The sequence below is a fragment of the Schistocerca nitens genome, chromosome 1 (assembly GCF_023898315.1).
Source record: "Schistocerca nitens isolate TAMUIC-IGC-003100 chromosome 1, iqSchNite1.1, whole genome shotgun sequence".
In the NCBI taxonomy this organism is placed as follows: Eukaryota; Metazoa; Arthropoda; class Insecta; order Orthoptera; family Acrididae; genus Schistocerca; species Schistocerca nitens.
Genome location: NC_064614.1, coordinates 158,278,024 through 158,841,704, shown reverse-complemented (window position 1 = coordinate 158,841,704; position 563,681 = coordinate 158,278,024). Strand labels below are relative to the sequence as shown.

Here is a 563,681-nt window from a genome sequence, read left to right as displayed (position 1 = left end):
GGACATCGCTCAGAAACCGATTACAAATATTGAAGTAAAACGTTTCGCTTTAGAAACAAAAAAAGTGTTCTCCAGAACTGAAAATATAAATTTCGAATTTACATTTCCAATAACTCTCTATAATAAAAAACTTCAAACATCAGTAAACACTTTTTGGGTTTGATTCTAGAAAACTTCGAATATCAACTACACATTTCTTTTGCTTTTCCGAGAAAATCAGCCGAAATGGCACAAGAAATAAACAGTACCCAACATACAACCACTGCCCCTCTTCTCCGAGATTCAAGTAAGAGAGAACTAACTAAAAAAGAATAGATAACAGCAAGGTTAAAAACATGTAGTTATCTGTTTGTAAGAGATGCTGGAAGTGGTGGCCATTGGGCATCCAGTATCACTGACATATTGTGATGACATAACCAGCAAACACACAGGAATTCTGCAGGAGTGATTTTGTTAATATCTCTATTAATCATCCGTGTGCGAGGATCGTCACCGTACACTTTACTTTTTAGTGTGCCCATTAACCAGAATCACACAATGTCATATCTCAGGACCTTGGGGGCCAGAGGACTCAAGTCACTCTTTAGGGAACATGTTGGTGATGTTGGCCATTCTTTGGTTTCACCATCTTGTCAGAATACCACATACAGTTTCTCTGTATATGTTACACTGAAAAGCCAAAGAAACTGGTACATCCGCCTAATATCCTGTAGGGCCCCCGTGAGTATGCAGAAGTGCCGTAACATGATGTGGTATGGTTTCGACTAATGTCTGAAGAAGTGCTGGAGGGAACTGGTACCATGAACCCTGCAGGGCTGTCCATAAATACGTAGAAGTACAAGGGGGGTGGAGATCTTTTCTAAACAGCACATTGGAAGGGATCCCAGATATGCTCAATAAAGTTCATGTCTGGGGCGTTTGGTGGCCAGTGTAAGGGTTTAAACTCAGAAGCAATTCTGGATGTGTGGTGTGTCGCATTGTCCTCATGAAATTGCACAAGTCCGTTGGAATGCACAATGGACATGAATGGATGCAGGTGGCCAGACAGGATGCTGTCAGGGTCGTATCTAGACATATCAGAGGTCCCAATTACTCCAATTGCACACACTCCACACCATTACTGAGCCTTCACCAGCTTGAACAGTCCTCTGCTGACATGCAGGGTTCATGGATTCATGAGGTTGTGGCCATACCCATATACATCCATCTGCCTTATTACAAATATTTTACGACATTATAAGGCAAACTGGACATCGCTAATAAACAGATTACAAATATTTTTTAAAAAAAAGGTTTTGCTTTAGAAACTCGTCCGACTAGGCAACATGTTTCCAGTCAGCGATATTCTAATATCGTTGTTGGCGGGCCCAGCTTTGTGACATGCAGTCATCAAAGGTACACGAGTTGGCCTTCGGCTCTGATAGCCCATATCAATGATGTTTCGTTGAATGGTTCGAAAGCTGACACTCGTTGATGGCCCACCATTGAAATCTGCAGCAATTTGCTGAAGGGCTGCACTTCTGTGACGTTAAGCGATTCTCTTCAGTCGTCATTGGTTCCATACCTGTAGGATCTTTTTCCGGCCTAAGCGATGTCAGAGATTTGATGTTTTACTGGATTCCTGATATTCATGGTACACTCGTGAAATGATCGTACGTGAAAATCCCTACTTCACTGCTACCTCGGATATGTTGTGTCCCGTAGCTCATATAATACAGTGACTGATGACTTTCGCTTAATGACCGAGTGCAGTGGCGTTTGCGTAGAGCTGTAGAGCTGGCAGTGCTGACAGACGAGCAAAACGGCATTAATTAACTGCAGAAATCAACGTGGGACGTTGGATGGATGTTTCTGTTAGGAAATTTGGCCTTCATGGGCTATGTCAGCAGACGACCGACATGAGCGGCTTTGCTCACAGCGCAGTATTGCCTGCAGTGTCTCTCCTGAGCTCGTGACCATATCGGTTGGACCCTTGACGACTGGGAAAACGCGGCCTGCTCAGGTGAGTCCCGATTTCAGTTGGTAAGAGCTGATATAGAGTTCGAGTGTGGTGCAAACCCTACCAATCAGTGGACCCAAGTTGCTACAAGGCACTTTGCAAGCTGGTGGTGGCTCCATAATGGTCAGGGCTGTGTTTACATGGAATAGGCTCGGTGCTCTGGTCCATCCAAACCGATCATTGACTGAAAATGTTTTTTTTTTTTTTTTTTTTTTTCCCCTAGTTGGAGACCATTTGCAGCCATTCATGAATTTCATGTTCCCAAACAATGATGTCAGGCCACCAGGCTACAATTGTTCGCCTTTCGTTTGAAGAACATTCTGGACAATTTGAGCAAATTACTTGGCCACCCACGCAGATCGCCATGAATCCCATCGTACATTTATGGGACATAATCGAGACGTTAGTTCGAACACAACGCCCTGCACCGGCAGCACTTATGGATGGCTATAGAGACAACATGGCTCAATATTTCTGCAGGAGACTTCTAACGACTTGTTGAGTCCATGCCACGAGCGGCGTACTTTGTACAATAAGTCAGAAAGCCTGAATTATTCTCTGCTGACTGCTTGAAGGTTGTGGCCGGGCGATATTTGTGCTTCCTATCCCTTGGCAGAATTCTCAGATCGGAGACGATGTCTATCAAAAATTTACGGCCCAACTTGTGGTCTGTTAAGAACAGCTGGCCGGACCGAGCGGTTCTAGGCGCTACAGTCTGGAACCGCGCGACAACTACGGTCGCAGGTTCAAATCCTGCCTCGGACATGGATGTGTGTGATGTCCATAGGTTAGTTAGGTTTAAGTAGTTCTAAGTTGTAGGGGACTGATGACCTCAGAAGTTAAGTCCCATAGTGCTCAGAGCCATTTGAACCATATTTTTGTTAAGAACAGGGGGTTGAGGGGTAGGTAGACGCGTCGACTTCTGCTTGCTGTTTGGTATTTCTGTTACATTTTTGGGCTTGGTCTCCTAAGCGCCGATGATGCCAACGCATGTCGCGCATTGGCGTGTCATGCTGACGTGGAGTATTGCGCGGAGGGGCTGTGCGATAACAGTCAACAATAGTCCTTTGCACAACGATCAGCGAGCAACTCGCTCAGTAGTTTTGTCAAGGCTTCAACTTCGTTACATAAGCTGTTATTCAATTATTGCTCCAGTGCCCTTACCTTCCGGCATAGTGTGTCAAAGTCGGGTCGCACATCTACTGAGGTACTCACACTAATTACCGCCGAGTCAGTACCGGAGGCAGACAACATAGCATCTTGCATACGGTTGGCTAGGGCAGCTACGTCATCCAAGTAGATATCCGTCTGCGTCGCTATTATGGCTTTGACTTGCGCCGGCAGTCTGCTGCTCCACAAGATACGCAACAATGCATCAGGAATTGTATTCGCATTCACAGTACTTCGCACGTAGCGTAAGTACTGCGAATTCTTTTTATATCCGACGCCTTCGTGCTTGAGTACTTGGCGTACTCTTTCCTCTTGTGAAGCAGATACATGGCATATGAGCTCAGTTCGAAATTTGACAACGCAGCAACCAGTGGCGGGGATGTAATGATGTCAGGGACTTCCGCTGCAAATTGGTGTTCCAATTGACTCACTACGAGTGCAAACTTTATGGAAACTGTGTTCACTCCAGAGCATCGGAAGTTTGCCTCCACTGGCACGAACCGCAAGGTGGAACTCGTTGGCCAGAAGGGCAACAGTCTCGCGGCGTGTCTCGAAATATTACGAGCATCATCCCTCATTTTCACACGGCCGAGAAATATTCTTCATTGTTATCATACTCCTTTGAAAACGATCACGTCAGGGTCATCACTGTGTGCAAGTCAGCCACAAACTAAATGAATGTTACGTGTGAGTGCGATAAGAGGAAAGAGCGCTGGCAACTTATTTCGTAGCAGCAGTTTTTACTCCCATCTACACAAGAAACAATGGCGTAAAGGGAAGAAGAACATTTATTGTGGAGAACTAATACATTAATGATTTATCGTCAAGTCCGATAACAACAATATGAATCACAGTATTTCACTGCGACGCTCTTTTCAGTATGGAACAAGCACGCGGACAGCGGGGCGGCAAATGCCCGAACCTCTCTGACTGACATGAAACTGGTGATAACTTTAGATGCTGGCATACTTATACTATGGACATAAAAATTGTGTTTTATGAAACTATAACCTAATTAATTGTATTTCGGTGGATAAATAGTATTTTTGGATTACGTTGTCACATGAGAAATGTGTATATGAAGAGAGTAATAGCAAAAAAACTATGAATACCCATGGAGAAAAAAATTCTCACAACACAAATAGTTTGTGATTTTTGTTAATTAACCTATATCCTAACACAATTATGATGCTGCAGATGACAGGCTATCCAATCAACACAAAGGAATGTTCTACAAACAACAAAAAGCTTTTGGCTTAATTGTAATCGCCATTGTTATGTTTCACATATCCGAAAATATTTTATATACTACAGGTGTACTGGAAAATATTTGGATGAAGAAACCGAAAAATCCAGGCTAACTCATTTTCATAATGTATTAAATATTGTTTGCTGATAGAGTATCCAAACACTGAATTTAGGCCTTGAGAATTCATATGTCCAACAGAAAAGTCGAGTCCAAAAAACAGGCAAAAAAAAATAGAAATCGGTCAAACTAAAACAGGAACATTGGAACACCACTAATATTGGATAAAACATCAACAGATTTTACTCAAAATTTGCTTTTAACAGTTTCTGGTCTGGTGTGTTATCAGAAATCAGGTGTGCGTGCTATAGATGCTGATGCTCTAAGAGCTACTGGCGTCATATGAATACAACAAAGTCAACTCAGATTGCATTCGAAGGAGAGGACTGTTCGAGAACACGGCTCTTGGTCATCAAAATGCCACAGATTTTTTTAAAAATGATACATCAATGAAAGTAGTTGTAATCTATTTTTCACTTTAGTATTTTAATTTTTCCCTTTATTACTTTGTTGTGGGCATCTTGTTCGTAGGAGGAATGATGCATTGTCCTGGTTGGCCCAGCCTTGTTAGACCTTGAGAAACGCAGCTGAGCTTTTCTTGGAGTGGAAAATATGATACGTCCACTTAAAACTGCTGTCAGTACATATGCCCAGGATATTAGAAGACATCACACTCATCAAGTCTTGACAATTACATTTATGGTTAACCTATTACCTGCAATTTTTTGTTCACATGAAAATGAGTGCACTTGTTATGTCTGCATTTATACTGAGTCAATTTGCACCAAACCATTTTAGAATGTCTCCAAGAATTATTTATAATAGCATCAAGACTGTTTTTGACTGCTTTGATAACCATACAATCATGTCATCAATGTAATGTGTTAACTGGTTCTCAAAACTAGCACAGACTGTACGAGTGCTAATAAAGGTGACGAACAGGAAGGGATGAAGCACAGAGCCCTGTGGGACTCCATAGTTGACATCGTTCCACTTGCATATACAGCTTTCCATTTCTGACATTCAACAAAAATTTCTGCTTTCTGTCATTTAGATAGAATTTAATTCCACATAACCCACAAAACTCAGATTTCCTTGAAATAATCTGATGTGTGACTTCAAAAGTTTCAGACAGACCACCAAAGGTTCCAGTATGCAACATTATTCTTCTAATTATTTCTAAGGTTTGGTTGTTAAATGAGAATATGCCATACTCAGTTGATATACCACGCTGGAAATCAAATTAGATTTTGTTCAGTGAGTTGTGTATACTTAAGTGGTCAACTGACCTTCAGTGAACAAGTTCTCAGAAGCATATTAGAACGGAAACTGAATGATAACTAGTTGCTTCCATTTTATCATTGTTTTTACAACACGTTTTAACGATGGCATACTTAAGTCCACGTTTTAGCGATTCATTAAAAGCATACCAAAGTTTCCCACTTAGAAGATAATAACACTGTCTAAGAATTTTGACAGGTCTGTCATGAATGTCAGTGGAGTTTTTAGTTCTTATTCCTCTTATTTCCCCGTCAATTTCATTTACAGTGATACCAGTGACATTTGAAACTGCATATGAAATCTGAGGGACACGTTCTTTAAAACAGCGCCATGGCCTCATCAATAGAGCTACTACATCCAGTTTGGGATGCAGTTGAAAATGTCTTCTACTTCTTCAATTTTATTAAAAATTATACCATTGTGTTTCACTACGCTGAAGTTACTCTGGTCTGAATTTACTGTCTTCTTATTGTACACAATATTTTGTAGGTCTTCATGATAAGTGGTTGATAAAAAATATGAAATTGTATAATTATTCACAAAAGATATAAGTGTTTATATCGACTCATAATCGTGAGAAGTCATGTTTTACTGTAGATGATGTTTAGCTATCCTTCACTGTTATATAGTAGTACTCTAGATGTGTTCTGCATACTCTTATTATCGATGTGCGAGGCCCTCCATTACTGTACTGTATACGACATAGCAATCAGTCGCCCAGTGCAAATAAAATATTTAGTCGTAGCTAGACCAGTTTGTTCCATTAACATTTAACCCATCCTGTGTGTATGCTTTCTCTTTCGCAGTATCAACTGTAACAATTACATTTAAATATAGACTATATGCAATATCAGGGAAATGAAATCCAGTATTAACTAGCTTGCTTTCGTGGTTGCTAAATAAGAATATAGTATTCTTATTTGTGAGACACAGGAGATATAATCATACGAGCGGTACAAACTAGTATATTCGTCGTGAAATACTTATCATTACTTTCAAATGTTACATTTCACTGTAAATAAAATGTGTTCTCTTTTCGCCATCGTTATTTTGTAGTAGTGAACGTCTTTGTTATTTACCTACATCAGTTGAAGGTCCAGTACAAACTATCTAGAAGGCAGTGACATAGGTGAGAAAATGGCAGTCATAAGGGAGACTAGGTTTAATGGAACAGTTCCTACATTATCGTTAAATAGCCCATCGAAGTCTACAGAATCCGAAGATGTTGATCCAAGGCACGACGAGCTTCACAACATTCAAAGTATGATTCGTCTGACCCGCGAAAATATCGACGCACTCAACGCAAAATTCGCAGGTTTTCAGCATCCTCCGTCAATGTATCTGACAGAGTACCAAGAATTGACCAGCAAACTTTACGAGTTCCAAGCAAAAGAACACGAATTAATCGAACAACTTAGTAATGGACGTGAAAGCCCGCAGGATATAAGTGAACGTAGTGGTTTCAGTAACAATAACAGTGGTTGTGGTGGTGACAGTTCTCCAAAACTAGTACCAAGATCTCCTCTTAAGTCAGTGGTGCGTGCCCATCTACCTAATCAGCAGAGAACAACAGTGCAAGTGAGACCAGGCCAAACTCTTAGGGAAGCATTGGCGAAAGCGTTAAAACTACGTAAGCTCACTCCCGAAATGTGCGTAGTGTACAGAGGTCAAAGTAAGATTTCCATTCCATGGGAGGCAGACATATCCTCATTGGAGGGCGAAGAAATCACTGTAGAAATTCTAGATAGGTTTTCAATTACGACAAGTATATCTCATAATTTTGTAAGGAAAACGTTTTTTTCTCTGGCATTTTGTGAGTGTTGTACACGCTTGCTGTTCCAAGGATTTTACTGCAGGACTTGTGGTTACCGCTTTCATCAGCGATGCGCTACTGGTGTTCCAGCATTGTGTCAACAGGTGCGCATGCAGGACACGTACTACCGCATCTTACTAGCCCAGAATCCTGTGACATCTGCTGGCATTTTGCAGACTTCATCAGATTTTAGTTCTTCGCATGTGTCAACACACTCCCAGCGCCAGTCAGTGCCTCGTCGTCACCCTCCAGCATTGGGTGCTCGAGAGAGATCCAGCTCAGCCCCCAACGTTTGTTACAACCTTGTGGGTCATGGTGTGGAAGCTCCATTGCTGGATGAGTTTGCAGGTCGTGTGGCACGGTCGGCAGCGGGTATGCACCAAGGTCTCGGAGGCACCAGTGGACAAGGTGCTACATGCAGTCCTGGTGGCAGTCCAACAAAGCCATCCCACAGCCAGAGTGCCCAGGCATCTCCAACAAATACTCTTCGACCATGGAGACCACGTGCACGTTCTGCCGACGAGAGTGGTAACAAGGTGAGACCTCCACGAGAATCAATAGAGGATTGGGAGATTCCTGCGGACGAGATTCTCATTGGTCCTCGGATTGGTTCGGGTTCCTTTGGAACTGTATACAAGGGACATTGGCATGGTCCAGTTGCCGTAAAGACACTGAATGTGAAAGATCCCACACCTACACAACTACAGGCTTTCAAGAACGAGGTGGCTGTCCTGCGGAAGACTCGACATGTAAACATCCTACTGTTTATGGGTTGTGTGAGCAAGCCACAGCTGGCAATAGTTACCCAGTGGTGTGAAGGTTCCAGTTTGTACAAACATTTACATGTGATAGAAACAAAGTTCGAGTTATTGACTCTTATTGAAATTGGGAGGCAAACTGCGCAGGGTATGGACTACCTCCATGCAAAAAACATTATACACAGAGACTTGAAGAGCAACAATATATTCCTTCATGATGATCTCACAGTTAAAATAGGTGATTTTGGACTGGCCACTGTCAAAACAAGGTGGTCTGGATCACAACAGTTCCAACAGCCCTCAGGTTCTATTTTGTGGATGGCACCTGAAGTTATCAGAATGCAAGAAGATAGCCCTTATAGTTTCCAGTCTGATGTCTATGCCTTTGGTATTGTGCTGTATGAACTGTTGGCTGGTCAGTTGCCATACTCTAACATAAATAACAAAGATCAAATTTTGTTCATGGTTGGTAGGGGCTATTTGCGACCTGATCTCAATAACTTGCGATCTGATACTCCAAAAGCACTTCGTAGGCTTACAGAGGACTGTATCAAATTGAACAGGGATGAACGTCCTCTATTTAGACAGATTCTTGCTTCATTAGAAAGTGCTCTTCAGTCATTACCAAAAATACACAGATCAGCATCAGAACCTACCCTGAACCGTACTCAGCTTCAGTCAGATGACTTTTTGTATATGTGTGCCTCTCCTAAGACCCCAATCAATTCTCAATTCGGAGCTTTTCCATTTTCTGTTGGTGGTATCATTTAATTGTCTTTGACTGTAGTAAATTTCTTTTCCTTTTTCCCCTTTACTGTTTTTTTACTTTTCTCGATTGCTGTGTAGAACAACATAGCTTTCCATACTAAAATAACGTAAATCATTTGAATATGACTGTGGAATTATTTTTCACAATTGTCTTCAACAGTAGAATGTTCAGAGTAGACTTTAGCAATTGTGCCTGCACAGTACTTGCATATATGCAATCTTCCTCATCTGCCAAAGAATTGTGATAAACGAATAGATCTTTTGAATAATTCCTAAAAAACCAGTGCCATTCTAATCTCTCAGTATTTATGCCAGCAAGTTGGACTTATAAAGCTAGGATTTTTCTTAGCAAATACCTAGTATGTAGTAGTATGCATGAATTCTTTACTCTTCTTCAGTGCTATTTCATTGCTTGCTAGCTACATTTTCTCAAAGCACTAGTTAAGACATTTCTGTATGAATGTATTTAAGGAGGTAAAAATGCAGTATAGCCCATCCAAGGGCAAGTACTTTGAAAAGTTAAATTGCATGCATAATTATATTTATTATTCATAAATAAGACAAAAATTATTTACTGAAAATTAAAATGTGGGACGAGAAGGGACATCTTAATCTGTTCGGCGGATTGTAGTATGTTAATAGATGAAATTATGTAATACTATCTTCATTCATAAATCCTTTCCTTTTCTCACTGCTGAACTGAGAGATAAAAATGCAGAAAATGGCATTGAGTCTTAGTAAATATGAAGACTGTTGTTTGTTGGTCATCTGAAGTGCTCTCTCAGGCTCAGAGGTAGTTATAATTACAGAAAATACCAATAGTGTGTGTGTCACTTGTGTCTGTCACACTAATGGGGGCCCATTATCTTCCCACATTTTTAATGATCACATTCTTGAGTTGCATTATTTGATTTTTGTGACAATGGTGTAAAATACTGCTACACTGAGAGTTCATAATAGATTAGAGCAGATAGCTGGTCTCTTGTTTGACAGCTTATAAGTGAATGCCAGATACAGGATCTAAAATGAAAACAGGACACATTTTTCTCATAACTCTCCCTTTAGGAATTTATATGATGGGATTAATAAAGAGCCAGTGCCATTATTTGCATTGGCAGCATGTGTGTTCCAGCATAGACCTAATATTCATAAGATTATGCTGATTATAAAGAAATATATTTAGAAGGAACAAAGGAATTTCACTGTAACTGTGTCTATTTTGAGATATCTTACACTATTCAGTTCTGCAGAGGAATTTCTCTGTAGTCTGTTGTATATGTGAAAGAGTTATTTATTTATAGTGTAAGTGATATTTGCAGTAAATGTTATGATTAGAATTTATCTTTTTTTTCTGTCAAAGCATTCATTTAGCAGGTTCATCCACAAATGAGCCTTCAACTTTTTTTAAATGAACATTTAGGTTGTTTCATTTTCTCATCTGTAAATATCACAGGTTATTGGAGTTTCCTATTACTTGGATAGTGTCTTCTTTTATGATGTCCTGTAATCTTTCTAAACAAGTGCTGAATAATGTGGTAAAACACATAAATGGAAACTTTTTCTGCCCTTGACACACTTTGCAACAACAGAAAAGATATGGATTAGCTGAAAGCAAATGTACCATACAGTTTCAAAACATATTCAGTTTAGGCCAAATACACACAAAACAGAGGAGGGAAAAGGAGGCTGTCACACATAAAGTGCTAAATTGCGGTTCCCCCTCACATTTACCAGTTAAGAAAATATATGCCACATTTGAAGACTTAGATGTTTATCTTCTAAACTTAACTCAGTGATGGATTATTCATTTTAAGCAGCCTGGCTCATATTTACCTGCAGTTGTGTTTCATGCTCTTGTATTTCCGTCAGTTGTGCTGAATTTTTGATTGGATGGTAATATTAAATATTCTGGTTGTTTGTAACTATTTTATTATATGAACTTGGATGTTTTCACAGTAGCTTAAGACTACGAGCACATTATAAAAAATCTTGGAAATACGAAAGCGTCCGATCCCGCCCGTCTGCTTTGACCCATGACGTCACAAATATGGCAGAAACAAAAACACACACACTTTCCACAAGAAGCCTAATGACAAGCGCGGGAAAATGGGTGTTTTGGGTGGGGGGGGGGGCAAACTAAATATAAACAAATTTAGACGCCTTGCGTAGCTACAACGTGTAAGTGAAGACAGCCATGCATGAATACCCACCCACCTCCCCAGGGATCGTAACCCCTGCAACCCATAGAAGATAAAGATGCTTCAGTAGCTGATTAGTGTTTTTTGTCTTTTTTTTTTTTTTTTTTTTTTTAAATCTCGCTGGATAGAACGAACAGATCAGAAAAGTAAATAAGATAAGATAAAACAGAACTGGAGACAGCCACACTCAAACCAAACTCCGCGCCGTCATGATGTCACACACGACAACACCCTTACGTTACGGGTCAAAGCCGACGCGTGGGATCGGACACTTCTGTCGACCCAAAATCTTCAATGTGAACTGGATTGACTGACAGTTCCAAATGTCATTTATTTGAGACAGTGTATTGATACTATTTTTGTCTTTCGCAAGATATGTTTGCATATAGAGGTAATTTTATTTTTTCCATTGTAATTGCTTATCAGTGAAGTTTAGATCCCTACGTATGATTTTGAGCACTCAGTGTGTTGTAAAATGCAAATGTAGATTGCACCTTCAGCAGGCTCCGAAACTAATGTTACAGGACTGTGTAATGCTTAGATAGCTAATTTATGCAATTGGAAGAGGTTTCATTAATATGTTGAAACACAATGTTGTGTAATGTATAAAGATGGATGTAAAATGCAGATTCTGCTTGAAATCTTTACCGATAAAAAGTTAAGAAAACATTTTGGCTTTTTGCTGTCTTAAGGACATATATCTTTTTGTGTTTAGGGATTGGTGTAACAAATACTTCTTGTTTTTCCAAGAACTGTGATATTTGGTTACTTGCGTGTTCTGTATATCATAATTGTGACCTCTTGATATGATGTAGAACAAGCTATGGTAAACTGTCAATGGAAAAATATGGCATTGTGTTGACTACTTGCATGATTGTCATAAGCTATTTCTGTCCTCTCACTGAAAAAGTCCAAAGCTTTTTCAGCACAAAGATTTTGAGCACCAGCGTTGAATCTGATTTTATTGCTGTACTGGGAAAGACTGCTTTAGTGAAGGACTCAAAATGTGGAGCTCATCAGGTCATTGCTTAAATCACAAAACCTAGTATCTGTTTAGTGGACAGTGACCTGCTACTTATCACATGCCAGTGTATTTGGTATCCGTTTAGTGGATGGTAACCTGCTACTTATCACATGCCAGTTTCATTGTCAAGTGTGCAATAGTATTTATAAATGGGTAACACAGACATTTTTTGTTACATGTGGCTTGACAGCTCTACAGTAAACACATTACAAAGTGTCAGTGGCTGAAATGGAAAGAAATTTGCTCCAAGTTTGCTTCAAGAATTGCAAATCACTTGTAAAGCACATTTTAATTATGTTGTCACTCACAAGTCTTTTTTGTCAGTCATCATTGTATTTCCATATAAAGAGGAAGACTTAAGAATTTGATCAGCAACACTGCATGGTTAATTTATTTGTAAGGAGGATAATTTATTAAATACTGTTCTTATTGGTATATAAATGAGAGGTGGAAACTGTAATGTGACTCTTTGTTCATAGTTATGTATAATTAAATATGAATAATATCAGTCCAGACATGTGCTTTAAGCTGTGAGCAAAGGCATGTGAATAAGATTTATTAGCAAAATGCCAAATGTTGTATGTAATATTACTACCGGATTGCTGGAAATTGTGAAATTGCCTCTTTAAAGTAAAATACCATTCTCTGTGCAGCTCACGGCTGATAACCTTCAATAGTAGAGCATGTTGTGTTCATGATATATAAGTTGCAAATTATTTTGTGTAATGTAGGGAAATTTTTAGGTACAGTTTTAGATGTTCAGTTTATGCACTGTTTCTGTGGTTCTGTTTTTGTCTAGGCACAGTAATTTCTATTGCTGAGAACTGCATATCGAATATATCTGTGATGCTTTCAGTAATGCACATTCAAAACTTTATGTATGTACACTTCTATTCACCATCCTGTTTAAAGTCACTGTTACTGAGTGCTTTTGAATCTAAATCAATTATTGTGAGTGTGGCCGAACACACTCTTGTCGCTTCTTCAAGGCTTTAATTTTCAGTCATGTTTTGCATTTTGAGAGCCCCAAAGCCAAATATTTCTTAGAACAAATTTATAAATGCAGCTGAAGTAGAAAATATTTCTCTAGATCTAATTTGCCTTGTAAGACATTATTGCCCAGGTAAATGTTTCTTACAGCTCTAATCATTGTTTCATTTAATAATAAAATTTCTAATTATTTTAATTCAGAAAACTAACCACTGAACAAATGCTCTACATGTGATAAAGAATTGCACATTTTAATATTTACTGCATATGGTTTGGGGTACTACTAAATGAAAACACTTTTGATATAGTCAGTGAGACTGTACAATACAAGGGTAAATCAGTCTTCTGTTCTGTACTTACAGATTAAATTCTGTATACCTTATAAGAAAGGGAAATAAAGTTTCCAGAATTTATCAGCTCAGCTTATGGCAAACTCATCTCCCTGCTGCGTCAGCAAAGGATTTGTTCATTATTTTTGTTTGTTTATTGACGTATGTGTCTGCCTTTTGCACTAGATGAAAGACTGAAGTAAACTTGAAATTGGGGAAATTTTGCTGTTGCAGTTGGTCTCATGTTTGATGGATTAACAATTAGAATTTACAGAAAGAGCCAAAAGATAATATATCACTCTTTCTGCATTACATTGAGTATAGAAAAAAATTAAAACTTCTTTATTTTGCTTTTATCATCCCAAAATCTTGATTAGGCCCACATATTGTGTTTCCATTTTAATCTTGACAGTTTGCTTTACAATCTGTCACCCAGAGGTCCTGATCGTTAATTAACTGACTGAAAAAAAAATGAGGGATTTTAATCAGAATTTGTATCTGCATTTTAAATAAAAGTTTCATATATAAATATCTTACGACATTGTGTATTGTTTAAGAGATTAATTTGTAGAGATGTAGAATATGAAGAGAGACTGCAATACACTGGGTGCATCACAGTTTTTCAATTTTTTTTCTTTACTTTAAAATTTAAACTAAATTTTATAGGTTTTTCACTACTTACATTAAAGTTTGATTTGAACTGTGATCATGATAAATGCTCTATAAAGAAGGAAGCACAATATAAAGTAAGACTAGAAAAACAAACCAAAAAGCCAAGAATGAGAAGAATGTGAGGTACAGCTAGACTTTCAAATGCAGAGTTTGTGGCTAGTACTCAAGGCAAATTGGACGCAAGGTGTGCTGTCATGATTCTACTATTACTGTCTTTCTCTTGGTTACAATAATTTTATTTGGTGTATGACATATGAAAAAGAAAGAAATTAATTTACACAATGAAAGAGTTTACTCTGTTAAAAGTCTGCTATTCTTCACGAGCTGCTGCTTTCTAAGTAATGTTATGAATGTATTTCCATAAAAGTTAACTAACCAAATTATTGATGTATTTTATTGCCAGAGAGGGTAAACATGTTTTAGTGGTGTCACATAGCATTTAACCTCAGTACAAATAGGAATGTGCAAAATAGAGTTATCATATCTAGAGAAGTTGAGTGTTGCATGAGGCAGTAGTTGAGAAATATTGTTTTGATATACATCTTTCCAAGTATTACCCGCCTCCTTGCACCACCCTTAACTTCGTGTCTCATTCATTCATTCTTATTCAGAAAAAAAGTGCTGGTAAAAAAAGTAGCACAAAGTGTCATTCTGTCTTTTTTTCCGTCTTCATGCTGAATTCTGAGTAGTTTACCTCATGGTGTACCTTTATTTTACTATTTTACTTCATTTTATCTACAGATGAAGGAACCTAAGCCTCTTGCACACCTAGACACAGTTTTTCCCAGAAATTTGCTAAGAAATTTGTCTCTTATCAAGCAGTTGCATCTGAAAGTATTTCCTTGCAGAGACAATTCAAGAAAAGTCAAGCTTATGATGCACTCAATATAGGCAGCATTTCAATGAGGATGTGGACAGAATGTTGTAATGTTTTTGAAATTACTGAGTATTAAGTGTTTCAGAAATTTTACATGTACCAGAATATAAAAGAAATGCAAGTAATTGTGCAGTGAGTTAATTACTTATTTAATATTAATGTATGCTGTTGGCATTCATATTTTCAATAAAGTTTGCTCCCATGAACAGCAGTCTGCTCAGTAGTTACCAAGTTTGTTAAAGAAAAACATACACATAGTACATATTAAGTGGTATACTGGCAGTCTGCTGCACAGCACTACCTCACTTGGTGGAAAGGTGTAGTGGGTTGTCTGCATATCATTATTTATCCACTGTTTGCTTTCTATTGCAAAAACTCCAGTTTCTGTTTGGACTAGGTTGGTCAGCACGTATGCAGACTGAAACAACAAAAATCTTGATTTACTGTAAAGTATGTAGACATCAGTTGTTCATTTCTATGTATTTAATATGTTATAGAGAGATGTGATGCTTGGCTGTGGCAGTAGTCTGTATGACATGGACAGAATCCGAAAGTATAGTGCGGGAGCAAAATACTGTAGAAAATTTGCATGCTTTTGATTTCTGTTGTGTACAAACCTGTTGGTTTTATTGTATGTCGTCAAATTTGTAATAATTTATGGGAGTTACTTATTTTCATTAGTCTTTAGAAACAACTTGGAAATGATGTCACAGGAATTAATCATTGTCATTTATCTTGTATTTCAACCCACTTCAACATAAAATATAACTATGATTAATAATAAATATGTTAAAAATGGTGCCCTTTTAAGTATTTCTGTGGCAGGAATTATTAATTGTGTACCACTGGTGAATTGGAAAGCTGGTACATGCTTATGTAGAAATATTCAGTAATTTATCTTTTGACGTGATGCTTTACTTGCTGGTGGTGTTGTCCTAATTTATTTGATGGGTAGCATCTATGATTGTTTTATGGCCATGAAAACAGACTGACATGTTAATGAATGTTCAATTTACAAGAAGAAAAAATGTCTTTCATTCCTTCATGCCTAGCGTGTGCTGTGGACATTATTTGTCTATTGATGTAGAAGTGGTGTTGTGATAAAGAACGTTGTATATAGCAGCAGGAATGCTAGTATTATTTTTTGGGTAGGCGGATTCAAATGCAAATACTCTCAAGTTCTGTGACTTTAGTAATATTTAAGTGGCCCTTGTCACGGTACTCCTGTACTCTCATGTAAAATGTACATAGTGAAATGTAAATAATGTATTTAGTGAAGTGCTGACTTGGGGTAAAATCTCTGTGTGCTGTGAATTTTTTATTGTTAGGAGGATACTAAAATAATTGAGTAAGTTTATTGACTGTTTGTTGAAGGGTAAATTTGTTGCTTTCAATATCTATTTGATGGCTCAGACGACAAATGATGGAACAGCAAGCATAGTTACATTTCTGACAAGCTGTAGCAAATGAGGGGTTAAGTTGGCTGGCCAGCCATGCATTTTGGAAAATGCTAATATAATATCTTTATAATGAACCACAGAATACTGATTTAAACCAAAATTAAATATTTTCCCTGGTACTAATGCCAAACATACATGTTTCGTGTGATCGATCTTCTGGGTGTGTGGGGATTGAAAAATTGAATAAGAAGCCTTTACAAGGTTAGACTTTGAATTGATCCATGTGAAGTTTTCAGGTAATAAAGCAGTATTTTGGAAGAGATATCTGGATTTAAGTAATATATTACAGAATTTTGTTTCCTGGAAAACTATTTTGTTGGCTCAGCACTGTAACAGTTATCATTCATTTTGTATTATCAGAAGAATTATTCTTGAGCTTTGTGTTGGAATTCTCTGCTGTTTTTTAATGCATCTGTACGTTATTTCATGTGCTGCACATCATTTCACTTGTCACACACCCCATATTCAAATAATATTGTTCCATGGCTTCAGTTGTAGCTAACAAACACTTTTTTTGATGTCCTAAAGGGTAGTAAAGCACTAAGTGGTGGAATTGGGTTAATGCTTGCAAAAATAAATACATATACACAAGAAACAATCATCAGTCATACATTTTTGGCTTTTATGGCTGGTATTTGCATCTTTGGTGATTTTTTTGTTATGTGGGCATAGGACAATGGGCTAATGTCTGCATAACAAAAATCACCAAGGTTGCAAAGAAGAGACGATTTTGGTAATTTGTGGAGGATTATCTCCTTTCTTTGCAGACTTTGGTATCCTGGGCATTTTTACCCATTGTTTCTTCACACATTTTACTGTCATGGTTCCTTCATACACAGATGAAATTACAATTTGTTTGGACAATAGATTTTAGTTGTGAGTGATTTACTGTATCGCCTAGAAATATTTTGTTACTTCCAACCACTGTTAAGAGTTCTCATTAACTAGACCAAGCACTATAATTTGTGGTTCACAACATGTTTTGAAATGCATAACTGTAATTTTTGTGGAGACCGAGATGGTGGTTTTATTTTGTGCACCACACTTGGTATATAACAGTTACATTCTATAGGGAAACTTTTACAATATGTGTATATTTGCTCCCTTTTGTATTGGGTGCCCTTTCAATCTTTTCCATTTATAACAGAAATTAATATGCTGCTGTTTCATGAAATAGGGATAATTGCTGTAACAAAAACAAGAAATGGTTACTCAGGGTATTTGTTACAACTGGATGTTGTTGCAGAGAAATGCAGAAGATTGTCTTAATGCAATGCATCTATGGGAATTTTGATCAGATCAGTTACCACAGAATAATCAACCAGTCAGCTTGGAAGTAATGGAGGGTATTTTTCACATATCTAAAAACAATTGTGTTTCATGTGAAAAATGTATATGCTTTTTATCTGTGCAATATTTAAGTACAGTTTTCAAAATTTGCATGGATTCCTAGATCCGCATAGGAAATTGTATAATTTTTCATTTATTTAATGTTATCACTATTGCCATTATTTGTATTTAATTTATTGGATCATGTTGTGTAAATATATTGGTATGAATTACTCAGTTTAGTGTACAAATTGTTTATAGTGAACAGTGACTTGAAAATGCTTAAATTGTTATATCAGATTGTGAGTTACATGGAGATGTTAGGATAACAGTAAAATACTGTGGAAGTACAAGTCGTATATTTATTTAATTGTTGTATCAGATAGAGAATATATATGTCTTATTTTAAAACAATTATCCATGCTTCTGATAGACTCTGCAAATAAATTTTCTTTACAGAAGATTAATTGCTCTTTCACGCTTATTACACAAAGTACATTATGTTGATTTAGAAGCACAATGCCTGGAGATAAGGAAAAGATGAACATAATTTATTACTTTAGGGAAATTTCTAGGACATGAGTTGTGTGCAGAGGCTTGTGCATCCAGTCCACCTGCCTTAAAATTCCTTTAGTTATAAAATTTTGTCTTTCAGCCAAAACAATAAAACACACACACACACACACACACAGGGGCATAAACTCCTCATTTAGGCTTTTCCATACAGTACAAGCTTGCGGAAGATGCATCCGTATTGCTCCTGCTTATTTAATAATGCCGTCTACCCACTTTCCATTATGTTGCAAGAAATGGGGTGGTGGCTAACATACTGGACTTGTTTGAGCACGGCTCAAATTCTGTCTGGCAATTCTGATTTTCATAGCTCCCCTAAAACTCAGTTCAGGGAAATGCTGAGATGGTTCTTTTCTGAAGGATCTCTCTCTCTCATTCGACCTCATCCCCACCCTGTCTCCACCCATCAAACTTCCTTTGTCGATTTTCTATCTAGTTATCTGGCTACATGTTCTGCCTACCTCCCTTTCATTTGCACACAATTGTCTCATACAAGAGTTGTTTGCTTTCTTTGTCTCTCCTAGTCTAAGAAAGTGGAAGCAGACATGAAGGGGAAAAAAAAGGTAACACTTGGAACTCTTTGGGTGCAGTAAGAATTTGATTTGGTTACATGTTGAACTTAATTTACATACCAATATTGCAGTTTATGAGCGTGAAATTATTGGTTTTCACAAACATGACGAGACCATGGCTCTTTACAATAGTAAACTTGAATGTGTTTCTGTAAAAGATTATAAAAAGGAATGTTAAGAGTAGCATCATGTTTGCAAGTGAAAGTGGGGAAGGACGTGTTATGTACTGGTGAAACAAAAGGAGTCCTCAAGTGGAGAGTGATATCCAAAGTAAAAAAGTGATATTTTTAGTGGAAATCATTATTAATAACTCTCATATACAGCACATCACAACTGAAAGATAAATTTAAAAAGAAAGTGCAGTCAAGATACACACACACAAAGCGTTGTAGTGCTTGATGTTTACACATAGATGAATGGTTGTTATAAACTCACAATTTATTAATAAAAAAAATAAAACAGCATTTACTAACCTGATCTGCAAAGGGGACAGTGCAAACAAAAAGGGAAGGTAGTGGTTATCAGGTAGTTGAAAGAAAGAGAAACATCTATTTTCTACATCACATCTTTATACTTATTCTTCTTTTCTCATTTAAAAATAAATAAATAAACAACAAAAAACTATCAGAATAAATTAAAAGCACCAGTTTGCTTTTGTTCTACAATATTGTAGAACAAAAGCAAACTGGTGCTTTTCATTTATTATTATAATGTTGTTCTACCAAGAACCGACGGAAGATTCTGTTAATATGAAAAACCTATCATTTATTACAATATTACAGTTGTTTCTCCCATCCTAGCTTCCAAATTCTCCTATCTTTCCAAAGGCCACCTGCAAATTCCTCTCTGATATAACTCTTCTGCCTCCCTCTTTCCATGTTATTTTCAGACACTTTTGTCTTCTGTTAGTTGAAATCTGTTCCATGTTTTCCATAGGCCATATGTACTCACCTAATTGGAGTACAAGCCCATACCATATCAGGCATTTTGCTTCAGTTGTATCCATTACAGTGGTGCCCAGGTTCATTCTCTTACATAAGTCTTCATTTTTAATTTTATGCTGTATTGTGAACCTATAGCAGCACCTCCAAAATCCCATCTCCATTGATGATAAGTGCTCTTGATTCTTTCAGTTACTTTCCATGCTTCTGATCTCTCAACTTTTTACGATAGTTTTAAATAACTTTTTTTTTTGACATAACAGAACTGATAACTGATTTTATTGTGTAATTAGTTCTGTTACTGCAGTGAAGGAAGCCACTGTAGCACAGAATGCAGTGCATTACCTATTTATATGTGTGATCTACCAGACAAAGGTGAGGCAAAATGTGACTCCCGTAACTTTCACACAAGTTTCTTGTAAACTGAAGCGCACATTTCAGCAGGCTTCAATCTTAAGTAAGGGTTAGTTGGGCCCCGTCTATCAAGGACTGCATCTGTTACAACTATCGAGTAACAATGTTCAAGATGCTGGGGAGGAGAGGGCTGTGTAGAGATTGGAGCAGGCAAGCTCTGCCTGGAGCACAAGCTGCTGTAGCAGAGGGAGCAAGCTCCCACCTTCATCACACAGTGCAGCAAGTATACTTGAGGTTCTTACAAAACTTCTATAAAAGTAGACTGACATGTGGAGATAATCGCTCTGAAATATAATGAGTAATTAAGACTAAATATCCCAATAGGCACATTCAGTAATGGCATGTTCTGCTACAAACTAAACAAATAAATAAAAGGATTCAGCAATGACTACTACACTAGTAATGCACTAGTTATTGTTTGGTGCTAATCTGTCAATGATCAGAGGCAAGAAATACTTAACGGCCCATTTTCTAATATCAATTTAGGACTAGGCAGCTGAGGGCACAATACCCAATATCTTCACTAGATCTGTTGTAGCATAATTTCTTTCGAAAGAAAGCTACTGAATGACAATATACTCAGTTGTGAAAGTTTGTGAGGGGGGGGGGGGGGGACAGCAGCAGCTTTTACAGCACAATGGGGAACAATCATAATCCTTTTTCACCAGTACATAAGAAAGAAACTTCTCAGATATGAAGGCTGTAAATAAAATAGTGGAAATGTAGTCTCAACACTCACAGGAGATCAGAATGTGCAAACAGGATACGGAAGCAATCAGAACGCACTGTCGTCAGTTGCAGTGTGCATCTGAGGGGCATTCAGTTGGGAGTGGTGGTAGTGTGTGGTGTAGAAGTGAAGATTGTCATTTTCATCATTCTAAAGTATGTTTGCAAAAGGTGACCAATGTACATAGATTAAAATCGAGGCTTCTCATGGCAAAAATGTACTGGAATGTTAATCGAAGATCACGTGAAGCCTGTGGTGAGAACACACTACTGTATAGGACAGTTGCACAATGGGTCAACATGTTTCATATCGTGTTGGATGACAATCAGTGATGCAAACAGTGTTGAGCTCTTATTGCAGTGATGGTTTTGGAAGCTCTCAGAACATCCTCTTTACTCATCAGACATGAGTCCTTGTGACTTCCACCTGTTTCTGAAGTTGAGGGGATCCCTCCAAGGCCACTAATTTCAGGATGTAGCATCTGTACTTCATGCAGTAGGGTGCTCCATCTCTGTCATCAACAGAGAATGCCTTGCCAACATTCCCCTACAGCTTCCCAACATTTAGCAAAACTTTATAGACATTGCATGTGACTACACTGAAGGAATGTAATGCAGTTGTACTCGTTAGTTCATTGAATATTACGTTCTATCATTGTTGCCACTACCTTATTTACAGATCCTCATATAACTGCAGCAAACTGAAAAATTTAAAGATATTTTTGTAGAGGTGTTATGCATAAGAGAACATCAATTCAGAGTTACAGAAGTGAACAGTGCCTAGATCAGGGCTTCTCAACATACGTGCTCGTGGAGCAAGCTGTGAGCAGCAAGGCGTGAGCACGGAGCAGCGCGAGCACGCTACCCCCTCTACCGGACCAGAGCAGAGTGTGGGGAGAGTCACGTGGGGCACACAACAGCTGCCGCCAGTCAATGTAAATCCACTGCCACCTGCAGGGATATCACTCACAAATTATTACTGCGACAAATGAAACAAATAAAGGAGAATCTACAAGTGCCACATAATTTTATTAGCTTAGTGTATGCCTCTACCTTCTGTAGATACTGAAACTAAAGAATTCCACGACAATCCTATATTTTTAACACTTTCTTCAACACTACTTAAAATATCACCTCCGGTTGTAGTGTTCTTCATGGCTACTACATCGAGGAGCTCCTCCCTCACCTGAAGATCTCTATTAACACCTCTAATAAATATGGCAAGCTGCGCTGTTCCAGTGATATCAACACTTTCGTCCAGAGCTAGAGAATACGCCATAAAATCTTTACAGATATTTGCAAGCTGGCTCTGGACGTCGTCTGCCATGTCCTGTATGCGACGCCTAATGGTCATGTTGGATAATGGCACAATCCGAAACTGTTCAACTTGAGATGGACACAAATGTTCCGCTGCAACTACCAAACGTTCCTTTATTAAATCGCCATCAGTTAAGGGGCGCAGGGATTTTGCTAAAAGCAAAGCAATTTTGTAACCCACTCTGAGAGCTGCCTCAGTTGATTTTTCTTCGTCGTCCAGATCTTCTTCGGATAGCTTCCTTTTAAGTTTAATAACTTCCTGTGCACGATCTGGTCAATCACATTTTCCATGTCCGTAGTCTTTCGCATGGTACGACATTAGAGATGGGGGATCCGCTCCTGAACTGTTTTATAAAGTTGAATCTTTCAAAGGAGTGAACAATCAGTGATTCAGAAAAAAAGAACGGTAGCTCCAAACGTTTCACACAGCAGAGAGAGAGAGAGAGAGAGTCGGAGCAGGTCAGCGGGGCCTCTGCTGGTCAGAGCACACTGCACGCCACACAACACAGCCAGCGCCGGCCTCTGCCCTGCTTCTGCCTTGGCTGCCTGCATTGTGCAGTGCCCCATTGGATTTTGTGTTTCACATATGCCGTGCCGTCTCTGTGCTTCCTCTGCCGCGTGCGTGCAGTGTCTGGCGCACCTTAACTTAGCATCGCACTCCGTCGGCGATCGTTTCAGTCGCATGTCCTGCCCTCTGGGCGGTTGATGCGAGCAACAGGACAGAGAGCCTCCTAGCGGAGAACATAACAACTACTTGCAACAACCTGCTCGCAAGAGAGCGGACGATTTGTCTCGGAGCGGGTGAGTGGTGGCCGCTCACCGCTCCCCCCACCCTCGGAACTCGCCCACTCAACGCTCACCCCACCGTTCTCGACTCCAGCCAGAGCGTTGAGCAAAGCAACTCTGGTCTCTGCGGTCTTAGCTCACGCAGCAATACAGCTCGCGGCTCGACCAGCTTGACTCAGCGCCTCTGCATCGGAGTTCGTCTATTCTGGATATTGTTCTTCGTACTAATACCGATATGTATATTACATAATTATGTTATGTATTCATCATTTGTTTTTATTTTATTTTTATTTGTTTAAACTGATCAGATGAGGTTCCTGACGACTCCTCTTACTATAGGATTTTTTATTATGGACACTCGTATTTACACTTTAATTACGAGCGAACCAATAAATGTATCGCAAAATGTGATACACCAATATTTTCCTTGTTTTATTCTGCATAAGGCTATATGCAGCACTTTGGTCTTACAGTCAAATTTATATATTTTTTCTAATTGTAGTACGGATTTTGCGATTTTGGGCGTCTTGGAAATGTTCACTTTAAAAATATATGGCTTGGGATGTATTTGTACGAGGTTAATGAAATTTTAATATATTATAGCCAAATACATTGTTAATGTAAATCTCAAGTTACAACATTTTCCGATCTCCCAAAAAACCGCGATAGTGCAAAATAAATCGATAATCAAAAACTTTGTCATATCGTGGAAATTTCAATAAACAATACAAAATTCTTACTCATTATCTGTGTTACTTCAAAATAGGATCAAATAAGATCAAAATACAGGTATAGTACTGGAATAAACCAAGTTTAAAGGGCAATGTGCCTTCCATTTATTTTCTATTGTGAATGAGTGGTGAGTCATGAAAAAGACCTAGTTCATTTCAGGGAGTGAACAGTTCGGATCCGATCTCTTAAAAGAACAGTTTCGCCCATCTCTATACGACATATAATGTCGCTGCAAATTAAATTTCGTAAAAGAATTCAGCGTTTTGTGACATACTAAACATTTTGCAACACCATCTTTTCCTGTAAACAGATACAATTCCCCCCAATGGGGGTTGAACTGCGAAAGCATGGTTGGGGTTACACAAGGGCGACTTCACATGATTCTTAACCAGCGAAGTGACTGTTAAGAGCTGATCGTAGTACTTTAAACGTTACACAGTCGGCGCGAATTCAATAGGAACGCTGCGGCCCTATTCAAACGTGCGCGCGCATTTCCCCTCCCTCCCTACTCCGCGACCTTGCAGCTGCTCGCGAGCACGTGCCTGAGCAGACGCGAGTACTCGCGCTCAAAACCGGCCAGTTGTTAAGCCCTGGCCTAGATGGATGTAAGGTTAGTATCACATCATTGTAGGCATAATATAAGGAAAGGCAGAGTGCCTTATACTCTACAAGTGGGGTTAAGACCCACAACATAAACGTAAATGAGTACTGCACTCAACAGCTCTTGAGTCCTGAACTTCAGTAATGGGCTAGAAAGGTTCAAAGTAGCACTTCCGGCAGTGTACAGGCTCCAACAGTAAATGTTTTATACTTCACTTACGCACCTAAAGAGGGTACTAATATAATGCAATAGAAATCACTGGGAAGGACTTATGCGTGGAGATTTTACTACTGATTTCATCTTGGACAGTTATGATCCATGTTAACCTGAGTTACTGATGACACTGACAGTAACATTCCCAACATCCATAGAAGAGTACTGACATTTTATTTCTAAATACAACTGCCTTTCATGAAACAGATATGAGCTCCATAATAAATGGTTTATCTAACAGTGATGGTCAAATGGCAACAATTAAACATCCCCATCAATAAGGTTTGACTAAAAAGGGAAACAATTTCACAGAATCTCAAATCCTGTTCAGTTATTCTGTTGAGAGATAACTTACTGGATTAACAATGGGAAGAAGTTTAACAAACAAACAGTAGATGAGAAATTTAATTATTTCCTACAAATATTCTTACAACACTATGAATCCAGTTTTTTCTTTACAGTGAGTCGGACAATCATTGTGAAAGCTGAGAGAATTTGAGGTTAAAAAATGGGATCAAGTCAGCAAGAGAGAAATTTATTTAATGCAATAATTGATGAGGCATTACAAGCAGCACTCCAGAATTTTGCATCTTGCTATAAAAAAAAAAAAATAAATAAAAACCAAGCACTTTGCCTCCCTGATGATAACACTGGGATAGTTCATATTAAATGTGAGGCATTGATTATTAAATTCAATAAATTTTTTTCTAACAGTATCAGTAGCTGGAAACTGTGACAAAGATGGACCACCGAAAGTAGATCCATTACTTAGCCAGACATTGCATACTACACCTCTGAGACATAATTTTTCCCTTATCATCTATTAGAGAGCTCACAAAAATAGTTATGTCATTAAAAATTCTAGCTACAATAATATTTCAACTGAAATACTAAAATCTTGAACAGGCACATTAGAGTATGCAGTTGATGAAGAAGGGCGTATTTCCTGAAAGACTGTAATATGCAGTAGTAACAACCATTTATAAAACTGAGCTGTAATCATAAACACCTCTTCCTCCTTCTTATGTTTTCATTTTTCAGCAGGGAGGATACAACAGAATACTGAATCACCTCCCTGAGAATATCCTTTTAAAAGCAACTCAGTGTGTCCTGTGAAAAAGCTTCTCCACTGAAAAGACAATATGTGAGATCTTGATCTCAGTTTTGGTACAACTGTATATGAAAATGAAACTACTGCCATTTTCTGTCATCTTGCCACATCCTTCAGTAGTGTAGATATAAAATTTTACTAGGCAAACTAAAATGGTATAGAGTTAAAGATTCCCCTTGCATGCCAGCAGCAGGAAACAGATTATCATACTAACTAATGATATGACATGAATAAAATTATAATCAAAGTCTGGAAACATTAAATATAGTGTCCTTCAAGGTTTGTTGCTTCATACAATTCTGCTCTTGGCCTATGTAAATGAGTTAGCTAAGATACTGGAGAACTTGTATCAAATTGTGTTTTGCTCATGACACTTTACTGATAAAGAATCAAAATGCATCTATACTAGATATAACCAGCAGAATAGTAGAATAGGCTTAATAGTAGTCCACATCTAAGTATTTAATCCTTAATCTTACAAAGTCTCATAATATGCATTTCTAAACAAACCAGAATGACAGGTATCAGAAGCAGATATAACCCAATAGATGAGGTTCCATGTGTGAAGTCCTTAGGCATCCAAGCTGTGGTAACGGTGTGACCATAAATGCTCAGTTTTACCTGCATTGCATTCAGAAATCTCTGTCTCTTTGTGTTCACCTGCTGATTGGAGTGTTAAGATACTTTTCACACTTGCACTCACTACAATCATATGGCGTAATACCCATTTATAAAAGTCATACCTAATTATAAACTCATCTCCCTCTTCCTGTGCTTTCATTTTTTTAGAATTTGTTCTATTCAATTCATTATTTTTCATTTGTTCATCACATTAACATAAAATAAGGTAAAACATTTTGTTTATGTAGAAAAATGTTAGCTGATAATTTTTGCATAAATATCCAAAAATGTATCTGCCTACTACATAATATGTATACGGTATGTTTCATCAACAAGACAAGCCTCTTGTGATCTGCAGTTGTGTTACAAGAATGCCATCCAGTGACATTCTTTCCTAAACAGTGTGTGGCATGCAGCTATGGTCACATGGCATCATGTCGAAGGCACTGGTATTGCTGCTGGCAACTGCATGATAGTTAACGTGTACATTTACAGAAATAATCTGCAAATCACACTAATTTTCTTGGTGTAGGGTTCAATGGACCACTTTCACACTACTTCTCTATCATTCTTCCCTTGAACAGTGCAATAGAAAAATGAACATTTAAATCTTTCTATGTGAGCTCATATTTCTCTTATTTTGATATGATGATTTTTTTTCCCTAAGTAGTGGGAGTCAACAAAATATTTTTGCATTTAGAGGAGAAATTTAGTGATTGATATTTCATGAAAAGATCTCGTCTCAATGAGAAATGATGTTTTAACGATTACAGCCCCAACTCGTATATCACATCCATGACACACACTACTGTTTTTCACGATAATACAAAATGAGCTGACTTTCTGTGAACTTTTTCAATGTCCTCCATCAATCCCATCTGTTAAGGATCCCATACCGACAGCAATATTCCAAATGAGGATGGACATGTAATGTAGACAGTCTCTTTAGTAGATTTGTTGCATGTTTTAAGTGTTCTTCCAATAAAACAGAGTCTTTGGTTCATCTTCCCCTCAACATTTACTGTGTGATGGGTTCAGTTTAAGTTATTCATAATTGTAATCCTGAAGTATTTAGTTGAATTGGCAGCCATTGAATTTGTGTGATTGATCATATAATGAAAATGTGAAGTATTCCTTTTAGTACTCCATCTGTAAACAATCAAAGAGGGCTGCTCTGACCATCTTCTATCCAATTCATATAGACAGAGAACATCAGAGGGATTATAATCTATTCCTTTTAGAACGCATGTGGATGACCTCATATTTTTTATTGTTTAGGGTCAATTGCTGCTTTTGACACCGTACATAAAGGCTTGTCTAAATCATTTATTGGTTTTGATCTTCTAATGAGTGCACTATATGGGAATGACAGTTCCATCTGCAAACAATATAAAAGGGCTACTGAGACCATCTCCTAAATCATTTATTGTTGTTGCACTATATGGGAATGACAGTTCCATCTGCAAACAATATAAGAGGGCTACTCAGACCATCTCCTAAATCATTTATACAGACAGAGAACATCAGAGGGCGTATAATTCTACATAGGGAATGTCAGATATCACTTCCATTTTGAATTGACTTGACTTGACTTTCTGTCAGTTATTATGAACTGTGACCCTTCCGGCAGGGAACCATGTATCCATTCACACAACTGTGATGATACTAATTAGGTACATCAATTAAAAGAAGTGTGAGGCAGCCAAATCACCTCAAGGATTTTTTAGTGTCAAAGAGCCTCAAGAAAGCAGCATTAAGATAAGTAATAATTTATTTAACTTTGTGTCTCATAATCAGTTTTCAGTCTTATATGAAAATGTACAAGATTTATGCAATAAGTTGGGTGAACTTGAAGTCTTGTTAAGTGACAGTTTTAGCCAAATATCTGTTGTATGTGACAGCGAACACTCGTTACAAAACTCTCAGACATGTACAGCAGCCCTTCCCAAATTTAAAATTATAAGCACTTTTTTTCAGAGAAAATTACAGATGTGCAAGTGTTACGTATCTATGTTAGAGACAAACTTAATTCTAAAGAAGTAAAGTTAAGCAATGTTAAGTGCATAGAAAAAGAATTTGAATACTGTGTCTCTGAACTGACTGACTGTGGCTTGGTAATTGTATATACAGGTCACCTTCTGGGAATATTCCCTTACTTTTTTAAAAAAAAAGTATGAATTGAGACTTACGTCAAAATCAACAGTTGTACTGGGTGATTTAAACGTCAAGTTTAGAAGTAATAATAATGAACACAAGGATCAATTGCAAAATCTCTCCACCTCATATAATTTAGAAGCCACAGTAACTGCTATCACCAGGTATGGAGATGGGTATGAGACAACAATTGATCAGGTGTTTATAAACAAAGAGACCTGTAGTTAAGAGTTTGAAGTAACAGATACTGGTTTCTCTGACCAGATGACAATCAAGCTCTTACTAAAAAATATGGTTAGGAAAAAACATAACAGTGTAAACTACATAGAAACAAGATACATTAATGAAAGTAGCCTTTGGAATTTCCAAAGAATGTTGCATAGTGTTGAATGGGACAGAGACCCAAACAAAGCTGTAAACTCTAAATATGAGTCATTTTTGTCTGATTATAAATACTGTTTTGATGTCACTTTCCCTCTTAGAAAAGTAAAAATTTCTCTCAAATCTAATTCATGGTGAACTGCGGAAATTAAGAAATCTGCAGGTACTCTTAGAAATGTGGGTTGGCATTCAAAGCGTAATGCAGCATTAAAGTCATATCTTCGATGCTACAGAAAAGTTATTCATGCAGCAAAAAAACTGAACAATGATTTAATTATCAAAAAAGGCAGCAATAAAACCGAATCAGTTTGGAAGGTCATAAACCATAACACTGGTAAATCCAAAGAGACAAATAATAATCTTACAACAAATAAAGGGAGGAAAAGTTGTTGAAGACCATCTATGTGTTGCCAATATGTTCAATGACTACTACATTAACACTGCTCAAAATCTTACCAAGAACCTGGGGAACTCAAAAGGTAGTAAGTCAAAAGTTCCCACAAATGAAAAGACAATGTTTTTGTACCCAGTACGCATTCAGAAGTAAGAAATGCAATTAATACGCTGAAAAATGAAATGTCCTGTGGATGTGATGGTATTCCTGATAAGCTCATAATACATAGTGCAAACAAAATAATAACTGAATTAGTTGATATTATTAACACATCATTTAAAACTGGTGAATTCCTTTCTACACTTAAAAAATCAATAATAAAGCCACTTTATTAAAATGACTGTCAGACTACACAAAATTATAGACCATTGTCACAACTGTCAGGTGGTGCTAGTAATTGAGAGGATTATTTATGAGAGACTGTTGAGTTTCCTAAACAAATGCAAAATTTTAGCCAATGCACAGAATGGGTTCAGGAAAAGCAGGTCTGCAGAAACAGTTGTATATCACTTCTTGGAACAGGTTTTAACTGCAATGGATAATGAGCCCTTAAACTGTGTAATATTTTTAGATCTATCCAAGGCAGTTGACCTTATCACCCACAATATTTTGCTAGAGAAACTGTATTGCTATGGAGTCCATGGAAAAGCATATAGCTGGTTTCAATCATATCTGTACAACAGATTTCAATGTGTTGAAGTAATACATAATGGCACAAAATATTACTCAACATATCAGAATGTCAACTGTGGTGTACCCCAGGGTTCTGTTCTATGCCCTCTGCTCTTCTTAGTTTTTATTAATTATTTTCCTAACCATCTAACCAGAGCAGAATCAGTACTTTTTGCAGATGATATGAGCCTTTTTATCAAGGAAGTTAGTGAAGCTGACCTACAAGAAAAAATAACTTCAACAATAAATGAGGCAGCTGAATGGTTCTAGGACAATTAATTATAAATAAAAAAAAAACACTTGGATGAATTTTAGGTGTATAAGGAACAAAGTAAAAAGTAACATAAGAGTAGAGATTGGGAAAAGTCTAATAGAACAAACTTTGTTCACAAAATTTTTAGGTGTACGACTGGACAATAACTTAAGATGGGAAAAACATGTTCAACTATTGAATAAAAAACTTGGTAAATACGGTTATATCTTAAGAAAACTGCAATTTTGAAACAGTACTATGTGTCTATTACTCTTACATACATAGTAATCTAAGATATGGTATTACATTTTGGGGGAATAAAGGTTTCACAAAAAGTTGTTTTAAGCTCCAAAAGAGAATTCACATTCTGAAGAGTGTTGCCTACAGAGACCCATGTAGACTCTAAGGAGTTGAAAATTTTGATCCTCCCCAGTTTATTCATCTATGAATCAAAATGTTTCCTGAATCAGGAATTCTCTTCTCTAAACAGTGAAGTACACAACTATCAAACCAGAAACAGGCATGATTTCCATAGAAACATACATTCAAAAGTGTGATATTTCTACCCAAAATAATGTTCAGTGCCTTACCAAAAGAAATAAAAAGCATACAAAACTTACAAATATTTAAAAAAGAATTGAAGAGGCTACTATTAGGTCAGAGTTTCTATAATTTCTTTGCTGTCTAAGCAGATAGTGCTCATCTTTTGATTTTTCTGTATAGACCTTCATTTTTTTCAACTTGCATGTAAAAAGAAGACAAAATATGTAAAGTGTAATTAAGAAAATGTTATTTCCCTTAATTGTTAAAATATAAATCATGCTCTCTCTCTCTGTCTCCCTCTCTCTCTTTCTCTTTGTATATGACAATTCCTATGGTATATCATGTATATGATAAAATAGATGATAAAAAATTGAATTGAATTGAAATATGGAATCAATTTGATATCCTGTATCAGTAACTCTCACGGACTTCTGCATCAGAATATAAAACTCCATATTGTGTCTATATGAATACTAATAGAGGAAAACAGCTACAAAGTGATATTAGCTTAAAAATAAATGGAAAATTAGTCTCCAGTGGGAAAGAAACAGCAGAGGAATTCAATAAATACTTTACAGAAACAGTAGAAAACCTAGCTAACCATCTTAAAAATAGCTGTCCCTTACAACTAGAACCAAACTTATGCTCTGAGACTCTATTTTTAAGGCCTACATCTGAAATTGAAATTGAAAAGACACTTCATAGCAAAATTTAAAAAAAATCATCTGCTGGAGAAGATCAAATCCCATGCTTCCTCCTTCATAATTACAGTAACTTTATCAGTAAACCCCTAGCTCACATAATAAACTTCTCATTCCTGAATGGTACATTTCCTGGTATGCTCAAAATTGCAAAAATTATACCCGTCCACAAAAAGGAAGCAAAGAGGATCCCAGTAATTATCGACCCATTGCACTGCTTTCAACTTTTAGTAAAGTATTTGAATATGTAATGGCCACCAGAATCATGTCCTTTCTAGACAAAGAAAATATCCTGTCACCTGCTCAGTTCAGCTTCCAAAGTAAGAAAGCTACAACAGATGCAATACAAGAATTTCTAGATCATGCACTGGAGCTTGTGGACAAAAAACTCCCAGCCATAGGTATCTTCCTAGATCTAACAAAGACATTCAACATGGTTAATCATAGTATACTTCTGCAAAAGATGCATTCCTATGGTATAAGAGGAAATGCCTATGACTGGTTTAAAAGCTATCTGGAAGATCGACAGCAGTATGTCGAATTAAATGAAACTAAGCTCTCAGGTACAGCTAGCACTGTACATTCCTCCATACATACCATAAAGCAAGGCATTCCCCAAGGCTCCGTCCTGGGCCCTTTGCTGTTCTTACTTTACATAAATGACCTTCCTCACAGCCTACCAAACACAAAAACCCTTTTATTTGCTGATGACACCTCTATACTCATATCTGCGCCCGAACAAATTCTCCAATCTAATATAGATAGAACCACAGATGAAATAAATCGATGGCTTCAAAGTAACAGGCTGCTGATTAATGCAAAAAAGACAATTGGAATAACCTTTCACACTGCCCAAAACAGAAATCCATTACTACCAACTATATCACTGGAAAAAAATAATGTTAAACTTGAAAATGAAATAAAATTTTTGGGGGTCACTATTACTGATACGCTCACATGGAAAAGGCACATTGATGTTACCAGCACAAAACTTAGTAAAGTATGCTTCATGATTAGATCAATAAGGAACGTCACTAACACAAGTACCCTAACCACAATGTACCATGCACTCTTTCACTCTGTACTTAACTACGGAATCATCTTCTGGGGCCAAAATTCTGAATCAATTAAGATATTCAAACTGCAAAAGAAGATAGTCAGAACAATTATGTTAAAAAAACAGAGAGACACTAGTAAACCATTATTTAAGAAACTAAATATTTTGCCCCTCCCATGCCAATACATACTAGAATTATTATTCTTTACCAAAAAAAGTATCAACAAAATTAGCAAAAATATGGACTACCACGATTATGACACAAGATCAAAAACCTCTCTAAGAATACTTCCCCACTCAACAAAACTGTACAGTGATGGTGTCAAGTGCATGGGAATAAAATTATATAATCATCTTCCAACTTTTATACAAGAAATCCAAGAAATAAATAAATTCAAACAGACAGTGAAACCTCTTTTAATAAAAGAATGCTTTTATACCATCCAGGAATATTTGGAATCAAAATTGTCTTAGTGCATGATAATGTATCAAAGCTGAATGTTGTTAAGTCAGTTTTGTCACATCATGTAACAATTCTCTGTAAAGCTGTAACTTAAAGTAACATAATTTTGTAGGTAATGTAAAATAAACTTTCTTCTGTATTCTTGTTTACTATTTTAGACTCCTGTAAACTGTATATTTGTATTGACTGATCCCATATCAGTTGTACAAGCCATTGTACTGATTTGATCTACGGGACAAATAATAAATAAATAAATAAATAGGCTGCATAGTCTACATGTAAATCATTTCTCCTTCTAGTATTGTGGTTGTAAACTGTTGAGTTCATCCTGAATTCATCTGCGTTATTAAACATAAATACCATTGTGGAGTATGGGAATTCCTAGGTCCCTGAAGAGGCTTCTGAAAATTGTTTGGTTATCAATTTTACATGATATTCTTATTGCAGTACAGAATTCAATGGAAATGTGCTAACAATCCTGTCTGCAGGTCAGCATAATGGGAGAGATTTCTGAATGCAAAGCAGGCAGACCTGTCCTTTTTGGTTGACATATCAGTTTAATGCCATTCACCAGCCCTTGCTGGACAGACAGCATCAAGTTAATAATAATATTATGAAAATGAAATGAATACAATATTGCCACTTAAACTATGATACTAAAATGAATCCTAAAAACGTAAAGTTAAGAACTAGATATGTTACAATAGTAAGACAATTACTACTAGAACGTAGGGTAATAAAGCTGGAGCCGTTTTCATTGGCACTGAGTTGCAGCTCAAGCAGACACTGTTATATCATCAGAGAAGTATTCTTCTGTACTGTATGAAGGTTGCTCTTTTAATATACAAAATTTTGGTTCTAAATTGTTCAATCTGAAATGACTGAATACCCTTAGGTACTGCATCAAATAATTTGAGAGCCAGCACTGGGAACCTGTTCTGTGTCTTAGTTAATCGACATCTTGGCCTGTTTATACTGTCTTTACAGTGAGTGCTATCTTGAGGAACTTTATTTCTCTTTCTGTAGATCTTATGTTTTGTCTTTGTGTGAACTAGGCAAATGAAGATATATTGGCTGAAAACAGTCAGAACTCCTAATGTGGAAAAATTTGGTTTACGATGCTCAGTTTTTTTGCTTGAGGTAATGACCCTCATTGCTTGCTTTTACAATAAAAGCACATTCTTGCAGCCTGCAGAATGATCCCACAGTAACGACCCATAGCTGATGCAGCAGTGGGACATTGCATTGCATACTGTTAGTAGGTACTGTTGTGATATTATACTTTTTAGTTTTCTCAAGAGGTAAATAACCCATGGAAGTTTGTATCAGACAAGTTTAGTGTGCCAGGTTAACTTGGTATCAATGGAGAAGCCCAGAAACTTAAAAGCTGGTGTGTCACCCAGTGCTCCAGTACCAGTATCACTGAGGCTGCATATCATCATTTGTGATTTATCTTCATTAATTTCCATGTTGTTGATGATAAACTAGGCTTGGCCTCACCAAATAGGACTTCCACTTGTTGAACAGCCTGAACTAAATTCCCCTCTTTTGAGAATAAAGTTGTATCATCTGCAAACTGCAAGTCATGCCCATTGGAGCCAATATCATTAACAAAAATTAAGAGCAACAGAGGTCCTGTTACACATCCCTGTGTTTTAACTTCATCTCACTTGAATCTGCTCCTTGCACCAACACAATATGTTGTCTGTTATTTAAGCAGGCTTCAAGAGTTTGTAGAACAGCTCCCCCAATATCATATGATATAAGCTTGCTGAGCAAGGCTTTATGTGGGATACAATCAAATGCCTTACTAATAGAGCACCAATTCTATAGACTCCTTGTCTTCAAAATCCTGACTTTATATTTGTAACTAAGACAAGTACTGCTGTTGTAGTTGACTTGCTCTCCTGAAAGCTGTGCTGTGCTTAATAAAAGTAATTATTTCCTTCCAAATAACTTAACAGCTGATCTTTCATCATGGACTCCATCACCTTTGCTTGTACTATTACAGATATAGGCCTGCAGCTTGCCCCTTCATGTGGATTACCTTTTTTGTTAACTGGCACTAAGCTTCAGGAAGTCTGGAAATGCCCCACCATGGAATTATTTATCTATTACTACTGTCAGTGGTTGATCAATGTCCTCTATTATAGATTTTGATATAGTACAGCACATACCATACATACCAGGGCTTCCAGAGTGTTTTTTGTTTTTTTACTATTTTCATTACGTCTTTTGGACATTGCGATTCCACATTACCATGCTGCATCTATTTCCAAATTGCACAGCAAATGTAGGATCTGTTCCAAAGTCAGAAATTTCACCTATATTCATCAAATTGATCTGGGCTGTAAGAATTAGAGCAAGAGGTGGGCTTTTGCCTATGTTCATTAACCAGACCCCACAATGCCTTGGAAGGATTGTGATCTTCTTTAATAAATCTGGCTTCTTTGCTATATCTACTTCTTTTCTGTACAACATTTTGGCATGTTCATAATTGCAGTATAGTGTATTCTTAATGCCAGTATCTTCAGTGGCTTTGTCTGTATCTTTTAGTAGTTGTACAATGCATGTTATTTTAGCTGATCTACAGGTGTACCATCTCTTTGCTTTGACTGTCTTTTGTGTGTATTTTGATTTGGCAATTGGCTATGTCTTGTGTTTTAGAGGAAAATTTTCATCCAGTTTGGCTTTAAGAGTTTGGAACATGGAACTTAACATATCATTTGGTGCTACTTCTCCTGACATTTGATGCCAATCTGTAGAAGACACTGTTGTTGTTGTTGTTGTTGTTGTTGTTGTTGTGGTCTTCAGTCCTGAGACTGGTTTGATGCAGCTCTCCATGCTACTCTATCCTGTGCAATCTTCTTCATCTCCCAGTACCTACTGCAGCCTACATCCTTCTGAATCTGCTTAGTGTATTCATCTCTTGGTCTACCTCTATGATTTTTACCCTCCACACTGCCCTCCAATGCTAAATTTGTGATCCCTTGATGCCTCAAAACATGTCCTACCAACCGATCCCTTCTTCTAGTCAAGTTGTGCCACAAACTTCTCTTCTCCCCAATCCTATTCAATACCTCCTCATTAGTTACGTGATCTACCCACCTTATCTTCAGCATTCTTCTGTAGCACCACATTTCGAAAGCTTCTATTCTCTTCTTGTCCAAACTAGTTATCGTCCATGTTTCACTTCCATACATGGCTACACTCCATACAGATACTTTCAGAAACGACTTCCTAACACTTAAATCTATACCCGATGTTAACAAATTTCTCTTCTTCAGAAACGATTTCCTTGCCATTGCCAGTCTATTTATTTATTTATTTATTTAGTCCTTCAAATCCTATATGTATAGAATATATACAAGGATATTGGACATGGTTAGGTATTTACAAGATAAAATACAGTTTGTATTGCAATCCTAAGGACTAGATATTGAAGTAATTTAACACAGATTCATAAATACAACAAACATTACAGGCAACATACAAATTAGAATATTAATAATGCATCTTTATTTTTGTTGTTTGGCTTTTATATATTCTGTCAGACTGTAAAAGCAATGATCAATTAAATATGCCTTTACTTCAGCCTTAAAACTACAGAGTTTACCTATTGATTTAATATGTTTAGGTAGATAATTGAAAATCTTTATCCCAGTATGTAGTGTGCCTTTTTGGCACAATGATGTTCTCACCCGTTTCACATGAAGGTCAGATTTTTGCCTTGTATTGTGTGCATGTATATCTACATTTTTTAATAAGATATCTGGGTGTCTATTGATATATTGTTTGATGAAAACTGATGTTTCATAGATAAAAATGCAAGGAAGAGGAAGAACTGACAGTTATTTGAATATGGGTCTGCACGATTTCGTATTGTTTACCCCTTCAATAATTCTTAGTATTCTCTTTTGCATCCTGAAAAGTTTAATATTTGTTGTTGTATTGCCCCAGAAGATTATGCCATATTTAATTACAGAATGCACATAGGAGTAGTATACATTTAACAGGCTGGCTTTGCTGCAACAAGTTTTTAAGATCCGTATCATGTAACAGGTTTTGCTTAGTTTTCTTTGCAAATATTCAATATGTGCCGCCCATTATGTGTTGTTCTGGAGCCAGAGTCCCAGAAATTTAGTGCTGTCAACACTTTCAAGAACTCTGTCCCTAAGTTCTATTTCTATGTTTGGGTGGTGTCTTCCTTTTACATTATAGAAATTCAGTGCTACTGTCTTTTCTTTGTTTATAATTAGCTTGTTGTAGCTGAACCACTGTTCTACACTGTTCATTGTTTGGATAGTGGAGTCTTTTAGTTTTTCTTCTGTTTTACCACTAATAAGGAAGCTTGTATCGTCTGCAAATTGGAGGGTAGTTTGGCAATACTTGTTGTACATAAGATCGTTGACATAGAGGAGAAACAGAATGGGTCCTAATACTGATCCTTGAGGGACACCATATTTCACATTTTCATATCCTGAATAGTAGTAGCTGATTTTGTTATGGTCAGTATATTGCACTTCAACCACCTGTTTGCGACCACATAGGTATGTCTTGAGCCACTCATTGGCTATACCTCTAATTCCTAACTGGTCAAGCTTCTGCAGTAGGGCACTATGGTCAATGACGTCAAAAGCTTTAGATAAATCAAGACATATGCCTGTCACAAACTCACCATTTTATATCCTCTCTACTTCGACCATCATCAGTTATTTTACTCCCTAAATAGCAAAAGTCCTTTACTACTTTAAGTGTCTCATTTCCTAATCTAATTCCCTCAGCATCACCCGATTTAATTTGACTACATTCCATTATCCTCGTTTTGCTTTTGTTGATGTTCATCTTATATCCTTCTTTCAAGACACTGTCCATTCCGTTCAACTGCTCTTCCAAGTCCTTTGCTGTCTCTGACAGAATTACAATGTCATTGGCAAACCTCAAAGTTTTTACTTCTTCTCCATGAATTTTAATATCTACTCCGAATTTTTCTTTTGTTTCCTTTACTGCTTGTTCAATATACAGATTGAATAACATCGGGGAGAGGCTACAACCCTGTCTCACTCCTTTCCCAACCACTGCTTCCCTTTCATGCCCCTTGACTCTTATAACTGCCATCTGGTTTCTGTACAAATTGTAAATAGCCTTTCGCTCCCTGTATTTTACCCCTGCCACCTTCAGAATTTGAAAGAGAGTATTCCAGTTAACATTGTCAAAAGCTTTCTCTAAGTCTACAAATGCTAGAAATGTAGGTTTGCCTTTTCTTAATCTTTCTTCTAAGATAAGTCGTAAGGTTAGTATTGCCTCACGTGTTCCAACATTTCTACGGAATCCAAACTGATCTTCCCCGAGGTCCGCTTCTACCAATTTTTCCATTCGTCTGTAAAGAATTCGCGTTAGTATTTTGCAGCTGTGACTTATTAAACTGATATTTCGGTAATTTTCACATCTGTCAACACCTGATTTCTTTGGGATTGGAATTATTATATTCTTCTTGAAGTCTGTGGGTATTTCGCCTGTCTCATACATCTTGCTCACCAGATGGTAGAGTTTTGTCATGACTGGCTCTCCCAAGGCCATCAGTAGTTCTAATGGAATGTTGTCTACTCCCGGGGCCTTGTTTCGACTCAGGTCTTTCAGTGCTCTGTCAAACTCTTCACGCAGAATCTTATCTCCCATTTCGTCTTCGTCTACATCCTCTTCCATTTCCATAATATTGTCCTCAAGTACATCACCCTTGTATAAACCCTCTATATACTCCTTCCACCTTTCTGCCTTCCCTTCTTTGCTTAGAACTGGGTTGCCATCTGAGCTCTTGATACTCATACAAGTCGTTCTCTTCTCTCCAAAGGTCTCTTTAATTTTCCTCTAGGCAGTATCTATCTTACCCCTAGTGAGACAAGCCTCTATATCCTTACATTTGTCCTCTAGCCATCCCTGCTTAGCCATTTTGCACTTCCTGTCGATTTCATTTTTGAGACGTTTGTATTCCTTTTTGCCTGCTTCATTCACTGCATTTTTATATTTTCTCCTTTCATCAATTAAATTCAATATTTCTTCTGTTACCCAAGGATTTCTATTAGCCCTCGCCTTTTTACCTACTTGATCGTCTGCTGCCTTCACTACTTCATCCCTCAGAGCTACCCATTCTTCTTCTACTGTATTTCTTTCCCCCATTTCTGTCAATTGTTCCCTTATGCTCTCCCTGAAACTCTCTACAACCTCTGGTTCTTTCAGTTTCTCCAGGTCCCGTCTCCTTAAATTCCCACCTTTTTGCAGTTTCTTCAGTTTCAATCTGCAGTTCATAACCAATAGATTGTGGTCAGAATCCACATCTGCCCCTGGAAATGTCTTACAATTTAAAACCTGGTTCCTAAATCTCTGTCTTACCATTATATAATCTATCTGATACCTTTTAGTATCTCCAGGATTCTTCCAGGTATACAACCTTCTTTTATGATTCTTGAACCAAGTGTTAGCTAAGATTAAGTTATAATCTGTGCAAAATTCTACAAGCCAGCTTCCTCTTCCATTTCTTCCCACAAATCCATATTCACCTACTATGTTTCCTTCTCTCCCTTTTCCTACTCTTGAATTCCAGTCACCCATGACTATTAAATTTTTGCCTCCCTTCACCACCTGAATAATTTCTTTTATCTCGTCATACATTTCTTCAATTTCTTCATCATCTGCAGAGCTAGTTGGCATATAAACTTGTACTACTGTAGTAGGCATGGGCTTTGTGTCTATCTTGGCCACAATAATGCGTTCACTATGCTGCTTGTAGTAGGTAACCCGCACTCCTATTTTTTTATTCATTATGAAACCTACTCCTGCATTACCCCTATTTGATTTTGTATTTATAACCCTGTATTCACCTGACCAAAAGTCTTGTTCCTCCTGCCACCGAACTTCACTAATTCCCACTATATCTAACTTTAACCTATCCATTTCCCTTTTTAAATTTTCTAACCTACCTGCCCGATTAAGGGATCTGACATTCCACGCTCCGATCCGTAGAATGCCAGTTTTCTTTCTCCTGATAATGACGTACCCTTGAGTAGTCCCCGCCCGGAGATCCGAAAGGGGGACTATTTTACCTCTGGAATATTTTACCCAAGAGGACACCATCATCATTTAATCATACAGTAAAGCTGCATGTCCTGCAGTACCAGCACAGCAAGGCCGTTTTGGTTAATGTTACAAGGCCAGATCAGTCAATCATCCAGACTGTTGCCCCTGCAACTACTGAAAAGACTGCTGCCCCTCTTCAGGAACCACATGTTTGTCTGGCCTCTCAACAGATACCCCTCCGTTGTGGTTGCACCTACGGTACGGCCATCTGTATCGCTGAGGCACGCAAGCCTCCCCACCGACGGCAAGGTCCATGGTTCATGGGGGGTAGAAGACACTGCAGTTTTGGAATCATCTAAATTTTTCTTTGTAATAATCCTTATTCTGAAGACAGTTTGAATGCTAGCTGGGAATTTGTTGTGAATGTACTGAGTTTGTCCATAGCTTCATGATTACTACACTGTGATCTGCAACTACAAGGTCAACCACACTTACTTTGTAGTCCCAATAATTAAATTTTTTAAAACTTGTACTGAGAAATCTCCTTTTGTTGGTAGATGACTTGGCACAGATAATCCATAGCTGGTTACTAAGCTCAGAAATGCTCTCTCTTTGTCACTACCTTCCCCAATATGAATGCTGAAGTCTCCACTTAAGGCAATTTTTGCTCCTAGGTGCACTGTGTGGTAAAGAAAGCTTTCCCATTTGCGGTGAAGTTTTCAAAATTGGCATTTGGGCAGTGACACACAGAAACAACAATTAAGTTCACATCTGTCAGCCCCAAAGCTGCCAGTACTGGTATCACCTTAGTTTACTGTTTACCTGTAAGCCCCAAAACTTCACACATGGAGCCTCACACAGTGTATGCACATTGACATCCACTTTTGGTACCTATAAACCATTTTTATTTGCTTCTAACTGCATAATTTCTGTAGGATTAAGCATTAAACTTTTGGCTGTGAACCAGTTGTAAGGCTGTTCCATTACTCTCCTGACTGTCTATGGTATGAATGTGTCTGGGTCCTTCACCAGTATACTTATATCATCTGCAAACATTAGAGTTTTTTTAGAGTCTTCAAATGTCCCATGTAAATCATTTATATAGAGCAGAAACAGGAGTGAACCAAGCCCGAAACCTCCTGGAACACTGTAATATTACACCATGTTAGAAGTTATAAATGAATGTGTCACTGCAGAAAGGTGCCTAAGTCACTTCAAGCAAATTTTGAGGAATAAGAAGAAACTGTTCAGCTCAATAACTAAGGAATATATAAACACAGAAAAAATACTAGTTAATTATCTGATAAAATGAATAGACAAGTGCTCAATAATGAAATAATTTAGTGTACAAAAATATGCAAAATTGGGTGACTTAGTTACCTCTTTGTGTTGAAAGTATTAGATGCCATTCCCAAATGAAATCACATTCACAGATTAATTTTATTACCTGAAGAACATTTTTATTATCCACATAGGATAGCACTGCAAGTAGTAAAACATAATAAAAAAAAATATTTTTGCAGTCTGCTATGCACATAAAATCAAAACTTTAGATGACTTGGATTGGTATTTTCTTGAAAACATTTTGCTTATACTGAACCTAACAGCTGTGCTTTATCCTTTTCAGAATGTTTAAATGTCAACATGTGACCAGGTTAAAAACTGTTCATAAAAGTTCATACATTCTTCATGAATATAACATAGGAATTTCTGAACACCTATCTTAATAAGCTTTATAGGATCTTTATCATCTTGATGTAATGCTTGAGTGGAAAATGAGTGTGGAGCAGCTCTTCCTGACTGAGAGAGGTGAAAGATGTATTTGAGCTACCAGGCGCTTGTTACAGCACACCCGTTCCTTTTCAACAAATACTTGAAATAACTACATTGGGACATATCGAAGTGCTGTAGTCTCTCTCTCTCTAGAAGCATGTGATGTTTCTAGGGATACCACCATTTTCTTATAAAATTGAGGCCACCATTTGGTAAAATCTTTAATATCACTTGTCTCAACCTTTTTGAAAGTAAATGTGCCAGTTTTTGAAGATGCAGAAATAAGCTCACAATATTCATAGGCTGTGTGGACCCTCTCTCTTTTCTTAAGAGCATGTTTTATCATCACAAACATCAGTTAAAGCCAAGCAAAACCTTACAAGAGTGTTATTCTTATTTTGCCCATGACAGTTATCATTAAATAAGTGTAATTATGATATGTTCTTTCGGACAAATTTGTCAATATAATCATTAAGAAATGACTCCACTTCATCTGCACTTTTTCTCTCCTGTCCCTTATGGTACACAAAGAAATGTGTTTTTTCTGTCTTCAAATTATGAATGGAAAACATATTGATGGATAACTGCCTCAAATACAAGATATCTTGAACTGGTATGGCAGGTATATGTTTTGCATGAAGTCAAACACTATGGCCTTAGTGTTTTCATTATCCATACATTTTTGTTTGCTTTCCTTCAAGGCGATGTAAAATTTATTACTTCTCCTTTTGTGAGTCATTAGTTCAGCTTCTGTTGCATGTTCGGCTGTTTGCATTTTAGTGTTTAATTCCTCACAATAGAGCACACATCTACATGTAGGCATCCAAACTGCAGTGCAAAGTTTTCACTGAAGTACTTGTTACAAAACTTACAGTTTAACTTAGTATTTGGATGTGTCTCTTTAAAGAGTGAATACATGTTGCTCACAGATAAGGACACATGTAAACAACTGATTACTCTGCCAGAATAATGACTTTGCTTCATTGGAACCATTTCAGTGTGTTCTCAGATCATCCTCAGTGCTCTAACTCTATAGCAGTTCCACTGGATCCCTTGCCACTTGCAGCATATGGTGACTATCCCATAAGTAGCAATCTGTGAAATCCTCTTTGCATTTAACAGACACATTGTATATGGAGAAGAAGGCTTCCCTGCATACCTGAATTTTTTTCTCACTCAACAATAAACTGTATTTAAATGCTTTGTCTGTCAGTGTTAGGTCTTCTTTGTGAGTTCTGTGTTGTGCTGGATCCACTATTTCAGTCATTCATTGCAAAAGAAGACCCTCTTCATTCTTTGTGTTCATCCTATAGAGAGTTAAGAATATTTTTTCCTGTTCATCTCCGGTGAAAATCTCAAAACATTTCTTACAACATCTGTATGTTAAGAAACCAAACACTTCCCTATAAAATCAGGTGTCATGTATAGCTTTTCATACTAAAACTTAAACCTGTAACGTCACATAATTATTTGGGACAAAGAAGTCCAATGTAGTATGATTCTAAATTTAATTTGTTTATTCTCACTGTGCATTTAAGTACTGAATGCTGTCACCATGACCAACACTAGTACTGACAACTGAGCATTGTTGTACAGATATAGGCGTACAAAGAGGTCTGTTCTTACAACTGTGGCACCGATGAGGTCGACACCAGTATCGATCTGAGCATCATCTTTGAACTAAGCTAAACATTATCTTTGTGCCATCTAGTTCTTTGTAAGCCTTGCTTGTGTAAAGAGGTGAATAAATGAACTCCTGATAATAAGGTGTTATGTGGTGTAACTGACCCGAGCATCCACCTCATAACAATCTGAAAAGTCAGCCTCCGAATAGTGCCTCACAATTATCTATTACTGAATTTTAAATTATTTAGTATGAGAGATAACAAACAACATATGTTGCTCCTGAAACACTAATTTTTGAACTTACAGTTCAAAGCAATAAATCAATAACTCAAATTCCAAGATTTTACCTTCATTTTGAGCATATTTCTTGGTGAGGTACTATCTTTCCACTACAGGAAATGTATACTTCACCATTTACGCATTGTTTCTTAATAGCATTTCTTTTATGTTCTTCACTTCTCACAACACCCTTCTTCATTTTCTTAGGAGAAACATCAAGCACAGTCTCATTTTCCACCATCTTTGTGAATATGTTGGCAGTACTAGCTTTCATGCATGGGACAGCAGAAAAGTGGAATGTTTTGGTGATATTAGCACTTACATGTGGGAAAGCAGAAAAGTACCCAAGTCAGTAATGTAGGAACCTTCCTGCAGTGCAGCTTATTTACATATGGTTATATCTAACCGCCCTCCCTGCCGAAAAAGTGACTCAGGTACTTTTCTGCAGTGGCACATTCAAATATCAAAATTTATAACTACAAGTTGTGTTTCAGTTTATTGTTCCAAATAAAGAATTGAACATGACAACTGGATGACATAGCAGTAATGTAGAATTTATACTATGAATATTTAGCTTTTAACTGTCAATACTAAGGACAAACTGCATATTGCTCTGCCCCATGGTGTCTAGCCCAGGTTCCTATAGTGTGAGGTGTTTTCTGACATTCAAATAAAAATGTGAACATATGGCTTGAATTTTGACTTGAATTTTAATAAACCTTAGAAGTTTTCTGAGTAGAACACTTGCCCAAATTGTCCAAAAAAAAAAAAAAAAAAAAAAAAAAACATCAAACTGGCACTGGCTTAGTAGAACTAACACTAGTTAATGCCAACTGCATGATCTCATGTGTCCAGGTAGTTATATATTACAAGACTCTCAATTTTTACAATTACTGTTGAATTTACAATTTTCAAAGAGTTATAATCATAGAATTTTACTTCTAATTAATTGAATTGCAGTTTGGAGAACAAAATGGACAGTATACATAAATTGATTACTCACAATAAGAAAAATCAAAATATTCACATCTAAAAATTTATTTCTGACACAATTACTGGGTGACCAATTTTGTTACGAAGGGAAACAGATAGGTTGATACAGTGGGAATTAGTGAAGTTCAGTGGCAGGAGGAACAGGACTTCTGGTCAGGTGAATAGAGGGTTATAAATACAATATCAAATAGGTGTTATGCAGGAGTAGCTTTAATAATGAATAAGAAAACAGGGATTCGAGTAAGCTACTATGAACAGCATAGTGAATGCATTATCACAGCCAAGATAGACACTAAGCCAACACCCACCACAGCAGTACAAGTTTATATGCCAACTAGCTCTACAGATGATGATGAGATTGAATGAATGTATGGTGAGATGAAACAAATTATTCAGATCATTAAGGAGACAAAAATTTAATTGTGATGGGGGAATTTGAATTCAATAGTAGGTAAAGGAAGGAAAGGAAAAATTGTAGGTGGATATGGACTAGGGGAAAGGAATGAAAGAGGAAACCGCCTGATAGAATTTTGCACAGAGCATAATTTTATCAACGCTGACACGTGGCTTAAGAATCATAAATGAAGGTTGTAGAAGAGACCAGGAGACACTGGAAGGTTTCAAATTGATTATATAATGGCAAAACAGACATTTTAAATTGTGAGACAGAGATTTTAAACTGTAATACATTTCTAGGGGAAGATTTGGACTCTAACCACAATTTATTGATTATGAATTGCAGATTAAAACTAAAGAAACTGCAAAAAGATAGGAAATTAAGGAGATGAGACCTGGATGGGTTGAAAGAACCAGGTGCTGTTAGGAGTTTCAGAGGGAGTGTTAGGTAACAGTTGACTAGAGCAGTGGAAGGAAATACAGTAGAAGACAAATGGATAGCTTTGAGATATGAAATAGTGAAGGCCACAAAGGAACAAATAGGTAAAAAGACAAAGCCTAGTGGATAACACAGGTGATACTGAATTTAACTAATGAAAGGAGAAAACATAAAAATGCAGTAAATGAAGCAGGCAACAAACAAGATTGACAGGAATGCAAAATGGGTAAGCAGGAATGGCTAGATGACAAATGTAAGGTTTTAGAAGCATATTTCTCTAGAAGAAAATTAGATACTGCCTACAGGAAACTTAAAGAGGCCTTTGGAGAAGAGGGAAGCACAGCTGTGTGAATATGAAGAACTCAGGTGGAAAACCAGTTCTAAAAACGAAGGGAAAGTTGAAAGGTGGAAGGAGTATACAAAGAATCCATACAAGGGAGATGACTTTGAAGGCAATATTATAGATATGGAAGAGCACATAGATGAAGATGTGATGGGGTATGGCACTACAAGATGAATTTGACAGATTACCAAAAAACCTAAGCTGAAACAAGACTCTGGGAGTAGACAGATTAGATTAGATTAATACTTGTTCCATAGATCATGAATACGACACTTCGTAATGATGTGGAACGTGTCAGGTTAATAAAAGATGTATGTAAAAGATATTACATTACACAATATATTGCATGACACTAATGTTTAAGGGTTTTTTTTTTTCCCCTTACTTTATATCTAAAAATTCAGCCAATGAGTAGAAGGAGTTGTCATCTAGAAATTCTTTTAATTTATTTTTAAATGTTAGTTGGTTATCTGTCAGGCTTTTGATGCTGTTTGGTAGGTGACCAAAGACTTTTGTGGCAGCATAATTTACCCCTTTCTGTGCCAAAGTCAGATTTAACCCTGCATAGTGAAGATCATCCTTTCTCCTGGTGTTTAAGCTATGCACACTGCTATTACTTTTGAACTGGGTTGGATAATGAACAACAAATTTCATAAGTGAATATATATACTGTGAGGTTACTGTGAGGATCCCTAGATCCTTAAATAGATGTCTGCAGGATGACTGTGGGTGGGCTCCAGCAATTATTCTGATTACACGTTTTTGAGCAATGAATACTTTTCTACTCAACGATGAATTACCCCAGAATATGATGCCATACGAAAGCAGTGAATGAAAGTAGGCATAGTAAGCTAATTTACTGAGATTATGATCACCAAAATTTGCAATAACCCTAATAGCATACGTAGCTGAACTCAGACGTTTCAGCAGACCATCAAAGTGTTGCTTCCAGTTTAACCTCTCATCAATGGACACACCTAAAAATTTTGAAAATTCTACCTTAGCTACAGACTTCTGTTCAAAGTCTATATTTATTACTGGAGTTGTGCCATTTACTGTACGTAACTGTATATACTGTGTTTTATCAAAATTTAAAGAGAGTCCGTTTGCTGAGAATCAGTTTGAGGAATCAGCTGTTGTTTTAACATTACATGAACCACTTATCTCAACTTTCTGCATTCTTCCAGTTAAGTATGAATTAAACCATTTGTGCACTGCCCCCTCAAACCATAATGATTTAGCTTATCTAAAAGAATTCCATGATTTACACAATCAAAGGCCTTTGAGAGATCACAAAAAATACCAATGGGTGACGTCCGGTTATTCAGAGCATTTAATATTTGATCAGTGAAAGTGTATATAGCATTTTCAGTTGAAAAGCCTTTCTAAAAACCAAACTGACATTTTGTTAGTACTTTATTTTTACAAATATGGGAGGCTACTCTTGAATACATTACTTTCTCAAAAATTTTTGATAGAGCTGTCAGAAGAGAGATTGGGCAGTAGTTGTTGACATCCGACGTATCCCCCTTTTTAAGCAATGGTTTTACAATGGCATATTTCAGTCTATCTGGGAAAACACCCTGCTCCAAAGAGCTATTACATATGTGGCTGAGAATCCTACTTATCTGTGGGGAACAAGCTTTAAGTACCTTGCTGGAAATGCCATCAATTCCGTAAGAGCTTTTACTTTTCAGTGAGTTTATTATTTTACTGATTTCATAGGGAGAGGTTGGTGGAATTACAGATGTTTCAAACTGCACAGGTATGGCCTCTTCTATTAGTAGCCTTGCCTCTTACAGTGAAGATCTAGACCCTATTTCCTCCACAACATTTAAAAATGATTATTGAAAATATTTTCAATTTCTGATTGTTTATTAGTACACTTGTCATTCAGTTTTATGGCACTAAAGTCTTCCTGTGCTCTTGGTTGCCCTGTTTCCCTTTCAATAATATTCCAAATTGCTTTAATTTTATTATCAGAGTTACTGATCTCAGACATGATACACATGCTTCTGGACTTTTTAATAACTTTTCTTAGTAACGCACAATAGTTTTTATAATATTGAACAATTTTGGGGTCAGTACTCCCTCTTGCTGTTAGATACAGTTCTCTTTTACGGTTTCATCAGAACTATTGATAGCCTTGGAAGAGCCAACCATGATAAAACTCTTCCATCTAGTGTGCAAGGTGTATGAGACAGGCAAAATACCCTCACACTTCAGAGAGAGGTGAAATACCCTTACACTTCAAGAAGAATGTAATAACTCCAATTCCAAAGAAAGCATGTGCTGAAGGTGTGAATATTACCAAACTTTCAGTTCAACAAGTCATTGTTGTAAAATACTAAAACAAATTATTTACAAAAAGAGTGGAAAAACCATGATAAGTTTGGCAAATATCAGTTTGAATTCCATAGAAATGTAGGAACACGCAAGATGTTTCTTAGAAGATAGGTTAAGGAAAGGAAAACATATGATTATAGTGTTTGTAGACAAGCTTTTCACAATGTTGATTGGAATACTCTCTTCAATATTCTGCAGGGAGTAGGGGTAAAATACAGAGAGTTAAAGGCTATTTACAACTTGTACAGAATACAGATGGCACTTACATGAGTCAAGGGGCAGGAAAGGGAAGGAGTAGTTAAGAAGGGAGTGAGACAGGGTTGTAGCCTATCGCTGATATTACTCAACGTGAAAACTGAGCAAGCAAATGAAGAAAACGAAAGAAAAATTTGAAGTAGGAATTAAAGTTCAGGGAGAAGAAATGAAAACTTGGAGGTTTGTTGATGACACTGTTATTCTGTCAGAGACAGCAAAGGACTTGGAAGAGCAGCTGAACAGTATCGATAGGTCCTGAAAGGAGGATGTAAGATGAAAATCAACAAAAGCAAAACAAGGACAATGGAACACAGTCAAATTAAATCAGGTGATGCAGAGAGAATTAGATTATGGAATGAGACATTTAAAGTAGTAGATGAGTTTTGTTATTGGGGCAGCAAAATAATTGATGATGAATGAAGTAGAGAGGATATAAAATGTAGAGTGGAAATGACGAGACAGGTATTCATTTACACTGTAGTAGCATTTTTCCATCAAGTATTTTTTACTTCATGCTTGAAATTATTTTTGCCTTTCAATTCTTTTATTTGAGATGGAAGTGCATTTAAAAGCTTTATTCCTAAGTGGCTAACATGTTTCTGACTTCTAGTTTTTGCTACATAGGGAATGTGGAAGTCTTTACAATGCCTTGTATTGTGATCATGGTAGCTTGAGTTGGTTTGGAGATCGCAGTTAGTTTTACTTATCATTTCCAGGCATTTAAAAATATATATCGATGGTATTGTAAGTATCTTTAGTTGTCTGGATAAGGGTCTACAGTAAGTTTGTGGTGGGCTGTGTGTCACGATACGAATGGCTCTTTTTTGCATAATAAAAATGTCATTTAGTCTTGACCTGGTTTTTCCACAAAAACTTATTCCATAGCTTGCAACTGATTGGAAATAACTGAAATACACTGCTCTAATACATTCTTTGCTGCATACCTTGGATATTATTCTTAAGGCAAAACATGCTGAGCTAAGTTTCTGAGTAAGATATACACTGTGTTCATTCCAGTTTAAATCTTGGTCAATTCGCATTCCCAGAAGCTTTGTGGTGTACACTTTTTCTATTTGTTTGCTATCCAGCATAAGGCACATATTTTCCCCTTGACACTTGCTTCCATACTGTATAAAGTTTGTTTTCTTTGTATTTAATGTCAGCTTATTTGAATAAAACCATGACTGTATGTATGAGAGCGTTTTCTCTGCTGTAGTACACAATGATTCTTTTATATCACTAATTATGATACTCGTGTCATCTCCAAATAGTAGAATTTTGGCTGAGCTGTCTGGAGCCTGTATATCATTGATATAAATTAGAAATAACAATGGGCCCAGAATGCTGCCCTGTGGAACACCTATTTCAATTTGTTTTGGTTCAGATATGAGTTTAAAATTGTGAAGATTGTTGGATGACCTCAGCTCAACAACTTGTGACCTGTTTTGCAGATAAGATTCAAATCATTTTTTAACAGTACCCCTGATGCCTATTGCTTCAAGTTTCTCTAGTAATATTACATGGTTCACAGTATCGAAGGCTTTGGATAAATATAGATTAATTCCAACAACCTGTTTATTTGACTCCAAATTTCTTACTATTTCTGTTGTGTAATCCAGTATGGCTGTTTCTGTACTGTGCCCTGCTCGAAAGCCATGTTGACTGTTATTTATTAGTTTATGTTTTTCTAGATATTTTGTAACCCTGATTTTCATTAATTCCTCAAGTATTTTGGAGAAGGCTGGGAGGAGAGATATAGGTCAGTAATTTTCTATTTTATGTCTCTCACCATTTTTGTATAGAGGTATCACTTTGGAGATTTTAAGTTTGTCCGGAAATATCCCTTCACTAAGGGACAAGTTTGCTATGTGCACTATAGGTTTGACCACACATGGAGCAATTTTCTTAATTATTGATACAGGTACATCATCCAACCCAGAGGACATTTTGGATTTCAAGCATTTAATGACTTTTAGAACTTCATGCTCATCTGTTGGCATTGCCATCACACTGGTATTTACCATTGGAGTTGTCACTGTTGGTTGTTGCTTAAATTTACTACTTAAAGTAAGGGGAATATTTACAAAATAATTGTTTACATAGTTTGCCATGGCATCTTTTTCTATGGGAATATTTTCATTATTTTTAAGATTGATTTCCTGTTCTTTAGTTTGACCCCTAGTTTCTTTTTTTTACCATTTTCCACATCATTCTGGACTTGTTACTAGCCTGCCTTATTAATCTATCATTACTTAATAATTTTGCTTTTGCTATTACTTTGCGGTAAGTCTTTTTGTATGTCCTCACATCCTCAACAAATTGCTCATCATGACATGTTTTTAACTTTAAACTTAGTAATTTCATGGTTTCACTTGACTTTTTAATTCCGGGTGTAATCCAGGTCCCTTTGGATCCAGATGATCTATATCTCAAAAGCTTTTTTGGGAAACACATTTCAAAGTATGTCATAAAAGTGGAAGCAAATATATTGTAAGCATCATTTGTGTTTGTTTGTGCCAGGACCTCTGACCAAACTGCATTTTTTAAATTATTTTTGAACTGATTACAATTTTCAGTAGAGAAAAATCGTTGGTACTCCTTTTTATTTTCCTCCTCCTTGGGAGTTGCAGTGAGATTAAAGGTTAGTGCATTATGATCTGATAATCCTATATTCACATTTGTAACTGCAACTTCATGTGTGTCCACATTTGAGAAGATGTTATCTATTAGGCTTTCAATGGAATCTGTTGTTCTAGTGGGAGCTGATATGTGGGGGAATATGTTGAAACTGTTTAGTATGTCTAAAAACTTGTTACTGGACTCTGGACCAATAGATTAATATTAAAGTCACCACAAAGAATTTGGAGATGAAGTGGCTTCACAGGGCAGAGTAGCATGGAGAGCTGCATAAACCAGTCTTTGGACTGAAGACTGCAACAGCAACAACAACAACAGGAACAACAAAATGTATTACATTGTATCATTAAGCAGTTTTCTTTAGTGTAAAAGACATCACCATAATTTATGCCTGAAACAGTTAATACTAGTATATATACATCACATTTGACTTTAGTTTATATATATTCAATGAAATGTTACATGAACTGCAATCAGTTGTGACATTTTCACAAGGAATCAACATGTATAATCAGACAAAAACATAAACTTCCATATCCACGCGCATAACTAAGAGTGAATTCTGTAGTATCTTAATGATGGTATCGATGTCCGCCTCCGTAGCGTAGCGGTAGTGTTACCGCATACCACGCAATGGGCCCGGGTTCGATTCACGGCAGGTGACTGGGTGTTGTGTATCCTTCATCATCATTTTCATCATCATTGACTTGCAAGTCGCCAAAGTGGTATCAACTCTCCTGAATGGGGCCTCCCATCCAACAACGCCATACGATCATTTTTTTTAATGGTATCGATCATCCCATATGATGTGTCTTGGTCTGATACGTTACAACACAATATTTAATGTTTCCACACTCTAAATTTACTATTATTGTATCATTTGGTAATGTGACTCTCTGTTTTCTGTTGATATGGGAAGACCTTTAATAACATACCATTTTAGTTTCTAAATTATAATTTTATGATAAGCAATTGCCGCAAACAACTACTGATCAAGTAATGAAGGATGTCCACACTTGTTTCAGTGCAAACCGGTAGGCATTAAATTCAAATAAAACAAATTATACGCAGTTTGAGAAAATATATGTGACATGGCCATAGAGAAAGTGGCATCAATAAAATTGCTAGGGTTCACGTAGATGAAAACCTTAATTTTAATGACCGTGTAATGAAATCTTTGCAGAAACTTAACTCAGCATGTTTTGCTCTTAGAATTATTGCAAATGTTTGTACTTCATAGGGAACCAGGATGGCACATTTTGGCTATTTTCAGTCTCTTGCAACATACGGAATAATATTTTGGGGTTCCACCACTTGCTATCTAAAACAAATCTTTCTGTTACAGAAGAGGGCTATCACAGACACAATGCAAACCCTTATTCAACAAGCTTAAAGTACTTCTTGCAGGCTTTCAGACAAATGCATAACTACAATACCTGACAGAGCACAGCACTCCATACTCAGCATACAAAAAGAACACACGCACAAAAGCCTGTGAGCCATATTGGTACAAAACTCTGCAACATGCTGCCAGGCAATATCAGGAAGTTAGAAGATGAAAACATATTTAAAATATAATTTAAAGAATTTCTGACATCTTGGGTGAGACGACAAGAACTGTGGAGATCAGGTGCAAAGAACATCAGAGGCACACTAGATTAAGACAGGTGACTAAGTCAGCCATTGCTGAACACTGTCTAGAACTAGATCATGCCATGAAGTATGAGGATACCAGGATTCTAGCACAAACACCCAGATTTTGGGACAGTGTTATAAGAGAATCGATAGAAATTAAAATGGCTGACGATCTTATGAACCGTGACACAGGGTACCAGCTAAGCAGAGCCTGGGATCCGGCTCTGGAATTGTTAAAGGAGCAACGGGGCCAGCTGCAACACTGCACAAACAGAAGAACCAGAGACATGGAGATGGAAAACGAGCCCCTGACGGACTGCCAGGAGCACCAGACCGAAGATGGAACACCCAGAAGTGGGACTGGTGGGCGCGGACCGCAGAGGGAACATCCAGAGCCGCAGTGGACGAAACACGGAGCGACAACGCTCCAACAGGTCGTGGTGAGCGGGCGCGGACCGCAGGGGGAACGCTTGGTACCCCAGACCGTAGATGAAACCCCCAGGAGTGGGGTTGGTGGGCGCGGACCGCAGAGGGAACACCTAGAGCCGCAGCGGACGGAAAACGGAGCAGCAACGCTCCAGCAGGTCGCAGGGAATGGGCGCGGACCACAGAGGAAGCGCCTGCAGCCGTTGGTGGAGGGGGAAGGCCATAGGCATAAATACTGGACCAGGTCCACTCGAGGAGCAGTCTCAGGTCGCACCTGATGAAAGTTACGAGCCACGTGACCGAAATATCGTGCAAGTACGACGGTGATATCCGGCAGAACGCCCGACAACCCAAGATGTCATTAGATTGCCGGGAAAGCCTGAAGAGTTACATCAAAAGTCTCTACGGGGAGGAGATGTATCAGAATATCAAGAAGCTGGACAAGCTTCGGCAGAAGAAAGGGAAGATGCTGAGTTCTCTCAGTTTTTTGCTGAGGTGTCGAGATGGAGAAGTGGTACCAGTATTTGCCAGAATTAAACATCACATCAACTCCAGAGTGGCGATCAAGATAAAACGCAGAGCCAGCATGGCACTGGTGAGAGAGAGGATTCGAGATATGCGCCACAGGTTAGATGTTGTGGCCAGGGAGCTGTTACACATTCATCTGTACATGGCAGCCTCCTTAACAAGAGAAGATTGGGATTGGGTAGACCGTGCCTCCTGGTCTTTAGCTGAGTGTGCTAGAAGGAATGCCTCATCTTGCCAATCTGCAAAGTTTGACCGCATGAGGAAGAAAGCACAGCAGATGGAAGAGACACGCACTGTAACGAATCTGAGTGGCATACAGTTTGATGATACAACCTTAAAGGTACTCAGCAAGGGTCTCAACTTTGCTACGACCCCTAGAAATGTACGCATTTCAGGTTTCGTCAGTGCAGTAGAGCAAGTTGCAGCCACACTTCCACCTAATGTGGCAGAGGAAGTCCGCCGAGAGACCTGCAGGGCCCTCACCAAGGCCAGGCCGCCAAAATCGAACATCACCACCGAGGAGAGGCTTGCACTCAAGAAACTCTGGGAAGACAACAGCATTGTGGTACTGCCAGCAGACAAAGGGAACTCCACTGTCATCTTGCAGCGGGTGGATTATGATGAGAAAGTACGCCAACTTCTGGAGGACCCTGCATACAGAATTCTGGAGTGTGACCCCACAGACAAGGTGGCCAAGAAGACTAGTGCTCTCTTGAAGGAAACAGGGATGCCTGATAAGGTCATCAGAGAACTATGGGGAAAAGCGCCAGTGCCACCTAGACTGTATGGTCTGCCTAAAAAATACACAAGGAGGGCATGCCCCTACGTCCAATTGTCAGTAATATTGGGGCACCTACGTACACAACAGCCAAGTACTTGAAAGGTCTCCTGTCTCCATATGTGGGCAAATGTATTCACCACATCCGCAACTCAGAAGATTTCCTGCAACGCCTCAAGCAATTGCACATCACAGATTCGGACATCATGGTCAGTTTTGATGTGGTATCGCTGTTCACCAGGGTCCCACTGAAGGACTCACTAGAACTGATTGCAGAGAAATTTGACGGTGCTCTGTTGGACCTGTTCAGTCATACACTGACATCCACGTATTTCCTGTACAGAAACCAATATTACGAGCAAACCGAAGGTGTAGCTATGGGCAGCCCACTGTCCCCTGTGGTTGCCAACATGTTTATGGAGAGTTTTGAGGAGAGGGAATTGGAGACAGCCACATCTAAACCCACATGCTTCTTTAGGTATGTGGATGACACCTTCGTGATCTGGCCACATGGGATGGACAGGCTCAATGAGTTTCTTGAACATCTTAACTCATGCCACCCTAATATCAAGTTCACCATGGAACTGGAGAAGAATGGCTAGCTGCCATTTCTGGATATACTAGTCCAGAGGAAAGCAGATGGATCAATTGGCCACAGTGTGTACCGAAAACCAACACACACTGATTTATATCTGCAGGCCAGCAGCTGTCACCACCCTGCACAGAAGAATGGGGTTCTGAAGACTTTGGTCCACAGAGCACATGCCCTGTCAGACCAAGAGAATCTACCTATAGAGATAGAACGTCTCAAAACAGTTTTCTCCAAGAATGGATACACGGACAGACAAATTGAGAGGGCACTCCAACCAGCCACCATACCACAGGTTCCTGAAGAAGACCAAGATGAAACAAAGAAGGTGGCATATCTGCCCTATGCTGGCTCTATTTCTACCAGAATCAGTAGGATCCTCCGTATACACAATATCAAGTGTGTTTTCTGTCCATCCAACAAGATTGGGGGACTGCTGGGGAGTGTCAAAGACGACCTGGGGTTACGAAAACCAGGGATTTACAACATACCTTGTCAATGTGGCAGGTCCTACATTGGCCAGACGACAAGAACTGTGGAGATCAGGTGCAAAGAACATCAGAGGCACACTAGATTAAGACAGGTGACTAAGTCAGCCATTGCTGAACACTGTCTAGAACTAGATCATGCCATGAAGTATGAGGATACCAGGATTCTAGCACAAACACCCAGATTTTGGGACAGTGTTATAAGAGAATCGATAGAAATTAAAATGGCTGACGATCTTATGAACCGTGACACAGGGTACCAGCTAAGCAGAGCCTGGGATCCGGCTCTGGAATTGTTAAAGGAGCAACGGGGCCAGCTGCAACACTGCACAAACAGAAGAACCAGAGACATGGAGATGGAAAACGAGCCCCTGACGGACTGCCAGGAGCACCAGACCGAAGATGGAACACCCAGAAGTGGGACTGGTGGGCGCGGACCGCAGAGGGAACATCCAGAGCCGCAGTGGACGAAAAACGGAGCGGCAACGCTCCAACAGGTCGTGGTGAGCGGGTTCGGACCGCAGGGGGAACGCTTGGTACCCCAGACCGTAGATGAAACCCCCAGGAGCAGGGTTGGTGGGCGCGGACCGCAGAGGGAACACCTAGAACCGCAGCGGACAGAAAACGGAGCAGCAACGCTCCAGCAGGTCGCAGGGAATGGGCGCGGACCACAGAGGAAGCGCCTGCAGCCGTTGGTGGAGGGGGAAGGCCATAGGCATAAATACTGGACCAGGTCCACTCGAGGAGCAGTCTCAGGTCGCACCTGATGAAGGTTACGAGCCACGTGACCGAAATATCGTGCAAGTACGACGCTGATATCCGGCAGAACACCCGACAACCCAAGATGTCATTAGATCGCCGGGAAAGCCTGAAGAGTTATATCTAAAGAATTTCTACTTGAAAAATGTTTTTACTCAGTAAATGACTATTTAGTCCAATAAATAATTCTGATAATGTTTATACTAAGGCAAAACTGAAAGCATCGTCTTTCATCCCCTAAAGTTTCTGTTAATTTTGTATATCTGATGGACAGCTGTTGAGTGTTGTAAAATCTTTATTGAATTATTGTAGTGAATATAAGGGCTTCCTGTTTATGGAAGACAAAAGTAAAGCCTTAGGGCAAGCAGACTATGCAGTTACAAGACTATTAGTATACATGTATAAAAAATTGTTTTACTCCTTCTTGTATGGCCAAATATTATTCTTTGTACATTTTTTGTACACTTTTGTATGTATTATTCTTTGCACTACTTAATGTAAAATTTTGTATGTTCCTTTGCCATAAATTGTTTCCCATAAATTTACATGTACTTTTGGACAACACCCATACAATATTTATTGTCTATGGATGGATAAATAAATAAAATAAAATAAATCTACATTCTACACACTTGGGAAGATCACAGAAAACATCAAAAGAGTAATTTGTTGTGTTTAGTTCTACCAGAAATGAGTTAGTGAAATAATATACCACTCCACCATAGAATTTATTATCAGACAGAAGGTTCAGTATATTCTGTTGTAAGCTACTTTCTCAAAAGATTTTGAGAAAAATGAAAGGAGAGGTATTAGTCTATAACTGGAGGTCTGTTAGTTATTTCTACTTTCGTGTATCAGTGCTATTACTGCATATTTCAGTCTTTCCTGTAATGTACCTTGACTCATTGATTGATTAGAAACATAACTCAAGGGTGGCACTACCAAGTCGGCACAGGATTTTAGTATTTTGGCTGAGATGTCACCATAGCCATTACTTTTTAGTGACATAATGATTTTTGTGCTCTTTGTAGTAGATGAGTTGATGAGTTGAATAAACAGATGTCTTTTGGTCGAGTGTGCATTGCCTGACACTTCTTGGCCATCTGAACTCAATTTGTGAATGAAAGACTCTGTAAAAACTTTTGTTACAGAAGTTTATCTCAACAACACAAATCAATAAAATACTTGACCAGATTACCACTGAATACATTATTCTGTAACAAACATACTATTTCTGTGCCTATACTGACAAGCTGCTATAATAATGCCATCCAGCAGCATAATCTATGACTGAATGAATAAATAAAAATCAAATGTGTTGTGATCAGTTGCTCTTTTTACTAGTCAGTACAACCATCTGTTTCATGTATTGTAATGATGAACAATTTGATTTGGTATGTGTTTGTTCTATATTTACCACTACAAACAGAGCTGTTTTACAAACAAACACCACCAGTAAATTCTTCGTCATTACTCATTTGACATCCATTACAGGAGGCTCCTCTAGACTCCCTCATTCATTACGGTCTTTAGTTATATGCATCATTCATTCATTCATTATTCATTCATTCATTTATACACTGTCTTCCAGCCACCTCATCACAAAGGAAGGCCTTCAAGTATGTGGAAGTAGTCAAGTTATACTTTAACAGGTAGAAGAAACCACTGCTGGACGTCTATAATGTACACTAAGAACAATTTATGATTAGTGCTAATCTGCTCACATTGATAATTATGATAATTACTTCTAGATTACTACATATGTGAAAACACAGCTACCAAGAACTCTGAAAAAAGCCACTTCTCACCCTTCTACACCACTTGGCTGCTGCATGTCTCTACACTTTGCACTAGCCATTTGTGTGACTTCACTAATTTCAAACAACAGTATAAGCTGTCTAAATACATGGAAATTAAAATGCTGTTTAATAACAACTTTACTGTCAGTCAGAATTTTCATTCCAGCATCCAAATGTGTAGGTAAGTATAGGAGGAGTGGCAAATAAGGTAAGCTTTTACAAATTTTTTGCTAATGTGAAGATTTCCAGTTTTCTGCCTGATGGCTGCCACCAGCCTGTTAAAGAATTTTGCATCAGAATATGAAACTCTAATTTTAAACTTTGAATAAGAATGCACATTCTATTTAGAAATTATATTTACTTTTAGTATTATGCTTGTGAATTTCAGTGTTCATTATAAATTCACTTTTATTATTAATCAAAAATATCATTAAGAAGTTAAAGTATTGGCAAATATTTATGCCACTACTGCCAAATGTTTATCAACTTTACATATTATTCTTACTCCACACTTCTACAGAATATTTGTTGTTTGACTTTAGCTGCACTGTTTCAAGAAATTAAGCCATAGGGCAAAATTAAGTAAATGTATGCCAGCCATCCCATATTAAACTAGATATCTCTGTGCTGCTCTGGCATATTCTCTAATGACATATACTTACTTTCCATTAGGATGATTATGTAGGGTGTTTTTTATCTCTTGGAATCCACCTACGGAGTTATTTGGTCCACTCGCTATTAGCTACGTATTCCGCCCACCTGCAGTTCATTTTCATTACAGCCAATTAGGAAACTGAATTTTTAAAATAATTTTTCACATTAAACATACATGTTCCATGTTAGTAAGTCAAACCTGGGAAACTCACTGACTGTATACTTCCTGTTTGAAACAAAGTGGAATCTTCATTTTCAAAATTTTTTCCACGCCATTTTTATTCTTCTGTTTACTTTGTTTTACTGCTAGTTATTGTTTCCAGCTGCTTTAGAGACAAGTTTTTGTCAACTAGTTCTATGTTTTCATTGTTAATCTGTAGTATATTATTTTCAATGTGCTTGATTATACATTATTTTAGCCTTGTTGTAAACAGTTATTTGGTCTGCTTGCAAATTTGCTCTGTTGGCTGCTTCTGTTTGTTGTTGATATTTTTCTGCTGTGGAGGCAAACACCAAAAATTACAAGCAAAATGATGGTGCTTCAAGTGATCCATTAACACATTTTATTTCTTAATTTTGTCAGTTTAAGGATCAGAAAAAATCTTTTGCAGCTGCTGGGAATAGTTTTTTGACATTTTTCTGCAGTGGAGGCAAACAGCAAAAATTTCAGTCAAAATAATGATGCTTCAAGTGTTCCATTAACACATTTTCTTTCTTCATTTTGTCAGTTTAAGGATCAGAAAAAGCCTTTTGCAGCGGCTGGGAATAGTTTGTTGATATGGAAGCTTATGGCCTAACTCTTCTTCCAATTTTGAATTTATCACTATCTTTTCAAATGGTCAGTTATACTATACACACTTCCAAACTCAGCTTATTCTTTTTCTCAGTTAAAATCTAATGCGTTTTCTACTAGTGCATTACGAATTTATTGAACATTTTATACATTACAATGAGGAGACTGATAAGTGCTTCAAATTAGTCCTTTCTTGCAAAGTTCAACAGTTACAGCACTGTGTTTCTTGAATTTTTCTCAGCGGATCAAATATTACACCAATTTTTAGACATGCATCAGGGATATTTTTAATTATGTTCTGATATTTCAGCTGACAACCTTTCGGCCATTCTGAGGTTGAGTCACTCGCAAGATTTTAAATCACTTTACATACTCTGGAGGAAGTACAGATAACACTGTTGGTAACAAGAATTAAAAACACACCTGAAAAATAATGGAATGAGTTACAGCATTGTACCATTCCTGGACATTATTTTTTTCTGCAAATATTCTGTTTATAGTTTGGAAAATTATCCTTGTATTACTTTTTTTCTCATGTTAACCAGCAAAATGTGTTGGTAATTCAAAGTTTTTTTGAATGATTTTTGTAAATAGTCATAACTACTGCATTTAATCTCTCCATGTTAAAATATCCTATGTCAACCTCTTCATCTCTCTATATCTATTGCAACTTATAGGCACATGAAGTGCCTACTGTAGTCAAACCTTTGTCTCGCTCTACAAAGCTTCCATACTTCACAACATAACCAGACTGACTATTTCTTCATGACTCAGGACATATTGTGTCAACCAGTGCCTTCTGTTAGTCAAGTTATGCCACAACACTCCCCCCCCCCCCCCCCCCCCCCCCCCCCATTTGATCCAGTGTCTTTTCATTAATTATTTGATTTAGCCATTAGATCTTCAGCATTATTGTGGAGCACCACATTTCAAAATTTTCTACTCTCTTCTTGTCTATACCCTTTATTGTCTAAGTTTCACTTCCACATACGGCTTCAGTCCAGACAAACACTTTTAGAAAAGAAAATGAGGAAGTAATAATTAAAATTGGTGACCAATAATTTCAATGTGTCATCATTTGTGCTAAACGTATTATCTGGGAACTCAACTTAATGTGCCTTGACGTTTTTATATGTTTCTGTTTTATTAGTGGTTTGGATTTTTTAAATTTAATTCTTTGAATGTTTTACTATTTGAAACAGACTACAGTATTTTACAATAACTGTGGAACTTTTGTAAACAAACAACCTAGATCATGTATTTTAATTGCCATAATCAGTTTCTGCCAAACTGGTCCATCTTCAGACCTAAAATATGGAAAGTATTGCAGCTATTACCAGCATTAGTGCCATTAAAACTTTCTTTCACTGCTTGCTCAGTGTACAAATTGATTAATATTCAATTCTTATATTTGTTATTTGGTTTATATAGAACTTGTAGACAGATAACCCAATGATAGTTCATAGGGACACATGCCATGTGTGAATGAGCACTGATCTGTTGAAAATGGAACACTGTTCTGTTGAAAATGACACTATACTATCACATGAGAGGTAACACATAGGGACACAGGATGTCTGTGATGTACCACTGTGCTATTAGAGTTCCCTCAATCACTACTAGCCATTACCTTAAGTCATATTTGATGGCTACCCCTGACTGCAACAACATGAGTAACATTGCTGTGCCTCTTCAAAACATTGGAAGAATGGGATCTCTCCATAAGTCACTGCCATACTCATTGACAATGGTCACCCAGCATAGTGCAGAAATGCAGTTCATTGCTGAACACAATGCCATGCCATTCATCAGCTGTCAACACCTCCTGATCATGACACCACCAAAAACACAGCCGCATGTATTGTCGTGTTAACATCAGCCCATGCATTGGTTTGGTAATTCCCTAGTCCGGCTGCTACTAGACTCTGGTCAGAGATATGGGGTGACACAGAATGTTGCAAGGCATCCTTTACTTATTCTCAGATGGCAGGTGCAGATGTGAAAGGGTTACAATACGCTTGGTGCACAATATAGGGACTGTCCTTCGTGGTGGTCATATGTTGTCAGCCAGAACCTTGAAAACAAGTAGGCCTGCCTTCACGTTCAGGTGTGGTCCAACTCTGGTTCCTTGTCACAGGCAAATGGGTCACAAATCTGGATACTGCCTGATTTGACCCGTCAGCCAAATGGGACCCACATGAGACCCCTTTCAAACTCTGTCATAGGCTGGTAATGATGTCTCACATGTGGGCGTGGCATCTCGAAGCCCATCACACTATTGCTCAACACCTGGCATTGTTCAAGCCACCTGTCTGCCACACCAGGCCTAGTAACAACAGTAGACATAAAAAACACTAGTGCACTTTGGTGGCCAGTGGCCATCCTACTTGTCCAGAGACCTGCGACTATAATCAGTTACATGCTTGCCCTTGATGTGTACAGGTGTGAAGTTACATTGACATGTGACTATATCATCTAAGTTTTTTTTTTTTATTTTTTTTTTTTTTTATTTTTTTTTTTTTAGTCATCAGTCTTCTGACTGGTTTGATGTGACCTGCCATGATTTGCTCTCCTGTGACAACATTTCTGTGTCTGAGTAGCACTTGCAACCCATGTCCTCAGTTATTCGCTGTTAGTGGCACCAAGGTTAGTGGCCGGTTCCCAGTGAATGAGCCCAGAACTGAAATTGAGAGTAGCAAAGCAATAGGTGAAACACTTAACTCCATTTTCAAATATTCCTTTACAAAGGAAAACCCAGGAAAATTGCCCCAATTTAATCCTTGTACCACTGCAAAAATGAATGAAGTAAGTATTAGTGTCAGTTATATTGAGAAACAGCTGAAACTGTTAAAATTGAATAAAGCTCCAGGCCCCAATGGAACCCCCATCAAATTCTAAACTGAATTTGTGGCTGAGTTAGCCCCTATTATATCTATAATCTGTTGTAGATACCTTGAACAAAAAACTGTGCCCAGTTCTTGGAAAAAGGCACAGGTCATACCTGTCTCAACAGAAAGGTTAGTAGAACTGATCCACAAAATACCGTCCAATATCCTTGACATCAATTTCTTGTAGAATCTTGGAACATATTCTGAGCTCAAACATAATGAGTTATCTCGAACAGAATGACCTTCTCAATGCCAGCCAGCATGGATTTTGAAAACACTGATCAGGTGAAATCCAACTCGCACTTTTCTCACATCACATACTGAAAGTTTTGGATCAAGGCAACCAGATAGGTGCAATGTTTCTTGATTTCCGAAAAGCATTTGACTCAGCATCGCACCTACACTTATTGTCAAAAGTATAATCATATGAAGTGAAATATGTGACTGGATTGAGGCCTTTTCGGTAAGGAGGACACAGCATGTTATCTTGGATGGAGAGTCATTGTCAGGTGTAGAAGTAATTTCAGGTGTGCCACATGGAAGTGTGTTAGCACCCTTGCAGTTCATGCTGTATGTTAATGACCTTGCACACAATATAAACAGTAACCTCAGACTTTTTGCAGATGATGCCATGATCTATAATGAAACAGTGTCTGAGGAAGCTGCATAAATATTCCACATCTACATCTACATCTACATCTATACTCTGCAAAACCACCATGAGGTGCATGGCAGAGTCTACATCCGATTGTACCTGTTATTAGGACTTCTTCCTGTTCCATCCACGGTTGGAGCGTGGAAAGAATGACTATCTGAATGCTTCTGTGTGTGCCGTAATTATTCTAATGTTATCCTAATGATATCTATGTCAGTGATATGTAGGAGGTTGTAGTATATTTCTAGAATAATCATTTGAAGCCAGTTATTTGTTAATAGACTTCCTTGAGATAGTTTACGTCTGTCTTCAAGAGTCTTCCATTTCACTTCCTCCAGTATGTGTGTGACACTCTCCCACAGATTAAACAAACCTGTGACCATTCGTGCTGCCCTTCTCTGCTTTATGTTCAATATCCCCTATTACTCCTATTTGGTATGGTTCCCAAAATATTGAGCAATATTCTAGAACCGGTCACATGAGTGATTTTTAAGCAATCTCCTTGTAAACTGGTTGCACTTCCCCAGTATTCAACCTATAAACTGAAGTCTACCACCTGCTTTACCCATGACTGAACCTATTTGATCATTTAATTTCATATCCTGATAATGTGTTACACCCAGGTATTTGTATGATTTGGTCAATTCCAACAGTGACTCATTGTAATTAAAATCATAGGATAACACGTTTTTTTCATTTTGTGAAGTGCACAATTTTACATTTCTGAGCATTTAAAAGAAGTTGCCAATCTCTGCAAAACACTGAAATTTTAACATGATCTGACTGAATATTTATGCAGCTTCTTTCAGATAGTACTTCATTACAGATAACTGTATCATCTGCAAAAAGACTGATTTTACTATTAATGCTGTCTGCAATGTCATTAATATACAATATAAACAGTAAGATCCCAACACACTTTGCCAGGGCACACCCGAAGTTACTTCTACATCTTGACGATGACTCTCCATCCAAGATAACATGCTGTGTCCTCCCTACTGAAAAGTCCTCAATCAGTCACAGATTTCACTTGATACCCCAATTGATCATACTTTTGACAATAAGGGTAGGTGCAGAACTGAATCAAATGCTTTTTGGAAAACAAGAAACACTGCATTGTCATGGTTGCCTTGATCCAAAGCTTTCAGTATGTCATGTGAGAAAAGTACAAATTAGGTTTCAAATCATTGATGTCTTCAGACTCTATGCTGGTTGGCACTGAGAAGATCATTCTGTTTAAGATACCTCATTATGTTTGAGCTCAGAATATGTTAAAAGATTCTACAAAAAATCTTTGTCAAGGATACTGGATGGTAGTACTGTGGATAACTTCTACTACCGCTGTTGTAGATGGGTGTAACCTGTGCCCTTTTCCAAGAACTGGGCACAGTATTTTTTTCGAGGGATCTATGATAGGTTATAACAATATAATGAAAAATATAATTGCTACCCACCATATAGCAGAGAGGCTGAGTCACAGAAAGGCACAACAAAAAGACGGATGGAACATGAGCTTTTGGCCAACAAGGCTTTTGTGAAAAACAGACAAAAAACACACACACGAGCACATTCTCTGGCAGCTGTGGACTGTGGTCAAGTTTGTGTGTGTGTGTGTGTGTGTGTTTTGTCAATTTCTGACAAGGCCTTGTTAGCCAAAAGCTAACATTCTGACAGTCTTTTCATTCTGCCTTTCTGTGACTCCACATCACCGCTATATGATGAGTAGCAATATATGATGAGTAGCAACTATCCTTTTCATTATATTGCTACATTCCATCCTGGATTTTCTACAATAGATTATAGTTACAAGAGGGGCTAACTCAGCCACAAATTCAGTACAGAATCTGATGGGGATTCCATTGGGGCCTGGAAGTTTGTTCAATTTTAACAGTTTCAGCTGTCCACCCAGATAGCTGAGGGGTCAGTGTGACGGATTGCCGTCCTATGGGCCTTGGTTTGATTCCTGGCTGGGTCAGAGATTTTCTCTGCTCAGGGACTGGAGATTTTCTCTGCCCATCTGGTGCGCAGGTCGCCCAATCTGGCATCGACTGTAATAAGACCTGCACCAAGGCAGCCAGACCTACCCCGCAACGGACCTCCCAGCCAATGACGCCAAACACTCATTTCATTTCAACAATTTCAGCTGCTTCTCAACACAATTGGCACTAAGCTGTGAGACCGGGCGTGAGTCGTGCTTCGGTAACTCAGATGGTAGAGCACTTGCCCGCGAAAGGCAAAGGTCCCGAGTTCGAGTCTCGGTCGGGCACACAGTTTCAATCTGCCAGGAAGTTTCATAATAGCGCACACTCCACTGCAGAGTGAAAATCTCATTCTGGAAACATCCCCCAGGCTGTGGCCAAGCCATGTCTCCGCAATATCCTTTCTTTCAGGAGTGCTAGTTCTGCAAGGTTCGCAGGAGAGCTTCTGTAAAGTTTGGAAGGTAGGAGACGAGATACTGGCAGAAGTAAAGCTGTGAGACCGGGCGTGAGTTGTGCTTCAGTAGCTCAGATGGTAGAGCACTTGCCCGCGAAAGGCAAAGGTCCCGAGTTCGAGTCTCGGTCGGGCACACAGTTTTAATCTGCCAGGAAGTTTCATATCAGCGCACACTTCGCTGCAGAGTGAAAATCTCATTCTGGGCACTAAATCTTATTCCATTCATCTTTGCAGTGGGGCAATTTTCCTGTGTTTTCCTTTGTAAAGGAACATTTGAAAATGGAGTTAAGCATTTCACCTTTTGCTTTGCTACTCTCAATTTCAGTTACAGTCTCATTCGCTATGGACTGGACATTAACTTTAGTGCCACTAACACCATTTACATACGAGAAGAATTTCTTTGAGTTCTGTGAAAGATCACTTGACAATCTTCTGCTACGTCAATCACTGAAGGCTTCATGCATTGCTCTCTTACAACCAAATACGTTTCGATCAGCATCTCTCTGTCTATACCCCTGTGCTTTGTTTTATACCTATTACACAGTAATCTCTGCTTCTTTATAAGTTTCTTTTCAGTGACTGTATACCATAGAGGTTCTCTGCCATTACGAACTGTTATACTGGATACACATCTATCCAGTGCATGGTCAACTAGTCTCTTAAACTTGAGCCAGAGTTCCTCTACATGCTGCTGCCCTGTGGTGAAAGTTTCAAGTTCCTCTTTGAGGTATGACACTACTGATATTTTAACTAGTTGACTGAACATATAAGAGGACACCAGAGGTCAAGGGGTCTAAGTGAAAAAATCATAATTACAAGAAAATGCAAGTCATAGTTTAACGGTTTTTGTATGAGGGGACATGGGATTTTCACCATTTTGAATATTTAAGATGAATACTCGGGTCCTTAGCCTTTTATTACCAATGAAAATAAACAAGTAGAACATCCAGTTTATAGTTGATAGGTACAAAGAATGGACAATACACACTCAGACCCCTTTACCTCTCACTTACAACAGAATAAAATGATAATGCTCAGAGTACATACTCAACATAACAGACATTTATTGTTATAACAGGATACAGCATTGCATCAATAATGTACTGATTGATTTACAAAATACAAATATTCGGGTTTAACACTTATCAACATGTATCACAGTCATCATCTGATCATCAAAATAAAAAACCATCAAAATAAATTCAAAACCAAAACGATAATTGCATTGCCATCGCCTGACTCCATAACGAAAATGCTTCAAAAAAATTCATTAGAAACTTCATCAGCAGCAGCAAAACATGTGAAAAAAGACCAAATTTTAACAGAAAGAACAGTGGACATCGATTTCAACAACAAAAGAACTACTGTTTCTCATCAGCCAAGTATTATTTTAGACGAAAATAACAAAAACGAGAAGACTCCAAGTTCCAAAGGAAACACAGTAGTAGTGGTAGAACCAACATTTGAAGTGTCAGAAACAGCACCACCATCAACAACAACAAATAGAAGGCAGTTGGACAGAAGAAATGCTGAGCCTCCTTCTCATCTCAACGATTTTTTATGTGTGGGCCTGAAGATAAAGAAGGGACAACAGTAGGTAGTGTCAGGTGTCTCCTCTCTCCTGTCTCAAGGCAGACTCCAATGGATTCTCAGTCAGGTAACAGCACTAATAGAATGAAAAAGCAAGAGGAAGGCATCTCTTTCTTTCATCAAAACATAAGGGGCCTCTTAAACAAAACAGATCAACTCCTTATTAACATTAGTGAAAAGGACAGTATAAATAATGCCCAGATTTTGTGCATAACTGAGCACCATGTTACTGATAAATGTGCCTTGCCATCTATAGTAAGTTATACTTTAGTAACATACTACTGTAGGGAAAGTAAAGATAAAGGTGGAGTAGCAATTTATGTTAAGGATAGTGTAGCATACAAAGCTATAGATATTAAGAAATATTGTGTGGAACAACAATTTGAGGCATGTGCCACAGAAATAACAACTAAATTCTACCCAATAATAGTGTTGGCTGTCTACAGGGCTCCTTCAGGTGACATAAAAACTTTTCTGCATTCAATGGAACTCCTTCTGTCATGGTTACTTTCAAAAGCGAAGGATATTGTAGTATTAGGTGATTTCAATATAAACTTTTTGACTGAAAATAAGAATAAAATAGACTTTGAGATTGTGATGACCTTACACAATCTGACATCAGTAATAAACTTCCCAACAAGAATTACATCCGAGTGCCAAACTATGATAGACAACATTTTTTTAGATGTAAACAGACATCAGAATTATATTGTCAGGCAGGCTATAAGTGGGCTTTCAGATCATGATAGACAAATTCTCACTATTTATGACGTTAATCTGTTCAAAAAAGAATTTCCTCGATGGAAATTCATAAGAGTAATTAATGAAGAAGCGAAAGGAACTTTCAACCACAGGTTGCAGCAAATGGATTGGTCTTTAGTATACAGCCATGATGATGTTGATACTAAATTTAACTGTTTTATAAATGAATTCTGTGCACTTTTTGAAGAAATATTTCCCAAGAAATGGGTCAGAAACAGTGCTTCCAATTCTGTAAGCAAGCCTTGGATTACAAAAGGTATAAAACAGTCATGTAAAACCAAAAGGGAAACTTATGCTGCAATAAGATTCTGTAAAGATGTAGAAAAATGGGAACACTATAGAATACACTGTAAAATTTTGAAGAAACTAATACAGAAATCAAAAGCCCTTTATTATGAGAAGAAAATAGATAATTCTAATAATAAAATAAAAGCAATTTGGAGCATTGTAAAAAAAGAAACAGGAAGAGATACAACAAGTAAAGAAGATATAAATAATATCAGATATGAAGGTATCCTAGTAGATAACCCCAAAACGGTGGCTGAGATTTTTAAGAAACACTTCCTATCAGTAACTCAACAGATTGGTTGCAAGCCCGATGTTGATGAAGCTGTAACTCTTTGTTAAGCCGTATATTCAAACACAATTTCAGAAATGCACCTTAATCCTGTCACTGTAGAAGAAACTCAAAAAATCATCATGTCTCTAAAAAGTACAAATTCTGCAGGGGTTGATAATATATCTAGTAATTTATTGAAATATTCTTGTGTGTGGACAAGGGACATTCTCTGTCATATTTTCAATGCTTCCCTTCAGAAAGGTGTTGTTCCCAGTAGACTTAAGCATGCCATTGTGAAGCCCCTGTACAAAAAGGGTGATAAAGCTGAACTAACTAACTATCGACCTATCTCTTTGCTGACAGCTTTCTCCAAAATTCTAGAAAAGCTAATACATGTAAGAATTACTGATCATCTCATGAAGAACAGAGTTCTCAGCAAGATCCAGTTTGGCTTTCAAAAGGGCCGTTCAGCAGAAGACGCAGTCTACGCACTTGCAAATGAAGTCCTAGAAACTCTTAATGAAAAAATGCTAGCACTTGGTGTCTTCTGTGATTTATCCAAAGTGTTTGACTGTGTTGATCACCAGATTCTCTTGCAAAAAGCAAAATTAGTAGGAATAAGTGGTGTTGCAGGCAATTGGCTACAGTCATACCTCCAAGACAGAAAACAAAAAGTTGTGTTGAATAGCTCGGGTGGAGTATGTGACACTTCCTCAGATTCTGAATGGAGTTCCATTACATGTGGAGTGCCCCAGGGCTCAATTCTTGGGCCACTATTATTGCTGATTTTTATAAATGATCTACCATCATGTACAAGCCTGCCGTGTAAATTTACATTATTTGCTGATGATACCACAATTTTTATGAGCAGTAGAACAGACAACAATCTTGAGGAACTCATTAATCACATACTCTCAGATATGGTTAATTGGTTCAAGGTGAATGGTCTCTCATTAAATTCCAGTAAGACCAGCTTTATTCAATTCTGTACAAAAACAGAAAAAGAGAGAGAGATAAGTGTGACATGTGGTAATCAACCAATAGTTAGAATGGAAACAACAAAATTTCTTGGAGTGCACATTGACAAGAAAATGAACTGGTCTTCACATATTATTGATCTCTGTAAGAGGCTTAGCTCTGCTACCTATGCTTTACGGGTTGTCACTACATGTGTTGAACCTAACACTGCAAAAGTGGCATATTATGGGTACTTTCATTGTCTCATTGAGTACGGAATTATTTTTTGGGGCAACCAGCCATTAGCAAGGAAATTATATGTGGATTGCGCCCAAGAGACTCTTGTAGAAATAGTTTTCGTAATCTTAAAATATACACAACTACATGCCAATATATTTTTTCTCTCATGTGTTTTGTTTGTAAAAATATAGATATATTTCAACCAAACAGTAATTATCATGAGCATAACACACGGAGGAAGAATGACATACACAGTGAACTCAGAAATTTGAGCTTGGCACAAAAGGGTGTCCACTACACTGGAGCAAAACTCTTCAATGCTCTTCCTCCCGAAATAAAGACAAAGATTCATAACAATAGTGAGTTTAAGAAAGCTCTAAAAATATTTCTGCTAGAAAAAGCTTTTTACAGTCTAGATGAATTTTTAACTAAATAAATTGTAATATTTTAATATTATACACTCCTGGAAATGGAAAAAAGAACACATTGACACCGGTGTGTCAGACCCACCATACTTGCTCCGGACACTGCGAGAGGGCTGTACAAGCAATGATCACACGCACGGCACAGCGGACACACCAGGAACCGCGGTGTTGGCCGTCGAATGGCGCTAGCTGCGCAGCATTTGTGCACCGCCGCCGTCAGTGTCAGCCAGTTTGCCGTGGCATATGGAGCTCCATCGCAGTCTTTAACACTGGTAGCATGCCGCGACAGCGTGGACGTGAACCGTATGTGCAGTTGACGGACTTTGAGCGAGGGCGTATAGTGGGCATGCGGGAGGCCGGGTGGACGTACCGCCGAATTGCTCAACATGTGGGGCGTGAGGTCTCCACAGTACATCGATGTTGTCGCCAGTGGTCGGCGGAAGGTGCACGTGCCCGTCGACCTGGGACCGGACCGCAGCGACGCACGGATGCACGCCAAGACCGTAGGATCCTACGCAGTGCCGTAGGGGACCGCACCGCCACTTCCCAGCAAATTAGGGACACTGTTGCTCCTGGGGTATCGGCGAGGACCATTCGCAACCGTCTCCATGAAGCTGGGCTACGGTCCCGCACACCGTTAGGCCGTCTTCCGCTCACGCCCCAACATCGTGCAGCCCGCCTCCAGTGGTGTCGCGACAGGCGTGAATGGAGGGACGAATGGAGACGTGTCGTCTTCAGCGATGAGAGTCGCTTCTGCCTTGGTGCCAATGATGGTCGTATGCGTGTTTGGCGCCGTGCAGGTGAGCGCCACAATCAGGACTGCATACGACCGAGGCACACAGGGCCAACACCAGGCATCATGGTGTGGGGAGCGATCTCCTACACTGGCTGTACACCACTGGTGATCGTCGAGGGGACACTGAATAGTGCACGGTACATCCAAACCGTCATCGAACCCATCGTTCTACCATTCCTAGACCGGCAAGGGAACTTGCTGTTCCAACAGGACAATGCACGTCCGCATGTATCCCGTGCCACCCAACGTGCTCTAGAAGGTGTAAGTCAACTACCCTGGCCAGCAAGATCTCCGGATCTGTCCTCCATTGAGCATGTTTGGGACTGGATGAAGCGTCGTCTCACGCGGTCTGCACGTCCAGCACGAACGCTGGTCCAACTGAGGCGCCAGGTGGAAATGGCATGGCAAGCCGTTCCACAGGACTACATCCAGCATCTCTACGATCGTCTCCATGGGAGAATAGCAGCCTGCATTGCTGCGAAAGGTGGATATACACTGTACTAGTGCCGACATTGTGCATGCTCTGTTGCCTGTGTCTATGTGCCTGTGGTTCTGTCAGTGTGATCATGTGATGTATCTGACCCCAGGAATGTGTCAATAAAGTTTCCCCTTCCTGGTACAATGAATTCACGGTGTTCTTATTTCAATTTCCAGGAGTGTATAATACAAGTTGACATAATGCCACTATGAATTTTATTTAACCTGAGCTCTGTATCTGTGTGTGCTCCGTATCTGTTTTCTGTAGTGTTTTAATGATTCTAAGAAAATATGTATTTTCTTTTTCTGTATTGCTGCCCAAAGAATTTACTGTATAAATTTTTATATAATTATGTACTCAAATTTCTGTATATGCTATAAGATTATCAGATTGTATTTGTAAAAAACTGACTCGTTCCACGTCCTTGTGTATCCAACACAGTTGGGCCTATGGAACACAAAATTAATCAAATCAAATCAAATAGATATTATTGCCGGACACTCTAGTGACATCATCATTCTCATCATCCATTCTAGATGCAAATAGTTCACCAGTCTTTGTTTCATGGGATAAACGTTTATAAAACTGGTGGCGTATCGGTGGCACAAATTGCAGAAGTTCCATCAGGTCTTCATATTTTGCACATTTTAACTTTGGCTTCACGGCAATGGATTGAAGACTGGGAAGTTTTTTAGGCATTTTTCCTGTTCGTTGTTTTTACATTGACAATTTCTGGTAAGGCAGAATACCTTCAGCTGATGTTGTCTTGTAAAAAAGGGTATTTGGGTTTACCTTTTCAAAATGAAATACCTGCATTCCTCATATCCCTGGAACAGTGTTCTTAAAGTACCAGTTTAGTGGTTGAAGATCAATGAAGTCTTCATCCATCATTTTAGTAACAACAAATTTTCGACTTTCTGTGGCAGCCAGATTCATCCAGTCTTCCAGTATATAAATGTCACGTTGGTTCTTCTTTCTTTCAAGTTCAATGATCCTGAAGCCCTGATCACATTCATTGTATGAATGTCCAGAAACGAGGAAGTAGTGGTCAACAGTTCCAATTTGGGTGTTCGTAACAATATAACACCAAAATTTACTATTAGATGGCTCTTGTTCTGGCATCCACAGTTGTCACTGAAGGCTTAGATGTGCTTCACAGTGAGAGGAAGACTCCGGATATACTTCAGCAGGCAAGATGCTATCTCCTGGCAACCCCTACTTGGCTGCACTTCATGCCACATAAACATATGGGCAGTACCACTGGTTAAGTTGAGAATATTGAGGTTGTATGTCCACAACTGTCACATATAGCAGACTTTTGAGTTCATCACATGTGGTGTCGGCAACATTTTTTGAAGCTCAAAGCATATTGCAATATGGATGTCGTCCTTTAATTCCTTGCATTTCCTTTTGGCTTCTTTTACTGCTCTGCCTTCCTGAGTTGAAATTCTTTTTCAACTTCAGCTGCCTTTTTTCATTAGGCGTACCATGTACAATTTTCATTTGCAACCTGTCACAAGTTACGCAGGTATCGATATGAGGCCTGTAAAAGCTTAGGTTAAATTCTGTCCACAATATATGTCCATACATAGTTTCACTTTTAGGTACTATTTTGTACAACAATCTTCCAACTCAGCTAAAAAAATAAAAACATTGTCTACATTTAAGGAAGCAATATTTAAATTCTTAATTACCAACTGCTATTATAGGTATAAATGAATATCTGTGGTAACTTTGTAGCAAGTAACCAAATTCATTTACTATATGTTAATAGTACCATAAATCAAATGTTTGCAACAGCCTCAATGTTAATTTTTCTGAACAAAAGTGCTAAATCAATTATTTACTTGTAATCTATTTCATGTAAAAGGCCCCAAACAAAAGTGTTAAATCAATTATTTACTTGTAATGTATTTCATGTAAAAGATCCTTCTCATACTTTTATATTATTACAATAATCAAAGTTGTATTGCCCAAAAATATTGTGATGGGTACAATGACCCATTGTATTACTAGGAAACTGTACACCCTTATCTTATTTTTGTTATACTACATTCTTTGACGAAATCCATGCAATGTACATTGTCATTGGCTGAATAAACTACTACTACTACTACTACTATTTACTGTGAACCAGTTGTAAGCTTGCTCATTTTTTCTCCAGGCATTATCTTGTGTGGTAGTGTTTGGGCCTCTACTCACATACAAAAGTCATCAAGAAACATGACAGTTTGTGAAGATTTCTACGCAGTCCCAGGTATATTATATATACAAGACAAGAATAGAAGTGGGCAAAGCACCTAACCTTGCAGGACACCATTTTAATATTTTTCCCACTCAAAATTTATACTTATTCCTGTTGTATCATTTCTTAATGTGACACTCTATTTTCAGTTGTTAAGATACAGTTTCCTCCCTACAAGGTGAATGTCTGTAACACTATACCATTTTAGTTTATCTAGAAGAATTTTATGATGAACCACTCAGTTGAAGACCTCAGCAAAATCACAGAAAACACTAGCAGCACTAATGTTCTTGAGTAGTTCTATCAGAACTAAGTTTGTGAACTCATATATCGCTTTCTCAGTAGAGAAGCCTTTACAGAAGGTGAAATGAGACAGGTGGTTCAGTATTTTAATGTAAGCTATCTTAAAAAAAAAAAAAAAAACAGAGAAAGAAGGAAAATGAATTATACCTTTAGGTTACTTGCTTGTCTCCACTTTTATGAATAGGCATTAGTACCGTCAACTTCAGTCTGTGAAGATCTTCAAGGATCTGTTAAGAATATTCTTACTGATTTAGTGAAATGGTTTAGCTTCAATGGACTCTCGTTTAACTTTAATAAGATTAATTATATTCAGTTCACTGCAACTGCTAAAATTTAGGAGGTTTTAACTGTGAAATGTGGAACACAGTCAATAGAAAGAGTTGAATCAACAAAGTTTTTAGTCATTTTAATTGACTCCAGAGCAAACTGGTCTCATCATATAATCTTCAGAAGAGACTCAGCTCATCGATTTTTGCCCTACGCATTCTCTCCGAGAGTGGAAACATTCACACAATGAAAGTAGCATACTATGGATATTTCCATTTTCTTATAACATGATGATGATGAAGTCCTGTACTCTGTGACAGAGCATAGGGGAACGATGCGGGAGACCTGCACTGCCGTACTAGGCAAGGTTCTAGTGGAGGTGGTTTGCCATTGCCTTCCTCCGACTGTAATGGGGATGAATGATGATGATGATGAAGACGACACAACAACACCCAGTCATCTCGAGGCAGGAAAAATTCCTGACCCTGCCGGGAATTGAACCCATGGTATTATATTTTGGGGAAACCAAACACTAGCAAAGAAAATACTCTTGGCTCAGAAACGTGTTATAAGAATAATGAGCGGTGTACACTCCAGATGTAGTTGTGGAAACCTTTTCCGGAAACTAAAAATTCTTACTGTCACATCCCAGTACATATTTTCTCTTATGGGGTTCATCAGCAAAAATACGAGTTTCATAAAAGAAATAGTGAATACCATGGATATGATACCAGGAGAAAGCATGATTTCCACAATGAACACAATGAATGTAAAAACCTGACCACGGTGCAAAAGGGTGTGCAGTTCTCTGGTGCTAAAGTTTTTAATGCTCTCCCTCCAGATATTAAGAACAAATTTGATAACCATTCCTCCTTTAGAGAGCATCTGAAGCAATTTCTACTGGAAAGGTCATTTTACAGTTTAGAAGAGTATTTTAGTCACAATGAAAAAACCACCTAGGTCTGTGGACCAGATATTTTCAGTGTGATACACCACAGTTTAAGTTTGAGCAATGATGTAGGTAACATACCCATGTAACATTCATAGTCATTTTCACTGGTTTTTAATTTGTTTTCACTTTAAATGTGTAATGTTTCTGTCACTCTTACCACATATGTGTATAGCAAACAGGCAGTATTATTTTTGTCTGATTGACTGCTTTACTACTAACTTTGTATTGATTGTTTACTGACACACACTATATCCTTGTGAGTTTATCACAGTTGGATCGATGGAGTAATAAATAAATAAATTTCAGGAAATATGCCTTGGTTCATTGACTGGTTATAAAGTTAGCTGAAGGTCATCTCTATCGAGCCTGCACAAGATTTTAGTACTTTGATTGCAGTACCATCAGAGTCAGAAGAGTTACTGCTTTTCAGTGACATAATGCTTTTCATGATCTCCCTAACAGATAACTGAAGACATCTGATGTCTTGTGATAGAGTATTCAATGCCTGTCTAACTGCTGGGGATATGCATGCAGATAGTAGTTCAGTTTTTCATCACAATGAATATGTAATTTTTACTACATATTATTTTTTATTTATACACTTTACTTGATAGTGTGTTTTGACCATTTAACCACCATGGTCAGATAAACCATTTACTATAGCTTTTACAAATAACTGACTGAAGTAATTCTGGTCTAAGAATAAATAATGAATCTGTTCCGGCATAACATCAAGCGCTGGCACGTCAGCATGGAACGTTAGAGCAGAGAGGGCAGTGGACGATGAGCCATCATACAAACTTTACAGCAGTGACTTATGAACTCAACTGTTTTGCTTGCATTGAAACTGTATACACTGAAGGACATTGATTATTTGCATGTCACCATTTGCTTCCGACACACCATTGTGAACATGCAAAATTAAGTATTGTCAATTTAACTTACTGTAATAAACTCCATTAATACGATTTGCTTGAATAGATGTCTAGCGAGCCAAGAAAACAGCTCCCCCGGGCATCCCATATCAGATGAGTGGGTAGGATACTACATTGGCAACAAGTTATAAGAAGAACCCAAAGCCTCGTGGCCGCGGAATTTTCTTTTGTGTTTTGCTGGCGCCTTACTTCTCTCTTGTCTTTTCTTTGCAGCGGTGTTTACTTGCCTTAACTGTCTCTTATTGTGTTTTTGCTAATCAATGTTTCCAGGTGTGTGCTGCAGAAATTTTCTTTGCTTTTGTACTTATTTTTCTTGCTTGCCTTGTCTGTTTCTTACTTTTGTCTCTTCTAACATGCCCACCCCACCTATCCCACACCCTGCTCATGTGCCACAGCTGCCGGCATTAGATGCAACACAACTAATGCAGATGTGTCAGTTTCAGAGCCAGTAAATGTCCTTGCTGCTAAACATGGTACAGCAGCTCCTGGCAAACCAAACTATTAATGCAGCACAAGTAACACCTACTCCCCGTGCTATACCGCCTTTTCACCAGTTTCATGAACAAGGAGGGGAATGGCTCGAGTGGTTGCAGCAGTTTGAAGCCCGCATAATTGCTCACAGCGTATGAGGTACTGTGAAACTCTGCTATTTCTTGTCTAGAGTAGGAAGTGCAGTGTTCCGCCTCCTACAGAAGTTATTTCCTAACGCCACTTCGAGTGATCTTTTGTATGATCAGGCTGCAGATTTGCTAACTATTATGACCAACAAGTGAATATATAAAATGGTCAGAACAATCTTATCATCAGTGGGTCACGAATTTGCAGGGTATGACAGGGAAATGCAAATTCATATGTGCTTGTGGTGCTTTATATTCAGATGTTATGTTGTGTGATGTGATCATGTACAATGTAACTGATGTCAAACTCAGAGAACAGATTTTGAAACAGTCCAATCCATCATTTCAGCAAGCAGTGCAAATACTAGATCAGTACATTTCAGGTGCCCAGTTAGCCAATAAATATGAGCAGCCAGCAACTTTTTGGGTTGAGCCCCTTGTTTGTGACCGGCCCTTTCGGCAGCGGCAACTTGCACTCACCACATGACCTAAGCAGCTTGCTAAACCACCTCCCGACAAGCACAGTGTTACACTTGTGGCAAGAAAGGATATGTACTATCTGTATGTTTGCAATGGGTCAAACATAAGAATTTGGCCCACTGACAAAAATCTACTTACAAGGCTCTCTCTCTCTCTCTCTCCTACCCCCCCCCCTCTCATCCCGCCCTCTCTCTTTCTTACCTGTGGAAAACGCAAGATCTGTCTTTGTAACCTACTCCTCCATCCTCTTCCCTATAAGTTGAAACTGACAAGTCACTGATGCAGTGTTGGAGGAGGAACAAAATCCTGCAAAATCATCCAATATGGAGCACTGTATAAGACTCCTTACCACAGACATTATGCTGTTTATGGTTATGGCAAGGAGGGTAACTCTTCAAACATTTCCCTGGAGAACACCATTCTTCTGCTCAAAACTATTTGATAGCAAGTGCGATGCAACTGCAACACTGAGGATAAAACAATGTTGTCCCAAAAAGAAAGTGAACAGAAAGTTAATTGTCTTTTTGTAAAGTTAATGATCTCTGAAAATAAATTTATTGCAATTTGGTAGCTCAGTACCTTCAGAATGATAATTAATGATGTGAACTTATCCTGATGCTCTTGAGCCTTTGCTGCAGAAACTGTTTCCTTGGAGTTTTTTAAGTGAAAACAGATTGGGAGAACTGCATAGTTCTCCACAATTACATAAAAACAGTTGTAGTTTGAGGTGTACTATTATTAAGTCACAGAGTCCTCATCAAAATCTTACACCATATGGGCCACTGCTATTCCCCTTTACATTTTTTATATATCTTTTATAACAGTTAATACATTGCTGCATACAATGAGCTCACCAATTATAATTTAAAAAGTTATTGACAAAAAAAAATTACATCATTCGCTAATTAAAAATGAAATGCAAACAGTGTGATACAAAATCAACCACAATTCTTCTAGTTTTTTTTAATGGAAATATTGTCAAAATGCTTTAAATACATATGCTGATTACACTTTTGTTAATTATGCAAAAAATACTCCATCCCATATCTTCCTAACATGTTTCCAGTTTCAAAAATATATACATTAGTTTTGGTGTAAACAAAATATCAGTAAATATTATAACAGTCAAAAGAATCATCTTTCTTACACCATCAATAAGATTTCGTTTTATGAGTTTCCATAATTACTAAGTAATTAGGTGTTGTTATGATCAGCAATTGGATAGTATGCTAACATTTGTTAATTAGAGTTGTTACAGTATTCAAATTTTATAAAAACAGTATATTTGGTGTCTCTTTCATTGACTGATTGTTCATAACTGAACAGTTGTAATTGCAACTAAATGAGTAGATTATGCATGTTCCTTGCAATTGATGGATGTAACATTGATGGGTAGTTTGACATGATGTTACTTAAAGTTAGATTTTGGTGTTAAAAAAGGGTGAAATTACCTACATGGGTCCACCTAATGATATAACACTTAATTAAGCAACCTGAATTAGCTTTAGTGTCATGTAAATGATAAGCTAAATTAATGAAACTTCCTGATAGAAGAAAATGTGTGCCAGACCAAGACTTGAATGCAGGACTTTTGGCTTTCGCTGGCAAGTGCTGTACCAATTGAGGTACCCAAGCCAGAATGAAAAACTCTACAGGGGGATGTGTGTTGATATGAAATTTCAGGGCTGATTAAAACTGTGTGTCTGACTGAGATGCAGACTCATGACTTTTGTCTTTCGCAGGCAAGGGCTTTACTGAGTGAGCTAACCACGCATGATCAACAACCTTTTCACACAGCTTTACTTCCACCATTACCTTGTCTCCTACCTTCCACACTTTACAGAAACTCTATTGTGAAACTTGTAAGACTAGCCTTTCTGGAAGAAAGGATATTGTGGAGACATGGCTTAGCCACAGCCTGGAGGATGTATCCAGAACGAAATTTTCACTTTGCAGTGGAGTGTGTGTTAATATGAAACTTGCTGGCACATTAATACTGTGTGCCAAGCTGAGACTTGAACTTGGGACTTTTGCCTTTCACAAACAAGTGCTCTTTCAACTGCACAGTAGAGCATTTTCGAGGAGAAACTAGAGTGTGGACTCTGGTATGTGATGCAGTAAGTCACATCACTAGACGGTACCTGTACTGGATGCTGTAGTGATACTGGGTGTCTTCACAGTCTTCCATTCCTGAGAGTATTGGAGAGACATCTCTGTGTCACTCCATACATTGGGGTAGGAGTGGATGGTAGTGCCTCGCATGGTCTTCCTCTAACGCTTCACCTTCTCCATCCAGTTTATTTTCGTCTCTCAGATATAACCTGCTGAGACCTTTAACTTACAAAAACTATCAGTAGTTCTTGTTGTCTTCCTTGTTCATGCCATTAGCAGTTTGCTGATGGATCCATGAGTTCTACACATTGATCCATAGTCACAGGTAATTGTCCTGTTTTGAGCTCCCTCTCCAGAATGTGACATGGAATATGCATTTTTGGTGGCAGGTGTGGGGTTTTTTGAGGCAATTAATTAGCTATTCACATTGTGATAGATATACATGAAATATTAAATAAGCTGGACAAAAGTGACAAGGTAATAGGCACTTTCCTAGATATGAGTAAATCCTTTGATACTGTGAATCATACCATTCTTCTGTGTAAGCTAGAAGAGTACGGGTTGAGAGGACTAGCCTTGAAACTACTTACCTCCTATTTAAAAGACAGGAAACAGTGTGTAAAGCTAACTTATAAAAAAAAAAGAGCAGCTCCTAACAACCAAATCAAACTTCAGGACACTTCAATGTGGCATGCCTCAAGGAAGCATACTAGGGCCTTTTCTGTTCCTTGTATATGTAAATAACTTATTTGAACCCCAAAACTGCATGATTGTAAGCTATGCCAATGACATATCCTTCATCAGCTGTGGCAGTGATACACAGTCTGCAGCTAACAGTACCGAGATCCGTTTCAATACTCTGTCCGCATACCTTGAACTCAAAAAAGTAAATCTAAATATGCTAAAGATGGAGCAATTATTAATATAGAAGTGTTGCTACTCTATAGAGGACTTTAAGTTGTAGTGCCATCTTGGAAAACAGTGTGTATAGACAATGTCTCCGATCTATCAGTGGTATGAAAGAATGTAATTATACACTGTATTATGTGTACTGTACTATTATAAATATAAGCTAAATTGTGTTACACTATAGAGGAATCTACTTGTAGTGCCCTTTTGAAAAATAATGTGTACAGACATGTGTCTGATCCATACGTTGTTATGAAAGACTGTAAATATTTTACTGTATATGTGTAATGTAATCTAAATTTTCCTGACAATGTCCAAAAATCTTTTTGTTATATGGACAGAAAATAAATAAATAAATAAATAAATTAGACCGGTTGCTCATAGATTTGACCCTGTTAATAGAAGATGACCTGCATTTAAAGTCAGCCATACCCTCTGAATTGATGAAACAGGCACTGCAGGGGGTTTTCATAAAAACTCAGCACAAAGTCCAGCAGAGACTAATGGGTTTGAGGATTAGAATCCAGAAGGAGTGCACGAAGGGAAGAAGAAGTCCACATTATGAGTCACAGAGCAGATCTTCACAAGTAGTAGAGCTTCGTGAGTAGTTGTGCAAATCTTTGTGAGTAACGGCACAAACTTTCATGAGTAGCATTGCAGAAATTCGCCTGGGCAGTTGCATGAGTGGAGTACCCAGCCCAGCAGCCTGCAGTACCGTATGAGGACACACCTTGCAGCAGCACAGCATAGTGCAGAGCAGCAGAAAAAGCAACCAGCTTACAGCAGAAGCCAGTAAGCAGTTGTGAAAATGGCACAAGATAATCACGTACAACCTGCCCTGCAGTCAGCCTCCTATAGGCAGTATGTAAGTTTAGCTGATGTTTAAAGATGTTACCCAGAATTTTGACAGCAGAAAAGATCACCTTAGCGAGTTGTTTGACCCCATTTTGCACGATTTACTGTTAAAACTTGTAAAGGAAAAACCTGTAGGCACTGCCATAACAAAAATATTATTTAGGGATGGGACTGACAACTTATTATTGCAGCCATCAAATGCTTGCTAGACAGCAGCAAAAATCACAAACTACAGTACAGTGGGTTCCCAGGGTGAACCAGTTGCAATATGAGTTCAGGGAAGCTACTCGAAGAGTGCTAGGCACTTTTGATTAACAGGGAAGCAATGCATTACTCGGTATAGTGTCCTCATTGCCACTGTAGAGTCTTTGCCGCAGGAAGCAAGTTAGAGGATGTTTTTATGGTGGCTGGAACTCTTTTACACATGGATAAATATTGTTCTTTATTTACAAGAAGCTGCTACTTAACTTGAATAGAGTCCATGTTCGTGGTACAAGCTCATCAGTAATAGTCCTCTTGCAGACAATATTGGTAATCTTGCTATTACACTAACCTGGTCACTGTGTACTGTCCTAGCCTGAGTGAGTCAGTGAGTCCCTCCAGTCATTAGCGGTGGCAGAAATACACACTGTCGAGAGGGTGTTGGCGGTGTGTTACTTGTCGGTGTGTCTCTGGCCTCTCTCGTGATAATTGCCCTTCATCCAGGGCCTACTATCGACCTTCATGCTTCATCTTTGCCAACTGTAGTGCTGATGATAGCTTACCAGCACATCAGCACACCCCCCCCCCCCCCCGAACAAAATACTGCACTGTTGTCAACAATGAGGGGGGAGGCAGCAACTGGACATAGAGACGAGCCAGGAACTGTGACTGTGGATGACAGCATACTTCCAACCACCATACCCCACCATCTGGCTTGTGAGACAACAGGATCATCCTCCGGAAAACTGCTACCATGGCATATGTCCAATGCCTAAGGGCAAGTCCGGGGACAATGACGGTTATGGCAATGGCGATGATTGGTCCATGTGCATTGGCGAGTGGGGCAGTGGGGGCGAGGGTGCATTATCCATCTGCTCCTCCTGGGTGGCTGCAAAGGCTGCGTGGTTACGTGAGGCCTTGAATCTGGGGGAAGAAAAGCAGCAGAGTCATGGATCAAATGACACACACGAATTTGGTTCTGGTGGCGATGCTGCAAACCATTGGGGCCTGTGATTGAGTACATAAAAGAGACATTGCATTCTTGGATCACGCCTCTTTCCCAGCACCCATGGTTGCCATAAACCCTGAAAAGAACAAGATCGCACAGTGCAAAGCAATACTTGCAAACTGTTGGTGGTGCCAGATGCTGAAGTAGAGGGAGCAAGTGAAGCAGCATCCAAAGGCAGCAGCCAGGCAGAAGCTCCACCAGTGATGGTCCGTCTCATGGGTGGAAGCGATAGGAGGCGAGAAAGTGTTACAGCACCTGTTCTTGTGTGTAGGTCATGTGAATCTTGGTCATTTGTTGTTTAAAAGTGTGTACAAAGTGTTCTGCATCTCCATTGGACTGGGGATGAAATGGAGTACTTGGTAGGTGACGAATGCCATTTCCTTCACAAAACTGTTCAGTCATGTGAAGTTAACTGTGGTCCGCTGTCCAACCCAAGTACTTCTGGCAAACCTTCTATGCGAAGTATGGAGGACAACACTTGAATGGTGCTACACGATGTGGTAGAATGCATAGGCACTGCAAATGGGAACTTGATAAAAGAGTCTACCACTATGAACTAACGTGTGTTCCAGAATGGTCCTGCAAAGTCAATGTGCACTTGTTGCCATGGTGATTGAGTCTTAGGCCAAACTGAGAATGTCTCTGGCGCAGTGAATTGGTTTTCTGCACAGGTGCGACACTGTGATGTCATCTGTTCAATATGGGTGTCCATGACCTGCCAAGTACAGTGCTAGTGCGCTAACTGTTTAGTGCGAACAATTCCTAAATGTCCTTGGTGGATCAATCATTACACATCCCTCTGCAACACTCTGGGAATAAGCACATATGACTGTCCACCGTCATTTTGAACTAGGATCACACCCTGTTGAACTGAAAGGTTATGCTGACATGCAAAATATCGGTGCACAACTGAGTTCTGGATACTGTTCAATGAGAGAGGCAAAGATGTGTGAATGTAATGCAACAGGATCTTGAGATCAGCAGGGTCTGCTTCCATGGCCTTTGCAATTTTTCTGTAGTGTAAGGGAAAAAGACGCCAGCAATTCAGAGTCCCGTGCATGAATTTGGCAACAAGATGTGGCAGATGCATCAAAATCAGAGTCTGGGTCAATCGGAAGGTGAGACAGGGTGTATACATTGCCATTCTTTGCCCTAGGCCTGTACACAATTTCATACTGACTACAAAAGCAATGAAGCCGTATGTTGCAATTTTTGAGTAGAGTGTATAGGAACTGGCTGCAAAGGCTTGTGATCTGCCATTACAAAGAACTTACAACCATAAATTTAGTGATGGAATTCGCTCACACCATACAAGGTCTGTCTAAAAAGTATCCAACCTTTGATTTTCCCACACAATATGGAGATGATAGTATGGCGACACTGTACACAGTAAAGTACGAGATCTTTATGCACTGTGTGTGAATTTTGTCCCCACCTTCCAGTGCATCAGTCGCTGCCTGTCGGTCTCTGAGTGAGGTGCTACACGTGTTTGTCGGATTACCAATTCTCTCAAGATGACTGAACTTGTTGAGCAAAGATACTGCATCAAATTTTGTCAAAGGCATGGTGATTCCCAAAGAGAAACAATTCGTAAGATTCAGCAGGTGTTTGGACAAGATGCGATGGGTATAACACAAATTAAGGAGTGGTTCGACCAATTCAAAAATGGCCGCACATCAGCGGAGAGTGCCGGCCGTTGTGGTACTTCAGTCTGGAACCGCGCAACCGTTATGGTCGCAGGTTCGAATCCTACCTCAGGCATGGATGTGTGTGATGTCCTTAGGTTAGTTAGTTTTAAGTAGTTCTAAGTTCTAGGGGGCTGATTACATCAGATGTTAAGTCCCATAGTGCTCAGAGCCATTTGAACCATCAGCAGAGAGTGACCAACATCCTGGCGGGGCCTAAACTGCTCAGAGTCCAGCTGTTGTTGAGAGGGAGCAAAATTTGGTGATGGCAGATCATCATTTGACCATGCAGGAGATTGCCCAAGAGGTTGGAGTGAGTAAAGATTTTGCACAGGCAATTTTGCGTGATGATTTGAACATGCACCGAGCGGCTGCAAAATTCGTGCCCAAGTTGTTGTCACCAGAACAAAAAGATCTCCATTTTGATGCTGCACAGTGCCTTCTGGACACCACCAACACTGATCCTGGGTTTCAGAACTCTGTGATAACTGGAGATGAGTCATGTGTGTATGGGTATGACCCAGAAACAAAAAGACAGTCATCGTAATGGAAGCATTTCGAGTCTCCAAGGCCGAAGAAAGTGCGGCAGGTGCAAAGCAAAATCAAGGTGATGCTGACTGTCTTCTCTGATGTCCATGGAATTGTACATTACGAATACACACTGGAAGGACAAACATTGAGAAAGGTGTACTATCAGGATGTTCTCCGGCGACTCCGTGATACAGTTCAGCACAAAAGACCAGACATGTGGACGGTGAAGAACTGGCAACTGCTTCACAATGCCCCCACACATTCATCCCACTTGATCCAAAATTTCTTGGCCAAACATGGAATTACAGCTGTTCACCCACCTCCTTACTCTCCAGATATGGCTCCTTGTGACTTCTGGTTGTTTCCAAAATTGAAGACACCACTGAAAGGATCCCGTTTTGAGAGTAGAGAAGAGATAATGTGAAACACGATGATGGAGCTGAACACCATTCCAAAAGAAGACTTCCAGAGGTTTTTCCAGCAGTGGAAGGATTGGTGGGCTAAGTGTGTGCAAGCACAAGTGGCCTACTTTGAAGGAGATTAGGATCCCAACCCCGTCAGGTATTCAAAATATTTTTTCTGGCCAAAGGTTGGATACCTTTTAGACAGGCCTCATACACAATAGCGAGAGCTTCTTTTTCAATTTGAGAATAATTGCACTGAGTTTGAGTTAATAACTTTGAGGCAAAACCAATAGGTCTGTCATGTGCACCAATTCTGTGTGAAAACACAGCACTGATTCCATAGGAAGAAGTGTCTACTTGCAAAACTACTGGCTTGGCAGGGTCACAATGCACTAAACATCTGTCACTAAGCAAAGCATCTTTGAATTTCTGAAATGCGTCTTGACAGTCTTTAGTCCACAAAAAAGGTACATTTTTGTGATGCAATGGAGCCACGATCTGAGCAGCATTTAGTATGAACCGAAAGTAGTATGTCATCTTGGCTAGTACTGATGGCAGTTCAGACACGTTGTGAGGAACAGCGGACGCGTTATGCAGGTCATGGATAGCAAGCAAATGAGATTGGAGGGGGTGCATACCCTGACTGTTTATCACATGACCTAAATACTGTAGTTCAGTTTGAAAAAAGTCACACTTTACTAGATGACACTTGAGTCCTGCTTCTGACAAAAAAGAGTACACAAATTGGCAATGCGTTCTTCTGGTGTATGGCCTGAGATGATAGTATTGTCTGGGTAGTTTGAACAAAATGGCACTTTTGCAGTCAGCTGTTCCTAGTAACACTGAAAAATGGCGGGTGCAGAAGCACTGCAGAAGGGCAAAAACAAGTACTTGAAGAGTCCTAAGTGTGTATTTACAACAAATACTTTCTGTGGTTCTTCATCTAATGGAATTTGCAAGTAGGCATCATGCAAATCTATCTTAGAAAAGTAATATCCTGCACCAAGCCTGTCCATGAGATCCTGAGGTGAGGTACTGGATAAGTGTCAACTACCATCTGTGGGTTGACTGTAGACTTGAAGTCAACACAAATGTGAATGTCATCAGAAAGCTGAGACAAAAAAATGAGAGGACTTGCCCATTGACTAGCTTGAATGAGAGAAATTACACCATTCTCTTGCAATTTTTTCCATTTCACTGGCTACTTTGTCTCTCAAAGTAACTGGAATTTGGCAGGCCCAGAAAAACTTAGGCTGTGCATTGCCCTTCAATGTAACATGTGCTACAAAGTTATTAACTTTTCCCATTCCTTCTGAAAATAGTTCAGGAAATTCATTAAGCAAGGTAGCTACAATGTCTTTCAAATTAAAGCAGTAACTGAAAGTATGTTGTCTTGGATGCTAAGGCCAAACGAATCAAAGGCACCTAAAATGAATATGTTCTCACTCCCTCTTGATTTCAACACGTGGTCAGGTGATTGGGTGTCACTTGTGTCATATGTCTGTATGTAGGATTTCAACACTCCTAAACATCCCCAGGTCCACTGTTTCCAAAGTGATAGTGAACAGGAAACATGAAGGCACACATACAGCGCAAAAGCATACAGGTCAACTTCGTCTGTTGACTGACAGAGACTGCCAACAGTTGAAGAGGGTCATAATGAGTAATAGGCAGACATCTATCCAGAACATCACACAGGAATTCCAAACTGCATCAGGATCCACTGCAGAGACTATGACAGTTAGGTGGGAGGCGAGAAAACTTAGATTTCTTGGTCAAGCAGCAGCTCATAAGCCACAAAACATGCCGGTAAATGCCAAACAATGCATAAGGAGCGTAAACATTAGATGATTGAACCGTAGAAAAACATTGTGCGAAGTGACGAATCATGGTACACAATGTGGCAATCCGATGGCAGGGTGTGGATATGGCAAATGCCCGGTGAACGTCATCTACCAGTGTGTGTAGTAACAACAGTAAAATTCAGAGGTGGTGGTATTATGGTGTGGTGATGTTTTTCATGGAAGTGGCTTGCACCCCTCATTGTTTTGCATGGCACTATCACAGCACAGGCCTACACTGATGTTTTAAGCACCTTCTTGCTTCCCACTGTTGAAGAGCGATTTAGGGACTGTGATTGCATCTTTCAACATGATCGAGCACCTGTTCATAATGCACAGCCTGTGGCAGAGTGGTTACACAACAATAACATTGCTGTAATGGACTGTCCCGCACAGAGTCTTGACCTGAATACTATAGAACACCTTTGGGGTGTTTTGGAATGCTGACTTCATGCCAGGTCTTACTGACCAACATTGACATCTCTCGTCAGTGCAGCACTCCGTGAAGAATGGGCTGCCATTCTCCAAGAAACCTTCCAGCATGTGACTGAACATATGCCTGTGAGAGTGGAAGTTGTCATCAAGGCTAAGGGTGGGCCAACACCATACTGAATTTCAGCATTACTGATGGAGGGTGCCACAAGCTTGTAAGTCATTTTCAGCCAGTTGTCCGGATACTTTTGATTACATAGTGTATATAACAACACACCAGCCAATGCAACCGGACGCACTCCATTCATACTATTCTTCAGACAAACATGTAATGTACCAGTGATACTGCAAAAGAATTTGATAGAGAACCACGATGATTACGGCTTAGAACTGAAACAGTAAATGTGAGAGAAAAATATGAAGTGCAAGCATAAATATAAAGAGCAATATAATACAAAACAATATCCAGTAGATTTCAAACCCAGAGATTGAGTATTTTTGTACAATGAAAGTGTACACAGAGGAAGATCACAAAAAGCAGACAGCCACTGGAGAGGTCAATTTTCATGTAGTGTACCAGGGATACTGCAAAAGAATTTGGTAGACAACCACGATGATTACAACTTAGAACTGAAAGATCAAATGCAGTACATTTTCCAACGTGTGAGAGAGAAAAATATGAAGTGCAAGCATAAATATTAAGAACAATGTAATACACTGCTGGCCACCGTAAATGCAACACCCTAAAGGAAGCATCCAAATCAAGTGAAATTTACACCATGGGTTTGCAGCGATGAGATATGCAACTGATTAGAATTTCAGCGCAGACGCACATCACGCGCGCCTGTGGCGCCACCTCATAGCGCCATTGAAGGCTTGGCGATTTCGACGAGTGTACGTTCGGCACGTGTGTTTACCTTGTGGTTGTTTCACAAGACGATCAGTTATGCCTCGTAGACAACAGCGAACATCTTTTGATCAAGTATCCGAGTTCGACAGAGGAAGGATAGTGGCTTACCGAGATTGTGGATTACCATACAGAGAAATCGCTAGTCGTGTTGGACGAAACCAAACAACTGTAATGCGGATATGTGACCGTTGGATGCAGGAGGGCACGACGGACCGACGTGGTCGATCGCATTCACCTCGGTGCACCACTGCACGTGCTGATAGGCAAATTGTGCGCATGGCAGTGACGGATCGCTCAGTGACATCCCGAACCATAGCACAGCACATTGGGTCTGTAACGCATCATCCAGTGTCTGCGCGTACCATTCCACGCCGTTTACAGCAGAGTGGTCTGTCCACAAGACGTCCATTGCTTCGTCTACCATTGACGCAGAACCACAGACGTCTCCGTCGCCAATGGTGTGATGATAGACGGATGTGGACGGCAGAATGGAATGACGTTGTCTTTACTGACGAGGCACGCTTCTGTCTGCAGCACCACAATGGTCGGATTCGAGTGTGGAGACACCGTGGAGAGAGGATGCTGGGCAGCTGCATTATGCACCGCCACACTGGTCTTGCACCAGGTATTATGGTATGGGGCGGTATTGGATATTACTCTCGCACGCCTCTAGTATGCATTGCCGGTACTTTAAATAGCCGGCGCTACATATCCGAGGTGCTGGAGCCAGTTGTCCTTCCTTACCTTCAGGGCTCGGCCACAGCCATATTTCAACAGGATAATGCGCGACCACACGTGGCACGCATTGTCCAAAGGTTCTTCGTCAATAACCAGATTGAATTGCTTCCCTGGCCGGCTCGCTCTCCGGATCTTTCGCCGATAGAAAACACGTGGTCCATGGTTGCTCAACGAGTGACCCAGATTACATCCCCAGCTGCCACACCAGATGATCTTTGGCAACGTGTGGAAGCTGCTTGGGCTGCTGTACCCCAGGAACACATCCAACGTCTCTTTGACTCAATGCAGAGACGTGTGGCAGTGGTGATCTCCAACAATGGCGGCTACTCTGGCTACTGATTCTGGCAGGAACCACATGTCACAGACGTCTGTAAACGTAATCATTTGATACTTGGTCAACATGTTATCTACAAAATAAATCTTGATGTGCTACCTCTTGTCTTTCTTGGTGTTGCATTTACGGTGGCCAGCAGTGTAGAAAACAACACCCAGTAGATTTCAGACCCAGAGATCGAGTAATGTTGTACAGTGAAAGTGTACACAGAGGAAGATCACAAAAAGTAGACAGCCACTGGAGAGGTCAATTCTCAGTGATAAACAGTTCTAATGTAATGCTACGTACATAAGAAAGGCATTGCATGAAGGCACATGTGAATCTCCTTAAGAGTTTTTTTTTAATTCCATGAAAGAATGGGGAAGACAATGTGTATCATGATGGTATGGCTACAACAAGTAAGTGCACTGGAGAGGCACTATGAAATACAACTTAGGCAGTTTAAGACACTGTCTCGTCTGTATTAGGATAATATGTGACACACTAACATATGTAGTGTCACTTGGCGTACGATCAGTTATATTAATCTTAAAGAATTAAAAGATAAGTTTGAACAAAATGAGGTGAGAGCCAGGAAAGCCATTAACTTTTGTGACCAAACGTTAACCACTATTAGCATGGGTAAAGAGGAATGTAGCAGAGAGAGACAGGTGCTACAATGGCACATATGCCAAATAGAGGATCCCAGGAATTAATTTGTCAACTAGCGAGACATGAATGTAGAATCAAGCAAAGTATACTGAATTTTACATTGAGGACAGCAAAATGCTGTTCAGGATACTAGATGAGGAGGACGTCTCATATTCTGAAGTCAAAATAGATGTGTTGGAAGAATAACAATGTGCATTGTTAAAATTAAGTGAGGAACAAGTAACAATTGTGAAAGCAAGCCTTACCAGCATGACTTCAATAGAGAGAAATGAGAAAGTGAGCACACAGAGCATGAAGAAGTTAGTGCAGCAAATAGCTGAATTCGAATATAGTACAGGTAGGAGAACTACAATCACATACTAATCACAGCTAATGAACAACTGATCCAGTTTACCACTATCTTTAACAAATTAGGAAGACAGTTTGATTTGTTAACCATAGCAATTGTAAACACTCAGAAGGGAATTTTTGAACCTCACATAATCAGTGCACTCCAAATTGTCAGTTACCTAGAGCTGATTAAGAATGACATCAAAGACAAACGATTCCCTACTGCGCTGATGAAAGACAGCGAATATCAGTTGTTGAAATTAATTGATTTGAGTGTGTTTACAGTGACTAATATCTTGAGTTATATCCTCAATATTCCTTTAGTTGATAGTGATTCATATAACATGTATAAAATTTGACCTTTACCCACAGAAATAGATTCTAAGAAATAACTGTTTATGTACATCTCTCCAGAAAAGGAAATATTAGTCATGGATAGTTCGGAAAGACAGTATACTAAAATAAGTAATGACCAATCAGATTGAAAAAGAATAGCTGTAAAACAGAGGATCTGTAAGCAAACATTTGTATTATTCTCGACCTATGACCATGAGGTGTGTGAGGCAAGAATGTTACAACCAGTCAGAGAAACCACACATCATTGCACACAAAAAGTAACTACACTGAATGAAAGCCAGCAGACACAAATACTAAGTAATGAGTGGATTTTTGTCACTCGAGAAGATCAGGGCTTAATGATAATATGTAACAAGGAAAAATCATACAACATAATACCTAGAGCCACAGGAAAACCGAAATTTTGAGATATATGTAGAGCATATTGAGCCCAGATACCTATCTAGTCAGAAAGTACTGTTAGAACAGTCATACATCACAATGACACTGTACCTAATTTAAGTTTAGATTTGGACTGTCACATTCTAAATGAGGAAAAGAAAAATGTATCCCACTTTAATTTTAATTTACCTATCGAATATGTAGTGAGACAGCTGGATGATTTGAAAGTGGCTAGTCATAAATTGGGATGAACTCCAAGATGAGATTCATTTCCAGCATACAATTATGTTTAGAGGTATACCATTTAGCTGTTTCGCAGTATGGGGATACATGGGTTCAGACATAGACATAAAGGTAATAATAGTTTGTGTGTGAAAATACTGTAAATTTGAAGACACTTTTTAAACCAGTACAAAGAACTATTAAGAATGACTGTTGTTGCTGGGTGTGAATTAGGAATCCAATGACTTACAGACAGAATTAAATATCAGCCATCCAGGAAAGAACATGACAGTGAAGAGACTGTCATTCATAAACAGGAACTTGTACCTGGGCAAATTATAGTCCTAAAAAACAAACATTATCAGTGCAAAGCCAAATACCTACACTATGTGATCAACAGTATCCAGACACCCACCAAAACATATGTTTTTCATGTTAGGTGCACTGTGCTGACACCTACTGCCAGATACTCCATGTCAGCGACCTCAGTAGTCATTAGACATCGTGAGAGAGCAGAATGGGGCACTCCGCGTAACTCACGGACTGTGAACCTGGTCACGTGATTGGGTGTCACTTGTGTCATACATCTGTATGCGAGATTTCCACATGCCTAAACATCCCTATGCCCACTGCTTCAAATGTGATAGTGAAGTGGAAACGTGAAGGAAAACATACAGCCCAAAAGCATACAGGCTGACCTTGTCTGTTGACTGACAAGAGACCGCTGACAGTTGAAGAGGATCGTAATGTGTAATAGGCAGACATCTATCCAGACCATCACACAAGAATTCCAAACTGCATCAGGATCCACTACAACTACTATGACAGTTATGTGGGAGATGATAAAACTTGGATTTTATGGTCGAGTGGCTGCTCATAAGCCACACATCACACCAGTAAATGCCAAACGACACCTCGTTTGGTGTGAACAGCATAAACATTGGATGATTGAACAGTGGAAAAACGTTGTGTGAAGTGACAAATCACAGTATGCAATGTGACGATTTCAGTTGGAAAAATGCAGAATTTGCTATGGGACATGAATATTCCCACTTCAGCCACTATAGTATCATGAACTTCCAATAGATGGTGGTGCTGTACCTAGCCTTCAAAATGGCAACTGTAATGGAGGTGCATTCCAGGCAGACAGCTGTCATTGAGTTTCTTTTGATGAGATATTCATAAGTGTTTGCAAGATGTCTTTGGAGACCTGGCAGTGAACAAAAGCATTGTAAGTCACTGGGCATTGCAATGAGGTTGTGCAGCCCTGAAGTGTACCACTCTACCCTAAGGAAATGACTTCAGCGTGTCCATCACCACAAAAAAGCAAATGAACTTCTCCTTCACCACGATAAGGCATGGCCTTACACAGGTTTGCGCACATGAGGGGAGCTCACTAAACTTCACTGGATTGTTCTTCCTCATCCAACCTACAGTCCAGATCTTCCCACCTTTGAACTTCCACCTGTTTGGCCCAATGAAGGATACACTCCATGGGAAGCAGTACTTTGATGATGGGGAGGTTATTAATGCAGCAAGATGTTAGCTCTAACTTCAACCAGTAGAGTGGTATCATGTGGGGATACAGACCCTTCCAGTAAGGTGGTCACACTGAATGGAGATCACATCGAAAAATAGTTTTGTAGCCAAAAGTGTAGGAATAATATGGTGTATTGAAATCCACAGTAAAACCAACCTGATTTCAGAAAGATAATGTGCTGCATTACATACTAAATGCCCTCATACTAAGTCAAATATGTCATATTATGAAAACTTATATTGTCATGTACAGTACTGGGTGGATATAATTAAAATGTAGCTCCTCCCAGAGTTCCAGCATGGGCTGTAATTATTGTATGGCAGCGAAACTTGGTAGATATTCTAATGTGTTAATGTACAGTTTTGGCCAACAGGCACAAATCTGGTGCTGTGGATGGAAGAAAGACATATAGAAATGTTTCTGAATGTAATGGATTATGAACAGGATGTGAGCAGAAAAGGTCAAATGATTGAGAAAGGCATAATGTTAATTTGACTGTTAACCACCACTTACACAACTTGAGCACCGCAGATGTTGAAAAGATGTTGTACAGTGCACCTGGTGGCCAAAATTGGAAATAATTTTTTTCCCACTTAAGTCAGTTCCACTTTAACGTTTCTACCAAGTATCACTGCCACACGATAAACGCTTTGTAAGTAAAGATTCAAAAATGTTCCTCCCTATGAGGGAGGTATCATGGATAAGGAACAAGAGGAAACAATGCTTAGGAGTATTTTGTGAGAATTTAAACCAGGCACTGGAGTTGCAGTTTATAACAGAGCGGGGTGTGTATTCAGTGGCACTGGCACGGCAGGTGACTCTAGACACAGTGGATATGTACAGAGTACTGGCAAATAGCAGTCTTACTCCACCTACCAGTGACCACCAAGCATGTAGCCACAGAGACAAGAAATAGGGAAAAGCACGAGCCGTAAATGTACAACTTGCAGCAAAAGAACAACTTACAAGTGATCAGAGAGTACACTAGAACATTCTTGAGGAGAAATAAGGCTGCAAACTCTGGGATGTGACACATGAAGTGCACATCACTAGAGGAAACGTATACTAGATGATGCAGTGACACAGGGAATATTAAGAGTCTTTCGTATCTGAGAGTGTTAGACAGCTGTCTCCGTGTCATTCCGTATGATGGGGAAGGAGTATTTGATAGTCGCAATTTGGCAGAATGCCTCAGATGGTCTTCATGTAACACTTCACCTTCTCCCCTCATTTTACTTTGATCCCTTGCATGTAACCTGTCGAGTTCCTTAATTTACAAAACCTATTAGTAGTTCTTGTTCAGGCTTTTAGCAGCTGCTTACAGATCCACAAATCACAAGTAACTGTCTTGTTTCCAGCTCCCTCTTGAGGTTGCGACGTTCCTTGGATACTGTTTGCAAGTTTTACAATATGCTGAGATGGGTGCAATATCACAATCCTCAGACAGTGTCTAATCCAGCTACCACATGTAACAAGGGCAGTTGTATGTCTCAAAAGTGTTGGATCTGGAAGCCAACTTACCCTTCTCCATGACCACAAGGTAGTGGTGGAATGCTGTATCCTGATTGATAAGTGACATTACTCATCACAAAATGCTCTGCCAATGTGTGGGCACTCTGGGCATTGTCTGGAGACACCCTTGCTTCTGCACCACTATTACAGGTAACCAACTGCATTTACCAGAAATCCTCCTGATGGGTGTCCATACTTTCATAGAATAAATGGAGCAGTTGATCATAAATGCATATCATGACTTCCCTTGCTCTCTTTAACTAGGCATGGAGGTTTGGCCTTCGCTACTCAAAAGGCTGTCAAGTTTTTTGCTGTTTGGTAGCACTTAAACTGTCGCAGAGCCACACACCCGATCTGTATTGCTGAATGATACAACAAGGTACAAGCTGCCTTCTAAGATGACCTGAGGACTTTGGGATGGATAAGTTGCCAGCATGGTGGATAACCTGTGAGATATGGTCCATCTTTTCCTAGCACTGCCTCAGAGTTCAAATACAACCAACTGGGTGAACAGCATCCAGTTTGCTCTGCTTATCATTCATCTTGATGGCTTCCTTTCACAGATTGCTCCATCTAGCACATAGACTCAGTGTGAAAAGTGGTCACAGGAATGCAGACCATAAGAAATCTCCCACTGAGCAGAATCTAGGAAGACTGGAGACCAAAAACAGAAGTTAAGGCTGAGGATGATATGATCCAATAGCACAGTTCAAATGAGTAGGATTGCCTGTGCTGAGGATACAGACATCCTGAGACATCATGAAGCTATCTAAAACTCAGTCCATGAGGTAAGTAAAGTGGGGGGGGGGGGGGGGGGGGGGGCTCAATGAAGTCTCCCAATGGGAGAAGTGGTCAGGGGAGTTATCCAATAAGATCTGTGATAGACTCGGAATCTATTGCTTCTTGACGTGGCAAGTACATAGAGCATATAGTGATCCTTTGACTAAAACGAATTTCAGCTGCAACTGCTTGTAGGTCAGTACCCAGAGACAGAGCAGGAGAGTGGTGTGTGTTATTTATAAACACAGCCACTCCTCCATTGGCTCTCGCCCCAGTCTGGTCACCCTTGTGGTGGAGAATACAGCCTTGTAGCAGAAGGACACCAGTAAGCTTAAAATGTGCTTCTTGTGAAAACAAGACCTGCAAACAAGCCTCTGCTAGGATTTTCAGTTCCTCCATATGTGTCAAGAACCCACTGATTTGCTTTGTTTGCCACAGGAGATTACCACAATAGTAGTGGCCTGTTTACTGGAGCCAGCCTACTGAGATGCTGGAAGCTTGACAGTGTCATCGGCAACTATGGCCTTTTCTGATGTTCGGGAGAGGATGCAGAGGCAGGAGAGGGGGTGGGGTGGGTTGGGGGGGCTGTAGGCTTCTTAATAACAATAACAGCACTGTTACAATTGTACTTACAAATCCAGATATTCATGCTAGCACCATAAATGTGTGTTTGTGTAGACGCATGACTTTTTGAGAGCTGAATGCAAACAAAGTAGTGAAAGTGGGAGGTGACATTGATTGATAGATCTTTTTTACTTCTCCATATGGAATACACTTTGTTGTTTTTAACAGCTGTACCTTCCTATCTTCAAGGTAGACAATGCAGTCTCTGGTTCAGAGAGGGTGATACCCAGAGCAGTTAACACACTCTGGAGAAGATGAACAACCAACTCCTTTGTGGACAGCCTTTCACATTTGTTGCAAGTGGCTTCCCCATTACACGCTAGAGTGTTGTGCCCAAAGTGATGGTGTTTAAAACAGTGAATTGGGTTGGGCATATAAAGTCTCACATTTAAGTGAATGAACCTGCTTCGATATCCTCTGGAAGCACTGTGTTACTAAATGTAAGAATAAAGGAATCTGATTTCACTAGTTCATCATCTACCTTTTTCATCACATTTTGCACATCAGTCATTCATCTTTAAATTTTTCTTTGTGAATATCTCTGCATAACACAAACTCTTTGCTACAATTCAAAGTTTTGTGCAACTCTGTTTTAATGGTATATTCCCTGAGGCATTTAGCACCCTGGAGATTTGTTGGAAACTAGATGTTTCAATCAACAGTGTCCCATTCCTCAATGACATTATAGATTTTAAAGTGTCAGCAGAGTCCTCTAAACCCTTTTGAATGTAGAAAAGTGAAACTGTCCCAAAGCTGCCTTCTTTTCTTTTAACTATTAAAAACACATTCTGTCTAGCATCATCTGTTCTGTTACTATAAATTGAAGTATTTGGAATAATTCCTGTATCAGGACTATCTACAAGAGCCCCCTTTTTGGGTTGGGTATTGATAACCACCAGCAGTAAACCCATACAGCTGGTAGGTGATGTGGAAAAGTTTCATGTTTCCATGTTACATGAGCAGCTAGGGAAGAAGGGCACCCAGACAGAGCCCCACTTGCCTGGATAAGCCTCATACAACTGGGGTGTGGCAGGTGCCCCAGAGGTTTCCTGCTAATAATATTCCACCTCAACAGCCAAACCTCTCATCAGCATGCAGCACACCTTGAGATATATACCATCCTTACAATCCAAGCAGATAAGCTACAGTCCCCATTCTTACACACAAAGTTCCACCACCACACTGCACAGTAGTAGCTGAAGCATGCCCATAGTATGGCAACTGAAGTGTCACCTTCATACATGACAGCATTTCCACCCACTTTGGGTATCATTTACATTTAAAATGAAAAGTAGTGGGCCAAACACTGATCTTTAAGAAACACCATATTTAACAAATTTAAAATTCAAATAAGCTTTTTAATGGTATTGTTCACTTTGTGTTTTATTTCTAAACACTGTTCTCTATTTTCGATGAATGATTTTATGATATTGGTTGCTTTCTCCCTTATACCATAACAATGAAGCTTTTCCAATAATAATTATGGCATACACAATCAAAGGCTTTTGAAAGGTCAAGAAACATACCACAAACTTTCTTCTGTTCATCTAGTATCAATGTTACTAAATCAGCTGTTGCTCTTTCCGTACGTCAAGCCTTCAGAATTTAACAGTAGAGTTAGCAGAGAGTGTTTCCCAAAACTTAATGCTTGAAAACATGTACTTCAGTGAAAATAACTTATTTGTATATGCTAAAACACACTTGCAATTAAATGTAAACAAAATAACTAAGTCAAATGACATAAATGTTAAGACTCGATAATTTGTTCTAAATGACATATACTGTTACAAATTTGTAGTTGACAAAATGTCATCAGCATGTTATGCCCTTATAGTTCTGTTAACAGTGCACACCAATCAGTATCTTTTAGTTACAGGAGGACAATGATTATTTGTGTCTGTGGTGTTCCTTAGGTCACAAGTATTCTGGGTGGTGCTAAAGACCGAACACTTTGAGGCAAGACTTGGACTGACATGGTTCTGTTCAGGATCCTTCAACTATAAACTTTGGACCTGTAATCAGGATCTGTCAAAGCAATATCGAAGAAGCAATATCGAAGGCATAAGTAAATCAAAGTAACAAGTCTTACAGAAGATTTTATCAAAATATAACATTGACACTCTCGCTGTTCTTGAAGCCCATATTGAAAATGAAGATCAAATGACTCAGAGAGGAAAAATTCCTGGCTTTGAATTCCAAGGAATAATATACCATCATGCTTATAGTGTGATTTATGCACAATTGTCAATCAATAATGAAAATCTGGTAAATGATCTCAATGACACCCACAAAGTTAAAGCTAAAATTGGAGAATTAATGGTACTTAACATATACAAATCTCTAGCTATCTCTTGGCCTCCAACTATACATCATGGAGACTTTAACAGTCACCATTCTCAATGGAAGTATAATTATCAAATTATTATGGTGAAGTTGCTGGTACATCAGGTAAAAGACAAGAATTTACATTTGGTGTTTGATGGAAACGATAAAAGAATGTTTGTATCAGCAGCATGGAGACCAGAGTATAATCCCAGTCTATGCTCTGTAACAACTAAAGAGAATAAACTACCTCTTTAAAGTTCCCAGTTTGTATTACAGGCATAATCCGTATCACTTCAGGAAGAGGGGTTACCTTCATGGTCTCTGATGTTATTGAATTTAGCACATGTTAAAATTCAGGAGTACGTAAGAAACATATATTTATTTTATTTCTCCAAAAAATTTCTGCCTCGAGATACAGGCCTCCAAAGATGACTCTGTGAACACCATTTAGAAGACGCGAATTTCGGAAATTATTTTAAAATGCTGTATCTCTGTAACAGTTCTAGATATTTTGTTAGAGTTTTTTTTATTTGAAAGATAATTGCTTTGTGATTACAATGGTATCCTCCATTTGGACATATCTGTCAAAGTTCTTTTACTGTCGCCTTTTGAATTTTTTTTTACAATTTACAGACTTTTTTTTCCAAAAATGCCAATTCAGAAAAGTTAAGATTTTTTCTGTTGTTTAGTACCATGTATTATTATATTCTCTGTACAGAAGAGCTTCCACTTTCAAGTTGGACAGGTTTTATGTCAAAAAATCATTTTTTTAACTTTCAAGGGTAATGCATGTTATCACTGAAGTTGTTTCTAACTAATTTCTTTGTTACAATATTTATTTCTATTGTCTTTGTTGTAGTTATTTCTTATCAGTTTCTTTGTTGCAATAATTTCTTTTCATTTTCATTGTTGCAGATATTTCTTACACTTTGTTGTAGTTTCTTCACTGTGGCTGTTCATTGCAGGTTTCTGTATTGTAGTTGTTCAGTGCTAATTTGTTTACTGACGTGGCTTCTAAGAAATCTGAGACCATCCAGTGAGTTCTGGGTTTTTGTGAGGAACTTGCCAGCTGACACAATTGCAGTGTGGTTTGTGAAAAGGACTGTTTTGAAATATCTTCTGAGTGGGGCCACAGGAGAGCAAAGCGTGCTGACTATTTCGACATCTATAAAAGAGTGATATGTAAAAAAAACAGACTTTGTTTAGGTTGGGAATAAGTGTTCTCAATTGAAGACCCTGTTTCAAAGTGAATATGTTTCCAGTGATGATTTTTTGTGTTCTATATGTTTTGACAGAATAACAACAACAATAGTACCTGAACAAAGTGAAGCTCCCTTGGTGCAGATTTTGTATCAATAGAGGAAGAATTAAATACCCTGAATCAGTCAACTACAGAGGTACGTGCTGTCCTGTTAAGAAAACGTGGTCAGTGAAGTCGAGTCATACACTCAATGCATCAAGAAAGTGCAGAGATATTACTAAAGCTATGGATGAATACAGTACAGCAAAACTGACGACACTCTTCAAAGTAGAAATTCCACCTGCAGAAGAAAATGAACCAAAGTACTCTTGCACCTCTTGCCAGGAATTTTTCAAAAATATCAATTCAGCTGTTGAATATTGTGCATCCCACAGTGAAAAGGTGCAAGTTTTAACTATTATTCCAGAGACATGGTCAAAGAAAACAATTCTGAAGCATGTTCAACCAGTATCAAAGTACATGGTAGACACATCTAGAAATTTGAGGTCTGTAAAAGGAATCTTTGGAAGACCAGATTCCTACTATGGTCATCCTGTACAAGCAGCTCAAGTTCAAATAGTGCAGTCATTTTATCTGGAAGATAAATGGGACTCTTCCTGCCAGAGTGCCAACAAAAAAAGACACTATAATTGTAACAGTTGAAGGTCAAACAGTTGTGAAAGTGAAGAGGTACACGACTCGCAGTATTAAAGAAACTTTTGCAATTTATAAGAGCAACTATACAACTTAACATATTGGAAAGTCAAAATTTTATGCACTACGACCTAAGTGGGTAGTCCTACACCCACCTAGAGATGTGTTTGTGTGTGTACTGTGCAAATTTTGAACTTTGTGTTGTAACTTTGAAGAACTTATTGGCGCACATGACATATGACACCTTGGTAGGGCGAGTGAAGTGATTAGTAGTCTGTGATGTAAAGTGAGAGACCTGTTTGTTTCAAGAATGTGGTGACTGTCCTGGAAAGGGAGGACTGTCTTCCAAGACATTTGGCATGGAAGATGTAGCAGATAACACTGCAGAAATTATATATGCAACATGGAAGGAAAATAAACTAATTAAGAAACTGTTGCCTTTGACAGTTTCATTAATGAACTTGGTAAATGGTCAGTGAAAGCAGTAACACACCAGCACCTGAAGAAATTGCAACAACACATTGCAGAAGTGAAAGGACGTGTACAGGCTGAAGAGCTATGTTTAGTGCTTCACTGCAATTTTGTTGAGAACTGGTGTGTAATCCTCTCACAAGAAATACAAGGGTATCATTGGAGTAATCACCAGGTTTCAATTTTTACAGGATTGACACATTTTCAAAACAAGACCACAAGTGTTGCAGTTATAAGTGACACAGGACATGACTCAGCATGTGCTTTGCTAGCAATGCGCAAAATTCTTCATCTGCAAACAGGGGCAGAGGAGATACTCATTATTTCTGTTGGTGCTCCTAGTCATTTTAAAAATTGTTACCAGCTGTTTGAATTGAGTAAGTTGCTTGTGCCAACTGACTGGGTATACAGTGCTACTGGTCATGGGAAGGGGCCTTGTAATGGTGTAGGAGGCCTGCTGGAGCACCCTGCTACAAATCATAATCTTTCCCGACCAAATACAGCTATGATTCAGAATGCAGATGATTTTACGAGTGTCATGAAATCTTACACATCCACAGCCCTCATTCTTTTGTCCAAAGAGGAAATCGAAGAATTTCGTGAGCAGAAAAAAGAAGAATGGTCCAAACAAACTACTCCTGTGAAATGAATACAGAAGACACATTTTTGTAATCAGAGTGATGGGCAAACTCATATTGCATGCATTTTAAAGAGCAAGAAAGAAGAAATTTCGTTCGTTCAGCCAACACCCCAAGAACAGCAGGATAATATTCAAATTCACAACCTGCGAAGGGGAATGTTTGTGGCATGTGTGTGTGACTGTGACTGGTGGATTGCAGAGATTATAGACACCAGTTATGAGTTAAACAAAATTGTGGTGAACTTTATGCTACCACATGGAACAGCTGCTGGATACAGGTTTCCAGCTGAAGGGCAGCAGGAACACATTTTTAGTTCATTGACTGGCTAATTTCAGTACAAAACAGAGCTCAGAAGTCCAAAGACTTAAAGGTTTCAATTTATACAACCGTTCACATACATTTTGGAACCATTTAAAGAGCGTGAAAAATGAGTCTCTTACTCATCATCCAAAACTAAAATTATGTTAAATAAGGCTAAGTTTTGATTTTTCTGAGTCTGTTATGTGATAATGTGGTAATAAAACAGATTTTATGTATGGAAAAAATTTCAATTCTTTAGAAAACCTAAAAGTGGAAGCTCTCCTTTTCAGGGAATGTAGAACTATATAGTACTAATCAACAGAAAAAAATCAAAATTTTATGGATTGGCATATTGGAAAAAAAAAATTTTTTTCCATAAATTATAAAATAAGTTCAGAGCACTGTAGTAAAAGAACTTTGATAGATAGGTCCAAATAGAGGATTTCTTTGTAATCATAAAGCAATTATCTTTCAGATAAAAAAAAAAAAACAACAACAAAATATCTGGAACTGTTCCAGAGATACAGCATTTTAAAATTTTTTCAAAAATTCGCATCTTCAAAATGGTATGCCTAGTGTCATATTTGGAGGGCTGTACCTCGGAGCAGAAATTTTTTGAAGAAAACAAAAAAATTCGTGTTCCTTACTTAGTCCTTAATTTTAACATGTGCTAAATTCAATAACATCCAAGACTATGAAGGTAAGATTTTTTTCTAGCCTGCATGAATTGATATGGACTATGCCTACAGCACTTCCCATACAACCAACACCATCCAATCTTGATTGAAATTGGGACAAGTATACCACTCATATCATCTTTTCCATGGACAACTGGAACATTATAAAAGCAAAGTGGCATGTATTTGCTAAAAATCTGGACAAGTGTCTTGGGCGGATTCCCCCAAAAGCAAAGAACTAGGAGGGGGTTGTTGGAGCTATGACACATGCAGCAAACAAGGCTGCCCTAGGGGCTACAGCAGGCAACATATTCCAGATTGGAATGACACTAATTAGAAACAATATGATGAATCCCTAAAAAGTTGTTACCCAGAAATAGTAGATAACTTACTTCATAACCTTGATACAGCCAGATATACTATGTGCATAGAGACTAATAAATCAATCAGTTGAGTGAGATGGTACAGTGGACTCTCATTCGGGAGGACGACGGTTCAAACCCGTCTGGCCATCCTGATTTAGGTTTTCCATGATTTCTCTAAATCGCTTAAGGCAAGTGCCGGGATGGTTTCTTTGAAAGGCCACAGCCAACTTCCTTCCCCACTCTTCCCTAATCCAACAGGACCGATAACCTCGCTGTTTGGTCCCCTCCCCACAAATCAGTCAACCAGTTTTCAAACATCAAGTAGAGAAGCAGGGTCATTACTAAGGAAGCTGTGTGGAAACAAAAGTAAGGGCCAAAACTTATACATCAGCAAATAAGTTTGTGTCACATTTATTGTCCACATCCAGAGTACAAACGGATAAATCTCATACAAGACACATTAGACACAAGCTTTCATCGTTCAAAAAGAATGCTAATGAACAATCTGAGTTCTCAAGAACTTTCTCCAAATCTGAAATTTTTGTTGCAATTAATCCCCTAAAGCCAGGAAAGGCACCAGTGCATGACGGAATCCAACCTGAATTTCTTTTGCATTGTGGGAACTGCAAAAAGATGGCTTGTGGATGTCTCCTCCAACATTATGATATCTGGTTCACCCTACAACAAATGAATCAACCAAAAATCATAGCACTCTTCAGACAAGCCAAAGAACTATCACCAAATCACACTACTTACAAGTTCCTTGAAAGAATTCTGCACAGTCGGATTAGTCCAGTGATCTTTCAGAACCTTCCTGTTGAGGAAGCTGGATTCCAGCCATGATGGAGCTCCACTGATCAAGTCTTATCATTAACGACACTTATTAAAGTATGATGCCAAATGAGACAGAAAACATCAGTTGCTTTCGGTGACCTAAGTGTGGAAGACAGGGTAATAAAGAAGACAGACAATACTGAAAAGTAACATGTAAGCACCAATAAAAGTGGAAAGCTAACTGTGTTATACATGGTAGACACGTGTATGTGTTGAGGGGTGGGGGGATTGACAGGTCCAAAAATAAACGACACAGGAAAATAAAAGGGGCACAAAGAAAATGAATAGTTACTGAAAAGGAACACTGGAATCACAGAAATTAATATAACTTTAGGTCAGTTGGGTGGCGAGAACCAAGCACATGCTGTAGCACCAGTTCCACCTGTGGAGTTATGAGAAACTGGTGTCAAGCACCTGTGGTGAATCATGCACTGAGGTCACGACTGTCTTGGTTTACAGCATGTTCTGCAACAGGATGTTGTGTGTTGCCAGCATACACTGTGTCCATGCCCATTCATCCTAATGGATAACTTGGTGACATGAAGGTTTATAAGTGCTATAATGGACACTATAAAAAAATATGTGGAAGTCAAAGATAGCGTGGTGACTACTTTTTTTCATTGTGTGTTTTGATTTGTGCAGCATCACCAGATTAATCTGAAAAGATCTGTATAATGTGCCCCATTGGCATGAAGATCACAGAGTTAAATAATTACACAGAAATAGTACCATGTAGGCTTCATAGGCACAATTGGTCATTATTACAAAATAAAAACATTAAAATGGGAGCACTTACAGCATACAATGGCAGTGATATAAAATGAATATATACCACTGCCACTGTCTGCTGTTAACTGCTTTCATTTTAATGCTGTTATTTTACACTAATAACCCATGCTGCCTATTAACATGGTGAGAATGGAGAAGGCAAAAATGTATAGTTTTGAGTGAAAACTGTTTTTCTGGTGCTGTGTGTTATTGGTAATTCACTTAAGAAATAGTGTTCTCATTTTACATAAAAATAATTCTTAGTGTTTCTGTAGTATAGTAAACTTGCATAATTTTTGTATATATCATATGTTATTGATGCCATCATCTGTGCTTATCTGCATAAAATCAGTAATTATCACTCAAAAAATTGTTTTCTTGTACGTATTTTGTAAAAAAAATTGCATGTATTGTTCAAAACCATATAAACATGATGGGTCTAACATCATTCTAAAATATGAGCCCTGGACAAATAAATTAGTATTACTGCACTGATCTTCGAAGTTAATCCTTTTTATTTATGAAGCTTCTGAGATTTCGATGGGAGATACTACAAAAGCGTTTTCTTCACACCCACTAAGACATTTTTTTAATGGTAGCAGGTAAACTTTCAGCAATACTAGCTTGTTTATTTCTTGGCACTCATACACAACAACACATTATCAACACCGTCTGTCTCTTTTTACTACCCTGGATCACCTTCAGTTATTATGGAATGTAAAGTTTGATTCAATTTATGCAACATTATTTGATATCTAAATATTGGAGGAAGAACATTGGTATCTACACCTACATCTACGTCCATACTCCGCAAGCCAACTGACGGTGTGTGGTGGAGGGTACCTTGAGTACCTCTATCAGTTCTCCCTTCTATTCCAGTGTTGCATTGTTCGTGGAAAGAAGGATTGTCGGTATGCTTCTGTGTGGGCTCTAATCTCTCTGATTTTATCCTCATGGTCTCTTCGCAAGCTATACGTAGGAGAGAGCAATATAATGCTTGACTCTTCGGTGAAGGTATGTTCTCGAAACTTTAACAAAAGCCCGTACTGAGCTACTGAGCGTCTCTCCTGCAGAGTCTTCCACTGGAGTTTATCTATCATCTCTGTAACGCTTTCGCGATTACTAAATGATCCTGTAATGAAGCGCGCTGCTCTCCGTTGGATCTTCTCTATCTCTTCTATCAACCCTACCTGGTACAGATCCCACACTGCTGAGCAGTATTCAAGCAGTGGGCGAACAAGCGTTCTGTAACCTACTTCCTTTGTTTTCGGACTGCATTTCCTTAGGATTCTTCCAATGAATCTCAGTCTGGCATCTGCTTTACCGACGATCAACTTTATATGATCATTCCATTTTAAATCACTCCTAATGCATACTCCCATATAATTTATGGAATTAACTGCTTCCAGTTGCTGACCTGCTATTTTGTAGCTAAATGATAAGGGATCTATCTTTCTATGTATTTGCAGTGCATTACACTTGTCTACATTGAGATTCAATTGCCATTCCCTGCACCATGTGTCAATTCGCTGCAGATCCTCCTGCATTTCAGTACAATTTTCCATTGTTACAACCTCTAGATACACCACAGCATCATCTGCAAAAAGCCTCAGTGAACTTCCGATGTCATCCACAAGGTCGTTTATGTATATTGTGAATAGCAACGGTCCTATGACACTCCCCTGCAGCACACCTGAAATCACTCTTACTTCGGAAGACTTCTCTCCACTGAGAATGACATGCTGTGTTCTGTTATCTAGGAACTCTTCAATCCAATCACACAATTGGTCTGATAGTCCATATGCTCTTACTTTGTTCATTAAACGACTGTGGGGAACTGTATCGAATGCCTTGCGGAAGTCAAGAAACACGGCATCTACCTGCGAACCCGTGTCTATGGCCCTCTGAGTCTCGTGGACGAATAGCGCGAGCTGGGTTTCACACGATCGTCTTTTTCGAAACCCATGCTGATTCCTACAGAGTAGATTTCTAGTCTCCAGAAAAGTCATTATACTCGAACATAATACGTGTTCCAAAATTCTACAACTGATCGACGTTAGAGATATAGGTCTATAGTTCTGCACATCTGTTCGACGTCCCTTCTTGAAAACGGGGATGACCTCTGCCTTTTTCCAATCCTTTGGAACGCTATGCTCTTCTAGACACCTATGGTACACCTCTGCAAGAAGGGGGCAAGTTCCTTCGCGTACTCTGTGTAAAATCGAACTGGTATCCCATCAGGTCCAGCGGCCTTTTTTCTTTTGAGCGATTTTAATTGTTTCTCTATCCCTCTGTCATCTATTTCGATATCTACCATTTTGTCATCTGTGTGCCAATCTAGAGAAGGAACTGCAGTGCAGTGAAACAGCTTTGGAAAAATTTAGTATTTTGGCCTTTAGTCTGTCATCCTCTGTTTCAGTACAATTTTGGTCACAGAGTGTCTGGACATTTTGTTTTGATCCACCTACCGCTTTGACATAAGACCAAAATTTCTTAGGATTTTCTGCGAAGTCAGTATATAGAACTTTACTTTCAAATTCATTGAACGCCTCTCGCATAGCCCTCCTCACACTACATTTCGCTTCACGTAATTTTTGTTTGTCTGCAAGGCTTTGGCTATGTTTATGTTTGCTGTGAAGTTCCCTTTGCTTCCGCAGCAGTTTTCTAACTCGGTTATTGTACCACGGTGGCTCTTTTCCATCTCTTACGATCTTGCTTGGCACATACTCGTCTAACGCATATTGTACGATGGTTTTGAACTTTGTCCACTGATCCTCAACACTATCTGAACTTGAGACAAAACTTTTGTGTTGAGCCGTCAGGTACTCTGTAATCTGCTTTTTGTCACTTTTGCTAAACAGAAAAATCTTCCTACCTTTTTTAATATTTCTATTGACGGCTGAAATCATCGATGCAGTAACCGCTTTATGATCGCTGATTCCCTGTTCTGCGTTAACTGTTTCAAATAGTTTGGGTCTGTTTGTCACCAGAAGATCTAATATGTTATCGCCACGAGTCGGTTCTCTGTTTAACTGCTCAAGGTAGTTTTCAGATAAAGCAATTAAAAAAATGTCACTGGGTTCTTTGTCCCTGCCACCCGTTATGAACATTTGAGTCTCCCAGTCTATATCTGGCAAATTAAAATCTCAACCCAGAACTATAACATGGTGGGGAAATCTACTCGAAATATTTTCCAAATTATCCTTCAGGTGCTCAGCCACAACAGCTGCTGAGCCAGGGGCCTATAGAGACATCCAATTACCATGTCTGAGCCTGCTTTAACCGTGACCTTCACCCAAATTATTTCACATTTCAGATCTCCGTCAATTTCCTTCGATACTAGTGCTTAACAGGGAAGCAAAGTATTTTGATTATGGCACCAGAACATAAGTACTATGTTGCTACTTTATGTGAACAGGAACATTCTGACAGTACAGAGTGTAAGATGCTTATGGCTAGTAATAGTCATTGGAGGGGTAATGTCAGAAACTGTGCAGAATTCTTCAGATAATGATTACCACATAAATTGTATGTTTCAGCAATACCACTTGTGAATTAGGTTCTTTGGGGAAATAACCTAAGAATGAGGTCCTTGTAATAATGTATATGGATGTAGGCAACAGTTTGACCTGCAACTTGAATTTCACAGCTCAGGATGATGATGATGATGATGATGATGGTTTATAGGTTAGAGTAACACTGTGCACATCTTACAAATTACTGCTCACTCTTATATCAAGATTGGTGCCAATCTTTATCTCACAGACAGCTAGGCACAGGAAGAAGGATTGCATCATACAGGGTAAAGTTTGCATCTAAACACATCTAGCAAGACCACAACAATATCCATCTTCTTTTAGTGATTTCTGATGTTTCACTATACTTTTGTGGGACAAATTCTTTCAAAAGATACAGGAACATAAAAACTAAATGGTGCTCCAGAAGGAAAGGGCAACATTCCACGAAGAAACATAAATGGTGTTTTGAAGCAAACATGTTCATATAGTCAAATACTCTACTTCAGATGCTTAAATACCAAGATAAATGTAAGTATTTATCATTACTGTGAAATAGTTTTATTTAGTTATTTACTTTTATCTCCTCTTTCTCCCACGCTTGCAGTGTTTCCATCTTCACTGAAAACACTGTTTCCGAGTTGACCTACAACTCTTTTTCCTTTATTTTTGTGTGTGCCCACTGTTATTAATTATTTTTACAATAATTCACACCACAAGTTCATAATAAACTGACAACAAAAATTACAACAAAAATTTTACCCATAAGATCAATTCACTACCTTCTCCAAGGAGGCAAATAGCAATGCTTGTTCCAGAGCCATGGGAGCAGTAGTGTTCACAGTTGAACTTAGCAGTTCACCTTGAGTCCTGCAATTCTTCTGTGCACTTCTGTCTTCATCCAAACCTATCAAAAATGTCTTATGTTCCTAGCTATCAGAGATCTTGATGGTGAGATAATGTTATTATCATGACCATACAACTAATTAGGTAAAGCTCAATTCATATGTTGCCCACAACTGCTGGTAGAATGCAGAAAGTCTCCATGTTCTAAGTCCATTGTGTTTCTTTTGTCCAACAGGACAATCTATAGTTGTTCAAGTAATTTGTTTCAAAAAAACAATTAATAGTGCCCTGTCAACTTATTCTTCCTCCTAATAGTCCGGCTTTATAGTAGGACCCACTACGGCATTTACCAGAAGTAATTCAGTAAAATCATTGAAAACTGAAAGCAGGATGGTTGAATGATGATTGGAGCTGCAACTCGCATGGTGAAGTTGAAACAATTCCAATTTTGGTTTTCTGTCAATGTCTGGTTCAACTTTGTTGATAATATGTCCTGTTATTTTTTAGTAATAGCTGGGCCTTGTGGTTTAGTGATAAAGCACTTGCTTGGAAACCGAGAGGTTGTGGAATCAAATCCTGGTAGAATCACTGAAATTTTTCAGTCTATATATAATGTAGGCTTCACCCTTCAATTATGTAAATTGCTAAGAGCTGCCGCTGGTAAACCTTTCAGAGTATAATGACCAGCTATTACTCAAAAATAACAGGACATATGATTAATAATGGTGCACCACACAGTGACAAAAAACCAAACTTGGGACTTCTTCCACCATGCGAGTTGTAGCTCCAATCATCATCCAGCCATCCTGACTTCGGTTTACTGACTACCTGCCCCACCATTGCCAAATTATAACTGTACATACATAAAAACCTGTACATCTCAATTAAGTTATGTTTGTTTTTCTTAAATTGTAATGCCAAGACATATCCAGTATCTGTTTAAATGTGATCTTTGGATGAATAAAAGTACTAAAGTATTACTGCACCCATCAATGGTTATTAATGTACTCATACAGTTTTGAGTGATTGATTGATATGTTTATTCATCCATATAACATCACAAATTGTATGGATCTTGTCAATTGTGAACTAAAACATACATGGGTTCTTACAATCTTTACAATTCAATTCTTACTTTTTACAGGTCAATTCTTACAATATTTATACATAGTTTTAGATTTTCTCCATATCAAATCCTTTGTAGCAGAGTGCTGTGCAGGGCAGACATGGTTGTTAATATGCTACTGATTCTAGATTAGATTAGTTTTTCGTTCCATAGATCCGTGCTGAGGAGATCCTTATGGATGTGGAACATGCCAATTTATTTATTTATTTATTTATTTTTAAAGCTGAAATAACAATACTAATAGTATGAATATATACAATACATCATTTGTTTCTATTAAAAAATTCGTCAATGGAGTAGAAGGAGTTGGCCACTAGTAAGTCTTTCAGGCTCCTTTTAAACTGATCTTTATTTGTAACTAAATTTTTTATGTTTACTGGCAAATTATTGAAGATGAGTGTTCCTGAGTAGTGGACCCCTTTTTGAACTAAAGTAAGTGCGAGAAAGGAGGAGTTGCCATATATGTCAAAAGTTATCATTGTGCAAAAAGTATAGAAACATAAAAGTTTTGTGAAGAGAAACATATAGAAGCATGTGCCTGTGAGCTTAAATTAAATAAAGGCACATTTATAATTGTAACTGTATATAGGTCCCCATCAGGAAATTTTCATCTATTTCTGAAAAATTTGGACTCCTTGTTGTGCTATCTGTCAGACAGGGGGAAGCAAATTATTATTTGTGGGGACTTCAATGTAGATTCTCTGAAAGAGGGTAATAGGAAAAATGACCTTGAAGTATTACTCGGTTCTTTCAATTTGACACCCGTAATTGATTTTCCTACTCGGGTGGTAAAGGATAGCAGCTCACTGATAGATAACTTCTTTATAGACCAAGATAAGTTTAACCAGATAAATGCTCAGCCTGTTGAGAATGGTCTTTCTGATCATGGTGCACAGCTAGTTACAATATATGACATAGCTCCATTCAGCAATACTAAACAGTCCTCCAAAGTAGTACGTTCCGTCAACGATTTAACAATTGCAAATTTCAGGGAAAGCCTACAGCAGTTAGACTGGGATGAGGTGTACCGTGAACCTGATGCCAATTTAAAATATAATTTATTTCATGACATTTTTGTAAATGCATTTGAAAACTGCTTCCCCAAGAAAATAGTTAAATATACTCGTAAGAAACCTTGTAACAAACCATGGCTTACTAAGGGTATAAAAATATCTTGTAACCGGAAAAGGGAAATGTATCTGACAGCAAGAAAGAGTAGTGACCCAGAAACTATCAAACATTATAAAAACTATTGTGTTATATTAAAAAAAGTTATTAAAAAATCCAGAAGTATGTGTATCATGTCTGAAATCAGCATCTCTGATAATAAAATTAAAACAATTTGGAATATTATTAAAAGAGAAACAGGTCAACCAAGAGCACGGGAAGACAGTATTACCATCAAATTGAATGAAAACTTTACGAACAAAAAGTCAGAAGTTGAAAATATTTTTAATAATCATTTTCTAAATGTTGTGGATATAGTAGGATCCAGGTGTTCATTAGAAGATGCTAGGCTGTTAATGGAAGAGGCCATACCTATGCAATTTGATACAATTGAAATCTCACCCACTTCTCCCTCTGAATTTAGGAAAATAATAAACTTGCTTAAAAGCAAAAACTCACATGGAATTGATGGCATTTCCAGCAAAATACTAAAAGCTTGCTCTCAACAGATAAGTAAGATTCTCTGGAACAGGGCATTTTCCCTGATAGACTGAAATATGCTATTGTTATACCTTTGCATAAAAAGGGGGATAGATCTGATGTCAACAATTACCGTCCAATCTCCCTTCTAACAGCTTTATCCAAAATTTTTGAGAAAGTAATGTATTCAAGAGTAGCTTCACATATCTGTAAAAATGAAGTACTAACAAAATGTCAGTTTGGTTTCCAGAAAGGTTTTTCAACAGAAAATGCCATATATGCTTTCACCAATCAAATTTGGAATGATCTGAATAACTGAACACCACCCATTGGGATTTTTTGTGATCTATCAAAGGCTTTTGATTGTGTAAATCATGAAATTCTGCTAGACAAGCTCAAATATTGTGGCATGAGTGGGACAGTGCACAAATGGTTCAATTCGTACCTAACTGGACGAGTGCAGAAAGTTGAAATAAGGAGTTCTCATAATATGCAAAGAAGAGCACACTCCTCAAACTGGGGAACTATCAACAATGGGGTTCCACAAGGGTCAGTCTTGGGTCCTTTGTTGTTCTTAATATATATTAATGACTTGCCATTCTATATTCATGAAGAGGCAAAGTTAGTTCTCTTTGCTGATGATACAAGTATAGTAATCACACCCGACAAACAAGAATTAACTGATGAAATTGTCAATGCTGTCTTTCAGAAAATTACTAAGTGGTTCCTTGTAAACGGACTCTCACTGAATTTTGATAAGACAAATGGTATGACACCATTAATAAATACAGACCTTAATCAGAAGCATATAGCTAAGGTGGAATATTCCAAATTTTTAGGTGTGTCCACTGATGAGAGATTAAATTGGAAGAAACACATTGATGATCTGCTGAAACGTTCGAGCTCAGCTACTTATGCAATAAATTTTGGTGATAAACATCTTAGTAAATTAGCTTACTATGACTATTTTCACTCATTGCTTTCATATGGCATCATATTTTGGGGCAATTCATCACTGAGGAATAAAGTATTTATTGCACCAAAGTGTGTAATCAGAATAATAGGTGGAGTCCACCCAAGATCATCCTGCAGACATTTATTTAAGGATCTAGGGATATTCACAGTAGCTTCTCAGTATATATACTCTCTTATGAAATTTGTTATTAACAACCAAACCCAATTCAAAAGTAATAGCAGTGTGCATAACTACAATACTAGGAGAAAGGACGATCTTCACTATTCAAGATTAAATCTAACTTTGGCACAGAAAGGGGTGAATTATACTGCCACTAAAGTCTTTGGTCACTTACCAAATAGTATCAAAAGTCTGGCAGATAACCAACAAGTATTTAAGAAGAAATTAAAAGAATTTCTGAATGACAACTCCTACTCCATAGAGGAATTTTTAAATATAAATTAAGAAAAAAAAAATATCAAAAAATAAATAAATAAATAAATAAAGTTGTTATATTAACTTATGTATGTTGTTAAATTAACTTAATTATGTCATGTATTGGAAAATTTGTCTCGTTCCACATCATTACGAAATATCGTATTCATGATCCATGGAACTAGTATTAATCTAATCTAATCTAAGTGCTTTTAAGTCCTTGTGCAGATCATTTTTGTTCCTGGTATTGTATGTATGAACTTAGCTGTTTGTTGGAAAAAGAGATATATTATTTAGGACAAATTTCATTAATGAGTAAATATACTGAGAGGCAGTAGTTAGTATACCCAGTTCTTTGAAGAGGTTTCTACAGGACGTACGTGAATTTACTCCACAAATAATACGTATTACACACTTTTGGACTCTGAAAACTTTTGCTTGACTTGAAGAGTTACCCCAAAATATTATACCATATGACATTATGGAATGAAAGTAGGCAAAGTATGCAAGCTTTTTCATTTTTATGTCGCCTATGTCTTCTAACACTCGAATTGCAAATACAGATTTGTTAAGGTGTTTCTGCAGTTCTGTGGTGTGCTCTTCCCAACTGAATTAATTATCAAGTTGTAATCCCAGGAATTTAAGACTGTCGACCTCTTCTATCTGCTCTTCTTTGTATTTTATGCATATGCTGGGTGGAAACCTCTTACAGGTTCTGAATTGCATATAGTGAGTCTTATTGAACTTTAATGTCAGTGACTTGACTTTAAACAATTTATTAATATCCATGAAAATATCATTAGCAGATCTTTCTAGAACTACACTTGACATACTATTTATTGCAATACTTGTGTCATCTGCAAACAAAACGAACTCTGCTTCTGGCAGTGTAACTGATGAGAGATCATTAATGTACACAAGAAAAAGCAATGGCCCTAAGATGGAGCCTTGTGGGACACCACATGTAATTTCTTCCCATTCTGATGATGACTGATGACTTAATTCACTAGTCCCTTGCACTGACACCCTTTGTTTCCTGTTTGTGAGGTATGACTTGAACTATTTTGCAGCACTGCCCGTGACACCATAGAATTCTAATTTACTTAAAAGGATGTTGTGGTTCACACAATCAAACGCCTTTGACAAATCACAGAAAATACCTGCTGCTTGTAATTTGTTATTTAATGAATTAAGTACATTTTCACTATAGGTGTAAATAGCCTTCTCGATATCAGAACCCTTCAGAAATCCAAACTGTGTTCTTGATAATATGTTATTTGTGGTCAGATGGTTGAGCAGCTGCCTGTACATTACTTTTTCTAAAATTTCTGAGAGTGCTGGCAAAAGTTAAATCGTGTCTAAATGTGGTTCTATTGAGTCAGCCAGTACTTTCTCCAACATCATGTTGTTGCACATGCTCTTTAGATGAAACTGTTACAAGCCTCCTGCACATAATATTTTTATACAAATATTAATGAAATATTGAGATATAAAGAATGTATTTCATGTTCATTGCTGGACAATGTACTTGGCCGCCTAATTCAAACTGAACTTGCACTCCATGGAGCTTACCGCTTTTGTGCAATGAGCTAAAATGATAGAAAAACATGAGATACTTATTTCAACATTTCCAAAGTGTTGAAGTTACTGTTAAAACACACTGAAGGGAGTGTCTTTGAAGAAGCCATAAACTTGACTTCTGCATTAGAGGATATATGTGACTTTTTAGTAACCATATTTAAAATGTGAGTTGCATCAATACACTCACAATAAACAAGTCGTCTAGATGGGGTGATTAAGTGTTAGCTAAGATATTCAGAGCAAACATGATAGGCAGATAACAAAGGAAAAAAAAATGTACAAACTAATGTACACAAAATGTGTGAAATTTTGAAGACTATTTGGAATAAAGTTTTTCTTAGAAGCATCGCTTATGTGCTGATTTGAAGACACAGGTGATAGCTTACCTTGTATACTTTCAATCCCTGTTGTCTTACACAATTATCATCTGCAGCTAGGCAGCCAAAGCAAAGGAAGTATTCATTTAATAGAAGAGAGCAGTACAAATATTTCCTAACTTATATAGCTGAAAACCTTGCAGAGGGCTTCTCCAAGAAATTGGAATTATTCTACCCACTTCCCCACTTTATTTACTCCTTTATGGCGCTTGTGGACAGTTACAAAAATCTCAGATGAGGTACAGTTTCCTCAATCACAAGACAGGAAAGTTATTTCAATGTAGACTTTGCCATTTATTCCTAGTTCAGAGTGACGTTGTACATTCTCACCAAAGCTTTTAACAAGCTGTCATTAGAAGAAAAAGCAGTCATCAACATCTGCAGGGTACACACAATTACTAGCAACTCCTTTTACAAATAATCTATTGGCTACAGTCAAGGAAAGAATGAAAAGGACTTTTCTTGTAACAGCAAGTAAGTAACTGTTATATTTTGGTATTATAAGTGTAACCAGGTAAATAATAAGCTGCCAGTACAAAACAAATAGCAGCAACTTAGTACAACTGAGTACACATATTCCATCAAAGTAGTGGCTTTAATACTTTTAGAGAAGGTGAACGTACAAGAAATGGAAGCGATCTTTTCAGCTTCCTTCACATAGACAAACTTTACAGCTACATAATGAATAATCAGTGTCTTTCTGGATAGAACAGGATCAGTTAAATGTTTTAAGGCATTTTTCTACTAGTGTGTGTTTGAGTCACGTTGCCAATCTATGCTAGTCTGTATTTTTGAGACTATATTTATGAGATAGTAAAAGTATTCTGAGAGTAATCATGGCATGTTAATATGATTGAATCCTGCATTATATCAGTTCTTTTTTGAATGTTTCACTGACCATGTGACACAATATCACAGAGCTTATACACAGCTGTATTGCAATTTATTTAAAAAACATAAACACACAATAGTGGCCGTCGAAATTTTAATTTGTCCCAAAATTATTTTTACAGGCTCCAGAACTCAGTCAAGGACTTTCATGGGTCCATTCATCACTCCATTACAAGCTAACACTTGGGCCCACATTTGTAGCTTGTATTACACTTGTGAATTACATTAAGCTCTTCAAACTGTTACATATAGTTAGTTAATTACATGCTCTATGATCATTTGAACGAATCTTTTATCGAAATGTTGTGGAACAAGTCAGTTTAGAGGATATGTGTACTTCTATACATGCATAATGTCAAATGACAACATTATTTTTAACTCTTAAGTAATTACATACGTGACGCTGTTGACGGTACGCTTAATGATGATAGTGGTGGTGAACAGCCAAGTTAATATAATCATGATCCACCTCATTCTGGCAATCGTACCACTTAACGTTTAATTTCAAATGAGTAAGAGAATAAAAACAATGGTTCGGAATGTAATTTTAATTCGCAAGGAATACAAAAGAATATGTAACGCTGCTGTATAAGAAATTATGCTTTTCAATTTATTGTGCGAGTTCTAAGAGCGCAATGTCTATCACTTTTGTTCTTACGGAAAATACACAATTGACCACTTGCTGTGAACCATAACAGAATATGCATCTTCTTGAAAATAACGACAATAACAAAGCACTAATTCCCACCAAACTACAAGAAGGGCAGCAAACCACACACACAATTTTTTATACTAACGTCTCACTTACAAAACACACTTAGCAAAGCAAAATCTTCATGTTCTCGCGTTTCTCCGCTTGGGCGCTTGCATAGATTTACAAACAAAACCTAAGACATTGTTTACATAGTTTCCAAAGACGTACGGCCTAAAATTAAGATGGTCATAATCGTGTAGCCGATGTAAGTCGGCGAAGGAAGTGTCAAATTGGAAATAGAGAAACCGAGACAGCACAATATTATTTTATCAACTCCATATAAGTCACCAAAATCGATTTCAAAACGTGAACAAGCTTACAAGTGGCAAAGCTAACAATGTTTGCACATTCTTCATGTGTTTTCAGGCAAACCAGCTTTCTATTTACTGCTAAATAACAGATTATAATTGGTGGATGCCCTATTCTTATCACTATGAATTAGCAGGAGTGCTGAAGTGTTGACTTTTAAATCTTGCACCTCCATAGGTCGAACACGCCGCCTAAATTCAAGTACGTAACTTTGTAGAACTTTTAGTTGTGATATCATACCTTCTACATACCATTTTAAGGCAGAGTTTAAAATTAAAATATTTTTCATAACATAGAGAAGTTGCAAATGCAAAGTTCTGTTCGTTTCCGTATCACATTTGACTAATTCCTGTCAAATGATCGATATGGATACTCTCCCAGTCGCTTGCCGCTCCGATCTCTTGACATTTGCAGATATGGCGGACGAGGAGAATGTTGTCGATGACGCTCCCGGTTCGGGCGATACAAACACGGTTTTCGGCCTCAGACTTCGAGGTAGAAAGGGTGCTTTGAAGAAGAAAAATGTGTACAACGTCAAAGATCATAAATTTATTCCTCGATTCTTTAAGCAGCCGACGTTTTGCAGCCACTGCAAGGATTTCATTTGGTGAGTACTTCGCTTTTTGTAAACATGTATATATTTACTTATATTTTTCTTGACACATGTTGACAACTAAGTCTCAACAACCAGTGAATTTTATAAAGCCTGTCGCTTTTTGTCAGCGATGAATAAGACAGTTTTTCATTAGCAGAAATCAAAAGTTAATTCTCTGTACTAGGCTTATATATTTCGCATAGACACTAGTTTTTATCATACATATCAATACTCTTGGGCGCATTAATCGTAGAATTTGCAAAATAGTTTCTTTTAGTCTCAGAAATAAACATCGTTAATTTTGTAATTATGTAGATAAATTGAGCGATTCTTACACCTATCCAGCGCACTTGATTTCTACTGTTGAGTATCCCGTTTGTATGATGCGCGACTAATAAATCGGCCTGTATATGTCACTCAACTACACAGTTTCTGTCAAATCGAAAACGAACTCTTAAACTTTTCGTGCAATTGGCAGGTGAAGCAACTGAATGTGCATTCCCTGGCTTCTACGGAAGACGTCTCTGTGTACTCTAGCACAAATTGATATTACTTTCGTAGTGTTGACACAGATTCGTTCTTTAAGTGCACATTTCAGTAATGATACGCTTTGAATCTAAGAACTATACTTGTGGGCGCCAACACGTGAAGCGCTTCGTTCTTGTGCATATTTTGTTACTCTCTCTCTCTCTCTCTCACACACACACACACACACACACACACACATTAGTCAATGTCCATCTATTTCGTGCAGTTCACGAGGATACAGATAATTAAAAGTGGTGCTACGGCGGACGCGTAAGAATGGTCTGAAAGTTACGCGCAAGCTGTGTTGAAGTGGACACCAACAATACTTTACCTGTAGCCACTGTTATCTTTGAGCGTGTGTGTCTCAGAAAGCCACGTTCACGTGAACCTCGTCAGAGTACAAATCTGCTCCAACTACGTTAACAGAAATTAGCATTAATAGGCTCGTCCGGAGATCACATAGTGCCATACGCTTGATTACGAGACATTAAATATCAAAGGCCAGAGTAAAATTATATAACACAATTTGTAATGAAAATTAAGGTTGTCGTTTTTGAGGACTGGTCGCTTCGAGACCAGCGGTTTACGATGGATACTGAAAGACATTTCTATCAATAGACGTGTGGTTTACATTTTTTATTTTTTTGCTGTAGATAATTTGACTCGGTTTTTAATGCAGCCGACAGCCTAAATAGTTCATTGTTACAATACAACGCTTATCAAAAAGTTGCCGCATTCGAAGTCTTGCGTTGGAAACGTTGTTTGTACGTTCTCACCCACTTACGCTCTTTGTATTGCAGTTTTTTCTAATTTATTACAATTTTATCACGTTCTACTGTCACGGTGTCGTAAGAGTAGAATGCTGGTTTGTATAGATTTAGGTTACATAAAAATCGACAAGGTGTGGTTCCTTAAGATACCGATCGGTTATAAAACAGAGGACGCCGGTTTTCTGAACGCACACAGTGTCTGCTTTGAAGTGCCCACGAACGGTGACTAGAGTTCAGGCATTAATCTAGTGTCAATTTTTTCACTTCCTGTATTGGCAAAAGAAGTGTCCAGTCTGTGCACTTTTGGTTATTAATCCTTTGTGTGGTATTGTTATATTAATAAATTTGCTCTTTGCCTGCTTGAGGTTGGGACATACGAAAAATCCAAATTTTGACGCTTACCGTTGTTTTCAGATCCTCGAAGTTGTACCATGGTTCGGATTAACGTTAAATCTAAGTTTCAGTAATAAATTCAGTCAGTTCACAGATTCAAGGAAAGCATGTTGACGACGCCGTTACTTCATCCATCGAAATTCACAAAACATTTCCCACAAATTTATCTGGCCCTTAACTTATTGGTAGAGCATTATTGTTTAAGAAAATTTTGTTACAGAATTAAATGGCCAAAACAGAAGTCTGCGTTGGGTGCATAATGTTTGGATTGCTGTTACTTACTGGAGATCCGTATCACTAGTCAAATTTTGCGTCTTTTTTTCGCGCTTACGACGTTAATCAATTGTTTATAGTGAAAAGAATGACAAAAAAGAATTTAACATTCAAACAAACTCTAAGAACTTAATAAAATGTAATGTTAGGCCATTTTTGAGTTACGGTTGTTTTGGGAAAAAACATTTTATTTTATGAAAGTTGCGAAGCACATGCTAATAAAAACATCTGTTGTTTTCAGTATCAGTCTCATGCCTGAAGTTTCGAAGCAAGGTCTCAAGATATGGAGAAAGGAAATCTTACATCGTTACAGGAAGCCATTTTTGTTCAGATTATCCCCTGCTGAAAAAGCATCATAATCTGTGATAGTCTGAACCTCCATCTTCTACAGGAAGCCAGAACCGCAATGTGATTGGGATGAACATACACGTTTTCCTTTAATACTGTCTAACGACAGTGAGAGAACCAAAACCTATTCGTTAAATATGAATTTATTTTTATTATCTCAGCATTGTTGAATGGTCTCACAAAGAAATGTCAGCAAACATCCTGATGAACTTTTTCTCTAGACTCTGGATGCATCGGGTGGATAAATGTCTACATCTGTGTTCTGCATGTCGCTGTGAAGTGCCTGGAAGAAAGAACTTTCTGTTGTTACTAATGTTTTCTCATGTTTTATTTTAGTGTGGAGCACTAAAAGAATGACTACCTTTACGCCTCTATGTGGTAAAACAAAATAGGAAAGATTGTTTGTAGTTAACATGGTAGCTGTAGTTCTGTAGTTAGTCTAATTAATCTGTGCTAATCATTGGACATGAAGAGCTTAGGAATTTTCATAGCTCTACCAGTGGAAACCGATGTCAGCTGATTTCTTAGTTGGTTCTCGCGAGATACTATTATAGACGTTTGACTTAGGGCATGTACCAGAAATCTGTCAATATTCAGATTTCCCTTATTTGTCTCCGCTCGATGTTTCCCTGTTAGTCCAACGTGGCGTAGCTTCGACATTAGAGCAGTGTTACAATGTTCTATTTAATGTATCTGTGTAACTTTTTAATCATATGACTGACTCATTTAGTTGACAATTCAAATCCGCTTCCTGGCATCCACATTTAGGCTTTCCGTAATTTCCCTAAATCGCTCCAGGCAAATGCCGGTATGGTTCCGCTGAATGGGCAGGGCCGATTTTCCTCCCCATCTGTGAAACATTTGGAGCTTTTTCTCAGTCTTTGATGTTATCAGGTGACGTTAAAACCTATTCTCCCTCCTTTAATTTACGATTCGTTAAATGAAAAACTTTACAGTTCTCTTCATTAGAAGCTAGTGTCTGCTTCTTGTAATACTTTTGTGTATACAGTTTTTTGGAACGTTGTTCCAGGAAACAGCGATCTAAATTTGTAATTTATTTGGGAAACACAGTCGCGGTCGCTTGTAAGTTGCTAGTGTTTTCAACGCCAGCACGGACCGATCTGTTCCAAACCAGGGATACTTAACTACCACCAAGGAAAATTGACCTGATGATGATCTCTGTAGTAGATCGAAACTGGTCATCCACTAATTAAAAAGTAACAACATATACAGGACCACGACTTTGCCAAACATATAGACACGTGAAAGATTTTTGTTACTCTTAATTATAATAGTACATTTATTGCAGCCAAGTAGTCATACAAGCTCAAAGTACAATTGTGATAATACACGAAATTAGAAATTTTACACACTGTGGTTTGCAGTCACCTACTGTCGGTGTCCTTTTGGTGGAGGGTTCTATAGCCTGCATATTCGATGACACAATTTACACTCACGGAAATCATGGACAGCCATACTGGAAACCACGTGTCTCATCTAGAAGCTTTCATTTGTCGTATTCTGTCAGGCGCCTTTGCTGTAGAACTCTGGAGGCATGTCTTCCCTTTTTACCTTTAATTTTTCTAGTCGACATCCCGTAACGTTGGTGTTAGGCAGCACCAGATCTGGCCGTAGGTCTTCAATGAGGAAGGAATCTCTCGCCAGCATGTAGAAGAGTGTGGATCGTGTTGTTTTGGATCCTCCGATCGCTTTCTTTATATACAGGGTGATTATAATTAAACTTTCAAACCGTTGTAGAAATAACACCACTGGCCAGAATGACGTCAAATTACAACGGAAAATTATCGGAGAAGGGGGAAAACGTATGGCAGAAGAAAAAAATAGTTAAAAAATGTAGCAAGAGATGGCGCTGTAAGGATCATAATTCATAGTGGTCGACTACAAATGACAGATGAATCGTACAACAATGCCTAAGGTGTCCGGTTTACGTTAAACAAACTGTACTACTCAGTGCGCATGGGTGTACAAGTGTGATACAGTTAATTACATAAGCCCATCCACCACGGCAAGGTCATATCACATCGGATGGGGAAAAAAAGGTTTTTAATTGTCCTGAGGCCAAAAACAGCATAAAAAGAATCAATTACGTCGGTTTTTGTCCTGATGCCAGAAACCGCCTAAAAAGAATCAGTCAAAATCAAATCGGATTATTAATTTCCGTGTGACTGGCGCAAAAAATGTTCAATATGCTGTCCACCGTTGAAATCGAGAAACAGCATGTTCCACAACTGATCGAAGTGTTTCTGGGGTCACGTTCAGAATGTGTTGCGCAATGCGCACCTTCAGTGCAGCTAAGTTTGCAGTCGGAACACTGAACACATCATCTATCAGATAGCCCCACAGCCAGAAGTCACATGGATTAAGATCTGGTGATCGGGACGGCCAGGATGCAGGGAACAGGCGGCTGATAATTCTAGCATTTCCGAAATGGCGATTCGGCATCTGCTTAACTGGATTTGCAATGTGCGGAGGTGCGGCATCTTACATAAAAATGATCACATCCACGCTGTTGGAGAGCTGGATTGACGTGGTTGCGCAAAAGACATTCAGCGCTTACCAGTGTCGGTACAGGTAACAGGACCGGAAGCACCTGTCTCTTCGGAAAAATATGTCCCTATGATAAATGATGCCGTAAATCCGCACCACACGGTGACCTTTTCAGGATGAAGTGGTACTGGTTGATTTGCGTCTGTATTTTATATTGCCCATATTCGACAATTGTATCTTGACATATCCTGTCGAATGGAAGTGGGCGTCGCCTGTCCAGTCTTCCACGGCCAATCATTGTCCACTTCCATGCGAGCATGAAATTCTAAAGCAAAGGTCTCTCTTGCTGGCTGGTCCTTGGGTAATTTTGAATGAATACCAAAGAAGGATGTTTCGTAGGATTTTACGCACCGTGCTCACGGGTACGTCCAATGTTTGGGCAATTCTCCATGTACTACACGTTTGCACACCACCACTCGTCTCCTCCCGCATTGCTGTGGCCACTGCTTCCACGGACGTCGAATCAATTCGTTTGCTCCCTCTACCAGGTTGTACACCAATAGAACCCATATTTTCGAATTTCCGAATCATTTTTCTCCAGACCCACGGCAGTCACCGGACCAACGCCTGTTTTCAAACCCTTCATTGTCCGGAACTTCTACAGCGCGATGCGTGCACATTCATCATTCTTGTAATACAGCTTTACAAACAGAGCGCGATCCTGGATTGAGACAGTCATGGCGAACGTCGCAGACACGAAAGGAGCAAAAGCCGTGTACCCGGCGTGTTTATACCAACTTAAATGAGTCGTGCGTATAACAGGTGTTTTCATTTACGTATTCTGACACATACAGCGCCGCCTATTTATCAGTTTTCACACAATTTTTTGTTTTTCTTCTGCCATACGTTTCCCCCTTCTCCGTAAATATTCCGTTGCAATTTGAAGTCATTCTGACCAGTGGTGTTATTTCTACAGCGTTTTGACAGTTTAACTTCAATTATAATCACCCTGTACGTCGCCTTTAATCTTCCTAGATTAGATTTTTTACTGCGAGATGTGGTCCGATGATTTCTATGCCGTACGTCGGTAACAGCAAGATTTTGGCTCTGAATAGCGCCATTGCTGTCTCTAGGCTGAGAATCTAATATGTTCTATTTCGTGGATAGCCATTATTGCTTGTATTTCTTTCTTTGTTACATGTTTTGTAAAATTATTTAATGTGGTTCGATTTCTGCAGAAAACTCTGAGAAACCGTGCCAGGATATGAGTCACTTTCTCCAATGTCAGAAGAAATCGTTTTGCTCAATGACGCCAACTAGCGTCTGAAACACAGTGAAAACAGTTGAAAACAGTTCACTGTAGTGGTCCAAAGAGAACAGCGATTATGAAATGTTTTAGGGTTATCACTAGTGCCAGCCTGATCTCCAGGCAACCTTTAAACACCATTTTCTACTGGTCGCGTTGAGACGAATAGTAGAAAACGCGTGGTGAAATTTGTATCAGGAGATTTAATCGACTGATAGTTTGACAATATTTCATGAGCGAAATTCGCCAAGAAAGCCTTCATTGATAATAGTGAATAGTTGGATTGCACTTTGTTACTTGGTGACTGGCTTCATTATACGTCACCAGACAGTTGCTTTGCAATGAAGCGACAGTAACAGTAGGAAGCGGAAGACGCATCTGGCAGTGTTGTATGCCATACCGTTTAGGTTTCCTTAAACTGTTGGAGGCAGTTGCTAGATTGATTTTCCTTCAAAAGGCGACAGCCGATTTCTTCTGCTATCCGAGCCTGTGTTAGGTCTCTAGTGACCTCGTTATCGACAGCACTTTAGATCTTAGTCTTCACCCGAAAAGTTGAAGTATAACCTTTTCCTTCCCATTCTATGCGTTTAACACGTTGAATGCCACGAGGCCGCTGCCGGCCAGAGCAGAGCCTCTCACGTGACGCCGTGGCGGTGAAATATCCATCACTATGCGTTAAGGGGATGGTTATCTAGGCGATGGGTTAGTTTCAGCTCTTATGAGGTACGGTGGGATTACTTTGCGAGAGATTTAAAGGTTTGTCTTGCAGTAGGCTGGAAAGTGCTAACTGTTGCACAATAATAATACACTACTGCCCATTAAAAGTGCTACACCACGAAGATGACGTGCTACCCAGACGCGAAATTTAATCGACAGGAAGAAGATGCTGTGATACGCAAATGATTAGCTTTTCAGAGCATTCACACAAGTTTGGCGCCGGTCGCGACACCTACAACGTGCTGGCATGAGGAAAGTTTCCAACCGATTTCTCATCACAAACAGCAGTTGACCGCCGTTGCCTGGTGAAACGTTGTTGTGATGCCTCGTATAAGGAGGAGAAATGCGTACCATCACGTTTCCGACTTTGATAAAGGTCGGTTTGTAGCCTATGGCGATTGCGGTTTATCGTATCGCGACATTGCTGCTCGCGTTGGTCGAGATCCAATGACTGGTAGCAGAATATTGAATCTGTGGGTTCAGGAGGGTAATACGGAACGCCGTGCTGGATCCCAACGGCCTCGTATCACTAGCAGTCGAGATGACAAGCATCTTATCCGCATGGCTGTAACGGATCGTGCAGCCACGTCTCGATCCCTGAGTCAACAGATGGGGGCGTTTGCAAGACGACAACCATCTGCACGAACAGTTCGACGACCTTTGCAGCAGCACGGACCATCAGCTCGGAGACCATGGCTGCGGTTACCATTGACGCTGCATCACAGACAGGAGCGCCTACGATGGTGTACTCAACGACGAACCTGGGCGCACGAATGGCAACACGTTATTTTTTCGGATGAATCCAGGTTCTGTTACCAGCATCATGATGGTCGCATCCGTGTTTGGCGACATCGCGGTGAACGCACATTGGAAACGTGTATTCGTCATCTCCATACTGGCGTATCACCCGGCGTGATGGTATGGGGTGCCATTGGTTACACGTCTCGGTCACCTCGTGTTCGCATTGACGGCACTTTGAACAGCGGACATTACGTTTCAGATGTATTACGACTCGTGGCTCTACTCTTCATTCGATCCCTGCGAAACCCTACATTTCAGCAGGATAATGCACGACTGCGTGTTGCAGGTCCTGTACGGGCCTTTCTGGACACAGGAAATGTTAGACTGCTGCCCGGCCAACACATTCTCCAGATATCTCACCAATTGAAAACGTCTGGTCAATGGTGGCCGAGCAACTGGCTCGTCACAATACGCCAGTCACTACTCTTGATGAACTGTGGTATCGTGTTGAAGCTGTATGGGCAGCTGTACCTGTACACGCCATCCAAGCTCTGTTTGACTGAATGCCCAGGCGTATCAAGGCCATTATTACGGCCAGAGGTGGTTGTTCTGGGTACTGATTTCGCAGGATCTATGCACCCAAATTGCGTGAAAATGTAATCACATGTCAGTTCTAGTATATTTGTCCAATGAATACCCGTTTACCATTTGCATTTCTTCTTGGTGTAACAATTTTAATGGCCAGTAGTGTACATTATCGATTGCTGGATAGCCGAGCGTTAACGCGCTTCTTCCAGGATTTGGAAAGGCGAGCCTGACTGGAATCGAATCACCCTCGCATATTAAAGACAACAACTGGAGAGCCGGCTTAGGTGTGGTTTTTAGGCGGTTTCACGCACCAACTAGGTAAACATTGGGCCGGTAACGAAGTCCCGCCTCAGATACACGCTATGCAAACGTTAAAACGAGACCATAGCTTCTCTCGGCGTATGCAAAGTTCTGTGCAAACGAATTTAAAAACGTCGGTTTTCAGAGAAACTCCAGAAACACACACACACACACACACACACACACACACACACACACACACACACACACACACACACAAGCGCCATCACAAAGCAAAGATGCTTTAAAAATGGCTCTAAGCACTATGGGACTTAACATCTGAGGTCATCAGTCCCCTAGACGTAGATCTACTTAAACCTAACTAACCTATGGACATCACACACACATCCATGCCCGAGGCAGGGTTCGAACCTGCGACCGTAGCAGCAGCGCGGTTCCGGACTGAAGCGCCTAGAACCGCCCGGCCACAGCGGCCGGCTAAAAACTAAAGACGGCCTACGTCCGAAGTTACTGCTAGTGAAATTAATAATCAACGGGTGAAGTAGCATAAACTCTATCCCTATGTTTCTTGAACAAGGGAGAGAGCAGGATTCCATGCAGCATTTAAACAAACAGCCACTATATTTATAAGGCTTCTTGCTAATTTAATTTCAACAGCTTCCTTAATAATACTGTCGCAATAGGGAAGAGTGCGTGCCAGAGTCTCCATATTATATTCCATAGAATGACCTGTTCCAAGACAATATTCTGCAATGGCGGATTTGCGTAGGTCAGGTGTCTACCGTATTCCTTGCACTTGTGACATGTCATATATTGGTCAGGCTATCAGAACTTTGGGGGACCCGTGTACTGAGCATAAGCAGCAGACGCCCTTAAATTCGCTTCTCGCTGCAGTTTTGCCTTGAAAATGGCAGGGTGCGCTCGTGTCGAAATATCGACGGTTGTCGACGTCGTCACCGGGCTGTATTCCCGTAATTTATCTTAACATTTAGAAAACGTTCTCATTCTTGAACAAGTGATTTACCCTCGACTGAGACGGCGGGAGTATACGAATTCCGCCCCAGGGGAGTGCTGTTTTCAGGAAGAGCATCTGTCACAGACACTGTCAAAACCCGTATTACATTGCCGACCTCGTAGAGAACGGGAAAAGGCGAGGAATAATTATAATAAAAAGATCGCTTGGCTTTGAAGCTCTAATACCAGCCGTGTTGCAGACTAAATTGTGGGAACTCAGGTTAGCTAACTTACCTTGCTAAAATCTCACAATAATAATACAAAGAACGTCCTACAGAACACAGCATTCAAGGGAATAAGGCAAAAACAATAGCATACAAAATATTTTAGGCCTAATTGTTATTCTAATAAGCATTACTTAAAACGTGATTTGATTTTGCACACCTGAATAAAAGTACCCACTACCGATGGCACAAATGTAACGAAAGAAGTTGGGCTTTGAAAAGAATAGTTGCATCCATAATAGGCGAACCTGAATTCCCATGATGATTCAAACTACTTTTACAAAGTTATATACCTGTATTTCACAAACCAAACTCTGTAATAATCAGAAGTTTAGGAAGCAAGGTGTCACACTGTTGCCAGTCCGAGCTAGGCTGCTTAGCGACACCTGTGCTTTTGCCTTGAAATCCTCGAGGGATACATATTTTCAAAGAGTTAGTAACTGAAACAAGGAATAGAAATTTTGTTATGTTTTATTTTAAATGTATTGTAATGTAACCGGGGACCTAGAAACGACGGAGAGGCTCCGTCCCCGCTGCATCCGCAGTGGTCCACAACCCCACGACTACCGTAGTCCACTTCACCCCTCCGCCGCCCCCACACCGAACCCAGAGTTATTGTGCGGTTCGACTCCCCGTGGACCCCTCCCCCCGCAGGGAACGTCTCTCACCAGACGAGTGTAACCCCTATGTATGCGTGTTAGAGTAATGGTGGTGTACGCGTACGTGAAGAACTTATTTGCGCAGCAATCGCCGACATAGTGTAGCTGAGGCGGAATACGGGGAACCAGCCCGCATTCGCCGTGGCAGATGAAAAACCGCCTAAAAACCATCCACAGACTGGCTGGCTCACCGGACCTCGACACAGGGACCAGGCGCTCCTTTCCGCCCGGAAAGCCGCGCGTTAGACCACACGGCTAACTAGGTATCATTTTTCCGTACCCATTACAAATTTTTGGCACCTTAATTCTTCGACCTTGAACACCCTGTGCCTGTTAGATGATCTTGGATAGTCGATGATACACTGGGTGGTCAGCAACAGTCGGAAACGCTTGTAAGGGCGTTGCAAGGTTGGTTGTACTGAGAAATAATTAAGAATAAAAATCGATCGTTGCGCCCTTTCCGAGTTAATTAGCATTTAATTTAACCATTCAGGCCGTTGCGCGCGCGCAAACTCAAGCTGCCCGCTAGATATAATTAATGTCAGTTCTCATGCTGTAGATGATAGGGCACGAGACTGCCCAGCCCTTGGCTCGGGTTCGATCTGTACTACCTTCAGATGTTCAGTTTTTGTATCGCTGTCCCGTTCGGTTTTAGGAAACCAAACGAACAACACTTTTGGCGACACCGTTTCTGGCGAGTGGCTTTAATTTGCGCGCGCGCAACGGCCTGATTGGCTAACTTCAACGCTAAATAACTCGGAAACGGAGCAACATATCGATTTTTTTTCTGAATGATTATTTCTCAGCACATCATATCCTGCAACACTCCTAGAACCTTTTAACACTTTCTAACCATCCTCTATAATACTTAATTTGCCGAGTATGCTGTCCAGTTCTCACAGAGCTTAGATTATTCCATAAAGTTGAAAATGTGCTTCCGGTTTTTTTGTCACCTTTTTGGGGTGTATATGGTCTTCAGAGTCGACCATCAAGAAGTCCAACCCCCACTAGTGTTCCGGTTGGCGTGTGCTAATAGGCCGCCCCGGCTCACCAACTTTCCGCTGCCTTCATTGACTCCACTTCAACCTTCGTCGACCCAAGGACATCTTATTTTGTCCCTGATTCGCTAGGTAGGCTTAATGTCCACTTGTATCTTGTACGTATTAATACTTTAGACACAAAAATCGCGAAATGACCATGGCGGTAAAATTAGATAAATTTAAGTCCATAACGGAGGCTTTCCGACAGTTTTTCTATTGATGAAGGGAAAATGGTACGGCGCCCCAAGTGCCCACTAAAATACATTAACACCGTAAGGGGTTTGCATAGTATTGGTGTAGGTGTTACACAACGAAACCACAGCCGGACACACCCGAGAGAAATGGGATTGTTCCCGTGCAGGTGAAATACCTGTACGCTAATGAGAACATAATACAGTTTGCGGCCGATAATGCTGCGATAAGCCTACAGAATATCATTGCTTAATTAAACATACCAGACGTGACTTAATTCTCGTAATTTCACCGATAGGCATACAGTTTGAATACGGTATCACTGTTCACACAGTGCGGGAGCAATACTGATAACACACATGTCGGAGGGGTTGCTTCGAGAGGTGTACATTATCGGCACTGAAACCAAGTACTGGCTAAGGGAAACTGTGGGTTGTTGCTGCGGTTTACAGCGGCAGGATTGTGGCCTGTCAAGACTGTTTATCGTTCTGTTATATTGCTGCTTGCGATTATGAAATCCATAGATTTTGGTGGTCATACTCCACCCCATGCGACTATACTGCGTTCATCAAAAGAATAAACCTGATGTAAACATTACACCATTTATTCTTCCGCATTTGCTGGAATCTCATTGGACTCCGTTTCACGTGGATTGGAAGCCAAACTGTACTCACAAGGGAACCTCCCCATCGCACCCCCCTCAGATTTAGTTATAAGTTGGCACAGTGGCTAGGCCTTGAAAAACTGAACACAGATCAATCGAGAAAACAGGAAGACGTTGTGTGGAACTATGAAAAAAATAAGCAAAATATGCAAACTGAGTAGTCCATGTGCAAGACAGGCAACATCAAGGAGAGTCTCAGCTGAGGAGCGCCGTGGCCCCGTGGTTAGCGTGAGCAGCCGCGGAACGAGAAGTCCTTGGTTCAAATCTTCCCTCGAGTGAAAAGTTTTACTTTCTTTATTTTCGCAGAGTTATGATCTGTCCGTTCGTTCATTGACGTCTCTGTTCACTGTAATAAGTGTAGTGTCTGTGTTTTGCGAACGCACCGCAAAACCGTGCGATTAGTAGACGAAAGGACGTGCCTCTCCAATGGGAACCGAAAACATTTGATCACAAGGTCATAAGTCAACCGATTCCTCCACAGGAAAACACGTCTGATATATTCTATACGACACTGGTGACGGCATGTGTGTCACATGACAGGAATATGTTGTCGACCCACCTAACTTGTGCACTTGGCGATTGGGTAAAACGATTCTTCTACCTTGCCCGATTTAGGTTTTCTTGTTGTGGATGTGATAATCACTCCCAAAAAGTGATGAAAACATAAGAGTTTGTCACATAAACTGCAACAAATGTATGCAACAGTTCCACAGTCGCACGGTTTTCCCTGTGCTCTGTCAAAACATATGTTTTTAACGTTTTCAAATTTTTCCGTGTGTAGACCGTCAAATCCTGCTTAGGTCCAAGCAAATCTGAACATGTCCTGGAATTTTGGAGAGCGAATTGATTGTGTGAATGCCTGAACTTTGATAATTGTCTGAAAATAAAAAAATTAAACTTTTCACCCGAGGGAAAACTTGAACCAAGGACCTCTCCTTCCGCAGCTGCTCACGCTAACCACGGGACCACGGCGCTCCTCAGCTCAGAGTGTCCTTGATGTTGCCTATCTGCACATGGACTACTCAGTTTGTATATTTTGCTTATTTTTTCTCATAGTTCCACACAACTTCTTCCTGTTTTCTCGATTAATCTGTGTTCAGTTTTTCAAGGCCTGTCCACTGTGCCAACTTATAACTAAATCTGAGGGGGGTGCGATGGGGAGGTTCCCTTGTCAGTACACTCAAGTACCATAATAAAGATATGTTTCGTGTTGTGCGTTAGGCGCTCATCTACTCAGCGATTAGTGGGGTAACAGCTTTACCAGTGCATTTAACTTGTACAGCGCTGGGCAGCCATCTGGTACTACTAACCTGCAGTGACGTGAACAGTTGCAATTAAGGCTGCGTTCAGTGGCACCGACAACGGGCGTCATACGCCGTCGTCAGAGGTCGCCCGATAACATCGATCGATAGCGTGGCCATAGTGTGTACGATCTCCTTGATCAGTTTGTGGTAGGGTCAAACGAGGTTAGGCTAGGCTAGACTCTGTGTATTAAGTAGGTTAGATTTTAACCTGTACGGTGGGGTGGAACGATGCCCGTGTGCTTTGATACGAGTGCTGCATAGCGGCTTGTGCTGTTATGGAGATGCCGGATGCATGTGAATGAGCTTACTTGTCTCGTAAGAACCTGGCGAGTACTATACAATCTGTCCTCAGTTATTGAAATAACCAGGCAAGTTTTACAAATAAATGAGATGACGGTAGAAACCTTCTGTTACATACTTGAGATGATTTGTGGTGACCTTGAAAAGTAAGTTATAACACACGTCCTTCAGTTAACCTACAATGACTGCCATTTATCACAAGTAGAAAATGTAGCATAAGATACTCTGATAACCTACAGCTCTGAAAAGTGGAAATAAATACCGTATACTACATTTGCAAACCACTTCATATCAACAGAATCACTACCGTACTGGCGTAAAGCGCCAGTAAGCAGTAATAATTTGTAGACAACTAATGACAACCTACGACAAAAAAGTCCAAGTACAGTAGCTATGAGCATATAAGATACGCCACCCTTTTCACTTGAGCAAATTATTTTTTGAGGATATTATATGTGCCTAAAATTTCCAATAAAGATTTTGCCTGTATGGGTTTCGAATAAACCTAAGCTGTCAGTCCATAGATTCCGGAGTATATCCCGATTACGATATTTTCATCCTAAGATACTGCAAACTCACTCTTAATTGTACTAAACTTACCGATTTCTCACGCTCTCAATTTCGTGTGCGAGAACGTCGGCCGATTTGACCGAAGAAAACAAACTGATCTGAATTTCTCAGATTCTCGTCCGAAGTCTGCACGTTTGGGCAATAGTGCGACGGCGCACGTAGTGGCGTGGTGATCTGAAAAGATCGGCAGCCTCCGACCGATGTGTGTCGTCGGCGGAATCTACCGATATTGGAGCCACCGTGACCGCAGTTTATGACGTAAGAGATGAGCAGAGAAACAATATAGCTTTGAATGTCATTTATGTTTTAACCAGAATAAAATAATACACGGAAAAACTGCGGCAATACGCTTCTCACGGGACCAGACGGAGAACATAACGTGCTGTCGTTCTTCGCTAACATAGTATTGTAAATAGAAATGATAGTGATTCAGATGCCTAAATTAAACACAGAGATATGTGTGACGTGAAAGCGTACTATAGAGATTTCAACGTATTGTTGAATATTGAAGCCAGTTATGGTATTACTTGTAGCTTGTCTGGTAATCTCTGTATTCCTTCCATATCTGAATCCGAGAAATACATTTCAGTACTGGAACTGACATCTGCTACGTTGATAACGAGTCGATCAACAACAGAATCCACGAAGCCATCCAGGCGGCGCATTTTCTCCCCTTCTTTTGACGTGCCGTTCTGTATCTTCTCAGCGTTCGTAAGTGACGTATCACAGCTTCGTGCGTTAGTTCCAGTACTACCAGCAGCTTAAATGTATTATTTCTCGCGACAAATGGCGTGTTATGGCTCCAGATCATTTCTGCCGTGTTCATATTGCGGCGGTACGATGGCAACGAAAAATGCAGCATTGATATGGTGAGCTCGACGCTGTGAAAACTGTTCCCCGTGTTGCTACAACGCTTACCACTGTGGCTCGTGTGAGATCACGTCTATGGTGTAAAACATTGCGTATAGTCCAAATAAAGAGTAACTGTTTTCTCATTTTTGTCAAAATTTAATTTTTGTTTTCTTAATTTAAACAACCTTTATTAAGTGTTTTATAAAATATCGATAACCAAGAATTTGCACTGGAATGACGTTTTCACTCTGCAGCGGAATGTGCGCTGATATGAAACTTCCTAGCAGATTAAAACTGTGTGCCGGACCGAGACTCGAACTCGGAACCTTTGCCTTTCGCGGGCGAGTGCTCTACCAGGCTGTGGCTAAGCCATGTCTCCGCAATATCCTTTCTTTCAGGAGGGCTAGTTCTGCAAGGTTAGCAGGAGAGCTTCTGTAAAGTTTGGAAGGTAGGAGAGCAGATACTGGAAGAAGTGAAGCTGTGAGGACGGGGCGTGAGTCGTGCTTGGGTAGCTCAGAAGGTAGAGCACTGGCCCGCGAAAGGCAAAGGTCCCGAGTTCGAGTCTCGGTCCGGCACACAGTTTTAATCTGCCAGGAAGTTTCAAGAATTTACACTGATCAGCCAGAACATTGACTGTCTGACAGATGATACGCCAACCATTGGCACGGATAACAGTGGCGACGCGTCGTAGCATGGAAATAATTATGCCTTGATAGGTCGCTGGAGAGAGTTAGCGCTACGTCTTCACACACAGACCACCTGATTCCCATAAACCCCGGGGAGGCGGGCGAAGAGTTATGACACCACGTTCAATCATATCCCAGATGTGTTCGGTCGGGTTCAGAGCTGGCGAATTGGGGAGCCAGCACATGAATTGGAACTCGCCACGGTGTTCCTCGAACCGCTCCAACAAACACATGACCCTACGACATAGCGCATTATCTTGCTGAAAAGTGCCACTGCAGTCAGGAAACATGATCCTCACGAAGGGGTGTACGTAGTCTGCAATCAGTGTACGATACTCTTGGTCGTCATGGTGCCCTGCACGAGCTCCAGTGGACCCGTGAGTGTTACCTAGAGCTGCCGCCAGTTCGTCTCCGTCACACAGTACTGGTGTCAAGGAGCTGTTCCTCTGGAAGAAGGCGGACTCGCACCCTCCCATCGGCGTGATGAAGAAGGTATCAGGTTTCATCAGGCCATACATCGCTCTGCCACTGTGCCAACATCCAGTGCCAATGGTCACATGCTCATTTCAGTTGTAGTTGCCGATTTCGTGATAACATTGGCACATGCATGGGTCGGCGGCTGCGGAGGTCCATCTTTAGGAGTGTTCGGTGCAATGTTTGTCCAGACACGCATGTACCCTGCTCAGCATTAAAGTCCGAGGTTAGTTCCGCCACTGTTCGCCGCTGTCCTGTCCCAGCCCACGACGTCAGACATCTGTAATGAGGGGTGGCCGTCCAACCCCACGACGTGTGGACATGTTTCACCTTGGTTTCATCAAATGTTGAAGAAACTCACCACATCACTCTTCGAGCAGCCGACAAGTCGTGCATTTTCCGAGATGCTCGTGCCATGCCTCCGGGCCATCACAATCTGCCCTCGGTCAAACTGAGATAGATCGTGCGTTTTCCCTATTCTACACACGGACAACACACTCACTGATATTACATCACCGTGCGTGTGTCTGACTAGCAGTCATTCCTAGCCAGGGAAGGTTTATATCGATAGTACGTCGGTTGTCATAATGTTCTGGCTAATCAGTGTACATTGCCATGAAAATTGGCATTCTCTGGCCAGTAAGCAATTGGAAAAAGTATATTTTTCATAAAATGATGAAATGAAATGATCGTATGGCATTTATTGGCCGTCGGGGTTCGGCTGCCGTATTGCAAGTCTTTTTAGTTGACGCCACACACAACACCTAGTCCCTTGCTGGGAATCGAACCCGGGCCCTCTTGCGTGGGTGGGCCATAACGCTACCGCTGCGCCACGGAGGCGGACTTCATAAAATGATGATTAGATATGTGTTAATTAGCATAAATTTGATGAATTTTACATTTATAAGGTGTAGGTGTTCCAGACTGAACGAGAAAAAGAGAGCACAGTTTGGATTTGAACCATCGATCCATGGAAAGTACCACTCTTCCATTCTATAACGCTATTGATTCAGCTACTCATTCGGTTTTAAGAAAGCGCCTTCACTGTGGTAAATACAGTTCCTCGGAAAAATTCAAAGCCAATTTTTTCTGTACACTTGTTGAAAACATTAACAACTTGTGTCTCGCCACTTTTTAATGATCTTTCCCGCGCGTTTTTCACTACGGAGCGGGAAGCAGCTTCAGACATTTTCACACTGTCTATTAATAACGCGACAATCAGAGCTCAACAGTACAGAGACTGCGACTATACATAATTTTTTAAATAAAAAATACGTAGCTACAGCACGATTAAGAGAAACTTTAGTGGCTATTAATACATTATAATATCATGGAGTTTCATTTACCGTTACGCAATAATGAGATATGTAATACATAAGTAAGACCTTCTTGCAAGGGCGTAACAAACACCAGTGTACGTGTTCTATGGTTGCTGAGCAGTCATCGCGTTTGTGTATGTGTACATTAGGTTGATTATTATGATGAACGAAGTATAGCATCCGAGAGGACACACGCATTGTTTGGTCGGTTGTGCAGGTTCCCACAGCCACATCAGGTACGTAGAGTCAGAAAATGGGCCTGTTTGCTGTCAGACAAGTATCCACACGATCGGAGTAACGACGTTGTATCACGACGAACAGGTAGCGTGTCGACCATGCGGCTTCCGTTGACGTGGTAGCAGAGAGGGTCTTCCAGACGGTGGTGCGTCGTCCACCACCACCACCACCACCACCACCACCACCACCGGAGAGGGACCTCCTCGTCTTTCAAGACGAGCCCTGGTTCTGCGTACAGCACACTGGTTGTAACCGTGTGGAGGATGTGCGGAGAACGAACGTAACCAGATTATATTTGTCATTGTCATGCTGGCCCAGAGTGGTGTGTTACATAACACGATCACCTGTGTTTAGCATAATTAGATAGCAGCGACTACATATCTGACACGTTCAATCTGGTAGTTGGCCTGTATTCGTGGTATCCACGACATTGTCTTTCAACAAGACAACGCAAGACCGCATTTTAGATGTGCTGTCCTGACCTACGTCGATACGGGGGTTGTTGGACTGTTAATATGGCCAACACGCTCTCGCAGGAAATCCATCATCCTGTGCAGACTCCGCATTGGCCACACCTGGCTGACCATTCTGACGTGAAAATCCCCCTTACTGCCGATGCGGAGCCCTCCTGACGGTGGTCCACTTGCTTATAGATTGTCCTAATTTGGCTACTCTTTGAAACGGCATCTTAATCTACCTCTGGTGCTAGCAGCTCTTCCTCAGGGGTCCATCGGTGGCCCTTAATGTGTTGCTTAGCCTTCCACCCTTTCCACCTTTTTATTTTCTTTTTTCTTTTTCATTTCTTGTTTTCAACGCTTTGTATTGATTGTTCTTTTAACGACATGTCTGTACTGTCTTTTTTCTGGGCTTTTATCGTTTTTTTATTGTGTTAGTTACACTTAAGCTTTCCAGGATTTATCTTTCACCTCCTTCCTTTGAAGACCACTCCTGGTTTGCCATTAATGGATGAAGGGACTGATGGCCTTGCAGTTTAGACCCTTTCATTCCAAATCAGCCAAAAGACCAACCAACGCTCTCGGGATCTCTCTCACCAAAACCATCTGGCCACGATCATGGACTAAGGAACATGGAAAGCCGGACCTGTACCTGTCACCATCGTTCAGATCGTCTCAGCAAGGTAACACAGCCCAGCCGGGTTAGAGCTGTTGTTGAAACCAGAAGTAGCAGCTGTGCATACCCTCAGATGATTTTAAAATTTAATCAGGTATTCTCCCTATTATGAAGTATAACCACACAAGTAAAATTTCTTTATTTGCTATCCTTTTCGGTATTGTAATTTTAATGGCTAGCCGTTCAAATGGCTCTGAGCACTATGGGACTAAACATCTGAGGTCATCAGTCCCCTAGACTTAGAACTACTTAAACCTAACTAACCTAAGGACATCACACACATCCATGCCCGAGGCAGGATTCGAACTTGCGACCGTAGCAGCAGCACGGTTCCTGACTGAAGCGCCTAGAACCGCCCGGCCACAACGGCCGGCTAATGGCTAGCCGTGTCATGGTTGCAAAATAATGACACGAATTATTTACAGAAGTATGGAAAAACTGATAGAAGCCGCTCTCGAGGAAGATTAGTCTGGGTTCTGGAGAAATGTTGGAAAACACGAGGTAGTATTGATCCTGCAACTTACCTTAGAAGATATTAAAGAAAGGCAAACCTACGTTTATAGCTATTGTAGACTTAGACAAAGCTTTTGGCAATGCTGACTACAATACACTCCGTGAATTTTGAAGGTGGCAGTAGCAAAATGCAGGAAGTGAGAGGTTATCTATGACTTATTAAGATGCTATAAAGCAGCTAAAGAAGTCGGAGGGCATGATAGGGAAGCGGCAATTGAGAAGGCAGGGAGACAGTTGTCTGTACACTGAGCAAGCAGTAAAGGAAGCCAAAGAAAAACTTGGGAAAATGAATTAAAGTTAAGGGAAAATAAATAAAAAATTGAGGTTTGCTGATGAGATAGTAATTCTGTCAGAGACAGCAAAGGACTGAACGGAATGAAGGAGGTCATGAAAGGAGGGTATGACGTGAACATCAACAAAAGTAAAACAGTGGCGATGAGATGGAATGTAGTTGAATTAATCAGGTGACGCTGAGAGAATTAGATGAGGAAACGAGACACAAAGTAGTAGATGAATTTCGCTACTTGGGCACCAAAATAATTGATTGCCGAAGTAGAGAGCATATAAAGTGTAGACTGGCAATGGCAAGAAAATCGGTTCTGAAGAAGAGAAATTTGTTAACATCGAGTGTAGATTTGTCAGGAAGTCGTTTCTGGAAGTATTTGTATGGAGTGTAGCCATGTATGGAAGTGAAATACGGACGATAAATAGTTTGGACAAGTAGAGAATAGAAGCTTTCGAAATGTGGTGCTACAGAAGAATGCGGAAAATTAGATGGGTAGATCATATAACTAATGAGGAGGCATTGAATAGAACTGGCGAGAAGAGAAATTTATGGCACAACTTGACTAGGAGGAGGGATCGATTGGTAGGACATGTTTTTGAGGCATCAAGGGATCACCAATTTAGTATTAGAGGGCAGCGTGAAGTGTAAAAATCGTAGAGGGAGACCAAGGGATGAATACACTAAGCAGATTTACAAGGATATAGGTTGCAGTAGGTACTGGGAGATGAAGAAGCTTGCACAGGATAGAGTAGCATGGAGAGCTGCATCAAACCAGTCTCTGGACTGAAGACGACAACAACAACAACACAATGCCAAATACACTTCGTCGTGCACTTGACAGTGACCTGTAGAGTGTAAATGTAAATTTAGAAGGGGCGGAAGAGATTCCTGCCGTACCCCTTTAGAGGTAATGCTGTGTCCAATGACTTCTATATTGACCCGGTGTTAAACGGTAACATTTGTTCTACTGTGTTTCACTAGTTGTCTGAACAGTGTGAGGCTGCGCAAATTTGTCAAGGGATCCTGAGGTCAAATTATTCGTACACGGAATGTGAGGAATTTGCCGCCGGTGCCATAGGTCACGCCCAGTCACCATGATTTGTTCCAGAGTCTTGAAACTAAAGGCGATATGGCTCCGAAAGGAAGGGTGTGTGAGAGAGAGAGAGAGAGAGAGAGAGAGAGAGAGAGAGAGAGAGAGTGCGACGTCAGAGGGGCCGCCAGCTGCATTTATCGCGTCTCCCATTTCTGTGAATTACGAACTCGCTCTAAAGGTAAAAGCAACTGCTAGCTTTTGTAGCACAGTTCCTTAGTTCGCCTTTGCATTAGGTGTTAATAAAAGATCCGACTACAGTTGCGTTCGCCTGGGTATTAAAAGATTAGACTGCCATTGGCGTGAAGAGTGGTTAATCACGAAATTGATCCCCCGAGGTACGTTTGTCGGTAAGGTAATTTCTTAATTACCTGAATAGCTGGGTGCTGGCTTTCTTAGTTAAATTACAGTCCCTTTCGTCGTCTGTGAAAGCTGAAGGCAGCGTTGGAGGAGGTCTGTCTGTCGGGTAGGAAGGCGTCTGAGGGGAAACCTTTGGTGCATTTTATCAGTAATGTCAGTTCGGAAGCTGATTTCGACCTTGTATCTGCTCTCGATTTTCCTCCACAGAACCGCAAATAAAACGCGACAGTACACACTTACCTACTCTATTAAGCTGCACTTACATTTTAATCCACGCAGCCTACATCTACTTTTCTGAATCTTTAGGATCAAAACTACACAGGCTGCATGGAAACCTAAACGAGTAATCTCCGAAAAATATCCATTGTTCGAAACGGAATGTTTAGTTACTTATTGGCATAAACAACGTACACCTTGTAGCAGTGACTTAAGCTCACAGGAACTACGCAAGCTGACGCAAATTATAACCTACTGCTCGATCTTGTACAGTTCCATTCCACAAGTTGATAAAGAATCGTTGCTGCTGTTTCTAGAAGAGTATAGCGTATAGATTTCAGTCACTGCACATATGTCCACTGGCTACTGTTAGAAACACCATCACTGTTGAAACAGGCCATAACTGTGAAAAAGACGATCTGTAGCAAATCCACTACACTGCTTGATAATCCATTGTGTCTGGGTTACATGCACACAATGTTTACGATACTAACATAACTGAAAAAGCTGAGACAGTGCCTCGCGACAATGAATGAGATGTTTAGTTCAAGAAAATTGGAAACTGTTAGAAATTTCCCATCACTGATCCTGGGCGTTGAATGTAACAGTAAGATTTCATTTGCCCACTCCTTTACTACTGAGCCTAATGCTTCTCCTTTTAATCCACCTCGTGAAAGTGGAATATGACGTATATTAACCACGCCAATTTATTTGTCTCATCTTTCATAGTCCAAGTGAAGAGAGTGAATGGTAACATTGTAGTGAAGTGTCCTTTAAACCATCATCATCCCTTTACGTATAATGTGAAACTTTGCTACTCAACATAGGCTTTCACAATGGAAGGTTAGGCAAGTAGTAGTACTTGCTGCTCCCACCATCCCCCCGGAATCTGGACTACAGTTTTATTCGTTACAGGATTCTTATACGTTACTAGAAGTGAGTGGATAACCAGTTTTGTAAGGCATAAATAGATTTTTGTGTTATCTCTAAAATTTAGTTTTTGTAGCATTGGCGTCCCTAAACTGAACACTCATTTATATCAAAAACGGAAATTTTAGAGTCTTGTGCTCGTGTGGCGTTACACTTCACTTCCCACCGCTTCTGCTAACAAATGGAACCCAATGAAGGTGACGCTACACCGTGTGTCCTTTTAAGCATCTGACTCCATTCTAGTTGAGGTGTTAATCAAGTAGCCAGTTAATCGAAGCTAATGATGGGGATGTAGACGAACTGGAAGGACAAATGGTTCAAATGGCTCTGAGCACTATGGGACTCAACTACTGTGGTCATCAGTCCCCTAGAACTTAGAACTACTTAAACCTAACTAACCTAAGGACATCACACACATCCATGCCCGAGGCAGGATTCGAACCTGCGACCGTAGCAGTCGCACACTGGAAGGACAGTATCACAAACGTAACAATGGGAAGAGCGCAAATTCAGCTCGTTAATTGCTATACATTCTGCGTTGAAGATTTACTAAGCCGTAGAAAAGGAATATTCAGCACTGAAATTGATAGGAAACGGTTAACTACCGTTAAAGATCAAGTGACAGGTTACAAGAATCAGTTACAACAAAAGTTACAAAAATGTAATCAATGAAACCCCTGTAAATTTTGGGCGAAGGAAAGAGAGAAGCGTAGCAGTATGGAGGAACAGTGGAGGATGATGGCGCGATATCTAAACTGTACGCCGTAGCGTCTCGCCGTGTTGTGCCAACGACGGCTATCTGTTGCCCACGACGTCCTTTGTGGTGGACACGGACGCTACGCGTTGACTGGTCCAGGACACAAACATAAGTGAGGCTGAGAGATCCTGATGGGTCCTATTAAAGAGCACTATCCCACCAAGAAAACAGCGGACTATCAAGGTAAGCATTATTTTCTGTTGCCATCCTAGACTGCTGTTCCTACAAAATGCTGCCCTACCAGCGAATTCTGAGGGAATTATCCAGAGCTGTTAGGTTGTCATTACCTGCCTGCCTGATCCTAACCACCTCCCAGTGATGTATCCCTGCCCTCCTGGCGCTGTTCTTAAAACCAAGATGATTCTCTGTCACCACCATCTTAGCAGCCAATAATTATAGTTCGAAAGGTGTTGGCTTAAAATAAAACTGGCCCAAATGACTCGTGTACAAAGGGAAGAACGTTAAATAATTTCCGACTCACTCTAGTCTCTGGTTGCAACGACAATCGGGAGGCAGGGTCTTCTTATTTTAAATTGTCGCTTAATTCCATAATAAAAGAAAACTTTACATTTCATCAAAAATGACCTAGTCGTTGACGTAATGCTAAATCCCAAATCCTCCTTTTTCCCTTCTTACACTTGTCATTCATCTCTGTATGTTACATCCTCGTTAAATTCGTTCTGTTTGTATTCGGTGGGCCCTTGGCTGTATTGTCACACTTTACCAACTGCGACATAGTCGCGTATACGAACAGTGATCAAATACTGTCAAATGTTTTTTATTCCAGTCTTTGATCACAATATCAATTCTTTAGACGATGACCGGTTTCAGTCCGTAATGACCATCCTCAGATCTTTTTTACACCATGGCTTTATCACTTTAGGACATGGTCATTACGGACTGAAACCGGTCAACGTCTAACATAGCTTGATAAGGCATTCTCGATTATGATACAGCTGCTCGAAGTGTTGCTCGTGGCAGTCTTTCCTACAACTTATTCCATGACAGGTTAGTAATAACAAATGCTGCAGTTTCATATCGCAAAGCTAACAGAGGGTTGTCTGAATATTTGTCTTCCGTCCACCTGTTTATGCACAGATCCCTCATAATCACCAATAAGGTAGATCTGTCCTTGCCCGCCATGGTAGCTGAGAGCGCTAACGCGCCGCTTCCTGGACTCGGGTAGGGGCGCCGGCCCCGCATCGAATCCGCCCACCGGATTAGCGACGAGGGCCAGTGTGCCAGCCAGCCTGGATGTGGTTTTTAGGCGGTTTTCCACATCCCGCTAGGTGAATACCGGGTTGGTCCCCACGTTCCGCTTCAGTTACATGAGTCAGACATTTGAACCACGTCCGCACTAGTTCACAATTTACACTAGACGCAGACAGTTGGGGCACCCTGGGGGCTATGGGGTGGCGGCAGGAAGGGCATCCGGCCATCTCTAACACTCACATTGCCACATCCGTTGTAACCACGCCGACCCTGCGATCGCTGAGGGACTATGGCGTAAGCTAAAGAAAGAAAGAAAGAAAGAAAGCTAGATGTGTCCTTCGCTACTGGAACAAACTTATCAGAATTGTACTACTAGATGAGCATGTTTGCCCTTACGTTCCAGACGTTTTGCATGATTGCCGCTCCTATAATAGTCAGACATTTAAGTTCACGCACGTATTGTTAATGTAGTAATTTGTGGCTATTGGCGTCTTTCTGCGGTTATGAGTATTGCCGTGCGTTCATACTATGCGGCAATGTCTTTAATGTAATTCTGAATTTCTTTTTTCTCTTACACTGTAGAAAACTCTGAAATTAGTTTACTAGATTTTGCATACAGGTATAAAGCATCAGTAACACCGATGGTATTAAGCTGTCGCTGTGCTTTTTTTTGCCAACCTAGCCCAATAGTAAACATCTTAGCAAATGATGTCCCTTGGTCGTAAATCACACATTAAACTCGTCAGAGCACTCGTAAAACATCAGTTCATGAATAGAATTAAAAAAAAAATTCTGAATTCCGTTACAATGCTGAGTATTCTTCAGGGGCCCAGTTCATCTGACGATGCTGGTATGAATTTTACAGCAATAACTAGTCGGAAAGATGATTTATTTTTTTTAGGTTTCTTCCCAAATCAGCATAAAGGAATACCAGTCTGTTTTGCGAAAGCAGGTCTTACGTAGTCTTGCTAACGTAATGACTTTCGCTAATATTTTAGGTTTAATGGATTATACATATGATGCTATACTACACTGGTGTGTGAAACTTAAGGACGAAAGTAACTTCCGCAAAATAAATAAATAAATAAATAAATATAACTTGGCCCATGCATAAAGGAATACTATAGTGTAGCAGAGAAAGTAAGTGAAAGAAATATTCAATGAGACGAACAGAATGACACATTTACTCAAAGGCAATAATTACAATGAAATCACCGCTGTTAATGACGGTTTCCTGGATATTACAAAATGTGGGACATGGGTTTTAACATGGTGCGTGGTCACCTCGGCTGGCAGCCCATGCTGTGCAACATGCTCCCATTCTGCCCACAAGGTTGGTTCGGAGTTTTTGGGTAGGGCGTTCCATTCCTAAACCAGCGGTGCTGGTGTAAGTAGGCTGTTCAGGTTTTTATGATGGTAACGCCATGTAGCGCTCTATATGAAAATCACTGACTGTGCTGTGTGCAGTCTGTGGCTGGTTTGCATTGTTGGAATTTGCTATTGTAGTGTTGGGCAGTTGGCTGTTAACAGCGCGTAGCGTTGCGCAGTTGGAGGTGAGCCGCCAGCAGTGGTGGATGTGGGGGGAGAGATGACGGAGTTTCGAGAGCGGATGATCTGGACGTGTGTCCATCGGAGACAGTAAATTTGTAAGACTGGATGTCATGAACTACTATATATCTTATGACTTTTGACCACTGTTAAGGTAAATACATTGTTTGTTCTCTATTAAAATCTTTCATTTGCTAACTATGCCTATCAGTAGTTAGTGCCTTCAGTAGTTTGAATCTTTTCTTTAGCTGGCAGTAGTGGCGCTCGCTGTATTGCAGTAGTTCGAGTAACGAAGATTTTTGTGAGGTAAGTGATTCATGAAAGGTATAGGTTATTGTTAGTCAGGGCCATTCTTTTGTAGGCATTTTTGAAAGTCAGTTTGCGTTGCGCTAAAAATATTGTCAGTTTAAGCACAGTCATTTATAATTTTGCTAAGGGGACGTTTCACTGGTTGATCGCTGGTGCATTGAGGACGTTCTGTAGTACGTCTTCCCCAACGCACCTACGTGTGCTCGATGTAAAGTCGGGCGAACGGGCAGGTTAGTCCATTCGCAGAATATCCTCCCATTCCAAGAGCTCCTCAACTTGCTCTATTCGACGCGGTCGCGCATTATCATCCATAAAAATGAAGCCAGGGCCGAATGCACCCCTGAAAAGTCGCACGTCGGGAAGGAGTAGTGTCGCAATAATTGTGAGCGGTGAGTGTACCGTGTTCAAAGATGTGCAGATCAATACGCCCGTGCAATATAATGCCTATACCATAACACATGGACCACCAAAATGATCGTGTTAGACAATACTAGACGTTTCCTTATGTGTCTATAGGTGGATACACGGTAATGCACCCATGAACATTGCCGAACTTGATAGTTTTGGAGGTCCATATGTGTAGGGAGGTATAATGTAGCATGGGCTTACTGACCTGTTAATCTTAGAGTACGGTACACTCCACCGGCCAACATTACTGCGACACTGTACTCTTTCTCCAGGTGCATCTTTCTCAGGGGGCCCTGACATCATTTTTATGGGTGACAATGCGCAACAGCATCAAACAGCGCAGGTAGAGCAGTTCTTGGAATGAGAAGATAATCGGCGAATAGACTGGCCCGCCTGTTCAAATCTCACAGTGCACGTGTGGGATGCGTTGGTAAGACACGTGACAGTACGTCCACATGCACCAACGACCATCCAGCCGCGCAGGTGGGAGAATGGAGCGCCCTACAACAGTAACTCCTTACTAACTTTGCGGCCAGCGTGGGAGCACGTTGCATAGCATGCACTGCCGTCCAAGGTGATCACGCGCCCTATTAAAACCACGTCCCGCCTTTTGTAATGTACATGGCAGCATCATGAATCGCGGTGACTTCACTGTAATAATTGCTTTGAATAAAAGTATCATCTCTGTCTCATTCCATGTTGTTGTTGTCTTCAGTTCTGAGACTGGTTTGATGCAGCTCTCCATGCTACTCTACCCTGTGCAAGCTTCTTCATCTCCCAGTACATACTGCAGCCTACATCCTTCTGAATCTGTTTAGTGTATTCATCTCTTGGTCTCCCTCTACGATTTTTACCCTCCACGCTGCCCTCCAATGCTAAATTGGTGATCCCTTGATGCCTCAGAACATGTCCTACCAACCGATCCCTTCTTCTGGTCAAGTTGTGCCACAAACTCCTCTTCTGTCCAATTCTATTCAATACCTCCTCATTAGTTATGTGATCTACCCATCTAGTCTTCAGCATTCTTCTGTAGCACAACATTTCGAAAGCTTCTATTCTCTTCTTGTCTAAACTATTTATCGTCCACGTTTCACTTCCATACATGGCTACACTCCATACCAATACTTTCAGAAACGACTTCCTAACACTTAAATCTATACTCGATGTTAACAAATTTCTCTTCTTCAGAAACGCTTTCCTTGCCATTGCCAGTCTACATTTTATATCCTCTCTACTTCGACCATCATCAGTTATTTTGCTCCCCAAATAGCAAAACTCCTTTACTACTTTAAGTGTCTCATTTCCTAATCTAATTCCCTCAGCATCACCAGACTTAATTCGACTACATTCCATTATCCTCGTTTAGCTTTTGTTGATGTTCATCTTATATCCTCCATTCAAGACACTGTCCATTCCGTTCAACTGCTCTTCCAGGTCCTTCGCTGTCTCTGACAGAATTACAATGTCGTCGGCGAACCTCAACGTTTTTATTTCTTCTCCATGAATTTTAATACCTACTCCGAATTTTCCTTTGTTTCCTTTATTGATTGCTCAATATACAGATTGAATAACATCGGGGAGAGGCTACAACCCTGTCTCACTCCTTTCCCAACCACTGCTTCCATTTCATGCCCCTCGACTCTTACAACTGCCATCTGGTTTCTGTACAAATTGTAAATAGCCTTTCGCTCCCTGTATTTTACACCTGCCACCTCTAGAATTTGAAAGAGAGTATTCCAGTCAACATTGTCAAAAGCTTTCTCTGAGTCTACAAATGCTAGAAACGTAGGTTTGCCTTTCCTTAATCTTTCTTCTAAGATAAGTCGTAAGATCAGTATTGTCTCACGTGTTCCAACATTTCTACGGAATCCGAACTGATCTTCCCCGTGGTCGGCTTATACCAGTTTTTCCATTCGTCTGTAAAGAATTCGCGTTAGTATTTTGCAGCTGTGACTTATTAAACTGATAGCTGGGCAATTTTCACATGTCAACACCTGCTTTCTCAGTCCATATTTCTTTAAATTACCTTTCGTACTATACTGTACCTAGGGTGATCAGATGCAGTTGTTTAAAAAGGACAAACAGCTTCAAAAAGGAGGACAAAGGAAGAAAAAAGTACACATCAAACGGGTCAACTGCAGATGATACCACCAATCAGCTTTGGACAAGTCAAGTGACTGCCGGGAATTACGGGTAAAACTAGTAGTTAATTGTTACTGGGGGTCAGGTGGTGATTCCCAGAGCAATGTTTTTTTATTTTAAATTAAAAACATTGATTGTGGTGACAGTGTGGCAGCAATTGTTTTTATATTTACGCGGAGTCTCAATATTTAACAAAGACTGCTGCCTAAACCTCACTCCTGATTGGTACTTTCATGTGACTTGTCCAAAGCTGGTGGGTGGTATCCTCATCTGCAGTATTCCCCATCAAACATTCGTTCAGTTTTAATAAACTAGTTTATTATTTATAGACATAACATACATACATTCCTTAACAATTATTGATACTTCAACAAATAAACTGAATGACTATGAAACAATGAAATAAAACCATGACAGTTACTCTGTAGAGTTATTTCTTAACCTTTATTGTCCACTGAGACGTACGTTCCAGCTTCACATATCTTACATTCCGCTTCAAATTCATTTCTCCCTTTCTTGAAAGCCGGATATTTGCAGGAAAGGCCATCAGAAAATGTACACTTTCGTTTAGGCATAGCCAAATATTTTACGTAACTCACTCGGTTAAAAATTACTCACAAATCACACGTGCACTACAGGAAGCCAAGCCAATACAAAGCGAAGATGCGAAAGGAAAATTTTAAATAATCGATATTTGCATTCGGTTATAGGTCGATCAACGATAACATCGACGATCCTGGTGCCACCTACTAACACCGCATTCGTGCGTGTTTATCATGAAGGCTGTGCTAATAGTTAAAGTATTTAAGAAATGAGCAATAGAACGGGACGATTTGTAAATTTAAATGTACTACGCTCAACTTTGCGAAAAAGCCGGCCACTGTAAAAATCCGCCCGGACCCCGGACAAAGAGCTAAAAAGGAGGACATGTCCGGATTAATCCGGACGTCTGGTCACCCTAACTGTACCAGTTATTTTTATGTATGGTCCAAGTGTTATCGAGCTCTATGCTACTTGGCAGTGACACATCATGCGAAAGTTACTTTCGTCCTTAAGTTTTGCACACCAGTGCATATCAGATGTATCCAATGACTAAAGGTGACGGACATAACATCAAAATTAAATCTCTTTACAGAATTTATTCCCCCAGTGACCACATAATTCCGAAATATGGTCGTTACTGCAAGCACCAAGTTAAAGGTGCACGTGTTTTACAATGGTCTTATACGGGGTGTTCAAAAAGTCTCTCCGCAGTGCCGTATGATTGTTAGCCGCGCGTGACGTATGCCGCAGTGAATATAGCGAATTGAAACTCAGTGAAATAAAAGTTATTAATTTATTGAATATTCATTTTTACTTACAAATTTGCACATTAAATGTTGAAAGTGTCCTCCCTGTTGTTGAATACACAATTCAATTCGTCTAATCATGTTTCCCAACAAAAGCTGTAACATTTCTTCTGTAACAGAAATAGTGAAAGTGGATATTGGAGTATTCAATTCATCGATGGATTTTGGACGGTTTTTATAGACAGTTGCTTTCGCTGAACCCCAGAACAGTCAGATGGTGGTTGGTCAGGCGATCGTGGAGGTCAAAGTCCCTGTGAAATTATGCGATCACCAAAAACATCGGCTAGCAGTGACATTGAAACGCGAGCTGTATTCGCGGTTGCACCATCTTGTTGAAAATAACCAGTATTTCACGTAACACAAGTTCTCCAGTGAATGGGTACAGAATATCACTGAAGTATCATTGTGCATTTATCGTTTCGTTGGAAAAATATGGAACCCATAATCCGAAGTCTAGAAATTGCAATCCAAACTATTTTCACAGAATGGAGTGGTTCCTCATGAGTACACAATGGATTTGCAGTACTCTACATACGAGAATTTTGCGAGTTCACTTACACGGATAAATGAAACCACGTCTCATCAGTGAAAAACGTTTCATTAAGAATACCCCTTCCATTTTGTTGAACGAAATTTTTGAACTATTGACAATAATGCAGTCTCTAGCCATGATTAGTATTTTTCAGTTCTTGCACGACTGTCGCTTTGTATGGGAAAAGTTCTAATTTTGTCCTTACAGCTGTGTGGGCCGTTCCAACACTAACATCGATTTCCTGGGCGAGTTTTCTTGCTGACTTGTTCGGACTCGTGGACATTTTATCGGAAGTATCGAATAGTTTATCCTCAAACAAAACACTAGGACGATCACTTCTCGGTTCATCTGTCACTGAACCCGTTCTTCGAAATTTGTTAATCAAATCTCGCGCAGTATCGCGATGTGGGAGTGCCGTCTCCGGGAAAACTGAATTAAAATTGTTAACGAACTGAAACTGTGTATTTTCCGCCTGCTTTGAACACTTGTTCGCCTAAAATCACGCGTTCTTCAACGGTTAGCATTTTAACAATGACAAAAACGAAATAAACGAGCGAAGGAACTAAACTTAAATGTTCACGTAAACACACACACACACACACACACACACACACACACACACACACACACACACTAACGATACTACTGACGCTGGCTGAGATAAACGGAACAGTGGGATGTTGGGAGAGGCGACTTGAAGGGAAGTAACCCAGGCAGGCGAACAATCATGCGGCACGCGCGGCTAAAAATCATACGGCACTGCGGAGAGACTTGAACACACCGTATGTTGCTACTGTACCTCCAATTATCTACCGAACTCAGTGCTATATACATAGCCCCAAATCTACAAAAATATTGAAGTAATTCAGTGTCGAGACAAGTAGTTCTACATCGTCACTAAATCTTCGCCGAATTTTCTCATCCACGCTACTATTAACATCCCATTCTAAACTAGGTGCCGGCCGAAGTGGCCGCGTGGTTCTGGCGCTGCAGTCTGGAACCGCGAGACCGCTACGGTCGCAGGTTCGAATCCTGCTTCGGGCATGGATGTGTGTGATGTCCTTAGGTTAGTTAGGTTTAACTAGTTCTAAGTTCTAGGGGACTAATGACCTCAGCAGTTGAGTCCCATAGTGCTCAGAGCCATTTGAACCATTTTTTTCTAAACTAGGTACACACGTCCCGTATTGATACTGAGTGACTTATTCAAAATACAAATTATTTGAACCCTAAATTCTACAGTTTCATTCAAGAAGCAGTTAAACCATCACTTCGTAACAGCACATGTCAGAGGCAAGGAACTAGATCTATGCTGCCGTAAAACTTAAAATTTAACGGATATTGAAAACTCCTTGTATTGCTCGTTCTGTCGGTAGGGCGAATGAAAAAGCGCCGGTGACGCGACAACTGGCGATATTGTTAGACTTTAGAGTTTACTGCTTTTGAAAGCGTCTATCTTTTGAAACTGTGTTTGAATACACGTAAAGTAGGTAACGACAGATATAGTTAATTTCAGATGTAGAGTGGGAACTCATCCATTTATATATAAAAAGAAATTACTAGTAATTTTAGGAGGACCATCACAAGCAACACGAATGAAAATATGATATACGCACCAACCGTTTGTAGTATCCGATTTCCTTAAACAGTGTAACCTTTTCAGAAGGATTTGTGATATTTGCAGTCAGCCACGCTTAAGGCGGGACTCGAAGGGCGAATCCAGCGAAGGATTCCTTGGGGGAAAATTACATATATTTGCAAAGCGTACTCGTTTCCAGCAGCGCCATACAAACTGGTGAACAAATTTAGTTTTAAGAAATCCAAAACATGTAACGGACATTGTGTAGCAGCATGTGCCCCGGAGTCAACTCCCGAAAAATAGCCAGTTATTTCGCCATTGGGAGTTATTCTCCTTACAACTGACAAGGAGAGATCCCGAGCGATGGGATCGACTTTTTGAAATAATTTATACTTGATGTAACTTACGGGCCAAGTAATTACACCGTGCAGCCATTCATACTGCTGGGCCCTCCTTTGCGAGTAATCGACGAAAAAAAAATTTCGGAATTTCGCTTGATGTTGTATAGCTGTTTAAATGGTATTAATTTATAGACTGGTTGCATGGTGTAATGGTGAATGTACTGACCTTATTTGCAGAAGGTTGTCGGATCGAATCTCGTCACGTACATTGAATTTTTTTTATTTTTAAATCTTTATCGAAATGACTTCGAGCATTATTTTTATTCTGTTGATTCGTTTTTTCTCTTTGTCACGTCTATTGGTAGTCGTATGAAATACATAATTTTCTCTCATTTTGCTTCCTGCCAGTCTCTTTCCACTTGGAATCTTGGTTCATCTGATTTTGATTATTGTTGTATATTAACTTTGATTTAATTGCTTCCATTTTGTCATCTGACATTTTCGTTCACGGTATTGCACCATTTCTCATTTTGCTAGAGTTTCTCTATAAGAATTTGTTTTAAATGTTTGTATGACGATAGCCATCCAAAAACGGATACATCTTATAATGAATAATACTCTTGACACCATTGCACAGTCAATATAAATGGATTAGTTAATGTTTCGTGTTTTTTGACCGACAGATCGGCATTGCCAAATGTTGAATCCTTATTATGAATAGAAATAATTGTATTCGCATACGCAAATATTCTAAATGGGAAAGGAATGATAGGAAGAAAAAATAGGTGCAATTGAAGATCAAACGTTGACTAAAATGATGTGAGAAAGGAATACAAATAAAAGAAATTGCTTGTTAACCAATTAACCGAATAAAAATAATGATCAAAGTAATTTCGATAAAGATTTAAAAATAAAAATTTAGTGTACCTGATGAAATTCAAACCGACAACCTTTTGCATGTGAGGTGAGTATCTTCACCATTACGCCTTTGCAAGTAGTCTGTAAAGTATGACCAATTTTAAAACTATACAGCATCACACGAAATTCCGAATGTTTTTTCATCGATTACTCACAAGTGAGATCCCACCGTGTGAAAGGTTGCAGGGTGGTTCCTTGGACATGAACCCCCATCACCGTACAGGTTGTTTCAAAAAGTCGATCCCATCACATGGGACCTCTCCTTGAGATACCAAATAGCTGTTGGTTCTAAGAGCTTGCGATATATCTTCAATTCGCGATATATTTTCTTGATTACCGGCCATATACATCTAAATTTGCACTCATTTACGGTGTGTGGCGGAGGGTACTTCCGGAAAAACTATCATCCCCCTTCTCCCCCGTCCTTTCCTATTCCAGTCGTGAATGGTGCGTGGAAAGAAAATATTATTACGTAATGGGCAAATTAGGAAAGGCATAAAATTTCGTAAATGTACCATTGTACGAGGTGTGATCAAAAAGTAACGGGAATTTTTTAAAAGAATTGGTATTTAAGCATCAGCATCAACCTTGTCCCCTTCAAAGTTCTTCCCCTCAATAATAATACACTGTGATCAAAAGTATCCGGACATCTGGTTGAAAAGTTCGTGGCGCCCTCCATCGGTAATGCTGGAATTCAATATAGTGTTGGCCCACCCTTAGCCTTGATGACAGCTTCCACTCTCGCAGATATACGTTCAATCAGGTGCTGGAAATGGGGGAATGGCAGCCCATTCTTCACGGAGTGCTGCACTGAGGAGAGGTATGGATGTCGATGTCGGTCGGTGATGCCCGGCACGAAGTCGGCGTTCCAAAACATCCCGAAGGTGTTCTATAGGATGCAGGTCACGACTCAGCAGGCGAGTTAATTTCAGGGAAGTTATTGCCGTGTAACCACTTCGCCACAGGCCGTGCACTATGAACAGGTGCTCGATCGTATTGAAAGATGCAATCGCCGTCCCCGAATTGCTATTAAACAGTGGGAAGCAAGAAGGTGCTTAAAACATCAATGTAGGACTGTGCTGTGATAGTGCCACGCAAAACAACAAGATGTGCAAGCCCCCCCTCCATGAAAAACACGACTACAACATAACACCACCGCCTCCGAATTTTACTGGCGACCATGAAATCCAAGTTTTCTCACATCCCGTCTAACTGTCACAGTACCTGCAGTAGATCCTGATGCAGTCTAGAATTCCTGTTTGATGGTCTGGATAGATGTGTGCCTATTGCACATTACGACACCCAACTGACGGCGGTCTGTCAGTCAACAGACGAGGTCGACCTTTGCGCTTTTGTGCTGTGCGTGTCCCATCATACATCCACTTCACTATCACATCGGAAATAGTGGACCTAGTGATGTTAAGGAGTACGGAAATCCCGCGTAAAACGTATGACACAAGTGACACCCAACCAGCTGACCACATTCGAAGTCCGCGAGTTCCGCGGAGCGCCACATTCTGCTCTCACGATGTCTGACTACTGAGGTCGCTGACATGGAGAGCCTGGCAGTAGTTGGTAGCACTATGCACCTAATACGAAAGTCGTATGTGTTTGGGGGCGTCCGGATACTTTTGGTTACATAGTGTAAATTTGTGCAGCCTTTTTTCCAATCATGGCAGCACGTCCGGAACTCACTTTCCTTTATGGTGTTCAGTTCCTTCAGCGGTTCTGTTTTCTGTCATTAGTGGTGGCAAAGTGACGTCCCTCCATGGTTCTCTTCAGCCTCGGGAATAGCAAGAAATCTCCGGAAGACTTGTCCGGCGAACGTGATAGCAGAGGCTACATGACGCTCATTTTCTTTTTTTTTTCTTCTCCAAATAATCACGAATAATTGTTGAGACGTAAGCTGGAGCATTATCGTGGTACAATTTCCACGAGTGGTTTTGCCACAGTTCTGTTAGTTTTCTTCGGACTGCTTCACGCAAACGGTGCATAACTTCCAGGCAGTATTCCTAATTGACGGTACAATCATAAGGCAAGAGCTCATGATATACACTCCTGGAAATGGAAAAAAGAACACATTGACACCGGTGTGTCAGACCCACCATACTTGCTCCGGACACTGCGAGGGGGCTGTACAAGCAATGATCACACGCACGGCACAGCGGACACACCAGGAACCGCGGTGATGGCCGTCGAATGGCGCTAGCTGCGCAGCATTTGTGCACCGCCGCCGTCAGTGTCAGCCAGTTTGCCGTGGCATACGGAGCTCCATCGCAGTCTTTAACACTGGTAGCATGCCGCGACAGCGTGGACGTGAACCGTATGTGCAGTTGACGGACTTTGAGCGAGGGCGTATAGTGGGCATGCGGGAGGCCGGGTGGACGTACCGCCGAATTGCTCAACACGTGGGGCGTGAGGTCTCCACAGTACATCGATGTTGTCGCCAGTGGTCGGCGGAAGGTGCACGTGCCCGTCGACCTGGGACCGGACCGCAGCGACGCACGGATGCACGCCAAGACCGTAGGATCCTACGCAGTGCCGTAGGGGACCGCACCGCCACTTCCCAGCAAATTAGGGACACTGTTGCTCCTGGGGTATCGGCGAGGACCATTCGCAACCGTCTCCATGAAGCTGGGCTACGGTCCCGCACACCGTTAGGCCGTCTTCCGCTCACGCCCCAACATCGTGCAGCCCGCTTCCAGTGGTGTCGCGACAGGCGTGAATGGAAGGACGAATGGAGACGTGTCGTCTTCAGCGATGAGAGTCGCTTCTGCCTTGGTGCCAATGATGGTCGTATGCGTGTTTGGCGCCGTGCAGGTGAGCGCCACAATCAGGACTGCATACGACCGAGGCACACAGGGCCAACACCCGGCAGCATGGTGTGGGGAGCGATCTCCTACACTGGCCGTACACCACTGGTGATCGTCGAGGGGACACTGAATAGTGCACGGTACATCCAAACCGTCATCGAACCCATCGTTCTACCATTCCTAGACCGGCAAGGGAACGTGCTGTTCCAACAGGACAATGCACGTCCGCATGTATCCCGTGCCACCCAACGTGCTCTAGAAGGTGTAAGTCGACTACCCTGGCCAGCCAGATCTCCGGATCTGTCCCCCATTGAGCATGTTTGGGACTGGATGAAGCGTCGTTTCACGCGGTCTGCACGTCCAGCACGAACGCTGGTCCAACTGAGGCGCCAGGTGGAAATGGCATGGCAAGCCGTTCCACAGGACTACATCCAGCATCTCTACGATCGTCTCCATGGGAGAATAGCAGCCTGCATTTCTGCGAAAGGTGGATATACACTGTACTAGTGCCGACATTGTGCATGCTCTGTTGCCTGTGGTTCTGTCAGTGTGATCATGTGATGTATCTGACCCCAGGAATGTGTCAATAAAGTTTCCCCTTTCTGGGACAATGAATTCACGGTGTTCTTATTTCAATTTCCAGGAGTGTAGTATCCCGTTGTAATCGAAGAAAACAGTGACCAGAACCTCCACATGTGATAGAATTTGTCGAATTTTTTTCGGTCTTGGCTCTACAGGCAGGTTTCATTGGGAAGACTGGTCCTTTGTTTCGACATCATACCCGTGTCTCGTCACCTGTCATAACCATCGTTAGATGTTCTGGATTGTGTCGACTTCATTTAGCAGTTCCTGACTGATGTCTGTGTGAGGTCGTTTTTGGTCGAAAAACAACAGTATCTGAACAAACTTCGCTACCACACGTTTCATGCCCGAAACTTCCGAAAACTTGCTTGGCGTGACCGAAATGATATGCAGACATCATTAGCAACCTGTCTGATGGTGATCTGGCGATTTTCCAAAACCATTTTCTGTACTTCTTCCACATTGTCAGTTTACTCATATGCTAGAGCGTCCAAGGCAGTCTTAGACTTCAGCGTCTTCTCGATACTCTTTGAGACGTGTATACCACTCGTAAATTCTTGTCCTACACATAGTAGATTCGACAAAAGCCACAGTTCATATTTCAAATGCGCCGCTGCGCTTTATTCCCTTTTTTAAGCTAGATTTAATGCTGATTCTTTGATCCATCTTTATCGAAAGTAAAAATTCGCCGAGCACTCGAAAACAACCTTTTCGACTGTCAACAATAAATTAAATATTCACTACAGCTGAAAATGCAAACATACTTTAGTAACATGTGTACTAATCAGATTTAAAAAAAATGGAGATCGGATGTATAAAGCCCGCAAAATTAAGAAATTTCCGTTAATTTTTGGTAGCACATCAGGTTGTGTGAGAAAGATGAATCTCATATTTTGTAGCTGAAAATCGGAATAAACATTGGTGAAAAGAAGATCGTATCGCAAACTTCGTTTAACGCAGGACGTCGCCGTGTCGTAAATCTTGGTTTATCACACACACACACACACACACACACACACACACACACACACACACACACACACACACACACACTCACGCACAAACAAATAATTTCAACTCTGGTAACCTAAACACTGCAAAGTTTGTTGGTGAAAGCATTTCATTGATCAATGCTGCCATGGTTGCCTTGCGTCAGATCAGATTATGTGATATACGCTTAACAGCCCTAGTCATTTGTAGTAGCATCCTACAGTCGATATCCGTATTGGTGATGTGTCCTGGAGGCAAACATTCGGTGGGAAGTAGTCCTTTTGTTCCATCTTCCACCCTTCCCTAGCCATTTCCCCAAAATGGTTTCCATGTTGAAGTTTCTTTTGCTTGATTGTGGCTGTGTGCGGCGCCATTCCAGTGAGTGCTGTCTTCTCCTCAGATGTGTTTGCGCTCTATCCAAGTTGCATCGGCCTTCACAAAGCCGGGCGGCAAATCGTCTCCTTGTTCCTTCAGAGCACGGACATGGCGCGTGACGTGGTTTGGGATCGGTACCGCGTTTCAGGCCCAACAGCGCCTCAACTGAGGCCTCCTGAATTGTGGCACGCTATGCGGCCGAAATAAGATATGCTGCAACTGCGCAAAAATAGCTACTCATTTCTTACCACTTGTTGTTTCACAGCTCCATCAATATTTGAGTTACCTAAGATTACGCGGATTTACTATAAGGAAAATTGTGAAATTGTTCAGAAACTTTTCTCAACAGTTATTCAACAAAGGTTTCCACAAATTACAGCTACCAGTCGCCTTTTGTTTTATACTTCAATCTTTATTTTCCATTACCGGTTTCTAAACGCCTAGTGATACATCATGAGAAGGTACATATTTATTACATGTTTGCAGCATTGTGAGGTTTGTGTAGCTGTGGCAAAACGTGTATACGAAACATGTAAGCACTGAATGTGGCGAGAATTATTCATGTTATGAGATCGATTTAGTTCCATTACGTACAGTTAATAGCACGTGATGGTTTGTTCGTGGTTTATCGAAACAAATTTCTGATCTACCATAAAGATACGGACATATTCCCACACAGAGTCACGATACAAAAAAATGGTTCAAATGGCTCTGAGCACTATGGGACTCAACTGCAGTGGTTATAAGTCCCCTAGAACTTAGAACTACTTAAACCTAACTAACCTAAGGACAACACCCAGCCATCACGAGGCAGAGAAAATCCCTGACCCCGCCGGGAATCGAACCCGGGAACCCGGGCGTGGGAAGCGAGAACGCTACCGCACGACCACGAGATGCGGGCAGTCACGATACAATTGCTGGCTTTTGTTTAACATTGCGACAGCATCGATCCGAACGGCCGGCTGGGTAGAAATTTTGAGTACGGTATCCAGTAAATGCAAATAGTATCGCTGATATTCATTTGCAACACAGGATTTGCAAAATGGAGCGTATGCAGCACAATAAACTCAAGCATTAACAAATAGAAGACGCCACTTTCGTGTTTTTTTTTTTTAAACATTGCATACCACGAAGGTTGCTATTCTCTTTTAGCCTACAGCCTACTGTGAAAAATGTTTGCCGGCTGCTGTGGCTGAGCGGTTCTAGGCGCTTCAGTCTAGAACCGTGCGACGGCTACGGTCGCAGGTTCGAATCCTGCCTCAGGCATGAATGTGTGTGATGTCCTTAGGTTAGTTAGGTTTAAGTAGTTCTAAGTTCTAGGGAACTGATGACCTCAGATGTTAAGTTCCCTAGTGCTCAGAGCCATTTGAATAATTTTGAAGAATGTTTCTATTTAGGAACAAGAAGTGGTTAGTAAACAGCAGAGATCTGATCTTTTGCAGTGGACGCCGTGCATCTGCACAACAACGTGCTGGTTTGTTCGCTACTCTTCGACACAAACCAGTTAATGTATGCGGGAAACTGGAAACACAGTCATTTAACGTAAGGAATAAGGCACCACAACTGACGTGGATAAGCGTGGTGGTAGAACATCAAAAGGAATTAAACCATTTCTCGACACAGAAGAGACAAATGGCGCAGTTGCTGCTAAGTCAGAACCCGTAACATCAGGGTCCAAACCTGACGTCAGAATCATCAACCCAGTTGTATTTTGTAATTACACTCCTGGAAATGGAAAAAAGAACACATTGACACCGGTGTGTCAGACCCACCATACTTGCTCCGGACACTGCGAGAGGGCTGTACAAGCAATGATCACACGCACGGCACAGCGGACACACCAGGAACCGCGGTGTTGGCCGTCGAATGGCGCTAGCTGCGCAGCATTTGTGCACCGCCGCCGTCAGTGTCAGCCAGTTTGCCGTGGCATACGGAGCTCCATCGCAGTCTTTAACACTGGTAGCATGCCGCGACAGCGTGGACGTGAACCGTATGTGCAGTTGACGGACTTTGAGCGAGGGCGTATAGTGGGCTTGCGGGAGGCCGGGTGGACGTACCGCCGAATTGCTCAACACGTGGGGCGTGAGGTCTCCACAGTACATCGATGTTGTCGCCAGTGGTCGGCGGAAGGTGCACGTGCCCGTCGACCTGGGACTGGACCGCAGCGACGCACGGATGCACGCCAAGACCGTAGGATCCTACGCAGTGCCGTAGGGGACCGCACCGCCACTTCCCAGCAAATTAGGGACACTGTTGCTCCTGGGGAATCGGCGAGGACCATTCGCAACCGTCTCCATGAAGCTGGGCTACGGTCCCGCACACCGTTAGGCCGTCTTCCGCTCACGCCCCAACATCGTGCAGCCCGCCTCCAGTGGTGTCGCGACAGGCGTGAATGGAGGGACGAATGGAGACGTGTCGTCTTCAGCGATGAGAGTCGCTTCTGTCTTGGTGCCAATGATGGTCGTATGCGTGTTTGGCGCCGTGCAGGTGAGCGCCACAATCAGGACTGAATACGACCGAGGCACACAGGGCCAACATCCGGCATCATGGTGTGGGGAGCGATCTCTTACACTGGCCGTACACCATTGGTGATCGTCGAGGGGACACTGAATAGTGCACGGTACATCCAAACCGTCATCGAACCCATCGTTGTACCATTCCTAGACCGGCAAGGGAACTTGCTGTTCCAACAGGACAATGCACGTCCGCATGTATCCCGTGCCACCCAACGTGCTCTAGAAGGTGTAAGTCAACTACCCTGGCCAGCAAGATCTCCGGATCTGTCCCCCATTGAGCATGTTTGGGACTGGATGAAGCGTCGTCTCACGCGGTCTGCACGTCCAGCACGAACGCTGGTCCAACTGAGGCGCCAGGTGGAAATGGCATGGCAAGCCGTTCCACAGGACTACATCCAGCATCTCTACGATCGTCTCCATGGGAGAATAGCAGCCTGCATTGCTGCGAAAGGTGGATATACACTGTACTAGTGCCGACATTGTGCATGCTCTGTTGCCTGTGTCTATGTGCCTGTGGTTCTGTCAGTGTGATCATGTGATGTATCTGACCCCAGGAATGTGTCAATAAAGTTTCCCCTTCCTGGGACAATGAATTCACGGTGTTCTTATTTCAATTTCCAGGAGTGTATATTAGATTAAATCGTTTCTGTATTGGAAAGTCGAATGAAGTGTAAAAATGTAGGCCTCTTAAAAAATATTGTTTACATTCCTTTTTTTCAGAGGGGTAAGCAGCATTTAAAATATGTAATCTCGCAAGTATTTCTTCGTGAATATGTTGCAGCTTAAGTCATTTCAGTCGAAAGATTTAGATTGGGTTCCTATTATTTTCTTGATATGTTACTAATTTCTGGGGCCCAAAAATAGATCTATTTCGTAAATTAAGTAGAAAAGAAATAACATCAAACATCCTACAACGCACAAGGCTAGCTTTCTAGCCGCTTAGCCCATGGGGCGCTTGTTTCGCTCAGCTGTCTGAATGTAAATTGTACCACAGCAGTGAATGTTGCGACTATATGTACCAGACGATTGTAAGGATACAGTGAATCGAAAGATTAAAAAAAAAGAAACAAAAATTCTGTCTGAGCTTACGCATAACACGAGATGAATGCTGCGTGAGTTACTTCTCATACCACTGCCCCATCAAGACAGTTCCCCAGCCGAGAGAAGTTTCCTGAACAGGGCTCCCTAAACAATAAAAGTAGGCAAATAATTACTCATATATACGATGACGTTCCTTACACTTAATCTCTGATCATGAAATTTTGGACCCTGGTTCCAATATAGCCTCGTTGTTTATTATTATTATTATTATTATTATTATTATTATTATTATTATTGTACGTTGTATTCTATATGTTGAGAGATAATCACTTAAAAGATGAGTGCTTTGTCAGAAATGTTTGAATAATAGTAGTTCATAAGTACGTTAGTTATCTGATCGAATTTTACGCATTTGAATGAAGTGGATGATTTCGTAGGCAGAACCGTGGCTAATTTGCAGACGATGTGTCAATTCGTCAGTAGTTAATCGTCTAAGAGAATCATTTCATGTGAAGGCTCAATGGTTTCTTCATTTGTAGCGGTAAACGGTCGTTCGGCTCCTTCATCGGGCGTAACACTTGTGCGACCATTTCGAAATTTTTCAATCCATTCGTCGACACTACGTTGTGACAAAACATTGTTCCCGTACTCTGCCGAAAGTCTTCGATGAATTTCAGACCCTGATACGCCTTCGACCACAAGAAACGAATCACTGAACGTTGCTCTTCTTTGGTGCAAGTAGACAACGGAGCAGTTATGATTAACAACACGGCAGCGATAACGAAACTAACCTAGCAGCTTCAAAATTGCAAAGATATGACAACAAATAAACAAAGCATGCGTCATCAACGTAAAACGACAGTACTACCAAAATAAACAAAAATATAACTAAATTGAAGATAATAATTGACTTACACTCGTAAAAAGCTTTAAGTGTTTCACATAAAAACTATGAGGCATTGCTTTTCAGCACACCCTCTTATGAGAAAGTTATCGTAGGCCGTTTGATCAACGAAGGGTTCGAAAAAATGGCGGAAAAAAGGGTTGGACAATTTCAGGAAGGATCGTCCGACAGATACATCCAATTATAGGTGTATATCGTTGACTTCAATCTGTAGCAGAATTGGGCGACATATTTTATACTTACGCATCAGGACGTTTCTGGAGAATCTGTAAAGATCAACATACATTCTGTAAGCAAATGTCTTGCGAAACCCAGCTTGCTCCGTTCGTCCATGAAATGTAGAGCGCCGTAGATAAAGGCGCTCAGGATGATGTGTTCCTTTACTTGTGCAATGTCGTTTAGTGACGGAAATACAAGCTTACACAAGATGAGACGAGATTTGTGACTGAATTCATCACTTTCGCGTAGATAAAATTAAACACGTCCTTCTTAACAGGAAGTAATCGTCGGATGAAAAAGTAACTTCGGGAACGCCCTTTCGACTTTCCAATACAGAAACGATTTAATCTAATATAATTACAAAATACGACTGCGTTGATGATTCTGACGTGCGGTTTGGACCCTGACGTTACTGGTTCGGACTTAGCAACAACTGCGCCATTGGTCTCTCTTGTGTCGAGAAATGGTTTAATTCCTTTTGATGTTCTACCACCACGCTTATCCAGGTCAGTTGTGGTGGCTTATTTCTTACGTTAAATAACGGTGCTTCCAGTTAACTGGTTTGGGTCGAAGAGAAGCGAACAAACCAGCACTTTATTGTGTAGATGCACGGCGTCCACTGCAGAAGGTCAGATCTCTGCTATTTACTAACCACTTCTTGTTCCTAAATAGAAACATTCATCACAGTAGTCTGCAGGCTGAAAGAGAATCGTAACTGTCGTGGTATGCAATGTTTCAAACCCATTAGGGTCTTTCGGAAACCTGAAAAAAGAGGAAAGTGGCTTCTTCTATTTGTTAATGCAAGAGTTTATCGTGCTACATCTCTAAGTTCATAACGCCAGAAGCCCCGTCACACTAATAGCAGACGATGCTGTTGCATATACGAAAGTTGCAGTGCCAGAGAATTGTTACGTAACGCAGGAAAACCTGCGGAGGATCAACAATTCGTACGGCAACTTGCAGTTGACCGTCATCGTAATCACATTGCTTGCAATTAGGCAGAAAGTTCAATTACAGCTGATTAAACTATAAATATCATAGCCTAAACGTCCGGAACGGCGTCAAGTGGAACGACTACATAAAACTGACTGTAGGGAAAGCATACACTGAGGTGACAAGTCGTGGGATCTCTCTTAATGACGTGTCGGGCTTCCTCTTGCCAGACGTACTGCAGCAACTCGATGTAGCATGGATTCAAGTCAGTTGGAGTCCCCTGCAGAAATATTGAGTTATATTGCCTTTATACACGTCGTAATTGTTGCCGGTACAGGATTTTGTCCGCGAACTGACCTCTCGATTATGTCCCATAAATGTTCGATGGGACTCATGTCGGGTGGTCCTGGTGGCCAAACCATTAGCTCGAATTGTCCAGAATAGTCCTGAAACGAATACCGAACAATTGTTCCCAGTGACATGGCGCATTGTCATCCATAAAAATTCTAGCGTTTTTTCGAAACATTACGTGCATGACTGGCTGCAAATGATTTCAGAATAGCCGAACAACCAGAGGACCCAGTCCATTCCATGTACACATAGCTCAAGAATTATGGAGCCACCAACAGCTTGGGTTCAAATGGCTCTGAGTACTATGGGACTTAACATCTATGGTCATCAGTCCCCTAGAACTTAGAACTACTTAAACCTAACTAACCTAAGGACAACACCCAGCCATCACGAGGCAGAGAAAATCCCTGACCCCGCCGGGAATCGAACCCGGGAACCCGGGCGTGGGAAGCGAGAACGCTACCGCACGACCACGAGATGCGGGCACCAACAGCTTGCTCAGTGCCTTGTTGACAACTTGAGTCCATGACTTCGTGGTGTCTGCGCCACACTCGAACCCTACCATCAGCTCTTATCAACTGAAATCGGAACTCATATATGACCAGACCTCGGTTTTCCAATCGTCTGTGGTCCAATTGATACGGTCAGGAGCGCAGGACAGGCGATGTTCTGCTGTTAGCAGAGGCACTCGCGTCGCCATAACGCATTAACAGCAAATTACACCGCACTGTCTTGACGGATATGTTCGTCGTACAGCCCACATTGATCTCTCTTTCACGCAGTTTTGCTTGTCTATTAGCACTGACAACTCTACGCAAATGCCGCTGCTCTCGGTCGTTAAGTGTCCGTAATGAGAGGTGATGCCAGAATGTGGTATTCTCGGCGTACTATTGACATTGTGGATCGCGGAATACTAAATTCTCTAAAATTTCCGAAATGAAATGTCCGAAATGTCTAGCTCCAACTGCCATTCCGCGTTCAAAGTCTGTTAATTCCCGTCGTGCGGCCATAATTAAGCGGAAATTTTTTCACATGAATCAGTGGAGTACTAATGACTGCCCCGCCGATACACTGCAGTTTTATACGTTCTGTATGCGATACCACCAACGTCTGTATAAGTGCTTATCGCTATCCCACGACTTTCGTCACCTCAGTGTATGTCAAGCTGATGGTCATGGAAAGAATATTAAGACAGTGCGAGCAGTGTTTAACAAAGCCTTGATTTGTCAGATTCTTGGCTTTTACTACCTGTAGCAGGTACAGTTACTAGAAAAGATAGAGAAGCTCCGAAGAAGAACCCCTTATTTCTACATGGATTGGTTTAGTTAGCTCGAGTGTGTCTGGGAGACATAATCCAACTCCACTTCTAGACTTCAGGAAAGGTTGTGAATGCGGGAGGTGTACTACTAAAATTACGAAAGTTCAAGAAGAGCCACCAACATACTTCTCCCCAGAAATCTCACGAAATAACCAGGAAAGGAAAAAAAAGAGAAATTGGTGCATAGGCTTACCGAAGCGGATCCTTGCCTCTCGCATTTACTAATCAAACAGGAAAGAGGGGAAAATATAATGGTTTCAGAAATACTTACAGAGCATAGATGTAGATTTCTTAATGTCTGCAGCCTCGTTTCAGGAAATTTAGATAGGGCTTATACTCTATAAATACAAGGAGTATAAACTGAAGATAAAGCAAATACATAAGAGATTCAACACGCCACACAATGATTCCGTCGAGCGCTGCTTACTTGCAGTTGACAGACTCATTTACTCGTAAATGGAGCGTCCTACAAAATTTGAATATATTGAAGATTAGAGGGTTAGATCAGGTACTCGGTAAAGAAATATTCCATCGGGGAGAAAGGTGTTTTATGGTACAACTTATACAACTTGGCTACAAGAAGAAATGGACTGATAAAAAATATTTTGAGGAATCGCGGAATTGTCAACATAGTAATGCTGAGAACTCGGAAAAGGGGGGGGGGGAGAGGGGGAGGGGGAAAGAGAGAGAGAGAGAGAGAGAGAGAGAGAGAGAGAGAGATATGTAGAGGGAGACTAAGCCTTGAAAACAGCATGAGCATTCAAATGAATAGTTATGAAGACATGCTGAAGATAGCGTGGAGAGACGCGTCAAACCAGTCTTAGAAGAATGATGATGGCAACAATAGTCCTTTGGTAGAAAAGTGTAAACTGTAGTGATAGTTTTACTTCTGTTTTTAGAAAGTTTTCTTTTCAGTTACTCAACACTGATTTATCACCGAAGAAAAAAATACAATTGCACCTAGTCACTGCTTGATACAAAAGTCAGAGGGGAACTGCCTTGTCTTATGTGTGGATGTACACATCCTATGACACCCAAAAAAGTCGGACCGTTTGACCCATTTCTCCGTCGGTATCAGTGTAGAACCGCTTAGCTCATTGGTGTCCGCCAACATCCGCAACGTCTTCTTCATCGAATGTCATAGTATGTCATCCGACTCAAACAATTATTGTGTCAATGTTGTTATTTTTAGATATATCCTTATGGAATATCTGTAATTGTTTGGCTGTGGAACATTGTCACCTATGCCACCTGTATGAGGGTGTTTTTTTTTTTCCCCGCCTCGTCATTTCAGCGCTGCTAATTTTACAGTCTTTTCCCCTAAAATCTTGTTCTGGTTAAGTCAGCTATTTACACTTACCACGTTTTGTGCACGCAGTTGGCTACGGTAATGACTCGAATGCCCCTTTGTGTCCCTAAACGTAATCTCGTCCAGAGGGCCAAATTAGGCACCGTAAGTGGGACGAAACTACGTACAATTAAATTCCAAACGTGGACGCTTGTTCTTGCAAACACGAAGAGATGACAAAGCCCCATTATAGTACTAAAATACAATTCACAAGTAGCAATTAAATGAGAATAAACAGAAGAGCGACGTAAGGTAGCAGTTAAAAGAAAAATTTTAACGCCGCTCTCTGAGGTGTCGCCTCAGAATACTGATACATTCTCTCCTGATACTGTCATAGACCAGTGACACATGAGCCAGTATTACGCGTCTACGTAGGCTAAATTAAATGCTATAAGACTAGGAATTGTATGGAGTGTGGGTTCAGACGGTTGTGCATGGTGACGCTTGATGGATTCAGAACTCAGGCTATTCAATTCGAATTCATGTTAGTTATGATAAAAGTATCTCTCCCGTAAGCAGACCGTGTTATCCTCGTGAAACCGTCCTAATCCTCCTCTGCAGCACGATTTTAGGTACAAGTAACAATTGCGTTCAACTGTCTAGGAGTATTGGTTATTAACCATATTTTGCACCTGGTTTTTGTTTTTGTCTACATTTCTAGTACCTGTTGGTGTCACACATTCTCATCATATTTTGCAATGGGAGTGATGCAAATCTTTCTTGTAATCTTTTATAATAGTATTGGTGTTTATACATTTACGTGAAGGAATTAGGCCAGCTGACTGTTATAGAACCATTATTTACAGTCTGTGAAGATGATTTAAAATCGCTGAACCAGAAAGAATGAATATGCGTCAACGGATATCATTTGAACTGCAGTCTGATTGTTTACTCAGAGTTGACAAGTCATGAGATACGAGGTGCATTCAAGTTCTAAGGCCTCCGATTTTTTTTCTAATTAACTACTCACCAGAAATCGATGAAACTGGCGTTACTTCTCGACGTAATCGCCCTGCAGCCGTACACATTTTTCACAACGCTGACGCCATGATTCCATGGCAGCGGCGAAGGCTTCTTTAGGAGTCTGTTTTGACCATTGGAAAATCGCTGAGACAATAGAAGCACGGCTGGTGAATGTGCGGCGAAGGAGAGTGTCTTTCATTGTTGGAAAAAACCAAAAGTCGCTAGGAGCCAGGTCAGGTGAGTAGGGAGCATGAGGAATCACTTCAAAGTTATCACGAAGAAACTGTTGCGTACCGTTAGCTCGATGTGCGGGTGCGTTGTCTTGGTGAAACAGCACACGCGCAGCCATTCCCGGACGTTTTTGTTGCAGTGCAGGAAGGAATTTGTTGTTCAAAACATTTTCGTAGGATGTACCTGTTACCGTAGTGCCCTTTGGAACGCAATGGGTAAGGATTACGCCCTCGCTGTACCAGAACATGGACACCATCATTTTTTCAGCACTGGCGGTTACCCGAAATTTTTTTGGTGGCGGTGAATGTGTGTGCTTCCATTGAGCTGACTGGCGCTTTGTTTCTGGATTGAAAAATGGCATCCACGTCTCATCCATTGTCACAACCGACGAAAAGAAAGTCCCATTCATGCTGTCGTTGCGCGTCAACATTGCTTGGCAACATGCCACACTGGCAGCCTTGTGGTCGTCCGTCAGCATTCGTGGCACCTACCTGGATGACACTTTTCGCATTTTCAGGTCGTCATGCAGGATTGTGTGCACAGAACCCACAGAAATGCCAACTCTGGAGGCGAACTGTTCAACAGTCATTCGGCGATCCCCCAAAACAATTCTCTCCACTTTCTCGATCATGTCGTCAGACCGGCTTGTGCGAGCCCGAGGTTGTTTAGGTTTGCTGTCACACGATGTTCTGCCTTCATTAAACTGTCGCACCCACGAACGCACTTTCGACACATCCATAACTCCATCACCACATGTCTCCTTCAACTGTCGATGAATTTAAATTGGTTTCACACCACGCAAATTCAGAAAACGAATGATTGCACGCTGTTCAATTAAGGAAAACGTCGCCATTTTAAGTATTTAAAACAGTTCTCATTCTCGCCGCTGGTGGTAAAATTCCATCTGCCATACGGTGCTGCCATCTCTGGGACATATTGACTATGAACGCGGCCTAATTTTAAAACAATGCGCATGTTTCTATCTCTTTCCAGTACGGAGAAAAAAATCAGAGGCCTTAGAACTTGAATGCACCTCGTAATTACTAATATCGTGCCGGACCTCCTTTTGCCCAGTGTATGGAACATCTCGACGAGGCATGGATTCAACAAATCGTTGGAACTCCCCAGCAGAAATATTGAGGCATACTACATCTATAGCCGTCCATAATTGTGGAGGTGTTGCCTGTGCAGGACTTCGTGCACGAACTGAACTCTCGATTATTTTCCATGAATGTTAGATGGGATTAATGTCAGGCAATCTGGGTGGTCAAATCATTCGCTAGAATTGTCCAGAATGTTCTTCAAACCAATCACGAAAAATTATGATCGGGTGACACGGCGCACTGTCGTACATAAAAATTCCACCGTTGTTTGGGAACATGAAGTCCATGAATGGCTGTAAATGGTCTCCATGTAACCGAACATAACCATTTAGTCAATGGTCGGTTCAGTTGGACCAGAGGACTCACTCCATTCCATGGAAACACAGCCCACACCATTACGGAGCCATCACCAGCTTCCACAGTGCCTTGTTGACAACTTGGATCCATAGCTTCGTGGGTTCTGCGCCACACTCGAACCCTACCATCAGCTCTGAACCAACTGAAAAAAATGGTTCAAATGGCTCTAAGCACTATGGGACTTAACATGTGAGGTCATCAGTCCCCTAGACTTAGAACTACTTAAACCTAACTAACCTAAGGACATCACACACAGCCATGCCCGAGGCAGGATTCGAACCTGCGACCGTAGTGGTCGTGCGGTTCCAGACTGATCTGTTATTATTTCATGCAGTTTGCTTGTCTGTTAGCACTGACAACTCTGGGCAAACGCCGCTGCTCTCGGTCGTTAAGTGAAGGCCGTCGGCAACTGCGTTGTCCGTGGTGAGAGGTAATTCCTGTAATGTGGTGGTCTCTGCACCTTCTTGACACTGTGAATCTCGGAATGTTAAAGTCCCTAACGATTTCCGAAATGGAATGTCCCATGCGTCTCGCTCCGATTAACATTCCGCGTTCAAAGTCTGTTAATGTCCGTCGTGCGGCCATAATCATGTCGGAGACCTTTTCACAGGGATCACCTGAGTACAAATGAGAGCTACGCCTGTGCAAACTGCCCTTCTATGCCTTGTGTAGGCGATATTACTGCCATCTGTATGTGTGCATATCACTGTCCGATGACTGTTCGTCATCTCAGAGTATGATACATTTTACTTTGCTTTGACTGTAAAAACTTTTCAAAAAAGGTGGAATGAATGCAACAGTACAGTTATAAAAGTATGTTCGAAATTAGGTAAAATAAAATACTCTTAATAGGAGATATTGAAGATTAAATATGTCGTTATACGACATCCTGAAGAAAATGTACTGCAGAATACTGAATGAAACTAACGTTAGTCCGATAATAGGTCGCGGACTGCTACGGTCGCAGGTTCGAATCCTGCCTCGGGCATGGGTGTGTGTGATGTCCTTAGGTTAGTTAGGTTTAAGTAGTTCTAAGTTCTAGGGGACTTATGACCTAAGATGTTGAGTCCCATAGTGCTCAGAGCCATTTGAACCATTTTTTTTTTTTTGATAATAGGTCGAATATGTTGGCAGAATTCAAATCGAACGAGGTAGCGCGATGGTTAGCACACTGGATCCGCATTTGGGAGGACGACGGTTCAAATCCGCGTCCGACCATCAACATTTAGGTTTTCTGTGATTCCCGTACATTGCTCCGCGCAAATGTCAGGATGGTTTCGTTGAAAGGGCGCAGTCTATTTCCTTCCCCATTCCTGACAGCGTTTGTGCTCCGTCTCTAATGAACTCGTTGTCGACGAGAGGTTAAACCCTAATCTTCCTTCCTTCCTGTTTCAAAATAATTAATTTCTGCTTTAAAACAGAAATCTTCAATTCGGGAGTACTGGTAATTCTAACCTCGTAACGTGCGACAATAAGGCAAGAATTTTATTGCACAAACTATGTATCCTTAATTTTGTTAATATCTTTAGCCATTCTTCCAAGGTTGCTACTTCATCATGCGGCAATAACAAATCTTTCTCTTGTAACTGGATTTTTTTTTGGAACCAAAAATGTTTTGCGTATTCAAGAGGGCATCACTTTTGTTCGACTAGTCGCCAAAGGCGGTTTCCATCTTATCTAAATTACCTCTAGACGCTAAGTTAACCAAAAAAAGAGAAAAGTCTGAATATCTTAGTGGCTGTTACGAAACTAAATTGCGTATGCAATGGGCAATTAGTCATCGGAACCTGAGAAAGATAGGCGAAGGAAATGTTTTTCTTTCTTCTTTATAAGAATTGGGCTGAATAAGAAAACAATATCCTAGTGGAGAGTCACATACAAATGCTGAAGTAACATACGTGCGCCCTAGGGGAGTGTAATCGTAGGGTTTCTGATAATGTTTGGTTGGTTGATTTGGGGGAGAGGACCAAACAGAGAGGTCATCGGTCCCATGGGAATAGGGAAGGATGGGGAGGAAATCGGCCGTTTCCTTGCAAATGAACCATCCCGGAATTTGCATTAAGCGATTTAGGAAAATCACGGAAAATCTAAATCAGGATGCTGGATAAGGTTGCATAATAATGGCTAAGCGGATGGCATTACTAGTATTCGCGAGCTTTGCGCAGTTTTTTATTTGCAGTGTTACATTTGCGCGATCATGATTTCGGCTTCAAAATGCCATTGGCACATTGATAATGGCACTTGGAAGCCGAAATCATGATCGTGTAAATGTAACACTGCAAATAAAAAAAAACAGTATAATGGCGGTAGTGACTTTAAAGAAATATGACTGTAGCCCCACATCATAAAAAAAAATATTAAATTGTCTGAATTCTCTGTTCGCGAACGGCATCTGTTCCTCGCTGCTGTATCCACTAAATGCGCGGCTACTCCCGCCGGAGGTTAGAGTCGTCGCTCGGGCGCGCGCGCTTGTGTGTGTGTGTGTGTGTGTGTGTGTGTGTGTGTGTGTGTGTGTGTGTGTGTGTGTGTGTGTGTGTTTTCTTAACATTAGTTACAGTAGTGTGTAAGCCTAGGAACCGATGACCTCAGCAGTTGTGTCCCTTAGGAATTCACACAGACGCACACACTAAATAAGCACACAGCGTGCAAAGGAAGACATAACAAAAAGGAGGTGGAGGACTATTTTGTTGGCAGTAGAGAAGCAATAACCGCAGAAAGCGTCCGTCTGGAGAGCTCAGTGACTTCGAATGTGAGCAAGTCATTGGACGTCAGTAACAAATCAGTCAGCGACATTTCAGCCCTTCTGAAGCTGTACAAGCCGTCTGTTAGGGGTGTTATTGTAACATGAAAACAAGAAGGATCAACCACAGCTAAATCACGATCAAGCAGACCACGTGTACTGACGGACACGCACCATGCGAAAGGTGGTTGTAAAATTCGCATGAAAACGATTGAAGGAATCACTCGTGAGTTCGAAAACGCTACCAAGCAGTTCAGCTAGCACAATGATTCTGCGTAGGAATTTGAAGAGAATGGGGTAAAACGGTCGAGCAGCTCTTCGAAAGGCACACATTTCCGTAGTCAGTGTGCCGGCCGTTGTGGCCGAGCGGTTCTAGGCGCGTCTGTCTGGAACCGCGCGACCGCTACGGTCGCAGGTTCGAATCCTGCCTCGGGCATGGATGTGTGTGATGTCCTTAGGTTAGTTTGGTTTAAGTAGTTCTATGTTCTAGGCTACTGATGACCTCAGATGTTAAGTCCCATAGTGCTCAGAGCCATTTGAACCATTCCGTAGTCAGTGCTAAGCGATGGTTGAATTTGCGTAAAGAGACACGTCACTGGACAGTGGATGTCTGGAAACTAGCGGTCAACTATACCCTGTGGCAGTCCGGTGCAAGGTTTTGGGTTTGGCGAATGCCTGGAAAATGTTATCTACCTTCATGTGTCGTGCCAAGTGAGGTGGCGTTTTTCATGGTTGGAACGTGATCCACTTATTACACTTAAGAAAATATTAATCGTGGAACACATTTTACAGCTGTAGAAGAAAAGTTCGGAGACGATAACTGCTTGTATCAGCGTGACAGTGCGTGCTGTCAGAGTAGCATCTGTGAGGCAACGGTTTGTGGAGACTAAAGTTCCTGAAATTGGCTGGCCTATCCAGATTCCAGACCTGAACCCAGCTGCACATCATTGGGACGAGTTAGGACGTCGCCGTTTTCAGACTCCAGCGGCTAACATCACTCACTACCTTCTCTGGTTTTGGTTCCAGAGGGAGAATGGGCTTCCATTCCTCCAAACACTTTCACAGACACCTCATTGAAGGCGTCCCCAACAGAGTACAATTCGTCGTACAGGCGAAGGGTGGACACATACTGTATTAATGTTGACTAAAAGATGAGTGGATACTTCTGATCACGTAGCATATCAAGGTTCTCTTCAGTTTCATTTACAGATGGAACCCAGAAAGCATGAGCGATAGTATGCCTCTGTGGGATTGTTACGGGGCTTATTCGGGAAGTAAGGTCCGATTAGGCGTGAAATGAAAACCACTGTGAAAATCCGTTGGCACTTTGCACAGATGTGTTGAGAAGTGTCTTTAGTGTGCCTGTCGATCGCTTCAGGTCGCTCGTTTCAGTTCAGAGCGCAAAGTGATCACGTAGAGATGCCTAAAACAACAGTGTCTCCCGCCAAGTATGTGGATCTGGTGAGAGATCTCGCCTGAAGCTATGCAGCCCACATAACATAAATGTCATGTGTTTCTTTCTTCAACTGTCAGCCGCATTCTGCAGGGATAATGAAGACGCTCCTGCAGCGTTTTCGATGTGAAGTGTTCGATCACCCACAATACAACCATTAATTGGCTCCCTCCGTTGTTCGTCTTTGCTCACATGAACCGCTGACTACAAAGACAACATTTTGGTACAAACAACGAAAGGCAGAGCGGCGTAGAGAATTGGCGGAAAGCACAGGCGGCTGCTTTCTGTGACGAAGGTACTGCAAAGTTTGTACAACGCCACGACAAATGTCTAAGTCGGAGCGGCGACTATTTAAAGTGGTAGCCGGAAGGTGTGGCGAACTGTTGCGGATAAATTTGTTTTGATTTTCACTGTGGTTTTCATTTAGCGACCGATCGGACCTTGCTTTCCGAACAGCCCTTATTGTCCTACTTTTCTTTGTACGACCTGTACGGGATAGATACGTAAGGGGCTGTAGGATATTCGTAATATCGGCACTGGAAGACGGTCCTTTAAATTTTTAAGCACGTTAGGAGGCAGGTACTGTGCTTGTCTTGAGCGTTAGTTAAAATTTTGAAGCATGTATCATACTCTTTCGCCAGCCGAAAGAAAACTTTGGTTATCTGCGCTACCTTTATTTGTATATGTTCTATGCTCCCTGTCAGTCCGATGTGATGTGACGCCCACACAATTTAGCAATATTCAGGTATGGGGCGTACAAATCTTTTGTATTCAGTCTTCTTTGCAGGAAATTGCCGTTTCCCAGTAACGTACCAAGGAAATGTGACCCGCCACTTTATTTACTTACTACTGAGCTTCTGTGCTCGTTCCACTAACACCTCTACGTGTCGTTACTCCCAAATATTTGTTTATCGAACTCTGGCCACTGTAAAGGTCTGTAAATGTTATTCAACTGGCAAACACACAAAGTGCATGAATGTTCGAACTTTTAAGTGCACCTGCCGCTGGAGCTCCATCTCATTGGCAGCGGCGTAATCGTTCGTGGCAGCGCCCGTGTGCCGCGGTGGCGGCTGTAGGAAACGCTGCTGCCTTAACTGATGGTGCGCATATTACGAGGGTGAGTCAAATGAAAACCTTAAATTTGTAATAAAAAATCGAAATTTCGCGCCGTTATCCTGTAAGTTGGTAAGCGTGCTACAAACAGCGTGCAGAATGGCCTGTAGGTGGCAGCATAGTGCAGATGCACCCATACCGTCGCAGTATCAGTATAAAGATGGCCGTCTCACTTTAGACTTGCACCAGGGAAGAACAGCGTTCTGTTGTTCGGTTTTTGCGTAGTGAAGGTCTGAAACCTATCGAAATTCATCGACGAATGAAGGTTTAGTATGGTGATGCATGTTTGTCACAGCAGCAAGTCTACGAATGGAGTAAGAAGTTCGCAAATGGTGTGACTTCAGTGGAAGATGCTCCTCGTCCAGGTCAGGCACAATGAGTTGCGACTTCACAGAACATTGCAGCAGTTGAAGCCATAGTGAAGGCAAAACGGCCGAGTGACACTGAATGACATTGCAGCATGTTTACAGATTAGTCATGGGTCAGCACACCACATTGTGCATGATGCTCTCCAGTTTCACAAAGTGTCTGCAAGGTGGGTGCCACGGCAGCTGACTCCTGACCTGAGAGAACGACGTGTTGATGCTTGTGAAGAACTTCTTCGGCGCTTTGAACGAGAAGGTGATGGCTTCCTTATAAGAATCGTTACTGGGGACGAAACCTGGGTTCACTTCCACAAACCGGAAACGAAGAGAGCGGGCAAGGAATGGCACCATTCCTCATCACTAAAACCAAAGAACTTTCTAACAGAACTATCAGCAGGGAAGGTTATGCTGACGACGAAAAAGGCGTCATTTTGGAGCATTACATGCCTAGAGGGACCACTGTCACCAGTGCATCAGACACAGATCTCCTAAAAAATCATCTGCGGCCTGCAATCGAATCAAAGCGACGTGGATTGCTGTCAGCAGATGTCCTTTTGCAACATGACAATGCAAGGCCCCACACTGCCCGTACAACAGTAGCAACAATCACCTGCATTTTGAGTGTCTTCCTCATCCACCATACTCACCAGACCTTGCCCCAAGAGATTCCGTATGTTTGGACCACTCAAAGACGCAATGGGAGGAAAGAAGTTCCGTTCTGATGAAGAGGTACTCCACGCGGTGTATGAATGGTTGCGCAGACTACCAAAAGAATTTTTTTCTACAGGAATTTATGCACTTTGTAAGCGCTGGGGGACTTGTATTGAGCCTGGGGGAGATTATATTGAAAAGTGATACAGCTTTGTACCACTTCTGCACAATAAATAATATTTAAAAAATATTGAAGGTTTTCATTTGACTCGCCCTCGTAGAAAGTGCAGCCGATACCGCACTTCTTTACTGCAGGTCCGTCTCTCGTGACAATTAGTAGTCAATTTTGCATTACGTAAGGGTGTCCGGATACTTTTGATCGTATAGTGTATATAATAAGCTTAGTAAAAAGGAAGAACTATTATGCAAAATAAGACGACCATAATATGAGAGGTATGTTAGTACTTTTTGTTAGTTTAATGTTCTATGGAACATTTGTACGATCAATCATACTGATGTGGAACGAGTCATTGTACATTCACATTACACATTCATATCTAAATTTGGCACGTGCCGACCATCTACACTTCAAAAATAAAAAAGCAGAAGCATGTACTCAGCCGTGGTGGTGGTGGTGGTGGTGGTGGTGGTGGTGGTGGTGGTGGTGGTGGTGGTGGTGGTTGGTGGTGGTGGTGGTGGTGGTGACACGATAAAGTATCAGTAAACAAGGGAGATGCCACATATTAGTAAGACAAACACGCCTACTTTTATGCGAACATTGACTTTTATTTATTATTGTATCGTAGGTAGAAACTACCTGGCGATGGCTCGTGACTTGCAGCGCTAGTATGGCCTTTCACGTCCACGTGAGTTTGTTGTGTATCTTCGGAATCAACGCTCCTGGGTGAATGGTTCCGCTTTGAGCCTTGGCACGCGGCGGACGTTTAACAGAGAAGCAAAAATATCTGGCCGGCACGGAACAGCGTAATATGAAGGACGCCAAACAAACGGGAAGAATCACAGCAGGGAGAGAGTTAAGCACTCTCTGTGGGCAATCACTGTTGAGATCAGAGCGCGTAAAGCTGGCCGAACTGCCTCTGAGCGCCCGTAAAACTGGGATAGCCCGCCAGAAACGGCTGCAAGAGCTGCGGGATAAATACCGTGGGGCCAGGCATTTTTAGATGCCGCCGCCGACATTAGTCCCGTCAAATGCTGAGCCGGCAACTGCAGTCGTAACGTTGCTGCGATAGTCCGCTTGTTTATCCCTCTTCAGAGTTGTTGATCACTCTTAAACACAGGCTACCGAAACATGAGGGCGAATTAGGCAAGTGTGTGTGTGTGGGGGGGGGGGGGGGGGGGGCACTCTCTCTCTCTCTCTCTCTCTCTCTCTCTCTCTCTCTCTCTCTCTGCAATACTTTGTTATGACATATTGACTCAACAGAGCTTAACGTACCTTCTAGGTATTCCATTCCGGCAGTCGTCTTACACGAAGTAATGAAGTTTGATCGTCTGTTACCGATCGGTGTGACAGCTGTCTTAAGCCCGTTTTACACGAGCGACTGTCTGGCCAAACTCGACTACTCGATGTGCGTGCGTCTTTTGTGCCTGCGTGTAAATCAGCAACCAACTACGATGCGAATATGTGTAGGGCGTCAATGACCTATAGACTGTGCCGAGTGTGGAGTTCTAAATTGCAGAGTATGCTGTACCGTGCGTATGTGCAGGGGCAAGGGACTATGGCGCCGGGGCAAGGGACTATGGCGCCATCTGCTAAGATCGGGAGTTCTGGTCATGCTCAATCCTATTATAGAAATGGATTTTATACTTTGGTATCTTTTTTTAATCTTTATTACGCTGTTTGCTTAGTTTCCGTGGCACATTTAGGAGTTATATAAGATCCTGGTATTTCTTCTTACTTGTGTCCTCCTACAAGAAAGTCGAAATATCTGAAGGCAGAAAGCATTTATGTTTTACAGAGAATAAACTTACGCTATGCATAAGTAAGATTGTAAATAAATAAACATGTTTTAATGAAAATTATTTCAACAGTGATAAAGTCAAAATTATTGGACGAGAAAGATAATTTCCGTTCTTTGGACTTAGCAAGGGAACAAGATACAAAGGATAAAGCAAAGAGAAGCTATTTACTGTGTTCTACATTTTGCAAGTAGCGTACATATTTGCTCCAGCAAATGTATGCCTGAATGACACTATTCCGCCGGTCACTGTGGCCGAGCGGTTCTAGGCGCTTCAGTCCGGAACCGCGCTGCTGCTACGGTCGCAGGTTCGAATCCTGCCTCGGGCGTGGATGTGTGTGACGTCGTTAGGTTTAAGTAGTTCTAAGTCTAGGGGACTGATGACCCCCAGATGTTGAGTCCCATAGTGCTTAGATCCATTTGAACCATTTTTTGAATACTATTCCTGTTCTTTCCGTTCTCAGGAGTAGGAACAATTAAGCGCACGACCTATGACAAGAACGTCCGCTATGAACTCTACTTTGGTCATTAATAAACACTATTTTCATTGCATGTTTCTAAATTTTGTTACTAATTTAGATTTTTCCGTAAAACGGGTAATCCCCCATAACCTCGCTTTCACCGTTCAAATGCGAAACTGCAAAGCAGACAACTCACAGAACACCGGCAGCTTTGATGTTGACATGTCAACGAAAATGACCACTCAAAGCAGCACGGGAATAAAACGAAAGGGGCGCTGCAGCAGACGCACTTGTCTCGAGTAGTCAATCGAGACAAGAAAGTCGTTAAATAATTTTTTCATAATGCGGGGCCATAGTCTTAATATATTTCTTCGAAGTCAGCACCGCCATTAGACTTGTTTATTTACAGTGTTACATTTACACTTACACAATCATGATTTCGGCTTCAAAATGCCATTATCAAGTGCCTAAGATGGCAATGTAACACTGTAAATAAACAACAGTGTAATGGCGGTACTGACCTTAAAGAGACGAGAAAGTCGGTCGTGTAAAAGGGGCTTGCGGGAGACAGAGCTTACTCACGCGCTCTTCGGGTATGCTGTCGTTGCAAGTATCTACATCTGACGCCTTTTGTGAAAAAAGTAACAGCAATTACCTGCATCAACCGAATTTGAATATTATATATACGAAAATGCGTGCAGAGGGTCCAGAGTACGGATCTGGAGTGTGGATGGGGGAAAAACTGACCGGTTGAAACAGGTACCGGTATTTTAGTTCTGAATAACCGGTATTTTTCGGTATTTGTTTGGTCTCGGTTATAAGTTTTTCAGTTTTTACTAATCGGATAAAAACCGGTATATTAATTTGCCGCAGCAGCAGCGCAAAAATTTTTTGTTTCTCGATAAAGCTTTTTTTAAGGGTCAAATTTCCATTGCTTTGAAATGGTGGATTATAACAGAAATCTGGAAAAGCGATCAGCACTATTAACAGCAAAGCCTGTAGTTAGAAACTAGCAACACACACATGAAATAAAAATCGGTACAGCATTACAGAGGATATAATGTACCTGCTGCCGTGCGGCGTGGCCTTTCGGACGACGTGTCTGCAAGACTTGCTCCAGCCTCTGCAAGTATGTTTCCTTTTGCTACCAGTTTCAGCGTTACATTACGCCATCTCCAACCCCCTGACAGACGTGTAGGAATAATCGCACATCTTGTACAATCAAAATATGGGCCAGCATACTATTATAAGAATAAAAGTGACTGTATGCTGCACTCTGTTTTCATTGTACACGAGGTGCGATTTTCCTATACGTCGGTCAGGGGGCCGGAGATAACGTAGTGTAGCGCTGAAAGTGGTAGCAAAAGTAAAATAATACTCGGATATATGTTGTATTGCAGAATGACACCATGGCAGGTTTGGATGTATTTTACAAAAGTGCGGTACCAGTGAAGTACACTGCTCCATTTACTTTAGAAGATTAGAAACGGGAGGAGGCACAACAAACTTCCTACATCATATAATGAGAAAAAACATCTGCTGTGTTCCTTCGAAGACAAGGTACATTTGATCGTTATACCTATAATTTTGTTGACATACCATAAGCTTGGGATAATAACTGAACCCTTAATTTTGTGTGGCTTCAAGGTGAAGAGTTGATACCATCCAAAACTAACGCAGAAAAGTCATCAACTTGTGTCCTTCCGCTGTTGCTGCTGCTGCCGCCGCCCCCGTGTCTTTCAGCTTCGCAGTATTTCCCGTAGACAGTAAGACCGATTTCTGTTCCAGCCTCAACCCCACATCGATCGTCATCTCCTACTCCTTCGCCTTCATTGGACTATTTTAGTCTTTGTTCGAAGTCTACGTTTGTTAATGGGAGATATAGCAATAAAATCCGAAAATCAGTGATTTTGAACAGGTTGTTATAAGTGGTTTTAACAGTCAGGTTAAAATGGAGACGAAATGAACCGGTGTAACTGAAAAGTGGTTGTTTCCACAAAAACAGACATCCCTAATCTGGAGAGGGTCAGAGATTAAATCCCCCTCCCCCTAATATACTTGTCATCAAGCCCACTTTTAATGAGCCACATATGCCTAGAATTTTAATAATACTTTTCAATAATAATTTCAAATAGCTCTAAGCACTATGGGACTTAACATCTGAGGTCATCAGTCCCCTACACTTAAAACTACTAAATCCTAACCAATCTAAGGACAGCACACACATCCATGCCCGAGGCAGGATTGGAACCTGCGACCGTAGCAGCAGCGCCTGGAACCGCTCGGCCACAGCGGTCGGCCTTGACGATGACGATGACGACGACGACGACGACGACGATGATAGTAATAATAACAATAATTTGTTTACATCAGCACTTAGTACATCACTTTAGCATAACTTCCATGAAACTGCAATTTAGAGAAATAATTTATCTGATCAGCATTCGTTCGAAAATTTGTGGAATTCATGTGTCAACCAATTGATTTAAGAGCTAAAATAGCAGCGAACACACTCAATTTGGACATCATGATTTACACAACATAAAACTAAAGCGTACCCTCACAATTACTATTATTTGGCTCTACGATTGTGAAAACAGGTCTACAGACCTGTGGCTATACGAGCTTGTAAATGAGGAATCCTATTTCATTCCACCGTTTTTGGCCATGTTCGGGAAATCTGTCTTCGTAATTATTTTTTTTTTCTCTCTCTCATGCCTTACTCAGCTTCTTGTGGTTTGCTGGCTCTACATGTGGGTTCACGAACCTTGTCTAGTTTGTTGTTCGAAGCTGGCATGGTCAGCCTGTGAATGTGAATAGGTTCCTCTTCCCAGGTAAGATGTTTTCTCAAAGCCATCAGGCTGCAAGCCCGGGTGCTGGCCCTCAGGTAAGCAACTGAAAAGTGTCCTCTGTTAAACATGATTGTAATAATTAATTCAGGATGGGTCGGCCTCTATGCAAGCACACTAATTATTGTTTTGTTAGAACACCCAAACATGTTTCATCACAGTTGTGGCATCCTCAGTGGATATTTTTTTTCTGTTATTTTCCATTTACATTGTGTATGTCGAATGGCTGCCACCGAAATCAGTCACTAGTCTAAATTAGTACAACATAGAATCGTCGTAGTGTTTGGCTAGTTCTGAGCTGTGACAAGTTTGGTTTTGTGTGACAATTGTGATTTTGGGTAATTCTACTGAACATTTTGTCCTGCTCGTTTGTGAAAACTGCGTTTTGCTGGGTTGCTGTGGCTTGGACGCACGTTTCATTGCATAAATTTGTTTCTGGTCAAAAATTACATGGTGTCTAATTTAGACTTGACTGGTTTCGATTGGCAACCACAGGACACACGCAATGTAAAATAGAAGGAAAATAAAAGGAAAAAACTACTAGGGGTGCCACAATTGTGGTGAAACATGTTTGGGTGTTAAAACAAAACAATAATCAGTTGCAAAAAGGCGGACCCATTCTTAATTCATTAATACTTGGCTGCAACCACTGGAGCTGAGCTCAAAACTCCAGTACGATAGCTTGATATTTCTAGAATTCCTTTCCATGCTACGTTTATCTCTGAAAACTAGCTATGAAGTTTGAAAACTAACATTTCAAAATATAAACGCTTTTCATAAAATATTATTTGCAGAGGGCCGGGAAGGGAAGGGGGGAGGGTAGTCACTTCGACGACCGCACCGCGCGTTCTTAAACGCGTACGTGGAATGTGGCACACCCCAGAAACCAATACTGGAAGAAAAAGTTTAGCTCGCATGTCCAGCAGATGTCGCCATCTAGTGCCGCTGTGGCTCTGCGCCCCCGTGCCAGAGATCTCTGTGCTACCTGGAAGAACTCTGAGGAATATAATTTCAGTATGCCTACGGATTCCTGTCGTATATTATGTAATAGCCAGGCAAAAAATTTCCGTTGGTGCATACTTGGTAACGGTGTTTGATGCATTGAACTATGAGAACAGCAAAATATTGCGGTTCTCCATTAAAAGACCACCACAAACCCAGAATAATTCTTTGCTTCGCATAACCTACGAACTTCACAGCATCTCTTGCGGTTATGCCCCTGCAAGAAACAGAGAATTCGTCTCTCAATGAGCCTGCAGAAGTACTACCAGTTCATAGCGTCCAACTGACACTGTGGACACACCAACTGGACACAATGAACCGGCAGTACACCATCGGAGTGTTTAAATAAAACAGAAAATTTTGTGCATTAGAAGTATTTCGTGTACTTTGCATGTTTACTGTGTATCTCTTGTTGAAAATCAACAAAGATTTCGAAACTTTTTGCCGAAATCCGTCGTGTAGCTTATAATTATCAAAATAGGCCACATGTAAGGTTCAGAAGCGAAGTTAACGTGCTGTTGAGAGCAATAATGTTCTTAGTTCATTTGGTGCTCCCAAATACGAATTTGCTGAACTACTACTCGCTGATGATGATGTAAACACTCCAATATCGGTTATGGAAACACGTTTCTAATTAATGAAACTTCGTGGCAAAGAAATTGCTGAAAGGCAATGCATCACTTCAGATACGAAGTATGAAAAAATCTATTTCGCTTTTGATTCATATGTTGGTACCTTTGTTCATATTAATATAAGGTTATACTTAATGGGTACTTGCTTAATGGAATCGTAATTGTTATTCGTAGCAACTAAGATAATGTCGTCGTAACTGTGTGGTCGGCGCGGCTAAGAGTGTCCGGTGGAGGATCCGGGTTCGATTCCTGATACTGGTAGGGAGTTGTCCTTGGTGAAACGACTGGAACGGGGTTCACTGAGCTCGTGATGCCAATTTGGGAGTTCCTCGAATGAGAAGTAGCGGTTCTGAGGTCTGGAAAGCCGACAACGGCCGGGAGAGCCATTTGCTGTCCACATGCCCCTCCATACCGCATCCGAATGTCGCCATATTGGTAGAAGATAACATGACGCTCTGTCGGAATCGGTCTGTCCTCTAGGTCTAATCGCGTAGTTTAGTTTTTTAAGTGATATGTCTGAGCACACCATATGAACTTCGTTCAAGAGGCGTGTGCATTGTTTACGACACTTGAATTTACGAATTACATAATTTAAAGTTTTGGATGACATACGCGGCCCAGTCCCATTAATGTGACCATCACCTGTGTTCGCCATCGTACAATAACACTTCAGACTGCAGGCGGCAGCACTAGCAGTGGAGGATATATAAGCATGTCTAGGGGTTGCAGAAAACAGCACAGTCGTTATCGTAATGCGGAAACGGAGCGATTTATCTGACGACTAAAACGGCATGATCATTGGCTTTTAGGCCAAGGGTGGAAGCATTTCTGAACGGCAAGGTTTGTGGACTGTTAGCTTGCCTTGCTGGCTACAGCATGCTGTGCATGGCAAAATGACATTATCCAAAACCTGCGCCGAGGAAACTGGTGGACCACAGGCCATAGATGACAGAGGTGAACGACGGCTGTTAAGATGTGTACGGGCGAATAGATGTGCAACTGTTGAGCAACTGACCGCCCAGATGAACCAAAGAGCTCTGAGCAGTGTCTCCTCAACGACCCTTTAGCGAACATTGCTGCGTGTGGGCCTCCGCAGCAGTCGCCTCGTTCATGCAGCAATGATGACTGCCGTTCATTGGCCACGAAAGCTTTGCGCATCAATACCGCAACTGGACGACAGGTGGCCTTTTCAGATGAATCACGTTTTATGCTCCATCGGTGTCAAACGTCTCAAAGCAAACACCCTGCAACAATCGTCGGAAGGGTCCATGCCGGACGAGGCAGCGTTACGATCTGGAGAATTTCTAGTGGCACTCTCTGGGCAATCTCTTCATTCTGGAAGGCACAGTGAAGGACGTAAGTATGCATCTGCCCTTGGGGACCACGTCCCACTCCTACATGCTGTTTCCTTTTCCCCGGCACGGTGGCACCTACCAGCAGGATAATGCAACATGTCACGCAGTTCCAAGTGACGTGCGTGGTTCGAAGAACACCAGGATGACATCACTTAACACTTCTGGGCTGAGATGCCGTGGTCCACACAAGACTCTCCCCTGACGTTTCGCCTTCGACTGCGGAAGGCATCCTCCGAGGACAATCGGCGAACTGCAACGAGAGCGCGCATGAGCGCCGTTAATATAAGCCATCCAGAGGGCGCCGCTGTCAATCATGTGACGTCGGCTGTGCTATGATCTCTGATATTGCTAACTTTCTCAGTTGAAATTAATCGATTGTCACGCTGATGCTGAATGTTGACATTAATATCTTATCCAGCTTAATGCCTTCATCTTTTCTATTAAAATTATTGCAGTGTTTGGCAATGCGCATAATAATGCGACGTCATTGTTATGACGGTCGTCTCACTGAACTTTTTCATGATCACCTTCCTGAAACATACGTTCCGCTTCAGCTAATTATCAATATATCCGAGGCGGCCGTTCCTTTTACTTTCACCCAGAGGTGTGCTGACGCTCTTCTTTGTTGTGCCTATATAGACCTTTCCACAACTGCACGGAATTTTATAGACACCTGGTGTAGCTAGAAGATGTCGTTTATCTTTCGCGGATCTTAAACATTCTTTCATTTTCGTGGTGGGTGTGAAACAAGTTTACACATCGTACTTGCTTAAATTGTTTCCATTGCGATCAGGGCCTCACTGATAAATGGTAAGAACGCTTTCCCCTTGGGTTGGTGTCGAACCTCTTCCGTCCTGGTTGTCAGTCTAGGGCGTAGTGCACGATCTATCTCTCTGTTGGAATACCTATTCTTCTTGACGGTCGCTCTAAGGTGTTCAATCTCATCATCTAAGTGAGCTGGTTCACATATTTTGTGCGCCCTGTCTATTAATGTTTTAATCACCCCTCTTTTATGTCTTGGGTGGTGGTTAGAATCTTTCTGCAGATAACGGTCAGTGTGTGTGTGTGTGTGTGTGTGTGTGTGTGTGTGTGTGTGTGTCTGTCTGTCTCTTCTGAAAACCTTATGACCCAATGATCCGTCCTCTCGTTTGATTACAGTCACATCTAAGTAGTTCAAAATGGCTCTGAGCACTATGGGACTCAACTGCTGTGGTCATAAGTCCCCTAGAACTTAGAACTACTTAAACCTAACTAACCTAAGGACATCACACACATCCATGCCCGAGGCAGGATTCGAACCTGCGACCGTAGCAGTCGCACGGTCCGGACTGCGCGCCTAGAACCGCGAGACCACCGCGGCCGGCTAAGTAGTTCAGGTGACCATCGATTTCCTTTTCCATAGTGAATTGAATTCATGGATTAATACTATTCAGATGTAACAGGAAGGCATCTAGTTCCTCTTCCCCATGGGTCCTTACAACAAATGTATCGTCTACATAACGATACCAACTGGCTGGTCTTTTTCTAGCTGTTTGAAGTGCCCGTTGTTCAAAGTTCTCCATGAACAAGTTAGCCACTGCTAGACTAAGAGGACTTCCCATAGCCACCCCGTCAATCTGTTCATAAAGAAACATTAATGTATTGTAAAAAAGTTGTTGTAAGGCAATGTCTGAATAATGCCAAAATATCAATAGGAACAATGTCCTCTATACATGTGATCGCTTCATTCACCGGGATCATGATAAACAACGACACCACATCAAAACTCACCAGGATATCATTAGGGCCCACACTAAAACGTCAGGGGAGAGTCTTACGTACGGTCCACGGCATCTCAGCCCGGAAGTGTTAAGTGATGACAACACCTGAGGTGAAAGCCTTCATTCTATGATTAACACCAGGATGAGTTTACTGTATTTCCTGGCTGCCAAAAACTCCGGATTTAAAACCAATGGGGAGAATATATGGCACCATCTGGGTCGGGCTGTTTGCGCCATGGATTCTCAACCGAGAAACCTAGCGCAGCTAGCCATACACTGGACTCGGCATGCCTCCACCTACCTATCGTCACATTCCGGAACCTCACTGTCACTGTTCCTTCACGTCTCTCAGCTGTCCGCGCTGCGAAAGTTGTTTATTCAGGATGGTCACATTAATGTGACTGTACAGTGTTGTATCTGTTGTTGTTGTGGTCTTCAGTCCTGAGACTGGTTTGATGCAGCTCTCCATGCTACTCTATCCTGTGCAAGCTTCTTCATCTCCCAGTGCCTACTGCAACGTACATCCTTCTGAATCTGTTTAGTGTATTCATCTCTTGGTCTCCCTCTACGATTTTTACCCTCCACGCTCCCCTCCAATACTAAATTGGTGATCCCTTGATGCCTCAGAACATGTCCTACCAATCGATCCCTTTTTCTAGTCAAGTTGTGCCACAAACTCCTCTTCTCCCCAATTCTATTCAATACCTCCTCATTTGTTATGTGATCTACCCATCTAATCTTGAGCATTCTTCTGTAGCACCACATTTCGAAAGCTTCTATTATCTCCTTATCCAAACTATTTATCGTCCGTATTTCACTTCCATACATGGCTACACTCCACACAAATACTTTCAGAAACGACTTCCTGATACTTAATTGTATACTCGATGTTAACAAGTTTCTCTTCTTCAGAAACGTTTTCTTGCCATTGCCAGTCTACATTTTATATCCTCTCTACTTCGACCATCATCAGTTATTTTGCTCCCCAAATAGCAAAACTCATTTACTACTTTAAGCGTCTCATTTCCTAATCTAATTCTCTCAGTATCACCCGACTTAATTCGACTACATTTCATTATCCTCGTTTTGCTTTTGTTGATGTTCATCTTATATCCTCCTTTCAAGACACTGTCCATTCCGTTCAACTGCTCTTCCAAGTCCTTTGCTGTCTCTGACAGAATTACAATGTCATCGGCGAACCTCAAAGTTTTTATTTCTTCTCCATGGATTTTAATAACTACTCCGAATTTTTCTTTTGTTTCCTTTACTGCTTGCTCAATATACAGATTGAATAACATCGGGGAGAGGCTACAATCCTGTCTCACTCCCTTCCCAACCACTGCTTTCCTGTCATGTCCCTCGACTCTTATAACTGCCATCTGGTTTCTGTATAAATTGTAAATAGCCTTTCGCTCCCTGTATTTTACCCATGCCACCTTCAGAATTTGAAACAGAGTATCCCAGTCAACATTGTCAAAAGCTTCCTCCAAGTCTACAAATGCTAGAAAAGTAGGTTTGCCTTTCCTTAATCTTTCTTCTAAGATAAGTCGTAGGGTCAGTATTGCCTCACGTGTTCCGATATTTCTACGGAATCCAAACTGATCTTCCCCGAGGTCGGCTTATACCAGTTTTTCCATTCGTCTGTGAAGAATTCGCGTTAGTATTTTGCAGCTGTGACTTATTAAACTAATAGTTGGGTAATTTTCACATCTGTCAACACCTGCTTTCTTTAGTGTTGTATCTAGTGTATTGATTTATACTGCATTTCATGACGTTGTTCGTAACAGAATACATGAGTAAAGCGCGAGTGCAGTAAAGCAGAACCAAATTTCTGATCAGCCCCTCAATGTCCGGATAACACAAGCGTTCTGAAATAATACAGCAGAGCTGTCACCTTTCGTTGCGCTGCTTTTAAAACAACTAATTTTGTTCTTTTGCAGAATTTGGAACATCAGATATACCATGTTTCCGTGGGTGAAGAATCGGAAAGTGCTTTCTTCTAGAGATGCCTCTTGTGTGCCATCGTGTAGTCAGACAAGGAACTTAACGTGAGGATCTTCAGCTGCCACGCTGATAGCTGCAGTTAGGCATCTGTTCACCTGGAGACCACTGCCTGGTACCGTTGTGTTGTATCTGTGACAGTCTGCGTTGCTCGTCCAAGTCATCTCTGACTCTCACTTCTAGGATCGCGTCGTGTGGATTTTGACAGTGGAGACCCTCAGCCCGTATATTCGCGGAGTTCAAACACTGTTTCATATTGGTGTGTGAACAGTTCTTCTGTTGGTTTTGCCTTCTATGGTCCCTTCTGCTGTTGTTTGCATCTGGTTGTGGCAGCCATAGCTGTCAGCTAAGTAGTGGCCAGAAGGTTGACCCGTCCGAGCGCGAATTGCGCACGGGGCGGTTTCCAGGGTGCCAATTGTCGAGCAACAGGCGTCTTTTCTCCTTCCACGTCCGTCCTTATGGCCTCGCGGCTATGTGAAAGCCGTTATTCGTGTCTAGCAACCTACCGAAAACTGACTGGAAATGGTCATAGAATGAAAGTGACGGCGATTTATTTACATGTAGTGGAGCTGAGTTAATTTTTTCAACTTTTTGGCTCATAAACAGGTAGTTGGTATTTTATTACGCGTGTTAAATTATAATGGTGAATAGATCATATTTCTAAGTTTTCTACGAGAAAGGTACGTTCCTTGAAGATCTATCCTTGTTCGTTGTAAATAGTAAAATTTAGAATGTTGAAACGGAAAAATTAAAAATTTCTGGGGCTATTTGAACAGTAAATGGGTCTACATAAATCACCGTAAACTGTCATACAGTTACACAGAGTATAGAAGATAACGTTTTTTAATTGTTCTGATAGTTGTTACAACCGTTTCCCTCAGCGGAATTGGTTACGAACAGCAGCTCGCATACAAATTTCGTGAAACAAACCTTGCACAGTTCACACCTGATCCATTCGTCTTTCTTCCATATGTATGGTCGTAATATTTGATGTTGTAGAAATAAGATGTTTTATTCCTCCTACTCAGCTTCAGGTGGTGATGAAATTAAGTCCTCTTCTGGATTTGAAAGGTTTCTCCTGAACACAGAGGGCGTTTCTGCAACCTTGACCTTCTTTCTTCGGAAGTTTCCAAAATGTAGTTTCCTCTTCCCTCTTGTAAGATTGAAATGAACTAGTGAAGTCAGAGAGCAATCTGAAGTTTTCTCTCTCTTCGCTCGTGTGGTACCAGTGGTTTTTGTTGGGACTGGTAAAACAGACATGATCGTGATGACGAATTTCTTAGAGGATAAGAAGCTGTAGGGCCTGGGTTTACTTTGATTCTGTCCTAACACAGCGGTATGCATATTTCATGAATGTGGAGGAAGGAAGGAATTTGTGTGATGATATTTTGTTGAGACCGAAGGGGCGAATACCGTTGCACTCAGATTCCTTCACGCATTTCCTACATCAGCACCCCGTCTCCAGGTGACGTCGAAAATTTTACCAAAAACAAATTTTGTATTGGAAGCTGAGTGATTGTTGTGGGTAAATTATGCTACATAAATACTTCAATAAAGAAAAAAAATAATACGTACTACTTTCCTATTCAGAAAGCCCCCACCCACACTGGTTGACATAGCCCTATTCCTTTATTTTTTAAATGTAAGCAGTTGGTCAAATTTATATCAGATGTCGCTAGTTGTTCTGTTGACAGAATGGTACTAGAAATATTTATAACTAGGATTAATGTATTTCAGCAACAGACTTTATTTTAAGTAGACTTAATATTGCTTGGCTGATGGTTATAAGCAATAGTATCTTACCTCTTCTATTTTTTTCTGGCTGATTACGTCTGGATTAATTATATTTTGAAACAACTTCTTGCCTCTTATGCACTACTTGTCTGGCAGTGGCCCTGGAACATAATGACGTTCGAACTGAGCGTACTGACTAGACAGTAGAATATTTTCTTCTTTCTATCCACAGAGCCCCATGATTTAGAAAGCCCCACCCTACCCTATATAGAAGATGTTAGCGATAACTGTTTGCAGCGTACCACAATGGTATGGGGAAAAACGAGCAGAAAAATTCAATACAGGACACTTGCGGTCCATCAAGTCGGGAACCACCCCAACACTGTTCTAAAAAAACCAACTACGCTACAGCGCATTCTCGCCGCTCAACGATTTTAGGTAAAACCGTCCTTGAATATTAAAAACGTCTTGTTCTTACAATTACGAAATGTAAAACTGACGTTTTTGTAAATTTTACCTCAACGTATTGCGAATTTTACAGCATAAAGGTGACGATCAACTCGTTTAGTTCGTCTGGCCATCTTACTACGAAACTACTGTGCTTGAAATGGTTAAGTTTAAATCGAATTTTAAAATGTAAGTAGTGTGTGTATAACGTTTATAAAAGCCTTTTTTCTTTCATTACCCTCACTGGAAAGTTTAAATTAATAATGTTAGCGGAATATCCGACTAAGGTGATGTGTAAGCGAGTGAGTGTATAAAGAAAATCCCTCGCGGTGCGCATGTGCTGTAGGTTAGATGGCTATTTTAGGTTGTTTCCCGGCTTATTAGGTAACAGGTGCCCTTTATCACCTTGTTCATGTCGACTTCACCTACACCAACCACTGTAGTACGTTGTAAACAATTGTCGTATACAGTCAGTATGTGCATACACACAAAAGAACTCTTAAAAAATTAATATATTAAAAAGATATGATGTACCAAAATGTGCAGGCTTGTGGGGTCTAGCGTCGCACTTTCTCTTCGCTGCGGGTGTGGCGTTCGCTGTGTTATTCAGTGGTTTGGTATTTAACTAATTTGTAAATGGAAATGATACTCTTATTTTATTACATTGAGTAATTACTAAATAATTTTTCTCCCGGCTAAAGATTTGATCAAGTTGCTAAAGAACTCCAAGTTAACGTCGTGTTAAAGTGTTGTCTGTAAGTTGTGTGTGTCACTAAATCACAGTTCATACAACAGATTCTATACAACTATGGATTATGATGGAAACAGTTATCTTCAGCAAAATGATTATTAAAACCACCGAATATCAGCCGCGCACAACACTGACGTATGTTAACTGAAACAATATTCTTCGCAACTCGTGCGTAATTTCGGCTCCATACATCAGCTAGAAAAGTTTTGTTATATCGATCGTGCTATGAGCACTGTTTTTATAGAAGCAATCTGATTCGAATCATTTTCATTAAAATGAGTTCGGAACCACCGGTGCACATTTATTTTTACACATTTGTATTACGTTCGGCATTTATGTCTGCAGAGTTGCGTAATTTGAATTTTTCGCTGAGACAGTTGTTAAGATGGCGGCAGACAATTGATAGAGACTTTCTATTGTTAGACAAAATAAGTATTTTAACTGCTTATTAAACTTTACAGGAACTTTACTTTCGTATTGTGCACTATTTAGACTTCATCAAGCAAACATTTGATTTGTTTCTAAGGAAAACACAGACAAAAACGCGATACAAATCGCTATCATCAGTGGCTGCGCTCCTTGCAGCGGAAAGAAATAATTAACACAGATAATGCTTATTGAGAGAGGAATTAAATTTACAAATAATTATTCACTCATATTTGTAATAATAATGAACTCTATTTTCAAGTAATAATTAACAAATAATTACAGTTTCTTAACAGACCTCAGTTTGATATGCGTCTTGCGTGCTGAACCTACAAAAGCCAACCAACAAAAGGTAAAAACAAAGGAAGACAAACGCAGATCATAAAAGCACTTTACAATCATAATTGTCTTTGTATGATACACATCGATATGTCCAATTATATCATAGAATATTATATAAATAATTAATTCACTATTTTTTTCATATGTCGAATAGATAATGTTTATAACTGCCAGAGGCACAATTTCCGCTCGTCGCACTGTAGCCAAAAATTTATCTCGTGGATGTTACACGGGTCACTAACTTCTCCGTGATAGAGATGGTTTCTCTGTAGCGGAATGGAACAACTGTGAACTTTCTCGTCATTCCAGTGCACCAAGCCACTCGAAAGAGAGAAAGAACGAAAGACAGTTGACTTCGCAAAGGACGGAACGCAAAACGGACACTTGCTTAACACCGATTTCAATGCACTTGGCCACATTCCTAAATTTACAGTAGAAATAGGAAGGCACAGAGGCCGCCGGTACTGCAGTCTATTTCCTCACGCCGGACGGGAGATAATTTAGAAATATGGTTGAGAAATCAAAGGTGAAGACATGTGTGACCATGAAGGCTTGTGTCAGGCCTGAAAGCTTGCCCAGACAGCCATTTGATTTAGGCAGCTGCTCACGGCATAAAGTCCCGGTACTACAGAAATTTTTGTCAGTACATACTCGGTTTATTATGGCTTCCAGATAATGAACCAATGTAAATAATGAAAAAAATTGCAAGGTGCTGGTAGGACTCGCGCATTGAGGTTTTCGAACAAACTTAACTATGTATACAGAGTGTTTATCCACTCCACTTATGGAGAGTATTGACGATTTTTGCCCTTTAAGGACATTGATAGTGCTAAGATATCGGTCCTAGTGATTCTAAGACTGTTAAGAATGTTTTAATTTCAAGTTTGAAGGCAGATAACAAATGACAAAAGAAATACTTTTTCGTGTGATATAATTACCAATTAAAAATTTAGCACTTTTCCCTTCACTTGTACCGTGAAACCTTGCTTCTTGCCAAATTTCATAGTTTCAGGTCAATAGGTTTTGATGAGTGAGTCTTCGATTACCAAAATATGTGTCATAAATGACCGTATCTTTTGACTGAATTGACTTAGCTTAAAATTTTTCGCCCGCAGGGGGCTCCCCTCTTGGCAGTATGTGGGTGTCAACCACACGGGCCGTTAGCTAAGTCTGGCATTGCCTCCACTTACTTGTGTCAGACCTCTGCTTTCTTCTTTCCTGTCGGCCTCTCTTGGTCAACTTTTGCTGCTTCGACCCCGACTGTATTAGGTTGCGAGGCCCGAGGGTGTCTTTCATTTTACTTTTATTTACTAACACATGGCTGTTAACCGAATGGCTCCCGGTATAAAGAGACCAACCTTACCAAGTGCCAACGGCCAGTGTGGGGCGGATGAGCGGGTAAGGAAGGGGCACCCCCTTGTCTCAGGCAGAAATTGTCCCTAAAGGCGGAGGAACCATTACATAGTCAACGACAGGAGGATGCAGAAGGCAACGGGAAACTACTGCATTAACGATCCCATACAGGATTCCCAAATAGAAATATGGCTACGTCCAATTCAAAATTTTCCGGAGTTCAATTCCCCCATTCGGATCTGGTGGGGGGGGGGGGGGAGGGGGGGATGTCTTGGGCAAGGCTGTAAGGAGTAAAAATCGACAAGGCATAGCCTTTAGTTTATGATGATAAAATTCTTCTACCGCCATGCGACCATAGACCTAAGTTTGTGATATAACACTGAACTTGATACGCCAGCCTGTTTCAGAGAAAGACTCTTAACAGGCGGACAGGCAGACGGATAAGAAACGACAAAAATATTTTTTCTTGTTATATCATTACAAATCAACAGTTAAAGGATTTTTTTCTTTACTTGCACTGTAAAACCTGTCTTCTTGCCAAATTTCTAGGGCAACGAGACGCACACTACAGGTTTTGAAGAGTGAGTTTTCGAGTATCGAAGTATGTGATCTAAATGGCCTGTATCTTTTGATTGCATTAACTTAGAAGCTTAAAATGTTTGCATCGCCAAGGGACTACGAACCTTAATATGTGATATAAATGTGAATCTGATTCGTAGACTCGTTCCTGACAGAGAAGGTTCTTAACAGCCGGATGAATAGACAGAGAACAAAGCGATCCTATAAAGATCCCTGTTTTACGGGTAAAGCACGGTACCGTAATAGATTATAAAAATAGTTAAACAACCGCTACGAACTTCTCATCAGCTCAGTACGTGAAAGGTCGCTACATCGCGACGTAAACACTGAGAAATCTCCTCCAAATCCGCCAAGGCTGAAACGTGTGCTGAGCGTGTGACGACCGTGCGAGTCTGGGAGCATTTTGGCGGGCTCAGGTGCTGTGCGAGTGCAGCGTCAGGTGGGGACGAGATAAGCGGCGGCAGGCGTTATCGCGGGGCAGATCCTGTGACGCAACGACCGCGGCGTGCTGTTGGTTGGTCCGCCGGGATGAGCGGCCGACCAAAGCGGCCCGAGCCGCTCTGTGTGCTAAACTCAAACATGCGGGCTGTGGGCGCCGGTCACTGCCAAAGCCACCCACACCGCTGCCACCAGCGGCCAGTATCATCGCCCTTACTGTAACTCTGACAAGTCTGCTAAAAAACCAAGTTATTTGATACAGGGAATTCATTTATCGGCTGCTACACATTTTATTCGCCGAATTCCAAATACTTTCGATGTGAAAATTTGTGGAAACATTTGTAAGGATATGCGGGAGAGAAATAACGAATAAACCGTAGAAAGAAGTACCTTTTAATTTCCTTGTGAAATGGTAACATTTGTTAATTTTGTACCATTTTTAAGCTCCAGGTTAGAAACGTTGCTCAGTGTGACGACCATCTGCATCTACGACAGCTTAGAAACGCACTAGAGATTGCTCTACTCCTGTCCTTAACATCGCACGTGGGATGGTGACTTCTCCATCGCTATGCTCATCTTCAGCCTCAAACGTGTTAGTGTCCCGTTGCTAAACCCTGTCGTTCAGGTAGCCCCCACAGTCAGAAATCACACGGATTCAAATCTGGCGATCTTGGTTGCTACGCAGTTTTGAATGATCGGCCAGTGATCGGTTTTCTCCAAATGTGTTCGAAGGCTAGCTATCACACGTTAACGAAGCAGATCACAGTAACGTGTGCCGTGCATGCATGTCCTTGGTCGTTGAGGTCCGAGTTGCTCAAGTAAAAATGGATCAGTCCTTCAATGCTTAGATACTCGCGATGAGCAGCAACACTATAGCTATTGCTCTGATAAAACACCTTTACGAGTAAAACCCTGCTCACTTTGTCCAGACCTATGTTGACTGTATGCAACTGCAATGCAGAGTGATGCTTGAGAGGCAGCCCTACTGACTCCTAATGATAAGTCATGACACTAACACTAATAACAGCACAAATCCTGCAGCGCACAGTCTGAACATCATTCCTATAAAGCTTGGTACCCAGACGATAAATAGTTACCCGTCTACACAGGCTCAAGTAGCGAAAGTTTAATTTTAATGGTTCAAATGGCTCTGAGCACTATAGGACTTAACATCTGATCTCATCAGTCCCCTAGTCTTAAAACTACTTAAACCTAACTAACCTAGGGACGTCACACACATCCATGCCCGAGGCAGGTTTCGAACCTGCGACCGCAGCAGCAACGCGGTTCAGGACTGAGGCGCCTAGAACCTCTGTCACAGCGCCCGGCGTTTAATTGTAACAACGCTGTACATATGTAACTTGTGTGAAGACGACGCATCGCAATCTAGTTAAGAGATGACTTATACAGATCTGGTCGTGAACGATGGTCTAGTCCTGAATCCATTAAACGATGACTAAGATAACTAGAATGAGATTTTCATTCTGCAGCGGAGTGTGCGCTGATATGAAACTTCCTGGCAGATTAAAACTGTGTGCCGGAACGAGACTGTAACTCGGGACCTTTGCGTTTCGCAGGCAAATGCTCTACCATCTGAGCTACCCAAGCACGACTCACGCCCCGTCCTCACAGCTGTATTTCCGCCAGTGCCGCGTTTGCTACCTTCCAAACTTTACTGAAGCACTCGCAGGAGAGCTTCTGTAAAGTTTGGAAGGTAGCAGACGAGGTACTTGCAGAAGTAAAGCTGTGAGGACGGGGCGTGAGTCGTGCTTGGGTAGCTCAGTTGGTAGAGCACTTGCCCGCGAAAGGCAAAGGTCCCGAGTTCGAGTCTCGGTCCGGCACCCACTTTTAATCTGCCAGGAAGTTTCACTAAGATAACTAGTAGACTGTAAAGTTAGGCTCTTCTGGTCGGCGACGGGATTTACACTGATCAGACAGAACATCATGACCACCGAACTACTACCGATATAAACCCGTCCAGGCGATAGCAGCGTCACCTGGCGAGAAATGACTGGTAGTCTGATACGTGCACTGTGCATGTAGCATCAGTGAGCGTGCTGCCCGTGTGTGGAATGGGGAAGGCATGCGATCTATCTGTTTCACCGATGGCAGATTGAGATGGCTCGGCACGAGCATTTTGCGAACTGCACGACTTGTCGGGTGTTCGAGAAACGCTGTGGTGAGTGTCTTCAACACGTGGCAAAACAAAGGTGAGACAGAGCGCAGACGTCTTGCAGTTGGGCGGCCGCCTTTCATAACAGATGTCGGACGTCGTTGGCTGGGCAGACTGGTGAAACAGGACAGGCGACGGACTATGGTGGAACTAACCTGAGACTTTAATGCTGCGCAGAGTAAAAGTGTGTCTGAACACACAGTGCTCCAAACGGGCCTCTGCAGCCGACCACCCATGCATCTGCCAGTGTTAACACCACGACTGAAATGGGCACGTGACCATCTGCACTGTACGTTGGCGCAGTGGCTGAGCGATGCGTGATCTGACGAATCCCGATACCTTCATCATGCCGCTGGGAGGGCGCGAATCTGTCGTCTTCCAGGGGAACAGCTCCTTGACACCTGTACTGCGAGAGGAGACAAGCTGGCGGCGACTCCACTATGCGCTGGCTAACGTTCACTTGGGCATTCATGGGCCCATTGGAGCTCATGCTAGCAACTGTTGACGGCCAAGGAATATCGTACACTGATTAGAAACCACGGACACTGGTTGAAAACCACCTACACCCCTTTATGTTTCCCGACGGCAGCGGCATTTTTCAACAAGATAATGCTCCATGTGACAATGCCAAGAATGTGATGGAGCGTTTCAAGGAACGCATTGGCGAGTTCAAATTGATGTGCTGGCCCCCAACTCGCGAGATCTAAACCTGATCGAACACAATTTAGATATGATTGAATGTGGCGTCAGAGGTCATGGGCGCCGGCCCCCCTTCCCGGAATTTATAGGAATTACTTGGTGTTCAGATGTGGTGCCAACTCTCTAGCTACCAACTAAGGCCTAATTGCTAATTGCTTCCATGAAATGACGCGTCGCCGCTGTTATTCGTGTCAAAGATGGACATACTGGCTATTAGGTAAGTGGGATAATGTTCTGGCTGATTAATGTATGTCTTGATACGGTCGTGAGGCACGGTTTTGATACTGTGTAAATAATTGTGGATTCACATTAGGTAAACTCCTACGTCCGCTTATAGCCACGTTTGGCGGATGGGTGTTCACTCCGGAACAATTTGCGTAACGCAGCACGAAAGCATGACAAAATCCGTGTTGTGTAGGCCCTCTATGGTGTCTGACCATAACGATGTTGCGCATCTATAGAGATTGCTTTTGCCGTGTGGCGCCGTCTCTGGGTACGGCTGTATGGCGTATTTTCTGGAGGACGTAGCAGTAGTGGTCAAAAAATTTCGTGATGGACAGGTTTGTTACTCGTAAAAGTTAATACTTCAATAGCGAAATTAAATGTTACCTCGCGCTACCTTCGTACTTTATATGGAAGTAAAATACGTAGTGTACATGTCGCTGATCAAATAAAACATTTAATTTACAAATTACACAGGATACCTAATTTCAGTTTCAGCAGTACATAAGAATTTTTTGTTAAGCAAAACAATCCGGATGTGAAGTAAGAGCAGCTTCTACACCACACACCATTAACAGGAGAACAGCATGAATTTGTTGAGGCTCGGCAGCCTATAAGCCGAGCGGTCTAAGGCGCTGCAGTCATGGACTGTGCGGTTGGTCCCGGCGGAGGTTCGAGTCCTCCCTCGGGCGCGCGCGCGCGCGTTTTTTGTGTGTGTGTGTGTGTGTGTGTGTGTGTGTGTGTGTGTGTGTGTGTGTGTGTGTTTTTCTCCTTACGATAATTTAGATTAAGTAGTGTGTAATCTTAGGGACTGATGACCTTAGCAGTTAAGTCCCATAAGGTTTCACACACATTTGAACATTTTTGACAGCCTGTAGGTGGAGATAGGCAGTAATGCCTGGCTGAACATTTCGTAGCATATTCCGTTAGCCCATCTCGTTTGACTTGAAATGAAACCATTAGGAACTGATGCGGTACATGTCAGCAACTAATTGGATCCAGGTCCTTCTCGATGCGATTTATGTTTTTTCCGCAAATATTGTGACATCGTTACTGGTTAGTCATAATTTGCAATATGATGCCGTACATTTCTCGGCATTTTTCCTTGGTTATTAATTTATGACTTCCATATTCAATGTGCTCAGCAGTAGAGCGATCCTCGCGCAACTTAAAACCGGCCGTGCTGTTATGTTGAAACACTTCCTCGGCTGCGGCGACGTTACTGTGGCCGTTGCATTCTCTCTCTCCTCCTCATCCTCACCCGCTGAAGTTCTGCTTCTTCGAAATTCCGTAAACCACCGGAAGACTATCCCACGGGAAGGAGAAAGTTCCAGAAAGTTCCCCGAAAGCCATTTGCAAACCCCTACGGCTTCCACACCCGCTTAATCTATTTCAGGAATCGTAAAGAAATCATCACATCGAAGTGTTCCCTTCCCAGCCCAGTGCTATTCGCGAGATTGACTGCCCTACTGGCGGGAACACACTCTGCAATCCAGCAACAATAACGTGAGCGATTTGAACTTCGCGCGCGACGTCAATGAAAGACGCCACTCTCCACATAATGACTCAAGCACTAAAACACGAATCCGTTGTGTTCCAGGGGAACTGCTCCTTGACACCTATACTGTGAAGGAGACAAGCCGACAGCGGCTCCATTTTCTCTGGCTAACATTCACGTGGGCATCCATGGGTCTGTTCAGTGTATGTCTTGATGCGGTCTTAAGGCGCGGTGTTGATTCTGTGTAATTAATTGTTGATTTACATTAAGTGGACTCCTGCGACCGCTTATATCCGCTTTTGGCGGATGGGTGTTCACTCAGGAACAATTTGCGTAATGTAGCACGAAAGCATGACAAAATCCAATTTCGCGATGAATGGCTCTAATTACAACCGTCTATTAGTTGGTATCTATTTAATTTTTTAGCTCTCGTCAAACTACTACTGCATTGATAACTGTGTGTCTGGCAGTGCAGAATGCTAATTTGATTGACGAAGATCTTTTCCTTATGGGGGTGGGTGGGGGAGGGCTGAGTAGCAGTCCCCCTCTTTACCTCACTGAATACGGCATGAAACATCTCAACTTCTTCATAGCTGCACTTGTACTGAGATACTCACTGAAATCCGGTAGGAGACAATAAACGAGAAGTATCATGCACCATTAAAATGGCTGCTTCTAAAGTTTAGAGACATGTCCTTTAAATATACAGGGTGGTCCATTGATAGTGACCGGGCCAAATATCTCACGAAATAAGCATCAAACGAAAAAACTACTAAGAACGAAACTCGTCTAGCTTGAAGGGGGAAACCAGATGGCGCTATGGTTGGTCCGCTAGATGGCGCTGCCATAGGTCAAACGGATATCAACTGCGTTTTTTTTAAATACGAACCCCCCATTTTTGATTACATATTCGTGTAGTACGTAAAGAAATAAGAATGTTTTAGTTGGACCACTTTTTTCGCTTTGTGATAGTCACAAACGTATAAGTACGTGGTATCACGTATCATTCCGCTAGTGCGGACGGTATTTACTTCGTGATACATTACCCGTGTTAAAATGGACCCTTTACCAATTGCGGAAAAGGTCGATATCGAGTTGATGTGTGGCTGTTGTGATCAAAATGCCCAACGGGCGTATGCTATGTATGCTGCTCGGTATCCTGGACGTCATCATCCAAGAGTTCGGACCGTTCGCCGGATAGTTACGTTATTTAAGGAAATAGGAAGTGTTCAGCCACATGTGAAACGTCAAGGACGACCTGCAACAAATGATGATGCCCAAGTAGGTGTTTTAGCTGCTGTCGCGGCTAATCCGCACATCAGTAGCAGACCAATTGCGCGAGAATCGGGAATCTCAAAAACGTCGGTGTTGAGATTTTTTTCACGCGTTCTATTTAGCGACGAAGCGTCATTCACCAACAACGGTAACGTAAACCGGCATAATACGCACTATTCGTCTAAAATTGTGAACCATACGTTTGTGACTATTACAGCGCCATCTCTCACAAAGCGAAAAAAGTGGTCCAACTAAAACTTTCATATTTCTTTACGTACTACACGAATATGTAATAAAAAAATGGGGATTCCTATTAAAAAAAAACGCGGTCGATATCCGTTTGACCTATGGCAGCGCCATCTACCGGGCCAACCATAGCGCCATCTGGTTTCCCCCCTTCAAGCTAGACAAGTTTCGTTCTTTGTAGTTTTTTTCGTTTGACGCTTATTTCGTGAGATATTTGGCCCGGTCACGATCAATGGACCACGCTGTATATGAGGGAGTGATGATATTGCAAGAGAATAAAGCAACACAGCACCTTCAGGACTTCACTAACAGTGGTTTCCTACAGAACAAGGATGGTAGAAACCACACTCGAAAGAGAAATCTAGGTACTGTTGTTGCAACGATTGTACTCTGAAAATGCCATAAACGGCAATCGAATAGAGATGGTCTAGATCTACAGTAACACAAATAGACTGTACACACACGCAGACGCACACGCACGGCTTTGCAAGGATTGTGGTGCAGATGTGACAGCTTTGAATTTTAAAATTTACTGTTTAAAAAGCAGAAGAAGTGCAGTGCAGTAAGCGAAACGAAGTGTGTGCTATTTGATAACTACTAATACACCGGTTACTGAGCATAAATGATAGCATAATCATTAGTGGTAGCTTTTGTTGAATAACGGAACCAACACAGATTAATACGGATGTAATTTGAAGTAATAAAGTTCTAAAAGTGTAGTCTTGATCTATTTTAGCCTGAAAAGGTGCTTGAGATTCATATGATTGTATTACTGCTCTATAAAGATGCAGCGGCTTGTTTTGCTTCTCCTCATTTAAATCAGTAAACTCCACAAATCAGCTACCTGGTCTAGGTCGATGAACAGTGGAACTCTTTCAAGAAATGCTGTAATAAACAGGATACATCGGACGTACGCTAAACTAAACTTTGTTGGCTGTTAATGTGCTGTAAGTTGTTTCTAGTGTTCACGAGCTATGTGTGGCAGACTTTTACAAAATTAGCTACACTAAATTTTCAAACCGAAAAATCATTTACTGCCATTAGGTCCATACTAAATCAAAAATACGCATCTCTAACGCAGAATTCCTGGTACAAATGCTAATGTTAACGATTTTACTACTCAGTTCCCTCAACATACTCTCGCTACCATTCCGCATCCATACTGAACTAACAAACTTCCGGTTAAAAACCGCAACCAAAATCAGTCTGGATACATTCAAAGTACTCCTTAGGTCTTCAATGGTCAGATTTACTCGCCAAAGTATTACCGTTTCTTAAGTTTCAGCCAGCTTATCTCTAAGCAGAGACTGTATAATACGCCACGCAGTACTACAATGTGTGCGTATCACTTCCTTAGGGATCGCAAAGAAAATATCAGAATAATTAACGCACGTACAGGTTCACGTAAACAGTGATTCATCCTGCGCTCCACACGAGGCTGGAACAGAAAGCAACCTTACAATGGTAAGTACCATCTGCCACGCACTTCACATTGATTTACAGAGTCTAGTTGTAGAAGACCAGCAGTTTTTAATTTAGCTAATAAATTTTTATTTTAGCTAATAAAAACGCTCGGTACAACGATAGAAATCGGACATTAATGACTATGCCCGCTTTATATTGTCCTATACCTCGTTGTTTCTCACCTGAATACATATTTTAACACTTTCCAAAATTTTCAGAGAAACAGGAGACCCACCATTCTTACTCTATGAAAATTAAGTTCAAAAATGTTCAAATGTGTGTGAAATCTTATGGGACTTAACTGCTAAGGTCATCAGTCCCTAAGCTTACACCCTACTTAACCTAAAATATCCTAAGGACAAACACACACACACACACACACACACACACACACACACACACACACACACACACATGCCCGAGGGAGGACTCGAACCTCCGCCAGGACCAGCCGCACAGTCCACGACTGCCGTGCCCTAGACCGCTCGGCTAGTCCCGCGCGGCAAAATTAAGTCCCTACTTGATAATTAGTCTGCGTAATAAATGCACCGTCTCAAGAACGAGGGACCGGCATCTTTTCTGATTGGCTGAGATAAACTACGACTAATAAGCACTGTTGCTGCCCTCACATAATTAGGTACTTCCCCGTTCGACCACTCATGATCCATTAATTACTTAGCATCTAAGAATACCAGACAAACTTTCAGTAACAGTATTTTTACGTGTCTGAAGGACTAAACTGAATGTATTACTTCCTCAGTCTAAGTACCGAATGCTTTTACATAATGCCTTTCGTATAGAGTACGTGATCCCGTACATGAATGCGCAACATTAGATAAGGGCTAATAGATAATCATTTACCAAAGATTCACTTTCTACCTACAGTGTTCATTCGCTTCACCTTACATTCTGACAGCATTAAAACTATATATTAAAAACAAATAAAACATCAGTGCAAAAGTATGTTACGAAAATATACGAAACAGCGAGGACATAACTTGTCTAGTTAAAGGCTTTGTGTCCATTATTTGACAATGCGTTTACCTGGCTTACTGCTGTGATACGGGTGTAATGTCATGTGTGGGTATCAGGAAGGTATTCTTTAAGCGGGACTGAAATATTGGGGTCTAGAGTAACTTTCTGGATGTAAGCAAGCATTAAAATCATCGACTTGATTTGAATGGTGTTCTACTATTATTTGAAAGTATTGTATACATTTTTTATTACTGTCGGATTACGCGAATGGACAAAATTAATTCACAAGTTTGTGTATGATATAGCGATACCATACGCTCTCGCTCAGCAGTACGCCGTATGGCGCACACAGTGTGTGGCAGCTAACACACCCGGACAAAACTTGCGCTCAGATTTCTGGCACAAACGATCAGATGTAGCCTTTAATGAGTGATTAAATGTTGATACGCCACAAAGAGCAAGTTACCAGCTGATGGTGTGGCGACGTTGATGGCGCTCCGTAAATTTGTGAAATAAGCACTCCCCATCATTCAGCTTGAGGCGCGCGCGCGCGCGCGCGCGCGCGCGCGCGCGCACACACACACACACACACACACACACACACACACACACACACACTAGGGCAACGACCGGCAGCCAATGGATTCGGCTGAACGTGGCTGCCAACGCAGCCAGACCAAAGGGTTCGGGCCAAAAGATTCGGTCTTGTGGAATCGCACTCGGCTCTGACAACTTCTCGAGATTCCTCCCATTCTGTTGTTATAAAGTAGCGTTTCAATTAAAGTTCACCATCCGATATTTTGAGGAAAGGAAAGGATTTACCAGTCGTTGCCTGAAATAAAATCAAGTAAGATAAAACTTTTTCACTTCAAGTTGTTTTTATAATGCAGTTAATAGGGTCCTATAAACATTCTCGTTCGTGATAAAACTCTATAGATTTAATTCTTTCTCCACATTCCACGCAGTACCCGAGAATTTTTAAACGCAGTAAATGCACACCTGTTCAACAGACACGATAAATCGCTACTGAATCACCGAACATTCGACCCGGCGTCCAAAGAAGGGGAGAGATCACAAGGCCACCCATCACCAACGCTTTGATACCGTCTGCAGCCCGTGCCGCAATCAAGGCCCACCACTTCGTTCTCACAGATTCGCCCTTACACACTAAGCAAATCTCGACGAACGCAACGATTTGTCGTCGTTCATTGGCCTTCGGTCCTACATAGTAAACCTATAGGTATGAAGGCGCTTACACATTTTTATACGCCGAGTTTAACTATGTAGGATGACTAGGTTGTCACCCATATAGCCCAAATAACGATGTAAGTCGTGGGAAGAGGAGGGGAGGGGAGTGGAACATCATTACGTAGTCAGCCAAAGCCATCAGATGCAAAGAAGCTGGCCGGCCGCTGTGGCCGAGCGGTTTTAGGGGCTTCAGTCCGGAACCGCGCTGCTGCTGCGGTCGCAGGTTCGAATCCTGCCTCAGGCATGGATGTGTGTAATGTCCTTAGGTTGGTTAGGTTTAAGTAGTTCTATGTCTAGGGGACTGATGACCTCAGATGTTAAGTCCCATAGTGCTCAGAGCCATCTGAACCATTTTTTTTTTTTTGCAAAGAAGCATAAATACGGTGTGTTTTTCAGTTGTGAACACCTCTGCAGCGTATTCAGTTGACGAATTACTATGTCAGGTAGTTAGATCATGTGGTAACTTGCTAACAACTTGAAACCGGTAATGGTACAGTTACTGTAACCAGGGACTAAAACTTTCGGACGTATATGGCACCAGATACCTACGCAGATGTCATGCCATTTCCGTAAATTACGTGCCGGTGTTGTGTGGCCGCGTAGCTGGCGCCTGGTAGTCCCGTTGGATTCATATAAGGCGTTGGTGGCAAAGACATCAACATGAGTTTACTATTACGCTCCTTAAGACAGTAGGACGATTGTGGCCTTGTGACACGGATAGTTACCCTGCTGCAGGATGCAATCGCTTTTGGGGAAGCATTTAGGTGGTCTGCAATAATGCTCAATTAGTCTAGAGATGTCTTAACGCCTTAGATTTCTTCTACAAGTCCCATGGAAGTCCAGGTGAATATCAGCCATAGCGTAACACTAGCCTCGCTGACGTGCGCCCTTGGCGCGCTGCATGTTTCGAGCAGCAGTTTGCTTAGGTGACAACGCCGTGCCATCGACCTGTAGCAAGAAATGGGATTTGTCCGACCAGCTGACATGTTTCCACTGTTCCAATGTCCAATCTCGGTGATGACGTCTCCACTGCAGTCGTAACTGATGATGTCGTTGAATCAGCATTGGATACGTAAGGGTCGTCTGCTGCGGAGACCCATGTTCTACAACTGAAGCCAAGCGGTGTGCTCCGAAACTCCTGTGCCTGCATCAGCACTGTCTTCCGTCGTCATATGTGCCACAGATCGCCGTCTATCCTGCTCCGCAAAGTGGGCAAACCTCAGACCTACGTTCTGTGATGAGGCTTGGACGTCAAAAACCTTCTCACTTGGGTTCCATCGTCCTTCAACCACTTCCCATAGATATTCTCGGTAGTATCAAGCGAACAATCGAGATGCTCGTTCCCCGGCCTTGGCCAAAACAATCTCCTCTTTGTTAAAGTCACTTAATGGTCTTGGATTTCCCATTTCCGGCTCGTACTGTCGCTGGAATAATTCTCCCGTTCCATCAGGCAACATAAAGTCTAGTGGTGAGCAATGGTCAAGATGTTTTGGCTAACCAATGTGCTGTATATACAAGGTGACCCTCCTCAAGACCCGTCAGGAGCATTTTCTCTCGTGTTTTCAGATACTTGAAATTCCTTCTTTGCAATTTATGGCTGGAGTCGGCATTCCCTCACCCGCGGCCTTTCAAAAAAACTCATCACGTGTTTCATGCGGCGTACAACGCCGGTTTGTCTGCCGTTAAAAAAAAAGTTTAATCGGAATTTTACGTGGCAATTCGATAGATCGATCCCAAACTACAATCATTCGTTTTATCGATATATATAAACAGGCACATTAAAAAAAGATGAATACCCAGTACTCCAGCAGCGGCTCGCATGCCGCCCTGTCCCGCGCTGGCTACTACTGCCATTTAGTAGCACTGCTTAGTCACTACTAGAGTACTGGTTATTCCTCGTGTTCCAGTGTCCGTGTTGACACACAAAGATAAAACGAGTATTGTGCTGGACTAATATGGGACCGATCTATCGAATGGACAAGTACAATTCGGCTTTAAAAATCATATTGTTTGTAACGGGAAACAAACCGACACTTTCCTGCGACCCTGAGCGAAGCATTGAAGACGTGATGAGCAGTATTCCTTTGTGCTGACACCAGCTAAACATAGCAAGAACGAAATTGCGGATATTTGGCGAAACATCAGAAAATGCGCCTGAAGGCTCTGATACTGCATACCCTATATATTCTGTTCTTGTAATTAGTCGTTTCTTGTAAACATAAATCATAATTACATTACTTTTACCAGCTTCTGTGGATGAGTGGCTGGCGTGTCGGATTCTAAAATCCACGTGTTAAAACGCAACTTCAGTCAGGATTTTAACTCAAAAAAAAAAAAAATCCACTGCCCACTACCTAGTTTGAATCTGCTGAAGACGATAGTTGAAACAGGTCATGAAGTAATGTAATTAATGAGAAAAAATTATTTGGCGATCTGGACTTTATATTTTGCTTAATGATCGACCGTGGCTGGGGAGGAGGCCGATGGAAGGGAAAGACGGCGAGTACATTAATCGTATATGGCATCAAAATACCTTGAGTCAACTGTGCGTTGCGATTGCTAGAAGATTGCGTTTCATACCACAGTTCAGTTACATACTGTTAAAATACTGCCGGCCGTTGGTGGCCGAGCGGTTCTGGCGCTACAGTCTGGAACCGCGCGACCGCTACGGTCGCAGGTTCGAATCCTGCCTCGGGCATGGATGTGTGTGTTGTCCTTAGGTTAGTTAGGTTTAAGTAGTTCTAAGTTCTAGGGGACTTATGACCTCAGCAGTTGAGTCCCATAGTGCTCAGAGCCATTTGAACCAAAATACTCTACTTACACAAAACGAGGAATTGTTCCTAAGATTAAATAAGCTACACTATGTAATCAAAAGTATCCGGAAACACCCAAAAACATGAGTTTTTGATATTTGGTGCATTTTGCTGCCAGGTAATCCATATCAGCGACCTCAGTAGTCATTAGGCATCGTGAGAGAGCAGAATGGGGTTGGGTGTCACTTGTGTCATACGTATGTACGCGAGATTTCCACACTCCTAAACATCCCTAGGTCCGCTGTTTCCGATGTGACAGTAAAGTGGAAATGTGAAGGGACACCTACAGCACAAAAGCATACAGGCCAACCTTGTCTGTTAACTGACAGAGGCCGCCTGACAGTTGAAGAGGGTTATAATGAGTAGTAGGCAGACATCTATCCAGGCCATCACATAGGAATTCCAAACTGCATCAAGATGCACTGCAAGTACTAAGACAGTCAGGCGGGAGGTGAGAAAACTTGGATTTCATGGTCGAGCGGCTGCTCATAAGCCACACATCACGGCGCTCAATGTCAAACTACGCCTCGCTTGGTGTAAGGAGCGTAAACATTGAACGATTGAACAGTGGAAAAACGTTGTGTGGAAGGACGAATCGTGGTACAGAATGTGGCGATCTGATGACAGGGCGTGGATATGGCAAATGCCCGGTGAACGTCATCTGTCAGTGTGTGTAGTGCCAACAGTAAAATACAGAGTCTATGGTGTTATGGTGTGGTGGTGTTTTTCATGGAAGGGTCTTGCACCTCTTGTTGTTTTGCGTGGCACTACCACAGCACAGGCCTATATTGATGATGTAAGCACGAGCACTTTCTTGCTTCCCACTGTTGAACAGCAATTCGGGGATGGCGATTGCATCTTCCAACACGATCGAGCACCTGTTCATAATGCACGGCCTGTGGCGGAGTGGTTACACGACAATAACATCCCTGTAATGGTCTGGTCTGCACAGAGTCCTGACCTGAACCCTATAGAACACCTTTGGGATGTTTTGGAACGCCGACTTCGTGCCAGGCCTCACCGATCGACATAGATACCTGTCCTCAACTGTTGGTAATGTGGCAGCTAGTGTAGCCAGTATGGGGACAGTTACAGGTAACCAGTGATAACGAGAAATTACAGTTTGCTTTTAGCGCTGAAACTGAATTTTTTTTCTATTCAAATGTGTGTGAATTCCTAAGGGACCAAACTGCTGAGGTCATCGGTCCCTAGACTTACACACTACTTAAACTAACTTACCTAAGAAACACACACACACACACACACACACACACACACACACACACACAATGCGCGAGGACTCGAACCTCCGGCGGGAGCGGCCGTCCAATCCGTGGCATGACGCCTCAAACCGAGCGGCCACTCCGCGCGGCTTGTTTCTGTCGTGTGTTTTCTCTGGAGGTTAACCTCAATCGCCATGAACAAAGCGATCATGATTTTACTTCTTCCGTAGATTCTTGAGCGCCGTTTTCTGGGATGCGTCGCACATCTCGAGATTATGGTTAGGTTAGCACACGCATTCGAACTGAGAGCTACAAAACGCATTGTCCGCCGTAGTCCAGTTATTGTCCACTTAAAATTAACTGTGGACAGAGCATCTCGCATTTGCGTCGTACTTCGTGGCCGCTTACGGCATTTTTCTGCATTACGCGTTGTCTTCGTGAAATGAACAGTTGCGTTGTGTAGACTACACCCGAAAACTAGCCGGCAGCCGATATGGCACCACTGTAGCAGAAAGTGACAGACATTAACTGGCAAGCAATTTTAATCGGTCTATAAACAATATTCGTGAAATAAACTAAAATAAAATGTATTTTGTCGTCAAAAAATGGTTCAAATGGCTCTGAGCACTATGGGACTCAACTGCTGAGGTCATCAGTCCCCTAGAACTTAGAACTAGTTAAACCTAACTAACCTAAGGACATCACAAACATCCATGCCCGAGGCAGGATTCGAACCTGCGACCGTAGCGGTCTTGCGGTTCCAGACTGCAGCGCCTTTAACCGCACGGCCACTTCGGCCGGCTTTTTGTCGTCAAAATGAGCAGTTCGGAGTTATTGTTAGCAAGTCAGCTGTTGCTGTGAATACTTGGAAGAAGCGAATGGGTTGCTGTAACACCCCCTTTCCTCTCCGGATGGTAGACTGATTAAAGAATTAGCGTGTTACTAATGGTTTGATATTCATTTGGAATAAGGCATCGAATCCATGGTGAAAGTGTTACCCGGAAGAGGTTAGGAACTGTCATAAATTGTTACTGTACGATTTACTCCGCTCAATAACGATCGGCAGAAATAATAAATGTACGAAATGATACGGAAACTAGCTACTGAAATTTTGGTCCGAAATGATGAATTAATTTTGACTCTGTTTGGAAATTACTGTAAACGAATGGTCACCAGCTCACGTAGTGTGAGCGAAATCAATTAAAACTCTTTGCTTTGAAATTAAATTACGTTACTAGTGTAGCATGTTGGCAGGCGTGGACAGTCGCAGAGGCACAGATTCGTGCTCATTACCAAAACACAATGATCGGCCAGAAAAATCTGTCGTGGACAAACGCAAACTTGAAACTACTTCATGAAATTAATTGCTATTTCTTTACACTACGTAACAACTGAACTGCGTTTCTCCCTGTGATACTAACTGCTATTAAACTCTTTTACATGAAATATTGTTAAATATACTGCTTTGTCAAATTACTTGTCGCAAGTCCAAAACAACTTTCTTGATTCCTTTAATTTAGACTGTTAATCAATTCGATAAATTTCACTCTTCTTACCATTTACTTTCAGCTCATTAATGACACACTCGGTTAGTTATGGATACGGAGAGAATCTTTCCAGATAGTTCTTGCTGTGGCTTACATACATTAAGACACATAAGTTGCTAAAGTATTTCTTACTGGACGAATCGCAACTAACACTGGCAAGCCTTTTACGGTTCTACATGATAAACTGGTTGGGTCTTTACTTCATAGCGGTGCGGTCGGCGCGGCGAAGTCCATTATACCACGACAATGTACGGCCACAGGCTTTTCACCACAATTAACTTTGGACCGCGAACGTTCTTCTTCAGCACTGGTTAACCTTGATGCTTTGCACTGTGCTCAGTTACTTTTCCACAGTACACCTGGCCATACAGTACGTGGGATCTGGCAGTGAACTAAATCTTGCTTCCTCTCGCAGCAGAATTCCTCCTTTGTGTGCGACCCGCTCACTCTCCGCTAACCGACGCTCCTTACCACCCGACACACACACACACACACACACACACACACACACACACACACACACACACACTGCCAGACTGCGCCGCGCTCCTGCGCCCAGCGTCAGTACAATAACAATAACCTCTTTAGTTGGCAAAACGATATTTCCTCACTGACTGCTACAATTCCTTACATTTTCTTTCTTTGGTAATTTTGCACACAGGAAATTATTAAAACACACACACACACACACACACACACACACACACACACACATATATATATATATATATATATATATATATATATATATATATCATGTTCATACACTTCATTTAAATGTACATACATTATAGGCCATTAAAATTGCTACATCACGATGATGTACTACAGACGCGAAATTTAACCGACAGGAAGAAGATGCTGTGGTATGCAAATGATGAGCTTTTCAGAGCATTCACACAAGGTTGGCGCCGGTGGCGACACCTACAACGTGCTCACATGAGGAAAGTTTCCAACAGATTCCTCATACACAAGCGGCAGTTGACCGGCGTTGCCCGGTGAAACGTTGTTGTGATGCCTCGTGTAAGGAGGAGAAATGCGTATCACGTTTCCGACTTTTGATAAAGGTCGGATTGAAGCCTATTGCGATTGCGGTTCATCGTATCGTGACACTGCTGCTCGCGTTGGTAGAGATCCAATGACTGTTAGCAGAATATGGAATCGGTGGGTTCAGGAGGGTAATACGGAACGCCGTGCTGGATCCCAACGGCCTCGTATCACTAGCAGTCGAGATGACAAGCATCTTATCCGCATGGCTGTAACGGATCGTGCAGCCACGTCTCGATCCCTGAGTCAACAGATGGGACGTTTGCAAGACGACAACCGTCTGCTCGTACAGTTCGACGACGTTTGCAGCATGGACTATCAGCTCGGAGACCATGGCTGCGGTTACCCTTGACGCTGCATCACAGACAGGAGCGCCTGCGATCGTGTACTCAACGACGAACCCGTGTGCACGAATGGCAAAACGTCATTTTATTTCGGATGAATCCAGGTTCTGTTTACAGCATTATGATGGTCGCATCCGTGTTTGGCGACATCGCGGTGAACGCACATCGCAAGTGTGTATTAGTCATCGCTATACTGGCATATCACCCGGCGTTATGGTATGAGGTGCCATTGGTTACACGTCTCGGTCACCTCTTGTTCGCATTGACGGCATTTTGAAAAGTGGACGTTACATTTCAGATGTGTTACGACCCGTGGCTCTACCTTTATTCGATCCCTGCGAAACCCTACAGTTCAGCAGGATAATCCACGATCGAATGTTGCAGGTCCTGTACGGGCCTTTCTGCATACAGAAAATGTTCGACTGCTGCCCTGGCCAGCACATTCTCCAGATCTCTCACCAACTGAAAACGTCTTGTCAATGGTGGCCGAGCAACTGGCTCGTCACAATACGCCAGTCAGTACTCTTGATGAACTGTGGTATCGTGTTGAATCTGCATGGGCAGCTGTACCTGTACACGCCATCCAAGCTCTGTTTGACTCAATGGCCGGGCGTATCAAGGCCGTTATTACGGCCAGAGGTGGTTGGTTTGGGTACTGATTTCTCAGGATCTATGCACCCAAATTGCGTGAAAATGTAATCACATGTCAGTTCTAGTATAATATATTTGTCTAATTAATACCCGTTTATCATCTGCATTTCTTCTTGGTGTAGCAATTTTAATGGCCAGTAGTGTATGTACATCACAATAATACACGCAACATGTTAATTACTTCATTTAAATGTACGTAGTTAATAAACCAGGAAAAAATTTATGTGGGGACACTGCGGTGCTGTGTTCGTCGCGTGCCGTATCTTCTGTCCCTTCCCCCCTCCCCTTCAACTCCCTCAAGTACTGCTTTGGCGGAAGCCGAGCATATCTTTACTGGGGCAGCGCGCCGTTTATTTTCCCACCCACTTGTTGCGACCATCTGCATTAAACACGCGCCGCTCGCCGTGTAAACAGATGGCTATCAAAATAATGCAAACTCCTGAGCTTGCGAAACGGGATTAATAGCCATATGGGCTGCCTCTTCGCACTGTTGATACAGCTATGCGCATACGAGATGGGTGTAAAAAGTTAAGTGAATCATCGTGCTCTATAGCTCTTCCCCTTGTTGGGCCGTGTCTGCAGAAAACCCTTGCAGTATTCATAAGTTCTCGTTGATTCATTTTCTTGGAATAAACTTCCGCTCATGGTAGCGAGATTATCGCCAAAACTAATTTTTGGCGTTTGCATCAAAGCGGCGCCACAGTTTCCATATTGCTTTGGTAGATAGAATCATAAAGCAAAGAAAACGGATGTTCCAAACGCTGTTGCTTCATTTACCTTCAAAGCACTCTCCACTGACTGCCATTCTCGTTTGGTAATCTGGATTCTCCTGAAAGCGATTATGGGTCTTGGAGCATTAATAATTAGCTGAGAAGGTCGACAGTCTGATACTGACCGCAGCTGAGAAGAAAGAGCATGGCAAGAATTCAGTTGCTAGTAGTGTCGTAGATAGACAGAATATTACACACTGTTCTAAAAACATTTTCATGGATGCAGCATTGTAACTGAGACTGACATGAAGAAGCTACGTAAATACATGTAATCTTCTCACCTATTCAGTGCACTGATACTTAAGAAGTAATACCTGGCCAAATTGTCGACATCTGTGTACATAATGTCAGTAGCTACTGCAACAATAATTTATTAATAATAGCAGTATGTGTGCAACTATCGAAATTCGTTTTTTCGTCGCGATATAAGTTTCGTCTTCTTCAGTTAAAATATAGCTATTGGGAAGACAGTCTCGGACGTTTCGTGATTTTATTGTGTATATGATGTCTTGTTTAAATGGCTCTGAGCACTATGGGATTAGACATCTGAGGTCATCAGTCCTCTAGAACTTAAAACTACTTAAACCTAACCTAAGGATATCGCACACATCCATGCCCGAGGCAGGATTCGAACCTGGGACCGTAACGGCTGCGCGGTTCCAGACTGGAGCGCCTAGAACAGCTCGGCCACACCGGCCGGTCCATGTGATGTCTGCATCCACGTTTACATTCTTTAATATTTTCCCCTTTGGCACTGATGCCGTAGCCTCGCGGGATTAGCCAAGCGGTCTAGGGCGCTGCAGTCATGGACTGTGCGGCTGGTCCCGGCGGAGGTTAAAGTCCTCCCTCGGGCATGGGTGCGTGTGTTTGTCCTCAGGATAATTTAGATTAAGTAGTGTGTAAGCTTAGGGACTGATGACCTTAGCAGTTAAGTCCAATAAGATTTCACACACATTTGAACTGATGCCGTAAATAATAAAAATGAAACAGGGATACTATAAACGACGAACAAAGACCTCTAAAGCTGACTTGGTAAGGTAATGTTTTTCCGACGTTCAATAAGATACACCACAGTGACGCGTGGCGGAAGGGAGCAGTCTTCTCAGCTGCATACTTTAGTTGCCTACGTCATTCCGTATCGAGCTGCACTTAAAAGCTCATTATTGGCTTTCCATTTACGACACGTGTTTCCATGTTCTGCCGCCATTGTTCATATGACTTACTGTTTCTTAGTGCATGTCGGGGACTGCTTGACTCCTGGACGCGAGTGTATCTCCTATTGCAGAATGCGTGTTCGTTCAGTGGTAGTCACGGACAAAACAATTATATTGCTGCAGCTGCCATTAATCATCGACAGAGAAATGCTAGACCATGTCCGCTTAGTTACCGCGATCGACGACGCCCAGGCGGGATTTTCTGTACTAGTAGCAAACATTTGCTCAAATTAAAATGCGCCGGCACCGGTGGTCTAGCGGTTCTAGGCGCTCAGTCCGGAACCGCGCGACTGCTACGGTCTCAAGTTCGAATCCTGCCTCGGGCATGGATGTGTGTGATGTCCTTAGGTTAGTTAGGTTTACGTAGTTCTAAGGTCTAGGGGATTGATGCCACAGTTGTTAAGTCCCATAGTGCTCAGAGCCATTTTTTTTTTAAATGCAGGACATGCAACTAACGCGTCAATGATAATAATTTGCACGGCTCAATGGGAGTACAGATCCCACGACGTTCTAAGGTCGTCCAGATTGTCGCGGACAGAAACGTAACAGGTAAGGCGTTGCAACTGTTCTCGGGCTCGTTCACTACCTATTTTTCACGTGGCTCATCTGCAAAGGGGGTTGGTAGTGAAAGGTTGCATTTGCGCCCCTAATACTGAGTCACGTATTGGCTGGCTTTTGAACAGTAGTGAATTGAATACACAGTTATCTATATCACAACCTTCCGCAAAATGTGGTACACTATCCAAGTTCAAATTGAAACTTCTTTATCTTCAATTTTTTTTAAAAAGAACACTTCTAACTTAGTGGCCATGTATATTAAAGTTGACAAATAAATCCAATCTGGAAAACTAATAATCGGTGCAATTCCTACTCATGGTTTATTGTGTCGTACCTACACACTTTCACGTTTTTCCTTCACAGTTTATTCGCATACACTGGCGTCAATTCTTACACTCGCGGCACTTTGCCGCTCCGAACTGACCACCACAATAGGCCACGGACAAAGACCTTTTCCCGCTCATATCCCCAGTCCTGAGTCGGGTCACGTGACACTAGACGTTCACAATTTTTCTTTGTAAGATTTAAATACTTCAACCTAGATACATCATAATTTTACACACGTTTATCACCACATAATTTTGTAATTCGTTGCAATTAAAAAAACATTATGCAACGGAACTGCGACGCTCATCAAAACACAAAACAAGTTTTTTCATCTCCGTTTTCCGTTACACTATTTTCACTCTCCATTTAATATATAATTTTATTAAGTACGGAAAACTAAAATCAGAACTAATATATGACATGCTATCAGATCTACATAATTAGGAATAACTCCATGTTTTGGCACAGTATCACCATCTCCATTTAATGACGTCTTTGCACGAGACATGAGACATACAAATACTTGTCTGGTAGTACAAAGATCGAAACTGAGTGGCGTCTTCATAATAAAATGAATTACTTTGGAGTTGTTCTAAACATATTTATAAATTAATTTTACTATGAAACATTTTTGATTGCAGTACACCAGCCCAACATATTATTCCTGCTGTTGTTCTTTAAATTAAAATTACGAACTACTTGGAAGAGCTCCATATTATTCCCCGTTACCTTACAGCTTATGAGATCATTTTAGATGTAGTCATTGAACTGGGCTGGATTTGTTCTCATTAAAGGTTTATTTCTACCCTGCGATCTATGATACCTTTCCCAAAATTGGTATAAAATGCATGAGGATGCAGTCATACACGTTCTCGGGTCTGGACTATGACCGAATTCGGATAAGACTGTGTTCTTCTGGTTTTCATTCGAAAAACATAGATAGACTTTTATTCCTCAACATTATCTCTCGAACTGGAGCATTTTGTTTGCAAGGACTGGTTGACAATCCTGAAAAACACCATCCAAAGCCGCAAAATAAATGCTCGAGGTAGTTGTCCAACAGAGAAGGTGGATGAAATTTCCTAGCGGATTAGAACTTTGTCCCATACCGGGGATTGAACCCTGTACGTTCCCTTTCACATGAAATCCTCGTAGAGACTAAGATACCTAGGCAGGCCAGTACCTCTCCTAGTTTCCGAGTTGAGTTGTGCCTGGATAGCTCAGTTGATAAGAGCTATAAGTGCCGCTTCCCTAGCAAGCTAAGGTTTCGGGTCAGAGTCCCGGTCCGTCACACAGTTTAAATTTACCAGGAAATTTCAAAACAGCGCACAGTTGGCTGCAGAAGGAAAGACTAATTTTGCAAATTCAGTGATACCTTTATTGTTGCACCAGACGACTGCACCTTTCGACATTAATATCCGTATATTGAAAGTAAAGTGGACTTTCGGTGTTACTGGATGTGAAAAGAAAATCACACGAGTAAAACTACTTTCACCATCTGAAAAAAGCCAGATACCCAATAGATGGGTACGCAGGGTGATTCACGTACCCCTGCCGATGACGTTTTATGCGACCTGCAGTATTCTAGCTGACCTCACAAACCACGTGGGAGATTTTCATACTCTCTCGCTTGCTACTCGAAAACTGTTAGTCCTGCATATATAATGAGTAAGACATTTCTGTAGGAACTTAAATGCAATTTCATTTCGTACTGGAATACGTAGCTAAGGACCTGGAAGAGCAGCTGTACGGAATGGACAGTGTCTTGAAATGAGGATATAAGATGAACATCAACAAAAGCAAAACGAAGATAATGGAACGTAGTCGAATTAAATCGGGTGATGTTGCGGGAATTTGGTTAGGAAATGAGACTCTTAAAGTAGTAAATGAGTTTTGCTAGTTGGGGAGCAAAATAACTGATGATGGTCGAAGTAGAGAGGATATAATATGTAGACTGGCAATGGCAAGGAAAGCGTTTCTGAAGAAGAGAAATTTGTTAACATCGAGTATAGATTTAAGTATCAGGAAGTCGTTTCTGAAAGTATTTGTATAGAGTGTAGCCTTGTATGGAAGTGAAACATGGACGATAAATAGTTTGGACAAGAAGAGACTAGAAGCTTTTGAAATGTGGTGGTACAGAAGAATGCTGAAGATTAGATGGCTAGATCACATAACTAATGAGGTGTTGAATAGGATTGGGGAGAAGAGAAGTTTGTGGCACAACTTGACTAGAAGAAGGGATCGGTTGGTAGGACAAGTTCTGAGGCATCAAAGGATCACCAATTTAAAATTGGAGGGAAGCGTGGAGGGTAAAAATCGTAGAGGGAGACCCAAGAGATGAATACACGAAACAAATTCAGAAGGATGTAGGTTGCAGTAGGTACTGGGAGATGAAGCAGCTTGCACAGGACAGCGTGGAGAGCTGCATCATGGGTCAGCTGAATCACCCTTTGTATTTCAGATAGCTCTGGAAGGGTAGTTTGAAATCCCATTCAAACAAACTGTTCAAACTCCTCAAGAGACACTATTGGAGGGTAACAGACCAATAAGCGGCTTCAGAATGCCGAAGAAAAAAAAAAAAAAAAAGACTCGGTAATGCTCCGCTTCATGGAAGAATTGCAGAAGAAAGGAGTTACTGGAAACCCACGCTAGAAAAGACAGTGATAGGATGTGTGATAAGGCATCAGCAAATACACTACTGGCCATTAAAATTGCTACACCACGAAGATGACGTGCTACAGACGCGAAATTTAACCGACAGGAAGAAGATGCTGTGATATGGAAATGATAAGCTTTTCAGAGCATTCACACAAGGTTGGCGCCGGTGGCGACACCTACAACGTGCTGACATGAGGAAAGTTTCCAACCGATTTCAATACACAAACAGCTGTTGGCCGGCGTTGCCTGGTGACACGTTGTTGTGATGCTTCGCGTAAGAAGGAGAAATGCGTACCATCACGTTTCCGACTTTGATAAAAGTCGGATTGTAGCCTATCGCGTTTGCGGTTTATCGTATCGCTACATTGCTGTTCGCATTGGTCGAGATCCAATGACTGTTAGCAGAACATGGAATCGGTGGGTTCAGGAGGGTAATACGGAACGCCGTGCTGGATCCCAACGGCCTCGTATCACTAGCAGTCGAGATGACAGGCTTCTTACCCGCAGGGCTGTAACGGATCGTGCAGCCACTTCTCGATTCCTGAGTCAACAGATGGGGACGTTTGCAAGACAACTACTATCTGCACGAACAGTTCGACGACGTTTGCAGCAGCATGGACTATCAGCTCGGAGACCATGGCTGCGGTTACCCTTGACGCTGCATCACAGACAGGAGCGCCTGCGATGGTGTACTCAACGACGAACGTGGGTGCACGAATGGCAAAACGTTATTTTTTCGGATGAATCCAGGTTCTGTTTACAGCATCATGATGGTCGCATCAGTGTTTGGCGACATCGCGGTGAACGCACATTGGAAGCGTGTGTTCGTCGTCGCCATACTGGCGTATCACCCGGCGTGATGGTATGGGGTGCCATTGGTTACACATCTCGATCACCTCTTTTTCGCACTGACGGCAGTTTGAACTGTGGACGTTACATTTCAGATGTGTTACGACCCGTGGCTCTACCCTTCATTCGATCCCTGCGAAACCTTACATTTCAGCAGGATAATGCACGACGGCATGTTGCTGGTCCTGTACGGGCCTTCCTGGATACAGGAAGTGTTCGACTGCTGCCCTGGCCAGCACATTCTCCAGATCTCTCACCAACTGAAAACGTCTTGTCAATGGTGGCCGAGCAACTGGCTCGTCACAATACGCCAGTCACTACTGTAGATGAACTGTGGTATCGTGTTGAAGCTGCATGGGCATCTGTACGTCTACACGCCATCCAAGCTCTGTTTGACTCAATGCCCAGGCGTATCAAGGCCGTTATTCCGGCCAGAGGTGGTTGTTCTGGGTACTGATTTCTCAGGATCTATGCACCCAAATTGCGTGAAATGCAATCACATGTCAGTTCTAGTATAATATATTTGTGCAATGAATACCCGTTTATCTTCTGCATTTCTTCTTGGTGTAGCAATTTTAATGGCCAGTAGTGTAGTATTTTGCTCATAACGCTTCCTCTTATCACTATACAAATACTTGTGACTGCACTGATTATTTCCCATAATCAACAGTTATTGATGTTCATTGACTGGCGTTATTATGTTACCGGCTTAGTCGAGCACTTACAAATTGTAAAATTGACGTTTGTATACATTTTTCGTAACAATTTTGTAAATATTAACACCACAAAGTAAACAGTTACGTCGTTGCATTCGTCAGGCGTCTGACCACGAAACTACTGTGCTTGTAAGGGTTAAGTATAGGTCGAATACCGAGCGAGGTGGCGCAGTGGTTAGACACTGGACTCGCATTCGGGAGGACGACGGTTCAATCCCGCGTCCGGCCATCCTGATTTAGGTTTTCCGTGATTTCCCTAAATCACTCCAGGCAAATGCCGGGATGGTTCCTCTGAAAGGGCGCGGCCGACTTCCTTCCCCATCCTTCCCTAATCCGATGAGACCGATGACCACGCTGTCTGGTCTCCTTCCGCAAAAACCACCACCCCCCCTATAGGTCGAACTGTCAGCGTAATGAGTCGTATTGTAACGTTTGTAAGACCTGCTTTCCGTTCATTGCCCTCACGGACACGTTTAAATTAATAATGTTAACGAAGTATCGACTGTGCTGGTGGCGTAATAGTACAATCAATAGTCCAAAAAAGGTAGAATATCGGGAATAGTTCGTGTGGTCGTAAATGTTTGTACGGTGGTTGGAGTAGTGCCACGAACAACATACGAGAAATCCTGACTGGTTAGGGGTGAGTATGGGGTGGAGATGTGTCTGAAGGTCACTTCTGTGCGTTTTTCTTGAATAACCCGAAAAGCGTGGCCCCCAGCGAAAACGAACCCCAGTACGAAATTTAACTGCATTAAATTTCCTGCAAATGGTCCTGCTCATTTTTTCTGTAGAGTTGATAGATGGCGCGTAGCGAGCGAGGGAATGTGAAAACCTCACTCGTGTTTTATGAAAGCCAGCTCTAACATTGAGGGTGGCATAAAACTATAGCCGTATGGGGTAGCTGAGTCACCCTTTGTGTTTCGGATAGCTCTCAATGGGATTTCAAACTACTCATCCAAACAAACTATTCAGTCCTCAAGAGACACTATAAAGGGTAACAGGCCAATAACCGGCTTCAGAATGCCGAAAAACGACTCGATAATGCTCCGCTTCATGGAGGAATTGACGAAGAAAGGAGTTAATGGAAACCCTCACTAGAAAGGACAGTGATACGATGTGTGGTAAGGCATCAGGAAATAGCTCTCATGGTACTTCAGGGCAAAAGTTGTATCGAAAGCATCCTATTTACCTTGACCGTAGCGATAGCTTTGTCCTAAAGAATAAAAACGTGTTAAACTGCTACTGTTCAGCTACCAGGGTACACTGTACTGACACGAACCTTCAACTGACGACGGTTGACAGAATGACCAGTGTGCGTTTTTCCCTGTGTTCCCATTCGTTTACTGCCAGTTCTAGCAACTGGACGTCTTCGGTGCTACTTAAAAATTACGCCCGTATCTTAGTAATGAACAGTGTTACAAGAAAGGCTGGTTAATCTCCTGGCATCTCAGGGTGCTTGACAATTTATTTTGCTTCTGGACAAAACGTGGTTAGGTATGGACAAGATAAAGGGCACAGTCTGTATAAAATATAAGCAGCTCAGGACGTTGCGTGCACGTACTAATCTGAGATGAAGAACTGGGCACAGGATAAAAACTGTCGCGGACCACACGAAACTAGTCAGCAGACTCGATTTAAAAAAAAATGAATAAATACACTACTGACCATAAAAATTGCTACACCAAGAAGAAATGCAGATGATAACGGGTAATCATTGCACAAATATATTATACTAGAACTGACAGGTGATTACATTTTCACGCAATTTGGGTGCATAGATCCTGAGAAATCAGTACCCAGACCAACCACCTCTGGCCGTAATAACGGCCTTGATACGCCCGGCCATTTAGTCAAACAGAGCTTGGATGGAGTGTACAGGTACAGCTGCCCATGCAGTTTCAACACGATACCACAGTTCATCACGATTAGTGACTGGCGTATTTTGACGAGCCAGTTGTTCGTCCACCTTTGACCAGACGTTTTCAGTTGGTGAGAGATCTGGAGAATGTGCTGGCCAGGGCAGCAGTCGAACATTTTCTGTATCCAGTAAGGCCCGTACAGGACCTGCAACATGCAGTCGTACATTATCCTGCTGAAATGTAGGGTTTCGCAGGGATCGAATGAAGGCTAGAGCCACGGGTCGCAACACATCTGAAATGTAACGTCCACTGTTCGAAGTGCCGTCAGTGCGAACAAGAGGTGACCGAGACGTGTAACCAATGGCACCCCATACCATCACGCCCTGTGATGCGCCAGTATGGCGATGACGAATACCCGCTTCCAATATGCGTTCACCACGATGTCGTCAAACACTGATGCGACCATCATGATGCTGTAAACAGAACCTGGATTCATCCGAAAAAATGACGTTTTGCCATTCGTGCACCCGGGTTCGTCGTTGAGCACACCATCGCAGGCGCTCCTGTCTGTGATGCAGCGTCAAGGGTAACTGCAGCCACGGTCTCCGAGCTGATAGTCCACGCTGCTGCAAACATCGTTAAACTGTTCGTGCAGATGGTTGTTCTCTCGCAAACGTCCCCATCTGTAGACTCAGGGAGCGAGACGTGGCTGCACGATCCTTTACAGCCATGCGGATAAGATGCCAGTCATCTCGACTGCTAGTGATACGAGGGCGTTGAGATCCAGCACGGCGTTCCGTATTACCCTCCTGAACCCACCGATTCCATATTCTGCTGACAGTCATTTGATCTCGACCAACGCGAGCAGCAATGTCGCGATACGTTAAAACGCAATCGCGATAGGCTACAATTCGACCTTTGTCAAAGTCGGAAAGGTGATGGTACGCATTTCTCCTTCTTACACGAGGCATCACAACAACGTTTCACCAGGCAACGGCGGTCAACTGCTATTTGTGTATGAGAAATCGGTTGGAAACTTTACTCACGTGAGCACGTTGTAGTTGTCGCCACCAGCGCCAATGCTCTGAAAAGCTAATCATTTGCATTTCACAGTATCTTCTTCCTGTCGGCTAAATTTCGCGTCGGTAGCACGTCATCTTCGTGGTGTAGCAATTTTAATGGCCAGTAGTGTAAATTAAAACTTCCATGGAGTGGATATGAGACGTGGAGAAAACGTTTATGCATTAAATAGAGGCGTATGGATTGATGCGTGACCTTTTGAGCAAGCGTGTTAAGTGGGTGACCAGTAGAACGAGGCGTGTGCGCCCCTCTGTCGGGGCGAGTCCACGGCGTGACCCGCAGCTGCGCTCTGCGCATGCGTAGACACACTGGCACAAGCCGCCGCCGTGTCGTGACTTCCGCCCACTCCTGCCGGATGCTGCGACACCCTGGCTCTGCAAGAGGGTGGGGGATGACTGGCGGGCGGGGTGGGAGGGGCGAACCGCCACTGGTCGCACGACTGCACGGCCTCGCTGCCCGTGAGAGGCGCCAGCTGGTATGCAGGGTGTTACAAAAAGGTACGGCCAAACTTGCAGGAAACATTCGTCACACACATAGAAAGAAAATATGTTATGTGGACATGTGTCCGGAAACGTTTAATTTCCATGTCAGAGCTCATTTTAGTTTCGTCAGTATGCACTGTACTTCCTCGATTCACCGCCAGTTGGCCCAATTGAAGGAAGGTAAAGTTGACTTCGGTGCTTGTTTTGACATGCGACTCATTGCTCTACAGTACTAGCATCAAGCACATCAGTACGTAGCATCAACAGGTTAGTATTCATCACGAACGTGGTTTTGCAGTCGGTGTAATGTTTACAAATGCGGAGTTGGCAGATGCCCATTTGATGTATGGATTAGCACGGGGCAATAGCCGTGGCGCGGTACGTTTGTATCGAGACAGATTTCCAGAACGAAGGTGTCCCGACAGGAAGACGTCCGAAGCAGTTGATCGTCGTCTTAGGGAGCACGGAACATTCCAGCCTATGACTCGCGACTGGGGAAGACCTAGAACGACGAGGACACCTGCAATGGACGAGGCAATTCTTCGTGCAGTTGACGATAACCGTAATGTCAGCGTCAGAGAAGTTGCTGCTGTACAAGGTAACGTTGACCACGTCACTGTGTGGAGAGTGCTACGGGAGAACCAGTTGTTTCCGTACCATGTACAGCGTGTGCAGGCACTATCAGCAGCTGATTGGCCTCCACGGATACACTTCTGCGAATGGTTCATCCAACAATGTGTCAATCCTCATTTCAGTGCAAATGTTCTATTCACGGACGAGGCTTCATTCCAACGTGATCAAAGTGTATATTTTCACAATCAACATGTGTGGGCTGACGATAATACGCACTCAGTTGTGCAATCACGTCATCAACACACATTTTCTGTGAACGTTTGGGCAGGCATTTTTGGTGATGTCTTGATTGGGCCCCATGTTCCTCCACCTACGCTCAGTGGAGCACGTTATCATGATTTCATACGGGATACTCAACCTGTGCTGCTAGAACATGTGCCTTTACAAGTACGACACAACATGTGGTTCATGCGCGATGGAGCTCCTGCATATTTCAGTCGAAGTATTCGTGCGCATCTCAACAACAGATTCGGTGACCGATGGATTGGTAGAGGCGGACCAATTCCATGGCCTCCACGCTCTCCTGACCTCAACCCTCTTGACTTTCATTTATGGGGGCATTTGAAAGCTCTTGTCTACGCAACCCCTGTACCAAATGTAGAGACTCTTCCTGCTCGTATTATGGACGGCTGTGATACAATACGCCATTCTCCAGGGCTGCATCAGCGCATCAGGGATTCCATGCGACGGAGGGTGGATGCATGTATCCTCGCTAACGGAGGACATTTTGAACATTTCCTGTAACAAAGTGTTTGAAGTCACGCTGGTACGTTCTGTTGCTGTGTGTTTCCATTCCATGATTAATGTGATTTGAAGAGAAGTAATAAAATGAGCTCTAACATGGAAAGTAAGCGTTTCCGGACACATGTCCACATAACATATTTTCTTTCTTTGTGTGTGAGGAATGTTTCCTGCAAGTTTGGCCGCACCTTTTTGTAACACCCTGTATAGACGGGCTACGTGTCCCAGTCTTGGAGAACAGTTGCCGACATACGAGCCGTGCTCAAAACCTAGTGAATTTTTAGAAAGAATTGTATTTTCCTTCACATCAGTGCAACCCACTTCAGAATAGTCCCCATTAGATACTACACACTTCTGCCAAAGCTGTTTCGAGTCCCAGAAACACTTCTGCAACTCTATCTTTGGGACCGATTTTACACTTAGGTGAGAAAAGTCGTGGCGTACCTTCTAATATCCTATCACGCCCCATTTACAGAGTGGGAGCTCCTCAGTGCCCTTGCACATTGCCCCGACGCAGCTCCTGGACCTGGTCCACAGCCAGATGATTAAACATCGCTCGTCTGACTACAAACGACATCTTCTCGTCATCTTCAACCGGCTATGGTGCGATGGCGTCTTTCCATCGCAATGGCGGGAGAGCACTATCATTTCGATGCTCAAACCCGGTAAAAACCCGCTTGATATGGATAGCTGCTGGAACGTATGGTATGTCGGCGGTTGGGTTGGGTCCTGGAGTCACGTGGCTCGCTGGCTCCATGTCAGGGCGGCTTCCGCCAGGGTCGCTCTACCACTGATAATCTTGTGTCCATCGAGTCTGCCATCCGAACAGCCTTTTCCAGACGGCGACACCTGATTGACGTCTTTTTTTACTTACGTAAAGCATACGCACGACTTGTCGACATCATATCCTTGCCACATTGTATGAGTGGGGTCTCCGTGGACCACTCCCGATTTTTATCCAAAACTTCCTGTCGCTTTACTTTCCGTGTCCAAGCAGGTGACTCCAATAGTTCCATCCATATCCAAGAGAGCCGGCCGGGGTGGCCGAGTGGTTCTAGGCACTACAGTCTGGAACCGCGCGACCGCTACGTTCGCAAGTTCGAATCCTGCCTCGGGCATGGATGTGTGTGACGTCCTTATGTTAGTTAGGTTCTAAGTTATAGGGGCTGATGACCTCAGAAGTTAAGTCCCATAGTGCTCAGAGCCATTTGAACCATATCCAGGAGAATGGAGTCCCGTAGGGCTCTGTATTGAGTGTCTATTTTTAGTGGCCATTAGCGGTCTAGCAGCAGCTGTGGGGCCCACCGTCTCTGTATGCAGACGACTTCTGCATTTCGTACTGCTGCACCAGTACTGTTATTACTGAGCGGCGCCTCCAGGGAGCCATCCCCAAGGCGCAGTCACGGGCTCTAGCCCACGGCTTCCAGTTTTCAGCCACAAAGTCGTGAGTCATCCACTCCTGTCGGCGTCGTACCGTTCATCCGGAACCCGCAATTTACCTTAATGACGATCCACTCGCTGCAGTGGAGACATATCAATTCCTAGGACTGGTTTTCGACACTCGATTGACTTGGCTCCCTCATCTTAGTCAGCTTAAGCAGAAGTGCTGGCAGCACCTCAGTGCCCTCCGTTGGCTGAGCAACACCAATTTGGGTGCAGGTCGCTGTACGCTTCTGCAGCTCTACAGAGCCCTTGTCCAATCCCGAATTGACTATGGGAGTGTGGTTTATGGTTCGGCAGCGCCTTCAGCATTGCATTTACTCGACACTGTGCACCATTGTGTGGTTAGATTAGCGGCAGGAGCTTTTAGGACGAGTCCAGTGACCAGCGTACTGGTGGTGGCTGGTGTCCCTACACCGCGGATCAGACGTGCGCAACTGCTCGCCAGTTACGCAGCACACATTCGTAGTTCCCCTGAGCATCCGAATCACCGTCTCCTATTCCCGCCCGCTGCAGTCCATCTCCCGCATCGGCGGCCCAGATCGGGGCTAACGATTGCGGTTAGCGTGCGGTCCCTTCTCTCCGAACTGGAGTCCTTCCCTTTACCATCTCCACTTGCGGTCCGTTCACTTACGCCTCCATGGTGTACGCCTCGGCCGCAGCTTCGTCTGGACCTTTTGCATGGCCCTAAGGACTCCATTAACCCCGCCGTTCTCCGCTGTCGCTTCCTCTCGATTCTTGACGTGTTCCGGGGCTCTGAAGCGGTTTACACCGAAAGCTCAATGGCTGATGGTCACGTAGGCTTTGCATATGTTCATGGAGGACATATTGAGCAGCACTCCTTGTCAGTTGGCTGCAGTGTTTTCACTGCAGAGCTGGCGGCCATATCTCATGCTCTTGAGTACATCCGCTCATGCCCTGGCGAGTCATTTCTCCTGGGTACTGACTCATTGAGCAGCCTACAAGCTATCGACTAGTGCTACCCTCGCCACTCTCTGGTAGCGTCCATGCAGGAATCCCTGGAACAGTCCCAGCGTTCCGTGGTGTTTGTGTGAACCCCAGGACACGTCGGAATCCCCAGAAACGAACTTGCCGATAGGCTGGCCAAACAGGCGGCGCGGAAACCGCTTCTGGAGATAGGCATCTCCGAAGATGACCTGCGTTCTGTCTTACACCGCAGGGTTTTCCGGCTTTTGGAGACGAAATGGCATAACAGCACGCACAACAAACTGTGTGTCATTAAGGAGACTACGAGTGCGTTGAAATCTTCCATGCAGGTCTCTCTCAGGGAATCAGTTGTCCTGTGCCGGCTCCGCATTGCCCATACGTGGCTAATGCATGGTTACCTACTCCGTCGCGAGGACCCACCTCAGTGTCGCTGTGGCTCCCAAATGACAGTCGTCCACCTCTTGCTGGACTGCCCACTTTTAGCTGCTCTGCGGCAGACTTTTAACTTTCCAAGCACCCTGCCTTCGGTGTTGGGCGACAATGCCTCCACAGCTGCTTTAGTTTTACGTTTTAACCGTGAGAGTGGGTTTTATACTTCTATGTAGGTTTTAGCGCATGTCCTTTGTCCCTCTGTGTCCTCCACCATAGTGCTTTTAGGGTGGAGGTTTTAATGTATTGCAAAGTGGCTGGCTTTCCATTTTTAATCTCGTGGTTGGCCAGCCATTGTAATCTGCTTTCATGTTTTACTCTCTTCTGTTTCTAGCGTCTCTCTATTGTTTTGTGGTCCTCCTTTGTTCCTTTTAGTATTCGTTGCCTTCTCTCCGTTCTTACGGCTTTTCCTTTCTTTCCGTGCTGTGTTAAGTTTCGTCCGTTTTATTCTCACACTTGTGGCATTGTTTTATTAGGAACAAGGGACAATGACCTCTTCGTTTGGTTCCTTCTCCCGCCTTTAAACCAACCAACCATACCATCTAATGTGGTGATGGACTTCATTTTGCCCGGCGGACTGCAGCAACTCGACGTTGTGTGGACTCAATAACTCGTCCCCTGCAGAAATATTGAGCCATGCTGCCTCTGCGGCCGTCCATAATGACGAAAGTGTTACCGATGCAGGACACATCCATGCCCGAGGCAGGATTCAAACCTGCGACCGTAGCAGCAGCGCGGTTCCGGACTGAAGCGCCTAGAACCGCTCGACCACAACGGCCGGCAGTACTGGTGAAGACTTAGATGTATTAAGCCAACTGAATATGGGTGAAACCTCGAAATGCATCTCGCCGTAAATAAAGTCCTATCAAAAGTTATTTGTTGCTGTATTTCATAAAGGAATAAAATGGACAGTTAATGCACTCTTATTAATCTCTTCTAAGTATCATAATTCCAGGTTGAGTGGTGATCGTACCAGCGCTTTGAATATTGCTGATTAGAAGTTTGTCTGCTATCCAGCCATGCAAAGGACTATTCGTATCTTCGAGAGAAGTAGGAGGAGGCAAGTGAGAAGATTGCAGTAATACTTCGGTCGTCTTGCTTTAGGTTTTTCGCGAACTCTGTCAATCATTTCAAAACATTACCCGGGTGATTTCATCATAAAGGCCCCAAAGTTTTTCCCCGACCACTCTTTTTGATTTATGCTAGTGGCTCGTGTGTGACGACCTCGGCATGCGCAAGACGTTTCTAACACTGCTTTTCGAACATATTTTGTTCCAATCTTACGGCAGTATTGGAGTGCGACTGGCAGTCGTGCTGACCGAACGTCAGGAAAACACCTGGCAAAAAATCCGTAAGCAAAATTTCGACAGATAGCGTGTCAACGCGTGGCCGCAGCAATATCAAACATTTCAAAAACTAAAAAGAATCCCAACTACAAAGGATAGGTCAATTTTGACGTTCCTGGGCAGAGAAAGGTCCTGACGTCAAGGTTCTAACGGTTACGTTCTCAGTATGTGCACCTTACGTTACTCGACAAGCAAATCTGTAGCTCGTTTCTTCCCAACACACGAATCAGCTGGTCTCTTGTTATTGACTTCATACCTTCAACAATTCGATGTCCGTCCGTGGTGGCCGTGCGGTTCTAGGCGCTCCAGTCCGGAGCCGCGCTGCTGCTACGGTCGCAGGTTCGAATCCTGCCTCGGGCATGGATGTGTGTGATGTCCTTAGGTTAGGTTGGTTTAAGTAGTTCTAAGTTCTAGGGGACTGATGACCATAGCAGTTAGGTCCCATAGTGCTCAGAGCCAATTCGATGTCTTACAGATATTGAAGAGAGAAAGACATAGGTGGGAAAAAGTGTCGTTTATGCCCCACCTCTTCCTGAAGGGGGTAAAGTCTGGTGACTGGGAGACGACAGACGATCTTTTCCAGCTGCTCTTCCAATCCAAACGTCCTGGAATGTCTTTATTCACCTAACGTCGGATGTGTTTGGGGTAGTGAAGCGGGGCGTCATATGCCTTGAAGTTAAGTGAGTGACGTTGAAGCTGAATAAGTAGCCAGTTTCCTAGTATGTTCTGGTAAGATATTCCCGTGCTTGTGTTACCAATACGTAGGAGAGCATAGTCCGTAAACTTTGTTTACAATACCGTAAAATTTACACTCGCGCAAAATCTAACATTATAGCGATCAACTGTAATAGAAATGTGAAGTATGGATTCATCAAAAAATAATTCAAACAAATCGTCCTCTTCCGCGTCTACCTCTACATGCACATTCCGCAAGCCGGTGTATAGTGCGTGGACGGAGGGTTCCCTGTACCACGACTAGTCACTTTCTTTCCTGTGGCACTCGCAAATAGAATAAGCCAAAAACGGCTGTCTGTGTGCCTCCGTATGAGCCCTAACCTCTCTCGTCGTCCTGTCCGCCTCCCATGCAGCGGGACCGGGTTCGATTCCCGGCCAGGATGGAGAGTTCTCCGCTGATGGACTGGGCGTTGTCTTGTCCTGATCACCATTCATCACCACCACCGACACGCAGGTCGCTCAGTATGGCGTCGACCGCTATGACTTGCAATCCGACGGCCGAATTTCCCCGGATGGGGCCTCCCGGCCAACAATGCCACACGATCATTCCATTTTATTTCGTGTCCTTAGGCGAAATTCATTCCATTAGAACTACTGACGGCCTTGGGAGAGCCAGTCCTGACAAAAGTCTACCATCTGTTGAGCAAGATGTATGAGACAGGCGAAATATCCTCAGACTTCAAGAAGAATACAATTCCAATCCCAAAGGAAGCAGGTCTTGACACAAGTGAAAATTACCGAACTATCAGTTTAATAAGTCACAGCTGCAAAATACTAACACGAATTCTTTACAGACGGACGGAAAAACTGGTAGAAGCCGACCTCGGGGAAGATCAGTTTGGATTCCGTAGAAATAGTGGAACACGTGAGGCAATACTGACCTTGCGACTTATCTTAGAAGAAAGATTAAAGAAAGGTAAACCTACGTTTCTAGCATTTGTAGACTTGGAGAAAGCTTTTGACAATGTTGACTGGAATACTCTCTTTCAAATTCTAAAGGTGGCAGGGGTAAAATACAGAGAGCGAAAGGCTATTTACAATTTGTACAGAAACCAGATGGCATTTATAAGAGTCGAGGGACATGAAAGGGAAGCAGCGGTTGGGAAGGGAGTGAGACAGGGTTGTAGCCTCTCCCCAATGTTATTCAATCTGTATATTGAGCAAGCAGTGAAGGAAATAAAGGAAAAATTAGGAGTAGGTATTAAAATCCATGGAGAAGAAATAAAAACTTTGAGGTTCGCCGATGACTTACTGATTCTGTCAGAGACAGCGAAGGACCTGGAAGAGCAGTTGAACGGAATGGACAGTGTCTGGAAAGGAGGATATAAGATGAACATCAACAAAAGCAAAACGAGGATAATGGAATGTAGTCGAATTAAGTCGGGTGATGCTGAGGGAATTAGATTAGGAAATGAGACACTTAAAGTAGTAAAGGAGTTTTGCTATTTGGGGAGCAAAATAACTGATGATGGTCGAAGTAGAGAGGATATAAAATGTAGACTGGCAATGGCAAGGAAAGCGTTTCTGAAGAATAGAAACTTGTTAACATCAAGTATAGATTCAAGTGTCAGGAAGTCGTTTCTGAAAGTATTTGTATGGAGTGTAGCCATGTATGGAAGTGAAACATGGACGATAACCAGTTTGGACAAGAAGAGAATAGAAGCTTTCGAAATGTGGTGCTACAGAAGAATGCTGAAGATTAGATGGGTAGATCACATAACTAATGAGGAGGTATTGAATAGTATTGGGGAAAAGAGAAGTTTGTGGCACAACTTGACAAGAAGGGACCGGTTGGTAGGACATACTGTGAGGCATCAAGGGATCACAAATTTAGCATTGGAGGGCAGCGTGGAGGGTAAAAATCGTAGAGGGAGACAGAGATGAATACACGAAGCAGATTCAGAAGGATGTAGGTTGCAGTAAGGACTGGGAGATGAAGAAGCTTGCAGAGGATAGGGTAGGATGGAGAGCTGCATCAAACCAGTCTCAGGACTGAAGAGCACAACAACAAGCGAAATGAATGTTGGCTGCAGTAGAATCTTTTTCCAGTCAGCCACAAATGCCTGTTCTCCCAATTTTCTCAACAGTGCTCCTCGAAAAGAGCGATGTTTTTTTGTTGATTCCCATTTCAGTTCCAAAGTATCTCCATAATACTTGAATGTTGTTAGAACCTACCGGTAGCCAATCTAACAGTCCGCTTTAGAATTGCTTGGATGCGGTTCTTCAATCCGACCTGGTGTATATCGCAAACACTAGAGCACTACCCAAGAATAGATCACACTAGTCTTGTGTATGCTGTCTGTTTTACGGATGAACGATACTTTCCTAAAATTCTCGCAGTAAACCGAAGTCGTCGAATGACATTCCCTGCTACAGTCTTCGCATGCTCGTTCCATTTCATATTGCTTTGCAGCAGTATGTAATCGACGCGACTCTGTCAAGTAGCAAAATACTAATGGTGTATTCAAACATAATGGGATTGTTTTTCCTACTCATCTGCATTAAATTATGTTTCTGATTACAGAGGCAGCTGCCGTTCATCACACAAACCAGAAATTTTGTCCATGTCATGTTGTATCCTCCTAGAGTCACTCAACGACGACACTTTCCCATACACCGTAGCAGCACCAGGAAACAATCGCAGATCCACCCTGTCCGTCAGATTTGTGTACATAGAAAATAACAGAGCTCCTATCACAGTCCGTGGTGTATTCCTGATGATAATACCCTTGTCTCTGATGAACACTTGCTGTCGAGAACATATCGGGTTCTGTTACATAAGAAGTATTCGAGCCACTCGCATACCATGGAAACTATTCTGTATGTTTGTACCTTCTTCAGCAGTCGGTGAGCCGTGTTACGGCTCGCATTGGTGCCGTTGGTAGGTTGGCATCGTGTAATAGGGATCGTGGCGTCTCCGTTTCTTCTTGTGTTTAATGGCGCCACTAGGTTTGCTAGTGTTGTCTGTCTGCGAGTGGCAGCAGCAGCGGTTATCGATATCTAGTGTGGTGGTACTATATTTGGAGGGACGTCAAGTGTTTTCCGGGTCGGGGTTGTAAGTAGGCTGTTTAGGTTTTTTTAATGGTAACGCCACGTAGCGCTCTGTATGAAAATCACTGGCTGTGCTGTGTGCAGTCTGTGGCTGGGTGGCATTGTTGGAATTTGCCATTGTAGTGTTGGGCAGTTGGCTGTTAATAGGGCGTAGCGTTGCGCAGTTGGTGAGCCGCCAGCAGTGGTGGATGTGGGGAAGTGAGATGGCGGAGTTTTGGAGAGCAGATGATCTGGACGTGTGTCCATCAGAGACAGTAAATTTGTAAGACTGGATGTCATGAACTGCTATATATAACTTTTGAACACTATTAAGATAAATACATTGTTTGTTCTCTATTAAAATCTTTCATTTGCTAACTATGCCTATCAGTAGTTAGTGCCTTCAGTAGTTTGAATCTTTTATTTAGCTGGCAGTAGTGGCGCTCGCTGTATTGCAGTAGTTCGAGTAACGAAGATTTTTGTGAGGTAAGTGATTTGTGAAAGGTATAGGTTAATGTTAGGGCCATTCTTTTGTAGGGATTATTGAAAGTCAGATTGCGTTGCGCTAAAAATATTGTGTGTCAGTTTAAGCACAGTCTTGTATAATTGTTCAAAGGGGGCGTTTCAGGGTGTGTCAGGAGAGTTCGGTTGGGACGGAGCAGCAGTGAAGTCCGACAGCATGTGGGCACGCCGGGACTGCTGGCGACACGCAGGCACTGCCAGATCGCCCGCATCTCGTGGTCGTGCGGTAGCGTTCTCGCTTCCCACGCCCGGGTTCGATTCCCGGCGGGGTCAGGGATTTTCTCTGCCTCGTGATGGCTGGGTGTTTTGTGATGTCCTTAGGTTAGTTAGGTTTAAGTAGTTCTAAGTTCTAGGGGACTGATCACCATAGATGTTAAGTCCCATAGTGCTCAGAACCATTTGAACCACTGCCAGATCGAGGGACTGTAGTTGCGAGGGCCACAACCTCGTTGTCCACCAGTCCCAGGACGTTTGAGTTGAGTGAACATCAATCCCATAGTGAAACCTTCTCTGTTTAGAGATCACGCCGTTTGTTCGCGCATTGCTGCTCGCAGGGTCGCTGCGGCGAAGAACGACGAGTGGAATGTTTGGAGTTGGCGAAATTAATTAGTCGTCTTCCAGTTCTTATTATTAATCATTGAATTCCTTGCGTCATTATAGGTGAAGTTCAACCAGTGGTATTTTTCTGCCTAGTGGCTGCTGACGCCCCAGTTAGCGTATTTTCGCGGCGGTGTCTCTTTCCTTGCCTTGCCGCTGCTGTCCGGTAAGTCATGTAGTTCGACAGCCTCCTTGATTGTGGTTCAGATATTTTGTTCTTTTGGACTACCTTGGTTGTAGTGGTTCCTTCTGCTTCTGGATGTTCTGAACACCGGATTCTGAAGATGCAGAGCTGTCCGCCGGTTCTGCCTTGCCTGGGTTATTGCATCGTTGTGTTGGTTACCAGACGTTAGGTAGATTTTGCAAGTGTGTTAGTCTGTGTCTAAACTGTCACTAGTTTGAGTTGCCATCTGGTTAAGTGAATACAATTCTTTGGCTGCCTGTCTCATTGGTTATGGAGTTGAGTGACTATCCCAGGCTGATCCTTGGAGCACTGTCTGAGTCCCACTTGTCTCTTGGTTTGATCAGATTGTGATGATTGTTTTTTTAATTAATTTTGAGTTATTACTGTTGGGGCCTCCAGCCGACAAATAATTTGAATTTCTGGTCAATAAGGCTTTCAGCCATGAGTGCAACTTACTTAAGAACTTTTATTAGACATTGTGCCTTAACAGTCAAATTTGATAATTGTATCTTATTGTCAACCTCACTTGAAACTGGTTCCAAATAAAGTGTACGTTACTTAAAAAAAAAAAACTGAGCAATCAACGGTAACTGATTACGGCCCCGTCCACACCGAATCCTGCCTTTCCCTAAGTCCCATGTTTCAGTCGGCAGTGTGGCACTGTGTCAATTGCTGTACGAAAATCTAGGAATATGGAATCCACCCTTCATCCATAGTTGCAGGATATCATCTGAGGAAAGGGCAAGCCGAGTTTCATGCGAGCGATGCTTGCTAAAACGGCGCTGATTTGCAGACAGAAGTTTTTCCCTCTCAAGGAAAATTGTTACATTCGAACTGAGAATATGTTCAAAGATTCTGCAGCGAACCGATGTCCTGTAGAATTGGAGGGCAAAACTCCTACCTTTTGATGTGGTCGTTTGGCCGCATTGCTTGCAACAACTGCATTTTGTACGGCTCCTGATGGGGGCGGTGTTTCACAACTCGCGTTAGCTTTGGTTGAGGAATTTTAAGTTGGCTTTCTCGTGTTGTGGATTTCCAAGGGCTCCTTCCGTAAGTTGCACGTATGCGCTCACCATTTTCGACGGTTGTACGTGGACGACCCGTGGCTTCGCGTTCGCACATTCAACCTACTTCTACTACTTTACGATTCTACTCATTAATTCGCTTATGACGAAGTGGATTTGTCGGCGAAACGCTTATTGCACTCAAACAATAAGCTCTAACTTTGCTAATTGTAGCACACAGATCAACCATTTTCCTACAAACAAGCAACAGCGACTTGGAACTTAAACGTAGACTGTTCAAAACTTTCGACTCCTGTCTAGAAGCGTTGGAATTGTTTTTGTACGTTTCGTGGTTAGTGAAAGGTAAATTCGTAAATCTGCTCCTTCTTTTTTGAATAACACTGTACGTTTCCCAAATTGCCTTTCCTGTGACCCAATATTACATTCTTAAGAGCGTATCGGATTTTTTCGTATGGAATTGTTACACGAAAAGAAAAGAAAACAGAAAAAACCGTTCAGTCGCTTGTCCACTATTGTTCGTAGTGTCGGAAGTTCCATGAGGCTTTTCGCGGACGATGCTGTAGTATACAGAGAAGTTGCAGCATTAGAAAATTGCAGCGAAATGCAGGAATATCTGCAGCGGATATGCACTTGGTGCAGGGAGTGGCAACTGACCCTTAACATAGACAAATGTAATGTATTGCGAATACATAGAAAGAAGGATCCTTTATTGTATGATTATATGATAGCGGAACAAACACTGGTAGCAGTTACTTCTGTAAAATATCTGGGAGTATGCGTGCGGAACGATTTGAAGTGGAATGATCATATAAAATTAATTGTTGGTAAGGCGGGTACCAGGTTGAGATTCATTGGGAGAGTCCTTAGAAAATGTAGTCCATCAACAAAGGATGTGGGTTACAAAACACTCGTTCGACCTATACTTGAGTATTGCTCAACCGTGGGGGATCCGTACCAGATCGGGTTGACGGAGGAGATAGAGAAGATCCAAAGAAGAGCGGCGCGTTTCGTCACAGGGTTATTTGGTAAGCCTGATAGCGTTACGGAGATGTTTAGCCAACTCAAGTGGCAGACTCTGCAAGAGAGGCGCTCTGCATCGCGGTGTGGCTTGCTGTCCAGATTTCGAGAGGGTGCGTTTCTGGATGAGGTATGGAATATATTGCTTCCCCCTACTTATACCTCCCGAGGAGATCACGAATGTAAAATTAGAGAGATTCTAGCGCGCACGTAGGCTTTCCGGCAGTCGTTCTTCCTGCGAACCATACGCGACTGGAACAGGAAAGGGAGGTAATGACAGTGGCACGTAAAGTGCCCTCCGCCAAACACCGTTGGGTGGCTTGCGGAGTATAAATGTAGATGTAGATGTACGTGAATGTCCTTCCATTTAACATACAGGGATTGGAGAAAAATGTGGGAACGTTGAGAAATCCGTGCTTGAGCATAATTTCAGATGCTAGCCAAGCATGTGATATTTGACGACGAACTTCGCCTGTGCCACATCCTCAGTACGTTGCAAATGACAGTCGTGTCTAGAACAGTGTTCTTGAATTTGTGAGTGCGGTATGTCGCAGCTAAGTGAATTCTAACGTCGGCAAGTTGTTAGTGCTCGTATGGAGAGTGCTCCCTAAGGAAGGTAGCCGAAGTGTTTGGTGTTTTAAGACACACCATATTGAAGATTTAGACAGCAAACAGGGAAAGGGGAAAAATATCATCCGCAAACTCGCAACGCGGTGGAAAGTGTCTGTTGAGTGTTCGTGCAGACGTTGATTGGAGAGGATTGTGACGAAAAATAACGGGATAACAGCTGAAAAAGTTACTGCAGAACTGAATGTAGCACTCACGAAACCTGTCAGCACCAAAATAAGACGAAGGGATGGAATTCGTAAACCAATCATCAGTGATGCTGATCCCATAAAACCTGTACTGTGGATCAATGGAAAAAGTCATTTGGTTAGATGGGTCTTGTTGCACACTATTTAAAACTTCTGACAGAAATCAAACCTGCGATTGGATCGGACTTCCTTAACTCTTGTGCAGAAAGGCGTGCAATATACTGCTGCATCCATTTTCAATAATCTACGACAAGAATTCAAAAATCTTAGCAGTAACCCACACGCTTTCAAATCGAAACTGAAGAGTTTCTTCATGGTTCACTCCTCCTATTCTGTCGAGGAGCTCCTAGAAAAATAAAGCTGATTCTTACGTTGTACTGTGGATTGTAAAGCCGAAAAAAAGTCAAGCCGTAAGTTTAAGTAAACACAAACATTTTATTTTAATCTGTTATTACTTTTACGTTGTAATTTCATGTACTGACACGTTCCTTGACCTAGGAGATTTTGTCCAACGGAATTTGACGTATAAATAAATAAATCATCATTATCTTAACTTGCCACTATTTTGCAGGAAGAGTCGTATAAGATCTGACTGAAAACCGTACAGGACATCTGTTTATCCCTTCCGAGAGATGTGGAAACTGTTTCGAATGCGAAAAGGTCTCCAACTCAAAACAATACCTACAAATGTGTTGTGTATGTGGTGTTTTTATATTTTCGTTCAACTCCTGTGCATAATGTACGTGTCTATATTGGATGTAACGGTTATAAGTGCAAATATTTTTATATCTGGTGCCTTAATACGTACATACATCAGTGTAATGGCTGTTATTTTGTGTTTCGAACTGTCTTCCCACAGACACATCACAAACTTTACGACCTGATGTTTTCTGCACGGTCGTAACTGCACCACTAAGTAGACTACACCCGTCTTTGTAGACTAACCGTTTCTCATCCACGCATTTACACAGCAACACCTCACCTTCCGTCCAGAGGAAAATAAGCGTTAATCACCTGCTCTTGCCACAAATCATGTTGTTGGAGGTACTGTCCAACCGAAAAATATAGGACTTGCAACTCTTCGCTCATAGAAAGCGCCGTACCTAAAGATTGGAAAATTGCTGAATTCACACCAATACCCAAAAAGGGAAATAGAAGAAGTCCACCGAATTACAGGCCCATATCACTAACGTCGATTTGCAGTAGGGTTTTCGAACGTATAATGTGTTCGAACATTATGAATTACCTCGAAGAAAACGGTTTATTGACACAGTCAGCACGGTTTCAGAAAATATCGTTCTTAAGAAACACAACTAGCTCTTTATACTCACGAACTAATAGGTGCTAAAGACAGGGGATGTCAAATTCAGTCAATATTTTTAGATTTGCAGAAGGTTTTCCACACCGTTCCTCCCAAACGTCTTCTAACCAAACCGCGTGCTTACGAAATATCGCCTCAGTTGTGCGACTGGATTCGTAATTTCCTGTCAGAAATGTTACACTTCGTAGTAATAGACGGAAAGTCATGGAGGAAAATAGAAGTAATACCCGGCGTTCCCCAAGGAAAAAAATGGTTCAAATGGCTCTGAACACTATGGGACTTAACTTCTGAGGTCATCAGTCTCCTAGAACTTAGAACTACTTAAAGCTAACTAACCTATGGACATCACACACACCCATGCCCGAGGCAGGATTTGAACCTGCGACCATAGCTGTCGCGCAGTTCGACTGTAGCGCCTAGAACCGCTCGGCCACTCCGGCCGGCTGCCCAAGGAAGTAGTATAGGCCCTCTATTGTTCCTGATCTATATTAAGGACGCAGGAGACAGTCTGAGTAGCCCTCTTAGATTGTTTGCAGATAATTCTGTCATTTACCGTCTTGTAAATTCATCAGATAGCCATAACGATTTACAAAATCATTTAGGTACGATATCTCTATGGTGCGAAAAATGGCAATTGACCCTGATCCAGAAAAGTGTAAAGTTATTCACATGAGTTGTAAGGTGTCAGGCAAATCCAACACCTTCCATGAAAACCCTGACGTAATAAGCAAATCCAGTAGTATGTCACATAGCTCCGAATAAATCGTGACATTAAATTAACCAAAGTAATACGAGTAACGAGTGAGCAAATGGAATACCACAGACTAACACAGGAATGCCTAAATGCATGTAATACCTTTCCACCGTGAGACAGACACAGTTCCGAGGGGAGAAACGAGAACAGAAGCCGAGAGCAGAACCGTGTTAAGCTGAAGGCCCTACGATAAGGGACGGACACCCACGTCGCCAGCTAACCGCTAGGACCACCCCAGCCGCAAGTTTTACCGTGAGACTTTTTTGCGTCTCTGTTACGTCAGGACCACCCCCCCCCCCCCCCCAAGCCCATTTTAAAAAATAGAGCCCTCCAGAAGAACAGTATAGATCTTACGATAACACTAAAAGGACCACCCCAGCCGCAAGTTTTTGCGTGAGACTTTCTCGCGTCTCTGTTACGTTGCAAACTTTAAAAACATTGCCCCACCATGAAAAGTAGAACGTTTCTCATTGGATAGACAGAATTTTTGTAGGCGGAGCTTAGGGTTAACATTGAGACCCTGATTGGTCAGATGAAAACACAGCCAGATAGTTTTTTTAAACCAACTTCGGTAAATTGTAGTAAGGAGAAGTTAGGAGAGAGTTGCTTCCGAGACGGCGAGGTGAGTGGAGCTGTGCTGCCCGCCGCCCCCTGACGAACACCGACAAGGTAATGAACGCACGCGATGCCGCATAACAGTGCATAAAGCTTCACTCAGAACTGCAGAAGTCTCATCTGTTACACTCCCTTTTTGCGTAATACTAGTGTCGATCGTCAATTAAAGCTCATGGTGTTTATATTTGCCACTTGAAGTAAAAATCTGAAATGCGATGATTTTTCTGTTATAGTTATTGAGAAGCCACATCAGCCACTGTTATTTACGACAAGTTAGATAAGTAATTAAAGATAATTGAGGGTCACTGTAGACCATTTTGATAGTTTTCTCTTTTGTGAAACTTAATTTAAACCTAGATTATAGATGTGATATGGCATAGGTCATCCTTCGATCCATTGTAGAACTTGGAAACCCATTCAGGGAATATTCGTTCACATTTTTGTTGAACGCAGTTGGTTTTTACCATTCTGTATTAAAACATTTCCTTTTATCAATAGTGCAATTTATAAACAATGTTTTGTGAGTAGAATAAAATTTCCAATGGTAAACTTAACTGCTTTTTGACGTTATTTTACCAGCTAACTAAAAATAGGAAAGCCTTGAGCCCCTTCCACTAAATTTAGTTAGTATTAAGATTCTTTTACAGGGAGTGCAGTGCAGCTGACGCTGAAATCATTAAGTATTTGGTTATATCATCGCTAGTCTCACTGAACTCTTCTGAACTCTACATGTCATGTGTGGTCTGACGTCTCCTTACCAGCAACAGGTCCCAGGTTCAAACTAGTCAATTCCCTAAAAAACACGCTCAGAGCGTCGTTGCGCGAAAGTGGTAGGGTGACACGATATAGAACAGACAGACACCACGAAGAATGTTAGAGAGTACTTAAAGAAATCGGCTAAATTTCGATTACGCTGTAAGTCACACAAATCTGAAGGCTGTAAATTCAATTAAATACGTAGGGATTTCAATTACACATCACGTAAATTGGAACGATCACATAGATAATGTTGTGGCTAGAGCAAACCAAAGACCGCGAATCATTTCAGAACACTTCGAAGGTGCAACAGGTCTACTAAAGAGACTGCTAACACCACGCTTGTCCGCCCTATTCTGGAGTTTGCTGTGCGGTGTGGGATTCGCATTAGGTGGGACCGACGGATGACATCGAAAAAGTTCAAAGAAGTGCATCTCGTTTTGTAATATCGTGAAATAGGGGGGAGAGAGAGCTACAGACATGATACGTGAATTGGAGTGGCAATCATTGAAACAAAGGCGTTTTTCGCTGCGACGGGATCTTATGATGAAATTCGTCACCAGTTTTGGCTTCCGATTTCGAAAACATTCTGTTGGCACCCAGCTACATTGACAGAAATGATCATCACGATAAAATAAGATAAATCAGGGCTCGCACAGAAAAATTTAAGTGCTCGTTTTTCCCACGCGCCGTGCCGGCCGGAGTGGCCGAGGGGTTCTAGGCGCTACAGTCTGGAACCGCTTTACCGCAACGGTCGCAGGTTGAAATCCTGCCTCGGGCATGGATGTGTGTGATGTCCTTAGGTTAGTTAGGTTTAAGTAGTTCTAAGTTCTAGGGGACTGACGACCACAGCAGTTAAGTCCCATAGGGCTCAGAGCCATTTGAGCCCGCGCGCCGTTCGAGAGTGCAACGGTAGAGAGACAGCTTGAAGATGATTCATTGAACCCTCTGCCAGGCACTTTATTGTGAATAGCAGAGTTATTACGTAGATGTAGATGAGCTGTAATTATTTGCTTGCGAGTGATGTAAATGCTGATGTAATGTTATTCAGCACTCTGTCTTCAGTCACCAAAGAAAATTTCTGTACTTAACCCGTTGCACCTGTGTAGCGTAGCATGTTCACTGTGTGTTGGGGGTGGGTCGGAGTGGTCAGTGGCCGGCAGAGAGCAGCTCGCGCGACGAAGCCGGATGTTGCTCGCGCGCCCGCGCTGTGCGGTATATTTCCGGCCTCCGCTGCTGCCACCCATTTCTGTGGAGCGGCGCGGCGCGAATATAGCCGGGGGCGTGGTGCGGCGGCGGGCTGCCCGTGCCGTAATCTCGCCGCTGCCGCCTCATTCCGCGCCGTATTGCGTTTATAATCACGCCCCACCAGTGGCCGCTGCTCTACAAGCGCGTGGGTGTGTCCCTAATGGCAGGGCGGCCCAATATTTCGGCAATTTTATCTCACGACGGCGTGTTGCACAACGAATACCGTGCTCGTGGTCTGGTGGTTAGTCGGCGCGGTAGCTCAGCGTTTTCAGTCACGGTACCAGCCACCCTCTGTAAAAAAACGGAAAATGCCATAACCCGGTTTCCTAGAAACTTCGCTCAGCGGGAGAGGGGTCAAAATAGCGAACACGCGTTTCGGCTGTAGATACTCGACTGTTTCAGGGAAAACAAAGTTTTCGAGGTCGCTGATATGCCTTTTAACGTGTAATAAGTTTAACCGAAGTGATGGCACAGTGGTTAGCGTCGCGGCCTCACACTCTTGCGCCCTGTGTTCGAAACCCGATTGTTGTTTTTATTCTTGTTTTTCGTCCATCTAAAATGGTTCAAATGGCTCTAAGCACTATGGGACTTAACATCTGAGGTCATCAGTCCCACAGACTTAGAACTACTTAAACCTAACTAACCTAAGGACATCACACACATCCATGCCCGATGCAGGATTCGAACCTGCGGCCGTAGCAGAAGAGCGGTTCCAGACTGAAGCGCCTAGAACCACTCGGCCTAATCGGCCGACTTTCGTCCATCTACCCATGTCCGTAGAAAATTACTACACGAACATTTCCCAATGGATGCTGAAACGATATAGTCCTCATTCGTGTACTAATTGTCTGTCTGGTAAACGTATTTTTAAAAAATGCGATGAATGAAAGAGAGAATTAATTGAAATTGTTTTCAGAGCAGTTCCTTTAGAGTATCGTGATTCATAATTAGTTGCAACCGCCAGTTTTCGGAAAAATGATCCGTTACGCATGATTTGCTGCGAAATTATTGCCAACGCGTGAATTCTTCATCAACGTTGACGACGTTTCTTTCTCAAGCGAGATTCATACGAAGAAATGTCGCCATAGCATACATGCCTTCGGGCGGTTATCATGGTGTTCGGAAATTCTATGTTTCCAATGTTTTTGCGATCGGTATCATCCAACGGGATGCATCAAATCTTCCTGAGGAATAAACGTCAGAATAAAATGTAAGAACTAATACACTCCTGGAAATGGAAAAAAGAACACATTGACACCGGTGTGTCAGACCCACCATACTTGCTCCGGACACTGCGAGAGGGCTGTACAAGCAATGATCACACGCACGGCACAGCGGACACACCAGGAACCGCGGTGTTGGCCGTCGAATGGCGCTAGCTGCGCAGCATTTGTGCACCGCCGCCGTCAGTGTCAGCCAGTTTGCCGTGGCATACGGAGCTCCACCGCAGTCTTTAACACTGGTAGCATGCCGCGACAGCGTGGACGTGAACCGTATGTGCAGTTGACGGACTTTGAGCGAGGGCGTATAGTGGGCATGCGGGAGGCCGGGTGGACGTACCGCCGAATTGCTCAACACGTGGGGTGTGAGGTCTCCACAGTACATCGATGTTGTCGCCAGTGGTCGGCGGAAGGTGCACGTGCCCGTCGACCTGGGACCGGACCGCAGCGACGCACGGATGCACGCCAAGACCGTAGGATCCTACGCAGTGCCGTAGGGGACCGCACCGCCACTTCCCAGCAAATTAGGGACACTGTTGCTCCTGGGGTATCGGCGAGGACCATTCGCAACCGTCTCCACGAAGCTGGGCTACGGTCCCGCACACCGTTAGGCCGTCTTCCGCTCACGCCCCAACATCGTGCAGCCCGCCTCCAGTGGTGTGGCGACAGGCGTGAATGGAGGGACGAATGGAGACGTGTCGTCTTCAGCGATGAGAGTCGCTTCTGCCTTGGTGCCAATGATGGTCGTATGCGTGTTTGGCGCCGTGCAGGTGAGCGCCACAATCAGGACTGCATACGACCGAGGCACACAGGGCCAACACCCGGCATCATGGTGTGGGGAGCGATCTCCTACACTGGCCGTACACCACTGGTGATCGTCGAGGGGACACTGAATAGTGCACGGTACATCCAAACCGTCATCGAACCCATCGTTCTACCATTCCTAGACCGGCAAGGGAACTTGCTGTTCCAACAGGACAATGCACGTCCGCATGTATCCCGTGCCACCCAACGTGCTCTAGAAGGTGTAAGTCAACTACCCTGGCCAGCAAGATCTCCGGATCTGTCCCCCATTGAGCATGTTTGGGACTGGATGAAGCGTCGTCTCACGCGGTCTGCACGCCCAGCACGAACGCTGGTCCAACTGAGGCGCCAGGTGGAAATGGCATGGCAAGCCGTTCCACAGGACTACATCCAGCATCTCTACGATCGTCTCCATGGGAGAATAGCAGCCTGCATAGCTGCGAAAGGTGGATATACACTGTACTAGTGCCGACATTGTGCATGCTCTGTTGCCTGTGTCTATGTGCCTGTGGTTCTGTCAGTGTGATCATGTGATGTATCTGACCCCAGGAATGTGTCAATCAAGTTTCCCCTTCCTGGGACAATGAATTCACGGTGTTCTTATTTCAATTTCCAGGAGTGTATAATAATGCCGCGCGGTATTAGCCGAGCGATCTGAGGCGCTGCAGTCATAGACTGTGCGGCTGGTCCCGGCAGAGGTTAGAGACCTCCCTCGGGCGTGTGTGTGTGTGTGTGTGTCCTTACGATAGTTTAGGTTAAGTAGTGTGTAAGCTTAGGGACTGATGACCTTAGCAGTCAAGTCCCATAAGATTTAAAAAGAAAATAAAAAAATAATATAAGAATTGATTTGAGAATAAATTGTAAGCATATGAAAATTTAAAAAGATTGTAACCCCTAAAAATCACACACACACACACACACACACACACACGTTAAGAAATAAATATGACACTTACTGTAAAGCTCAGTTGTACTTGCGCAAGTAAACCACTGATAAGCCAAACCATCATGACCACTGCTCACCGCGAGTGGCTTTGAGGGAACGTAACACGGTAAAGAAAGCATATACGTGGATCAAAGACGTATGGCGAACCGTTCTAGTGACAACATGGGCCGCAAATGAGGAATTATACTGACATAAGAGACTTTGACAAAAGCGATATTATTATTATTTCTTTACTTTCTCAGACGTTAAGTCTGGTTGAGAATGGAAAGTGACGCGGACCTTGATCAAGCGTCACTTCCTATTAACTGTACGGTATGTGTTATATTGCATTTAGGAACTTTCGGGTAATTGAACATGTATCAATAATTACGGATTTCTGTAGTTGTATATATGTGTTTGGATGTAGCTGTATTGCATTGATGTACTGGTGGATATTGTGTGGTATGACTCCTGTAGTTGATACTATAATTGGTATGATGTCAACTTTATCCTGATGCCACATGTCTTTGACTTCCTCAGACAGTTGAATGTATTTTTCAATTTTTTCTCCAGTTTTCTTTTGTATATTTGTTGTATTGGGTATGGATATTTCGATTAGTTGTGTTAATTTGTTCTTTTTATTGGTGAGTATGATGTCAGGTTTGTTATGTGGCGTTGTTTTATCTGTTATAATGGTTCTGTTCCAGTATAATTTGTATTCATCATTCTCCAGTACATTTTGTGGTGCATACTTGTATGTAGGAACTTGTTGTTTTAAAAGTTTATGTTGTAAGGCAAGCTGTTGATGTATTATTTTTGCGACATTGTCATGTCTTCTGGGGTATTCTGTATTTGCTAGTATTGTACATCCGCTTGTGATGTGATCTACTGTTTCTATTTGTTGTTTACAAAGTCTGCATTTATCTGTTGTGGTATTGGGATCTTTAATAATATGCTTGCTGTAATACCTGGTGTTTATTGTTTGATCCTGTATTGCAATCATGAATCCTTCTGTTTCGCTGTATATATTGCCTTTTCTTAGCCATGTGTTGGATGCGTCTTGATCGATGTGTGGCTGTGTTAGATGATACGGGTGCTTGCCATGAAGTGTTTTCTTTTTCCAATTTACTTTCTTCGTATCTGTTGATGTTATGTGGTCTAAAGGGTTGTAGAGGTGGTTATTAAATTGTAGTGGTGTAGCCGATGTATTTATATGAGTGATTGCTTTGTGTATTTTGCTAGTTTCTGCTCGTTCTATAAAGAATTTTCTTAAATTGTCTACCTGTCCATAATGTAGGTTTTTTATATCGATAAATCCCCTTCCTCCTTCCTTTCTGCTTAATGTGAATCTTTCTGTTGCTGAATGTATGTGATGTATTCTATATTTATGGCATTGTGATCGTGTAAGTGTATTGAGTGCTTCTAGGTCTGTGTTACTCCATTTCACTACTCCAAATGAGTAGGTCAATATTGGTATGGCATAAGTATTTATAGCTTTTGTCTTGTTTCTTGCTCTCAATTCTGTTTTCAGTATTTTTGTTAGTCTTTGTCTATATTTTTCTTTTAGTTCTTCTTTAATATTTATATTATCTATTCCTATTTTTTGTCTGTATCCTAGATATTTATAGGCATCCGTTTTTTCCATCGCTTCTATGCAGTCGCTGTGGTTATCCAATATGTAATCTTCTTGTTTAGTGTGTTTTCCCTTGACTATGCTATTTTTCTTACATTTGTCTGTTCCAAAAGCCATACTTATATCATTGCTGAATACTTCTGTTATCTTTAGTAATTGGTTGAGTTGTTGACTTGTTGCTGCCAGTAGTTTTAGATCATCCATGTATAGCAAATGTGTGATTTTGTGTGGGTATGTTCCAGTAATATTGTATCCATAATTTGTATTATTTAGCATGTTGGATAGTGGGTTCAGAGCAAGGCAGAACCAGAAAGGACTTAATGAGTCTCCTTGGTATATTCCACGCTTAATCTGTATTGGCTGTGATGTGATATTATCTGAATTTGTTTGGATATTAAGTGTGGTTTTCCAATTTTTCATTACTATGTTTAGGAACTGTATCAATTTAGGATCTACTTTGTATATTTCCAATATTTGTAGTAACCATGAGTGGGGTACACTATCAAAAGCTTTTTGGTAATCAATGTATGCGTAGTGTAGCGACCTTTGTTTAGTTTTAGCTTGATATGTCACCTCTGCATCTATTATCAGTTGCTCTTTACATCCTCGTGCTCCTTTGCAACAGCCTTTTTGTTCTTCATTAATAATTTTGCTCTGTGTTGTATGTGTCATTAATTTCTGTTTAATGATTGAAGTTAATATTTTGTATATTGTTGGTAGGCATGTTATGGGGCGATATTTAGCTGGGTTCGCTGTGTCTGCTTGATCTTTAGGTTTCAGATAAGTTATTCCATGTGTAAGTGTATCAGGGAATGTGTGTGGGTCTGCAATGTAACTGTTAAATAATTTAGTTAGATGTGAATGTGTTGAGGTGAACTTCTTTAACCAGAAATTTGCTATTTTATCATTTCCAGCGGCTTTCCAATTGTGAGTAGAATTAATTGCTTGGGTGACGTCATGCTGCAAAATTATCACTTCAGGCATTTGTGGTATCATCTTGTATGTGTCTGTTTCTGCTTGTATCCACCGTGCATGCCTGTTATGTTGTACCGGGTTAGACCATATGTTGCTCCAGAAGTGTTCCATGTCTTATGTTTGGTGGATTGTTTATTTTAATGTGTGTGTTATCTATTGTCTGGTAAAATTTCTTTTGGTTTGTGTTGAATGTTTGGTTTTGTTTCCTTCTATTTTGACTTTTTTTGTATCTTCTGAGTCGTTTGGCTAATGCTTGTAATTTCTGCTTCTTTTCGTCTAATTGCTCTGTCGCTTCTTGTTGTGAGATTTTACCTAACCTTTTTCGTTTTTTTTCCGAGATTTCATTTCTTATAAATTGTGTTAGCTGTCCGATGTCTTTTCTCAGTTTTTCTATTCTGATCTGTAGCCTGTGTTGCCATGCTGGTTTTGTGGGTTTCTTCTGTGTGTTGGTTGGTTCTGATCTCTGTCTAGTGTGTATATTTAGTGTAGTGAGTGCTCCTATATAAACCAGTAGTTGTAACTCTTCCATAGTTGTGTTTTCATTTATTTTGTTGTGTATGATTGTGTTGATAGTTTTTATTGTTGTTTCGACTTGTGGGTTATTTGGTGGTCTATGCAAGAATGGTCTTATGTCTGTATTTGTGTCTTTGTATTCTATATATGTCAGCTGAAATTTTTCTTCTATATCTAACATGTGTGTCACTTCGTGTTCTATTTGTGCTTGTTCTAGTGGCTGTCTTAAGATTTCGTTTTCCTCTGATTGTTTAATTGGTGCGTGTTGTTCTTTGTTTGTTTGCTCTGGGATGTTTGAGTCCATTACTGTATTTTCTTCTTCTTCTGATTGCACATTATTTTGTTCCAGTATTTGTTGTACTTGTTGTTTGATGTTTTCTAATTCTGACTGGGGTATCCTGTTATTTTTGATTATTACACGGATCTGATCAGCTAGTCGTTGTTCTGTTAAAAATTTTAATTCTGGGTATCTGGTAATAAATGTTGTGTATACTTGTGATCTGTATCCAGTTGTGTTGGTTCCTAGGTTTGTTGCTTGGTAATAACAGAACATGAGGTGTCGATTAACTTCATGTGACCATTATTATTATTATTATTATTATTATTATTACTATTACCACCACCACCACCACCACCACCATTTCTCAGAACCTGTGACGAGTGTCTCGAAAAAGGCGCAGCTGGTCAAATGTTCACTTGCTGTTGTAGAGAACATCTATGGAAAGTTGTAAAACGGGAGGGGCCTCCAAGGTTACTTACTAAGTTGTATTCATATGAAAGTCGACTTACTTTGAGGTTAATGTTTTACAGGTTTCAGTGGGTTAGAGTTAACAGCCAGCCGGTTACATAACACAGGTTAATTAAACCTTGACCATGGTTTCGACAGTTTTAAAACCTTCTTCAGAAGATATTGTACCTGTAAGGAAGATTACTACATTGTGTGTGGAACAAATATATCAACATTACAATAAGCAAACTTACAGGAAATGTTTACAAAAAAAAAATGGTGAAGCGTACTCATATAGTCATATTATCTGTAGCCATTATGGTAGTCGTTGACTCTGATTACTACATGTCATCAACTTCTTCACCATTTAAAATACATTATATAAAAGCAGTAGCCGTCTTCTGTAGGACTTTGTCATAAAATTTCTTAAAATATCACATATTTGACACTGAATACAACATCATAGTTGTACAGTATGTCATTAGAAAAATTTGTATAAGATTGGCTTTTAAATATAAAACATGGCATCGGATCCTGTGGAGCGTAAACATGCCACGTCCAAAGCTGGTGAAATGCGCCGACTGGCTGGAGAGTAAAGGCAATAATCTTAACCCTTCGGTGGGCGTGCTTGCGGCAGATAGCCGCAAGATTTAGTTTTCTGTTCGTACCACAGACAATTACGTCCACGTCCAGATACGGATATGTTGTTCTCAGCGGATGTCACCACTTACTACATTTGCGCGATTCGTGCTTTCAGCAGCTTGGTCCGTATTTTTGTTCGAAACGTGAGTGTTGCGTATGCGGTGTGTTTGCCGCTACTCGCCATGTGATGTAAGTATTTTTTATGCTTGTGTTTTTCTTTCGCCTCAAGGCAATCTTTCTTTTATATTTGTATATAATGAATATTCGAATCGAATCAAAGTTCTGATATGCAATTTTCAGTACTTTTTACAGTCTCGCAGATTGATTTGCTACAATATATTTCTTTTACCAAAACATGTTTTTCATTAGGTCTCATAAAAGCGTGGAAATGGAGAAAAATAAGGCATTTGTCAGGCACCGTCTAACTGCACGTTCTGAAGACTATGAGAAAGTATTGCGAGAATTGTCAGAAGAAGAATTAAAAGAATTGTCAGATTCATGTGAAACTGAGTTGGGAGAGGACGTTATTGAAGAAGAAAACCACAGCAGTGACTCCAAACAATTAACAGAGGAAACAGATGACCACCTGGTTGAAGAGGGGAGACAACAAACAGAGGATTACCGATTTTACGTAGGAAAAGATGAAACTATTTGGATAAGTGAACCTCTTCCTTCTAAAACCAAGGCCAAGAACATCCTAAAAGTTTTGCCAGGTCAAAAAGCAAGTGCTGAAATTACGGAAAAAGAAATTGATGCATTTTACCTATCTATTACTGATGGGATGATTATTTTTCCTTAGGATAAAAATGTAAAACTAATTGCGGTGCAAAAGCCGCAACGCGCCCACTCGTGGAAGTATGAAAGGCGCGCCCACCGAAGGGTTAATAACCTTTGGTGTTGCAATGAGCAGCGTGTATGATTTCGCTAGTACATGTTATTAACAGAAATAACATACTAACTAAATAAGTTGAAAAGAGGGAGAGGGGAAAAAGTATCATCAAAGTGATGTGACTTACAAAGAGTCCGCAGGCACAGATAAGCAGAGCAGACTCTTTACAAAACGTGCAAACCGCACGAGAAGCACTTGTTTGTGAACACGGAACCGCAAGAAGCATGTGTTATCGAAGCAAAACCGCTTCAGGGAACGCTATCAAAGTATAAGAGGCCGTATCCAGTTGATCCCTGTCATGATGGACTACAGTGAAAGCACACGCTGTGGCAGAGAAACTGTAAATACTAAGTCAAATGCAGATCGGCAAAAAAGAAGAGGGGTGGAGAAGTTGGGGGGTAGATCATTACTTCTAAAGCATGAAACTAAAGGAAGTGGTCGTACTGATGAACCATGCTAGATGAACAAATATACTAGAAGGGGGTGTTATAAAATAAACAGTAAAATAATAAACGAAGCCTTACAAAGCAGTATATGTGCCTAGAAGTCGCGAATAAAAACACCCTAAAAACAAAAAAGGGAACGTAGGTCTAAGTTGGCTCATTACTAAACTATTAAACGGCAGTTTAAATGTGGATGACAAAGTAGATAGTAAAAATAACAAGAGACGTATTCTTACTGGACAAAGCCGTGGTGGCCGAGCGGTTCTAGGCGCTCAGTCCGGAACCGCGCGACTGCTACGGTCGCAGATTCGAATCCTGCCTCGGGTATGGATGTGTGTGATGTCGTTAGGTTAGTTAGGTTTAAGTAGTTCTGAGTTCTAGGGGACTGATGACCGCAGATGTTAAGTCCCATAGTGCTCAGAGCCATTTGAACCATATAACTTTAAAGAAAACAAACACTTCGCGGAGGTGAGCACCGAACGGTGAACTCGGCTACTCGGCCGTTGTGTGGCAGACAGTGCCAGAATGACGACGAAGTGATTTTCGAGATGGAACGTTTCCTATATAGCTGAAATGGAGACGTTCACAACTATTAGCCACCGCCATACCACCCAACCTTAGCAAAAATGTCACATTGAAGCGTGAATATGTAGGGTAGAACTGACACATCACCAAGTTTAAATTTAGTAACTTGATTTTTTTTTTCGACCTGGTAGTTAGAAATTCGACATTTGAGGGTTGGGCAAAAATGTTGAAACACCAAAAACACCACGCATTACCATACCTAAAACGGCGTGAAAAACACGTTAGCATTCAAAACAGCTTCCAGTCGTCTTACAGTAGATATGCAGGTCCTGTATGGTTTTCAAGAGAATCTTGTCCCTTTCTTCCTGCAAAATAATGGAAACATCAGGTAATGATGATGATGGAGCTGAATAATGACCTCACAGCCTGATCTTCATTGTAATTCACAAAGGCTCAATAATATTGAGATGTGGTGACTGTGTTGGCAAGGGGAGATGATACAATTGTTCCTCGTGCTGGCAAAACCAGTCCTGAGCGATGCGAGCTATGTAAGCGGGGACCCTGTCGTCTAGGGAGCCAGCATCACCACTGCGGGTGAAAAGCAAAAATGGTCATATAATCCTTGGCAGTAATTAGACTTTGCAGAGTAGCCATAGTACCATGGAGTGTCCAAATCATGTACCCGCGTAATGTTTCAGACCTGGGACGTAAACTCGGGCGGAAGTTGGGAACAGTGCGCAGCAAGATTCATCCGACGAAATGATTTTTTTCCGTTGCTCCATAGTCCAGGTTTTATAGCTTAGACATCATGTTTCCCTACCGAGTGAGGTGGTGCAGTGTTTAGCACACTGCACTCGCATTCGGGAGGACGACTGTTCAAACCCGCGTGCGGCCTCCTTATTTAGGTTTTCCATGATTTCCCTAAATCGCTTCAGACAAATTCCGGGATGGTTCCTTTGAAAGGGCGCGGCCGACTTCCGTCCCCATTCTTCCCTAATCCGATGGGACCGATGATCTCGCTGTTTGGCGTCTCCCCCCTCCCCGCCCCCCCCCCCCCCCCGCCCCAAAAGCGTTTCCCTATTCTGGGCTTTTGCATCACTGACGAGTGGTTTTGGAATTTCATTCGCCCTACAGTTCCCTGGCTATGGAGCTCTCTTCGTGTTGTTTTGGCGCTGACAGGGTTCACGAATGCAACATTGACTTCTGTAGTGACTTTTGCAACTGTCCTCTTCAACGGTCGTCTCTTACGTTCACTCAGTACAAGCTTTCGAATGGGCGAATGATGTTTTTCCGCTTTCCCCGTGTGTGGTATAAATCTTTATTACGGTGTCTCTTGAAACACCAAACGCTTCGGCTCCTCTGGATGCGCAACACCCACCCCACGAGGTCCAACGATTTGTCCACGTCCGAATTCAGTTAGCTCCGACATAATGCACACGGAGCTACACAAAACACTGAAGTGACCACGGCTGGCACTTGCAACGCATTGAGGACACTGCACAGTTTCCGTAGGTGGGGTGCATCCTGCAGACTTGGCTAAAATCTGTATTTATGTTGAAGCACACATTTCTCTCGGTGACTCCTCCTTCTTTTCCCAATCCCTGTACGCTTACTTGTGGGCTAGGGACTAAGAATTTGCCAAATCGTAAAACCGTTAAGACTTAGGTGGTTTGTCACATTAGCGCATTTCACAGTTGGTCGTGAAAACAAGTGTGTGTAGATTTTGTACGGAATACCTAAAGATGATGATTGAGACAATGATCGGAATAATGTGCACAGAATTGTTCAGCCCGACTAGAAACACTAAGATATTTCACCTTCCAATCACGCTGTAAAATTATGCACTTCCAATTTTTACAGAAAAGTTATTGTGCGTGTCGACATGTGACAGTAATGGGAAGCATAAATGTTCCTCGTTAGCAACTCAGTTAACGACCGTTGGAGCCACATCGCAGCGGCACTTGATGTTTGTGCTTCCATTAAAGCAAAAGCTAGTCGCGTTCAGAAAAGCAAACAGTGAGAGGGAGGCACAGAAGCTTTGCCCGCTGATCGTAAGTATCTTTCGGAAGTGGGGAGAGGCTTCATTAGCCACAGGATGTTGTTACAACCCTGTTGGAGGACACTCAAAACATAGAGACGGCTACTGGATTACCATCTGACTGTATGCATACGATTTTATCTTAAAGCGTAAATCCTGGTGTGTGTGTGTGGGGGGGGGGGGGGGGGGGGGGTGGTTCCTACTGCTATTCGGAAAATTTTCATTATCATCATGAATTTACTTTGCTAGTCATCTTCAGTACGATACGTCAACAGTCTGGTGTTTCCTTATTTGTCTGCCGTCTTTTGCATTACTAATAGCGTATCATATATATTTCGAATACAATGTCACACAAATGGTATTGCTACTGGTTTCGACTTACTAGCAAGTTATCAGATGATTTCATTACTTTACATAGCAAATATTCGAAGTAACTACAACTTTAATACGAACACCTCTATTGAACAGTTCAGTTCTACGTTAACGAGTTACTACGGAACATGTTGCCATCATCTGATGCTGATTTGATAATGATATCATTTTTGTGGCTGAAGTTAAAATATAAAGGGTGTCTCAAAAAGAATATACGTATGACAAAGTATTATTTTGTCCAAACTATCGATCACTGCGCCTCGACTCAGCTATTGGAGAAACGAATACATAGTCTAGTTTCTATTAATAGCCGCTAGATGTCAGTTGTCTTCTGTTTTGCTTGATAACCGTCATATGTTTAAAATGGCTACTCTACAGAAGAAATCATTTTGTGTTCTCGAGTTTGCGAAGTGCAATTCCGTGATTACTGTGCAAAGATGTTTCAGGTTGAGGTAACAAATTGATCCTCCGAATGGGTGGAACATTCGCAGATGGTATCGACAGTTTCTAGATACAGGATGTGTATGTAAAGGGAAGAGTTCTGGCCGCCCTCGTGTTCCTGAAGAAAATTTTGCACGAATTCGAACTGCTTTCCAACGTAGTCCGCTACGGTCACCGGATTTGGCGCCCTCCGACTTCTTCCTGTGGGGTTTCGTTAAAAACAACTTTAAAGTACCACCACTCCCAAAGAAACTGGAAGAGCTGAAGAACCGGATCCGTACTGCTATAACATCATTGACGAAGTACATGCTTGCCTGAGTGGGGGAGAAATGTATCGTTGTGATATTGTTCGTGTGTCTGATGGAGGACATATTGAACATCTGTAATTTGAACTTGAGAGGTTCGTGAATATGTGTAAAGTTTCGTACTGGTATGTCTTAAAGTTTAACAGATATATGCATTCGAAATACGTATATTCTTTTTGCAACACCGTGTATAATAAAACAGATCGTATTATACGCGGCGTGTCTTTTAAGTACCATTTTGAAATTAAAAAATGACGTGCTAAGATATCTCAATTTTATTTTCACATGAAAGCCTGTACCTTAATCTACTTTTCTACATAATTTCCATCAATATTGAGGCACTTGTCATGACGTTGTACCAGTTTTTGTATACCCTCCTCATAGAAGTCTGCCGCCTGACTTGTTAACCACTGCAGCACCACTGTTTTGACTTTTTCATCGTCTTGAAGACGGTGACGGCCCAGTTGTTTCTTAAAGTGCAGGAACAGATGGTAGTCACTGGGCGCAATATCGGGGCTGTAAGGAGGATTATCTAGAGTTTCCCATAGAAAAGATGTGATGAGATTTTTTCACATGCAGAAGGGCATTGTCTTGCAGCAAAATGATGCCCTTGCTCAACTTCCATGGACTGTTCCTTTGATTCTGGTGTGACGTAGGCCACCTATGTTTCATCGCCCGTAACAATTTGGTTTAAAAAAATCATCACCGTCGTTGTGGTAGCGCTCAAGAAAAGTCAATGTACTGTCTAAACGTTTGGTTTTGTGCACATTCGTCAACATTTTCGGTACCCAACGTGCGCACAATTTTCGGCAAAGCAAGTGCTCGGTCACAATGCCATACAAAACACTACGAGAAACATTAGGAAAGTCATCCCGCAAGGAGGAAATCGTAAAGCGTCTGTTTTCTCTCATCTTATTGTCCACTTTCTGCACCAAACTTTCATTAACGACCGGAGGACGCCCACTCCGTTGTTCATCATGCACATTTGTGCGGCCATCTTTAAATTCTCTCACCCACTTTCTTACCATTGCATCACTCGTAATGTTTTCTCCGTTAACTGCACAGATCTCGCAATGAATATCGATCGCTTTTAGGCCTTTAGCACTAAGAAATGTTATAACAGCCCGTACTTCACAGTCGGCGGGACTCGCGATTATCGGAGACATCTTAAACACTCAGCACACAACGTAAACAAGGAAGAACCAGACTGTAATGGCGTCAGTGCGTAGATTAAGGTACAGGCTTTCATGTAAAAATAAAATTATTGAGATATCTTAGCATGTCTTTTTTTTAATTACGAAACGTTACTTATTTAAAAAACACGCCTCGTAAAAGACGTGTGCTGCCTTCCCGTATGGCAATGTATGAGATGGAACATGCACGTAAGGACGGATGTTGGTAGGGGAGATGAATGGTAGACTTCGCTTTATTGCAAGAATTTTAGGAAAGCGCAGCTGATCTATAAAAGAGACCGCGTATAGGACACTAGTGCGACCCATCCTTGAGTGCTACTCGAGTGTTTGGAATCCCCAATAGGTCGGCATAAAGGAAGACATCGAAGCTATTTAGATGCATAGTGTTAGATTTGTTAGCGGTAGGTTCGATTAGCACGCGATTATTACGGACATGCTTCGTGAACTCAGATGCGATCCCTTGAGGGCGGACGACATTCTTTTCGCAAACACTGTTGAGAAAGTTTGGAGAACTTGCAAAATGATGGAGAGCAGCAGTCAGTCATTTACTTACTGGCTTTATTAAAGCAAATCCAGATTTCGGCTAGCAACTAGCCGTTATCGAGGCTGTATTTATGAGTTTTAATACATGTCCTAGAATGTCCGCCCCTGTTGTTCGGGCTCCTGTCACAGTTTCTTAAAAACTTGAATGAACTGTGACAGGAGCCCCAACAACAAGGGTTGACTTACTGAGACATGTATCAAAACTCTGAAATACTGCACTGATAATGGCTAGCAACTAGCCGAAATCTGGATTTGCTTTACTGAAGCCAAAAAGGAAACGACAGATTGCTGCTCTCCATCATTTTGAAAGTCATATCACAGTCGTTGACTGCAGTCCATATTCCTAATGAAAGGTAGTTTGATGAAGTTTACAGAACCTGCATTTAAGGCTGACTGCGGAACGATTCTACTGCCACCAACATACATATCGCGATAAGACCACGAAGACAAGATAGGAGAAATTAGGTCTCATACGGAGGGATACGTATACGGCCTTTTTTGCCCTCGCTCTGTTTGCGAGTTGAACAGGAAAAGAAATTACTAGTAGTGGTACAGGGTACCATCCGCCATGCACCACACGGTGGTTTGCGGAGTATACATATATGTAGATCTGTATGTACCTGCTCTGTGTAGGTATACAGAAATGAACTGCATGTTGGCGTTTATCACCAACTGCATCTGAATTGAACAGTTTAAATTTTGTTATAAAAATATAGAACACTATTTGCGGCATGAAACTCAGTTGCCGTAGTAGAGAACCTTTCTAGCTGTCTTGGCGTAGTGAGGAAATAAGATGTTACCCAAAAAACTAACTGGAAATGTCGCTTATAGTTCAGAGACCTTTTCGGCTAATCTAGACGAGATCTCCTCATTGACACCAATTGGAGCGTCCTCGGTCCACGCTCATTTGTAGCTTGCCGCGCAGAAACAATTTGTTTGCACTGTGTGGCTCTGAAACCATTTCTGTAATTGGTGGTCAAGCTTTTTTTTGCTGTGTGACGTCTGCGATCAATATCCTTGGTTTGTAAGATACTTAATTCTTCATCTGCGATCTTCTTTTTCGTCCATGTAAATCTGTAAGAATGGCACAAAAGTGTAAGCAAGACAAATATTACCAATTTCTCACTTGTGATTACTGCTTGCAATCTCGATATATTGATAGGGAGAATACATGTTATACAGCTACTCTGCAGCTCTTCTTACACACTTCTAGTTGTCGCAGGGAGGATTGGGGAGATGAAATTTTACATGGGAAGAATTCTAAGCAAACGGCACATTTCCTTGTTGCAGAAGGAAAAACTTCGTTTTTTTTTTTTAATTGTCGCAGTGATATTGGTATTTCTTGTGTAGCTAACAAAGATCTACATAATGTAAACATAGTCATTTTACAAATTGTATGTGTGATGTAAGGTCTGATAAACTCTGTCGTGTATTTCTGACTTGTTGTTTATTTGTTAGTGATCAATTTTCTGACTGGTTTGACGCGGCCCGTCACAACTTCCTCTCCTGTGCTACCCACTTCATCTCATAACATGACTTATACCCTACGCTCTCAATTATTTATTTTAGAAAATTTCATTCTGGATTTTCAAATAATTTACGGGTTTGCTGCCGGGTGACGTAGTCGACCACCGCCGATATTTCGCCAGGAGCACACCCTGCTATTCTCAAGGCACAACTGCGAGGAGGAAGCAATGTGCAGGTAATTTAATACCTCGGTTCACAGAGGAGAAACAAGGAAGATACCACACACAGAGCAAGTAACCGCAAAGTCAACACACAACCAAAGATAACCAACATCAGAAATATCGATAGTGACTATTAATCAACAGGTGAGGTAGCCCTAATTCTGTCCCCGTTTTTTTTAATGAGAGACAGAGCCGGATTCCAAGTAGCATTTACACAAAATCCTCCATATCTGTTTATAAGGTTGCTTGAAAGTTTGATTTCAACAGTTTCCTTAATGACACTCCCAATAGCTGGACGTGCAAGCCAGTGACGTCACCCGGCAGCAAAACCGTAAATTTTTGAACATTCAATTCGCCGGGAAAAGTTAAGGTCTCGCATCATTCTGGATTTATTGTATACATTCCCATCTTTGTCTTCCCGTATAGTTTGCCCTCTACGATCTCCCTCTAGCACAAGTTACCCCCAAATGTCTTCACACATGTTATATAATTCTACCCCTTCTTCTAGCTGGTGCATTCCATAATTCCCTTTTCTCACCGATCCTGCGAAGAACCACAGAAGGCATCACGTGTTGTCGGGTGATAATATCGTGTAAGCACTCTGTCAGTTGGTCTTTTGTTTGGTTTTTCGTTGTTTAAAGATTTTCTGTGTTATACAATATACACAGGATTAGATGCACAAAAGAAGTTCAAAATTTCAGTTTTGAGGAAATGACTGCTGTAACACCCATATCTCATCTTCATTTGTGTTAGACACCTTTCGTGCCGTTAACTCATTTGACTCCCTCAAATTATACTTAACTCGGAAGATTCGGCTGTATACGTGCATGAAGTCTTCCTTTATTTTATTGAGGGCATGATCCACTCCATTTTAGACCTGCTCATATTGCGTAAAGTGTAGCGCGCTAGCGTGCGAGACAGGCAGGTGAGATAGACCCGGATCATATCCGCGCGGGGTATTAACGACTGTTGGCTGGTGTACTGTCCAAACTGAATGTGCTTTTTAGGCATTTTCCCATGCTCTTTTAGGCAAATGCTGGGCTGGTCCCCAATCTTCGCCTCAGAAAATACGATACACAAAGATTTAAAATACGATAACACACAAAAAGTAGTTTACACGGTTCACAGACAGATAGCACACACGTTTTCCCTCCCTTGGGTTACTGTGACAATTGGGCGTCAGGAAGGGTATCCGGACACAAATTTAAATAACAGCATAAAATTTATCAAACCCTGAAAAGAGCTGACCCTGTACTAGATGGCATAAAAGATAGGGAAAAGATAATGATGGAGACGAAGACAAAGAATGTGATGATGGTGGAAGCGAAGACGACGACAAAGAACGTGGTGAAGGTGAAGGCGAAGCCAAAAAGAGCAGTATTTCTTTCTTAAATGGCACCCTATATTTTTTCCTTCGGCAATTCATTTCCTTACCTCAGTGCTTTTTCATAATCACATATCTCCTGTAAAAGCACACAGTTTAAACTCAATGCAACGCATTCGTCGTGGACCTCGCACCAACGGAGCAGCAAATGTTACGGTTCTCACTTCTGTTGCAGTGAACCCGCTTCTGAGCACAGGACTGCTTGATCAGAACATTGGCATCCCTAAAACCGGTAAACACCGCGTTGTAAATAAATCACTACTTCCAGCCTTATAATGTTCACAAACAGCAAGGTTTGCATGGAAATTATTTCCGGAGTGGTGTACAGTTCAGTCAGTGGGCACTGTAGCAAATCCTCTCCAACCAGATCTTCTTCTCCGATTTTCTTTTTACCAATGAATGTTTCTTCTCAAACAAAGGAGAGGAATAAACAAAGAACATGCATCATTGTTTCAGCGAAAGACCACGGTGACATAGGTGGAACATCAGCGTCAACGAAGAGTTAATGTCTGGTGTGGAATGCTTTGTTCTACAATTATTAGCCTTCATTTCATCAATCGTAACTTAAACGGTAGGGCATATACCATTTTCTCACTCGACTCCTTCCTCCTCTTCTGGATGAAGTGCCAGTAAGAGCCAGGTGGCTTTTCTGGCAGCAAAATGATGTATGTCTAGCTCGTAATGCCCTCCGCGCACGTTGTGTTCAAAACCGAAGCATTCCGCCGGGTGGATTGGTCGTGGAGGAACAGTGGATTGGCCTATTCGGTCTCTTGGGAGATAGTTGTCTTTGAATGGATGAAAAATTGGATACTCGTGATTTTTTGAAGTGAAACAAAAAGTCATGCTAAATCTGATGATGTAGCTTTATTCCTTACACTTTTGTCTTCAAGAAATTATTTTTTGTCCACATCGGTCGCTCTCTGTAACCGTCGCACCATGTGGAAGGACCCTCTTGCAGTAGATCATTGGCCATCGGCGGGGATTCTTAAAGCCCTCTTATTGGATATGTAACAAAATAATTTGTGTAAATAATTTTGGATATATATTCTATCAGCATATAAGTATGATAATTGAAAAATATTAATTTCTAACAAAATGATGGCGTGTTGAAACAAATTTCATTTTCTTCGCCCACAAAATAGAGAATCTAATTTACAATGCCGGCATCAAATTCCGATCAAAATCGTATGTACCGTTCTCAATTCGCCCTCCAATTTGAGAAATACGATTTCGAGAAAACTGCATGTAAAGTTTAGGTTTACATTTTTTGTTATAGTGATCTCCGGACCATACAACAATATCTCCAGATTCAAATGGTTCCTCCTTTCTTCTCAGTCTTCCTCGTTGTCACTGTGGCCCTGCGGGCCTCTTTGGCTTCTTTTATCATCATCCACTCTGCGCGCTGGTTACGCTTTTCCTCCGCTTTTTTGCAAAAGTTGTAACAGGCTAGTCGGATCTCGAGTTCGAGCACGTTCACAATTCCCATAATGCCTGTTAAGCCGTCGTTAAAATTACATGCGGACACATTGGCCCCGATGTGGACTACTTCCCCCCCCCCCTTTCTGTGAATGGTTTTCGGAGACAATTTCTTCACAAATCATCTTGAAACTCAATAACGATGTTTCTGGCGAAATCAGAATCAACACTGCAATGAAGTACACATTCCAGAGAACATTTTAAGCATAAAAATTAACTTTTTGCAATTTTTAGAGGACTACCCCCTTAACTTTTTTTCTTTGAGTGATATATAAAAGACATAGTCGCCTATCGCCATATTCTGGCAAATCCAAAGAACATGCAGGAACATAAGGTGCAACTCTGGCAGCAGCGCTGAACCCTTTCATTCAACGCTTGGACAAGTGTATCACTGCCCACGGTCACTCTCAGCAACTTTGAATGTTGTACCCATTTTTGTGCCCATAAACCATAACAGTGCTACAAAATGGCGTTCAGAATCCCCGTTTCTGTTTCTTGTTTGGGTGAATGAAGGGTACACGTGAATACGCAATGTTTTTGAACAGATGGTGAGGAAGACGAATAAAAAAAAAAGGTAGGCTGCTATTTAAAAAAGGCATACTGCTGTTTGTAGCTTCGTTACAAACAGACTTACAAGAAGGGCATTCATACTGGGCAATGTCTCCCTGGTAGCTAAACATCATTTGCTTGATAAATTGCTTGTTTTGCCTCTCGACAAAAAGTTATTTGAGATGGACGAAATGAAAGGGACGCACTGTGCAACTTCCAGACATACATAATAGGGACTTTGGGACGTCCTCAGCGTAAAAGACAAATCATCATATTTCTTTAGGCTATCGGATGTTGTTTACATCATGTTGAAAACACATACGTGCAGAAGTGAAAACCCTTCTTCACGCTACTCTGTTTTCGTCGTTGTAAACGAGCGATTGACCCGGCTTAGACTTCCGACTGTTTAAGATCTTTAACAAGCAAAATTTTCTTGTTCTCTCGCTTGAAGTGTGGGAGTGTGTATCCCAGTTGATCAACAGTGGGCGAATGTATTCAGGGCTTTTTCCGTGTGCTGGACGTGATGGCACCTTTCTGGGGCGGAACGCGAGGTTTGGCATTTGCTCTGTGGAAGAGCGGCTGCCAAGCTTTTCAGCTTGCCACGTTCCCGGCTGGTTTTGACCTTTGCGTAAATGTCTTCACCGTCCACGAAAAAAAGAATACAGCGTGCGGATGTGCAGCTCCAGATTCCCTGATTTAATTAAGTTGCAAGTGTTTACGGATCTATATATAGCAGATTAAGTTACGAGAGTGAATAATCTTAAAACGCCAGTTCAGATCGCCGTTAGAAGTTCGTAGCGAGATTACGTTGACAGGGTACATTTTCCCGAATAGTACACGTAGTGACTGGAGAGTCCATTAACATTAGAAAATATAACACTTCAACCGGCCGCTGTGGACGAGCGGTTCTAGGCGCTGCAGTCCGGAACCGCGCTGCTGCTACGGTCGCAGGTTCGAATCCTGCCTCGGACATGGATGTATGTGATGTCCTTAGGTTAGTTAGGTTTAAGTAGTTCTATAGGGGACTGATGAACTCAGATGTTAAGGCCCATAGTGCTCAGAGCCATTTGAACCATTTAACACTTCCAGCAGATGTTCATAATCAGCCAGGCTCGGGATGATCTGACTCCCTCTCTCAATGCAGCTCACTTTACATACACTTCTCATGCCGCATCACTGACGTGCTGCTCTCCAGCGCTATCTGTTGGCCAGTCCTTGCTCTCGTTTTTGGTTGGTTGGTTTGGGGAGGGGACCAAACAGCAAGGTCACCGGTCCCATCGGATTAGGAAAGTATGAGGAAGAAAGTAGGCCGTGCCCTTTCAAAGGAACCATCCCGGCATTTGCCTGAAGCGATTTAGCGAAATCACGGAAAACCTAAATCAAGGTGGCCGGACGCGGGTCTGAACTGTCGTCCTCCCGAATGCGAGTCCAGTGAACTAACCATTGCGCCACCTCGCTCTGTGCTCTCGTTCTTGGTTTCAATAAAACCCTATGTCATTTTAGGCAGGTGTATCAATTTTTACATCTGTACCTACATTGCTACGTGAATTAGTGGATTTTCAGATGTTAACGGACTTTTAGGTCACCCTGTATATACACAATTTCAGTCCCAGTCCTGAAGTTGGGAAAGGTTCATTTTTATATCTGTAGAAAGCGAACTGTTACACTGATCGGCGACTTAGCATGTATCTTTTAGTGCATGCAATTGAAGTCAAAGAAGTCTTTTTTTAGGCATCCGTCTCGAGTGGTTTGATGCTGCCCGCCGCAAATTCCTCTCCTGTGTCAACCTCTTCTTAGAAAACATTTTCTGTAGAAAGAGCTTGACTCTGGAATCATCTTCCTGATAAAAGCAGTGTGTAACTCGCATATCATACTCAAAAATACATGACGATTTGCCCGCAAGACAGTAATGTCACCCTTTGATTACGAGCGCTCGCTGTATCTCAATACAACGTATTATCCTACGTTGCCACCAGACCTCATGCATACTCCTAAGCCGTCTGAAACGGTTCATCTACAATTCTCTTTCTGCGTCTATATCTACTGCTACATCTACACGCTTACGCTGTAGTTCGCACTTCAATGCTTGACAGAGGGTTCATGAAGGTAATTTTGCTGTTTCTCTACCGTTCCATTTAAGATAGCACACGGCATTAACGAACACTTAAATCTTTCCGTGCGAGCTCTGATTTCTCTTATTTTAATATGATTGTCGTTTTTTCCTTTGCAGATGAGTCAACAAAATATTCAGTCATCCGAATGAGAAAGTTGCTGATCGAAATTTCGTGAAAAGATCTCCCCGCAACGAAATACGTCTTCGTTTTAATGACTTCCCCTCCCTTTCGCTTATCACATCCGGGACACACTTTCTCCCGTTTCTCAGTGGTACAAAACGAGCTGGCCTTCTTTGAAGTTTTCGATGTCTCCGTCTTTGAACTTTTCGACACCTGCATCAATCTTATCTGGTAGGATCCCATAGAGCGCAGCAGTACTCCAGAAGAGAACGGACAAGCGTAGTGTAGGCAATCTCTTTAGTGAATCTGCAGCACCTTAAGATTGTTCTGCAGATGAAATGCAGTCTTTGGTTCACCTTCCCCGTAACATTTTGTGTCTGTAGGTTCCACTTTAAGTTGTTCCTAATCGTAATAACTAGTTATTTAGCTGGATCAACACCTTCACATTTGTGATTTATCGTATAACTGAAAATTAAAGAATTCGTTTTGGTACTCACGTGGAGAACCCCCATACTTCTCATTATTTAGAGTCAGTTTCCTTTTTTTCACTATACAGATGTCTTGTCTAAATCGTCTTTCAATTTGATCTTCTCACGACTTTACTAGCCCGTAAACGACGTCATAATCATCTGCAAACAATCTAGAGAGTTGCTCAGACTGACTCCTAAATGTATACAGGGTGCGTCAAAAAAATGTATACACTCTTTGAAGCGTCATAGAAAATTATTTCCAGTTCTACAATATTAAATTTCTGGAAATGGAAAGCTTAAAGTCCAATTGGAAAAAATAAATGTACTTTGCAAATGTGATTAATGTTCAAACGGGTGGCCTTCAGCATCAATACATTTCTGAGTACGAGTCACCACTGATTCCGTACATCGTACCAAAGTGTCCAATGATATTTTTGCGCACACTGCCTGAATCTTATTCCAAAGTGTGTCCAGGTTACGTGGTCTACGTTTGTACACCTCATCTTTTACTGTGTCCCATAAGAAGAAATCCAGCGGCGTGAGGTCTGGAGAGCGTGCAGGAAACTCGATTTGTCCCCTGCGTCCTATCCAGTGGCCTGGCACATTGTGATCCAGGTATGCTCGTACGTCCCTATGATAGTGCGGCGGGGCGCCATCTTGTTGGAAATAAAACTCATCATTACCGCATAATGCACGGATGGCAGGGAATATGGAGTCAGCAAGCATTGTTAGGTACGTTTCTCTAGTAACAGTACCTTCAAAGTGGAAAGGCCCAATGAGTCCCCTTGCAGACAAACCACACCACACATTTACACCAGGCAAATTCACAGCCTTTTCAAAATATTGTTCAAATGGCTCTGAGCACTATGGGACTTAACATTTATGGTAATCAGTCCCCTAGAACTTAGAACTACTTAAACCTAACTAACCGAAGGACATCACACAGCCTTTTCAACTGTAATGTGAGGATTATCTTCAGCCCAGTACACACAATTGTGACTATTGAGAGTGCCATTGAGTTTGAATTGGGCTTCATCCGACCAAATTATGCTACCCATAAATCCCGGTTCATGTCTCACCATCTCCTGAACCCATTCACAAAATTCTAACCTTCGATCTGGATCGTCTTCACTTAGCTGTTGCACTAGCCTTGGAATGTATACACGAAACTTGCCTTTCTTCAGAATACGTAGCACACTACTAGCACTTACAATACTCTCACGTGCCGCTTGCCTTGAAGGTTTTTTGAGGCGAACGCTGAAACAATTCCAAGACCGCAGTTGTTGAATCATCACTTGTAGCTGTACGAGGTCGCCCTGATCGACCTTTATGCACATCACACACTGTTCCATGAATTTAGAAGTTGTCTCGTAGACGTGTAATTGTTAACCTTGAAGGTGGTTCTGTACCATACTCACTTCTCCACTGTCTTCGAACCGCAGCTACATTGTCAAACTTCCAATACCACTTAATTATCTGCTTCCGCGCTTCAAAACACGTCCGCTATGTTGCAGTTACTTCCTTGCCATTGCTGCCACCTGTTGAAGAAACATAACATTACTTTCTCACAGATATTTAACCTTGTAGAACGGGAAATAAATTGTATATGACAGTTCAAAGTGTGTGTACATTTTTTTGACGCACCCTGTATATAGGTGAGAAACAGTAGAGGACTTACAAAATTTCCTTGGGAACGCCTGTGCCACTTCGGTTTTACTCGAGGACTTTCCGTCAATTACTACGAACTGTGATCTTTCTGGCTGGAAACCACGAACCCAATCGCACAACTGTGCCAACAACCACGAGCACAGAATTTCATTAGAATCCGCTTGTGACGAATGGTGTAAAAAAAAAAATTAGAAATATTCAATAATTTCTTATAATACTCCATGCCTTACTTTACTCCTTTTTTTTACCTTCACATTTCCGCGAACCAAAATGATTAATTTATCCCCCTTTTTCCAGATAATTACTTAATACTCTAAGACAGAATGGTAAAATAAATGTCTTGTCCTTCGAAACAGACAAACGTTCTCAGTCGTAACCACATACTCTATCACACTTTGAACAATGTTTTTTTTTAAGTAATGAAAAGGTAAAAACAATAATAAATTCCTAATTTTAATTAAAATTTTATATAAAATGAGGAAACACGAAAACCTGTTGTCTCTTGGGCTACACAGATTTACATTTAAAAGATCATACCTACCACAGATAAAGGCAAAAAATAGTCCCACTCTTCCTAACGAAGATCGTTGCTGATTTTAATACACGTAAAAGCCTTACTGAGGTCCATTTAACAGTTCTTCGCTAAAAATATTAATGTACTACACTGCGTTACTTGTAGCCGGTCTCAGAAGATAAAGTGAAGTGCGAGTTACATTTCATTGTGACAATGTAAAAAGAAATTCCCACATCAATTTTTCCATATATTTATATTCATTTTACTACAAATAGTTTCGTACTAATACAGTTTTTACTGTGATTCAAATATAATTTTTATAAACTTATTTTTGTTTGGATGAGGGCGGTTGCGTTAAATTATGATGTGGGCGGAAAGTTTGGAGCCATCTGTTGAAAGAGAGCAGAATTAACGAAGCTTTGAGGCGCTAGTTTTTTCTGTACCACAATGTATCAGTTATGAGTGCTAATCTCTACCATGTGAGATTCCGCATCACAGAAAAGGAACAAAAGGAAGACAGGCTCTCAATACAACGTCGTCTTACAAAGTGTTCCGAACGTGAAAGAGAATGTGAAGATAATAAAGATGTTGTTGATACCCAATCTTAATGCTACAGACTCTATTATTTGCCATGTTATTCGTCAGGTCACAATACTTCCTTTCATAGCGTATTATCAAATTAAAAATAAAATCCTGTGTCTGAGGAAACCCTTTTAATTGCATGGTCATTGTAAGGGAATGGGCCCTTGCATCAGGCAGTACAGGAGGTTTCAAAAGGATTCATTTGATTTCACTACATCTTCTATATGCACGAAGATAGAAACTTCGAGTAAATTTTGACTTATACATAGGACTACAAAGTTTTTACTTGTGAAAGAACACTCCTATATTACCAGAGTATCGGGGAATTCAAAAAGAAAGAACAGATTTCATTTGTTTAATACAAATCAACTATAAAAGATAAAAACACATTACACACGTCAGTGGACAGAGGAAGGTTCATGGTTTTGACGCAACTGCGATGTTGCTTATTTGTAGCACCATAGTGAGTACACCACAAGGGAAATCATTTTGTGTTGGAATTTGAGCGAAGTCAATCCATTGTTCAAATGCAACATGCCTTCCGCCATCGATTAAGCAAGAAGCCACCTCTGCATAAGCAGATTTATGATGGTATGCAAAACGTTTGGAAGTTGGCTGCATATGCAAAGGGAAGAGCACCGGTCGGCCACGCACGTCTGATGAAAATGTCGAGCGTATCAGAGATGACAAACTGCCTATTGGCTTCTGTCTCGGGTTCTTCGGCCGACGTTCATCTAATGATTTTTCTGACGTTTCGCCAGCACGAGTGGCTGGCATTGTCAAAGCTTCACCCTCCATTGCCGGCAATGGAGGGTGAAGCTTTGACAATGCCAGCCACTCGTGCTGGCGAAACGTCAGAAAAATCATTAGATGAACGTCGGCCGAAGAACCCGAGACAGAAGCCAATAGGCAGTTTGTCAACAAGTGGCCACGAAAGCCTCAACAATTTTGTATCAGAGATGCGTTCTCACGGAGCGCTCGAAGTGCACAAGACAGGCGGGGTAGAATTTCCACTTTCTCAAACAACGGTGTGGTGTGTTCTGAAGTGACGCATGCATATGAAGCCTTCATGTTGCAATAGATTTAGCGATTGCTGCCCGGTGACCATAACGGAAGGTTCGAATTTTGCATTTCAGTTCTTCAGGATATGGCAGAGAACGATTTTCTAAATGATTCTTCTTTTCGGACGAACCGACGTGTCATCCATCGGGTAAAGGAAACTGTCATAATTTAAGAAATTAAGGATCACAAAATCCTGGCATCGACGTCGAACATGAAAGAGACTCATCGAAACGGAAAGTGTTTTATGCCGTTTCCGTTCACAAAGCTTATGGACCTTTCTTTATTGCAGAGGAAACTGTGGTGGGAAAGTTATATCCGCACATTCTGCAAAATTGGTTGTTTCCTCAACTTCAAGATTATTTCAATTATCTCATCTTTATGCATGTCGACGCCCCGCCTCGCTTTCACATTGAGGTGAAAAACCATCCCACAACGTTTGATTGGAAGAGTTGGACAAAGATGTTCACTGTTTTGGGCCTCCCGTGTCACCATACATAATACCTTGTCATTTTTTTCTGTGGGTGAACATGAAAGACCATGTTTATGACCCACGTATGGCAGCTACTCGTAAAGAGCTGAGAAATCGAATTGTTCAAGCTGTCGAGCCAATAGACAGGTACATGATGATTGGTGTGTTAAATGAAACGTACTACCGTTTCGATGTTTCTCAAGCAACGCATGGTGCTAATGCTGAGTGGGCGGTATAGTTTCTGTGCGAACATAAAACTTTGAACCTTCCTGTATTCAGTGACATGAGCTGTGTGTTTCTATCTTACAAAGTATGTCTGTAATAAACTTTTGAAATCTGTTTTTTTCCTGAATCATACCGTATATCTTTGATATACATTCACGTAGGTATGATGATATAAAAGAAATTATTCAGGTAGTGAAGGGAGACGAAAATTTAATAGTCATGGGTGACTGGAATTCAACAGTAGGAAAAGGAAGAAAAGGAAACGTAGTAGGAGAATATGGATTAGGGCTAAGAAATGAAAGAGGAAGCCGCCTGGTAGAATTTTGCACAGAGCATAACTTTACAGACGAATGGAAAAACTGGTAGAAGCCGACCTCGGGGAAGATCAGTTTGGATTCCGTAGAAATGTTGGAACACGTGAGGCAATACTGACCCTACGACTTATCTTAGAAGAAAGATTAAGAAGGCAAACCTACGTTTCTAGCATTTGTAGACTTAGAGAAAGCTTTTGACAATGTTGACTGGAATACACTTTCACATTCTGAAGGTGGCGGGGGTAAAATACAGAGAGCGAAAGGCTATTTACAATTTGTACAGAAAGCAGATGGCAGTTATAAGAGTCGAGGGGCATGAAAGGGAAGCAGCGGTTGGGAAGGGAGTGAGACAGGGTTGTAGCCTCTCCCCAATGTTATTCAATCTGTATATTGAGCAAGCAGTGAAGGAAACAAAGGAAAAATTAGGAGTAGGTATTAAAATCCATGGAGAAGAAATAAAAACTTTGAGGTTCGCCGATGACTTAGTGATTCTGTCAGAGACAGCGAAGGACCTGGAAGAGCAGTTGAACGGAATGGACAGTGTCTTGAAAGGAGGATATAAGATGAACATCAACAAAAGCAAAACGAGGATAATGGAATGTAGTCGAATTAAGTCGGGTGATGCTGAGGGAATTAGATTAGGAAATGAGACTCTTAAAGTAGTAAAGGAGTTTTGCTATTTGGGGAGCAAAATAACTGATGATGGTCGAAGTAGAGAGGATATAAAATGTAGACTGGCAATGGCAAGGAAAGCGTTTCTGAAGAATAGAAACTTGTTAACATCAAGTATAGATTCAAGTGTCAGGAAGTCGTTTCTGAGAGTATTTGTATGGAGTGTAGCCATGTGTGGAAGTGGAACATGGACGATAAATAGTTCAGACAAGAAGAGAATAGAAGTTTTCGAAATGTGGTGCTACAGAAGAATGCTCAAGATTAGATGGGTAGATCACATAACTAATGAGGAGGTCTTGAATAGAATTGGGGAGAAGAGGAGTTTGTGGCACAACTTGACTAGAAGAAGGGATCGATTGGTAGGACATGTTCTGAGGCATCAAGGGATCACCAATTTAGTATTGGAGGGGAGCGTGGAGGGTAAACATCGTAGAGGGATAACAAGAGATGAATACACTAAGCAGATTCAGAAGGATGTAGGCTGCAGTAGGTACTGGGAGATGAAGAAGCTTGCACAGGATAGGGTAGCATGGAGAGCTGCATCAAACCAGTCTCAGGACTGAAGACAACAACAACATTCACGTAATACCTTGGGGTAGTATTTACAATTATCCAGAATGAGATTTTCACTCTGCAGCGGAGTGTGCGCTGATATGAAACTTTCTGGCAGATTAAAACTGTGTGCCCGACCGAGACTCGAACTCGGGACCTTTGTCTTTCGCGGGCAAGTGCTCTACCATCTGAGCTACCGAAGCACGACTCACGCCCGGTACTCACAGCTTTACTTCTGCCAGTATCTTGTCTCCTACCTTCCAACCTTTACAGAAGCTCTTCTGCGTACCATGCAGAACTAGCACTCCTGAAAGAAATGATATTGCGGAGACATGGCTTAGCCACAGCCTGGCGGATGTTTTGACAGTGCACTTTTCTATTTAAATGTAACCAGACAAGATTCGTGAAACGAAATTGTCTTCAGTCTCCATGCCTAGACTGAATTCATAAAAGGTGCATGTTGTTTATCTCTACGATGATTTTGTAGCAACTGGGCGACCTTGCGACCTGCACCAGGGAAACCCCACCAAGCACATGAACCGCCAACCTCCAATTGACCGGAGATTTCTGTCTTTAGTCATGTGGAAGATATAGTGTTGTTGAATCGGGTGAATCTTTTTTGAAACACCCCCTTATGCTCTAGTCATCCAGCAGTGGACGGCTGTGGTTCCTTTACGTTGCACCCCCGGCCCAAGCGGGATACCGCAAAAGTGCGGGCATACACGCCGCTGTGACGGCCTCTGCTTCTGCAAATGCCATTACGCCGTCCCAGTTCCGTCTGCCTAGACGGCGCTCGCGCCCACAAAGTACGTCCCTGTTGGCTTCCGACGGTGTGTCACCTAAAACGGTGCTGTTGCAAAAAGTACGGCAGTCGCTATCGCAATTCAGTATTCCATTCGCTTTTCCGCTAGTATATATCACTGACGCACTAACCAATTCCTAAAGTTGGTTGAGCCAGTTGCTGACAGATGTGAATACCATGAAATACCAGTTTAAAAGGTCATCTTTGCAGACCATTGATACAAATTATTTATAGAACAAAGGAAAAAGTGGTTGAAGCTGACTTCGGAGAAGATAAATTTGGATCGTGTAGAAACTCGTGAGGCATTACTGACCCCACGACCGATCATAGAAGATATGTTAAGACAAACCTACGCTTATAGCAGTTGTACGGCATACGCTTGATAGACCACGGTCTTCTAGCAAACTTTCCTATCGCATAGCTTCCCGTATTTTCTTCCAGCCGAGCCACTTACAATTTTCATGTATTACAGTATCATTCTGAAGAAGAGAAATTTGTTAAAATCGAGTATAGATTTAAGTGTCAAGAAGTCGTTTCTGAAAGTATTTGTATGGAGTGTAGCCTTGTGTGGAAGTGAAACGTGGACGATAAATAGTTTGGACAAGAAGAGAATAGAAGCTTTCGTAATGTGGTGCTACAGAATAATGCTGAAGATTAGATGGTTGGATCGCATAACTAATGAGGAAGTATTGAATAGAAATGGAGAGGAGTTTGTGGCACAACTTGACAAGAAGAAGGGACCAGTTGGTAGGACATGTTCTGAGGCATCAAGGGATCACAAATTTAGCATTGGAGGGCAGCGTGGAGGGTAAAAATCGTAGAGGGAGACCAAGAGATGAACACACTAAGCAGATTCAGAAGGATGTAGGTTGCAGTAGGTGCTGGAAGATGAAGAAGCTTGCACAGGATAAAGTGGGATGGAGAGCTGCATCAAACCGATCTCACGAATGAAGACGACAACAACAACAACAACAGCAGTGAAACATGGGCTTTTAATACAAAACGGTTGCTCAACCAGCAGTAACAAGAAAACAAGGAAATGACTCAGGCAACAGAGTCGAGTGGAAGATGTTATTTATGGCCGCACTGAAGGTGAAACTAAGGTACGGAGGAAGGGTGGCCAAGCAAAACCATGGTAGCTCGGCGAAGGAAGTTACTGCTGTAGACTACGAATCCCAATGCCTGCTATCATATTGCTTAACTTCATACTTGCTTTTGTAGCTTGCAATGCCAATAAATGAATCCTACAATCAGGTTTAATTTCGCAGCCAGCGATCGGAGACGTAAAGTTGTTGGAAGGTTAATTATAATGGTAATACTATCAGACGAGATATAAAGAAAATTAAAGAAAACGCCCTGCGGACATTGGCGATTTAGACACTGGGTTGCCAGGTATTCCATTTTTAATCGCAGCGCTCGGTAGTTCAACCGCGTGTTCGGTGCCGAAGTACAGTATGAGTGGCTCAGTATTTTTAGGATTCCGTTCGTTCCACTAAATTATCGGAAGGATAATGACGGTTACATGCAACAGTGTCTATGTGAAGAGTCTCCATTCACATGAACTCCCTAGAAAGAAACAGTCTCGATGTGGTAAAAGCAGAATTATGCACTTGTTGTAATTTGAAATTTCCAGGTGGCAACAAGTTTTACCAAAAAAATTAAGGTAACTAAAGTTTGTTGAAAACTATAACCATCACTAACGTAATTGTTAATAATAAATGAAAAGCACCAGTTTGCTTTGGTTCTACAACATTACTTTTATTGTGTTAACCGGGTTTCGGCTTTGGTGATAATGCTCAGTAAATGTCTGAAGAAGGCCTTGTAAGCCGAAAAGCGGTTAACACAAAAAAAGTAATATTGTAGAACAAAAACAAACTGGTGCTTTTCATTTATTATAATGTTGTTCTACCGAGATTCTGTTAACATGATAATTTATAATGTTTACTAACTGTTTTATTGTGTCCAATCTCAATCCTCAGCTCAGCAAACCCTTTCGCCAGGCAATGTTTGGTAATTTTGTCAATTTAATCCGGGTACCCTATTTAGACGCCGCGTGACTGGGTATACGACAGCGTCGGAACGTGGTTCAAAATGGTTCAAAACACTATGGGACTTAACATCTGAGGTCATCAGTTCCCTAGAACTTAGAACTACTTAAACCTAACTAACCTAAGGACATCACACACATCCATGGCCGAGGCAGGATTCGAACATGCGACCGTAGCAGTCGCACGGTTCCGGATTGAAGCGCCTAGAACCGATCGCTCACCACAGCCGGCTTCGGGACGTGCTTGCCGCTGATTTTTCAGTAAGAAACGAACGAAAGTACCAACGTGCCAGTCCTCATTTTGTGTATTTTAACTAAGATTTATTAAAAAATCTACTGATTTCTCATCCCTAGAATTTCTCCAGACAAAAAAAGTCCAGTTGTATATAAATCCCCCAGAACGCCTACAAAACTAGAACAAATCCGAGGAAACTTGGACGTATGGCATTAAATGCAGCCGGCCGGTGTGGCCGTGCGGTTAATGGCGCTTCAGTCTGGAACCGCGTGACCGCTACGGTCGCAGGTTCGAATCCTGCCTCGGGCATGGATGTGTGTGATGTCCTTAGGTTAGTTAGGTTTAAGTAGTTCTAAGTTCTTGGGGACTTCTGACCACAGATGTTGAGTCCCATAGTGCTCAGAGCCATTTGAACCATTAAATGCATCAAAATGCCTTCAGTGTAGAAAAAATATGCAGCACTGGGTATTGTTACATGGATTACAATATCCTGTTATTATTTATTTTTGACAGACGTACAGTTTCGATTATGTAGCAGTTTTGTAAGGTCTAAAATACATACCGTGCGTAACATCGTTAAAATACAAATGTGAAAGAAGCATTAGTTTTTAATTTACAGAATAAAAATGAAAATAAAGTAACTTACGTGGTATATGTAAGTTGCCTTATTTTTATTTTGTTTTAGTATATTTTCTTCTGTTCCTAAACAACCAACGGTTGTTTTAAGAGTATAATTGTATCCTAATAATGTTACACAGCGATAATGAAAAATGTGAAATAAAAATACTTTCTAATAAAAGTAACAGGCGGTGTGGCAAATTAGTCATAAAAGACTCGCAAGTAAAATATTGCAAACGCCTGGAGACAACGTACCTTCGGGGAGATAACTGACATTTGTAGGAAGTTTATATTAGCTGCTCGTGGTTGAGAAGTTTCAGACAGTTGGGCTTTTTCTTAAGGCTTACGACACGTGTTTCATAGCTCTGTAGTAACTGTTGTGCCTGTTCATGAGTCGACGACAAGAACCTATCATTAACCGCTTCGTGAGCAACGCGTTCGGAAGGTACACGTGATTCTTGTCTGGCGTTCTTCAATACGAGTGACGCAATATGTGCCCGTTTTACAGACGACCACGTGGAAGTCAACATTCATTCGCGCTTTTGTGGCGGCAGTTAACATGTAATTTATCGCGTATAAACGACTGCTCCCAAAGTGTCCCGCTGTTCCCGAGAAATGTCTACAAACTACTCATTGTTAACGGGCTGGCGCCAGTTCCAGCGGCTGCCAAATCAAACTAACAGTAGCACACAAGCCGACGCCCACTGCATTGTTTTACCGCAATCTAAGCTGTAGGGCAGACGCACAGCACGAAGTGAAAAAAAAGAATTGTCTGAAACTCCGGAGGACGTATAGTGAGTTCCAAACTTTCAGGACCGAAATAATGTAGATAGCAGAGGATCCTAAACTGACTACTTCGATATTTGGAACTAATACTAGGAAGCGAATGTTTAGGTCTCTACGGAAAGAAATTTTTTTTAGATCATTGCTTGTGCTCAAAGTGCCGGCCGTAAGTGTCAGTGCATGCATTACAACGTAACTGAATTCAAAATCACGGGGCATCGCGGAGGGTACCATGTAGTACAGTTATGCGTTTACTTTCCTCTTCCACTCTGAAACAGAACGAGAGAAAAACAAGTCTGTGTGCCTCTGTACGGCACATGATTTCTCGTATCGTATCCTCATTGGCGGCAGTAGAATCGTTACGTAGTAAGCGTCACGTGCCTATTTATCCGCGAAGATAAAACAGGACAACGGAATAAAGTCAATAGGAGAAAAAACCAATGTATCGGTAACTTTGTGACTTCAATTAGACTTCGCCAAGTCCGCCACTTCTATTGCACACCGCCTCCAGCTAGCTACTGGCCCCACGCTCTGATACACTGAGGTGAAATTGCTCATGGGATACCTCCTAATTAGTGTTGCGAGATTTTTTTTACACTGTAAGGGACAATGTCCAGTTGGGCAAAAAAAAAAAAAAAAAGAAAAACGGGATATCACTGTTTTACTCCAGAAAAATGAAAAACAATTTTTTTGTGATTGTTTGGTCTTTGTGTTGTAATGAAGAAAGTGTAAGTTTTAACATGCGTTTGTTTGATTTTACGTATCTGAAAAAAATCATCACAATTATCATAGTTTAAAGTGGTAATAAATTCACTTTTTATCAAATTCGGGGTACATTTTGGTTTGTACATCAGTCAATTTTAATGCCGTCTGTGGAAAAAAAACCTTTATACGCAGCGTTTGGAACTAGGAATACTAAAGATGAACGACAAGACGTGGAAAATGTTAGGGATTTCATTTTTAGAAAACCCTCCCAGGATTTTCTCCCATTTCTCAATCGTACCCTGAATTTTGCCATCGAAAGACTGTGTCATTTCCAGGTTTCCTTTAATTATTTGAAACTCTTCATTGATGGAGTCCATGTTGAGTTGATCTATCCTTAAGAGTTCCTCAGCTTTACATAAATTGTCGTAATTCATTGGCGATTTTAAGTTTAAAAACAGCGTCTTGGAAGGGATGTAGAAGTGTAGAAAGTAGTTGCGAATAGATTCCTTCGCGTTATTACTTAATTCACCCATTATTTCTCCTCTTGTACTTCCGAAATAGTTGTCTTTTATTCTTTGAGCAAACTTCCCGCAAATCCCGTGTATGTCAGCATGCATCTCAACAACTGACAGAGAATCTGATTCATTCTTCTTCATTGTTGTTGCTACCGAAAACATTGCGTTACGCAGAGACGACACATACACAAAAGTTTCTCTTCGTATTCGCATATGAGTATCTTTTCTAACAGACGAAGACACACATTGCGGAATTCCAGAAAATGAGATTTTAGTGCAGGCCATAATCTTGATATTCTTTCGATAGCAGGAATAAGAGATAAAAATCTTGTGGCAACATGTTTTATTTATTCCCACTGCATTCTATTAATTGGTGTTGCAAGTCCGTTCCTCGTTTCGCAGATCTACTTAAGTGTATCAGTATTAAACTTTCCACATCCACTTCCAGTTCATCAGTGCAGTGTTTTGCAGCATTGCGGAGAATATGTAGCGGCAATCAGATTTGACAATTTTATCATTTTCAGCTAAAAGTAGTGTATAAATGGAATGGTTTCTGCCGAAGTTGACATCAGTGTTGTCGACGGTGAATGCCGCAACTTTATAGAAGAACTGATTTTCTTTATTTAATGTGTCTATTAATAGATTCGAAACTCATGTGTATGTTCATATTACGTTATACAAATTCCAGTAGACGGTTTACAACAACAGTATCACAATCAAGGAATCGTAAGCATGTTGGAAACATTTATTCTATTTATTTATTATTAGCGTCTGTTGCTATAGAAAAGTGTAAATTTTTCCTTGGCTGGTCTTCAAAATATTTTTAACAGATTGTTTGACCAATAGTTAGCAAACAATAGCTTCCGCTTTTGTTCTTCCGCAGATAAAACTTCGAGCGATTTTTGAATCGCTGTAGATATACGATAATTTGTGTGAACAATCCATGCTATTGAAACGAAGAGAATGCTTTACCGTGTGATAAACAGATAAGACTTCTCCAGCAGTAATCGTCAGTTTCCGAGGGAGATGGTTCAGGCTTATAGAAATATTTGCATAAAGTACTTGATGCTCCATTGCTAACAAGTCGTGACATTTAGTAGATGAGATTACAGAATGAAATTTCCACTGTGCAGCTGAGTGTACGCTGATACGAAATTTCCTTGCAGATTAAAACTGTGCGCCGAACCGAGACTCGAACTCGGGACCTTTGCCTTTCGCGGGTAACTGTCTGAGCTACCCAAGCACGGCTTACGACCCGTCCTCATAGCTTTACTTCCGCCAATACCTCGTCCCCTACCTTCCAAACTTCACACAAGTTCTCCTGCGAAACATGCAGATGGTTTTTTTTTTTAGGTCAGCAACGCCTCCATGCGTACACGAGAAATATTTATTGCACAGGCGACAGTACGTCTTGTACGAGCTTTCTTTTACTTGTCTTAGCTAAGAATAATTATTTTCCCAGTTCTGGTTATACTTACCAAGCCTATTGACTTTCTTAGAAGGTATTCCACCACTTACAGACGAATTATGTCACTAATTTTCTCTGTATTTTTAGAAACAAATCACAAGAGTAACACGTTCAAGTAAAACATTGTCTCGAAACCTGGCAGAAGATCCAAAGAGATTCTAGTCGTATGTGAAGTATGCTAGCGGCAAGATACAATAAATGCATTTTCTACTCGATAGAAATGGAGACAATACCGAAGACAGTGCTGCCGAAGCAGGGTTACTAAACACAGCCTTCAGAAATTCCTTTACCAAAGAAGACTAAGTAAATATTCCAGAATTCGGACCAAGAACGGCTGCCATCATGACTAACATAGTAGATAACCTCACAGTAGTGATGCAACTTAAATCACTTAATAAAAGCAAGTCTCCAGATCTAGACTGCACACCAATTAAGTTCCTTTCAGAGTATGCTGATGCAATAACTCCAAACTTAAATCATATACAACCATTCTCTCGACGAAAAATCGGTAGTGAAAGACTGGGAAGTTGCGCAGGTCACACCAATATTCAAGAAAGGTTGTAAGAGTAATCCACTAGATTACAGTTCTATATCATTAATGTCGATATGCAGCATGATTGTGGAACATATATTGTGTTCGAACATATATTGTGTTCGAACATATATTGTGTTCGAACATATATTGTGTTCGAACATATATTGTGTTGGAACATTATGAATTTCCCCGAAGAAAACGGTCTATTGACACATAGCCAACACGGATTTATAAAACATCGTTCTTGTGTCGCACTCGCACTCGCATGAAGTGTTGAGTGTTATTAACAAGGGATTTCAAATGGATTCCGTATTTCTGGATTTGTGGAAAGCTTATGACACTGTACCACACAAGCGGCTTGTGAAATTGCGTGCTTATGGAATATCGTCCCAGTTATATGACTGGATTCGTGATTTCCTATCGGAGAGGTTACAGTTGGTAGCACTTACAGAAAGTCATAGAGTAAAACAACTGATTTCTGGCGTTCCCCAAGGTAGTGTATAGGCCCTTTGCTGTTCCTAATCTATATAAACGGTTTGGGAGACAGCAGCCTTCTTCGGTTGTTTGCAGATGACTCTGCCGTTTATCGACTAGTAAAGTCATCAGAAGTCAAAGAAATTGCAATACGATTTAGAAAAGATACCTGTATGGTGGAAAAACTGGCAATTGGCCCGAAATAACGAAAAGTGTGAATTCATCCACTTGAGTGCTAAAAGCAATCCGTTCAACTTGGGTTACATGACAAATCAGTCAAATCTAAAGGCCGTACATTCAACTAAATACCTAGGAATTACAGTTACGAACAACTTAAATTAGAAGGAACACATAGAAAATCTTGTGGGGAAGGCTATCCAAGGACTGCATTTTATTGGCAAGAGACTTAGAAAATGTAAGAGATCTACTAACTAGACTGCCTACCCAATACGATTGTCCGTCCTGCGTGGTGTTGGATCCTTACCAGATAGGATTGACGGAGTACACCGAAAAAGCTCAAAGAAGGGCTGCACGTTTTGTATTACCGCGAAATAGGGGAGAGTGTTACTCAAATATACAGGATTTGGCATGGACATCATTAAAACGAAGGCGTTTTTCGTTGCGGAGGAATCTTCTCACGAAATTCCAATCGCCAGCTTTCTCCTCAGAATGCGAAAAGATTTTGTTGACGCCGACCTAAATAGGGAGACACGATGATACAATAAGGGAAATCAGAGCCCGCACGGAAAGATACAGGTGTTCCTTTTTCAGCGCGCTATACGAGATTGGAATAATACAGAACTGTGAAAGTAGTTCGATAAACCCTCTGCCAGGCATTTGAATGTGTTTTGCAGAGTATCCATGTAGATACAGATGTTGCCCTCCTTTTGGATCTTCGCTGTTTCCTGTTCGCACCGCCGGTCTGGCTGTGATGAAATGAGCTGAAACCGCGTTTTTTGCCAATCTGCATTAAGCTGTCTTGCCGACGGCTAATAAGTCTGAACGCAGTACAGTCACGTGACACCCTGAAATGTTCTCGCTCGCTCCCATTCACCCACTCCCGCCAACAATTCACTTATCCAGTATTCAGTCGGTCGCGAGCAGCATATTTGTGTTTCACGTCTTAGTATTTCAGTGGCACATTCCACTAGTTTAACACGTGTAACAGCTCGTGAGTCTTTTCATCCCCCGCCCTATCTTGTGGCAGTAGAACTCTTTCCAGCAGCAGAAGTGTGACGTCACGTGGACAGCGCACGAGTTGCCCGCACATGCGTCAGTGGCGAGGTGTGGCTGACTCAGGGGAACGCCGGACTGTTGACGTGCTGAGACACACACAGTTACGAAACCGATGCGTCAGTCTTTGCCTACACAGGTGAGCGGCAGAGGCGTGTGTACGCAAGACCAAGCGGCGGAAGATCAAGCTACCCTAACGTCTCGTCTCCCAGTTGCCCGTCAACTAGCAACACAATGCGCTGCGTTGCGATGATTTGGTACGGTAAGAGGACAGCATATGACCAACAGAGCTACACTATGTGGCCAACTTCTGTAATTGCCCTCATGAGTGTGTTAAGCACAGTGCGAAATGTGCGTCCGAGGATACACAGAATCTATTAAAAACACAAACTGTGGCGGCCATTTCTTCAAACCAAAACGGTAAGAATAGACCATGCAAGCTTATGTCCGGAAACTACCAGTTTTTGTGATACTTATGAAAGCTGCGCTCAATGGATATCAGTGTAAAATACAGCTGACGTTTGTAGCCAATACTAAAAATTCATTTTATTAAATAACTGCATGATGCTGTCGATAAAAATCGGTCTCTTCACGCACTCACCCTGTCGTTATTGGCCGTTAATACACTACTGGCCATTAAAATTGCTACACCAAGAAGAAAGGCAGATAATAAACGGGTATTCATTGGACAAATATATTATACTAGAACTGACATGTGATTGCATTTCACGCAATTTGGGTGCATAGATCCTAAGAAATCAGTATCCAGAACAACCACCTCTGGCCGTAATAACGGCCTTGATAACCCTGGGCATTGAATCAAACAGAGCAGAATATGCTGGCCAGGGCAGCAGTCCAACATTTTCTGTATCCAGAGAGGCCCGTACAGGACCTGCAACATGCGGTCGTGCATTATCCTGCTGAAATGTAGGGTTTCGCAGGGATCGAAAGAAGGGTAGAGCCACGGGTTGTAACACATCTGAAATGTAACGTCCACTGATCAGAGTGCCGTCAATGCGAACAAGAGGTGACCGAGACGTGTAACCAATACCATCACGCCGGGTGATACGCCAGCATGGCGGTGACGAATACACGCTTCCAATGTGCGTTCACCGCGATGTCGCCAAACACGGATGCGACCATCATGATGCTGTAAACAGAACCTGGATTCATCCGAAAATATGACGTTTTGCCATTCGTACACCCAGGTTCGTCGTTGAGTACACCATCGCAGGCGCTCCTGTCTGTGATGCATCGTCAAGGATATCCGCACCCACGGTCTCCGAGCTGATAGTCGATGCTGCTGCAACCGTCGTCGAACTGTTCGTGCAGATGGTTGTCGTCTTGCAAACGTCCCCATCTGTTGACTCAGGGATCGAGACGTGGCTGCACGATCCGTTACAGCCATGCGGATAAGATGCCTGTCATCTCGACTGCTAGTGATGCGAGGCCATTGGGATCCAGCACGGCGTTCCGTATTACCCTCCTGAACCCACCGATTCTATATTCAGTTAACAGTCACTGGATCTCGACCAACGCTAGCAGCAATGTTGCGGTACGATAAACGGCAATCGCGATAGGCTACAATCCGACCTTTATCAAAGTCGGAAACGTGATGGTACGCATTTCTCCTACTTACACGAGGCATCACAACAACGTTTCACCAGGCAACGCCGGTCAACTGTTGTTTACGTATGAGAAATCGGTTGGAAAATTTCCTCATGTCAGCACGTTGTAGGTATCGCCACCGGCGCCAACCTTGTGTGAATGCTCTGAAAAGCTAATTATTTGCATATCACTGCATCTTCTTCCTGTCGGTTAAATTTCGCGTCTGTAGCACATCATCTTCGTAGTGTAGCAATTTTAATGGCCAATAGTGTATTTCAAATTTGTGTGAATTTGGGATTAGTCTCGAATGTGTTATGTTTGTAGAATTGGTCGCGTACCTTTATAAGTGTTCAGTACTGGTATGATATTTCGTGAATCAGCAGACTGAGTTTTGTCTGGAAGGCCACACGAGTGGTCATGGAAGAGAGGCTGCAATACCATATGAGAACGCGTTTCCAAACAGAAGACAGTCGAGTCATCCAAGCTTAGCTGCTGTTTACCGTCGTATTGCTGAGACAGAATCCGTAGCACCTCTAACAGCCTGTAGCCTGATAGGTGTAACGTGTTAGAGGACACGAAAAGTGGCCGTTTGTTTACTCTAAAGCACACAAAAATTGTTTTAGAGCCATGGAACATAAAACACTGTCGTTCCACGACAAAGACCTGGAAGTAGCGCAGTCCCGGGCTGTATTAGTACATTGACTACTTAGAATGCTCTCAGTTTTTCTGTATAGCAACAGGCAGTAACGAGAGAAACAGATAGATAGGAAACACAATTGTTCGCAACGTCTTCCGTGCCAAGTCGCTCCTTCTCGTCTCATTTGGCGCGCTGCCTTTTTGCGACCGCCATCAGCGTTGAGCCGGTCGGGGTGGCCGAGCGGTTCTAGGCGTTACAGTCTGGAACCGCGCGACTGCTACGGTTGCAGGTTCGAATCCTGCCTCGGGCATGGATGTGTGTGATGTCCTTAGGTTAGTTAGGTTTAAGTAGTTTTTAGTTCTAGGGGACTGATGACCTCAGAAGTCAAGTTCCATAGTGCTCAGAGGCATTTGAACCATTTTGAGCCATCAGCGTTGCAAACAAGAAATTCAACGTTAAAAAGTTTGGTTCAAATGGCTCTGAGCACTGTGGGACTTAACATCTATGGTCATCAGTTCCCTAGAACTTAGAACTACTTAAACCTAAGTAACCTAAGGACATCACACAACACCCAGTCATCACGAGGCAGAGAAAATCCCTGACCCCGCCGGGAATCGAACACGGGAACCCGGGCGCGGGAAGCGAGATAAAAAGTTTGCTCGTTTTCTATTGATATCGGGCGTCGTATGAAAAACACAACAAGCAGTACTCGTTGGGGCTTACTTGATCTACACATTGCAAAATAGGCATTGCAAATATTTACCTAAACAAAAGAGAAAATGTCCTCGAGTGTTCTTAGTAGATACCCATGGTAAATATCGAGACATTGGAAACGGCGGCGGCTTGTACCAAACTTGACTGGAAGGAGCGGAGTGAATATGATGTATAGTTAGTCTCCTAACACGATCGTTAAACTACGTGATTAATGCCAACGTAGCTGTGTAGCGTGCTGGAAGTTCACCTCAAGTTTATCCCCAATTGACAGTATGGAAGCAGAGTTTGTTACTATTGTTCCACAGATGGCTTGGCGACAGCGGAAGGAAGATATCCAGGACGCAGGACACAGCGGTCGTAGTAGAACCAGCAGTGCGGTGGTGTTTTGGCTGCGGTCTGAGGAACGGGATGTAGCGAACAGAACTGCCGTCTGGGCCGGTGCACGGAGGCAGCCGTAGCGTGTATTGTGGGCGGTTGCTCCGTGCCGGCCATTACTCTTCGCCGGAATCCGGCGTGCGGTGGCAGAGGCCACGGCAACAGGTCTTCAGCCTCAAGTCGTAAATCGCTACGCTCAGGGGGCTGATGGGTATTTAACGCCGGGCAGCATTCCGCAGTTGAAAGAGAGGCAAAAAAAAAAAAAACAAAAAAACCCACGTCGTATTCGAGAACTATGTAAAGATTCACAGCACTAGAAAATTGGGAGCAAATTCCCGAAACGCCGTTCTAGGTATGGAAGAAAGGTAACTTGGGTAGTACTTCATTATTCAAACCATTGTTGTCAATCGCTTTTCCCGCGAAACATATGCGAATAGAGCAGAAAAGGGCAAGAAAGCGTATAGTTGAACTAAAAGAACCTTCTGCCACACATCGCAAGGTGGTTTTTTAATATACAGTGTGTAAACGATAATTGTTTACAACATAGCACACGACTGTAGAGGAAGCTGAGGCGAACATATTGATATACAGGGTGTCCGAAAAGTCTTTCCCTGATTACATAAATTGATAACTCAGGCTAGAAGTAAGATACAAATATGAAACTGGTGTCTAATTGTTTACGAACTATCAAAGTTTTTTTCACACATCAGTAAACTTGCACGTAGCACATAGCACATCTAGGCGATATTCAATTTCCGTCCACACATTAGCCAACATCACTGGGGGGATCGATTCAACGACTGTGGTTATCCGTTGCCGCAGGGTTTCAAGATCTGGTACACGTGTTCGGTAGACCTCGTCCTTGACATAACCCCATAAAAAGAAGTCTAATGGGGTTATGTCAGGAGAGATAGTGGAGGCCGAACCGTTGGCCCATCACGACCAATCTATCGCCCAGGAAAGATCATATCGAGGTAGGCACGGTCGTCCAAACCCCAATGAGGCGGTGCACCGTCGTGCTGAAACAAGACATCGGGGTGATACTGAAGCAGCTGAGGAACAGCATACAGTAGCAACATGTCTAGATACACTGCAGATGTGATCGTAGCCTCAGCGAAGAAGAATGGCCCGATAATTCGATCGCGCAATAGCGCGCACCAAACATTCACCTTTGGACTGCCTCTGGTGCACTCCATGACCTCGCCAGGGGGTCGTGAACCCCAAATGCGCACATTATGGCGATTCGCTACTCCCCTGCAAAAAAGGTCGCTTTTGGAAAAGGCAATTCGTCTGAGGTAACTATCATCGTTCTCAATACGTGATAGCATTTCGACCGCAAAGTCATCTGGACGTGTACTGTCATTGGGCAACAAGGCCTGAACGATTTGCACTTCGTTTGCACGAAACAATAAACGTTTGTGTAATATGTCATGGAGAGAGCTTTTTGGCATCTGTATTTCACGTGAGGCCCTGCGCACAGATTTCTTCGGACTTCGCAGAAAAGACTGTCTTACAGCTTCCACCCAGTCTGCTGAGGTTCTTGGTCGACCAGACCTCGGAAGGTCAGCAACCGATACTGTTTTCTTGAACTTCTCATACCAGGCTTTTATGCTCTTGACATCAGGTGGATTCCTTCCAAATGTTGTGTGGAAGTGTGTCTGCACTGTGGTTGGTGATCTTGTCTCAAGGTACCGCAGGACACACTGTGCCTTCTCCTGATTGGTTAACATGGCTTCTTGGGCACTGCACCTCATCCACTACTTACCTACTGCGAACGTAAAACAGAAAAAAAACTTCGATAGTTGTAAACAATTCGACAGAAGTTTCATATTTGTATCTTACGTTTAGCCTGAGTTATCAATTTATGTAATCAGGGAAAGTATTTTCGGACACCCTGTAGAACAGCTGCGGTCCATCAAGTCGAGAAACTGGCCTACAAAAAGCAACTAATCTACAGTCAATACGCTGTGCACGCGATGTTCAGTACTACTCCGCACTCTGCGCGCTGACTGTTGGCCATAGAGGGAAAAGATTTAATATGGCCTTCTTTGTAGGAATTGTAGTTTAATTTTGTGATGGAATACGTTTGCGCTAGTGGTAGCGGTTTTTTAGAGTCATTCAAAAAAAAGTGAAACGTGACTTTCAAGCGCTCTCCCCCCCCCCCCCCCCCCCCCCCCCCCCCGCCACACACACACACACACACACACACACACACACACACACACACACACACACACACGACATGTTGTTCACTGCACTTCCTCCTACCACTGTATAAAAATTACAACTACACGAATTATTTTCCAATTTGACCTTTTTTAAGTCTTCACTGTTCGGATTATTACACCAGTTTTGTGAACGTTGTGAATAGCTAATCACTTTGGCAATTCGATCTTAACATCTACAAGCAGAGTAGTCTCTTGGTACGAAAGCGAGGGAAACAAAACAAAGTGTTAATTTTGTTGTTGTTGTTGTTTTCAGTCCAGTGACTGGTTTGATGCAGCTCTCCAAGCTACTCTATCCTGTGCCACTTCATCTCCCAGTACCTACCGCAACCTACATCCTTCTGAATCTGCTTCGTGTATTCATCTCATGGTCTCCCTCTACGATTTTTACCCTCCATGCTGCCCTCCAGTACTAAATTGGTGATCCCTTGATGCCTCAGAACATGTCCTACGAACCGATCCCTTCTTGTAGTCAAGTTGTGCCACAAACTCCTCTTCTTCACTATTCTATTCAATACCTCCTCATTAGTTATGTGATCTACCCATCTAATCTTGAGCATTCTTCTGTATCACCACATTTCGAAAGCTTCTATTCTCTTCTTGTGTAATCTATTTATCGTCCACGTTTCACTTCCTTACATGGCTACACTCTACACAAATACTTGGAGAAACGACTTCCTGACACTTAAATCTATACTCGATGTTAACAAGTTTCTCTTCTTCAGAAACGCTTTCCTTGCAATTGCCAGTCTACATTTTATATCCTGTCTACTTCGACCATCATCAATTATTTTGCTCCCCAAATAGCAAAACTCATTTACTGCTTTAAGTGTCTCATTTCCTAATCTAATTCCCGCAGCATCACCCGACTTAATTCGGCTACATTCCATCATCCTTGTCTTGCTTTTGTTGATGTAAAGCTGCATGCCGTCGGGAAAAATTACGGCTGTAGTTTCCCCTTTTATACTGTTAAAATTCACAAAACTATCGAGGAAAATTTATGCAAATGTCAATTTTACAATTAGTAAGTGCGCGACTGAGTGGGTGGCGTAGTAATAACCTAATCAATGAATACCAAAAATGGTCGAATATGGGAAACAATTTTCGTCGTCGCCAATTTTTGTGTAGCAGTAGGAGGAAGTGCCATACACAGTATGCTAAAAATCCTGACCAATGGGAATGAGTGTGGGGTTGCGGGTGCGTTTGACGGTTACTTTTATATGTTTTTCTTGAGTAACTCGAAACGGTGGCCCCTAGCGTAAACATATCCCAATACAAAATTAAACTACATTAAATTTCCCACAGAAAGGGATCTCCAGATTTTTTTCTCTAGTACAAATACTCTGCGCGCAATGACCAAGAAAACAATGAAAATCTCGCGCGATGCGCCTGCGCTGTAGGTTTGGTGGTCGTCGTAGTTCAGTTTGTGCTGGCTGCCCGCCTTGATGGACCACAAGTGTCCTATATCTAATTGTTCGTCTCAACTTCGTTTACATCAGTGTGGTACGTTGTAAACAATTACCTAATGCACCCTGTAGACGTAAATATACAGTACTTGAACAGCTCCCTGTCTTATACTTGCCAAAAATGTTCTTGCAGGCATGTGTGAAAGGTAGCCTGCATTTTCTTAACGCCAGTTAAATAAACTAGCACATGTTGCATCACGCAGCACTTCCTCACTTACGGTCCGTCTGATCTCGTCACTCCATGTAAAATGGATGGCGGCGAAAAATTCTGGGGACTTAACAAAACTTTTTCTCTCGCCAGCGCTGTCTTCATCTCTTTGAGATAGTTCTGTGTGCGCTGTGTGAGTTGGTTACTTAGCGAAAGCAGGCGTTGCCGCAGAACCTACCAGACTCGGAGGTAAATAAACGCGTGGCGGCAGCGAGCGAGGCGTGGGCGTCGTCGTCAGAGGCGGCAACAGCAGCAGAGCTTATGAGTGTCGGCCAATTGGCTGTGATGGGCGCCGCGTAACGCAAGCCAAGATACTGCCCCCGTGTCGTGATGGTCGACAGGTTTTTATGGACAACACGTTTTATGCGACGTGGCAGTATTATTACTTCAGTATCGCAGGCGCTGCAGCTAATAGAGCCATCTACGATCCCGGCGCTTACGCCCGTCTAAAGCTGCGGCAGTACGTCGTGTTGCTGCCTACCCTGGACACACGTCATCACAGCAAACACTGCCGTAGGCGGTACGTTGGTTAGTCTCAGCAGTGCAAAGGAGCTAAATCAACTGCTCCCATAGAGTATAAATATCTATGGAGTGAGCATTCGGATGCGCAGAACGAGAAATACGTCTGCATCATCTCCTGCTGCGTCGCGTGGTATTAGGACGACGCATGTTAGTCCGTATAGTGCTTAGCGTATTTTGAGTGTTATTACTTTGCTAGAACAGATAAATCATCTTCAGAAGTATCCTGAAACTTTGTATATGCGTTTTATAGACATCTTAAGTTTTATAAAAATGGTTCAAATGGCTCTGAGCACTATGGGACGCAACTTCTGAGGTCATCAGTCCCCTAGAACTTAGAACCACTTAAACCTAACTAACCTAAGGACATCACACGCATCCATGCCCGAGGCAGGATTCGAACCTGCGACCGTAGCGGTCTCGCGGTTCCAGACTGTAGCGCCTAGAACCGCACGGCCAATCCGGCCTGGAACTGAAATAGTTTTAAAGCTGTGAAGAGCGAGGGTGTTGTGCTTTTTCGCCACAGTATCATAGCTCAGTTCCACTTAAGTTTTTTCGGGTGCGGGAAAAGAAGTGACAGCCAACAATGTTTTTTTGGGTTTTCTATTTCTCTTATTCAAATTGTCGAATCTTTGTTCCAGTTAATTACAAGGCGTGTTTTTTAAGTAAGTACCGTTTTGAAATTTAAAAAAAGAGGTGCTAAGATATCTCAATTTTATTTTTACATGAAAGCCTGTACCTTAATCTACGCACTGACGCCATTGCAGTCTGCTTATTCCTTGTTTACGTTGTGTACTGAGTGTTTAAGATGCCTCCGATAATTGAGAGTCCCGCAGACTGTGAAGTACGGGCTGTTATAAGATTTCTTAGTGCTAAAGACCCAAAAGCGATCGATATTCATCGTGAGATCTGTGCAGTTAACGGAGAAAACATTGAGTGATGGAATGGTAAGAAAGTGGGTGAGAGCATTTAAAAATGGCCGCACAAATGTGCATGGTGAACAACGGAGTGGGCGTCCTTCGGTCGTTAATGTAAGTTTGGTGCAAAAAGTAGACAATACGGTATTGTGAACGAGCATTTGAATTACCGAAAATTTTGCGCACGTTGGGTACCGAAAATGTTGACGGATGTGCACAAAACCAAACGTTTAGACAGTGCTTTGACTTTCCTTGAGCGGTACTACAACGACAGTGATGATTTCTTAAGCCAAATTGTTACGGGCGATGGCGAATCAGACCAAAGATCTCATCTCATCCCATCACAACTTTTCTATGGGGAACTCTAGATAATCCTCCTTACAGACCCGATATTGCGTCCAGTGACTACCAACTGTTCCTTCACATGAAGAAACACCTGGGCGGTCAGCGTCTTAAAGACGATGACAGTCAAAACAGTGGTGATGCAGTGGTTAACAAGTCAGGTGGCAGACTTCTATGAGGAGGGTATTCAACAACTGGTACAATGTTATGACAAGTGTCTCAATATTGACGGAAATTATATAGAAAAGTAGATTAAGGTACATGCTTTCATGTAAAAATAAAATTGAGATATCTTAGCACGTGTCTTTTTAATTTCAAAACGGTACTTACTTAAAAAACACGCCTCGTACATTACAATCACTGTATTGGGCGACGATGCATCACAGAAGGGAAAAAACGCATTTGTAGTAATGAAATAAACTGGAGAAAATTAATCACACTGTCTTATATAAATTTTATTTGCAGATGAACATAGCACGGATACGTAAACGCTGACTGGCAGCTTACACACACTTGCAAATTTATCTAGCATTTCTCTCGTAAACTCATGGGCAGAAAACAAAAAAAAAACGCAGAAATTTGCTGTACAGTACAAGACACTATAATACCGCGTCTCGATATTTTTAAATATATAAAGCGCCTCACATCAATGTGATATTCTCTATTAGGGATTTGTTGTACATATCTATGAAAAGTAACTGGTCTTTCTGTCACGTACTTCTTTTAACATCCGTAGCAACAATAATACTGTACCGTGGCTGTTATTACTGCTAAAACGTGTAGAAACTTATGTTAAAACATGTCAATACGTGTACACGTGACTAGCCCGGTTTGATGTTGAGAACATGCGCAGTAGGCTATGCTCACTCCATAGATATTTATGCTCTATGACTGCTCCATCAAGGGATCACCAATTTAGTATTTGAGGGCAGGGTGGAGGGTAAAAATCGTAGAGGGAGACCAAGAGATGAATACACTAAACAGATTCAGAAGGATATAGGTTGCAGTGGGTACTGGGAGATGAAGAGGCTTGCACAGGATAGAGTAGCATGGAGAGCTGCATCAAACCAGTCTCAGGACTGAAGACCGCAGCAACAACAACGACGACGACGACGACGACTGCTCCACATGTTTAGCATATCGTGTCATGTCAGTGTAAGGGGGCAATGACCCTTACCTCAAAGTGTTAACGAACCTTGCCCTACAGCCAGAAGCTATGTCCACTTCACAAGGTACTTGAAAGAGACAGACATTCATCTCTAAATTCCCAGACCCACAGTAATCGCAGTAGTGCATTGACTCCACAGATGCATATCATCAGTTGGTGCGAGAAGAAGAAACCATCTACACTCATTTATAACCGATTATTAGTGTACAATGGTAATCTCTCCCCCAGTTAGTTTTGTTAACAATAATGAACACCATAAAACTCACTAGGGTTAAACATGGCTGCTAGTTATTAATGTCCTCAACATTAGAATAATAAAGTTTATATGTCGGGTCTGTGTGTTATTTTGAACGGTAATACGGAACTAAGAAATGGTTAAATGTGTCGAAAATTCACAGTTAAAATCAAAAATCACTATGTAATTACAAATGCATTACTTAACAATCTAATTGTCTACACGCCTGGGCAGCTAGAAGCCACATGAATACAAAAAGATGTCACTGAACGCGCAAATCGAATGGTGGAAACAGCGCATTATTTACTTCCTACCGATAGACATCTCCCGCATAGTGGTTTTCATATATAGAAAGGACAATGTTAATGTATTTGGACGGTAACATTAAAGGCACATGTCACTGGGCTATATCCGCACTCGGTAGCTCAGTGGTCAGCGCGACGGAATGTCACTCCTAAGAGCCCGAGTTCGATTCCCGCCTGGGTCGGAGATTTTCTCCGCTCAGGGACTGGGTGTTGTGTTGTCCTAATAATCATCATCATTTCACCCCTTTCCACGCGCAATTCGCCGCAGTGACGTCAGATCGAAAGACTTGCACCCGGCGAACGGTGTACCCGACGGGAGGCCCGTCACACGACTTAAATTGCACTGGGCTATAATGCAACCCATTTCACACCACCTAAGGCTTCTCACCTCTGAGCTCATGAGAAAAGAAACTGGTACTGTCAACAGACCAAGAGCAAGTCACATAAATAGTGATAAAATAAGACATATATTAAAATTAATACACTTATTAACAGAATATGAGCAATTCAGTATCCTATAGAATTATTTTGAACAACACTGATTATTTTTCTCCTACAGTAGCTCTTAGCTCTATGTAAAGATCCGTTCCTAGATTAGCCGGCCGCGGTGGTCTCGCGTTTCTAGGCGCGCAGTCCGGAACCGTGCGACTGCTACGGTCGCAGGTTCGAATCCTGCCTCGGGCATGGATGTTTGTGATGTCCTTATGTTAGTTACGTTTAAGTAGTTCTAAGTTCTAGGGGACTAATGACCTCAGAAGTTGAGTCCCATAGTGCTCAGAGCCATTTGAACCATTTGAACCGTTCCTAGATTTATTTGCTATCTCATTCATCTCTCTAAAAGGTAACTTTACATAATGATGAACAAGAAAACCTCGTAAAATTTGATACGCACGTTTTCTATAGATACATGTTATAGAAGGATTGAATGCACAAACTGACAGATAAGATGGAGACAACAAATATATTTCGTTAAGCAACAAAGTGTTGGAAATGCGTATTCAGTAAGGAATATCCAGGGGGTCCATTAGGTGTGAATAAAAGTAAAACAATGTTAAATGTTTCTCAGTCCTTTCTTAATCTGATCAATTTTCCAACAGCAGCTCAAAATGAGCTCCATTAACGTCAGTGCAGTGCTGGTCTCTAACAAGGGAACCTCGCCATCGCACCCCCCTCAGATTTAGTTACAAGTTGGCACAGTGGATAGGCCTTGAAAAACTGAACACAGATCAATCGAGAAAACAGGAAGTTGTGTGGAACTATGAAAAAAATAAGCAAAATATACAAACTGAGTAGTCCATGCGCAAGATACGCAACATCAAGGATAATGCGAGCTCAGGAGCGCCGTGGTCCCGTGGTTAGCGTGAGCAGCTGCGGAACAAGAGGTCATTGGTTCAAGTCTTCCCTCGAGTGAAAAGTTTAATTTTTTTATTTTCAGACAATTATTATCTGTCCGTCCGTTATGTTTTTATCACTTTTTTGGGAGTGATTATCACATCCATAAGAAAACCTAAATCGGGCAAGGTAGAAGAATCTTTTTACCCATTCGCCATGTGTGCAAGTTAGGTGGGTCAACAACATATTCCTGTCATGCGACGCACATGCCGTCACCAGTGTCGTATAGAATATATCAGACGTGTTTTCCTGTGGAGGAATCGGTTGACTTATGACCTTGCGATCAAATGTTTTCGGTTCCCATTGTAAAGGCACGTCCTTTCGTCTACTAATCGCACGGTTTTGGGGTGCGGTCGCAAAACACAGACACTAAACTTATTACAGTGAATAGAGACGTCAATGAACGAACGGACAGATCATAACTTTGCGAAGATAAAAAAAGTAAAAGTTTCACTCGAGGGAGGACTCTCGTTCCGCAGCCGCTCACGCTAACCACGGGACCACGGCGCTCCCTAACTCACACTGTCCTTGATCTTGCCTATCTTGCGCATAGACTACTCAGTTTGTATATTTTGCTTATTTTTTTCATAGTTCCACACAACTTCTTCCTGTTTTCTCGATTGATCTGGGTTCCGTTTTTCAAGGCCTATCCACTATGCCAACTTATAACTAAATCTGAGGGGGGTGCGACGGGAAGGTTCCCTTGTAAGTAGCAGAGCATTACACATTCAATGTGGTTTGTTCTGTTTTATCTCCTTCTCCATGAGGGTACTTAGCATGCTTAGTGCTCACGCAGTGAATTGTCGACGCCTGGTTGCTTCACGAAATATGTCTTGATGGTTCCATCGTAACATCTGTCTGTTAGGAATTTAATTTTTCAACGCCCTGTACAGGGTGTAACCAGTATGAACAGCAGATGGTCTATATGTGGTACCTTCAAAAAATGGTTCAAATGGATCTGAGCACTATGGGACTTAACTTCTAAGGTCATCAGTCCCCTAGAACTTAGAACTACTTAAACCTAACTAACCTAAGGACATCACACACATCCATGCCCGAGGCAGGATTCGAACCTGCGACCGTAGCGGTCTCGCGGTTCCAGACTGTAGCGCCTTTAACCGCTTGGCCTCCTTGGCCGGCTGTGGTACCTTCATATGCGCACATAGCAGTCTTCCCACAAACACTTCACGTAATTTAATACCTTATGTTTGATGTCTTGTGTACAGTGGTAGCCGCACATTTAAGTGAACTACACTTGTCAGTACAGGCTAACCGTTTTGCGTCCGCACGTCGACTCAACACCTGACCTGTTGCCCAGGGGAAAATAAGCATCAATGGCTTGCTCTAACTACATTTACTTGGAGGACTAACCAACCTAAAAACATGCTACTCCGAACAGCTATATCTGTTAGTCTGAAAATGAAGTAAATAAAAATGTAATGTTGTCAGTGCACTGGTCAGTCACGATAAAAATATCTGCGTATATACCGATTACACAATGTACAGTAGGTTTATATTAAAAATAGTGTCGTCTTGTAATGGTGCAGTCACACTAAATTACTCATTCTTCTTAGTTTCATTATTCACAGCATTTCTTGATCATCATTATGTAATTTAGTTTTACATAATATTGTTTTTTTTTTTTTTACTGGATTCTTCTTTAACCCACTACGTCAGAACTGTATCTGGTCAAATGGGCCGCGCCTTCAATCGATTAAAAAACTGTTGCAGGAAAACAAGGTAAGGGGAGGGAGGAAATTAAAACATACGATGCCATTTATTTCACTGTTTCTTTCTTTGTTTTTCGATTTGGGCCTTTCATGATCCTGGAAAATACTGTAACTGTTTATGATTCAGCTATTACTTTTTCCCAGTAGTGTTTTACTCGGTCACAGTGTTGTACGAGTTGTTTCCTATCTTCTGGTAATACATCCAGTTGTCATTTTAGGTTTCCTATGGACATGGGATTCTGTAATTTTCATCCAAACATACAGCGGTGTAGTTTCATGGTTTTCGGTATTCATCCTCACCTCGTTCCTGATTTCTTGCAGCCATTTGTAGTATAAAGTAGCACGACTTTTCTAAGAAAAGTATGCTCTTCGTATATCGTTATTCTAGTAAGTTTTTTGAGAATAGAAGATGCGAGGCAAATTAGTGATCTGATGATCATGAGGACTGAACGAATGATAAGCCAGCAGTTGTAAGACTACACACATACTATTAGAAATCTTCTCACTGATTCAGTCCTTATGAGATGTCCCAAACTTGTTCCAACACCGCTGGAAATTTCAAAATTTTTCAAGGCTGGTGTTTATTTCCGCTGTCCACAAAGGCTATAAGATGATCATAACTGTGTGTGTGTGTGTGTGTGTGTGTGTGTTTGTGTGTATTCATTAATGTGATTGAGTGAGGTCGTTTTGACCTTCGAAGTAGGCTGCTGACCTTGGTATCTAAATGAGGTGTTGGATTTGCAGTCTGCTCACATTTCATTTTTACAGCCACGAACAGTTCTTTAAAAACCCTGCGACGCAGCGGACACCTATTGGGAAAGTCGTAAACTATGCTTGCTATGTCGAAACAGGTTACGTGTTCCAATAACCTAAAATATGACAAAAGACTTATTCTAAAGTTAATTAATGTTAATACAACTGATCATCTCGTGTCTTATGACGACGTGGGACGTCCGATGTACATCATTTTAGGTTACGTTAACTTTTGAGACAGCTAAATAATAAAATCAAACTGTTGTTATTGTGGTCTTCTGTCTTGAGACTAGTTTGGTGCAGCTCTCCATGCTACTCTATCCTGTGCAAGCTCTTCATCTCCCAGTATCTACTGCAACCTACATTCTTCTGAATCTGCTTAGTGTATTCATCTCTTGGTCTCCCTTTACGATTTTTTTCCCCTCCACGCTGCCTCCAGTACCAAATTGGTGATCCCGTGATGCCTCAGAACATGTCCTACCAACATATCCCTTCTTCTAGTCAGGTTGTGCCACAAACTTGTCTTCTCCCCAATCCTATTCAATACCTCCTGATTAGTTACGTGATCTACCCACCTAATCTTCAACATTCTTCTGTAGCACCACATTTCGAAAGCTTCTATTCTCTTCTTGTCCAAACTATTTATTGTCCACGTTTCACTTCCTTACATGGCTACACTCGATACAAATACTTTGAGAAACGACTTCCTGACACTTAAATCTATATATACCGAGCGAGGTGGCGCAGTGGTTAGCACACTGGACTCGCATTCGGGAGGACGACGGTTCAATCCCGTCTCCAGCCATCCTGATTTAGGTTTTCCGTGATTTCCCTAAAATCGTTTCAGGCAAATGCCGGGATGGTTCCTTTGAAAGGGCACGGCCGATTTCCTTCCCCATCCTTCCTTAACCCGAGCTTGCGCTCCGTCTCTAATGACCTCGTTGTCGACGGGACGTTAAACAACACTAACCTAACCTAACTTAAATCTATACTCGATGTTAACAAATTTCTCTTCTTCAGAAACGCTTTCCTTGCCATTGCCAGTCAACATTTTATATCCTCTTTACTTCTACCATCATCAGTTATTTTGCTCCCCAAATAGCAAACCTCATTTACTACTTTAAGCGTCTCATTTCCTAATCTAATTCCCTCAGCATCACCCGACTTAATTCGACTACATTCCATTATCCTCGTTTTGCTTTTGTTGATGTTCATCTTATATGCTCCTTTCAAGACACTATTCATTCCGTTCAACTGCTCTTCCAAGTCCCTTGCTGTCTCTGATAGAATTACAATGTCATCGGCGAACCTCAAAGTTTTTATTTCTTCTCCATGGATTTTAATACCTACTCCGAATTTTCTTTTGTTTCCTTTACTGCTTGCTCAATATACAGATTGAATAAAATCGGGGAGAGGCTACAACCCTGTCTCACTCCCTTCCCAACCACTGCTACCCTTTCATGCCCCTCGACTCTTATAACTGCCATCTGGTTTCTGTACAAATTGTAAATAGTCTTTCGCTCTCTGTATTTTACCCCTGCCACCTTCAGAATTTGGAAGTGTGTATTCCAGTCAACATTGTCAAAAGCTTTCTCTAAGTCTACAAATGCTAGAAACGTAGGTTTTCCTTTCCTTAATCTTTCTTCTAAGATAAGTCGTAAGATCAGTATTGTCTCACGTGTTCCAACATTTCTACGGAATCCAAACTGATCTTCCCCGAGGTCGGCTTCTACCAGTTTTTCCATTCGTCTGTAAAGAATTCGCGTTAGTATTTTGCAGCTGTGACTTATTAAACTGATAGTTCGGTAATTTTCACATCTGTCAACGCCTGCTTTCTTTGGGATTGTAATTATTATATTCTTCTTCAAGTCTGAGGGTATTTCGCCTGTCTCATACATCTTGCTCACCAGATGGTAGAGTTTTGTCATGACTGGCTCTCCCAAGGCTGTCAGTACTTCTAGTGGAATGTTGTCTACTCCCGGGGACTTGTTTCGACTCAGGGCTTTCAGTGCTCTGTCAAACTCTTCACGCAGTATCGTATCTCCCATTTCATCTTCATCTACATCCTCTTCCATGTCCATAATATTGTCCTCAAGTACATCGCCCTTGTATAGACCCTCTATATACTCCTTCCACCTTTCTGCTTTCCCTTCTTTGCTTAGAACTGGGTTTCCATCTGAGCTCTTGATATTCGTACAAGTGGCTCTCTTTTCTCCAAAGGTCTCTTTAATTTTCCTGTAGGCAGTATCTATCTTACCCCCAGTGAGATAAGTCTCTACATCCTTACATTTGTCCTCAAGTTACACCTGCTTAGCCATTTTGCACTTCCTGTCGATCTCATTTTTGAGACGTTTGTATTCCTTTTTGCCTGCTTCATTTACTGAATATTTTCTCCTTTCATCAACTAAATTCAATATTTCTTCTGTTACCCAAGGATTTCTACTAGCCCTCGTCTTTTTACCTACTTGATCCTCTGCTGCCTTCACTACTTCATCCCTCAAAGCTACCCATTCTTCTTCTACTGTATTTCTTTCCCCCATTCATGTCAATTGTTTCCGTATGCTCTCCCTGAAACTCTGTACAACCTCTGGTTCTGTCAGTTTATCCAGGTCCCATCTCCTTAAATTCCCACCTTTTTGCTGTTTCTTCAGTTTTAATCTACAGGTCATAACCAATAGATTGTGGTCAGTCCACATCTGCCCCTGGAAATGTCTTACAATTTAAAACCTGGTTGCTAAATCTCTGTCTTACCATTATATAATCTATCTGATACCTATTAGTATCTCCAGGATTCTTCCACGTATACAACCTTCTTTTATGATTCTTGAACCAAGTGTTAGCTATGATTAAGTTATGCTCTGTGCAAAATTCTACAAGGCGGCTTCCTCTTTCATTTCTTCCCCCCAATCCATATTCACCTACTATGTTTCCTTCTCTCCCTTTTCCTACTGACGAATTCCAGTCACCCATGACTATTAAATTTTCGTCTCCCTTCACTACCTGAATAATTTCTTTTATCTCATCATACATTTCATCAATTTCTTCATCATCTGCAGAGCTAGTTGGCATATAAACTTTTACTACTGTGGTAAGCATGGGCTTTGTGTCTATCTTGGCCACAATAATGCGTTCACTATGCTGTTTGTAGTAGCTAACCCGCACTCCTATCTTTTTATTCATTACTAAACCTACTCCTGAATTACCCCTATTTGATTTTGTATTTATAACCCTGTAATCACCTGACCAAAAGTCTTGTTCCTCCTGCCACAGAACTTCACTAATTCCCACTATATCTAACTTTAACCTATCCATTTTCCTTTTTAAATTTTCTAACCTACCTGCCCGATTAAGGGATCTGACATTCCACGCTTCGATCCGTAGAATGCCAGTTTCCTTTCTCCTGATAACTACGTCCTCTTGAGTAGTCCCCGCCCGGAGATCCGAATGGGGGACTGTTTTACCTCCGGAATATTTTACCCAAGAGGACGCCATCATCATTTAACCATACAGTAAAGCTGCATGCCCTCGGGAAAAATTACGACCGTAGTTTCCCCTTGCTTTCAGCCGTTCGCAGTACCAGCACAGCAAGGCCGTTTCGGTTAGTGTTGCAAGGCCAGATCAGTCAATCATTGAGACTGTTACCCCTGCAACTGCTGAAAAGGCTGCTGCCCCTCTTCAGGGACCACACGTTTGTCTGGCCTCTCAACAGATACCCGTCCGTTGTGGTTGCACCTACGGTACGGCCATCTGTATCGCTGAGGCACGCAAGCCTCCCCACCAACGGCAAGGTCCATGGTTCATGGGGGAAAATCAAACTATGGTGCGGAAAAAACAACGCTCTGGCTTACTCGTAGTGAACTGGTTTCTCGACGGCACTGACTACTACCCGCTGACAGGACACTTTCGCCGATGCTCTTAGTTCGATAAGACGTACTAAACTGCAACTGTGGAAGTGATATTGCTCCAAGTCAGCATGTTGTGCTGACTTTTGCAGAGAAAATAACCTTATTATTTAATAACACGTAAGAATTGATGTATTAATTTAAGTGTTTTTGCGTGATTCTTTCTTTTCTCCTATAACTTCTGTAATCACGCTGGTGCATTTATTTTCCGATTTAGGTTGTATTTGAGTTATGGTCTTCCGTTCATTTCCTGTTATCACTGTGGATGTTTCATTGGGCCTCTGATAACATTAATAAATGCACACGAAGTTCTACGAGGGCGAATCGCGTAAAATTACAAAAAAAGTTATTTTCGCGATCGAGCCCAGACGACCAAGCAGTTGTCGTTGTCTCCCAAACGCCGTCATTTGAATGCGGAAAACGAACCCGGGTCCTCCATATGGTGGTCATACGCGCCGATCTTTCCGATATCAATGCGGGTATATGAAACTAATGACATGACGAAATTCCATCATTCTAGAATAAATGCTGGTGGCCGCCATTAGAATAATGAAACATACACTGAGCCAAAATATTACGACCATCTATCTAATAGCCTGTTTGTCCGTCTTTGGAAAGAAATACGTCAACAATTCTACTTATCAGGGGTCCCATAGATTGTTGGTAGATTTGTGGAGGTATGTGGCATTAGATGTCTACGCACAGGTTATGTAATCCGCATAAATAACGGGCCGCGGATTGGCGTACGGAATGTGGTGCCCAAGGGGGATTTGGGGATTTGGTCGCCGAGACATCAACGCGAGTTCAGTGTAATGCTCCTTACACCGCTGTTGCACGATTCTGGCTTCGAGATACGAACTTCTGAAAGATAATATCGTCGTCTGGGAAGACGCAGGTGGTTCGCAGCGATCAGCCTGTCTTGGATTAATTGGATTACTGGCGCAGTTCCCATGCAGGCGCAGGAGAATGTCTTCCATAGCGTAATACTGCTCCCACCATCCTGCGTCCGTGACTTGCCTCACGATCAGAACCGCCGTTCAGCTCGATGACAACGTTTGTGGAGACAACCATTGACCTAGTGAAGCAAAAATGTGGTTCGCCCGAAGAGCCGACACGTTTCCATTGATCGACGGTCGAATCCCAATGGTCCCGTGCCCACTGCAGTCGTAACTGACGATGTTTTGGGTCAACATGTGAACACGTAAAGGTGGTCTGCTGCGGAGGGCCGTGTTCAACAATGTCCAATGAAATGTGTGCTCCGAAATACAGGGCTATTACAAATGATTGAAGCGATTTCATAAATTCACTGTAGCTCCATTCATTGACATATGGTCACGACACACTACAGATACGTAGAAAAACTCATAAAGTTTTGTTCGGCTGAAGCCGCACTTCAGGTTTCTGCCGCCAGAGCGCTCGAGAGCGCAGTGAGACAAAACGGCGACAGGAGCCGAGAAAGCGTATGTCGTGCTTGAAATGCACTCACATCAGTCAGTCATAACAGTGCAACGACACTTCAGGACGAAGATCCACCAACTGCTAACTCCATTCGGCGATGGTATGCGCAGTTTAAAGCTTCTGGATGCCTCTGTAAGGGGAAATCAACGGGTCGGCCTGCAGTGAGCGAAGAAACGGTTGAACGCGTGCGGGCAAGTTTCAGGCGTAGCCCGCCGAAGTCGACGAATAAAGCAAGCAGGGAGCTAAACGTACCACAGCCGACGGTTTGGAAAATCTTACGGAAGAGGCTAAAGCAGAAGCCTTACCGTTTACAATTGCTACAAGGCCTGACACCCGATGACAAAGTCAAACGCTTCGAATTTTCGGCGCGGTTGCAACAGCTCATGGAAGAGGATGCGTTCAGTGCGAAACTTGTTTTCAGTGATGAAGCAACATTTTTTCTTAATGGTGAAGTGAACAGACACAATGTGCGAATCTGGGCGGTAGAGAATCCTCACGCCTTCGTGCAGCAAATTCGCAATTCATCAAAAGTTAACGTGTTTTGTGCAATCTCACGGTTTAAAGTTTACGGCCCCTTTTTCTTCTGCGTGAAAAACGTTACAGGACACGTGTATCTGGACATGCTGGAAAATTGGCTCATGCCACAACTGGAGACCGACAGCACCGACTTCATCTTTCAACAGGATGGTGCTCCACCGCACTTCCATCATGATGTTCGGCATTTCTTAAACAGGAGATTGGACAAACGATGGATCGGTCGTGGTGAAGATCATGATCAGCGATTCATGTCATGGCCTCCACGCTCTCCCGACTTAACCCCATGCGATTTCTTTCTGTGGTGTTATGTGAAAGATTTAGTGTTTCAACCTCCTCTACCAAGAAACGTGCCAGAACTGCGAGCTCGCATCAACGATGCTTTCGAACTCATTGATGGGGACATGCTGCGCCGAGTGTGGGAGGAACTTGATTATCGGCTTGATGTCTGCCTAATCACTAAAGGGGCACATATCGAACATTTGTGAATGCCTAAAAAAACTTTTTGAGGTTTTGTATGTGTGTGCAAAGCATTGTGAAAATATCTCAAATAATAAAGTTATTGTAGAGCTGTGAAATCGCTTCAATCATTTGCAATAACCCTGTACTTGTGCGTGCGCCAGCATTGTGCTCTTTCGGCAGAGATGCCACAGATCACCATCTATCCTACTTTACAGAGCAGAAGAGCCTCCGAACCACATGTTCAGTGAAGAGTCGTGGACGTCCAACAATGTAGTGCCTACTGGTTGCTTCACTGTCGTTCTACCTCTTTCCGCAGACGCTAAAGACAATAGCACTGAACATTCGACCACCTTCGTCGTTTTAGAGGTACTCGCTCCCAGGACATGCTCTCCGTAATAATAATCTGTCTGTGTCAAAGTCGCTTATCTCAGTGGATTTCTACACGTAGCCATGTCTTCCTCAGGCTAACCCCGGTCCGTGTCCGCTCTGCTTACATACTTTCGTTCCCGCGTCACTTGCCCTCAACTCCACCAGGTGGCATCCAAAGTCGCGGTAGGCAGTGGTCATAATGTTTTGGTGATCTTTGTATGTTTAATTAAGTGCCCGGACACCCCTCTGTAATGCGGGAATTATCTGCAGATATCACGAGAAGCGGACCCCCTCCCCCTCTTCCAGTATAAAAAGAAGTGGGAAGTGTTGTTGTCAGTAGAAAAGTAGTGACAGAAAAATGGATGGACAGGTGAGCTCAGTGACTTTGAACGTGGATTACTCGTTGGATGTTACCTGCGTGACAAATCAATCAAGGACATTTCAGTCTTCTAAAGCTGCCCAAATCGATTGTTGGTGTTGATTGTGAATTGGAAATGCGAAGGAACAGAATTTGTTGTAGCTGAAGTTGATTACTCTGAAGGCCAGTTAAGCTAATTCGTTCGTAACTCTTGTTTGCTTTATTTTCTGAGAACTTTTCAGACGCACTTTGTATTAATGTCCACAAATAGCAGTCCGGATACTTTTGATCAAATACTGTAGGACTCGTTAATAACCTCCACTCATCTTGCTGCTGTATTGTCACTTCCGCTCAGAGCCCAACAAATGCAACAATCCGAGGTGGTAAGTCACTCTGTGGTTCCAGCCCGTTGTTCCACAGGGCTGAGTTGACTATGGCCTGCCGATCTGCAAACCTGCAGACTTCGAGCGGTTTTGTTGCTGTCTATTTACTGCAAAACATTACACCGCAGTCTTCACGCACCTTCATAATCAGCCACGTATGATTATATGCAAGGTCATTACAGTTTTGTCATGAAAGACAAGTAGAGAAGAAGAAACCTCATCAAAAGCTGTACTTTAAAGGATTGCAGGAATCGCGAGTTTATTCCAGCCGTTCAATAGAATAAAGGACACTCAAAAAACTTAGCTATAAGTAGTCACGGAGGCTCCAATACTTCAGAAAGTCTCTAAAGAAGAAAATGAAAAGTTAGTTTCATGTAATAGTGCCAAACCCGTTGTCGGGGGACTCGCAGATAATTTACACATGGCATGTTCTTTGTTTTGCATTGTCAGTATCATAGTAAAGCGACACTGTCCGTACGCTAAATTTGTACCCCTTTTTGTTTTATGAAAATAGCCTCTGGCAGCGTTGGTCGATCTCTTTTTAACTTTGTTGATCCTTTGTTTCTGCGACAATTTCTTTTTGAGTAATCGGGTGCGAAACTTTCGACTTTGGATAACTAGCGGATATCCGGGAAGTAGGACTAATTTGAATTTTGCGCCGTTTTGTCATATGGCGGTTGGCAGTCGGGGTTTTTTAATGCTTGTTATCTGCGATCTTTCCCATTAGTAGCCTGATAGCTTTTGTGTGGTGAGCTTTGTTGGTTGATTTTTGTTTTCATCATGGAGCAAATGACAACAGAGCAACGTTGGATAACTAGCGGATATCCGGGAAGTAGGACTAATTTGAATTTTGCGCCGTTTTGTCATATGGCGGTTGGCAGTCGGGGTTTTTTAATGCTTGTTATCTGCGATCTTTCCCATTAGTAGCCTGATAGCTTTTGTGTGGTGAGCTTTGTTGGTTGATTTTTGTTTTCATCATGGAGCAAATGACAACAGAGCAACGTGTCTAAGTGATAAGAAGTTGTTACAAAAACACTGAAAGTCCCACGGCAACCGTTCGTGAATTGCATGTGACACTCTGACATAATGCAGCTCCAACGAATCATCAGTTCGTAAGTTGATCCGGATGCTGGAGGCCACGGGTCCTGCTTCGAACGTTAAGAAAACACGAAGATCGTGTTCCGTTCGAGCACAAGAAAACAATGCTGCCGTGGATGTGACCGCAAGCCCCAGAAAATCGGTTCGCCGACGAGCTCAACAATAGAATTTATCACCAAGTTCACTGCATGAAATCCTTTAAAAAGGTCTGAAAATGCATGCGCTGAAGACTCAACTTGCACAAGAGTTGAGCCTGCAGATCTTGGAAAGAGATCGATTTGCCCAATAGGTCTTGGCTCGACAAGCTTAGAACGAGAACTTCACAGAAAGAATAATTTTCTCAGATGAGGCGCACGACCACCTCAGTGGGTACGTCAGTAAGCAGAACTGCAGAATTTGGGGTAACGAAAACCCGCGAGTGACTCTGAGAGATGAAGATGAGCCAACACCACACGCGACTGTGTGGTGTTGGTTCTGAGCAGGAGTGATCGATCTACTTCTTTGAAAATCATGAGCGATCTGCCGTCACTGTCAACGGCGACCTTACCGAACCACGCGTTCTGATTGGTTTTCCCTCTTATTAATGAAAATTAAGACTTTTGATCTCAACAAGATGGTGCGACATGTCATGTCCTGTGAAACGATTGCTCTGCTGAATGAAAAGTTTCCTCAAATTCTCTCTTCGTGTGGCAACAGGAATAGCCTGCCAGTCCATGTGATCTTACGCCTTGTGACTTCTTTTGTGGGGATTTGTGAAATCAAAAGTGTATGTGGGCAAACCACAAACAGTATACCAATTGAAGGATGAAATTAAGAGGGTTATTAATGGCATCACGCCAGATGTTGGTGAACGCGCCATATATATAATATATCCCGTATTTCGCCTTGGTCAATCGAAACACATCTCCCACCACTGCCGTCTTTCACACTCGTACATTGTCTACGCAGCTACGGGCCGTTTCTTGTGTGCGCACTTCTATCCCCTTCGACCTATACGTAATTTCGCGTTATAACTTACCAGGCGACCTACTTTGCTACAGCGAGTTGTCATTTTCAATATTAGTCGCCCAAGATCGCCTTCCGATGGGAAACGTCCACCACTAACAGGTATTCTGTACAGAGCGAGGTCGCCCACCTTGATAACATCTGAGGCGTTACCCCTGTAATCGCAGCCAGGCGTTCGACACACGTCGCCTGCTGCCACCTCCGTCGCGGGAAACAAGTTCACTCATTAAGCGCGCTGCCGGCAATCAACTTTCAAATGAGTCACGAGCCTTCTTCGCGACCGACGGCATCTCAAATTGCGCTGCCGAGCACGGCTGGACTTAAACGTGCGCCGCTTTAGCGGCCGAGAACAAAGTTCCACCGGCAAAAGGCAAGGCAAGTCACTCCGCGGGCGGTGGAGAATTTGCGTAGTTACGGCTAACGCTATTGTATGCGAGCTGCTTTACCGCGAAACACTGCGGACGTACGAGGAAAGCTAACAGTTTCTCTTTTGTCTCTGCTTTAACGTGCAAACCTTCCATTGTGTCTTTATCTTAAACTAGTGCCGATCACGGAGGGTGATTTCCAGAATCTGAGCTTTCGCGCCAGTTCACTCGAAACCTCCGATTTCCTCCGATTGCAGAGGATGCGCAGGAACTTTGAATTGACTTCGTTCTGTTTCCGTCCGAAGTTTCATACACGCGGATACAAAAATCATCACTAAGTATCCTATTGATGTGTACTTTATAGGGATTATAAATGCAGACAGGACAGAAATTGTTTAAAATATCTTACTACCTCTTGCATGCGTGATAATAAAAAGTCCATATTCTAGGAAACCGGGGATGAAACGAATCAGGCCTGGTGGGCTAGTGACAAAGAATGTGCCTTGAAACAGATGTCGCGGGATCGAATCCTACCATGGAGATTTTCAGTCTTTAATCCAACCTTCACTTCTCAACGTTCTGAAGTGTTGCCAAGTGGTTAGGGTTCCACGTTAGACTGAATATCCCTATAACCTGGTTGGACAACTGGGTTAGATTAGGGATACTCAAGTCGTCGAAGTAGTGTCCAGTTTAAAGTCCTGCGGTTGGCTACTGTGCCACAAGCAATCATCATGTGTTAAACTGTCCATGTTTCGTAGGATGTAAGTAGATTTTTGTCCCTAAATAGCTGAAATTGTTTGAAGGATATGGAAAGACTTGCAAATCGCGATTTAATTTAAGGTAACAGGAATGTTCTCATTTTTGGCGTGTGAAGCAAGAAAAACCAATGACCAACAAATTATATGTTTCTCTACGTAATAAGAAGAAATGTATGTTCTTAAAATTTTCACTCGCAAACTTGCGCTGATTTATTAATAATACAGTCATTTTCTAAACTTTCTTGCTTCAAACAACGCTAGCGTGACGCAACTTGGACCGGCTGTCGACGCGAGGGTCAATGATACGTGAGGCAACGATCAAAATGTTTCCGTTCGAAGGCGAACAGTCCAGAACCAGTATACCGATGATGTAACATTGCCATGAGCATTTAGGCAATTATCCAACCGACGCACTAGGTTGAACATATGCATGTGGTAATACAGCATGTCCTGCTGTGTGAAGAAGTCTAAAACTGCCTGCTGCACCACCTCGTCCGACAGGAAACGTCGACCCTCAAGGCATTTTTCAAAGGACAGAAGGCATGGTAATCGGATAGCGAGAGATCAGGACTATAGGGTGGGTGCTCGAGTCTCCCACCAGCTGTCGTCGCCTTTAACTATGAACTCAATGAACGTGTTGCCTCCTGAGTCGAATCGCGACCAGCATAGGATATGGCGCACCGTATTCTGAATGGCTTTCAATAGACATGCTGTCCCATACACGTGCTTCTTTCCCTGATGGATGTCTACCAGTGTTTGTCCTTCGGCAGCCAAGAAAAGAACAACAGCACGCTGGCCCTGTTTGGACGCATTTGACAGTAATGACGCCGTAGCTCACATTTCCGCGTTTACCCCACGCGCGTCGGAAAGACACGAATGCCACACTTACCCCTTGGCCAAATGTTGGTGCCTATTCAGGGTGGGGCAAATATGTGGCCCGGGGGACGGATTTCCAGTGTACAAAGAAACACAGCAGAGGAAAGGAAATACAGCAGTACCCTGACTGTAGCAGATGGTGGATGTGAGCGTTATTCATCTCTTGGCACTGTGGGCTTTACTTAGCCCCAGTCTCATAGTTGAAATATTAAGTTCTGGCTGGTTTCGTTGTCCAGGGGCTGGGATACGTAGTAGGCACATTACAAGCCATATACTGCTGAGTCTACGGTATACCATATGAACATACACATGAAACGAATGGTCGAAGGTTCCTATCACTCGGTAATTCCGAATTTTTAATGTAACATAAAAATTTTATAAATGACAGATCGCAATTAAATAAAATCTGCAGGTCCTATTTTAACGACTTTAAATTATGAATACAAAGCAGAAGTACCTTTAAGAATGCGATTTATTACCGTAAAACACGTATTGGTGTCGCTGGTCCAATAATGAAATAAAATAGAAGTTGAATAACAGGGAAACAATGGATTCCTACTTCACGTAATTAGTTATGAGCAACAAAATAGCTCGCGAAATATTCACTTCTAAACGCATACTACGTCTTCACTGCAGAAGGCACGGAAATCTCACAAGTGTGCAAGTCGGCACTACGAAATATTTCTATCTCCCGCGACCACGCACAAACTGCTAAACTCTCTCCAAGTATTTCCCGCGACCATCCGTCGCGCCATCCCGTCCAGCACTCCCCTCCGTGTACTGTGCCATCCGATGCTCCTCCCCCATTTCCAAACAGTCTCTCCATTGGCTTCTGTAGTCGCCTACAGTAGTAACGAGCACTGTGATTGGCTAAAGCGTTCCCGCCATGTCTCCAAGCCAACGCACACTCACAAACATATTGAATCACATACGAAATACTAGATTTACATTTAAATAACTTGAAATTAAATAAATATTCCTACGGCTGGACCATAAACATGCTCTAACACACATTATTAAATACATAAGTTAAATAAACATGTATCAAAGGAATAGAAACAAAAGTAGGCTAGTAGCCTAATGTCTCTGTGTTTTCTAAACACAGCAAATATTTGACCAATTTCTTCATGAATAGTGTATATCGGATATAAATAAAGACATAGATGAATAAATATGCTGCTATCGTTTTTTCGTGTTAAGTGTGGAGTGCTTCTTGCCTGACGCGATCGATAGTAATCGTCCACTTTGACCTTCGATAACTCATGTACTCTGAATAATTTATCAAAAAACTAATTTATACAATCCACAAATATAAAAATAACTCCGTCTTTAAATAACAAAATTATCGTAAAATTTATGTATGTTTTCTCAGTCCCATAAACTGGTTAGTTGTACTTCACAATTTCCTCTGAGTAGGATTCGCTATCTCAGTTATCAAAATGGTTCAAATGGCTCTGAGCACTATGGGACTCAACTGCTGAGGTCATTAGTCCCCTAGAACTTAGAACTAGTTAAACCTAACTAACCCAAGGGCATCACAAACATCCATGCCCGAGGCAGGATTCGAACCTGCGACCGTAGCGGTCTTGCGGTTCCAGACTGCAGCGCCTTTAACCGCACGGCCACTTCGGCCGGCTCTCAGTTATCACGCTAATGTATATTCAATTAGTAGACATAATAGTATTCATTTATTTAGTACTTCGCATTCACACCGAACGATTCAGACATTCAAAACGTCGGTAAGTTATCCAGGGCTGCTGCCTCATTCGAAAACTTCCCACGCTGAATTTCCTCAGATTGGGTGGCCAGAGGCAGCAATTTGTGCAGCACATTATAGCGACCGATTAGGGCACATACCAGAGATACCCACAAAGACTGTTCTGAACGACGTGTGTCAGCTGTGAAAGTACAGTTCAGGTATTAATGCCGGCTCCATAATATTCCCCGAGAGCGCGTGTTTTCGGCAATGAGGTACGGTTTCAATGAATTACTGTAAATTCAGGTTTCATTTTAACCTTGACGAATATGGTTAAGGTAGTGACAGTACCTGATTATTCAGGAACTACACTGCCTCAATATAAAAGATTTGTCAGCATACTTATCCAAGAAGATTTTGCAAAAGTTGAAGCTATCGAGTAGCTTACAGAATGAAATCAAGCAAGAGCAAATTAGAAAATTGTGGCATATGTAAAGTGTTTCAAAAGCGGCCTTGCATACCTTGTTAACCAGGTAGGTAGGCAGATACGGAGATCCTAAAAATTTTAGACGCAGAAAGCGAGATAAAGAACTTTCCTAGCAAGAACTAGAAATTTACTTACACTTCGTAAAAAAGCTTCTAATGCCATGCTTAGTGAACAATCTGAGTTTTAATAGTCACAACTTTTTAGCTACGTTTTTAGATACATTTGGGAGAGCAAGAAAAATGACTAATTATAATCTGCGAAATGGAATCTCTCCATAACAAACTGACATATATACCCTGTTAAATAGACATGACTGAAGATCCTTGCAGCAGCTTGCCATATTATACATTTGTGACATGTTGTCTTTGGGTGGTTGTCATTAGCGTGAAATTAATGTATATATGTAATACCTGTTGCAGGACCAAATATGCGTAAGAGAATAACTATAATATTTTCTGCATTTGTATATTCAGTGTTCATTCAGATATTTTTAAATTTCAATTTCAGTTGATGAGAGTACAGTCTAGTAATTCAAGAACATTGTACATAAAGGGCACAGGAATAATCAAAATGTGATGCTAGAGTTTTCTATCACTCTAAGCAAAAGATGAACTGCCAGGGTTCGAAATGTATTGCGCATTAATAACATTAAGAAAAAAGTGAATGAACGTAGATATTACTCAGCGCTAAACGAATTGTGATTTCCAGAATGAGTTTTCACTCTGTGTGTGCGCCGATTTGAAACTTCCTGGCAGATTGTCAGACTGGGACTCGATCCTGGAACCGTTCTCTCTTGGGGTCAATTCCTCTACCAATTGAGCTATCCAGGTACACGACCCTCAATCTTCCCACAAAGCAGGGCAATTATCTGCGAAATCCAAAGGTTCTGAGTTTTAAACTCCCAGTCAGATTAAGATACGAGAATCTTTCAGATAAGCATACACTCCACTGAAGAATAAATATTAAAGTTCATTACGGAAACAGTCCACTGGACAGTGGCTAAGCCGTATCTCTTCAGAGAGAGAGAGAGAGAGAGAGAGAGAGAGATTGAGATTGAGAGAGGTTGAGGGAAGTTGAGGGATTGAGAGATTGAACAGTCATGTGGAGGTCCGAACTGACTGTCATATGTTACTCTTGAGACGCATCTTGCAATAGGCGCTGTGGTATATTCCGTGATTCTGTTCGTAACTATTAGACCACTTCTTAGACGCGTTTTCAACGAAGGAATAGGAATAGACTTGAAAGCTTCCACGTGTGGCTTTTGGCAGACAGCGGATAGAAGCTCTGCGGGTCTTCGTCGCAGGGACAGGAATCCCAGACGCGCGTGACGAAGACCCCCAACAGGCGTTCGCCTTAACCCGCGGTGACGTCACGCGACCCGCCCGGTCCCTGAAGGCTGGTCCGGGCTAAACACGCCTCTCTCTCTCTCTCTCTCTCTCTCTCTCTGCCTCCGATTATATATGTTAGTGGAACAGTATCTACCCCACAGAATGGTCGATCTAAAAAAAGCGGGTAATGCAAACACTTATCGCGCTTTGGCGTCCGACTTCTCCACGTGATGAACTCGGCATATTTAATTACTCATTATAGTTGCTGAGAAGCTTGTACTTATTTATTTACCTACCTACTTACGCTGCGTTTATCGACTATCAAGATCGTGTGCCGGCCTCACAATATGCCTCCAGTGACTGCGCTCTTGAGCTTTTTCCATCCAATTTGATTCAACCCCCAACTGTCGTAAGTCATTCAAGAATTCGTTCATTCATCGCTTCCTGGCTATGCCAAGCGGACGTTTTCCTTCAGGTCTTCCCACTAGCGCTGTTTTGGCTGCACCGTTTTCGGTCATACGAGCCACAAATCCTGCCCACCGAAGGCTTCTAGCCTTAGTTTTCTGCACACTTATTGGTTGCTGCGTCATTTAATATAGTTCGTGGTTCTCCCTTTTTCTGCATCTCTTACTCGGATGCAAATCCACCTCGCCGTTCAAAAATTCGTCCATGTTTATGGTAACAAAAGGGTATGTTCGATAGATCACTATTGGAACTACAGTGTTAATGCGTTACATACTCAGTCCGGTTGGGCTACAGAGAGCGCGTGTTGTCGTTTGTTTCATGCGAAAGTACACTCTGGATCCATTAATTATTCGCTCGTTTATCTCCAGCTTCAAGTTGTCGTGGAGGTTAAACCAGGAGCCCACGTAGCTAAAATTTTCTCCTTTGGTCAAACTTAATCTAAAACTTGTAATGGGACAGTCTTATTGCATCCCTAGGTAGCACCTTACTTCCGTTGTAGGGTAGCCGCTGTTTATGTTGACGTGGCTGTTATATTTCAAATGTAATCACTTACTTCAATGAATGTCTCCTCCGTGACCGACCATCCTGATCCACGTTTCCTGTGGTTTCCGTAAATTGCTCCAAGCAAATGCCGGGATCATTTCTGGCATTCTCCAAGGTAGCGGTATAGGCCCCTTTATGTTCCTTATCTATATGAACGATTTGGGAGACAATCTGAGCAGCCGTCTTAGGTTGTTTGCAGATGACACTGTCGTGTATCGACTAATAAAGTCATAAGAAGATCAAAACAAATTGCAAAACGATTTACAAAATATGTCTGAATGGTGCGAAAATTAGCAGTTGACCCTAAATAACGAAAAGTGTGAGGTCATCACATGAGTGCTAAAAGGAATTCGTTAAACTTCGGTTACACGATAAATCAGTCTAAGCTAAAAGCCCTAAATTCAACTAAATACCTAGGTATTACAATTACGAACAATTTAAATTGGAAGGAACACATAGAAAATGTTGTGGGGAAGGCTAAACAGACTGCGTTTTATTGGCGGGACACTTAAAAAATGTAACAGACCTACTAAGGAGACTGCCTACACTACGCTTGACCGTCCTCTTTTTAGAATACAGCTGCGCGGTGTGGGATCATTACCAGATAGGACTGACGGAGTACACCGAAAAAGTTCAAAGAAAGGCAGCACGTTTTGTAATATCGCGAAATGCGGGAGAGAGTGTCACAGAAATGATACAGGATTTGGGCTGGACATCATTAAAAGAAAGGCGTTTTTCGTTGCAACGGAATCTTCTCATTAAATTCCAATCACCAACTTTCTCCTCCGAATGCGAGAATATTTTGAGACACCGACCTACATAGGGAGAAACGATCTCCACAATAAAATAAGGGAAATCAGAGCTCGTTCGGAAAGGTACAGGTGTTCGTTCTTTCCGCGCGCTATACGAGAGTGCAATAATAGATAATTGTGAAGGTGGTCCATGAACCCTCTGCCAGGCACTTAAATGTGATTTTCAGGGTACCCATGTAGATATAGATGTAGATTCCTTTGAAGGGGCACTGTCGATTTCCTTGCGTTAACCCCTAGTCTTTCCTTCCTGCTTTTGTGTCGAACATCGTAACCTAAAAATATATATATATATATATGTTCAAATGTGTGTGAAATCTTATGGGACTTACTTGCTAAGGTCATCAGTCCCTAAGCTTACACACTACTTAACCTAAATTATCCTAAGGACACACACACACACACACACACACACACACACACACACACACACACACACACATACACACACATACACACACACACACACACACACACACACACACACACACACACACACACACACACACACACGTGCCCTAGGGAGGACTCGAACCTCCGCCGGGAGCAGCCACACAGCGCAGCGCCCTAGACCGCTCGGCTAATCCCGCGCGGCCATAACCTAAAACTGTCTGCTGTATAAGCTACCCTACACTAATAAATCTATTGAATCTTGATAATAAAAGTATCATCTTCTGTAAATTAAATGAGATGGATAGGACTTATCGTCGGGTAGACAGGTCGCCTGGTGCAAGGCTTGTTAGCTGACGATATTTCGGCGACTTAAGTGTCGATGAGGATGAAATGTGAAAACAACAAAACACCCAGTCTCCGTACGGAGAAAATCTCTGACCCGGCCGGGAATCGAACCCGAGCCCCTCGCGTGTCATTCTGTCGCTCCGAGCGCTTCGATATTGTGGCGGATGTCGTCTTCTGTAATTTATGTACATGTTACATGGCTATAATACTCTTCTCTGATACATATGTTTGCAAACTTCATCTAACATGCGTTGACATTATACAGGTATGTATCACCTTAGTAATTTAGCGTTCTTTAGATCTGCGACGTCGCTCTCCAAGGAGATGATAGCCATGTGCGACGCTGCAGGCGGTGCCGATTTGTCGCCTTCCTTTTGTCAGGCGTGATCGTTATCCACAGAAGACAGGTCCTTTGCTGCTGTTCACTATTTTCACTAACTTTATTGGCACATTGTAGGCCTATAGGATACTGTATAGGCCCAGCCTGTGGACATTGTCATACCACTTGGGGTGATCCATAAATGTTGTCAGAATGGGGCTGTTGTACTCCCTATACTTCTCCGATATTTGCTTCATGGCAACTATTTGACCCGTAGTGGATCTTTCTATACGAAACCGTGCAATAAACGAGGACTAACTACTGTGGGATATGCGAGATACGAGGTATAACACGACGTCCATAGGAAAGTGACCGAAAGTCCCAGTCGAATTGGGCGCTGAAATTCAACTGTACCTTAATAGAGTGCGGAATATATTAAACACTATATTTAAATGTCTGTAGGTCATGTAATATAATCAAAACGAGTTTTTATGTCCCTATTCCATTCCAAGATAAGGCTGAGCGTGTCCTAGTCTGCTTAACTCTGCTTAGTATGGTTCTGGCACAGTACCCACATTGCTTTCGCCGGATTGTTGGCGGTGTGAAGTACCGATTTTCCAGGAAGCATAATTACTGTCAATTGTGCAACCTGTTCACTTACGTAATGACTGACTGGAAATTAAATCAGCGCTGGAAGGACCTGTGGATTATGTCGCTAATTAGAGACGGAAACCAAGATCGGAATGGATGACGACGGGAAAAGGAAGTCCTCGTGAATTTTTCAAAGGAACTGTAACGGCATTCGTCTTAAACAGTTCAGGGAAACCACCGAATGCGAGCCCAGTGTGCTAACTTCTGCGCCTCCTGGCTCAATCACGAAATGTGTTGCTTTCTTTAGAATTTACATTTTCCTGTAAACCCTGGCGAAAATTTTGTATTTCGTACTAACTGTTGAGGTGAGATTGGTCCGATTTGTTGATGACATTGAATTGGTTTGAGAACGTCATATGCAGCACAAACTGAGGGAACAGTAAGGCGGCCGGCCGTGTGGCCGAGCGGTTCTAGGCGTTACAGTCTGGAACCGCGCGACCGCTACGGTCGCAGGTTCGAATCCTGCCACGGGCATGGATGTGTGTGATGTCTTCAGGTTAGTTAGGTTTAAGTAGTTCCAAGTTCTAGGGGACTGATGACCTCAGCAGTTAAGTCCCATAGAGCTCAGAGCCATTTGAACAGTAAGGCGATAATCAGCTGGTGTGCCATTTTTCCAGTGTAAGAACGTGGAAACTTCCGTCTTCCGTACTATTACGAAATCATTCCTTTCATCGTAAGCAGCAGGCTGGTCGTGCGTCGGCGGCGTGCTCAGCTTCCCACGGCCCGGCTCGTGCTGAACAGAAGATAAACACTGGGGGCGCTAACAGCAATCCCTTTGAACGCATTAGCAAGCATTCACGCCTGACACGCCGTTGGAATTCGACTGAATGTTCTTCCTTTCTACTACGTGGTAGCACGAGCATTCGGGTTGAGCAAAAGTTTGAACTACCAGTTCCGCGAACAATAGTTTCCTGTATCCCTTAACTAACGCTTTACTATTTTGTTTCTGTTGCTTTGCTGTGATTGCGTAACTGAGAGGCCGCCATGGAGCTGTAGTAGATGGTATAAGTCAGAGTTACGGTGCGTTTACACGTGTGCAACTTTCCGTGCGTGCTACGCGTAAGCAGCTGTTGCACGAAGAGGCAAGGGAGCGCATGCCCCTGCGCCTGTTCGCGATTCTGCTTCTTTCAGTGTTTCTTTCATTACGTATCACTGTTGAAAGATTCAGTTTTTCGCACGGGTTAAAGCTTGCCTTCCGCGTTAGCTCTATGACCGAGTGATCTAACGAGATACGCGTGGAATCTTAATGGTATTACCGTGAATGTTCCTGTTTGTGGTGGTGGATTTCGCAGACTATGAAATAAGTGTGGACAATTACAAATATGTTCAATATGGAAAGAACAATGACAGACCTTAAGAATATAAAAAGGCTTCGGACAAGAACAGGATGAAGGAAAGGAGTGGTCGTGGTTCTTGATGTGCAGAAGCCATCCTGGTTCCTCTGAGAGCTGCTTTGATTCACAAATAATTTGCGTCGACGAGACCAAATAAAGAAAATCAGAAATGGTGCTTATAACTGAAATACACTACTGGCCGTTAAAATTGCTACACCACGAAGAAATGCAGATGATAAACGGGTATTCATTGGACAAATATATTATACTAGAACTGACATGTGATTACATTTTCACGCAATTTGGGTGCATAGATCCTGAGAAATCAGTACCCAGAACAACCACCTCTGGCCGTAATAACGGCCTTGATACGCCTGGGCATTCAGTCAAACAGAGCTTGAATGGCGTGCACAGGTACAGCTGCCCATGCAGCTTCAACACGATACCACAGCTCATCAAGAGTAGTGACTGGCGTATTGTGACGAGCCAGTTGCTCGGCCAACATTGACCAGACGTTTTCAGTTGGCAAGAGATCTGGAGAATGTGTTGGCCAGGGCAGCAGTCGAACATTTTCTGTATCCTGAAAGGCCCGTACAGAATCTGCAACATGCGGTCGTGCATTATCCTGCTGAAATGTAGGGTTTCGCAGGGATCGAATAAACGGTAGAGTCACAGGTCGTAACGCATCTGAAACGTAACGTCCACTGTTCAAAGTGCCGTCAATGCGAACAAGAGATGACCGAGACGTGTAACCAATGGCACCCCATACCATCACGCCGGGTGATACGCCAGCATGGCGGTGACGAATACACGCTTCAAATGTGCGTTCACCGCGATGTCGCCAAACACGGATGCGACCATCATGATGCTGTAAACAGAACCTGGATTCATCCAAAAATTGACGTTTTGCCATTCGTGTACCCAGGTTCGTCGTTGAGTACACCATCGCAGGCGCTCCTGTCTGTGATGCAGCGTCAAGGGTAACCGCAGCCATGGTCTCAGAGCTGATAGTCCACGCTGCTGCAAACGTCGTCGAACTGTTCGTGCAGATGGTTGTTGTCTTGCAAACGTCCCCATCTGTTGACTAAGGGATCGAGACGTGGCTGCACGATCCGTTACAGCCATGCGGATAAGATACCTGTCATCTCGACTGCCAGTGATATACGAGGCCGTTGGGATCCAGCACGGCGTTCCGTATTACCCTCCGGAACCCACCGATTCCATAATCTGCTAACAGTCATTGGATATCGACCAACGCGAGCAGAAATGTAGCGATACGATAAACCGCAATCGCGATAGGCTACAATCCGACCTTTATCAAAGTCGGAAACGAGATGGTACGCACTTCTCCTCCTTACACGAGGCATCACAACAACGTTTCACCAGGCAACGCCGGTCAACTGCTGTTTGTGTATGAGAAATCGGTTGGAAACTTTGCTCATGTCAGCACGTTGTAGGTGTCGCCACCGGTGCCAACCTTGTGTGAATGTTTTGAAAAGCTAATCATTTGGATATCACAGCATCTTCTTCTTGTCGGTTAAATTACGCGTCTGTAGCACGTCATCTTCGTGGTGTAGCAATGTTAATGGCCAGTAGTGTAGATGCATCCATCACCAAACGATGTGCAAAATTCCATATAAATTCAGAATCTCGCACGCTGTTCTCTTTAGTTACAGTGCTGTAGTAACTTGAGCTGGAACATAACAATTGAGTGTGTCCAGTAAAAATTTGATGTGCCAAAGCTAATCGTATCGCTACTGGCACAGCGTCAGTATTTCGTATTGTCGTCTTCTGTCAGCGGCCCGACAGGATGAAGTATTACTTCGAAATCACAAGTAAAGATTTAATGCACACTAGTGCTTGACATTTTATCCCTTTCATCACGCTCACACATGCGACATGGAAATTATCCCAGTATTTGCGCTTCTGTCTGTGAAATCTTATTTTTCTCAAAATAACAGCGGCTGTGGCGATAGTTGCTCATAGCAAGGCGGACATCTCGACCCCTGGAATAGCAAGCTTGCTCCTATCTAGATATGAATGGAATCAGGCATGCGCACCTGTTCAGGAAGAGGCAAGCTCCTACACGCTTCTCTCTTCTCGCGTGTAAGGTTAAGCGAGGTCACAGGGTGACTGTGCACAATGGCGAATGCACCTTGGCAGAACACTGATACCTGTAGTTCTGCTTCTACAACGTTCGGCATATCTCTAAGGAGACTACCCTCACTTTGTCATTTTTCCTATGGTTTACATTAGGGAGAACAACTTCGTCTGGCCATCCTGATTTAGGATTTCCGTGATTTCCCTAAATCGTTCCAGGCAAATGCCGGGATGGTTCCTTTGAAAGGTCACGGCCGAGTTTGCGCTGAACCGCCGATCCCTTCTCAGCAGCGATGTCTGCCGCAGGGGAAAGAAAGGCAGTCTGCAAACCAACAGGCTTCACAACAGCCTAACCGTGTACCCAATATCGACGGTCCGCCGCAGATCAAATTATAAGTTCTTTTCCCAGTTACTTCAAAAATCCATTAATAAAACATTAAGCTGTAGCAGATTCAACCTAGAAGATAAGGATAGACGCAGCAAAATTCACCAGTCCCTGTTGTAGAAAGGTTTTATCTTAAAAAAATTTTTTGACAGTTCAACAAAGTCAGAGTTTTTATATGTTCGTTGTGCGGTCTGACACTCCTTGATATCTTTGCCCGAATAAATTGAAATTCTCCTAATTTTTCCTTAAATAATTGATTAATGTTACTAAAGTATCAATCTTGTTCTCATTTAACGAAATATTCCACTTTAAAACAGATCTACTTGACCACAGTCGCCGATAAAGTTTCAAAACAGAATTGTAATACACTTCACAGTGTCGATTATTTTCAAAATGTCAATACGTGTCGACTTCTCATTAATAAAACTTTAAACTGGTAAATTATTGAAGATCGTCCACACTCCTAATAAAATTCTGCCAGAATCTCTTCAAGAAGTCTGAATTTTAATAAAATTTGCAAATTTCACACAAGTAATATTTACGATGTATGTCGTAACAACTGAGTCAACTGACTGTTTTGACTTCCAACTCGAAGTTTATTTAACAGTTGACAACCAATTGACATCCAATTACAAACTTTGTTATTCCACATTCAACATTGAACTCTTTTTCATTTTATAAAAAAACATAAACCATATGTTAATAATGGTCAGCATGATGTTTCAACCGTTCTTCCAGCCGTCGGCCGTCGACTACTATGCAGTAGTGGTTAGCTCTCGCGGTCCGCCGCGTCTGGAGTCCCCTCACTGGATCATCTTGCTGCTACGCTCGACATGAAAGAAAAGAAACAATATCTTTTTAAATAACAACTCTCCACTTAACATACTACAAATGAGACCGATGACCTCGCAATTTGGTCTCTTCCCCCAAACAACCTCAACCCAACAACTTAGTATTTAGATTTAACGTTTCATCAACTAGCTAATTCTATGCTAAAAACTACTTGTGCTTAAGGCTGACTTTCATCTAAAGTCTACTAAATTAAAAGTCATACGCATAATTCACAAAATGTACAAGGCTTTTAAGTCCTACGATAGTGAGTCACTATTCGGGCTACTTGCTCAGCATATGTCAATGCCTGTGCTACATACTTCCGACATTTTGTCGTAACGTACTGCTCTCGTGATGCTTTTTCTTGATGCGCTCCGCATTTGGAAACTGTTTGATATTACTTACTCTTTCAAACTATAATAGTTGCACTTAAGCGTCGATTTTCAAATTGATTGATACAAGAATACATACTCCATTTCCTCACACACAGTGTTCATAATATTTGCTCAAAATGGTTGCCCTCTTCAGTAACGCTTGTACCAACTCATTTCACGATATTTGAGACTGCTTTGCTGAGCACGTTGAAGCTGCTGCTGTTAATTTCCGTTGTAATATTAGTTTTGGTTTGGCTTGTGTGCGGCCTGTTTTTATCGACTCTTTCTTTGAGCTAGCCCCGCGGGAAAATGCCCGGCGATGATAAATCTGGAGAACACGAGGGCCATAATCCCTTGAAGAACGCACGGCAGCAAAAAAATTCCCTTAAGAAATGAATTGTTTCATTAGAAGTGTGGCAAATGGCCCCGTCCTGTTTGGGACTGTTGATATTTTCAAAAATATCGGGATTCCAATATATCGATATTTAAAGAGTCGTTATGGTTCCTCGATACATCGAGAATTAGTAACGATATAGCGAGGAGAAAAATATCGACTTACCGGCCTTCAACAATATCGGTTTCACATTGTATTTACTACCGCTAGATTTATTATTTGATGTTCTGTACATCAGCAAGGTATCAGCCTGCTTATCGCCTTCAGAGCAAGAACTGAAAAGAAAACGGCGCACGTTCACGCTTGGCGATGGCCACTTTGCCAACAATGGTAACTACAGGTAAGTGGCAGATGGGTCCGTCGTTTGATTTCGTCGCATATCAGATTTTTCCAGAACACCTCATGTCAACTTCCCTGATTTTTCATTTCTGCTAACGTCAGCGAACTAGCAGTTGCAGTGTCAAAATTACATGGTGAAGTTAAATGGTAGCGTCGAGCTCCGATGACGTCAGCATTTCCACTCACACGTATGCGCCCACCGCAAAGACCAATCTTGTCCTTTAGATTTTTGTTCACCATTTTCAGCGACTGTTTCCGAAGAATGCCGATGTGAAGAAATAGTGCACTAGTTGTGTTAAAATTGTTTTTAACGCAGCTAGTGTTAATTTCTTCACGTCGGAAATCTTGTTATTCCATTCCCACCACCACACTCCAGTGCTATCGGACTTTTTCTTTGTGTCACCTTTATTTGCGTCACCAAGCCAAAGAGAGGGACTGGACGTGATGAAAGCTCAAAAAGTATGTTCTATTACAGTTTAAAATGACAGTTGAGTAGAAAATATAAAGTAAAAATATCAGCACTCGAAATTGCCATCTCGATGTCTATATATGGATAACTTTTTGAAAATACATCGATACTTTATCAACAGTCCTAGTTCTGCAGCATCCGACAATAACGTTCATCTTCCTCAAGAAGCAAAATAAATTGTGTAAAGATGTCTTAGTACACGACGCTGTTCACTTTAGTTTCAAAGAAATTGAGGCCCCACTGTTCGATCACATGATGCGGCATGCTACTCTCCAGTTCTCTAACAGCACAAAGTGTTTTCATGAAAGACATGCGGTTGTACTAGTCCAATGTGGGAAACGTCCCAAAACGACAGGCAAAGTGGAACGTAGAAACGACTTGTAAGAGTCTAGTTTCCACTGTTTGACTGATGATTATGCAGCCGTGCCACCTGGACTGCAGGATTGTTACTCTGACGGCATGTTGCGGTGTATTGCATCCCATAGATTCTGTGAAGGTGCTAATACATCTGTCCTATATCTCATAAATGCTGTACGAGGAAGCGACAAAGAAAAGATTGGACGCGCTGTTTTGTTGTTTCCTGGAAGGGTACGCACACATCTTGAACGCAATACAACGTTGAAACCACCGCCACATGATTTCCCGGTAACAGTGTTAGAGTCAAACAAACATAAGGCTAAAGGCGCAGTGTGTCCCATAGCGATTGAAATCTGGAATTGCAATTACTTATAGAAAAGCATGAGGATTTCTGCCTCTATGGTGGGTGGTGGTTCAAAGTTGCTCTGAGCACTATGGGACTTAACTTCTGAGGTCATCAGTCCCCCAGACTTAGAACTGCTTAAACCTAACTAACCTATGGACATCACACACATCCATGCCCGAGGCAGGATTCGAACGTGCGACGGTAGCGGTCGCGCGGTTCCAGACTGTAGCGCCTAGAACCGCTCGGTCACAACGGCCGGCGGTGGGTGGTGGAACAGCGTAGGTCAGGATGCCGGTAGTTAGAGGTCTGCGTGGATAAGAAAAGTGCAATCCGCTTCCGCAAGGTCCTAATCCGCATCCACAGTAATTAATCCGCATCCGCAAGTTCCTTATCCGCATCCGCATATATTTAAGTTCTGAATGAGTAATTAATAGTAATAGACAGTAGTACTTAGAATTATGGTATGTAATGACATAGTTATTGTTAGGGTGCCATTTCTGCGACAACGTAACTACTTTTGACTTCTTAAATCACAGGAAATGCTCTATACCTACTCTAAAGCAGACCATTCCAAACAGGAAAGCATTGGCGCACTGGAGCACACACAGTAGCGCCCCGGATCTCGTGAGATTGGAAGCGCTATTTAAAAAAATAAAATTCAATGTAATAGTATTAAATGATAAAAATACGTGTATAGAAACAATTATATTTCGCTGTTCTCGTGCCAGGGCAGCTGAAAATGACGATGGTTTTAAACTGTTACTAGCACATTGCATCATTTACCGACAGTTTTTTTTGTACTCACTGCTCGGACGTGTCAAATTTTGAAGCCGTTCATGTCAGCTGATGATTATATTACAGCTTACGCGTTCAGTCCTCGTCATTTCCAGGTGAAAATATTTACAGTATTAGGCCTACACTGCAAAACGCTGGCGCAACTGTGAAAAAGTGAAACTGCCAGCAATAATTGACGTTGTCTGGAAGAACGGATTAGGCGCAGGTCTCTTGGTTACAGCTACGTCGGTCATAGCCAGGGGCTGCGGACAACAGACATCCGCTCTACCCGAGCCTTACAAGATTCCGAGATTGTCAACAGACTTGATGTTTTCAACTAACATTGCAACATACGTACTGGGCAGATGCCTTGCTCATTATCCGCAGATTACCCGCGGATATCCGCGCGGGTCGCGATTTTATCCGCCAAGTAACAAATACCGCGGATATCCGCATCCGCGCAGACCTCTACCGGTAGTCCATTACGCAGACGGAGTAGCAGTGGAGCGGTGAGTGAACGCCTGGGTGACATCCGACGTGTCGTAAATGAAGCAGCTTCCATAAACCACGCATTTATAACTCCGTACAATAATAGCCCTGGCCAACGACCGCGGGGCGTCAGCCGTATAAAGCCAGCGGGGAAGTCGCTGTGGTCAACGCTGTCCTGCATGTCAGGATGTGATGACGCCAACGGCCAGGCAAGGCTGCTGGCACCAGCAACTTGGCGTGCCACTGCGGCATACTCGCTGCCGGTTATTGTTGTGGTCTTCAGTCAGAAGACTGGTTAGATGCTGCTCTCCATGCTGCTCTATCCTGCGCAAGCCTCTTCACCTCTGAATAACTTCTGCAACCTACATCCTCGTGAATCTGCTTCCTACACCCATCTCTAGATCTTCCTCTACGATTTTTAACCCCCACACTTCCATCCAATACTAAATTATTGATCCATTGATGTCTCAGAATGTGTCTAGTCAGTTTGTGCACAAATCTCTTGTCTCACCGATTCTGTTCACTACCTCCTTATTCTTCTTTCTTTCTTAAGTTGCCAATCCTAGGATTGATTTGCAGCAGCTCTCCATTCAGTGCGATTGTCGGCCAGCCTCTTCAATTCCGTGAAACTTCCGCATCCTAGGTCCTGCATTATCTGGCTTATGTACTTTCTTCTAGGTCTGCCTCTTGCCCTTTTGCCCTCCACAAGGCCTTCCATTATAGTGTGGAGAAGACTTTCATGTCTCAGAATGTGTCCCATCCATATATCTCTCCTCTTCTTGACCGTCTTCCAAAGAACTGGAACTTCCTCCGCTCTCTGCAGGACTTCTTCATTTGTCATCCTGGCCGTCCATGGAATTTTTAACATCCTTCGCGGACACCACATTTCGAATCCTTCAATCCTTCTTCTTTCGTCCTCTCCAAGTGTCCAGGTTTCGCTGCCGTAGAGAAGCACACTCCCAACAAAGGTCTTTATTAACCGCTTCCTTAACGCCAGACTTATCATATTTGATGTGAGGAGTCCTTTCCTTTTATAGAATGCAGTCTTTGCCTGATTTATTCTACTTATTACATCTTTCCTACTACGACCATCTGATGTTATTCTGCTTCCCAAGTAGACAAAGTCTTGTATTTCTTTCAGCTTCTCTCCATTCAGCCTTATATTCGTAATTGCTTGATTATTTTGTTTGCTTGCAACTAAGATTTTTGTTTTTGACTTATTAATTTTCATGTTGTACCGTGTAGCAAGAGTGTTTTCCATTTCCTCCAACACTACTTGTAAGTCTTCCTCATTTTCCGCTAGGACAGCAATGTCATCCGCAAAACGCAGCATATCAACTGTTTTTCCCTGGATCCTGATTCCATTAGCTTGTCCTAACTTTTCTCTGACCTCGTCCATTGCTTTCTGTATGTACATATTAAAGAGGACAGGGGAGAGTGCACATCCCTGTCTGACACCCTGTTTAATTTTTGCTTGTTGTTGATGTTCCCCACATCTCACTATTGCCACCTCTTCTTTGTATAAGTTCCATATCGTTCTCCTGTCCTTGTACTTAGCTCCAGTTTCCCTCAATATCTGGAATAGTTTTTTCCATTCAACCTTATCAAAGGCCTTTTCGAGGTCAACAAATGCTATGTAGGTGTCCTTTCCTTTTTCCATTCTTTTTTCTATTATGAGCCTTAGGGCCATAATGGCTTCTCGCGTACCTCTCCCTCTTCTAAAGCCAAACTGGTCTTCTGTGAGCATGCATTCCACATTCCCTTCAATTCTTCTGAGGAGGATGGTCGTCAAAATTTTTGATGCATGTGATGTTAGGCTGAGGGTTCTGTATTGTGCACACGATTTTGCTGGCATTTTCTTTGGTAATGGAACAATAATACACTTTTTGAAGTCCTCAGGCAGCTCTCCAGTATCATATATTTGGCAGATTAATTTATACAATTTATCTTTTATTTCTGTTCCAGCTGCTTTGATGATTTCTGCAGGCAATGAGTCAATTCCTGGTGCTTTTCCGTGCTTAAGTGCCTGTATTGCCTGATCAAATTCAGACCTTAGTATGCTGTCTCCTAGTTCATCTTTATCTACTTCGTCCTCACTTTCAATCATGTCATCTTGTACGTTGCCTCCATATAATTTCTCTAGGTATTCCTTCCACGTAAGTGCTATATCTTCATGATTATACACCATCTTATTATCCTCTCTTATTAGGGCATTACATCTAATCCTTTGTCCTCCTGAGAAGAAGCGTTTCACTGTTTTGTATGCTAGTTCAAGGTTCCCTTTCTTCAGAAGGTCTTCAACTTCTCTGCATCTGTCTTCAAGGAATCTTTCTTTTACTTGCTTCAACTTCCTGTTGATTTTGTTCCTAAGCACTCGGTATGCCGTTTTCCCTTCTTCCGTTTCATTATTTTTGAGCTTCCTTCTTTCCTCAAACATAAGTATTATTTCATCAGTTATCCACTCCTTCCTCTTTTCAGGTTTTTGTTTTCCAATTATCTCTTCAGCTGCTTTTGTTAGGCCATCTCTCATATTTTCCCAATGTTGTTCTACATTCTCTATAGGATGCTGTTGAATTAGATCCTTAGCCCTTTCTTGGAACTCCTTCTGCGTCTCACGGTTTCCAAGCTTCCCTATATCCAGTTTTCCATTTCCTATTTTCTTCCTTATGCATTTGAACTTGAGTCGGCATTCCGCAACAACCATGTTGTGATCACTCACAATATCTGGGCTTGCGTATGCTCTAGAGTCTTTTAGTTGATTTCTAAATCTATTTTTGACTAGAATGTAATCAATTTGGTATCGTTCTCTATCCCCTGGTGACTTCCAGGTGTATCTTCTACGGGGGTGATGTTGAAACCACGTGTTCGATATTATCAGTTGATTCCTGTTACAAAATTCTATAAGTCGGTCTCCTCTATCATTCCTCTTACCAAGGCCGTAGCGTCCAACAGCTGGCTGTACCTCTTTATCTCCTACTATTGCGTTCCAGTCTCCCATGATTATTAAATTTGTTTCTCCTTTGATTCCTCTCAAGGCTCCATTTAACTCTTCATATACAGCTTCAACTTCCTCATCCTCCTGGTTTGTGGTAGGCATATAGACCTGCATCACAACCGTCTCTGTAGGTTTGGTATCCAGACTGACAAGTATTATCCTTCCTCCATATTGTATATATCCCTTCACTCTCTGCCCCAATTTCCGACTCAAAACTACTCCAACCCCACCTGCTCCAGGTCTATCTTCTATCGTTCCTGTGTGAATTATCCTGTACTCATCACTCCAGAAATCTCCGCAGTTAGGCCATCTCATTTCAGACACTCCTAGTATATCCAACTTCATTTTCTTCATTTCTTGCTTAAGGTTTTCGAGCTTCCCCATCTGCAGTAAGGTGCGGACGTTCCACGTTCCAATTCTACTATAGCTCTTTTTATTTCCTTTCTTCCTATGAACTGTTGAAACGAGATCTCTGGTAGTCCCCTCCCGGAGATCCGAATGAGGGGCTATTACTCCGGATTGCATTTTTACTAGAGCTTGTTTCATATTCATATTATGGCTGCTGATACTTGAGAAATCTAATTAGATCTTTAATGAAGTGGTTTCTCCTTGCCTTCTTCATTCTATGCCGTTGGCCATCATGTGGCTCTTCCGCCTTTAGGGACAGTTTCCCATCCCAAGGACAAGAGAGTGCCCTGCCTCTACCTGCTCATCCGCCCTCCTAGGAGGCCGTTTCGCTTGGTAGAGGGTGTCTCCTTATTCCGGGAGATACTCGGTCGCCATATCCTCGTTAGTGGTAACAGGGTGTACCGTGCAGCAATCCTTGGCTGCAACTCGTGAAGGTGAGGTTGGCATTTGTATGGAGAGGCTGTTTGAGACGCATCACATACCTCCTTATTAGTTACGTGATATACCCATCTCATCTTCAGCATCTTCTGTAACACTACATTTCAAAAGCTTCTATTCTCTTTTTGTCTAAACTGTTTATCATCCATCCTTCACTTCCATACATGGCTACACTCCAGAGAAATACATTCAGAAATGACTTCCTTACACTTAATCATCGGCAAACCTCAATTTTTTTATTTGTTTTCCCTGGACGATAATTCCTACTCCAAATTTTTCTTCGGTTTTTCTTCGGTCAGTGTACAGATTGAATAACTTCGGGGATAGGCTACAACCCTGCCTCAATCCATTCAAAATCATTGCTTCCCTTTCGTGCTCCTCGACTCTCTTTCAACTGCTGTGCGGCTTCTGTAAATGTTGTAAATACGAGGGCTATCCACAAAGTACATTACGTATTGGAATTAAAAATAAAGTATTGGAAATTTTTTAATTATATATACAGATGAAAGCCACACTTAAATACTACTTTTCTACAAAGTTGCCATTTAAATTAAGGCACTTATCGTAGCGATGGACGAGCTTGGAAATTCCTTCGTCGTAAAATTCGGCCGCCTGCGCCTTCAACCACGTGGTTACCTCTTCTTGAAGCTGTGCGTCGTCATCAAAACGCTGCATAGCCAGCCACTTCTTCATTGCTGGGAATAAGTGGAAGTCGCTCAGTGCCAGGTCGGGACTGTACGGCGGATGAGGAAACAACTCCCACTTAAAAGATTCGAGAACTTCACGAGTGGCATTCGCCGTGTGGACCCGGGCGTTGTCGTGAGTCAGCAAGATCTTTGAGCCCAACCTTCTCCTGCGCTTGTTTTGTATTACTCTTCTGAGGTTGTGCAGAGTTTGGCAACACCTTTGAGAGTTTATTGTAGTGCCTCTTTCCAGGAAATCCACAAAAATCACACCTTTTCTGTCCCAAAAGACAGTCGCCCCGTGGTTGAAGGCGCAGGCGGCCGAATTTTACGACGAAGGAATTTCCAAGCTCGTCCATCGCTACGATAAGTGCCTTAATTTAAATGGCAACTATGTAGAAAAGTAGTATTTAAGTGTGGCTTTCATCTGTATATAATAAAAAAATTTCCAATAATATATTTATTTTTAATTCCAAAACGTAATGTACTTCGTGGATAGCCATCGTAGCTACTTGCTCACTGTATTTTAGGCCTGTTAAAAAATTAAAAAAAAAAAATTTCTCCCGAACAGGCCGTGAAAGCCCAACGGTACCGACCGGCCGCCGTGTCGTTCTCAGCCCATAGGAGTCACTGGATGCGAATAGAAAGGGACATGTGGTCACCACACCGCTCTCCTGGCCGTATGTCAATTGCCGAGACCGGAGCCGCTACTTCTCAATCGAGTAGCTCCTCAGTTTGCCTCACAAAGGCTGAGTGCACCCCGCTTGCCAACAGCGCTCGGCAGACCGAATGGTCACACTTCAAAGTGCTAGCTCAGCCCGACAGCGATTAACTTCGGTGATCTGATGGGAACCGGTGTTACCACTGCGATAAGGCCGTTGGCGATTTTACCCATGCTACCTTCAGGATTTCAAAGAGTATGTTCCAGTCGACATTTTCAAAGGTTCTGCCTAAGTCTAAAAATACTATAAATATTGGTTTGCCTTTCCTTAACCTATGTTCTAAGAGGTAAGTTGTTGTGTCCATAGGGTCCGTATTGCATCGACTGGTCCGTCCTACATTACGAACCTTCCTGGCAGATTAAAACTGTGTGCCGGACCGAGACTCGAACTCGGGACCTTTGCCTTTCGCGGGCAAGTGCTCTACCACCTGAGCTATCCAAGGACGACTCGCGCCCCGTCCTCACAGCTTTCCTTCTGCCAGGAGAGCTTCTGTAAAGTTTGGAAGTTTGGAAGTTAGGAGACGAGGTACTGGCAGAAGTAGAGCTGTGAGGACAGGGCGTGAGTCGTGCTTGGGTAGCTCAGTTCGTAGAGCACTTGCCCGCGAAAGGCAAAGGTCCCGAGTTCGAGTCTCGGTCCGGCACACAGTTTTAATCTGCCAGGAAGTTTCATATCAGCGCACACTCGGCTGCAGAGTGAAATTCTCATTCTGGTCCTACATTTCTCCGGAATCCATACTGATCTTCCCCTCGGTAGGTTTCTACCAGTTTTATCATTCTTCCGTAAAAAGGCGACAAAGTAGCCACACGGCGCGATTTTACGACGTAGACCCAGTGTAGGAGGATCAGCTCGTCACAGCAGTGCCTCGAGCAGAGGCTGTCAGGGTGTTTACCTGCGTAAGCGACGGTGGATATACGGCTGAACAGCCCTGGACGGGAGCCAGAATCCTCCATGGTGGAAGGCCAGCAGCAGCTGAAGTAGGTCCCCCAAGAAGCACGCTGGTTAGACGACGATAAGTCTATGCAGCATCGGACTTGCCACCAACACCAGAGCTGCAGCTAGCAGCAGCAGAGATCAGAGAGTTACTGGTTGAGCCGTGTAGGCTTGAGGACTCGTGGACCGACGCAGGTCACTCCTCGAGACTGGAGACCAGTAGACTGCAGTAGCTTTGACAAAAAAAAAATGACGAGTATTTATATGGTATTGGCCCGTCCTTGTCCTGCTACAGCATTGGTTCTGATCACATAACTCAAAATAAGCCAGTGGCTCCGATGTGAAGTAACGGAATCTCCGACGCTGCAATAGCTGTGCCAAATGCTGAGTCAGTATTTCCGCTCCGGCTGCGCCATGCAGTGTAGTAGCGCAGTACGTGTCGTATCCGCAGCAGTCCCAGATGTAATAATCAGTGTGCTGACAACGTATCCGCAGCCGATGACGCTTATAGGTTGAGGGTGACATTGCCGTCGGTCAGTACCTTTGGCCCTCCAAGGCCTGTTCGGACGGAGTTTAGTTTCAGGTGGACCATTCGGCCTCCCCCCCCACCCCCCCACCCCCCCCGTCTGACTCGACCCTAAGCCTATGTGTGGGTGACTTCATTACCGGGTCGGGTCCGTGGTCTGGCTGAATCGGTTTGCCGACTGACTTCTACGTGCTAACCCCGACCGCTACCTGGCGGCCTCCACTCTGTCAATGCAGACGGATAGGATCGGCTAAGAAGTCGTATGAGAAGACGACTCGAGGAGTGAGTTGGCGCATCGGCCGGGCTGTGAACTGGCATCAAATAATCGGTCAGCTCTGGTGTGACCCGCTTATGCGGCCCCTTGCATTAGCCGTGGCAGGTGTGTTAGTTTCTTGCAATTTTGTCATATGATGACAGGATGGAGACCGTGGCTGTTGTTTGAAGACAAATGTTGATGGTGTTAGGACAGCAACCAGCCACAAATTTACTTTCAGTTCCATTATTCAGAGACTACCGTTACCGGTTTCGAATCGTTGTGATTCATCCTCTGACGGTTTACATGCTTTCTTTGACATGTGGTGTGTTTTTTACATATTAATTGTCGTGAAACGTCGGTTTCGAGTGTTTGTTTTCATAAAATTCGTCCAGCAGATTTTTTTGTATGTATCAAAACATGTGGTGCGTGGTAGAAATCATCTCAGTGACAAATCTTAAGTGTTCAGTGAAAACAATTTACGTGTGCAACAATAAGAATGCAGTGGGAATGCATTTACATCTGCTGGACGAATTTTATGAAAACAAACACTCGAAACCGACTTTTCACGACAATTAATGTGTAAAAAAACACACCACATGTCATAAAGCAAGCATGTAAACCGTCTGAGGATGAATCACAACGATTCAAAACAGGTAACTGTAGCCTTTGAATAAAGGAACTGAAAGTAAATTTGTGGCTGGTTGCTGTCCTAACACCATCAACATTTGTCTTAGTTTTTACTCAGTGCAACAAAACTATGCCTCGCCGCGCGGGGTAGCTGCGCGGTCTAGGGCGCCCTGCGACTGTTGGCGCCCCCCCCCCCCCCCCCGTCCGAGGTTCGAGTCCTGCCTCGGGCACTGGTATGCGTGTTGTCCTTAGCGTAAGTAAGATTAAGTAGTGTGTAAGTCTAGGGACCGATGACCTCTGCATTTTGGTCCCATAGAAACTTACCACAAATTTCAATTGTCTATGCCTCCAGGTTTCGCCCCTTTAATCGTTTTCCTTGCAGACGCCTATGTATAGAACCCACCGTGGAAGACGGAGAAACGCGAACGACTCTGCGTTACGTTGCAGATCGCGTGTCGGCACCGTTTGAGCCCGTAAATGTCCCGTGACGAAATGCTTCCCCCGCTGGTATTTTGTGAGGTACTAGAACTCTCTCTCCGCCGTTTTGACTGAATACCCAGACGTATTCTCAGTATCTGCCTCCGTCGCCTGATAAGCCGTTAAGCCATAAATAAAGTCGTCAGTTATTGTGAGCCGGCGGGTAACGGCTGCGCCCGCTTTTACGACTGAACGCAGGTGGATGGAACGCGCAGCGGTGCTACCATTTACACAAGCGGCCCCCGCGACTTTGCTGCTACCACCTCCTCATGCTCAGTGTCTGGCTATGCGTTAGCTAACGTTCCGGCAAGTCCACGATTTGTCTGCGAGCAGGAAGCGTACACTGCCAGGATAACAAAATACAAAATTATTGCATGCATACCGCGTAGTAGGAAGAATACACAACTAAAATTGTACATGATTTGGGGCATACAGGGCGAGAAGTCTAGTTCGCGTAAGTGATAATTCTGGTAGCAACAGCGGCCGTAAGGAGGTTGGGCGATCTGTCGAACTGAGCTCTGATGCAGATAAGAGAACAAAATAAAATGCTGTTAAACTACAGTCGCAGTTCAACAGTCGTAGTGGCTAACGAGCGTTGATGTGCCAGTCCCTGTCAGCCTTGACCAGCAGTTTTCAGGTGGTAAGAGATCTGAAGAATGTGCAGGACAGGACAATCATCCAACACACTCCTCACTGAGCACAGCATGGGAAACTTTTTGTGTTGCGTTATCATGTTCAAAGATAACGTCACAGATGCCTCGAAGATAAGTCACGGCCACAGGCCTTAACAAGTCAGAAATTTATCGTCTGATGTCAAAAATATCGCCGATTACGAACCAGAGGAGACCGTGTTGTGAACCTGTTGGCATCATTTCCCATCACGCCTGGTGCTCACCGCGTATTACGATGATCCTAAATTGGCAACATTCGTTCTCCTCAGAGCCTCCAAACTCGGGTAATTCCATCGCGCCACTGTACGTTGAACCGGGATTCCTCTGAAAGGACGACAAGGTCTTACTGTCGGACGCACCATTATTGACGCGCCTGACAAGGAAAGCGGCAACAATGGACGCTGTTCCTGTAGTACATGGTGCTCGAGACGCTATTTGTGTGTGTGTGTAGAGACCCTCGTGATGGTAAGATTTCGATCTCAGTGCGGATTATGATCTATAGAGTATTTAGGTAAAACTGTCCTCTACCCGTATATTGGTTGGAACATTGCAGCGCTTCACTAATCATGGTCCTAATGGATGTCGTATGCCCTTGCCTTCTTCCGATTGTGAACGGCCTTATCCAGCCAGTTACCAGGGGACCTACAGTTAACGTGGACCTCAGACCACAGTGCAAGTTGGAATTTTAGTTATTAACATATTATTACCGGAGGTGAAAGAAGGGGTAAGTGGCAGAAAAATCTCAGGATTGGTTGGGGTTCCAACCTCAGACGTGCGGATTTGCAGTCTGGATGCTGTAATAATGATGCAATGTGCCTTCCCACAAGTAGTGGTACTTACCAGTCACAGGCTTCGATCTTATCACACTACTACGGGAAACTGCAAGCTTGAATGAATACCGGAAACGTTGCTACGTCGACTGATACGCAAGTCAGAGATAAGACACTATCTAAATACCGTCCTTACCTTTCATATTTGCCGTGTATTACGGTTTGTTTTACGTTTGCGTGCTTTATTATTGATGAATTATATCCGTATTTATAGAACGAAAAAACATTTGATGTAACAGCAACTACCGATGACTTTCTGAAGTTAAAAGTGCCAGAGTACTATTTTTTTTAAACAGTAAGTTTTTATCCCTTACTTGTATTAATATTTTAGTGTAGCGGGACAAATAAGATAAACGTACTGTCCCAAGGATCCGCCATGCAGCTACGCCCTGTTTCTCGCAAGTATAGCCAATGATATGGGTCGAAACTCAGTATAGGTTCACAGTTTCGCAATGCGGCGGGATTTTTAAGCACTTCCATTTGCGCCTAGATGGTTCTGAGGTACACACGAAATGTTTTGTTCAAAAATGTGTGTGAAATCTTATGGGACTTAACTGCTAAGGTCATCAGTCCCTAAGCTTACACACTACTTAACATAAATTATCCTAAGGACAAACACACACACACACACACACACACACATCCATGCCCGAGGGAGGACTCGAACCTCCGCCGGGACCAGCCGCACAGTCCATGACTGCAGCGCCCTATACCGCTTGGCTAATCCCGTTCGGCAAATGTTTTAAAGTATGATCGATCTAGTCTTGCTGAGGCTATTCTATCACTTCTGTCACCGTTCTTCTCGTGTCAACAAAACTGCTGTTAATTTCCTTGTTGTACTTTTCGAAGAGAGCAGATTTACTTTGGCTTCAGCGGACGTAATGTTGTATTAGTGGTCCTACTTCCAATATTTCTGGGCATACCCGTGGCTAGATTCCGTGGACTGATGTGAACCAAAGGTACTCAGTCGTGGAGCGAGTCAGAACGCAATTCACACAAGTGAAGAAGAAAATTTAACATAAACATTAAAATTTGAAACAAAAGGAATGATTCTGGAAAGGCAGGTAGTGTGTAGCACGAATTGTCAACCTCAACTTAGTAATCCAACGCTGCACACTGACCAAACAGAAATATTTATCACCTCTGTTGACTTCGCAAAACTAACCTTGATTTTTTTTTTTTTTGCATTAACAGCTGAGTAACAAGTGTGTTCAAAAATCACTGCAGCTGTTATTTCAGGTATGTTTACACGACATAACCGGTTTCGTTCTAAATGAACATCTTCAGGCGACAAAGTGACAAATATCTCGGTATCATGCACAGAAATGCCAGACAAATCGTCAAAAGCCTCCTGCTGGAGTACACCTGTTCACTCCGCCGATAGCCTGGCAAAAGCACAGCCAGTAGAAAGCAGAAGAAACATAAAAACATACAGTGCTATGTTATAAACAAGTAGAGAATTCTGTCGACAGAACACCCCTACTCTCTGCATTCTTTGAATTCGATGTTGGTGACAGACGGATAAAAATAATACAGCCATTGCTCACACCCAAACTTCCAGAATGTTACCAAACGTTGTATGTCGATAGAGTATCAACCAAAACTCCCATTTAGTTCGTACTATCCGTTTACGCATCTCCTACTGGACGACATCACATAGCACGAACTAAATCGCTGTTTTGGTTGATTATCTACATGCGACGTTTGCTGCCGACTTGAATGTCTGACATCTGGAGGTTTGGGTGTCAGAAGCAGATAATATAAAGTGAAGATTCTCATTGAGAGCACGTCTCCAGTAGGAAGAAGGGCAACCACCTCTGTTATTTAACTGCATCTTAGAAAAAATCTTCCAGGAAAGAAAAAAGATATGAAAAGTGTCATATAATATCCAAGGGTTTAAAAAATAGTCAAAACTGCCTTGCTTTGGCATATGACCTATCGATATTTTCAGACATGGATTCAGCCATGAAAACTGACTTGAAGGTATCGCAAAAATTAAATTAAAACACGGAGAAATTATTCAATTTATGGATTAAATAAAAAAAGCAAATGGTGTCAGTATAAAGACCGAGACTATGAACACTCTCCATGGACATCAGCAATGAAAAATGTTCTTACAGTCGTGTAAGGCTTGATTCCTGTTTTCGTGAATACCTTGGGCAGTCAATACAGCAGAATGCATTATTTTAATCACAGTAGAAGAAATTGGGGGAATAGAGAATTCTTCACGAATCCTGGAGTTGAAAACGAAGGAAAATGGGAAATATGTATTAAGGAGCAAGAAAGAACTTCTTGCGACCAGGCGAAGCTACTTCCGTCCGGCCATAAATATGGTTTCTCTGACTGCTCTGAGCGAGGGCTCATCAAGCTAGAACACATGAAACATTGGTTCACTTTATTACATAACGAGTAAAATGACTTAGTGGGCACAGCTCTGGCATGCTCCACACTATACTGACCTCAGTGCGAGGGCGCTGCTATACTGAGAGGGAGGGCGTGTCTTCTGGAGTGTCTCGTAGTGGTTGCTACGGATTGCAGCGAGCCCTTACTCGTCTGTGACATCGATTCGCGTTGCCGACTTTAGTGTGGCATCAAGTTTTCCGTATAGTACTACAGAACTCCATAACAAACGCCAAAAACTCATTAGACTATTATTAAGAAGAAAATGTCATTGTTTTTGTGCACACAAAAATAGTGGAAGAAAACAGACTTACTAAACACATACTCCAATACTTCAACAACAACAACAACAACAACAACAACTGGACCATTGAAACTGAAAGGTCCAAGAAGAAATTAATGTTTCTGAATTTCTGAAGAAGATATACAAAATAGAAAAATTGGGGGGGGGGGGAGAGAGAGAGAGAGAGAGAGAGAGAGAGAGAGAGAGAGAGAGAGAGAGAGAGAGAGAGAGAGAGAGACGGGGTGGGGGAGGGGAGGGAGATAAAGGGGGAAAAGACGCAGGGGAGGGACAACCAACGAAGCAAAAGCAGAAGAATGTTGACAGACGAATGTAGGGAACAGCAGATCGAAGAAAAGGGGAGAAAAGAATCACGACCGAAAATACGAAATGACGTGTAATTGTTGATAGGCATATGACAGAAATATAGATGCCCATTATAGGAAAGTTGAAGAAAATTATGAAGACGGGTGGAAAAAATATACAGAAGGAAATAAATTCAGGCAATATTATAGAAAGGGAAGAGGAAATAAATGATGAGACGGGATATGCACTGCGAGAAGAACTCGACAGTACTGAAAGACGTGAGTCGAGACAAGGCATAAGGGTGTGACGAGATTCCCTCGAAATTCTCGATGCTTTGGATAACTTAACCATGACAAATTATTCCACTTGCTATGTAAGAGATGATTCAGGCAAATACCTTCAGACCTTCGAATAATTTAATAATCTCAATTCCAAGAAAGACTGGTGTTGATAGGTATGAAGATTATGGAAAAATCAGTTTAATAATGAAAATAATCGTCTTTAAAACATTCTTAATTTCCGGCTCGCACAAATATATCCAATTTCCGTCTCCTTTTTTGACGTATACGGGCTTGACGTTTCCTTACACGCATTGACACGACCCTGCTTTTGAACTTCAGTTAAATTGTGCGGAGTTCTTCGGGAATAGATGTTGTTCAGGCTTAATTTTCTTGCAAAATAGAATTTACTGCAGTCTTAGACATGTCTAAGGGTGCCTCTGTCTCTCGGTACGTCACATGCTGATAATCTTCAATCATACTGCGCACAGAATCGTGTTGTTTTGGGACAACTATGGATATTGTCTAACCTTCGTGAAATTGATCGCTGACTGTAGCACGACCACGACAATATTAAACAAACCAGTTGTAAACCATCTTATCGGAAGGCGATTCGTTACCAAAGTTGAAAGTAGCATTGTTGTTAAAAGGCCATCATGAAAATCGTTCAGTCATCTAACGTAAATCTTCGGGAGTCGTGTTCACAACACTGCTGATGTAAACGTTGTGACAAACTGCCCCGTCAATTTGATCTACCACTATTTTAACACAACCTAATGCTACACTTTAAAACAATAGTAGCGTCACATCTAACTGTGCCTATCAAAGCTTTTTGTTAAAAACTTTGAAGGTGGCACACGTATAAAACGCGTTACCTGACTGTCGACATTAGTAGAATTCAAAGTAACGCAGAAGTGGACTCCCCCTCCCCCCCCCCCCCTTTTCCCCTCCACGCAGTTTCTGTTTTGGACTCTGGAGAACCAACCAAATGAACAGCACGACAGTCCAGCGCAAGCTTTGATGGGTTGCGGAGACAAACGATGCAGTTCGATTTATTGCTCTGGCAATGGGCAGTTGCCCTTGTACTGGTCATCAACGGGCAGAGGGCAGAACACAACACTGCTGCTCGTGAATTTCGAACAGCGACTACGGACGCAGACGAGCTACGTCCAATTTACATTCGAGACACACACACACACACACACACACACACACACACACACCGCTCTCTCGCTCTCTCTCTCTCTCTCTCTCTCTCTCTCTCTCTCTCTCCCTCCCCCCACACAGGGCCGTAATATTGTCAGACTGGTGCTTCGCGCTTTTCTGCTCGCTTGAACTTAACACAGAGCAGTTTTGCACGTTCCCGACGTGCCACTTTTAATTGGTCTCTGTGTGGGCCGTAAACACTGATATTTAATTAAAATACTTGCAGCTGAAGGTCAAGCAAATGTTTTCACATTCTTGTTGGAAAAAAGTAAAGGATTGACTATCAATCCTTCGCTTGTGATTGAGGTTATGCACTGCTGGAAATTCATTTGGAAATATGGAGCAAGATATCTCGTATTTGCAGCAAAGTTGGCACCGTGAAAGAACTGAAGTCGTGTCTTGTTAAGCAAAATGTCAACACTGCAGGGCGTCAATAACCGTTATTTAGTTACCTATTTATTTATGCCTGAATTCATTTTGGCAGGGTAGATAAGGGCGTTCGCACCCACATACAGGGTGTCAGAGTAGGAATGAGCAATATTCAAGGTTACGCCAGGAACTGTCATTCGAAGCAATACCGTTTATTAAACATGGGCTATAAAATATATACTTAAATAGCTATGAGCACTTGTCCACTAGAAAAGGTGTGTTCCACAGTATCGAAGTTGAAAAAGCGCTCATAGCGCTTCATATATACATTTCTGTACCCATGTTTGCTGGACATTTATTTCTTGTTCTGGCCCATACTACCAGCTCAAAAAATATGGAAAGCAAGGTGCTTACAATAGAGGTGTTCCACAGTATCGAAGATGAAGAAATGCTCATAGCTCTTATTGTATCTACTGTATTTTTGAGCTCATGTTTACTGAACTGCATTGCTTCGAATGATCGTTCCAGTCATATCTTTTTATTTTAGAGTCTATGTGTACTGGACTGCTTTGTTTCAGTCATATCCCTGAATATTAACCATTCCACACAGTTTCTGATTCCAGTCGACACTGCTGTGTGCATCATGACAGTTCGTTCATCATAGCGCTGTACGAGTCGCAGCGTTACTAATTGTGGTATCCCCTTGCTTTCCTGTGACCTTAAAATTGACAAGTTGTTGGAGAACCTACTTGTAGCTTAACATAGGCTCCAGTCCACGGGACGACTTGATATTTTTCGCATTGACTATTCAATGCCAAAGAAGCGATAAGTGACAGAAAGCAATCTTGGGACAGAACTACCACTGAACCGCGAACCTTTGAGTCTGTAGTTAGACATTTATCCACTGAGCCCACATTTTGTAGCAATGATTGGTCTCACTAACAGGACAAAAATAGACGTAGAAGAAGCGTAATGGAAAACACGTGGAATTTTCGCCAAGTATAGCATCTATCATCCTCCATCGTGTATTGGAAGATTGCTGTAAGCGCGAAAGCGGTCAAGGGGGATAATACGGTGTGACAGAAATAATTTACACCAAGATCGTTCGTAATATAAAACAATTCCGTGGGAAACATGCGAACGATCTCATCCAGAATCATCGTTGCAGGAAGAGCGGGAATGAAGAAGAGACCATGTAATACATCTGCATGTAGAACCATTGTATCCAAAGAATATTTGCGGTGGCATGATGCAGTCTCCAAAAATAGGGACAGCAGCATCAATTAATGGAAGACTTTCCTCCATACTACACATAGGATCCTGTCACCGTGTTGAAAATGAGATCCTAAAAATGAACAAGAATCGCACTTAACGAGATAGAATACAATCCTTCGAAATCTAACATAACCAAAATCAGTAAAGCTCAGCAAGTCAGCTTTCTCATAAACATTGCCTGTTTCCAGTACTCATAATTGCGGAATGTGACAGATGAGTATTCTTCTTTTGTTTCGTTTCATCCGACTTTGGAGTACATCATGGTTCAAATGGCTCTGAGCACTATGGGACTTGACATCTGAGGTCATCAGTCCCCTAGAACTTAGAACTACTTAAACCTAACTAACCTAAGGAAGGGAAAGCAAGATCAGAATGAATCAAACAATACTGAGCTAACAGAGGGCGCAGAACATTACAAACTGATTGATTTAATGTACCCCTACGGTCGCAGGTTCGAATCCTGCCTCGGGCATGGATGTGTGTGATGTCCTTACGTCAGTTAGAGTTAAGTAGTTCTTAGTTCTAGGGGACTGATGACCTCAGGTGTTAAGTCCCATAGTGCTCAGAGCCGTTTGAACCAATGTTATTGGGATCCCTTGCTTCCCAAGTTCCAAGATAATATTATTGCAGGACAATTGACTTAGATGCCTCTCTCTTTTCTTTTTTTTAGTCGGATTCCACTAAGGATCTTCGCGTTCCACTCTCTGACTTCTTTTCCTGGGGTGCAGTTAAGTGGCAGTGGGGAGAGTCCATCACCTTGCCCTTCACCAGTTTTTGTCGTACAAGGGTCGGAGAATTCTCCCATGAATTCAACTTTTGGAGTATATGTTTGTAAGAGTTTCTTTGATTAGGTTTGTGGTTTTGTTGTCTATGTGTAATTCTTTCAGTATAGAGACAAAGGTTTCCAGGCCTATTGAGTCGTAAACTTCTTGAAAGTTAGAGTGATAATATGAATCTGCTCTTGACTATTGACAGACCATGATGTTTTTGAAATTTAGGGTTGGTTCCGGGCAAGATCTTCCTTTCCTGAAATCTGCTTTGTATCCTCCAAACTCATGGTCTAATACAGGTTCTGCTCTGTTCAATAGGACTTCAGAGAATATATTGTACGGTACGTCTAGGAGTCGGGTCCCTCTGTAGTTGTTGGGGCCTGTTTCGGACCCTTTCTTGTAGGCCCGTCCACACGCAACGATCTGTCTGCGCACATCACATCTGCGCAGACAGATCGTTGCGTGTGGACAGAAGATTTGCACCAACCTGAGGTGTGTGCAAGCCTGGAAGTTGGAGTTGGAGGTTTGAGCGAAACCTCTCAAAGCTGTGGGTTCAAACCACATCTGCGCAGACAAGTTGGAGCGTGTGGACAGGAGATCGCCGCAAATCTGGCGCGAAACAACTGTTTGCTCAGTCTAGTGTTTGTGTTTGTGCACACAGGGCATTAAAATGACTGATACTCGTCAGTGTTCTCGAGAGTTTGTTAGTGAATTCATTGAATAATATAGAAACCACCCATGTTTGTGGAAGATTAAAAGTAAAGAATATAGTGACCGAGACAAAAAGACAGCACCATACAATGCACTAATTGAAACATTGCGGGCAGTTGACGCCTCGGCAAACAGAGAAACAGTAATAAAAAAAAATTAATTCGTTGCGAACTGTTTACCGAAAAGAGTTACCCAAAGTTCAGAAATCTAGAAGATCTGGTGTAGGAGTAGATCAAGTATACCAGCCAAAGTTACGATATTTAGATCTGCTTGGCTTTCTTAGTGATCAAGAAACGCAAAGACCAAGCAGGAGTACAACTGAAGATGAAACTGGAGTGGCAATGTTACGGCCAGCCGTTCATGAGGAGAAATTGCCCTTCTCATAAAAGTATTTTTTCTCATAATATGAGGGGCACAAGCTTTTAGAGATAATTATAAGTTTCGGCATCCATCCGCAAATAATTTCGCCAGTCGTTAGGTTCGCCCTGCCACTCTCGCAGTAAATTTACGTGAGAAAACTGCTTTCGCTTTAGCAGCCACTGTCTACACCATTTTGACCGCTTTCTCTGTTTCCTGCGGTTGGTCTGAATGTTTTTTGCAACACAAGTTGCTAACACAGACCACAACAGAAATTCCTCCATTTCTATATTTCAAAATAACTGAATTAAATTTTTGACGTTTACGGGGAGCGTAGTCGCTTGCCACTGATACTTCTTTTCTGCACCGACAGATGGCGGGGGAAGAGTAGACTGGGGTTTGTGTCGTGTGAACACACCACATTTGCAGCGATCTATTGCATGTACAGACACCTGCGCCGATGTCTGCGCAGACAGATCGTTGCGTGTGTACCGGGCTTATGGTGACTGAGGGTCGTCTTCCAATCATCTGGGATTCTTTCATTTATCCAGATGTCTTTAAAGATATTTTGGAGAGTGTCTATGTCATTTTTGTCATGTTTCCAAAGTTCAGTTGTAGTTTTGCTTTCTCCTGAGGCCTTACAGTTCTTGAGATTTGAAATGACTGACTGTAAATCATCGGTGGTGGATGGTTTAGTGTTAGGGTTGGTTATTGTTGAAGATTTAAAGCCCGTTTTTTTTTCTACCAGTTATGCACAGTTTGAAGTTTCTCAAATATTCTGCCAATATTTTGCAATTATCCCTGTTGTGTGAGCAATATTTCCGTTTTTGTCTTGAAATTTTAGGGTCAGTGGGCTGTATTTGTTTAAAAGTGTTATAAAAAATCCTAGTTGTTTTTAATGAAGTCTTCATTGATCTGAAAGAAGAGATTATCTTCTTGGACTTTGTCGTTCTTTTGAGATGTTTGCTACTTATTTTATTACGTTTAAGAAGTTTTATGTTACGTTCATTTTTCTGTAACTACCACTGTTGGCATGCTTTTTTTCTCAGTTCAAGGAGTCTGTCATATGCTTCCGTAAACGAGGGATGTTTTTTGGATTTGGTTGTGGAATCTAATTGTTTGGCTTTACATGTTAGGCATTCTTTTGTTTGATCCCAGTTTTGGTTTTGCGTGTCTTCAGTTGCGAGGGGAGACTGCTTGGAGTTACTACTGTATCTTTTATGGATCATATTTTCTTCTTTTTGTGATATTGGTTCGGTTTCTGCTTTTGGGATGGCTTTGAGTTTTATTGTAGAAAGGTGCTAATCAGAATCTAGGTTGCCTTCTCTGAGGACTTTGACATTTTGCATATTTTATGGAACGTCAGTGTGACAGTTACCTGGTAGAGTTGAATTCACCTAGGTGTTGGTTTTCTGTTTTATAGATAGCTTTTTAAAGGCTGTAGATTGGTAATGTGTGCTTGGCATAGTTCTGTCAGTATGATACCATTTTGGCTAATTCTGTTGTGTGGTCGGTAGTTTCCAACAATTTGTTTTTGTTTTTCTCCTCCTTCCCTATCCGGACATTAAAGTCCCTCATATGTAAGATGTTGCGTTTTTTTGGAAGTTTTTGCACATCATCATCTAGTAGCTCCCAAAAACGTTCCACCGTTCTTTGTCCTTTCCGTTGTCTTCATTTATGAGGGCATGTGCATTCACGACGGTGTATACTTCGTTAGCAGATTTGAAACGAAGTGTGGAGAGTCTTTCAGATTCTGATTCAAAGATAACTGAGTCCAAAACATATTTGTCGATTATAAAGCCAGATCCGAGGTGCGGTGTCTTTTTCATAATTTTTTGTGTACCATAGAGAAACCTTCAGGATCGAAATTCTTTTTATCCATGAATTCTGTGGTTCTTGAGGGTGTCTATAAGATGTTTTAATTTTCCAATCTTTAGAATAGAGTTTACACTGAAAGTAGTTCTGTAACTTGGCTTTTTGTACTTCGTCTTACTTGAGGTTTCAGGACGCTCCGAATTGTCTCTGTGTGATGCTGCAGACTCCCCAGAATCCGACAGTTCGCATGCCAACTTTGTAGCGGTTGATTCTCCACCTGGGGTAAATTGTTTCAGATCACACTCTTCCACGATTGATAATACTGTTTATGCTGTTGTCCTTACTGTTAGGGCCACTGATTTCCAACCACAGGTGTTAGCCCTGGAGGCTTTTCTCAGCCGCCCCTAACCTGGAGAACAGGCACTGATCAATGGCCGCCCAATCTGGTGATAGCCACCACTGGACTTTGATTTCTGTGTTGGTCCGCATGTGGTATTTTATTCCCCACATACATAGCGTACCGCTGTTCGCCACTTGCATCGCTCTCCTAAGATAATGTCTATACGTATTAAGCTGTTAGAAACCAAAGGGTAAGCACACGAAGAGGAAAACAAAAGTTATTGGGCGTTTCTTCTCCTCCTCCTCCTCCCCGTCCTACTCACTTCCTCATATTCCATTCAGTGTTCAGAGCATTCACTTTCCTTCTAAGGGTTAAATGCCCCTGTATGTCCTTCTGATGCGCAGCCTATTTTTCGATATCTGCAGCGCCACCTCGACTTTCTCGCGTACCGTTAAGATTCCAGTAAGTGTTTATTTCTAGATAATCGACAGTGGAATCGTCACATCGTGGCATGGATGCCGGCATATTTCCTGCCGGAAACGCGGACACATGCTAACAGCTAGTGCCCCAGCGAGTAATAGAAGTTAGCGGTTTCCTTCGGCACAAGCTCCGGGTTTGCAACGTCAGTTGGAGACGCTTTGTGTATCAGAGGAACTTGACACTCCCGGAACAACATTGTTTACCATACTTCCTTCCACGAAACGGTCTGTAAATGTGCATAAATGTAAGGCAATGCCGTTAGCAAAGAACCCAATAGCACCCGATTGCAAGATCAGTGGTAAACTTCTTGAACATAATAGGTAGTTAAAGTACGATGGACTAATACTAACGGGGGAAACTTCCCATCGCATCCCCCTCAGATTTAGTGGTAAGAGGGCCCAGTGGACATCCCGCCAAAAGCTGAACGCAGTATGAAAACAGGAAGGAGGTGTTCTGACCTGTGAAACAAAAGCAAAATAAAAGCAGTGGACGGTCCAAGGTAAGAATGCAATACCGCAACGCCTTTCGTTATTGAGGCTGTTAAGTGGTCACGGTGTTGGACTGCCACACAAGCGAGCCGTATTCAAAACTCCCTCGCGCCAATTTCCTTTAGTGGATACCGCAAACGATTGATGACGGTGCGTCATACACAGCATCAGTGACAGTACTTACTTCATATGACGGGAATTTCTTACAGACGCACCTAATTTATACGCCTGGTAGATTGGGAGAGATATGCCTCCTTGCCCGACTTAGGTGTTCGTATGAATGTGAATGTGATAACTCCCAAGGGAATAATGGAAACATAATAGTTTGTCACGTAAGCCGCAACAAATGAACGCAACAGTTTCACAATCACACAGTTTATCTGTGCTGAGTCAAAACTTACACTATGTGATCAAAAGTATCCGGACACCTGGCTGAAAATCATTTACAAATGATAACTGACAACCTCAGCTGCCGACAGGTGTTGTTGATATACCTCGATGTATATCAATAACACCTGTCGGCAGCTGAGGTTGTCAGTTAGTCATCATTTATTCCAGGGAAAAGCTGCACGGTCATCAACAGTAACTGTTCTTTCGAGAACAAGTTACTATCTTCGTATATAATCATTTACAAGTTCGTGGCGCCCACCATCGGTAATGCTGGAATTCAATATGGTGTTGGCCTACCCTTAGTTTTTATGACAGCTTCCACTCTCGCAGACATACTTTCAACCAGGTGCTGGAACGTTTCTTCGGGGATGGCAGGCCATTCTTCACGGAGTGCTGCACTGAGGAGAGGTATCGATGTCGGTCGGTGAGGCCTGCCACGAAGTCGGGATTCCAAAACATCCCAAAGGTGTTCAGTTGAATTCAGGTCAGGACTCTGTGCAGGCCAGTCCATTACAGGGATGTTACTGTCATGTAGCCACTCCGTCACAGACTGTGCAGTATGAACAGGTGCTCGATCGTGTTGAAAGATGCAGTTACCATCCCCGAATTGCTCTTAAACAGTGGGAAGCAAGAAGGTGCTTAAAACATCAATGTAGGCCTGTGCTGTGAAAGTGCCACACAAAACAACAAGGGCTACAAGCCCCCTCCATGAAAAACACGACCACACGATAACACCACCATCTCCGAATTTTACTGTTGGCACTACACACGCTGGCAGATGATGTTCACCGGGCATTCCCCATACCCACATCCTGCCATCGGATCGCCACATTGTGTACCGTGATTCGTCACTCCAACCAACGTTTTTCCACTGTTTAATCGTCCAATGTTTACGCTCCTTACACCAAGCGAGGGGTCGTTTGGCATTTACCGGCGTGATGTGTGGCTTATGAGAAGCACTCGACTATGAAATCAGTTTTCTCACCTGCCACGTAACTGTCATAGTACTTGCAGTGGATTCTGATGCAGTTTGGAATTCCTGTGTGATGGTCAGGATAGATGCCGGCCTATTACACATTACGACCCTCTTCAACTGTCTACGGTCTCTGTCATTCAACTGACGATGTCGATTTGTACGATTTTGTGCTGTATGCATCCCTCACGTTTCCACCTCACTATCATATCGGAAACAGTGGATCTAGGGATGTTAAGGAGTGTGGAAATCTCACGTACACACGTATGACAAGTGACACCCAATCATCTGACCACGTTCGAAGTCCTTGAGTTCCGCGGAGTGCCCCATTCTGCTCTTTCACAATGTCTAATAACTACTGAGGTCGCTGATATGGAGTACCTAGCAGTGGGTGGCAGCACAATGCACCTAATATGAAAAACGTATGTTTTTGGAGGTGTCCGGGTACTTTTGATCACATAGTGTAGGTTTTTAACGTTCTTGAAGTTTCATTCCGTTTTGGAAGTTTTGACTCTTGAATACCTCTGTTGTAGCATAGTTAACACCCGCTTATTTGTTGTTTTCATTTCTGTGAGACGTCTATGCTGTATCTAGCTTGCTCTCACTATTCATCAGGTTTACTTGAGACGGTAAGGTATTCTGTACACATGACTCGTATTCTATGACCATTACGCCGTATGACAACTGCCAAGACTACAGAAAGAGAACAAATATTTCAATGACCGACAGGCAGCGCATAATGTTGTGAAAGAAAGGCACGAGCTAGTTTTGGACACGGGTCGTCCGCTTGACAGTCCAATACCATGACCAATTTTTTTTCTCATTTCGTTCGTTATAGGTCGTTGTATTTGTTCGGGGCGGACGTCCCATGACGCTCGTTAAAGTTGATCGTCGGTCCATTAACTCAGTTTTTTAAATATTTATTATTTTTTTTATTACAGAGGGCAGCTAACCCTCTGACCGGACACACTGAGCTACCGTGCCGCCGTTAACAACGACGCCACGTCCATTTATTGTCCATGAATATTGTACTAGTTCAGTTCAGTGCACCTTCTTCGTTCAAAAATGGTTCAAATGGCTCTGAGCACTATGGGACTCAACTGCTGTGGTCATTAGTCCCCTAGAACTTAGAACTACTTAAACCTAACTAACCTAAGGACATCACACACATCCATGCCCGAGGCAGGATTCGAACCTGCGACCGTAGCAGTCGCACGGTTCCTGACTGCGCGCCTAGAACCGCGAGACCACCGCGGCCGGCACCTTCTTCGTGTTTCCATGCTTGATCTGTGTTCGGTTTTGACGGGCTAACGAGCGAGGTGGCGCAGTGGTTAGCACACTGGATTCGCATTCGGTAGGACGACGGTTCAATCCCTCGTCCGGCCATTCTGATTTAGGTTTTCTGTGATTTCCCTAAATTTCCTTAGGCAAATGTCGGGATGGTTCCTTTGAAAAAGGTCACGGTCGACTACGTTCCCCATCCTTCCCTAATCCGATGAGAGCGATGACCTCGCTGTCTGGTCTCCTCCCCCAAAACAACACAATCCTTGACGGGCTGTCTACTCGCCTATCTCACCACTAAATCTAAGGGGGGTGCGATGGGGAGTCTCCCTTGTAAGAAGCGGTGTGAAATGGTACGATCACGTAAAATCAGTATTAGGGAAGGCGAACGGAAGTATAAGTGGGGATGTAGGTGAAATAAATCAGCCGCTGCTTCTAAGGTACAAGACGGAGGGTTCTTAGTATTAATATTAGCTGGTGTACGATGACCATGAGTGTTGCTATTTGAGAGATGATTATTGACGTTCTTGCTGTGCGTTACAGTTTGATAGATGGGCAGTTAGAATCCCAGCTGTATGAACAGACCTTTACAGGGAGCGCGGTTGCTATTTGGAGTTATTAATTAATGGCCTTCCTCTAATTTGAAGACTATGTCCATGTTTTGTGTATTGGACTGACCCCCTCCCCATCCCCGAAATGATTCCATAGCTAATTATGTATTGTTCATAAATCTCATGCAAACTGCGAGCACTATGCACTCAAAATATTCGTTAGAATATGACAGATGATCCACGTGAGGAGTTAACATCTTAATGCAACTACTCACTTCATGGCGCTGTGGTCAGCTTCTTTTAAATAGTATATTTTTATTTGGCGTTCAGCTTTAGTACACGGTTCAGCTATCAACAATTGCAAACGAATGATTTTTAAAACTCATAAATGAGCATATTACTTTAAAATAGCTAAACAATATTTCTCCACAATTTTTAGTCAGCTGTAGGTAATTACACCTTCTTTGTCAATTTGTCGTCAGGTTTTAAAATTGCTTACTGCAGTAAACCGTATCAGACACGTAAGGACTGAGTTATTGCTTGCGGTGAGTGGCACCCTCAGCTTTCTCAGTTGTGCTAGGAATTGTTCGTTATGTTTCTGAAACTTTAGAGGGATCGAAGACAAATGAGGAATATCTCCAACGTTGCAATTACAAGTGTCTGAATTGAGAAGTGAAGCTGCCGTGATCGACTCTTATTCGAGTGATTATAGAACCACATCTGTGGTGTAGTGAGATGTTACGAAACCAAGGTAAGCGAAATATGTAGGATTGAAAAAAATGGTTCAAATGGCTCTGAGCACTATGGGACTCAACTTCTCAGGTCATTAATCCCCTAGAACTTAGAACTAGTTAAACCTAACTAACCTAAGGACATTACACACATCCATGCCCGAGGCAGGATTCGAACCTGCGACCGTAGCGGTCTCGCGGTTCCAGACTGCAGCGCCTAGAACCGCACGGCCACTTCGGCCGGTTGTAGGATTGAACCCAACATTAATACGTAGTGTCTCAAACCTTTTGGGTCAGACTGAAACAGGTGATTCGTGGGTCCACAACCGCTAATATTGGGATAGAGAACCAGTGGTCGGAAGTGCATATTTCCTGTGTTATGGACACTCAGGAATATAACTCAAGGAATTGTTCAAAGCGACGACCGCCAGTCTTAATGCATGTATGCACATCTTCCGCAGTCTCGCAAATGTACGTATCTGAGGTAGACTGGAAGAGGCAGCAGGTGATAAACAGCGTGCACCCCTCACCAGCTGGTATTGTTCACGGATGAGGCCTGATTCACCCATGATGGTGTTCTCAAAAGCCGAGTCTGGCATGAGGACAATCCCCACCAGCGATTCTTTGTCAACGTATGTGCGGGCATTGTCCAAGATCATCTAGTAGGACCTTACCTGCTGCCTCCGCGTTGGACTGGAGCACGTTCCTAGTGTTCCTGCGTGATGTGCTACCACGCTTCTTGGAGACTGTACCCCTTGTTGACCGCGAAAGGACGTGACATCAGCACACTTCGATGTTAATGTCCGCGAACATCTGAACAACACGTGCCCTCATCGTTGGACTGGAAGGGCACCTCTTGTCCGACGGCCAGCACAATCGCCGGTTCTCACACCTCTAGACATTCCCTATTCCCTCTTGGGTTATCTTAGAGTTTGAAACCCATGTAGAGACGGGCTTCGTAGGGTCCAAGCTGACTGTCTCCTGGTAGAACAGACGCGAGGGATCTTCGAGAGTGTGTGGCAGAATTTCATGCGCCGTTGCCGTGTATGCTTTGAGACTGGCGGTCGTCGCTTTGAACATTTACTGTGAGCTACGTTGTTGCTACGTGATGTGTATGTCCATAACCCAGATGTTCATTTCCAGCCATTGATTCCCTATCTCTCACAATCAGCTGCGCGACCACTGTCATCTACTTCAGTTTGATCCAAAATATGTGAGACATTCTATGTTTTCCTGTACTTACATTTGATATTTACCATTCCTGTTCCATTGGAACCAAACATCCATTTTCACTTATTGTGTGGAGTCTTTGAATGATACCTATACACAAAGTTAAATCCAACTGGCGTACTGTTTCTTACACGAAATGCCTGTGTGAGCTTTTATCCAAAGCACATAAATATACAGGGTATTTATAAATTAATATCGGGGTTTTAAAGCTTTACAGTATCTATAACATTAAACTTACAGTTATAAATGATATGTCAAACGAAAGAGCAACTGAAACAGTTGTTTGGCACCAGTGAGCATGCGCAGCGCGCAATGTTTCCGCCGCAATCCGCTAGACAGCGGTAGTAGCGAAAATGGCGACTAGTGAACAGAAAGCGTTTTGTGTTTTGCAGTTTGCAAAGACCGAATCTGTAGTTACTATGCTACGGCTGAATTTCGGTTGCGATCCTCCAAGTGGTAATAACATTCGTAGATGGTATCATCAATTTGAAGATGGTGGCTGGCTTTGTAAGGGGAAGAGCACAGGACGACCAAGAGTTAGTGAAGAGACTGTCGAGCGAGTGAGAGAGTCGTTCACTCGCAGCCCAAAGAAATCAGTCCGGAAGGCTAGTCGTGAATTAAAAGTTCCAGTGTCGACTGTTCGGAAAGTTTCCAGAAAATGCGTACAATTGTGTCCTTACAGTTTACAGTTATTACAGGCTCTAAAGCCGGCAGACCATGGATTACGTGCCAACTTCGCAAACGATATGTTGTTCCATGACTATGAAGATTTCCTGGATCATGTTGTCTTGAGTGATGAATCGACCTTTCATCTTAGTGGACACGTTAGCACTCACAATGTGCGCATCTGGGGTTCAGAAAATCTCGCGAGGTGGTACAAGTGCAACGAGATTCCCCTAAAGTGACTGCTTTTTGTGCAGTATCCCAGTGGAAAGTTTATGGGCCTTTCTTTTTGGTGAATCTACTATAACTGGCACTTCTTACCTTGATACACTAGAGCAATGGCTCTTCCCTCAGTTGGAAGAAGATGAGCCAGAGAACTTCATTTCCCAGCAAGATGGTGCACCACCTCACTGGCGTAGCGAAGTATGCGATTGGTTGAACTTCAATGTACCTAAGCGCCGGAGAGGCCGCAAGGGGCTCAATGACAGGGCGTGCTTTGCATGGCCTCCACGTTCACCCGACCTAACGCCATACGATCTTTTCCTTTGGGACTTCGTCAAGGGTCGTGTGTACGTGCCACCGCTACCAGCAGATCTCCCTGAATTAAGAAACTGGATTGAAGCAGCTGTTGCTACCATCACTGAAGACACACTTATTAACGTTTGAGAATAACTCTGCTATAGACTTGATTTGTGCCGTGTGGCAAATGGTACTCACATTGAACATTTATAGTGTTTTTGGTAAAACCGTTTGAGCTGCTCTTTCATTTGACATATCATTTGTAACTGTAAGTTTAATATAATAAATATTATAAAGCGTTAAAACCCTGATATTCATTTATAAACACCCTGTATTTATTTCTTTCAGAGCATTTTATTACGACGTGGGCTATATCGACAACAAGCTTACTACTGCGTTTCCCCCAGTTCCTTCTCTCTACGGCCGTGGAAGAGAGGTGGTTTAAAGTTTCTAATCGCTAGTATTTGTGCCAATATTTTGAATAAAATTGCAAACCTCTGCGCAGTGTCTCATGAAGTGACGTCATGGGACACTGTTGATGGTAATCGGTCCGTCGGATGGTGACATCAAACTCAGGGGGAGGGGGCCCTTGGTGGTTTTCGAAAGGAGTAGGCTGTGTTCAAGTAGTCACCAGCACAGATACACATCCATACAGAGCTCTTTCGCCAACGAAAGGTACTTGCGGGCGTGGAGAGAGGGGAAAATCTGTACAATTAGGCGGCTGGGCCCGCCCTTAGGGGTCTCCCAGCCATTCGTGCCATTCGACTTTACTTTTTCCTTATGGCCGTGTTGTGAAGTGCAGTGTTTGCTGACGAGCAGAGCGTAGCTACCCTCGGAGGAGCGTGCCCGCCCCGCCACTGGCTCCGCTGCCTCTGCGGACGGACACCTTTTGATCGCGCCTCTTAGACAGCTCATCGCAGAAGGCAGTCATTTAGAACGTTCAGTCCAATGAAAAGCCTCGGATTCATTGTGGCGGAAAAAATCCGCGCAGACAATGGCGCGCGCTCACTCCGGCAGGCGCCATTGTCCGCAGCCAGTGTTTGCTTTCCATCTCGCACCGCACCGACACCGCATTCTCCGCAGCGGCGTTTGGCGAAACAAATTTACACAAAAATTTTGTATTTCACTGTCCGTTTATCCCGTGATTGTTTCGTCTAATTTGCATTTTAAATAATTGGAAAAAGTTGGCAATTTCGTTGTAATCAGACCAAAATATAAATTAAAGCTGGGAGACCGTGTTTCCCAAACTGAGATGGTGAAGAGACTGCATCCTCACATGCGACGTGTGGAGAAAAGAACTTCGCATACATAGAGTTCAAATAGGGGAAGAAACACTTCTGTTGTTACGGGATGTAAATTTCATGGGTACGTAGTTCCCGCTAGGGGCTCTTGAAGGGTTTGGACGCCGGGTTTCCTTGAGGCAACGTTCACATTTAAGTAGCCACGGTTGAGAACTGGAAAATCCTAAAGCAAATCGTGTTTTCCACCACCAACAGAGATTTACCATACATGCCGTTGGCTGATACGGCTCACGACCGTCTTTGGTCCGTATCATCTGCCTAACACACACGTTGCAGGAAATTACCGTTTCTTGCTCCGCGAAATACCACCGGAAATGTTGGAGAATCTCCCACTAGTGGTGAAGCAACGGTCGTGCACGGCAGGGCAACACCAAATTTCGTCGTTGTCAGAGAACACTTACACAGGATTTCCATCAATTTTTAGACTGGGAGAGTCGGGCCAGTACGTTGGCCAGTATGTTCTCCCCAACCACACTCCTATGGATTTGTGTGTGTGTGTGTGTGTGTGTGTGTGTGTGTGTGTGTGTGTGTGTGTGTGTGTGTGTGTGTGTTGGGTGGGGGGGGGGGGGGAATGAAGCGTTTGGTGTACGAACAACTGATACACATTTGAGGAGAAATGGTTGCCCGGTTACCTACAGCTGTAGCCATTACTCGTGAAACACATGACTGTTTCGTGCATTTTAGAAAATCCTTAGCACGCAGATACCAGTTGCGCATTAATGAAAACGGGCGGCATTTTCAGCAATATCTCTAAAACAGTATTCACCTCACGGCTGTTTGAACACCCTCTCTGAAGCACCATTAAAGTCAAAACCTTCATGGACCCCTAGCGGAGATACTGCCAGCCTGTTACATTTTGTATCACGTAAACGACTTCCTTTGTATTACTTTCAAGCCAGCTGAAGAACAGAGAACTGTTCCAGCATTTCAAGCTGTGTGCAGTCTCACTGTGAACCCGACGTTGGAGGCGTTCGAGGAGTGTGAACGTATTGTGTATAATATTCGTGGATATTGACAGTTAACGGTTTTTTTTAGGGTCACGTTGCAGACAAAATGTCCAAAAGTTTAACGACTCGGGGAGTGAGGGAGGTAGGGAGGGGAGGAGGAAAGGGGGGGGAGGGGAGGAGGAAAGGGGGCAGGGAAGGAAGCAGGGAGGGAGGAGGTAGGTACGTAGATTAATTAGAGTTCAATATCCCGTCGACAGTGCTGTTATTAAAGACGGAGCACAAGCTCTGAATACGAAAGGTTTGAGGAAAGAAATCGCCTTTTTTCAAAGGAACCACCCCGGTATTTGCGTATAGCGATCTAGGGAAATCGTGAAAAAAACATAAATCTGGATGGCCGGAATGAAATTAGAAACCGTTGTCCTCCCGAACGCGAGTCTAGTGTGCCAACCACTCAGGGATGTGGCTAGGCGACAGAATGGTTCAAATGGCTCTGAGCACTATGGGACTTAACATCTGAGGTCATCAGTTTCCTAGACTTAGAACTACCTAAACCTAACTAACCTAAGGACACCACACACATCCATGCCCGAGGCAAGATTCGAACCTGCGACCGTAGCGGTCGCGCTGTTCCAGACTGTAGCGCCTAGAAGCGCTCGGCCACTAAGATAGAATGGAAGTAGATGCATTTCTTTACTGTGACTATGTATAAAGTTTCAATGTTAAACTACGGACAGCAATCATGGCACGTAGTACATTGTTGCGTGTGATGGCCTTATTGTAATATGTCTTGAAACAATAAATGTTTTATGTTAATTATGTGTCAGGTTTGCCAAACAGAACCTTTCATGAACCATATCCGTACTAGACCATCCCAACGAAAGAAAGAAAACTGAGTGATAGAAAGACAGCAATGAGTACTAAATGTAGGTAAAGACAGTATAGTAGTACGGTACAGAAAGGATTCGGACCTTAAGAGGGTTACATGGGTATGAAAACTGGGTAAGACCGTGTCGCAACTCATTCTCTGCTTTTATGGTACAACGACAAGCTGAGTAGAACTGTATAAAATACCAAACTATAGCAGAGACAACCAAATAACGTAGTATTTGGAATTTTCCATGTTAACGTGGCGAGATGTTAAAGTATTCTGGAGTAGATGGCACGTATCATTCAACTAATCAAAGTAATTCTTGAAAATTCCTGCAGAGTAAAGTGCTTTGGATCGGGGCTCGAACATGGTTCCTTGACTTCAGTGGACAATGCCACTACCGACTAGGGCACTAGGCATTTGTAACAATTTTTGGTTTCACTAATAAAAAAAATCAGAGTTACATTAAAATAACAGAACATGATTGTGTACCTTGCAAAACATTTGCACTTCAGCATCAATATTGTTAAAAGTACGTCTTCTTCTTCTTCTTCCTCCTCTTCCTCTTCCTCTTCCTCCTCCTCCTTCTTCTTCTTCTTCTTCTTCTTCTTCTTCCGCAACTTGTCTCGTTTGCTGAGGGTGCGCAACTTGTCTCGTTTTTTTGAGGGTGTCGATAAATACCGCTCCTTTGTAGCGTTTGTATGTTGTCTGTGTCGCCTCCCTTGGGCTGTGATTCTGCTTTTCCATTTTTGCTGCCTTTGTTTTGAAATTTGTCAACTTAATACGTTGACAGTGCTACTAAGATCCTGCTTCCTATTTTCTCGTTGCATTAGCTTTTAAAATTCGACGACTTAATACATCATAATAACTGTCAAGACTCTTCCGACGTGTTCGTTGTAATTATGATGTTGTTGTTCTTTTGTGTTGCGTTGTAATGTAGAGCCAGTAGTTAGCAGTTTAATCATCCATAGTTCATTCACCAAACATTAGACACGTCATCTTGCGGGGCTTGCTAATAAGTAATGCGTCCGAATTTTGTATGTGAAAACTCTTAAAGATTTTTAAATAAAATAAACGTTGTTAACATTCTATATATTTATCGTTCATGTCTACATACTTATTTCTCAACTAGTCGCCGTGGCGACGGATACATTTCCTGCAACAATAGACCAGTTCGTTGATACCATCGCCGGCCGGAGTGGCCGAGCGTTTCTAGGCGCTTCAGTCTGGAACCGCGCGACCGCTACGGTCACAGGTTCGAATCCTGCCTCGGGAATGGATGTGTGTGTCGTTCTTAGGTTGGTTAGGTTTAAATAGTTCTAAGTTCTAGGGGACTGATGACCTCAGATATTACGTCCCATAGTGCTCAGAGCCATTCGAACCATTTTTGTTGATACCATCAACGTAGAATGTTTAACTTTGTTGACAGAGCCATAACCTCACCTCTTCTTGCATCGCTTCATCACTATCAAACTGAAGTCTTCGAACATGTTTAAGTTTCGGAAACAAGTGAAAATCAGAAGGGCCAGGTCGGGACTGTATGGAAAATGATCGATGACAGTGGACCCAAGGATTGTTGATGTTGCAGCGCTCATGTGTGTTCTGGCATTGTATTGTTGAAGGAGAAGATGCTCGATGTGTGGACCAACTCTTTGATTTAGAAACTCAATTACAGCACACTGTTTCTGACACACCGACATAGTTACGTTATACGCAGCCAAGTTACACGCAACAATTCGGAGCTCTTTAGTGACAGAGGGTTTGCAAACACGTAGACGTGAAAAATAAAGATGTAGTATGTTAATAAAGTTTAATTTTAAAAGCTTTTAAGAGTTTTCACATAAATTCGAAGGAATTGCTTTTCAGCACGCCCTCGTCATTAAAAAGCAGCACATTTTAATAAAAACTACTAAGTGATACTTACACTAATATTATGTTTTACACTATCCATTTGTATAACTTAATTGATGACAGCGCACGCTTTCCCTCCCTCTCCCCCCTCCCTCTTCCCCCCTCCCTCCCTCTTCCCCCCTCCCTCCCTCTTCCCAACCTCCCTCCCTCTTCCCAACCTCCCTCCCTCTTCCCAACCTCCCTCCCTCTTCCCAACCTCCCTCCCTCTTCCCAACCTCCCTCCCTCTTCCCAACCTCCCTCCCTCTTCCCCCCTCCCTCTTCCCCCCTCCCTCTTCCCCCCTCCCTCCCTCTTCCCAACCTCCCTCCCTCTTCCCAACCTCCCTCCCTCTTCCCAACCTCCCTCCCTCTTCCCAACCTCCCTCCCTCTTCCCAACCTCCCTCCCTCTTCCCAACCTCCCTCCCTCTTCCCAACCTCCCTCCCTCTTCCCAACCTCCCTCCCTCTTCCCAACCTCCCTCCCTCTTCCCAACCTCCCTCCCTCTTCCCAACCTCCCTCCCTCTTCCCAACCTCCCTCCCTCTTCCCAACCTCCCTCCCTCTTCCCAACCTCCCTCCCTCTTCCCAACCTCCCTCCCTCTTCCCAACCTCCCTCCCTCTTCCCAACCTCCCTCCCTCCCTCGCTCCCTCTTCCCAACCTCCCTCCCTCCCTCGCTCCCTCTTCCCAACCTCCCTCCCTCCCTCGCTCCCTCTTCCCAACCTCCCTCCCTCCCTCGCTCCCTCTTTTCCCTCCCTCCCTCCCTCCCTCCCTCTCTCTTTTCACTCCCTCCCTCTTTTCACTCCCTCCCTCCCTCCCTCTTTTCACTCCCTCCCTCCCTCGCTCCCTCGCACCCTCCCTCTTTTCCCTTCCTCCCTCGCTCCCTCCCTCTTTTCCCTTCCTCCCTCGCTCCCTCCCTCTTTTCCCTTCCTCCCTCGCTCCCTCCCTCTTTTCCCTCCCTCCCTCCCTCCCTCTTTTCCCTCCCTCCCTCCCTCTTTTCCCTCCCTCCATCCCTCTTTTCCCTCCCTCCCTCCTTCCCCCCTCCCCCTCTTTTCCCCCCTCCCTTCCTCTCTCCCTCTTTTCCCCCCTCCCTTCCTCTCTCCCTCTTTTCCCCCCTCCCTTCCTCTCTCCCTCTTTTCCCCCCTCCCTTCCTCTCTCCCTCTTTTCCCCCCTCCCTTCCTCTCTCCCTCTTTCCCCCCTCCCTTCCTCTCTCCCTCTTTTCCCCCCTCCCTTCCCAGTATGCAGTGCTGTTGCTCTCTCACTCGTTCTCCCGGCATCAGGACCTTCGCGATACTTAACGCCATTCTGTTGAAATCTTAGTGTTTCTTCCTTGGCCTATCTGAATAAAGCGAGTCAGAACCTCAGGAAATTGAATGGGATATTGAGCTCAAGAACATGGAAAGAGGTTAGAATTATCCATCACAAATCCTGGACGTAGTGTTCCCCAGGCTCCTCTAGTGTCTTCTCGACATCACGTTGTTTATATTATTGACCAGTAACCAAAACCAAGCGATCTTTTTCTTTTTCTACACCCATCTGACGACCCACTGTCATAGCTTCACTTCCATCAGTACCTCTCCTCTGCCTTCCAAACTTCATAGAAATCTTCCTGTATGCCTTGTTGGGCAACGATTGTTCGAAGAAGGAACATGACGGAGAAATGTCTTAGCAACAGCCTAGGGGAGTTGTTTCCAGAATGAATCTTTCACTCTGTAGTGGAATGAGTACTGGTTTGAAACTCGTTGGCAGATTAGAAACTTTGTGCCGAATGGGGACTCGAATTTTGTCTTTGGCGGAAAATGCTTTTACCGACTGATCGGTCCAGACACTCTTCAAGGTCTGTCCTCAGGTCGCAGCCTCATTCTGGTAATGGTCGCTTAGGTAGTGACGAAACCATTTCTCCGCAGGATCTTTTCAAAATGGTTCAAATGGCTCTGAGCACTATGGGACTCAACTGCTGTGGTCATCAGTCCCCTAGAACTTAGAACTACTTAAACCTAACTAACCTAAGGACATCACACACACCCATGCCCGAGGCGGGATTCGAACCTGCGACTGTAGCAGCAGCGCGGCTGCGGACTGGAGCGCCTAGAACCGCACGGCCACCGCGGCCGGCGCAGGATCTTTTCCTCCAGGAGTGCTAGTCCCTCAGCGTATACGAGGAAGCGCCGGTGGAGTTTGGAAGGTAGAACATGTACTGGCTGAAGTGACGTTGTGAGGGTGGTTCGTGCATCATACCTGAATATCTTTGTCAGTAAGAGCTTTTTTCTTCGAAAGTCACGGATTCGGACCACAATTCTGCACACAGTTTTGATATGCCTGATGGCTTGAGTGAACTGCAGATTCCGCTGCAAAATAAGAGATTCATTCTGTAAATAATACTAATTATTCATCTTACGTGCTCGTGATACAATGCCTAATAAAAGAATTGACAAAACGTCAGATAATATTTGTGGTCCGTACACCTTATTTTTTTACTGTTGGTCCTCTTCTTCCTACTCTTTGTTCAGATTTTCTCGATCAGGTCAGTAAGACAGATATAATTATTGATACTGCTGCCTCTGCTCGAGCTTATAATACAGGGTGATTCAAAAAGAATACCACAACTTTAAAAATGTGTATGTAATGAAAGAAACATAATATAACCTTCTGTTATACATCATTACAAAGAGTATTTAAAAAGGTTTTTTTCCCTCAAAAACAAGTTCAGAGATGTTCAATATGGCCCCCTCCAGACACTTGAGCAATATCAACCCGATACTCCAACTCGTTCCACACTCTCTGTAGCATATCAGGCATAACAGTTTGGATAGCTGCTGTTATTTCTCGTTTCAAATCATCAATGGTGGCTGGGAGAGGTGGCCGAAACACCATATCCTTAACATACCCCCATAAGAAAAAATCGCAGGGGGTAAGATCAGGGCTTCTTGGAGGCCAGTGATGAAGTGCTGCCTGGCGGCCGATCCATCGCCTCGGGTAGTTGACGTTCAGGTAGTTACGGACAGATAAGTGCCAATGTGGTGGCGCTCCATCCTGCTGAAATATGAATTATTGTGCTTCTTGTTCGAGTTGAGGGAACAGCCAATTCTCTAACATCTCCAGATACTGTAGTCCAGTTACAGTAGCACCTTCGAAGAAAAAGGGACCAAAAACTTTATTGGCTGAAATGGCACAGAAAACGTTCACCTAAGGCGAGTCACGTTCATACTGAGTTGTTTCCCGCGGATTCTCAGTGCCCCATATACAGACATTGTGACGGTTGACTTTCCCGTTAGTGTGGAAAGTTGCTTCATCACTAAACACAATCTTTGAAACGAAAGATTCATCTGTTTCCATTTGAGCAAGGATAAAATCACAGAAATCGATTCTTTTAATCTTATCAGCTGCAGACAGTGCTTGAACCAATTTCAGACGATAAGGTTTCATAACTAACCTTTTTCGTAGGACTCTCCATACAGTTGATTGTGGAATTTGCAGCTCTCTGCTAGCTCTGCGAGTCGATTTTCCTGGGCTGCGAACAAATGCTTGCTGGATGCGTGCTACGTTTTCATCACTCGTTCTCGGCCGTCCAGAACTTTTCCCTTTGCACAAACACCCATTCTCTGTAAACTGTTTATACCAACGTTTAATACACCACCTATCAGGAGGTTTAACACCATACTTCGTTCGAAATGCACGCTGAACAACTGTCGTCGATTCACTTCTGCCGTACTCAATAACACAAAAAGCTTTCTGTTGAGCGGTCGCCATCTTAGCATCAACTGACGCTGACGCCTAGTCAACAGCGCCTCAAGCGAACAAATGTACAACTAAATGAAACTTTATAGCTCCCTTAATTCGCCGACAGATAGTGCTTAGCTCTGCCTTTTGTCATTGCAGAGTTTTAAATTCCTAAAGTTGTGGTATTCTTTTTGAATCCCCCTGTATAAGGGAAATGGGAGAACTGAAAAAATACAGAGAATTTGGATCATTATGAGAGATATGTGGCATCTTCAAGTTACGATGATTTCAGCAGGAGTATTAGTTCAAAGAAACTCGAGAAAACTCAAATACTACAGAACTGCCTAAGAGCCTTGAGCAAGGACATATTGGAAGACGTTTGTGATTGAATGAATTTCCTCTCCTGATGGACTTGGTCTAATATTAGAACTGTGAAAATTCATACTCCCCGCAGTAATAATAATAGCAACAATAATAGTAATAGTAACAAATTCTTCAGTATTAAACAGCGCAGTGTCAGCTGTGCAGTTCGGCGCCACTGCATCTCAGAAGAAGAAAGTCGTGGCGGTAAGCAAATGATGCTTGGATTGCAGAAGTCACCATGTTTGAAGTTACAGAACTATCACCACCTTCCTATTTGTTAAATTTTTCTTTAGACCGCCATTGGGAATTCTCTGCAATAGGATGCATAGGAACAAGTTTGTAAGCTTGGCTTTAATAAACTCTGAAGATCGCTAGTAAAGCATTTATTTCGATGACCGGTTTCTGTAAGTCTACATTATCACCTTCGGATCTGCAATGGATAGAACCAAGTTGACAGGTAATAGGTTTACAAGTTAAGTGTAATTGTCCATACATGAGGAAAAGTTTTAAAGTGTGTGGGCAATTGCTTTTGTGGATTGTGTGTTGCAGATCTGAAGATGATAACTTAAACTTACCGAAAGCGACTATCGAGATAAACGCTTTATTAGCTATCTTGCCGTTTTTAAGTTTTTCTTATGAGTTAATTACACGGCAGGTTGCCCCATTCTGGCACAATGTCAGGGATATGTTTGGAGTTAGTTCACTATTTGTTACACTCTTCATACCAAATAATTTATGGCTGTATTTCTTTTTGTATTCTGTGCCGCAATGAGATCGACAGTGCTGCGCTCTATACAGATGTTCCAAAAAACTGGGGGCTTAATCCTGGCTATAACAGACACAGACAGCGATAAGGAACTATCTGAAGTACATCGTAAAAGATGCTTTGTATGGAGCTCCCGTCGATATGGCTGCAGTGTTGTTGAGACTGTAAAACACGTACTCGTCAACAGCAGTATGCTAGGAACAGAATGAAAGATAACGCTTGACTTCATATAATGTCCAAGCAGCAAGACTCAGTATACAGGAATGTGACAGGAACGATCATTCAAAGCAAAAAGGTATAGTTAACATGGGCTCAAAAAGCAGCCTTAAGAGGTGTGAGTAAGAGAGAGATGGGGTTCACAGCAGGGAAGATGGAAAAATTGCTCATAGCTCTTAAAGTAAGCATTTCAGAGCCCATTTTTAATAGATTTAGAAGCATATTTCAATAAGGGAAAGATAGATGCTGCCTACAGGAAAGGTAAAGAGGCGTTTGGAGAAAAGAGAAATAGCTGTACGAATATCAAGAGCTCAGATGGAAAACCACTCAGGAAAAGTTGGAAGAAGTATATGGAAAGTCTATACAAGGGAGCTGAACTTGAAGACAATATTATACAAATGGAAGAGGACGTGGATGAAGATGAGATGGGAGATATCGATGGTAAGCAATGAAAACTTTTACCGGAAAAAGATTTGAAAGTGCATAGATATCTTTAATGTGTCTACTATATAGTTACCTATGTAACAACACTTTCTTCCAGAAACCGTTTTTGCTTTTTCTGTAATATTTAATAAAATTGAGTTATGAAGCTATTGCCTACCATCGATATGATATTGCGAGGAGACTTCAACAGAGCACTGACAGACCTAAGTCGAAACAAGTGTCTTGGAGTAGAAATTCCATCGCAAAATGTGTGAGACGGCAAAATAAACTCAGACTTCAGGAAGATGTAATAATTGCAACTACAAAGAAAGCAGTTGCTGGACAGGTGTGAACTATCAGTTTACCGAGAATTCTTTACAGAAGACTGGAAAAACTGGTAGGAGTCGACCTCGGGGAAGACCAGTTTGAATTCCGGAGAAATGTTGGTACTCGCGAGGCAATACTGGCCCTACGACTTACCTTAGAATATAGGTTAAGGAAAGGCAAACCTACGTTTATTGCTGTTCAAATAAATTTCGGGCTTGCAGCCGGTCGTCGTTCAATACTTCGCACGATATTTCAACTGGGCACGTGCCAATCATCTTCAGGTGAGCCGTCGCAGACTGGCGATAAAGTTCTCCGCTCCGCAATGTATAGCGTACTGTAACTATTCTGCGCATGCGTCGAAAACTTGATAGTTGAACAACACTGCCCGCCGGCAGCGCCCTCGCTGGTGGAATAGCGGAACTCAGTCGCCCTCTGCGTTGCTGTTTGCCACGGCCGTCGACGCACTCTGTCGTCTTCGATTTGAGCAAATCGTGGAGATGATGGGATTCCATGCACTGTCCAGCTGGTAGCCGCTGTCACGGTTTAACAGATTTTCCGCCAGTCGTATTTCTACGGATTCTTTAATAATGGAGTCCCAGAAAGACGGTGCTGTAGACAAAATCATTGTTTTCTCATACTCCATTGAATGTCCAGTAGAAATACAATGTTCAGCAATAGCGGACTTGCTTGGCTGCAAAAGGCGGGTGTAACGTTGATGTTCAGTGCAGCGTTCTTTCACGGTGCGTGTGGTTTGACCTATGTACTGTAAGCCATACCACATTGGCACGGTATCTTGTAAATTCCGGCCTTTCGTAGTAACAGATTGTCCTTAACTGATCCCACAAGGTCCGCAATCTTCGATGGTGGGCGGAAAACCACTTTTACCTGAAATTTTCGGAGGATTCTCGCTATTTTAAACGAAGTGTTGCCAACGAAAGGAAGAAAAGCTAAAGATTGTTCTGGCATGTTCTCCTCTTTATTCACTCCCTGCTTCTTAGTTTTAACTGTTAGTGCCGTGTTAATCTGCCGGATGGAATACCCATTTTCGCTGAATACTGTCTTTAGATGGGCGAGTTCTTGAGATAAGCTATCTAGATCTGAGACAGTATGAGCTCTATGAACAAGCGTTTTAAGCAAACTCATGGTTTGCGATTGGTGATGGCAACTCGATGCTTGCAGGTACAAATCAGTATGAGTGGGTTTCCGGTAAACTGAATGCCCTAGAGAACCATCATTCTTCCTTCGAACCAGGACATCAAAGAAAGGCAAACAACCATCTTTCTCTATTTCCATGGTGAACAGGATGTTGCTATGAATGGAGTTGAGGTGATGTAGAAACTCCATTAATTTATCTTCTCCATGAGGCCACACTATGAAAGTGTCATCCACATACCGCAAAAAACTGTTGGCTTCAGGGCAGCTGATTCAAGCGCTCTCTCTTCAAAGTCCTCCATAAAAAGGTTGGCGACCAAAGGAGAGAGGGGGCTACCCATGGCGACACCGTCAGTCTGTTCAAAATATTATTGATTAAACATAGAATAAGTTGAGGAAAGTGCGTGCCTGAACAAAGCAGTGATATCAACAGGAAACATGTTACCAATCAGTGTCAAAGAATCTGCAAGAGGAACTTTTGTAAAAAGTGAGACCACATCAAAACTTACTAGAAGGTCCACACTGCTGAGACGAAGAGCCCCCAGTCTATTGATAAAATCAGCTGAGTTTCGTATGTGATGTGAGCACTTGCCTACGAAAGGTCTCAGTAAGGAAGCGAGATGTTTAGCTAAATCATATGTAGGAGCTCCAATGTTGCTCACTATTGGACGCAGAGGAAGACCATCTTTATGAATCTTTGGAAGGCCATACAGTCTTGGAGGTACACAACCATGTGGTTTTAACCTCTTGATGGTCTCTTGCGGTAAGGAGGAGGAATTTAATAGTGCTGAAGTTTTTCGTTGCACACGTCCTGTAGGATCGTAATCAATCCTCCTATAGGTAGAGTCACTTAGCAGACCATACATCTTATCTTTATACACACCACGAGGTAACAAAACAGTTGCATTACCTTTGTCAGCTTTCGATACCACTACGTCAGGGTCCTCTCTCAGATTTCGTAATGCAGCCCTTTCTGCAGAGGTTAAATTACTGCGTTGAGTAGGAGCCTTCAACAGAGCACGGCAAGTTTCCCTTCTTATTTCGTCTGCGGCATCCAAAGGAAGACGTCGTACAGCTTCAACACCACTCAAAATACTTATTAATGGCGGTGCTGTAGGTGTAGGTGCAAAATTGAGTCCCTTGCTTAATACAGACAGCGTAGCGTCGTCCAAATTCTTCTCCGTGAGATTGACAACGGAACGTCTTACCATTATCCCTTCTGGCGACGGCTTCTGTGGCAACAGTCGATCAAATTTTGATATCTGCCGACAATTAGCATCATTGTGGATCCACTCGAACTTGGCCGAAGTCACTCCATCAACCCAGTCCCATGATACAGGAGAAAGATACCTTGCAACCTTCAGATGTAACTGGTAAAGTTCTGCTGAAATAGCATCTAACCTTCGTCTTGTATAGCAAATCCACTCCTTGACAATAGCATGACTACCCTTCTCAGTAATCTTCCGTGCAGTAGCGGTCTTAATGAAATGAGTCACTCTAGCAAATTTGTGGCGGTATGTGGATGACACTTTCATAGTGTGGCCTCATGGAGAAGATAAATTAATGGAGTTTCTACATCACCTCAACTCCATTCATAGCAACATCCTGTTCACCATGGAAATAGAGAAAGATGGTTGTTTGCCTTTCTTTGATGTCCTGGTTCGAAGGAAGAATGATGGTTCTCTAGGGCGTTCAGTTTACCGGAAACCCACTCATACTGATTTGTACCTGCAAGCATCGAGTTGCCATCACCCATCGCAAACCATGAGTTTGCTTAAAACGCTTGTTCATAGAGCTCATACTGTCTCAGATCTAGATAGCTTATCTCAAGAACTCGCCCATCTAAAGACAGTATTCAGCGAAAATGGGTATTCCATCCGGCAGATTAACACGGCACTAACAGTTAAAACTAAGAAGCAGGGAGTGAATAAAGAGGAGAACATACCGGAACAATCTTGAGTTTTTCTTCCTTTCGTTGGCAACACTTCGTTTAAAATAGCGAGAATCCTCCGAAAATTTCAGGTAAAAGTGGTTTTCCGCCCACCATCGAAGATTGCGGACCTTGTGGGATCAGTTAAGGACAATCTGTTACTACGAAAGGCCGGAATTTACAAGATACCGTGCCAATGTGGTATGGCTTACATAGGTCAAACCACACGCACCGTGAAAGAACGCTGCACTGAACATCAACGTTACACCCGCCTTTTGCAGCCAAGCAAGTCCGCTATTGCTGAACATTGCATTTCTACTGGACATTCAATGGAGTATGAGAAAACAATGATTTTGTCTACAGCACCGTCTTTCTGGGACTCCATTATTAAAGAATCCGTAGAAATACGACTGGCGGAAAATCTGTTAAACCGTGACAGCGGCTACCAGGTGGACAGTGCATGGAATCCCATCATCTCCACGATTTGCTCAAATCGAAGACGACAGGGTGCGTCGACGGCCGTGGCAAACAGCAACGCAGAGGGCGACTGAGTTCCGGTATTCCACCAGCGAGGGCGCTGCCGGCGGGCATTGTGGTTCAACTATCAAGTTTTCGACGCATGCGCAGAATAGTTACAGTACGCTATATATTGCGGAGCGGAGAACTTTATCGCCAGTCTGCGACGGCTCACCTGAAGATGACTGGCAGGTGCCCAGTTGGAATATCGTGCGAAGTATTGGACGACGACCGGCTGCAAGCCCGAAATTTGTTTGAACAGTCAATTCGCCGGGAAAATTTTAAAATTCTACGTTTATTGCATTTGCAGACTTAGAGAAAGCTTTTGAAAGTATTGGCTAAAATAATATCTTTCAAATTCTGAAGGTAGCAAGGGTAAAAAACAGGGAGCGAAAGGCTATACAGAAACCAGACGAATTAGAGCGGCATGTGAAAGGGAAGCAGTCGTTTTGAAGGGAGTGAGGTAGGGTTGTAGCCGATCGCCGATGTTATTGAATCTATACATTGAAGGAGCAGTAAAGGAAACCAAAGAAAAATTTGGAGCAGGACTTAAATTTCAGGGAGAAGAAATAAAATCTTTCAGGTTTATCGGTGACATTGTAGTTCTATCAGAGATGGCAAAGGACTTGGAAAAGCAGTTGAACGGAATGGACGGTCTCTTGAAAGGAAGATACAAGGTGGATATCAACAAAAACGAAACAACGATAATGGAATGTAGTCTAATTACATCAGGTAATGCTGAGGGAATTAGATTAGGAAACGAAAACGTATAGTAGTAGGAGAGTTGTGTTACCTGGACAGCAAAATAACTGATGATAGCCGAAGTAGAGGGGATATAAAACGTAGACTGGCAATGGGAAGAAAGTGTTTCTGAAGATGAGATATTTGATGACATCGAAGCTTTAGAAAGTATTTTCTGAACGTGTTCGTATGGAAATGTCATGTATGGAAGTGAAGCATGGACGATAAAAAGTTTACACAAGAAGAGAATAGGAGCTTTTGAAATGTGGCGATACGGAAGAGTGCTGAAGCTTAGGCGGGTAAATCACGTAACTAACGAAGAGGTACTAAATAGAATTTGGAGAAAAGAAATTTGTTGCATTACCTGACAAGATGGGATCGTTTGATAGGAATCTTTCTGACACATCAAGGAATCACTAAATTGGTATTAGAGGGAAGCGCGGGGGGTAAAAACTGTTGAGGGAGACCAAAAGATGAATACAGTAATCAAATTCAGAAGGATGTAAGATGCAGTATTTATTCAGAAATGCACAGGATAAAGTAGCATGAAGAGTTGCATCACACCAGTCGCCGGACTGAAGCCCACACCATCATTTATTAGACCTTTCTGCTTCGGGTGATAATTCCTGTCGTATCCCTGAATATTGACCATTCCTCCTGGGACACCTTGTATAACGGAAGAAAAAAGAGAGTGCGCCAGTGTAAGACAACTTCATCTCTGGCGGTATAAAAACCTGTTTTAATACGAACTTCCAGGTATGTTAGAAAGTGACTAGTACACTACTGGCTATTAAAATTGCTACACCACGAAGATGACGTGCCACAGACGCGAAATTAAACCGACAGGAAGATGATGCTGTGATATGCCAATGATTAGCTTTTCAGAGCAGTCACACGAGGTTGGCGCCGGTGGCAACACCTACAACGTGCTGACATGACGAACGTTTCAAACAAATTTTTCATACACAAACAGCAGTTGACCGTCGTTGCTTGGTGAAACGTTGTTGTGATGCCTCGTGTGAGGAGGATAAATGCGTATCATCACGTTTCCGACTAAGATAAAGCTCGGATTGTAGCCTATCGCGATTGCGATTTATCGTATCGCGACATTTCTGCTCTCGTTGGTCGAGATCCAATGACTGTTAGCAGAATATGGAATCGGTGGGTTCAGGAGGGTAATACGGAACGCCGTGCTGGATCCCAATGGGCTCGTATTACTAGCAGTCGAGATGACAGGCATCTTATCCGCATGGCTGTAACGGATCGTGCAGCCACGTCTCGATCCCTGAGTCAGCAGATGGGGTCGTTTGCAAAACGACAACCATCAGCACGAACAGTTCGACGACGTTTGGAGCAGCATGGACTATTAGCTCGGAGACCATGGCTGCGGTTACCCCCGACGCTGCATCACAGACAGGAGCGCCTGCGATGGTGTACTCAACGACGAACCTGGGTGTACGAATGGCAAAACGTCATTTTTTTCGGATGAATCCAGGTTCTGTTTACAGCATCATGATGGTCGCATCCGTGTTTGGTGACATCGCAGGGAACGCACATTGGAAGCGTGTATTCATCGCCATACTGGCGTATCACCCGGCGTGTTGGTATTGGTTACACGTCTCGGTCACCTCTTGTTCGCATTGACGGCACTTTGAACAGTGGCGCTACATTTCAGATTTGTTACGACCCGTGGCTCTACCCTTCATTCGATCCCTGCGAAACCATACATTTCAGCAGGATAATGCACGACCGCATGTTGCAGGTCCTGTACGGGCCTTTCTGGATACAGAAAATATTCGACTGCTGCCCTGGCCAGCACATTCTCCAGATCTCTCACCAATTGAAAACGTCTGGTCAATGGTGGCCGAGTAACTGGCTCGTCACAATATGCCAGTCACTACTCTTGATGAACTGTGGTATCGTGATGAAGCTGCATGGGCAGCTGTACCTGTACACGCCATCCAAGCTCTGTTTGACTTAATGCTCAGGCGTATCAAGGCCGTTATTGCGGCCAGAGGTGGTTCTGGGCACTGATTTATCAGGATCTATGCACCTAACTTGCGTGAAAATGTAATCACATGTCAGTTCTAGTATAATATATTTGTCCAATGAATACACGTTTATCATCTGCATTTCTTCGTGGTGTAGCAATTTTAATGCCCAGTAGTGTAATAAATGTACGGGGAGCTAACTATATTAACACACATTTCCTCATCAGTGGACCGTTCTGTCTCGGCTCTCCGAGACGAATCAAACCTTAGTGTACGGATTACTGAATTGGCAGTTCCAAATAACTCATACTGCGAACCAGGCAAGTAATTATAATCATGACAGTTATCACTGCCGGCCCTTCCTTTCTGGGAGATGAAGATAAATAACCTCGCCCTGGTGCAGACGCGGGTTTCTGTATGCGGCAAATGATGTAGGGGTGTGGGTGGGTACCCGCTCCCGCTGCCGTGGCCAGAGCTGCGCTACGCCGCGTGCTGAGTGGGCCGTATTGAAGCTGGCGCGCCTTGAGAGCGGCCAGAGATTGGAGAGCCGGCCTGCGGAAAGGAAAGGAAAGCAAAGGGCCGGCACACTCACAGGCGCAGGGCCGCCTGGCTGGCCCGGCAGCTCTCTGCCTGATTCCCCTGCACCACCAGCTGGCAAAATACTGATCTGGAGGTCTGACAACGCAGAGGGCAGCCACATTCTTCCCGAGTGCAACACAGCAGTGAAACTAATCTCGGAATGAGCTTCAAATGTGATGCCCTGCAAGACTCAGTACTTGGTCCAGTCCTGTTTTCGACTTCCATTTAAATGTTCCCCCACCCCCCCACCGCGCCACCCCTCAAATACTTTCCCCCACGCCCGCTTGCTGCACCCTTGTGCTGTTTTGCTGTTTCACTCGACTTGGTTGTAGTCTGTTCAAGTCCTGATGATTAAAAAAATCGCCAGTATTTGATTAACAGTTCCTAATCACCAGACTTTACGGTAATGACTCTCAGATGCCGCGGCCAAGGCTGCGGTCCTCCAGTCTCGGACAGCTTCTTGTTGTGTGCCTTCATCTGATTTTAGCAGGGTCATTTGTCAGCGCGTTGTATCGCTGTGGCATGCCGATTGGTCTACACTTACTGAAAACAAGCTTCGGGCCTTGAAACCTCTCCCCACGGCTTGGACGACCTCTTCACGTCCTTCTCGGCGGGAGGAGGTCGTTTTGGCCCGGTTACGGATTGGACACTGGCGGTTCAGCCACCGCCATCTGCTGACGGCTGCGCCGCCGCCGTTCTGCCCATGTGGACAATTGCTGACGGTACGCCACATTTTAACGTCCTGTCCGAATTTTAATACACTGCGCATTGACCTTGGCCTGCCATGTACTCTGGATGCCATATTAGCGGATGACCCAGGAGCAGCTGCTCGCGTTCTTAGTTTTATCCACTTGACAAACCTGTCTAAGGACATTTGATTATGCCGTTTTCTTTTAATCCCTTGCCTGTTAATGTGCCTTTTATAGTATTGTCGTTTTTAGTTGCTGTTTTAACATTGTGCCTCGCAGTGCATTCATAACGCTGTGCTAATGACCATTGTAGTTGTGCGCCCTAAAACCACGAAAAAAAAGGTAATCACTTGGATCAAATTCCAAACTTTCCTGCCGAGTCTGATGTGATGCGTTATCATACGACACTAAAGGATACATTATACACTGTCAATCACTTTTCGATTTGCTGGATTTTTTAAAGTGAGGCTAACACAACACTTTGTACTAATACATAATAGCTCGATGTGTACAAGTTAATGTTTTTAGATCAATATGTTACATATGCACAGGCTGTCAAATTTATAAAAATTTTAAAATCTCTCTTACGTAAGTAATAGGCTACGAAATGCACCATTTTCTGAAGAAAAATACCATATGACCTATATAAACTTAACAGCAATCAACATATTGTCATAGCACATGAAGCATAAAAAATTTTGCAGGACACGTTGATAAGGTTCCTTCAAACATAATCGGCGAAGAAAATAAATTTGCCTCTCTTGACATAGTGAACTTCTACGGTAGCATTTTTTTGTCAGTAAAGCCATCTAGAGAGAGTAATATATTATTTTACTTATGTCGTTTCGGCTACTTTAGTCATCAGATCTAAAAGCGCGGTCCCACTCACGCACTAGGTAGCAATCTTTTGTTTGTAAAAAGAAGGAATGTTCATGCTGCGACACACAATTGCATCTGTATGTAATAAGTGAAGTTGCGCATGGAGGACTGCGTTGGATAAAGTGATAGTAATTCCTAGCAGTCTACATTTGGTGATTGGCAGATTGTTGGAAAAGAGGTTTGCTTACCTCTGAGCACTATAGGACTTAACTTCTGAGGTCATCAGTCCCCTAGAACTTAGAACTACTTAAACTTAACTTAACCTAAGGACATCACACACAGCCATGCCTGAGGCAGGATTCTAACCTGCGACCGTAGCGGTCACGCGGTTCCAGATTGTAGCCCCTAGAACCGCTCGACCACCCCGGCCGGCACCTCATTTTTTTCTAAGGATCCATTATTATCCCCATTCCTATCCGTAGATAACACCTTATAACATATGTATATTTAATACTGAATGTAATCATGGTCATGGGGCCTCTTCTTTTACGCCGGCCGCGGTGGCCGAGCGGTTCTAGGCGCTTCAGTCCGGAACCGCGCGACTACTACGGTCGCAGGTTCGAATCCTGCCTCGGGCATGGATATGTGCGATCTCCTTAGGTTAGTTAGGTTTAATTAGTTCGAAGTTCTAGGGGACTGATGACCTCAGATGTTAAATCCCATAGTGCTCAGAGCCATTTCTCTTCTTTTATCATTGACAGAATGTTAAGCTTCTTCATTTAAGAAGGTGGATGCAACGTCATTTATTTGCCCAGTTGTGTTAAATGTCCGCCTCTATAGCTGAGTGGTCTGTGTGTCACGCTGAGGACACGGGTTCGAATTTGGGTGTTGCCAAGGTTTGTTCCTTAGAGCGACGACTGGAACAGGGCACCTCAGCCTTGTGAGCTACTTTAATGAGCTCCAACGTACGGAAAGCAGACAACGGCTGGGACAGCGGTGTTCTAGACACAATGCGCTCCTCCAGACCGCATCCAAGCGAGCGAGGTGGCGTAGTGGTTAGCAGATCAGACTCGGAAGGACGGCGGTTCGAATCCCCGTTCGACCATCCAGGATGAATTTGTTTGTGATTTCCCTAAATCGCTCAAGGCAACTGCCTGAATGGTTCCTCTCGAAGGTTCGCAGTATTCTTTAGAACCTAGAGTGTAGACCATACGGCGGAGTTATTTTTTAAAAATTTTGTGAAATATAGTAAAACTTGATGGTGATGGTGATGTTCTGTTATTACCAAGCAACAAACCTAGGAACCAACACAACTGGATACAGATCACAAGTATACACAACATTTATTACCAGATACCCAGAATTAAAATTTTTAACAGAACAACGACTAGTTGATCAGATCCGTGTAATAATCAAAAATAACAGGATACCCCAGTCAGAATTAGAAAACATCAAACAACAAGTACAACAAATACTGGAACAAAATAATGTGCAATCAGAAGAAGAAGAAGAAAATACAGTAATGGACTCAAACATCCCAGAGCAAACAAACAAAGAACAACACACATCAATTAAACAGTCAGAGGAAAACGAAATCTTAAGACAGCCACCAGAACAAGCACAAATAGAACACGAAGTGACACACATGTTAGATATAGAAGAAAAATATCAGCTGGCATATATAGAATACAAAGACACAAATACAGACATTAGACCATTCTTGCATAGACCGCCAAATAACCCACAAGTCGAAACAACAATAAAAACTATCAACACAATCATACACAAAAAAATAAATGAAAACACAACTATGGAAGAGTTAAAACTACTGGTTTATATAGGAGCACTCACTACACTAAATATACACACTAGGCAGAGATCAGAACCATCCAACACACAGAAGAAACCCACAAAACCAGCATGGCAACACAGGCTACAGATCAAAATAGACAAACTGAGAAAAGACATCGGACAGCTAACACAATTTATAAGAAATGAAATCTCGGAAAAAAAACGAAAAAGGTTAGGTAAAATCTCACAACAAGAAGCGACAGAGCAACTAGACGAAAATTACAAGCATTAGCCAAACGACTCAGAAGATACATAAAAAGTGAAAATAGAAGGAAACAAAACCAACATTCAACACAAACCAAAGGAAATTTTACCAGACAATAGATAACACACACATTAAAATAAACAATCCACCAAACATAAGACATGGAACACTTCTGGAGCAACATATGGTCAAACCCGGTACAACATAACAGGCATGACCGAGCGAGGTGGCGCAGTGGTTAGCACACTGGACTCGCATTCGGGAGGACGACGGTTCAATCCCGTCTCCGGCCATCCTGATTCAGGTTTTCCGTGATTTCCCTAAATCGTTTCAGGCAAATGCCGGGATGGTTCCTTTGAAAGGGCACGGCCGATTTCCTTCCCAATCCTTCCCTAACCCGAGCTTGCGCTCCGTCTCTAATGACCTCGTTGTCGACGAGACGTTCAACACTAACCATAACAGGCATGCACGGTGGATACAAGCAGAAGCAGAAACAGACACATACAAGATGATACCACAAATGCCTGAAGTGATAATTTTGCAACATGAAGTCACCCAAGCAATTAATTCTACTCACAATTGGAAAGCCCCTGGAAATGATAAAATAGCAAATTTCTGGTTAAAGAAGTTCACCTCAACACATTCACATCTAACTAAATTATTTAACAGTTACATTGCAGACCCATACACATTCCCTGATACACTTACACATGGAATAACTTACCTGAAACCTAAAGATCAAGCAGACACAGCGAACCCAGCTAAATATCGCCCCATAACATGCCTACCAACAATATACAAAATATTAACTTCAGTCATTACACAGAAATTAATGACACATACAACACAGAACAAAATTATAAATGAAGAACAAAAAGGCTGCTGCAAAGGAGCGCGAGGATGTAAAGAGCAACTGATAATAGATGCAGAGGTGACATATCAAGCTAAAACTAAACAAAGGTCGCTACACTACGCATACATTGATTACCAAAAAGCTTTTGATAGTGTACCCCACTCATGGTTACTACAAATATTGGAAATATACAAAGTAGATCCTAAATTGATACAGTTCCTAAACATAGTAATGAAAAATTGGAAAACCACACTTAATATCCAAACAAATTCAAATAATATCACATCACAGCCAATACAGATTAAGCGTGGAATATACCAAGGAGATTCATTAAGTCCTTTCTGGTTCTGCCTTGCTCTGAACCCACTATCCATCATGCTAAATAATACAAATTATGGATACAATATTACTGAAACATACCCACACAAAATCACACGTTTGCTATACATGGATGATCTAAAACTACTGGCAGCAACAAATCAACAACTCAACCAATTACTAAAGATAACAGAAGTATTCAGCAATGATATAAATATGGCTTTTGGAACAGACAAATGTAAGAAAAATAGCATAGTCAAGGGAAAACACACTAAACAAGAAGATTACATATTGGATAACCACAGCGACTGCATAGAAGCGATGGAAAAAACAGATGCCTGTAAATATCTAGGAGACAGACAAAAAATAGGAATAGATAATACAAATATTAAAGAAGAACTAAAAGAAAAATATAGACAAAGACTAACAAAAATACTGAAAACAGAATTGACAGCAAGAAACAAGACAAAAGCTATAAATACTTATGCTATACCAATATTGACCTACTCATTTGGAGTAGTGAAATGGAGTAACACAGACCTAGAAGCACTCAATACACTTACACGATCACAATGCCACAAATATAGAATACATCACATACATTCAGCAACTGAAAGATTCACATTAAGCAGAAAGGAAGGAGGAAGGGGATTTATCGACATAAAAAACCTACATTATGGACAGGTAGACAATTTAAGAAAATTCTTTATAGAACGAGCAGAAACTAGCAGAATACACAAAGCAATCACTCATATAAATACATCGGCTACACCACTGCAATTTCATAACCACTTCTACAACCCTTTAGATCACATAACATCAACAGATACGAAGAAAGTAAATTGGAAAAAGAAAACACTACATGGCAAGCACCCGTATCATCTAACACAGCCACACATCGATCAAGACGCATCCAACACATGGCTAAGTAAAGGCAATATATACAGTGAGACGGAAGGATTCATGATTGCAATACAGGATCAAACAATAAACACCAGATATTACAGCAAGCATATTATTAAAGATCCCAATACCACAACAGATAAATGCAGACTTTGCAAACAACAAATAGAAACAGTAGATCACATCACAAGTGGATGTACAATACTAGCAAATACAGAATACCCCAGAAGACATGACAATGTAGCAAAAATAATACATCAACAGCTTGCCTTACAACATAAACTTACAAAACAACATGTTCCCACATACAAGTATGCACCACAAAATGTACTGGAGAACGAGGAATACAAATTATACTGGAACAGAACCATTATAACAGATAAAACAACACCACATAACAAACCTGACATCATACTCACCAATAAAAAGAAGAAATTAACACAACTAATCGAAATATCCATACCCAATACAACAAATATACAAAAGAAAACAGGAGAAAAAATTGAAAAATACATCCAACTGGCTGAGGAAGTCAAGGACATGTGGCATCAGGATAAAGTTGACATTATACCAATTATACTATCAACTACAGGAGTCATACCACACAATATCCACCAGTACATCAATGATATACAGCTACATCCAAACTTATATATACAACTACAGAAATCTGTAATTATTGATACATGTTCAATTACCCGAAAGTTCCTAAATGCAATATAACACATACCGTACAGTTAAAAGGAAGTGACACTTGATCAAGGTCCGCGTCACTTTCAATTTTTAACCAGACTTAACGTCTGAGAAAGTAAAGAAATAATAATAATAATAATAATAATAATAATAATAATAATAAAAATCACAAAGAAAATACTTGCATAAAATCTTAACTGTTTATAAGCCGTATCATTTAGAATTAAATAGTGACTCCTCGCGTTATACATGAATCTGTGCTACCATGGCGATGTCGAGTCACAATATTGAGCACCACAGCAATTATACCTTGTATAACTGTTTCTTCTTATTACCATCCCGGATAGCCGCCGGCGATAGCCCGCAGATTTCGGGACTCTGGGAGGTAAAGTTGAGACTCACATGTCTCGAAGAAAATGTGATGCCATCAGATCAATAGATTTAGAAAACGTTCGCACCCTATAACATGATAGGATAACAGTAGACGCACGCGGATGGCGTATACACTGATTGCGTTGGGGGTGGGAGGTGGGGGTGGGGGTCGACAGGAGGTATAGGTACCCCTTCACCCACTTCCATAATTGCGAATCACTTGGTACTGCATCAAACATTGTCCGAGGCACTTCTAACATTCTTTATCACTTTTAAATGCAAAATCGTAATATATTCATTTGATCAAGTTCACTGTGGACGGGGCTTGACTGCTTATTTATGATCACTATTGACAGGTTTTCACTTGCCCATATAGGGCGCAGATCATAAAAAATCGGCCGACTCCGCTGATATTCGTCTCGTTAATTTGATTCATCTGTTTGTCATCATAAAGTTCTTTTTAATAAATAACGTTGGAGATACGAAATGTCAGGAAGAGTAAGGATTTCAGTACGACCAGGTACGCATTTTAGTAAGTTATTTAGTAACTACCATCAGTCGTCACTATATATACTGAAGCCAATTTTCTATGGGAGTTTCTACAGTGTGCCGTAGCCCAAACAGTCTCCTGCCGCCTGAAAATGTCCCACACTTCCGGTCTGTGTGTCCTGACCATCTTTTCGTAGTAAAGTGGGTAACTCGTCTGTACCTTCGGATATGCGCAGTTATATCAGTGATTGTATTGAAATGAACTCTTAAACTGTAAAATGACTCAACTCTACAATAGGTTTGATTGAAACTGACACTGAACGTTGTTCTAAGAGTTCTGATTTGATTATGGTCGTAGCCAAAACGTCACAATGAATAAAGAAATATATGATGCTTCCTGGATGACTTAGTTCGTAAAATCAACAATAATCAGACTCACTCATGACATTTATTCGCTTCATTACTGATATATAAACAGCCTTCTCTGCTACGGCTGTTTTCGGAACTGGCGTTTATTTGAAATTACCTTTGGTAGTCAACGTATTCACTGCCGACAGAGTACCCATCGGGTACGGCTCTGCTTGTGGTCTGCACTAGCCCGGTAATACAGAGGCGCGCGCCGCCGTGGAATTTAATCCGGCCCGTTTGATGATGGCGGCGATCTCCGGCCAGAGGAGCGAGCATTACTCCTCGCCGGTGTCAGAGCTCGCCCGGGGCGCTTATTAAACCGTGGGGGGCGGGTGGTTTGGGGGTGGTAGGCGCGGCGGAGATGAGCGCTCGGCAGTCCTTCACTGCCAGTCGCCAACTGCCGGGAGCCGCCTTATTCCGCCTTCTGATTGGCTCTAGCGACTCCGCACTTCAGTTGAGGAGATCGCGACTCTTCGGTGATGGAGAGAAGTGCGGAAGCTAGAAGTTTAGAGACAAAGGCTTGAGTACAGAATTAGCGGGAATAAATAACGGGCAATCAGATGAACATTAGCGGCAATGCAATGAAAATCAGACAGATTGGGAAAAAGTAAGTAAACTCTTTACTATTTGAAAAGTAATCTCCATTAACTGTTAGTACACTTGACTGAATGTGAAACAAGATGGTCTGTGCCTTCACGGAAAAATGTTTGCGGTTGTCTACTGTAATGAATATTGTCCTCTCGCAACTTCCTCATGTTAACTGAAATTGCGTTTAAGTTGTGGCCAGAATTGTGACAATTCTCGTACTTAAATTGCGTATTTCTCATTCATAGATATATCAGAACATATGATTGCCAAAAAAGCTGTATTTTTAGTACCCCCATCGATCCATTCCTCAAGATCGATCTCGTACAATGGAAGTCAATAACAACACTTATAATTTTTCTAATTTTTCTATCGATGAAGGAATCGATCTTATAAAATAATTATTTTTCATATTGTCAAAATTTGCAACCATTGTTAGTAACCATTAGGTCTGTAAATCTCGACGTAAATATTTCCAGAAAACAGTATATAAATATAATCTGAAAAACAGTGTCACTTAAGACAGTCATTTTAATACCAATTTGGACTACATCTTTTTGTAGAAGGTACTGGAAACTGGGTTCGTAATAAATACCCAGATCTTTTTTTGCGCCAAACGCGTCAGAGTGGTTGTAGCAGCTGTTGAGTTTGGTACACGATGTTCTTTGTTTGATTGTCTTTATTTGTAGCACAAAAGCCGGCCGGGAGTGACCGTGCGTTTCTAGGCGCTACAGTCTGGAAACGCGTGACCGCTACGGTCGCAGGTTCGAATCCTGCCTCGGGCGTGGATGTGTGTGATGTCCTTAGGTTAGTTAGGTTTAAGTAGTTCTAAGTTCTAGGGGACTGATAACCACAGCAGTTAAGTCCCATAGTGCTCAGAGCCATTTTTTGTAGCTCAAAAAATTGCACAATCTATATGTGGAAAGTGTTGTCTTAAAATGTTTGCCAGGAACATACACATAAGTAAAGAGAATGGTTAAAAGTAACATAATGATCTAGTGACTTGTTTCAAGAACCCTGGACAAAATCTTCTAGTAGATTATGTAGGAACAAACGTGCCAGCGCAGACACTGAGACCGACTTCGCAGGATAAGTACTATTTATCTGCAAATGTTTCCGCCCTTACTAAATTATTTAAATAGTACTTACAATGTAAAATAGTACGTGCATGTAGTAATTTTTGCTTCATTATATGTGGACAATAGGGAAGGAAGGGCATTATACTACGAAACCATGATAGTACCCAGGCGAGCAACTCTTCGTCCGAAGCAAATCGACGGCCACGAATGTCTTCCTTCAAGGCTCCAAAAATATGGAAATCACATGCAGAGAAATCGGGAATGTATGGAGGATGTGTAAGGGCCCACATGTTGACAAGGTTGTTCAGACTACGCTTTACAGGTTTTTCTGGGAAGCCCTTACAAATCCTCCATACAGTTGCGATATCTTCCCACACGATTTCCGTATTTTTGGAATCCTCAAGAAAACGTTTTTTTTTTACTATTAAAATGTCTTGATCACGATTTATTTATCAAGGTGACCGGTTTCGACCACTACTGTGGTCATCTTCAGACCTAAAAGTTGTATACAAAGCTGTAATTAGAGGGCTACGTACATTAAAGAAAATACATAAAGTTATAAAACTATAAAACGATGAATTACCATTGAGCAGGAACCCTTTTCTGTTGGAGAATCACTACTGGAGAAACCAGTGCACGTCTTACTATATATAATATCATGCAGTCAGAAGTGGGTGGAGCCTCCATTATATATAGTAAGACGTGCACTGGTTTCTCCAGTAGTGATTCTCTAACAGAAAGAGGTTCCTACTCAATGGTAATTCATCGTTTTATAGTTTTATAACTTTATGTATTTTCTTTAATGTACGTAGCCCTCTAATTACAGCTTTGTATACAACTTTCAGGTCTGAAGATGACCACAGTAGTGGTCGAAACCGGTCACCTTGATAAATAAATTGTGATCAAGACTGTTTTTAATAGTAAATATTTGGAAGACATTGATCACTGCCTTTCCCGTAATGTATTCAAAAGTGACTCAAGAAAAACATTCGTGGCCGTCGATTTGCTTCGGGCGAAGAGCTGTACGAGTGGGTACAATCATTATTCCGTAGGGAAGCAGCAACATTTCTCCTTTAAAACACTGACCGTCTTGTCTCACAGTGGGACAGTTGTATAAACAGTTACGGAGATTATTTTTGAAGTAATACACAGTTTACTACTTTTATTCCATCTGTCCCGTTTTCATGTGACTGCTTATAGCAGCAGTAAATGCACAGAGATGGAAACGGCTTGCACAAGATAGAATAGTACTGAAAGCTGTATCAGGCAAGCCTTCGGATTCATAACTAAAAGCCCCTGTAAACGCTTAAACTAGATGTCAAATTAGCTGTTTCCTGTCCATGGGTTTGTCAAAGAAGCGCGCAGACGTACCACCAAAGTTCGTCCGATTTAACCTCGCTTTTGAAGCAGCTCTGGAGAACTATTTTGACAGTAGTAGGAATGGCTAGCATTGCGGACAATAAGTCGGTGGTCCAGAGAATGGTTGAAATTGAAAGACCAATATATCCATGAAAATCTGGTGAAAGTTGATTAAAATATCACAATGTGGGAACATATTAATCGTCCGTGGAAGAACCGCATAACTTCGATTTTTATTGTTTTATTGCAATCCCAGTTGTGTATTGTGCACGGAATACTGATTTCTTTTCCTTTACGTGTTCCTGCATAATATATGGCTGGGAAATACGCAACACTTGTACCAGTTTGGTAATTGCAAATGCTGTACGGTTTTTACGAGGCCTGTTCAGAAAGTAAGCTCCGATTGATTGCCAAATTGAAACCACAGTGAACATCAGAAATGTTTTACTTGTAACAATTAGCTACACCTTTCAGCTACTTCTCTACGTAGTCGCCGTTCTGACTTAGACTTTTGTCATAGCGTTGTACCAACTTTTCAATAGCCTCATCATAGAAGGCAGCCGCCAGTGCTTTCCGCCAATTCTCCACGCTGGCCTACACCTCGTTGTCTGTGTCAAAATGTTGTCTTCAAAGACAGCGGTTCATGTGACCAGAGATGAAACTCAGGGGGAGACAATTGCGGACTGTATTGTGGGTAATCTCACATTTCCATTTGAAAACGATGCAGGAGCATCTTCATTGCCCCTGCAGAATGCGGCTGAGAATTGTCTTGAAGAAGAAACAGCACGACAGTTATGTAATGTTAGCTGCATAGCTTCAGGCGAAATTTCTCACCAGGCCCTCGTACTTGGCGGCAGACACTATTTTCTAGACATCTTTACGCACTCACTGCGAGCTCAGAAATGAGAAGAGCGACGTGATGCTAACTGGGGTTATACTAGAGACACTACCCAACACATCTGTGCAAAGCTTTATCGGATTTTCATAGTCGTTTCCATTTCGCGACCGATCGGAGCTTACTTTCTGAACGCCTCTCGTATGTACGAGGGCTGGCACTTAAATAGTGGCAACTATTTGTTCACAACCGATGCAAAAGAGTTGAATGTTTTACTGTCCTTTAGTCACCAGCGTTGTGTAGAACCCGATGTCAGCGATGTGGAAGGCGTAGTATACCGTTAGCAGAGCCTGTTCTGTTGTTGGTGCGAATGGAGTGGTCTACTGGCCTGTCGAATCTCTGGAACAGTTCTGAAGCGAATGCCACGAAGTGGTTCCTTCATCTTCGGCATCAAATCAGTCACAAGTCCTTAAGTCTAGGGAGTGTGTTGGATAGTACAGTACTTCCCAGTCCCATCGACCGAACAGAGCAGCCACAGCTTGCGCTGTATGCGCCGGCGCTTTGTCGTGCAAAATGAAGGGTGGGTTGCGCAGAAAGTGTCGTCGCTTCTTTCGCAAAGCTGATCGCATGTGATGCTCCAAAGCCGAACAATAATACTGTGCCTTGACGGTCTGCTTACTTCCATTCAACATACTGGTGCTTACACCAGTTATTAATGTAGCAGCGTTTCGCATTTGCGATGGATTTTCTCCAGCTTACATTGGCATGTGTTTTTGCAACGTTAATCACTTAAATATGTTACCTAGACAAGTGTATACCTGAAATTTCATTACTGTTGTTGTTGTTGTTGTTGTTGTTGTGGTCTTCAGTCCTGAGACTGGTTTGATGCAGCTCTCCATGCTACTCTATCCTGTGCAAGCTTCTTCATCTCCCAATACCTACTGCAACCTACATCCTTCTGAATCTGCTTGGTGTATTCATCTCTTGGTCTCCCTCTACGATTTTTACCCTCCACGCTGCCCTCCAATACTAAATTGGTGATCCCTTGATACCTCAGAACGTGTCCTACCAACCGATCCCTTCTTCTAGTCAAGTTGTGCCACAAACTTTTCTTCTCCCCAATCCTATTCAACACCTCCTCATTAGTTATGTGATCTACCTATCTAATCTTCAGCATTCTTCTGTAGCACCACATTTCGAAAGCTTCTATTCTCTTCTCGTCTAAACTATTTATCGTCCATGTTTCACTTCCATACATGGCTACACTCCATACAAATACTTTCAGAAACGACTTCCTGACACTTAAATCTATACTCGTTGTTAACAAATTTCTGCCGGCCGCGGTGGTCTAGCGGTTCTAGGCGCGCAGTCCGGAACCGCGCGACTGCTACGGTCGCAGGTTCGAATCCTGCCTCGGGCATGGGAGTGTGTGATGTCCTTAGGTTAGTTAGGTTTGAGTAGTTCTAAGTTCTAGGGGACTGATGACCACAGATGTTAAGTCCCATAGTACTCAGAGCCATTTGAACCTTTTAACAAATTTCTCTTCTTCAGAAACGCTTTCCTTGCCATTGCCAGTCTACATTTTATATCCTCTCTACTTCGACCATCATCAGTTATTTTGCTCCCCAAATAGCAAACCTCCTTTACTACTTTAAGTGCCTCATTTCCTAATCTAATACCCTCAACATCATCCGACTTAATTCGACTGTTTCATTACTCTACTTAATTATTTCTTGGTGTTGGGATTTTTTTATCCGTTTGATCATAGAATCTATAATTGCGGGAACTTACAATACTGTGAGAGAAACTCTTTCCCCACTACACGTCCGCAGCGGACGAAAACAACGTCCGACGTCTTGCCAAATCGGCCGTCAATCAAAATTTCTGTCAAACACAGTCAATATCTGAGAAACACGTCAAACAAGGTCGCACGCTGCCAAATAATTTGACCAACTAGTGAAGTTTGACAAAATGTTAGATCGTTTACAGGGGCCTTAAAAGTACAAGAACGGCACGGACGACTGTAAGACTGCAAGTGCTGCTCTGTGAGGCGGCAGATGACTGCAGGGAGGAGAGTTCATATCGCGTGCTGCTGAGGCGACGTCAACATCCATACGTGCCGGCAGCGGCGCGATATTGCCGGAGCGGCGGCAGGCGCTTTGCGCGGTCGGGGCTTCGGCGCATATCGACCCGCGCAAAGCCGCATTAGAAAGAAGCCACCTGCGTGGCGTGGACCGCCTCTGTCCCCAGGGAGTCGCCAGTGCCACAGAAAGGCAGTGTGTGCTCTGTCCACCGCACAACCATTCTCAGGCCCCGGGCTCACGTCTCACACGATATTGCTGCCTAGCAGCCTGGCAAGCATTCTTGCTTTGAGTTTCCTCAGTTATCAACTCCCATTCTCTGGAGACGAATAGTGCGTAACAGCATCCAGTTTAAGCCTCGTGTCGGAGTTGAGTAACTTTTTTCTTGTACAGGTTGCAGCAACATAACTACCAGCTTTCCAAACGCAAAAAAACCATTTCATGAATCAGAATTTATACGTCTTTTAATGATGTAGATACATATCTAACGCAGTGTTTTACACATTTTGAAAATCGCCCCCTCCCTTCCTTCCTCCCCCCCCCCTCCCTTTGTTGCCACAACGGGACAACAAAATTTCCTTCTTTGACATGCGCGCCATTCAGGCTGCAGCGGTCGTTGCAGGACGGAAGTGGTCTCATTTGAAAGGCATTGTTCTAAAGAGTTGTCCTCTTCCTGGTCGGTCATGATAATACTTAGGAACAGTGACGACCATGCGTTTGCAGTCGAGGCCTGCTTTTCGAACGGATGCTCTGTGATCGCAACACAGCGCGCCTTCCGGAGTCGCTTCAATGTAGCCCCGGAAATCAATAGTTAAATGGGTTACTGCGTTCAGACAAATCGTGAGTACGACAAGATGAACTGGAGTCCGTCGGTCCATTAGATCACAGGAGAACTTCAAACTTGCGATCTCCACGGCGTTCTGCGCGCAGACATGCATCAGCCCTTGGGCTTCCCGATCGTTCAGTGAGGCGAATTCTTCACGATAACCTGTGTTACCGCCCGTACAACTTGGCGCTTGTGCGGGAACCCTCCGAACGTAACTTCAATTCTCAGAGGAACGTATGAGTCCCTTCTCGAAAACGTTCCTGATGGCGCAATTTTTGTTCTCTCTCCGTTCAGTGATGAAGCCCATTTTCACTTGACTGGATGCGTCAACGAACAGAACAAGCGGTACTGGGCCGCACCAATCCCCGAGAATTACATCAAAGGCCACTGCAGTCATCCATGATCAAAGTGTGGTGCGCAGTTTCCTCAGCTGGGATTGTTTGTCACTTGGTTTTGAGGAAAATGAAGTCACGTGATAGCGAATTCAGACAGGTATGTGAACATGTTGGAGGAACTTTTTTTTCCACGACTTGATGAAATGGACTTGAGGGACCATTTGGTCCCAACAGGACGGACCAACGGCTCACACTGCAAGGGGATCAATGGCTGTTCCGAGAGAACACTTTCCGGAGCGCATGATCTCAATAAGGGGCAGTTTAAAGTAGCTAGCACATCCCCTCCCCCCCACCCCCATCCATTTGACCCCTTGCGACGTTTTGCTGGGGTTTTTTATATCTAGCGCTTAAATCAACCGTCCAAGGACCATCCCTACAACACCTGGAGGCCAACATATCCGCCACTATGCTGCTAACGGCCATAAGAAACTCCGGAAATCGGCTTACTCAGTGTTTGGTTTATGGGAGGCGTCACTTGCCTGATACGATTGCCTGATATGATAATCTTCGGAAAAAATATTTTAGATATGTAGCTGCAGTCTTAAAAAATTAAGGAATTTTGATCCATAAAATGTTTTATTGCGCTTTGTAATCAGGAAGTACGCTGTCGCACCCCGTATTAACTTTTTTCTGTCCCGTTCGCAAAATATTTTCGGTAACGTAGGATCGGTTTCACGGCCCTATGCAATATCAGAAGATGTAAAATGCTTAGTTACGAAACCACGTAAATATGAATACTAGCATCATAAACAGCTGCAATGTACTGAGCACTGACGTAAACAAATAGTCAAGATTATATTGAAACGTTTACAGACGTAAGCGACACTAAAAATAGGTGTGGCGTCTAGCTACGTGCAGTTTTATTATTGCTTCCTTAGAGATTACAGGTTTTCACATTTTTGCACTTCTATTTTTTTTTTCAAAGTGTAACAACGTTTCCAATTACCGTCTGTCATTGACACAACTCATATGAGAAAAATAAGTAGAAGCGAAACAAATTTTATGTAGGGACTTCAGGTCGTCAGTGACATACGTCGTCCCACGCTATGATCATGGTGCAATAAGAGTTACGCGTTATCAAATGAGTACATGTTCCTTGTTACCTACAGAGACAATACTGCGACGATAGGGAAAGCAGGTGCATCACAATCTAGGAGTGAAGTGGAGTTGCAAACGGACTCCAGAGCTGAAGCACGCGGGACAATAGGATTCTTGGGGCAAAACTTCCAGTTCGTGGTGAAATTGTGCCGGTATACGGACGAAACTCATGTTGCGTCCAACCGTAGTGAAATAGTGCCAACAATTTGAGGAAGGCCATGTTGCTGATTGGGAACGAAGGTTGTGTACATCGAGCACGGACGACAGCGTCCAGGCAGCCGGCAAAGAACACGTGATTGGAAAGAGATTTTCCAGCGATTAAGATGTTCACCTATCGGTTCTCGTGTTGTTCCGTAACCAAGGAGCGGATATCTGTCATCGAGGAAGTAAACGACTGGTAGAACAATCGGACCATTGTTTACAGCGATTGGTGACAAAAAAAGAAACCTGACGGATGCGAGTAGGACTCGCGCCCTGAGGGTCGGTGCAAGGTCATGTACACTGATCAGCCGGAACGTTATAACCACCTGCTTCATAGCTTGTTTATCCCTCTTTTGAACGAAATACATCACCGATTCTGAGTATCAGGGATCTGATAGTTTGTTAGTAGATTTGTGGAGGTATGTGGCATTAAATGTTTACGCACAGGACATTGCGTAAATAACGGGCCGCTGATTTACGTACGCAGTGATGGCGCCAATAGCGACCTAGATGGTTCAATAGGAGCTTATCAGGCGAATCTGGTCGCCGAGACATCAACGTCATTTCACTATAATGCTCCGCAAACCACTGTAGCACGGTCCTGGCTCCGAGACGAGGGCAGTTATACTGCTGAAAGATGACATCGTCGTCGGGGAAGACATCAAACGTGAAGGGATGCAGATGGTTCGCAGCTGCCAGCGTGCCTTGCATTACTACCCCAAGTCCCATGCAACCGCGGGAAAATGTCTCCCATAGCATAATAATGCTTCCACCAGCCTGCGTCCGTGGCGCGCTGCGCGTGTCGAGCCGCCGTTCATCTCGATGACGGCGTTTGTGGAGTCATAGTGTACAAAAAATTGATTCAGCCGAAGAGCCGACATGTTTCCATCGATCGACGGTCGAATCCCGATAGTCCCGTGCCCACTGCAATTGTAACTGACGATGTGGACATACGGGAGTGGTCGGGTGCGGAGCTCCATGTTCAACAAAGTACGATTGACGCTGTGCTCTGAAATACTTAGGCGTGTACCAGCATTGTGCTCTTTCGGCAGAGCTGCCATAGATCGCTATTTATCCTACTTTGAAGAGAAGACAAGCCTCGGATCCCCATGTTCTGTGAAGAGCTGTGGACGTCCAACCATTTAACGCCTAGTGGTAGTTGCACTGTGGTCAGCCGGCCAATGTGGCCGGGCGGTTATAGGCGCTTCAGTCCGGAACCGCGCAACCGCTACGGTCGCAGGTTCGAATCCTGCCTCGGGCGTGGATGTGTGTGATGTCCTTAGGTTAGTTAGGTTTAAGTAGTTCTAAGTTCTAGGGGACTGATGACCTCAGAAGTTGTCCCATAGTGCTCAGAGCCGTTTGAATCATTCCACTGTGTTCTACCCCTTTCTGTAGATGCTCAGGACAGTAGCACGTGAACATTCGACCAGCTCAGCCGTTTCCGAGATACTCGGTCACAGGACATGCTCTGGGTAATATCATCTCAATGGATTTCCCCTTTGCAGCCCATTTCTTCGCTAGGGTGATCCCCCCTTCACCGTCTTCTCCGCTTACATACCATCTGGCGGCAGCCAATGTCGCGGTGGATAATGGTCATAATATCCTGGCGTCTCAATGTATAAGGATAACAATAAGAATGTAGTGTAGCTCAAAGGCCTCGCGCAAGTCTTTCTATTGGACACTACTTGGGCTATTTGCCTCTGCACTAACCTTCGAAATTATCCAACTGGGGAAAGAGAACCTACATGTGTAACATACAATCCGATCAAAGCGCTGTTTCTGGCAACTCCTCACCTGGTTGAGAGGTGAAGGCTACGTTAAAACGAAGATTGAAGACTTCATGGTCCGACCGATATTCGATCCTGTGACATTTGTTTTTCCAGGCTGGCGCCTTATCGCTGTACCACCAGGTCCGACATGTCTGTAGACAGTCCATCTATTCTACGGGTTTTGATGACTGAATTTGCGTAGTATTAAAATATGTGACACAAATGGCCTATATTTTGAGTGCATTGAGTATGAAGCTTAAATTTTTTACACCGTAATACCTGACATAAATCTCAACTTAATACCTCTTCTCATTCCTGAGAAACATGGGTCTAGACAGACACAGGCGGACGGGGGGACGGATAAAGGTTCCATTTGTACCATATTGAGTTACGGAATCCTAAAATAAATGTCATGTATCTGTATCACTTTGACGTGTAGTGCTTTGTTCAGTAAAAGTTACAAGGCTGGCCATGATAGTGTCCAACTTACATTCTGAAGTCGCCTCGTAGAGTTCTGTATTCGGTAGAAGCTGTATCGCAACGTCTCCTGTATGTGCCTTATCTGTCGGGAAGAACTGCTAACGTTGACTTTGAAATTCCATTCTCTCTGTGGAAGCAACATCTGAGGATTCCTAGGCAGCATCAATAAGTGAATTATTGTACTTCACTAAACGTAACTACTGAGCAGTTCTTGTGTGTTGCTGTGGATTCTGCCTTTCGACCAAGACGTCGCGACTCTCAGTGGAAATTATCAGGGTCAACGACCGTCGGTAGTTGCGAAGTAGGGTGAAAGGCGTCAGTGCTTGGAGCATCCAGATGTCGAATGTCGAATTTCTACTATCGTCAGGAACTGGCATTGTAACGGAACCTATTAAAGGCTTCATTATAACGAAGTATGCGATACCCTCCTAATTCAACCAGTTTAACTAGCCCCCCATGAACCATGGACCTTGCCGTTGGTGGGGAGGCTTGCGTGCCTCAGCGATACAGATGGCCATACCGTAGGTGCAACCACAACGGAGGGGCATCTGTTGAGAGGCCAGACAAACATGTGGTTCCTGAAGAGGGGCAGCAGCCTATTCAGTAGTTGCAGGGGCAACAGTCTGGATGATTGACTGATCTGGCCTTGTAACATTAACCAAAACGGCCTTGCTGTGCTGGTACTGCGAACGGCTGAAAGCAAGGGGAAACTACAGCCGTAATTTTTCCCGAGGACATGCAGCTCTACTGTATGATTAAATGATGATGGCGTCCTCTTGGGTAAAATATTCTGGAGGTAAAATAGTCCCCCATTCGGATCTCCGGGCGGGGACTATTCAAGAGGACGTCGTTATCAGGAGAAAGAAAACTGGCGTTCTACGGATCGGAGCGTGGAATGTCAGATCACTTAATCGGGCAGGTAGATTAGAAAATTTAAAAAGGGAAATGGATAGGTTAAAGTTAGATATAGTGGGAATTAGTGAAGTTCGGTGGCAGGAGGAACAAGACTTTTGGTCAGGTGATTACAGGGTTATAAATACAAAATCAAATAGGGGTAATGCAGGAGTAGGTTTAATAATGAATAAAAGAATAGGAGTGCGGGTTAGCTACTACAAACAGCATAGTGAACGCATTATTGTGGCCAAGATAGACACAAAGCCCATGCCTACTACAGTAGTACAAGTTTATATGCCAACTAGCTCTGCAGATGATGAAGAAATAGATGAAATGTATAACGAGATAAAAGAAATTATTCAGGTAGTGAAGGGAGACGAAAATTTAATAGTCATGGGTGACTGGAATTCGTCAGTAGGAAAAGGGAGAGAAGGAAACATAGTAGGTGAATATGGATTGGGGGGAAGGAATGAAAGAGGAAGCCGCCTTGTAGAATTTTGCACAGAGCATAACCTAATCATAGCTAACACTTGGTTCAAGAATCATGAAAGGAGGCTGTATACATGGAAGAAGCCTGGAGATACTGACAGGTTTCAGATAGATTATATAATGGTAAGACAGAGATTTAGGAACCAGGTTTTAAATTGTAAGACATTTCCAGGGGCAGATGTGGATTCTGACCACAATCTATTGGTTATGAACTGCAGATTGAAACTGAAGAAACTGCAAAAAGGTGGGAATTTAAGGAGATGGGATCTGGATAAACTGAAAGAACCAGAGGTTGTAGAGAGTTTCAGGAAGAGCATAAGGGAACAATTGACAGGAATGGGGGAAAGAAATACAGTAGAAGAAGAATGGGTAGCTCTGAGGGATGAAGTGGTGAAGGCAGCAGACGATCAAGTAGGTAAAAAGACGAGGGCTAATAGAAATCCTTGGGTAACAGAAGAAATATTGAATTTAATTGATGAAAGGAGAAAATATAAAAATGCAGTAAATGAAGCAGGCAAAAAGGAATACAAACGTCTCAAAAATGAAATCGACAGGAAGTGCAAAATGGCTAAGCAGGGATGGCTAGAGGACAAATGTAAGGATGTAGAGGCTTGTCTCACTAGGGGTAAGATAGATACTGCCTACAGGAAAATTAAAGAGACCTTTGGAGAGAAGAGAACCACTTGTATGAATATCAAGAGCTCAGATGGAAACCCAGTTCTAAGCAAAGAAGGGAAGGCAGAAAGGTGGAAGGAGTATATAGAGGGTTTATACAAGGGAGATATACTTGAGGAAAATATTATGGAAATGGAAGAGGATGTAGATGAAGATGAAATGGGGGATAAGATACTGCGTGAAGAGTTTGACAGAGCACTGAAAGACCTGAGTCGAAACAAGGCCCCGGGAGTAGACAACATTCCATTAGAACTACTGATGGCCTCGGGAGAGCCAGTCCTGACAAAACTCTACCATCTGGTGAGCAAGATGTATGAGACAGGCGAAATACCCTCAGACTTCAAGAAGAATATAATAATTCCAATCCCAAAGAAAGCAGGTGTTGACAGATGTGAAAATTACCGAACTATCAGTTTAATAAGTCACAGCTGCAAAATACTAACGCGAATTCTTTACAGACGAATGGAAAAACTGGTAGAAGCCGACCTCGGGGATGATCAGTTTGGATTCCGTAGAAATGTTGGAACACGCGAGGCAATACTGACCTTACGACTTATCTTGGAAGAAAGATTAAGAAAAGGCAAACCTACGTTTCTAGCATTTGTAGACTTAGAGAAAGCTTTTGACAATGTTGACTGGAATACTCTCTTTCAAATTCTGAAGGTGGCAGGGGTAAAATACAGGGAGCGAAAGGCTATTTACAATTTGTACAGAAACCAGATGGCAGTTATAAGAGTCGAGGGGCATGAAAGGGAAGCAGTGGTTGGGAAGGGAGTGAGACAGGGTTGTAGCCTCTCCCCGATGTTATTCAATCTGTATATTGAGCAAGCAGTAAAGGAAACAAAAGAAAAATTCGGAGTAGGTATTAAAATTCATGGAGAAGAAGTAAAAACTTTGAGGTTCGCCGATGACATTGTAATTCTGTCAGAGACAGCAAAGGACTTGGAAGAGCAGTTGAACGGAATGGACAGTGTCTTGAAAGGAGGATATAAGATGAACATCAACAAAAGCAAAACGAGGATAATGGAATGTAGTCAAATTAAGTCGGGTGATGCTGAGGGAATTAGATTAGGAAATGAGACACTTAAAGTAGTAAAGGAGTTTTGCTATTTAGGGAGTAAAATAACTGATGATGGTCGAAGTAGAGAGGATATAAAATGTAGACTGGCAATGGCAAGGAAATCGTTTCTGAAGAAGAGAAATTTGTTAACATCGAGTATAGATTTAAGTGTCAGGAAGTCGTTTCTGAAAGTATTTGTATGGAGTGTAGCCATGTATGGAAGTGAAACATGGACGATAACCAGTTTGGACAAGAATCGAGTAGAAGCTTTCGAAATGTGGTGCTACAGAAGAATGCTGAAGATAAGGTGGGTAGATCACGTAACTAATGAGGAGGTATTGAATTTGATTGGGGAGAAGAGAAGTTTGTGGCACAACTTGACTAGAAGAAGGGATCGGTTGGTGGGACATGTTTTGAGGCATCAAGGGATCACAAATTTAGCATTGGAGGGCAGCGTGGAGGGTAAAAATCGTAGAGGGAGACCAAGAGATCAATACACTAAGCAGATTCAGAAGGATGTAGGTTGCAGTAGGTACTGGGAGATGAAGAAGCTTGCACAGGATAGAGTAGCATGGAGAGCTGCATCAAACCAGTCTCAGGACTGAAGACCACAACAACAACAACTAGCAATTATGATAATAGAAAAGTAATTGTGTATGTTAGCAATGATTGCATAACATGTCTACATAAACAGTCAACCCATTAAAATATAATTAATAACTGACCCACACAAAAGTTAACATCACTTGAACACTGATACAGCAGATATCATTATGTAAAATCACTATATTCAACTGAAATAATTAATATGAAATATGAGTAATATTGGTCAACTTACGTATTTTGGATCTCCTTAAATAAAAATTACCCAATGAAACCTATTTATTCACTAGGACTGTTTTCACTCACTATTCACGTAAACACATCTATTTTAAACGAGAACCATTGTAATTTTCAATAATTCACGTTATTTACTTATGTATGCAAATGAGAGAAGTCAATAGATGTACCTTTGAAAAACGGCCTTCTTGCAACAAAGAATTGTTCTGACAAGTTGACAAATCTGTCTGTTATTTTAATGACCTGTTAAATTATGTCACTCGATGTAAATTAATAACTTTTTTGCACAAATTATGATAACAGATGGATGCCTGACCTGTAAACCACGTCTCTTATTAGTAGTTCTATGACAAGGTTATAAATACAAGCAGCAAGAAGCCTCGTCAGCTCAGTTTTGATAGAACTTCTGTAAAGTGTGTATGCTATTGTCTTACGTGGAAAAACAATGCAAAGGTGTTGTAAAAGAAGTGTTACTCTGTACTGTGACAACGTCTTTGGGTGGTCAGGGAGTTAAGATGGCTACCATGCCAATAAATAATTGAAGTTCACTTATGCTGTCATGCATTATTTATCAACAAGCACATCAACGACAACGGGACCCCATCTTTTTACCCCTAGACGAATACGTATAGAGCCAACATTAACCTCAAGATACAGCAGTGAACCAGCCAGCAGCAGCAGCAACTACTAAAATACAATTTAATGGCGCCAACCCAATTCTCTACACCAAGTGCTAACAAGCTTCGTATATTGGAGTGCTATAGTGCGAATATAGGAATATCAACGATTGGGCGACCATTATACGTGGGAAGCAAGGTGAAGGTGGGATATTGTTCCTAATAATCAGACTGTGTACCAGTCACCTGGAAGATGGACGGGGTGAAGAAAATCAATCTGATCGTAAAGTCAGACTAGTCTAGGAAACGTCGAAACGAGCAAAGTTTTCCTCATAACTATGGATCGTAAATTCACCGTGATGGAGCCGGGCCATAAAACGACAGCCCATCAGCTATGAGCGCGTTTCAGTTTGGCAGTCTAACGTGTCTAGCTTAGTTGGACAAAATCCCGCAGACACAGCCAGTGTAGCGCTACGCTGCTGTTACGACAATTATGTCACTTCCAGCATACAATAATAAGACATTGCTCCACTCAACATCGAAAATTTGCATACGACTTGTAGTGAGAAATGTCCGAAAACGGGGGCTTGGCAGAACCATATGGAAACAGGAGTCCGTACCTCCAATAATATTGGACACGCCGTTACCCTAACACTGACTCTGTATCGCCTACAGGAGCCGGCCGCTATGGCCGAGCGGTTTTCTAGGCGCTTCAGTCCAGAACCGCGCTGCTACTACGGTCGCAGGTTCGTATCCTGCCTCGGGCATGGACGTGTGTGATGTCCTTAGGTTAGTTAGGTTTACGTAGTTCTAAGTCTAGGGGACTGACGACTTCAGATGTTAAGCCCCGTAGTACTTAGTCTACAGGACGTAAAACTGTATCCAGCAGATGGCAGTCGTACTGAAGAATTGCAGAACGGTTCGCTAGGTTCTAGGAGAACCTATTCAACTTCGTGGCAACTTGTTGCTCAAACCATTGTCATTTTATCAATACAGAGTAAACGTGGGACCATTAATTATGATAATGAGTTATTTGACATTATCTGCTGGGTAAATGTCTACTCTAAACTTCTCCACTCATTACGATCTTCAGCTGCACACATTGATGGCACTCCTTTGTGTGTTTTAATGTTGTCTGCTCTACTACAGTTAATTCATCGTGCCGGTCTTTGTTTTTCATCTCTTGGCACGCAGCAAAGAACTTCTTTGGCTTATTTACTATCTACTCGCTAATAATTCTCATCATTTGTGCTGCCGCCTGTGAAACCGTATTGACTTCTGTTTGCCACAGCACCGTTTTTTTCCCCCTTCTGTTTACGTGTCAGTGAACTGGCTATTACTCTTCTGACAGCATGGGCTCTTGGATGTAAACATGCACAGTTCTCATCACACATTTCCTGATTTTCTAGTGTGCTAGAGATGGAAGAACGAAAACACTCCAAATCCTTTATCGGATCGGTGCAGACAGACACTATAGAAGAAACTTCGTTTTACTAGAAGATTATTAGTTCTGTTTTATGCTCATTATGAAATGTCACAGTTCATGCAATACATTCATTTTATAACTTATCTTCTAGGCTATAGAGACAAGGTTTTGGAGCACCGGTTTCCATTCGAACTTTTAACCACGAACATTCTAACATAATCTGAATTTACCGTCGGCATTTGCAGAAAATAACAGTATTAAATAGAAGACGCCTTCTACTGATCCGCAAAAATCGGTTTCGACGTCGTAGGCCATCGTCAGGTTACGACATTTTAGGTTGCGTTTACCATGACTTATTGACATTCATTGAAACATCAAGTTTAATGTTACCAGTCTAAGTTTATTTCCACTACGCATTTCTGAGGTAAAACTTCCATCAGCAGGTGGATATACGTAAATTAAGAGTACATGCGTGTATGGAGTTTGCAACTTGGAGATAATCTGTTTCACTGTATAGTAGCAGAGGACAAAAAGAAAACTTCTTACCACATGACTCATAGTTTCGTGGGCGTCATTTTTCGCAAAGACGAACCGAAGTAAATATAACAGTAGCTCCAGTGGTCAAGCCTCCTTTGTCTGCCATGTTACATCACATACCACATGACATGAAATCTGTTAGCGCTGAAGTAAGCAAAGGTAGCGTTTAGAATCTGGAAGTGCAAAGGACATACAAATGAAATTATAATGTTGCCAACAAAAAAACTATTTTGGAAAAAGTCTCGAAACGTCGTTTTGTTCCTAAGGTGAACATAAATATTAATGTAAAAGCCTCCAGCGGTCACAGCTTCTTTTTCGGTCGTGTTTACTTTATATACTTTATACACGTTTAAGTAAGGGGGGATGTATATTTCTATTTTTGCTCGTCTCCACAAAACTATGGTCCAAATGGCTCTGAGCACTATGGGAGTTAACATCCGAGGTCATCAGTCCCCTAGACTTACAACTATTTAAACCTAACTAACCTAAGGACATCACACACATCAATGCCCGAGGCAGGATTCGCACCTGCGACCGTAGCAACAGAGCGGTTCCTGACTGAAACGCCTAGAACCGCTCGGCCACAGCGGCCGGCTCCACAAAACTATGAGCCAATTTCCTAAAGTGTAATTCGTTTTTGTCTTCAGCCACTAGACGGTGCCACAGTAAACACATACGTGTCGTACTATTTCACAAAAACCCACCTAACGGATGTTATACCTCTCAAACGCACAGTACAAAAATAATGTAAATTGAGATCTGTAACGATAAACTTGTTGTTTCAATCGGTTGTAATTCGAAAATTCGTAGTGGGAAGCGACTGTCTTTCGTTCGCTTTTTCCGAAGTGGCTGGGACATCTCGCAGTCGGTAAGTCTGCCGGCAGCTCTTACGGGTGCACGGAGCAAGTTCTGTGCCCTCCGGGGCCCAGTTTGTGTTTGTTAATGCTGCTGGTTTTCCAACACGGAACTTAACACGGATTCATGCTGATCGAGAAACTTATTACCTCGGCACGGAAAGTTTACAAGAATTTCCCACGATTTTCCCGTGTGCGGTCTGGAAATTATGATCAGTTTTACCAGTTTTGAATATGAGTGTTGAGCCCTAGTGAGCGCGGACGTAATTGCTAGCCAGACACCTCGAATTGTGTTGTATTCTCTTCTAGAGACATTGGATAATTCGAAGTGTTGTTTATAAAAGAAATTTGGGGAACTTAAAAGAAGCAAGGACACATTATTAGTTCCTGTTGAAATTTGAAATTTTGTGATTTTGGTACGTCTCTCGAAGTATGCAGTTTCAGACTGCTAGCCTGTTCCAAGATTTCTGCAGAATTTGCGTTAGAGGCGCGGTTTATCAGTGTTGTACGCATTTAAGTCAAATGGTCGGAACTCCGAACTTTGCTGAAGACATAGCTACCGGCAATTTGTATTTGGCATTGGAGCAGTGTGACTGTTTTAAGCGTTCCTCACGGGTTGAAACGACCGCGATGACCGTTAGTGATTACGTGTTCTGCACATTATGCAGGTGCATCCCTGCAAATTAGTCCTGCTTCAGTCCTACCGGTTTTCCGCCATGTTTACCTTGATGTCAGTAAAGAGTATCCTCTTCTACGTCTGGACCTCTTAACAGTCGCTGTTCCTTCTTTGTTATGCAGTCTCATCCAGTGTCCTAGCAAAAGTTTCTTCCTCTTAACCCTTTGGTGCCTGACGGTACTTAAAAGTACCAGTAAGTTTTGACTCTCATTATTTTCTCGTGGTGCAGTTTCGTGATCTGAGAGCCTGTCGGTACGTAACAGTAACTCTGATCTACTATTTCATAGATGTTATTGTGCAATACATAGACCTCTCTGGCGGTCAGAGCTTGAAATTGTTTTTCGCGCGCTTCTGTGAAAACAGAATATTGTATTTGCTTGTTTCCATGGTGTTGCCTGAATTTGTGCGCAATTTATTGAAACTTCCGTTGAGTTTTCCATTGTACGTACTTACCTTCTTTGTTTTTTTGTAATAGTTTGAAGCATTACGTTACAAGTGAATGAGACAAAGTGGAAAATATAAAGCGGACTTATTAGTACCGTCAGGTTGTGCGAACACTTTATTGTAGCAACAACGCGTTACCTCTCACTAGTTGTTCTGTCTACTTTTTCTCACACAGAAATCCGTAAATACATTTGCCTGTGGAACAATTAGAACAAACAGGAAAGGTTAGCCAGGGAATTTATCTAAAGAAAAATGTCTAAATCAAATCACAGAGAGTCATCTTTAGACCTAACAGTATTTCAGTGGAAGGAAAATAAAGTAGTGCATTTTGCGTCAAACTTCCATGGCACTGAACAGAGGGTAGTGACAAGAAAACAGAAAGATGGAACTAGTATGACTATACCATGTGCAATTATTGTATGTGATTACAATAAAAACATGGGTGGTGTGGATCATGCAGACAGATTACGTTCAACTTAAGGTCTTGACAAGCGATCAAAGAAATGGTGGCACCATCTCTTCTGGGGAGCAATAGAAATTGCTTTTGTCAATGCTTACGTCATTTTCAGTGATCTACATGGGGCACTGCCACTGCTGGAATTCAGGCGTGCTGTAGCACTAGGGCTAATGAATGAACAGCAAGTGCCAAATCTCAAAAAGAGAAACTCTGGTAAAGATGAAATAACTCTCCCAAAGAGAAGGAAGGATAGCTTTTCTGTTCCGAAGGATGTACGTCTTGGCAACCGAGGGAACCATTTTGTAGTGTTCAGTTGTAAAAGAGGACGGTGCGAAATGTGTGCGAAAAATAAAATTCAGTCGAGACCACATTTTCAGTGTAGTACATGTAAAGTGTACTCGTGCTGCAGTGAGAAAAATAACTGTTTCCTACAATTTCATGAGGTATCACTAAATATGTGATGTGTATAAAATGTCAAAAATGTATAGCTAAGTTACTATGTATTGTGAAGTTGCTCTAGAATAAATTTATGCGAAAGTTAAAAAAATTCAGAAATATCATATTTCTGTTAATTAATTTTCTAATGTAAAAATATTTAATATTTGTGTGGCATAAAGTACAAGTTATAAAAATTGGAGCATTTTTCTGCGCATGTTGTGATTCTGTCCATGGAGTCTGACGGTACTTCTGAGTACCAGGAGAGAAAAAAGTTGTGAAAAGTAAAATAAAATTTCACAAAAAATCCTACCATCATTTGAGGCCACAATAGCATAAATTCTGCAAAGAAAATGTTAAAAAGTAAATTTTATCTTGTGTCAGGAAACAAAGGGTTAACTGATTTTAGTACTTACTTTCTCGTTCACCCTTTCTTCTTTCGTTTCACCCTCTTTGGGGTACGCTGGATCAATCATTTCTTTGTGCGTTGTTCTTTTCTTAGGGCCCAGTAGTTCTCCATTCTTTCTGATCTTCTTTTCTTCTCTTATTTCGAGATGAAGGGTTTGGACTTTTGTGTAGATTTGTCTTGGAACCGTATGTTTTCATCTTTAGTAATTTAGCTGTTCGATCAATAAGTGAATTTTCTGAAATCTTTAATTCTACTAGGTCTTCGTCGGTTTCTTTAAACCAGTTGGGTATCATTTTGCGGTTACGGAAAGTCAAAGATTTGTTTAGTTAATCTGTTGGAATTCATTCTGAGTAGATGACCATAAAAATTTATTCTCCTTTTTCGCATAGTATCGGAAAGTTTTTCAATTTCCTTGTAGAGAGTTTAATTTTTGATGTATATAATCTTATTGTCTTGAAATTTTGGCCCATTTTTCTTAGTTTATCTTTCCTTTAGCTCAAGTTTCTCCATTTGGCCTTTGAAATTCATGTTTAGTGTTTCTGCTGCATACAGTGCTTCTGGCTTAATCACTGTCTTGTAATGTGTAATTTTGGACCCCCATGAAAGGGATTTTTTGTTGTATGTAGTTTTTGTTAGTCGGAAGGCCATTTCAAGTTTATTTTTTCTGGATTCCATTGATTTGCTTTCCTCAGCATTCCAACTAATCCATTCTCCGCGATATTTGAATTCTTTTACTATTTCAATCTTCTATTCTTGAACTTTGAGGTATTTACATGAGTGCTTCATGTCTGTTCACCCTGTGTAACACAACCTTATTCCTTATTTTACCATCCATTTAACATCTCCTATTTTTCCAGATCCGCGGCTCGGAAGCTTCTCTCTGCTGCAGTAAGAATGCTTTATAAGCGTAGGATCACAGACAATTAAGGCGTAATTAGTCGCATAATTGGTCTCGTGCCCCGCACGTCGCTCGATGAGCGTCCATTCTGGCTGCGGAGGAGCGTGAAATTCGGCTCCACTCACAGGAATCTCCGAGGATGAGTCGAAGGAACGTTTCAATGTTCGGCAGCTGGCCAAGTGTGTTGGAGAATGTGTGGTATCTGCTGCAGCAACGTGTCGGCAGGTGACGCGACAAAAGGAAATACTGCAACGGCGATCAACAGGTTCGCGTGATAAGCCCAACTGCGGCCTTGAGGTCCTGACACCCAACACGTGCGGGGCACAAGACAGGCGAGCCGGCATTTCGAAAACTCTCCGTGACACCCCGAGATTTACTGCGGCCTACAGCAACAGGTAGACAGGCACGATCTGAGATAGCACTCAAACAGAAATGCCACCCGAGAACGACGCTATTTATTCACACTTCGTAGAAACCAAAATGCCAGCCAAATGTGTCTGCAGAGACGTCTTGAGCTAAAATGACAGAAAACATTGGCCTAGCGCGAGCAGGACTCGAGCACAGAGGGTTCCGTACAAACTTAATTATGTTTATAGACAGTCCATCATTTCGGGAATCGAGAGTCTCGACAATTTTTTCTTCTTATCGAAATTGACACAGGTAAGATAACTGTCTCGGCGATTCCAAGACTGCAGAGAATGTTTTAATTTAAGTTTGAAGTAGGATAACAACTGACAAAAGAAATATTTTGTAGTGTAATATAATTACAAATTATCAATTCCAGATTTTTTTTCCTTTGGTTTTAGTGTGGAACAGTGCTTCTTGGCAAATTTCATGACTCTAGACTAACGGGAAGTATGCTGTAGATTTTGGTGAGTGGTGTTTGCGAATATCAAAATATGTGGCATGAATGGCCGTATCTTTCGATTCCATTGACTTAGTAGCTAACGTTTATTATGCTGCCAAGGGACCACAGACATCAGTATGTGACAAATTTCAACTATCTTCGCTTACCCTTCTCTTAATAAAAGAGGGCTTAACAGACAGGCGGAGAGACAGTCTGATAACAAACAATAATTTGCGTGCGCGTGTGTGCGTGTGTGCGTGCGTGTGTGTGTGTGTGTGTGTGTGTGTGTGTGTGTGTGTGTGTGTGTGTGAAAGAGTGAGTGAGAGAGAGAGATACAATTACAAATTCACAATTTTCGGATTTTTTCCTTTGGTTGTATTGCGAAACCCTCCTTCTTGCCAAATTTAATGATTTTACATCGATGGGAAGTACCTTGTAGGATTTGAGGAGCAAGTTTGCGAGTATCAAAATGATGTTGTTGTGATCTTCAGTCCAGAGACTGGTTTGATGCAGCTCTCTATGCTACTCTATCCTGTGCAAGCCTCATCATCTCCGAATAACTACTGCAACCTACATCCTTACGAATTTGCTTGGTGTATTCATCTCTTGGCCCCCCACTACGAATTTTACCCTCCACGCTGCCCTCCAATAATAAATTGGTGGTTCCTTGACGCGTAAGAATGTTTCCCAGCAACCGATCCATTCTTCTAGTCAAGTTGTGCCACAAATTCCTCTTCTCCCCAATCCTATTCAATACCTCCTCATTAGTTATGTGATCTACCCATCTGATCTTCAGCATTCTTCTGTAGCACTGCGAAAGCTTCTATTCCCTTCTTGTTTGAACTATTTATCGTCCATGTTTCACTTCCATACAAGGCTACACTCCATACAAATACTTTCAGAAAAGACTTCCTGATACTTAAATCTGTACTCGATTTTAACAAATTTCTCTTCTTCAGAAACCCTTTGCTTACTATAGCCAATCTACAATTTATATCCTCTCTATTCGATCATCAGTTACTAAGCTTCCAAAATAGCAAAACTCATCTACTACCTTAAGTGTGTCATTTCCAAATCTAATACTGTCAGCATCACCTGATTCAATTCGACTACATTCCATTATCCTCGTTTTGCTTTTGTTGATGTTAATATGATATCTCTCTTTCAAGATACATTATCAAAATATGTGAATTAAATGGCCGTTTTTTTTGATAGTATAGACTTATAAGCTTAGCGTTTTTATGTCGCTAAGGGACTGAAAACCTTAATGTGTGACGTAAATTTCAACTTTGTACATCCATCCGTTACTTAGAAAAAGGGGTTTTGAACAGTCGGTCAGACAGATAGACGGACAACGAAGTGAACCTATTAGGGTTCAGTTTTTAGAGACTGAGGTTCGAAACCCTAAAAAGCCAGCCGATCGCGTCTGCAGAAACGGATATCATGAGCTAGGATAACAAGAAAAAGTGAAAAATCAGTAGTAATAACAATAAATAAATAAATAAATTAAAAAAAAGGTGGTTGCTCAGAGGAACTTACTGATACGCAGAGTACAAAAGCAACTCACAGAGACACAGAAAACTGAACACACAATTACCGGTATCTCAGTATTCCATATCAAGGAAGTGTACCCCGAAATATAGCCAATATCTTTCCACAAACAAGAAGTTAGGACACACACAGAAACCCACAACACAGAATTCGACGACAAAAAGAAAGGAAATACAGACATACAGAAAGTATTTTGCAAAAGTTTTATTGTGCAGAGATAAAAGGTTCCACACAGGTTTCAGAGAGCATATTGATGAATTTCGTAGAATCGATATTAACATATTAGCAATAGTTAACATTTCGTAAACCTCTGTATATAAAGTAACCATGTAAAAGGGAACCTGTTAATTTTGCACGAAGGAAAAAAGAACAAATCTTGCTGTTTCGGAAAAACTGGAAATTTACTTGCATTTCCAGAAGGCGCCTTATGGCATAGTAAATGGAAACGCAATTTGGTAGCCACAGCTTGTTTATCAACTGTACATTTATGTTCTAGAAGAGAAGCCAAAGCAATAAAGTAAACGTAATATTTCATATTTGACAGAAGACATGTGTTTCCTGGCATCTACAGTGAAGTAAAATCTTCGTATCAGCTTGGTAGCTTGTATGTCAATGACACGTTTTCTTAAAGTGTCAGCCACTAACGAAAATACGTCCGCGTTTTAACTGTGTTTTGCGAATGAAAATGCACGAAAATGTCGTTTTAAAAGTACACAGCAAGTGTGCTTTCAACTTTACATGCAAGATAGATAGTCAATTTTAAGTTATTGTAGGAATTCAAGGAAATAGTTGTAACTGATACAGAACTGATGGAAAAACTGTCAGATCTTTTAAAAGCAACCGAGGATGAACGCACACGTTTTGAAATGCATTGTGCTGTAATAAACATCTTCTGATTGAAAACTATTTTCATTCAGTACTGTAAATGAGGGACTACTTACGAGTAACGTGACGCACTTCACGCAGAATTGGAAAAGCATAAGATGATGAGTCTGGTTTCTTTGAAAGATAACTTTGCACAATGAGGTGGCACAGTATTCATATCCTTTTACGAGAGTTATATTTAATCTTGGTCTCCTCGGCAGAAAAGTCTTCACTTAAACTGTCACCTTTAAGAGACGAGTGGAAATGCAATTTTCCGACGATTCGAAGAACAAATATTCAATACAGAAGGAAAGTAAGCGACATATTCACAGTTGCATTTATATTAAACTTTATGCGAGACATAATTCTCGAAAAGCAAGAGCTGTCTCGATTTTGTTATTTCTGGATAGAAAACTGCCCTTTAAACTGAGCACTTGAACTATAAGCCTTTACTCGAAACACTTCGGGCACAGTGCAACAATAAATAGATGGTAGATGTTTTTAATATCATTAAGTTATTCACAATACGTCCACGATAGTAAATAATGTAACTTCGCTTTGTTCTTCGGAACAATTATCAATTTAAAACTAGGCTTTAGAGGTAATACTTGTAAAGATTAAATATTTTAGCTCAGGACATTGAAATTTCGTACAATATTCAACAATAACGGTCCTAGGGCTTCTGTTGCGACACTTCACTATTTGTTTCCATCGTTTGATGGGACGAAATGTATCTTTCCTCTTTAATCGAAAATTTTTCATACTGACAAAGGGAACCTGTAATTGAAGATAAGTAGTAGATTTAACACGCTGATTTTATTTTTTGGTCGGGTCAGCGGGACACGTAACACTTCTGCAATATTCAGTTAACCAGTAGCTAGCTAGATAAATAGTTACATTTCCTTAGATAAACTGCATGATTTCTTCGAACTGAAAGTAAATGATTCAGTTTGTTTCATTGCCAAATCATTGTATCCGGCATTCTGTCCTCGGACATCCGTGGAGCCATATTTGTAATATGTCATTCAGCACTTCGTACGACCTCACTGTAGACAGGGTCTAAATTATTTAGTTCTCTCTTTTTACGAATTGCTTACTATTTTACTAAATGTAGCGGCTGTGTTTCATGTACATTGTGCGACACATTTGCGAGAACGCTTTGTTGCGTTGGTGTTCGTGTCCCGCAAGGAATGATTTCATCTTTTCAACCTAAAAATACAAGTTACGCTTATGAGCACGTCTCTCATACTGAGATTCGATGTTCATATTGATGTCGAGAATGCCTTTATCTTTGGGTTTACTATTTGTAACAGATTTAAATTTGAGTTATCTTTTGTGTAAATGGGCTGATCATGCTTGCTTAACCGGAACCGATTACCAGTACAAACAAAATCGCAATTTAAACTGTTTTTAAATATATTAAATTGTCATTCATTCATTTACATATTTTGTTCCATAAGTCCCATCATGAAGGAGAGCCTTCAGTGACGTGAAACGAGGCAAGTTGTGCGTTCATTTGCAGAGGAAACCAGTTCAGGCAGCTTCTGCAAAGGATGCTAAGGATGAAATATTCAAAGTATTCATCAAACTTTATTGATTTTTGGGTAACAGTATCAGCTCTCTATGTAGTGTAACAGTTAAAATTCTGTTACATCTACATGTACATGACTACACTGCAATTACCACTACAGTACTTGGCAGAATATGAACATTAATAGTGTTCATACAGATTTGCACCACAGTTCAAATAGTTATATGAAATACAGTAGTAGTATTGTTGTTATAGGCAACATTTCTTGCACATCCTTCAACATTGATGAGAGATCTGACTTCCTATGCTCCAGAGACCTAGCATTACGTAAGTTAACTTGAATCGTCCATTTGGGTAGCTTTTTACAGATTGGGAAATTTACATCTATTGTACGAATTTTTAATTTAAATCTATTGTTCACATTATGCAAATAAGTTACTTTATGTCTCCAACGGATGCTCTAGTGCAGCTCTAATATTTGTAAGCTCTGGAGATGTTATTTAAAAGTTTCGGTTTTTCTGATGAACCACCAACAGGAGCACAGGATGCTGCAACCGTATCTTGAAAAGTAAAAAAAAGTTACAAACTACTTGCTATTACTTTAAAAATTGTTAGGATTGTGGTTATTAAACCGATACGTTGCGGTATTGAAAATCGATTACTTTTGAGAATATATACGTTAATTAGTAATTAAGCATATCCGTACGCTTACTTTTTTAACCGTGCATATTGCGTCTAATCGTTGAAATTTCTTTGTTCACAGGTATGTGCAAACACAAGCCAATTACGCAGTAACGATGTGATCTTGACTGTACTTGGTATGTATATGCCTTCGATAAAGTAGTCCGTGTTTGTTATGTGCCTTGGCTTTTCTATATAGTGTCGGCACTGGTGCTTATTTCAGTGGTCTTTGTCTGAATCCACATGTCTGCACTTCATTTGCGTTAACGATGACGTAGTCGACAGTTGGCTTCGGACAGAAGTAGCAGGTAAGTGCGCATTGGACCGTTAGGTTTCCTTGTGGAAAAATATCGTAATGTTAATTTACAAGTTGCTTTGTGTTCTGGACCTCTCTTAACTAGATATGTCATTATTCTTAAAATTATTATCTTGCTCGTAGACCGTTACTGGGGAACAGTTTTTTCGCAATTTTATCATTACAGTTTAATGGCAAATAAGTTTTCAGGAGCACGATAAAGTTTGCTTGTTCCTCTAACACAAACCTTGATCGACTGTAAACGAACAAACATGCTCTTTGCTTTGTAACCTACTGTATATAATTTCGTGTGACCGTTAGTTCTATACAGTGCCATCGACAAATATTGTTTGGTGGATACACGTACACAGCATTGGAAACGATATCAGCAGTTGTTATAAATCCACAAAGACGAGAGAATTGTTTAACCTTAGAGTTGCTGCTTCTGTTTTTGGTAATGAAGTAATGTAATACCCCCACGAGCAGCTGAATTAAGGATAAACAGCTAATGGCGAGTCTGAAGACTGCGACGACGTAAGGTAACCGGGTAAAATGGTAGTGACGCCCGTTAAAGCGCCTGTTGGAGGTGGATTTGGAGCGCTGTACATCATGGTGGGCTACATACTGAACTGCCACGTCATGGGATACCTCCCACTATCGCGTTCGACCCGGCGTAGTGCAGCAGCTCCACGCGGACTCAAGTCATTGCAAGTCCCCTGCGGAAATACAAAAATGGTTCAGATGGCTCTGAGCACTATGGGACTTAACATCTGGGGTCATCGGTCCCCTAGACTTAGAACTACTTAAACCTAACTAACCTAAGGACATCACACATATCCATGCCCGAGGCAGGATTCGAACCTGCGACTGTAGCGGTCGCTCGGTTCCGGACTGAAGCGGAAATACAGAACCACGCTGCCCTCATAACCGTCCATACCTGTCAAAATGTTGCCGATGCAAGATTCTGTGCACGAACTGACTTCTCTATTCGGTGGGATTCACGTCGGGCGATGCTGGTGGCCAAATCATTCACTCGAACTATCCAGAATATTCTTCAAACTAGTCACACAGTTGTGGCCTGGTGACAGGGTGCATTGTCGTCCATAAAAATTCGACGTAGTTCGGGAACATAGAGTCCATGAATGGCTGCATGTGGTCTTCCAAGTGGACGAGCATAACCATTTTCAGTCACTGATCGGTTCAGTTCGACAGAGGACCCATTCAGTTCGTTATAAACCCAGCCCACACGATTATGGAGCTATGACCAGCTTCCACAACGCCTCGTTGGTTGCTTCGGTCGATGGCATCGTGAGGTCAGCACCACACTCGAACCCCACCATCAGCTCTTACTAATTAAATCGGGTTTCATCTGACCAGGCCACGGTTTTCCAGCAGTCTAGGGTCCAGCCGATATTGTCACGAATCCAGAGGAGGCGCTGTAGGTGAAGTCCGCAAACGCCGCAGCTCTTGGTCGTTAAGTGAAGGCCGTCGGCCACAGCGTAGTCCGTGGCGAGAGGTAATGCCTGGAATTCGATATTCCCAGCACGCTCTTGACACTGGCGCTTGGAATGTTGAATTCCCTAACGATTCCAGAAATTGAATGTCCCAAGCGTCTAGCTCGAACTACCATTCCGTGTTCAAAGTCTACTAATTCCCGTTGTGCTGCCATAAACACGTTGGAAAAATTTCACAGGAACGACATGTGTACAAACTACAGCTCCGCGAATGCACTGCCCTTTTCTACCTCGTGTGCACGATACTACCGCCATCTGTACATTGATCACCAAGAACATTCTGACCACCTACCTAATAGCCGGTATGTCCACCTTCGGCTCGGATAACAACGGCGACGTGTTGTGCTATGGAAGCAATGAGGCCATGGTAGGTCGCTGAGGGAACAGGCACCACATCTATACACAAAGGTCATAGGGGAGCGATGAGCTCTGACGCCACGTTGAACCACATCCCAGATCTGTTTGATCATGTCCTGATCTGACGAGTTGGGGGAGGCAGCACATCAACTGGAATTCGCCATAGTGTTCCTCGAACCGCTCCATCACACTCCTGGCCTTCTGATATGGCGTATTGTTTGTTGAAAAATGCCACTACCATCGAGAAACTTGATCGTCATGAAGGGGTGTACGTTTTCTGCAACCACTGTACGATACTCCTTGGCCGTCTTTGCGGGACGTGAAAGCTCTTCCCTGTGCTTGGACCTGTTCCTCCCGAACTCGTCGTCGGGAGGAGGTAATTTTAACTAGACTCCAGATAGGGCACTGTCTTTTTAGCCATCGACATCTTTTAAGCGGCGATCCTCCCCCACTCTGTCCCCACTGCTCTGAACTGTGGACGGTGAGTCACATTTTACTTGAGTGCCCCTATTTTACTCCGTTACGCGCCCGTCTACAGCTGTTGCCTGATAAATCTTCCATTTTAGCACATGACACGCGCTCCGCCGATCGCGTTCTCGAGTTCATTAGTGCCAGTGAGATGACGTGAGTCAATTGAAGCTCTTTTTGGGGACAAACAGCCCCCCCCTTCTATAGTGGTTTTTTAAGCTTTCCTTCTGTTTTTGGTTTCCCCACTTCTCGCTCCCATTGCTGCTGGTTTCCAGTTTCGTTTTTTTACTGTTCCCTAAGTCAGAGACCGGGCGCTAATGACCGTAGCAGTTTTGCTCCCTAAAACTATAACAAAAACAAAAAAAATCATTGCCCGTCGTGGTGCCTTCACAAGCTCCACTGGACGCATCAGCGCCCACGTGAATGTTGCCAGAGCATAATGGAGCCGACGCCAGCTTGTCTCCGTCCCGCAGTACAGGTGTAAAGGAGCTGTTCCCCTGGAAGACGACGGATTCGCGCCCTCCCATCGGCATGATGAAGAAATCGGATTTCATGAGACCGTGCAAAGCTCTACCACTGTGCCAACGTCCAGTACCGATGGTCACGTACCCATTTCAGTGTAGTTGCCCATGCCATTGTGTTAACATTGGCACATGCAGGGTAGTTGGCTGACGAGGCCCATCGATACGAGTGCCCGGCACTGAAATCTAATGTTAGCTCTGCTGCAGTTCGCCTCCTGTCCTGTTTTACCTGCCTGCCCAACCATCGACGTCCGACATTTGTAATGAGAGGTAGCCGTCCAACTCCACGACATCTAGACGTCGTTTCACCATGTGTTGAAGACACTACCCACAGCAGTCCTCGATCACCAGGCAAGTCGTGCAGTTTCCGAAATGCTTGTACCGAGCCTCCGGGCCATCACAATCTGCCCTCGGTCAAACTCAGATAGATCGCGCGCCCTCCCCATTCTACAGCCAGACAGCACGCTCATTGATGCTACATGCACCGTGCGTGTGTCCGATTAGCAGCCATTTCTCGCCAGGTGACGGTGCTGTCGCCCGGACGGGTCTATATCGATACTATCTGTGGTCATAATGTTCTGGCTGATCAGTGATTCGTGCACATCGCTATTCCATGACTTTGTGTAAGAATGCATTAGTGTTTGTTCCTAACCTCGACAATGGGCTTGGTTTGGCGCACTCCAGCGTGCAAAGACTGATGATGGAGTGGAGAGCATACGTGAGAGGGAGTCGCTATTTGGCTCGGTGTCTGTGATGTTTACGCTCGGTAGCAGGCCGCACTGGGCTGACGCTTTGTCATCTAGTATGATGTTTATTACGAGTATGGCTGTCAGTGTCGGTGCTTTATGGTTTTTAAGGAAATCAATTACGGTCTCGATCGATGCGTAGTTCAACGGAGACGGAATCATTAAAATAAACGTAGTCTTTGTTCCATATTTGACTTCTTTGTTAGCCTACGACTCTCACCGATCTTTCCTGAACCTGACAGGACAGCAGCATACCGTCAACTAATGTTTGTGGGCTCACTTCCTATGCAGCCATCACGTTAATCGGAGGGTCATAATAACGTTTAGGGAGAGTATATAAGAAGAGAAGCTTACAAAGCGGCACCCGTGGTCGGGCACGAACCTGCAATCTTAGTTTACACGATAATATATAATTGAGGAAAGTGATTGAGTGTCGGTTCATTATGCAGTAAAGCGATATAAAACTAAGCCGTGTGAGATGTACATATATTTTTATTTATTTATTGTAAACATTATTGAAAATTCTTTTATGTTTTTTTTATTTTTACAGTATACTTTTTTGATATATAGATATTCTTTTAAGTTACACAATTGCCATGAGCCATGGCACAAGATGTATTAAAATCAATTCCTCTACTCAGAAACAAATTACGATACGCAGTCGACAACGGAAAAAATTTGAAAGTCGAAGTAAAAAACTGAATTAATTCTGAAACTCGCCTTGGAAAATAAAACGTCCGCAGTTTTACCGAGTGAGCTCACGCTGCGGTCACTTGCATTCGGGAGGACGACGGTTGAAATCCGCGTCCGGCCACCCACATTTAGGTTTTCCTTGATGTCTCCAAATCGCTCCATTTAAATTCCGGGATAGTTCCTTTGAAAGGACACGGCCGATCTCTTTTCCCACCTTTAAAACATTCCGAGAGTGTGCTCCATCTCTAATAACTTCGCTGCCGACGGGACATTAATCCCTAGTCTTTCTTCCTCAATTTCGGACAGTATTTAAGAAATACAGCCAGTGAAGATACAGAAATAAGTCATTGCAGGACATTGCTCTTAGCTAATTCTTAGGAGGCGCCAACTCCTCGACAACTTTCAGGAGCTTTTGAAACACACCATGCGCGATCATACCTGGGATGCAGTAAGAATTTGGCACGTATATTGTGCTCGAACAATATGAATTACCTCGAAGAAAACGATTTATTGACGTAGAGCCAACAAGGATTTGGAAAAACACGACTAGCTCTTAATTCACACTAAGTAATTAGTGCTCTAGAAAGGAGATCTCAATTCCATATTTCTAGATTTCTAGAAGGCTTTCGACATCGATCCTCACAAGCGACTTACAATCAAATTCCGTGCCTATGGAGTATCGCGACCGGATTTGTGATTTCTTGCCAGAAAAGTCACAGTTCGTTGTAAATGACGGAGAGTCAACGATAAAAGTGGAAGCGATTTCTGGCTTTACCCGGGGAAACTCTGTAGGGGTTCCTAATGTACACACATCAAAAAAAAAAAATGCATCATCTCGGTTCCGAGAGTTCCGGAACCTGTACAGAAAATTGGAATGAAGATTAACATAAACATCATTTCCGCTCTTTTTATTGCTCATGAAAACTACACATTGCTTGTTGTATTACCGTACAGCGAGACCTTCAGAGGTGGTGGTCCAGACTGCTGTACACACCGGTACCTGTGATACTTAATAGCACGTCCTCTCGTATTGATACATGCCTTTATTCGTCGTGGCATACTATCCACAAGTTCATCAAGGCACTGTTGGTCCAGATTGTTCCACACCTCAAATGCGATTCAGCGTAGATCCCTCGGAGTGGTTGGTGGATCACGTCATTCATAAACAGCCGTTTCTAAACTATCCCAGGCATGTTCGATAGGGTTGATGTCTGGGGAACATGCTGGCCACTCTAGTCGATCGATGTCGTTACCCTGAAGGAAGTCATTCACAAGATGTGCACAACGGGGGCGCGAACTGTCGTCCATGAAGACGAATGCCTCGCCAGTGTGCTGCCGATATGGTTGCACTATCAGTCGGAGGATGGTATTCAAGTATCGTAAAGCCGTTATGGCGCTTTCCATGACCACCAGCGGCGTGCGTCAGCCCCACATAATGCCACCCGAAAACAGTAGGGAACCTCCACCTTGCGGCACTCACTGGACAGTGTGTCTAAGGCGTTCAGCCTGACCGGGTTGCCTCCAAACACGTCTCCGACGAGTGTCTGGTTAAAGGCATATGTGACACTCATCTGTGAAGAGAATGTGATGCAATTCCTGAACAGTCTGTTCGGCATGTTGTTAGGCCCATCTGTACCACGCTGCAGGGTGTTTTGGTTGCAAGGATGGACTTCGCCACGGACATCGGGATTGAAGCTGCGCATCATGCAGCCTATTGCGCACAGTTAGTCATAACAAGACGTCCTGTGGCTGCACGAAAAGCGTTATTGAACATGGTGGCGTTCCTGTCAGGGTTCCCCCGAGCCATAATCCGTAGGTAGCGGTCGTCCACGGCAGTAGTAGCCCTTCGGCGGCCTGAGCGAGGCATGTCATCGACAGTTCCTGTCTCTCTCTCCATGTCCGAACATCACCACTTTCGTTCACTCAGAGACGCTTGAACACTTCCCTGGTTGAGAGCGCTTCCTGGCACAAAGTAACAATGCGGACGCGATCGAACCGCGGTATTGACCGTCTAGGCATGGTTGAACTACAGAAACACGAGCCGTGTACCTCCTTCCTGGTGGATGACTGGAACTGATCGGCTGTCAGACTCCTTGCGTCTAATAGGCGCTGCTCATGCATGGTTCTTTACATCTTTGGGCGGATTTAGTGATATCTCTGAACTGTCAAAGGGACTGTGTGTGTGATACAGTATCCACATTCAAGGTCTATCTCAGGAGCTGTGGAGACCGGAGTGATGCAAAACTTTTTGATATGTGTATATAAATGATTTAGGAGACAATTTGATAGCCCACTTAGATTGGTAGCAGACGAAGCTGTTGTTTATCGTCTAGTAAAGGTATCAGAATATCAAAAACCACTGAAAAATGATTTAGACAAGGTATCTGTTGGCGCGAAAAGCGGCTGTTGACTCTGAATAATAAAAAATGCGAACTCATCCACATGAGTACTAAAAGGAACCCTCTAAATTTGGGTTAAACGATAAATCACACAAATTTAAAGGCTGTCAATTCAACTAAATACTTAGGTATTATAATTACGAATAACTTAAACTGGAACGATCACATAGGCAATGTTGTGAGGGAAAGCAAACCAAAGACTGTGAGTTACTGGCAGAACATGTAGAAAATGCAACAGGGCTATTAAAGAGGGTGCTTAGACAACGCTTGTCCGCCCTCTTTTGAAGTATTGTCGTGCGGTGTGGGATCCGCATCAGTTAGGATTGACGGAGGAAATCGAAAAAGTGCAAAGAAAAACATGGTTCAAATGGCTGTGAGCACTATGGGACTTAACATCTGAGGTCATCAGTCCCCTAGAACTTATAACTACTTAAACCTAACTAACCTAAGGACATCACACACATCCATGTCCGAGGCAGGATTCGAATCTGCGACCGTATCAGTCGCGTGGTTCTGGACTGAAGCGCCTAGAACCGCTCGACTACCGCGGCCGGCCAAGAAGTGCAAAGAAGGGCAGTTCGTTTTGTACAGTACAATAGCGAAATAAGGGGAAGGGAGTATCACGGACATGATACTCGAACTGGGAAGGCAATCTTGGAAAAAAAAAACCGTTTTTCGTTGCGGCGGTATATTCTCATGAAATTTCTTTCAAACTTTCCCCTCAGACTGTGAAAATAGTGTGTTTTGTTGGCGCCCGCGTACAAAGCGAGAAATGATCATCATAATAAAGTAAGGGAATTCATAGCTCGTATGGAAAGAATTAAGTGTTCATTTTGCCCTCCCAGGCACTTAATTGTGATTTTCAGAGTAATCATGTAGACGTAGATGTAGAGACCTAAATTCCAATGTAGCAGTATTATATCAAGCGTCAATCTATTGCACACTATTGTCATACATGGGTGCCGGTCTTTGCGACGTATTTATCGCACCCAATTTTTGTAATATCGCAGCAGATGGTAATGGTAATTGGGGGGAAAAAAGCTGTTGGAATTTGAAAATGACACAAAATATTAAAGATTAAGATTCAGGAGACGAGACGAACATTTGATAAAGATGTGGCAAATCATAATATATAGACTGGGAGTAGTGCAGGGAGAGGCGCTCGAGGAGTGCTTAAATTGTGGACGTTGTCTCCCATTAACACTAGAACCGACTCTGAACATCTCAGTAGGCCAAGGATATGCGTCTTAGATTTAATTTTTATTTTACTTACTCCACGACGTTTTCTGAATGATTAACAGTGTTTTCAGATCTTCTCCATTGACAGATCAAAAATGTTTCTTAAAATTTTGAAGTTATACTTTATATTGGCCAATGTATCAAAAAAAAGCCACGGGAGGTGGTACGAATTTGACAGCTCAAAACAGCAGCATTTAATACTGTGTCGTGTGCAGAATTAGGTGGGGTGTCGTCGTGGAGCAGAAACACCACTTAATCTGTTAACACCATATCACGGCAATCGCAAAAAAAAAACAAAGAAAAAGCAGCATTCCCTGATGATGGTTGGGTCTTCGCCGTCGTGAGCGGTGGCGACGACACGTATTTGCACTACTTGTTTTTCTCCTTTGTCTCGGGACCACAGTGATACATCCGGCACTCGCCGATGGTTATTAGATGGCTGACTCGGTTGCAACATTTTCGCTGCTGTCTGGCTCGGAAGATCATTTGAATGAGTGCAAAGAGTCGCAGAAACCAGCTGGTGACGACTGTCATTATCTTATAAATGGTCACAACGGTGAAAAATGATACATGACTGATTTTCACTCTGTCTACTATTCTGTCAATTGTGAAACTCTGGACTCCAGGTAGGAGGGCGTTCACATCCATGGCGTTTCCTGATTATATACAGGGTGTTACAAAAAGGTACGGCCAAACTTTCAGGAAACATTCCTCATACACAAAGAAAGAAAATGTTATGTGGACATGTGTCCGGAAACGCTTACTTTCCATGTTAGAGCTCATTTTATTACCTCTCTTCAAATCACATTAATCATGGAATGGAAACACACAGCAACAGAACGTACCAGCGTGACTTCAAACACTTTGTTACAGGAAATGTTCAAAATGTCCTCCGTTAGCGAGGATACACATGCATCCACCCTCCGTCGCATGGAATCCCTGATGAGCTGATACAGCCCTGGAGAATGGCGTATTGTATCACAGCCGTCCACAATACGAGCACGAAGAGTCTCTACATTTGGTACCGGGGTTGCGTAGACAAGAGCTTTCAAATGCCCCCATAAATGGAAGTCAAGAGGGATGAGGTCAGAAGAGCGTGGAGGCCATGGAATTGGTCCGCCTCTACCAATCCATCGGTCACCGAATCTGTTGTTGAGATGCGCACGAACACTTCGACTGAAATGTGCAGGAGCTCCATCGCGCATGAACCACATGTTGTGTCGTACTCGTAAAGGCACATGTTCTAGCAGCACAGGTTGAGTATCCCGTATGAAATCATGGCGGTGAATCGAGGAAGTACAGTACATACTGACGAAACTAAAATGAGCTCTAACATGGAAATTAAGCGTTTCCGGACACATGTCCACATAACATCTTTTCTTTATTTGTGTGTGAGAAATGTTTCCTGAAAGTTTGGCCGTACCTTTTTGTAACACCCTGTATATATTACATAATCTACCATTTCGTTCTTGATTGCTCAAACTTGGTAGAGCGCACTGCAGCGTTCGCCCCGCTTAATAACTCTCTCATTATGATGATGCTTTGTTTGTGTACTACTTCCAGCAAAACAATATGTATTGTTGCGGCGTTATTCCCCTTCGAAAGCAGAAACCGAATTACCGTACTGTACCACCTTACCAGTGCGCAGCGACATTCTACTTCGGGACCTCTACATCTACATTTATACTCCGCAAGCCACCCAACGGTGTGTGGCGGAGGGCACTTTACGTGCCTCTGTCATTACCTCGCTTTTCTGTTCCAGTCGCGTATGGTTCGCGGGAAGAACGACTGTCTGAAAGCCTCCGTGCGCGCTCGAATCTCTCTAATTTTACAATCGTGACCTCCTCGGGAGGTATAAGTAGGGGGAAGCAATATATTCGATACCTCATCCAGAAACGCACCCTCTCGAAACCTGGCGAGCAAGCTACACCGCGATGCAGAGCGCCTCCCTTGCAGAGACTGCCACTTGAGTTTGCTAAACATCTCCGTAACGCTATCACGCTTACCAAATAACCCTGTGACGAAACGCGCCGCTCGGATCTTCTCTCCCCCTTCCGTCAACCCGATCTGGTACGGATCCCACACTGATGAGCAATACGCAAGTATAGGTCGAACGAGTGTTTTGTAAGCCACCTCCTTTGTTGCTGGACTACATTTTCTAACAAGCGAACCTCCCCATCGCACCCCCCTCAGATTTAGTTATAAGTTGGCACAGTGGATAGGCCTTGTAAAACTGAACACAGATCAATCGAGAAAACAGGAAGAAGTTGTGTGGAACTATGAAAAAAATAAGCAAAATATACAAACTGAGTAATCCATGCGCAAGATAGGCAACATCAAGGACAGTCTGAGCTCAGGAACGCCGTGGTCCTGTGGTTAGCGTCAGCAGCTGCGGACCTGGAGATCCTGGGTTCAAGTCCTCCCTCGAGTGAAACTTTTACTTTTTTTATCTTCGCAAAGTTATGATCTGTCCGTTCGTTCATTGACGTCTCTATTCACTGTAATAAGTTTAGTGTCTGTGTTTTGCGGCCGCACCGCAAAACTGTGCGATTAGTAGACCATAGGACGTGCCTCTCCAATGGGAACCGAAAACATTTGATCGCAAGGTCATAGGTCAACCGATTCCTCCACAGGAAAACACGTCTGATATATTCTATACGACACTGGTGACGGCATGTGCGTCACATGACAGGAATATGTTGTCGACCCACCTAACTTGCACACTTGGCGAATGGGTAAAAAGATTCTTCTACCTTGCCCGATTTAGGTTTTCTTGTGGATGTGTTAATCACTCCCCAAAAAGTGATGACGGACAGATAATAATTGTCTGAAAATTAAAAAAAAAATTCACCCGAGGGAAGAGTTGAGCCAAGGAACTCCCATTCCGCAGCTGCTCACGCTAACCACGGGACCACGGCGCTCCTGAATTCACACTATCCTTGACATTGCCTATGTTGCTCATGGACTACTCAGTTTGTGTATGTTGCTTATTTTTTTCATAGTCCCACACAACTTCTTCCTGTTTTCTCGATTGATCTGTGTTCAGTTTTTCAAGGCCTATCCACTGTGCCAACTTGTAACTAAATCTGAGGGGGGGTGCGATGGGGAGCTTCCCTTGTAAGGACTCTCCCAATAAATCTCAACCTGGTACCCGCCTTGCCAACAATTAATTTTATATGATGATTCCACTTCAAATCGTTCCGCACGCATACTCCCGGATATTTTACAGAAGTAACTGCTACCAGTGTTTGTTCCGCTATCATATAATCATACAATAAAGGATCCTTCTTTGTATGTATTCGCAATACATTACATAAGTGGTTATTAAAACTTCATGACTAAACCTCGTACGTGGTTTCTACTACCGGAAGCACAGTTGATGACTTCGGGTAATAGATACATAGATAGGTGTCGAAAGTTCGTAGGGGGGCGTGATAGGCGTCGTGCAGTTTTTCGTGCAGTCGGAGCGCGGAAGCGGCGTGGCACCACCGCGGCGTGCGGACGATTCGGCGCCGCTAGCAGAGCAGAGCAGAGTGTGGTGGGGCACCGAGGCATGCGTTGGCCGCTTCCCGCGTCGGGCTCGAGGTAATTGCTTGCTTGTTGTGCAAGAGCTCGCGTCGCGACCCGCTTTCCGCGCTCACGCCCTGCGCTGTCTCGTACAACACGTTCGTAAACACAGCTGGCGCCGCCACATCTGAAAGTACTACCGCCAAGTTGACAGGGAGAGCCGCACGTTATTCCTGTAAGAGTCAGAAGTTCCTCTGACAGCGGCCTGAACCTTGTGACACTTTCATAGCTGTAAACGTTCATGGCTAGATGCGCACGTACATCTGGTTTACTGTTTGGTGAGCAATCACGGAGTCCCATAGGGTTCAATGGTGGGTCCACTCCTATTCCATCTACAATGTGTCCGTCCTAAGAGTCGCCAGGTGCATTTACTCTGGTGCTTTGGCAAATATTTGCAATTACGCTTTTGCGGTGTGTAGCTGGAGACAGCCGAAGCAAGTACTACTCACACCATCTTTCGTGCGATTCTCAATTTGATAGAAAGCTTTTCCTGTCAGGAAGGTCACAGTTTGTAGTAATAGACGGAAAGTCATCGAGTAAAACAGAAGTAATATCTGGCCCTCTGTTGTTCCTGATCTATATTAACGACATAGGAGACAATCTGAGTTGCCGTCTTAGATTGTTTGCAGATGATGCTGTCATTTACCGTCTTGTAAAGTCATCAAATGATCAAAACGATTTACAAAATGATTTAGATAAGATACTTGTATGGTGAGAAAATTGGCAATTGACGCAGAAAAAAATGGTTCAAATGGCTCTGAGCACTATGGGACTCAACTACTGAGGTCATTAGTCCCCTAGAACTTAGAACTAGTTAAACCTAACTAACCTAAGGACATCACAAACATCCATGCCCGAGGCAGGATTCGAACCTGCGACCGTAGCGGTCTTGCGGTTCCAGACTGCAGCGCCTTTAACCGCACGGCCACTTCGGCCGGCTGACGCAGAAAAAAGAAAAGTGTGAAGTTATTCATACGAGTACTAAAAGAAACCGGCTAAATTTCGATTACGCGATAAGTCATACAGATCTGAAGGCTGTAAATTTAGCTAAATACTTAGGTATTACAATTACAAATAACCTAAACTGGAACGATCACATAGATAATATTGTGGGTAGAGCATGCCAAAGACTGCGATTCATTGGCAGAACATATAGGTGCAACAGGTCTACTAAAGAGACTGCTTACATCACGCTTGTCCGCCCTATTCTGGAGTACTACAGTGCGGTGTGGAATCCGCATCAGATGGGACTGACCGATGACATCGAAAAAGTACAAAGAACGGCAGCTCGTTTTATTCAAATGGTTCTGAGCACTATGGGACTTAACTTCTGAGGTCATCAGTCCCCTAGAACTTAGAACTACTTAAACCTAACTAACCTAAGGACATCACACACATCCATGCCCGAGGTGGGATTCGAACCTGCGACCGTAGCGGTCGCGCGGTTCGACTGAAGCGCTTAGAACCGCTCGGCCACTCCGGCCGGCACAGCAAGCAAACAGACCTTTTCCGTCGGTACTGGGCGTCTCATGAGAGATGTGATCAGCAATATTTGTTTCGGTCTACTCCAGGTACACATTGCCATGCAAAAACGAAATTGCAAATATCTGCCGAAACATCAGAGAAAACGTGCCTGGCTGCTCTTAGGCGGAGTAACCTGTATACGAGACCGTGAAAAGGTAGTCATTGGCAGTTGTGGAGAACCACCGCAAAGCTAGACACCTACCTGAGTAAGCGCTGAAAACAAGAGCAAAACGCTTTTCGTGACGAGGAGTTACCCACTAGTAAGACTGATAACAGCAACGCGGTGTTTCCAATCAGGTGCGGCCGGTTGAAATTACGGATACTGGACGTCCTCTTGAACTTTCGCATAATGATAACGAGGTCAGTGAGACCAGTATGCGCAAACAGAACACACACAATACTTACTTTACTTCTGTATTTTTTTAAATATAGACTGTGATGGCAGACTGATTGCTAGAGTAGCCTGAGGTCTAGGTTACACTGTAAGGTGACAGTTTACGAGGGGCGTATGAAAGGGACGTGCAAAAATAAACTACTTACGTGTTTGGCGTAAACCTTTTTTATTTTTCGACATAGTCTCCTTTTAGAATTATCCACTTCGTCCAACGCAGCTCTAATTTGTTGATCCCTTCCGAATAATAGGAATTATCAAATTCTGCAAAGTAGCTCCTCCTAGTTTGAATAAAATCTTTGTCCCGCTAGCCATTTCTTCAAACTGGGGAACAAATAGTAGTCCGAGGGAGCCAGTTCTGGAGAATAGAGTGGATGTGAAACGAGTTGTAATGCTATTTCCACTAATTTTGCGACCACAACTGCTGAGGTGTGTGGTGGTACATTGTCGTGATGGAAAAGGACTTTTTTGCGGTGCAATCGCCGGCGTTTTTCTTGCAGCTCGGTTTTCAAACGGTCCAATAACGATGAATAATATGCACCTGTAATAGTTTTACCCTTTTCTAGATAGTCGATGAGCATTATCCCTTGCGAATCCCAAAAGAGTCACCATAACGTTTCCGGCCGAAGGAATGCTCTTCGCCTTTTTTGGTGCACATTCTCCCTTGGTAACTCATTGTTTAGATTGTTGTTTGGTCTCAGGAGTATAGTAATGTATCCATGTTTCCTCCACAGTGACGAAACGACGCTTAAAGTCCTGTGGATTCTTCCTGAACAGTTGCAAACCATTCTTGCAACACTTCACACGATTCCGTTTTTGGTCAAGCGTAAGCAATCGCGGGACCCATCTTGCGGATAGCTTTCTCATGTCCAAATGTTTATGTAAAATATTATGTACCCGTTCATTCGAGATGCCCACAGCACTATCAATCTCACGCACCTTAACTCCTCTGTCATCCATCACCATATCATGGATTTTGTCAATGATTTCTGGAGTCGTAACCTCCACAGGGCGTCCAGAATGTTCCGCATCACCTGTGCTCATATGGCCACTCCTAAAATTTGGAAACCACTTATAAACTGTTCTGATCGAAGGTTGAGTCACCGTAATGTTTATCGAGCTTCTCTTTAGTCTCCTGAGCCGTTTTGCCTTTCATATAGTAATGTTTAATCACTTCACGAAATTCTTTTTCGTCTATTTTTTGACAATCACTCGACGTCCTTGATTCACACGAATGCCAAACACAAAGAAATAGACCAATATGGCTGAAACGTAGTGTGCGTTCTTTCCAAAGAGGCTACTAACTAAACATCACCTCGATACACACCGGTGGTGCCATCTCTGGGAATTTGCACGGACTTTTCAAACGCCCCTCGTAGATGCGATTTGACGAATCGAAAGAATGCGATGTTACGAAAATAGCTGTTATTCTTGTTATTGCTTGTATTTGATAAACTACATATTGGAATTTGGTGTCGTCTTGGACCAGAGCAATAGTGTGCTATAGGTAAATTCAACATATCTCGCCAGTAGACGCCGTGCCTGGTTACGGAGGTAAAACGACAGGATCAGTCGATACCATTTCACAAATAGAGATCGCGTGATGGCTAGCACTAGTGTGTTCTCTCACGCAATATGCGCAGATCTGTGTTATATCTGGTTCGCAAATTGCAGTTCCGCAGTAGATCATTAACTCTGCGTTCTCATTGATTTTAGAACACGTAGCCGAGTGTAGCTAACGGAAGCTGAACACAGTTCCTCGGAGATGCGCGGAAATAATTCGTCTGCCATACGCCCTTCCCTTGAATCGTAGTGTAGGCAGTCTCCTTACTAGGTCTGTTACATTTTCCAAGTGTCCTGCCAATAAAACGCAGTCTTGGGTTAGCGTTTTACACAACATTTTCTGTGTGTTCCTACCAATTTACTTTGTTCGTAACTGTAATACGTAGGTATTTAGTTGAGTTTACGGCTTTTAGATTACACTGATTTATCGTGTAACCGAAGTTCGAGTTCCTCTTAGCACTCATCTGCATGACCTCACACTATTCCCACCATTGAGTTATCTTTCCTAAATCTTTTTGCAGCTTGTTTTGATCTTCTGATGACTTTATTAGTCGATAAACGACAGCGTCATCTACAAACAACCGAAGACGGCTGCTTAGATTGTCTCCCAAATCGTTTATATAGATGAACAGCAAAGGGCCTATAACACTATCTTGGGGAACGCCAGAAATCACTTCTGGTTTACTCGATTACTACGAACTGTGACCTCTCTGACGGGGAATCAAAAATCCGGTCACATAACTGAGACGATATTCCATAAGCACGAAATTTCACTATAAGCCGCTTTTGTGGTAGTGTCAAAAGCCATTCGGAAATCCAGAAATACGGAATCGATCTGAGATCCCTTGTCAATAGCACTCAACACTTCATGTGAATAAAGAGCTAGTTGTTTCACAGGAACGATGTTTTCTAAACCCATATTGACTGTGTGTCAATAGACCGGTTTCTTCGAGGTAATTCATATGTTCGAACACAATATATGTTCCAGAATCCTGCTGCATATCGACGTTAACGATTTGGGCCTGTAATTTAGTGGATTACTTCTACTACCTTTCTTGAATATTGGTGTGACCTGTCCAACTTTCCAGTTTTTGTGTACGGATCTTTCGTCTAGCGAACGGTTGTATATGATTGTTAAGTATGGAGCTAATACATCAGCATACTCCGAAAGGAACCTAATTGGCATACTGTCTCGACCAGAAAACTTGCTTTTATTAAGTGATTTAAGTTGCTTTACTAGTCCGAGGGTATTTACTTCTACCTTACTCATGTTGGCAGCTGTTTTAGATTCGAATTCTGGAATATTTACTTCGTCTTTTTTGTGCAGGCATTTCTGAAGACTGTGTTTAGTAACTCTGCTTTGGCAGCACTGTCTTCGATAGTATCTCCATTGCTATCGCGCAGAGAGAGCATTGATTGTTTCTTGCCGCTAACATATTTCACATACGACCAGAATCTCTTTGGATTTTCTTCCAGGTTTCGAGACAAAGTTTCGTTGTGGAAACTGTTGTAGGCGTCTCGCATTGAACTCAGTCCTAAGTTTCGAGCTTCTGTAAAGGATCGCCAATCTTGGAGATTTTACGTCTGTTTAAATTTGGCATATTTGTTTCGTTATTTCTACAACAGTGTTCTAACCCGTTTTGTGTACCAAGGAGGATCAGCTCCGTTGTTTGTTAGTTTATTTCGGGTAAATCTCTCAATTGCTGCCGATAGTATTTCTCTGAATTTGTCTCATCTCGTCTTCACTTATATTATTAATTTGGAACGAGTGAAGATCGTCTCTTAACTCTTAAAAAATCTTTATTTTCATAACTAAATATTTTTTTAAGACCTGAAGATGACAGTCTGTCGAACCCGATGATTTAAATAAAGATATATATTTGCGATCTTGGCTGTTGAATGTCTTCAGCAATTCTACTGCAGTCAATGAAATTCCAGGCCAAAGACGTGTCCGGAGACGCCCCGGCAGCGGTAGGATACCAACCTGACTGTTGCCCGCCATACGGTCCAACAGCCAGGGATGAATGTCTGGATTGTTATTTCTTTTCGTAGCAGGACCCATTTACTTTCTTATCGGCGACACCCCTACAGCACAGCGGTATATCGACAATACCCTTGATGGCTTACATTTCAGCATGATAATGCCCACCCGCACAGGGCGAGAGTTGTAATGCGCGTCTTCGTACTCGCCAAACCCTACCTTGGCCAGCAAGGTCGCCGGATCTGTCCCCAGTTCAGAACCTTTGAAGCATTGTTGGCAGGCTTCTCCAACCAGCTCGGGATATTGACGAGCTAACTCGACAATTGGACAGAATCTGTCAACCAGAGCCAAACCAAGTAACTGCCTGCATGAGGACCAGAGGTGAGCCAACGCGTTACTGATGTGTGAAGCTCTTACTTTTCAATAAATCATCCAATTTTTCTGAAATGGTAATGATTTATCTTCTTGTTATGATTTTAGTTTTCCTTCGTGGCTTGTAACACCATAGTTACGATCATAATTTTTTTTCTGATAAATAATGCTTTATATAAAGTATGTTTTCTTTGGTAGGTAATCTTTGATATGCTGTAAAGATATAGAAAGATATGCGCTATGTTTTCTCTTCACCGTTAGAATACCTTGCATCGTTTGGAGGAGGATGACTTTAATTATATGTATTTTTTGTTGATTTACTAATATTTGTTAATGAAAGGATTTTGTAAAATGTATGAATATACAACTATGTATATGGTGATTCACACTTAGGACTTTTGAACTGTATAAATGAAAACTTGGTGTGTTTCCCCTCTGAAACGAAAGTGAGTTAGCGTGCGCAAAATATGGTTGGTGCAAGGGAAAAGGTGGAAATGATAAGTCAGTCGGAGACTAGCAACCGTACAGTCGGCAGCTAGTAATTGGAAGGTGGATCATGCTGGTGCCGAGTGAGGCTTTCAGTGCTTGGAAATATTATGGAAAAGCCTTGGCTGGATGAATGGCTAAAATACATTGCTCTGTTGCTGGAAAATACCATAAAAGCTGATTATCGTCGCCAACAAGAAAATTACAAAACATATCACTTCCAACGGAAAGTCCACCTGTTATGTACTCCCCCACAACATTGCGCAATCACTTCAGCAGAAAGGAGAACTCAGAACTTTTGTAAAGTGTTGGATCAGCACATTTAGTATGTGCAAATAAAAGGAAACTCATGTTAAATTCGTGTACCTACCTCGAATTGTTTCCTATCATGATACCTCTTAGGATCCTCTCCTTTTGAACAATGATTTTAGAGTGCCCTGAGTATGAGAACTGATCATCAAAAAAAAGTGTTTGATTACTTTTGGTTGGAACTGAGTGCAAAAAGTTGCCTAAAATTACTGCGGATTTTGTTGAAGTTGAGGAAGGAAATGAGTGTTGCTTTTGTGAAAGCCTCCCTAGTAATTGAATTGCTTCAGTTTGGTTTTTCTGGTTTTAAAGATTACTTGCGTAAATTCTGACTCTAAAAGTAAACGATTGTGCTGATGACGAACAGTTGGCAAGTTATGTTCAGGTTAGTTAAAGTAAATTTTTTCAAAGGTAGATTTGAAATACAATATCTGGTAAAAATATCTGCGGCATTAACTGTTAAAAAGGCATATAAGGTGAGTCAAATTTATGAAAGAGTGTTACCAAAGTTTACTGATTTTAATTTGCTTCAGAAAAGTGTGTCCAGTTTGCTTGGTAATAGCAGTCAGGGTTAAGCCCCTCCCCCATTGTAAATTGTTCAAAATGCATAGTTACTTGATTAATGAATATACCAACTGCTTTTAATGTTTGTGTTGAGTTTTGTGCATATGGTGTGATAAAATGTGTATATCAGATTGGGAGCCCCCTACTTACTGGCCGGCCGCGGTGGTCTAGCGGTTCTGGCGCTGCAGTCCGGAACCGCGGGACTGCTACGGTCGCAGGTTCGAATCCTGCTTCGGGCATGGGTGTGTGTGATGTCCTTAGGTTAGTTAGGTTTAAGTAGTTCTAAGTTCTAGGGGACTTATGACCTAAGATGTTGAGTCCCATAGTGCTCAGAGCCATTTGAACCATTTGAGCCTACTTACTGTTTTTATTACCGGAGGTAAAGCTACTACGAGTGCCCTTATTCACAAAAACAGTTACAACATTGCTTACTAAGGAATGTGTGAATCTTAATGGAAGTGAATTTTAGTTCAATTTGTGCTATATAGAAAATACCTGATCAAATGAGACTAGGTCCACGTCCATTTATAGTTTAGTAATGAATTGCACTTCCTGTGATGTTGATGAAATAATTCATCTTTGGCAAAGTATTTACTGTTGATGAGTGTGAAAGTGTCATTTGTGTCAGTGAGAACTAGAATATCTCACAATAACTGCTTTTATCCAATATAACATTTTTCTGCTTGTGATGGGGTTCATTGCACTTCAGTAAGAAAGGAGTATAGGTGGTGTTTTTCCACCAAAAGTATTTACTTTTTCTTTAAAAGAAATGTTCCACATTTCTATGCCTAATTAGGCTGGTATTCCCATTCATTTGAGTAAATTTGATTAGTTAAAAACATTATCTAAATTGGATCTGACTCTTTCTGTGATTTTACGTAACTTTAATTTCAAGTCCAATAAGCAAAAATCCTTTAGGCATTTCACGGTTAAATCTGTAAATGTACTCCCAGACGGTAACATTATACTGTATACAAATACCAAACCTGAGTATTATCTATATGCTGACATAGCAAAACGGCGCAGTGATAGTGTTACAGGCTTTCATAATGACAATTAAAAGTGGATTAATTTCCTTGCCAAAGGTTGCTGTCCGCATATCTTGCAGCAATTCTACAGTTGGTAGAATCAGAATGCTTTTATTTTTTCTCTCTGAGGTTCTCCAAATAATGTTAAACTGATAGCGTGGCTGTGTTGCGGTAGTTACGCCGAGATGAAGAAGCTTGCACAGGATGGGCCACCGTGGAGAGCTGCGTCAAACTAACAGTCTTCGGACCGAAGACGGCGATGACCGTAACGCGGGAAATCTTGTTTCTTTTGTGTCGGAGTGGTATGTGGTTGTACAGTGTCGTTCCTGTCTGCCTCGTCGGGAAAGGCATCGTGTTAAATAGAGCCTATTTTGAAGAACTTTCAGCATTGCAGCGCGTCAGCAATCGTAAGTATCGAAATAACTATGAAAAATCCGCCTCGATTGCACAAACTGCCTGGTGTTTACCTAGGTTTCAGCGTGGGTAACCACGCGCTCTTCAGAACAAATATAAAACAGCTTGCCTAAATAGGCATAGTCAAAGGCTAAAATCAACACCTACAGCGGCAAGACCCCATAAAATTTTTTTACAAATACACGGTACTTATGTACCGAGTCAATAATGTTACTTATCTCAACGCTGTGTGTGCTGCCTCACCCCAGCCAACGTACGATGGTCACATGCGCGGCTATCGAAATCACTGCGCATGCGCGCGGGCAGGAAACGCTCTTCTTATGTATGGGAGCGGGATTACAAAGTTAACACGGGTCGGGACCTAACTGATTGCCAAAAGTTGTCGCACAAATAGGAAATTGAGCAAATGATAAAAGCGATGATGCGGGAATAAAGACATGTTTAGTTATTCCTATTTTGAAGACATTCTTGTCAGAAAGGGAGGAACTGTAAAACTAATAGCGAACTTGCAGAGAGAGGAATGGGGCAGGGGAGCAGCCTGTGAGTTAGGGAGAGTATGGCTGTGTGTGGCTGCCCGCTGAGAGGCCCCGTGGCTGCTTCTCGTGACTGCGGGTAATTGCTCAGCTCAGCTCGGCACTGCCCGCCACTGACAACGGGAAATACGAGCGCTCTTGTCAGCTGCGCTGGGGGCCGTGTGTGTTGCTGTGCTGGCGGCGTAGCGTCAGAGTGAAAATTTCCTGACAGCCAGAAAGCAGCACGTTGTCCTGGGTGGATGGATAGTCATCCACAGTCACTGACATAGTGTCTGTCCTCCCCTCAGCGAATGTAACGGTGCCATTATGATACTTGTTATAAAATGCAACGGTCCAAGGTTCACGCCTCGGTCCTAGAGTCTTTTGTCACACATTTCTTCTTTAGACTCTGTAAATAATCTTTTCTCTTTTTTTCTTTTCTTTTGGGTTGTTTAATACATTCCTACGCAAGTTCCTCTCCAGTGCCACCCTCCTCATCTCAGAGTAGCACTTCTACCCTACTTTCTAATTACCTGTTGGATATATTCCAATCTGTCTTCCCTACAGTTTACCCCTGTACTCTCTCAAGTACTATGGAAGTTTTTCTCTTTGTCTCAACTTTCGTCCTATCGTCCTGTCCTCTCTTCGTGTCAATGTTTTCCACATGTTCCTCTCCTGGCTGGTACTGTGGAGAACCTATTCATTCCTTACCTTACCAGTCCACCTAATTCTCAACATCCATCTGTAGCAGTAAATCTCAGCTGCGTCAATTCTCTTGTGTTCCGGTTTTCCCACGGTCCATGTTTCATTACCACACAATGCTGGCCGGCCGGTGTGACCGAGCGGTTCTAGGCGCTTCAGTCTGGAACCGCGCGACCGCTTCGGTCGTAGGTTCGAATCCTGCCTAGGGCATGGATGTGTGTGATGTCCTTAGTTTAGGTAGGTTTAAGTAGTTCTAAGTTCTAGGGGACTGATGACCTCAGATGTCAAGTCCCATAGTGCTCAGAGCCATTTGAACCATTTTTTGAAACTATATTTTATTGTTGGTGAATAACCTAACCAGCCACAAATGCTTTTTAAATTGCTTTGTTTCACTACCATAATCAGTTTTGGGCTTCCATGCCTATCTTCAGATGGCTAAAGTTTGCATTACGTTGATGTTTTGGTCAATAGCATATCGCTTGTTACTGTAATGTGTTCCAGTGGAAGCGATTAGTTTTTTTTGTGGTCCTGATGTTTATCAAAAGAGATATGTACGCTCTTGCATTGGAGGCAGCACCCATATTGTAAATATATCACTGTAGCACACTTCATAATACTGTTGGTGATAGTTAGGCCGCCAGTACCTCATCTTCTGAACTCTTAGGTTTTCTATTGCGGGACTTGGTCGCACCGCGGCAATTCTTTATCGGTAATGTTGGCGTCTCTTATCTGTGGAGCCTGTTGGGCTCCGTTCTTTCTTCCTTATAAAGTAATGCTGTCAAGTAAATTCAGCATGTTTTTCTGGAGCGGGGAGTTTCTGGTTCAAATGATCTATGACGTCGATGATGAAGACAAACGGGACACACATTTGAAAAGAGATACAAGCACAGGAAACACGACAATTTCGATCCGTAAATCTCTGTCCCTATTGCATACAGCAGTTATACAAAAAAATGCAGAGCGATAAAACGCAAGCTTGACTACTGTATTGCCGATGGCAGGCCTGCCACTTAAAAATAAAGAAAAGAACAGGAGCAACATCTTGGAGCGCAGTTTAGTCCAGTCGAAACCTTATGTTACCACTCAATCTCGACTACTTACTGGTTAGATTTTTCCCGATATTTCATTTGACGAAATTATGTGGTTTCATTTGGTGAACATCAGCAGGACAAAAAGCCATTCCCATTGTCTGAGTCCGTTCTCGATTTCTTCGTGTCCTAAGCTATTCTTATTACTACGTAACGTCCGCCCCGATAGCTGAATGGTGCCGGCATGGTAGCTCAGCATGTTCGGTCAGAGAGTAATAAAAAAAACTGAGTCAATATATCAACGACGAACTGAAATGGGTGTCTTGCGACGTCCGCCCCGAGCATATGCAACGAACTAAAACGACCAAATTGAGATTAAAAAAAAAAAAAAAAGCAGCGTGACGGACTGCCATCGAAAGGGCCCCGGGTTCGATTCGCGGCTGGGTCGGGGATTTTCTCCGCTCAGGGACTGAGTGTTGTCTTCTTCATCATTTCATGCCCATCCGGCGCGCAGGTCGCCCAATGTGGCGTCGAATGCAATAAGACCTGCACCAAGGCGGCTGGACCTGCCCCGTACGGGGCCTCCCGGCCAATGACGCCAAACGCTCATTTCCATCACTACGTAACTAATAGACTCAGGTTATTTTATATTCTGATAAATAGTCCTGGAAGATGTAGCAGATGTCTGACTAACCTGCTCCTTAATCGGGTGCGACTTTTTTATGGACTCTTTCCTTACTGTTTCCAAATCACTTCGTTTTATACACTATATATCTTAATTTTTTAAGGTAATTATATCTCCAGATTTCATACGCTTCTAGTATTTTTCTTCTCTGGTTTTTCGTACACTACTGTGATGCGGATGTGCACAACTATGAAATTCTTTCTCCACTTCGTCAGTATGTGATACCGCAAGAGCTCTGTATCCAAGAACGATTTGTTTGCCTAAGGCAATCTATTACTTCGCCTGCTGCGATCTACTACTGAAATCTGTCATATTGTAGCTGTTCTGAGTAATCTTACTTCATGCGTGAGAATTCTTTCACTTCGTCTGCTACTGTAAGTTCCACAATTTATGCTAAGCGAGTCCTTACTCTCCTTCTTGACTGTCGTTTTCTTCTTTGTTCACGTTGAGCAGTATTTCCTGTCCAGTATGTTTCTTGTGTTTATGTACGAACAAGAGTTGCCCCAAGTCACCGTTTTATTCATACATAAATGCTGTCGCCGGCAAACCCTAACATTAGTAACTGCTCCACTCCTGCCGTTCCCCCTTGCACTTCTTTAACCCACTGAAAAGTTATTCTGTGCGTTTCATTGTTTCCTCAGCATACATGTGGCGATATGAAAACGTACAGCTTATTGCACAAGTAACAGAAAACAACTGCGACTGTTTATTTTCATACGTGAACCATGGTTGTTGGTGCAGTAGCTGACAATGTGGCATGAGTGGATAACTCTGCACTTGCGAGCACTTGGCTTACCTCAAAGTCCAGCCACCGCCCTGTTCCGCCTTCCAGAAAAACGCAAGCAATATTCTGGCCCATCCCGGAGCCTCCCCTCATTATTTTAACAAGCCAGCCATTAATAGCTTCATCTGATACCATCTGCTGCGGGCGCGCTTGCTTCTCGATATTCCACGCTCCTCTTCCATAATAGAACTCTGAAACATTGAAGGAGAATGTGGTAATTTTCTTAGTGGTTCAGTTTCTCCGCAGTGCCGCACCCTGAAGTGACTGCTTCAATTCGACTTTTTCCACTAATGCCACCTGTACTTTCGATTTTTTTCTCTTTTCGGTCACATTTGTCAACTCAGTCTGTCGATCAAAAGCTGGCGCATGGTTGCCATCAGGTCATGGTATCCTTTGGAAACGTGCTGTATCTGTTCTGTGCTCACCAGTTGTACTGTCAGCTGTCTCTCACTTAGGAATACTAACATACCGTGCTTTGATTCCTACAAGTAATCTTGACAGTGTGCTATAATGCGGAAGGTAGGAAAATGACGCCAACAAACTACAAAATACCGTTTTGCTGCTTCTTGTTGTTGTTATTGTGGTCTTCAGTCCTGAGACTGGTTTGATGCAGCTCTCCAAGCTACTCTATCCTGTGCAAGCTTCATCATCTCCCAGTACCTACTGCAACCTACATCCTTCTGAATCTGTTTAGTGTATTCATCTCTTGGTCTCCCTCTACGATTTTTACCCTCCACGCTTCCCTCCAATTTTAAATTGGTGATCCTTTGATGCCTCAGAACATGTCCTACCAACCGATCCCTTCTTCTAGTCAAGATGTGCCACAAACTCCTCCCCAATTCTATTCAGTACCTCATCATTAGTTATATGATCTACCCATCTAATCTTTAGCATTCTTTTGCAGCACCACATTTCGAAAGCTTCTATTCTCTTCTTGTCCAAACGAGTTATCGTCCATGTTTCACTTCTATACATGGCTACGCTCCATTCAAATACTTTCAGAAACGACTTCCTGACACTTAAATGTATATCAAATTTCTCTTCTTCAGAAACGCTTTCCTTAGTGCAAAATGGCTAAGCAGGCATGGCTAGAGGACAAATGTAAGGATGTAGAGGCTTATCTCACTAGGAGGTAAGATAGATACTGCCTACAGGTAAATTAAAGAGACCTTTGGAGAAAAGAGAACCATTTGTATGAATACCAAGAGCTTTGATGGAAACCCAGTTCTAAGCAAAGAAGGGAAAGCAGAAAGGTGGAAGGAGTATATAGAGGGTCTATACAAGGGCGACGTACTTGAGGAAAATATTATGGAAATGGAAGAGGATGTAGATGAAGATGAAATAGGAGATACGATACTGCGTGAAGAGTTTGACAGAGCACTAAAAGACCTGAGTCTTAACAAGGCCCCGGGAGTAGACAATATTCCATTAGAACTGCTGACGTCCTTGGGAGAGCCAGTCCTGGCAAAACTCAACCATCTGGTGAGCAAGATGTATGAGACAGGCGAAATACCCTTAGACTTCAATAAGAATATAATAATTCCAATCCCAAAGAAAGCAGGTGCTGACAGATTTGCAAATTGCCGAACAATCAGTTTAATAAGTCACGAATGCAAAATACTAATGCGAATTCTTTACAGACGAATGGAAACACTGGTAGAAACCGACCTCGGGGAAGATCAGTTTGGATTCCGTAGAATATTGGAACACGTGTGGCAATACTGACCCTACGACTTATCTTAGAAGCTAGATTAAGGAAAGGCAAACCTACGTTTCTAGCATTTGTAGACTTAGAGAAAGCTTTTGACAATGTTGACTGGAATACTCTTTCAAATTCTGAAGGTGGCAGGGGTAAAATACAGGGAGAGAAAGGTTATTTATGATTTGTACAGAAACCAGGTGGCAGTTATGAGAGTCGAGGGGCATGATTAGTGAAGCAGTGGTTGGGAAGGGAGTGAGACAGGGTTGTAGCCTGTCCCCGATATTATTCAATATGTATATTGAGCAAGCAGTAAAGGAAACAAAAGATAAATTCAGGGTAGGTATTAAAATCCAGGGAGAAGAAATAAAAACTTTGAGGTTCGCCGATGACATTGTAATTCTGTCAGAGACAGCAAAGGACTTGGAAGAGCAGTTGAACGGAATGGATAGCATCTTGAAAGGAGGATATAAGATGAACATCAACAAAAGCAAAACAAGGATAATGGAATGTAGTCGAATTAAGTCGGGTGATGCTGAGGGAATTAGATTAGGAAATGAGACACTTAAAATAGTAAAGGAGTTTTGCTATTTGGGGAGCAAAATTACTGATGATGGTCGAAGTAGAGAGGATATAAAATGTAGACTGACGTTTTGCTTATAAAATCGTATCCACTAATTATATCGTGTATTTCCGTGTTCTCCATCTTCACTGAAGCTCCTCTTGAGCCCCTACTAGCATTGTATGTCAAATATTCCGTTCAGCTGTCTTTATTTAAATTTTTATATTCGTGTGAAGTTGTATTGTTGTCTGACGTGGGGCTTATACTATTCCGAAGTCAATGTCATGATGTAAATACGAACATCAACAATAAACACAACTGAGTGGAGTATTTTAAACATATATTATTACTGTGTAGCTGTAAGAACGCTTATTCGTTGTCCCACATATTCATACTCCTTCAAACTTCTCTCAGGATGACAAAATTTGATCTAAGTACCACACACATTTTTCGTTAGGAATTTTTCATCGCTATTTGCTGCGATAAAGATTCGGAACGTCAGAAAAGTAAGACAGGGTAAAATAATTCGCCTACGAACATTAAAATGACGAAATAGAATTTATTTTCGTGTAACGTGATCATTTTAAAATAATGAGCCACGATTAGAGTTTACATCTTTTCCTGCTTTCCTGGCAGTGCAAATGTCTCTACGAAGTAGGACACCGTATGGTGTGAGCGTTTATAGGGTGTTCTATATATCATGAGTCATGACCATCCTAGGTAACTTATTGACCAGAAAAAAATAATAAACTGTATCAAGCAAATGTTTGGTTAGCAAACGGACATTACCAGCATGATTGCCTTTCTTGTAACTTTATTGGTTAGCAAGATATGAACAGCGGTAAGGCCTTTTTAAATGGCACTCTATATTTTTTATTCGGTAATTTATTTCTTCTCCTCAAGACCTGTATCAAAACTTATCGCTGTGTACCATTCACGTAAACAAGAAGCTCTTAAAAAAGGAAAATAAAATGAACTTTGACTCTCCTGTAGTAGCAGAGCGAGAGCGAGCAGGTACCCGGGGATAACGTGACTCGTCCACTTGCTGGCGTTGACAGTAAACACAAGGAAAATGCACTCCGGTCACCCAGTAAATCGTAATCAGTTGAAGATTTGTGGGTGTACAATGTAAACCAGCGATGAAAAGCGACTTTTAATCAACGACTACCTTTACTGTATGCAACATATCGTTTGAGTACTATAGTAATGTACTGCATGTACCCATATTGTAAGTAAGGAAACATTGTTATCACCACTGTCCTGCCGACTTGCGTTCTCTGTAGATGAGTGACATTTCTACTTCCTATTCGTTGGTATGCATTGTGCTCTTGAAGACCCTCAACCGACGGTTGTTGGCTGAATGAACGGTGTGCGTTTCCCTTGTACAGAGTGGGGCAAATAAAAGTGGTCCAGAGAACAGATTTCCTGGCTACAAAGAAGCACAGCAGAGGAAATTAAGTACAGTACTAACATGACTGTAGCAGATTCGAAAAGTGACTATCATTCGTCTCTTGCCACTTTTGAGCCCTGGTCAGCAACTTGCTGATGGCGGATCGAAGCTGTTCTGCTGGAATTGCTGTAGTCTTATCCGAAATGTTTTGCTGCAGTTCATGAAGACTATGGCGGTTGCGATATGCCTTAGACGTGAGGGCTCCCCACACAAAGTAATCGCATACCGACAAATCGGGTGCCCTCGGTGTCCAGCTAAGGCCGCGACTAGACTGACCTCTGCTAACAACTGTAAAGCGCGAAGATTGTGTAAATGAACTCCAATGTTCGGCCGCCTGTTTGGGCAGTTAGTCCATCCTGTTGGAAGTAACTGTAAGTCTTTCCCTGCTTCGTTAATGCTGCCACAAATGGTTTAAAAATGTTGGCAGTGTAACGCGCTGAAGGCAGCATCTGATGAAAGAAGATGGGACCATTAATGCGGCGTGCAGACTGCACACCAAACCCCATCCTTCTGATCATGCAACGGTGTTTCGTGGATGTTATACGGATTCTCCGCTGCCCAGGACTGTGATTCTGTGAACTGACATAACCACTCAGGTGAAACCAGGCTTTCTCAGATATAAAAAAACAGTTTCATGTCCGAGCCATTCATTGTTCTCAGTGAAGAGCCACTCACAAAACTGGAGTCGCCGACGAGCACCTACTTATTTTAATACGTGAACAACAGAAACGTGATAGGAATGAATGTGCATGTCTAGGTGGAGTATTCGTCCGCATTATCGACGTGATACGCCGGTCTCTTGCGATAGGCGTCGGGTTGATTTGGTAGGAATCTGAAGCATTTTTTGGTGAACTGCAGCCACATTTTCCGGTATGCAGGCAGGTGCGGAATGTTTTTTTGGCTTGTTCAAATCAGATCCTATCTGACGCCATTTTCGGACTAAGCATTGCATGGCACTCTCTCATGGCGCTTTGACAGCATTAAACTTCTCAACAGGCAACTGACCATAAAGTTTCCACGACAGAAGTGTTACGTAAGTTTTCATAACTGATGTCCGTTGCTCTACTGTGAATACCATCGTGCCCTTTGCACTGCTTCACTCACTGACAACCCGCGCAGCGCTCTGAACCGGTTTGGCGGGAGTACAGGTGATGTGCGCGTCTCGGGGTGTGGTTATTTGCATACATTCACGTCTAACCGTATCCACTCGTCGACCACAATTACGTGCCCCACCCTGTATTTCCATTTGTTTACTGTCAACTCCAACAAGTGGAAGAGTTACGTTACGCCGGGTACCTGCACGATGTGTTGGTGCAGGACCTCGAATCAGTTTCTTTGTCAAGTTTTTAATAACGTCTTGTTTATGTGAATGGTACACTGTGATACGTTTTAGGACAGAAGTGGTGTGAGATGACTGAATAAAAAAATTAGAGCGCTGTTTAAGAAAGACATACTAGTGTTTCTACTTTGTAACGAAAAAAGTTGAAAGAAAGGCAATCATGCTGGATAATGTTCCTGTGGTCACTCTATTTTTATTTTGCTTCTGAACAAAAAGTTATTTGGGGTGATCAAAAAAATGGAACACCCTGTATAGTGTACCAGTGTCATAGTCTACCTTTGCTATTCCATCTGCGATTCACACACTGGAAGAGACGTTCTCCTTACTCTTTTGTGTAGTCTTTATATCTTTAGGTTTACAGCCGCGGTCAGATATTAGATGTGTGTTCGAGGAAGTAACAGGACTTTCTAAATTTTGCGAGTAAAACTCACGATAATGCATCATTTGTTAAGCGTTTCTGTGATATACTATCTAAAGACGCCCATTACTAATTGCGCAGTTCTTTGTTAAATGGTGCCACTCTCTTCCCTTAACCCAACTCGCTAAGGCTGCACACTTACGAACAGTGCCCAGGAACTGGTCAAACAAGGGTTTTGTTAGCGTAATTCAAGCACGAATAAGACCGCTATCTCGGGTTTCTTCCATTAAATGTGAGTTTTGGTATTTTGCCCTTCCCACAGGTATATTTATCTGATCGCTTCATCCGGATGGAAACTCCTAGATACTTGGGGCATGTTAATGATTACAGTTACAGTTTATACCTATTGATCACTCAAAGGCTACCGGAGTTTTTCATGTATGTTCGCCATGGTATTCATCTGCATGTAGAGCCAGCTGCTAATATTTGTAAACAGTGCCGAACATCTGCAATTCTCTTTGCATTTGGTCACAAGTTTCTAACGCTGTCAGCTCCCTGTACACAATTGTGTCCTCGGAGAATTGCCTCACACGTATGTTAACGGTTATCTGCGAGCATTTATGTTCATATTACGTAAATTGAAGGGGGAGTGGGAAGGGAAGGAAAGGGAAGGGAAGGAAAGGAAAGGAAACGAAAGGGAAGGAACTGTGAAGGTTACGCCGGCCGAAGTGGCCGCGCGGTTCTGGCGCTGCAGTCTGGAACCGCGAGAACGCTACGGTCGCATGTTCGAATCCTGCCTCGGGCATGGATGTGTGTGATGTCCTTAGGTTAGTTAGGTTTAACTAGTTCTAAGTTCTAGGGGACTAATGACCTCAGCAGTTGAGTCCCATAGTGCTCAGAGCCATTTGAACAATTTTTTTGTGAAGGTTAGCTGCATCGGGGCTTTTCGTGGAATCAGCGGCGATGACCGAAAATGTGTGCAGAACCGGGATTCGAACCCGGGATCTCCTACTTACTAGACATTTGCTTTAACGACTGCAGCATCCGGACACAGTGTTCATCGCAATTGCGGGGGCTATCTCGGCACGCCTCCTATCTGCAGTACCCTCCATGCCCGCTAGTTTCAGATTCCCGCAAAAAGTCGAACGTAGTTGTGCATCCACACTGAAGGTGGTGGACTCGTTGTCCATCGAGGCGAATCAATGGTATGAATGCGTGGCGTCTGTTCTTTCGGACATATCTGAAATAACAAATACCACGCATTCATATAAATTATTCAAGTCGAGCAGTAGTTGTGCCGCCACACTGCGTTGAGGCCCGCCGAAGGGTACAATCGCATCTGGCGGTAACAGAACGACGTACTGAGCTCTGTTTGTTTGCATGAAAGTCTCCGATCCAACCTCTAGATTGCGCGACATTCATATAATCAATTTCCCCTGCTTGTTCCTCTGCTGGAGAACCAGCTCATCAACGCCACCAGTGATACACGGAATTCCTCGACAACAGTATTAACTTGTGATAGAACGCACCCCGCCCAAAGACGTTCTCCTCAGTAATTACATTGCGCTGGCTAACAAGTCCATACTTTTCGCTTTAGGGTTCTTGCCACAAATTACTCCCGAAGCGTTACTTTCCCCATTCTACACACCATCAACTTAGTTCGTAACTACCTTTAGTTCATACAGGGTGGTTATAGTAAAAACGAGTGATCGCAGGACAGTGAAACTCAGTGGAAACATTTGTGAGGACATGAAGAAGAGAAATAACGAATAAACCATTGAAAGAAACCGATTTAAATTTCCACGTGAGAGAGTAAAATTTGTTAATTGAGTATCGTGTTTACTTTCCAGGTTACAAACGTCGTTCAGTGTGGTGACCATCTGCATACCAGACAGTCTGAAACCGCAATGGAGATTGCTCTTCTGCTGCCCAAAACGTCTCGACATCGTCCAGAATTCTCAACCATGGCAACAGTAACTTCAACAATTTGTGGAACGATTGTCTCTCGGCCTCTTCCAGGAGCAAATCCCAAATTGCTATTTAATGTGAACTTCGGAATCATGTTCTTCAAACTGGTGCGGAAAGAGGATCTTTACGTGTTCCTTTAAGGGGGGGACGTTGATGAAAAACACACAATATATCAAAAATGGACCAAATCCACAGTTTTGGACATATGACAATGAAATTTTGTACCACGCTTTACATGAAAGTAACACATTTACATATTAAATCCTTTGATTATATATATTCATCTTTTTTTAAATGAAATTTGAAGTTTTATTTTCAAAAAAATATTGTATGTTCCTTTTTCTCAGAAAGTATTAAAGAGATTTCTACAAAAATTTCTGTGTTTCATCTCTTTAGATGTTCTAAGCTTCTCTTATGAGGTTTTTGGAATATGTCAAATAAGAGGATTTTCATAATTTTTTAATTGTAATCCCACAAGTACAATTTCAAATCCATGCAAAATTCCAAGCACTTTGCCCCATATCTCAGCTTGCATTCAGAATTGCAAAATTTGCTCTTGAGAAAACGTTTAATAGGTTTACAGAAATATGTGTACAAAATTTCATAATTCTAGCATTCATAGAATCTGAGGAAAAGGTACGCAAACTTTAAAAAACAAACTCTTCAGGAAACGCAATTTAAAGTTCAAGCTAACTTTTTTCCTTATTTCACTTCAGAAGGCACCACATTTGTACTCTGGGTCGCCCTTCTCTTCAAGGCTTCTCTCCTCGTTTCTTGTTGTCTGTCTTCTTTCCGTTACTAGGCCTTCAACTGACTTTTCAGCTGCAGAGACCCGCTGTAAATCTATTTTTCTCAGGGTGTCTTGAGTAAAATTTCCTATCTTGAATCCCATTCTTTCTAATACCTTCATCCATCATTAAATACAATAACTGCATCATAAGTTGCAATTCTGACAACTGTAGCAGATGCAAATGTGTTTTTAGAGCATCGTTTCCATATGAGTGAATTTGGAGACTCATTTGGATTTTGGGTTTTGCCATGAACACACTTTTTGAGAAGTGCAGGATCGGCCAAAGATGATCTATAAAACCAAAGAGTATGTACCACGGCCTTCTAGATGCATATCGCGCACGTTTGGTTGAAAGTAGGATACAGAATCGTTGTTCACTGAGCTGGTAATTAAGTGCTGCTTCAACACGTGGGCATGGCAGGGAGGCCGCGTCACACTTATAATTAATTTTCAGGCACTTCAGATGCAATTTCAACATTGAAACTTTGGGAACTTATTGTCCATGAACTGTTCTAACAAATCGAAAATTGACATTTTTTGTCAATTTCATCAACGTCCCCCCTTAAGGCGTCGATGCTCGCGTAGGGCAGCAGTGCTGTTGTGTTGTTCTGATAAAACAGCTTCACGAGTAAAGTCCGCCTCACCTTGTCCTGGTGCATGTTGAGTATCTGCAACTGTAATGCATACTGAAGATTGTGTTTAAACCCACGTGGCCGTACCATTACCGCCGCCTAACGGCAAATCATAACACTAACATGGTAAATCATGCAGTGCACAGTCTGAGCATCATTCCTATAAAGTTAGATACCCACGCGGTAAACAGTTCTCCGCCTACAGTGGCTCAAGACGCGAAAGTTTAGTTACAATCACCCTGTATAATGACTCTTGAGCGTCTTCTCACTAGCTGGTTGGATCAGTTCCTAGAATACGCACCTAACTTGTAAACAACTATATATTTGCCATCTCATTTGCGATCTCTGTTTCTATCGCTGTTATATGGAGATTACAGTTAATTTTTTATTAATACGATATGATCTTCGTTAAGGTTACAGGCTACTCAACAGAGGTACACACACTTTTCAACCAACGCCTACAGAGAAAACGAAGAACAGGTTACAGATAATTACTGTTACAAAAATAATCTACGCGGCTTCATCGAGCTCGTACTTTAAACGTCTTTGGTCTTTGGCCAGTTTATGATATGCAGCATACGAACCCATTTGTACCCCACCTCTCGCTCTCTTCACAAGAAATTCTTTTGAAAGAAAATTAAATATCTTAGATAATAGAGCATTAAAGGCGTAGCGAAATTGTACATAACATGTGATTGCGCCAGCAGCAGGAGAATGAGTGCTTACGTCGACAAATTATGAGAGACTACATTCAAGCCTGGAATTTTTGCTTCGATAAACTTATGTAACTTTGCATCGGAACAACCGCTTTATTTCTGCCTAAGTTTGAATGTTAAAAACAGATTAAAGAATCCCAAAAAGAATGTCAACACCGCCCAGTGGCTGAACAGGATTCCGTTCGATTTCGGAAACTCTGCCATGGGAATTGACAGCGTCTGCCACCCTGCCTTGGCCCTTACACTAGGAATATTATCTGGCTGTTTTGCAAAATTTCAATGGAAACCAAATGAACTTATTATCAAACTTCCTGGCAAATTAAAATTGTGTAGCGGACCGAGACTCGAACTCGGGACGTTTGCCTTTCAAGGTAAAGTGCTCTACCAATCGAGCTACCCAAGCACGACTCGCTACCTTCAATTCCGCCCATACCTCGTCTCCTACCTTCTCAACTTCACAGACACACTCCTGCGAAACTTGCAAGACTAACATTCCTCGAAGAAATGATATGGCGGAGACATGGCTTAGCCACAGCCCGAGGGAGGGGGTTCCAGAAAGAATTTTTCATTCTGGATGGGAGTGTCCACTCCCATGTGAAACTTCCTAGCAGATTAAAATTGTGTGCCGGACAGCGATTAATCTGCCAGGAAGTTTAAAACGAGCGCATACTCAGCTGCAAAGTGAAAATTTCGTTTTGGGAACATCCCTCAGGCTGTAGATAAGCCATGTCTCCGCAATATCCTCTCTTCCACGAGTGCTAGTCTTAAAAGCTTCACAGGAGAACTTCTGTTAAGTTTGGAAGGTAGGCGACGAGGCACTGGCGAAAGCAAAGATGTGAGGAAGGCTCGAGAGTCGTGCTTGGGTCGCTCGGTAGTGCACTTGCCCGCGAAAGGCAAAGGTCCCGATTTCGAGTCTCGGTCCGGCACTCAGTTTTAATTTCCCAGGAAGTTCCATATCTGCGCACAGTCTGCTGCAGAGTGAAAATTTTATTTTGTAAACGAACTTATAATCATTTAAATCTCCCTTCCAAGAGGTTTAGAAAACATGAAAATACACAGCTGAATACTAAAATTGCAACACCAAGGAAGCGGCACCGAATAAACGTCAAACGAGGCGTCCTACATGCTTCAATATGCGAAGGATCAGCATCTCACTGCAACCGCACGACGAATGTAGGAGAACTCCGTCTAAATTACGCATTTAATGAAGATTTACGCCCCGCGATTGTCATTGAGAATGAATGTTGCTTCTTTGTGAGAAAATCATATTATACCTCACGAAATAAAGAGAATCGCCAACCAGTGCGAGACGGAATTCAACTGCGGGACGACCTTTTCCTAACTAGAGTGGACGGTGATATTGCTGCTCGCGTTGGTCGGAATGCCACAATTGTGAGGCGAGAATCTAGTCGGTAGGCTGAGGAGGACCGTACTGAACGCCGCGAAGGACATCAGTGGCCCCACGTGACTAACGCCAGATGTAACACGCTTTGTTCGCTCGGCCGCTTACGATCTTACAGCCACGTCACTTACTTTCAAGCAGGAAGTGGGCTCGTTTTCAGCAAAGACATGTGTCTACACATGCAGCGCGACGGCATGTGGAGAGCCACGAACTGCAAACACGACGACCATTCTTGCTGCTTCCCTTGACGCGTCGAAAATGGCGCCATTACACCATCTTTCCAGAAGGGTCCCGACTCTAAGTGTAATATCCCGATGGACCTATCCGTGTGGGGGCTCGAAGGAGCCACTTCTGTTGCTAAAAACAAATTCAGATTACATGCTATAAAACTCCAATGTGTTAAGGCTGGTGACTGTGTCCTATCTTCTAGGCTTTCCCGGCAATTTCTTTCAGCACGATAACGCAGGACCACATGTTGCTCCTGCTGTCTTCACTATCCTCGACACGGAGGGCGTTCGACCGTTCTTCCTGCCAGCAGCTTCTCCGCACCTTTCACGCATCGAAAACATCTAGTTATGGGGGGGGGGGGGGGGGGGAAGAGTGATTGGCACACACCGTTCGCTAGTCACTACAATTGATGAACTAAGGAATTGTGTCTGTATTCGTTATCCACGCACAGTTCGACTCGATGCCCTCAAGGGCTAGAGCCATTGTTGCTACCACATAGGTGTACTAAATTTCGCACCACATTTATCCCAAAATTATCACCTAGATGTTTGCCTAAGTATTTTGCGTATGGCACAGAAAATTTATTATTTTCATTTCGTCGTAGAACCGCAATTTCGATGGTTAGCAGTATAGTTTCTTTAAAAAAATCTGCTTCCGTATTTCGGTACATAAATATGCCAGTGTAGGTAGCAAAGCATTTTAATTGTCCCTGTATGTGCTATCATTTTCCGCAAGTTTATATTCTTTGTTTCTGTAACAAAGAAAAGGAACTGGTTTTAGAAGTGGAAATAGCGCAGCCGACGACTCGAAAGTCATGAACAAAGTTATGGCCGCGCGGGATTAGCCGAGCGGTGTGTAAGCTTAGGGACTGATGACCTTAGCAGTTAAGTCCCATAAGATTTCACACACATTTGAACATTTTTGAACAAAGTTATGAATTGCGAGTATGAATTATCAGTTTGTCCAGAGTTCGTAGGTTTTAAAGAAACATTTGTCTGTGTTTCAAAGAAATCTCTACTCGATAGCGAATGACTTGTCAGGTATTGTTTCAGCCTAACGTAGTATACTAAATAATGTATTCTTCTTTGATAAATCTTCTTTGCACTTCATGAGAGATTTAGAACCGAAAAGAGTCAAAGAGTTTCCGAATCACCAAAACTATTTGCAGCAGGCCTAGAGGAAGTTCCAGATACTTGAAGAGGGAAAGCATGTATTTTAAACATACTTCCAACATTCTCCTCTTGATGATACTGTACAGTTTGCCTCTAGTACAGACAAAAGTCATAAACGAATGGGAGAACTTCGTAGAGCAGGATTTAAAGTGGGTCTGTAAATCAATTATAATAAAACTAAAATACTCTACTATGAAGACGTGTAACAAAAATAGTATAAATTAAACAGTGCAGTCATAGAACCAGTTGATACGTACACTCGTATATATGATCAGTGGTTGGACAGCAAAAGAAAGAAACGTGTGATGCACAGTTTGCTAAGTGCAAAAATAACTTTGAGAAAACTGAATTTATAAGTTTGAAGGAATATGATGAGCCAAATTAGTAAAGCAAAATAACCTAAAAACCAAATTAATGCTTTGTATTCTCTCTTACGATACTGTGCACTTCCACTTTCTTCAATGTTTATATGTAGTAAGAGGCATTTCAAAAGTTGCACAAGGCACAAAATGAATAAAAACGACCTTTAGCTATTTCAGTAAATTAAATAATGTTTTATAGGACACTGCAGTGCTTGTGTTGTTCCAAAGTACGATGCAATGTTCCTTGGGACATTTTTGCGTGTCAGAAGGCACAGACACTGCGTCGACTACAGTCGTTATGAAATACATAAAATGTATTCGCAGTTGTGAATATGGACAACCATCAGCTGCATAAGTGGAACGACGACAGTGAAAATTTGGACCGGACTGTGACTCGAACCCGGATTTCCCGCTTACGAGCAGCCACCTTACCTTCAGGCTATCCGAGCACTACTCACCAGACTCTAACTTCCATGTGTGGTCAACCATGTGTCTACAGTCTGTACTCGTACATCCATTATCTATATTCCTGTACAGGGAAAAAACTTGAATTGAAAGTCGCTTGCCCGGTTTTGGCTGATAAATACATTATTGCAGTGCCTATGTATAGGATTTTTGCTATAACGACCACATTATCTATCGTAGCACGTAGTGGTTGGGTTCGAACTGTTGTTCCAAAGTGAGGGTGCTCCAACTGCCACCCAAAATTAATTAGTGCAGATACGAGAACACTTACTTCCTGTAACTCACAAATACTTCTGCATCCAACTCTGGTTACCCATTTAATCGGTACAGACTGAGAACTGAATTTCGCAACTTTTAGTCCCTGAGCAGGTGTTTACTACTGGAAGTGGCTGAGTCCATAGCCACGTTGTTGCGCTATGCACTGTGGCGCTTCCAATGCTTGTGGGCTTTTTGTGATAACGGCGTGTTCCAATATGGCAGTTGATGAGATCAGATGAACTCTGCCGAAGACACTGACTGCTTGCTGTCTACTACACTCGCTGAAGACTGTGGTCTGTCGACTGCTCGCGGACTGGCGGGTCACGGGTTTTATCGCCGCGCGGTTTGCTACACCGAACCCACTCGATTGGCTGCCGCTCCTGGAAATCCCGCACTCCTCGCCGATTGGCTCGCCAACCAGAATGACGTCGCGTCTGGTTGGCGCCTGTGAAGGGCGTGGCAAAATAGTCCGGCCGCTGTGGGCGCCTCTGTGAATAATTACTGAAGCTCTCGCTGCCGCGACGTATGCTACGCCGAATGCCGGTACGATGGATGGGAGGCCTACCCGATAGGGGTAGCGTCGTGGGACCAAGTAGTTTTAAAATCTAATCTTCTGATACGTGTGGAAGGAGCGTTAAAAGTCAGTGTTTATTGACAGCTTTGGTTTATGGTAATGAAATGGATTTTTAATATGAAAATCTTTCAAAAGTGAGTGTTGCTGTGTGTACAATGGAGAACGTGTGTTAGATTTTAGTACAAGATATACGAAAACAAACATGCACTGAGATAAGTCATTGGATACTTCCTAATGTCGTGTCGGACCTCCTTTTGGCGGGCGTAGTGCAGCAACTCTACGCGGCATGGACTGAAAAAATCGTTTTAAGTCCCGTGCACAAATAATGAGCCATAATACCTCCATAGCCATCCATAATTGCGACCTGCCGGGGCAGGATTTTGTCCACAAACTGACTTCTCGATTATTTCCCATTAATGTTCGATGGGACTTGCGTCGGGCAATCTAGGTGACCAAACAATTCGCTCGAATTTTTCAGAATGTTTTCAAACCTATCGTTAACAATAAATTGAGATCCGGTGACATGGCACACAGTCATCCATAAAAATTCCGTCATTGTTTGGGAAATTAAAGTCCATGAATAGCTGCAGATGCTCTCCATTTCCAGTAATGGTAGGTTCAGTTGGATCAGAGGACTCACTCCGTTCCATGTAAACACAGCCCAAACCATTATGGGGCCATCTCTAGCTTGCACAGTGCCTTGCTGACAGCTTGGTTCCATGACTTCGTGGGTTTTGCGCCACACTCGAACCCTACCATCAGCTCTTAACCAACTGAAATCGGGATTCACGTGACCAGGGCTCGTTTTAGTAGTCGTCTACGGTCTGAACGATACGGTCACGAACACAGGAGAGACTCTGCAGGCGATATCTTTAACGAAGGCACTCGCGTCGGTCGTCTGCTGCCATAGCCCTTTAACACCAAATTTCGCCACACTGTCCTAACTGATACGTTCGTCTTAGGTCCCACATTTATTTCTGCGATTATTTCAAGCACTGTTGCTTGTATGTTAGCACTGACAACTGTATGCAAACGCCGCTGCTCTAGGTCGTTAAGTGAAGGCCGTCGGCCACTGCGTTGTCCGTGGAGAGGGGCAATGCCTGAAATTTGGTATTCTCGGAACACTCTTGACACTGTGGATCTCGGAATATTGAGTTCCCTAACTATTTCCGAAATGGAATGACCCGCGCGTCTAGTTCGAACTACCAGTCAGCCTTCAAAGTCTGTAATTTCCGTCGTGCGACCATAATCGTGTGGAAATCTTTTCACATGAATCACCTGAGTACAAATGACATCTCCGCCAGTACACTTCCTTTTTATACCTTGTGCCTTTTGTACCTTGTGCCGACAGTGATTAAAGTAACTAAGAAATACATGGGCTCTTAAGATTACGTAGATGCTTGATGTGTACAAGACGGAAATTACTCCGTCCAACTCAAAAATAAGTTAGTCTGATACAAAGGAATTCATTTCTTGTTGAATTTTGCAAAAAAAAAAAAAAAGTCTACTCTGTGACTAATTTGTACTGCAATTTCCTGTCTCGGGTAACACGTACACAGTAGTGCAAACACTTATCTGCACAGGTTTGCATGGCCTAACCCGACCAAAAATAAATAATACATGTAATGATATTGCACAGGGAGCGTTTATTCACCGCTGGAATACTATACGCAAAGCCAGAACAAGATTAGTTCAGAAAAACCAGTCATACTTAAATTGTTAAATAAGTGTGAAAAAATTCCCAGGTAATTCTTAGTGCAAAAAAAATCAGTTTTCGTTAATGTCACACACTACTTTCTGAATTTTAAAGAGCTTTTGTTTAGTTCGCGCCTTAATTGTTCAACAAATTTATTAAGCAAGAAAGTTAATTTTTAAATTAGTACTAAATTTTATAAGTATTGCAGACCAATTTGGTAGCTCAGTTTGATTATAGTTTTGCAGGTTATTTCATGTATCCAATTACATTTAGTTAAAATAAAAAATAGTTACTGGGTTTTATCGTAGGTAATAATGACTTTGAGATAATGACGGTCACTAACTACTGTGTTACAGCTACAATAACGCACGTGTTTTTACAGTTGAATCAACACATCTGCTTGGACCAGCCTTGTCAGACTGAGCTATGGTTCTTTTGTCGATGTCCTGATTATGGTGATGTCTAATTATTAACATCTTCAACAATCCACTTGGCTTCTGCGTGCATCACCCTGACTCCCTTCATCAGACGTAAAGTGAGTCGCTGCTGATGTCCTGCATGACGAATATTGCCTGATCTATAATAACCTGTTTGCTGCATAAAGTATGTCGAGTTCAAATTGTATTGTGCAGCTACCGTTGTTATGCTGAAACGTTCCTTTCGTGCGTCCCTCGGAACTTTCGTGGCCGCTGCCAGAATCCACGTGCTGTTGGCGATGAGTAACGTGCAGACAAAGTACACGACGTTACTGGCGGACCAGGAATAGTTATCTGCGACCTTAAACCATCAGATCAGTCTCTGTCGGTCAACAGGGAACGAGTCTCAAAAAAAAAAAAAAAAAAAAAAACAGCAATCTCAAATTTCCTCGGAAACGAAATTTATTTGCATCAGTTAACCGTGGGCAAGTCTGTCACTTAAGACCAACACCACCTCTAGCTAGCTTATGGTTGCACGCTTTGCTCTGAGTCTTCTATCTATCGAATAAGTACAAATTGACTAATACGCAGCGCTCGCCAAGAAAAACAAAGTAAGTTCCTAGGTACCAGTACAATTCCAAGCCAGCACATGGGAACGCACTTTGGACTGCTTTGCAGCTTTTCGTTCTGGAAAAGTAACCTCATTGATCACGAAGTATCACGAACTCGAGACCCCTGAAATGATAACCACTTTAAAACAAAACTTCGTCATCTCAACCCCACGAGGGCTGACTTACGACCGCCAGACTTCGCCAACCTGCAGATAGCACCACCGAATTTGTTTTACATTTATGTCTTCCAGCCAGTCAGTACGCGGAGCAGAATGAAGCCCCTTTTCACTGGACGTTTCCTGTTTCCGCAAATGGAGCTTCTCTAAGATACTGCCCTCTGCAAAGACTTTTACCGACTATTTGTAACGGCTGTAGGAAAACAGTTCGCCGCGGCAACTACCCATTTAGCAGGATTAGAGAAGGATAAGAGCATCAACTCGAGGCTGAAGAAAGCTGCCTCCCCACGGAAATTGCCCTGTCGTAGATACTACCCACAGCAAGAGCACACGGCGTGGCTAGGTAATAAAAAGTTACAGTGCTTATTAAAACAAGAAAAATGGAAGAACGTTTAACTGAAGAGGTAATACTAAGTAGCCTATTAATTTTGTTTTTGGATTATTTCATTTTACTAATTTGCTTTACCATATTGCTTCAAAGCTTTGGATTCAGTTTTCTTAGAAAGTTGTTTTTGAACTTAGGTTTCTGTTCTTATGCCCCTTCCAATTTTTCATTCTCTAGGTGCAGTAGGAAACAAGAGTCATGACCCATCGTAGACTCCAGTTCTCATGTCAATTAGCAGGCCAGCTGGTATCAGGCCAAGAGTGTCTCGGTTGGGAATATATAGCAGGGGATTTCAGCTTTGGCTTTACCTTACAACCGAGGGAAACCTCCCTAAAACCTTGGTCAGAGCCAGAGGATGGGAATTGTTTATAATTCTTTTACAATATGTCCCAGACAAAAATTATGAAATGTATGTATGTTTGTTTCTCTGTCCATGTGTATCCACAATGAAATCGATGACTTCATCGATAAGTGCATGTACCTATGCCGTCGTCAAATATTATGAATGAGTGTCTGGTGCAGCGTTTTTGTTGGATTTCCAAGGAACTTTGGCAGTGGTACATTTATTACTTAGCGTTTATATTAAGAAGGAACAGGAAAAAGTGAATTACCAAGTTGTGACACATTGGAGATAGGCCCACGAGGTGTTAGGAAGAATTGAGAGAGGGTCTACATTCATTACTGGTCGTCAGATGCCTAATGATTTTTGCTGGTGGAGATTTTTGCTGCTGACGGGATGATCCACAATGCCATGTTGTTTCGCCTTGTGCCCCCAAAGCAATACCAACCTACAGACGCGCATAAGGAGATGCATGGAGCGAGTCAGGCCTCCGTGTGTCCAGACAAGGAAAGCCCTGCGCAGCGGCGATGCGGAAAACGCAGCTGCACCAATAGCAGACTTTGCGGTAGGGGCCACGCCTCGGGGGAGCCCTACCTCCTACCCCCGAGCTGCGGTGCTTTCAGCCCAGCCTGGCGGGAAGCATTTTACTTGCGGCGCCGAAGGGATCTGCAGTTCGGCGCCTCTGCAACCGCCGCGCCGCTCCAGGTCGCCGGCGCAGGGAAAAAAGAAGAGGAAAAGACAGTACTGCGGCGGATGCGGCGCGGCTCGTGGTGCTATTCTCTTCGCAAGACTCGACCCACCAAAGGATTTACATCTGTATGTACATTTGCTCTCTGCAACCCATCACACGGTGTGTGGCAAAGGGTACGCACTGTACTGGAACCCAGTCACGTCATTCCTCATGCCCGCTAATGGTCAGAAGGCAAAATGACTTCTAGTGTATCCCAAGGAAGTACAGGGCGGGCACAAAGTACGAGGGTCACTCCAAAATAAATGCACACTATTTTTGTAAAAGTACAGTTTTCATTCTTGAAAGTCTTACAGTGTATAGATGCATCCTTGGCGCTTGTTTTTGAACTTACTTCAACCTGTTCCCGTGAGTGGCGCCGTCACAGCATGTCTTCAAGATGGCTGCTACACTTGACGTTCGTTACAAGCAACGTGCTGTCATAGAATTCTTGTGCTGTGAAAACGAGACAGTGGGAAACATCCACAAGAGGTTGAAAAAGGTGTATGGAGATGCTGCAGTCGATCGCAGTAAGTTAGTCGGTGGGCAAGCAAGTTACGTGACGAAAGCGGGCATGGCAATATTGAGGATTGTCCTCGCAGTGGCAGGCCTCGTACTGCACACACTCCAGATAATGTGCAAAGTTAACGAATTGGTGACTGCTGACAGAAGCATCACAGTGAACGAATTGTCACGCTACGTTGGGATAGGGGAAGGCAGCGTCTGCAGAATACTGAAAGGTTTGTGCCAGGTGGGTTCCCGGAATGTTGACAGTGGCTCACAAAGAAACAAGAAAAACGGTATGCAGCGAACTTTTGGAACAGTACGACAATGGTGGAGATGAATTTCTTGAATTGTGACAGGTGATGAAACATGGCTCCATCATTTTTGACCAGAGACGGAGAGGCAATCAGTGGAGTGGCATCATGCAAATTCATGCAAGGGAAAAAAATTCAGAACCACACCTTCTACTGGAAAAGTTATGGCTAAGGTGTTTTTCGATTCCGAAGGACTCCTGCTTGTGGACATCATGCCAAGTGGAACCACCATAAATTCTGATGCATATGTGACGACACTGAAGAAACTTCAAGGTCGACTGAGTCATGTTCGACCACATCGGCAAAAGCAGGATGTTTTGCTGTTGCACGACATTGCACGGCCACATGTCAGTCAAAAAACCATGAAAGTGATACAAAACTCGGATGGACAACACTGAAACACCCGCCTTACAGTCCTGGCCTGGCTCCATGTGACTATCATCTCTTTGGGAAACTGGAAGACACTCTTCGTGGAACAAGGTTTGAAGATGATGACTCCCTTGTGCACGCTGCCAAACAGTGGCTCCAACATGTTGGTGCAGAATTTTACCGTGTGGGTATACAAGCGCTGGTTCCAAGAGGTTGAGAGGGACGGAAATTACGTGGAGAAATGAAAATATTGTTCCTGAAGGATGTATCTACACATTGTAAAACTTTCAATCATGTAGAATAAAAGATGGATTTAAAAGAAAATAGTCTGCATTTCTTTTGGAGTGACCCTAGTAGTAGTAGTAGTAGTAGTAGTAAGAATGAGATTTTCACTCTGCAGCGGAGTGTGCGCTGATATGAAACTTCCTGGCAGATTAAAACTGTGTGCCCGACCGAGACTCGAACTCGGGACCTTTGCCTTTCGCGGGCAAGTGCTCTACCATCTGAGCTACCTAAGCACGACTCACGCCCGGTACTCACAGCTTTACTTCTGCCAGTATCTCGTCTCCTACCTTCCAAACTTTACAGAAGCTCTCCTGCGAACCTTGCAGAACTAGCACTCCTGAAAGAAAGGATATTGCGGAGACATGGCTTAGCCACAGCCTGGGGGATGTTTCCAGAATGAGATTTTCACTCTGCAGCGGAGTGTGCGCTGATATGAAACTTCCTGGCAGATTAAAACTGTGTTTTAATCTGCCAGGAAGTTTTAATCTGCCAGGAAGTTTCATATCAGCGCACACTCCGCTGCAGAGTGAAAATCTCATTCTGGAAACATCCCCCAGGCTGTGGCTAAGCCATGTCTCCGCAATATCCTTTCTTTCAGAAGTGCTAGTTCTGCAAGGTTCGCAGGAGAGCTTCCGTAAAGTTTGGAAGGTAGGAGACGAGGTACTGGCAGAAGTAAAGCTGTGAGTACCGGGCGTGAGTCGTGCTTCGGTAGCTCAGATGGTAGAGCACTTGCCCGCGAAAGGCAAAGGTCCCGAGTTCGAGTCTCGGTCGGTCACACAGTTTTAATCTGCCAGGAAGTTTCAGTAGTAGTAGTAGTAGTAGTAGTCGTCGTCGTCGTCGTCGTCGTCGTCGTCGTCGTCGTCTCCCTCTCCCTCTCCCAGAAGGACGGACGTAGACAGGTTGCACTAAAATTCCCCTTACATACTTCGAGGACTTGTAGGGACTGAGTAGATATTTTGAACTGGAACCCATGTCCAGAAACGCACCGATTCCATGCTGCAACATTTCGAAAACATCTTAGTAACACGACCACTTTCACAAGTAATTTCTTAGGCGTGACCCAGCGCATCACTTATTTCACAATTCCACTTATTAATAACTGAAGCAATAAACAGGAAACTTAATCTGATTTCGCAAACACTGTTCACAGTTAACCTTAAAACGCTTTTGTCCTTTTCAAAATAGGATTAACATTCTGATCCAGTACAAGTAAAGTCGATGTGGCAACCACCAAGTTCGGTGCACGCATTGTACCTGCGAATGATGATGTGGCACACACGGTCTATCACGCCTGATATTTTTGCAGTCTACCTCCTCGGAGCGGTCCGCAGCTCGTGGTCTTGTGGTTAGCTTGTGGTTGTGATGCATCCGGATCACGTGGTCCCGGTTCGATTCCCGACCAGGTCGGCAATTTTCTCCGCCCGGGGACTGGGTATTTGTGTTGTCATCATTCATCATCATTCGGGAAAATGGCGAGAGTGGACACTGTAAATAATAGGAATTTGTACAGGTGCTGGTAACCGCGTTATTGAGCGCCCCACAAACCAATCATCATCCTTGAAGCACCAGTCACACCTGCTCACAGTGAAGGTAACCCGTTCGTGAACCCGTTGCGTAATTGTGGCGAAAATGGTATGCCATGGAGTCAGATGTGGTTAACGATCTTGATAAAGGCCACGAGCAGCTCTTCCATTATCGTGAGTATCGCCATTCAGAAGGATCGTGTTGGTTTATTCTGAAGTCGTGTACTCAGCCGCGTTGCTCTAACACGTGATTGAGGCTCGAACCAGGTCAGAGATAGGATAGACGTAAATGACATCAGCCGATCCGACGTAACCACCGCCTCCCTTCCCCACCCCCCCCCCCCCCCCCCACACACCGTGAATACCCTGTTGCATACCTACCTACAAAGAAGGCTGTAGAACGGGAAGAGGAAGTTTTCGGACAAGAGTTCCAATTCAAAAGATTGTCTATTCAGTCCCCTCTACAAGTCCCAGATGTTTGTAAGGGAAATTTTCGAGCACCCTGTATACGACATAGCAAACTTGCAATGTGTTAACCTCTCACTGGTGCATGTTACAGAACAGGTAAACATTGACGAATCCCAGTGACTACACCATTGAAAAGCATATAATTGCAAGCACATGGGTCTGTCTAGGCGAAGAACTGGACAATCGTTGCAAAATATACGTACGAATTTCCAGATGCGATTCGGGCATGAGCCACCTCCACAGAAAACACTTTGTGGTGGGAACAAAAACTTTTTACTGTCTGTAGTCTCAAGGCTATACCGGGGAAGTTTTTGGCCATCAACAAGGTAAGAACCACGCAGATGCGTCGCAGCATCTGTCGAAAACTCAGTGAAGTCGACACAGAGAAGGCCAATGGAACTGGGTGAGCTGCGGTTAACTTTACGCAAGTATATAAAAGAGGACTTAAAATTACGCACATATCGACCAACATGTGCACAGGAACTGTCGGACAGCTATTTAAGACGAATGTAGGACGATTGTGATGCACTGGTACAGGTCTCTGACATTATTCCGAAGTGTCACAAAGTGACCTTTAGCGGAGAATGTCCCATTTGCTGGAGTTCACTGCACGGAACGTCACAGTCAAAGGAGAACGCATATTTTTATGAAGACATGGAGAGTAAACCTCTACACGTTATTTTATGGCCTTGCTTGGACAGCAAACGTATTTACGCCCATACTTTTTGATGTTTCTGTCAACCAATATAAATATCTTCAGATGCTAGGGACCTGCTTCATAGCCCTGTTGGAAAGCCAAGAAATCGGGGAGGAACGCTGGTTTCAGCAAGATGGCGCGCTTTCCCATTTTACCACTTCGGTGCGGATTTTCTCAGAACACTGGACTGGCCGTGGATCATTTGCATTACTAGCTCCACTTGTCTAGTAGCCTTACAAATGCGACGTCACAACATGTGAAAATTCACTTTGGGGGTGTATAAAGAGCATTGCAGAGAAACGATACGCATCAGTTGATGACGAACGAATCTGTGATGCTGGCATTCCAGTGAATTACTAGATCAATGCTGCGAAAATGTCGCTCACAAGCCGGTGTCGAAATATATTCGTGTTCGGGGAACGACAGGATGCAAACCGATGTTGTGGACTGTAAAGACTCACTTGTTTGCACTTCCTGTTGTTGGTAATGTGTGTTGTTCCTAGAATATGGATATTTAATACAAACAGTATGATGTTTAACGTGTTTGTAGGTGGTGACTGGATTTAAGGCGCACCTTGAAAGTTGGATCACTACATGGGGTGGCTTCTCGGCACGTGCGGAATCGTCGTTGGGAGAAAATACAAAAATACAGAGAATTTACAGTCGAAAATTCCGCTTTAACTTGTTGTTCCGCCAACAGTTTACTTGTAATTGCTTCAACACTTCTCGTTTATAGGAACGACCATCGGAAACTCCTATGGCCAGAGCATAACAGTCAGCCGCGCATGCACGTCGGGAGCGGGATAAGTGAAGCTCACACAGAAGCGTAGCTCTACCGACCAAGCCAGCAGCAAGTACGGCGTTTCCAGATTTACGACCTTCTCTTGGTTGGTGGCCTACTGAAGCTTCCCGTTGATATTGCGACGAGTGTGCTTCGTTCAGACGAAATCTCCATAATGCCCAATGAAGTTCTTCGGATTTGCCATTCGTGCACTACAAGAAAGTATCCATAGTTAAGTATTTGTGGAAAACGGTTCATAACGTTTAGATTCCTCCTTGCATTCGCATCAGAGGGTTTTTATTCAGTACAATTCTTTACGCGGGTCTGTCTACGACTCGTATTCACTTAGCTTTGCAGTCTCCCGCCAGTCTTCAATTTCTGTTAGCATCAGTTATTATGCTAGAGACCAACGTTAATTAGAGCTGTAAATATGAGAGAAACTGATATCTGTGAAGCGGTCAGGACGGGAAGCTGTAAGGCGGGTGGCCATTTTAGCGAGAGCACCGGAGACAATTGCGCTAAGACAGTGGTCGCCAAATGTTTTTGCTGAAGAGCCAATACTGACACGGTGGGATAGCATCGCGGGCCGCATGTGTACCGATCTTACTATTAGTTGTAAACTACATAATTTAATGTGTCTTAGCTCCCCACAGAACAGCTGTAGTAAGGGCGCGATTAGTTGACACGCGGGCCCCTAGTAATGCTCATTAAAAGTCGGCATTGTTTTGGAACACATCGTGTCGACTGTCCTCTATTTCAGATTGCTGCCTGCCTCAGCAACCCTAAAGTTGTGACATTTTAACTGTTCGAGGAAGTGTTGTTGCCTTTTCGGCGTGAGGGGATAATTAATTGGTTAATAATAGTATTTGTACTTTTATTCAACAGCGCTATTGAATTTGAGACATGACTAGAGCAGATTGATAAAAGATTTAAATCTTCTACTCACTGCGTTGTGTTACAACAGCCTTAATTAATTTAATGCTCCTAACTACAAGTAAGGACCGTCTGTACATTCACGAATGCATGATACTCCCGTGTCAAAATTTAAACCATAGCAGCTGATTGGTATGACTCACGCGTGACTGTGAGTTGTCAATACTGGAACACGAACGATAAAACGTTCTCACTCCCAATAAAATACCCAAGCCCTCAGTCGCCGCACTACTTACACCTCTGCCCCTGAGGTAAGCGGCCAGCTTGCCAGAGCTCACCGCCAAATTCACCAACGTAGATTAAAATTTGGCACGTTGTAAGATATTACTATCTCTTTAAGCATTTTCGTTTGCTACTGAGCAGGAGAAGTACACTCATAGGAGGCTGGTAACATCACTTGACATTTTTGGATATGACTGTTAATTGCTAGACACATATTGTAAAATATGGCTGAATACTGCAGGGCGCACGAATCATTGATTCGGGCCGCATGCGGCCCGCGGGCCGTAGTTTGACGACCAATGCACTAAGACATCGGCAGGAGACCCTTACCCTGCTTCGTGAATGGCTGTTTAAAAGCACCAATGCTAATTGGTTCCCATATCCTCTTGCAGCTGTGCCAGTCTTTTAGTGCCTAAGCCGTCGACGAGACTTATTATCTCTAATGTAATTCCTTTCCTGCGCCAACTACCACCCGTGAGGGGTCTGGTAAAGAGCAACTGGAAACATCTGATGCGACACGCGAGGCACTGCCGGCACGAAAGGAAGAGCCGCATTGATACGCCGCACTCAAGCTGAATGAAGACAGCCGGAGCGATTATAGCCGGGCTTATCAGAGATGTTGCTCGCGATAGTCAGCCTGTAGTGTGCAGGTGTACCGCTGTTATTCTAAAAGGCAAAGTAGCCGCGCGCGCTAGGCATCGAGAGGCTTCCAGGGAGCGGCCGTATCGTGAGTGGAGTGTATGCGGTCACGCGAGTGCCGTGGGAAATCAAGGGCAGGCAAAATGCAGACCCGCCTCTCTGAAAGGCTGCGGCGAGGAGAGCATAAACCGCCGCCCTCTGGGGCACGCCGTGTCGTCGGGGCCACATTACTGCCACACCGCGACGACACGGAGGCAAACTGAACTTTTTTTTCTTTATTGTTATTTTAACACCTTACATAAAAAGATGGGCCGGCAGCGGCAATATTACGCCGCTCTTCGGCCACAGATAGTACAAATAGAATCAAGGAAGACATAGAAACACAAAACATAACGGTGGGCATAAACAGTAGACGCATGAGCAGGAAAACACGAAGTCGTTCACACACACACACACACACACACACACACACACACACACACACACACACACAGAGAGAGAGAGAGAGAGAGAGAGAGAGAGAGAGAGAGAGAGAACCGATGGCGATGATCTTCCGGCGCGCGAATGTTCACTTGACGTGTGCGAGTCCGGGGACCTGCGAAAAGGGGAAAGGTGTGGGAGGTGGGAGAGGGGAGAGTGTAGATGCCAGTGGCAGTGGAGAAGGGGGGGAAGAAGGTACTGGGGGTAGGGGAAGCCTGGGGGAAGGAGGGGGAGGGGGTGCCCTAAGGAGAAGACACAGGATGTGGAAGAGGAGGATTAAAGTTGGTAGGAGGGATAGATGGAGGGGATGAGGGTATCATCAGGGAGGGGGAGTTGGCGGAAGCCACTTTGGGTGAGGGTATGGAGATTGTAGAGATGGAGAGCAGGTGGAACGTGGGAATACAGGTGCGGCAGTGGACGGGGGTGGGAGAGGATGGGAGAGACAAGCAGGTGAGGGGGATCAAGTTTATGGGAGGTCCAGGGGATCCGTATCCGTTCGAGGAAAAGGAGGTGTGGGAACGGAATAAGGTCATACAGCATCCGCATGGAGGAGGGGAGACGGATGCAATAGGCAAAGCAGAGAGCATGGCTTTCTAGGATTTGAAGGGATTTGTGAAAGGTAGGAGGGGCGGAGGTCCAGGCAGGGTGGGCGTAGCAGAGGATAGGGTGGATGAGGGATTTATAGGTATGGAGGATGATGGAGGGGTCCGGACCCCATGTGCGGCCAGAAAGGAGCTTGAGGAGACAGAGACGGAGTCGGGAGCTTGCCTTGGCTTAGATTGTCCAGAGATGGGGGGTCCAGGAGAGGCGACGGTCAAAGGTGACGCTAAGGTACCTGAGGGTGGGGGTGAGGGCGATAGTACGGCCATAAATTGTGATATAGAAATCAAGGAAACGGAAGGAAGGGGTGGTTTTGCCTACAATTATCGCTTGTTTCTTAGAAGGATTGACCTTGAGCAACCACTGGTTGCACCAAGTGGTGAACCGGTCAAGATGGGATTGGAGAAGGTGCTGGGAGCGTTTCAGGGTGGGGGTGAGGGCGAGGAAGGCTGTGTCATCGGCATACTGGAGAAGGTGGACGGGGGATGTAGGCGGCGGCATGTCCGCCGTGAACAGAAGGTAGAGAAGAGGGGCGAGGACGGAAACTTGGGGCACACCGGCAAAGGGGTAGAAGGTGTAGGAATCCGTGCTATGGATGGTGACATAAGAAGGACGTTGGGAAAGAAACGACCCGATCAGACGGACGTAATTTATAGGAAGGGCGAAGGTTTGGAGCTTGAAGAGGAGACCGGAATGCCATACACGGTCGTAAGCACGATCAAGGTCGAGGGAGAGGAAGAAGGCAGACCGACGGGAGTTAAGCTGTTCGGAGAGGAGATGCGTAAGGGGAAGGTCATCAGTAGAGAAGGACGGTCGAAAGCCACACTGGGTAGCGGGAAGGAGGCGGTGTTGGCGGAGACGCTGGTGGATGCGTCGGGTAATGATGGATTCCAGGCAAACTGAACACTCTCCGCCATATTTTATGTTGTCAAAATAATTGTCAGTAGTATAGGACAGTGGTAGATAATGCCAAGCAAGTGCGAAACAACATTGAACTGTAAATGCTCGAGTGGCCGTGTTGTTCTAGGCGCTACAGTCTGGAACCGCGAGACCGCTACGGTCGCAGGTTCGAATCCTGCCTCGGACGTGGATGTGTGTGACGTCCTTAGGTTATTCAGGGGACTGATGACCTCAGATATTAAGTCCCATAGTGCTCAGAGCCATTTTTTATTTATTTATTTATTTTTTTTAAATTTTTTTTTTTTTTGTAAATGCTCAGCAATTACAGAGAGAAACGAAATCCTCTCTGTTCGTGTTACTGCCATCTCTCTTTTTCTACAATCTGTTTTTACTGTACTGCCACCTCGGTTTGTTGATTCAATTACTGGTGTTACGGAGTTGCTGCCCCTCACGGGAAGGCAAGGCAGCAACAGTGCTTATCGATATGTGCCCCGCCGTATTATCTCTTCTGGACTGCTGTTACTTGCCGGTTGTCGTGTGTTGAGAAGTTAGTTCGTATCTGGCAGTGAGTTGCAACGCGCCAGGAGTGGAGTTCGGACCTGACATCGGACAGTTTGGACGCGGCAGGAGTCGGTCGGGTTGGAGCGGCAGTGAGGTTCGGGTAGCCATGACTCGCCCGACTGTTGCCGGCACACATGGTTTCAAAACGGACGGTCTTGGTTGATCGTCGGTTGGTTGTCTTACCAGACGACGTGATTGCTCGCCGATCGTTTATGGGTTGGCGATCTGTGTGTCTCAACTCGTGGTTCGTCCTCGTCACTGCAGAGTCACTGTTTTTACCATTGGTCGCGTTCTTCGTCCACGTGTTTGTGATTTTGTGTACAGCTTGTGATGTCGACTGCCCAGTTATTTTAGTGCTGTCTCCGTGCTGATGTGTAGCAGTTGGTCGGTTGGCGCAGTCGCGACGTGGCACCAGTGGGGCATGCAGCGTCAGGAAGGTGCGGATAGCCGTTACTTGCCCGACGATTGCCGACACACATGTTTGAGTGGGGACAACTTTGGTTGACCGTCGGTCGGTCGTCTTGTTAGACGACGTGTATTTGGCCTGCGATTGCTGACGGGTTGGATCTATGCGCCGACTCGTGGTTCGTCCTCGTTATTGCACAGTCACTGCCGTGAGCATCGTCTAGGCCTCGTGCAGATATTCGTGGGGCTGTGTATAGTTATGTGATTTTCACTGCAAAGTTTATTCAAGTTTTGTTGGCGTACTGCCTCTGAGTTAGTCGGTCGTTTGAATAAAGGACGTGGGTTTTCGGGTCGTCCAACCCCTTACGGGTTGTCTGGGGTCCGTTTTTGTTTGGTTCCACAGTCTCTGCTGTCAGCATCGCTGGAATTTTGGTGCAAGTGTGAAGCGGAACTCGCCTTCAGCATTAGTCGATTGACGGTCGGTCTGTTCGGTTGTAGTAGGATCGTGAATGGTAGACCCGACTGCCTATCTCACCTAAGCGAGCGTTAGTGTTTGAATTACAGGCCAACCCTCTAACATCTGAGCACCCTTGGGTGTACTGCCCTATTGTTTTTGTTCTTGTTGTTTGCACTTGTATGGCTTCTAGCCGATTTCTTTTAGAGTTGTTTCCCTCTTAGGGCCTTCAGCCTAGTTTAAGGTACTGTTTCACGTAAGCCCATTAACATTTTTAAAAATTTTAATGTTGTTGATTTTTTTTTAAGCGTTAAGGCCTTCAGCCGATTTGTATTTAACTTGTTTACTTCAGCCTAACTAATCAACTGTTTTAAGATAAGGCTTGTCTGTTAAATTTCTGATTATACTTGCGTTATAGGTTATTGGCTTTCTGCCGGTAATTAAGCTCAAGTATTAAAACTGTGTGTCTTTTTTCTTTAAAAAAATATTTTTTGGGATCTTGTAATGTTTAATCAAATAATAAAGTTGTATGTTCGAGTGTAACTGACAGCCGTTATTTTGTCCCTTTCCACAATTTATACCATCTGTCGTGTCCTGCGGGCTAAGCCGTGCATTTCAGCGGACAAACACTTGATACACAGGATGTCTCTCCAGAGTCTTCTAGCGCATTTTCTTTGTGTTTTGACAGATACTTATTTATTGTATTCTGTACCTGGCGTCAGCCCAAACAAACCCTGCTCATCTCGTCTCGTATAGGACGCCCAGCTTCGATTGAAAGGATCTGTTTGTTTCTCGTTACAAAAAAGATTTTGAATGGGGAATTTCGCGTGTCCATTCGACAGAGTGGTAGCAAATCAGTATAATGGCGATATTAGTTTTATCGATGTGTATTAAAAGAGGCTGTAAAACACAAAGAATAATCAGTAGTCCAGCAGTGAAAGCCACACCCTGACCAACGCTGACTGCTACCACCATGCAGCAACGCTGCTCAATTACTGCTGGAGTACTGATTATTTTTTGTGTTTTCCTGACCCTGTTAATACATGTCGATAAAACAGATATCGCATTAGACTAATTTGTGACCGCACTGTCGGACTGGCACGAAAAATTCCGCTATAAGAATCATTTTCTTCGTGCGGGGAAACAAACCTACGCTTTCCGGCCTAATTCATCATACTTTCCATCCAGCAACAATGTAGTCAATCAACAAAATCTTAACATCTTATGCTACCGAGATTTGAGAAATATTACCAAGTAAACTGCAACCATTTGTCAACAGTCTCTCTCGTCACAAAATTCTGGAAGTATCGTACGTGCTAAGGTATACGGCAAGGAGAAATTGGATGAAACAAGCTTTATTGCACCAGTAAGCAGATACATCAGTGTGCACAAATAGCAGATACCAGCTGAGTTACACAATATATGTGTAAATATGAACGCAAATCTTCAATCGTTCATCCAGATAGGTACTTGAACTTATACGCGGGGCATAAGGCAGACACGCTTCCGAAAACAAATTTAGCAATTCTGTAGCTACCAAACCAAACACCAACTGTCTCACTTTCAGTACTGCAGGATGACCAAATGGAACTTGGCGAATAATAGTACGGCGTGGCACCGCAATGAGTGCTAAATGGCGTCCCGCAGGTTCTCTGTATTCTGTACCTCTTCAGTCACAGTTGCCAGAACAGTTTCTGTCCAATTGCCGTGGACTTCGACGCGGGGGAAATAAGACGCTGTCGACAATCATAATGGAACGCTACTACGAGGGCTATTCCGAAAGTAAGGTCCGATCGGTCACGAAATGGAAACGACTATGAAAATCCGATAAAGCTTTGCACAGATGTGTTGGGTAGTGTCTCTAGTATAACCCCAGTTAGCATCACGTCGCTCTTCTCTTTTGTGAGCTCGCAGTGAGTGCGTAAAGATGTCTAGAAAATAGTGTCTGCCGCCAAGTACGGGGGCCTGGTGAGAAATTTCCCCTGAAGCTATGCAGCTAACATTACATAACTGTCGTGCTGTTTCGTCTTCAAGACAATTCTCAGCCGCATTCTGCAGGGGCAATGAAGATGCTCCTGCATCGTTTTCAAATGGAAATGTGAGATTACCCACAATACAGCCCGTAATTGTCTCCCTCTGAGTTTCAGCTCAGGTCACATGAACCGCTCGTTATGAAGACAACATTTCGGCACAAGACAACGAGCCGTAGGCCAGCGTAGAGAATTGGCGGAGAGCACTGGCGGCTGCCTTCTATAGCGAGGGTATGGGAAAGTTGGTACAACGCTACGATACACGTCTAAGTCGGGTCGGCGACTATGGAGATAAGTAGCTGCAAGGTGTATCTAACTGTTGCAAATAAAACATTTTTGATTTTTACCGTGGTTTCCATTTCGCGACCTATCGGACCTTACTTTCGGAATAGCCCTCGTATATTTGAGGTGAAATTACGGATGAAACACGATAAGTATAATCTATAGTGTCTGTCGACGTTTAGTAAGCAGGAAGGGGTTGTAAAAATCGCCATAAACTCCGCTTGCGGATGCCGCAGTGCAGATGGGCTGTGCGTCAGGGAGTGTGTTGAGATTCCTGGACTTCTAAAAATAGTGGAATTTTCCTGTCGCGATACGTTACTGCATCGGAGTGTGCTCATTCCCAAAGTTGCATCTGGAGGGCTACGTTGGATAAACTGCGAGAGTAAATCCTACCAAAAGCAGGTATTGCTTGCAACTGGAGCGACTGTTAAAACTAAGTTCTCGAAAACAGCCACAAGTCGCACTTTCTAATTTTTATTGGCCGGTTTCGCTCTTCAAATGAACAAGAGCATCATCAGAGTATACACTGTAAACGATACGATTGAGATAATACGGAAAACTTACACTGAAATTATGTGAAGTACATATTCTACTCCAGTATGGTGACTTAGGTTTAAAGTTGCCTGACAAAATTAAAGATTGCCTTTGAAGTACTCAAAAGATTAATCTGGCTGTACTATACATGACTTCTTCCAGTTATTTGATGAAGTGCTGTAGATAAGCAACCAAAACATAATAGCTGCCGTATCATCCTAACAGAAATATTTTTTATAACGGAGTTTTGAATCCATTTTTGTATAGACATTTTTAAATATGTATTTTTTATTTTGTATTTGGAAAGATATTTGAACTGTTACAGACATACTGGTGTTTTTTGAAAGATAAGCAAATATGTACAGATATGAGATATCTATACACACGTCCATAAAAGAGGCTATTAAAATATAACTTTCATTTTCTGTACTTGTAAATTATCTTTGGATGGATTATATCATGGACGTTACAAGTACCAATGTACAGTTAATTTGATCTTTGGCGGTTTCAATGTCACCATTTACCACTGCACTTTAAACTGTACTTTAAACATAAATTAAAATACTATAGTACAGCCAGATTAATATTTATACTTTTCATTCAACTTCAAAAGCAATCTTTAGTGCTGTCAGGCAACTTCGAACGTAAATCACCCTACTGGAAGTAAAAGATGTACCTAACATAGTGTCTGTGTACGTTTCCAGTTTTATATCAACTGTTTCTTTTACTGTGCTCATCTGAAGAGTGAAACCGGTCAATAAAAAATATAAAGTGCGACTTGTGACTGTTTTCAAAAATTTAAATACTACCAGACTGCAATCAGTGGTTGATTGTTGGAAGAGAGTCCTCCATACCTCGTGTCCTATAAAGATGTCCCCCTGTGCCGGACGAGGTGGCCGAGCGGTTCTAGGCGCTACAGTCTGGAACCGCGCGACGCATGTACATAATTAATAAGAAATAAATAAAACGAAATAATTTAATGAATAAAGTGTGTATAAATGTGATACTTTCAGGGATGATACCGAGATACCTAAGCTATTTCGCAGTACCTTTTTCGTTAAGATTGCATGAAGAGTTCAGCAGTTCTTAATTTTCTTAAGTATCAGAAATGAGAATAGCAAGAAACTTAACATGAAAATTAGACATCATGAAACAGACGAAGTTAAGGAATTTTGCTACCTTGTAAGCAAAATAACCCATCCATAATGAGATTCATTCTGGAAACATCCCTCAGGCTGTGGCTAAGCCATGTCTCCGCAGTATCCTTTCTTTCAGGAGTGCTAGTTCTGCAAGGTCCGCAGGAGAGCTGTTGTAAAGTTTGGACGGTAGGAGACGAGATACTGGCAGAAGTAAAGCTGTGAGGACCGGGCGTGAGTCCTGCTTCGGTAGCTCAGATGGTAGAGCACTTGCCCGCGAAAGGCAAAGGTCCCACGTTCGAGTCTCGGTCGGGCACACAGTTTTAATCTGCCAGGAAGTTTCAAAATAACCCATGGCAGGCGAATCCAGGAGGACATCAAAAGCAGGCTAACAGAGACAAATTTTTGAATGTCCATCCTTTTGACTGGAGGTCTGGGGGACCAAGGCCGTTCACTATTGTAAGAAAATGAACTGAGTTGGCAGTTTGTGGTTGCAGAGACGACATCACAGTTACGTAGGCCTCTGATGCATCGTGTATTGGATCGTGATAACCCATCCAGCATCGACTAAGGCCTGAAGATGGCGCATTGAAGCACCGAAACTGGTAGCTGCAGAATAAATAAAATCATAAGGACGGGTGTAGGCGCTTCATTTTCTTACAACACAAAGGTGCCATTCTTGGCAAAGAGAAGGCTACTGGTATCAAACATAGGCTTTTAGTTGAGAAAGAAACTTTGGAGAATGTACGTTTGGAGCACGGTACTGTATGTTAGTGAAGCACGAAGCAGAAGAGAATCGGGGACTTTGAGATGTGGTGCTACAGAGGAATGTTGGAAATTAAGGAATGAGGTGGTTCTCCGAAATGAAATGAAATGATCATATGGCATTGTCGGCCGCCGGATTCTTTTTAGTTGACGCCACTTCGGCGATTTGCGAGCCAATGATGATGAAATGATGATGAATAACACACATCACCCAGCCATCTCGAGGCAGAGAAAATCCCTGACCCCGCCGGGAATCGAACCCGGGACCCCGTGCGCGAGAAGCGAGAACGCTACCCCAAGACCACGAGCTGCGGACGGGATTGGCGAAGAAAGGAACGTACGGGAAAGACTGACTAGAAGGGACAGGAAGATAATCTGTTACGGCGTTGGGAATACCATTCATGGTACTACAGGGAGCTGTAAAGGGGCAAAAACTGTAGGGAACAGAGATTGGAATATATCCAGCAAATAATTGAGACGTAAGGTGCTAGTGCTACTATTAGATGAAACATTGGCCCAGGAGCGGAATTCGTTGCAGGCCGCATCAGACCAATTAAGTCAAAGGGGGGTGGGGGAAAATTGCAAGGATATTCAGTTACTGTGACTATCTCACTTCTTTAGTTCTTGTGGTGTTTGTAATATTAATGTCTTAATAGATGAACCTCAGTGCCGTGGGTACATCTATATGCTTGTATTTACACTGCAGTGAAACGTAGCATTACTGTTGAATTTCGAAATAGTTCAGTGTAGCCCTATTGTCTCATTCGGAAGGCCACCATCTTTGGCGCCACCTCCGTCATCCACGTGGTGGCACCAGAGCCAGCAGTTCCCTCCGCACCCCATTGTACTCTGCTAAACCGAGCTTCCTTTCTCCTAACTCGCTTGTCAAGGCGGCCGCGTTGGCCTCGGGGCGGCTTCCTGCTACCGACCTCAGCCAAGTCACATGCCCTCGCCTGGGACAGTACTTAAAACCTCCAATGATTTCCGGCGGCTAATATGTCGCCGGCATATACACTACTGGCCATTAAAATTGCTGCACCACGAAGATGACGTGCTACAGACGCGAAATTTAACCGACACGAAGATGATGCTGTGATATGCAAATGAGTAGCTTTTCAGAGCATTCACACAAGGTTGGCGCCGGTAGCGACACCTACAACGTGCTGGCATGAGGAAAGTTGCCAACCGACTTCTCATACACAAACGGCCGTTGACCGGCGTTGCCTGGTGAAACGTTGTTGTGATGCCTCGTGTAAGGAGGAGAAATGCGTACCATCACGTTCCCCACTTTGATAAAAGTCGGATTGTAGCCTATCGCGATTGCGGTTTATCGTACCGTGACATTGCTGCTCGCGTTGGTCGAGATCCAATGACTGTTAGCAGAATATGGAATCGGTGAGTTCAAGAGGGTAATACGGAACGCCGTGCAGGATCCCAACGGCCTCGTATTACTAGCAGTTCGAGACGACAGGCATCTTATCCGCAGGGCTGTAACGGATCGTGCAGTCACGTCTCGATCCCTGAGTCAACAGATGGGGACGTTTGCAAGACGACAACCATCTGCACGAACAGTTCGACGACGTTTGCAGCAGCACGGACTGTCAGCTCGGAGACCGTGGCTGCGGTTACCCTTGACGCTGCATCACAGACAGGAGCGCATGCGATGGTGTACTCAACGACGAACCTGGGTGCACGAGTGGCAAAACGTCATTTTTTCGGATGAATCCAGGTTCTGTTTAAAGCATCATGAAGGTCGCATCCGCGTTTGGCGACATCGAGGTGAACGCACATAGGAAGCGTGTATTCGTCATCGCCATACTGGCGTATCACCCGGCGTGATGGTATGGGGTGCATGGGTTACACGTCTCGGTCATCTCTTGTTCGCATTGACGACACTTTGAACAGTGGACGTTACATTTCAGATTTGTTACGACCCGTGGCTCTACCCTTCATTCGATCCCTGCGAAACCGTACATTTCAGCAGGATAATGCACTACCGCATGTTGCAGGTCCTGTATAGGCCTTTCTGGATACAGAAAATGTTCGACTGCTGCCCTGGCCAGCACATTCTCCAGATCTCTCACTAATTGAAAACGTCTGGTCAATGGTGGCCGAGCAACTGGCTCGTCGCAATACGCTAGTCACTACTCTTGATGAACTGTGGTATCGTGTTGAAGCTGCACGCCATGAAAGCTCTGTTTGGCTCAATGCCCAGGCGTATCAAGGCCGTTATTACGGCCAGAGGTGGTTGTTCTGGGTACTGATTTCTCAGGATCTATGCACCCAAATTGCGTGAAAACGTAATGTAGCATAATATATCTATCCAATGAATACCCGTTTATCATCTGCATTTCTTCTTGGTGTAGCAATTTTAATGGCCAGTCGTGTATGTTACGTTAGAGGACCCCGTCGACAATGTTAGAATAAAAACAGCGCGTAAAGGCATTTAAACAGTCATTCTTGTCGCACCCCTAGGTACAGATTACCAGAAGTACCGTGCATGAAAATTCATTCTGGAGATGCAGATGTGTTAAAACTGAAAATGCAGCAGATCATGTTCTACTGAAACTTTGTTGTACTTACAAGGAGAGGCCGCCAATTGTGAAATTCAGATTCGATTCATACTGCGCATAATAAAAGCTCATGGCCAGAGGTGTAATGTGGCAAAGCACCACGATGCACTTCTCAGCCGTTGTTGAGAAAATCGACAGTTAAAAGAAACCGTTGCGGTGAAATACTCTCTACGATTAATAATTTTCTACAGCGTCGTGGTGCAGCGTTAAGCGCTCGGGTTCGTAATCCGAAGGTCGCCGGATCGAATCTCGCGCCATGCAACTTTTTTTTTATTATTAGTTTTTTGTAATTCAAATATATATATATATATATATATATATATATATATATATATATATATATATATATATATTACAAAAAACTAATAATAAAAAAAAATGCATGGCGCGAGATTCGATCCGGCGACCTTCGGATTACGAACCCGAGCGCTTACCGCTGCACCACGACGCTGTAGAAAATTATTAATCGTAGAGAGTATTTCACCGCAACGGTTTCTTTTAACTGCCGATTTTCTCGGCAACGGCTGAGAAGTGCATCTTGGTGCTTTGCCACATTACACCTCTGGCCATGAGCTTTTACTATGCGCAGTATGAATCGAATCTGAATTTCACAATTGGCGGCCTCCCCTTGTTAGTCTGCGTAGGAGACGAGAGACTAGCAGAATCCTGCTAGTACATTTACATCTAGGCTACATCTGTACTCCCGAAGCCACAGTGCGTCGTGTTGTGGTTGGTACTAAGTATGTCTCGTTTCCCATCGCCCATTCTATCTGCAGATGGTACGCAGGAAGGAAGGTAGTGGGTATCCTCCTGTAAGAGTCCCAATTTCTGTAATTTAAGCGTGTTAGTCATTACGCGAGATGAATGCTGAAGACGAGAGTACAGGGTGGGCAAAATCAAACTGGCCCAGAAAATATTTCATGCACCTTAAGAAAGGCAACCCAGATTCCATCATCTGCCACTGGGGCCGAGTTGGATTGCTGTCTTACGGTGTATGAAATATTTTCTGTGCCTGTTTGATTTTGCCCATCCTGTACTATGTTCCTTGACTTGCTTTGGGACATGGGCCCTGGGAATTTTGCCTGTAAAGTTTCCCGCGACGCAAGTCGTCTATCTCATAACGTTTTCCACCGGAATTCGTTAAATTTCCTGGACATTCACTTGCGAAACGAATCGTGCAGCTTTTCTTTGAATCTTTTGTGTGTCTCCCGTTAATGCTCCATCTCCAATTATCTCTTCGTCAAAGGACGTTAAACCCCGATGTTCTGTTTATGCCGCTAATCCAATTAGGTTAGAGGGTCTTGGCAAAGAACATCAAGGGCTTCAGTCTCAAAGGGTACAAGTCAAACTTACGAAGAGGACAGACCTTGGAACCTTAGTTATTATAGTAGTAAAATCTCTTATCTCTGTTGGAAACATCCATTGTTCCCAAGCGCTAATATAGAAAGCAATGAAGCTCAAATAGTTACAGAAGGTGATTCTTATCAACGTTTAAAAAGCCCCGAAGCGACGTAGATGACCCTGAGATAAATAATTTAATATAACACGCATGGGGCCGCAATTGTCGGGAAATACCCCAACAGTGGTTGAGAAACGCTGAACTTGAAACGTCACATCAAAAAATGCGGAGAATATTTTCGAGCGTGTGCATGAAAGAATGACTGAGCGATACAATACTTGCATTCAAGCAAACGGTGTCAATTTCAAACACTTATTTGGTGTAAAAGCAGAAGGTACAAAATTATTGTCCTCATTGTAACCGAGCAAAAGTTGTTCTTGCTGTGTGTTCTTTTTTGTTTGCAGACGTTATTTAGCAAAAAAAAGTCATTTACTGGTAATGACGCAATTCGGAAGCTTGTACGCACTTACTTGTGACGCAATACGATAACTATTTGTTGTGCTGTACTTCGCGGAAACCGTGAGACTCGCTAATTAATTAATACACTCCTGGAAATTGAAATAAGAACACCGTGAATTCATTGTCCCAGGAAGGGGAAACTTTATTGACACATTCCTCTGGTCAGATACATCACATGATCACACTGACAGAACCACAGGCACATAGACACAGGCAACCGAGCATGCACAATGTCGGCACTAGTACAGTGTATATCCACCTTTCGCAGCAATGCAGGCTGCTATTCTCCCATGGAGACGATCGTAGAGATGCTGGATGTAGTCCTGTGGAACGGCTTGCCATGCCATTTCCACCTGGCGCCTCAGTTGGACCAGCGTTCGTGCTGGACGTGCAGACCGCGTGAGACGACGCTTCATCCAGTCCCAAACATGCTCAATGGGGGACAGATCCGGAGATCTTGCTGGCCAGGGTAGTTGACTTACACCTTCTAGAGCACGTTGGGTGGCACGGGATACATGCGGACGTTCACTGTCCTGTTGGAACAGCAAGTTCCCTTGCCGGTCTAGGAATGGTAGAACGATGGGTTCGACGACGGTTTGGATGTACCGTGCACTATTCAGTGTCCCCTCGACGATCACCAGTGGTGTACGGCAAGTGCAGGAGATCGCTCCCCACACCATGATGCCGGGTGTTGGCCCTGTGTGCCTCGGTCGTATGCAGTCCTGATTGTGGCGCTCACCTGCACGGCGCCAAACACGCATACGACCATCATTGGCACCAAGGCAGAAGCGACTCTCATCGCTGAAGACGACACGTCTCCATTCGTCCCTCCATTCACGCCTGTCGCGACACCACTGGAGGCGGGCTGCACGATGTTGGGGCGTGAGCGGAAGACGGCCTAACGGTGTGCGGGACCGTAGCCCAGCTTCATGGAGACGGTTGCGAATGGTCCTCGCCGATACCCAAGGAGCAACAGTGTCCCTAATTTGCTGGGAAGTGGCGGTGCGGTCCCCTACGGCACTGCGTAGGATCCTACGGTCTTGGCGTGCATCCGTGCGTCGCTGGGATCCGGTCCCAGGTCGACGGGCACGTGCACCTTCCGCCGACCACTGGCGACAACATCGATGTACTGTGGAGACCTCACGCCCCACGTGTTGAGCAATTCGGCGGTACTTCCACCCGGCCTCCCGCATGCCCACTATACACCCTCGCTCAAAGTCCGTCAACTGCACATACGGTTCACGTCCACGCTGTCGCGGCATGCTACCAGTGTTAAAGAGTGCGATGGATCTCCGTATGCCACGGCAAACTGGCTGACACTGATGGCGGCGGTGCACAAATGCTGCGCAGCTAGCGCCATTCGACGGCCAACACCGCGGTTCCTGGTGTGTCCGCTGTGCCGTGCGTGTGATCATTGCTTGTACAGCTCTCTCGCAGTGTCCGGAGCAAGTATGGTGGGTCTGACACACCGGTGTCAATGTGTTCTTTTTTCCATTTCCAGGAGTGTACTTAGATGTAAACACAGTTGTCTCTCGCAATGAAAAAAATACAGCTTGCCAAATGCGAGACTCGAACCCTGAGCCCCACGTACTGTAGTCGCGCAAGTAGGTTAGTAGCCACATCGACATTGACATTGACTTTGTTTAGGATGATCAGGTGCGACAGACCGATAGCCACAACAGCTGCACGTGCGGCGAAGTAAATCTTCTGGTGACGTCACATGTTCAACATTTATCACCCACCTTTGGGGCGTTTCCCAACATTTACGATCCCACGTCTCTTATATTAAATTACAGTTGGAGGCGGCGCGATTATTGCTCTTAGTAGTTCGTCTTGTAGCGAAATTGAAATTGATTGTTCCTATGAGTTAGTACGGGTATAGATTATACTTGACAACTGGAATAAAATAGTAGTTGGTTCCTTTTACCTATCCGTTGACTCAGATAATGCAGTTGCTGAAAGGTACAAAAGAAAACTCCACTATCATTTCAACTAAGTACCCCACCTCACATTATTACGGTTGTGGTGGCTTCAATCTACCCTCTACATGTTGGCAAAAATACATGATTGAAGCCAGTGGTAGGTATAAAACATCGTCAGAAATTCTACTAAATGCTTTCTCCAAAAATTATTTTGAGCTGCTGGTTGAGGAGCCCACCCGAAGTATAAATGGTTGCGAAAACATACTTGATCTGCTAGCAACAATCAATCCCGAACAAAAAGGCAGTACCATGACCGATGCAGGGATTAATGATCCCAAGGTAGTTGTAGCGAGACTGAATACCGTGACATCCGCAGCTATAAAAAATAAGCGCAAATTACATCTGTTTAAAAAAAGGCAGAGAAAATCCATAGACGCCTTCCTAAGATAGTCTTTATTCCTTCCAAGCTAACAATTTAGCAGCTGAGAGATTTATACCAAATACGTTAATATGAAGCGGAACTGATCCCTAATGGTACACAAAACATGTCACAACACTGTTGCAGAAGCATGCGGAGTTTTGAAACAACGCAAAATCCCCAAGATTGACGAAGTTTTACAAAAGTTCGAAATATAGCGCAGATTTCAATGCGAGATGCTTGAAATAGTTTACACAACGAAACACTCTCGAAATCTGGTAAAAAACCCAGAGAGATTCTGGTCGTTTGGTAAGTACACCAGCGCCAAGACGCAATCAATACCTTGACAGAGCGATTTCAATGGTGATGTTATTAATGCCAATGCCTCTAAAGCAGAATTACTAAACACTGTTTCCGAAATTCCTTCAGAAAAGAAAAAAGTAAATATTGGAGAAATCGAATCAAGAACTGCCAATATGAGTAAATTAGAAGTAGATATCCCCGGTGTACCGAAGTATCTTAAATCACTCAATAAAGGCAAGTCTTCTGGCATAGATTGTATTTGTTAGGTTCCTTTCAGAGGATGCTGGTATAACAGCTCCATATTTAGCAGTCGTATACAACCGTTCGCTCGGCGAAAGATACGTACCTAAAGACTGAAAAGTTGCACAGGTCACACCAGTACTCAAAAAGGAAAAAGGCAGTGATCTGCTGCATTACAGACTCATACTATCGACATCGCTTTGCGATAGAATTTTGGAATATATACTGTGTTCGAAAATCATGAATTACCTCTGAGAAAACGATCTATTGCCACACAGCACAGATTCTGAAAATATCGTTCTTGGGAACACAACTGGCCCATTTATTCACACGAAGTAATGAGTGTTATCAACAATGGATCTCAAATTGATTTCCATGTTTCTAGATTTCCAGAAGGCTTTTGATACCGTTCCTCACTAGCGCCTTCTAATCAAATTGCGTGGCTGTCGATGGTCGCCTTAGTTGGGCGGCTAGATTCGTGACAATCTGCCAAAAAGGTCACAGTTCGTAGTAACTGGACAGTCATCGAGTAAAGCATAAGTAATATCTGGCGTTCCCCAATAGTGTTATAGGCCCTTGGCTGTTCCAAATCTATGTAAATGATTTAAATGATTTAGGAGACAATCTGAGCAGCCCTCTTAGGTCGTTTGCAGGTAATTCTGTCATTTGCCGTCTAATAAAGTCATCAGAAGATCGAAAACAATTGCAAAAGATTTAGAAAAAATATCTGTATTGTGCGAAAAGTGGCAAGTGGCCCCAAATAATGAAAGGAGTGATCAAGCACACTAGTACTGAAATGAATCGGTTTAATTTCGGCTACACGATAAATCACACAAAGCTAAAGGCTGTCAATTCAACTAAATACCTGGGGATAATAGCTGCGAACAATTTAACCTCGAACGATCACAAAGAAAATGTTCTGGGATGGGGTAAGCAAAGACTTGCCTTCCACTGGCAAAACAGAAAGTGCTACAGGTGTACCAAAGAGACTGCCCATACTACGCCTGTTCGTCCTCTGATAAGAATATTGCTGTGCGCTATGGGATCAAATGGTTCAAATGGCTCTGAGCACTATGGGACTTAACATCTAAGGTCATCAGTCCCCTGGAACTTAGAACTACTGAAACCTAACTAACCTAAGGACATCACACACCTCCATGCCCGAGTCAGGATTCGAACCTGCGACCGTAGCGGTCGCGCGGTTCCAGACTGAAGCGCCTAGAACCGCTCGGCCACGCCGATATGGGATCCTTAGGAGTTAGGTTTCATCGAGGACATAGAAGAAATTCAAAGAAGAGCAGCACGCTTTTTACTGTCGCAAAGTAGGGGGGAATCGCGGATATGAAACGCGAGTTGGATGGAAATCATTAAAACTAAGACGTTCTTCTTTGCAGCGAGAACTTTTCTCTCTTTTCAATCTCCAAATTTTTTCCCCTGAAAGCGAAAAACATTTTACTGACGACGCCCATCTACATACGAGGAAATGATCATAGCAATGCGCAAAATCAGAGCTCGCATGGACAGATATGAGTGTTCGTTAGAGGGTGGAACGATAGAGAGATCGTGTGCAAGTTTCTCGACGAATCCGCAACCAGACGCTTATGTTTGACTTGGAGAGTAGTCATGTAGATATAGATGCAATGGTATATGAACCAGACAGGTGTTTTGGAAACATCCCCAGGCTGTGGCTAAGCCATGTCTCCACAATGTCCTTACTTCCAGGAGTGCTAGTTCTGCAAGGTTCGCAGAAGCGCTTCTGTGAAGTTTGGAAGGTAGGAGACGAGGTACTGGCAGAATTGAAGCCGTGAGAACGGGTCGTGAGTCGTGCTTGGGTAGCTCAGTTGGTAGAGCGCTTGCCCGCGAAAGGCAAAGGTCCCGAGTTTGAGTCTCGCCGGCACGGTAGCTTAGCGTGTTCGGTCAGAGGGCTGCGTGATCTTTGTAAAAAAAGAAAACGGAGTCAAGGAATCAACGGTCAACTTGAACGGATGTATTGTGACGTCCGCGCAAACCACACTCAACGAGCTATATCGAACAAAAAGTCTCGGTCCGGCACACAGTTTTAATCTGTCAAAGATTCAGGTGTTTTGAAAGTTAACTGTTCTGTGCGTGAACTACATTTCTAACTATTTTTTAAATGTCTCTTACTGTTAAAATGAGAGCTACTTTGGACCTTTGCAGTAAGGGGCGACTGCAACACAACCACACACATTAAAACACATACACTGTCTTAATTTTGATTTTTAAGTGGTGAGTAGACAATATTGTCACAAAAATAAATTAAAATAGCTCCAGTCCCTGAGTTCCTATAAAGGTTTTCGGGAGGTTTCTGTTGGTCACTAGATGAATGTCGTTGCTGTAAATCGCCTCCCAAGCTGTAACCTTGTATTCTTATTCGGACTGTTTCGTGGATATAACAACTTGTAATGTTAGCTGTCGGTTTCTTCTCTATGTGGGAAGCTGGAGGTACAATCGTCTCTACAAAACGGAACGGACTAGAACAGTTTCAGGAATGCTCTCTGGCTTGCATTTACTGGCGGAAGTGGCTACGAGCTCAGTCACAAAACTCACCTGGCTTCTCAGTTTTTATGGGCTCGTATGAGGTTTGTCCGGAAAATACGTATAAAAGTTGAATAACGTCTTTATGTTACAAGTTGTAGTCACCGACAGGTGGGACTACTGTTGTAATCAATCCCATCAGCGCTCAGTTCGAATCAGAGCACTCGGCGTGAAGGTAGGAGTGTGCGGCAGCTTGTTGACAGTTACCCTTTTTCACCTGCCGTCGGCATGGAGCTCTCACTGACCGAGGAACAGCGCGTCAACATCAAGTTCCTTGCAAAGCTAGGCAATAATGGCCGTGAGATTTTTGAGTGTTTGAAACAGGTTTACGGAGACAATTATCTGAAGGAACCAACCGTGAACAAGTGGTTAAAAAGGTTCCGGGATAGCCGAGAAGAAGTGAACGATGACCCTCACCCAGGACGCCCGTCGACATAGAGTTCCGATGCAAATGTTGAACGAATTCGGGCTTGTGTTCTTAAAGACCATAGATTGACAGTCAGAATGATTGCTGACAAGCTGTTAATCCCCAAAACAGTCGTAAACGAAATCATGACACAAAAGAAGAAATCGTGTGCGAAAATCGTACCGAAGCTCTTGACGCCAGAACAGAAAGCAAAGAGGGTTGAGTGATGTGAGGATTGGTTGGAAGCAGAGGAACGAGGGACTTTCTCAACCGAGTCATCACTGTAGACGAGTCCTGGTTTTACGAATTCGATGTGGAGCTCAGATCTCAAAGCAAGGAATGGAAATTGGCAGGAGAACTGAGAACAAAAAAGTCGCGAAAATCAAGGTCCAATGTGAAGACAATGTTGATTGTTTTCTTTGATTCTAGGAGCATTGTTCACAAGGAATTTGTCCCTCCTGGCCAGAGAGTGAACGGAAATTTTTACGTTGAAGTTCTGACACGTCTCAGAGCTCGTGTGGCCCGAGTTCGACCGGAGTTGGCAAAAGGGGGCAGGTGGATCCTTCATCACGACAATGCGCCCGCTCACACGTCGCTCGTTGTGCGCGAGGTTTGGCCCGAAGCTCAGTCACCGTGACAGACCACCCGCCTTATTCACCCAATTTAGCCCCGCGTGACTACTTCGTGTTCCCGAAATGCAAAATGGTGCTTCGGGGGGCGGCACTTGGGAGATGTGGAAGCCATCAAGGCGGAAACGACACTTCAACTGAACAACATCACAACTGAAGACTTTCACAATGTTATCAACAGTGGAAACGGCGTTGGCAGAAGTGTATCGCGTCTCAGGACGAGTACTTCGAAGGAGACCATACAGTAATACCTGAATAATTGTAAAATAATGTAATTATTCAACTTTTATACGTATTTTCCAGACAAACCTCGTATAACACATACATTGCTATCTAGCCAAATTCTTTGTGCTAAGACTGACCTTTTTAAGAGTTCCCTGTTCTATGTAGTGCTTCTTAGAGGACTGAGTTAGAAACATTTTGTCGTTTCACATATCATAGAAATTACTTTATCACAAAGCGATGCAACTGATGTTTACAAGTGCGAAGACGCTACGGTATCATGTAAATGAGCTTAATGTACTCTGCATTAAGGCATCTCACGGGATCAAAACGAAAATTTCTGTTCCGACACTGACAATGTTGAGTGTTTATGGAAAAAGTTTAAGGCAATTGTAAAATGCGTTTTAGACAGGTACGTGCCGAGTAAAACTGTGAGGGACGGGAAAAACCCACCGTGGTTCAACAACAAAGTTAGGAAGCTACTGCGAAAGCAAAGAGGGCTTCACTGCAAGTTTAAACGCAGCCAAAACCTCTCAGACAAACAGAAGCTAAACGATGTCAAAGTTAGCGTAAGGAGGGCTATGCGTTAAGCGTTCAGTGAATTCGAAAGTAAAATTCTATGTACCGACTTGACAGAAAATCCTAGGAAGTTCTGGTCTTACGTTAAATCAGTAAATGGCTCGAAACAGCATATCCAGACACTCAGAGATGATGATGGCATTGAAACAGAGGATGACACGCGTAAAGCTGAAATACTAAACACCTTTTTCTAAAGCTGTTTCACAGAGGAAGACCGCACAAACGAAAAAATGGCTGACATCGAAATAAGTGTCCAATGAATAGAAAAGCAACTGGAATCACTCTACAGAGGAAAGTCCACTGGACCTGACGGGATACCAATTCGTTTCTACACAGAGTACGCGAAAGAACTTGCCCCCTTCTGACAGCCGTGTACCGCAAGTCTCTAGAGGAACGGAAGGTTCCAAATGATTGGAAAAGAGCACAGGTAGTCCCAGTCTTCAAGAAGGGTCGTTGAGCAGATGCGCAAAACTATAGACCTATATCTCTGACGTCGATCTGTTGTAGAATTTTAGAACATGTTTTTTGCTCGAGTATCATGTCGTTTTTGGAAACCCAGAATCTACTCTGTAGTAATCAACATGGATTTCGGAAACAGCGATCGTGTGGGACCCAACTCGCTTTATTTGTTCATGAGACCCAGAAAATATTAGATACAGGCTCCCAGGTAGATGCTATTTTCCTTGACTTCCGGAAGGCGTTCGATACAGTTCCGCACTGTCTCCTGATAAACAAAGTAAGAGCCTACGGAATATCAGACCAACTGTGTGGCTGGATTGAAGAGTTTTTAGCGAACAGAACACAACATGTTGTTATCAATGGAAAGACGTCTACAGACGTTAAAGTAACCTCTGGCGTGCCACAGGGGAGTGTTATGGGACCATTGCTTTTCACAATATATATAAATGACCTAGTAGGTAGTGTCGGAAGTTCCATGGGCTTTTCGCGGATGATGCTGTAGTAAAAATGGTTCAAATGGCTCTGAGCACTATGGGACTCAACTTCTGAGGTCATTAGTCCCCTAGAACTTAGAACTAGTTAAACCTAACTAACCTAAGGACATCACACACATCCATGCCGAGGAAGGATTCGAACCAGCGACCGTAGTGGTCTCGCGGTTCCAGACTGCAGCGCCTAGAACCGCACGGCCACTTCGGCCGGCGATGCTGTAGTATACAGAGAAGTTGCATAGCCGGCCGGTGTGGCCGTGCGGTTAAAGGCGCTTCAGTCTGGAACCGCGCGACCGCTATGGTCGCAGGTTCGAATCCTGTCTCGGGCATGGATGTGTGTGATGTCCTTAGGTTAGTTAGGACTACTTAAACCTAAGTTCTAGGGGACTGATGACCTTGGCAGTTAAGTCCCATAGTGCTCAGAGCCATTTGAACATGTTCGATATGCGTGCCGTCATTGACGATGATGTGGCGCAGATAAACAGCGAAAGTCTGCTTGACCCATAGAAGTGTCGGTACATGGATGCTGTCATTGACCTCCTGAATGGCTGATTTCAGCTCAGCAATTTGGAGTTATTGCTGTATACCTTATTTTTAATTTATCCCCACAAAAAGGAGTCGCTTATGTTCAAATCCGCAGAATATGGCAGCCAATCGAGGCCCATGCCAGAGGCCTCTGAATACCCCAGAGCCAGAATGCGGTCCCCAAAGTGCTCCTCCAGGACATCGAACACTCTCCTGCTTCGTTGGGAGTCGAGTTCCATCTTGCATCAACCACATATCTTCGAAATCAGGGTAGCTTTGGATAGTGGGGATGACATCAACTTCCAAAACCTTCACGCACCATTCGGCAGTCACCGTCTCACTAAGGAACGTACACTGATTATTCAGTGGCTGGACATTCCACACCACACAGTTCCCCGTTGAGGGTGAAGAGACTTACCGATCACGAAATACGGATCCTCAGTCCCTCAACTGCACCAGTCCAAATGAAAGTTTTCTCCAACATGGGTGACATGTGCACCATTTAATCTGCTCTTCCTTTTATTTACGATAATTCGTGTATTTTGGCTGTGTAAACTTTAATAGGCAAACTAACTTGATGGTTACGATAGCATGGAAGGCAAACTTAATGCTAAGGTACATGCGTCAGTACGAGAATGTTCATAATAATCATGTGCCTACTTACACGTGCCCTATCTACAACTCCCATAATCTTAACCAAAACTCTCAACAAAATACTATCTTTAACACGAACAGATTAAATGATGTTCACACTCATGTGACAACCATCTGTTTATTGTAATCATGAGCAAGATTGTGACTACGAGCCTATTCACACTCGCCCTACAACCGTATTCGTGCACATAAAATTTTTTAAATCGAGTTTGCCACTGATGGTAGGTTCCTTCCGGTATTCCTTAACGTTACTCTGTAGTGCACGTGTCTGCAACAGTGGGCAGCTGTTAATGTCGCTGCTTTGGCGTTTTCGGTTTTGCTGAGCTGCAGATGAACGCAGTTTACTCCAGTGAACCATTAACAACTGTCAAATCCAGAAGACTTGTGTCTACAGGGTGAAAAGTTTCCCTTGATTATCTAAAGAATCACAGTTCCACATATTAACACCTTTTTCCCCTATCCCGTGGCGCGCGATTCATTAGTGATCCTATCTTTAGGTTCAGGTGGGAACCACAAAATTCTGCAATATCTCACTTAACACTAAAACTAAACTCTTCCCGCACAGGCCATGAAGGCCCGATGGTACCGACTGGCCACCATGTCATCCTCAGCTCGCAGGCGTCACTGGATGCGGATGTGGAGGGGCATGTGGTGAGCACACCGCTGTCCCGGCTGTAGGTCAGTTTCCGAGACCGGAGCCGCTACTTCTCAATCAAGTAGCTCCTCAGTTTGCCTCACAAGGGCTGAGTGCACCCCTCTTGCCAACAGCGCTCGGCAGACCGGATGGTCACCCATCCAAGAGCTAGCCTAGCCCCACAGCGCTTAACTTCGATGATCTGACTGAAATGAAATTAAGTTAGCAATTAGTATTGCCACAAAACTAATTTAAATATATGCACCGGGGACTTGGCCTGCAATCTTGCTCAGGCTCGACTGACTAGTTATGCGCTAAACTAACGGCAGGCGCCCTACTGCACCCTTCTAGTACAATGGGGCTTCACCGTCAGCGACGCTAACGTGCTGGAACAAAGTTTCGTAAAAGTAGATACGATCTGACCTAGGTAGGATGGACATCTGTACCGCTAAACAAATGTTAACCACTCTCGTCTTACTCCATTTGCTTCTGAAACGCTGGAAGAATGACTGATATCGCCTATGTAACAACAGCTCTCTTACAAAATTGTTGAGGCTTTCGTGGCCACTTGTTGACAAACTGCCTATTGGCTTCTGTCTCGGGTTCTTCGGCCGACGTTCATCTAATGATTTTTCTGACGTTTCGCTAGCACGAGTGGCTGGCATTGTCAAAGCTTCACCCTCCATTGCCGGTGGTGAACTGGAGCCGAGCTCGCGGGCGCAGGCTATATGTACCTGGCGAACGACCGTCGCAGGTAGCAAGAGGAGAACCGCACCGAAAATGACCGCGGAGAAGCCCTCGGACGTTGGCGCGCCAGGTACATATAGCCTGCGCCCGCGAGCTCGGCTCCAGTTCACCACCGGCAATGGAGGGTGAAGCTTTGACAATGCCAGCCACTCGTGCTGGCGAAACGTCAGAAAAATCATTAGATGAACGTCGGCCGAATAACCCGAGACAGAAGCCAATAGGCAGTTTGTCAACAGCTCTCTTGTCTAAATCTCATGAACACTGCCGCGCGAAGTGGTCGAGCGGTCTAGGGCGCCATGTCACGGACTGCGCTGCCCCTCCCGCTAGAGGTTAGAGTCCTCCCTCGGGCATGGGTGTGGGTGTTGTTCTTAGCATAAGTAGTGTGTAAGAGTAGGGACCGATGACCTCAGCAGTTTGGTCCTTAGAAATTCACACACATTTGAACATCAGCACTATGCAAGACATACAATGGAGACAGTAGAACAGCTATGCAGACTACGTAGAACACCGGTTCATTATATTTAACACGCTGGTTTTACAATAATGCTACAATTTCGTACGGACTGTTTGTGTTCCAGCAGTGCTTATCTGCATTCGTTCGATTTCTGCCAACATGACTACTTGATAAGAACCGTAAACATTGATGCAGAAATCAAATGATTCAAATGGGTCTGAGCACTATGAGACTTAACATCCGAGGTCATCAGTCCCCTAGACTTAAAACAACTTAAACCTAACTAACCTAAGGACAGCACACGCATCCATGCCGGAGGCAGGATTCGAACCTGCCACCGTAGCAGCATCGCGGTTACTGGCTGAAGCGCTTAGAACCGCTCGGCCACAAAGGCCAGCTAATGCAGAAATCAACGACTGGTCATTAGAGAACGAAGGAAGACGCAAGATAAGGCCCACATAGGCAAAAGTAGTCTGCTAATGTCAAATACAGGCATGCACATGTCACTATTTCTGTAACGTGGCACACTTACGCTCTGTCACGTTTTTTATTTAATGTCATATATGTAGACAAATCTGTCAAGTGGCGCACTATGAGGTGCATTCAAGTTCTAAGGCCTCCGATTTTTTTTCTAATTAACTACTCACCCGAAATCGATGAAACTGGCGTTACTTCTCGATGTAATCACCCTGCAGACGTACACATTTTTCACGACGCTGACGCCATGATTCAATGGCAGCGGCGAAGGCTTCTTTAGGAGTCTGTTTTGACCACTGGAAAATCGCTGAGGCAATAGCAGCACGGCTGGTGAATGTGCGGCCACGGAGAGTGTCTTTCATTGTTGGAAAAAGCCAAAAGTCACTAGGAGCCAGGTCAGGTGAGTAGGGAGCATCAGGAATCACTTCAAAGTTGTTATCACGAAGAAACTGTTGCATAACGTTAGCTCGATGTGCGGGTGCGTTGTCTTGGTGAAACAGCACACGCGCAGCCCTTCGTGGACGTTTTTGTTGCAGTGCAGGAAGGAATTTGTTCTTCAAAACATTTTCGTAGGATGCACCTGTTACCGTAGTGCCCTTTGGAACGCAATGGGTAAGGATTACGCCCTCGCTGTCCCAGAACATGGACACCATAATTTTTTCAGCACTGGCGGTTACCCGAAATTTTTTTGGTGGCGGTGAATCTGTGCGCCTCCATTGAGCTGACTGGCGCTTTGTTTCTGGATTGAAAAATGGCATCCACGTCTCATCCATTGTCACAACCGACGAAAAGAAAGTCCCATTCGTCCTGTCGTTGCGCGTCAACATTGCTTGGCAACGTGCCACACGGGCAGCCGTGTGGTCGTCTGTCAGCATTCGTGCCACCCACCTGGATGACACTTTTCGCATTTTCAGGTCGTCATGCAGGATTGTGTGCACAGAACTCACAGAAATGCCAGCTCTGGAGGCGATCTGTTCAACAGTCATTCGGCGATCCCCCAAAACAGTTCTCTCCACTTTCTCGATCATGTCGTCAGACCGGCTTGTGCGAGCCCGAGGTTGTTTCGGTTTGTTGTCACACGATGTTCTGCCTTCATTAAACTGTCTCACCCACGAACGCACTTTCGACACATCCATAACTCCATCACCACACGTCTCCTTCAACTGTCGATGAATTTCAATTGTTTCACACCACGCAAATTCAGAAAACGAATGATTGCACACTGTTCAAGTAAGGAAAACGTCGCCATTTTAAGTATTTAAAACAGTTCTCATTCTCACCGCTGGCGGTAAAATTCCATCTGCCGTACGGTGCTGCCATCTCTGGGACGTATTGTCAATGAACGCGGCCTCATTTTAAAACAATGCGCATGTTTCTCTCTCTTTCCAGTCCGGAGAAAAAAAATCGGAGGCCTTAGAACTTGAATGCACCTCGTACATGTGGTTGAATCCATTGTCAAATGTGTTGTATTTTAAAAATTTTAAGGCAAAGCTATACAGCAGAGAGTTACTACTTCTAAATCACCTGTTCTTAAATGGTGATTAAGTGGGTGCCATGTACATGTACTAGACAGGATTATCAATCCCCACCTTCCATAAATGCAGTCTGATTTTCTGTACAATACCTTCTGAAGAAGACTGTTTTAAAACTGTCGAGACCGTGGTCAAGGCTTAATAGACCTGTACCTTGCAACTGGTTGGCTGTTATCCCCAGTCCGACGAAGATGTCGTTTTAATTCTTCCTAATTAGAATTACATTAATACCTTCAGCTGCTAACGGGTGTTGATATATATCAACGGGGACAGGTGAAACTGTGTGCCCCGACCGGGTCTCGAACCCGGGATCTTCTGCTTACTTGGCAGACGCTCTACTCATCTGAGCCACCGAGGGCACAGAGGATAGCGCGACTGCAGGGACTATCTCGCGCACGCCTCCCGCGGACATGTCCGAAATAACAGACACCATATCCATATAAGTATATAGTTCTGGCTACACCGGCCATGACCACCTCCTTCTGTGCGGATGCACACGTATTCCCCGAACTCTTACGGGAATTGGTAAGAATGTCTTCCACGAGTAACGAGTGTGTTGGGGTGGGACACTAGGAATGTAGTGTGTGGACATACAAGATGAGAATGTGTGTCTCGCGGGAGGCGTGCGCGAGATAGTCCCTGCAGTCGCCCTATCCTCTGTGCCCCCGGTGGCTCAGATGGATAGCGTCTACCATGTAAGCAGGAGATACCGGGTTCGAGTCCCGGTCGGGGCACACATTTTCACCTGTCCCCGTTGATACATATCAACTCCCGTTAGCAGCTGAAGGTATTAATGTAATTCTAATTTCGTTCTAGACAGCTGCAGGTCTTCAATGGTGTCTATTGTTTCGGACATGTCAGAAAGAACACACACATTATCCATATAAGTTAATTGTATCTGCTAGTATAAGTGAAACATGGACGATAACTAGTTTGGACAAGAAGAGAATAGAAGCTTTCGAAACGTGGTGCTACAGAAGAATGCTGAAGATAAGGTGGGTAGATCACGTAACTAATGAGGAGGTATTGAATAGGATTGGGGAGAAGAGAAGTTTGTGGCACAACTTGACTAGAAGAAGGGATCGGTTGGTAGGATATGTTTTGAGGCATCAAGGGATCACAAATTTAGCATTGGAGGGCAGCGTGGAGGGTAAAAATCGTAGAGGGAGACCAAGAGATGAATACACTAAGCAGATTCACAAGGATGTAGGTTGCAGTAGGTACTGGGAGATGAAAAAGCTTGCACAGGATAGAGTAGTATGGAGAGCTGCATCAAACCAGTCTCAGGACTGAAGACCACAACAACAACAACAACAACAACAACAGTATATTTTGTAGGGCGCAGTGAGTAGTGACAGACTTTTACCTCTGCGGAATCATTTCGATTTACCCTTTTGACTGCAAGATGGAAGTGATACCCAACCGAGGAGCATTCTGCGTCCAAATTTGCGCCATGCTACCGAGATCAGTGACGACAGCACGGTGTGAGGTAAACACGCGTGTTTGTCTTCCGCAGCTCTCTCTCTCTCTCTCTCTCTCTCTCTCTCTCTCTCTCTCTCTCTCTTTCCACCCTTCTGCCCCTGTCTGAGAGGATAGAGGGGCAGCAATGCTAACCGCGCTTCCCAGCGTGGCGTGGGATGTGATGGCGCGCCGAGGGAAGGAGAGCTCTGTCGGGGTTTAAATTCTTAATGGAAGCAGCGCTCGCGCCCCGCCTCATGTTTGCCTAATGCGGCTCAAAAACAGGCCAGCGACCCAGGAATTTTGCATAATTATTAATATTAAAGGGGCGACTGAGCGGTAATTACCCATTCCATCCCATCCCATCCCACCGACGTCTCGCGACCGTCGGCTCTAGCTTCCGATGTAGAGGTACGTGCGCTCGCGGCTGCCCGCTGGATTATACACAAACGCTCTGCTGCGCTGTGCTCGCGTTACCCTTGATACTGATGGCGCCGGCACACACCTCTTACTGTGTGTCTGCCAGCCGACTGGATTGTGCTCAAGGGCGCTTAATGCAAGGAACGGCAGAGTATCACCTAACTCCCACGGCTCTGCGCTGCTGTCGCACCTTGCCATCTGTTAGGTTCATTTCTACAGGGTGACACACGGGACCCGGCCGCGGTAGCCGAGCGGTTCTAGGCACGCAAGTCTGGAACCGCGCGGCTGCTACGGTCGCAAGTTCGAATCCTGCCTCGGGCATGGATGTGTGTGATGTCCTTAGGTTAGCTAGGTTCAAGTAGTTCTAAGTTCTAGGCGACTGATGACCTCAGAAGTTAAGTCGCATAGTGCTCAGAGCCATTTGAACCCATAGTGCTTAGAGCCATTTGAACCATTTTTGACACACGGGAGACGGACTGTTTTTAATGAAATAATACTCAGCCAACTTTAAAATTAATGCATGTTTATTTACACAACATCAAAGCTCATTATTTGTCATTTTAGTTCACAAAGTTATTTGTGAAAAATAATGTCGTCAAGGTGATGTCCATCATTTCGAATGCAGGACTCAAGTCTCTTCTCAAAATCCTCCATCAAGCGGACTAAAATCTCTGCAGGGATGGCAGCAATTTCTTGAATGATTGCATTCTTCAACTCGTCCAAATTTCGTGGTTTGTCGTTATAGACACAGTTCTTAAGGTACCCCCACAGAAAAAGGTCACATACTGACAAGTCGCGAGACCTGCGAGGCCAAACAACATTGCCAAAACGTGAGATAATCCGGCCAGGAAACATGCGTCTAAGAACTGTCATTGAAGTGTTTGCGGTGTGCGATGTTGCCCCATCCTGCTGGGACCAAAGGCGTTTTAAAGGGATTCGTCGTCTTCTTAGTTCTGGTTTCAAGAATGTTTCAAGCATACGAATGTAACGAACCGAATTAACAGTAACTGTGGCCCCGTTCTCTTCAAACAAATAAGGTCCAATAATGCAAACAGAGCCAAGAGCACACCAGACTGTTACTGTTTATGAGTGTAGAGGACGCTAGTGAATAAGGTGTGGATGCTCTGGAGCCCAGTAACGTAGGTTTTGCCTATCTACGATCCCGTTTAAATGAAAATGAACTTCATCGCTCATAAATAAAATGTCATTTTCATTCGATCCCAAAATCACTTGCAATCTGTAAGCGTAGTCTTCTCGTACAGCAAAATCAGTTTTCTAAGTCGTTGGACAATGAGCATTTTGTAGGGATGGAATTTTAATTCTTCATGCAAAATACGTCTAACCGATTCACGATTGATTCGTAACTCACTAGCATGACGTGTAGCTGACCGTCCTGGGCTTGAGACTGCCGCTTGTCTTACCCTTTCAACATTTTCTGGTGTCGTTACCCTGCGTCTCGGGCAGGATGCTTCTTACCCAGTATGTTTCCAGTTGATCTGAAGTTTTCCACCCATCTGAGGATTGTGTTACGGCTCGGAACAGCTCCATGTCGACAGACATTAAACCACGCACAAAACAATCGCTGCGTAGCAATAATAGACTCGCCACTTTTCACGAAACTGTCATAGACAAACATTCGACGTTGCAAGTCCCACTGCTCCATAGTGAATGAGTAAATGAAATGGCGTCTTGTGAGGATCAGAACAATCCCCACCACGACCACCTCCCACCACCGCGCCCTCAGTACTACGCAGTTCAAAACCATCCGTCTCCCGTGTGTCACCCTGTATCATTAGGCAAGACTAGCGGCCGCCTAGGGCGGCAAAATTCGGTCACGTGATCGAAAACGCTCTGTTACTGGTTGATGCTCTGGTGACGTCACAGACTAGGAGTAAGCCGAAGCTATACTGTGTTATTGGAGCGTTAGCCGAAGTTACGAGGTTTTTACGTACTTTTTCTGTGAACAGTTAAGCTGTTAGGTGATGGAAAACGCAGTTACAACGTTAAAGTAATAATAAAAAGGAATTTTATGAACGCTAATAGAGGAAGCCTTGCGAAAGATCATGCGTTTATGCTCCACCCATTTACAGCAGATATGTGCAACGGCGGACATTCTTTTTCTGTTCCCTGCAACATCGTTAAACTTGCTCAAGACCAAAGACTTGTAGAACTTTTGCAAATGGGTCCGTGTTTTATAACTTTATTGTCGACTATCAGACATCAGCTACGATCCAAAGCATAATAAAGTTATTCTGGACAAAACTTGTGCTGATTTCCTATGTAGAAGACACTCAGCAGACACGACACTTTCAGCAGGCGTTCGGTAGCGCAACGGATAGCGTTCCTGACTGCAGATAAGGTGGTCGCATGTTCGAATACTGGTAATGTCATATATTTTTAGAAGTTATACACAAAATACAAAAATTGTCTTAGCAAGAACTGATTGTAGCAGTTGTTTCGACTGTAGCTTTACATTAGTCTTAGTCTGAGAAATGGATAGCAGAGCATCAAAGCATTTATTTTGCGAACAAGCAATTAATTCACTTTCTCAGAAAGCATTGCTAGTAGTGAAGATACCACATTACGCAGACAGCAGAACGAGGTGTAGGAGAGATACGAAGCGTGTACAACATTCAGGTGACACGAACGTAAGGGCTATGATATTTCTGACTGTAAACTAACTTCAGAATCTGAAACAGGCTTACTTCATCTTTATGTAGTATGGTGAAACTGCAAAAGTTTAAACAATTAGGGCCCTAGATGGAAAGTATAAAGATGAAAACGTTTCTAATAAAGTAAAATGTGGGTGGTCACGTTAACTAGAAAATATCTTCTTGAAAGTGACCCGAGCAAATAGACTCGCCCGTCCCACGTCACCGGCGAACGCACAATCGAGGGAAAAACAGTCACTTGTGAGGGAGCGGTCTAACGTAACGGTGTCACTACGTTTTCCAAACAAGAACAACGGAGTTGGATCAAGATTGAATGTGCCAGAGGTCGTACAGCACGACAGTGTCATCAGGGTCTTCAAGAGGCTTGCGGAGAATCGGCTTTGCCGTACAGAACAGTGGCACGTTGGGCAAAATCCTTGAACGGAGGTTGGCAAACTGTGGCAGACATGCATCGGGCAGGTCGTCCCAGCGTCTCTGAAGAAGACGTGTATGCTGTTGCCGCGTTAGTGGACAGTGATCGAAGCCATACGATTCGTGAGCTCGCTCACGAAACCGGATTAGCGCATACGTCTGTGCTTGGCATCCTGAAGGAACGCCTGGGCATGCGAAAAATTGCATCAGGATGGGTTCCGCTTGACTTGACGGAAATGTAGAAATGGATGCGTTACGACGCTGCTCAGACGCACTTGAAGCGCTATGAGCGAGAAGGAGAGGCTTTCTTACGCCATATCGTAACACTGGATGAGACATGGGCCACATCGTAAGAGCCAAAACTGAAACGCCAGTCCAACGAATGACGTCATTATGGGTCGCCGCGAAAGTCGAAAGTGCGTCAGAGCCTCAGTATGGTAAAAGTTACGGTGATTCTCGTGTACGACTGTGATGGTGTTATGCTAACGCATTACGTTCCTCCAAAGCAGACCATCATTGCACAGTATTACTGTTCGTTTTTGGAGCATCACCTGCAACCAGCTTTGCGAAAGAGGCGGCGACACTCTCTGCGCAACCCACTCCTCATTTTGCACGTCAGTGCGTGGGCGCATACAGCGCAAGCTGTGGCTGCTCTGTTCGGTCGTGGGGCTGGGAAGTACTGTACTATCCACCATACCCTCCGGACTTAAGTCCTTGTGACTCTGATTTGAGTCCGAAGATGAAGGAACCAGTTCGTTGCATTCGCTTCAGAACTGTTCCAGACATTCGACAAGCAGTAGACCGCTCCGTTCGCACCATCAACAGAACAGGCTCTGCTAACGGTATACTACGCCTCCCACAACACTGGCAACGGGTTCTACACAACACTGGACAGAAAGGACAGAAAGAGGTGCAAACATGTATCTCTTTTGTATCGACTGTGAATAAATAGATGCAACTATTTAAGTTACAACCCTCGTATGTCTGATCGGTCTGGTGAAGTTTTGTAATTGTGATTTGGTTCACATATGAGAGGACTGTCGTTTTACAAATCAAATAAAATGTTCTTTCGGATTAGACTCGAACCAGCGATCTATGGACTTCATCTTACAAAATTCCACGGTCTACCGCTCTAACAATTGAACTACAGAGTAATTGAGACGTAGCTGGGTAAGACGACAATTTTCTCTTGGAGTTTAATTTCTTTGAATGACGCTAGCCTTCGATATAAGAATGGGAGAGCATATCTCGGAGGTAAGTTAATTTCAGATTCACAGTGCAGCCCAGTTAGTGAACTTGTGCGTCTTACTTCATATTAGTGTAGGAGTGTTAAATGTGAATAAATGAATTAAATGGTGATGTGCAAAACTAATGTAACGGTTACTCTCTAAAAATCAAAATACCACTTCGGCCTACAAATGAGTTAGTCTCATCCAAACACAAAGAAAACGGCGGGAACTTCGCAGTGGAATCACTTCTATACTTCACTAAGACAATAACGCAGCCATCGATATGAGTTAAGTACCAGACTGTTCGTACTTGTTAACGATCTCGGACTATAAATTTGAATCTCCTGTAGTTCCTGAAGTCACCATGTGGAGAAAGGAGTAGGACAATTTATAGACAGTGGAAATTTTAGGAAGAGGTCTGTTAAAAGTGCAACCACAATTTGCACATCTCCTCACTGTCTGGAACACTCAAAAACAATTTTTCAGGAGTTTTTAAATTTATTTCATCTTCATCATGTCTTATCATCATTGGAATACCAAAATGATAACTATCCCGTAGAAACAGAATTAACAACAATCTTCCGGCTGGTTTTCTCTCCAATAGTATCGCTAGTCTCATTCCAATTGTCAGATAGTAACAGTTTTGACAGCAGTGAGTGTCGTGGCTCTGTAGGACTGTGCTGCTACCGCCATACAGCAGCGCTGTTGAGTCGCTGCTGGAGTACTGGCTATTCTTCGTGCTTTAGTGTCCCTGTTCATACTACATATCGATAAAACAAAAGTCGCATGGCCTAATGAAAGACCGCTCTATTCGAAAGGGCACGTAAAGGTGCAATTCAAAAATAATTTTGTTTATAAAGGGAAACAAACAGGACTATTTCCGTTGACACTGGGTGTCGCATGAAAGAGCTAAGAGCATTATTTTTTTTGAGTTGGCTCCAGCTACATGTTTCAAAAACGAAATTGCAAATATCTGCCGAAATGCCAGAGAAATAGCGCATGACGGCCCTTACGATGGTGGGCAAATGAAACCAAGACAGACGGAAAACAGGTGCGTAAAACGTTTATTATTTCAAACGTAATCGTCATATTTGTCAGTGACTTAATGAAAAAAAGGATGTTTGTGGAAGCGTGATTGTACCAAGACGTGCTACTTTTCGTTTGAAGCAAATTGACAGCTGCGGATGTCTTTCCTCAGGGCTCCAAAAATACGTAAATCGCTTGGGGAGAGATCGGGACTGTAAGCTCCAAGTGTAAAGGCTTCCCACTGAAACTTCAGCAGCATTGTCAAAACAACCCTAGTAACATGTAAGGGCGGTCATTATCCTGCGTCAGAATGATGCCGCCCGTCGACATTCCTGGGCGTTTGGAGTTGATGGCACCCTTTAATTTTTTCAAAGTGTCAAAGTGCATTAATTGTGGCGCCGTGTTCCAGAAGTATGTGAGCTGTGATTCCTTGCAGTCAACGACAAAGGTCATAATGACTTCTGTTTCGACTACATTGCAGACGGTGGGAAGCCCTTTCATATCCACGATACAGTTCCGATCTTTCCGCATCTGTTTTCCATAGTTTTGGAGCCCAGAAGAAAGACTTGCTTCGGATGAAGAGGTCTGTGCCTGGGTACAATCATGTTTCTGTGGGCAACCGCAAACATTTTTCCATGAAGGACTTGACCATTTGGCCCACAGTGAGATAAATCTGTTGACAGTTACGTCGTTTTCTCCCTTTTTTAATTTTTTTTATTTTTGAAATTATAAACAGTTTACTTTTTTCATCGTTTTCATATGACTGCCCCCTTACGTACAGGGGGACACTTATTGAACAATACGGAGAAAAATGTAAATTAGTTACAAACTACAGCGTGTACACACTTTATTCAACATATAAACGTCACTACAGAATATTCGGATTTAGGTTTTTACATATTCGATGTGTCTGCCATCCTTGGCCATGATGTGGCGCAGACGAATAGCGAAAGACTGCATGATGTGCTAAAGTATCGGAACATCGATGCTGTCGATGACCTTCTGAATGTCTGTTCTCAGCTCAACAGTCGTTTTGGGGTTATTACTAAACACCTTGTGTTTAATACAGCCCCCCACAAAAAGGCGTCGCATGTGCTCAGATCCGGAGCATATGGTGGCCAATCGAGACCTATGCCAGTGGCCTCTGGGTACCCCAGAGCCAGAATGCAGCCCCCAAAGTGCTCCTCCAGGACATGACATCAAACATTCCCCTGCTTCGATCGGGTCGAGCTCCAAATTGCATGAACCACGTCTTGTCGAAATCACGGTCACATTAAGGTTTTTTTGGTCATCAGTCTTCTGACTGGTTTGATGCGGCCCGCCACGACCTCAACTCATGTGCCAACTTCATCATATCGGAGCAGCACTTGGAACATACATCCTCAATTATTTGCTGGATGTATTCTCAATTCTGTCTTCCTTTACAGTCTTTGCCCTCTACAGCTCCCTCTAGTACCATGGAAGTCATTCCGTTATGTCTTAACAGATATCCTATCATCCTGTCCCTTCTCCTTGTTTTTTCCACATATTTCTTTACTCCCGATTGTGCGTAGAGCCACCTCACTCCTTACCTTATCAAGGAATATCGCACCGATTATGCCGTGACCGGGCACTGCAGTAAGCAGTTATCCGTTGAGGGTGAAGAGACTTCTCGATTGCGAAATGCGATTCTCAGTCCCCCAAATACGCCAGTTTTACTTATTGACGAACGCATCCAAATGAAACTGGGCTTCGTCGCTAAACCAAAGCGTGCATGAGCATACTAATTCCATCGTGCTTCGCGGCCGCTCATGCAGTTTGATCGTTCTAACGCAAACCGTTCAGAAGTTACGACGATTGTATTTCATATAGTTCGATAATTCTCACCCTATGTATACCTGGTGTCACTGTTACTCGTCACGTGCATTTTCTCTGATACGTATCCATTATCACTGGCAAAAGCCATAAGAATATCGACTGTATTCGCCACAATTTACAGATGTGAAAATTGATCTCCGACCGATGTGCATTGGCCGAAAACAAACAAAATATAAAAAAAAGAGCCAGAAATAAGCGGTACTGTCTCATTGCCAGATGACTTGATTCTTCAACCAAACATAAAGTTTTCGTTGTTTGGACGTTAATTAAATACTATTTACTTTCGGTCATTTCAAAAATTGGCGCAATTTTTTGTGTAAAGATTATTCAGACGCTAAACACAGTTGCGGAAATTGTCTGACATGTAATCACGTTCGGGATAATTGTCTCAAATGGCTCTGAGCACTATGGGACTTCACATCTGAGGTCATGAGTCGCCTAGAACTTACAACTACTTACACCTAACTAACCTAAGGACATCACACACATCCATGCCCGAGGCAGGATTCGAACCTGCGACCGTAGCAGTCGCGCGGTTCCGAACTGAAGCGCCTAGAACCGCTCGGCCACGGTCTGCGATAATTGTCTCAGATGGGTTGGGAACCACTGCTCCATGACAAATTGTAACGCATACCATCCCCTGAACATCAGTTGTTGTGAAAGGATCGGCCACTTAGCTCCTGAGATCAGATCCCGCTTGTGGCCACGTATAAATCTGTAGATTTACTTTGTGTGTGCACAGTTTGCTACGTCCGACCATTACGGATGTCGGAGCATCTGGAAGAAACTTACGTCCTTCCTCTTTCAGGAGAGAGGTCAGGTTAGCGGTGCTTCGTCTAGATGAGTTATTGAAGTTTTAAAGTACTTCGACGGAAAATGTCCCTCATTTGTGCACGATTGCCTCCATCCATCAGCCGTCGATTTCGCGTGAAAAATGGCAAACAGGTGTGTACTTCTTGGTTTCCCCTGTACCTGAAGTTCAGATGATGGTGTGAGACTGAAGGCGTGGCAACGCGAAGCTTTGCAGGGGGGAAACTTGCGGGGCAGGGTGCAGTGCTGCATGACAAGTGTGTGGAAACTTGGGGCCACCGCCTGCAGTGAGTGCTCGATACTTGTTCCGTAACTTCCTCTCGCGCCTGCTCCAACTCTGTCCCGCCTGTTCCCTTAAACTGGCCCCAGTTCCCACGCTGTCCTCTTTTTACCCCAGCAGTCTTAGATTATCGCGGTAGCGCTCAATTTGTGTCACGCAACGTGCTGAGGGATGCTCAGACTTCGTTATTATGTTGCTAGTAATGTGACGCACTAACGTGTGGCTTGTTGACACTTAACGCGATAGCAGCCACGCTTAGAGAGATGATTTAAGCTGACATTTGTGATTACTGATTTTCATGGTTCAAGATCGATATCACGAAATGGATCGATATGAACAATGAAAAATATACAGGGTTATTACAAATGATTGAAGCGATTTCACAGCTCTACAATAACTTTATTATTTGACATATTTTCACAATGCTTTGCACACACATTCAAAAACTCAAAAAGTTTTTTTAGGCATTCACAAATGTTCGATATGTGCCCCTTTAGTGATTCGGCAGACATCAAGCCGATAATCAAGTTCCTCCCACACTCGGCGCAGCATGTCCCCATCAATGAGTTCGAAAGCATCGTTGATGCGAGCTCGCAGTTCTGGCACGTTTCTTGGTAGAGGAGGTTTAAACACTGACTCTATCACATAACCCCACAGAAAGGAATCGCATGGGGTTAAGTCGGGAGAGCGTGGAGGCCATGACATGAATTGCTGATCATGATCTCCACCACGACCGATCCATCGGTTTTCCAATCTCCTGTTTAAGAAATGCCGAACATCATGAAGGAAGTGGGATGGAGCACCATCCTGTTGAAAGATGAAGTCGGCGCTGTCGGTCTCCAGTTGGGGCATGAGCCAATTTTCCAGCATGTCCAGATACACGTGTCCTGTAACGTTTTTTTCGCAGAAGAAAAAGGGGCCGTTAACTTTAAACCGTGAGATTGTACAAAACACGTTAACTTTTGGTGAATTGCGAATTTGCTGCACGAATGCGTGAGGATTCTCTACCGCCCAGATTCGCACATTGTGTCTGTTCACTTCACCATTAAGAAAAAATGTTGCTTCATCACTGAAAACAAGTTTCGCACTGAACGCATCCTCTTCCATGAGCTGTTGTTACCGCGTCGAAATTTCAAAGCGTTTGACTTTGTCATCGGGTGTCAGGGCTTGTAGCAATTGTAAACGGTAAGGCTTCTGCTTTAGCCATTTCCGTAAGATTTTCCAAACCGTCGGCTGTGGTACGTTTAGCTCCCTGCTTGCTTTATTCGTCGACTTCCGCGGGCTACGCGTGAAACTTGCCCGCACGCGTTCAACCGTTTCTTCGCTCACTGCAGGCCGACCCGTTGATTTCCCCTTACAGAGGCATCCAGAAGCTTTAAACTGCGCATACCATCGCCGAATGGAGTTAGCAGTTGGTGGATCTTTGTTGAACTTCGTCCTGAAGTGTCGTTGCACTGTTATAACTGACTGATGTGAGTGCATTTCAAGCACGACATACGCTTTCTCGGCTCCTGTCGCCATTTTGTTTCACTGCGCTCTCGAGCGCTCTGGCGGCAGAAACCTGAACTGCGGCTTCAGCTGAACAAAACTTTGAGTTTTTCTACATATCTGTAGTGTGTCGTGACCATATGTCAATGAATGGAGCTACAGTGAATTTATGAAATCGCGTCAATCATTTGTAATAGCCCTGTATTATTAGGTAAATAGTTTCCAGGCAAAATTGAAACAAATGAGCCCTAAGTCACAATTTTTTAGTCTTATTTACCAGGTTTCAGCACTTCTAAGAGTACTTTCATCAGAATTTAGACATTAAAGTGGTCCATAACATAATTACAGCCGGCCGGAGTGGCCGAGCGGTTCTAGGCGCTTCAGTCTGGAACCGCGCGACCGCTACGGTCGCAGGTTCGAATCCTGCCTCGGATATGGATGTGTGTGATGTCCTTAGGTTAGTTAGGTTTAAGTAGTTCTAACTTCTAGGGGACTGATGACCTCAGATGTTAAGTCCCATAGTGTTCAGAGCCATTTGAACCATGATTACAAATTTATGGGGAGAAAAAAAAATTTATATAAAAAAGTGTAAGAACTAACAGTACATGACAGACAGTACTTACATGTCACGTATAAAATAAATAACAGGCCAGAAGAGCTTTAGTCACAAAATATTTAAAAGGACTAAAGCCCTTCTGGTCTGTTACTTACTTCATACGTGACATATAAGTACTGTCTGTCTTGTTAGTCAGTACTTAACACTTTTTTATATAAAATTTTTTTCTTCCCATAAATTTGTAATTGTTATAGACCAAGTTAAGTGCCTAAATTCTGATGAAGGCACTCTAAGAAGTGTTGAAACCTGGTTAATAACACTAAAAAATTGTGACGGAGGACTCATTTGATTCCACTTCAATTTATAAACGGTCACTGAACCAAGCAGCCATGTTCAAAACTTTGAGTTTTTAAGCAATCAAATATATTCAGAAATATCTTCATATGCGGAATATATAGTTTAAGTAAGGAATAAACTGCCAAAATTTATACGTAATCGAAAATTTCAGTTGCCATACGGAAGATTCGAGGAGGCAAGGTTCATTACAAAGAGTAGAAGGCAATGTCTCGGCACCGGGTTTCAGCATCTCCTTTATCTACATCCGCAGCAACACGAACCCAAGGCTGCGCTGTACAAATACTCATGAGCCATCCAGACGACAGACATACACCTTTGACGCTTTGTAACAGGTCGGAGTATGAAAAATATATCTAGGATTTCTGGCCGCTGGATGTTCTCCCGGCGGTAAAACATGAGTTACGCGCATCATAGTATATAATCAACGAAGATACTGGATCTATTCCAATATTACTAAACGGCCAAAACGTACTTCTTTACTAATAACTATATTCGCACCACATTTCGCAGACAGTATCCACGTATACCACTGAATGTGCCTAAAAGTTATGTCATTGTACGACACAGTTCGGGAGATACGACACCATAGATATTCAGATGCGTGAAAAATTAGTTTTTGCTTAAAACTGAATGCAGTCACACTATCCTGTGTGTCCTCGATGGCTTAGTCGGATAGAGCGTCTGCCATGTAAGCAGGAGATCCCGGGGTCGAGTCCCGGTCGGGGCACACTTTTCAATTGTCCCCGTTGGTATTTATCAACGCCTGTAAGCATCTAGTGGTCTGGATTTCATTGTAATTTCACGAAAGTTTTCGGGTGGCAGTTATAACAATCACAAAAGTGTACGTTTTAATACCTTGTATGCAGTCTTTTTGCTAATCACTTGTTCCATACGTTTAGGCATGCTGTGAACGAGCTTTAGCGTATAATTAGGACTAATTTGTCGTCATTCTTCCAGTATTCTTTCCTTTAAAGCTTCTTTTGATGTCACTGGCGTTTGTCGTACTTTTCGCTTCAATTCACTCCAAAGATTTTCTGTTGGGTTCAAGTCTGGACTCTGAGGAGAAGTATCGAAAAACTTTGGGCAATTATACAGCGTCCATAGTCTCACAAAAATGGTTCAAATGGCTCTGAGCACTATGGGACTTAACATCTGAGGTAATCAGTCCCCTAGAACTTAGAACTACTTAAACCTAATTAACCTTAGGACACCACACACATCCATGCCCGAGGCAGGATTCGAACCTGCTACCGTAGCAGAAAATTAAAGAGACCTTTGGAGAGAAGAGAACCACTTGTATGAATATCAAGAGCTCAGATGGCAACCCAGTTCTAAGCAAAGAAGGGAAGGCAGAAAGGTGGAAGGAGTATATAGAGGGTTTATACAAGGGCGATGTACTTGAGGACAATATTATGGAAATGGAAGAGGATGTAGATGAAGATGAAATGGGAGATAAGATACTGCGTGAAGAGTTTGACAGAGCACTGAAAGACCTGAGTCGAAACAAGGCCCCGGGAGTAGACAACATTCCATTAGAACTACTGATGGCCTTGGGAGAGCCAGTCATGACAAAACTCTACCATCTGGTGAGCAAGATGTATGAGACAGGCGAAATACCCACAGACTTCAAGAAGAATATAATAATCCCAATACCAAAGAAAGCAGGTGTTGACAGATGTGAAAATTACCGAACTATCAGTTTAATAAGTCACAGCTGCAAAATACTAGCGCGAATTCTTTACAGACGAATGGAAAAACTGGTAGAAGCCGACCTCGGGGAAGATCAGTTTGGATTCCGTAGAAATGTCGGAACACGTGAGGCAATACTAACCTTACGACTTATCTTAGAAGAAAGATTAAGAAAAGGCAAACCTACGTTTCTATCATTTGTAGACTTAGAGAAAGCTTTTGACAACGTTAACTGGAATACTCTCTTTCAAATTCTGAAGGTGGCAGGGGTAAAATACAGGGAGCGAAAGGCTATTTACAATTTGTACAGAAACCAGATGGCAGTTATAAGAGTCGAGGGGCATGAAAGGGAAGCAGGGGTTGGGAAAGGAGTGAGACAGGGTTGTAGCCTCTCCCCGATGTTATTCAATCTGTATATTGAGCAAGCAGTAAAGGAAACAAAAGAAAAATTCGGTGTAGGTATTAAAATTCATGGAGAAGAAGTAAAAACTTTGAGGTTCGCTGATGACATTGTAATTCTGTCAGAGACAGCAAAGGACTTGGAAGAGCAGTTGAACGGAATGGACAGTGTCTTGAAAGGAGGATATAAGATGAACATCAACAAAAGCAAAACGAGGATAATGGAATGTAGTCAAATTAAATCAGGTGATGCTGAGGGGATTAGATTAGGAAATGAGACACTTAAAGTAGTAAAGGAGTTTTGGTATTTAGGGAGTAAAATAACTGATGATGGTCGAAGTAGAGAGGATATAAAATTTAGACTGGCAATGGCAAGGAAATCATATCTGAAGAAGAGAAATTTGTTAACATCGAGTATAGATTTAAGTGTCAGGAAGTCGTTTCTGAAAGTATTTGTATGGAGTGTAGCCATGTATGGAAGTGAAACATGGACGATAACCAGTTTGGACAAGAAGAGAATAGAAGCTTTCGAAATGTGGTGCTACAGAAGAATGCTGAAGATAAGGTGGGTAGATCACGTAACTAATGAGGAGGTATTGAATAGGATTGGGGAGAAGAGAAGTTTGTGGCACAACTTGACTAGAAGAAGGGATCGGTTGGTAGGACATGTTTTGAGGCATCAAGGGATCACAAATTTAGCATTGGAGGGCAGCGTGGAGGGTAAAAATCGTAGAGGGAGACCAAGAGATGAATACACTAAGCAGTTCAGAAGGATGTAGGTTGCAGTAGGTACTGGGAGATGAAGCTTGCACAGGATAGAGTAGCATGGAGAGCTGCATCAAACCAGTCTCAAGACTGAAGACCACAACAACAACAACAACCGTAGCAGCAGCGTGGTTCCGGACTGAAGCGCCTAGAACCGCTCGGCGACAGCGGCCGGCCATAGTCTCACAGTATCCGCTTTATGGTTCTGATGATTGCCTTGAGACAATTTGAACGTCCTCGAAAGCCTGAAACTTGTAGCACTTTGCTGTAAGTTCTCTTTTAGGATGTTCAGATACTTAGGCTTGTTCATTGAACGCTAATTCGCCTACCACAGATGACGACATTCAAGTGGTTTTCTCCAAGTCATAGGTCTTCCGTTTGAGGAGAACGTTTGCACTTGACATTCATCGACAAAAATTACTTCGTCTCACCAACTGACACTTTTATTTACGTGCTGCTTCGCGAAGTCCAATCGTTGCATTGTACTCCTCTCATTTATCATAGTCTTCTTCCTGCTTACTCAACCATTATACTCCTCTCATCTGATGTTTCGTCGGACTGTTTCAGGGTGCACGTCCTTCCCATATTCCTGATGCTCTGCGGCAGCAATTTTCATTGCCGACAACTTTGGATTTGTTTTAATTTTTCTTACTACTCCGGTTTCCTCTTTTCTACTCAGCTTCTTTGGTCGCCTCGTTTTTGGCTTATCTTCAATTCTATTTTCTCTGTTGCATCTTCGTATAATGTCACTTACAGTACTCTTACTCATTTTTAAACAGGCGGTAGTCTGTCTTTCGGAACGTCCTTTAGCATGATGGAAAATAACAAGTTGTCTCTCTTCAAATTACGTATTGTTTCCTTTCCGCCCCATCGTAGTGTGCACCATGCGTGTCAAGAACACAGAAACTCGGCACAGAATGAGCCTGCCCCGACTACAGCTAGCACCACTGCCGCCTATACATGTGCCAGAATAATAAAGTGTCTGCATGTTATGGTGTCTTATAATGCAAATATACAGGGTTATTACAAATGATTGAAGCGATTTCACAGCTCTACAATAACTTTATTATTTGAGATATTTTCACAATGCTTTGCACACACATACAAAAACTCAATGTTTTTTTAGGCATTCACAAATGTTCGATATGTGCCCCTTTAGTGATTCGGCAGACATCCCCATCAATGAGTTCGAAAGCATCGTTGATGCGAGCTCGCAGTTCTGGCACGTTTCTTGGTAGAGGAGGTTTAAACACTGAATCTTTCACATACCCCACAGAAATAAATCGCATGGGGTTAAGTCGGGAGAGCGTGGAGGCCATGGCATGAATTGCTGATCATGATCTCCACCACGACCGATCCATCGGTTTTCCAATCTCCTGTTTAAGAAATGCCGAACATCATGATGGAAGTGCGGTGGAGCACCATCCTGTTGAAAGATGAAGTCGGCGCTGTCGGTCTCCAGTTGTGGCATGAGCCATTTTTCCAGCATGTCCAGATACACGTGTCCTGTAACGTTTTTTTCGCAGAAGAAAAAGGGGCCGTAAACTTTAAACCGTGAGATTGCACAAAACACGTTAACTTTTGGTGAATTGCGAATTTGCTGCACGAATGCGTGAGGATTCTCTACCGCCCAGATTCGCACATTGTGTCTGTTCATTTCACCATTAAGAAAAATTGTTGCTTCATCACTGAAAACAAGTTTCGCACTGAACGCATCCTCTTCCATGAGCTGTTGCAACCGCGCCGAAAATTCAAAGCGTTTGACTTTGTCATCGGGTGTCAGGGCTTGTAGCAATTGTAAACGGTAAGGCTTCTGCTTTAGCCTTTTCCGTAAGATTTTCCAAACCGTCGGCTGTGGTACGTTTAGCTCCCTGCTTGCTTTATTCGTAGACTTCCGCGGGCTACGCGTGAAACTTGCCCGCACGCGTACAACCGTTTCTTCGCTCACTGCAGGCCGACCCGTTGATTTCCCCTTACAGAGGCATCCAGAAGCTTTAAACTGCGCATACCATCGCCGAATGGAGTTAGCAGTTGGTGGATCTTTGTTGAACTTCGTCCTGAAGTGTCGTTGCACTGTTATGACTGACTGATGTGAGTGCATTTCAAGCACGACATACGCTTTCTCGGCTCCTGTCGCCATTTTGTTTCACTGCGCTCTCGAGCGCTCTGGCGGCAGAAACCTGAAGTGTGGCTTCAGCCGAACAAAACTTGATGAGTTTTTCTACGTATCTGTAGTGTGTCGTGACCATATGTCAATGAATGGAGCTACAGTGAATTTATGAAATCGCTTCCATCATTTGTAATAGCCCTCTACATTGCACGTAGTTAATTATATTATGCAGCGACCTGCTTGTGGTACATTGTCAGACAATATTCACACTGCAGAGTGGACCGGCAATTGCTTCTCGTGGGCCTCAAATGTTCGAAGACAACTTCACATTTCAAGAACAATGAAAGCGGCAAAATGCTTTTGTGATGCACTGTATGTATGTGCGTAGTTGTAATACTATGGCAAACTTAACTCCCCTTACAAAATTTCGTGCGGCAGTACCTCTGTATTTTTCGCCTTTACAAACAATTTCAAGAATGGTTATTAACACTGGATTATCAAACCTTCGTAAAAGTCACGATTGTAGTAGGGTATAAAACAGAACATTCTGCACTTGATTCTGAAACTAACATACCATTGGAGATCTAATAATTGTAGTTAACTAATACATAAACTACAGATTATATCTCCCTTTGAATAAGGGGGGGGGGGGAGCCGCGCGAACCGTGCAAGGCGTCAGAGACCACGCGGCTACCCCGCGCGGCTTTCGATGATCCTGTATGATCAACCAAATTATTTTTCCAGTGATGTAAGTCTTCAAGAATCTGAAGTGTGTTCTCGCGAGTCGGCGTGAAATCCTGGTTAGGGATTTTCTAGGCGAGTGGTCGCACGTGCCTGGTAGGCAACGTTCTTTAATCAGATCGCGGTGCGAAGTGGCTCTCTTGACGCTAGCGCCTTACTGGACTAGTCGAAATTACCGAGGTTCAATAGCAGTCAATATATTTGTTTCCGTAGAAATTTTAAACTGATTGTATTGTGTCACTCTCTCCATATTGACTCTCAACAGTATTTCTGTTTTGCTGTTGTGGTGAGTCGGCGAGAGTTGCTGTTAGCCAGCTGGAGGCAGTGTACAGAAGTATTGGGGGTCAAAGTATTCCAGTCCAGTGGTCGTATCTGGGAATCTTTCTTGAAAATAGGCAGACAGCTACAGTACTTTTAACTATAGAGTTTCGAGATGTGAGAAGTTTAACCGCGTCTCGTGGCTCAAAGTGAACCTGGCGACTCTTTTGGACTATGATTTGTTAGTGTTGCATAGACACAATTAATCCTGATCCGCTAATAAAAGTTTCCGATTAAATCCGCGGAGCACTACACCGCACAATTTGTCTCGCTCGCCGCAGGTCGGTAAAGGTGAATTTACGTGGGCAGTATTTTACGGCATTGTGTGACCACAGGAAGTTTTCCCTCAACACTGCTGCAGTGCGACTGCAGTACTCACCAATACTGCGTTACGACCGGGCAATATTGCTGAGCCGAAGTATTGCCGCAGCTTTGCCGAGGTTGTCCACCAGAACTTGGCAATATATCGTATAGCTGGGACGTATCTATTCTGTCCTTGTCTTTAAATGCTTCCCTCTGACCGGTAATAATAATGTTTCACTTCTGTTCGTAAGTTTGCGCTCGAACATTGAGCCACTTGGTCTGTTTGTTGTCTACAGCAAAATAGTAGTGAACAGGCGAGGGAACTATGAATTTCATAAACGCAGAACATCTACAGAGCTGTAGAACGTATACAAATATCTACATCAGAGAGGCATATCTGAAATCTTTTGCGCGCCTCATGACGTATTCCCACGTTAATAGATAGCAACTTGTGAAATATCCTCTTTCACATGTCCATCTTTGTTTGGATTAATTTCTTGGTACAGCTATGATCGCACATCTTTCGCATTTATGGAATTCACAGTTCTGTCACTGTCCTGGTGACTTAATTAATAATATGCTCAGTCCTTCTAGCACAGCATAGCATACTTCTGGTACCAAGAGGCTGGTGGACGAATAGTGCACTTTAAAAAGGTACATTACAGTACTGCACGAATCACTCGTAGCTAAAAACCGAAGGGTAATCGCCAGTTCGCTTGTATCGTTCTTTCGTATTGGTACTGATTTTATCAACTCTCAGATCAATTGCATATACGGTATATTCGAAACATGCTTAGACATTCTGGCAAAATTCAGGAATAGGAATGTATTCAGCATCAGTTCACAAGATTTTCTGAAGCATTCCCCTTACTTAAAGAACGTATCCTCAAAGCCTTAGTTCTTTCTTCGTTGTGTGCTGTAGGAACAGGGCCGCCAGGCTCACTTACACTACCTCGCTCCTGTCCATTTTTGAGGCTGTAGTGTGATCCGTGTAAATACTTCTGCCACTAAAATGTGTTATCGCAAATACTCAAAAAATGGCTCTGACCACTATGGGACTTAACATCTGAGGTCATCAGTCCCCTAGAACTTAGAACTACTTAAACCTAACTAACCTAAGAACATCACACACATCCATGCCCGAGGCAGGATTCGAACCTGCGACCGTAGCGGTCACGCGGGTCCAGACTGTAGCGCCTAGAACCGCTCGCCCACTCCGGCTGGCTATCACAAATACTGCTGGCAAGCATTGACGGGCAATATTGCCGGGAGTCATTAGGGTGCAATATATGTGGCCGGTAATGCTGGCAGGCAACATTTAGCCGGCCGAGGTGACAGAGCGGTTCTAGGCGCTACAGTTTGGAACCGCGCGACGCTACGGTCGCAGGTTCGAATCCTGCCTCGGGCATGGATGTGTGTGACGTCCTTAGGTTAGTTAGGGTTAAGTAGTTCCAAGTTCTAGGGGACTGATGACCTCATATGTTAAATCCCATAGTGCTCAGAGCCATTTGAACCATTTTTGAGGCAGCATTTCTTTGATGTACAGAGTGGTCACAAACAGTCTGAAAACCTTGTAGTGGTGTTGCAGGCGAGGTTGTGCTCAGGAGAAATAATTGTTAAGAAAAAAATTAGATTTACTGCGCCGTTTCCGAGTCACTTAGCATTGAAGTTACCCTATCAGACCGTTGCGCGCGCAAATTCAAGCACTTGCACGCGCTAAAATGCGTTAACGTGCACGCGTCTATGGCTCCGTCAGTTACAATGTGATTTTTTCGGAAGCGATAAATTTAAGCTATGTGAGCAAAAACTACCCTTTTCGCTTTGAGGAAAAGAAGAACGCGTTTGGCGACTCTTTCTCGGCAATCTGCTTGAATTTGCGACAGCCTGATTGGTCAACTTCAGCCGGGAAACAGTGCAACGTATCGAATTTTTAACTTTACGAGTATTTCTCGGCACAGCCTCTCTTGCAACACCAATATGAACTTGTCAGACTGTTTAACTACCCTGTATTGCCGGCAATATTTAATTTCTGACACCGCCTTGACGTAGCACAGTCCGTGCGGGTGAGGTGGTTTGCATGCTCTGGATCCGGAAGGCTATGACGGCGGTAGCGTAGCTACCAGCAGGGTCACCCATGCCGGACAGGCCAATGGGGAGGAGCTAGACGAATTATGTCCCTCAACGACCTATCGAAAACCTGTCTCCTATTCTTTTCCCATCCCTAGCCCATCCTTTTTCTTTTCCTTCCCATTTTCCCCATATGCCGAGCATTTGGCAAATCGTCAGTGCCTGGGCGATAAGGTGGCAGCCCCACAAAGGCAATCGAAGCGGTGGGCCAATCACCCGCCCTTCTTAAATAACCTGATTACTGAAACCGAGACGAGAATACAAAACCGGATGGATAACGTGGTAATGGTGATGTAAATGTAGGTTACAAGTGCGACGACGCTGCGGAAACACCGAGGAACATTCCAATGCCACCATCGCTGTATCTGAAAAGGCAGTGATGATGATTATAGTCACATCTCAACAGTACCATCTGAGGCACAGCGCCTTCGCATCGCTCCTGTCACTTGTTAGGACGATATCGTTATAGGCATGAGTCATCGACAGATGTCACCAGCTTACATGGACCTGAGTTACAGAGCTGCACGTAGTTGTACTAGTAGGCGGCAGAGGTCAGCAGTTGACGGACAGTGCTAGAAGTCGTAGTCAAAACAATGTTGTAAAGTTATGTTTGATTAATATTAATGTATTTGCATAATTATAATTGTTTTATATGTGTAGTAATTGGCAGTGTGTGTGTTGTATGAGTGAAGAAGAACAGAAGTAAATGAAAATTGTTTTGTTTATTCTCGGAGTACCAGTTAAACTATACAGGGGATTTACTATAATTAAATGTGCAGTCAGTTTATGGTACTAATAAGTCGTGAGTAGAACACAAATTAATCGGTAATTTCAGAAGGAGTAGTTTTATATTTGATACTTTTCTAAATTTATTTATTTATTTAGCAATTGCCATAGAAAGAAATGTTTTACTATGATTGGTCATTGAAGTAAAGCGCGGGATAATACTGCAACCTGATTTGCTGTTTGTGACATCAGCCAATCAGAAAAATGCAGGCTCGCGCCAATCTATGCTGGGAACAAAGCCTTTGGGGTGATCTAGAGGGGGGGGGGGGTGAAAGCAGTTCCGACGAAAGTACTGTAAAATCGGGGAAAAATGCTAATTAAGAGTTCGCGAAGTAGTACAAAGTGTAATTAAGTGAACGGTATAGTGGATGTCGTTTGGAATTTCGGACGGAATATCAAAATTATTGCTTTTGACTGTTAGTTAAAACCCGCGTGGCGTGTTGTGCGATCTAAGACTGGAACAGGTATTACGTGTAGAACAGAGTGCACAACATTTGAGCGAGCATTTTCATAATTAAACGATCCGGTGAACTCTATTAACTTCGGTAACGGGTTTAAATACCGTAACCTGGTTTCGTGTGTGATTGTGGTGTGCGTGTGAACTTTACATTGTGTTGCCACTTAGTACGGACTTGGCAGTATTAACTGTGATCTTTATCGTAAAAATACACCTGAAAATTTACATTGCGAAGTTAAAACTTTTATTTCAGTAGTTAGCCACATCCCGTTTGCCGTACAATTCTATGTATGTTGCGACCTGCAGTAGACAGTAGAAGTCTAGTATGTTCTACTACAGCTTTTAGCTAGACAAATGAACATTGCTGGACACTGGCAGCGCGGTAAAAAGTACCGCACCGAGCCGCACATCTAGCAATCGTTTGTAGAAACTTAGGGCAACCTTCGTACATAATGAAGAGGGAAAGCTCCGTAGAGATAGGAGAAAGGCGCCAAGCCAATCGCCTGGCGTTACGTTGAGCAGTGGGGACGTGGCAGCGCGCAGGCTTTCCAGCCGCCCGCTTCTGGAGCTGGAGCTGGAGCCGTGTGCTGTGCCCTGGCGCGCGGCCAGATGCTCTATTGTTGCCGGGCCGCGGGTCGATACCCTCCAGCGGTGGCAGTGGCGGCAGCAGCAGCAGCAGCGGATCACACACAGCCAGATAACACCGGACTTAACTCCGCGCTGATACTGCGCCAGCTCTCCGCTTCTGTCTGCTACCAGAAGGGGGTCTAGCCCGGAAAGACGCCACAAACTACTGTCGGAGCACGGTCGTCGGTCACGGTTACGGTTTCAGTGAACTTTGGGTCATGGGGGTCCAAAATGTAAGATACCACCATATGAAGAAGGAACGAAGGAAGATTAAACGTCCAGTCGCCGATGTAGTCATTGCAGACGGACTGGCGGATGACACGGATGGAAATGGGATGTGCTCTGGTAAAGGTGCGATCTCGGAATTCGCCTTTAGTCGATTTAAGGACATCTAGAAAATCGAGATAACAGGACCGGGATTGGACAAGCAGTTCCCTCGAATACGTGTTGTAACACTCCCTTATTATCTTGGTGTATCCGCTCGTTCGCGGATCTGAATAGCAGCCCAAATTAAGTAATTAATTAATGTGACCGTGTACCTAATGGGGCTGGCAATCGGATTGGACTGCTTGGGAGTTGTTACATTCCATATTGTCCTTCGCAAATACTGTAATAATTTACTGTCTGGTGGCAAGAAGAACAACAAACATAGCTTCACCAGTCAAGACCTATATTCATACCAAAAACACAAAATTAAGGAGACAGCCACTGCCTTTGTCATACACTGTTAATAACGGCTAATCTCAACACAGGTTTCTTCGTTATTCATAATCGTCACACGCAAATTACAATCACTGGAATCCAACACTGTAATCCAAATAATGCCGGCGCGGTAGACGCGGAATCTCAATAACGACACACAAATATCACTGAATCACTCTCATAATTAAACTGTTTCACTTTCCCGTATACTAACACAAAGGGGTTAAACCGCGGCGATGGCCACTCCCTTTGTCGGTAATTTCTATCAATTGCTGGCTTCTGCACAGCTCCGCCCGCCTCGCGGGAACCTCCAACACACACTCTGACTGACTCAACTCTCGCTCTCGCGACCCAACACACTATCGATAGTTGCCCTGTCGACCTGTGTGAGCGCAAACTTAGTAGTAAGGGCCTGCGGACCCCTTACAGTGTACAGCGTTTTACCATCCATAAAAGACCTAACGTTTGCAGCATTGAGGCTGAAGTCTTCATTATTGTTTGTGCAAATATTTCTTCATAGCCACGCGGATGTAAAAAATATATAAAACAAATCCTTACCACGAATGTTGGTAATAACCATCTATCTGAAACTTCCTGGCAGATTAAAACTGTGTGCCGGACCGAGACTCGAGTCGGGACCTTTGCCTTTCGCGGGCAAGTGCCCTACTAACTGAGCTATCCAAGCACGACTCACGCCCCGTCCTCACAGCTTTACTTCTGCCAGTATCTCGTCTCCTACCTTCCAAACTTCATAAAAAAAATCGCTCTGAGCACGGTGGGACTTAACATCTGAGGTCATCAGTCCCCTAGAACTTGCTGTTGTTGTTGTGGTCTTCAGTCCAGAGACTGGTTTGATGCAGGTCTCCATGCTGCTCTATCCTGTATAAGCTTCTTCATCTCCCAGTACCTACTGCAACCTACATCCCACTGAATCTGCTTAGTGTATTTATCTCTTGGTCTCCCTCTACAATTTTTACCTTCCACGCTGCCCTCCAATACTAAATTGGTGATCCCTTGATGCCTCAGAAAATGTCCTACCAACCGATCCCTTCTTCTAGTCAAGTTGTGCCACAAATTTCTCTTCTCCCCAATTATATTCAATACCTGCTCATTAGTTATGTGATCTACCCATCTAATCTTCAGCATTCTTCTGTACCACCACATTTAGAAAGCTTCTATTCTCTTCTTGTTCAAACTGGTTATCGTCCATGTTTCACATCCATACATGGATACACTCCATACAAATACTTTCAGAAACGACTTCCTGACACTTAAATCTATACTCGATGTTAACAAATTTCTCTTCTTCAGAAACGCTTTCCTTGCCATTGCCAGTCTACATTTTATATCCTCTCTACTTCGACCATCATCAGTTATTTTGCTCCCTAAATAGCAAAACTCCTTTACTACTTTGTCTCATTTCCTAATCTAATCCCCTCAGCATCACCCGATTTAATTTGACTACATTCCATTATCCTCATTTTGCTTTTGTTGATGTTCATCTTATATCCTCCTTTCAAGACACTGTTCATTCCGTTCAACTGCTCTTCCAAGTCTTTCGCTGTCTCTGACAGAATTACAATGTCATCGGCGAACCTCAAAGTTTTTACTTCTTCTCCATGAATTTTAATACCTACTCCAAATTTTTCTTTTGTTTCCTTTACTGCTTGCTCAATATACAGATTGAATAACATCGGGGATAGGCTACAACCCTGTCTCACTCCCTTCCCAACCACTGCTTACCTTTCATGTCCCTCGACTCGTATAACTGCCATCTGGTTTCTGTACAAATTGTAAATAGCCTTCCGCTCCCTGTATTTTACCCCTGCCACCATCATAATTTGAAAGACAGTATTCCAGTCAACATTGTCAAAAGCTTTCTCTAGGTCTACAAATGATAGAAACGTAGGTTTGCCTTTCCTTAATCTATTTTTCTAAGATAAGTCGTAGGGTCAGTATTGCCACACGTGTTCAAATATTTCTACAGAATCCAAACTGATCTTCCCCGAGGTCGGCTTGTACCAGTTTTTCCATTTGTCTGTAAAGAATTCGTGTTAGTATTTTGCAGCCGTGGCTTATTAAACTGATAGTTCGGTAATTTTCACATCTGTCAACACCTGCTTTCTTTGGGATTGGAATTATTATATTCTTCTTGAAGTCTGAGGGTATTTCGCCTGTCTCATACATCTTGCTCACTAGATGGTAGAGATTTGTTAGGCCTGGCTCTCCCAAGGCTATCAGTAGTTCTAATGGAATGTTGTCTACTCCCGGGGTCTTGTTTCGACTTAGGTCTTTCAGTGCTCTGTCAAACTCTTCACGCAGTGTCGTAGCTCCTATTTCATTCTCTCCCCTAGAGCTTAAAACTAATTAAACCTAACTAACGTAAGGACATTACACACATCCATGCCCGAGGCAGGATTCGAACCTGCGACCGTAGTAGTCGCGCGGTTCCGGACTGAAGCGCCTAGAACCGCTCGGCCTCCCAGGCCGGCGAGATGCTGTCAAATGGGGTAACACTCTGGGAGGCGGGATATGCGCGACTTACCGTTGTGCAGTCAGAGATCCCTCAATCAATATCAGCCATGAATCTTCCTGGCAGATTAAAACTGTGCGCCCGACCGAGACTCGAACTCGGGACCTTTGCCTTTCGCGGGCAAGTGCTCTACCATCTGAGCTATCGAAGCACGACTCACGACCGGTACTCACAGCCTTACGTCTGCCAGTATCTCGTCTCCTACCTGCTTCTGTAAAGTTTGGAAGGTAGGAGACGAGATACTGGCAGAAGTAAAGCTGTGAGGACCGGGCGTGAGGCGTGCTTCGGTAGCTCAGATGGTAGAGCACTTGCCCGCGAAAGGCAAAGGTCCCGAGTTCGAGTCTCGGTCGGGCACACAGTTTTAATCTGCCAGGAAGTTCATATCAGCGCACACTCCGCTGCAGAGTGAAAATCTCATTGTGAATATCGGCCATGATGTGAATGAGAAGTGCTCTCGTTCCTCTGGCGCATCGCCAGAGGAGATCACGGTGCTTAGCGTGCTATTGCTGGCGGCTTTCGGAGAGAGAGAGAGAGAGAGAGAGAGAGAGAGAGAGGACGTACTAGCGTACGACCAGTTTGTGGTAGGTGGCCCGCATGCAATGCCGCGTTTCGCGAGTGGGATTGTATAGTACGGTGAGCTGTTCTAAGGTGGGAAGCGACGCCTCGTCGCGGTTTGTGCTGCGACTCATCCAGAAGGGCGGTGAGGCGATGTGCCTGGAGGCACGATGTTCTTCCGTTTGTATTATCGAGTCCCCGGCTTCTTGTGGTAAGATTGCTCTTTCCTTATGCATTGTACCCCCCCCCCCCCCATCCCCCCAAAGAGGACGTGGTGATTTAAACTGTGGCCGTTGGTATTCGAAGCTGCCTCACGCAGCCTTGACTCTTGGTTGTTAGTATGTGTCGGTTGTTTGCTATTTATTTTGCTGCCCGCAAGGTTGCACCGGCGAGATTGCGTTCTGGTAGAGCGACGCTCACTGTTTGACAGTTTGAATCTGCCTGTGGTCGCGTGTGTGTGTATTCACCGTCAAATGGTATATTGTCAACTTGATCTGCAAGTTTGAATCTTGTGGATTCGTGTCGTGGCTTTCTTGTAGTGTTCCCCGAATTTTACTGTTGTTGTTGTTAACGTGCACCGTTGAATGACAATTTGTTTAACGGCAAGCCACAAGAAGAGCCTTTCGACAGAGGCCGTTGAGCGCTAAATTAGCGTACAGTTGAAAATACTGTTATTACCAAATGTTTTACAACCACTAGCAGTTGTACTCTGAGCTTGTGACTTGGTTGATTTCATGGTTTTAGTTTTTTAAAATCGAGATATATATATATAATGTTAAGCCTCTTTTATTTATGTATGTATATGTTGGGTCGCAGCGGGTCTGGCGACTAAGTATTACTGTTGCTTGAACGATTATCTTGTTATAGTCCTTTATCTATGTCTGTTAATATTAAAAGGTAAAATAATTCTGGGCATTGAATAGTCTTACCTGCAGCAGGTTTACCTGGTAGCTTACGGCCATCAGCTGTAGTATTCTAGGCTTGTTGCTTCGTTGACTACATTTTTCTAGTTTTATGTACATACATACTGCTTAAATCTTATGGTCGCAACAGGTCTGAGAATTAACGTATCGTTATTGAGAAATGTGCCCCGGTTGTTGGTGTGATTGCGTAGTGACCATAATTTTGGTATATCCTTTTATATACATTCTTCCGAGTTAAGGTTCGGGAAGACAAGAAACGTCTGTTTTTATTACACTGGTCAACACTCATTTTCTTGCCAAGGATATTTGAGTGGCTTTAGGATGGGTTAGTGGTGCTGAGGACGAATATAGCAACCATTTATGCAGTTTGGCTCTAGTTTTTGAGATAATGCATGATTTATTCAAAAAATTAGAAAAAATTGCTAATACTGAACTCGAGCGCTACAAACTACAATGAAAAAAGAAAATAATCTTTATAAATAGCTTCTATGAAAACCTGATAGGCATTTGTCCACGTATAAAACATAATTGAAAAGTTTCTCTATAAGTATATCATTTTCCGTCCATGACGAACCGCTTCCTGCACGCTTTCCTTTTATAGGTCTCTTCAGAACAGTCACGTTGCAGATTCCAGCAATAATCTGCCATCATATGCCTGTCCCATCTTCCTTTATATCTTTCCTCTATTCCTTTCATATCTTGATGGAACCGCTCTCCTTGTTCCTCACTGAAATCACCTAGATTACGAGGAAATCGATCCAAGTGGCTGTGAAGGAAGTGCAATTTTATGCTCATGTTAGCTCCCAAGTTTTGAAAGTTAGTGAGCATGTTTTTGACCAGTTCCTCGTAATTGGGAACTTTATGATTGCCCAAAAAACATTTTACAACAGCGACAAAACTGTTCCAGGCCGATGCTTCAGTGACAGTCATGACACTTGTAAAATTGGTATCGTTGATGAGCCTGCGAATTTGAGGACCATCAAATATTCCTGCCTTAAGTTTTTCACTACTGAGTCCAGGGAACGTATTGCAGATGTATGTGAAGCAATTACCATTTCTGTCTAAAGCTTTGGTGAATTGCTTCATTAGTCCTAACTTAATATGTAATGGTGGAAGAACAATCTTGTCCCTACTAACCAGAGGTTCATTAATGATGTTTGCTTCACCAACAGCCATATGTTCCGTTGGAGGCCATGTTTTCTGCTTCCAATGTTCGTGCTTTGCCCTACTATCCCACATGCAGATAAAACATGGGTGCTTTGTGTATCCACTTTGTTGTCCAAGCAAGAAGTTCACCATTTTCAAATCAACACAAATCAACCACTGGTGCTGCATATACTGAATTTTCTGCAGAACCATCTTGATGTTAGCATATGCTTCACAAAGTTTTGTTGAGTGGGCAATTGGAATAGATGCGTAACGATTACCATTGTGTAGGAGAACACATTTTAAACTTCTAGTGGAACTGTCTATGAAGAGACGCCAGTCCTCTGGTCTATATTCCGGCAGCCCCAATTCAAGTAAAAGTCCAGGTATATTGCTGCAATACACTATAACCTCTTCTTGGTTGAAGTATGGAAGAAGGTTTTCTTCTCTCGTCCGGTAAGCTGTTATTTTAACACTTGGATGAAGACAGTTCTTTTCCTTAAGCCTGGATGCTAAGAGTTCTGATGCTTGCTTTGAAAGATTGAGTTCTCGTATCAAGTCACTGAGCTCCTTCTGGTCGAACTGCTGGGGTTGTGTCTCACGTCCTTCGTATTCCGAACCACTACTTGTACATTCCTCGCCGTGCACATCGTCATCTGATGATGTTAGCGTGGGTAAGGTTGTGAAGGTTGGTACAGGAACATCGTTGCTGTGCACCACCGGTCTTCTTGCTGACTCCAAATCTGGATATTCCCACTTTCGTTTTTTGAACCTATTAAAACCTTTCACATTAACAATGCAAAAATAGCAATCATCTGTATGGTTCTTCTGCTCTCGCCATACCATAGGCACTCCGAAGTTTAAGCTTTTCCTTTTTCGTTTTGTCCACTGCCGTAAGCACTCCACACAGCATTTACAAACTTTATGGGGTGCCCACGCCTTGTCTTGATCTCCAAGTTTAATTCCGAAATATGCCAGATACGCTTCCTTCACAAAAGGAGTGATATTCTTCCTGTTCTTTTGAAGAACGTATTCACCACAAATGTAGCAGAACTCATCTGGATGGTTCACGCAAAGACGGCGTGAAGAACTCATGTTTTCCTAAAACAAAATTGCACAAATACTACACATTATGCAGAACTTTCTTGTATTTGCATGTAAATCACATCCAACAAACATCATTAATTGTTTTGTGTGAAATGAATACTCACCTCTTATTTGCTACGTCACGATGAAAAGGTTCTATCTCCTTGAAGCTGCACTGCACATGTGTGTGACTTCCTCGACCATCGCCATTTTTCTTGTTTACACTGAACGCTACCTATCGGCTGTTGCGGGGATTACCTCGGCCAACAAATGAATGTCGAGTACCGCCGAATTCAAATCTGCACAACCCTCAATATCTTCAACACACGCACCGCACAACAGGACTGAACACATGCTGACAGTGTGATGTTTGCATGATGTAATCCTCAACCACACAGATGCACTCCCTGAGCACAATTGTTTAATAAAGATAGTACAATATCACTAATTAAAAAACAGGCAGCAAATACATTACACCATATATGGACCCTGCAGTCGATATTATCGACATGAAACTCTCATTTCCACAAATAACCTATATCTCAAAAACCAGAGCCAATTTGGAAAAAGTACAAATAGACTCGGAATGAGTATCATAACAATATCCCATTTTCGTTCAAACTTCCCTGGCAACGAAAAAAAAATTTTATTTTGTAGAGCTGTGTTATCAGTGCTGGGCCGACATTGGTTTCCGATATTCTCCACCCAACCGTGATCCTGTACCTTGTACCTTGGGCGCTTATTTGGGTTGAGAGAGTTGCCTGTTCTGAGGCACGCCACTCGCTGTCTCTGTCGGAGCCGTATTGCTCGATCCCCCGGAACGTGGTCTAGCCCTCCCACTCCTACTTAACGATAAATCCAGACTTGAGTAAGACAGTATCACCAAAGTCATATCCAATGGCTCCCTACTCTATTGTGTCTCTCCAAAACACTGGTAGACTGCGAGATCTCCTCGCCGATGATGGTCGTCCGAGGTAGTGCAGAACCACGATTCATCACTGAACACAGTATGTCGCCATTCATCAGCAGTACATGCTTCCCGGTCGCGGCACCACTCTAGACGCACCCGTTTGCGTCATTGTGTGACCAGCAGCTTACGTAAGGGACGGTGGCTCTACAGTCCGGCTGCTGCTAGTTTCCGACCAGTGGAGGATGACAGAATGTTGTAGGGAGTGCTTTACTTGTTCCAGATGGCAGGTGCAGATGGGAAGGCGTCACGATATGCTTTGTGCACAATATGGCGATCCTCCCATGTGGTTTTTATACATGTTGTTCCGGTACTTTGACGATGAGTATGCGTGCCGTTACGTTGGCGAGCAGTCCAATATCCCCCCCCCCCCCCCCCAATAAAAAAAGAACTGGATAGTCCATGATTCGGCCAACTGCCCAAAACTAGATCCACAATGAGGCCCCCTTAAAACTGTCACGTGCTGATAATGCTGACTCATACGACTACGTGGCATCTGTGCTTCATTGTGGTAACTCAACATCCGGTGTTGTTCACGCCCCTTATGTACCCTAGCAGCCTGGTAACAACACTGGACACTAACAACACAAATGCACTCTGGTGACCCTTTCATCTGTCACAGAGAATTGCAACTGTAATCATTTACGTACCCGCCGATCGAGTGTACGTGTATCTGTACGGAGTTAAATCGGTAACCCACTGTATTTTATGACTGATTCACTTTCTTTTTGTCAGGCAGTGTATTTGCTTGTTAAGCTATAAAGGAATTTACGTTTCCTGTTCGTCATTTTAGTAAGTCTGTTTTGGAATGAGTCATGTTAGCGCTGCGAGAAATAATGAGCATGCGTACTGTTTGAGCAGGTTTTAAGTGCTCTGCCCTCCGCCGCCTCTCTCGACTCCCCCTTCCTACACGCCCCCCTCCACCAACCTCCCATAGTGTACACGAGTCAGGCTGTGACTCAAAAATCGTCAGCCTACGTACTCGAACTGCCCACGAGCAGCAAGTGTAACCATCGTAATTGGTTGCAGTATCAAAATTATCCTCCCCGATTCCAATAATACTAAATTCAGTAACAGTAATAATAACAATTATAATTTAGAAATTGTGGAATGTAGGACACAGATATATTTCTTAATTTCCTCCTGCATACCGTACTGAATTTGAATATGTTGGCTATGTGTGGGATGTTCCAGACATGTGATGATCTTAACTCTGATCTCATCTACATCTACGTGATTATTCTGCTATTCACAATAAAGTGCCTGGCAGAGGGTTCAATGAACCACCTTCAAGCTGTCTCTCTACCGTTCCACTCTCGAGCGACGAGCGGGAAGAACTAGCACTTAAATTTTTCGGTGCGAGCCCTGATTTCTCTTGTTTTATCGTGATGATCATTTCTCCCTTTGTACGTGGGTGCCAACAAAGTTTTCTCAATCGGCGGAGAAAACTGGTGATTGAAATTACATGAGACGATCCCGCTGCAACGAGAAACGCCTTTGTTTTAATGATTGCCACTCCAATTCACGTGTCATGTCTGTGGAAATATCTCCCCTACTTCGCGATAATACAAAAAGAGCCGCCCTCCTTTGAACTTTTTCAATATCATCCGTCATCCCACCTGATACTGATACCACACCGCACAGCAATACTCCAGAATAGGGCGGACAAGTGTAGTGTAAGAGTCTCTTTAGTAGATATGTTGCACCTTTTAAGTGTTGGTTTGTCACGGCTAAGAAAGTTGTCCACCTTCTAAAGACTGGTGTTTCTTTCTCAGAGTATTGTTTGTAGATAGAAAGATACGAATAAGCTTAAAATGTGTGTCACCCTTTTGGTTCGTACATGGACGATGTTCAACAATAGCTAGCGCAAAGAGTTCCTATCCAACCGCTAGTCTGCAACGCATATTAGATTCTGCAAGAACAACGTGTAATGCGGTTTTTCCCCTTAATTAGCAGAATTTTCATTTACGTTCGCATAAATTCTTTATTGGACCCAGAACTTTTTCCTAACGAGAATTTATTTTGATGTGGGACTGGATGGGAATCCACTGAACTTCATATCTTCCAATTTTGCCTTTTCTAAAGAACGATTGTAAGCGGCGTGTTTTTATATCGTTCTCCAGGCCTCTTTATCTATTTTTTTTCATCCACTTAGTCCAAAAACCACGAATTAGGTTCACCATTTACGTTGGTACATTTGCAAGTTAATCAATACAAAAATTCAGTGAATGATTCCAAACTGCCCGCATCTCGTGGTCGTGCGGTAGCGTTCTCGCTTCCCACGCCCGGGTTCCCGGGTTCGATTCCCGGCGGGGTCAGGGATTTTCTCTGCCTCGTGATGGCTGGGTGTTGTGTGCTGTCCTTAGGTTAGTTAGGTTTAAGTAGTTCTAAGTTCTAGGGGACTCATGACCAAAGATGTTAAGTCCCATAGTGCTCAGAGCCATTTGAATCATTTGATTCCAAACCTTATATACAGTCTCTCATTAATTCGCCTCGTGTTGAAACTGAAGGCAGCTGAGTGAAGGCAAAAATGTGAAATCAGTTTGGGAATGCAATCTTTCTCGACGAATTTAGTTGCTGAAATTTTCTCGGGTTACCAGCCGAGATGTGTGTTGTCGCTACGATTCGACGGGTTCTCTTTGCCTGAAGGTTAAGAGTACAAAACTCGTCCAAACCTTGCAACAACACGACGTCACGACTCGGCTGGTAACCAGAGAAGATTTCAACAGATGTTAAACCTGCGTTTAAAAAAATATTAACGCGTGAGGATACAACTATAGCAGTATTTAACCGCCGCAGACTTTACCAAATGTAAGATAATGGTGTTACATCCACTGTCTGAAAATTATTTCTATTGTTGTTTTCAATCTGAAGCTGCTTTGAAACAGGCCTCCACACTGGTCTATCCCGTGCAAGTCTCATCATCTCTGCATGACTACTGAAACCTTCAGCCATCTGGACCAGTTTACTTTACTTTAGCCTTAGTCTTTCTCCAGAGTTTTTACCTCCCTACAAGTTACTTCATTACCAAATTGGTTATTGTTTGATACCTCTAGATGTGTCCTGGTAACAGATCCCTTCTTGTACTTCAGTTGTGGCTTACATTTCTGTTCTTCTCAATTCGGTACCTCACTATTGCGTAATCAATCTGCACATTTATTTATCAGCATTTTTATGTAGCACCGCATTTCGAAGGGTTCAATACTCTTCTTGTCTGAACCATTTCTCTACCACGTTTCAGTTCCGCACACAGCTGCACTCCTGGAAAACTACTTAAAGGGAATAAAGCACCAGGCTCTGACCGAAATCTAGTTACATTTTACATTAAGTACGCTGCGTAATTAGCTCCTTACCTTGCACATCATGGTTACAGTGGACGACCTTCCAAACATCCAACGCCATGGGATGGAGAAAGCAATGGGAAACCATTAAATTGAAGGAGCGGCTGGGTATCCTAAGTATCAGCAGAGCTGGTTGGGAGATGGTTGATCTGCTGCCAACCAATACTCAGACTGAGTGTAGAAGAAGGGAACATGGTTATGGTCAGCTATTTCATACAATTACAATCACCAGTAGTCGAAGATATTGCAGGATTACTCCACGTTCTTATCTATATTGAGGCATTCTGCAGGTGTAATACCATCAATAGAAATAAACTCACATTTGAATTGAGACGCCCATTCCATGATAACTGACAATGATGTAGCAGTTTTCTTACAAACATTTACAACTAGAGAATTCAGTTTCCCATAAACTATTCAATGCAAGAGTTAGTTCACATGTCCCAAACCATCTATTTTAATCTAACATAAAACTACCAATTTAAAAATTTGTGTGAACAATACTACTTTAAATATAACATTGGTAATTGCCATGGCATAGTATTTAGCATGTTGCAACATAACAAAAGCCAATTTTCATTGACATCAACGCCATCTGTGTGCTTAGAAATTTCCAATTTGTCTTCCATTGTGTAAAATCCTCCACTGGCGTGTGGCATTGCTCCATAGACCACGTCAGGCAGTTTTTGGATTTATGGTAATAGTTTGTGGACAACATCCTTCATGGAAAAAAGAACCTCTATGGTAGAAGAAACGTGCCAATAGAAAAACACGCTTTCTAATCTAGAGACTGACTCCTCTCCCTTTGATACTGTACACATTTGTGTGGTGCGCCGGCCGAAGTGGCCGTGCGGTTAAAGGCGCTGCAGTCTGGAACCGCAAGACCGCTACGGTCGCAGGTTCGAATCCTGCCTCGGGCATGGATGTTTGTGATGTACTTAGGTTAGTTAGGTTTAACTAGTTCTAAGTTCTAGGGGACTAATGACCTCAGCAGTTGAGTCCCATAGTGCTCAGAGCCATTTTTGTGTGGTGCGCTTCTTCTTCTTCGTGTTGTCTGTTCTTTTCAGTGGCACTTTAATCCTTTCATTTTGTGTTTCAACGTTCTGTTATCGTTAAATGCGTTCTGAGAGTATTATCACACATTCTAGAAATTTGTTTCACCGATTCTGATGTCTACTTGGATATTAATTGAAGTAAATAAATATGAATGACACTCAAATTTAACGCTATAAGGCCGAGGGTATCAGGGACGACATACAAGAATCGGAGCGTATTTATAACTTCTACAGCAACCGGACTGCAGTTACAAGAGTTGAAGGACTAGAAAGTGAAGCAGTAGTTAAGAGTGAGAGACAGCTGCAACATACACCGTTGTTTCTCGGTCAGTGCATTGAGCAAGCTGTGAAGAAAACCATGCAAAAGCTTCAGAGTTCCAGCTCTGAGGGAGCGACACTATAGTTCTGTCTTAGCCAGCAAAGGAATTGGAAAAGCAGTTGAACGGAATGGATACTATACTGAAATCAAGATAGAAAATGATTATCAATACCGGTGAAACAAAGGCAGGGAATAATAGTCCAATAAAAATTAGGTGGTAGCGAGGGAATTGGATTAGACATTGACGCACTAATTTAGTGGAAGAGTTTTGCTATTTGGACAGCAAAATGCTATGTCAGAAGTAAAGACTGACAATAGGAGCAAAGGCTCCATTGAAAAAAGAGAAATACGCCCCCACATTTAAGTGTTACCAACTATTTTCTGGAAGTATTTGTCTGAAGTGTATCTCACTGTGGAAGTGAAACGTAGACGATGAACAGTCTAGACAAAAAGTGAGTAAAAGCTTTTCAGTTGTGTGTTACAGAAGAATGGTGAAAATAAACTGGTAGATAGGATAACCAATGAAGGCACACTGAACTGACATGGAGAGAAAATATGTTTGTGGCACAATTTGACTAAAAGAAGGAATATCATGATAGGACACTTCCGGAGACGCCAATGAAGAGTCATTTCCGTAATGAAGGAAGTGTGGGGTGTAGGGAGACGAAGGCTTGATTATAGTGATCAGGTTCAAGTGGATGTAGGTTACAGAAGATACGCAGAGATAGAGAGATTTGCACAGAGCTGATTTGTATGGAGAGCTGTCTGTGGTCCAGAACAACATGTGATCATACTCGGACAAGCTAAGCAGATCGCCGTCGCCTGGAACTGCATCGAAACGACGTACGAGGTGCGACAATAAAGTAATGAGACTGAGGGGAAAAGAAATGTTGCTTATTGTTTTAGTCAAGTTTAGTGTTTTCTCCTTGATAGTAGTGCCCTTCTGATTGCACACACTTTTTCCAGCGCTTCTGCCATTGATGGTAACATTTCTGGAACTAATCTTCTGTAATATCCTCCAAGACCTTCGTCACAGCTTTTTGGACATCTTGTGTTTGAAAATTGTGTCCCTTGACCGCCGTTTTGGCTATTGGAAATAGAAAAATGTCGCACGGAGCGATATCTGGTGAATAAGGTGGCTGAGGTAGTGCTGAAATTTGTTTTGAGGTTAAAAATTGCTGTACTGACAGAGCAGTATGGGATGGCGCATTATTATCATACGAAGATCTTCAGTTATTATTAGACGAACCGTTTCTCGATTGATGTTCAGTTCTTCTGCAATCATTTTCACGGATAACCTTCAATCAGATCGTACGAGTTCACGCACCCTGGCCAAGTTGACATCCGTCCGTGAGGTTGATGGTCGTCCACTGCGGTCTCCATCTTCAACATTCGTTCTGCCTTCACCAAACATTTTATGCCAAAGAAAAACTTGAGCTCTTGACATAACCTCCTCTCCAAAAGCCTTCTGGAGATTACCGTAAGTTGTCGCGTTTTCACCAAATTTAACGCAAAAAGAAATGGCATAGCGTCGCGCAATATTATGCGGTTCCATTTCCGTGACGAGAGACACAAACACGTGTTAACTTGTTACAACACAACTCACGGCTGAGCAGTTGCATCGATGTGCTGCTTGGGCTAGAAGCAGCTTATAGACAAAGGTCAAAGATACTGTGCCTACGCAAACCTGCAGGGTTGCCACATCTTGCAAGGAAAGGAAAATCAGTCTCATTACTTAATTGTCGCACCTCGTAGATTGCTGTCAGCGTGTGTTGACTCTCGTCTTTAAATCACTCTCATTTACTTACGTCCATTTTAGAATATTTAAACTGATTGCAACAGCGTGCACAACAAAGAGTCCGTCCCTACATCCTTCCACAGTTCAACATCATTTGTGCTACTGTTTATCGACGCCATCTGCAATTCGTCCACTCCAAACATAGAGCCTGTCGCTGTGACATCCATTCGCCTGTCATAGTTATTAACGTTGCCATAATCGGTGAGGCACACTTTACATATCGTAATAGCACTTGATCCTAGTCAGTTCGTTGCGCTACTGACCTTCCTCAACCGCATCTGGGCAGAGGGCACGTTTCCCGGACTCTGGCGTGAAGCCACTGTCGTACCCACACCTATGCCCGGCAAGGATAAACACCTTCCTTCTAGTTACGCCCACATTTCTCTCACCAGCTGTGTTTGCAAGGTGATGGAACGTATGATTGATGCCCGGCTGGTATGGTGACTCGATACTCGTAATTTACTAACCACTGCAGAGTGTCGCTTTCGAGCTCGCCGTTGTGCAGGTGCCTATCTCGTCGCTTGGTCAACACATATCATAAATGGTTTTCTGCGGAAATACTAGGCTTTGGAAGTGTTTTTCGATTTGGAGAAGGCCTGCGACACCTGCTGGAGAACTGGTATCCTCCGTACTCTTTATACATGGGGCTTCCGTGGCCGCATGCCATGTTTCCTTCAGGAATTTTTAAAACACAGAGTTTTCAAGGTACGTGTGGGTTCTGCCTTGTCGGACGTTTTTATCCAGGAAAACGGTGTGCCTCAGGGTTCAGTCCTGAGCGTCGTCCTCTTTGCTATCGCTGTTAATCCTATAATGACCTGTCCTCCGCCGGGCATCTCCGGCTCCCTTTTCGTTGACGATTTTGCGATTTATTGCAGTTCTCCTGTGACTTGTCTCCTTGAGCGGCGTCTTCAGCGATGTCTCGAACGTCTTTACTCATGGAGCATCAACAATGTCTTTCGCTTTTCCACTGACAAAACCGTTTGTATGAATTTCTGGCGGCGCAATTGGTTTCTTCCACCGTCTTTGCATCTTGGTTCTGCTGCTCTTCCCGTCGCTCAAACTTCGAAACTCGTGGGGCTCATGTTCCATAGATAATTTTCTTGGTCCTCCCACGTGTCTTACCTCGCCGCCTGCCATACGCGGTCCCCCAGTGTTCTGTGTGTCCTCTGCGGTACTTCCTGGGGAGCGGATCGAACCACCCTCGGTTTGTATAGGTCCCTTTTCTGTTCGAAACTAGTCTATGGTATTTAGTTTATGCATCTGCACGTCCGTCCTTCTTACGCCGTCTCAACACTGTCCACCACATGCCGTTTGTCTGCCGTGCCTGGCCAACCATCCTATGCCTTCTTCTCCAAATGGTTCAAATGGTTCTCAGCACTATGGGACTTAACATCAGAGGTAATCAGTCCCCTAGAACTTAGAACTACTTAAACTTCACTAACCTAAGGACATCACACACATCCATGCTTGAGGCAGGATTCGAACTTGCGACCGTAGCAGCAGCGCGGTTCCGGACTGAAGCAGCTAGAACCGCTCGGCCACAACGGCCGGCGCCTTCTTCTCCGATGACTCCTTTGATTCGCAATATCGGTCGCGTTCCTCTCGGGTTACCTCCTGGTGTTCGCTTTCGGCTCGTACTCCGGCAGCTTAACTTCACGCTACCTGTCACTTTCCCGATGGGTGTGGACCCTTCATCACCTTGGCTTTGTGCGGCGACCCGTCTTCACCTTAGCCTTCATTCACTTCCTAAAAACACTACTTTAGCCTCGCTCTATCGCCGTAAATTTCTTGACCTTTGCACGGAACTTCGGAATAATACCTTTGTATACAGTGATAGCCCTCTGACTGATCTGGTGTCGGGTGTGCCTTCGTCATTGGCAACGACGATTTTCAGTATCGGCTTCCGGAACACTGCTCAGTATTTACAGCAGAGCTATCCGTCCTGTATCAGGCCACGCTGTACATCCGGCTACACAGGCTTTTCAATTGCGTCATGTGCTCCAACTCTCTCAGGACCCTTCAGAGCCTCCGTGTGCTGTATACCGTCCATCGTTTAGCGCAACTGGTCCAAGAAAGATGTCACTTGCTCACTCTCGGAGCCACTGTGATGTTAATGTGGGCCCTGGTCACCTCGTTCTGACGGGAAACGAGGCCGCTGACGCCTCTGCCAAGGCTGCAGTCCTCGCACCTCGGCCCGCTAGTTCTTCCATTCTCTCCGATGATCCTCTGTGTTGCCGTCTGCCAGCAGGTGGTGTCACTTTGGCCTTACCACTGGTCTTCCCTTCATGGGAACAAGCCCCGGGCAATTAAACTTCTTCCTGCGACTTGGACGTCCTCACTCGGCACTCTAGCCGCCAGGAGATCATTTCAGCTAGGTTGCGTATTGGGCACTGCCTTTTTAGCCATCGCCGTTTGTTAAATGGTACTGCCCCACCTCTTTGTTCCCATGGCCCCCAACCTTTGACGGTTCGCCATTTACTGTATAATGACTTTCCTGGAGACTAGAAATCTACTCTGTAGGAATCAGCATGGGTTTCGAAAAAGACAGTCGTGTGAAACCCAGCTCGCGCTATTCGTCCACGAGACTCAGAGGGCCATAGACACGGGTTCACAGGTAGATACCGTGTTTCTTGACTTCCGCAAGGCGTTCGATACAGTTCCCCACAGTCGTTTAATGAACAAAGTAAGAGCATATGGACTATCAGACCAATTGTGTAATTGGATTGAGGAGTTCCTAGATAACAGAACGCAGCATGTCATTCTCAATGGAGAGAAGTCTTCCGAAGTAAGAGTGATTTCAGGTGTGCCACAGGGGAGTGTTATGGGACCGTTGCTGTTCACAATATACATAAATGACCTGGTGGATGACATCGGAAGTTCACTGAGGCTTTTTGCAGATCATGCTGTGGTGTATCGAGAGGTTGTAACAATGGAAAATTGTACTGAAATGCAGGAGGATCTGCAGCGAATTGACGCATGGTGCAGGCAATGGCAATTGATTCTCAATGTAGACAAGTGTAATGCACTGCGAATACATAGAAAGATAGATCCTTTATCATTTAGCTACAAAATAGCAGGTCAGCAACTGGAAGCAGTTAATTCCATAAATTATCTGGGAGTACGCATTGATTTAAAACGGAATGATCATATAAAGTTGATCATCGGTAAAGCAGATGCCAGACTGAGATTCATTGGAAGAATCCTAAGGAAATGCAATCCGAAAACAAAGGAAGTAGGTTACAGTACGCTTGTTCGCCCACTGCTTGAATACTGCTCAGCAGTGTGGGATCTGTACCAGATAGGGTTGATAGAAGAGATAGAGAAGATCCAACGGAGAGCAGCGCGCTTCATTACAGGATCATTTAGTAATCGCGAAAGCGTTACGGAGATGATAGATAAACTCCAGTGGAAGACTCTGCAGGAGAGACGCTCAGTAGCTCGGTACGGGCTTTTGTTAAAGTTTCGAGAACATACCTTCACCGAAGAGTCCAGCAGTATATTGCTCCCTCCTACGTATATCTCGCGAAGAGACCATGAGGATAAAATCAGAGAGATTAGAGCCCACACAGAAACATACAGACAATCCTTCTTTCCACGAACAATACGAGACTGGAATAGAAGGGAGAACCGATAGAGGTACTCAGGGTACCCTCCGCCACACACCGTCAGGTGGCTTGCGGAGTATGGATGTAGATGTAGATGTACTGACGGAATGGCCTTCTTTAAACCACTTACGTTCTCATTACGTTTGCCGTCTAAGTTATCGGCCGTTTTAGCGGACGACCGCGCGGGCTCTCGACCGCATTTTACTTTTTATCCTTCCTAACAATATGGTGAAGGACCACCTAATTTTTAGTTCAGGACCTCCGTTTCTCTATGGCGTATATGGACCCTTCTCCTGGTCGCTGTTTTCAGCTGTCTTTCTTTCCGTCGATTGGGCTTAACGTCTAGTCGTTTTTACCTCCTTTTTTCTTTGTGTTCTACGCTTCTGACTTCGGCGCGTTTACCTTGTTTGTTTTTGCTCCCTAAGACAAAACGAAAGATAACTGAACTACTTCTACTGCAAACGCTCATTCAATGTTGAGAGGCGCATTAGTAATTGAGAAAAAAAACAGAGATGCAGTATGCTTCATGTGATCAAATTATGCTTTTTAATGTGGCCTAAAAGTAAGTAATACATACGTTGAGAGTATTATTTTGATCTTAACTACCGAGCGAGGTGGCGCAGTGGTTAGACACTGGACTCGCATTCGGGAGGACGACGGTTCAATCCCGCGTCCGGCCATCCTGATTTAGGTTATATTAGTTGATTGATCTTAACTAAAGATGTTTTATGAAATAAGTGGATGAATTATTTGTTGCTGCTGAACTCGAATGAAACACTTTCTTAAATGTACAAACTGCAGTTCAATCGGCAACGATCTGAGATCGTTCTTTCTATGCTGTGTTACGAAGTATAACTTAAACAATTCGCGCATGCTCGTTTTTTTTTATAACACTGTAAAAACTACATCTGTTCTTCACGTTACACATTCAAGTTGGTTCATGCCGCCACTTTGTGTTCTGTGGCAACTGCAGTTTTTGATGCATTTTGTGAAGACGTTTCTTGGAAGTTAAGATTCCTTCTGATGTGTCCGCAGTTGGAACCAGTATCTCGTCTGTGTAATGTGTAAAGTAAATAATTTCGTTACTTACTTTGAGTTCCATTAAAATTTATCTCGATCGATAATATTAAATTCACTGGTTACATGTACATTGCACTGCTGAAAACGAATATTTTTAACGTGTTACTGTTAGCAGCTAAGCAGATTACTTTTTTGACGCAGAAAATTGCCTCTAATTTTGAAATATGTTTGTTCACAGGTATGTCCATAACCAAGCAAATTACGCAGTAGCTATGTGGCCTCCATTATATTCGGTATGTAAACTTCTTTGATAAACTCTCCCCTTGTCGGTCTTTACAATGGCTCTTGTATAGTGTGTGAGCTCTAGAGCGAATTTCAATACCTCAGTGTCTGAGGCCACATTTCTGCATATTCCGTGCACTCGCGATCACGCTATTGGCAACAGTTGGCTTCAGACTGAAGTATTAAATGTGTACCGGTACAACCCAGACACGGACTGCACGTTAATATACTTTCTTAACAATTGAACGGAAGCAAGTTTCATTCGAGTAGAAACATTTTAACTTAAACTAATTATTTGTTTTACATGTCTCTGAACTAGACGTACTCCATTACTCTTAAAGTAGCTTTACATAGCCATCTTCTTGCGTGCGATCACACCGGATATAATTTTTCCGATTTTATGACTTCCTGAGCGTAATAAGCCCGCAGCTTGTGGTCTTGCGGCAGCATTCTCACTTCCCGCGCTTGGGTCCCGGGTTCGATTCCCGGCGAGTCAGAGCTTTTTCCCTGCCCCGAGATGACTGGGTGTTGTTTGTCTCATCATCATCATCATCCATCCATCCATCCATCCATCCATCCATCCCCATTCAGGTCGGAGGAAGGCAATGGCAAACCACCTCCGCTAGGACCTTGGCTATTCGGCACTGCGGGTCTCCCGCATCGTCCCTATGCTCCTCGGCATATGGGACCTCATCATGAGCTTAATAACGTTATTTGACGCACCAAGCATTGCTTGATTACCTACGAACGAACACGAACACTTTTTAATTTTTGATCTACTGTGTATAATTTCATGTCATATTAAACTTCCACATACTGCCACCGACAAAATAATTAATTGGGAAAGATAGTGCAATGATTACGTTACTACAAAGACGAGATAACTGCTCACTTGTAGGGTCGATCTCTCTCTCTCTCTCTCTCTCTCTCTCTCTCTCTCTCTCTCTCTCTCTCTCTCTCTCTCTCAGGCTGTGAACTAATACGCTCACAAGAAATTTCATTCAGGACACGTATCTAATGGCGTGTAGCACCACTTTTTGTCCTGAAGACTGGAGCGACGTATCATGGCGATCATGACGTGGACCCATCCAGAGAGAGAAACCGTTAAGGAGTCTTCCTGACCCATGACGGCTGAACCATGGCCCACAACACAGAGACAGACGTCCATGATACACTCATGGGATTGTACATTAAACAGAAGAGCATGTTATAACTGTATAGTTTTCTAGTTAATTGGTCTACATATGGTAGGACTGCCTCTGACGAAGTACTGTGGCACTGACATGGATTTACCTTTCAGTGCAAAGTGCGCTGCGATGAACTTCTGTCACAAGAAAAAATTATGTACCACCCGACAGGAGAGAGTTTCGCACGGCATAAGGCTTCAGATTGTCAGAAATGTACGCCCTTTCTGTGGGGTTCACCCAGCCTCTGGGTGTGTAACTGAACAGAAATCAGTACATCTGTGTGTCTCACATGACATTACATCTCTTACTGGGGAAATTTCGCGTCTTCCGTAAATACATAAAATTTATTCGCATTTGCGAATATAGACAGCCACCAGCTGTGTAATGGAATGACGACAATGAATCCTTCGTGTCGTCAACCGTGTGTCTACAACCTGTACTCATACATTCATTATGTATATTCCCGCACAAGGGAGACATTTTATTTGAAACTCTCTTGCCCGGTGTCGACGGATAAATGAGATATATCGGGCATGTCCGAATGAACATTGCATCGTAATTCTGAGTAACACAAGCACTGCAGTATCACATCTTCCGTAAACGGTCGTAGGAGATGGATTCATCAATAATATAACTTCATACGATAGTCCATTCGGTTGTTTTATTGATTACCTTTAATTTACATGATGGTTTTCGAAATCTAACTATGTCGTCTGTTGACTTCCATGTTGCAGTCCAACTCAACCGAAATGTTGAAGACCAAGATAAGTTTATAATGCACACAAGGACTTACTTAGTTTATGCTTACCAGCAGCACTGCAGATTTTCGATGTTGTTACATTTTGTATCACTTACGTATTTCAGTATTTCGATTCAGTTGAGATCGAAGATGGGATTACGTGAATTAAACACAACCAGTAAAACATCTGAAGGGATGATAATAACAGTATATTAATTAAATACGGCTGAATGGCCCTAAGACTAGGATTCATCACTAAAGTTGTTTTTTTGGTATTTCTCACTATTTTTAAAATTTTTGCTTAACCCCATGAATTGGTCTAGTCGATGTAACGCCTTGAAGGACGACGACGGGTCTTTACGAGGAACAGACACACACACACACACACACACACACACACACACACACACACACACACACACACACACACAAATTGTCTCCATATTCTTAAAAACCCCACGTAGCCACGAGAGGATTCCGCCGTCCGTGCGTGATCCTGGTGAAATCTTTTACCTGCTGGTATCGTGGGAATGGAGGTCTGAGACATGCGATGGTAGACTGCTGCGTCCTACGTCTAGCATGAGACATCTGACAAATCCTACCCTCGTCGGTGTAGAGAGCACGATGCCATTGCTCTAGGTTCTATCTTAGGCTATCCTTTGCTTAAAATCTTTTTCGCACTACAGAGCTAGAATATTTGTGCTGTCATTCGTAACGGACGCCTAGAAGCAAAATTGATCATTTGGAGACGCTTACGGACTGACAAGACAGACGCATCCCTCGATAGCAAGCGGTTGTTTCATCTTCATTTCTCTTCTGTGTGTATATAAACTGAAATGACTGATAGCTTCTTTCAATATATTGGGCTAATCTCAGGATTACTTACGGATTTTGATATGGTTTTTGGCAATAGATAGACAGAATTACGAGGAAGGGAGAGGTCTCATACTCCGAGGAGCGTAGGGGACGATGCGGGAGACCAGCACCCTGTACTAGGCAAGGTCCTAGTGGAGGTGGTTTGCCATTGCCTTCCTCCGACCGTAATGGGGATGAATGATGATAATGAAGACGACACAACACCCAATCATCTCGAGGCAGGAAAAATCCCTGACCCCGCCGAGAATCGAACCCGGGACTCCGAGCCCGGGAATCAAAAACGCTACCGCAAGACCACGAGCTGCTGACTCTGTGTGTATAATTTATAAATATTTTTTGAAGGACATCACCTTTCCGCCAGTGACTGTTATAAGTTTTTATTACACTATTGTAATTTTGGCCTTAGGCCATTATAAAGTGATATTATGGCTTTAAGCCGTGTCAACTTAATGTAAATATGTTGAGCAAACTGGGCTGAACTATGACGAAAGATAACTTAGATGACAAAAGTCAGGGGATAGCGACGTGCACGTGCACATATACAGATACTTGTAGTATCGCGTATACAAGGTATAATAGGACCGTGCGTTGGCGGAGCAGTCATTTGTACTCAGGTGATCGTTCAAATGGCTCTGAGCACGATGGAACTCAACATCCGAGGTCATCAGTCACCTAGAACTTACAACTACTTAAACCTAACTAACCTAAGGACATCAAACACATCCATGCCCGGAGGCAGGATTCGAACCTGCGACCGTAGCAGTCGCGCCGTTCCGGACTGAAGCGCCTAGAACCGCTCGGCCACTGCGGCCGGCCTACTCAGGTGATTCACGTGAAAACATTTCCGACGTGATTACGGGCGCACGATAAGAACTAACAGACATTGAAATTGGAGCTAGACACGTGGGACATTCCATTTCGAAAATCGTAAGGGAATTCAGTATTCCGAGATCCACAGTGTCAAGAGTGTGATGAGAGTATCAAATTTCAGGTAGTTCCTATCACCGCGAATAACGCAATGGTCAACGGCCGTTAACGACCAAGAGTACCGCCGTTTGCGTATAGTTGTCGGTGCTAGCAGACAAGCAACACTGCATGAAATAACCGCAGAAACCAATGTGAGACGTAAGACGAACGTATCCGTTAGGACTGCGGCAAAATTTGGCGTTAATGGTGTAGGACAGCAGACGATATAGCCTGCAGCGCGTCTCCTGGGCTAGTGACCAAATCGGTTGGACCCTAGGCGACTGGAAAACCGTAGCCTGGTCAGATGAGTCCCCATTCCAGTTGGTAAAAAGTGATACTAGGGTTCAAGTGTGGCGCACACCCCACGACGCCATGGACACAAGTTGTCAACAAAGCACTGAGCAAACTGATGGTGGCTCCATAGTAGTGTGGGATGTGCTTACGTGGAATAGACTGGGCCCTCTGGTCCAACTGAACCGATCATGGTTTTGTTCGGCTACTTTGAGACCATTTGCAGCGATTCATGGACTTAATGTTCCCAAAAAACGATAGAATTTTTGTCGATGACAATGTACTATGACACTGGGCCACAATTGTCTGCGGCTGGTTTGAAGAACATTATGTACAGTTTGGGCGAATGATTTGGGCATCTAGATCGCCCGACACGAATAGCATAGAGTATCTATGGGATATAATCGAGAGGTCAGCTCGTGCACACAATCCTCTACCGGCAATACTTTCGCAGTTGCCACATTTATTTACACTGATGGCTCGAAAACATCGTTAGGTGTAGGGAGTGCCTATATTGTTGGCGACACCCCAAATCAATTGCGGCTTCCCGACCAGTGTTCGGTTTATACTGTGGAGCTTTACGCTGTTCTCCAGGCTGTCCACTACATCCGCCGCCATTAGCGGATACAGTACGTTATCTGTTCAGATTCTCTCAGCTCTCTCCTCAGTCTCCAAGCTCTTTACCCTGTCCACCCTCTGGTCCACCGGATTCAGGACTGTCTGCGCTTGCTTCACCTGGGGGGGCGTCTCTGTGGCGTTCCTCTGGCTCCCGGGAGACGTTGGTATCTGTGGAAATGAGGCGGCCGATATAGCGGCCAAGGCTGCAGTCTCTCTTCTTCGGCCAGCTATTCGATCGATTCCCTTCGCCGATCTACGGAGCGTTTTATGTCGTCGTGTTGTTCTTTTATGGCACGCACATTGGTCGACACTTCCCCATTATAAATTGCGGGACGTGAAAGCTCTTCCTTGTGCTTGGACCTCTTCCTCCCGAACGCGTTGTCGGGAGGAGGTAATTTTAACTAGACTTCGGATAGGGCACTGTCTTTTTAGCCATCGACATATTTTAGGCGGCGATCCTCCCCCACTCTGTCCCCACTGCTCTCAGCTGTGGACGGTAAGACACCTTTTAATTGAGTGCCCCTATTTTACTCCGTTACGCGCCCGTCTACAGCTGTCGCCTGATATATCGTCAATTTTAGCAGATGACACGCGCTCGGCCGATCGCGTTCTCGAGTTTATTAGAGCCAGTAAAATGACGTCAGTCATTTGAAGCTTTTTTTGGGGACAACCAACCCCTTTCTGTAGTGGATTTTTAAGCCTTCGTTCTGCTTTTAGTTTCTCCAATTTTTTGAGTTTCGTTCCCATTGCTGCTGGTTTTCATTTTCGGTTTTTACTGTTTCCTGTCACGGACCGGGCGCTAATGACCATAGCAGTTTTGCGCCCTAAAACCAACAAAAAAAAAACTTTCGCAGTTACAGATGCAGCATGGCCCAGTATTTCTGCAGGGGACTATCAAGACTTGTTGAGTCCTTGTTACGGCCAGTTGCTGCACTACGCCGGACAGGAGGTGGTCCGACACGATGTTAGGAGGTATCCCATGCCTTTTTGTCACCGCAGTGAATAGTCTGCTGCCTCTGGGAAAGCTATAACCTTAGCCATCTAGCGGTGAATGGCGGAACTCCTTGGACCCACAGGTGTGCGCAGCGCGATTCAGCCACAGCTAAACAGCGCACGCGAAACTCTAGTTTCGTTTGCTGTGCCGAGAACAGGTGGAATAACTTCCGGCGCTGCGAGGTCAAATGTGTGCGCGACTTAACGTTAACACATGCTGTTTGCTTGGACACTTCGAAATTAAGCTATACTTCGTGAGGAGCAAAGAATAACGTTAAGTAATATCATGTGTACGTTCTGTTTCACAGCTTAGAAGTAGAAGATTCTTGCAGATGGCCACTGAAGAAAAAAGCGACAATTTCAGACAGTCATTTTCTTCTTAACTATTATTTGCGATCGTAAGTCACACTGATAATTCACTGCTCATGCTTCGAACAACGGACATGAATGTGTCGTAAGCAATAGTTTGAAAACTGCATAGCGGAAAAAGTTTTTATTTTTTCTCCAAAAAGTAAAACGTTACTCGAAAAACTCCTTCAGCATGGGATGTAGCGCTCCTTCGTTTAAGTAAAGCTTTTTTCAGCAGCGCAGCAGATGAAACATTCAGATTTCTACTTCCCTTGAATCAAATCTAGATGCGGACAAGGTTATTCGCGTGGCAGAACGAAACAGTCGATCCCAAAGGGTCTGCAACAAAGAATTGCGGCAATCAGCCTGTACACTGAATCGGTGGGCACGAAGGTTTACAAGAGAAGCGCTTCTACAAGCTAGAACTCTAAATCAGACATGTTTTTTTCTGTTTTATTTTCTTTTATTTCTGGTCTTAGGACACGATCCGCTCGGTCAGCTTCCGGTACATGATACACTACAGATTCAGACACACACACACACACACACACACACACACAGCGCGCCCATGTTGCGCATACAATTTTTACGTACTTTGTAAACGTATTAAATCACGATCGGTTCCCGCCATTGCAACGAGATGTCACTCCAAATGCTAATTATATGGTTAAGTACCATGCTCGTGCCTCCTGAGAAGTTTCCTGGAGTGCACTGCTTAAACTATTTCAGATATATGAAACTGATCATATTCAGTTAACTAACCGTTCTCTGAATTTTATGCACAGCTGCACACTGTAGCCCCTAAACAAATTTATCGCCACCCCATACAAGTCGCTTCGTGCTACCCGTGCGAAGCCGAGGCGGGCCTGTAGTTCTCACAATTGTCAGGTAGCGATCATAAAGATCTTCATTGTTTTGTATCTCCGGAATAAGGTAGCTTTGGTGTACACCAGAACGGCGGGCAACTGTCTCTGGCAATATCCCCTCTTTCCGTACAGTGACTACAAGCACATGGTCTAAGCTAGAAATAACCCTTCGAAACACATAGACAGCGCCCGCTGCTTCGCTCACGTAGACTAATATCCAGCAGAGGTTTTTTTGTGTTTTTATGTAATCGAATTTTTATGTTGTTCACAAATTGCAGAACCTTGCAAGATTTTCATTCTAATTAAGGCAAAGCACGGTCTTTCCCAAATTTACTTCTGGCCAAAAAGCGATTCTGTTAGCTGGAGTCCAAAGTTCTTGTTAATCGTGCCTTTTGCGTTATTGCGGAGATATTTCGATAGCGAAATTCATCCCCTAACAAATATTTCTTTGTATCTAACCAAAAAGTGAAATGCCAGTTTTAATCTTCAAAATTTTACTAACGTAACGAAATATTTTCTTAAAAACTTTCAAGTCCTGGTGCACTCCCGTAGGGGTTGAATTTCCAGAAGCACTGAAACACATGTTTTTTTAATGTCTAACTGAGAAGTCAGATACCTGTTTCATATATATAGCCTTAAAAAATTCTTTGGTAGTTCTTTGCTAGTTATTAATTTAAAAAAAAACTCTCACAGGGATTGCATTTCCACAAACAGCGACACGCATATGTTTAATTCCTAAAAGAGAAGCCAAATACAAATTTTCATAGATTAGTTTCAAAAATGTTTTTAGAGTGACATTTTTCCACAAAAATTTTCACCTCCAGTTTCAGCCCCATAGGTGTTCAGTTTTCACAAATAGTGAAACGTGTTTTTCTTATTTCTAATTCAGAAGCCAAATTTAAGTTTTCAGAGAGTTAGCTTTAAAAATACATTTATAATAAAATATTTTTGGAAAAAATCTCATACTCTACGTCACCCCCTTAGGGATTCAGTTTGCAAAAACACTGAAACAAGTTTTTTTTATTTGTAACTGAGAAATCAAATACCAATGTTCATAGATATAGCCTTAAAAATACTTTAGTAGTTCTTTAATACGGATACATTTTCAAAAGAAGCTTTCATCCCCATAGGGTTAAATTTCCAAAAATGCCTGAACACTTGTCTTTTTATTTCTGACCGAGAAACCAAATACCCATTTTTGTAGGTCTAGCTTCAAAACTGCCGTAATAGCGCCATTAAAAAAAAAAAAAAAAACCTTCATCCCCAATTTCTCCCTCTTAGGGTTGGAATTTCGAAAAGTCCTCCTTAAACGACGCCTGCAGTATAAATTCCACATATTCTCCAAATTTCAAGTTTCTATCCTTAGCGGTTTGCACTGGGCGATGATAGTGAGTGAGTGAGTGAGTGAGTGAGTCAGTCAGTGAGTCAGTCCTGACATTGCCTTTTATATAACATAAACAGCGTACAGACGACGTATTGTCCTGCTGAGGATTAGAGAACTGTCGCGGTCTGCTGAACAGTACTGAGGTTGCAGCTTTACTTTTACCTCCATTACCCAGGTGATTGCACGTTGCAGGGTCCTTTCACCAATACTGAGAAACAGGTCCCTGCTAAAAAAAAAAAAAAAAAAAAAAAAAAAAAAAAAAAAAAAAACTTTGTAAGTTACGAAGCTTATACAGAACGTTTTTGAGTAATTTACGTAAGACTGTGTCGATCGTCAAAATTTTTCGAAGTTTCACGTTTTCCGAAACCTATTTCTGCTGAAAGTAGAGTTAACCAGCATTGCGCTCTCATTTAAATATATGCCCAAAACAGTCAGCCTATAGAAATTGTGAAACGAACCCTGTCGTCCAGGACTGTGTGCCACAAAGGGCGCCGATTCATCACGAGATGGGGAAACTCTCAGGCGTCTATTGTCTATTGAGGCCTAAGCGCTGTAGTGTGCGAGGGAGACAGACGAGAACCTACGTCATAGGTAAACACATTAGAAGGAGTTTGTGGCCAAAGAGACGTAGCAGTGTTAAATATGGCGGACCTAAGATCGGCCATAAAGGGAAACATTTATGAAAAATATTTAATTCTGTATTAATGCAGGGAATGAAGCCACAGTAATTTTAATCTACCATCTGCTTCATAAATTTTCATGGTGATGGCAATAAAACTTGAATATTGGTCATATCTATAATAATTTAGGATTTATTGTTAAAGTGGAATTACCAAGTTTTGTTACAAAGACTTGTATTCTAAAATCTGAACGCGTTAATCGATCTTAACGATCGACATTTCATATAGAAGCGCATCCTTAAAATGACAAACATTGTAAATATCAACTCTGTAACTTCATTAGTTTAAAAGATAAAGTAAATTTAAATTATCAGTATTTTCAGTTAATCATCATTTCCTACACACAAAACATATTGAATGATGACAGTATGACACCATATTGAATCATTAGGTAATAGAATATTTGTTTTAAAGTTTAGTGATGATAGTTACTTTTTTCTTTATTTATTTATCAGAAAGCACATTGATGCAAGGCTACTGGCCGTGACATTCGAAGTTAAGAAGGAAATTGTATTGTTTTTTTGTAAAAGAATTTAATGTTTATTACGTAATGGATATATTTGTTACTTTATTTAGAACGTGAAAGTGGTAAGATTTGATTATTTAAATATGTTAAAATGTAAGATAATGTAGAATATGTTGTAGCCAATCAGACGGACGGCATCAGAACTGCGCAAGTCGGTTGAGCGAAGATGTTCGGCGCGCTGGAAACGCGGTCGGAGACGGGCAGAGGGCAGTTCTGGCCGAGACACCAAAGGGGACAGTTCGGATGGAGATGCGAAAACGGACAGTGCGGCTGGAGACACCAAAGTGGACGGGTCGGAGTCAGACGCGAAAGCGGACAGTCGCTCTTTAGGAAGCTAGGAAGTGAAACGACTTACAAAATATCGCGTTGTGTGGTAACGCGGAACTTGGTCTCTGAACGGTGAACAGCTGCGCGCCTGGTGTTAACTCTAACTTTTTGCTTGGTTAACGAGGCAGAGTATTTGACTTCAGTTTCGCGATGAGATTGTGAATGATCGAACTGTGTCAAATGGATATGCGCTCGAGTGTAATAGTAATTCTAAATACGACCACTTTCGCTATTAGTTTTCTTTCTGAATAAACATTATTCTAACCAAATTGCAACTGTGTGGCCTATATCATTTATGGATCGTTAATTTAGTTCCAGATATTATTATTATTGTTGTTGTTGTTGTATGTTACATTAACTTTGTTTCATACAATTTCGCAAACTTGCCATCAGCCAGACAATTGAAGCAAAGGGTCACAAGTGTCTAATTTAGGGCGTTTAACGCGACACGTGCGGTTCGACCTCTAGAAGAGTTTGAGCCAAGGCATTTCGACGAAGAGGAACCGCATGTGAGGCCGAACATCTTTGGGATGTTAGCTCGCAGTGAAAACCGACTCCAAATTACACAGTGGCTACTGAGGTGTGTGCGTGCGCGCTTGCAAAGGGCGGGGGGGGGGGGGGGAGAGGGGGGGGAAGAGAGAGAGAGAGAGAGAGAGAGAGAGAGAGAAGTTTTGTTGTCAAACGAGAAACATTACTAAAGGGCCGATGTGAAGGTTGCCGGTTTTTAAAGTGATTTGGAAAGTACTTAGAAACTTTAATCAGGAGGAGTCGAATTGGATTTATACGTGGTCGTTCCGAAAGCTAAGTTCAAAGGTCTCAACTGCTGAGTCACCCTGTCCGTAATCTGTGCTCGAAGTCTGAAACCGGCTGCAGTAGCTAAAAGAAGTTACAGAAGCCGACTGGATTTAAGGACTTCGTTAACTAGTGCCGTCTGTAAGTAGCGTCTGCTGCGGAAACAGTTTGTGTTTAACGACTTGTCCGACTAGAGTTGTCGGGGTCTGCTGCTAGTTCTGTGTTAGAGGACTTGGGTAACGAGAGTTGTCGGCGCCCTAGGGCTAGTTCCGTGCGGAGTAACGAGGCCCGGGAGCGTAGGAATAGCTCCGTTAGTGAACGGGTGGGGAACCGAATGGCGGCGGATCACGCTACCCGCAGGTGTTAGCCCGCGTAAAGCCAACAAAGATTACCTGAATGATAGTGCAGGCAACAAGCTCCGAACGAGGCAGGGCAATGGTAAGACCACTGCGAAACGTTCCTATCTGACCGGAAGAGATTCCGTAGCGTCGCGCCACGGCCGGAAATCGTGATCTTTCAAGCCACCCTTATACGGGACGTGAAAGCGTTAGTGGACGTGTAGCTGGTAGTTTAGTGACGTCGCAACGTGATTTTTCACGTTCCAGAGTATTCTGAAGCACGGAAGACTGACTAATACACGCCAGATAATTTCATTCTTGCAGAGAAACGTCGCTAATGAGGTGCAATATCGCTTTCCAAGTGACGAGCAGAACTTGAGACGCCATATTGGATTTGGTCGTTCGCAGTTAGAGCCCATATTTGGTCGATTTTTTATTGTAACTTCCGTCCTATGAATATATGCCGTAATGAGAAACTATAGGAAGCGCATCCTTTCTTTTGTATGAACTGTTGTAATGAAATTTGATTGGGGGATTAAAGGATTTTTCATACCAGGTGGTTATAAATGAAATTCAGCTTTTCACGAAGGTCCAGTGTGGGCTGCAATTCATGTTTGACAGCGAAACTTGGTAGGTATTTCATATGGAACAAATTGTGTGAGGCAGTTAATAATAAAATCAACATTATTCCTCAATTGTTTGACGTTTTCTGCCCACGTCTCATTCCTAATCCATTACATATTGAAACAAAGGTCTGTCTTGCTTTCACAGCGCTACATTTGCACCTGGTGGCCGAAATAGGAACAAATTTTTTTTCCAGCGTAAATAGGTTTCTCACTAACGCATAAGAATGTTTTCAAAATTTCGCTGCCATACGATAAGCACAGCCCACACTCTACCTCTGTGAGAAGCTGAACTTTAATTATAACCACCTAGTACGTAGTTGTTTCGTGTTATAACTCGCATATTTGAAAGAATACCGTTTCGACGCAAATGTGCACTGAAGATATAACGAAAACGCATCGTTCTTGGAACGATTTGATACAATTAAATGTCAGTTCATGATACATCGGCGACTAAATCCTTCAGAATATTATAATATCAAGACAGACTTATGTTACGTACACAAGGCCAGCGTAGTGTACTCGATAGAGAGACAGAATTGTGAACTCAAAAGTAACTGCAATGTGCACATATTTTTTTACTTGCCTGACCGTTTTCGTGAAGATGCAGGGACTTTTATTAGTTAAAAACGTCCCGTATGAGGATGGCTTCTGCAAAGTGCGGCGCGCGAGACAGAACGCGACGTACTGCTTCGCAGATTGACTCGTAAACATTTATTGGAAGAACCATATTAACTTTGAACACTATTGTACTGCAGTTTAAGTAAGGATCACCAGCTGCCCTTTGAGTCGTGAGACACGGCTCAACTTCTCACTGCTAATATGCCACTGATAATTTTCAAATTTGTGGAAAGAACCTATGAGACCAAACTGCTGAGGTCATCGGTCCATAAAGCTTACACACTACTTAATTGAACTTACGCTAAGAACAAAACACACACACACACACACACACACACACACACACACACACACACACACACCCGAGGGAGGACTCGAACCTCCGACAGGGGGAGCCGCGCGAACCGTGACAAGACGCCCAGGACCGCACGGCTACCCCGCCACTAATAATGCCCCGTAATTATCTCATCAGGTTTTGCGATCCGCTGAATGGAGTGGGGCGTGTGCATTATTAAAGTTAATACAGCACCTTCAGTTGGTCCGTATTAGATTCCATCGACATTCGCCTCAAGTACAAAACAGGAATGCAGCTGATAGTCAGTCGGTGAAGGTACACACAAAAACACCAAATTTGAAGTTTCCACGTCAACAAATGTAATAATTGCCTTCCCTTCGATCACGCTATACTCGCCTCAGTTATTATACTCCACTTTCAGCTAGTTAATGTTCCACGCTCTGATAAGATGACATTTTCAACCGGCACTCTCATGCTCAGTAAAATGCAAAACTCATCTCGAAAATTAAAAAATTACTAAACAGAATCGACACCCGTGCAGAGGAATGCACTTTCCACCCTTGTTGCCTTTCCGTATTTGAAAAGTAACGTTGTTGGTCATGAAATATCGCTATTATCGCAAACACTTTACAAATCGAATTCCACCCTAAAAGGCACAAGACTGTCTAATACCCTCTCTGAATTTTATACAATTTTTGGAAAATGTACTTGAAATTGACCGTATTGTAGTTTTTTTATTATATGTATCTCTTCTATGAAAATTAGGAATGCCTAGGGCCTTACCTCTGTTGCCTTTCTTTGACTATAGAATAAGAAAAACTCGGACGTCAGTTACATTAACGAAGCAAATAGGTAGCAATACAATCTCAATTTCACCATATGTGAGTAGCTACTCCCAAGGAGCAAAATCATAAAATTACAAAACAATGCGAGTTCACTGGTACTTTACTGAAGAGGAACACACTATCGTTTGTGACAATCGTAGAAAAACGGTCGCCAGTTCTATTAGGAGCTTTATTTGCAATTAACTTCCCTTTATTTAATAGTAACGAATAAATTCAGTAATTTACAGTAATAATAATATTATATTTTTAAACTTAATTCACATACCTAGAGAAGCACGTAGTCTATTGCTAATTTCCTCAATAGTTATTTTCTGTGGAACACTGTGAAACGTAAGACTACAAAGTACTTCCTCTTAGCAAAGTGTTATTTAATAGTCTGTCGTTTCAGTATTAAGCTTTTCTTTTATGCACCAAGTAACGGTTAGAAACGGAGCATAGCATTGCTGGTAGAAATATTTCGTTTATAGCATTACAAAAAAAAAAAAAATCTTTGAAATTTACTTGCCATTTCCAGTAAAAATTGTAGTACCATTACTGTCCTACACATAGCTCATTTATTGTTGAGCTGTGTGTAGGACAAAAATACGGTTGAATGTTACTAATTATTACAGTAAAAACTTAACAACCGTTATGTATAATATTACATTACGTGCCATTTAGTTATTTTCATAAAAAAATGAAAATAACTAATTTTAACTAAAATTAACTATTTTCGTCCTACCCCCATGAACCATGGACCTTGCCGTTGGTGGGGAGGCTTGCGTGCCTCAGCGATACAGATGGCCGTACCGTAGGTGCAACCACAACGGAGGGGTATCTGTTGAGAGGCCAGACAAACATGTGGTTCCTGAAGAGGGGCAGCAGCCTTTTCAGTAGTTGCAGGGGCAACAGTCTGGATGATTGACTGATCTGGCCTTGTAACATTAACCAAAACGGCCTTGCTGTGCTGGTACTGCGAACGGCTGAAAGCAAGGGGAAACTACAGCCGTAATTTTTCCCGAGGGCATGCAGCTTTACTGTATGATTAAATGATGATGGCGTCCTCTTGGGTAAAATATTCCGGAGGTAAAATAGTCCCCCATTCGGATCTCCGGGCGGGGACTACTCAAGAGGACGTCGTTATCAGGAGAAAGAAAACTGGCGTTCTACGGATCGGAGCGTGGAATGTCAGATCCCTTAATCGGGCAGGTAGGTTAGAAAATTTAAAAGGGGAATGGAAAGGTTAAAGTTAGATATAGTGGGAATTAGTGAAGTTCGGTGTCAGGAGGAACAAGACTTTTGGTCAGGTGAATACAGGGTTATAAATACAAAATCAAATAGGGGTAATACAGGGGTAGGTTTAATAATGAATAAAAAATAGGAGTGCTGGTAAGCTACTACCAACAGCATAGTGAACGCATTATTGTGGCCAAGATAGACACGAAGCCCATGCCTACTTCAGTAGTACAAGTTTATATGCCAACTAGCTCTGCAGATGATGAAGAAATTGATGAAATGTATGACGAGATAAACGAAATTATTCACGTAGTGAAGGGAGACGAAAATTTAATAGTCATGGGTGACTGGAATTCGAGAGTAGGAAAAGGGAGAGAAGGAAACATAGTAGTGAATATGGACTGGGGGAGAGAAATGAAAGAGGAAGCCGTCTGGTAGAATTTTGCACAGAGCATAACTTAATCATAGCTAACACTTGGTTCAAGAATCATAAAAGAAGGTTGTATACATGGAAGAACCCTGGAGATACTAGAAGGTATCAGATAGATTATATAATGGTAAGACAGAGATTTAGGAACCAGGTTTTAAATTGTAAGACATTTCCAGGGGCAGATGTGGACTCTGTCCATAATCTATTGATTATGAACTGTAGATTAAAACTGAAGAAACTGCAAAAAGGTGGGAATTTAAAGAGATGGGACCTGGATAAACTGACTAAACCAGAGGTTGTACAGAGTTTCAGGGAGAGCATAAGCGAACAATTGACAGGAATGGGGGAAAGAAATATAGTACAAGAAGAATGGGTAGCTTTGAGGGATGAAATAGTGAAGGCAGCAGAGGATCAAGTAGGTAAAAAGACGAGGGCTAGTAGAAATCCTTGGGTAACAGAAGAAATATGGAATTTAATTGATGAAAGGAGAAAATATAAAAACGCAGTAAATGAAGCAGGCAAAAGGGAATACAAACGTCTCAAAAATGAAATCGACAGGAAGTGCAAAATGGCTAAGCAGGGATGGCTAGAGGACAAATGTAAGGATGTAGAGGCTTATCTCACTAGGGGTAAAATAGATACTGGCTACAGGAAATTAAAGAGACCTTTGGAGAAAAGAGAGCCACTTGTATGAATATCAAGGGCTCAGATGGCAACCCAGTTCTAAGCAAAGAAGGGAAAGCAGAAAGGTGGAAGGAGTATATAGAGGGTCTATACAAGGGCGATGTACTTGAGGACAATATTATGGAAATGGAAGAGGATGTAGATGAAGCTGAAATGAGAGATACGATACCTCGTGAAGAGTTTGACAGAGCACTGAAAGACCTGAGTCTTAACAAGGCCCCGGGAGTAGACAATATTCCATTAGAACTGCTGACGGCCTTGGGAGAGCCAGTCCTGACAAAACTCTACCATCTGGTGAGCACGATGTATGAGACAGGCGAAATACCCTCAGACTTCAAGAAGAATATAATAATTCCAATCCCAAAGAAAGCAGGTGTTGACAGATGTGAAAATTACCGAACTATCAGTTTAATAAGTCATGGCTGCAAAATACTAACGCGGATTCTTTACAGACGAATGGAAAAACTGGTAGAAGCCGACTTCGGCGAAGATCAGTTTGGATTCCGCAGAAATGTTGGAACACGTGAGGCAATACTGACCCTACGACTTATCTTAGAAAATAGATTAAGGAAAGGCAAACCTACATTTCTAGCATTTGTGGACTTAGAGAAAGCTTTTGACAATGTTGACTGGAATACTCTTTCAAATTCTAAAGGTGGCAGGGGTAAAATACAGGGAGCAAAAGGCTATTTACAATTTGTACAGAAACCAGATGGCAGTTATAAGAGTCAAGGGGCATGAAAGGGAAGCAGCGGTTGGGAAGGGAGTGAGACAGGGTTGTAGCCTGTCCCCAATGTTATTCAATCTGTATATTGAGCAAGCAGTAAAGGAAACAAACGAAAAATTTGGAGTAGGTATTAAAATCCAGGGAGAAGAAATAAAAAATTTGAGGTTCGCCGGTGACATTGTAATTCTGTCAGAGACAGCAAAGGACTTGGAAGAGCAGTTGATTTGAATAGACAGTGTCTTGAAAGGAGGATATAAGATGAACATCAACAAAAGCAAAATGAGGATAATGGAATGTAGTCGAATTAAGTCGGGTGATGCTGAGGGAATTAGATTAGGAAATGAGACACTTAAAGTAGTAAAGGAGTTTTGCTATTTAGGGAGCAAAATAACTGATGATGGTCGAAGTAGAGAGGATATAAAATGTAGACTGGCAATAGCAAGGAAAGCGTTTCTGAAGAAGAGAAATTTGTTAACATCGAGTATAGATTTAAGTGTCAGGAAGTCGTTTCTGAAAGTATTTGTATGGAGTGTATCCATGTATGGAAGTGAAACATGGACGATAAATAGTTTGGACAAGAAGAGAATAGAAGCTTTTGAAATGTGGTGCTACAGAAGAATGCTGAAGATTAGATGGGTAGATCACATAACTAATGAGGAGGTATTGAATAGAATTGGGGATAAGAGGAGTTTGTGGCACAACTTGACAAGAAGAAGAGATCGGTTGGTAGGAAATTTTCCGAGGCATCAGGGGATCACAAATTTAGCATTGGAGGGTAGTGTGGAGTGTAAAAATCGTAGAGGGAGACCAAGAGATGAATACACTAAGCAGATTCAGAAGGATGTAGGTTGCAGTAAGTACTGGGAGATGAAGAAGCTTGCACAGGATAGAGTAGCATGGAGAGCTGCACCACCACCACAAGTTATTTTCATATAATTTGTATATCAGTTACTGGTTTACTATTAGAAAGCAAATGAAAGTCTATTAATTAGTTCTACTACTCGAAAACACAAATAATTTGCATTACTGTAACATGGCAAGAATTTTTTTGTATAATGGTCACAGAACTTAGTATGACACTTTATATAAGCGCTCTGACAAACTTTGTAGGTTCATTACATCTATAGGAAGGTTTAGTACTGGGGGTGCGGACCAGGAACATACCAGTGACGTGACATTACTTAATCAGTGCTAAGACAACAGTTTAGAATGACATTAATGTTGTATTAACTTTCATGCCTTTTATAAGTTTATTTATTACTTTCCCTGAAGATAGAGCGACGCTGCGCCGAGTGAAGTTAAGATTCATTCCGAGTTCGATTTTAGGCTGTTTGTGTTGGAAACTAGAACACTGGAACTTAGTTACATGGAATTAAAGTTGTTCTTCCTGTACTCTGTAAGAATAAATGTGATGTAAACATTACCCCCACGTATTCTTCCCCGTTTGCTTGAATCTCATTGGATTTCGTTTTACGTAGAGCGGAAGACAAGCTGTGACCAGTACAGTCAGGTTCGATCACAAGGATATGTTTTATGCTGTGTTACACGCACATAAACCGAGTGATAATGCGGGACAAAAGCTTTACCGGCGCATTAAACTTAGACAGCAGTGGCCAGCCAGCGGTCCAACTAATCAGCAATTATGTGTGCAGTTGCAGTTCAGACGTAAAAAGAGACGAGCAAAGAAACAATATAGCTCTGAATGTCTTAATTTTGAAAGAGAATGAAATAACATTCGGCAAAATTCCAGCACTACCGCGCGATTCTTAGGTGACCAGACGGAAAACATAAAAATGCCCTCGTTCTCGCCTGACATAGTGTTCTAATGAGAAACAAGAGTGATTAAAATTTCTAACTGAAACACAAGGTAGTTCTTTTGAGCGAGCTGCGTGTGGTGCAAAAGCATACTGCAGGCCCAAAAGGATACTGCACTGTTGAATACTGAAGCCACCGAAGGTATTAATTACAGCCAATCGTCTGGTAATCTCTTAGCTCCTTCCTTATCCGCATTCGAGAAATACATTTCAATTCTGGAAGTATCATTTGCTACGTTGATAACGAGCCCATCAACAACAGAGTCCACGAAGCCAATCAGGCGCCGCCTTTTCTCCGCTTCTTTTATGAGTCATTAAGTATCCCTGCAGCGTTCGGCAGTGACGTGAAAAAGCTACGTGCGTTAGTTTCAGTACGTCTGGCAGCTTAACAGTCTTGTTATTTCTCAGGCCAAATCCCCTAACGTGGCTCCAGGTCAGTTCTGTTGACTTCATATTGTAATGTGAAGTGAAATGCCGTGTGGCTTGGGCCTCCCGTCGGGTAGACCGTTCACCTGGCGCAACTCTTTCTAGTTGACGCCACTTTGGCGACTTGCGTGTCGATGGGAATGAAACGATGGTGACTAGGTCTCGCGTCCGTCGACCGTCGTAATTTAATATATTATTTACCACAAAAATTTATTGGTGATAGTGATTGTTGCCGACTTACGTGGTGGACCTTAGTTAAAATATTTCATTCAATTTTGATTTACAATTAAATGCTTTTCTGAGGTTCTCCCTTTTTTAACAATATTAAACATGAGTGGAAATTATTTTTTACGTTAATGAACGTTTGACTCACTGAATCTTTAAGCATGAACGTATAAGTTCAACAATGGAATAAACTTTTCATGTTAATTTCCTAGGCTAGTCAGTGCACTTTAAAGCAAAAAAATCTTTCGTTATTAATTACAATTGCGGCCCATACACGCGCGAGAGTATTTTTTTCTTACCTCCGTTAACCCTCTAACGGTAAGGTTGGGGTTGGATCCGTCCCCAGCGAGTCTGTTTTGTTTATAACTCCCCCTCCCTTTTCTGAGAGCGCTGTGGTTCCAGCTACCCCAGCAGCCAGGCGTCCCGAGAACGCCGAGTAGGCCACGTCAGTCTGGTGAGTGGCCTGCAGCTACCCTCTCTATCGGAAACCTACATTACCCGCGCTCGGGTTGGATCCGACCCCACCTTACTGTTTACGTCACGCTTATTAGTTTCTTTTGTGGGGAGGATTCAACCCCATATTGATGTTTATATTACATCTAAGTTTTGTTTTCTCTTCTAGTATCTTACTAAAATGGCGCATCAAGTCCTAGAACTCCTGAGGAGATATACAACGAGTTTCTCCGACAGGAGGCTGAGTCAGAGGATGGCGACAATATCGATGCAGAAAACTGTTCAGAAACCACCTTTTACATTATGTGTACAACGACATTTATTACTGAACTTTATATTTCGAAACTGCTGACACTATAATTATTTTCTACAAGTAGTAAGAGATGTTTCTCATTTAGTTCCTATCTTTAGAATTTCTAAAGCACTCAAGTTTCTAGTTGATGACTGAATCTATTGATTTTTACTATGTTTTCAATAATTTTATAGAGAATATTTCTATTAAGGTGTTTTTTTTGTAATCAAATTCCTATTTTTTTCCAAAGGACTTTATATTCTTACTTATTGACTATAAAAATAAAAAACTTGTTATAACAAATATGTGTTTAATTGATAATAAAACTTTTCCCATTATTAATTTTTTATTTTACTCTGAAAAATCGATATTTGGAGGGTGGGGTCTGATCCAACACCACCTTACCGTTTATGTCAGGAAACTTCACCTTACCGTTAAAGGGTTAACCATTACATTGTAGTCAGAATCCTGGCTCTGGCTCTCGGCTGTGATTCTGAAAATAAGAATTTTAAAGCTACGTATTTTATGCAACGTCTGGCGGCTATGGAGAAAAATGTATATTATGTTAATAGCGGGCGAATTTTTCGCTTCCGCTAAATTTTATAAGTTAATATCGCCACGTAATGGCGTCGTTGGCTGCATCGGCCGCTGCGATTGTTGCGCTGTAAATTACTCGAATGCAGGTTAATTCAAGTAAGGCGGACATGAAATCGGGATCACCTCTTACAAATTAAAAGTGAACAATAATATTAAATCAATATATTATCTGCTTAATTAGTACAAATATGCTTACATTTGCCAGCATTCGCAAGATGTCCGTCTACACGCAACCAAGACAAGAGAAGAAGTGAAGACGACTAAAAAATCAACGAAAGAGCGTATCTTGTCGTCTCTTTAGATCATTTTGTTATATTTCTTTGCCTTCGAAACTTGCACAGAGAAATTATTATAATACAGATACACGAGAAAAATGTATATTATTCAATTTTTAAATGTCGCTTCTTTATGAATATTGTTTTTAAGTCACTTCTTATTATTTCTCTGGGGACGCTATAAAGGACAACACAACAACCAGTCCCTGAGCGGAGAAAATCTCCGACCCAGCCGGGAATCTAACCCAGCCCGTTAGGTATGACATTCCGTCTTACTGACCACTCAGCTACTAGGGGCGGACCTTATTGTAATGATACAGTGGCAAATGAAAAAATGCAGCATTTGAAACGTGTGCTCGATGCGGTGAAAGTGATTATTTTTCATGTTTCTGTGACAGTTACGTCTGTGGTATAAAACGAAGGACATAGTCCAAATAGTGTATTTGGTTTTTCATTTTTGCCTTGAAAAATTATGTTTTATTAGTTTAAGCAACTTTTATTAACAGCCTTTCATAAAATATCGATATTTAAGAATTTATATTTGAATTGGAAACAGGAATTTCGCGTGTAATGTATAATTAGAAACTTGAAAACATGCATTATTCTTAAAAACTGATGATGAATTTTACAATCACGGGGTGTAGGTACGTAGTATTGAACGAGAAAGTAAAAGAGTAATGCGAGATTAGAACCAACAACCACTGACAGTTATCAATCTACTGCGCTACCGATTCCGCTGAACGTCATTGTTTCTAATACAGTTCATCTGCATATTCAAAAGCCGATTATCTCTGTAAATTTATGAAAAACATCAAGAACAACTTATTTCTCGGTACTTTTTAACCGTGTTCCATTACGGAACAGAGAGCAGCCTCAGCAATTTTCACACTGCGCATTAACAGCGTGACAATCAGAGCAAAACAGTGCAGAGGCTGTGACTACACGATTTTTGAAATAAAAACTACGTAGCTAAAGCGTGATTAGGAACAACATTCATGGCTGTTAATACATTTTAATATCTCAAAGTTTCATTTAACGTTGTACAGCACCTTTAACTTTTGTGCCCATACACAGACCTAAGACATGGCGACTCCCCACCCCCGGTTTTCTATCCCCATATTACATTATTAATACTGTCTGCCAGCCTCATTATTGGACCCGTAAAATTACAATATTGGTCGACATCTGTCACACAAAAACATAATTTCCAGTAATTATTCTACGGAATTATTTTACAGACGTCAATCAGATGAATGAGAAAACTATCTTGGACGTGATTAAAGAACATGTGACGCATGTGGTAGCGCTACTACTTCTCCTTACATCCAGTTCTTACCGCCAGTCGGCTATAGGAGCCGACTCCAAGCTTCTCAGCGGGCTCTCTTTGGCTCCCACTAATAGCAACCCTGTGTAATGTCTCCAGCCACCATAAAATAAGTACCCCCTATGTCAGAAAAGTTCGTGGACAGGTTTATTTTATTTCTGGGTTTTAATACTAAAAAGGAACAAATGTTTTTATGTTACCTGGTACTTGCGGTTTCTTGAAATGATCTTGGCCATGTTTACGCGCAGTCTCACTAGATGGCAGGGCTGTGCTTAGTAACACACTGTTGGGATTCTTGGTGCATTAGTTCAAAAAATGTTCAAATGTGTGTGAATTCCTAAGGGACCAAACTGCTGAGGTCATCGATCCCTGGGCTTACACACCTCTTAAACTAACTTGTCCTGTAAACACACACACACACACACACACACACACACACACACACACACACACACATGCCCGAGGAAGGATTCCAACCTACGGCGCAATCCGTGACACGGCGCCTTGAACCACGCGGCATTAATTACGATGACACAATGGATGCTGATTGTGAGTAAAGAGTGAACATTAAGTTATGCGTTAACCTCGGGAAAACCCCTATGGAAACATGGTTAATGATTATGCAAGCATATGGAGGTGAACGGACTTAGAGAAATCGTGTCTTCGTGTGGAGAAATAGGTTCGTGAAGGCAGAGATTCAATGAAAGACAATCTCAGAGCTGGTCCCCCGTATTACCAACCCAGAAAAAGGTCAACCAACCATCTTCGAGAACGAAGACAATGTTGATCGCATTCTTCGATAGTAAAGGATTAGTTCATAATGAGTATATTCCTCCAGGTCAAACAGTGAACCAAGCTCTACATAAGTCTCGAAACGTTTGTGACAAACAATTCAATCAAAGACCTCACACTGCTTTATCTGTTACGGAGTCTCCGGTCAGACATTGTTATATTCGCCCGACCTCCCGCCTTGGGATTTTTTCTTGTTTCCGCGAGTGAAAATGCGACGGAAACGAAAGCTTCATCAAGATATCTCAGACATCCAACGGGCTATGACAAATGAGCGTACAAAGCATCGCAGTGGAAAATTTTCCTGTTTGCTTCCAAAACCTCTAGAGACGTTGGCAACTTCGTATAGACAGCCATGCTGGAAATTTTCTGACAAAGGGAGTATTTATTCCCTTTATTCTGAAATTAATTTCACACGCTTAGTTTCATTTATTACTTATTTAAAGACCTGTGCCTAATATTTTAAAGACAGGTCGTACATTTTACAATTTTTCATGTAATAACATAAATCGTTCCACACTACTTGCAACTGTTGTTTTGAGCAATAACAAATCATTGTAATAACAATGAGATGCGAAGAAAATTAAATTATTTACAGGAAACGGAGGCTATTACATAAAAGTTATCACACACAGCTGTTTGGAATTTATTTCAAAACAAAGAGAATAGTTACTCTATTCAAAATAGTATATCCGCTGACGACCCCACCTGTATCTTCAGCAGTGGGGAATATAAAAGATTTTCTTTCTAAAGACTCCTGGAGAACAATTGGTCATGTGGAACTGGCCACAGTCAGCGTAATATGCTTTGGCCTAAGCCTATTCAGAATGGTTACAGAAAGACAGGCCCATTATGTCGAAGCTGAATGAAACCCCCAGTAGCAAGTACTAGAAACAAGCTCTAGCGCCCGCTATAGCGAAAAGCACGTGCAAGCGTAGCGGCCCAGCAAATCATACGTTTGAGCTGGACGCGTGTTTTGGGGTAGGAAAGTACAAAATCCCGTCAGCCTCTCTAGATTTAAGTTTTCTTTGATTTCCCTAAATCTCTTGCCAGCTTGTACTCCGTCTCCAACGAAGGGACATTATTTCCTAAGTTGCTGTTTTTTAAACACTAGAGGCAGAACCGGGACACTGAACCTCAAGTGTCCAGGTACGTTACTGGAATTAATCTTTCACCTTGCAGCGCAGTGCGCATTGTTTCTAAACACCCTGGTTTAGTGGCAGAACTGAAGCCCTGGGGCCGGGTGCTGAGTCGTGCCTTGATAGCTCAGTCGCTATGAGCATTGCCAGCGAGAGACGAGGCTCTGGGTTCGAGTCCCGGTCCGGCACTCGTTTTCAGTCTGTCAGGAAGTTTCTGGTCAATAGGTGCTCAGTCCATTCCAAGACTACAATTTGCGTTCACTCTTCATCAGTTTCCGTACCAAATACATTTTATTTATTTCTGCATTTATTTTACGTGACAGTATTTTGGTCTGCGACCCCCTCTCTTAGATACAACTAGACAGCCTTCGACTTGTAGTTAACGCTGCGGCGTACGTTGCACAGGTGATGAGTAACAATGTCGTCGAATAACAGAAATATGGTTATATAACAATAATAGAAATCTATACCAGGAGTATAGAGGAAATACTTCTCCACATTAACATGTGCTGGGATTCTGGATATAAATCTAACACAATAGGTGGACAAGACACACCGAATTACATGGGGATGAGCAAAGCCGGACGTGTGACAGATAAACTGGTTCTCTGTTGGACAGAAGAAAGACAGCTGGGAAGAACCGAGAGGGAAGCTACGGCGATAACAACAGGGAAAGCTTTAATCTTTCGAAGGAAGTCACATTTAAGAGTCAGCATGAGCTGCCGATGAAAAAACAAATATTATTCAGCACCAGTTTTGATCAAACGCAGCATAAAACTGTCTGCATCCATCCATCAATCCATCCATCCATCCTGGTGTGGCGTAAAATGCAATCTATCGTGCATCAGTGAATTTGCCGTCACAATAAAATATAATACTGTAGCTAAATATTATATAGTATGATCTGCTAAGTCAAATGCAAGCATACAGGGTGTTTCAAAAATGACCGGTATATTTGAAACGGCAATAAAAACTAAACGAGCAGCGATAGAAATACACCGTTGGTTGCAATATGCTTGGGACAACAGTACATTTTCAGGCGGACAAACTTTCGAAATTACAGTAGTTACAATTTTCAACAACAGATGGCGCTGCAAGTGATGTGAAAGATATAGACGACGACGCAGTCTGTGGGTGCGCCATTCTGTACGTCGTCTTTCTGCTGTAAGCGTGTGCTGTTCACAACGTGCAAGTGTGCTGTGGACAACATGGTTTATTCCTTAGAACAGAGGATTTTTCTGGTGTTGGAATTCCACCGCCTAGAACACAGTGTTGTTGCAACAAGGCGAAGTTTTCAACGGAGGTTTAATGTAACCAAAGGACCGAAAAGCGATACAATAAAGGATCTGTTTGAAAAATTTCAACGGACTGGGAACGTGACGGATGAACGTGCTGGAAAGGTAGGGCGACCGCGTACGGCAACCACAGAGGGCAACGCGCAGCTAGTGCAGCAGGTGATCCAACAGCGGCCTCGGGTTTCCGTTCGCCGTGTTGCAGCTGCGGTCCAAATGACGCCAACGTCCACGTATCGTCTCATGCGCCAGAGTTTACACCTCTATCCATACAAAATTCAAACGCGGCAACCCCTCAGCGCCGCTACCATTGCTGCACGAGAGACATTCGCTAACGATATAGTGCACAGGATTGATGACGGCGATATGCATGTGGGCAGCATTTGGTTTACTGACGAAGCTTATTTTTACCTGGACGGCTTCGTCAATAAACAGAACTGGCGCATATGGGGAACCGAAAAGCCCCATGTTGCAGTCCCATCGTCCCTGCATCCTCAAAAAGTACTGGTCTGGGCCGCCATTTCTTCCAAAGGAATCATTGGCCCATTTTTCAGATCCGAAACGATTACTGCATCACGCTATCTGGACATTCTTCGTGAATTTGTGGCGGTACAAACTGCCTTAGACGACACTGCGAAGACCTCGTGGTTTATGCAAGATGGTGCCCGGCCACATCGCACGGCCGACGTCTTTAATTTCCTGAATGAATATTTCGATGATCGTGTGATTGCTTTGGGCTATCCGAAACATACAGGAGGCGGCGTGGATTGGCCTCCCTATTCGCCAGACATGAACCCCTGTGACTTCTTTCTGTGGGGACACTTGAAAGACCAGGTGTACCGCCAGAATCCAGAAACAATTGAACAGGTAAAGCAGTACATCTCATCTGCATGTGAAGCCATTCCGCCAGACACGTTGTCAAAGGTTTCGGGTAATTCCATTCAGAGACTACGCCATATTATTGCTACGCATGGTGGATATGTGGAAAATATCGTACTATAGAGTTTCCCTGACCGCAGCGCCATCTGTTGTTGACAATTGTAACTACTGTCATTTCGGAAGTTTGTCTGCCTGAAAATGTACTGTTGTCCCAAGCATATTGCAACAAACGGTGTATTTCTATCGCTGCTCGTTTGGTTTGTATTGCCGTTTCAAATATACCGGTCATTTTTGAAACACCCTGTATGTACATAATATAAGTACATCTAAGGGATAACACGACAGTAAATCAGTGTTCTGGGAGACGACACTGCGAAAAAAATGTTAGCACAGCACGTCTGTTCCGAACGCTTGACAATATTCACCTGTTCGAGTGCAAACATTACAGAGCTTGTTTTTATTTTCACTTCACATTGAAATAATACTCTCTTTACAACTCCTGCTTAAAATCAACAGGCACTTCGTGTTTACTCAAGCCAATGTTAGAATCGTACAGTTGTTAGCCGCGAATTTCCATGGAAACCAGCTTTTACAGGACATCCTCTTACCCCCCCCCCCCCAAAAAAAAAGGCTCTGAGCACTATGGCACTTAACCTCTGAGGTTATCAGTCCCCTAGAACTCATAACCACTTAAATCTAACGAACCTAAGTACATCACACACATCCATGCCCGAGGCAGGATTCGAACCTGCGACCGTAGCGGTCGCGCGGTTCCAGACGGTATATCCTCTTACATATTTTCCTCAAATAGTAGGTTATCAAGTCTACATATAAACTGTGCAATCCACTGTACAACACTTGGCAGCATCCATTTCGTAACATTCGAGCTCATTCCTTTTCTAGTTCCACTCACAAACAGAATATGGGAAAAATACCTGCGTGAGTCCTAATCTCCCTTCTGTTGCCTGTACATGAGATAAACGGTGGAAGCAATAGATTCGTTGTACAGTCTGCCGCAAACGCTGGTTCTCTTAAAATCTTCCCTGAATAACTGTGTTCATTGTTCCAAGGATTTCCGTTTGAGTTCACCGAGCATGTCCCTAACACACCTACAGCGATCAAACCGAGCAATAGCAAATCTAGAATCACGTCTTTGAATTGTTTCGATGTCTTCCTCTAACCTGTCCTGTTTGAGGATCCCAAACAATCTATTGGTACTCAAGAATGGATCACACTGATGTTTTGTACGCCCTCTCCCTAACATATGCGCTACCCTTTTCCAAAATACTCCCAATTAACCACAATCGGCCATTCTCATTTCCTGCAGCCGACACTGGACGCTCATTCCATTTCATTTCAAGTCGCTTTGCAACGTTACTCCTAGATATTTAATCGACATGGCTGTGAAGTTGCACACTGCTAATAATGCACTCCAACACTACAGGATTATTTTTACCTCTTAGTTTGCATTGACTTACATTTTTGCACATATAGGACAAGCTACTATTCATCACCCGTGAGAACCTATTCCATATACTCGGACACTCGTGTCTGCAGTTTTTAGTCCAGAAAAGGGTGATCCGACTGATCTAGATCTACGATGTCAGTTCGCAAATTTGTGTAGACTATTTATTGTTCAGATATATCGGGACAGTACTCTGCTACCCTTGTACATATTGCATCATGACTTATTCAGAAGAAACTGCGACATCCGTTTTAGGATGACAAGATTTCCTGAAGCACAATCTCGGCAGCACAGTAATAGTGTTAGTTTTGTTTAAATATATTTGTTTATAGGTTGGTTCCATTAACCACTGGAGTGTGTCTATCAATGTACCGAGCGAGGTGGCGCAGTGGTTAGCACATTGGACTTTCATTTGGGAGGACGACAGTTCAAACTCGCGTCCGGCCGTCCAGATTTAGGTTTTCCGTGGTCTCCCGAAATAGCTCCAGGCAAATGCTGGGATGGTTCCTTTGAAAGGGTACAATCGATTTCCGTCCCCATCATTAACGCAATCCGAGCTTGTGCTCCGTCTCTAGTGATCTCGATGTCGACGGGATGTTAAACCCAATCTTCTTTCCTTCTATCGGTGTTACCCCCCTTGCTCTCCGAATTGCGAAAACATCAGTGAAGGCTGCTCTTGGGCTCCTTTTCGTGACTGTTACCAGCACATCTTTTGGTATAGCTCTATCCTGTTTCGAAATTAGATTGGAAATCCCCGTACACCATCTTCAGCCCCCTAATTGATCAGGGACCTCTGTAAGTAGAAACGAAGTCAGTGCCTTTCACGGTCTGGACTGAGCAGGAGATAAATTTAAATGCAGCGCCTTGTTTAGTTTACCTCCTTTGTAAACAGCGGCAAGCTCGTCACAAATTGCAATACGGGTTGTAGACGCGACTAGTGAGGTGTGGGGTTGGGGGATTGCCGATTTTGTTTTTGTGACAAGTAATTTGCATATCTACGTAGATAATGATGTACTTCCTTCGCTGACGCTTCAATATATAAATTGTATATTAGTTATGATGATCGGCAACCCTGCGTTACATGTTACGGATATTGGCCATTTCAATAATTCCATCAATGCTTGCTATTACAGTCGTGTTCGGGTACCTTCCTCTTCACCCTCATATCCAATGACAGCACTCCTCCATACTATATAAGTAACCAAACTAGGGCTCATTCAGCAGTTAGCAATACAACCTGAGGAAGGTGTGTTGCAATAGTCGCCGAAACGTTGGAATTTTATAATTGACAATGCTGCCCCAAACTTAGAAGAATTTTATTGACTTAGTAAACACTCGACGGTGGCATGCGGCGTATGCATGTCGACATAGTAGATACTGAGGAGCGGGCTTTGCTACATCGGTGATGCCGAAGCCTGCAATTGGTAAAAGGCGCTCTCTCTAGGTCAGAAATGGGCGAACAGCAGTCCTATGGCATAGATCGTCCCATGCGTCTTCAGATCTGGAGGATGAGCTGGCCACTGCAGACAACTGATGTGATGTTGCAAGTAAACGTTTACCAGACCAGCCTTCTGTGGGTTGGTTCTATCACTCAAGAGATGGAACAAAGATTTGTAAACTCCGCGAAAAAGCTGCAGGCACCGTTGAAAATGCAATGGGTTAAAACGTTATATTAAAGAAGATATAAATTTATTATGACAACTGGTGATAGGTGAAAATCCGAAATGCATCTTGGCATAAAGAAAGCTGTACAAAAAGTGGTTGATTACTGTGTGTCATAAGTATTTAAAGATTTGTTCAGTTTTGGATTTTTGAACTGCCGAACGAACATTAGAACCCTCCTTGACGGGCCTATCGTACGTACTTGCTACTAGATGCAAGTGAACAGGGAGTTCTTCACGTTCCTGGATTTCAGTAAGGCCTTCGACACTGTTCACATTATCGACTGAAAACCAAACGGTGATCATACAGACTGTCTTTAACAATACGTAATTGGCTGAAAGAATTGTTTACAAATGGCATTCAGTGCATTACACCAGAGTGAAAGTGCTCAATAGAAATGTAAGTACAGGGGAGCGTGATAGGACCGGTAATGTCTTCAATAGACATAACAGATTCGTAAGTAAGGATTCGAGAAATTGTCACACTGTTCGTTGAGCATGCTATTGTCTGCAGGAAAATAATGTTTGACGATTTTTAAGGAAATGCAGAACGTTTCAGACATATTTGATAGGTACATTGAGTGGCGGCACGCTTAAATATTGATGAATGCAAAATAATGGCATTAACAAAAGCAAAGAACGCGATACGATCATACAAATTCCAGTAATAAACTTATGAAACCTGTAAAATCGTCATGGGTTTATACTACTAAGTGATAAGAAATGGCCAGCCGGGGTAGCCGAGCGGTTCTAGGCGCTACAGTCTGGAACCGCGCGACCGCTACGGTCCTTAGGTTAGTTAGGTTTAAGTAGTTCTAAGTTCTCGGAGACTGATGACCTCAGAAGTTAAGTCCCATAGTGCTCAGAGCCATTTTTGATAAGAAATGGGATGAACACACAAAATCATTAAGGAAGGCGAACTGAAGGAATAGAAAAGGTAGAAGAGCTTTGGGAAAGGACTGCACATGTGTGAAGGAAAGCACATGTAAGACGCTACTGTGACCAACACTAGAGTGTTGCTGTAACATCTGGAGACCTTATCAGGCAGGCGTGGAGGCAGATATGAGAGAATCCAGAAATGGTTTGTTAATAGTAACAGGTCGGTATAGCCTGTACCAAAATGAAAGAGTTAGGAAACGTAGATGAGAATCATAATGGAAAAAACGATGTTTCTGTCACCTAATCTTGTAGTGTAGATGGAAAGAACAAGAAGACCGTATAGTTCTCTACGTCCGTCATATAATTCGCGTAAAGATGACAATAAGGTAAGATACTAGCGCCTGGATCGAAGCATATAAACAGACCTTCATCCCTCAAATAATACACGAATACAACAAGATAGAATATCGTTAAGCGTGGTCTTTTTCCGCCATTCTTTCTGCAATTACTTGCGAAGTATTCGTGTAGGTTTCGATGCGGATGTAAGAAGGTCGATTCGGGACGAGCAGCGATCTGATCGTTTACCGGTATTTCAGAATGTGTTTTTCTGTGGTTCCCTAAATCACATCTGCGGAATTTCGGCGTGGCAGCTTTGAAAAAGGTGACGTCCAGTTTCTTTCCTCCTCCTCCTCCTATATCTGAGCTAGTGCTTAGTCTCTAATGACATCGACATCAATGAGATCAAACGCCATACCATTAATGCTGCCTCCGTTCGTACGAGGTGCATTCAAGTTCTAAGGCCTCCGATTTTTTTCTGATTAACTACTCTCCCGAAATCGATGAAACTGGCGTTACTTCTCGACGTAATCGCCCTGCAGACGTACACATTTTTCACAACGCTGACGCCATGATTCCATGGCAGCGGCGAAGGCTTCTTTAGGAGTCTGTTTTGACCACTGGAAAATCGCTGAGGCAATAGCAGCACGGCTGGTGAATGTGCGGCCACGGAGAGTGTCTTTCATTGTTGGAAAAAGCCAAAAGTCACTAGGAGCCAGGTCAGGTGAGTAGGGAGCATGAGGAATCACTTCAAAGTTGTTATCACGAAGAAACTGTTGCGTAACGTTAGCTCGATGTGCGGGTGCGTTGTCTTGGTGAAACAGCACACGCGCAGCCCTTCCCGGACGTTTTTGTTGCAATGCATTAAGGAATTTGTTCTTCAAAACATTTTCGTAGCATGCACCTGTTACCGTAGTGCCCTTTGGAACGCAGTGGGTAAGGATTACGCCCTCGCTGTCCCAGAACATGGACACCATCATTTTTTCAGCACTGGCGGTTACCCGAAATTTTTTTGGTGGCGGTGAATCTGTGTGCTTCCATTGAGCTGACTGGCGCTTTGTTTCTGGATTGAAAAATGGCATCCTCGTCTCATCCATTGTCACAACCGACGAAAAGAAAGTCCCATTCGTGCAGTAATTGCGCGTCAACATTGCTTGGCAACATGCCACACGGGCAGCCATGTGGTCGTCAGCATTCGTGGCACCCACCTGGATGACACTTTTCACATTTTCAGGTCGTCATGCAGGATTGTGTGCACAGAACCCACAGAAATGCCAACTCTGGAGGCAATTTGTTCAACAGTCATTCGGCGATCCCCCAAAACAATTCTCTCCACTTTCTCGATCGTGTCGTCAGACCGACTTGTGCGAGCCCGAGGTTGTTTTGCTTTGTTGTCACACGATGTTCTGCCTTCATTAAACTGTCGCACCCACGAACGCACTTTCGACACATCCATAACTCCATCACCACATGTCTCCTTCAACTGTCGATGAATTGCAATTGGTTTCACACCACGCAAATTCAGAAAACGAATGATTGCACGCTGTTCAAGTAAGGAAAACGTCGCCATTTTAAGTATTTAAAACAGTTCTCATTCTCGCCGCTGGCGGTAAAATTTCATCTGCCGTACGGCGCTGCCATCTCTCGGACGTATTGACAATGAACGCGGCCTCATTTTAAAACAATGCGCATGTTTCTCTCTCTTTCCAGTCCGGAGAAAAAAAAATCGGAAGCCTTAGAACTTGAATGCACCTGGTACTACAACAGACGGGAGTATTGACGGTCGATTTCAGAGCAGAATATTTATTAATCCAGGGATCATTCCACAATGATAAAGGATTTGTGAAGGTAATGCAGCGTTAATCAGCAGACCAAAAATGTAACACACAGCATACATAATATGGTTGAAGAGGATAGAACTGGTAGTGGACAGGGTAGGAGAAATGCTCGGCAGTGGCCATGATTCAGGAACCATCGCGGTATTTGCCTTAGCGATACGTGAAAATCGCGGAAAACCCAAATCAGGCTGGCCAGATTGAGCAGCTCCATTCTCTAGCGTCCTAACAGTGCACTGTCTCATTCGGTAATTCTCAACGTGTGATAGGTATATAACCCTACCTCTACTATTGTAATTTAGCATGCTTTTTCCTAAATAACAGAAAACCCTGTCTCTATGTTGCCACGTGTATCCCTCTTAATAAATTTAGTTCAGTTTCCAAATAAAGTACACCGTGGGGGGATAGTCTTGTTAATAGGAAAAGCTAATCAATAGAGTTACCCGTTTTACAGGATTTGACCGTTTGTTGTGTTTAATGGATAAGTAAATCAGACTATTCATTTCCTAAGATCTCAGCTAGCGCTTAGAAAGAAACGCAGTATTAATAGTGGTATACTGAAGCTAGGACAAGTCAGTTCAAAGTTCATTTAGTGGTTTGAAATATGTACTAACGGTCGCCAGCCTGTCCAGACAAGGAAAAAGTGAAGTATGAGTTTTGCCTATTTTCTTGCTACTGTTTAAGTTGCTTCTTCAAAAAATACTCCACGTAAACAATGTTAGTGCAGACACGGGAATTATTTGACTACTACACCCTTATACATAACGTTTTTAAAATAGAAAAAGCCCAGTAGATATCTCCAAGGACGCTAAAAAAAATTGGCCAGGGGGAACTTTAGAAAAGCTCTTTTCATAACCAACAAATTTAAGTACAAAAATACTTAGATACTAAAGCACACACTTTTTATACTGAACATTTCACTTCAAGAAATCATCTTTCTTACTGAAATTTACTTTCAAAAGCTATTACTCTTTGAACTAACTCGGTATAGTCATTTAACAGATTCTAGTAGCCTAACTTCGCTTCACTCTGACTGAATTTTACGTAAGCAGAATTTGACTATAACACTTTGCAATAGTTAAGAAAACTTTTAAAACAAGAATAGTTTGACTTCTCTGTAATGTACTAAAGAATGGACGTGTTATTACTCTAACTAAAATTTTCATTACACTTTTCAGTGAAAAAACTAAGACAACTTTCCTTTAACTATTGCTCAAGTTGAAAAGGGGGGAAGTCAGTGCGTTCTCTGTGTGTGAACTGCGGAGACTTTGTTCTGTGTGTGATCGTGTATTAAATGTTTGTGTATCGTATTTTCTGAGGCGGAAAATGGGCAGTAGATCAGCATTTGTCTAAACGAACGCGGGGTCACCTAAAAACAACACACAGTCTGGCAAGCGCACCAGCCACAGTCGTTAATCCGTCGAACGGGTTTGGTCCTCGCCTGGCCCACCTCTCTGTCTCGCAAGCTAGCGAGCGCCTGATACCAATTGTCACTCATTGCAGTCACAGTGTGATGGTTTTCCGCATTTTCTGAAGTGCAAAGTTTTACATTTCTGTACATTTAAACCTAGTTCCCGTCTTTGTACCACTTAGAAAATTCATAAAGAAGTAGCTGATTTTTTATGTACAGCTTTGTCCGCCCCGATGGCTGAATGGTTAGCGTAACGGATTGTCAATCCCCTGGGCCTGGGTTCGATTCCCGGCTAGGTCGGGGAATTTTCTCCGCCCAGGGACTGGGTGTTGTGCTGTCCTCATCATCATCGTATCACCCTCATCGACTGCAGGTCGCCGAAATGGCGTCAATTTGAAAGACCGGCACCCGGCGAACGGTCTGCCCGAGGGGGGGTCCTAGCCATATGATTAAATAAATAAATGTCCAGTTTTTGCCGTAATAGAAAACTTCAGTGCACTTAACTGTATAACCTCAAAAAGTGTAAGATTGCTATTATTATTGTCGGTCAGGTCGGTCAGGTCGTAAATGTAAAACACGCACAGCAATGGTTCGAAGACTCATTCCTGGGACACGCTTGAAATTACTTTGACGTGTATCGATGATTCTCGATCCAAGATAACAAGCTGCGTCCTCCCTACCAATACGATTTGGTTGGTTGGTTGGTTGGTTGGTTGGTTGGTTGGTTGATTTGGGGGAGGGAATCGGTTCTATCGGGTTAGGGGAGGATGGGAAAAGAAGTCGGCCGTGCCCTTTCGAAGGAACCATCCCAGCATTTGCCTGAAGCGATTTAAGGAAATCACGGAAAACCTAAATCAGGATAGCTTGAACCGTCGTCCTCCCGAATGCGAGTCCAGTGTGCTTACCACTGCGCCAGTGCGTTAATGTAATTATCGATACTTTTTCCGATATTATCTATGTATTCATAGTATTTTAGCTGTTGGTATCGATACCATATATCGTATCGAAGCCGGTGTTGCAGCGCCCCCACACAGGACTGCGTTGACATTGGTACGTGGTACCTTTTGGATAGAAATGTGCGATATGTATGTGATCGACATCCGTGATGAAGTTTGCACTGCTATGGAAGGCACGCAGTGTGTGCAGGTAGGAGCGTGCGCACGCCTCCGCTGGCGTGCCGTGTCGCAGTATTGAACGCTGCCGCAGGTGCCACGCGTCGCAACAAGTAGACACGAGGCCACACCACACCACAGCACACCACACAGCGCGCCGGCCAGGCCCCAGGCGTCTGTCACCCGCCACCCTAACCGGGCACACCAATGCTAATGTGCTCGGCAGTGTCCTAATGGTGTTCTCCTGACACAGTGTCACTGGAATATCTAAAGCTACACTCATGCTCATAAATTAAGGATAATTGCAGAATGCGGTGCCACACAACGTGGCACTACACAAAACTGGCGCTAATAGCTTAGGCACAAAGGGACCACACACGACACAGATCTGTAAGCCACGGTATTGGTGATAAGTTGAGAAAACCGTCCCGAAACACACGTGCTACGAAATGCCACTGTTTCCTGCGCATGTACCCCGCCATCAGTATGGGATATGATCACCATGCACACGTACACAGGTCGCACAACGGGTTGGCATAGTCTGGATCAGGTCGTCGAGCGCTGCTGGGGTATAGCCTCCCATTCTTGCACCAGTGCCTGTCTGAGCTCCTGAAGTGTCCCAGGGGTTTGAAGACGCGCAGCGATACGTCGACCGAGAGCATCCCAGACGTGATCGATGGGGTTTAGGTCTGGAGAACAGGCAGGCCACTCCATTCGCCTGATATCTTCTGTTTCAAGGTACTCCTTCACGCTGGCAGCTCGGTGGGGCCGTGCGTTATCATCCATCAGGAGGAAGGTGTGACCCACTGCACACCTGAAAAGGCGGACATACTGTCGCAAAATGACGTCCCGGTACACATGACCTGTTACAGTTCCTCTGTCAAAGACATGCAGGGGTGTACGTGCATCAATCATAATCCCACCCCACCCCATCAAACCACGACCTCCATACAGGTCCCTTTCAAGGACATTAAGGGGTTGGTATCTGGTTCCTGGTTCACGCCAGATGAAAACCCGGTGAGAATCACTGTTCAAGACTATACATGGACTCGTCCGTGAACATAACCTGGGACTACTGTTCCAATGACCATGTACTGTGCTCTTGACACTAGGCTTTACATGCTGTCCTGTGATCAGTGGAATGCACCTTGCAGGTCCCCGGGCGAATAAACCATGTCTGTTCAGTCGTCTGTAGACTGTGTCTGGAGACAACTGTTCCAGTGGCTGCGGTAAGGTCTCGAGCAAGGCTACCTGCAGTACTCCGCGGCTGTCTGCGGGCACTGATGCTGAGGTGTCGGTCTTCTTGTGGTGTTTACACTGTGGACCTCCCGCACTGTAGCGCCTGGACACGTTTCCTGTCTGCTGGAATCGTTTCCATAATCTTGAGATCATACTTTGTGGCACACGGAGGTCGACCTTCTGCGTTTGACCAGCCTCCAGTCGCCCTAGTATTGTACTCCTCATAACGCCATCAATATGTGTTGTTTGAGCCATTTTCAACACACTGTCACGATTAGCACGTTTGAAAACGTCTGCACACTTAGTCGCTGCACCGTACTCTGACATGCACCAACACACCTCTGCGTATGTGGACTGCTGCCAGTGCCACCGTGCGACGACCACAGGTCAAATGTACCGCATGGTCATACCCCGAGGTTATGTAAACCCGCAAACCGCCCAGCAGAGCGTTGTTTCATCATGTATCAGCATTATCCTTAATTTATGAGCATGAGTGTACATATACAGTGTGCTTCAGGAGGAATAGTCAATACAATGGTTTGCAAAACATAAGGATGAAAGTATTGCAAGATATGTCAATGACAAGTCACAGAACTCGATGAAACTTAGACCACACATAGGAAGAACTGATACAGTAGGTCAAACAAACACGCAAAGAGACGAACAGAACCGTAATTTTTATTCAAAAACAATAATTACACTGAAATCAACGCTGTTCGTATGGACATTTGGGCGTTATAAAAGGCGGGTCATGGTTCTTAACTGAGTGTGTGATCACCACTGATAGCAATCCATGCTCCGAGAAGGGCTCCCGTGCTGGCCACACATTTAGTGATTAGTCGTCATAGTGGGGGGCCTTCCACTCCTCGAGCAGCACAGTTGACAACTGGTGGTTGGTACATGTGGACGTACTCCATTACGTCTTCGCAAAGCATCCCACACGTGATCGATGGGATTTAAGTCAGGGGAACGGGCAGAGCCATTCCATTCGCGGAATATTCTCTCGTTGCAAGAGCTCCTCCACCTGCGCAGTAAGATGCATTACAGAGACATGGCTTAGCCACAGCCTGGGGGATGTTTCCAGAATGAGATTTTCACTCTGCAGCGGAGTGTGCGCTGATATGAAATTTCCTGGCAGATTAAAACTGTGCCGGACGGAGACTCGACCTTTGCCTTTCGCGGCAAGTGCTCTACCAACTGAGCTACCCAAGCACGACTCACGCCCCGCCCTCACAGCTTTACTTCTGCCAGTACCTCGTCTCCTACCTTCCAAACTTAAAAGCACTTGCCCGCGAAAGGCAAAGGTCCCGAGTTCGTGTCTCGGTCCGGCACACAGTTTTAATCTGCCAGGATTCAAAAATGGTTCGAATGGCTCTGAGCACTATGGGACTAAACTGCTGTGGTCATCAGTCCCCTAGAACTTAGAACTACTTAAACCTAACTAACCTAAGGACATCACACACATCCATGCCCGAGGCAGGATTCGAACCTGCGACCGTAGCAGTCGCACGGTTCCGGACTGCGCGCCTAGAACCGCGAGACCACCGCGGCCGGCAATCTGCCAGGATGTTTCAAGTTCGTGCAACATTATTCCTCTCCACATCATAACACGTGGACCATCAAAACAAGTTGTGCAGTGTTCCTGGGTGTATTACGTGTCCCCCACTTCTCTCCATACGAGTAGGATACGTCCGGCATGTTGAACATCATCCTCATGTGCCTCCAGGTACTGCAACGTGGGGAGGCATAACGTTTCATGGTGCGTATCGACCTTCAAATGTTTGAGCACGGTGCACCCCAGTTTGGTTGGTTGTTGATTTTTGGGGGGGGGGGGGGGGAGATCAAACAGCGAGGTCATCGGTCCAAACAGAGTAGGGAAGGATGGGGAAGAAAGTGGGCCGTGTCCTTTCAAGGGAACCATCCCAGCATTTGCCAGAAGCGACTTACGGAAATCACAGAAAAACTAAATCAGGATGGCAGAAGAAGCAGAGGACGTTACGATGACAGCAACTTTGTGCCACCACATGGGACATCCTTCCGGGTTCTCTGGTGACGATGGCCAAGATCCAAACAAGTGGCTGAAGGTATACGAGCGTATAGCAAAATTTAACAAGTGGGGTGACATCGTGTGTTTGGCTTACGTATTTTTCTACTTGGAGGGCACTGTCAAGCAATGGTATGAGAACAACGAGAAGTAGTTCACAAGCTGGGTAATATTCCAGGCGGAACTGCGCAAGAATTTCGGCGACACACAACGACAGAAATGCAAGGCTGAAGATAAAGTGCAGGGCACAGCGTCCAGGAGAAACTACAGCATCCTACATTCAAGACGTCTTGGAGCTGTGTAAAATACTGGATCCTAGAATGGAGGAGGAAGATAAGGTTGCACATCTCATGAACGGTGTTGCTGAGGACATATATCTAGCCCTACTCCTGAAGGTTTCGACAGCAGACGACTTCATAAAATGGTGCCTGTATATCGAAACAATGCAGCAAAAAAGAATTACACGCAAGAAGTTTAAACGGCTTGCAAACGTCGTATCGATGTCTGTTATCAAGGAAGGAAATGATTTCACAAGTATTCTTCGTCAGATAGTGAGAGAGGAAGTTCAGAAGGCACTTAGATTGCACGGCGAGCAAAAAACAGAGATGCTTCAAGAGGTGATAAGGGAGGAAGTGGAAAAGACGTTGAACCCAATCTCTCGTCCTTCATTTCCCTTTCAAACGGTGTAAAAGTCGAGACCCAGGCGAAGTTACGTTCCTGTAATGCCGCAAGAGGAACCTTTTTGGGCACCAAGGAAGGCTGACGTCTGGAGGACCCAGTATAACCAACCACTGCAGACGACCGGGACATGTGGTGCGCTGTTGTCGAGAAAGGCGGCGGATTTTTGATGACGCCCGCGCCAGAAGGCAGCAGATTGATCTTAGCGCCACGCCAACTCCGGGATCACGAAGATGAACAAGATGATGTGGGTGCAGGACGACGTAGGTCACCATCGCCGCAAGCTAGCCGCTGGAGAGGACCCTCCCCAACACGCCGATCAAGGTCCCCATCGCCGTTTAGAAGCTCCAGGCGATCACCTAGCCGCCGCAACCTGGAAAACTAAAGGGTGCGACCTTCCTTGGAGGTGAGGCAGCCGGAGAGAAAAATCCTCCGCCGTCGATCACTACAAAAATGATAGGAAACTTCGTCGATATCCTCATGGATGGCCGACCAGCCCAAGTTCCCGAATAAGGTGTGCTAGCCACTGTGCCATCTCGCTCGGTGCCCCCATCGGTCAACTTTATTCTGGCACTGTATTTTTTTTCTGTGTGTCTTTTCAGGTTTTTTTTTGCGTTGCCTTCATTTTTATGGCTGACACTGCACGACAGCATGGAACAGCGCAGGTGAAGCAGCTCTTGGAACGAGAGGATATTCGGCTAATGGACTGGCCTTTCCGTTCCTCCGACGTAAATCTTATCAAGCACGTGTGGGATGCTTTGGGGTGACCTATTGCAACACGTCCAGACGCACCAATGATCGTCCAGCGGTTGGTAACTGCGCTACGGAGGAATGGAACGCCCTGTCACAAAAACTCGATCCAATAGCGACGATCTGCCGTGTCTGTCGTAGCATGGGCTACATGGTGCGGGTAGGGACATTTAGCGTTGATTTTTTTCATGTTACTTTACGTGGGGGTATTTAGCCATTATGGAGGGCATAAAACATACATGAGACGTTTTGCGTTAAGAAGTGACAGCGACAGTTATCCGAGCATATGAATTGTTCTAGAGAGAGTGAGAAGCAGATAAAAGGCCCGGAGAGGCGCTAACCACAGAGTCGGCAGTAAGCAGGATAGGCAACGGCCGGAGCGCGTAACGTGGACGGACACGGACAGAATTACGACGCGCGGCGACTACAGCCGTTATGAAATACATGAAATGTACTCGCAATTGCGATTTTAGACAACCATCAGCCGTGTGATGGAACGACGACAGAGAAAAGTTGTGCCGGGTAGGGACACGAACTGGAATTTCCCGCTAATCGCGAGCAGTCGTCTTTCCATTAGGATGCATGTCCATAACCATTGCTTTGTGCTTCAGAGCAACATGGGCACTGCATTATCTTGTTTATCTGGCGACACTGGGCAAGCGACTATCAGTTAAAATGTTCAAATGGCTCTGAGCACTATGGGACTTAACTTCTGAGGTCATCAGTCGCCTAGAACTTAGAACTACTTAAACCTAACTAACCTAAGGACATCACACACATCCATGCCCGAGGCAGGATTCGAACCTGCGACCGTAGCGGTCGCGCGGTTCCAAACTGAAGCGCCTAGAACCACTCGGCCACAACAGCCGGCTCATTTCATTTCATTACGAACTGTGATCTTCTTGACATGAAAACAGGAATCCAGTATAAACCACTATACGGCTTGTAAGCTGCAACGTTCTCTGTAATCCCAACGTCAGTATCACTAGATGCTGCCTCTGGATCACGGAGTCTCTGGTTCGATTCTCGGCCGGGTTGGGGATTTTCTCTGCCCGGGGACTGGGTGTTTGTGTTGTCATCATTTCATTATAATCATTCGCGACTGTGGCTCAACTGGACTGTGTAAAAATTGGGACTTCGTACGGGCGCTAATGACAGCGCAGTTGAGTGCCCCACAAACCAAACATCACCACCAATATCTCTAGAGGATGTAGCAGCAGATCTCCAACACGTGTGACGGGTGCTGATTATGCGCTGATGTGAGGGCACTTCCCGGGACAGAGCAGATAGTGGCGGGCGTGCAGAGAAGACGTTGGGTGCCCGGGTAGCGGAGGCAGCCGGCCTGTATTATGGACGACGGTGCTCGGCCCACCTGTTCCGTCTGCCGCCAGATACGAGCCGTTACTTATTTAAAGCGTCTTTATGGCGCAGCCGCAGGCAGAGTGCTCAGTACCGCCGTTACGCAGTCGCGACCAGGAGGGGAGAGGTCGTGTTGCAATTACGTGGTCGGCTAACTGCCTTACACAACTCAATCTGTACCTGCGTAACTCTTACACAGCCAACCCGTCCATCTCACGGTACTCCTGTAATGTTCCCCTTTGCTGCCCGCTCCCCTTCGGTAACCATGCTCTGCCCTTCTCTTAGCCTAATTTTATCCCTGTTATCCCCGACTCCCACCCTCGCCCTCCCTCGTCACCTCAGCGCTGCTCTGCCATCCCCTTTCGCGTATCAGAGCCATACCATCTCTGCCCCACCCTTATTTACCAAGCTAGCTGTCGCAGTGGCATGTCCGCCCCGATAGCATGCCGGCACGGTAGCTCAGCGTGTCCGGTTCAAATAGTTCAAATGGCTCTGAGCACTATGGGACTTAACATCTGAGGTAATCAGCCCCCTAGAACTTAGAACTACTTAAACCTAACTAACCTAAGGACATCACACACATCCATGCCCGAGGCAGGATTCGAACCTGTGACCGTAGCGGCCACGCGGATCCAGACTGAAGCGCCTAGAACCGCTCGGCCACACCGTCCGGCAGCGTGTCCGGTCAGAGAGCTCGTTGGCCTCCGTAGTAAAAAAACTGAGTGGAAGGATCAACAAATGAACTTGAACGGATGTCATGTGATGTCCGCAACGACAAAACTATCAACAAAGAACAAAATGGAACAAAAAAGAAAGCTGAGTGGTCAGCGTGACGGATTGCTGTCCTACGGGCCCGGGTTCGATTCCCGGCTGGGTCGGGGATTTTCTCCGCTTAGGGAGTGGGTGTTGTGTGTTTTCATCATTTCATCCCCATCCGGCGCGCAGGTCGCCCAATGTGGCGTCGAATGTAATAAGACCTGCACCAAGGCGGCCGGATCTGCCCCGTAAGGGGCCTCCCGGCCAATGACGCCAAACGCTCATTTCCATTTTACGGATTGGACACTGCCGGTTCAGCCATCGCCATCTGCTGACGGCTGCGCCGGCGACGTTCTGCCCATGTAGGCAATTGCTGACGGTACACCACATTTTAACGTCCTGTCCGAATTTTAATACGCTGCGCATTGATCTTGGCCTGCCATGTACTCTGGATGCCATTTTAGCGGATGACCCATGAGCAACTGCTCGCATTCTTCGTTTTATCCACTTGACGAGCCTGTCTAAGGACATTCGATTATGCTGTTTTCTTTTAATCCCTTGCCTGTTAATGTGCCTTTTCTAGTGTTGTCCTTTCTAGTTGCTGTTTTAACCTTGTGCCTCGCAGTGCATTCATAACTTAGTCTGGGCGCTAATGACCACTGTAGTTGTGCGCCCTAAAACCACAAAAAAATCCATTTTACAGGTGTGCTTACTGTTAGGGCATATGCAGAATGCTTTTCTGTTTAGCGTAAACAAGGCTTACTTCTATTATATCAATGATCTTTAGGTTAGGACTGTCTGCTGCAATCGAAAAAAGGTAATACCTGAGGGTCGTTCAATAAGTAACGCAGCAATTTTTTCTCTGCCAGGTTCGGTTGAAGAAATGCGGAATTTCTTGTGAGACATCGTGGAATACTCCCGCTTCAGTCAGTATATTTCCAAGAAGTTCAGATAGATGGCAGCACTTGGCCTTCAAAGTGTCGCCTGTAAAGGACGTTCGTTCAAAGCAGAGAACTGTCCTACAGTTTCTTTTGGAGGAAAACCAGAGCATCGCGGATATTCATAGGCGCGTGGAGAATGTCTACGGAGACCTGTCAGTGAACAAAAGCACTTCTGTAAAAGCAGATATATTATGTAAAGTTTATGGCGAATTTAGCTACCGTGTAGTCGATGTTCGTGCTGCTGCTGTTGGTGGACACAAAGCATTTGTAATAGCATAACTAAAACTTAAAGATTTTATCAGTGTTTTGAAAGTCGTCCGATGTTTGTAGCATGTTTTTTCTCAATAAGTATTAAGTTTTGAAATCAGGTCATTCTTTTTCAAACACCATGTACAGGGCTATTGAAAAAGAAAGACCAGATTCCAAACATTTATTGCTTCCAAACTACAAAAGATAGAAACGAGGTTCCAACGTTCCTGGAAAGAGAGAAAAATTTTATGCATTCAATGTGAGCACCATGTGCTACACAATAAATATCAAAACGGTGGTTCATTTCCTATCACACACGGGGCAGCTGGTCTCTCGCTATCGTAGTCGCAGCTTCAACAATGCGATGCCGCAGACTTTAAAGAGTGTCACGCTTAGGAGAGGTAAAGGCGCAATGTTTTACGTAACCCAACAGATAAGTCACAAGGTGTGAGTCTGGAGAGCTGGAAGACCACCGGCGATGAAGTTCATCTTCTGCTCTTCCTCTTCCAATCCAACGTTCTGGAATGGTGTCATTCAGGTAACGTCGGACGTGCTTTGACACCACTTTTATCCCACCTGTGCCTGATACTCTTGGAAGTCCGTGACATCGGATTGTTGAATCTGTGATTTCGATTACGAGAGAACAGCTGCTAAGTGTGTAGTAGGAAAGAGCCACCGTTTTGGTATTTATCGTGAGACACGTTGTGCTCATATTGGATGCATAAAAATTTGAGCTTTTATCTTTCCAGGAATGTTGGAATTGTTTCTATCTTTCGTAATTTGGAAGCAATAAATGTTTGAAATCTGTTCCTTCTTTTTAAACAGCCTTGTATTTAGATTTCCCTGCATCACTTAACGAGAATATCAAGATAATTCATTCGAAAAGAACATGGCCGGTTTCTTTCCCCATGTTTTTTTCCAATCCAGGTCAGTGTTCCGTCTTTAGTGATCTCATCCTCGAGAGTGCGATGAACCCCTACCTTCTTTCCTGCAGAGAACGGAGCTGTGAACGCACTCTCAGTATCTCTGTTCACATCCGTTCCCACCCCTTCACTGAACCGCGCTGATGTACGTGACAGAGCAATTATTTTCGTTTCGTGAAGCTAACCAGTAGGTACTGAATGAAAGACTCCAGCACGATCGTAAGGATTAGCGCCGCGCTGTGTGGCATGAGCAGAGAATCGCGTAGCCTCCTCGGGTGGCGGCCAGAACTGTTTGGCGCGACTGCAAAGTGAAGCAGGTAGGTGTGTACCCAGCCGCCAATTCCGCAGAGTGTAGTCAGCAGGGGCCACGTTTATTATCAAAGCGACGCCGGCTCTGTGTGTGTGTGTGTGTGTGTGTGTGTGTGTGTGTGTGTAAGCCACCAGAAGGAAAGGAGAGAGGAGAGAGTCTGAACAACACGGCGCCGAGTGGTCTGCTGGAAGACCGCCATATACATAGCCTCCATTACATTTGCTGCGCCATTGCTGCATGTACGTGGCGATACATGGAGAAAAATTGTGTACTAATAGACCCATACACCGACGTCACTCTTTTATAGAACTATGGTGAACTTTTTATGCTCACGCATTATGACCTTTTGTAGAACAAAAATCTCTTCAATAAAAATCAACATGCATTCGGAAAACAGATCTTGTGGAACACGACTCGCTGTGTTCCCTCATGAGATCCAGAGACCATAACGGCGTTCTGCCTGATGTGACTTCCGGAAGGCGTATTATTCAGCTGCGCACTTTTGTTTTGTGAACAAAATAAGAGCTTATGAAGTACCGAACAACTGGATTTAGAATTTCCTAGCATATACACGATCGCATCAAAACTATCTGGATACGTACTAGTGGACATTAACGAAGGGTTTGTTCACACTTTGCCGTTATCATGGCGTGAAATGTGCTGAGGACATTCAATAAGGCATCTCAGTGTCTGTGGAGGAATAGCAACCCATTCTTTGTCAGGAGCCGAAACCAGAGAGGGTAGTCATGTTGGACACGGGTCTGGAGCGAAGTGGACGTTCTAACTCATCCCAAAGGTTCAGGTTGGGACTGGCCAGCCGTTGTGGCCGAGCGGTTCTCGGCGGTTCAGTCCGGAACCGAGCTGCTGCTGCTACTACGGTCGCAGGTTCGAATCATACCTCGAGCATGGATGTGTGTGATGTCCTTAGGTTATTTAGGTTTCAGTAGTTCTAAGTCTAGGGGACTGATGACCTCAGATGTTAAGTCCCATAGTGCTCAGAGCCATTTGAACCATCAGGTTGGGACTCTGGGCAGTCCATTTCTGGAATCTTATTGACCCCAAGCCATTGGCTCTAGATGGTGCTTTCTGGCAGGATATGTTGTCATGCTGATACAATCAACCATCAGTTCAAATGGTTCAAATGGCTCTGAGCACTATGGGACTCAACTGCTGTGGTCATAAGTCCCCTAGAACTTAGAACTACTTAAACCTAACTAACCTAAGGACGGCACACAACACCCAGCCATTCAACCATCAGTCTCCGAAAGTTTCCTCTACTGTAATCAGTACACAAAACTGTAATATGTGTTCATATTTTCCACATTTAGCGTTTTCGTAAGTGCAACAAGGGACAACAGCTTAACTACGAAAACCACGCCATACCGTAACACCTCCTCCTCGATACTCCACTGTTACCACTACACAGAATGGCAGGTAACGTTCCTCAGCACCAAACGCACACCCTTCCATCGGATTGCAACAGCGTATAACGTGATTCATCACTCCATATCACTCGTTTCGTCATTCAATAAACCACCTCAAGCGTCGCTTAGCATTGACTACAGAAATGAGTGGCTAGACTGCTGTAGGACTTCGGAAATCTCGAGTGATGGTTTCCTCTGATTTCATGATGTAATACTGAACGGTCACTGTCTGTCAGTGCTTGAGATAAGGCTGGTCTTGACTTAACCATCGTTATTCCTTCCCATTTCCTCTTCAAAATCACATCTTAACAGTCGACGTGGACAGCCTTAGAAGGGTTGAAGAGTTGCTGATGGATTTGTTACTCATGTGACGTCCGATGACTAGTCCACGTTCGAAGTCAATGACCTTTCCTGACCCGCGTTACCTACGGTGTACGGATATTTTTGATTAGGTAGTGTAAGTCTGCACATAGCTTCCACCACTTTGGACGCAATTGTTACACTGTGGCCTCCTCATGCAATGTTTCCGCCGGAGTTGTCAACTATGAGGTAACAAGTTCTTTGAGCTCGTCATCATTGTCGTATTTTTTACCACCAAGGAACGTTTCAAAGAGGTCAAGTTGTCTGGGGGCGAGTTCAGGGCTCGGCAGAAGTTGATCAAACTAGCTTCAGCCAAATTTCTGTAGAGGTGGTCATGTGTTGTTCGCCCGCAGCTCGTGGTCGTGCGGTAGCGTTCTCGCTTCCCACGCCCGGGTTCCCGGGTTCGATTCCCGGCGGGGTCAGGGATTTTCTCTGCCTCGTGATGGCTGGGTGTTGTGTGATGTCCTTAGGTTAGTTAGGTTTAAGTAGTTCTAAGTTCTAGGGGACTGATGACCATAGATGTTAAGTCCCATAGTGCTCAGAGCCATTTGAACCATTTTTGTGTGTTGTTCGCCGTAAGAGATCGACCATTCTCATGAATCAAAATAAAACTTTTTGTGAGCTTTTCACGGCGCTTGTTCTATATGCGCGACGCAGTCTCATAAACGTCCACAGTAAAAGTTTGGGTACATTTTTTTCACCTCGCGGTAAAAGATGCAGTAGTAGATTTCAGAGTGCCACGTCTATCCCCAATGAATGTGCACATAACGTTTTCGACGTGTTAAGATACGCTTGGTTTTACTCTTCACTGGTGACGCAGTGTGCCTCCACTCCTTTGGTTGTCGTTTCGATTAAGGAGTTAAGCGATCGCGCCTCATCCCCAGTCACTGTCTTGCTTATAAAATCGCCATAATTTTGTTGTTGTAGCGTGTCAGCCAAGGGCATTGCGCAGACGCTGTTTTTTCGTGTTCTGTGTTCTGTAAGAGCTTGTGGCAACCAATGAATACAATGTTCGAAAATCCAGTTTCTCGAAAACAGTTTCTTGAAGAAATGATCTTGGAATTTCCAAATTTTTTTTTAGAAAGATCACGTACTGTAAACTTAGGGCTTTACTATATTAGCTCTTCAGTTCCACCAACCAGTTCTTCGCGAACCAGACATGGACGCCCAATTCATTAATCACCATGCAGTTGATCAGGTCCTTCATCGAAGTCTGAGACCCATCTCCTTACTACTCCACATTTTCTAAGCAAACCTAGCAGATCTGTCAATGTCGACTTGTTTTAGTTTTCTGCGCATTCACAAAACTAATTACAGATCTAAACTCATAAGCGGCAGGATTTTCAATCAGATTTTCCACTCTAAACAAGCGCTATACAGCACAAGTCATTCTCCTTGACCGACGAACTTGAATGCAAGTAATTATTAGCACAGCTGGAAGGATAATACACGAAAGGCATCGATGCCTGTCATTTCGAATAAGGGGAAATAGATAGCTTGATCCATAAAGAGGATACAGGGAAAGAAGGCTCTCCCCCCTGACGGAATTCACTCAAAAATGCAACAGCAGGTTGCATCACAAGTCAGCCCATACGTTACGAAATTTCTTAATGATGCGCTCTAGCTGGGACAAGTGTCTGGAGATGGGGACTCAGTTATTATTAAAAAAAAATACGTGGACAAAATTCCGTCAGAGTGCAAATCCTATCGCCCGATTAGCTTTCTAAATTCAATGGCTAGATACAGGAGCGACTCACCTGTGATGGCCTCCATGCGCATAGACGTCCAGTGGCCTCAGACATATCATTTAGAATTTATACCTGGCAAATCGATAGATGACAATATAATTTTGCAGTTCAAATAGTGAACTGGTCAGAAAAGATGGGGTATCGCAGGGGCCGTCGATAATTTTGTGGTTCGGGGTATTTGTACGCAGAGACCTGCAGCTCCCGACGGTCCTATAACAGTCTTCTTGACTACCACAGAAATAGTTGCCGAGTGGCGAGCGGAGAACCGTAAGGCGATAAAAAATATCACTAAGGGATACCCGCAGACATCGATTTGCAGACTCGTCGGCATTAAGCCCCTTGTAACATTAATGGAAGGAATCATCGCATGGAAGTCACTTACGCTTACGACCCTCTCCTTGTGATAGTGGCGAAATAGAGGGGTCAGCTTGAAGAGATGTCATCAGAAGTACTGCAAACCATGAGCAACGCAAGTGCTAGAAGTAGACTCACTGTCGTGGCGAATAAAACACTCAGTATTATGTTGAAGGGAAACCTGCGAAGGAACTCTACTGTAAACTAGATAGAAATAACATAAAAATGGGTATATATCTATACCATAAGATAATTTTTAACCAACATATAAAATCAGCTACGGAAAGGGCATGCAAATTAGTGCCAGGAGCAACGCAGTTAATGTTAGATTACTCTTGTCTTCATAAGACGATATCACTGTGCTCTCTTCAGTAATATGTTTTGTGCCACTGGCCAGCGTGTGGACACAGTTACCGAATCTACACCGCAGCTAACACCATGGTGATAAGGCGCTGACAGAATTGCGTGCGCTCCTGCGTCTGTCGGGGTATTTCGGTACAACCTCAGTGGAGGCTCTGTGTGTGGTGCTCGGCATCTACCCGATAGAAATTAAGTAACGCGCGGCAACATTTTGGGTGAAAACCGGCAGAGCGGAAACACTAAGAGACATCTTAGGCCAGGAAATGTAGAACTCGAGAGAGCTCAAAAACTGAAGAATGAATTTATATCAAAGGGAGTGCGACAAATGCGAAGTAGTCGGTAGCGTATATGTATTCTTCACCGACATCAGGAAGCACGACCAACGCAATGTCGCACATTTCTGATGTCGATACAATCATCACCGTACACAGCTTCCATTCTTCTATGGATTTCTTTTGGAGGCACGTTATCCGCGGTTAGACTATAACAGCACGCTGTTTTTCAAGCACCGACGTAGCTACATTAGACACCGCCATGTTACACGCTGCAATCTGGAGCCCCCTAGCGGCAGAGGGTTTCAGCTTGGGTCAGCAAGCGGGAAAGTCGACCGAATAATAAACATGGCATGTATTACCTTAACGGACTGATCACAAAAAAGTCGGAGGCATTACTTTTCAATACGCCCTCGTAAGCATGTATATGTGTCTAATGGTCACGTAGTCGGATGGATGTTAAATACTAATCTTCCTTCCTTCCCCCTACCTGTCGTGAATTCGCTTTCTCAGATTGACATGTGTGCCATACGCCAGCTGGTCTTTGATGTGGTATGCGTAGCTGAAATACCGTATGTATAATCCTCATAGAAGTTTACGGCTTCTGCACCACTTGTTAGCAGCAGACACAGTGGCTGCGCCAAAGACTGAGACAGCGTGGAGTTTTACAATTATTTATTGAACTTTCTCTAAAATTTCTCCCTCGTCGTCGCTGCCCAGCCCTGCGGATCCCTCCGCCTGGCTGCTGCTGTGTAGATTCTCCGACAATGCGCGCCACGCGCCCCGCGCCCCGCTGATTGCACTCGGGAGCCTCAGGCCACCAGTGCTCCGCTGAAGCCAGGATGCCCTGTGGGTGAGATGAACTCGTCGCCGTGAGGTCAGCTGCCGACGCCTGCTGCACCGGTGGCTGGAAAGCCGTCAGTCGCGATGTCCGCGAGGTCCCGTCATGGACGGACCACGCGCCGTCGGGTCGGGTTGCCGTGAAGTCCGGGCGTCAGTCCCCGACGGCGCCTGTGACCGAGACAGCGCTGCGGCCGGTCCTGCTGGAAGTTCTCGCTGTCCTTAGTCAGCCCTGGTGCCGACCGAACTCAGGCCGACCCCCAGAGCTGAAGCTGACATCTGGTGGCGAGCGGATGACTCCTGCGAGCTGGAACAGACTTCCGGAATCGTCACCTACGAAGATTGAACATTCGGACACGGACCACGTCCGTCCTCAGATCCGAACTGCTTCCTAATGGCTTCCGTCTGTTGCTGCCTGCGCTCCATTATTTATAACCGGCAGGAGGAAGTTTTTACACTCGGTGGTAGCTTTTTGTTACTACTCCCGCAGTATGTTGCAGCGTAACTTAGTGTGCTGGCCTCACTTCCCCTTACTCAGCACTCTCCAGGCTTCGCTCGGCGCTCGGTCTGTGTGCGTCCTTGCGCCAATCTGTTGGTAGACTGCTGCTGTCAGCAAGGCTATCTGTGCCTGCTTCCTTTGCAACGCCTCGATCGCCAGCGTGCCTCTGTATTGCCATTCTCAAAAACGTTCAAATGTGTGTGAAATCTTATGGGACTTAATTGCTAAGGTCATCAGTCCCTAAGCTTACACACTACTTAACCTAAATTATCGTAAGGACAAACACACACACCCATGCCCGAGGGAGGACTCGAACCTCCACCGGGATCAGCCGCACAGTCCAGCGCCCAGACCGCTCGGCTAATCCCGCGCGGCTTTGCCATTCTCCACTGCGTGAAGCAACGCTTACTGCATATGGCCACAACACTTCCTTCTCTCCTTCCTTCCACCTACCTGTCGTGAATTCGCTTTCTCAGATTGACATGTGTGCCATATGCCAGCTGGCCTTTGATATGGTATGCGTAGCTGAAATATCGTACGTATAATCCTCAAGAAGTTTTCATCCTTGCGTCACAAGTGGAAAATGTTGAAAATTGTGGAGTACTGGGTTTTTCAGTCGAAGCGGAAGAACTTTTCTCGTATCTACTCGCCTGGTCTCTCTCTCTCTCTCTGGGAAGGGAGCTTGCAACGCCGTGGTTCTGACGAGAGAGAAACTTTGAATTTATTTTCGCAGAGGCCCCTGCTTGTGGCAGGACGGGCGCTACTGTTTATTAATGCAGCCAGCGGAGGCTGCAAACTGCCGTACCTTCCCTGGGAGAGGTAGGCATTGTGAGGCATTCCACATTCACGCAGGGTGAGGCACCGTTGTGTTAGAGGCCATTAACGATCGGTTGTGCTTAGCGCTCGGCTCGGGGTTAGTAGGTTCAAATCTTTTGGCAGGGCATGGTCCTTACCCCACACATTTTGAACGACTCAGGTCTAGGCAAGGAGGCGTCTGCGAATGTGGAGACGAAGGAACACCAGAACACGCCGTCTTCCACTGCTCATTACTTAGCTGTTGTAGACAGAATATTCCATTTGCATCCAATCTATATGTGGCTGTAAGAAGCCCAGAAAACTGATGTATAGTTACTACCTAGCGAACGAAATCAGAAAGATGCTGCTAATAGTCAGGTGGAGTGGGTGAAAATAGTAAGTAAAATCTTAGGCCGTATGCAAATGAAAAGGGAGCGTCAGGTAGAGAAAGTGAATAGGTCGATGAGGACATCTCTGTGGAGCTCGTACCTCCATCATTAGGTTTTCACATCCACATCGGCACTCACTCTTAGACAGCTATCAACATGACAGAAAAATGAAGGGCTGTTCCCACATAAGGTATAGGTCAAACGTTTTTGTCTAGATTTCTACTAATATCCGATTCTCTAGAATAACGGCAGGTATAGAAACGCATCAAAGCAAAGTACAATTGTTACCTTATAATAAACTATAATGTTAGTTAATGCTG

General features: G+C 42.7%; 2 protein-coding genes and 1 non-coding gene across 3 annotated transcripts; 2 read left to right on the top strand and 1 right to left on the bottom strand.

Moving 5' to 3' along the window:
- Nucleotides 1-6,893: 6,893 nt before the first annotated feature.
- LOC126234811 (raf homolog serine/threonine-protein kinase Raf) lies at nt 6,894-10,322 on the top strand. The gene has a single exon (XM_049943561.1). The coding sequence runs from the start codon at nt 6,894-6,896 to the stop codon at nt 9,096-9,098; it is 2,205 nt and encodes a 734-aa protein (XP_049799518.1). The 3' UTR covers nt 9,099-10,322.
- A 106,554-nt stretch (nt 10,323-116,876) lies between these two features.
- Nucleotides 116,877-427,026, top strand: LOC126244013 (protein kinase C alpha type-like). The gene is made up of 2 exons (XM_049948206.1): nt 116,877-117,067; nt 426,650-427,026. The coding sequence occupies exons 1-2, from the start codon at nt 116,877-116,879 to the stop codon at nt 426,774-426,776; spliced, it is 318 nt and encodes a 105-aa protein (XP_049804163.1). The 3' UTR covers nt 426,777-427,026.
- Nucleotides 427,027-470,562: 43,536 nt separating this feature from the next.
- Nucleotides 470,563-470,637, bottom strand: Trnat-agu (transfer RNA threonine (anticodon AGU)). The gene has a single exon. It is a non-coding gene; the product is annotated as a tRNA-Thr (tRNA).
- Nucleotides 470,638-563,681: the final 93,044 nt, after the last annotated feature.

Coding starts and splice junctions, on each gene's coding strand:
- LOC126234811 (XM_049943561.1), top strand. CDS start 6,894: ATGGCAGTCATAAGGGAGACTAGGTTTAATGGAACAGTTCCTACATTA.
- LOC126244013 (XM_049948206.1), top strand. CDS start 116,877: ATGGCGGACGAGGAGAATGTTGTCGATGACGCTCCCGGTTCGGGCGAT. Junction 117,068..426,649: donor CACTGCAAGGATTTCATTTG/GTGAGTACTTCG, acceptor TTTACTTTCCAG/GTTACAAACGTCGTTCAGTG.